General features: G+C 41.3%; 12 protein-coding genes and 1 long non-coding RNA gene across 34 annotated transcripts; 5 read left to right on the top strand and 8 right to left on the bottom strand.

Moving 5' to 3' along the window:
- The first annotated feature begins 6,902 nt into the window (after positions 1 to 6,902).
- LOC311527240 (small integral membrane protein 10-like protein 3) lies at positions 6,903 to 29,932 on the top strand. Of its 4 annotated transcripts, XM_084640988.1 has the most exons (8): positions 6,903 to 6,998; positions 10,891 to 11,823; positions 14,992 to 15,092; positions 23,267 to 23,426; positions 24,921 to 24,983; positions 25,062 to 25,101; positions 26,201 to 26,296; positions 27,996 to 29,932. In XM_084640988.1, the coding sequence occupies exons 2-8, from the start codon at positions 10,984 to 10,986 to the stop codon at positions 28,073 to 28,075; spliced, it is 1,380 nt and encodes a 459-aa protein (XP_084497114.1). In that variant the 5' UTR covers positions 6,903 to 6,998; positions 10,891 to 10,983; the 3' UTR covers positions 28,076 to 29,932. The 4 variants fall into 4 exon arrangements, with proteins under 4 accessions (XP_084497114.1, XP_084497115.1, XP_084497116.1 ...); XM_084640989.1 differs by lacking the exons at positions 6,903 to 6,998; positions 10,891 to 11,823; positions 14,992 to 15,092; positions 23,267 to 23,426 and adding an exon at positions 7,009 to 7,329 and having other exon boundaries at positions 24,921 to 25,101; XM_084640990.1 differs by lacking the exons at positions 6,903 to 6,998; positions 10,891 to 11,823; positions 14,992 to 15,092; ... (2 more) ...; positions 26,201 to 26,296; positions 27,996 to 29,932 and adding an exon at positions 7,009 to 7,329 and having other exon boundaries at positions 23,267 to 23,402.
- Positions 23,249 to 38,052, bottom strand: LOC311527244. Its single transcript, XR_014713291.1, has 4 exons — positions 37,970 to 38,052; positions 24,511 to 24,618; positions 24,027 to 24,192; positions 23,249 to 23,336 (listed from the first exon to the last, which is right to left on the bottom strand). It is a non-coding gene; the product is annotated as an uncharacterized lncRNA (long non-coding RNA).
- Positions 37,226 to 124,285, top strand: CYTH3 (cytohesin 3). Of its 3 annotated transcripts, none has more exons than XR_014713289.1 (14): positions 37,226 to 37,441; positions 82,160 to 82,242; positions 83,515 to 83,579; positions 84,041 to 84,107; positions 92,603 to 92,721; positions 101,927 to 102,007; positions 105,889 to 106,001; positions 107,251 to 107,399; positions 108,192 to 108,303; positions 116,558 to 116,634; positions 117,705 to 117,776; positions 117,910 to 118,064; positions 118,539 to 118,677; positions 123,993 to 124,285. XR_014713289.1 is itself a non-coding variant. In XM_084640993.1 (13 exons), the coding sequence occupies exons 1-13, from the start codon at positions 37,417 to 37,419 to the stop codon at positions 118,609 to 118,611; spliced, it is 1,191 nt and encodes a 396-aa protein (XP_084497119.1). In that variant the 5' UTR covers positions 37,226 to 37,416; the 3' UTR covers positions 118,612 to 119,402. The 3 variants fall into 3 exon arrangements, 1 of the variants encoding a protein (XP_084497119.1); XR_014713290.1 differs by lacking the exon at positions 123,993 to 124,285 and adding an exon at positions 119,962 to 123,562; XM_084640993.1 differs by lacking the exon at positions 123,993 to 124,285 and having other exon boundaries at positions 118,539 to 119,402.
- A 77-nt stretch (positions 124,286 to 124,362) lies between these two features.
- Positions 124,363 to 165,326, bottom strand: USP42 (ubiquitin specific peptidase 42). 2 transcript variants are annotated; one of them, XM_084640980.1, is made up of 19 exons: positions 165,198 to 165,326; positions 158,749 to 158,995; positions 156,469 to 156,669; positions 154,863 to 154,973; positions 154,556 to 154,658; positions 154,334 to 154,401; positions 153,910 to 153,980; positions 152,907 to 152,989; positions 149,733 to 149,844; positions 149,130 to 149,270; positions 143,857 to 143,957; positions 143,139 to 143,292; positions 141,672 to 142,418; positions 140,615 to 140,706; positions 138,296 to 139,816; positions 135,754 to 136,088; positions 129,962 to 130,053; positions 128,373 to 128,416; positions 124,363 to 126,035 (listed from the first exon to the last, which is right to left on the bottom strand). In XM_084640980.1, exons 2-18 carry the CDS (start codon positions 158,984 to 158,986, stop codon positions 128,402 to 128,404), a joined length of 4,185 nt encoding a protein of 1,394 aa, XP_084497106.1. In that variant the 5' UTR covers positions 158,987 to 158,995; positions 165,198 to 165,326; the 3' UTR covers positions 124,363 to 126,035; positions 128,373 to 128,401. The 2 variants fall into 2 exon arrangements, with proteins under 2 accessions (XP_084497106.1, XP_084497105.1); XM_084640979.1 differs by lacking the exon at positions 128,373 to 128,416.
- Positions 164,581 to 217,732, top strand: EIF2AK1 (eukaryotic translation initiation factor 2 alpha kinase 1). Of its 5 annotated transcripts, XM_084640985.1 has the most exons (18): positions 164,581 to 164,685; positions 172,121 to 172,195; positions 176,845 to 177,066; positions 179,370 to 179,514; positions 187,372 to 187,527; positions 191,389 to 191,522; positions 191,966 to 191,997; positions 193,871 to 193,970; positions 195,408 to 195,488; positions 195,900 to 195,999; positions 198,406 to 198,463; positions 199,250 to 199,619; positions 202,434 to 202,545; positions 204,836 to 204,942; positions 213,922 to 214,042; positions 214,180 to 214,259; positions 214,835 to 215,068; positions 216,392 to 217,732. In XM_084640985.1, exons 6-18 carry the CDS (start codon positions 191,412 to 191,414, stop codon positions 216,521 to 216,523), a joined length of 1,638 nt encoding a protein of 545 aa, XP_084497111.1. In that variant the 5' UTR covers positions 164,581 to 164,685; positions 172,121 to 172,195; positions 176,845 to 177,066; positions 179,370 to 179,514; positions 187,372 to 187,527; positions 191,389 to 191,411; the 3' UTR covers positions 216,524 to 217,732. The 5 variants fall into 5 exon arrangements, with proteins under 5 accessions (XP_084497111.1, XP_084497113.1, XP_084497112.1 ...); XM_084640986.1 differs by lacking the exon at positions 172,121 to 172,195 and having other exon boundaries at positions 164,595 to 164,685; XM_084640987.1 differs by lacking the exons at positions 172,121 to 172,195; positions 176,845 to 177,066 and having other exon boundaries at positions 164,584 to 164,685.
- Positions 206,826 to 213,896, bottom strand: ANKRD61 (ankyrin repeat domain 61). The gene is made up of 3 exons (XM_084640992.1): positions 212,416 to 213,896; positions 208,871 to 208,965; positions 206,826 to 207,925 (listed from the first exon to the last, which is right to left on the bottom strand). Exons 1-3 carry the CDS (start codon positions 212,644 to 212,646, stop codon positions 206,983 to 206,985), a joined length of 1,269 nt encoding a protein of 422 aa, XP_084497118.1. The 5' UTR covers positions 212,647 to 213,896; the 3' UTR covers positions 206,826 to 206,982.
- A 768-nt stretch (positions 217,733 to 218,500) lies between the features above and the next one.
- Positions 218,501 to 224,410, bottom strand: AIMP2 (aminoacyl tRNA synthetase complex interacting multifunctional protein 2). 3 transcript variants are annotated; one of them, XM_084640995.1, is made up of 4 exons: positions 224,257 to 224,410; positions 222,633 to 222,839; positions 221,817 to 222,048; positions 218,501 to 219,039 (listed from the first exon to the last, which is right to left on the bottom strand). In XM_084640995.1, the coding sequence occupies exons 1-4, from the start codon at positions 224,269 to 224,271 to the stop codon at positions 218,654 to 218,656; spliced, it is 840 nt and encodes a 279-aa protein (XP_084497121.1). In that variant the 5' UTR covers positions 224,272 to 224,410; the 3' UTR covers positions 218,501 to 218,653. The 3 variants fall into 3 exon arrangements, with proteins under 3 accessions (XP_084497121.1, XP_084497120.1, XP_084497122.1); XM_084640994.1 differs by having other exon boundaries at positions 224,143 to 224,380; XM_084640996.1 differs by lacking the exon at positions 224,257 to 224,410 and adding an exon at positions 223,527 to 223,723.
- A 208-nt stretch (positions 224,411 to 224,618) lies between these two features.
- On the top strand, positions 224,619 to 242,814 carry PMS2 (PMS1 homolog 2, mismatch repair system component; the record flags this gene model as incomplete). Of its 3 annotated transcripts, XM_084640867.1 has the most annotated exons (15): positions 224,619 to 224,773; positions 226,109 to 226,248; positions 227,296 to 227,382; positions 228,272 to 228,374; positions 230,296 to 230,479; positions 231,249 to 231,416; positions 233,211 to 233,308; positions 234,126 to 234,225; positions 235,050 to 235,134; positions 235,639 to 235,791; positions 236,528 to 237,446; positions 238,065 to 238,232; positions 240,131 to 240,231; positions 241,242 to 241,411; positions 241,781 to 242,814. In XM_084640867.1, the coding sequence occupies 15 exons, from the start codon at positions 224,619 to 224,621 to the stop codon at positions 241,919 to 241,921; spliced, it is 2,772 nt and encodes a 923-aa protein (XP_084496993.1). In that variant the 3' UTR covers positions 241,922 to 242,814. The 3 variants fall into 3 exon arrangements, with proteins under 3 accessions (XP_084496993.1, XP_084496994.1, XP_084496995.1); XM_084640868.1 differs by lacking the exon at positions 235,639 to 235,791 and having other exon boundaries at positions 224,641 to 224,773; XM_084640869.1 differs by lacking the exon at positions 238,065 to 238,232 and having other exon boundaries at positions 224,641 to 224,773.
- An 826-nt stretch (positions 242,815 to 243,640) lies between these two features.
- Positions 243,641 to 284,848, top strand: RSPH10B (radial spoke head 10 homolog B). Of its 7 annotated transcripts, none has more exons than XM_084642368.1 (23): positions 243,641 to 244,075; positions 245,027 to 245,390; positions 246,241 to 246,316; positions 246,918 to 246,986; positions 247,447 to 247,620; positions 250,900 to 250,985; positions 252,430 to 252,550; positions 254,135 to 254,311; positions 255,093 to 255,234; positions 256,674 to 256,795; positions 257,666 to 257,855; positions 258,757 to 258,868; positions 259,835 to 259,914; positions 260,020 to 260,168; positions 261,172 to 261,279; positions 264,600 to 264,776; positions 266,483 to 266,515; positions 268,649 to 268,721; positions 269,190 to 269,252; positions 271,387 to 271,524; positions 274,170 to 274,226; positions 279,522 to 279,711; positions 284,283 to 284,848. In XM_084642368.1, the coding sequence occupies exons 2-23, from the start codon at positions 245,134 to 245,136 to the stop codon at positions 284,482 to 284,484; spliced, it is 2,796 nt and encodes a 931-aa protein (XP_084498494.1). In that variant the 5' UTR covers positions 243,641 to 244,075; positions 245,027 to 245,133; the 3' UTR covers positions 284,485 to 284,848. The 7 variants fall into 7 exon arrangements, with proteins under 7 accessions (XP_084498494.1, XP_084498492.1, XP_084498495.1 ...); XM_084642366.1 differs by having other exon boundaries at positions 266,483 to 266,617; XM_084642369.1 differs by lacking the exon at positions 247,447 to 247,620 and having other exon boundaries at positions 266,483 to 266,617.
- Positions 284,849 to 285,491: 643 nt separating this feature from the next.
- CCZ1 (CCZ1 homolog, vacuolar protein trafficking and biogenesis associated) lies at positions 285,492 to 321,678 on the bottom strand. The gene is made up of 15 exons (XM_084642268.1): positions 321,455 to 321,678; positions 318,880 to 318,977; positions 318,696 to 318,789; positions 318,526 to 318,603; positions 317,253 to 317,300; positions 316,679 to 316,762; positions 314,206 to 314,381; positions 310,012 to 310,093; positions 305,641 to 305,702; positions 304,259 to 304,370; positions 298,647 to 298,680; positions 298,078 to 298,195; positions 290,947 to 291,105; positions 288,543 to 288,670; positions 285,492 to 285,746 (listed from the first exon to the last, which is right to left on the bottom strand). The coding sequence occupies exons 1-15, from the start codon at positions 321,554 to 321,556 to the stop codon at positions 285,691 to 285,693; spliced, it is 1,431 nt and encodes a 476-aa protein (XP_084498394.1). The 5' UTR covers positions 321,557 to 321,678; the 3' UTR covers positions 285,492 to 285,690.
- Positions 321,679 to 337,137: 15,459 nt separating this feature from the next.
- On the bottom strand, positions 337,138 to 341,731 carry LOC311526915 (parvalbumin, thymic CPV3). Its single transcript, XM_084640383.1, has 4 exons — positions 341,649 to 341,731; positions 341,076 to 341,208; positions 340,505 to 340,614; positions 337,138 to 337,201 (listed from the first exon to the last, which is right to left on the bottom strand). Exons 1-4 carry the CDS (start codon positions 341,722 to 341,724, stop codon positions 337,176 to 337,178), a joined length of 345 nt encoding a protein of 114 aa, XP_084496509.1. The 5' UTR covers positions 341,725 to 341,731; the 3' UTR covers positions 337,138 to 337,175.
- An 8,677-nt stretch (positions 341,732 to 350,408) lies between these two features.
- LOC311526871 (parvalbumin beta-like) lies at positions 350,409 to 352,238 on the bottom strand (the record flags this gene model as incomplete). Its single annotated transcript, XM_084640340.1, is given in 4 exon segments — positions 350,409 to 350,466; positions 351,343 to 351,412; positions 351,415 to 351,474; positions 352,178 to 352,238. Coding segments are annotated over 4 exon segments (249 nt in total).
- An 8,998-nt stretch (positions 352,239 to 361,236) lies between these two features.
- Positions 361,237 to 366,869, bottom strand: LOC311526907 (parvalbumin beta). Of its 2 annotated transcripts, XM_084640375.1 has the most exons (5): positions 366,802 to 366,869; positions 364,831 to 364,898; positions 363,272 to 363,404; positions 362,803 to 362,912; positions 361,237 to 361,508 (listed from the first exon to the last, which is right to left on the bottom strand). In XM_084640375.1, exons 2-5 carry the CDS (start codon positions 364,889 to 364,891, stop codon positions 361,483 to 361,485), a joined length of 330 nt encoding a protein of 109 aa, XP_084496501.1. In that variant the 5' UTR covers positions 364,892 to 364,898; positions 366,802 to 366,869; the 3' UTR covers positions 361,237 to 361,482. The 2 variants fall into 2 exon arrangements, with proteins under 2 accessions (XP_084496501.1, XP_084496500.1); XM_084640374.1 differs by lacking the exons at positions 364,831 to 364,898; positions 366,802 to 366,869 and having other exon boundaries at positions 363,272 to 363,645.
- Between the last annotated feature and the right edge of the window lie 80,503 nt (positions 366,870 to 447,372).

Genomic DNA, 447,372 nt, shown 5'->3' with positions numbered 1-447,372 from the left:
TCATTTTAGTTCCCCTTTTCTAATGCCAGTATATCTGTTTTTGAGATGAGGGGACCACATCTGTACGCAGTATTCAAGATGTGGGTGCGCCATGGATTATATAAGGGCAACAAGATATTCTCTGTCTTATTCTCTAACCCTTTTTTAATGATTCCTAACATCCAGTTTGCTTTTTTGACTGTCGCTGCACACTGCGTGGACGTTTTCACGATGACTCCAAAATCTTTCTCCTGATTAGTTATAGCTAAATTAACCCCCATCATATTGTATGTATAGTTGGGGTTATTTTTTCCAATGTGCATTGCTTTACATTTATCCACATTAAATTTCATTTGCCATTTTGTTGCCCAATCACTTAGTTTTGTGAGATCTTTTTGAAGTTCTTCACAGTCTATTTTGGTCTTAACTATCTTGAGCGGTTTAGTATAATCTGCAAACTGCCACCTCACTGTTTACCCCTTTCTCCAGATCATTTATGAATAAGTTGAATAGGATTGGTCCTAGGACTGACCCTTGGGGAACACCACTAGTTACCCCTCTCCATTCTGAAAATTTACCATTTATTCCTACCCTTTGTTCCCTGTCTTTTAACCAGTTCTCAATCCATGAAAGGATCTTCCCTCTTATCCCATGACAATTTAACTCTGAGGAAGGAAGTCACAACATCAACAAACAGGCTACACGATCCATTAACCAGTCTCCCTGCACCTTGCTGCTGGTAAGAAGCCACGTATCAGCAACACCACCATCTGGCTCCTTGGCTGTGGTTCCAACTTGTATTTCATAAGAGCCCAGATGACTATGAGAGCTGAAGCATTTGTTAACTTCCTATTACTTTAAAGATCTTACTTTCTCCTTTTTCTGTTTTGGAGTTGTGTTTTTATTATCTGGAAGACATCCCAGCCTTTTATCCTTTAAGTTTAGGATGTGAAAGTGTGGCTCTGTATGTGTGTGTGTGTATGAGCACAGGAAATGTCCCCATGAGGAAAGAACCAGAAAGCAAGTTGCCCAGGTTTTAACAAGCCTAACCTCTGCTGTATACCATACTTGCTCCATATTTTGTGTAAGTTATTCTAATTTATTTTTGTTACCATAGAGCCTTGGAGCCCTAGTCAGGGACCAGGTCCCCACTGTGGTAGGCATGGTACAAACACAGAACAAAAGGACAGTTACTGCCCCAAAGATCTTACAATCTAAGTATAACACAAGAGACAACAGATGGTGTGATGGGATATAAAGTCCTTACTATTACTGAGAGGGTTATAATTAGCCCCTCTGCTAGCACCTGGAGATTGTGTAAAGTAGGTCAATTAGCAGGTTCACTTGGAAAGAAGTCAGATTTCCTTAGAAGGAGTGAGAATGATCAGGGTTAAAGAGAAGACCTAGGAGCAAGTGTTGTTTTCTTGCTGAAACTGAGCTGATAGAAGTCAGGAGAGAGGAGAATTAGAAAAAGTAATAGGAAGTGAGTTAACTTAGCTCCTGGAGTGGGTCTCAAAATTGGGATAGGATTTCAGGGATGTAGACTTGGGGTGTTGGTAGTGGGGATGCTGAGAGCCATTGAACTAAACTGTAAATCTTGTATATGATGGAAATGACTTCAAGCCAGGGGGTGTGGCAGCACTCTCAGCACCCCTAGTTCCTGCACCTATAGTTGGTATTCAGCTAAGGAGTAGTGTACTGGAGAGACTTGTGAAGGAATAAAGCTCAAGTCTGGGGAAGGTGATAGGGGTGTAAGCTTATATTTTTGGCTTAGAAGTTCTTGGAGAACTCTAAGGAGGAATCCAGTAAGCTATGTCCCTGAAGGAAGGGAAGCCTGAGATCTTGGAGAGTCTGAAAAGAATGCAGGCACACATGAACCGTGGAAGGGGCTATTGGAGAAGCCTCTAGTTGACCAAGTTAAGAAGCAGCGCAGGTAAGAAGTAGCAGGACTGAACAGACAGACTTTGCCTACTTGTTATAGGGTCCTTGGGCTAGAACCCAGAGAAAAGGGAAGGCCTAGTTTCTTCTACTGGCCACTGGAAGAGATGATGTAAAGACCCTGCAGTTTGGGGATGGAAAGACTACTGAGTTGGGACTTACCTCAAAGATTCAGCTTGAGGCTGCAAGACTACTGGTTTTTGGACTTTCTGTCCCCTCTGAAAAGAGGAAACAAATAGTGAACTGACTGGAGGACTGCTGCAGGGTTGGAGTACCTGTCTGTGGGATGCTAGTTTGAGAGAGCTACATTATGCCTAGCTTTGAGAGGATATACCAGCAATGAGTACATTTTCCTACAGATAGATAAATACAAGAAAACAATACAACAACCTTGGTCAGCAAGATAGGCTGCTAGTGTGTTGACACCACAGCCTAACTTTTGTCAATTTTTTTTTTTAGAAATCATAGAAGAGGTGATTTTATTTTGTTTTAAGGAGTGGTTTGAAGGAAAATAATGAAGTAGCTTTGAGGATGTTTATGGGGTGCTCCTTCTGAGAATGACGGGCAGCAAGGGAAAAAGCACATTTAACAAGTGAGTGATGGAGGTTTTGGCATCATTGAATCAGAAGTGGGGGTCAGCATTTTGATACTGAATGAGAGAAGATGGATAAGGTAAGGATAAACTGTGGAGGGTCTGGAAAGTGGAGACAAGCAGCTTATGTTTGATGTGAAAAGAGGGGAAATGACATGCTCAAACAGATGGACTAGGAAAACTAACTTTCCTAAGAAATATAAAGCTGTCATTGGTAAACTGTCAAACAAGAGTTGCCAGACTTCTGCTTCTCAGTGTTCTGTTAAGATCTACATCAGTGCTTCTCAAGCTATCTGATGTGGGTGACCAGCCATTTTTTTTCCCAATGTGCGTACAGACTGGCAGCCGATGGCGCGCAGACCGGCACTGGTTTGTGGACCACCACTTTGAGTAGCACTGGTCTACATTATATCTGCAGGATAGTGTGTGGTCAGCAGGGAGATAAAGAGCTAGCTAACATGCAAAAATTTAAACTAGAGGAAGCTTTGATTGGCTTTGAGGTTGTAGTTTAGACACTTACCCAATAATTTGTTTTCAGCCTCCAAATATTTAACCTGCTCCAAGTCCTGGTTTGACAGTCTGATAAAGTTATTTAGTTGGGGTTTAGAAACAAATGGACAGCCACCTCCTTAGATTCCTTTTTTGGATTTATAAGGATTAATCTGATTTGATAGATTCCAATATTGATAACCTGTTAGTTTGAACTTGACAAATGTATTGTTGGATTCATAGTTTAGTAGTGATGCTGTCTTGATCTTTTGGTTTAATAGTCTTAATAAAATGTATAAATGATGGTCATAATGCTTTCAGTAAGCAATATGGGCTATTGAGAATCTGGGCAGATATCAACCTAAAAGTTTAACTGGCTTCCCTAAATTAACCTTTAGTTTGCACACTGCAGTACAATTAAATAACTGAAAACTTAAGTATCTTGGGGCAGCAGGAAACAATGAACTTGATAGACTTGGGAGACTCGAAGTATTGCGTCAATCAATGGTTCTCAACCAGGGATCTGGGGCCGCCCTGGGGAGCCACGAGCAGGTTTCCGGGGGGCTACCAAGCAGGGCCAGCATTAGACTCCCTGCGGTCCAGGGTAGAAAGCCAAAGCCCCACTGCATGGAGTTGAAGCCCAGGGCCCTGAGCCCCACCACCCACGGCTGAAGCCGAAGCCTGAGCAATATAGCTTAATGGGGGGGGGGCCCTGCGGCACGGGGTCCCAGGCAATTGTGCTGCTTGCTACCCCAACCATGGCCCTGGCTTTTATATGCAGAAAACCAGTTATGGTGCCACAGCCTGACTGTGGAGTTTTTACAGCATTTGGGGGGAGGGGCTCAGAGGAAAAGGTTGAGAACCCCAGTGCTAAATCACATTTTTAATTAGTTGATGTCGAGGTTGTGTCTAGGACTACACAGGAGGTGGGTGGCTAAGAGAGAAGGAGTTTCCCCTCACTTTAGCCCCAGCACAAAAGCTAGGCACTATTTCAGCCTTGTCTTCTAGTACACAAGAACAGGAACTCTAGTGCCAATGGGGCACTTAAAATACATATGTGGAGAGGACAATGACATGATCTCACTCCTTGCAGGCAAAGGCTATGCATACTGGATCCTACAAAAATATGTAGCAGAAATAATGAATATACCTTCAGTCTAGGGTTGCCAGGTGTCTGTTTTTTCACCAGAATGCCTGGTTGAAAAGGGACCTTGGTGGCTCCGGTCAGCACCACTGACCAGGCTGTTAAAAGTCTAGTTGGCGGGGCCGGTAGGCTCCCTACCTGGCTCCGGGCAGGTCCCCAGAAGTGATGACATGTTCCTTGGCTCCTAGGTGGAGGTGTGGCCAGGGGGGCTGTGTGTGCTGCCCTTGCCCCGAGCACTGGCTTTGCAGCTCCCATTGGCTAGGAATCATGTTCAATGGGAGCTGTGGGGGTGACACCTGGCCTGGCTGTCTCTGTGCCTAGGAACTGAGGGACATGTCGCTGCTTCCAGGGAGCCTTCTGAGGTAAGTACCACCTGGAGTCCGCACCCCTTACCCTCTCCTGCACTGAAACTCCCTTCTGAGCTCCCTCCCGCATCCAAACTCTGTCCCAGATCCTGCACCCCAACCCTCTTCCCAGCCCTGAGCCCCATCCTGCACTCTGAACCCCTCATTTCTGGCCCTGCCCTGGAGCCTGCATCCCCAACCCAGAGCCCATACCCTTGCCCACACTCCAACCCCCTGTCTCAGCCCAGAGCTGCCTCCCACACTGCAAACCCCACTGCTCCAGCCTGGAGCCCCCTCCTACACCTCAAACTCTTCATCCCTGCTCCACTCCAGAGCTGGCACCCGAGCATGGAGCCCCCTCCTTTCTGGCCCCACCTTGGAGCCCTCACCCTCACCCCCACCCATACCCCAACCCCTAGCCCAGTGAAAATGAGCAAGGGACTGGGGGAGGGGGATGGAGTAGCAGGGGCAGGGCCGCAGAGAAGGGGCAGAGTGCGGACAGGGCCTAGGGGAAGAGGCGGGGCAAGGGTGTTCGGTTTTGTGCAATTAGAAAGTTGGTAAGTAACCCTAGCTTTCACTGCTTACAGAAGTGCCCATCCTTGGGCCTAGTCCAGTGACTGATCCAGTTGCTGGCTTAGACCAGTCCAGGTTATGTTCCATGCTGCCCCATCTAGTTCTGTGCCAATGCCAGTCACAGGTCAGACCAGAGGATTCTGCTCACCACCTGAAGAAGCTGCTTCTAATAGAATCACAGAATCATAGAATATCAGGGTTGGAAGGGACCTCAGGAGATCATCTAGTCCAACCCCCTGCTCAAAGCAGGACCAATCCCCAATTTTTGCCCCAGATCCCTAAATGGCCCCCTCAAGGATTGAACTCACAACCCTGGGTTTAGCAGGCTAATGCTCAAACCACTGAGCTATCCCACCCCCCAATACTTTACCTGTAACAACATGGAACTGCTAAAAAAGTCTAAGGGCTGCCTGCCTGCAGTCATGTAATTCAGAAAGGGTCTAGACTTTTTCCACTGGGGAAGAGAAGTGCAAAGGGAAAGGTCTGTGGGTCCCTGCCTGTCTGTGCCTGCCTGAAAGGACTTGAGGCTGACACTGAGTTTTTCTTGGGCTTAGGATCCCCTTTTTCTTTGTTTCGTAGACAGTAACTTTGCCACAACTTAGCCTAAATATTTCCCCCTCTGGCAATAAAGGCTAGTACTTTGTTTCCTGCATTGGGCTCATACTGATTGCCGTTACAGATGCATGCAGAGATGTTACCTAGGTGCTCTCCCCTACACTGAAAACATTGACTGGCCAAAACAGTGTTATAACAAAAGCGTAGATCAACCTGGGAATATATTCAGTCCTCTTGGGATTGCTATATATCTGTGCATTAAAACAACTGAGTGGCAATAAAATATTTTTACAATGCTACTGGAAGATTTTAATGTTGGTCATATAAACAATTACAATTTCAGACTAATACTGTTTTTAACGTGGGGAGCCTTAAATGCAACTTTTATTATGATTTAAATGGTCCCAAAATAAATATGTGAAAGGAGTGTACGCAGAAGACAATTAGAAAAAGATTTCAGAGGCCTGATTTTTCATCTAATACCAGCGTTTATAACAATGAAACTTAATAGAGTTGCACCTGTTTCCCAGAGGGGTTGTGAGAAACTTTTTTGCAAAGTATCTTGAAAATCCACAGATGAACGGTACTTCAACACTGTACTATTAAAACTGAAATAAAGCTTTGACTAAAGCACAACGCACAACTTTTCTCTGGGTTTGGGGATAGCTGTCTGGCTGCCTAATGGGTGCAAAGAACATGGTTTATTTAAAAAGGCTATTTGCATGGAAAATTGTTTGGTTGCTGCGCCTGCTGGAGCAGCTCTTTAGCACTTACAGGGTGCTCATGCTAGAATAAAATGAATGCAAAATATACGTCCTATGAAAACACAGAGCAGTGGGATTCAGCCTGGAGCTGGACAGGAAGAACTCGGGCAACATTTTCTTACCCCTGCAGGGCACCTCTGGGTCGTACTCTCAAGGTTTTATCCAGCAGAGTCAAGGGAAGACCCTCACATAATTCCCTCTGCTTCACGAAAAACAGCCACGATCAAGGTTGGGGCAGAGCCTGAGCTAGTCAACCCTTGGCAAAGGAAAGGTAGCTAGAGCCTGCGCGAGCCTCGCCCTGCGGGGCTGCCTGTTCTCCTCCGCAGGGGCGAGGGCCCTCTAGGCTCTCCCTGCTTCCCGTCGTCTGAGTCACCCCCTCCTCCGCTCCCGCCCGTCCTGCTGGTAAGGTCAGTACTGCCCGTGCCCGCCCTCCCAGCCTTAATACGCGTAGTCCTGAGGTGGGAGGGGCTGTGGAAGGAGCCCAGCGGCCCCGCGAGCACTGCGCCTGCGCGGGGGAGGGCAGCTCTTTGCCCAGGTTTTTTTTGTGGCCCCTAGCCTGCGTCGTTGCGCCGTGCCGTCATAACTAAAAACCGCTGTGACGTAGCAAGCGGTGGATCTACGTATGTAAATTTCATCCTTCCCCTCTCCCCCACGGCGCTCGGCATCCGGGCTCTTTGGGCTGGAGCGGCCCTGGAGCGGGTCCCCAGCGGGTCAGCACGGAGCGGGGGCGGTGCAGCCTGAGGGCCCGGTGGGGGCGGGGTGTATATGGCGGCGGCTCTGTCCGCCCTGGCTGCGAGGCTCTCGCAGTCGGCCGCCGCCAGGTCCTACGGGGTCTTCTGCAAGGGGCTGACCAGGACCCTCCTCATCTTCTTCGACTTGGCCTGGAAGCTGCGGATCAACTTCCCCTATCTCTACATCGTGGCCTCCATGATGCTCAACGTCAGGCTGCAGGTGAAGGGGGCGGGGGGGATTCGCCGTCCCCGTCCCCGTCCCCGCCGGGGGGCTTCGCGGCAGGCGGGGCGGACGTGGCTGCGCTTGGGTCGGGCCATTGCAGGCGCCACTAACTCTTCCCTCTCAGGTTGGCTCAGGTGCCCGCGGAGCTCCCCGTGCTGCCAGGGACGCAGGGCACCGTTGTCGTCTTAATCTGCCTCAAGGGAAACTTTTGCGCTCGCTCCCAAGTGGCGTGAGCTTCAGGTTGTGGCTGCGATGCGTTTTGTGCACGTCCTGACTCGGGAGGGCGTTGTGCCACGAACACGTTAAAAATTCTGCACACGATATTTTAAAACTCGGCGGGTTTTATTTGTCAAGAAATAAATGCAGGGGCTCCAGCGTGGCAGTGGGGAGCACAGGCCACTGGCTGCGTGGAGGTGGGAGATCACCTCAGCTCCCCCCACCCCCACCCCCAGGACGTGGACTCAGGGCCGGGTGCAGCATCACCACTGACACAGCATAAGGACTGGGCCAGCCCCAGAAACACCCTGGGGTCCTGCTCCTCTATGGCAGGTGTGGGGCAGGCAGGATCCAAGTGTGGGGGGGATCCAGGTGTGGGACAATCTGGATGCAGGCAGCTCAATGAAGAGGTTTAGGTGTGGGGGACATCTGGATGCGCACAGGTTCATTGGGGGGGTTCCAGGTGGAGGGGCAATGGGACTCTGCAGGGGCTTCCAGGTGAAGGTGGTTGGGGCTCAGCGGGGAGGGCTGTGGGAGTGGGGCTTGGTGGGGTGGTGGTCTGGGTGCAGCTAGTTGGGGGTCAGTGGTGGGGTCTGGATGTGGGCGCTCGGGGGTGGGGCATCAGGGTGGGGGTTTGAGTGCAGGGAGCTTAGTGGGCAGTGGTCTGGGTGCAGAGGTATGGGTCTGGGTGCAGGGGGGCTCCTGCTGCAGGGGTTGAGGTTTAGTGGGGTGGGGTTTGGGTATGGAGGGCTCGGGGAGTTCTGGATGTACCATGTGAGACTTGGTAGGGGTAACTGGGTATGGGAGGTCCAGATGCATGGGGTTTGGGTGGATGCGGGAGCAGCTTCCCTTACAGTGACCCCTCTCCCCATAGCTGAGGAGCAATGGGGGCATGAAGCAGGGGAGGATGCTGAGCTTCCTGCAGCTGGGGAAGGTTTTTGGGGGTGGGTCTGACACAGCCCCAGTCACTCCTTTCAGGGGAAGAGGAAGTCCTGTCCTCTCTTGTCTCCAGCCCAGATGGGACTAGCAGCTGATCCCGTCTCAAGGGAGGAGCCACTGGCTGGAGTGTCCCCAGCCCTGTGGTGATTTATCTCTCTGCCAGCTGCTCCAGGTGCCTGAAATGATGTACCTGCACTGCTAGGGATTGGTGTGTGACTGCTCTTGCAGCTTCCCTTTGCTTCCCTGTTTGAAAGTCATTTTTCTGCGGGGAAGCAAAGAAATCTGCGGGTGACATGAATTCTGCGCATGTGCAATGGTGCAGAATTCCCCCAAGAGTAACATCCTGTTGTGTAAATTTAAAAACAAAGACAAGTACGATTGTGGCTATGGTGTTATCGGATCCTACACAGCACAGTCACTATAATAAGCAATAAGTGACTATTATACCGCTCCTTCAGCTTGCATGTCATTTTGTTTTTCTTTGTAGGATACATGTCATATTTAGTGTTCCAGTTTGTCTGTCTGTCTAAATAATTGTATTAGCATATATAGGTTGAGACAAAATCAGCATAACTACCCAAAGGAGCAGTAAAAATTAGTTTTCTGGTAGAGATTGACTTTCAAATTCAATAAAAATTGTCCTACTAGGAAACCCAGGATAACTTGATGCTTACAGTAAAATATACATTTTTACGCTTTTGATCTGAATGCAAAACAAACTATTTGGAGCCTGCTTTTGCAAGATACAGAGCTCCCGCTATTTCATCTAGGGGGCCAATGGGAATTGGAAACTCCTCATCTGGAGGGTTGGGCCTTTACAATCTGCCTAAGGATGTGAGCCTACTCTCACAGAAGGTGGTGAATGTTTTGCTGTTGACTTCACTGGCAATAGAAGAGGGGCCCTGATGAGGCAAGCACTTGAACAGCCTTTCTGGCAGATCAAGCAGCTACTCAGTGGGAAGGAAGAAGGGGGAGTGGGAGTGACTATAGAAAAGTGGGGAGGGATAGCTCAGTGGTTTGAGCATTGGCCTGGTAAACACACGCTTGTGAGGTCAATCCTTGAGGGGGCCATTTAGGGATCTGGGGCAAAAATTGGGGATTGTTCCTGCCTTGAGCAGGGGGTTGGACTAGATGACCTCCTGAGGTCCCTTCCAACCCTGATATTCTATGAAGGTCTCTGAAGGCTTGGTTGTGGTATGTTAGAGGACAGATGTTATGACCACTTGAGGCCCGTAAAGGATGAAACTTCTAAATCTAGCAAATAGAATGATAAACTGATAGGGAGACCGAATGGACCAGAGGATTGACGCATTGGATATGGAGATTTTCTCTTCTTACACCTGTCTTTCTGTGCTACAACTCTTAAAATTTGTAAATAGTTAGTGACGTGTCTGGATATAAGCCATGTTTAGCTTCACACACAGTATTCAGTTAGTAACAATGGCAGCTATTTCATCCTTGTCTACTGCCTGTGTTGGCAGATCTTGTAATAGGATCAGCATCCTGGTTTGTTGCAATATACATTGTAACCCCTAAACATGCTTGTGCAATCAGTTTGCCTGGTGGTCTTTCCTCTGCGCTGTGTATGTTGTTCCATGTGCTGTCTGTGCCAATCTATGTGAACATTCTCCACACAATTAACCCACTGCTGGGGGCTTATGGTTGCCCAGTTTTTCCATTGAGTGCCTTGATACAAAGTTAGCAAGCACAGAAGGTAGCACACACAAACATGTCTTGGTGAAAATGAAACATTATTAAAACAGCTTTGATGGACATAGTAGTTGAGACTTTGCCTCTGACTGACTTTAATGTCCATGTTTAAAAATTAAAGGAAGAGAGACATTTAAAACTGATCTCTGATGTTAAGCCTCTGATCACTTACATACTGAAATCTTATTGGTTAAAGTAGAGAGTATTGTTATGCAATAAGTTTTCAGATTTGTCATTCGCTGAGTCACCTGTGATGCTTTCCACTACCCAACAAAGGTAAGCTCTAACTCATTGAATTTAAACTGCAAAAGAGGAGAAACCAGCATTAAATGTGCAACAGGGTAGAGGGACACTTGCTATTAGAGGCCATTATCTTAAATTTTGTGTATAGAAATAACCTTTTATAGTATTAATATCCACTTTCAGCTGTATATGATAAATCTGCTTGAACATATTCAAGGAAAAGAGATAGTATAGTTTGTAATGAGGTCCCCCTTTTAGGGTCCTCCACTACATTCTGCTATTGAGCTATTCTTTTTTTCCTTCATGATATGGAGATCCCTAAATAATACCTGGTAATACTGATATGTAGTTTGGACATGATGAAAAGGTGTATATTTTACTTTAAGAGAAGCAACTGAAGATGGAGACTGACCATGAGTTAATTTCCTGTATTCATTTTTTTTCTTTCAGGTTCATATTGAGATCCATTGACTTGTGACTTGCTGTGCTTATTGTCTGTGTTGCAGCTAGGGTTACTAATATTCTGTATTGCTGTTTAACCAAATGCAAAGTCTGAAGGACAGAAGAGCTATGATTGTCTCCCATGTGAATATGGAGGAGGAAGAAGACTTAAACCATGAACATTTATGTGAAAGTGGCCCAAATAGCCAAAATGAGATCCTTCACCTTCCAGACGTGTGTTCCTTGTTGAATAATTCTCACATTGATGTTAATAGTAGCTTACAAAAAGAATTCTTTTCTCTTAAGATCAGGAATTGCTCTTTATTTAAGGCTGTACCTTTGCCTCATATTGGCAAGAAAATGCCTCCTCATTTGAGTGAACCAACAAGGTTAAATTTAAGTGCAGCTGTCTCGTCAAAGGATTCATCTCATCTGCTCTTTTCAGCTGAGAGAGGACGACTTGATAAGGTTTTTAACCACTTTGATAGTACTTCTGTGACAGAATGGCTGGAGAAAGCATATAGTTCCATTAGTGACTTGGGTGTCTGGTGTTGCACTGGAGATAACTTTGTACATTTTGCACATTTCTGGCTGTCAGAGCTACACTACAATCAAAAAAGGCAATTGTTGGAATTAGAAATGGGTATTATTGAGGATGAATTGCAACTTGCATTTCTTGAGGAGTTGGATTCTGAACTGCAACCTTCTGATCTGCATTCCATCCTTGCTGCCACATTGAGTGAATATCCTATGGGACTACTGAGCAACCAGAAACTGTATATTTTCCTTGACTATTTAAACATCATGTCTTCAGAGCAAACAACTGGATATAAAAAAATGCTTTCAAGTGTAAAATACACAACAAATAATCCTCAAGTAACACAGTGGCTACTAGCTGTACGAGCTTTTGTGCTAGCAAATCTCTGGCATGCAGTAGTGAAGGTAAATGCAAAATAATGCTGAAATTTTGATAATGGCTGTTTTTAATATTAATAGAAAAATATATATGATTAAATTAAACGGCGCTGAGACAAAGTTAGAGTTCAGGTTTTAGTGAGAGCTATGCAATTAAAATTAAGTGGCACTCGGAGTTGCTAATAAAACACTCTTGTCTAATAAGTAATGGGAAATATTCTATGGAATACCATAACTTCTGGATTCAGGAGATTTTAATTTGGCTTATTTAGGATTCATACAGCTCTCAAATGAGTTTCTCACATTAAAGCTGTCTGAAACAGTTTTGGCTTTAATTTTATAGCACTGATCTATTTTTTTTTTTAAAGGGTCTGACCTAAATCTGTGCTTTTGGCTGGTGTTTATAGTCCCCTATTGGAAAGTTCCTACCTTTAGAATTCAGTCCATCTATCTCAGCACAGTTATTGTTTTTTAAACCTTTGACTCCAAAAGCATTGTGTATATCAATTAACTGAGAGATTCTGAAGGTGAGAACTCCACTATAGGACATCTCTCAAAACAGTGTTTTTTTTTTTTTTTTTTTTTTTTTTTAGAGAAGCGGTGTTAGTTTCATTTAAAGAATGTCTTCAGTGAAACTTGCTTGTGTGCTGTAGACAAAGGCCTATCAGTGTCTCCCTTATAAGTAACTATAGTTGCAGGGGGTTGTCTCCTTTCTTTAAAAAACAAACCTTAATTATGACTGAATCTTACTGGAAATATGAAGCCCACTCGGGGATGGGGGAGTGGGGCTGATGTGCCCAGAGCATTGAGGCAGAGGTGTGAAAAGATAAAAACTCTAATTTTTTGCACTCCCCTGTTGCAGTTCTGGTGACTTGGTCCCACTGCATCCTGAGGGCAGCTCTGTGGTAGCTGCAAACAGTCCTGTTGGGGACCAGAAATGTGGCTAGTAATGTGCAAAACATAGGGCCATGTCCCCTTTTCCCTGCTATGCTGGCAGGCTGGTAAACAAACGTTTACACTGCCTCTGTAACACTGAAATATCATCCTTACCCTGAGATGATCCTTCCTAAGCCTATTAAACTCTCTTTTGGACAAGCTTATGCCAACAATTCTTTGCAAATTAGCCACATTGCATTGAAGAATTTGGCCCTTAAGAACTGATTCCACAAACCCGTATTCATATGAGTAGTCCTATTGATTTCAATGCCCCAGGTTGTTGTTTTCAAAATTTTGAAAATAATTCAATACACCTTTAGGCTTCTAGGAGTTCAGAAAAGAAGAAAAGTTTCTCTTTTGTTGCTTTCAGAAGTGGCCTTTTATTTGCTTTAAGTCCCAAATATGGATTGACTTATGTGTTGCAGTAGAAGGAAGAGATTAAAAAATATTTTTAAATTTAGAAAAAAAAATTATTTCATGTGCACTTTAAAATTTATATATGTAGTTTTAGAGCTTAGATCACATGTGTACCAGCTACATAATCAGCAGAGATGTCAAAGTAGTCATACATTATAGATAGTAAACAGCTGTGAGGGAGCTGTTACTGTCTTGGGCAAAAATTAGACTGTAATGGAACCATTATGTGTTCTATAACTCATGTCAACTTTGTTTTTAGTAAAAGCTCACAGTTCTGCGTGGTGAGAATACATAGTCAATAGCATTAGAAATTTGACAATTCTCTAAAAAGTCAATACTGAGTTGTAGATTAAATTATCAAAAGCTACTGATCTATTATGGAAAAGGATGAAAATTGTTAATTTAGAAATTTTTCTCCCTGCTACTTTTTGGGGGCAAGTGACGTAAAGTTTTTTCTTATTTTTAAAGCTATAGTTATGGGCAAAGAATTAGGATCACTTTTCCTATACATTAAGTGTTTCAAAAGTTCGTCTCCATTTTTTGCACTTGGTTGCAGTTTTGTATCTGCATTTATTGTTGCATGGACATCTAAGAACAATGTACTCCAATTATTTATGCTTGTAAAGCCAGGCTGAACACTTTGTCCCTTGGTTTATCTTCTCCTGGTGCATGTTTCTTTCTTAATCATTCCTCTTCTTTTTGGTGACATCAGTTACTTTTAGAGATGATTTTGATGTACACAATGTCTGGGAATAAGGAGGAGCAAATGAAGGTGTAAGAAATAGATTGCCCCCCTCACCCCCACTTTTTTTTTTTTAAACCTCATAAAGACAAACATAGCAAAAACAGCCTGACTAGAATGTTTTTACATAAGCCTGTTGTAGGGTGGCTTTAACATTCCTTTTGAATGTTGCGAACAAGTTGTTGTTCTATGAAGGGACTTCTGGTATGATGATTATTGTATACTACAGACATGATCACATAGTCTTGTCATGGCGAAATATCTATTAACTTCCCTGAGTGTGTGGCTTTCAGCCATGATCATGGGATTAGGTTAAACAGTCTGCAATAACTAGACACAGAAAGGTGATTGAATTGTCATTTGTCTCCTCTATGTAATCTTTTAACAACATTTAAAGAGTGTTAATTCTGAGGGAATTAAATCCATTCTAATAATAATAATTTAAGATGCCTTGAATTTGATTTGTTGTAAACCTAAAAGGTAACTTAAACATTCCATCTGAGACTGAAATAAAAGGATGATTTAGTGTGGTAGCATTTCACATGCCATACACTGCACTTCAAGGCTGGAAAGCATAAATCGAAAGCAGTATTCTTACACTACTAGAATTATCTGGCAGAGACAGCAACACAGAAATGTCAGTGTCTTCCCCTGGGAGGGAGAATTGTAAACCAAAGGGGAGGTAGCCTTTCATAGATGGGTAATATTTATACACCTGGCTACTGTGTACAGTTATGTGTACACCATTAATAATTTTTCACAATACCTGATGTGATGGTCTCATCTCAAAAGAGGGAAAATGTCTGGACTAAAAGCATTGAATCGGTTTTCAGGGAGTTTCATGGCCTCAGTAAATCCGATGTAGGACTCAGTTTTCACAGTAAATGCTTCTCTAGGGTTGAGATTGTCCTAAGGAATCTGTTGTAGTAGGAAAGAATATATTTTAGTGGGTTGGGTAATTTCAAAAGACTAGAAGATGGCTTTTTTTTTTTTATACTTCCAATCTTTTGCTTGCTAAGTTATGGATGTCAGAAGTATTTAAAACATCGAAGTAAAATATAAGACTAGTCACTAAACAACTTAATGCTTTTAAAATTCAGTTTTATAAGGCATTGGTCAGTACCAAGCTCCTTCCTGAACTACATATCAAGAGTTCTGTTTCTGCTACTACAAAGCAAACAAACGAAGTGGTTACAGAAAGGTAAGAAAATTAAAAATCTAGTATTGAGAATTATCTAGTAACTAACTTTATAAACACATTTCTTGACTGTTGTGGAACTTAAGCAAATACTGCACTGCTCTTTTTAAAGATCACTTTAAGTATGTTTAAAACAAATATTGAATAATGCCTTGAGCCTTTTTTATGTGCCTGTGCAGAACTGTATGTGTATAGGCAAAACCACAGCCGTGTGTTTGAATGTGTAAACTGTCTTGGCCCTTTAGTGTTAAACTTCAAAAAGCAGTAGAAACTGTACTTAATATCAAGGCTAGTAGGTACTGCCATTCATGTAAATTACATGTATACCTCACAGGGAAACTTCATGGGCCCAGGCAAGGCATACCTGCAACATATTATGGGAACTGCTTGTTGTGGCTTATTTTCTGAGTTTTGAGGAACATACGTGCTTTGACTGAACTTTTTATGTTGTGTGCTGGAAAAAACATGGACTTTCTTCATAGGAGCAGGTCTTTAGCCTCTTTCTCATACTTTTACCAGTTTAGCAGAGAAAATGGTTTGGTCCTGTATACTTACTTCCCTCCTGCCCACATCACTACCCTCTCCTATTTTGGACAGGCTCCTCTGTATTTGGTTATCATAACAAATTTTGACAGTGAATGAACACTGACATCTGTCATGAGAGCTTATCGGTTTACCTATTAGTCTTATCAGATATACCACCTCAGTGGTAAGTTTATTTTGTTTGCTTTTTTTCTCTAAACCAGCTGCTTTGAAAAACATTTACCTGACAGTTCAAATTCCCACTCTTTTTTTACTGTTATGATTGTGAATTGTAATCTTATTTATGTTGTCAGATGCTTGTGGCATCAAATCTATCAAGGCCTGCAGCTAGTAACCAAAATAAGCACGTTAACTTATGCTCTGTGGATTTCTTGGTAAGATACTCTGTCATGAGTTTTTAAGAGAGGTTGAACTGTCTGAATAAACTTGGTTGCAATCTTTTTTCATAACTATTGTGTTAAATGAGGCATGTTTTATGACATTGGCTTGATCTTTTTTCTATAATACTTGAAAGATGTTGAAGCCTTTAGACAAAGTAACTTTAAAAATAAGTTCTACTTACGAATCTTCAATGTGATGAACCTCTCTTGAAATTAGACTAAAATCTATCATGTCCCATGTAAAATACACGATACACCTCCTCAAATAATGATTTATAGATCCACTTATGAAAATTCAGATAATGTTTTTCTCAGCCCATTCATATTTACAGATAAAAATTTTTCATGTTAAATACATTAAGGACATGTGGCTACTCGTTTTGACACCCAAATGTCAGAATAATAGCCTGAAAGTGATTGATTGAACATCATGCTCTAAATTTCAGTCATTGATTCTTTTTTTTTTGGTTGATTTTTGGATTGGTATGTGTTTTGAGGCTGGTCCTGCAGTGCTTGTGCAACCAAAACTCCCATTGACATCAAGGGGAATTTTGGGTGTCCACAGGATGCAGTATTAAGACTCGGGTTCAGATGGTCATTAAAGTGACACTGTTAATCTGAAACGTAATCCATTTCAAAAAGTAATCTAAGGGACTTTCAGGAATGGTCTCGGAGACTGTATAACCCTGCCCATTTTTGTTACTACTTTTTAATTTAAAAAAAAAAAAAGTCATGTTTTTCTGGTGTGTGGAAGACCTATACAGACTGGGAAACTGACTTAAAGTTAACAAACTGAAACAAATAACTTTGTTCTCTAATCTTTTGGTTATAGTCATCTTGAGTATTTACCACCTACTGTTAGGACAAGCAATTTTTGAAGTTGACAGTCTCTTTAAAATTAACTCACTCTAGATTAGCTAGTGCCTGATCTTCATCACTGAAGTCAGTGGGAGCCTTGCCATTGGCTTCAACTGACACAGAATCCATCCCCAAACAGTGGGTAACAATTTAGTTTTCAATGCTTATATTCATGGTAGTGGGAATTGTCTTGGATGTAAATGCTAAAACTCTTATAGGCTTTTGTACACAAAACAACTAAGTACTCTTTTTGGTCATTCTTTAAAACTCTTACTGCAACATAAAAATTGAGACGGTCTCCTAGGGTGTGTCAATCAAAAAGGTTACAAATGTATCTAAATGTGGCATACCAATTTCATGTAAGGAAAGATGTTTACAACAACTTTGTCTGTTTGAAACTCTACTATACTTTACTCTAACTCATGAGCGAGGATTTTCTGTTGTTAACTTAAAAACTTGTTCTGAGTGAAAGCAGGCTTTTTAATCATAGCACTAGCACTATATAAACTTATAGAAGCTGATGAATTATGATGCTGCTTACTTACACCACAGGAGGGAGTTAAACATCAAGCTTTTGAATAATTTTACTTACGTGACTGCACAGATTTTTCCAGTACAGTGTTTCAGTAGCCAAATCCATTCTCAAATATGCTGAATTTAACTTACTCCTACGGATTGTTACTGCAATTTTGTGTAAAAATGTATAAAGTTCAATATACAATAGTAACTTATTGTGATTGTTTACAGTTGAACTCTAAATGCCAATGAATGGTTTTATCAAACTGTTTAAAAAAGAAATAAAAGTGTTTTTAAAAACAAATTGCTTGTTTATTTTCTGATTTTTATAAACTGCAGTGTAATAGTTAAGTACTATGATAATCTACCTTACAAAACACAGATCATAGAGGCACTGTGGCTGGTATACAAATAACATCAAAATGCTGCAGTTCTCTCTACTTTTTAAAGTGGGGAGAAAATCTCAAGTGTCCCTTCCACAACAAGAATTGTAAGGGGGAAGGGAGACTCCTCAGTACACAAGTATGAAGATATTGTCCTGAAGAATATGTAAACCAGTTCACAAGACACTGCTTCTCTTACAATACAAGTTTAGTTTCTTTAAGAGATGGAATCCAAGCCAGAACTTACACAACAGATTTTGCTGAATTCATAATATAGCAAGTATTCTCATACTTTGTATTTCTTTTTTATATCCATTCCTTACTCATAGGTGATAAGCAGTAGTAATACACCAATAATGATTTATCCAAATCCAGGATATTTCTAAACTGACTAGCTCTAAATTTGCATAATCTTTACATAATATCCAAGTTCAACTATGGATTTAAAAAAAAGGTAGTATATATGAAATTGCATGTTAGGGCTAGAATGGTGCATCATTGCATGGATCATGTCTCTTAATCTCTCACTCCTCTTAACAAGAGCACAGATTGTACCATGGGAGTAGCTTGTCAAAGTTACAAAGGCTGAAACATAAAAGACAGCCCTTTTTATTTGGCGTGATACTTAGAGGCCAAAACTATAGTTTCCCTCGGTCCACATACATGACTTCCATTAAAAGGAGTAGGAATTCTGTATGTGGAACAAGGAGAGAATATGCGTTCTTATTTCTGGATTTAATGGGTGCAGTCACTTGGGATAAATTGTAGAAGCAGAGCTACCTCAGTGACCCTATCTGCTAAGGATAGTAGCCTCACATAATATGCTGGGGTCCTACCACTTTTTTTCTGTCCTTGGTCTCTTAAAAATGAGGAGGTGTTTGTTTTTTTGTTTTTGTTTTTTCCAAAAGACCCAGATCAATCTCTCATAATTCCCAAAGGACCAGAAGTGCTGCAAAACCCCATTAAGGGAAACTTTCCTTGAGAGGTGGAGATTGGGGGGCTACAGAAGAGGCCTTATTGGACTGTCAGGTGCTGGGTCTAGAGATAGCACCTCTCCCTTCTAAACATAAGGAGGAAATCTTCACATGAAGGATCTCCTCTGCATGCATATAAGGAAGGGATGCTCTGAGCCTTTTCCTGCCTTTAATGTGGCTCTATTTTATTCCCCGAACCACGCACCACTTAGCATCTTGACTTTAATTTTTGTTCATCTTGCTGAATGACTTCTTCAGAATCAAGGTAATTTTGACTACCTAGTCACTTTACCAGATATTCCAAAATTATATTTCCATGATTGCTGATTAAGATACTTAAACTAACAAGTTTACTCCCTCCTCTCCATCTTTTCCTCAATCTTACACAATTTCTGTTGTAAAATTTATATTAATTCAAGATCATGATTTCTACATCAAGTGGAAATGGAAAGCTACCACCACAATTACTACCCAAAGTCATCACTACAATTATTACTAAATTACACCAGGATTGACCAGACATGGAGAACGAACTACCTTCCTGGCTTTGGTGAGGAATATCATAACTGCTGCAGGTTGGAGGACACTCTGAGGCAAATATGCTGCTGCTGTTCCATATGCTATATTTATTCTGTAGAAAAATGGGACTTTGGTCTCCAGGGCAATTGGGCGGGTACCCTTCTCGAACACAAAATTCACATTTACAACTAAAATTTTTTTTTAAATGGATAGTGAGTGAGGGTAAAGGCTCTTGAAAGCAGCAGCAAAGGGAAGGAAAAAATGAATACTGGAATTTCCTAACAAAGCATATATTAAAGTCACAACTGTGCCATTTTTATATATGCAGATAGTCATCTTCATAGATCTGTAATGTTAGTGAAAATCCAGCTTTTGTCTACTGTAACTTTTAAAAGTTTGAATTGTTCTTTCCTTCATGATTCTTTGAGTTGCAAAGGTTAAGCTTTCTGTCCTTTGCTCCTTTTTGTGCCATTTAGCATCATTTCAGCTATGGCTGCAGGAACGTACACTGCTTTGGAGGCAAAGTCGTGTGCGAGTCAAACATGATGCATTACATTCACTGTTTCTCTTTGTGGAAAAAGCCATGGTTAGCAAAATGCTGCCTTTAAAGCAGCAGAAGGAGCTCATATCTGACATATGATCTAAAGTCTCCAAAAACACACTGGCTATTCCCAGGTTGTTTCCAATGCAATTATAGCAGGATTGTTCTTTAAAAATCACCTGCAAAAGAAGTTGAAGGGATTTTTTTCTTCTTCTTCACTGAGCCATAAAGAGAGCCTGAAAGCTGGTTGATTTTTTTGTTTTTTAAATCAGTTCAGATTGTCTGATGTGGAACTCTGGCCTCCTGATGTCAAAATTCTATCAGACATAGCTAAGCAACTGAGAAAAGGGAAAATTAATGTAAGTATATAAAACTTCAACGCCAAAGTCCAATAAGCACTTGTGAGAGAGACCACCTTTACTAAAATTCAATCCTCCAACTTCTTCAGTTAGGCAGTGACAGAGCTTGCCTAATCAACATTTGAGATCACTAAGAAGTCCTACAGCAAAAGTAGGGAAAGCTAGATGTGACTTTCTGGATACTTCTAAGCTGAATAAACAAGCAAAGAGGAAAAAAATCTCTTCAGTTCTTTTTGCATTATAAAGACCAAAAGGGCACAAAACCAATTTCAAAAGAATAATTTGCATGTTGCCTTTGAGGGAGGAAACTTCGAGGTCTTATCGTCAACCTGTTTAGTGCTTATAAAATGTTTTGAAATCTTCTGAGTTGTAAGAAGAGCAAAGTTTTTACAAATATTGTATCTTCTTGAAAGATTCTGTTATGTATTCCTTAATCTCTTAACTTAGACTTAAAAAATCCACAGGATGTAACTCTTCTAAAGCTGAGTTTCCTATTGAAAGGATTCACAAGAGCAAAGGGTAAAAGGAAAAAAAAAATCCTGAAAGACAAATGCTTATCTGTTGCTCACTGAGCAAAAAGCCCAAGTGACACAGGCGACCATCTGAAACTTTGCTCTCATTTACTTGCTCTGATGAGCAATTACTCTCACTTTTATTCTCTTACTCTCATCTGTTCTGAAGTCTATGAAACAGCTCGTGTGAGTAGCTGCTCACCAGAGTAAGTAAAAAATTTTTGCAGTCTGGCCTTCTTACAAATTAAATCTCTGGATCAGCAGCCCATCAGTAGGGGAGTCAACCTTATCCCGTTTGCCTTTTCTTGTCTACCTTTCAAATCCAATATGCACACTGGTGGCACGGAACGATAAATTTCTGCCTAGTGGCTTCCTCAAGGATTGGAGCAGCACTAACATTTCTTGTTTCTGATCTTTGCTCATAAGCAGGATTCCCTAGAGTGAAAGAAACAAGGTATGAAAATTGCTTGGTTTTGTGCCATTCAAAAAATGCTACCATTTCTGGTCTAGGTTATGGACTAATCGGTCTGAAGCAGTTCATTGCAAAATCTTTCTTGAAACCTCACCTCATCAGTCTGGTGATTTTTTTTTTTTATTTTAAATTATCAGATACATATATATTCAATATTTTTATAAACAGACATTTTAATAGTACTCTCTAGCATCTTCCTAAAGGCTTGCCTGCTATGCACCTTCAGCCACTTATTTTGAACCAGGTTTCTGGATGATGAACTTTCTATTAGACTGAAAATATGAGGGTATTGTGTAAGCTTAGCTTACACATCTGTCTGTCTGTCTTACATTCCTCTCTTGCTCTTCAGAGGAAAACTAATCAAGGCAGACCAATATAAGTTAAATGTTCAGCCTCCTTTCATCTTATGCCACCCTCCAGCTGCTTTTGAGTGATAGCGTTTGTACAGACTGTAGCACTTTCCAAGTCCTTCCAGTCTAGTGCTCGTGTCCTCTCTACAATTTGATGGTCAATTCAAAAGCTCTGTGACCTATATTGTTACCACTGCTGAATGTGACTTTCAGAACTCTTCTTACTTCATGTTTTCCTTTTATGCTCAGTCATTCATTTGTCGTTGGTAATTGTATCTTCAGATCACACTCTCCTTTGGCTAAATTACTTGTGGTTGTCAGCAACCTCCTAGCTTGTGCGAGTTGTCATTTCAGGATGGTTTTTATGGGCACTTTGTCAAGCTGTTTTTGACACTTGTTCAATTTTAAATTCATTCTAATGTGTCTTCTTCTAGTATCTAGAACACAGCCATGTAGTCTGAAAGAGTCTCTTTATCTCTTTTATAGCAAGTGCTTTAGGCTCCTTTTTAAAATTTGCACTGTTGAGACAATAATATCCAAAGCCTACAGTTCCATTTTGCTGTTTGAAAATGGCTACTATTACTATCATTATTATGAAAAATGTTTTTATCACTGAAAATACCTGATAAGCCTTTGTTAGCTATGTACACTTGACATTCTTCAATTGGTGGTCTGCCTGAGAAGGAGTTGCACTTCAATTCCTAGCAGGAATTCCAGGCTTGACAAATATTGACTTAAAGGACAATTTTATCTCTTTTGCTCAGCCCAACAGTCTGAAAATCTGATAGGAAAGGAACACTTCTTCCTATGAATGAGCTGCTACCTGTACTGTATTTGGAAATTAATTTTTAATTGCTATTGGCATCAACCTTGCTTAAAAAGGGATACAACTTTGGATACTGGCAAAATGGAAGCCTAAAGTAAGAAACTGTAAACCAGTTTGGATCATGCTTTAGAACTAGTTTAATTTTAATAATCTTAATGTGGAGTTTAATTTTTTCTGGACAATTACAAAGCTGTGTTTTTGTTGCTTTAATACTGGTTTAAAAATCCCTTGAATATGGTGTCCATTATGGCAGCACTAGAAGGACTCACAATTCTTCCATACTACTATATTTGCTAATTCAAATATATACATTCGCTTGTCCATAAATATATTCCTACAATGGAAGATAAAGGAGAGGTAGTGAAATTTAGTAGCTAGAGCACAGGACTGGTAGTCCAGATTACCAATTGCATTCCAGACTCTGCTAGTGCCTGACTGTGTGATACTGGGCAAGTTACTTAATATCTGTCTACCAAAGCTTTCCCTTCTGTCAGGTGGGGATAGTACCAGGTTCCTGAATGCCTTTGAAATTCACTATATAAATACAAAATATCATGATAATGGCAAAAAATAAGAGAATTCACTGTCACATTTAAGTTTAAGCACATTGTCAGAATTTAACAATTGACATACATAACAATTAAATGGCCAAAGTTATAGCATACTCCATAGACTTCCACAGTTATAGAAAACCACTAGAAATCCTCATAAGTTTATAAAATGGCCTCACTTGCTATTTTTTTGAATGACTTATTTTATAATGGACTTTGGATGACTTGTTTTTTTATGGCTTTAATGACTGTGCCTTTCTTAATTCTTAGAAAATTATATAGGACTGTAAACAACCATTGGTAATCAGCCTATTACAAACTTCCATGCATTATTTTTATCATTTTATCTTCCTTATGAAGAAATGTTACATACATTTTTTTTTTCTTCCTCAGAGCTCTACAGAGTGTCCAGCTGGGATATGCTGATGTCTTGCATTATCTTCTTATAAACCAGCAGCTTGACCTTGATGCAGTAGATGAAAAAAATCGAAATCTCATATTTTTAGCCACTATATATGACCAACCAAAGATACTGGACTATTTTCTTGACATGGTCAGTTGACTGAAAAAGTTACATTAAATACAATACATTAAAATGTATTAATTAGGAACTCTATAGGGTTTATAACAAATTAGAATGGCTAAAAGGTGTGGGTATAAAAAATTAATTCAGAGCTCCTTAATTTGATTTTTTGAGTGCAAAAGACTCGGATTCTGCCCTGCTCTTCAGTCACTCCACCAGTGATTGTTATTTTGCAATCATATTTCCTATTTTAAAAAATGTTCTCTCTCCCCTCTTGTATGGAAGAACCACATAACTAGAGGAAACTAATTATACTCAAAGGCTGTCAAATGCATAAATAAACAAGATAAAACAGAAAAATAAATGTTTGCCCTCTATTCTTTCAGTTACACTTAGCTGTTATCTGGAAAAATAATAGTTAAAAAAAATATAGAAAGAAGTGTTACTTAATTTGCCTTGTTCCCAAGTGTCAGTGAGGGGTGCAGTTAAATTAAAAAAAAAAAAGAAAATTAAACACAGGTGTTGATTATTAGCGGATGGGTGGGGGGAGGAAGGGGGAGAGAAATTTCTTTATCCCCACAGACAGACTCCAAACTCCAGAGCTGAAGAGTGGTGGTTGTGAAGTCCTACATTAAGTTATGGTAGACATCTTAATGAGCAGAAGCTGACAGGTCTTGGAAGCGCTCTATGTGGTTCTTGGACTTTTCCAGTTTGGGGATAAATTTGGCACCAGCTCTGGCTATCCAACTTTGTGGCATCATATAGAAACTGTTGTTTTCTTTGGCAGAAGCAGTTTCTGAAAGATATCAGCAAGCCCAAAATATTATTGTTAATTTTAATTTTAAAAAAATACACAGTAAGTGAATTTGCTCATGAAGTGAAAGACTGGTTGCATAGAAAATTGTTGCCTGTTTGTTTAGATTGTAAACTATTCAGGTCAGGGACTGTCTCTTACTTTATCTTTGAATAACTTCTAGCACAATGAAGTCCTGATTTGGGCCAGACCCCTAAGTGCTATTGTATACACAATTTTTCCACAGAAGAGCTATAGAAGTAGTGCAAGTTTTCCCACATTATTATGCTAATGATGCCTTCAATCTGTTTGGAAGCCCACCTTGGACGTCAAGAGGGTACTTCAGTCTTCATGTCCATTCAGTTCTGAGCCTACTTTCTGAGGCTGGATGTTTCTCAAACACCTTAGTGACAGACACTGTAAAAGAACCTAGAGAGAACAAGAGTTCCACTTAGAGCTGACTATTGAATTAGGCTTGATATGTCTACTAAGAAGAGGACTAAAAATCACTGAGTAATTCCACACAGCCACTAGATGGGTGTAATGACTTTTGATCATTACAGGTTTGGGACACACCTGAGCCTGTTACCCAGAGATAAAAGGCTTTATATTGTATTAATATAAAATATGGAGGCGTTGTTCTATGGTCTGAAATATAGATACTTTTCTCATTGTAAATCTGTTTTGGTTGTTCAGCTCAAAAATGTTTTCCTGCTTATTTTTCATTCTAGGGACTTCCCATACCTGATGTAAACCAAGCAGCAGAAAATGGAAACACACCACTCCATGCTGCAGTGAGTACTGGAAAAATGCACCTTGTATCTTTGCTGCTGCATTATCCTGGAATTAATGTGAATTTCCCAAATTCCCAGTGTGATGGAGCTACTGCACTACATCTTGCTATTGTCTATGGTAAACTTTCTCACACATCATATTTTCTATGGTTGCTGTCAGAAGTTTAGACTTCTAAGAGGACTCTATTTTTAAACCCCAATATATGTGGCTTTATAATGTAAAAAAGGCAAAGAATGTTATTGGATTTTTTTAACCTTTTCAGTTGACCTTTCAGTACTTGTAGTTAAGGAATCAAATGATTGTCTAAGTGCTTAAGAGCTCTTTGTCTATTTACAAATATATGTATCTCAGCTCTGCTAAATCTGAGTGAAATACAACCATGTTTTGAAAAGGGATGGGGGAGCAGTTCGTACAAAATATGGCATAATATTCCATGGGAATATTAGTGGCTAGGAAAAAAGCCATATCAGGAAACTGTTCTCTGCAAATCTTGGCTTGCAAAAGTTTGCAGGATAGACCAAGACATTGTGAATATAAGGATACACAAAGTAATGCCTAAAGAATATTGTATGGAAGGATTAGTCTGTGAGGAAGAAAAAAAGTTATGTATCAGGCAGGTTTCAAAAGGTTTTTCCTGTGTGAGGAGGAGACTGCGTTTGATTATCTCTTTAGTGAAGAATTGTTACTGCAGATTTTTATAACTGGACTTACTACATTTTTGTTTTTATGATGTACAAATTCAGAAAATACTTGTCATTCCCTTTTTCATCACCGCACGTTTTAAAGGTCTTTCCATTTTGATTGTGCTGCTAGCATATGGTGTTACACCTGTTAATCTTTATTATATGTTTTTAACAAAAGCAGGCTGACCAATTCTGTTAAAATGTTCTAAGCTTTTATTATATAAAGGAAAAAAACTTCCCCAGAATCTCCTAAAATTCTGTTTTTTGTTTTGTTTGTTTGTTTTTTTTCATTTATACTCCAGTAAATGGAGATACGGTATTCTGTGCAAATTTATTATTAAAACAATATTCTTGGAAATCACGTATGTTGCCTTAGATTGTTTTGGGAATTAAAATAGTGTTTTTAAATTTAAACAGATATTTAAAATAGGTGAACTAATTTTGTTTTTCCACAAAATATAAGAAATATAGATGTAATATTAACAGAAGTTTTTGGACTCCAAAATCCTCTTCACCATCTTTGTTTCATCTAGGGCACTTGGGAATTTGCTATTTATTGCTGAATGCTGAAGCTGATGTGAAAAGCCTCCTGGGAGATCTAACGCCTGTACAACTTGCTGAGAATTTTGGTAATGAAACTATAACCAAGTTCATAAAGATGCATGTTAAAAAACTGAAACTTGAAAATAAAATGTTTGCCTGACTATGTAAAGCATAATAGCATTTTCCAATGTATCTATTTAATATTGTACATTACACCTATTTTAAACTTCTGACATTACAGTGCTGCTTTTATCTGAGGCTTGGCAGCTTGCCAACATTAATTTTTAGTGATAAATTCTGCTATACAGACCTGAAAGTTTTTATATCTTAGGCCACTTCATTCCGTTATTTTATTGTCTTTCTGGTTTTGTCTGTTCTCAACTAAATATATATAAACATATAAATGAAAGGATACATATAATCTCCTGCATATTAAAACCAACACTGGTTAGTTTTTAGGTATAAAAATACAGATAATATTGATTTCAGTTGTACTAACAGTGAACCAGATTTTTACACTGTTATAAATTAAGATGTTAATCAATTTGACTCCTAAGTATTTTCTGGATTATTTATGTGTGACATTTTTTAAGACAAGATTTTCAAAAGTGACTAATGATTTTTGGTGTCCCCAAGTATTTGAGTGCCCAACTGAGACCCCTTAAAGGAGCTACATAATCAAAGCATTAACCCTCTGAAAATGAGGCCCCTTTAAGGGGGCTTCAAATTTGGGCATCCCAAAACTAAGGTACAAGAATAACTAGTTAGTTTTTGGGAGCAAGATTTTCAAAAGTAACTAGTAATTTTTTAGTTGATTGTCAAATATTTGTCTATTCTGATTTGACACTGATTCTTTTTTTGTGTGATTATTTTAATTTAAGTACACAAACATATTTCAGATGCAAGTTTTTTGCAGCAATTTTTTCCCCCTTTACTAAGAATCTTGCTTTAGGTTGTGAATATATTTTCAAATTATTCCAAATAATAAACGAGCGTCAAAGCAAACATCTCATATAAAACTATATATTTTAACTGGATGGCAAGGGCAAAAGGAAATAAAACCAAGATTAAGAAATTCTGACAAATTAAAAGTTACTATAGAACACTATACAATTTTGATTACTAGAACACGTGGATTTCATTACGGAATAATTCATATTTAGTGTCGAGGCTTTAAAAGGTTTTACAGCTACTTACCAGAGTAAAATATTGTTAACATACTTGAAATGAATTGAGGTTTACACTTTTTAAATTTTTTTATTAAAATATTAATTAAAACAAATTACAGTTAAATAATGTTACAAAATTTATATGATCTTAAAGTAATAGCTGACATTATTTTATAGCCACCTTTTAGGACATTAATAATGGTAGTGATTTTTCCTTTATTTAGCACTTTTTATGACTAAGTGCTTCATAAAGGATGTTTGTACTTAAAAGGCTTCACCCTTGAGATGTATCCACCTGTGGGCGACAGCCAGTCTATGCCCTGAACACTGAATAGAAGTGGAGGTGAGGAGAAATTCTGGCCAAAGATACCAAGGCAAAGCCTTATTCTTTCAGAAAGTGCTATGTGATCTTTAATATCTCCACAGAGCGCAGAAATTCCATTTAAGCATTCTCCTTCAAGGTCTACGTGCCAGATTTACTTTAACCCTTGGTTTATGGCTAGAGGCGCTAGCTTTCATCCTGGCCACCAGGACTTTTATGCTCTCTGCCCAATATTTTTTTAAATCCTCACCATCTGCTCACTATTGGAGGTTGCTTTCTTACCCTGTTGTTCAGCAGGCAGACGTCCACCTGTTGGAGGCCTTTTCTCTCCCTTTCCTCACCAGTCACTGAGCAAGGGGGCTATGTTTGACTGAAGGGCGGAACCAAGAGGAGTGAACTCAGCGAAGGGATCAGCCAGAGAAAGGATGAGGAGTCTCAGCTCACCCAAGAGAAGCTAAGCAGAGGTGGTAACAGCAGCAATCTGTAGTAGGAGGGCCAATCCGAAGCTGCCTTCTGCTATTCCATATAAAATCAAGACATCAGGAAGAAGTAGCAAAGCCTAGAGTGTGGAAAGCATGGTGGAAGAGAGTGAGCAAGTTGAGGGGACAGTGGCCAGAGGGAAAAAGACAGAGCCTCTGCTGAACCAGTGGCACAGGATCAGCTTCACCAGGATCAGCTCCACCACTTAGACAAGGACTAAGAGTGAGAAAAGCCTGGAAGAAAGAAAAAAAAGCCCTTTTCGTGTTTCCCTGTGTGAGGCTTTGCAGCCTCAGAAGAGTAACAGATTGGGGAGGAAAAAGATAGATGGGAGGAAGAATACTTAGGGCAGGGTGACATGAGGTGGAGACAGACTTGTAGTACTCATGAGAAAGAAAAGCTGTTGCTGAAATTTTTACAGGTTCTAGCAGTCAGCCATGAATTCCTTCCCCCAAGAAACAATCACTAAGTATGCAGTGTTTGTTAGTCCCAGGATATTAGAGAGACAAGGTGGGTGAGGTAATATCTTTAATTGGAAAAACCTCTGTTGGTGAGAGAGACAAGTGCTTGAGCTTACACAGCGGTCTTCCTCAGATCACCTTGTCTCTCTAATCATTGAGGATGTAATTAACAAAGTTTGCTACATGATGATCTGTATGAAACCATGATTGTGTTGCTTTCCTAGGCATATGGTTTTCTCACTGTTACATTATAATAGAATAGAGACAGCACTTTCTCTCATGTTTAAATTGAAATAATCTATTTCTTGTATATCATATGCTTGAGATCATAGAACTCCCATTCTAACTCCCATTCTTAGTTACAATGTCACCATAAAGTGAAAACAGGCATTCGCATGGGACTTTTGTAGCCAGCATTGCAAGGTATTTATGTGCCAGATATGCTAAACATTCATATGCCCATTCATGCTTCGGCCACCATTCCAGAGGACATGCTTCCATGCCGATGACGCTCATTAAAAAAATGTGTTAATTACATTTGTGACTGAACTCCTTGGGAGAGAATTGTATGTCTCCTGCTCTATTTTACATGCATTCTGCCATATATTTCCTGTTATAGTAGTCTCAGATGATGACTTAGCACATGTTCATTTTAAGAACACTTTCGCTGCAGATTTGACAAAACGCAAAGAAGGTACCAATGTGAGATTTCTAAAGATAGCTACAGCACTCACCCAAGGTTTAAGAATCTGAACTGCCTTCTAAAATCTGAGAGGGATGAGGTGTGGAGTTTGCTTTCAGAAGTCTTTAAATAGCAACATTCCGATGCGGAAACTACAGAACCCTAACCACCAAAAAAGAAAATCAACCTTCTGCTGGCGGCATCTGATTCAAATGATGAAAATGAACATGCATCGGGCCGTATTGCTTTGGATTGTTATCAAGCAGAACCCGTCATCAGCATGGTCACATGTCTCCTGGAATGGTGGTTGAAGCATGAAGGGACATATGAATCTTTAGCACATCTGGAATGTAAATATCTTGCAATGCTATCTACAATAGTGCAATGTGAACACCTGTTCTCACTTGCAGGTGACATTGTATACAAGAAGTGGGCAGCATTATCTTCTGCAAATATAAACAAACTTGTTTGAGCAATTAGCTGAACAGAAAATAGGACTGAGTGGACTTGTAGGCGCTAAAGTTTTACATTGTTTTAGTTTTGAATGCAGTTTTTTTAATATAATTCTACATTTGTAAGTTAAACTTTCATGATAAAGAAATAGCATTTTTCAATTCACCTAATACAAGTACTGTAGTGCAATTTCTTTTGTTTTTTACAGTGCAAATATTTATAATAAATAAATATAAAATGAGCACTGTGCACTCTGTGGTAATTGAAATCAATATATTTCAAAATGTAGAAAACATCCAAAAATATTTACATAAATTGTGTTCTATTTAATTTTTTTAATTGTGCACATTTTTTAATTGCTTGACAGCCCTAATTTTTATGTTCTCAAAGGTCAAGAGATATGTTTTACTATTTTAAATGAAACCGCTTCTTATCCATACATTACATGACAAGCAAACACAGCACTTAAAAGATGTTTGATTTCTTAACCCTGAGCTATTGTGTTTCTCAGATTTTCCATACAGTTCGTTTGTCTCTATACTGACAAATGAAAGATGCAAGAACACCTGAAATTACCAAGACAACCAGAAAACATGATTTTCTGTAAATATGTTTTTACAATTTAGATTAAATATGATGCATATTTACAGCATAAGAATGCCTGTAAATAAGCCAGTATTAAAACCTATCTGCCAGACAGAGGAAGTGACCCAATTTGCTGTAGGGTTGATAGTTCAAGTACTGATGAAGAAATAAGAAAATGACAGATAATGATGGGCTAAGACTTTCCTGTTTGGAATCTAGCATGCAATACTACTTATATATAGCTCCTTATTTATATAGACCTGAGGCAGAAGGGTCCTTTAAAACAACTTGTGAGTTGAAATAAAACTATTTTTCTTATTTTTAACAATAACAAGAGTAACATATGAGACCTTGAAGTGTTTGCATGACTGTTATTAAATCATGTGAGTAACTGAAATACAAAAATAATTTAAAATCAAATAATTCCAGTTTATGAATACATGGAACATATATATTCAGTGGAATGTATTGGTCCCCTTCAAGTTAATGATAACTCACATTGGGTTCAATGGAGTTAGTACTTAGGACCTGATCCTGCAAATGAGTGATGACATGTTATGTGAGTAGAGATGCAATGGGTTTACTTGTGTAAGAGAGGACTACCACTTTGAATAAGGTTTTGCTCCCACAGTGATTAAAGATAAGAAATAGTAGTCCAAGTCCCTTCTTCTGATGCTGAAGTCTGTCTGTCTGGTATAATGAGAAGTATTCTGTTCATTTCTGTCTAGAAAAATACAATTCTGAAAATATTCTCACTGTGTTTAGTATAAAGATCATATAATTTCCCATTACTGTCCATTTCAGTGCACATTCCCATAGCTAACACTTGACTCAAATTGTACAGTTTACAAAAATCTAACAGCATAAAATGGGAATTTAGAAGCAGCTGAAAGAGGAAATTTATCAAAGTAAGATTAATCTTGCTTGATTTTGTTATGCTTGTGGAAAGAATTATCAAGATGCTAGACAGAACTTATTAAACAGCAAGAAAGGAAGCAACACTTGATTTTTTTTAAAAAGTTCTTTTCACTCAATCTCTATTACTGTTTTCTTGATGTTCTGGGTTGTCCTCTCTTATTTTCTCTGGTAGGTAGGTAATCCTTTTAATGTTCCACAATAAAGAAGGGATGAAGGGTAAACTTCCAAAATAGCAGAGGGGTTTTTGTGGGGTTAAAATGCAACCTAAACAGAGGGCTAACTGAAGGCTTAAGCCATAAGCCCCATTTTGACAGTGGGACTTAAGTGGTGCATATGTCCTGTGACTGTCCTGACCCTCTGAACAGGGGTAAACATCAAACCAAATGAGCTCCTGGCCCATTACGCTGGAAAATCTGAGGTAAATTACTGCTTAATGGAAATTCTTAACCAAAGGAGAGGGAAGAATGAAACAAAACAAAAATGCCTAAAAATTACAATAAATGAGAAACTGGATTGCCTCAAAACTCAGCAAATACCATCACTGTCACAATTTAATGGGACAATCTCTGCTAATCTCAAAGTTCTTAGAGGATGTCCTATTCTCTCCCAAAGATAAAGAACACAATAGAAGATCTATTAGAAAATTATTTATGTGGAATGACAGGTTCTGAAGAGGATCAAATATGAAACTTCTGAATCTAAAATTGACAAAACATAGCTGTGTGATAGAAACTGAAACATAAATTGATGGGAGAAGGATCAGAAAGAAGAGAAGTTTTAAAAGGCAGCCTCTAGAAAGGTGTTGATTGAAAACTGCATCACTATGTAAAGGAAAATAGAGTGCCTTGAAAATTACGGACCCAAACCCGCCATGGCAGCTCTTGGAAGTTATGGAGCTCCAGGTTGAAGAAGTTGAGGGATCTGCTCTTCTGTCTGTAGAAGATGCAGATTATTAAACAATTGATGATGACGATAAATTAACAAGAATAAAATACTTTGAACTTAATCCTTTACTTTTTAAAGCTGTGTACATAATTAACTAATTCTCACTCCTGAACTAGGCAGCACCACAGCAAGGCAGTATTATTAACCCCATTTTACAGATAAGGAAACTGAAGGACAGAGGTAAAGGGTTTGATCTTAAAAACTACTGCCATAATTGTTAGTGTATAAAGATTAAAGGGTCCAATGCTGTGAGCGCTCAGCATGCAGAACTTTAATTGAAGTGAAAGGGAGTTCTGTGCATAGGGTATCTGCAGAACTAGGCCCTTAGATAAACATATTTACAGTAAGATAGATATATATGAAAAGTTTAAAAATTTCTAGAAACAGCTGCCATTGTTTCAATACCATACTCAGTGAAACAACAGCCTGAAAGTGGAGATTATAATTTGTAATGGTCCTTCTTACCAGGAGCCCTTATTGATGGTGCAATGTATGATAGGTCTAAAAGGAACAGCTTTCCCATGAGAAAGTATTGGAAGGCGGACAGTTTCCAAGTTGCTGTTGGGTAAGTTCTATATTGCTGTGGTTAATTTAACAGTTGGTGTAAATTAATAACATTACAATAAAATCTGATTTTTAAAAAATGATTTAATTTACCATACAACTCTGAAACTGTCTGATTTTTCAGCACCATCTATAGAAGTTTTTATAAAATAGCCTATTAATATGGTATCGGAACACTTCCTAATCGGAATACCAATTCTTTCAATTGTACTTCATATAATAAAATTGTTATTTTTGTTATTAATGTGAGACCATTTGGGGTTTTTTTGGGCACAATCCTGCTCCCTTTGAAGTTGATGGGAGTTTTGCCATTGAATTAACGGGAGGAGGACTGTACTGTGGCTTACTCTTCTTTGTAATTAGAGGCAGTGATTAGAATATCTTTTATTGTGCACTGGAGTTTCCCTTGCAGCAAAAAAAGTATACAGTATTAACTTTAAGGTCAACTGAAACAGCATGAAGGGAGAAAATAGTTTGCTAGACACAAGCAGTAAGGAAAGAAATGTTATCTAAAGGAGTACTACATTAGAGGTAAAAATAAAAGCCTAAAATCAGTGTACTTGAATACAAGTTGAACAATCTTGGCATTAGACTTCAAGGGCAAGTTCCTCATTGTGTCTTTCTGTACATTGTGGGAACACCCTTCACCCCATGTTTTTCCTTATAAAAATATTGTGTGGTATCCAATGCAAAGTTTGTCATGTTGGGTATCTTCGGAAGGCTCATGATGCTCATGAGCATTGTTGTTATAGTAATGTTATGTTATAGGTTGTAATTTCATGTATATAGTGATGAGCCTGAAAATGTGTCCTCATGGCTAAACAAGCCCAGACAAAAACTCTCCAAGAGCAGAGGAGCAGTTCACACCTCATCAGGGCATGTAGGGGACAAACCCAGCCCAGTCTCACAGGAACAAAGGAGACTGGCCTAGGCAACAACAAAGGATCTGTTGGACTCCCAAGTGAGTCACCCCCCTGCAGACTGCGATGAGGTCCCAAACTGCTCACCACTCTCGGGGGGGAGAGGGGGGAAGGGTGGGCAAAGCCAAGAGGGAAGAAAGGACATAATAAAAGGGAGAGATGTTTGCCATGCTCTTCCTCTCTCTTCCACCTCCATCTACAGATATCACCACCAAGCGATTGAAGCGCTGATCAAAGGGGAGAGCCTGGCTGGAGGACAACCAGCCAGCCTGTGGTGAGAAGCATCTCAGTTTGTAAGGGTACTGGAAATGTTAAGATCAGCTTAGAATGCATTTTGCTTTTGTTTCATTTGACGAAATCTGACTTGTTGTGCTTTGACTTATAATCACTTAAAATCTATCTTTGTAGTTAATAAATCTGTTTGTTGTACCTGAAGCAGTGCATTTGGTTTGAAGTGTGTTAGAGACTCCTTTGGGATAACAAGCCTGGTACATATCAATTTCTTTGTTAAATTGACAAACGCATATAAGCTTGCAGCATCCACTGGGCCTAACTGGACACTGCAAGGTGGAGGTTCCTAGGGTTGTGTCTGGGACCGGAGATATTGGCTAGTGTCATTAGGTTGCACAATCCAAGGAGCAGCTTACATGCCACATACATACATAGGCACTGACTTCTGCTGGCACCGGTGGGTACTCGACCCCTTCTGCCCCTGGCCCTGCCCCACCCCTGCCCCCATTCCAACCCCTTCCCGAAAGTCCCCACCCCTACTCCGCCCCCTCCCTGCTCCTATTCCAACCCCTTCCCCAAATTCCCGCCTCATCTCCACCTCCTCCCCTGAGTACACTACATTCCTGCTCCTCCCCACTCCCTCCTGGAGCTTATGCGGCAAAACAGCAGTTTTGCGATGGCAAGTGCTGGGAGGTAGGCAGAGAAGCGGGGACGTGGCATGCTCAGGGGAGGGGGAGGAGGTGGAGGTGAGGTGGGGCCAGGAGGGGAGCTTGGCTGCCAGTGGGTGCAGAGCACCCACTAACTTTTCCCTGTGGGTGCTCCAGCCCCAGAGTACCCACAGTCGTTGCCTAGGGGTAAGGCTGGCTCCCAGAGTCAAGGATTGGAGTGACCTAGCAGATCACCGGTCCAGATAACACCAGGGGAACGTAACACTCATCTGGTGTAAATGGTCATAGCTTGCCCACCTTGTAAAATGTCCAAAGCTCCAGTCACTTTTTCTTCATTCAAACTTTTTTGCTCTCTAGTTTTAAAGATCTTCTTAAAATTCCACTATGTAATGCAAACCCTTTAAAGATGTCTCCTTCCAATTAAATGCTATAATGTTGTACTGTGTAATCATCCCACTATTTTTATGTGCCAAGTTTTAAAAAATGTAATGTGTAATTTAAATAGAATAGGAGGACTATTTTAATGGATTAGTAAGACTTTTATGATTTCTAAGTGAGTAAAACTGTTCCTGTGAAGGGAAGTTGTCTGAACCAAACCTCCGCTCCAAGCAAAATTGACTGTAATGACCACCTATGAATAAGGGTATTATGAGGTGAGTACTACTGACACAGTTTAATAGGCTGGAAGCTGGCCAATACCAGCGTACAATGGGAAACTAAAGAGCCTTTCCTCTTGGCTGACTACTTTCCCTACAGTTTCTTCCTTGTATAAAAAAATTTACATACATGATTTTTTTAAAAAAAAGAGGAATATACTCTGTCCTCTACTGCCAGAACTGTTCTATTCACATTTGTGGGGGTGGAGGCTGCAGTCCTACCACCTGTAGCATCTATGAAAGGCCCAAGATTCTGGAGACCGTGCTAAGGGCCTGAAAAATCCCACAAAAGCTTGAGGCTCTGGTCAAAAGCCTGTAGGCAGGTTATCTGGTGGTCCTGTGACCCAGGTAAATGTAGAAAGGTGAGCCTCTGGCACATATCAAAATGTGTGATTCACTCTCATAGAGCAGTGGTTCTCAAACTGTAGGTTAGGACCCCAAAGTGGGTCATGACCCCACTTTAATGTGGTTGCCAAGGCCAGCATTAGACTTGCTGGGACACAGAGCTGAAGCCGAAGCCTGAACTCCACCCCCACCTGAGGTGGTAGGGCTCAGGCTGCAGCCCTCTCTCCCCCACCTGAGGCAGTGGGACTCGGTCTCTGCCTACCTCCAGGGGTCATATAGTAACTTTTTTGTCAGAAGGGGGTCACGGTACAATGAAGTCTGAGAACCCCTGCCATAGAGGGTCTTCCTCTCTATCAAAACAGAGGCCCCCTGCCACTCATAAGGGATTCTGCTGTAGACACCAAAACCCATATGGCCCCTCCTTCAATGTTGAAACTGTGGACCTCCCTGACTTGTACAGGGCATCCTGCAAATGTTAAAATGGGGTGATCCTCATGCAGTCCTGCTGCCCAGATTGGATGTCATGCATTCAACTGGGCTGCAGGAATGGCATCCACCTGTTCTTCACAGCTACCATAATGCTTGCTGGGGAAGCAGCCTACTTTCACCACTTCCCCCTGCTGGATCTGAACAAGGAGAGAGCCACCACCTGCAAAAACATGCCAGTATTTGCCCTAGGCTCCCCACCAGACTCTTCTATCCACCTAGCTCCACCTCCAACAAATCCTGGCTTCTCTCAGCTGCCATTTTCACAAGCTATCCACATCCACCCCCAACTCTTTCCCCCACCTTCTTTAAGCTACCCAGCTGCACGCTTTCACAAACCTAGCTACTCCCAGCTTTTCAAACACCCCCAACAGCTGCCAGTCACCTCAACCTGCTCCCCCCCCCCCCAGCCCTCCCAACAAACCTAGCCAACCTCCACCTTCCCTCCCCCAGTTATCACCTAGCTATCCCCAGCCACACGTACAACAGTCCCCTTAGACTAGGCTCCAGTTTACCTCACCTCTACAAACCCAACTGCTGTTAAGGTTGCCAATTTTGGTTGGACATATTCCTGGAGACTCCAGGACAATAGTGGAGGGTTGGCAACTCTAGCTGTTGTTAGCTGCCCCCCCCCCCGCCCCGAAACCCCTCAATTGCCTCAAGTCATCCCCTCAGACGGTCCCTACCTACTCCCCAGATGCTCTTCAGCACCCACCAAATTTTGTGCAGCCGGGTAGCTTCCTCCTCCCCCCATCCACTGCTGGGGGGCAAGTTGTGTTGATCTTAAACTGACGTTTAGGCTACAAATCTACATCCTCCAATTCTATGCAAAACATTTAACGACATAATTTGCATACAAGTTCTCACACGGAGCTGTACAACATGTGGCAGCTGTGGGAGGAGCAGGACCTTTACCCCTTCCACGGGTGTGTGTGTGTGAGAGAGACACCGAGAGGAGAAACCACCGGGCAAGAGCCCTGTTGTCACTAGACGGGACCCCTTGCCAGCGGGGTGCCCCCTTCCCGGCCCCCCGTGCCCCAGAGAGGGGTGGGCGGCCGCTGTGCCACTCCAGCGGGAAGGTTGGGGATGAGGCAGCTTAGGGCTGGGCCCGGCCCGCCTCGCCTCCCGCCCCCCCACTCTTCGTGGGTCACATGAGAGGGGGCGGGCGGCTTGGGGAGAGGCAGCAGCTGCTGCTGCCAGGGCTGCGCTCGGGGCGGCTGCTGTGGGTGAGCGTCTGAGGGGGGCGACGGGACAGGGGCTGGGGACACCCCCGGGCCCCGCTCAGCCTCTACTGCTCCCGAGAGTCCTGCTCACGGCGCCCGACATGGACGAAGAAGGCGGCGGCGGCGGTGAGTGGTGGAGTTGGTGTGGCAAGCCGCCGGGGCTGGGGGGAGGCGGTAGAGGGGGGCTGGGCCGCCGGGGTGGGTGGTGGCTGGGACACGGTCTCCTGAACCTGGTCTCTTTTGCGTGAGGCTTTGAGCTGGGGGACATGCCCCGCCCCCGGTCCCCGGCTTTCCCCGGTTGGGCGCTGTGTGTTTGCTAGTGGGGAGCCGGCAGCGGCTGTCTCCCTCCCTGTCTGGAGCGTCCTGCTCTCGGGGAGACTCTGATCCTGTCTCCCAGGCGCGAACACCCCACCTCCGCTGCGCCCTCCTTGCCATCGCCTCCCACCCGTGCTGCACCTTCTCGTAGCGCCCGCCACACCCCTGGCGCGTTTCCTTCTTGCCTGCTCCCCACCCCATCTCTTTGCTCCCCTGCAACCACCTACCACTCCTGCTGAGCGCCCTGGGATACCCCATGACTCCCACCCTGCGCCCCCATATCCACATCCCCGACTGTGCCTCCCCCACATTTAATCACATTTAATGCAGAGCACTTACCCGGTACTTTCACTCTGTCCCCTCGACCCTGCCGTATTGTACTTCTCACCCTTCGCCCACTTGTGTTCCCCACCATACATCCACTTTGCCCTTCCTTCCCTCCCCCACATAACAATCCCATTCATACACATGTCTCTCAGCCCCCGCACTATCCTCCACAGACCTTCTTTTTGCATATTTATTAATGTCTCTTGGGGGGAAACCAAGGGAAGTGACTATAATAACAAGTAGTGAATAGTTTTCAGGCTTCTACATCCTGAATAAAGAGGCATGTTGTTGGAGGAGAAGTGGGCCTTATCCTTCTGGCAGGGATGTGCAAGTACGGCCAGTCTTTGCTGATCCTAGTGTAGGGAGGGACTCCTATTAGGATTGACTTGCTCAAGTTCCATGTGCTAATGACAACAATAGAGGGCTCTGTGCACCCTAATTTATGAATCTCCCCTACCGCCAAAAAGGTCAAACATTTCTGAGGGAGGAAAAATGAATGCACACTTGCTTAGGGTTTGTGTGAGAGTGCTGGAAAAGAGAAGTAGATTTAAACACCCTGAAGTAGAACTCACTGTGTGAATCTACATTTGGCCAGCTCTCAGGTTGACTTGCCCCCATGTTGTTATATTGACAGCCAGTTGTTTGTTCTTGTGTCTCAATGCAGTGAAATCATTGCACACTGTATGCAGCTGCTGCTCCTATCAAAAATTATGTGTGTGTTTTGCAGTAAATAATGTACAGTGAAAAGGCTAATTATATTCTGCAACAGCCCTGCATTTGTGTGTAATTTTAATGTAGGTGCAATGATAATCACTGAGTGGTTCATCCAGTTTACACATGGTAAACAATTTCCATAGGCAGTTATGTAAATGTTTCCAAATATACATCTTAGAAAATTAGGACATGCCTCTTTCACCATCTTTTAGTACAATTGTGACCTTTTAGGGGTTAGTTTGTACAACTACAGTACATGAGCTAATAGACCCCAAACAGATTTGCACCAGAGCTTTCTCTGTTTAATCTAAAATGCATTGTCTGTGTTAAGATTCTTGTCTGACCAACCAGTTCTCAATGCCATCAGTAATAAGGATGCTGACTAACTGTTGTCCATATCAGAGGTAGTTTTTCAGGATGAGGTTGTTAATCAAGATGTCTTCCAAATAAAATATTCATCCATACACAATTACTGTTTATATTTGTTTAATTATAAATATGTCAAGTAATGAGTGGTTTGATTAGTAGTTGTAACGTGATTGCTCGTCTTAAAGTAGTAAGAGAAGAACTCTGAAATGAAGTGGGTGTGGTATTTGTTTTGACAAGTGGAAAAAATGCCGTGATGAACCAGTAACATCACAGAAAAACATCCTACAGACAGTCTGTCTGAAAACATCAATATTTCTCAGCAATTATTTCCCTCAGCTGTTTTGTCAATAATAGATATGACTTTTCTTTAAAAAGAAGAAAAGGGGAAAAAAAGTGGTTTTACTACTACTAATACTAATGGGAAAACACTGTAGTAAACAGCAGAAAAATAGTAAATTAAAGATTTAACGTTTTAAAACAACTTGGTATTACATCAAGGGTATATCAACAGTATATCACTGAATGTTCACATATATGAAGGATACATTAATATGCTTGTTTATTGACATTGAATACATCTAATGTAGATATTTTTCACTTGTATGAGCTTGAATCAGCCAAAAATTCTCACTTTCACACTGCAGAATATGTGAAAAATTGGCTTCTTCAGCCTTAAGGTCCAGTTCTGCAAGGTACAGAGACCCTACTTTGAGGTTCTGAGCACCTTCAGTTCCCATTGAGGTCCATTGGATTTGAAGTACTTGGCACCTTGCAAAGATTGGGCCCTCAAAATGGATCTACTTATTACTGAATAAGTCACTTCTATTATTCTTCTCGGATTATTTGTCACATCTCATTTAATAAAAAATGTACTATTCAAGGTGGTCAAATTATTGTATAGTTTACAAGTGCCCTTATTCACCGTTATAATATTACGGATCCAAATAACTGAAACTGCCCCGTCTCTACATTAAGTGTATTTGAACTGTTACATTAGCCTTTTGTGATTCATAAGAAAAGGCCTAATCCTGCTTTCCTTTCTTGTTCAAAACTTCCATTGGTAGAGTAGGATTAGTTTAACATTATTTTAAACTAACTAGATTTTGGAATGACAAGTGGTAAGAAAATTGACCATATCATGACGAGAGATTATATATACAGAGTGAAGTGTCAACTTGAAATCTAGTCAATTTTAAAATGAGTTAGCAGCAGTTTTAGCTACACCTGCCCTGAGTCTCCGTGCTGATTTCTGAGCTTTTAAAATTCCATTTTTACTGTGCTAAAAATAGTTTTCTCGTGCCTGTTGCTGAAAGATCCACGTAAAGAGGTGTTAAATTCATAAAAATAAATGAACTTGACAGTGTGAATCAGTGGCTAGGGCACTGGACTGGGATTAAGGAGTCCTGAGTTCGGTTATCAGCTCTGTCATTACCGTGCTGTGTGAGCTTGAGTTCACCTTCTTGTGCCTCCATTTCCTCATCTGTAAAATGGGAAAAATTATATGCACCTCTTTTAGTAAAATACTTTGAGATATGTGGATGAAAACAGCTAGGCATAATCATTAAAAAACAAAACTAAAATTTGATAGAGAAGCTGTCAAATGTAGGACATGCTCCCTACTAGTTTAAACTCTCTCTTTTCCCCCTTCCCCTCACCACTTCCCGGTAGTCTAAATGTGGGCATAAAAGCCCACGTCATACCATCTGTTGTCACACAAAACTTCCATTGATTTCAAGGGGGCTCTGTGCATGGAATAGGAGTAAGATATGATCCAAATTAATTAGTGTTTATTTCAGCCGTCTGTTGTGTCCTAATCACAAGGATCTTTGTACTTAATTTAGGAGATGATGTTGATTCCACTTCCTTCCCCAGCTTGAAATGATGTCTCTTATGACTTTAGTAGACTGAAGTGCCTCTTATATTAATTGCTGCAGTTAGCATGGTACTAGTATTGCATTTGGGTATCTGAGGTCCTTGCATTTGGTAGCAGGTGTTATGGTTGTGTAGTGATAAATAGTGAAAGTTTGTTTTGAGATAATTTCCAGATCTTGAAATTCTTAGTCAAATCAGATCATTCTGCCTAAAAAATTTATGGCAGAATATGGCTCCAGGTATTTTGTATTATGTTCGTTTTCTTGAATTTGAGTCCAGTGCCACTTAAGCAGTTGTTGCATATTCTCTCCCATTCAGGTCATCAGGAGTTCTGCTTACGAAAGAACTGCAAGATCAGTCGCTTACTCATTTTTAAATTAGTAGCTTTCTTTGGTCATTGGTTTTTAAACAAAATAAAAGTTAACTTTATATAAAGGTGCTGAATTCACGGAGGTACAAATCCCTCCACCCTCCCCAAACAGCTACAGCACAAGTAGTGCAATGTAAATTTCTCCATACTGTTCCCTAAACTGTTTACTTCAGTCATGAACTCTGAGGCATTTCTTTGGGTGAAAGAGTAATTCAGTCTTTAGGTTCTTTCAATCCTTGACCTCTCTGTTGGAACTGCTAATGAGAACGCCAAGCGTGGTGGTGTTGGTTTCTGTGGTGTAGGCACCTGCACAGGAGGAACTAGACTGAAACCACCAGCACGTTTCACACAGGCCACAGAAGAACAGCTTACTGACGAAGCAAATGTAGTAAGTCTGCTTTCACTCTGTCTAAGTGGAAAAGCAGAGTTATCCATTTGTAGGTTTAAGGATGATAAATTTAATAGTAAAGGCAAAAGTGCCCTGAAAAAGACAGGTAAAAGAATTAAAACTGGTTTTTCAAAAAAAGTAATTTAAATTATGGTAGGAGTTAAAAATAAATATTCTTAGGCTCAAGTCAACCTTTCTGTGTCCCATATTTTCCATTTCTCTGTAAAAGCCTGTAGAAGGGAGAATATGCACTGAAAAATCCCCTGGAAATTCACTACATCATATATTATACACAAATATTTCTTTTCTGTGTTTGGAACCATAACTATATCCTGTATTCATATAATATGATGTGCTTAAATTCCAGCAGTAACCAAAAAGTGTGTTAACCAGTATCTATTACATATGTCTAATTTCAGAGCACCAGGTCTGGATAACTTGCACCTGTCGTTGGTCAAGAAGCCATCTAAGGATTGATGTTAATTAAAAAACAACACAAAAAAACAAAAACCTGGGGAAATTCCAAATAGAGAGAGCCTGGGTTCTGCCAATAATTAAAAAGGGTAAATGGGATGACCTTGGTTTAGTCTGGTTAGCTGGACGTCGATCGCAGGCAAAGTAATGGAGCAGCTGATATGAAACTGAATCAGTAAAGTACTAATGGACAGAAATATAATTAATATCAGTCAGCATGGTTTCATGGTAAATAGGCCTTGTTCTTTGATGTAATTACAAGTTTGGTTGCAAAAGATAACTGGTAATGTCAGATACCTTATAGAATTGTAATATATTACATGAGATTTGGATTAAAAAATAGTTCTGTGGGAAATCATCTTGACACATTAAATGGATTAAAAACTAGCTAACTGACAGATTAAAAAATATAATAATTAATGGGGAAATCTTAAGGATTTGTTCTTGGCCCAGTACTATTGAATGTTTCCTTTCAATCACTAGAAGAAAACATGAAATAATTGCTGATAAAGTTTGCAGAGACTGCAAAACTTCATGAGGTGGTAAATAATGAATAGTCCCTTACACAGAATTCTCTAGCTGTCATGATGCAATGAACAATATTTATTAATATAGACAAGTGCAAGGTTATACATAGAGAACAGGGGATTATATACTGCAAAGCAGTGACAGGGGATAATGGTAGATAACCAACTGAATGTGGGCTCCCATTGCAATACTATTGCTAATGTGGCTAATGTGATCCTTGGATGTACAAACTGAAGAACATCATATTGGAATAGGAAGATATTGCCTCTGCATGTGGCATTGGTAAGATCACTACTTGAATACTGTGTCCAGGCCAGGTGTCAACACTTTTTAAAAGGATGTTGACATTTTTGTAAAGGGTTCAGAAAAGACCAGTAAGAATGATTTGATGTCTGGCAAGCAGATCTTACAATGAGAGACTTAAGGAGTACGATTATTTACTTTGTCAAAGAGAAAGTTAAGAGACAATTTGAACATGGTTTGTAGGTACCTATACAGGGAGAAGATAATACTAAAAAGGTCTTTGATTTCTCAGACAAATATATAACAAGATCCAGTGGCTAGAAGAATTCAAACTAGAAGGGGAAATTTTTAAGAGGTTAGGGCAATTAACCACTGGAACAACTTACCAAGGAGTGTGGTAGATTCTCCATCACTTAGTCATGGTCTACACTGGGGGGCTGGGGACTGATCTAAGTTAAGCAACTTCAGCTATGTGAATAATGTTGCTGAAGTTGACGTACTTAAATCGACTTACTGTGGTGTCTTCACCGTGGGGAGTCGACTGCTGCCACTCCCTTGTCGACTCTGCCTGCCCCTCTCGCGGTGTTGGAGTACAGAAGTCGATGGGAGAGTGCTCGGGGGTTGATTTATCGCGTCTAGACTAGATGCGATAAATCGATCCCCGCTAGAGCAATTGCTCCCCGCCGATCTGGCGGGTAGTGAAGACTTACCCCTAGTCAGTGGAGCTATGACTACACTAAGTGAGGATCTACCCTTTTTAAAGCAAGATTGAATTTCTTTGTAGAATATATGCTCCAGTTCAACCACAAGATGAATTAGTAAACTCTCCTTTCTTGTGCCTCTGCTTCAATCTCTGCATGGAATCTTGCCGTTTTTTACCTTGGACAATATTGACAAAATGTGACTTTCCCCTTTCCTTAGCTTGCCTTCCCTTCCTGCCCCTACAACTCTTTCTTTCTTCCCTCTCACATGCAGAAGTTTGCTATCCTCTAAACCAGTGTTTTTCAAAGTTTGGGTCACGACCCAGTACTGCATTGCGGCATATAAGGCACTGGTTCGCTCTGGTCAGCACCGCCGACCGGGTCGTTAAAAGCCTACCTGCTCTGACACCGCACTGCGCCCTGGAAGTGGCCAGCAGCGGGTCCGGCTTCTAGGCAGGGGGCTCATGGGACTCTGCGTGCTGCCCCGGCCCCGAGCACCGGCTCCACACTCGGCCAATGGGAGCTGGGGAGGGCGGTGCCAGCGGGCAAGAGCTACACAGAGCCGCTTGTGAACCTCCGCCTAGGAGCTGGACCTGCTGCTGGCTGCTTCAGGTGCAGCGCGGTCCATGGTGCCAGGACAGGTGGGAAGCCTGCCTCTGCACATCGGCTGCGCCACTGACTGGGAGCTGCTGGAGGTAAGTCTGTGCCCCAACCCTGCACCCCAGTTTTCTGCCCCAGCCCTGAACCCCCCCAAACCGGGAACCCCTTCCTGCACCCCAAACCCCTCATACCCAGCCCAGAGCCCTGACCCCCTCCCGCAGCCCAGCCCTCTGCACCAGCCCGGAGCCACCTCCCACACCCTGAAACCCTCATTCCTGGCCATACCCCACAGCCCTCACCTCCGCACCCAAACCCTCTGCCTCAGCTCTGAGCCTCTCCCACACCCCAACCCCCCATCCCGAGCTCCACTGGGTTGCGGGCATCAATAATTTTCTTCAACTGGGTCCCCAGAAAAAAAGTTTGAAAACCACTGCTGTAAACCTTCCACTTGCCTCAATAACCCCATCCCATCTCCTGATCTTTCTCATGTCCAGTCTCATCCCTTCCCTTTCTCTTAACCTGTCACTCTTCTCTTGCTCTTTCCCCATACAACATAAGCATTCTTTAGCCTGTCCCATCTTAAAAAATCCCATCCTTGACCTTCAAATTACCTCTTCAACTGCTGCCCCATCTCCCTTTCATTGCCAACCCTCCCCCACCTTCCTGCAATCCTTCCTCACTAGCTCCTTTCTCATTAATTGTGGACAATGCCACCGTCCTGCCTGTTGCTGAGGCCTGTATCTTGGGTGTCATCTTTGACTCAGATCTCTCTGTAGCCTGGATGCGAAGACCTATGTGTAAATCTTGCTGGTGCTTTCTGCATATCATCTCTAGGATACTTTTTCTGTCTATCTGCACAGCTAAAACTCATGTTAAGGCTCTCATCTTCTTGTCTCAGTAACTGCAACTTCTCTCTGGCCTTGACAAATGCAAACTTGCCTCAATCACATCCATTCAGAAATCATTCTCCTAACCTGTTGCGTTGACCATGTCATCAGTCTCTTTGAATCCCTCCAGCTCCCTCTTTTCTATTGCATCAAACATAAGCCCCTTGTCTTCACTTCCAGGGCACTTCATGGCCTACCTATCATCTCTCATCCTTTGTTGAGATTTCAGCTCCTGCTTCTGATTTGCTCTTTGTGCCACCTTCCATTGTCCACTTGGTTAAATTTTCATGCACACTTGGGAGGAGCTCCCCATGAACATCCTCAGCAGTAACACTTTTTATTCTCTTTTAAAATTCTCCTTAAATCTCTCCTTTTCTCTGGTGCCTACCGAAAAAACAAAAAACCCCCCAAAAAACAGCTAGGCTGTTAGCGTCTGCTGCCTGTCATGCTGACTCCTGTTGTCTAGTTTCGTTGTACTCGCCTGTCTGTCTCTTTTAGGATTGCCAACCCTCCAGGATTGTCCTGGAGTCTTTAGGAATTAAAGATTAATCTTTAATTAAAGATTATTTCATGTGAGGAAACCTTCACAAATACGTCTGACCAAAACTGGTAACCCTAATCTCTTTATCTTCTGTTTTATACTTGCTCTGAAGAGTTTATATTCTACCTTTTTGTGCAGCACCTCCTTGAATGCATTCTTTCAAGGTATAGTCATTGATTATGTGTTCACATAGTATTTCTTCTGGTACAACATGTGCATCAGGATAGATAATGAATGAGACAGTGGACTGTGGTGATTGAATGAGGCAGGGTTTCCTCAAGTTAATTAATTTCAGAAATTAGATGGTGTACAGCAAATGAAACATCCCCTGTATGATCCCTTTCTCCTTTAGTTCTAGATTCAGCAAGATATTTAAGTATACATCTTGGTGAAACATTGGCCTTAGTAAAGGGTGTGAGTGCATGTGTAGTTAATAAGCTACATGGGCACATGCTGAACCTTCAGGATAAAAATAAATATTTAAGAACTGACTCATTCCCTGAGCACTTCTGTACTGTGATGAATATATTGTATGTGATCATGTAATTAAAGGTGCCTGGGAGCAGAGAAAAGGTATGTGGACAGCCTTAACTTGTTTCAGAGTGGTAGCCGTGTTAGTCTGTATCAGCAAAAACAACGAGGAGTCCTTGTGGCACCTTAGAGACTAACACATTTATTTGGGCATAAGTTTTCATGGGCTAGATGCACTTCATCAGATGCATAGAGTGGAAAATACAAGAGCAGGTATAAATAAATGAAAAGATGTGAATTGCCTTACCAAGTGTGAGGTTAGTCTAACGAGACAATTCAATTGACAGCAGGATACCGATGGAGGAAAAATAACTTCTGAAGTGGTAATGAGAGTGGCCCATTTCAGACAGTTGACAAGAAGGTCTGAGTAACAGTAGGGGGAAAATAGTATTGGGGAAATTACGTTTAGGTTTTATAATGACCCGACCATTCCCAGTCTTTTTTCAGGCCTAATCTGATGGTGTCCAGTTTGCAAATTAATTTCAGTTCTGCAGTTTCACCTTGTCGTCTGTTTTTGAAGTTTTTTTGTTGAATTGCCACTTTTAGGTCTGTTATTGAGCGACCAGGGAGATTGAAGTGTTTGCCTAATGGTTTTTGAATGTTATGATTCTTGATGTCAGATTTATGTCCATTTATTCTTTTGCATAGAGACTGTCTGGTTTGGCCAATGTACATGGCAGAGGGGCATTGCTGGCACATGATGGCATATATCACGCTGGTAACTTGGGCATTCCTGGGTTTGAGTGCTTCACTTTGTAGTCTGTTCATACGGAATAGTTATTTGACTTGTGTGCATCCTCATTAAAAATCACACAATATCAAAGTAACTTTGTTTTTAACATGTATGTATAGTTTTCAAGAAAATATCTGGCAAAGTTATTTTAATTTTAAAAAGAATCCAACAATTTCATGGGAAAACTTAGTACAGCAAATTTTTTGGACAGCACTATTTCCTCTTAGCAGGGATAGACACACAAAATCCACTAGAAAACCATTTGTTTTGTGGTCCTTTGAGATTTGTCTGAAAAAGGAAGTGGTTTGACCTATTTGGTTGCTATGAAGTAAAAACATTCTTGTTTTTGGTGAACATCTGTGTAATGTTTATTGCATTACATTTTGGAGATCTTTTAAACCCATAATTTGATGATGATATAAGGTTTAATTAAAAGAAAATTAAGTGCTACATAGTTATTTTCCCAGTTGCATTAAGAACTGGTATCTACTTGTAGGTAGGTTTTTTTTTTTTTAAACAATTTTAAGCAGACAACTTTTCTCATTAAAATTGGCATTTAAAAAGATGATCCTTTAGTACATAGACAGTAATATTTCATCATTTTTCAGAAAAAAGCATCTGTTAGATTCCCTACTCTGTGATGCCAGATTATGTTGATCAGTTTCTTGTTTGGTCATTCAGTTTCTCTTTATATAAAAAGCTCAATAGGAACTCACTGAATGAGAATTTGGTATGTGGAAAAATTGCAGGACTGGGTCTGTAATCTCCTCTAGGATGGAAAGGGAGTCCTGGAGAAGACTCCCAGCTTAGTCTTTCTTGACCAGACAAGAGCGTCGGAGCCTTCCCAAAAGTGGGGGGGAGGGGCCCCACCCCCGCCCCTCCTCCTCTTCCCCTCCCAAGACTCTGCTCCCAGCCCTGCCCCAGCCCGAAGCCTTCTCCTGCACCCCAAACCCCTCATCCCCAGCCCCACCCTAGAGCCCACACCCCGAGACAGAGCCCTCACCCCTCTCCTGCACCCTAACCCCTGTCCTAGTCTGGTGAAAGTGAGTTAGGGTGGGTAAGAACAAGCAATGGAGGAAGGGGGGATGGAATGAGCGGGGATGGGGCTTCAGGTAGGGGATGGGGCAGGGGTGTTCGGTTTTGTGCGATTAGAAAGTTGGCAGCACTATCCCCCATAGGTATTTGTCTAAGCTATTAAAAGTCTTCAATGACAAGGATTCCCCAACTGCCTTGGGAACTTATTCCAGTACTTAACTACCCTTATAGTTAGAAAGTTTTTACTGATGTCTAACCTAAATCTCCCTTGCTGCAGATTAAGCCGATTACTTCTCGTCCTTCCTACAGTGGACATGGAGAACTGCTGATCGTTGCCCTCTTTTAGTAGTCCTTAACATATTTGAAGACTGCTATAAGGTCCCCCATCACTGTTCTTTTCTCAAGACTAAACATGCCTGGTTTCTTTAACCTTTCCTCGTAGGTCATATCTTTTAAACCTTTTATTGTTTTTGTTGCTCTCCTCTGGACTCCAGTTTGTCCACCTCTTTCCTAAAGTGTGGGACCCAAATCTGGACAAAATACTCCTGCTGTGGCCTTGCCAGCGCTGAGTAGAGTGGAACAATTACTTCCTATGTCTAAGGGTACGTCTTCACTACCCAATCGGCGGGTAGTGATCACTCTATCGGGGATCGATAAATCAATCCCCAAATTGATGCCTGTACTCCACCTCGGCAGGAGGAGTAAGCAGAATCGACAGGGGTGCCGCTGTGGTCGACTCGCTGCCATAAGGACGGCCAGATAAGTCGAACTAAGACGTAGCTGAAATTGCGTATCTTAGTTTGAACCCCCAGTGTAGCCCAGGGCTTAGACACAACACTCATGTTAATACACCCCAGAATGATATGAGCCTTTTTTTGCAGCTGCATCATGCTGTTGGTTCATCTTCAGTTTTGATCCGCTATAACCCTCAATCCTTTTCTGCAATGCTATCACCTAACCCGTTATTCCCTATTTTGTAGTTGCACATTTGATTTTCATATATATTTTGTACTTGTCTTTATTGAATTTCGTCTTGTTGATTTCAGACCAATTCTTTAATTATTAAGATTCTTTTGAGTTCTAATTTGGTCCTCCAAAGTGTTGGCAACCCCTCCCAGCTTGGTGTTATGTGCAGATTTTATAAGTATACTCTCCACTCCATTATCTAAATCAGGGGTTCTCAAACTTCATTGCACCCCCTTCTGACAATAAAAATTTCTACATAACCCCAGGAGGGCCTGCCCCAGTCTCACCACCCCAGGTGGAGGGGCCAAAGCCACAGCCTCGCCTCCCTTTGGTTGGGAGCCTGTAACCTGAGTGCCTCCACCCATGGTAGAAGCTGAAGCCCTCAGACTTTGGCTTCAGCACGGGCAGTAGGGCTCGAGCTTCGGCTTCAGCCCTGGGCCCCAGCAAGTCTAAACCAGCCCTGGTGACCCCCATTAAAACAGGGCCGTGACTAAGGTAACCAGATGTCTAGTTTTTAAAGGGACAGTCCCGTATTTAAGCCCTCCAGTAGGTGTCCCAACTTTTTCTTAAAAACGGGCAATTTGTCCTGTATTTTCTGTCTTCCCCCCGCCCACCCCAATCAGTACTGGCGGGTCCTGCTGCTGACCGGATTCCTGCTCTCCAGCTGCCCGTGATCAGTGGCGGGGTCCAGGCCGACGATGTGGGTGGGTGTGCAAGGCTGGTGGCGGGGCAAAGCTGCAGCGCAAAGGGCCAGCCACTCTCCCTGCTGGTCCATCAGCGTAGCCCCCACTGGGTGCTGGCTCTTGGCCAGCAGGGCCCGTCCCATTTCCAGCTGACCCTGGCTGTGCGCTGCAAGCTGTGGTGGCTGGAGAGTGTGGGCAGGTGCCAGGCGGCAGCTGGTTACGTGTCACCTCTGCTGTCCACCCTTCAGCCGTTTACGTGCTTCCCCTCTCGCTGTCCTCTCCCCGCTTTGCCCCTTCATCTCCCCCACTCCCTCTGCGCTTTCATATTCCCCTCTCCCCTTGGCAGGGTGTGTTCTGGTCCCACCACTGTGCAGAGAACCAGCTCCTCGTTGGAGTGCTCAGCTCACCAACAGTCTGGTCAGCAGACTTCTTCCTTCCACCACTGCCTGACTGGGCCAGCAACACAGAAAAGCCCAAGACCCTCCGGCTCCGGGTGCCAGCCAGGAGGAGTCAAATTCTGCATGTGCCAAAGCCCTGCACAGTGCCGGCACAGGGAAGCCTCTCTGCCCCTCAGCTAAGCTCTGGAGTGGCAGGCGGCGGGGGGGGGGGGGGGCGGGGGGGAAGCGATTTCCAGCTTGTTCACGCCCCGACCCTGCAGGCTCCATAGGAGCTCCCTGGGCTGGGACTTAGCATCCTCTTCACCCACCCCTGCAGTCAGATTCCCTGGGCCCTGGTGCACAGTGCATCCTTAGCGCTTAACCCGTTCCTGCCCATGCTATAGTCGGGGGACAGGTGGTGGCTGGGTTATGTCGGTGGCCAGCAGCAGCTTGGAGGTGTCACGTGCCTCTTTACACTGTGCAGGCAGAAAGGGACAGGCTGGTTCCAGTCACAGGGAGTTGGGGGTGGTGGGAAGAGATGAGTTCTTCAAAGACACGGGCCAGGTCATCCCTTCCTCCCCCAGCACCCTGCGCCTGGAAGCAGCTCCCATCCCTTCCCTGCTGCATAGTGCTGAAAGGCTGCTGCTGGCCACATTCTGGTATGACCTGGGTCAGAAATCTGGGGAGGGAGGCATGTGACCCTGCATGTCCCCGCCTCATGTGTTGCCGGAAGACGCAGCGCCAGGTACCAGGAGAGGTGGGTCCATCCCAGGGGCTCAGCCAGGCATGGAGGGCAGAGAGCACCAGGCAGGGAGGGTCGGGTCAGTCAGTCACCCCCGCCCATGTGAGAGAGGTATGGAAGTGTGTGTGTGTGATTGACCTCTCCCCGTGTGAACCTTAAAGCCTTAAAGATGGGAAGATAAATAAAAAGAATCCAACTATGCAGTATTCCTTTTTAACGGGCTCAGTCAGCTTGATTTTAATATGAACATTTGTACTGCATAGTTCTGATTGATTGCTGTTGAAGTCGTCTGAGTATGAGTAATTTTACCAGGTGTCCCATATTCAGCATAGGGAAATATGGTCACCCTAGTCGTGACCTACTTTGGGGTCCTGAGCGACTCTTTGAGAACTGCTGCTCTAAATCATTAATGAAAATATTGAATAGTACTGGACTCAAGACTGACCCCCGTGGGACCTGTTAGAAAATGGAGCCTACAAATTTACCCAAATTGTGAGCTCAGCTGTAAAATGTATGTAGAGGTTAATAAAATGTTACAATATTCCGTAATAACAAGTGTTGATGGGGAGGGGGGAATATAACTGAATTAGTCTAAATAAAAAAGCCAAGTTAGTCTGATTCAAAACCTGTTAAAATTATGCTGGTTAAAAAGAAGAGAGAGAGAGCCAGAAGTCAATAAGCCAAAATTAGTATGTCAGATATTAAGCTTAATTACTAGACAAAATAAGAAGGGGAATGGGCTATTTCAACTATCACTCCCTTTTTGGGTCCTTAAAAGAAACAAAAAAAAAAAAGTGGGGGAAGTAAGAAAAAACAGAAGCTTCTGGAGCAAGCTTCACTACCATAACTGTCACCCCAGCTGTTTCCTGGGACCCTGGGCCTTCATCATCCTGATCCTGAGAGATGTCCTGGCCAGAGACTGTTGGGGGGGACCCAGGTGGTTTTACTACCCCTACCAAGTCCAGCTAAATCCCAAACACCACCTGGGATGACCGTTATCACCATCTTCAATATCCTCTGAGAATCTGTCAAACTAAACGATCTAGAGCTAGATAGAAAAGAAACGAGGGATATTGTTGAAATGAAGGCCTTAATACTTAACATTTCAAATGCGTTAGCTGTTTTTCATTTTCTGTATCTTTGATAAAAAGTTAAAAAGATTTTTAAGCAGGCTGAGTGAGGTCTCTGTATACCAAGTCGCAGACATAGTTTAACACCGTTTAGTGTTGGACAGTGATTGAATTATGTTAACACCTTAACCCATTTATTTCATCTACGTTAAAACAACAGACCCCACTACATATGCCTCTCGGTTTCACAGTGAACCACTGATAACTAGTCTTTGAGTATGGCCGTTCAACCAGTTATGCACTCACCTTATAGTAATTTCTGTAATGTGCTTGTGAGAATGTCATATGGGACTGTCAAAAGCTTTAGTAAAATCAAGTATAGGGCTTCCTCCTCATCTACTAGCCCAGTGACCCTATCAAAGAAGGAAGTTCATTGAGCATGATTTGTTCTTGACAAATCCATGTTGCCCATTACTTATTATCCTCTAGGTGCTTACAAATTGATTGTTTAATAACTTGTTCCAATATCTTTTTTGGTATCAACGTTAGGCTGACAGGTCTGGAATTCCCTGGGTCCTTTCATTCCCTTTTTAAAAGATAGGTACTATGATTGCCTTTCTCCAGTCTTCTGGGACCTCACCCAGCCTCCATGAGTTCTCAGAGATAATTGCTGGTGGTCCTGAGACTTATTGAGCTAATCCCTTCAGTACTGTAGGCTGAATTTCATCAGGCTCTGCTGTCTTGAGTACATACATCTAACTTATCCAATAATCTTCAACCTGTTCTTTCCCTATTGTGGTTTGTATTCTTTTCCCTCTTGTTGTTAAGCATCTGGTCACAATTTTTTTTTTTTAAAAAAAGGGAAGACTGAAACAAAATAGCCCTCTTGACCATTTCTGTTATTAGTTCTCCTTCCCTGTCAAGTAGTAGGCCTACACTTCCTTCCTCTCTCTCTTGCTCCTAAAATATTTATAGATGCTCATCTTATTAACTTTTATGGCCCTTGCTTGATGATGAAATATTTAAAGTAAAAATTGGATATAAGATTCAGCTGTGAAGTTTGAATCTGGTTCAAAATCTAACCTTTTCCCCAAAGTTGGATTGTTTATAATGTTATTAGTACTCATGGGCCTTGAATAGAAAAAGACAAATTAGTCCTTGTTGATATTTTTAGAGTAAAACCTTCAAGTTTCCATCAGAAACATTGGGCATGTGTAAATAAGGAGGCTAATATTTCCTGAATGTTTTGTATGGGAGCAGCTCTGACTTGATTCATTATGTGACCACGTAATTAACAGCCAACATAATTTACAGCATGAAAAGTGCATATTTCCTACTTGTTCAGGTTACAGTGTACCTTGCCCGGTACCTTTCTTTCTTATGATGATCTTCATTTCCACTTCTTTCCTCCCCTCCCTGGCAGAAAAACTGGAATAGCCCCTTTTGTTTTTGTAAACACTTAATATTACACCTTTATAAAGGACTTCACATCATTAGCAAGAAGTCCAGCATAATGTGCCCAACTGTGACCCACACAACTCCTGTAAATGGTAATTCTACACATGGAATAATAACATCCCTAAGTGGTACTTTTAAGATTTAATTTACAGTTGCACCACATATCTGGAAATTGCAAAATAAGGAATTGTATTGTCTCTTGTTCGTAATGAAGGTTTGAATACTATTCTTTCTTGCTCATCTGAGACACCAGTCTGGATAAATGAACTTCCTGCCTAATCATCATAATAGACCAAAGAGAAATGTTCCCACCGGAATGTGTGCCGTTTCCAAGAAGTATACGATTATGCGGCTATTTGCACATGTAATTCTTCCATTTGTAAAGTTGCAGCACATTCCCCTTTTAATGATTCATAAATGACCAGTCAGAGACTTGGGTGAGAAGGCAGCTGAGAAAATTGAAGATAAAGCAAGAGGCTTTTGGAAGAGGCCCTGTGGAGCAGAGATGCTATTCCAGCAGAGGAGTCCTACAGGATGGGTGCCTCCAGCTGTGAACCTCCTAATGTGTTCAGGAAAGGGCCTTCGTTTTGCGTGTTTTAAGAGTTCTGGTAGAGAGGATTCAGAGCAGTTTGGCCCATTTCTTGCATATGTTAAGTGCTGTGCAACTTAGATGTGCCTGTCCTGAAAAGCTGCTTGCAAACTATGCAGGATGATAACCCATTGTAAGGGATCTGAGAACTTGATTACTTGGAAAAAAAATGAAAATTTTATTTTTGTTCAATTGGGGTCCCACTCTTTTTGGGACCCAGCCAAATTAGAGAGTTTGCCTTTGGAGAGTGTACCTCCTTCAGAAGCTATTAAGCCAACCTAAACCTAAATTTAGGCTGTCTGCATATTTTAAACACAAGTGTACATACCAGAGGGAAAAATCTGTAACCCAATTAGTCCAGAGTGGGCCTGTCTGTCACATTTATGATTGGAAAGCCCAGAAGCTGAAATAGGTAGATCTGCAATATGGAAGTAAAGCCCTGGAATCACTTTTTTTTATATGAAAAGTCTTATAATTTAACTAATCGACTCTTATTAAATTGACTTTAAAATTGGTTGTAATCTATTATACTGCTCTCTTCAGTTATTGTTAGACACTTAAAAATGCCATGTTGTGTGGTTGTAGCATTAAAAAAAGTATAATTCACCCCCTGTCCAGGGGTAAGGAGGACATTTTGCTGTAATTTCCTCCCATTCTTCTGTCCTCCACAACTGGAAGCCCTAGATCAGAACTTGTATAGAAACTGACTCTTAAGTGAAATAAAGGAGAGGATTTTCATCTATAATTATAGATCACTTTCTTTCTCATAAATACAGCAGTCTTTCTCCTCTTTTTTCGCTTCTTATTTCTAGCGAATGGTGGTAAATAAGAAGTGCTGTTAGGGCATGCTATTAGTTTGCTCATTCACAACACTCATCAGTTCTGTGAACCAGTTACTCTGCTGGCCTGAAGAGTCCCCCAAGTTGGTTCTCAAACCTGCCTCCTGTTTACTCAACAAGGTCAGCCTTTCTAGGCACTTTTGTGACATTTCAGCTTGTAGATACATTAGTAAGGACAGATAAAAGGAACATAAGGAACTGATTATTTTTCTGGCTGTATGAAGTGGATTTTTGTGCCTTAACCATAATATTTTTTGAATACTTGAGATGAAACTTTTTTTTCAAGCAATTTTAAAATCAAAATACTTCTAACTCTAGTGTCACTTTGTGCAGTGTAAACTGGAGGCGCTATAAGCTTTAGTGTTGGTTTTATACCAGTATATGACATAAGCGCAAATGAATGTTCTAAAAAATTAGCTGAGCATTTTTTTTAAAATGCACACATAGGAAGAATAGTCCAAAGGCCCAGTCCTGCAGTCCTTGCTTTCGATTTCACTGGTATCCTAAGTGTACCTTTATGTAACTACATTTATATAGTTTTTAGAGTTTTAAAACTTATTTTCTCTTTGCATCATCTACTTTTGTTGGAGAGCTGACAAATTTAAACTCACTTTTATTATTAAATGGGAAGCCTGGGTGAAATTGGTAATCAAAATGAAATATATATAATTCTCAAAAGTCTGTGGAGCCTGTGGGTGGATGGACTTGGCACAAACATTCATACTGGTATGTTAGTTTTAAAAGTCCATATGGAGCTGATTATTTTTCTGGCTTTCTGTAGTAAAAGTTTTTTTTTTTTAATACTTTTCTCTCTTTATTTATTTATTTTTTATTTGGCAAAAGCTTTTTTTAAATGTTTGAATTGAAAAGGAAAATTGAGTTTAGAAGGAACTAAAGAAATGTTTGTTGGGTTATGATATGATACAAATTTACAGAAAAGAATTCCTCCACTGTGCCTGTTTGGCTCTCTTTTATTTTGTAAATGCAGCTCAAGATCCCTTGTAGCTGGGACTAATATAGGCTCCAGCTGTAACTTTTGCTGCTGCTGCTGCTCATATGTCCGGTGATGGTCAAATCTAAGTCATTGTGTGGAAATTCAGTAAAGGAAAAGGGTAGGGTGGGAAAAAAGTGACTCCACAAAAATATTCAACTAAAAGCCACAGGAACTAGGAGTCTCCATTTCAGGACTGTGCCATAAACCCCATCCTGAAATATTTAAATCCCTTCAAATTTTGTTTGAGACTTTAAATAGTTTAAATGTGGCATTTCATTTTATTGTTTAAACAAAAACATAGCCAGTTAACACAAATAGAAAAGTACATAGCTATTAGAAGACAGATGGGAGGTATAATACAATAATTTATAGGAGCAGTGTTTTAGTACATGTGAAATTCTACACTTTCTAAAGTACTACTGCTGAGAGGTCCTACAAAATGACTATTCAAGGTGGGATTTATCTAGGGAACAGTCAGGAGACAAAGTTTTATTTTTGTATTGTATTTGTTTCAACAGTGTTTCTGTTTTGTACAGAGTAAGTGGGTAAGGGAGAAACTGGATAATTTTTTTTTTATAAAGGATTCAAATTAGCATGCAGTAAGCATTATCTTCTCAACTCTGTAGAGGCCAGATATATTGATAGAGCAAGATGCAGTTCCATACTGTAGCTATATTGAAAATGAATAGAATTATTTTAATGATCATCGTTAAAACATGATATCATGCATTTTTGTCTTTCAAAACTGTTTTTAAAAGGTCAGATTCTTCAAGGTTTCCTTATAATTGAAGACAGACATCCTGTTTCTTTGGGTACTTGAGACCAGTACTGTGCATGTTAGAAATACACAGTTTTTTAGGAATCCGCCTCTTTTATTTCTTTCTCAGACATACTTTTGCAGATAGATTCCTTGAAATGACCATGCTAAATTTCAGGATGCTCTCTTCCTTTGTGATTTCAGTTGTTAATGCATTAATTAAGCAGTTTATGACAGCGCCAGTCAAACTATATGAGACCTGTAGTAACATAGGGCTTGTCTACACTGGCAATTTACAGCACTGCAACTTTCTCGCTCAGGGGTGTGAAAAAACACTCCCCTGAGTACAGAAAGTTTCAGTGCTGCAAAGCGCCAGTGTAAACAGTGCACCAGCGCTGGTAGCCATGCCCCTCTTGGAGGTGGGTTTTTTAGAGCGCTGGGAGACCTCTCTCCCAGAGCTCTGCCATGACTACACAAGCCACGCTGAAGTGCTGCTGTTGTTGCCAGCGTAGACTAGCCCATACTATCTGAGGCCAAATTTACCAGAAGAACTAGCTATTAGTATGTAATCAGAAGTGTTTTGTGTTTCTAAGCTAAACTAAAGGGAGGTTTTTAAACAATACTGTTGACTTTTCAAAGGATGGTGTTGAAAAGTATTATGTTCACATGTGCCTTGGCTCTTATTTTGGGGGGAAACAATCTAAAAGAATCTGTGGACAGTCTGTTGGCTAAAGCCAGAAGACAGTCTGCCATCCTGTCCTATAGAACCAGAATTTGGGGGGGGAGTATAGAATTATTTCCCCTTCCTACATCAGTAGAGTGCTACAGGGACAGTGATCTGTGACTTCAAGGAGGGAGTTGAAGGGTGAAGAAAGCAGCACAGTTTGCAAAATACCTTTAACAGTTGACCAGTGAAATTATAGTAATATCAGTTTTGTTAGTACAACAGTATTGAAAGTAACGGGTTGAAATAAAGGGATATCAAAATACTTAAGAATGATAACTTGTTGGATCTGTCCTATTATCCTGAGTTGCTGCTTAGGCTAGCTGAGAGCTCTTGAATTCAATCACCATTTAGAACTATAGGAACAAGGGAGTTCTGTTTTTCTAGTAAGACCCCTATAGCATTTTTCTTTAGGCTGAACTTTTGTGCAGGGTGACTATATCTTCCTGGAGACTTAAATTAATTTTACGGAGTTGCTGTCAGTATGAGGTTTGTAAATGTGCCTCCAAATCTGGCTCTTTTAATAGTCATTTTCCCTTAGAACTGACACTTCTTTTGTTTTTAGACTTAAATTTTATGGCACAAATGATGACACTTGTTTCACTATACTTGCATTGAATAGTGCATATTCCATTATATGGTTGCAGCTTTAAACATTTATCTAGGAGACATTTGTTCCTTGTGTGTCCATTTTTTTAACTGATATAAATTGTGTTGTGTAAAATGTTATGAGGCAAACTGGTTTACTTTCTCTTTTTGACATTGTGGCAGTAAAGTAAGCAATGTTGCATCATTCCTCTTCTAAAACAAGGAAGGGATGATATTCAAGAAACGCTCAAGTCTCTTCTTCCAATATTTAAGGACCATATGCTTCTCTTGAGCTGCTCAGAAGCCTAAAAACAATTTTCAAGTTAACTGTTTCCTTGAAACAGTCAACAGTCCTGATGCCGTATGCAAGTACCTATTGTCATAATTAAAGTATTAATTGTACATTTATCCATGTTGAAGATCATTAAGATGTAGCAACGACAATAAGAAATTTAGTTTTAAAATCTACTGTGTATAAATATTTAATCCATGTAGTTAAAATTTTTAATAAAAATCTAAAATTGCTCTCCAGGAAAAGTCTACAAATTGAATAAGTGTAAACTTACTTAATATGGAGGAAACTTCTTGAGAATGTGTAGTAGTTTCACTGAGGTGAGAGATGCACGGCTATCAAAATGCAGTTAAAGCATTATAAGCTCTGGGAAAATACTCTGAACTTGATATGGTACATCAGATTTTTCACCAATATAGATAAAATTAGAATAGTTGCATACAAAAACAGATTGCGAACATACCCAATACATGTTTTTATTTTAGAGATTAAAAACTTCTGCTCTAATAAATAATTTTCCACAAATGAATTTTCTGGTGCTCTAAATGAGAAGCATTTAGTACTTGGTTAAAACCCACAGATTTTATCTAGGAAGTGAATGCACCTATTTGTTGGGATAAAATCCTGGCCCTGTTGAAGTCATCCTGGCTGGAAAAGTCCCTTTGATTTCCATTAAGGCCAGAATGTAACTTTAGAAGGGTAATTGTGGGATAATTCTAGCAGAATGTTTGTTTCCTCACCCCCTTTAAAATATTTGAGGGAAAGGGTTAATTTTAAACAAATACTTATATTAACATAACATTTTCATGTATGAGTTATGAGTCAAATGATTCAGCAAAAATTAATTGATTTATGTTTTAGCAAATATGCAGTTATAACACCACAGAATATACATGTAGGATGAATGTATTCTGTTAGCCAACCCCGTTCTTTCCTCACAACTGGCAGTTCGTCAGCTTCTGCTGCTATATCTAGCTGCCTCTTGAGACTTTCTGGAATAGAGTAAACACAACGGTGACCTGCATTAATGAGCAATGAAGCGATAGTGTTCTGTGGTGTATGTAAGTTGTCACTTTCAATTGTCATTAATTCCTGTGGAAACAATGTCCTCTGTTTTTATGTGAGCTAGCTCAATGTGGCATGCAAAATTACGTGCTTTGTCACAGCATCTAGTAAGAATGTTTACATCAAAATTACATAATTGGAAAATGTCTCCCCATTATTAAAAAAGTATTTGGAATTTAAAATTGAAAACTTAAAATTAGAGTAACTTTCTTTTTACTAAGATATTTACTGTTTACATTTCTTTTAGTTAGGACACTACAAATAGACTAGGGTTTTTGTTTTTTTTAAATTTATGGTCTGTTTGCAATCAGTGAGAGTCTCTTGTGCTAGCACAATGGGACAGTAGTGGAAATACAAACCCTACAGATGGTTTCTCCTTGCACTAGAACTTTAAAAAAAGATGAAAATAGGAAAATTTCTTGAGTTTTGTAAAATAAGCATTTATAAATCTAAAGATGGGGCCAAATAAAACCTGACAGTGTCTTGGTAAATTGCATCTTTCTTTACTAGTAAACATAGCAATTGGCCTAGAACAACTAAATCTAGTATACTGGTACAAATTTATCTAGAATATCCTTTTTTGTTTGTGTTTCTTTTTTTTTTTTTTTTGTTTTAGTCTGTCTCCAGAAATAAACATAATTTCACGGAAAACTAATTTGTGCAAATTTGGGTTGCAGGAGTATTGTTCTAAACACCAACAGCTTAAACTGGACATTTGGCTCATTGGTAAGTGTTCAAATCCTTTGACAAAATTAAGGACCTAGTCCTTTAAATCAGTGAGAGTTCCAAGAATGGAGGACTGACAGGTTGGACTCTGTAAGTGAAAAATCTCATAGAACTATTTTCTATAGGATTTTGAAACAGGCCTTAGCCAGCACTTTGTGGTTTTTTTTGTTTTGTTTTTTTGTTTGTTAGCGTTTTTCGTTGCATTTCCCACTGGTCTAGTTACAGTGGTGATAACAATAGTGGGGGAGTGCTATTGTAGACTAACCCTGGCATTTTAATAACTGTTCTCTAATGTTCGCTACCAGGTTTAGACAACATGGCAGTTAAAATTCCAGCACATGATCAGCACCATTGTTGTTAATGGTGAAGCTGCTCTAGGGCTAGTGAAATAGTGGAAAGTATTAAGAAAAATTCCACAAGATGAACTCTAATACTGTCTGCCGTTATGGAAACTTCATCACTAACCTGAATTGGCAGTAAATATTCCCGTTTGCTGCATTAATTGTTGTAGCAAAGCTGTTTACAAATAAATGGTTGGTAAAGAAATAGTGTTTTACAGAGATTAAAATCTGATCCATATCTGTGTTGCCTTAAGGCATTCATTGTTCATTTGTAACATTTAAAGATGTTGCAAATGGGTAAATATGAATCTTTGTATAATGCTGGCAAATTAACAACTTTGTCTTCCTGATTATGCTGCGAGAAAGCTCATACCAGGTACAGAATTAGTTCTAAACATGCAGATAAACTATTTGGAACATTGCTTAGCAGAAGATAAATATAACCACATTATCAGTGAAGCTGATACTTATAGTATAAATTATTTATTGTCACTTCCTCTCCTTTAGAAAAAGCAAAATGGTATCAATATTTCAGGAGTGTTCAGGTTTAATAGATTTGGAACATTTGGTCTCTTTCTGACGGCTTCCAGATCAGTAACAGTGTTTGCTATTTGGGCATGAATGGATAAAGTAGAAACCTTAGTAGGAATGTTTATAAATGGACTTGGAAGGATTACAGTTTTATCAGTAAATGTCAATTTCACAATACACACTAACCAGTGAAAAAATATTTCCATGGGTGACTGAAATTTACATATAGGTAAAATAAGAGAAATGCTATTTGAGAATTTTTTTAGCTTTTGATTTAAGGGTATTTACTTTGTATATTTTGATATGTGATGTTGACAGTTCATGTTTTTATGGCTATAAAGCTTTAACTTTTTGAATTGCAATGTCAACTGTCATTAATTATCTGACCCCTATATTTACCTGCAACTGTGAAAATTTCAATTGATAACTCCAAAAAGCTTAAAAATAAACATTGATATTATCTGTCAAAAGCGTAAGAAACTACAAATCAAATCTGCCCAATGCGTCTATAAATAGAGTTTGCAGAAGCTGGTGGTTATTAGAGAGAATTTGCTAGGTGAGGGTTCGAGGTTGGTTATCTGCATAACGAAAGATTTTAAATATCTGTTCCTCAGGTCCCTCTGTTGCAGGAGGGAGTATGTTACATATCCTAACTCAGAGTTATTGAGATGAGTTAGAGCTCTTTAGATGAAAGGTGCAATAGAAATGCACATTCTTGCTTGTTCAGCGCCTAACCATCTGTTTGAGAGAGAGTGATTGAGACCGGGGTCCTAGCGGGGAGCCAGCTGTGGTCACTCAATTAGGGTGAACTGCAAAGAATGGGGCAGACAATCCCCATAAAGCTGGTGGATATTCCAATACTTAGGTTCACCAAACCAGCATAAAACAGCTTCTTTGTTACCTTACTGGTTACTCGGAAGTCCCAGCCTCAGGCCTCCATCCAGGTACGCACGTCAAATATGATGAAAATTTCTGAAAATCTTATTTCATCATATAAAAGAAAAGGTTCTACCAATCCCAAAGGATCGGACACATTACCTCTCAGATTATTGAATATTCCAGATTTTACCCAGATACACGCTACAGCCAATTCTTATTAACTAGACTAAAATTTATTTAAAAAATGAGAGAGAGTGTGGTTAAAAGATCAGTATACATACTGACATGAGTTCAATTCACTGAGGTTCAGATTCATAGCAGAGATGGTGAGCTTCGGAGTTGCAAAGAGTTCCTTTAGAATCCGTTCACAGGTCATAGTCTGATGTCCAAATCTCATATTCAGGGTGTACCAGCATAACTGGGACCTCAGTCTTACGACTCAAGCTTCCCCTGATGAAGTCTAAGCAGATCTGAGATGACAGAATCAGGACCCAAGGTTTTTTTATACAATTTCATGTCATCTTTGACAAGTTGGGATTTCCTTGGGGAACAAGGTAATTAGGATGATTTTGAAGGAGGTACTTAGCTATATGAATTAACATAGGGCTATTTGCTTGTTCCTCCACCATTCACAGTACATTTCAAAGAGAGATGAATACTGAGATATCTCATGTTTACAATTCATTTAAATGCTAGGATCTTCTTTTGACCTCTGAATTATCAGAATACAGCATAGCCAGGAACTGTTGATTACATTGTCAACCGTACTCATACATATGTAAATACACAAAAACACAAACGTTATCTCTCCACATGTCTTTTGAGGGTTATTTATTTAGCAGGATGTTTAACCCTTTCTAGCCATGTGTCACAGTGATATATATAGAGATATTGTTTAATCTTATATCGCACTTTACATCCCAAAAGATACAAAATACTTAGACAGATTTCAGAGTAACAGCCGTGTTAGTCTGTATTCGCAAAAAGAAAAGGAGTACTTGTGGCACCTTAGAGACTAACCAATTTATTTGAGCATGAGCTTTCGTGAGCTACAGCTCACTTCATCGGATGCATACCGTGGAAACTGCAGCAAACTTTATATACACACAGAGAATATGAAACAATACCTCCTCCCACCCCACTGTCCTGCTGGTAATAGCTTATCTAAAGTGATCATCAGGTTGGGCCATTTCCAGCACAAATCCAGGTTTTCTCACCCTCCACCCCCCACACACAAATTCACTCTCCTGCTGGTGATAGCCCATCCAAAGTGACAACTCTTTACACAATGTGCATGATAATCAAGTTGGGCCATTTCCTGCGCAAATCCAGGTTCTCTCACCCCCTCACCCCCCTCCCAAAAACCACACACACAAACTCACTATCCTGCTGGTAATAGCTCATCCAAAGTGACCATTCTCCCTACAATGTGCATGATAATCAAGGTGGGCCATTTCCAGCATAAATCCAGGTTTTCTCACACACACCCCACCCCCATACACACACAAACTCACTTTCCTGCTGGTAATAGCTCATCCAAACTGACCACTCTCCAAGTTTAAATCCAAGTTAAACCAGAACATCGGGGGGCGGGGGGTAGGAAAAAAACAAGGGGAAATAGGCTACCTTGCATAATGACTTAGCCACTCCCAGTCTCTATTTAAGCCTAAATTAATAGTATCCAATTTGCAAATGAATTCCAATTCAGCAGTTTCTCGCTGGAGTCTGGATTTGAAGTTTTTTTGTTTTAAGATAGCGACCTTCATGTCTGTGATTGCGTGACCAGAGAGATTGAAGTGTTCTCCGACTGGTTTATGAATGTTATAATTCTTGACATCTGATTTGTGTCCATTTATTCTTTTACGTAGAGACAGTCCAGTTTGACCAATGTAAATGGCAGAGGGGCATTGCTGGCACATGATGGCATATATCACATTGGTGGATATTCAGGGGACACCATCACAGGGCCTAATAACATCAGCCACACTATCAGAGGCTCGTTCACCTGCACATCCACCAATGTGATATATGCCAACATGTGCCAGCAATGCCCCTCTGCCATTTACATTGGTCAAACTGGACAGTCTCTACGTAAAAGAATAAATGGACACAAATCAGATGTCAAGAATTATAACATTCATAAACCAGTCGGAGAACACTTCAATCTCTCTGGTCACGCAATCACAGACATGAAGGTCGCTATCTTAAAACAAAAAAACTTCAAATCCAGACTCCAGCGAGAAACTGCTGAATTGGAATTCATTTGCAAATTGGATACTATTAATTTAGGCTTAAATAGAGACTGGGAGTGGCTAAGTCATTATGCAAGGTAGCCTATTTCCCCTTGTTTTTTCCTACCCCCCCCCCCGATGTTCTGGTTTAACTTGGATTTAAACTTGGAGAGTGGTCAGTTTGGATGAGCTATTACCAGCAGGAAAGTGAGTTTGTGTGTGTATGGGGGTGGGGTGTGTGTGAGAAAACCTGGATTTATGCTGGAAATGGCCCACCTTGATTATCATGCACATTGTAGGGAGAATGGTCACTTTGGATGAGCTATTACCAGCAGGATAGTGAGTTTGTGTGTGTGGTTTTTGGGAGGGGGGTGAGGGGGTGAGAGAACCTGGATTTGTGCAGGAAATGGCCCAACTTGATTATCATGCACATTGTGTAAAGAGTTGTCACTTTGGATGGGCTATCACCAGCAGGAGAGTGAATTTGTGTGTGGAGGGTGAGAAAACCTGGATTTGTGCTGGAAATGGCCCAACCTGATGATCACTTTAGATAAGCTATTACCAGCAGGACAGTGGGGTGGGAGGAGGTATTGTTTCATATTCTCTGTGTGTATATAAAGTTTGCTGCAGTTTCCACGGTATGCATCCGATGAAGTGAGCTGTAGCTCACGAAAGCTCATGCTCAAATAAATTGGTTAGTCTCTAAGGTGCCACAAGTACTCCTTTTCTTTTTGAAAATACTTAAACTTTTCAAACTTTATTTTCATTCAGAAATAATTTAATCAGTCTCTGGCCTGGAATAAAGTGCTATTTTAAATGAGCACTACAACAATGTAGAGCACCTTAGAAAAGGAAGTGAAGAGATTGCCACGACAGATAGTAGAAGTAGTGAAGGAAAGCTTACTTTGGACAGAATCTGGTTATTCAAATTAGAAAATAATCAGGACACCAAAGAAGTCAACACTTTTCTTGTGAAAAATCCTTCTTTATTTATCATAAAGATACTTCAGAATAAAACCCTAAATTAGTTGTTTTCTTGTTTGATAAGTGTGTCTTTCTTTAAACATATGAACCTGATCCAGCAGAAATTATCACCTTTGGTCACAAATGAACCATGGAAGGCCAGGGATGCTGTCCTTGGAATATAATATGATCTATCCAGGGGAACTATCCACTTCCATCATCCCACGACAATGAAAGTCTTCCAAGTTGGGATTAGGGAATTGCCAGATTGGCTGGGGGATGGAAAGATGATGACACATTTTACACACAGTATGGAATCTTTTACTTAGGGATCTCAAAACGCTTTACAAACAATTAATTAAGCCTCATGACTCCTCTGAGAGGTATGTAAATTAACTTCTGGCCCCTTTCAACTACCAGTGCTTGGCCCTTCCCTTCATCACCTTGTGGGGAAATCCAGCCTTTAGGCATTACTTTAGTTTTATGACAGAAGGAACCCACTCTGTACACCCACCTATCACATGAGGAAATAGGCCAGTTCCGTGTCCAGTCTCTCCTCAAGCTAAAACTAACCTGGAGGAGGAAAATAAATCCTATTCCCCTCAATTGGTGATCTGCTGGATGAGTGATCCCACCATGGCTGGCCTTCTATGTGCCCCCTTTATTCCCCTACAACCCAATTGCCATCTTTTGGTGCTTGGTTGGGTGGTGGTGGTGGAAGTAAACTTCAGTATTTAGAGTCTATTGTTTCTTTGCGGCTGAGTTCTGGAACTAAGCAGATAGCCAGAAAGCATATGCTTGTACTAGTACCTCTGAAATTCTGCCCCACGGACAGATGTCAATGGGAGCAAAACTTACCCCCATGTTTTGATGAGATCCAAATCCTGCTCTTAGGAAAGGGGCAACTATAAGTAACTGCATAATATTTCATTACATGGCCACCAGTGAGGGGGGACCCTTGAAAGTAACCTCCATAGCTGTGTTGCCAGAAAAACTCATGTAGCTTCTGTGTAGGCTACTTTTCAGCTAGATAGGGCTCTATGGTGCAGGATCAGAGCCTACATATGCAGTCATGGTATACAGAACAAGAAGAAGCCTATTAAGCAATGAAGGCCAAATCCTGGTCCTATTGAAGTTAATAGGGCATTTTGCTATGGACTTTGGATCTAAGACTTGGCTTTGAAAAACCAGTCAGTAGCAAAGCTGAAATCCAATTAATGATGCATGTGTTCAGGACTAGAACTTGCCCACTGGTTTTGACAGTCAGAAGACAATATGAAGAAATACAAACAGATGTTTTAAAATGATGAATCTGTGCTGACCCTTACAGGGTGGCAGAAAAACCAAGTGGCTTATGGGGAAATCTGTGTCCTCTAAAGCCACATCAGATGGTAGATTATAAAGTTCCATGGGATAGGTCCAGGCTTTCCTAAGGGCAAGGTACACAACAGAAATGGGTGGAGATGTGTGTGGGAAGGGAAATTAATGAGAGAGGCAGGGAGTTAGTGACAGATTTTGGGGTGAAAAATATGGGAGGAGAACTTGAAGGAAACCTTTGTAGTTGAAGCTTTGTCTTGCAGCAGCAGCGTAGGAGGGAGCTTGCGACAAAATAAAAAAATCCTTTAACTCTGTGGCATAATGTTTTAAAAACAAATATGTGAAACTGAGCAATAGTTCACTTGCAAACCAAAGCCACTTTTGTTTTGTCTTTGCTTAAACTTGTTATACCTTTAATGCCTTTTTTTTTTTTTTTAAATCATTTGGGTACAAGCTGTTTTTTGTTTTTTTTATTTCCATTCATGGCTTGTCTTCACTTTTATGCTGCTAAAGGTTGAACCTTTGGTCAGAAATTTTTTTTGGTATTCTGTTTCTCCCTAAATGCTTTGGCTTTGGGTTCATGCAGTTTTGAGCAAACAGAAGCTAGAGAGTCCACCAGCCTTACTTACCTTGTCTGTGGGAGAGTGAAAAAAACAAGATACGGGCAGTGTTACTGTAAATGTACAGTAGAGGAAAACTGCAGAAGAGGAATATCCATTGACAACAGTGATGGGAGTGATCGTGTTTCCTCCTTTGCAAAAATGAGATGTTCATGTTTCCATTTAATTTATCATGTAAGTTTGAACAGCAAAATAATTCTGGAAGTACACAGAAAAAGAAATAGTGTCAGGAGGACACCCTCAAAAGATGGAGTCCTGTGGGGTCAAATTATGTCAATAGCAGTCCGCAGTTGTTCAATTATTCTTCAGTAGCTACACGATTCTACACTTCTGCTTTGTGAGAAGTTCTGTAAACTTCTCTCTGTCTTACAAAATGCAAATATGTGTAGCTGAGGTCAGTAGTGCTGTGTAGCAGTCAGGACTTTGTTTTTTGTTCTGTTCTAATAGATCTTTACTAGAATTTTTAATCTATTATGGGATGGCAGGCTTCTTATTTTGTGGTAGTAATATCTATCATTGGCTTTATGAGCATACACTCTTTTCCTTTTCATATTTGAAATGTCTTATCTAAAACAATTTCCCCCCCATACACATTTGCTTGTATCTCAGTTTTTGAATACCTCCTTTGAAGCACCTCTTGTACAATCCCAAATGTGCGATATGTTGGAGTTGGAGGGAAGAGGGGGGAGAGACCGAAGATACGTTGCCTATCCTTCAACATCCTCTTCTGAAAGTAGAAACAGGTTCCATGTTGAACAGGATCTGTACAGTTATTTTCATTTTTATTTTTCTTCTGATTATTTCCATTTTCTGATGATTCCTACTGGGATCTTTGCATGACAGATATCATAGGAACACACTTGGTATTGGGTTTTGGGGGCTGCAAGGTGCTTTGTAATTTGCTTCCAGTCAAAGAGATATGTCAGCAATTGTATTACTTTGTACTAATATTCCTTAGAGTTGGGCAGTTTGATATTTTGGTGTTAGCAAAGGATACAGCTTCCAGTGAACTGTGCAGAAATATTTGTCACAACTGATGACATTCATGTCATTTATCTTGAATGTATTCTATCCAGAGAAATTGCTCCAGTCATTTCTGTTTAAATGTACAGTTTGAGGAGAGCTGTATCGTGCCTAAAATGCACTCGTAGTCTGAGTGATCATCTTTTGAATGATCTTTTTTATAAATTTAAACAGGGTAAGGCATTCAACATTCTCAGGCAATGAGGGACAGAAGATGATAATCTTTGTCTGATTAAAATACTGATATGTTTTGCAGTATTATATGTGAGAGAGTGCAGTTATTTGTGGAGATGGGTGTGAAGGATTAAAATCTAGTTTTGAATGTTATGTCTAGAACCCATCTCCAGTTGAAAGTTGTACAATTAGGTATTCAGGTAACAGAATTCACATTAAGTGGAAAACTGTAAATGTTCTCAAAACAAGGTACACTTTCCTAGTTTACGAATCTGGATTTAAACTAGAAAATTTTTACCATGATAAAAGAATAAATCTTTGACAGACTTGCAAAAATATGTTCAAAACTTATCTAACTGAAATTCTGTCTTCCTGCAAGCTTTTAAAACTAAGCAGTTTTTATTTGTTTTTAGCTACTGCCAGCATTGTCTATGTGCTTGGCCTCAGGTAAAAGTGAATTGCAGAGTCATAGAAATTAGAGATGGAAAAAGGCCTAGTAAGGTTGTCTAATCCAAACCCTGCCAATGTGGGTTTTTTTGTACAGTAATACACTTTCTAAAGCTTTAGCAGCCAAAGTCTTAAATGACCGAAGTGTAGGATGTTCACCATTTCTCTTTGAAGACTGTCCCACAGGTTACAAGATCTCACTGTTGCATATCTACTTTGTTTTTGTCTGCTATCATCCATGGTCTCTTGGCATTACTACTAGAACATTCTTTCACTTTGGGCTGCTAAAATGTGATTGAAGTGATAAGGTAAATCATGTCCTTGACCTTGATGTGGAGTTCATTAAAGAAAATTCAGAATTGTCCTATCGTTGTACTCTTGAACAAATAAATGTTGTGGTAACATCATTCATTGTTATATAATGTACTATGAACAAAAAAGGCTTTAAAATGTCTGACTTTCAATGCAAAATTCGGTAACCTTATTATTCTCCCCTTCCCTTCCACATATGCATCCCCCTCCCCTGAATTGAGTTCTCCTGAAAGTCTGTGATTTGTGCAAGCTTCTGCCATATAGCTTACGTTGTGCGGAGAGAAAAAAAAAAAAAAAAAGAAGGGCGGGGGCCAGTATTGGATTCAGTTTGACAATGTTTTGCTGGTCTGATGCCATCTAAATGGAAGGCTTAAGGACTGATTTATTTTTGGAATGAGAATTTCTCTGACACTTGCATTGATACTGTAATCTCCCTGAGCCAGTCGTAATGCCAGTAGTAGGTTTTTCCATTTCTCTTTAAAGTGGAAAACCAAAATAAATGGCGCAGTAACCAGTTTCCATATTTAAATGAATGAAAGTCAAAGGGGAAAAAAAACTGAGGTAACGTGAATGCACCCATTGTATTTAATATAGCAGAAGTATGTATTACCTTGCCATGCAAATATTATATGCAAAAAGTTATGCTTATTTATATTAACCTGAAGTTACTGTTTTCTCCTCTCCAACAACAGTATGTTGCGGTAATCATAGAAGTATGTCTGTGCTGTAGGCACCACTGTATGTCTATGCAGTAGGCGCAGTGGAGTGGTGATTCAGAAATGGGCTGAAGTTTTATAGACTTATCCTCATATAATCCAGATAGACATGGTGGATTTTATTTAAATCAAATTGATTTAAATCATGATTTAAATCACTAGTCAGGAAGACTCAATTTAATCATGGATTTCTACATAAAAGTGCATTCTTGTTGTTTGTTATAACATATTCTTCACAACTTAGAGATGGATGAGATAGATGAGACCCAAACTGGGTCTCTTTTATGGCCTGCTTCCATTATAGGTTTTCCCTTTTTATTTAAAAACATTTTTACTGTTAACAAGCATGTTATCTCTGGGGACACAAATCCACAGTCTGAGAACTGCAAAACTAAGCAGCTCTGATGGTATCTTCTAGACTTAGCACTGAGTCCCATTAGGTAGATAGAAAGATTAACCTAAATAATCTATACAGAAGCCCGTGGAAGTGCATAAAATTGGGTCCCTAATCCATGAACTATTGGAACTCATTTACAAAACTTTTCTTAAACATTACACGAATATATTGTCTCATACTATAGAATTAGAATTTATAATCCCTTTTCCATTATGAGATATCTGAGTTTTAATTAAGATGCATCACAGGGGAGGGATAGCTCAGTGGTTTGAGCATTGGCCTGCTAAACCCAGGATTGTGAATTCAGTCCTTAAGGGGGCCATTTAGAGATCTGGGGCAAAAATTGGGAATTGGTCCTGCTTTGAGCAAGGGGTTGGACTAGATGACCTCCTGAGGTCCCTTTCAACCCTGATATTCTATGATTCTGTCTTTAGCTCGTTTTTTTCCCCAAAAAGCATTTTATCAAAAAAATCCAATTTAAATTAAAAAAAAAATCCATTTTTTTTAAATTGATTTTTATCCACCCTGCCAGTAGATGAAATCATGCTTTAATTTCTGCAGTACTTTTTGGATCTGCTCAGATGTTTTAAAATCTAAATTTGACCATTGTTTTTTCTGGCCATCTCTCACCTGCTTCTCTTTTCAGTGTAAAAAGTCTGCTGCTCTCGGTGAACGTGCTCATGGATGACCCTTTTTTTTGAATTCACAATGGCATTAATTCTGGTATTAATTTACTGCTAGAAAATTGGGTATGATTAAACAGCTTCTTTATTATATTCATTGATATTAGCCATTTTGAAAAGCAAAGTCAGTCTTGCAGTGTTTTGTGTTTTTGAAATATAAGAGTAGCAAGACTTAAAAAGAAAAAGGAAAAAAAAAGTTCCAGAAAGGAAATCAGCATATCTGTGGTAATCAAGTTGAACTAAAGACTACAAAGGTGATTAGTATTTTTCAAAATAACATGATGGCCTCAGCAATGAATTGTCTTCCTTTTCTTGCCTGAAGATGGACCCTTTGCTTCATTTTCACAAATTTTTTTTTCTAATGGAAATGTGATTAAACAAAAAGATAAATTGCTGAAATATAAAACACAAAACAAGGAAAAATGCAACTTAATCATAGTCATCAATACTGTCTGCTTGTGGTAATTGCTAGAGGCATGGTCAGGAATAGAAAATAAATGTTTTTTTCAGTATTTAATATTTTTTGAATTAATAGTGTACTTAGAAGTGGCAAAAAGAAAGGATAGATGTTTTCTTGGCTGTCTCTAAGAAATTCAAGAACTGAACCAGTGATGGCCAGGTAACATTAAAAATCCACAGCTATCTCATGTCTTAATAAGAACTTATCAAGGATAAAATACTTTGGGCCTCACCCAAACCATCTCTGTGCAGACAAGGTGTACATCCATTGAATGCCAAAAAAATGGTGTTAAAATGTGGGCTGCAAGGAGTAAGGAACTTCTCATTAGTTTTGTGACTGATTTATTTTTTCTCCTGTGCCAGATAAGCAGGAAGAGGCGTGTTTATGGGCTTGTCTACACTACCCACTGGATTGGCGGGCAGCAATCAATCCGGTGGGGGTTGATTTATTGCATCTAGTATAGACGCGATAAATCGACCACTGAGCGCTCTCCCGTCAATTCCGGTACGCCACCAGAACGAGAAGCGCAAGCGGAATCAATGGGAGAGCGTTAGCTCTCGACTTACTGCAGTGAAGACACCACAGTAAATAGATCTAAGTATGTTGACTTCAGTTACGCTATTCAGGTAGCTGAAGTTGCGTATCTTAGATCCACCCCGCGCGGTAGTGTAAACAAGCCCTGTGGGTAGTTTACTACTTTTTGTTTAAGTGTTTTTGTGTCCCTGGGCTCAAAAGCTTCATTTTGGGGCTGCCCCACCATTTATCTAAAGTCTCTGATTTTAAAATGCCCACTGATATTGTAACTGCTAGGTTCTTACTACCTCATCTGCCATTTCTGTGCAGTGCAAAATACCAGTCCTCTTTCTTCGGTAGTAACATTGTCTCATGCCTAGTAAATTCTCAAGAAAGATCACAGCTGCGGTTTTTCTTTTAAAATACATCCTGCCTTCAAGTTATACTAAACCTATAGTACATCTCTTACTGTGTTGATTCTTGGCTTAAAAAAACCTCCTCAAAACCCATAGTATTACCAAAACAAAAACAACAAAAAAAAAAGAGAGAGAAGCCATTATTATTATAATAAGCTAAAACCGTCTTAAAAATTGGTTTGAACTGTGTGGGCATTGTGGGACGCTGCTCTACATTAGCGTCTCAGTTTCATTTTGTGAACTTGTGTGGGTTGTGGGTTCTTTTCTGAGTGGAGAAAGCTGCAGTGAGGTTTTTTGGGTTGTTGGTTTTTTTTCTTCTCCAAAGGAACCTTACTAGACCCTGACCTTCCAACCTCTTCTGAGCTACCAACTCTCTCCCTGCTGCTTGACTAGTAATGTTAATTTGATCACTATCTGACCATATGAAAAACTTAACCAACCCTAATAAAATGACCTAAAAAAGGTAAAGAAATAACCAGTTAATTGGTTTACAAGAGTTTATTTCCTTCCTAAAGTGCAGTTACCCTACACATTCCTTTTATGATAAAGGACATACAAGAGTAACCTAGATTATTTTACCCTGTTTTTAATATACTAAATCTGATGAGTCCTCCTTACAGAGTAAATCACTTTCCCAAATGAATACATCTAAAAAGTTTACTAGGTCATGGTAGAGGGGAACAATGTTTCCTCTGACTTCCTGAATATAGACTTGAATGTGCCAATAGAAGCAATATCAACTTGTGAAGTTTTTTTCATATTACTGGAAGAAATCCAGATAGGCCAAATAATGGTTGATTGTGACGCTTATAACAAGAATTAAAATATCTTCTTCCCCCAGAATGAAATAGGTGATCAACAACTTCTTGTAATGGAGCATTGTCTAGTAGTTACAGAATATGTATGGGTGGTTGTGAGTTTGAGGTTCTGTTCTATGTTCTGCAGTGCTCTTTGTACTTTCGCAAAGTATAATAGACACGTTCCTGAATTCCTTTTTCCCATTGACTGAATGTTAATTTGGCATGTGAAAGGCATACAGCATTGTTTCCTGTGTATATAGGAATATCTTCATCCACAATTGCAATGTGGCCACTGTTAGGATAAGGGTGGAAGACAGCAGCTGTTAAACAGCACACAGTATTGCAACACAACAGTCAAGGACAAAAACTGAAGACTACTATGAAATCAAGCTAAATTTACAGGAGGAATTTTGGGAAATCATGTTCTGTCTGTATAATAGAATCTGTCCAGGATGGTATCCTCCTACAAAAATTTCTGTTGAGTCTTTAATGACCACAAGTATGGTCACAGCTTTTGCTTATACATATTGTCTAAAAGCTTCAAAATACTCTCTTGATTTAATAGAAAAGAAGGGGGATTGAGAGAGGTGGGAGTGGGAGAGACCACCCTGAGAATATCTGTTCAGTGGAATGGACTGGAAGGGTCAGGTTTTTGTTCCAAGAGCTGTATACATGTTAATTTTCCACAGGGCATACAGTTAACAGGCCAATAGATACTGTACAGATCTAGTGTTTGGACAAGGAAGGGCTTATTGATCTTACATATTGTAAATATCAATTATACCTATACTAAAATATCAGCTGCTATAGCTAGCTCAGAATCTGTTCGATCCCTTTTTTTAGTAGGGATGCGAATACAACTTCTAATATAGTACTGCAGCAGTTTGGGTTTACTTTTCTCTTATGAGGGAGATGGGTTTTAGGATGAGTATTAAGGAAAACCTTTACCCTTCAGAAACAATGATGCCAGTTAACTACATGATTCCTATAATTTATTTTGCCTCATAAATTGGATTGGGCAATAATTTCATGTTCTATCTGTGACTGGTTCATATGTTGTTGTAGGATCTCTGTTTTGCTGGCTGGGAGCTGCTTTACTCTCCCTTTCACAGACTTAACTCTGGAATCAGTTAAATGGGGAGTGGGGCTCAATTGTCCTAGATAGGGAGAAAGAAAGACCAAATGTAAGGGACATAGTTTAATTAGTCTGCAGCTTCATTACTTAACTCATCTGGGAACTAACCAGCAAAAGTTAATGCTGTACAGGTCATGATTTCTTCCTCCATTGTTTCCACATGGTGGAGGGCTGCTATCATCCCCACCCTTCTGCACAGCTGGTCCCAGCCCACTGCTGAGACCCCACCTTATCTCCCCTGTGACAAAGGTTAAGGGGCAAGGGAAAGGGGGTTGTCGCCTCATTATACCATACGTTAGGAACCCTAGCTTCTTTAGGAGCTGCCTTCCCACAAACTCCACTTCTAATTCTGGTTTATCAGAAAACTGGACCCTAAGTGGAACAAGTACCAGCACTGGCCACCTGCTAAGTTGTGACGTCTTTAACTTTACCTCCTGACCTATCCCACAGGGTCCCTGAGCTGTTATGGTGAAGGCAACCCCCGCCCCCCCAAACAAAACAAAACTAACAAACAAAAAAAAACCATCCTGCCCTGGCCTGGAAAAAGGCTAATGTAGTGCCAATCTTTAAAAAAGGGAAGAAGGAGGATCCTGGGAATCTTAGGCCAGTCAGCCTCACCTCAGTCCCTGGAAAAATCATGGAGCAGGTCCTCAAGGAATCTATCCTGAAGCTCTTACACGAGAGGAAAGTGATCAGGAACAGTCAGCATGGATTCACCAAGGGAAGGTCATGCCTGACTAATCTAATCACCGTCTATGATGAGATTACTGGTTCTGTGGATGAAGGGAAAGCAGTGGATGTATTGTTTCTTGACTTTAGCAAAGCTTTCGACACGGTCTCCCACAGTATTCTTGTTGGCAAGTTAAAGAAGTATGGGCTGAATGAATGCACTATAAGGTGGGTAGAAAGTTGGCTAGATTGTCGGGCTCAACGGGTAGTGATCAATGGCTCCATGTCTAGTTGGCAGCCGGTATCAATGGAGTGCCCCAAGGGTCGGTCCTGGGGCCAGTTTTGTTCAATATCTTCATAAATGATCTGGAGGATGGTGTGGATTGCACTCTCAGCAAATTTGCGGATGATACGAAACTAGGAGGAGTGGTAGATACGGTGGCAGGTAGGGACAGGATACAAAGGGACCTAGACAAATTGGAGGATTGGGTCAAAAGAAATCTGATGAGGTTCAACAAGGATAAGTGCAGAGTCCTGCACTTAGGACGGAAGAATCCAATGCACCGCTACAGACTAGGGACCGAATGGCTAGGCAGCAGTTCTGCGGAAAAGGACCTAGGGGTGACAGTGGATGAGAAGCTGGATATGAGTCAACAGTGTGCCCTTGTTGCCAAGAAGGCCAATGGCATTTTGGGATGTATAAGTAGGGGCATAGCCAGCAGATCGAGGGACGTGATCGTTCCCCTCTATTCGACATTGGTGAGGCCTCATCTGGAGTACTGTGTCCAGTTTTGGGCCCCACACTACAAGAAGCAAGGGGAATAAATTGGAGAGAGTCCGGCGAAGGGCAACAAAAATGATTAGGAGTCTGGAACACATGACTTGTGAGGAGAGGCTGAGGGAACTGGGATTGTTTAGTCTGCAGAAGAGAAGAATGAGGGGGGATTTGATAGCTGCTTTCAGCTACCTGAGAGGTGGTTCCAAAGAGGATGGTTCTAGACTATTCTCAGTGGTAGAAGATGACAGAACAAGGAGTAATGGTCTCAAGTTGCAGTGGGGGAGGTTTAGGTTGGATATTAGGAAAAACTTTTTCACTAGGAGGGTGGTGAAACACTGGAATGCGTTACCTAGGGAGGTGGTAGAATCTCGTTCCTTAGAAGTTTTTAAGGTCAGGCTTGACAAAGCTCTGGCTGGGATGATTTAATTGGGGATTGGTCCTGCTTTGAGCAGGGGGTTGGACTAGATGACCTCCTGAGGTCCCTTCCAACCCTGATATTCTATGATTGTATGATTCTATGGCCATTCTGTCAATAAGGGGAAAATTCCTTTCCAGTCTCCAAAAAAGCAACTAGTACAATTGCCCACAAAATCCAGTCCTATGCTAATCCTAGGGGTAGGTGGGTGGAAGCTACTAATTGGGCATAAGAGGGGGCTCAGGCCAAAGGGGCGGGGATAATATACCCTCCCCATGGTGCACATGGGATAGTGACTTACCTGACCCCCACCGACCAGCTCACCAGCTGAGGTAATGCTTCCCCTCCCAGTTCCCAAAGGAGGGGGGATCCTTAAAGAAGGCTCTATACCCCCCCTTTTTTTTTCTACCAGTCCAGATAAAGCCTTCCTGCCTTGAGGTTGCATTCTCACATCTCAGCCAGTGAGTGAAGACTGAAAGACAGGCCAACAAGTAGGATTTGCTAAACTAAAGAATCCACCGCAGACTATTTGCATGTCCTCATCAATGTACCAGAAGTGATTTAATCTTTGCTGCTGAAGAGTATGGTGAGATCAAAGATCTGGGCATGGAAAAGAAAGATTAAATTTCTTTTTCTATACTGGGATGTGTTCCTAGTCATCTCTCGCCCATGGGGCTTTCTTGCTCCTATTAGTAGTGTGTGTCACATTCTTCTGTAGTCACAGCTGTATTGAATATATTGCATTTTCAAGGGTACTGAAATACAGATTGTTGTTCTCAAATTATTTCTGAAGTGGTTTTCTTGCAGTTCTTTCCTTTACGTGCAAATAGGGGTATGTAGGATTTTTTTGAAGCTTTTTTTCTTCAAAATGGATCAGTTGAACAGCTACTATTTAAGTAACTTCAGCAGTTTTTCAGGTGCTTACCAAATAAGTATGAAGACAAGATCCCACCACCTTTCCAAGAAGTTACGCTTTAGATAGACCAAGTACAAAGGATGGTTGAAGGCAATCATTGGCAAACGAAATATAAAATGTTATGGCTTGCACATGACTTACGGATTCTATTTATTTTGATGCTATTACATTTGAAGTAGTCACCGTTCAAAAAATATTGTTGGTTTGGTTTTCACACCTTTTAGGAGGGCTTGTGGAGAGAAATGTATATTTGATGTGAGTCTCTAAAGACTAGCAACTTCTGGTTATGTTTTCTCTCATATGTGGTAATGATGGTATCACTCTTAAACTTTTAATTTGGTATTTGTAATACAAGTTGCAGTGTAAAACACCACTGTCTCCAGTGGAGTTACTGTAGTGAACTACAGAGGTGTGGATTGATTCCATGATTGCTCTTTTAAAAAAAAAAATCTGTATTAAAACTGTACTGTCATTTGAAGTAACTTATAAAGTGTCCTGTTTGGTGTTTTTTTTTCTGCCTATGATGTTGAAGGTTTACTTATGGAAAATTCACTTCAGGTGTTTAAAATCAGTTAAACTGATTTGAGGGAAGATGGGCCAAGGGGCATGATCTGATTTAAAAAAATTTCACTATGCTATTTTTTAAAAGAGCAATATATATTTTACTGTAACCTATAGGGTCTCAGCTCCTCTATATTTTCCTGTATATCTGCCTCCTTCTCTTTAGTAACTGGCTAAGCATATAACTTGGACTGTGAACATCCCTTTTAATCTTCAATAAAAATTTAGTTAATATATTGACTTCACATTTACTAGTCTGCAAGATTGAGTCTTCATGATAACAAATTATTCCATTTGAGCTAACGATATCTTTCACATGACTAGGTCACATTAACAATGGAAAATTGCCCGTGTGTAAAGATTTGAAGATAACATCAAAATGTGATACAGTTGCAGTCAACTCATTATACTGAATTTTTTTCATCAACAAGTCCAGAAAGGTTTTTGTTCCTCTTTATTATTTAAATGGACACCCTCACTCCTCCCACCCTGTATACGTTGTGTTCAGAAGTGTTGAACCTCAGACATTTTGGAAATGACTCATAGATGATATCTAGAAAATGAGCAGTAATGAGTAATACAGAAGAAAGATGTAATTTTGTATTCTGAGATACGCCTATGTATAGTTCCATATCTGTATCTAAGTTTAAAAAGAAAAAACACTTGTTAAACAGAATTTCGACTACAGAATGTTCCTAAAATGCTGCTTGTTTGAGTCAGTCTTGTCTGAGTGCATCTTCATTTTACACTGTTTGCAGTGTTGTTGTAGCTGTGTTGGTCCCAGGATAATAGAGAGACAAGATGGATGAAGAAGAGCTCTGTGTAAGCTTGAAAGTTTGTCAGTTTCATTTATAGAAGTTGGTTCAATAAATGATATTACTTCACCCACCTTGTGTCTCTTCATTTACAGGTCAAGAAAATCTGTGGATTATTTAGACATGCTGAAATGATTTGACAGTAGAATGTTTACTGGGAGTCATTGAGGTCTATTGACTGTAACATTGATTTGGAGCCTACTTATCGGCTCATTTTAGTCAGCTTGCTGTGAAGGCACAAGAAGTCTGTATGCCAAAAACATCAATGACATTTTCAAACCTTTTAAGCACAACAGCAATTTTATTTATTTTTAAATGGGAATTTACTAAAGGTGCTGATTCCACTTGCAGCTGATACCACAGTGGCCCCTGCTCCCTTTCCAGAATAAATGACTTTCTGCCTTGCACAGCCTGTGGTGCTGATATAATGGTGGCAGGCATCTTCAAAAAAATTAAACTAGATTGCCTGCTATTTTGTTCTGAGAAGACTCTAACATCACTATGGTGACTTTTGATCTAGCTAGCACTGTTGCAGATATTTTTTGTGTGTGTGACATTAATTATTTTGAATTGAATGATATCAGAGGGAAATATTTCGGTGTTTCTCACATTGAAAAATGACATGATTTATCTATGATAAGTCTTTTAATGAATTTAATCTAATTTTACGTATTTATATTGGCCTCCCATTTCAGTAGTATCTGAGTGCCTCACAGTCTCTAGTGAGTTTATCACAACCCTTCCCTGAGGTACAGAAATACTATTATTCCCATTTTACAGATGAGGAACTGAGACACAGAGGGACTCTGGGCTTGTCTAGATAGAGAATGACATTTGGAAATGACTCATAGATGATATCTAGAAAATGAGTAGTAATGAGTGGCAAGCTGGGGTGTAAATCTAACATGTGCTAGCCTGCCATGCACTGTCTGTGTGAAGCCTGCTACCATGCACTAAAAGTTCTGTAGTGCTCATTGATCTACTCTGATGGGATACTCCTAGTGTGCTGTAGCAGGATCCACACAGACTGTTAGTGTGTGTCATACTAATGTGCCGTAGATTTATACCCCAGCTTGCCACACACGCTCCGTCTAGACAAGTTCTAACTGAGTTGCCCAAAGTCCTACAGGAAGTCTGTGGTGGAGTAAGAACCATTTTAGAGCAAACTTGAAACCTTTACATTTGTGCCTGCAGTGCCCACACAGTGGAGTTACAGTGCAGCACTTTTCTGTGCACTGCTATTCGTACCCCCCTTAATCTGAAATGCAGGGCAGTGTAGACATGCCTTAAAGCAGCGGTTCTCAACCAGTGGCACACTGCTGTGGCCCAGCTCAACTGTGTGCTATAGGCCGGCCCGCACGGCAGGGTCCAAGTTCCCAGCTGCCGGGCACGGTGGGGTCTGGGCTTCTGGCCTGCCCCACATGGCGAGGGTCTGGGATCGAGGCTGCTGGACGGCCCTGCAGGATCCAAGCTCCGGTGCAGCCGCCCGGCCCTGCGAGCTCTGGGGCAATCACCAGGTATCCAGGGTGGGAAGCCGACCAGCCCCATGCGGCAGGGAGTCTGGGGTCCAGGGTCGGAGCTGCTGGCCCAATTGTGGCAGTGGGCCACAATGCTAAATAAGTTGAGAACCACTGCCTTAAGTTACCCTGTTTAGAATCTTCTTTCCCTGCTGATTTTTCTCCTTTTCCATCCGGCAAATGGATAATTTGTGATTTCCCAGTGCAGCAGAAAACAATATGAATCCATTTGGTTTACTTTTCTTCTTGTGCGACAATATCATTAATCATACAAGCATGGATGAATCTGTGTCTGGGAACAGTGGGTCTCTGTATTGCTGCTATAGAGCTATAAGAAGAAATGAAATAGAACAAAACACTATATTTGAAGGTTCTACAAAAATAAAGGAGTAATTTTTTCCCCTGCACTGGACAGCCTGAACCTACAGTACTTAATTCAGGTATAACTCCTGTCAATTCAGAATAGAAGTTTAATTAGTTTTCAGTGGAGATTTGACTCTTTAACTTTCTCAATCGGATATTAAACAACATGAAACTACAAAGAGAAACTGTAACAAGACTAATGCACCATTCTGCTGTGTAAAGAACTCATAAAAGCAGCTAATGCAATGATTTTGTAATTTACTGTGAAATAAAAAGCAGCAGCTATGTAGGATATCTAAATATTTCATGCCCTTTGAATTAAAATTATAGACATTAGATTTCATTAATTTAAAATCTAATTAATGCTTTGAATTGTTACTGGAACTGTGACTTCCTAACTATACGTTTTGGCAAACTATGTAAAAATGAGGAACCATGTGACACAGCAAAAACACTTTTAAGGAGACTTGAGTGAACTTCCCAGCTAAAAAAACTATTTGTCCTTTCTGATAGTTGAGATTATATAACATTCATTTCATTTTTATTCATCTAAATCAGTTAAATAACTAAATCTGAAGAGTGTGTGTGTGTTAGACTGCTTATTAAACAAACTCAAGATTTTTGGCTGTTCTAAATCTGAAGGCTTGTATGTAAAAGACAATACATCTCTTTGTAAAGCTTGATGTAAAATGAATGATCGTGTGTTTCAGATGCGTCAATATCTGTTCTGAGAAGAAATTTTAAGAGGGGATGGGTTTCCAGTGAGAAATATATGGAGGAAAAAAACAGGCAATAAATTGTGGTCTGTTTTTCTTTTAACAGAATACTTGACCATTTCCTAAATTGAAAGTAATATATTGTACTTGGAATAGTTAAATGAGATCACTTGTTAGTACTGTCATAGGCTATGTTGCCATTTTAATTTTGTAGTCTATTGAGAATATATATTAAAAAAGATGGTCAACTTTTACAACTGGTGCTTGACCATTGACTATCAGAAGAAGATACACTTCAAATTTCAAATATATTTAAAAATAAACCCAAATCTTTGTTTCTGGTCTGTCTCTATGGCCTGCTAAATGCATGTGCATTAGAAAAGGAGAAGGCTTTTGCCATTTAAAATTACTACGTTTGTCACACATCTCACTTGGTGCAGAACCCTTGCTAATTATTGTAATAGTTGCATTTTACTGAGCTTGTGAGGCAAGCTGCTCTGTCATCTTAATAAAAACAAAAACATTTCCATGAGAACAGCTAGCTTTCAAACTGTTAACCACAGTACATGATAATCAGAAAGAAATGTGAATACTGTTGCTTACTGTGCACTGACAATGTCTTCAGTGTAGTACAAACAAATGAGATTCAGCCCCTGCCCTAGGATGCTTACTAATGGGCAAGGAAATATCTAATTGCCCAGAAAACAGCCGAGGTATTATTGGAGCAATACCTCAGGTGTCTTGCCTGCCAGACAAGGGCAACAGGGGAGACTAGTGGTGGGCTGAGGTTCAGCTGCAGATATGTACAGCACTGTGTTTGCATCTTCAGTAGCAATTACTTTTATCAGCAGGGTAGCACTCTTATTTCAGTATAGCTAAGTAAACAGTTGAGAGAAGTTATTTTAAATATGGCAAACTATTTATTTTTTAAATGTTATTGTAAAACACTGAATATATGAGATGCTGTGTTAATGTTTTCCATCTGTGTCCTTATCTGTAATGAATAAAAATGTTATCTGCTGATAAAAGTAATTGATAGTAAAGTTGCCATCAGTACTGTATGTACAGTACCTGCACCTGCCATACAAAGCAACCAAATAAAATGTAATCCTGAATAGTGTCCTGTACCCTGGGGCTGATTTCAGACCACATCTCCATAAGGAGCTTATATATAAATATTGTAATTATTTCCTGAAAGATGTGATGAATGTATGTACTTTACAAGTCATAGTACATTTTGTAAACCTACATAGGGTAATTTCAAGCATGTCCTTTTTAAAAATATGAACAACTTTGGCCCATTACTGGTATAATTCCAATTATTTCTTTTATGATTTTGGCCACTTAAGTGTAGACCCAAGTCATAAGACCGATTTTATGATAAGGAGTCCCCAACAGCTGTATTGCTTTCTTTGAATGCTAGAATCTTTTGGGGGTGATGTTAATTCAGTTAATTGCCTTAGTTATGATTTATAAAGTGGAAGTTCAGTAACCATGGGTATATGCCAATTTTTTCCTCATATTTTTAGCTAAAGCAGTTTCTTGTAAAAATTGCTTTTCTTAGCCAAATTAATAGATACTGCTGATCTTTAATTTGTCTGCAATTGATAATAGTATATACATTTGCTTTATTTTCAGTACCGGATGATCTCTCCATAGAAGAGAGAGAAGAACTTTTAAACATTCGTCGCAGGAAAAAAGAACTAATTGATGATATTGAGGTAATTTATTTTTCTGTCAGGTAAAGATGCAAAGAAGGCTGCCTCAGTACATTTAATGTTATAGCAATATGTTATGGTGTATTTATAACTATACATTGTTTGGTAAAATTTTCAAAAGCACTTAAGTGACTTGAAAGTTAATTAAGTTTAGATTCTTAAGTTATTTAAGCGCTTTTGAAAATTTTACATAGTGATTTAAGAACCTAAATCTCGCTGACTTTTAGTGAGACTTAGGGCTTGTCTACATGAATGATTCCCCAGCAAATTGGGGTGTGAATCTACTCTGCACTACCCTGCTGCAGACTAACTGTGCTGATGCGCATTAACAGTTTGTTGCTGCTCTTTGATATAACTAGTCCTATTTCAAAGAGGAATAGATTAAAACACATTAAGGAATTATTAAAGTGTGTTGGAGGGTACAAGCAGACAGTTAGTCCGTGGCAGGCTAGTGCGGGCTAGATTCAGACCCCAGCTTCCTGTAAACTAATTATGTAGGCAAGCCCTTAAACTCCTAAGTCATTCACGTGCTTTTGAAAATTTTACCCTGAATCTGTATAATACATTGTGTGTATTTACATACACTTCATTTGTGTAGTTAATACTTCATATACAGATTCAGAGTCAGAAAAGAATCTCAGCATAAGTTGCTTTTGGGAGGAGGTTTTTGGATCTAATGGTCTGAGTAGAGCCCAGTTTCTAGTGACAAGATACAAATGTCTATCTGTGAATTAATGCTGGTGTAAACTTCAAACCATATATCCCAAATGGGCAACAGCTTTTATAGATTCCTGTTTGGATAGCGCAAAAAATGCCACTGCTGTTTATTGCAGAAAACTCTCACTGCCATTCTGCATTATGATTCATTTTTGCAAAGGTCGGTAATAAAAGGGAAGAGTAGGGACCACATCTAGAAAAGTCTGATATCTTTAGCTCACCGTCTTCGCACATGATCTGTGGCCTTCTCTTCCTTCCTTTCCTTGCTAATCTAGTCAGATTACTATTAGCATGTCCCAAGTAAGATTTTTCAGTAGAGCCTCTCTTTTCCACATTGAGTTTTCAAGCTAGAATAGAGGGCTCTGCCCTCTTTTAGTACTAATTCATGCCAGATTCTAACAAGCCCTGGTTGTGCAATTCTCACTCAGCTCTACTGACTCGTAAATAAAATGAAATCTACATTGATCACATTAATTTTGTTTATGGCAGAGTGAATATCTTTAAAAAAATGCTTTAATACTGGTTGGTTAACTTACTTTCCTTTCCTTCTTTTGACAGAGGTTAAAATTTGAAATAGCAGAGGTTATGACAGAAATTGATAATTTGACTAGTGTAGAAGAAAGGTAAGTAACTCTGACAAGCATTCCACTCAGTAATAAGATACTGGCAAAGGTGTTTCAGGAACAGGAAACAAAAATTGCTTTTGTTACCAAAAACTGGATATTTATAAATCTTTGCTTGGGCTTGTTTTGAGATCTGCAGAATCCATTTAGAGATCATACAGCTTCTATTTTGCTCAGAAAGGACTTAGTGATCTGATAGAATTTTCCATAGCTAATACCGGTGATTCTGTGAAGCTGTGATAACTAGTGGGTCCTCTTTGTAACATGATTTTAAATAATAGACTATTTTTGGTTGTCACTTTTTGGAAGTAAATGCCTTATGATACTATGATATTTTTTTTACCATAAAATAAAATATCAAAAATAAAGTTGAAAATATAAATAAAGTGAGAGAATTTAAAATTATTGTGTTCGGCCAGAGTAGCTGATTTTTTTTTTTTTTTTGTCTTCCAAATGAATAGCAAAACTACACAGAGAAATAAGCAAATAGCTATGGGAAGGAAGAAATTCAACATGGACCCTAAGAAGGTAGAGCAATTTGTATTTGTCAGGATTTAAGTTATTGTTAATGATATTCTTTTTGGCAAATGCAGACCAAACTGGTGGTAATCAATTAAAGTTAAACTAAATGGTGCATTTTAAAACTCCCCAAACATTCATCAGGACACTGTTATGGCCTTGCAAAATCATCATGAAAATGGGCCCACAATCTAATCGTGTCCACCATTTACTACAATGATAATAAAAAGAATAATAGTAAATTATATATCCATTTGAACAAACATCTTTCTTGTAGTCAGAATTTTAAATACAGGAGGTAAATCTGTCAGTGTACTCATTGTGGCATGCTTGCATCGAGACCTGATAACACATGATGGAGATATTCTGTGTTGATGTGCCAAATTCAGTCCCAAAAATATTTTACAGTTTGGTCAGAAGTTTGGAGCCCTTGGTTATATAGTGATCTACCTATATAACATTATTTACCTGTGGGAAATGGGTTTACATCAGCACTCAGAAGCTGTGGTCCGTGGAACAGTGGTGGTCTGCAAGAGCTGGGTGGTCATATGGTGCTGGCTTATCTTTGCAAGTGCTATGTTGAATTCAAGGGAGCTAAAAATACATTAAATACTTTCCTAATGTTGCTCTTCATAGAAGTAATTTGCTATAGTTGCAACGGGAATATTGTTTTTTTCACAAATAGGAGTGATGGCGGACTGCATGATCAGGAATGTGAAATGAGTGGGATAGTTGTGTTAGCACAAATGGAAGGGGAAGTGACTTCTCCAAATGATCTTTTTATTGGATGGGGTCCACTCTATTCAAAGCGTCTGCGAACTCCTAGTTTAAATTACTGCTATGCAATTTTCAAATCTGGCTAATCTGTGTTACCCATCCTAACTGAACCTTTTGTGGGTAAGAGTTTATTATATTTGACACTGTTTGCTGATTTGTTCCATGGATACACTGAACTGGATTTGAAAACTGTTTCATTTGATGCAGTTATATGGTGTTATTGTATATATGTTTTCAAAACCAGTTTAGCTTTGATCTCATGTGAACAGGGCTCTATATCTGTAAAGTTTGTAAAACACTTGGGTTTTATGTGTGAAAAACACCATAGTATGTGAATATGAAGTATGAAATCATAGCTGGGGCTTGATACCCATTGTCTTTGGTGGATCTGGAAAGACAGTTTTTGGGAGGTATAAAACTTTGATTAACTCTAAAATATAAACTGAAATTCAAAGCTGATTTAATTGAAGTCATTAATAGTTGACTAAGAAAAATATGTGTTTTAATATTTGTAGTGAATGTATAAATACATTTTTGTAATTATGTTTTATGTGGAGAAGGTAAACTAATACAGCTGTCTCCTGTCTTAAATTAGTCAACAGAGGCTAAAGCAGTAGAGAGACAGACAAAGTCTAGAGTGGGAGTCAGAGGTATTTAAGTGGTCTCTTTGACTGACTTCTTCCAGACACTGTTGTTGACCCAGACAAATTTCCTTTTCCTGTCTGTTTGCCTCTTAATTCTTTATCACCTCTTTTCTGCTACAAAGGACAATGAAATTGAGTCCTGGTTTTCAGGGTATTTAAGATGACTGTTTCTGTGGATGGTAATTTCTTTTCTTTGGAGGATTTGGATTTGCAGAAAAGAGGTATTATTAGATCTAAGAAACCTGATAAACTTCATGAAGACAAGGGTAGGGTTGATGAGATGTCCTTCTATGTCAGTTAAAATAGATACATTAAGACCTGTTTTGAAGATTATAACTAACCTCCTCCCCAGCCATTGTCAGTATGTGTTCAAAATTGTCTGATGATGAATCAGCTGTACTTGTTACTTACTTGTAACGAAAAAACAAGACAGCACACAACTGCATTCAGCCTTCTGTAAGGTACTATACATACATTGAAATAATGTTATTTATAACAGACTACTTTATCAGATCTAGAAGGCCTACATGCTGAATTGATGGCCTTTCTGCATAATTTTTCTGCTAAAAGGAAATTTTCACCTATTCTAGCTTCTGTAAGCAAGTGAACTTTTTAATCTAGCATACATAAGTGTCCTTAACTTTGCAGGTAGTTTTGCCAGTGCATTTTTAAATAATGCAATCATTAAAAACCAAGAAAATAATATGTTAAACTGATATTCACAGTAATCTCAGCGCTTATACTATACCACCTTTCCAATACCCGGCCATCCTTACGTTCTCCTGTGCTGCACAAGAAAATGCCATTCCATTCCATCCACAATGCAGACTCCACATTCTCCACCTCACTCCACATTCTACAGGCCATTATCCTCTGATCCCACTGAGGATTACTGTCAAGGTTCCTCCCCCACTCTGAACTCTAGGGTACAGATGTGGCGACCTGCATGAAAACCTCCTAAGCTTACTTCTACCAGCTTAGGTTAAAACTTCCCCAAGGTACACATTAATTTTATCCTTTGTCTTGGAATATCCACTGCCACCACCAAACTCTAACTGGGTTTATTGGGAAACGTAGTTTGGACACGTCTTTCCCCCCAAAATCCTCCCAACCCTTGCACCCCACTTCCTGGGAAAGGTTTGGTAAAAATCCTCAGCAATTTGCATAGATGACCACAGACCCAATCCCTTGGATCTGAGAACAATGAAAAAGCATTCAGTTTTCTTACAAGAAGACTTCTAATAGAAATAGAAGTAAATAGAAGTAAAGGAATCATCTCTGTAAAATCAGGATGGTAGATACCTTACAGGGTAATTAGATTCAAAACATAGAGAATCCCTCTAGGCAAAACCTTAAGTTACAAAAAAGACACACAGACAGAAATAGTCATTCTATTCAGCACAGTTCTTTTCTCAGCCATTTAAAGAAATCATAATCTAACACATACCTAGCTAGATTACTTACTAACAGTTCTAAGACTCCATTCCTGTTCTATCCCCGGCAAAAGCAGCATATAGACAGACACACAGACCCTTTGTTTCTCTCCCTCCTCCCAGCTTTTGAAAGTATCTTGTCTCCTCATTGGTCATTTTGGTCAGGTGCCCGCGAGGTTACCTTTAGCTTCTTAACCCTTTACAGGTGAGAGGATTTTTCCTCTCGCCAGGAGGGATTTTAAAGGGGTTTACCCTTCCCTTTATATTTATGATAATTACCAAAAGAAACTACACCATCTGCTCAAGAAACTCCCTGAAAAAGCACAGGAACAGATCTGTACAGACACATGGCTAGAACTCCGACCAGGGGTATTCTATTTGCTACCCAAGATCCATAAATCTGGAAATCCTGGATGCCCCCATCATCATGTTGGCACCCTAACAGCCGGATTGTCTGGCTATGTGGACTCTCTCCTCAGGCCCTACGCTACCAGCACTCCCAGCTATCTTCGAGATACCACTGGCTTCCTGAGGAAACTGCAGTCCATCGGTGATCTTCCAGAAAACACCATCCTGGCCACTATGGATGTAGAAGCCTTCTACACCAACATTCCACACAAAGATGGACTACAAGCTATCAGGAACAGTATCCCCGATAATGTCATGGCAAACCGGTGGCTGAACTTTATGACTTTGTCCTCACCCACAACTATTTCACATTTGGGGACAATGTATACCTTCAAGTCAGCGGCACTGCTGTGGGTACCCGCATGGCCCCACAGTATGCCAACATTTTTATGGCTGACTTAGAACAACGCTTCCTCAGCTCTCGTCCCCTAACGCCCCTACTCTACTTGCGCTACATTGATGACATCTTCATCATCTGGACCCATGGAAAAGAAGCCCTTGAGGAATTCCACCATGATTTCAACAATTTCCATCGCACCATCAACCTCAGGCTGGACCAATCCACACAAGCGGTCCATTTCCTGGACACTACTGTGTTAATAAGTTGATGGTCACATAAACGCCACCCTATACCGGAAACCTACTGACCGCTAGATTTACCTACATGCCTCCAGCTTTCATCCAGGACACACCACCCAATCCATTGTCTACAGCCAACCTCTAAGATACAACCGCATTTGCTCAAATCCCTCAGACAGAGACAAACACCTACAAGATCTCTATCACGCATTCATAAAACTAAAATACCCACCTGCTGAAGTGAAAAAACAGATTGACAGAGCCAGAAGAGTACCCAGAAGTCACCTACTAGAGGACAGGCCCAACAAAGAAAATAACAGAACGCCACTAGCAGTCCCCTTCAGCCCCCAACCAAAACCTCTCCAGTGCATCATCAAAGATCTACAACCTATCCTGAAAGACGATCCCTCACTCTGACAGATCTTGGGAGACAGACCACTCCTCGCTTACAGACAGCCCCCCAACCTGAAGAAAATACTCACCAGCAACCACACAACAAAAACACTAACCCAGGAACCTATCCTTGCAACAAAGCCCAATGCCAACTCTGTCCACATATTTATTCAAGTGACACCATCATAGGACCTAATCACATTAGCCACGCCATCAGAGGCTCGTTCACCTGCACATCTACCAAAGTGATATATGCCATCATGTGTCAGCAATGCCCCTCTGTCATGTACATTGGCCAAACTGGACAGTCTCTACGCAAAAGAATAAATGGACACAAATCTGACATCAGGAATCATAACATTCAAAAACTGGTATGAGAACACTTCATCCTCTCTGGTCACTCAGTAAAAGATTTAAGGGTGGCAGTTTTGCAACAGAAAAGCTTCAAGAACAGACTCCAACGAGAAACTGCTGAACTAGAATTAATTCGCAAACTAGATACCATTAACTTGGGCTTGAATAAAGACTGGGAGTGGCTGGGTCATTACACAAATGGAATCTATTTCCCCATGTTAAGTATCCTCACACCTTCTTGTCAACTGTCTGAAATGGGCCATCTTGATTATCTCTACAAAAGTGTTTTTTCTCCTGCTGATAATAGCTTATCTTAATTAATTAGCCTCTTAGAGATGGTATAGCAACTTCCACCTTTTCATGTTCTCTGTATGTGTATATATATATATCTTCTAACTATATGTTCCATTCTATGCATCTGATGAAGTGGGCTGTAGCCCACAAAAGCTTATGCTCAAATAAATTTGGTTTCAGTCTCTAAGGTGCCACAAGTACTCCTGTTCATTTTGCAGATACAGACTAAGACGGCTGCTACTCTGAAATGCAGACATCAAATTCCTCACAATCCCACCTGAATGCAAAACCTTAATTCCAACCTCCTATGGTAATATATGTCTCCCATGGGAATACATATTCTGTAGTCTATAATGGGAACATAGCAAGTGCCGGAGCAGATTAAACTGGTGGTTCATCTAGTCCACTATTGTATTTCCAACAATGGCTAGTACTAGATGCTTTAGAGAGAGGTATAAGAAGCCCTGTAGTAGACAGTAAAGGATTAAGCTACTCATAGAGAAAGCTACTTCCTAACTCCTGCAGGTAGAGGTTGTCTTATAAACCAGGGTTTAGCTAAACTTGTTTTTGAAAAACCTTACTAATGGAATTCTGGATGTCCTTACTGACCATAGAGGTGTCCAGTCGTCTGTTGAATTTTGCTGTTCTCTGTGATATTGTGTGGCAATAAGTTTAACAAGCTAGTTACATTTGTATCCTTCCAATTCAACTGAACTTCTTGATCTACCTTCTCTGTTCTGTTCTTTAATTTTATACCTTTATCATGTCCTTTTTAAAGAAAACATTTCACAATCTTTTTCAACTTCTCTTCACACAAAAGCTTTCTCATGGCCTCTAATAATTTCCATAGTTTTTCATAGAATTGTCTTTCTGCTATATTCTGTATACATAAGGCGACCAGAATTGAACCCAGTCATAGATGCATAAAGGAGAATGAGACGCTAAAGATGCCGAAGAAAGGGAATTTGTAGCTTCATTACTGACATAGCTGTTGCTTCTGACACTTGTGTGAAAGGATGTCCTATGCCGTCATATCGAAGGAAGCTCATTCTTTGAAATCAGCATAATCCTACTAGGTTTAACAAATTAGAGTGTGACGCATGGAAAGATGGGGGACCAGAGGTACATAGAGTAAAGTACGTAGGTGAGAACCGGGCACAAGGACTAGAGAAATAGGAAAATAATGTTTGAGAACAGAAATAGGGAATCTGGGCAGTTCTTTCTCTTCCTTTTGTAGTACTGAATTAGTGACAAATATGGGGAAAAACTCTATTTCATGTGTTTCTGTTCAAACTTGGAAAATGATCCTATGCTGGAAGGGTGTGTGTGTGTGTGTGAGAGAGAAACAGTGGGGTTTGTGGGGACTTTGGTTCTTTAGCTATAAGAGATTAAAAAACTTTTTTTTCCCCAAAAAGGGCTCATTTTAAAATCTTTCCTTTGACAAACTAAGTCTTAACCAAAGAAGAATAGAAAATTCAATCATCCTCTGAAGAGTTATGGTGTCACTTAAATAGTGTAGTTTTGTCTTTCAAATGTATGGTAGTGATTTTAATCATGATTTAAGTGGAAAAAAATCAACACAGTTTTAACAGCTCCACAGTTATGACACCTCTGGAGTGCATTCTTTAGAACTCCTGCAGGATTTTCTGTGCTTGACAGATTTATATCTTTCAGTGGTGGTTTGTATTTTTTAAAGCTGAAAATGTATGTATTCTGATTAACCTTATTAGTTCCTTAATTTGGAATAATCTCTTAATTGTCATAGTTCAGACATGTACTAATTTATTCTTGGAAGCAAAAAGTTTATTTTATTTGCCTACCCTTACTCCTCTTTGGAGCATCTTTTTGTCTAGCTAAGTAGTCAACACATCCAACTATCAAGCAAAGTTCAGGGGGATCATTATGTCTGAGGAAGGCACAGCTACTGCTACAAGAAGATAAAACTGAAATATTTTCTTTGCAATGAAATCATGTGTCTTTCTCTGTGATTTGAAAAGAGAGTCATTAATATCAATTTTTATCCTGACACTGAAAGTAGTTTTTCCAATGGCGAAACTTCAAGAGAGAGAACAGTCTTCCTGGATTTAAAAAAAAGCTTCAAGACTGAATGGCAAAAGGTTTACCCTCCTAAAGTAGATTGCAGTCAGCAAACTAATCCTCCTTACCAGGTAGGGTAGGGTACTGTTGCAAAAACAAACTAAATCAACCAACCATAAGAATATGTTTATGTTTCCACAATGGCTTGGAAGGTAAAATTAGAAGTAGTACAGTGTTGTTGTTTTTTTTCCTACCTCCCCCTCCCCACCTTTTTAAGGATGATGCATGTCCTCCAAGTCTGGATGAGATCAACAATAAATAATATCCATTTACAGAAATGGAAAAGTTTTTTGCTTTTATTTCTAAAAATAAATGGAATCTCAGGACGTGTTTCAAGTGGCAAAGATTTTAATAATTTAGTGAACTCTTCCACATACGGATAGAATTCAGGACCTCAAAGTTGCATGGAGCTGCCATTGCTACTTTCACCCGACGTTTGTTATCAATTTTGTGAAAGCAATGAAAAAATTAAGACCTTTGTTAGAGAAATATTGTCTTTTAGAAATATCTGTCTGGGACATGAGTATTCTTTTAAGAGCTAATACAGCACCTCTTTTATTCCTTAAGACTTCTATAATGTTAATACAGTTTTTGAAAATGTCCTTTCCTCTTTCTTTGCAGAAAGCCTTCTGGATTTCCCTAGAAACTGTATATTAAGGCGTCTGTATCTCATGAGACTATTTAGGAAGTACAAAGGCTAAAAAGGCCTCTGAGGATGGACAAGCCAAAACCTTCCTGTCTCTTGGCTCTCTGTAGGGTTACTCTCTCTTGTTTCCTCAGATCATCTCTGAATGAGTTTGATTGAAAGCTCATTGAATAAAATGGAAAGACTCTCATTGACTTCATTGGGCTTTGGATCAAGCACCATGATGGGATCCTTTCTTTGAATAGTTTAGTTCAAGCAGTGACAGAAATTAATTACCATCCTAATGCCAAGATTTTTCAAAAATTCTCAGAATGGGATTAATTATCTCAAATCATAATTTCTACTGCAAGTAATGACTTGATGCATTCAGTCATGGTATTGCAAATTATAACAGATGGTTTATCTTGTAGTATGATGGTAAGTAAATTGTGTTGTCCCTGTGTCTCTTTATGTGATCTCACAGATTATGCTCTCTGCCTGATATTAATGCAGTAACACGGACTGACTTGAATTTTGTTAAATGCTAACTCCCCTTTCAGTTTGCTTTCCAAGGCCAATATGGAATAGTTATTCAATTAAATATCTTTCTATATTTGAGGAATTTAAATTGCCCCCTGCTGTTTCCAACCTTAGGAATTCCTTTTTCTGATCTGTAAATTAATTCTAGAAATTGCCTACCTGACTGAACAGATGTCTAGTTTCGTTACCTGAAAGATAAATGATTTCTCTAATTTAGTCTATAGATTTTTTTTTTATTGTGGAAAATGGTATGGTTATGTATATATCTCTGTGTATTCATCCCAAAATATCCTGGACAGTATTCAAATAAATGTTTGTGAAAGGAAAGAATTCTTCTTACTCTTAAATTTCTTTTCCTAGGGGATCCAGTTTCTTATAGAAAATGACCTGCTGCAGAACACTCCAGAAGACATTGCACAGTTCCTCTATAAAGGGGAAGGACTAAATAAAACTGTAATTGGAGATTACCTTGGTGAGAGGTAAACTGAAACAAATTGATCTCTTCTTTCGTTATATAGTATGTTTAAATGTGTGGAGAGTAGGGTTGTTGATTATTCGGAATTAACGCACACGAACTTAAAAAATTAATCACGATTAATCGCACTGTTAAACAATAGAATACCAATTGAAATTTATTAAATATTTTGGGGTGTTTTTCTACATTTTCAGATATATTCATTTCTGTTGCAACACTGAATACAAAGTGTACAGTGCTCACTTTATATTATTTTTTATTATAAATATTTTCACTGTAAAAATGATGAAAGAAATAATGTTTTTCAATTCACCTCATACAGGTACTGTAGTGGAATCTCTTTATCGTGAAAGTGTAACTTACAAATGTAGATTTTTGTTTTGTTTTTGAATGCAGTTACATTAAAAAGGTAAAACTTTAAAGCCTACCGGTCCACTCAGTCCTGCTTCTTGTTCAGCTAATTGCTAAGATAAACAAGTTTGTTTACATTTACGGGAGATATTGCTGCCTGCTTCTTATTTACAACATCACCTGAAAGTGAGAACAGGCGTTCACATAGCACTGTTGTAGCCTGCATTGCAAGGTATTTACATGCCAACTATGTTAAACATTCGTATGTCCCTTCATGCTTTGACCACCATTCCAAAGGACATAAATCTATGCTGATAACCGGTTCTGCTCAATAACTATCCAAAGCACAGTAGACCGATGCATATTCATTTTAATCATCTGAGTCAGAAGGTTAATATTCTTTTTTGGTGATTTGGGTTCTGTAGTTTTCACATCAGAGTGTTGCTCTTTTAAGACTTCTGAAAACATGCTCCACCCCTCATCCCGCTCAGATTTTGGATGGCCCTTCAGATTCTTAAACCTTGGGTCGAGTGCTGTAGCTTTTTTTAGAAATCTCACATTGGTACCTTCTTTGCATTTTGTCAAACCTTTTGTGAAAGTGTTGTTAAAACAAATGTGCTGGGTCATCATCCGAGATTGCTATAACATGAAATATATATGGCAGATTGCAGGTAAAACCGAGCAGGAGACATGCTATTATCCCCCAAGGAGATCAGTCACAAATGTAATTAATGAATTATTTTTTTAACGAGCATCATCAGCATGGAAGATTGTCCTCTAGAATAGTGGCCAAAGCATGAAGCGGCATACAAATGTTTAGCCTAGTTGGCACGTAAATTCCTTGCAACACAGGCTACAAAAGTGTCATACAAATGCCTGTTCTCGCTTTCAGGTGACATTGTAAATAAGAAGCAGGCAGCAGTATCTCCTGTAAATGTAAGCAAACTTGTTAGTCTTAGTGAGTGGCTGAACAAGAAGTAGGACTGCATGGACTTGTAGGCTTTAAAGTTTTACATTATTTTATGTTTGAATGCGTTTTTTTTTTAACATAATTCTACATTTGTAAGTTTAACTTTCATGCTAAAGAGATTGCACTACAGTACTTGTATTAGGTGAGTTGAAAAATACTATTCTTTTGTTCTCTGCGATTCAAATATTTGTAATAAAAAATAAATATAAAGTGAGCCCTGTATTTTGTATTCTGTGTTGTAATTGCAATCAATATATTTTAAAATGAAGAAAACATCCAAAAATATTTAAATGATATTCTATTATTGTTTAACAGGGCAATTAATCATGCCATTAATCATGATTATTTTTTTAATCACTTGACTGCTCTAGTGGAGAGGAGTTACACTTTTTATCAGTGTGTGTCTCACGTTCACTGGCTGCATGAGCTACATTCTACCCTGAGGAATATAAACGTTATTTTGGAAAGTAAAAGCACTGTGCTATAAGAAGCTTTTTTAAAAATGGATGAATTATGAAAATATCACACATTGCTTAACTGATCACAATTCATTACTCTGAAAAATAAACTACAGTTTTTCTAGATTTAGTTATTGTGCAAGATTTAATGTCATAAACTTCTGAAAGGTTTCAGAATCATATTTCAGCAATCTTGTAGTAGTTCTTAATGGTCTGCCCAGCAAAGAATGCTTCATGAAGTTAATAACTAGACAATGAGAAAATTGCTCATCATTCAAAAGGTTGGTGCCTAGCCTAATGATAGTCAGCTGTTTTTATTTAGTGTTGTCTTCTTCCTTGCACATACACATCCTGTTAACGTTAATGGGTATTAAGTAGGCACCTAAAGGGGAGAATGCATCTTAGCTTTTATCATGTACAGCACAATAAATATGCAGATTACTCCAGTTGTAACGCAGTGCAGAAATTATTTGTTTAAAAAAAATATTCAGCTGCAAAATTGTATCACTGGTAAAACCTGTAAACTAATCTCTTTCGTCATTGAAAAGACTACAGACATAACTCTTGCCTATATTTTTTTTATCAAAATCAGGTGCCAGTTATTTAGAGATTTAATAGCCTAGTCACTTGGGCCGTACTCTTGTAAACTGATCTTCTCTACCATAACTCCCTTAAACCGACATGGAATTTATTTACAGGATTGAGGTCTTAGCTTGCAGTTAGCTATAGGCCCTTAGAGTTTAAGTAGGTATAATGAAAGTTTATACTATAACATGGTGCACAGTATGTAGGAATTTCAACTTTTTGCATAAACATGAGAACTTGACCTCTGAGAAACATTCCAAACATCATTTTGAATATTTCAACTACAAGTAATGAAAATGAAGATTTTAGAGATAGCTATACCTCCACTGTGCATTATTAACTTAATCTCCATTATTATAATAGAGTTTGTGTAAAGTAGTCCATATTTTTTCTCTTTTAAGAGAAATGTATGACACTCTGGCATCTGATCTTGAAATAATCTTTTTTCCTCTCAGGGCCTGATCCTCAAACCCTTAGTCATGCAACTAGTCCTTGTTCACATCAATAGTGCCACTGAAGTCACTGTGATTATTTGCATGAATTATTTGCAGGATCATAGCAAACAAGCTCAATTTACAATTCAAAAGATTTTTTCCCACCTCTTCCCATCCCAAACCTGCCAACATTGCAGTCTTCATCTAGGATCTGAAAAAATCAAGCTGCGGTGTTTGTCTCTCCCTAGCTAATGCCTAAAATTTCATTGGTTTCAGTTTTTTGAGTATACTGTGTCTACACAACTCAGTTTCCATCTTCTTGAATTCTGAACAGTTAACTGCAGACTAATATTGTTACCAACATTAAATGTCAAATTACAACTCAGAAATTTGTGTCAATCTATAGAGTGGCAATTAAAACATTAGAAGAACTGAAAATATGACTGCAATGATATGTAGCTAATATTTGGCCAGAAAACCATGGAAAATATCCAGGGTGAAGTCAGAAATGTGGATATTAAAAAAAAGCTAATTTTTATGCAACATTTCTGCTTGCAGTGTACATCTAACTTTACTAAAGTAATCAAGTTTTTACTTCTCTTAGCTATGTTGTCAGTTCAGCTGTGCGAAAGTGAAGTGAATTCTATTCTATTCTGTCCCTTGAACTATGCTAAAACTGTTGTCAGTTATTATTACTGGTGAGGTAGGAGGTAAACAACACCACAGCTTGATTTTTCCTTCTCCCTCCACCCCCAAAGTCCTAGATTATAGACTGCACTACTGTCAGGTTTGGCGTTGAAATTAAATTGCATGTGGACCCAGGTTGTTCTTGTTATATTAAATTTCTGTTTGCATTTCAAAAATTGCATACCATATTGCCTACTTAAACTTTGGTTTTGTTTAGAAGTTTAAGGGACATACAAAGGGAAATGAAAATCAATACCTATTACGTTTTTAGAATGACCTTGGAACATAAGCATTCAGTGTAGTGATGTCTCAGAATAGACTAAGGATACTATACGCGTTAAGTGGTATTTTATTATTCCTTTTTAGGTCTGTATTTAGGGAGCAGGCCTTATTGATAGCTGTTGATTTAACAGTTTGATAGTGATGGTTCTGTCCTGGAGGAGAAGGGGATCGGGGGGAACACGACTCTTTCCCCCTCTAGCGTGGTATTGCTAAAGAAAGCAGAGTCATTTGTTGTTGTTGTTCTTCGAGTGCTTGCTCCTGTCCATTCCACGGTAGGTGTGGGTGCACCGCTTGCAGTGTTGCCAGAGATTTTTCCCTCAGTGATATCCGTTGGAACGGCGCTGGTGCCCTCAGGAGCCCTGTGCTTATGCGCAGGCATAAGGGGCGCTACTGGCCCCGCACTCACTCAGTTCCTTCTTACTGCCCATGACGGTTGCTAGAACGACCCTTCTTGCTTTGGCGAGGCTTCTTCTTAGTGGTTTTTGAAATTTTTCTATGTTCATAATTATCATAGTGTAGTGTCTCTATTTTAAGTAGTTTTAGTATGTGCGTATATATAGTTAGTTAGTCCCTATCATGAGGGACTTCTTTACCCCAGTGGCCAGGCATGCCCCAGTCCCCAGGCTTCAAGCCTTGCACCTCCTGTGGCAAGCCTATACTCCAGGTGCTTAAAGTGCCTGAGCAAAACTCATGGGAAGGACAAGAGCCAGGTTTGTTGGGACTTCAGACCCCGCACCAAAAAAGACAGGCACATCAGACTGAAGGCTATCCACATGGAAGCCGCTCTCAGACCTATCTCAGAGCTCAGCTGTTCCGATTCGGTGCTGAGTCCCTCGACGTTGGTGCGAAGTACTCCCCTGGCAATGAGCTCTTCCAGGTGCTGTTCTTCATCTCCAGTGCCAAGGAAGAAGCATAAGAAGCAGTGAACCGAGAGAGGGTACTCACTGGTGCACAAGAGAGAGAAGCAAGGAGAAGGCAGTTGAGTGAGACCCAGGCCTGGCCACTCTTCTGCCCCTGGATCCATGTTGGCGTCGTCAACTCCCTGGGCACCATTGAGGGGAAAGCTCCACCTGATCCTAGGGTCCCAATCTCCAGGACACCACCAGACCCTGGAACCCTGTCACCGTATGGAGGCGGAAGTGGGTACTGCTCCACTGTGGTCACCGAGAGAAGAATCCTCTTTGGAGTCCGAAGGGCAACCTTATGTACTGCCAAAAGCCCACCATCAATATCCTGCCTGTGCTCCATGAAGCTTCAGTACCAGTCCTCCAGCAGGCATCTGGTCAGTGAGTTACTGGCCGAAGCAGTGGCCTTAATGGACCCCTGGGGGTTCTTCCCCTTCTCCTAACCCCCCTCTCTCCCCCCCCCCGGTACCGGATCTTTCCTACCACTGCTCCAACTCAGTGGTCTCTGAAGGATGGGCTACCGCTCCTTCCTGCTCGACTCCCATACTGACAGGTTTCAGAGTAACAGCCGTGTTAGTCTGTATTCGCAAAAAGAAAAGGAGTACTTGTGGCACCTTAGAGACTAACCAATTTATTTGAGCATGAGCTTTCGTGAGCTACAGCTCACTTCATCGGATGCAGTGAGCTGTAGTTCACGAAAGCTCATGCTCAAATAAATTGGTTAGTCTCTAAGGTGCCACAAGGACTCCCATACTGACCCTGTTGCCTCCGGTGGACATAGTCCAGGCAGACGAAGAGGAAGGAGCCCTTCCACCAGTGCAAGCCCCCTCCTCCTCTTGCCCAGACCAGGCTGGCATGGGTCCCAATAGCCTGCTTCCACAGGATGATTTCAGGGCCCACCAGTACATTCTAAATCAGGTTGCTATGAACGTTGGCCTGGAAATTGAGGAGCTCAAAGAGACATTGCACAGCCTTATTGATATCCTGGCTGCAGCAGCTCCATCCAAGGTGGCCCTGCCCACCAATGAGGCAGAGATGGGACCAGTCAAGGCCCGGTGGTAAACTCCTTCTTTTCTGTCTCCCCACTTCAAAAAGGGCACAGAAGAAGTACTAAGTGCCAGCAAGTGGGTTCGAATACCTTCGAATACCAGGGTCCCTGGTGATGTCTGCAGTGAGTGAAAGGGACAGGCAGGGCCAGTCAAGTACTACCTCAAAACAGAAAGATGCCAGGAGACTGGACTTTTTCAGAAGAAAGGTTTATTCCACTGGTATCCTCGAGTTGCATATCTCCAACCAGCAAGCGTTGCTGGGGAGATAGGATTTTATCTATGGGACTCCCTGAATAAATGCAAAGATTCCCTGCCCCAAGAGTCCCTCCCTGCACTGGTGGAAAGACTCAAGGTCAACAATGATAGGGGTGCCCTTTGTTACCCCACAACCTTCAGTATCCTTAGTCTCAAATGCAGACCTAGGGTGGGGAGCCCACCTCAACAACCTCCGGGGTTTTGGTCCCAGGAAGAACTCTCCCTGCATATAAACATCAGGGAGCTCAGGGTGGTTTGTTTAGCATGCCAACTGTTCCTTCCCCAGATCTCAGGCACAGTGGTACAAGTCCTGGCAGACAATACAGTGGCCATGTTCTATAGCAGTAAGCAAGGAGGGGCTCCATCCTCAGCCCTGTGTCAGGAGGCTGTCCACCTATGGGACTTCAGTACAAGACACTCCATCTCGAGGCATCACATCTCCTGGGAGGCCAGAATGTATTGGTGGATCACTTTAGCTGATCCTTCTCCTCTCACCACGAGTGGTCCCTTCACCCAGATTCATCTCCCAAAAGTAGGGGGCCTCCCCAGGTGGACCTCCTCTCCACCAGGCAGAACTGAAAATGTAAGCAGTCTTGCTTGCTGCGCGGGCACAGCTTAGGCTCCCTCTCCGACACCTCCCTGCTCTTGTGAGCAGGTCACCTACTGTACGCCTTTTTCCTGATTTCCTTGGTTCATAAGGTTCTTCTAAAAATCAAACTGGACAAGGCAAGAGTTACCCAGAAAGCGCAAGCATGGCTGTGCCAGCATTGGTTCGGCATGCACTTGGACCTCTTGTGGCAGCTCCACTCTGTCTCCCACTCCTTCCGCATCTGATTTCACAAGACCACAGCTGGTTACTTCATCTGAACCTCGCCTCCCTGCACCTAACTGCTGGATGGCTGAACCCTGAAGAACAGCCCTGCTTGGAACAGGTTTGGCAGGTCTTGCTAGGTTGTAGAAAGCCTTCTGCCAAGGTTACCTACTTGGCCAACTGGAAATGTTTTGCTTTTTGGGCTTCCGAATGTGATCTCTCTCCATCTCGATCTTCCCTTCAGTCTGTCTTGGACTATTTACTCCACTTAAAAGAGCAGGGCCCGGCCCTCTCGTCTGTTAAGGTACATGAATTAACGGTTTGGTTTCTAAAGGGGTTGGAAAGGCTGTATCCTCAAGTTTGCAAACCAACCCTCCCCATGGCACTTAAACCTGGTCCTGTCAAAGCTCATTAGAGAGAGGGATAGCTCAGTGGTTTGAGCCTGCTAAACCTAGGGTTGTGAGTTCAATCCTTGAGGGGGCCATTTAGGGATCTGGGGCAAAAATTGGGGACTGGTCCTGCTTTGAGCAGGGGATTGGACTAGATGATCTCCTGAGGTCCCTTCCAACCCTGATATTCTATGGGGCCTCCCCCATCTAGCCATTAGTAGCCCTATTACTTTTCTCCTGGAAGGTTCCCTTCCTGGTGCTGATCACCTCTCTGAGATCAAAGCCTTTATTTCAGAGCCGTCTTACATGGTGTTCTTCAAGGACAAGCTCCAACTGTGCCCCATCCAGCCTTCCTGCCAAAGATGGCCTCACAATTCCATAACAACCAGATCATATTCCTGTCTTCTTCTCGAAACCTCACAAGAACTCTGAGGAATCACTGCTTCATTTGTTGGACATTAGGCAGGCCCTTGCCTTTTTTATTGACTGAACTAAACTCTTCCGCAACTTCATGCAACTCTTTGTAGTAACTGCAGAAAGGATAAGAGGGCTATCTGTGTCAATCCAAAGGATCTCATCCTAGATAACAGCCTGTATTCAGGCTTGCTGCAAGCAGGTGAATGTCCCGCCTCCGGCCATCGTAACCATTCATTCCACAAGAGCCCAAGTTTCGTCAGCAGCATTCCTCGTGCAGGTCTCAATCCAGGACATCTGCAGAGCCACGACCTGGTCTTCAGTGCATACCTTTGCGTTCTACTACGCCATCATCCAGCAGGCCCAAGACAACGCCAGTTTCAGAAGAGCAGTGTAAAAATCAGCATGTCCATAAACTCCAAGCCCACCTCCTGGGGTACTGATTGTGAGTCACCTAGCATGGAATGGACATGAGTAAGCACTCGAAGAAGAAAAAACTGTTACTAACCTTCTGTAACTGAGATGTGTTGCTCCTGTTTATTCCATGACCCACCCTCCTACCCCTCTGTCAGAGTTAATGACAAGTAGGAACTGTGACGGTGCAGGGCCAGTGGAGCACCTTATATCGGCGCATAAGGATGTGGCTCCAGAGGGTCTTGGAGCCGGCCCAATGGATACCACAAAGGGGAAAATCTCTGGCAATGGTGCATGCGGCACGCCCACACCTAGCATAGAATGGACATGAGCAACGCATCTCTAAGAACGAGAGTGATGGAAGGTGAGTAACCATAGGAGCCGAATCCGTGGGTGCTCGGTGCTTAGCACCCACTGGCAGCCAGCTCCCCCCCTCCCTCCCAGTGCCTCCCACTCGCCGCAATCACCTGTTCTACAGTATGCAGGAGGCACTGTGGGGGCAGGAGGGAGAAGGAGTAGGGACTGGGCGTGCTTGGGAGAGGGGGCAGAACTGGGTGGGAAGAGGTGGGGTGGGGCTTGGGGGAAGGGGTGGAGTGGAGGCCTGGCCTGGGGCGGAACAGGGATGGGGCATGGGGCTGAGCAGGGGTTGAGCACTCCCAGGGAAAGGAGGAAGCCTGTGTTGCTTGTGTTAGTAACCGTTTTTTCTCTGGGAATATTGCTGTAAGAAGTTACAAAATAGCATTTCGGCAAAGGATTTTAGCTGAACGTGTAAAAGCTACCGTGAAACTCTCTAGTCTTTCCATTCATTTATCCAGACTGCTTGAGGTTCCCATTTCAAGACGGGTGCAACAATAACTGTTGAGCAAAGAGAATGAGTTATTTTGAAGATCATTTAGATAGAGTTAAAATCAATGTAGAGTGACAGGCTCTTGCCAGCTCCTGTTTTCAATGGCAGCAGTAGCACTTTCTAGTCCTACTAGGTTAAATTTCATCTTAGCAAAATTGGGAGAAGAATCTTGCACTTAAAATATCCCAAACCTAAATATGTGTTAGAAAGATTAATGATGGCTTCATTTGATTGATAGTATCTATTTGCCTGATCAGTTTCTTACTTCCTTTCTATCTTTTGCATTAATAGGAAGCAGTTCTTTAAGTTTATGGTTCAATGTAGTAATTCTCTATTGTCATTTTGTTTTTTTTCTTAGAGATGAATTTAATATTAAAGTTCTTCAGGCTTTTGTTGAACTCCATGAGTTTGCTGATCTCAATCTTGTACAAGCCTTAAGGTGAGTGCATTATAATTGCCTTTATCAAACTTCATATTTAATTAAGTCTAAGTATATAGATGATGATGATTCACTCAAGCAGCTGATATTTTACTTGAATGTATGATTTACTCTGTATCTTGTTAGTAAACAAATCTTAATGTTTCACTCTTTTGTTTGCATATACATTGCCTTTGAACTCTTAATACGTGAAATTAATGATTTCACACAAATGCAAAGGGCCCAAGACTAGTCTCAGATGAACATAAGAATGGCCATGCTGGGTCAGACCAAAGGTCCATCTAGCCCAGTATCCTGTCTTCTGACAATGGCCAATGCCAGGTGCTCCAGAGGGAATGAACAGAACAGGTAATCATCAAGTGATCCATCCTGTGTTTGCCATTCCCAGCTTCTGGCAAACAAAGGTTAGGGACACCATCCCTGCCCATGCTGGCTAACAGCCATTGATGGACCTATCCTCCATGAAATGATGCTTGATGTGCCTGCCAAATAGCTCAAAAGTGCAAATTTTCTGTGATAAGCAAAAAAGTCCCTGACTGTGAATTGGCGGTTAGATTCCATTGTAAAGAAGATATTATCAAAGCAAAGTATTTCTTCTGCTATTCCCCATCGATTCCTTCCCATCATCTCAGAATTAAATTCTTAACGTGTTTATTCTTGTTAAATAAATAGTAGACTTCTAATTTTTCGCAGGTTGGCAGCAGATAGGTTAAAATATGTAGTGCTTGAATCTGGTTGTTAACCTGATGTAAATCCAAATTAATTCCAATGAATTGCTGGGGTTTAGAGAGTGCTGTCAATTTTGTAGCCAGAAGGGGCTCCCACCCCAAAACAGACAGGTTAAAATGTTGATGTGGTCTTTCCTACACATGCTATATTCTCATGTGGTGTGTCATAAGAGCAGCTTTATGCTGACTAAGGCTTGTAGTGGTGATAACTTGAGCTGCCTGAGGAATCAGGATGTTTCCTCTGGCTCCATGGTTCTGTCTGGAATACATGATACTTCCATCTCCTTCTGCCTCTTAATAGCAAACCTCAATCCACTCCTCTGCAGGCTGCTGCTATTAATTATTTTATTCTAGTATCTCCCAAAATCCTCAATCAGGATTGGACCCCATTGTGTTGGGAGCCGCACAAACATAGTTTAAAAAAAACAACACACCTACTGAATTTATAATCTAAAGACAAGATGGAAACAGCTGGGTGTAGCGCACACGATAAAACGTGGCAGAGGGGAAGGTACTGTAGAGAGGAACACCTGGTTAATAAATGGCCTACCAATGTGAATGTGGGCATGGCTTTTTTAAAAGATGCAAATGAATAAGAGATTTTAACTGTCTCCAGAAGTGCACCATTTGCAGTTATTTCATACTGCTTTCCACTGCCATATCCAGCTGTTCGGGCAGAGCAGTTTGGGGCTTGTGGGAAGGAGACAGACTTTGTACTTAGGACCGGTCAAATAGTTTTTCAGGGGACCCACCTTTGCTTGATCTAATTTCCAGTGGAGAGACAGCAATGTAAATCCCGAGTATTTGAGAGCAGAAGTTGCCCAATGAGAATGAAAATTCAGTTTACGTGCCATATAGGGCATGCAAAATATTTGTTTTATGATATAGGACAGTGGGGAGTATAGTGACTTATCTATATATACAGTAGTATTTTTGCTTGAGTTTTCACAAATCTTGAATTTTATAAGTGAAACTGAAAGACTGTGGAAGATACTAAAATTGACCAACATTGATTTATTGCAGCAAAATTTCAGTTACGTTGTACCAAATCCATAAGTTGTCAAACCGAACACAAACAAACCAACAATAACAAAACAATTATAGTACAACAATTAGGAAACTGCTTGATTTCATGTATCCTTTACCTAAAATGTTCTCTCTTATTTTATATTAACCTGTCTGGCAAGCTTTTGCTTGGTTTTGGCACCTAAAATATGCTGTAGGTGAATTTAGTACTAGAGCTATGTGAGGGATTTAAAGATTTTGAAATTTAGCCTCATTCCAAATTGCAATGAAAACCAAAAATTTCAAAATTCTCCAAAGGAAAATTCCTTTTAAAGAATTTTTTCAGACTGTTCAAAATGTTTCATTTAGACAAATGGAAATGTTTGTTTCTGATTTTGACTCTTTGACATTGTCAGGACTTTTTCCTGTTTTCGTTTTTTTAAACAAAATTTGTGCAAAATTGGTTTGATTTCTTGAAGCATTTTGACAAAACTGCATATTTCAACAAAATATGGCTCCATCCAAATTTCTCAGACCAGTTCTATTTAGAACATATGGCAAGTGTTGGATTGCTGGTTGTGAGGCGAAATTTTTCATTTCGTGCACTGAAGAGGTGCAGCATAGGTAGTGTCAGTTCACTCTCCATGCCCAGTCAACTGTGCATTCTCTCTGAGGCTGCCAGCAAGGGGCCCATTTGTGCTGAGACACACATGTCCACCAGCAATGAGCTTTAGACCATTAAAATTAACTTCATTTATGCTACCAAACAGTAATCTGATGCAACTTCTTTCAGTCACTGCTAATCTGGCGTGGTTTAGAACTGGCAGCTTGGATATTAAAGGTTCTGTGACCCATTACAAATGTCCTAAGATACTCTGTTTTGCTTGCAAATAATCTTGGTCTTCACTTTCATGAATTGGGAAGCTTAATGTTAAAATGTCAACAAGGCACCCCTACTGAAAGCAGATTCAGTCTCTCTACAGAAGTGTTGTAAAAATATCAGCCACTGGAAGTTTTTTTTAGACTGCACTTTTTTGTACCTAATCGTCAGTTTCTTTTTTTGATGTTGTTATCTTAGGGATGTGGATATTTACTTCCTATTTTATGAACACAAAATCATTTCAACTGGCCAACTTCAAAGAAGTAGAGCCACAAACAAGAGGCTGTGCTGTCTGCCCTAACTTTGCCTTACAGTTGTAGCTTTGATGGCTGGACTTAAGAACACGACTAACAATTCCTAAACTGCTATGCCAACAGGAAGTGTGAAAATTTTTTTATGTGGTACAGCACTTGAGAACATCACTTTCCTGTCTTAACTCTGTCTTAACGCCAATATTGCTGTTCTGTTCATAATTTTATTATTTTGGATCTTATTTTAATCACCATTTGTAATCTATAGTACTTTTAATTTTAGATCAGTTCTTGCAGTCATTTTGCTTAACGTTTTATTGCAGCTTTTGTATCCCTGTCAACTCGATTTATTTTTTTAAAGAGCAATCCAAGAAGAAGGCAAAACCTACTCTTTTTTATTTCATACTTGTAATAGGAACACTTATTTCCTGTATCTGAATTTAAATCCCATCGCAGTGATATTGAGGGGTCACGTTTCCTTTTTTAAGATCTGGCCATGATAGCATAATCTGTCCCTTTATCCATCTTGCATTGACTCATCATGTCTGGTTGATTCAAATGGAGATATTGGGTTTTAGTCCACCTTTTTTGTTCTGGGCTATTATGTATAATACAGCCCTCTTTTTTTCCTTTCAACAAAGTCCTGAGAAGAATATACTCTTTTTAGCAGTGAAGAAACACTGTGGTACAGCTTGTTAGAGAGCATGGACTCCTACATATTTCCCGCTTCTGCCAACATGGAAAAGGAGAGAATTGCAAAATTTGTACCAGACTATGTGGTCTTGCCTGAATACGTTGTCTTGCCTGTGAACGTGCAGTGCTGTTGGCTGAGTGCTGAGTTAAATATTTTCTAATTCCTTATTAGTTGATTTTTGAGATTTGTTTTAAAATAACTTCTCATTTTATTTACAAATGACTAATTTCTGCTTAAAAGCTGATTATTGCCAGTATATGTCTAATGTATAAATATTGGAATGGATCTTATTTTACTGAAGGGTTTATGCTTCCCTTTTCTAGGCAATTCCTATGGAGTTTCAGACTTCCAGGAGAGGCTCAGAAAATTGATCGTATGATGGAAGCTTTTGCTTCACGCTATTGCCTTTGTAACCCTGGAGTCTTTCAGTCTACAGGTTAGTCATGATACATTTTCTATCAGAATCACCGTTATTATATCATTTGTCAGATCACATGTTAAACTTTCTTGAATTCAAAGAGAAGGCGGCTGTGATAAATGAAGTGGGTGTGGGGGGGAGAGAGCGGTAGCTCCCTTTGATGGACACCCAGCCAGCCAGTTAGCTGTAAAATCCCTCTTGGTAGCTGTTCTGTACTTTCTTTACCTGGGGGACTTTTTAACCCTTTACAAGTAAAGCAAGTAGAGAACAGCTACCAAGAGGACTGGCTGGGTGTCCATCAAAGGGAGTTACTCCTCCACACACACTTCATTTATCACAGCGGCAAACTTGGAAGTCCAGGCTAAGACAGTATGTGAAATGAAAAACAAGAATGTTCTGAGGTGTGGGCAAAACAAAGGGCCTAATCCTGCACTACTTCTTATTTTTAAGGAAAAGGTGCAAGATTGGATCAAAAACATCTTTCTTCCTAGCTGTGTTAAAACAATGGTTTAAATAAACTATTAATAAAGTGCAACATATCATACAAATGCCTCCAAAGGTCTGTAGTAAAATGGGACAAACTAGAAGGTAGAAGATGCTACAGCAGAACGCTGCTGTATCAAAATAAGCAATATTTCTGAGATTTCTTGATTTTTTGGGGTGGGGACCAATTTCTGCAAATGCCAGAATGTTATGCCTCATCATCTGTGTGTGAAGCAAAAATGCAAAAGCAAAACACGTTAAAAATAAAACTCAAGGGACTAACGTTAGGAGAACCACTTGGCAAAAAAGAGGGGAAAATAACCTAACATTTAAACCTGGACTCTTTAAAACAGATTTACAAACACAGCGCAGTGTTGAAGGAACAAGGGGGGTAACTTGGAGCAAAAACGTTGAAGATAAAATGTGCACAAATAACCTACGTGGTTTGTGTCACAAAAAGCAAATACAAACTGTCAGCTGATAGATGGCATATTTGAAAGTTAACAGGTCCTGTGTTCTGAGGGAGCATTCAAAAGTTTTTCCTCTGATCTGGATCCTTAGGTCATTTTCTATTTTTAGACCGCCCAAAAATGTCCATGGTTAACACCAAAGAACTCAAGACTTACTCTTGTATTTGTATGTAGGGTTTTGTTGTTTTTTGGTGGGGAGGAGGAGACGTGCATAATTCCCTTTCTTTGCTATTCAGAACTGCCTGGGGTTTCTTTTACAGGCTACTGTATACTACAGTACACAGAGCAAAAACTCCTTTTCAATGTTATTTCAGATACATGCTATGTGCTATCATTTGCAATCATTATGTTAAATACTAGTCTACACAACCATAATGTAAGAGATAAACCAACAGTGGAGCGGTTTATATCTATGAATCGTGGCATTAATGAAGGTGGGGACCTTCCAGAAGAACTGCTACGGGTAAGTTGCATTAAGATGACCAGGTGGCACCTCATGGTTTTTGAAGTGGGGCTTAGAAGCAAGTGCAAGGATTCTCAGACTAATCTGTCAATTAGTGTCTCAAGATCATTTTGTGTGATGCATCTTTGACAACCAAGTACCATTAGCTTGCAATATACCTCAGCCCCTTGAGGGATTGAGAGGAAGAAACACCTTGCTTCACTCAACAAGCAACCTCTTTGGCTTTTAGAGCAATGTTGATTGGATATATCGCTACAGCCAGTCTGTCTTGACTGGAATCTGCTCTGTTCAACATCAGGTTGAGTGTGGGAAGAATAAAGGGGGGAAAATAGTAGAGATCACTGAGGCTCCAAAGACAGCCATCATGACCTACAGTGGAAGAAAAGTAATGATACAAAGATGTCAGACATTTGATTGTGATTTTCAAGTCAGTGATGTCTAATATTTTTCAAAAACAATTTTTTTTAGTGAAGCTTGTATTGAGCAAAACTGTTGAAAATATGAAAGCTCTGGAAAAAATGAGTGCCAAACTTCTTAAGAAAAGCTATTTCTTTACTGAGAAATACACAGGAAATCTTCAAAAGGGGACGCTTATTTACAAAGACACTATATCTCCTTTTAACTTTATTTATAGACTGTGGTGAATGCTGCTTAGAGGAGGAATGGTTCCAGTTTCTGTGGGAGATGTTCCTAGTTCATTTTTATATAAGTAGTCTGAGAAGAGAGAACAGAATCTCTTGGTTATCGGTTATGTACGTGTTGCTGAATTTTTTTTTGTTTGTTTTCTTCCAGAATTTGTATGAAAGTATTAAAAATGAGCCATTTAAAATTCCAGAAGATGACGGGAATGATCTAACACATACATTTTTTAATCCAGACAGAGAAGGTTGGCTACTGAAATTAGGTTAGTAGAAGAGGAATTTCTCTGATACTTTGCTTTGTGTGTGAGTGATGTGTATGCCGCTTTCCTTGCTAACTGCTTTGTTGTAAATCTAATAGGATTAAATTAGCAATAATTCCTGCTTAAAAATATATGATCTAAAAATCAGTAACTCCTTTACACTGTTTTGTGTAATTGCTAATTCTGACCGGTATAAAAAGGAGACATAATCTTGTCACTTGAATTTTGAAGTGGAGTTTGATTTCTGGTACTTGAGAACTGAAACCTCAGCAGCAGAAAGGAAGCTCCATTTACTATTTACAAATCCCAGTGACTGAAAAATAACAAATCTATGTGAAACCATTCCAGAAAACTGTACAATCACTTCAGCTCAGTTTTCTGCACAAAAAGCAATGCATTTATTTTCAAATAGTTGTTTTTGTATGTCTCCATTTTTCCATATTATTTGTGAGTTTCTGTTGGTTTGGTTTTGGCTGTGATTTTTAATGAGTGGTTTAAATGTGCCTTCTTGTTTTCCTTATGGCCTATGACCTATCACCTTTCTGTTCTGTGACTGGCTGTCTCTGCTTATTCTGCATTAGGAGGTACGTACCTGATGGCTTTCCAGCTCCCTCCCCGCCCTTGTTCAGTTGCTCATTCTTTTTTTATTTTTCTTCTTCTATGTTTGTTTGTTAAATCAAATTTATTGTAGCACTGCGCTTCTCATGTAATGTCACTAACTTTAGCCCCAGTGGGACTCTACTTGTACATAACGTATGCTTGTACATTATGGTGTTAGTAATTTACTATCTCCCCCCATGAGATTCTTCTACAAAATAAGAATATATACTTTGTAAAGCAACACAATGATAGTTAGTGTTTCAGATTGCTTCACAACATCCTTCAGGCTCATTGAGGTATACAAATGAGAGGAGTACTTTTCGCAGCAGAGAAGTGCAGTTATCTTATTCTTGTAACACACGTTCTAAAATGTGTTTTGTTACTTGTATGAAAATTTTCTGTCAGAATGTTGAAAGGCTTATTTTAAACAAAATAGCCTGTAGCAGAAATGTGCATGTGCTAAAAGGACTGGTTATTCCAAAGTAACTTTCTTGTGTGGGTTTTTTTTTATGTTCAGTTTATTTTAATTACATATAAAAACACCTCAGAGTTCAGGATTCTGAAGCCTCTGGCAGTTGGTAGCATGCTAGCTCTGCAACTGTAAGCTGCTCTGATTTGTTTGCAGACACTTCTGAAGTTGATGTGGCTTGCTTATCCATTGGAGTGTAATAAGGCAGCCAGCTGCAAAGGGTAGTTATTTTTCTGATTAGAACAGACTCTAAAACTTGGTTTTAGGTTTTTTTTTTAAAATGTTGTTCCTTTTGTTTTAAAATACTGATTTAAAGACCAAAATCTACTCAATTTCAGAGCCAGATTCTGGCTGCTCTTGTATAAGAGGAACCTTGCTCCAGCTCAGAGGCAGCCAGGAATCCTGATGATCCCTGAGTGCAAGGTCAGCAGGAATTAAAGAGCAGCCAGCAGGACTTGACAGAGGGGAGGCACACTGAAGGCAGAGCAAGGGCTCACCTGTGTCCATGCCAGCTAGATGTTGGGGCTGAGGCTGAGGCTGGGGCTGGCAGGAAATACGAGGGTTGAGACACTCGCAGGGGCTCTTCAAGAGCACTGGACTTGTGAATCTGTGACAGCTGGTTTTGGCATCCTTGAAAAAGATGTAACAATGATAGCTACTGCATGTGCTTCCCCAGCCTCTCTGTCCCCTGTAGGCAGAATGCCTCCAACCACAACAGCTGGTATGGTCTCATATCACGCTGGTTTATATTAATTTTTAAATCTTAGGAACTGATGTGAAAATGGCTGTGGATTGTAGATAGATGTATTAATATTGATAGGAACTATAATGTAGCGATATCCATAGTCCATAAATTCACTCAGTTGTTCAACTCTTTACTTCTGCTTCTGTGCTAGTAACAACCAAATGAACGGAAGAGTGTATGGGCACAAGTGCTTTGGCAGTATCAGTTTATTAAGAATACATTCTAATAAGCTCAGCAGTAGGGGCCACCTCAAAAATATTGTAGCCTTGGGGGGAGAGCTATTGGAGACATTGCCAGTTTGCTACTTCAGGACCCCATAGTTTCAGGTGTTAAACACCTTCAATGTCCATTGGCATCAGTTGGGGGTGCTTGGCACCTCTTGCAATGGAGCCCTGAGAACACAATGCCGGGAGCAAGGGCTGCAGAGGGCCACTTACAGTGGAGGCCCCCATAAATTTGCCCTCCGTACCTGACCCCTCTCTTTCCCTCTCAAGTGCCTCCCCCACCAGCAGCCTGGCCCTCCTTCCCATGAGCCCTTATACGCACTCCCTCCAATTTTGAGTAAGTGGAGTTGCAAGCTGGTGTGTGGGGTTACAGCACCTGTCAGGTTTGGCCTGGCCAAAAAGTGGTTGGGCCATGGCCTATGTGCTCCCCCCGGCCCACCACCCCCTGCTATGTGGCCTATGGCCAGAAGACTTGCTGTTTGGTTGTCTCCATTACTTCATCTGCAGATGTTACGAACACTGCAAAATCCTCAAATACCCTCTTTGTGTTCCTAAGTAAAAAAGCAGAGCGTCTTCCTGTTGATGTTTGAAGACATAAATGGCTTAAGAGGCACAGTATTCATAGTTGAGACAATTTGAAAGATGACTTGAAGAGCTGATAAATTTATCCATTCAACAGTATGTGGCAGTGCTCACCTCAACTGAAAGGATTTCTTAAGACAAGACTTCAAGAACGAGAAATATTTTAGTACAAAAACCATTCAGATAAGTCTCTTACTACTCAAATTATTTTCAATATTAATATTATCTACAGTTTTTTAAAATCTAAAACTTTTGATGTTTTTTAAATATATACAAAAATCTACTTGCAAATACTACTATGCGATAACTTTACCTTCACCAGTAGTGACTTTAATTTATAGTAACTCCCTTTTTAAATACTCCAAGGAGTAAAACTGTTATAACTGAATTGTATAATATAGAAGATATTTAGTTAATCAGACTCCTCTACATGAAAAAGTGTTATATATGCCAACCTTTGAGAAATAGCTCATAACGGAAATAAATCTCTTAAAGGTGAAACTTAAATGTCAAAATAAATACGGGTGTTTTTCTTGAAATTAAAATAAAAATCTGGAATCAGCAACTATATTTATTTTACTTTTAAAAATATCACCTTGCAAGAAAAGCAATTGGATGTGAGCATGTCAGTAATGCCATGAATATTTCTTATCCACTGTCAATCAGTGGGAAAGGACAAATTGAAGGATAGTGGTAAAGCATCAGCTGCAAAAGAAATAGTCAATGAAAAAAGAATGAGAGCTTTAAGAAATTAGAGATGCAAACGAACTTAAGAAAAATGCAGTAAATCAATAAAATCGCCATTTATTTCTGGGTGCTCTACCTGTGGCTCCAGTGACACATGAACCAAGTAAAACCAAGCTTTCATCTTTATGTGCCCACTAAACAATTCTACCGAAGTCCCAGTGATAAGAGCATGCATTAAACTGAAAGGTGCTGCTGTTGAAATGCCCACAGCACAAGGGTTAATTGGATAGGGAGGTGAAACATGTCAGTAATTTTCCTGTGAATTAGACTGTAAATATGTAAAGCCAACTGTTTCTTGAGGGACTTGTGTTTCATCAATAGACACAGACTGGTGCAGACAAATATTTTTGCTAAGTTAGTAAGCTGTAGAGCCATGAATGCAGTGAACAGAAATAAACCTGGTGATTTTTTTTTTTCTTTTATCCCTTCAATTTTCTTGTTGCCGGGAAGCTTGAGCAATATATTAGTATGATGTCGGGGGCTATTCCAACTCTCAGTGTTAAGTCACATTCTCTCTTAGCACATTGTATTATTCCTAAATTAGTGAAGCTCTGCCTAAAGAAGGATTTGAATACTCAAACATTCATTATCAAAATACTAAGGAGTCTTGATTCGTATAATGAGTAGGAAAAAATGAAGACTATCAATTGTGCTGTTATCTGCTTTACTCTTGAAGATAGAAAATATGTTTTCTGAAAAAATAAGAGATCAGAACAGGAAGAAGCCACTGGTATATCAAGCTAGTGCTTTCTGTTTTGCCTTTTTATAGTGTCTGCTTCCTTGTTTTCTTTCACTTGGAACTACTGCTCACTTCACTGCTCTCTCCAAGAGCATGACTTTTCTTACGTTAGTATTTTTTGTAAAGTTCATCTGCCCAAAAACTCCAAGGTCTCCAGAGGCTAGTCTGGCTCTGAAACCATCCTAATAATGTCATTAAAGTCCCTGGCCTGCAAAACACTTTGTTTTTCTGAGGGCTTGCCTGTGGAAAGCTGTTCAGAGGTGACTTTGTGTAAATAAAATCCTGCCAAATCTAAGTGCCAGAACTGGATTTCAAGAAGTAATGTTTTGATTTAGAACATCGGTGTGGATTCAACCAATGCATTTGTATGGAAGTACTCAACTTGCTCTCTTAATTCAAAAGATTGTATGCCGTCTAACGTGGTACAGTGAACATCTAGGTGGCAAGTAAAGTGGCTGAAGACTGGTGAATGCTAATCAAATATCCTTTGTAACAGCTTGAGACATTAGTATTTTGGGGACTGTTCTCAAGATTTGCATAAAGATTAATTATGGGCCAAATAAAGGAATTGTTGGTGCAAGGAGAACCCCTTCCCTCTCCAATTAAGAATTTAAAGCTGGACATGAGCATTGATGGAGGGAATGCCTGGGACATAATTCTTTTGTGCCAGCATGTGTGTGTGTTTTCTAAGAACAGCTTCTGTTGGCAAATAGCTGACCCAAAATGTCTCGTACTAAAAAAAGCTACAATTAATGTGGCTTGAATCATTTCCTTTTTCTGGTTAGAGGGAGAAAAATAGATACTTGGAAACAAATATATATCCTGCTGACAGAAGAGGGAAGTGACTTAAGCTGGACACGTGACCATGAGCAGCAGAAGCAGCTGCTCCTATACTAGAATATCAGGCAACTCGCTGTGCATGTGAAAGGATTCTCAAAGAGCCCAGACTTCCTAGCCCACTCTGTACATGGTACTTGCCCCCAGCACAGCATTCTAAAGAGGGTGCTACTTCTCTTCCCCTCTCTTGAAAGAGGGACTGGTGGCTAGGAAACTGGCTTGTGGGGCTCCTTTCAGTTGAATCATTCCCTTTATAGCTGATGTGATTTTAGTCTTGTACAGTATTACTGGACAAATTTCTTGTGTGTGTGGAAACACATATTCATTGTGTACTCTTCCAGGCACTAAATTAGCTTCTGAACCTTTGCATTTAACTGCACTGACATTAATTAATCCAAAATCATTCTTAAGTCTTTTTTTATGACAATTTTAGCCACTCTCTAGTTCTCTAAATCACCTTGACTGAGCTGGATGTGCTGACATTACTGGGGTTTAAAAAAAAAATGTTTTTTTTACACCTGAAATACATAATTGTCTTATTCTGATGCTTAGGCAATTTTAAGACCCTTTAATATTTTTAATGAACTGTGATGGGTAAATTATTACTTACTTTTCCATCTTTTTTTCCCCTAAAAATTTTCTTTTTGTTTTCTGGTTTCTAGTTCCCTTTGAGATGAGAGAATTTTCTATAATCTGATTATATACGTGAAAAGAGCGGGTCTGTTGCATTTTTTTCCTCTTCTCTATATTCACTTGATGTAGAATTTCCGGATGATTCCCTTGGATTATCCATCTACTGGATCCTTTAAGCCTTTCTGCTCTGTGCTGCTTATTATTGGTGCTGTTCCTTTCATTTTACTTTATTAGCTTGGTCTTTGTGACACAAATCTAATCTTTGTGTAGATTATATCTTGATCTGTTCTTTAAATACTTATGGTTTCATACTTTGTTTCCAGTCTCTCTTTTGACAATTTAATATCCTTTAAAATGTATCTTTTTAAACTGACAGCAAGAGTGGGATATAAAAGAAAGTTAATTCAAAGTGCTATATCATCATTTTGGCAGCCTAAGGCATCTGAAACCAAGAAGAAAAAGATCTGCTATGTGATAGTTACTACTACCCAATAATCTTAAATGTGACATTATGAGCAATAAGTCATATTGAGCATCTTATTTTCTAGTCCTGTGATATTACGGTGGGTACTCTTGACTCACCTGATAAACTGGTGAGTGCAGAATGCCCGCTGTCCTTTATCAGCTGTCAAATGGCATATAATCTACCCCCAAACTACTGTTACTTTAATTCTGGACACTACTAGTGTTGTTGAAGTCTGCCCTGTCTGGTTTTGGAGTCTCTGTGCAGGCCTTCTTACAATGTGTATAGTTTCCTATCTGTCTTTTATTCTAATCTGACCTTGTATAAGAGTTCATAATTCTCCTTTTGTTATCTTCAGTCTAAGATGTCTTTGCAGTGGTTACCAGTTTCCCTGCTTATTTGTTTTTCTGAGACTTAATATTTTCCTATCCATTTTGCTCTACAACTTCCTGCCCCACTGAATCTCTTCATATAATAGATCTGGGCAAGCTGTAAAGTTTTTGATGGTAGTCAAACTCAAACAAAGCCAAGGACTTGGCCAACTTACAAGGCAGAACATGAGCTAAAATAATTGGAATTTACACTATATAATATGAAAAATATGTAATGTGACAATGACAACAAGGTAGAACTGCCCTAATAGTTATTTTAGCTGCTTCTCATTCATGGATCCAGAACTGAGTCAGGCTAAGGTTTATTTTGGCTTTTCCACTTCTAGCTTAAACCCTTTCAATTGACTTTGATGGAAGCTGGAACAGACCTATGATGCATTAAAATATTGTCATCAAGATGCAGAAATTAAGATCTTTCCTGTCTCTGATGTCCCTCACCACTTGACACCTGCTCTTCTTCCCTCATGCTTTGCATTTGTAGCTCACTCTACCACCATTGATTCTGTCTTGGCTTCTGCATCTTGCATTTGCCTGTCTCTTAGTTCTTGACCTCTTCCACTTTCAAATTGTTTCCTTAAAATAGGTGTATGTGTGTGGTGGAAGTGTACAATTTGCTGAGTAAATGCGAATGTTACATAGTGTTAGCAGTGGATTACCTACTGCGGGTCCTATAACCAGCCAAAAGGAGGATATGATGTATAATAGTACCCAATCTGCAAGACAAGAACCCAGCAGGCGAATAGATAAAGTTCCAGGATATTCAGGCCATTTCTACAATTGTTCTCTAGCCTCAGATGTTTTTAATGGTTTAAACAAAAATTTAACCTTCTTGAGTAAGGAAGAGCTACTGATAAAAATTATGTTTATGTGCTGGATTTAGTTACATGATTGATGTTAAAATGATAAATCCTTGGTTGAGGGTGTCTTTGGCGGTAAAAGATTTTTGTGCTCAGGGTATTGAATAACAAGGTCAACGATATTGAGAGGGTGGGGTAATAAGATTAAATCACTGATGAACGGATGATGCACATGTGGTGATATAACTTTGAAATCATTTAAGTATGCTGTAACTCAACCTGGATATTAATAACTTGTCAATGCCTGATCTGCAGTTCTTTTCTGGAAACTGATTTTAAAAAATAGTGGAATTGTAAAGAATTACAGAAATTTTTACTTGCGGGCTGAGCAAACATTTTTAACTGTCAGCCACAGGGCACTCAACCGGGGATCTGAAAGTCAGTCTGGGTTCTTAAATGACTTGTGCATCATCATGAGTAAAAGCTATGGCAGGTCAAATTCTGCCCTTAGTTTCACCTTTGGAACCCCATTGTTGCACGGATCTGAGAATCTGGTCCTGCAGTTGGAACCTAGAAAACAATTCAATAGATGATCCAGCTCCCTCTCCCCAAGTGTTGTTGATGCTGTACTGGTAATGGATAAATATTATTAATACTATACTTGTCGCTATAGTAAGCAGATATGACTGAACACAGACAGGGAGCAGATCTGTTCAGTAAGTACTGTTTTCACGTGGACTCATTTAAGAATAGAATAACACTAAGTTCAGAAGCTGGTAAGGTGGTGTGTCAGCATCACCATAGTTAATGTTTCTTCCGGATTTTGTCCTTTAGTATTGGTATATTTACCAGGAAACTTATATTCCTTTTAACCTTAACTCATCTGTGTCTTATCCATTTGCAACTAAGCATTTAAGCCATATTTTAAAAACCATTACACATTAAGTAACGACTAAATTACTGTCTTATCCGTAGCCTAGAATCTTGACGATAAAACAGTTTTAAGTTAGTGGTGTCTTCTATTTATAGGGGGAAGAGTAAAAACATGGAAGCGGAGATGGTTTATTCTGACCGATAATTGCCTGTATTATTTTGAATACACAACAGTAAGTATATATTGCTGTGAACCTGTCTGGAATCCAAAAGTTACTCCTGGGGGAATTCTGTGCTACTGCTCATGCACATAATTAACGAGCCACGCATACTTTTAATTTTTTGTGCAAAAAAAGCTGCTGCCATAATGTTGCTGCAGTTCTGCCTTTTGCCCACCGGAGGGCGCTGTGGTGATAGACCAAAGCCTGTAGCGCCTTCTTTGCAGTGCCTGTCAGGCCAGGCAACATGGACTATGGGGATACAGACAGCTTGGGGTGCTGCGGATTGGGGTCAGACTAGGGGATGAATAGGTGTTAGAGGCACAGGGCTACAGTGGGGAGGGAGGTGCAGGGCCACATGGTAATGGGGGAGGGGTGCAGAGCTACATACGGAAAGGGGAATGGCTGGGTGGGGGCACAGACACACGCGGAGATGGGGTGGGGGGACAGAGTCAAATGGGAACAGGGGGAAGGTGCTGGGCCGGATGGGGCAGTGGGTGTCTGAGTGGGGGTGGAGGGACATGTGGGGGTGCAGGAACACATGGGGATGGGCAGATGTGCCTGACTGAATGGGAGAGGCTAGGGGTCAGCCAGGGTCTACATGGGGGAAAGCTCCCTAACAATCCCTCCCTGCCCCCCAGATAAACCTGTTTCATGCCTTTCCCACCTATACTCAACAACCCTTCAAGTTCACACCCAGACTCCTTCCCAGCAATTTATTTCCCTCTCCCTCATTCCTCCATTCCCGAACTGCCCCAGGCCTTTGCACTGCTTCTGAGGGGTGCAGGAAATACAGTTCTGTATTGTAGTTTAAATGAATTATTACTCAGAGTTCTGTATTAATATGCCTAGTAAGGAATCTATTTGTCAAAAAACATTTCCTGAATCTTTTTTGTTGTCTGTATTGTTAGACATACTTGCTGATGGGTGTTTTGAAACAAATGGCCAAAAATAATTGAAACAGGTGTGATTATATTGTTATTTTGACAAATAAAATATGCAGAATTTTTAATTTTTTGGCGCAGAATTCCCTGAGGAGTAAAAAGTATAACTAAATAGTAATGTGTACTCTTCCTGTCTTTTAGGACAAAGAACCTAGAGGAATTATTCCTTTAGAAAATCTTAGTATAAGAGAAGTTGAAGATCCAAGAAAACCAGTAAGAATTTTTTCCTTTTAATGAGCCTAGTAAATGGGTTATTTTAAGTAACAGCCAGGGTACCCAGGTTTATTGTACATGCAGATCTTCAGTTCTTCCTTGTATCAAGCTTTGGTTATTTCTTTATCTTTAGAACTGCTTTGAGCTCTATAACCCCAGCCATAAAGGTCAAGTAATTAAAGCCTGTAAAACTGAAGCTGATGGTAGAGTGGTAGAAGGCAACCATGTTGTGTACAGGATATCTGCCCCCACCCCCGAAGAGAAGGAAGAGTGGATCAAATCTATTAAGTGAGTTCAAAGTCTTAAATGTCTTTCAAAAGTGCTGAAGTGTAAATTGTATATAAATTCCTTTCCAAATAAAGAATCCGGGAATGTGTGCTGTGCTAAGGAACATGCCTTAAAGAACTATTTAAGCAGTAGCCATAGGCAAGGGCCTTTCCTGAGGATTCATGACTAGCTGGAAGGGGTTGCTGGGGCAAGATGCGTCAAGCCAAAGGAAGCACTTTGAGACATTATTGTTCTGGCTACTGTGAACTGAAAATCAAGAAAATATGAGAGAACTTAAGTTGGCTAAAGAGAAAAGAATGTAGCAGTATGTTCCTCTGGTAACTACCTGAAAATCTTGTTGCTGATTTTTGTAAGGATGCGTTTGCCTACCAACATATTACAGTTCTGGGTCTCTAGACAAGGAAAGGTAAACAAATGTGTTTGGGTAATGCATGTTTTATAAACTAAATTGATATCTCCTCTTCCTTCCACTAGAGCAAGTATCAGCAGGGATCCCTTTTATGATATGCTGGCAACAAGAAAGAGAAGAATTGCTAATAAAAAATAGCACTTAACATGGGCCACTTATGGACCTGCACTAGTTAATATATAAATGGATCAGTCAAGTGATAAGGTAAAGTAAAAATGAAGCAAGCTGAATGAAAACCATTATTAGAAATATATACATTTTCTTACATTATATCCCTTTGTAAGATTATCCAAGATTATTATTATTTTGCATACAGTACTGGAGCAAAATTCTCAAGGGACAATTGCAAGGAATGATTGTAATGGAATTTCATTTACACTAACTGAAAACATAGAAGACTTATGTGCATTTTTATTTGTTGCAATTTCACCCTTCTGGGGAGAAAATATTTCAGGATAATATGATATTCTTCTGCCTGTTCCTTGAGCATATTGCTTATGACAGGAGATGTTGATGTAAGTACTTTGACAAACTAACACCTCACTGTAATACAGCACTCAGAACTGGTGTACAGGGCTACTCAGCACTTTTTTTTCTTTATACAAAAAAACCTTGATACTAGTTTTGAAAACATATCCTTAGCAATGCAGCGGCATTCTAACCTTCCTTTGTAGAAAATGAATGGTTAATGTGATGAGCTTTTAGAATTTCTCCCTAAATGGTGAATAATAGTAGCTTTAAAATATACCTTTTAATATTAGACTGTTATCTATACAGTTAACTCCTTGGCCCAAGCAGTAGGATGTGCACTGAAAATATTGCAGCTACAAAGGCAAGGGTTCATGGGCTGAAGATGTGACTTTGAGGACAGATAGTTTTTCTTAAGCAAGCTAAACTTGTTGCTAAAGGATTTGCATTATTACTGAGAATCTCTGATTTGTGTATGGGTAAAATGCTCCACGGTTAAACTGTGTTTTCTTTAAAGAAGGGGCAGTGTTAAGTTCTTATTTGTGAATGTAGCCCCGTGAAAGTCAATAGGATTACTTGTGTGAGTAAAGAGAGCAGAATTTGGTTCTTTACTTGGTTAACAAAAACCTGGAATAAAGCAAACTGAATGTCTCTGTTTTATTTTTAAACATGGCTTCTCACAGTTGTGCTTCAGTGGCTTAAAACTGGGGAGAAGAGAGAATAGAAAACCCTAATTATCGAAATGTTTGATGTCATGCCATCTACTTTACTAAAATACTTACCAAGATATTTGAAAGTAAATGGTTATCGGAGATAACTGGTTGAATGTCTCTTGTAGGATTCTATTAGATATTGCTTCATAACATCCATTTTCTAAGTCACACAAACTTATCGTCTAGCCTGCTTTATTGAAACATTTTATTTTTTAAATTATACAAAAATATTTGATTGGGGTAAAATCCTTAATTATATGACAGAAAATATTTTTTTGACCCTGCTCCTGTGTTCATGCTCTTGTAGCTTTCCATATATTATTTCAACGTGCGCCATGGCATCTGTGCCTTTAGTGCTTTAGAGCTTCCATATTTGGACAAACAAAACACAACTGTTGACTTAAACCTACAAAAGCAACTTTGACTACAGTGTAGGGAATTATTCTGCACTGGGAGAAACATGGACAAGATTACCTACAAGTCTTCAATTAAAGCCAACGCTTCCATCTTACTAACTTGCCTTGTGCTGTGTGGAACCTAAGAGCAGCATATGAATACTGTGGGCACTGTCTGCCTTCAGATGGGCTGATAGAAAAGAATGGAGGAGAAGCCCCCACAAAAAAAAAAAAAATCAAAAAAGGAAGTTCTGTTATCTCTTTAAAGGAGTATTAAGATTAATGCTCAGTTATGACAGCTTTGAAACCATGCAGGAGGGATGGCATCTCTCATCCATGGAGCCAGGACTTCAAGGTCAGTTGTGGACTCTGTGCATAATTGGAACTTTAAAAATTAGAGTATTCAACTGCACAACTCTCATATCACAGCCTGTTTCTCCTTTCGCTCCCCTTCATTTTAAAAAAGTCTAACTTAAGATAGGGCTGTCAAGCGATTAAAAAAATTAATCGCACTCTTAAACAGTAATAGAATACCATTTATTTAAATAGTTTTGGATGTTTTCTACATTTTCAAATATATTGATACAACACCCTACAAAGTGTATAGTGCTCACTTTGTATTTTGATTACAAGTATTTGCACTGTAAAAAAAAAAATAGTATTTTTCAATTCACCTAATACAAGTACCAAAGTGCCATCTCTTTAGCATGAAAGTTGAACTTACAAATATAGAATTATGTGCAGAAAATAACTCCGTTCAAAAATAGAACAATGTAAAACTTTAGAGCCTGCAAGTCCACTCAGTCTTACTTCTTGTTCAGCCAATCACTCAGACAAACAAGTTTGTTTACATTTGCAGGAGATAATACTGCCCACTTCTTGTTTACAATGTCACCTAAAAGTGAGAACAGGTGTTCTCATGGCCGTTGTAGCCAGTGTTGCAAGATATTTACGTGCCAGATGCACTAAAGAGTCAAATGTCCCTTCATGCTTTAACCATCATTCCAGTGAACATATGTCCATGCTGATGATGGGTTCTGATCGATAACAGTCCAAAGCAGTGTAGACAGTCGCATGTTTACGTTCATCTTCTGAGTCAGATGTCACCAGCAGAAGGTTGATTTTCTGTTTTGGTGGTTCAGGTTCTGTAGTTTCCTCATCGGAGTGTTTCTCTTTTAAGACTTTTGAAAGCATGCGCCACACCTCATCCCTCTCAGATTTTGGACGGCACTTCAGATTCTTAAATCTTGGGTCGAGTGCTGTAGCTATCTTTTGAAATCTCACATTGATATCTTCTTTCCCTTTTGTCAGATTTGCAGTGAAAGTGTTCTTAAAATGAACAACATGTGCTGGGTACTCATCCGAAACTGCTATAACATGAAATATATGGCAGAATGCAGGTAAAACAAAGCAGGGGACATAACATTCTCTCCCAAGGAGTTCAGTCACACGCATTATTCTTTTAAGAAGCGTCATCAGCATGGAAGCATGTCCTCTGGAACGGAGGCCAAAGCATGAAGGGACATACGAATGTTTAGCATATCTGACACATTTGTAGCGGGTCTTGCAAATGCCTGTTCTCACTTTCTGTTGACATTGTAAATAAGAAGAGGGCAGCATTATCTCTCGTAAATGTGAACAAACTTGTTTGTCTTAGCGACTGGCTGAACAAGGACGACGATTGCGTGGACTTGTAGGCTCTGAAGTTTTACATTGTTTTAGCATGCAGTTACGTAACAGTCTTCATTTGTTAGTTGCACTTTTACGACACAGTGTGCACTACTGTGCTTGTATGAGGTGAATTGAAAAATACTACTTTCTTTCACAGTGCAAATATTTGTAATCAAGAATAATATACTTTGATTTCAATTACAACACAGAATACAATCTATATAAAAATGTAGAAAGACATCTGAAGTATTTAATACATTTCAATTGGTATTCTATTGTTTAACAGTGTGATTCATCGCAATTAACTCAAAAAAATTTAATCGTGAGTGAGTCAACTGCAATTAATTGACAGCCCTAAAAAGTATGTTTTGTTAAGGACTGGGTGTTAGGGAGGGCTTGGCTGGAAACATTTTGGATTTGTCACCATTCCTATTACAAATCCAAACCATGGTGGTTAAGGTGTAAAACTGTAAACAAATCATTTTAATCATTAAAATAGTCTAGAAGGTTACAAAAGCATCGATAGGCTATGAAGACTTTCTGTACCAGTCCTTACATCCCTGAAAAACACAATCCTTTGAAAACAGTCTTCTTATTGTCAAGGATATTTGTCTATAAGCATGAAGGAAATGCCTTAAGAGATGTGATCTGCTGTATTTAGTCTGAAACTTTTCATACCCTGTAATTTTAACACTTGGAATGGTGTGTAACTATGGTATGTTATAGCAAGAAATATATATACTATTCTTTAGCATTTAAAAAGAGAGTCATTTTAAGAAGTCAATTTTTTTATTCTGAATGAAAGATTAAATATGGTGCTCAATATAATTAATTTACCACCAAACGTGCCAGTAGCATTTTTGTGTAAGAATATTTTATTTCAATTGTTCTCTGTAGCATTATTCACAGGGATTGAAATTGAGCCAACATTTCCACTGGCCTTAAGGCTAGTAAAGAATTAATTTGCAAGGAAAAATAATTTATGAAAACTTTGGCTAGATTAATTACTGTCCATGAGGGGATGAAAAGCCCTCTCTTGTTAGGATGAGTAGCCCTCTCTTGTTAGGATGAGTTTAAGGCAAGCCACCATCATGGCCTAAAGCACCACTTGTTTTTGCTGGTCTGGCCTCAGAAAAAGCAATCTAATTCCAGTTGACTTCCCTATTCCTGTTCTGTATTGAAAAATCTCCCTATTTTTCAGTTCTTAAAGAGGTTCTCATATAGCAGGGTTGTTTTTTTTATACTACCCATTAAGCAACATGGGGACAGGAGGCAGAGATCCTGGCAACAGACTGCTGCTTCTGCTACTTTTCTGGCCCCTGCCAGCATCCATAACTTTCATGGCCCTAGGTCACTACTAATTTCAACTTCAGTTAGTGTCATCTAGGGAAGAAAGTGTATAATACTGAAGATCAGCTGGACTGATTTAAAGGCTACATAACCTGACAAAAAGCTCTTTTTAGTCAGTCACTTAACATTTTGAAGCATATGGTACAAAACCACCTTTTTAAACTCAGCATTTATAATGCTTCATAGCAATGCATATTTTTAAATTTTAATACATATCTATCTAGATATGCTTGCTGGATAAGTTAGGTCTCTTGTAGATGAGAAGCTATAAATTGTGGTTTACCAGTTTATTTCTATATTTTCTTGGAAAGCATTTCTATTCACTATAAAGTTATTGTAAATACTGTACAGCTATGTATTGATTTGTTACGCATTGTACACAATTTGCATGAAAATTATGTATCAAGTAAGTCTGAGGTAATAATATGGCTGTGTAAATCCATTGCAAATATTAATGGGCTCCTTTACCAGTAAGATGATTAAACTGTGGTGAGATTTCATTTTGAAAAATAAAATAAAGTATGAAACTACGCAGCCATCTAGCTCCTTTCATTTACTAAGGATAAAAATACAGAATAAGGGATCCACCTGCTCAAGATTTTGATACAGATTAAGATTTATCTTACTCCAAAAGCAGTTACTATGCAAGTGGCTATCAAATCCAGAATTCCCCCTGTCCCAGCTCTGGTCATAATCACTCTTTAAATTACTTAACTTTTGCTCATTCTGCCTTGCAAACCAGACATTTTCTTTAATATCTGACCTAGGCATTATTCCGTAAATCACTTAAGCGTGTAAGTGCTAACCTGAAGACACTTTCCTCATTTGGGGCTTTAAATAGGGCAAAGTAATAACTGATGTTTGCTCAGTTCTCTTGATAGACAGGCTGCAAAGATGAATGACCTCTTTTTTTTTTAATCAGATAAGAGACATTGAAAAGGAAAATGCAGATGTATCCAAAGCCAGAGAATTGATATTTCAAAGCAGCTGAAATTTTAGGCATGGCAAGGCATGACCTGGATTGCAGCCTCCTTGATCTTATATGCAGACTGAGAGGTGTCAGCCCTAAACTGAAAAGGTTGAGTACATGTTAAAGATGTAATAGACATCTCTTTTGCCTATGTGTTTATATTAAACTCAAATTCCTGCCAAGCAAAGTAACTACTCTGAATAAAAATCACTTTCATCATCAGGTGCCTGTTTAAACCTACTAATTCTCTACTCATCCAGAATCTTTCAGGAAAAATAGGTTTATTTTCTACATGAAAAGAATAAAACAACTCAATTTGAGCATTCCTTTGCAAGCTACCTTTGGCAGGCTATTTTACAAAGCTGGTCAAAGGCAAATGCATAGTTTCCTATGAAACCTGACCACAAACTTACTCTGTATTTAATTTTTCTCCCAAAAATGCAAAACTTTATCCTAGGCTAATGGTATTTAGCTGCAGCTCTTAAGGACCAGTTTTAGTGATGTTGAAAGATAGAAAAGCCTGGAGTTTTAGCTGTTTTCTGACTAAACAAGAAACTGAATTCAGAGCAAACAGTAAGGTAAAACAGACAAACTGGAGAGATGAGCAGTAGCAGTCATTCCTAATAAGGGGAGAGTCTGTACTAAGACAAAGTTCTTTACCGCAAAAGAGCGTAGGTACAAAATATGGGGCTTGGGGAACAATAGTAAGCAGCTACAGGTTTACTTTCTCACAACTGACCTATTACTTTTCATGTTACTTTTGTTGCCACAGGGAAGGTGTGGAGAGTCAGAAGTGTATTTATGACAAGCTCTGTCTTAAGGCCTTCCACAGGGGACAGCAGGAGCACATTAGGCAGTCATAACTTGGTGGAAAATAGAATGGTACTAAGAACAGGTGGAAGAATTGTCATTCCCCTCTAACATTAATCAATGCAATAATTTAAAAGACAATATAATTGAGCATTGACCACACCCCCTTTGTCATCTGACATTAAGGCAGAGCTACAGTTAAGCTTTTCAGCCCTTCAGTGCACTCTTCTAATGGGTAGAAGTTGAATAAATAACAAGAAGTAAACAGTGTAAAAAGCTCTTTTGACTTTCCTGTATTTATATACTATATAAATTTTACATGCTATATATTTACAGTGGGGCAAGTGCTTTATCTTTAAAAAAAACAAGATCAAACTTTAGACATCTCTGAACAACACAGCTTGTATAAACCAGACAGATTATACAGATGAACTGTATTTAATACAGCTTCCCCACTCCATCTCCTGATGCAGGACCAGTGAATAAGAAGTATCACAGTTTGATAGCATTTCATAATAAAAATAAAATCACAGTATGAATTTGTCTGTAACTTTAAAGGGACAAAACAGACAACACAAGTGACACTATATAAAAAAGTAACAAAAACATATGGGAGGGTATACAAATAGTCTGAGATACATTCAGAACTGTGTATGATGAGTGGTATGTTTCACAAAGTTCCAAACCAGAACTTTTCTGTACGTTTTTCCTTCAAAGCTTGAATACAGCTAAAGTGTGAAGTAAATTAGTTTCTAGTGTCAGATATCAGAGATATTCTAGTTATCTGAAAGCTTGTGAAATTTTAAATAAGTATTTAAATTAAATATACAGACTGTCAGTTGTGGTTTTCTAGTCGCTTGCACCAGAAGTTTAACGTGGAGTAATATTACATGAATAACACATAATCAACCTGAGTCTGTAATTAAGCAGCATTTGAGATGTTCTATTCCAGGGCATTATTTTCAGTGTGATATTTACAATGTTCAGCAGTTGTAGAAAGTTTCCATCCTTTTGGATTATGGGTACATTTTTAAAAAAAGTCTCAAGGTAAAAACTAAAAAAAGTTCTTCCATGGTAAAATCCTGTACAGTATTCTGAAGCACCACTTATGGATTGAAGAGTTAATTGTTCTGTTATAAATAGAGTTTAAACTGTAGGGATGGCTTCCATCAACACACTTTGAATCTGAAAGATAAGAGGAGAAAGTGTCATTTCCTGATATGAAATTTCAACACAAAAGCAGATTCCAAGGCCATTTAATCTGACCTCCTATATAACACAGGCCACAGAACTTCCCTGAAATAATTCCTAGAACAGGAGTGGGCAAACTTTTTGGTCCAAGGGCCACATCAGAGTTGCAAAATGGTATGGAGGGCGAGGTAGGGAAGGCTGTGCCTCCCCGAACAACCTGGCCCTGCCCCATATCCGCCCACTCCCACTTCGTGCCCCGACTGCCCCCCTCAGAACCCCCAACCCCCTCTCCAACCCCCGCTCCGCTCCCTGACACCTGACTGCCCTGCCCCCTGACAGCAGAAGGATTTCAAAACTGAAATGCAACCAATTCTGTCCTCAACTTACAAGGTTGCTGAGTTTAATCCTAGGTAAGCAAACTTAGTTAGAATTTGGCCAGGACATTCTTAACATTAAATGCCCTGGTTTCATTAATGATCTCATGGTCAAGCGGTCCCCAAAAAATGACACCTCCAGCAACTTGCTAGGGCCCTGATTTAAGAATGACAGGGGAAAATGCCACTCAAAGTCAAAAGTTCTGTTTTATGCAGCACCTGGAATTTTTTTAAGCCTCCAGTCCAATCACTAGCCAGCTTCAGCCATTTAGTTAATTAAATCTGACAAGATCCCAACCCAAGATAATGTCTCATTAATTTGTCTGTCACAGTTGTCTTGTACTCATATATATTTGTCCCATCAGCTAGTTAGCCCTATAACTTGGTTTGATTTTCATACCCTCTCCAAGCGTTGTTCCATTCTTTTGGGATAACTCATTCAGAAACTGCTTAATGCTTTGTATTCTCATCTTTTCTACAGTCTAAATAAAGCCAGCTGACTTCCTTAAGTATATGAAAAGGTTAAGATTCCTTAGACTTAGGAGGTTACTCTGCCTAGCACTGTCACCACAACAGTATCATCGTGCCTGTTATGTAATTTTTTAACATTTTGTTAACACATTTCTGCCCTACAATAAACCACAATAAATCGCAACACACACAAAAACAATGTGTTTGGTGATTTATTTAACACACTTTCTTTCTTCCTTACCATAGATTTTACTTGTCTGTACTGAACCAATTTTGCCACCTGCTGGCCAACTCACATTCATTACAGACAAAATCCTTTACATTCTGATTATTTTTCTTCTGTGCTCTGCCTTCTGTTTTCCTTATCTAAAACAGGAATATATGGGCTTTTGAACAGTGAGGACTGCACCTACACTTTTCCCATTAAAAAGTCCACATTTCTCAAACTGTGCTATTTGGGATACGGAAATGATATAGTTAAAATGTTACCTATCTGTGGTAACTACCAGTGTATATAGAGACTTGGATTTTTCAATCAAATCAATATAAAGAGCTGTATTGATACTGCTTCGCTTCCTGGGCAGAGGGACAGAAATGGCTTGCTGGAATGTAGATAGTAGCAACAGAAATCTGCAGTTGATCAGATTTCTAAATTTTAGGAATCTAAAGGCAGCCCCTAGATACCGAGATCTACAAATACCTTGTTTTAATATCCTCACTCAAAATATTTCTAGAAGTTATGAACCCAGTTATAGCCCTTTCCATCATTAGTAGTTTCTCCCTCTACAGTTACCCTCCATCTCTTGTCCTGAAGGGACTTTTCAGTGCAGAAAGCTCCTCTTAAGCTACGTCTACACTACAGACCTTAGGAGACCTTACAGCGGCACCCCTCTATGTAGCCCCTCTACGCTGGGGGGAGAGCTCTCCCGCCGGCATAATTAAACCATCTCCAATAAACAGCGGTAGCTATGTCAGCGGGAGAGCGTCTCCCACTAACACAGAACTGTCCACACCAGCGTTTTTGTTGAAACTTACATTGGTTAGAAGTGTGTTTCCTTTCGTACCCCTGACCGACAAACATTTTGCCGACAAAGGTGCTAGTGTAGACAAAGCCTTAGTGCAATTGCAGTTTACATTAGCCAGAGAAACAGCTGCTTTTTTTTAAAATAAATGAAAAGTCATTCCAATAGCAAGACTAGCAGATCACCACAATTTAAGTCAATCTTAAAGGAATTTCTCCCTGTGTTAATAATCCAGCAGTCACACACAATGCAGCTCACAACTTTTGAGATGCTGAAGTTCCCTTGTTATCTATGCTGGAATGACACTGCCATTAGACCATTGACCATTAGAGTGGGCAGTAAGATGCTGATTTTTCACCTCAAAATTATATGCATCTTCAGGCCACTATTTGTCAGCAACAGAGCTCCCCTCACCCAATTGCCAAGGACATAAAAAATACTGAAGTTTGACAAATACAACTTGCCTGTGGCTAGTGAGTTTTTTCTGCAAGGATTACTTTTCACTCACCTACAAGAGAGGAAAACAGGTTGGCAAGATCTCAGTTGTTCTAAAACCAGTGTAATTCAGTTGCTGCTGTGCTAGCGATGAGAAAAAACCAACTCCTGGGTAAGTCCTACACTCAATGGGTGTAGACAGTGTAGTTGTAGCTTGTTGGTTCCCAGATATTAGGGAGACAAGGTAGGTGAGGTAATATTTTATGGTATCGACTTCTGTCTGAGGGAGACTAGCTGTCGAACCATTCAGAGTCTTTTCTTCAGGTCTGGGAAAGATACTCAGAGCAGGTCTTCCCCAGCAACGTCAAAGCGCTGCCGGGGGCTTGTGTAGCCGCGGCACAGCACCGGGAGAGCGCTCGCCCGGTGCTATTAACCCCCCCCACTTCCACCAGGGGAAGAGCTGCCAGCGCCTGTGCACGGTCTATGCTGGCACTTCACAGCACTGAAGCTTGCAGCGCTCAGGGGGTGTTTTTCACGCCCCGAGCGAGAAGGTTGCAGCGCTGTGAAGTGCCAGTGTAGACAAGCCCTCCGGGTCACAGCTAAATGCAGGGTGGAACAGGTGGTTTAGCATGCGTAGTTAGGGCTTATTCCAAGGGACCATTCAAGATAGAGTGGTCTGTTAACACCTCTGCAGTCATAGGACAAAACTAGGGTGTCAGTGGGTTACAAATTGTTGTAATAAGCCAGGGGTGGCCTAACCCTCCCAGCTGCATACAATTCATTTTCAGAAGTACAAGAGCCAGGCGTGCCTGCTGAGGCTAGGAGCTAAGGGCGACTGCCCTGTGGGGAGGTTTGGGGCCTTCCGCAGGGCAGAAGCCCTGAGCCCCAGCAGGCGCCTCCTATGGGACAGAAGCCCCTAGCTCCCACGAAGTGTGGTAGACAGAGATGGGGGGGCTTAGGGGGGTGCACGAGCAACACTAACTGTAAAAGAGTCGCATATGGCTCATGAGCCACGGTTGGGCCATCCTTATTAAACCATAAATCCATCGTCTCTATTCAGTCCCTGATTTTTAGTGTCTAGCAATTGGTGCTTAGTTTTTGGAAATCACTCTTAATCTATACCAATCTACAGCAATACAAGTAAAAATAAATATTAGACTTGGAAATTAATCTCTCTCTACACATTTGGTATTTGGATACCTGGAACTATATCTATCTAACAATGGTACTAAATAGTTAGTTTATGAACATTTTCATAAGAAAAAGTTATTTTAAAACAAAAAAAATTGTGTCAAGAACTTAATTTTCAGCCACTGATAGCTGTATGGGGTTCATCTAGTCTACAGCTGATGCCGAAGGGTTAAAAAAGACTAATTCAAAAACATATGGTATATTGATTTTAGGTGAGAGCAGTAGGAGAAAGTCCAAAATGAATTACATTTAGAATCCAAATTAGGATTGTATTTTTTGTTCTATACGGGAGATATCAAATTGATCGCTTATGTTAATAAAAATAGGGAAAAGGTTGGACTATGCACTACGGTAAAAAGCCTGCGGCAGCCAATTTGTCTATATTACTAGACCTAAAATGAAATAGAATCACAGGAATTTAACATACTTTCCATCTGGTTTCATCTGTGTATGCAAAGTTGCCATCCAAAGATTTAATGACTGTGTGTCCATGGTCCTTATGACAAGGTAGCTCTATAGCTGAAATAGAAAGTATTTCAATATTAACAAAATCCACTTATCACAAACTAGCATTACTTTGATTAACAAGTCAGCACTCTTAGTATAAACAAATTGTTACTGGGGCAGCCTTTCTAATTAAGTGACTTGTTTTGGCAGCCTTTGTTAATAAGATGTTTTATTGGAATGCTACTAATCTGTATCTGGAAGTCACATAGCATCATCTCCCATCTTGATTACTGAAATTTTCTTCCCTTACTTCACTCCTTCCCAATCTGTCCAAGATGCAGTTTCCAGATTATCTTCCTGATTGATCAGAGTGAATTTACTGCCCTCTCTGAATTCCTTCACTGGTTCTCCAATTAACCACCACATCAAGTTTAAACTACTCATTTGTACCTTTCAAAGCCCTTCACAAAGTCCTTACCTACATTTCAGACCTCATTCCCTAACTCAAACCCTCCACCAACTAACTATACCAGTTTCAGTACCTTGTTAATCTCCTCCATCTATGTGCATTTGACCATGCCACCCCTCTGCATGAAATACTTCCCCCAATCCTAATTTGTCAAACTACCATTCTGTCTTCATGTAATCCCAAGAAAGTATAGTCCAGTGGATAGAAAGTTGGACTGGAAGTCTGATTTGGATTCAAGTCCCAGCTCTGCAAGGACCTTGGGCAAATCATTTAACCTCTATGCTTCAGTTTCCCTATCTGCAGTATGGTCATGATACTGATCCAGATTTATGAAGTAATTTAAAATCTTCAGATAAAAAGAATTATAAGATCAAAGCATTATTAAAAAACTACTACTTCAAGGACCTTAATTGAGTTTATACAGTAATTAATAAAACTACTAATACAGTGAAACCCTGCTATAACGCGATAACTGAGATAAAAAAACTCGATCGTGATAAATCCGGGGTCGCTTTATAGCGAGGTTACGAAAATTTACCATTTCAAGCCGGTCAGTTTAAGTCTTGTAAAAAAAAAAAAACCACAACGGTTATCCCAGCGTGTTTTAAACACAAAAGTAGTCAATTAATTACATATACATGAAAGAAACATGAAATCGACTATACTAATAATTGCGCAGAGTGCAAAGTCAATCTGGTTGCATGACTCCATAATTTTAAATTTCATCACTTCTTAAAAAAAAAAGCTATCTAGTGTGGTCTGTTTATTTGCCGCAGACTGTTGGCTTCTAGCAAAGTCAAGAATGCTTCTGAGTTGGAGGATTTTGACGCTGTCCACGACTTGAGTTTCCAGCCACCTCAAACTGGCTTCTAGGTGCTTTACTTCCTCGGACATTTTTGGTGGGGAAGTTGAGGTGCCGTCATCAGTGCCACTGGTTTCCGGCTCTGATGGTGCAGCTTCATTCTTCCCGTTGACATCTGCGACAATTTCGTCATCTGAGATGTGTTCATATATGTGGCAGATGTCATCTGCTGAAAACCAATTGAGGATATCATGACTGTCCTCATATTCTCTGAGTACTTCTTCAGCTAAACGTATGTTGTCTTCAGTGAATCTTGTAAATTCAGGCTCGTCATCGTTACCATCATTGTGTGTAGATGACGGAAAAGCTGGACCAAGATCCTTTATCCAGCATTGTTCAACGCAATGTGTAGAGATAGCATCCCAGGCTTTCCTGCCAAGGTGACAGACTTCTTTCAAGTTGAGTGACGCCAGTGATGTGTCGGAGGAGTTGTTATCCGCTACCATCTGCTTGATCATTTTGCGACAATAGTTTTGCTTAAATACCGATATGATGCCTTGGTCCAGTGGCTGGATTTCTGATGTAGTGTTCTTCGGGAGATAAGAGACTTTAATCTTGCCATCACGACTGACAAGATTTTCTGCTGGGGGTGGGCAGGGAAATTATCTAGCAGAAGGAGAACTTTTTGCTCCTGCTTGAGTTTTCACAAATGAGCCCCAACGGCTGGCACGAAAGTTTTATGGAACCAATCTTCAAATATGGAGCTATTCATCCATGCATTCTTGCTGTTGGTGTATTCAAAGGGAAGGGCCTTCATATTAACATGATAACATCTGGGAGACTTCGCTTTTCCAATCATCGGAGATCTGACTTTGTGGCTGCCAAACTTGTTGACGCAAAACAAGAGAGTGACTTGGTCCTTCCTCTGCAAGCCTTCTCATTTGTGACTATCAGTCCTGGTTGCGAGGGTGCGAACGGGTAACATTTTAAAGAATAAACCAGTCTCATCGCAGTTGTAAACTTGATTGGCTGTATAGCAACCTTCCTCCAGCAACTTTTTAAGCTCAATTGGGTAGGAATCAGCAGCCTCTATCAGCTGAGCGGATTTCCCCAAACACAAGAACTGGGCTTATAGTGTGCCTTTTTTTGAATCTGTCCAGCCAGCCGTTACTCGCCTTACATTTGGATTCATTTCCATTGATAAAGCGATCAGATTTCTCTGCTTGACCTTTCAGAATAGGGCCAGAAATGGGAACTCTTTCTGAGCGAGCATGGACAAACCATTGGTACAAGGCTGAATCTAGGCTTTCATCATTAGCAAACTTGACCTTTTTATGCTGTAAACCAGTTTCCTCTTCAAGAATGCAGGGTAGGCTACAGAGCTTTTCTTTTTTCCACCCTCGCAGAGTGGACTCGCTAATTCCTAGATCTCTAGCAAGCTAAGTTTGTTGTTTGCCCTTCTTTAGTTGATCCAGGGTACACAATTTCTCTTGGACAGAAAATGACTTGCGTTTGCGAACTGGCGTATCCATAACAGTAAAATATTTTTAAAAATATAGGAAATTAATAACAAGTTCATAGGCAAACACCATACAGTCCGAGAACTAAGTGCAATGGGCCTGCAATGGCCACGAGTCACTTTATTCTATAAGACAATCTAAGTTAAGGCCTCAAATTGCTATAATCTATTAAAACAACACAAAATATATGGTGCATCTATTCAGTGGGTCTCAAACTTTTTTACTGGTGACCCCTTTCACATCACAAGCCTCAGTGTACAACCCCCCTAATAAATTAAAACACACTGTTAAATATATTTAACACCATTATAAATGCTGGAGGCAAGCGAGGTTTGGGGAGGTTGCGACCCCTCCATGTAATGACCTTGCGACCTCCTGTTTGAGAACCCCTGATCTAAAGGGCGCTGCTTTTTTAATTATATACAGAATCAGGAGGAAAATATTTAACTGTTGGGGCCAACTCAAGCTTTGTAACAATATGTACTGCATTAAGTAGCTACTATTTTCAGTCTTTACAATGGAGTGATTTACATTTTCCCAAATATCAGTACTTTCAGTTTCTGTTGTGCAGAAAAGCTTTTACCTTAATTACTTTCAGTTTAGCTAGCAAATGCAGAGAATATTTTCTTCTGGACTAGTTCATTCAAAGTTGAGAAACTGAATGGGAACCGACAAGCAGAAAAGCTTGTTTTTCTCTTCCGCTCTATAAATAAAAACCAGCTGGGAAAGGAGGAGATCTACTCATTGTAAAAACCTGGACAATAGGCCAGATTTTCAAAGGTATTTAGGCCTAAAGATACAGATAGGGGCTTAATGGGATTTCAAAAGTATCTAAACAGATTGGGCATACAACTCCCATTGATTTCATTGGCTGTTAATTTCAATGGGCATTATGTTCCTACCTAGTCCTTAGGCACTTCTGAAAATCCCACTGGGCCTCTATCTGCATCTTTAGGTGCCTAAATACCTTTGAAAATCTGGCCCACAGTGATAACTTAAACTTCCTGTGTTTAATAAAATCAGTTCTAAATGATTTTACATTTTCACACAGTTTGGTAAACTTTATACATCCAGAACATTTACAGTAGTTTTATTTAACTAAAAACATTTTAATGTTTTTTACGTTAAAATTCCATCCAAATGCACTTTGATACAAAGAATATAGAAATTAGCTTTTCATTTTCTAACAAAAATACAATAATTAAGAAACTGATAGATATATAGGTTAAGCTATATAATTTCTTAAAGATGTATAGATGCAGTTTATCCTCCTGTTTAGCAAAAGTATAAAATTTAGTGTAAAAAGTGATATTTGATTGCAAATTAGCATGTTTAAATGGTTATACTAATCAATGAGACTGAACCTTTCTCTAGGAAAGTAACTTAGAAGTGCAAATACCTAGGTCTTATACAGCATTTATCAGTAGATCTCAAAGCACTTGACAAAGGATGTAACCATCATTCTCCCCATTTTACAGATATGAGGTACCCAAGGTCACCTAGCAGACCAGTGACTGAGCTGGGAATAGAACCCAGGTCCCATAAATCCAAGTCCAGTCCCAAATGTAAAACAAAATTAAAATCTGTAATTTATGTCAAGATTTCCTGCTTGCTGATTTAAATAAAGATTAGAATTGGTGATTTGTTATTTTGATTTAAATCATCCACCCTTATTTCATCTCCTTTAGTCACAAGATTCACTAATTACAACAACATAGTGCTATCCACTCTCTTATGCAAGGGATTATCCCCTTAGACCAATGTTTCCAACATGTCCAGGGGAGTTATTACAGAGCAATGTAAGGCTTTCCTCCCACTTCCCTGCTCAGAAAAGAAGGGTTGAATTACAATCCAATTTCCCACATAATAATGTAGGTAAACACATCCATTGGTAGTTTTTATATGATTAGTGCCCTACCAAATTCACGGCCATGAAAAACGCATCACGGACCTTGAAATCTGGTCTCCCCCCGTTAAATCTGGTCTTTTGTGTGCTTTTACTCTCTAGTATACAGATTTTACGGGGAGACCAGCATTTCTCAAATTGGGGGTCCTGACCCTAAAGGCAGTTGAAGGGGGGTTACAAGGTCATTTTGGGGTCAAGGTCATACTTCTGCACTGACTTCAGAGCTGGGTGGCAGGAGTGCGGCTACTTCTGGCAGCTGCTCTGCCTTCAGAGCTGGGCTCCCGGCCAGCAGCCGCCGCTCTCCAGCTGCCCCGCTCTGAAGGTGGCAGCAGCAGCGCAGAAGTAAGGGTAGCAGTACCACACCCCCCCTCCAATAACCTTGCAAACCCCCCACCCTCCCCAACTCTTTTTTGGGTCATGACGCCTACAATTACAACACTGTGAAATTTCAGGATTTAAATAGATGAAATCATGAAATTTATGATTTTTAAAATCCCATGACTGTGAAATTGACCAAAATAGACCACGAATTTGGTAGGGCCCTATTTATAAGGAATGATTTTGTGCAGAAACTTTGTTAGTCAAGGATTACTGGATTCCAAAATTTTTTGGACTTCCCCTCCTCCCCTCACCAAAAACAATTTATATATGACACAAATTAGTATAAAAATATTTACTGTGCTCAGGAAAATAACCAAAAGGCACAAATATTTAAATTAAGCATACTTGACACAGGCAGAATGGACAATAGCAACAATGCTATTTTTCCCCTCCCTACCTGCTGTAAGCTCATACTACAACTCATCAATATGATCTACCCAAGGATTTCTTGTAACAAACATGCTGATGACAGCAACTACGTAATCAATAACCCAGGGTAAGTAAAAATCACTAATTTTATCTACTTTATTTCACAGATATACAAAACTGAAGAAATTATCCAACATAATGGTGTTGCTTGGTGTCTGGAAGATGTGACATACTGTATATGTATTACAAAGCACTTAAAATGGCTTTAAATATTTTTCTCTATTTGAAAAAATAGAAATCCCATTAATTTCTAATGGTCTCTTACCTTTGCTATACTCTTTAGATATGTGATAGCTATTTTCCTGGCCTCCTCCTATGTATTTTGTTTTATGACAGGAATCAGCATCCCCTCCCTCATGAGGCCGTTTACTCCCATGTTTACTATATTCTTCAGATGGAGGGTCATCTGTACAATGAAATTCTTTTTTCTCCCATGTCTTATTAGCCTCAGAGCCAGCAGCCTTCTGGATATTAGGATCTAAATATTCAATAAACCCCTCAGATTTCTTTGTATGTTTCTTCTTTTTCTTCTTCTTTTTCTTATGTTTGTGGATGTCAGAATCAGAGCAGGCCCCAGAGAAGTCTGAATCCTGGTGATGTCTGAAAAAACGTAGAAGTGAATATGAAAACAAATGTGATGCTTATACTATTGTTACAAACATATTACACTTTACTTATACATATGCAATCTGGCTGGCCAAAGCTCAAAATAAAGAGCACATCTTATTTTAACAGCTGTGCTACTGTTCCTCTACTCCAGCATCTGTCCTGCTCTGCTGAAAACAGTGGAATACTCAATACATCAGGTAATGCACTTTGCATAACAGATCAGCTGCGGAGGGGATAACTGGATTGCAGTGCCTGCTCCCTGTATTGTTCCACAGAGTCAGGCAGCAGGGGTAGCAGTGTTAGAGCTAGAGCCCAATTTGCAGCAAGGGAATGGGAGGAATCAAAAGTGTAGATTGATTAACTGGGCTGGCTGGAGAAAAGTGCAGGAGCCAAGCCCCAGGGTTTGGAGAGGAACCACCTGGTGATCAAAGCAAAAACTACCCTCAAATCTAATCACTGTTGAACGTTATCATCCACCAATTTTAAGTCAACAAATAGATTCCAACAATGAACCATAGTAATGTGTGGGGTGGGTGGGAGATGGGAATGAAAAGAATGTCAAGACAACAGAATAAATTAACATTGCTGTGGATTGCAGTGACTGTTGCCATAGAATTTGGTCCCATTGTGCGATATATATATATCTACACACACACACACACACACACATAAAACCATGGCCCTGTGTGCTCTAACACTCAAAATACACTAGTTGCTGGCAACCAAGGTATCCATAGGACACTTTCACACAATATGAAATAAGGAACAGAGTGCAACTCATCAAAGTAGTAGAACATTTTCTTCACTCCCAGCCATAATCATGGAGTTCAGCCCATCAGGTGATTCAACTGGTCCATCTTTGAGTTTTATAATATTTAAAATCAAATGATAAATAATTAGCAATTAAGAATAAATATGGAAGTGGACCTAAAACACGAGGCTGTCAGTAGAAGGGTCAGAACATGATGTAATTCATCTGCTCTGACAGGAAGCATTATCATATAGTTCTGAGCAGCGGGGTGCCCTAGTGGCTCCACAGTTTAGTTAAGTTGCAAACACAAGAAAACCAGTCCTGTACTCCCTTAAATTAGCAATAAGCTTCACACAGATCACTTAGGAAGAAAAACTAATTTTCTACCTTGTTTTCATAACACATACTTCTGTACTATAGGAATTCTAAGCAATTTTAAATCCCACCTTTTTGAAGTTTCACTTGTGATTCTGACTTTTTGGGGGCCTCTGAACAAACTCTCAGGCTTCTTATTTCACAAAGCCTAAGTAAAGTTACGACTTGCTATAAGTTTGCTTTTCTGCAATAAAAACCAACAGAGGATATTACTGGTTTCAGTGGGAGACAGAACGGGTTTCAGGCCTGCAGATGAGTGTAGTTGGGGCGCCATAGGATAAAGGTGGCTTCCTGCGCTGACTGGGATTGCTGCCCTGTGCAAGGAAGAATCCCAGTGCAACCATGAGCTCTCTCATGGAGGGGGAAGAGATTCTTCTTGGACAGGGTTTGCTAAGACTAGTGGAGTCCAGGTGGAGGACCTCTGGATCAACACAAGGGTTCAGAAGAAGGAAGAGGGAAAGCATTAGTATTTCCCTGCCTTCTCTACCTTACTGTCATGCTGTACTTCACTGCACCTGCACTCCCCTCTAACAAAAATACAGGTGGTTTTGTTGGATAGGGAAGGCAGAGAAACACTAGTGTCTCTCCAAATCTCCTTTTCCTATACACATAAACTGGTCCTTTGCACTGCACACCCATCTAGACTTGTGACAGGACACATATAGCTTCCATTCAGTTAAAAGAAGAGTTACATGACTCCACCTCTCTATTTCGTGCAAACAAATTTAGCCCATCTCTGCTTTGGGGGGAAAAGTTATGTCATGGCCTGCCTACCCAAGTTTGACCATAGCCTGTTTTGAAAAGTATGCAATGAACTTAGTCAGGGTCTGTTTGCAGATGATTATAACATGATTTGTTTCATCTTGTTCCAAAGCTCTCACACAACTCAACAACATGGTTTGATCCCATCTATGCAACACACATCAAACTAACATGATTTCCCCTGACAGATTTTACAGTGCAATGGGCTCAGAAGCAATGGAAAAAAGGGGAAGAACAGGGAAACAGCCAGAGATAAATTAGAAAGAGGAGTTTGTTTAGAACATTGTAAATAAAAGTTTCTCTTGCTTACCTGTCATCTTTCTCTCTGTGTTTATCTTTGGACTTCTTTTTTTTCTTTGACTTCTTGTGTTTTTTCACTTTTTGCTCTTCCGTTGGCTCACTCTGCAAACTCCTTCTCTGTTTCTTTTCCATATCACTGTCACTACCTTCTAGACTAGCACATTTTCTCTTTCTGTCTTTTAGATATTCATATTTGTGGCAAGACGTCTCAAAACTTGAACTGTTTTCTTCAGAGATGGATGCACATTTTTCATGGGAATATTTTTCAGAGTGCTGAGAGAGAGCTGAGCAATTATACAAGTCTATTTTGGAGCTGCCAAAATGATGTTTCTCTCTCTCTTTAGCTACTGGTTCATGATTCCATCTGCTTGTGTAATAATAATCCCTATATGACCTACTGTTGTAAACCTGACTTGATTTGTCATAGTCTCTGTCCCCATGAAAGAATTTTCTGTCTCTACCATCTCTTGCTGCATAAGAAGGATAATCGTTGTAATATCTGCACTTGTCCCATCTCCTTGGCATATCTTGGTAATATCTTTCCCTACTCCAAGATCTTTCCCTTTTAGAATGGTAATATCTACTCCTCTCCTGATCAGTTTTCCCTCTACTTCGGGATCTATAATGGGTATATTTTCCTAAACTTCTGCCATTATCAGGACTGTTTCTTTCACTATGCATAAGTTTGTACTTATTTCCATTGCAGTGCTCCTGCTTATAGCGATCTTGCTTCGTACTCTCCTTGCTGTAGGATTGCCTTTTTTTGGAGTAATCATCATCTGGTTTGCTTTTGGTTTGCTTCTCCTGCTCTTCACTTTCAGAGCGCTCTCTTTTAGTACGGTAATGCCCTTTGTCAATTTTTTTGGGGGTGCAATTTTTTTCCTTAATTGGAGAATGAGACTTAAGTTTTTGCCTATCCTTATTTTCTTCACATATTTCATTACCATCCAGTCCATCGTTTTCTTTAGAATGACTCTCTAAAACTTTATCCAACCTTGTAGCAGAAGAGTCATTAGTAGGTGGTACATCTGTGTAATTATTAGCACTCTCCTTTGTTTCTTGGCATTTATCTATAATGTTTAGAGCTGCAAGTTTTTTAGAACTACATTCATTGTCAGACTTTATGAAGGGGCTTTGCCCCAATTTCTCTGCAGTCTCAGCAGACCCTCTGATGTGCAGAGGGCTCTCCTTCAACGTCATTTTTACCTCTTGTGTTCCTCTTATCTTATCTGCATAATCCTTAGGATCACACTGTTCAGAGAATTCATCATCAATTCCCAGGGATATTTTCATAGTGTTACACTGACCACTGATATCAGAATGTGCATGATCAGTTTTTGATATAATACTTTCGGCAATTTCTTCTTTGGTAGAAATGGTCTCAGGATCTGATGTAGTAAAGGGATTCTGGACATTGCAGCTAAGGTTAGCGGGAACTTTACTAGACTTCTCATAGGAAACAGTATTGCTGCCACTGACTAAAGTTTCTACAGGACCATCATTTTCAGAAGTTTTTTCAAGTCCAGTTGCACTGCACAAAATAGAAATGTATTTGTGACTTTCATCAGAAATAAGAAATAATCTACATGACGATTGTTAAGAGTAAAAATCCTTTTCATCAGTAAATATCTGACTCCTGGAAAACTCTGAAAGACATTCTGTTTAGAAACACATCTACTTATAATATATTCCCTCCTCATGGGGAATCTCTTTTGCTTGCTTTTCTATGTGCAACACTTCAGGAGCACCTACCCTGTCAGTTCTCCTACTTCCCCCTCCATCTATCTGCTGCAATGACTCATGACCATACTCGCTATGGTTGCCCTTCCCCACAATAAAAACGTCGTAATAGTGAGTTTCCCTCTCCCTCCCTCCCGAGGCAAGGGAAGGCAGGTGGCAGGAATTTACACTCACCTGGTCAGTGTCCTAGCAGAGCAGCTGGGATTACTCCTAATGAGCTGCCCATATTTTAGAAGTGTGGTAGACCGAAAAATACTTATACCCACACTAATAAATAGATATCGTGTTCATGCATGCATCCCTAGGAGTGAAAAAAAGGGGAAGAGGAATATAGAAAATATAGACAATACAACAGAATGGTTTCTACATAGAATGTTTTTCCAAAGTTTTCCATGAGGCATCAACAGGTTTTTAATATTAGAAGAATAGGCACAATGCCAAACGTAAGTTCTGTTCTCACTACCATTAGTTTTGGTATGGTATGGTATTCCTTCAGTGATCTAAATCTTTCCATTTAAGTATTATAAATAGTTAGTATACCCATAATAAAATTTGTATGGAATCTTTATTTGGACAAAATGTATTTTACCTTATTTCCTCTGACAAGCTTTTCAACTGGTTATATCGGAAAGACTCTAAAATTCTATCTTCAGGAACTGGTGGCAAAGCTGTAGGTATTATCTACAATTAAAAGGTATGAGTTAAAACAGACAGAATGATAGCAATCATACAAACTTACGTAGCATCTCAGCCTAAAAAGCCCTAGAGCACTTTCCAATCATAATCGGACATACGAACTATACACATGGATCACTGTAGGCATTGCACCCTAACATTCAATATTGCAAGCATTAACAGCACACAACAATACTACATCACCAATTTAGAAAAAGAAAAAGTAAGTACAATACTACACACTTTAAACTGTAGGAGAATTAAGACAGGCAGAATACAACTGTCAGATGAAATCTGGACAACATACCAGAAACAGCACTCCTCTTATAAAGAGTGACATAGGCTCATTGATGGTCAGCACCACAGGTTTTGTCTCATCTGACAGACTGCACACCTATCACCACAATGCCCCCCAACATGCACTGGGACAACACCACTGTGCACCTTACTACCTCAAAGTTTTACATCAACATCAGCCTTCATAAAAAAGCAGTGTGGTTTTGTAGACCCAGATCCTAAGCCTGACTTGCTATACAGACTCAAGTAAATCACTTAACCTCTCCATGTTTCAGTTTCCCCATTTTACCAGATGGAATTATAGCCAGGTATTTATCACACCTACCTCTCTGGTACCTGAGCACAACATAATGCTTACTGTACCCACCTCAGAAGAATAGTTCGTGTTTGCAAAACATTACATAAATGCTAAATATTTTTAAGACACCACTGAGAGATGCATCCTCTCTCCATCTTACAGATATAGAAATGAGATTAGCAAGTATTGATTCAGCTCAACCCTGCTTAGCATGCAAGATCTAAGGGACTGCAGCACAAAGTGCTATGACAGCAGCCTGTGTTGTATATTTTCCTCTGAACTTTGCCTTAATGAGGAACATTTTAATATTGAACACATTACAGTCATATTTATAATTTGCCATGAAGAGACATTCTAGAACAAATATAAAACTCACTTTTCCATGCAATCCATTCACTTTAGAAAATGGAATTTCTGTAGATTTAACAGGCTTGACTTGGCAAGTAGCTTCTTCAAATTTCAATCCATTTTCTTCAGGATCACTATCTATACTAATAGCACCATTAACTGTAACATTTTTTGGCAGTTCATGCTGGGATACAGCCTCTTCAGCATCTTGACAGGAAGAACAAGAGTTCTGTAATGTACTAACTACATTTCCAATCAAAATTCCATTAAAAGATTTTGAGTGGCCATTCTCCTTAACTAATCCCTTCGACTCCTCATCAGATTCTTCTGAAGATTCTGCACCGTAAGGGACCAACGTACTAGAGTTTAGTTTAGACTTGCCATTCATTAATGGCTTAGAACAAGAGTCACTAGGAGCTGTTTGTTTAGATACTTTAGTAGCAACTGACATTGTAGGTGCATTTGAGGTAGACTTTACTGCAGAGGAATTCGTAATCGTGGACGAAGGAACAGGTTTGCTGAGATTCTCCAAAGAATTATGAAGGTTGGGCTGAGACAGAGTTTGGCGAGTAGGCAATTTGTTATTGTGAATACTGATAGTGATTTTCTGTTTTTTCGAAGGGTCAGGAATAATGGGTCTGTTAATTGTCCAATTTTGAATGGAAGTTGAAGGTGGAGCTGAAGCTGGTCTGTTTAGGGTAACATTGCTAGCACTTGCCACAGAACTGCTTGGAGTTTCTTTTAGTGATCCAGTTCCATTTAAATGACTGGAACTCTGTAATTACAAAGAAATCACTATGAAAATGTGTGCATGTGGATAAACAGCATTTAATATCCCAAGACATAATGGGCTTACTTGATATTTCTACAAACTGCCCCAGTGACTAAGCAGAAAACACCCCTATGCGAGTTATATATAAAAATCTTGCCGGTAGTTTAGTATTCACATTTTGTTCAGATTTTCAGTGTTCACATTTTGTTTTGTTTTTAAAAAGCTAACACCAACTGCAATCCTTTGCTGATTGCAAGATACAAAACAAAAACCCCAAACAAAAAACCCTATTATTTGCAAACCTTAGAACATTTGCACAATACTAATAACTGAGAACAAGCCAGTCTGGTTTCACCAGCTCAACTGAAGTGCAAAAGATGAAACAGCATAAATAAAATAAAATAAAATTGGACTTTTAAAATTATTTCAGTTTTAATAAATTCAAACATTATTTAAAGTAAATATTTTGACAGTGTGCTTTTTTGAGTACTTTTGGCACCTAGTTTGAAGTTCAAAGCAATGGGGAAGTAATATTTGCACAGTTCAGCGTTTGTCTTTAATAAAGTGTTTCTAGCTGCTTAGGCTGCAGAAGGAGCACTGCACACAGAGCAGTATTGTGGGGAAAGGAAATCTGAGATCCTGAACATTTATAAAAAATAAACAAAGGCCGGTTACGAAACTCCTGCTATCAAGTTGATGCCATTATCTACATATGAAGATTACCTTAATCATGTGAGGAGGAAGCTGTGGGCCAATAAAACCTGATGCCCCCTGCCTGCTATTAACCACCCGCTGACTGATAACTGGACGGGGAGAAGACTGTCCTGGTGTATGAATGGAATGGGGGTGTTCTCCTCCATTTTTCATATCATGGGACCTGAAGAAACAACAGATAATAAGTATTTCATTCATTCGTATTTGTTCTTTTGCTTAGCTCTGGCTTTAGACATATCCCACAGTTAAACACTTCACAGAACTGGAAGTTGGGTTTTTTGGGTTCTTTTTTAAACAAACTTTAACCAAGGCTACAAATCGTAAGTTAGATAACAGACCTCCTATTATATTTTCCCAACCCCAAGCAGCAACTCAACTTCACAACACCCATCACCTCAATCTCCCACCCTTGAAGTCAACCAATTACACAGTATTGGATCCAGAAGACGCAAAATGCTCCACCTACACAGGCAGAACTTCACTCTGTAGGTGACTCTTTCAGTGGTGGGTGTCAGAAGACAGACATTTAACTTACATGAGCTAAAAGACAGGCAGGGAAGGAAAACTTCTACAGCTTTAAACTATAAGTGGAGTTTTAGGGTAGACAGAGATGAATTAACCAAATTGGATTTTTTCCCCAGGAGAGGAAAAACACAAATGGGAAAAAAAAATTATGAAGGACAAGAAAGTAACTGAATCTTGAACGCATTTTGGTACGTGATATTACCTGATATAAAAGAGCACATAAGCTTGCTGATTAAGCACAGATCTGATGTCACTGTTGGACACAATAGAATCATTCATCTGGTACCACTGCCCATTACTGGCCTGCAAATAAGTCAATGACATATTTTAAATCAGTTACAACATCTGCTAGAAAAACAACACAGAAAACTAATCAACTGCAGAAGAATAAAGAGCACTCCAAAATATAGCCGTTTTCATTAATGTACAACTGATTTTTTTTTTAAATTAAATCCCTTATCTACAGAGATTTGTTACCACTAACATTTGTTAGTGAATGCTCCCCTTCACCAGTGCAGACTTTACTCTAGGAAGGGAACTGTTCTCAGAAACAGTTTTACTGTTTAGAGAGGACCTGTTATGCTAAAACACTGTCCCATCAAGGATCCACACAACAAATCACATATACTACAAGAATAAAGGGGCATTAAATAAAACTGGCAACAAATTTATAAACTAATAAAAGTATAACATAATCTGTGGAATTCATGTTCACAAGATATGGAGGCCAAGAGCTTAGGACAATTTGAAAAAGAAATCAAGATTTCTATGTACGTGAATACCTACAGATACAACAGACGGAATAAACATTTTTATAAGGGATAAAACCCTTCTGCTTCATAGCATAAGCCAACCTCACTGACGGGTTAGGAAGAGACTGGCGTTATGGGCAAGTTGTTTCACAGCTGTCCACTATATGTTCACAAATCCTATCACATGAACTATCACACCATTTTATGGGTAATTAGCCAAAAGAACACTGCAACCTTATTAGTTCTGACAAGGGGCAGAATTAAGATTGCACTATACAAGTGGGATCTTTGTTTAGTGTGTGTCTATAGAAGAGTCTTTTTACAGCCAGCCATGGAGAGCTGAAGCAAGAAATTATATTTTAGATTCAAGTTCAATTGTTCCTCATGAAAAAGGAAAGCAGAACTATAAAAGTCAGTCATGTCTTCGAGGGAAAAGGAACACATGATAAAACAAAACTAAAAGGATAAATATTCTGTGAAACTAGATATAATTTTTTGCTTAGCAAATACTCAAACTCTGCAAGAACATTTATTTAAAAAATCACTGTAATAGGAAGATTTTCAGAGAGAGTCTAACCAGGAGTATAACCATGTATGAAGCAAACAGAAGGGGCTAATTTACATCAGCATTTTACAGTGTTATAGGAAGGCAAGAGAGTTCTCTTCTACTTTAAACTGCTTTTGTTAATCTTATGCAAAACTACAGACACAGCAGTGGTACGATAAAGTAATTGAACCAGCGGAAGGAAGGACAAGAAACTCTCATTTAGAGCCAGGATCCTGAGCCAAAGGTTCAAAAGGAAACAGAGTGAAAGACACTGTTGGACCAGGATAACTGGTCCAGGACTAGTGTGTAGAAGAGTTTTTTAGTCCAGAAAGTCTACTCATCTACTAAAGCATTTCTCTGTGCCACAATCTGAGATACTGGATGTTATAACATGAATGATTCTTAACTTATTAAAAACAATGAGGAGTCCTTGTGGCACCTCAGAGACTAACAAGTTTATTTGGGCATAAGCTTTCATGGCTACATCCCACTTCATCAGATGCATGCAGAGTCTGACCACTTCTTAAACTTTACAGCTCCTTTTGAATATATAACTGCTTAGTGCAGCAGCAGTTTAGGACCTCATCAGGAGAGGAAGTCACAGTGGTGACATGAACACATACAAGTTTGCAAAAACAATGAAAAAGTTTTAAAATGTTAAGTGACACATGCTTTAAAATCAGATTGCTCCAAGTATCATCTTGCCTTTTTTATAATACTAGTCCAGAATTTGCTATACTAAAGCCCAGACCTCTAGCCATTTTAATTTTCATTCTCTGAATTGAGACCAGACCAGTACAAGAAGGATAATGTAAGCTCTGAGTTGTTTTAGTTTTTTCAGAGGTCTGGGATGAGCAGGCTTGCATAAGGACACTGGGGATCCCAGAGAATAAAAGAAAGTTTATCAGAAAATAACTTGTGCTATAGCAGTGGTTTTCAAACTTTTATATTGGTGACCCCGTTCACACAGCAAGCCTTTGAGTGTGACCCCCTTTGTAAATTAAAAACACTTTTTTTATATTTAGCACTGTTATAAATACTGGAGGTGAAGTGGGGTTTGGGGTGGAGGCTGCCAGCTCACAACCCCCCTCCCCACATAATAACCTTGTGACCCCCCATTTGAGAACCACCATGCTACAGCATGGCTTTGAGGTGGATCCATAAAGCAAGAGAAAAAAAAATTCATTCAACTTCCATCCATACAACTCTCATATACAAGAAACAAGGGGAAAATTAATTAAAATTGGCAGATTCATAGCGGCCAGAAGAATTTTTTTTTTAAAAAGTACAACAATCTGTACAACTCATCAATTTCCTGGTTCAGAGCTAGCATCCAGATTCCTCTGACAGATGTTGGTAGTGTGTGTTCAAGCAGGTCTCATTTACACTCATATGATGGAATGTGCTATAGGATAAAACACAGCCTTGAACTCTAACTTAATACGACAGAAATAATTTCTTGCCCTATGTCTGTGGCTAAAGCATCCAGAAAGGGTCTACAGACCTTCCCTGTTGGCAGCTAATGCGACCATGATCACGTGGTCAAAGACCCTCAAGATACTGCCCAAAGTCAACATAGACAACTACTCACTATTGATATAGTGAGAAATAAAGATTCAAGTCTCATAGTCCAGAGATCTGTTCTCAGGTGCAAAGGAGGTCACATTTGAAGTAGTCAAGCCTACATTATCATGAAATATTTGGTTTGGCAGAAATGTTGGATTCTCGGGCTGGTTCTTGAAGCAATAGCAGGAAACTATCCAAAGAAAGGGACAAAAAGGCCATTTTCTATTTTAGGGAGGAAACTCAATGGCACCTAGACGAGTTGAATTTACAGAGGAGAATCATCTTCCACAATTCAGAAACCTCCTTAATAGTCCTACCGAGAATGGAGTCAAATAGTTTATCAACATGAAAGTGCAGGTTAGTGAGAATAAGATTTAGAGACATCAATTATCCCGTTACATATCTATAAGTGCCTTATATAGTGATATTAAGGACAGACACCCTCACAAATTTTTTTCAGTCAAAAAAAAAAAAACCCATCACAGTCAAACCACAAAGCAAAGACAGCAGAAATGAAAATACACTGAGAAAGTTAGTTGCGCCAGCTGCCTGATGGAACTTGTTAAACAATTTATTCTTTGAGGGCCTCCATGATTCCCATTTGAGGGACAGTGTCCTTATGCCTTAAGCACGCAGAATCCTCTTTAAAGCAGTGTCTTATGGGGCTGCAGGACTGCTTCCTTGTAACGGCACCCATTCAGCACAAAAGACTATTCAACGAAGCATAGCCCCCAACTACCTCAGTGCTTTCTCTGCTGCCTCACAGCACAAGGGATATATGCTGTGTCATCTGCCTTAACAAATCTTAGGCTGTACCCAGTACAGTTTTTGTAAAGTTTCTTAGTTTGATAATTTTAGGAAATTTTTCCTCAGAGAGCAGTCATATTTTCAGCCCCAATGGCTCAGTCTGGTGCCAAGGTGATGCCCATCTCAGAGCCCTGCAGAGAGTTTAAGAGGTGCACTACATACACCTCTATATTTCCCCAAATCAAGCACATCTGTTGCCCAACTTATTTGGGTGAAGCCCACTCTTCTGCTCCATGCTTAATTTATAAGGCCATTAACACTATATGCACACTGAGACAGGTACCTGAGAATTCAGGCTTACCTCCCTGGGGAAGCCATAAGTTTCATACAGAGACCTCAAGGACCATGCGTCCACACACTGCCTAGATTGGCCAGCCTCAGCAATAAAGCCAATTAATGAGCTAAGCTGCTGGCTTCAGCTTTGATATCTACCTGAGTCAGGGCATTAGCCTGGTATCCTCTAAGTCCATAACTCCATCCATTCAGAGTTGAAAAGCCTCAGCTTCTGTGGTGCTGCCTAGTTAGTTTTGCAAGGAAAATTGCTCAGATGGAAGGCTATTATAAACGAGAACTACTAAAGAAGAGTCCATCTTTAGAGCATCAAACATAGCTGTATGCAAGGATGTACTGGGATAAAACTTTTCCTGAAAAGGCAAAGCCCTTATTGCCAATCAACGTTCTCCCAATTGTTCTGTACCTTAATAAGGATCAAGTCATGTATAGAAAAGGAAAAATAAGCCGTCTCTCATCCACGGTCTATCCCCACCCAGTGGTTTGATAGAGGTAGATGGAGCAGTGTTCAGTTTACCCTGCTTTCTCTCTCTTTCATCCTGTTACAATTTCTACTTAGCTTTGTCTGGTTTTAATGAAGGGCACTAAGATGGTCCCTGCTGGATGCTTCTGAAGCCCCATGGTGAAAGGATCACCAGTAATTATTTACTATTTGTGAAGCACACAGACTATGCTCTGTAAGACACAAAGGAAGTTACCATCCCTGTCCCAATGAGTTTACTATCTTATCAAAGGATAGACACAAGCACAGGCAGAGGATCTTGCTAACTTAGAAAATCCTCTTTAAACAAACAGGAAAATCCATCAAGAGAGTGTCCACAGAATTTTGCTGACAAGCATTTGTGGGCATCTGAAAAACTTCCAATAGGAAAATCCCAGGAGTGGGAACTTTGTTGTAAACTTGCTACTATAACTGATAATCCACACTTGCACAATACAGAAGAAGCCTTTCTAATGAAATGAAGGAGAAATTTCATTTCCAGCCAGGATTGAGGAGGACGGTTTCTAACAGAACAGGCCTTCTGCAACAAAGAATGTTTCTAGACAGACAGAACTTCCTGGGATGATCCAACTGATAGGGAGAAGTGTCCTGGTAGCACTAAAGACTACACAGAAAACCACAAAGGGGTCAGTAGGACATTCCAGTAGCAACAGGATGATCCAAAATAGCTTTGAAAAGAACACACAGTGGGGAAGACTCACGGGTTTTGGTTAAAGGCAATATCTAGGTTGGGCGAAGAGTCCCCTGAGAGAATTCCCATCCAAAAAGGGATAAAGGACTTTAGGAGGGTGACAAAAAACATATGCAAGATTCTGCATCCTTATATGGATGGGAACCTACCAAGACAGATCATCCAAACAGCCTGCCTTCAAGAACATCTCCCTTCCTCAGAGTAAAGGCTGTACTGGTGAAGAGAGGAATGAAAAATTAATGACCCCAATGCTTATTCTTGAAAGGCTGTGAGTTTTTTTGAAATCTGTTTATTTAAAGAAAAAGATGTTTATCTTTACCTTTATATAGCAGTAGTAGTGTCCTGCATGACAGCTGAAACCAGTATGCACCAGGACTGCATATAGAACATAAATGATTGGTTCTCCATTTGGTTGAGACATATATGGTCGAATATCCAGATACTCAGGATATTTCACTTCCTAAATAGAGATAGAAGAGAAGGTTCAAATTTTGCTGAAATATCTTATGAACTATTATAGAAATTTTGAGAAAGATTTCAGATGCTGAGATAGAAACATTTCTAAAATATACACACACAAATAAAACAAAAGTGAGGATTCAGTTTCATTTGGAAAATGACAGGTTGAAAAACGTCCAGCACTGAATAGCATACTGAATTGCAGAATGGTCTGCTAAAGGGGCAGTTCTCAAAGGACAGAGGAGGATGTTTACTTTGATTTCATGTTTATTGTTAAAATGGAACTCTGCTATTACCAGAAGAGAGGAGGAGAAGATTAAGTTATTGGGTTTATTTTTCTACTTAACAGCTGGCATCTACAATCTAGAGTGCCATGTGTATGCATTAATTGGCTTTGTATGGTCACTTGGTATTGGAAAATGTAAATGTTAAAAAGATGCAGTTGTAACACCATTTTATGTACCTTGGTAATTTTTCCACCACTAAAATTTGCAAACCGTTTCAGAGACAGTGTAAGAACATTAGAAGACCGATGTATTGTAAACCTCTTTGAAGCAGGAACCATCTTCTTACACCTTAAAAGCAAACAAAGACAACTGGTTAACTTTATGTGGATTTTTAAGCATTTCTACCATGTTTTCCATGGCTCAGACACTTGTCTACATTATTTGAGTAAGTATTTCTTTACATGCAATGTTTTTGCTTTTCAGAAGTTCATACACAACATTTCAGCATAGCTAGTACAAGAGACAGCAGAATACATTAGGGCAGTTCTCCAGGACAAATAGAATACAGGATCTAGAAACTTATCTTTTGACTTTCAAACTAATACTTGAACACATCTGTAGATCTCTGTGATGCCAACAAAAAATAAAGCTGGCCAGTAACTCTCACAATGCAGCAAGCAGCAGCCTTCTCACTGCAGCATTCACAGTCTTTGGAAATAGTTTAGGAAAATGTAAGAAGGTGCAGCACTTTTAATATTACAAAAAGTGAAATCAGACTTCAGGCTACCTCCTTTCAGCTTTCTGCCACAGTGCAGAATACTAGAAGTGTAACTGAAAGAAGGGAACATCAGCTTCAATCTGGGGCTGGGAAGAGCACATATGAACTTCCAAAATGGATCTAATCTATCTTCAGTAAAAACAGGCAAACAATTATCCTACACTATGAGGACTTTTGACAATCAGGATTGTGACCACTACCTTCCTGTACTGAGGCTACCTGGAGAGGAAGGAGAGTGAAGCATCTGATGTCCTTTGAAAAATGACTCCCAAACAGCCTGAATGTAAATATGATGGATCATTACTAATCAATGACCGGATCTGCAGGATTAACCAGTGGGATCCAGCTGCTACCACAAAGGAAGGGAGAATAATAATAATATGACTTGGCCACAACGAGTGGGTAATTAGAGAAAAGGCTATCTTTCTAGATTTATGCCCTAAAATACTGGACTGGAGAGGGGAATTCCTACCCAGGAAGAGCATTTACTGACCAGAATGTCAAGAAAGTTTTGTATATAATTCTGTGAAACTTAGGTTAGACAAAACACACTCACTCTAGTTGGTGGGCTTTAAAATTAGTATAAACCTAGCCAGCATAAACTAAGAAGATATCCGAGTTTCCTCAGAGGAGTTAAGTAGAAAAAAAAAAGTTCCCAGAAATGGAAAAAGCCCTGTAGGTCAGCAGGGTGCTTTTTTTTTTTTTTTTTAAACCCCATTGAGAAGAGGGAAGCTTGTGGTCTCAAGTTTGACCAGACTACAGACCCCTGCAGATTATACATATGGAGGACCACACGACGGAGAAATGGGACACTCATTAAGCCCATGGTTGTTAGATATGCTTCCCATCTATGATCTTTACACCATCAGAATTCAGAATACATTTTGTGTTTGTAGACTGGAGATCCTAGCAAACAAGGGAAAACTTGGATTTGAACCTTTTTATTTCATCTACTCTATACCTTATTTTAGCATAACAAAAGAGATACCCAGCATTTTCTTCCAAATGCACTTAATTAGTAAGGATACAATTTTGTCACAGAGGTCAAGGATTCTGTAACTTTAACGGATCTCCGACTTCAGCCCCACCAGAGCAGCAAAGCCGGGCCAGCTGCCAGGGAGGCGGGGGTGGGGAGGAGGAGGAAGAGGACCAGAGCCCCAACTCTTAGTCATCCTCCCCCTTCCCCAGGTATTTTTAGTAAAAGTCAGAGATAGGTTGTGGGCTTCTATGAATTTTAGTTTATTATCTGTGACCTGTCTGTGTCTTTTACTAAAAACACCTGCGACAAAATCTTAACCTTACTAATTAGCCATTAATATTCTACCTCTAGTGGCAGAACATGGGTTTCATTACATTAATAATTTAGAGACAAGACAAGAACATTAGAAGACAAAGTTTAGTAAATCTCTTTGCTTAGCTACACTGAGTTAAAATTTATGAACAGTAAAAGCTGTTTTATCCAGCATTTCATCAGTCAGAAACTCTATAAACCGGCATTTCTGATCTTTATTGAAATGCCGGTTTATAATCCGGTTGGCGCGGGGCTGACAGGGGGTGTGGAGCACGGGCTCTGGGAGGGAGTTGGAGTGCGGGAGGGGGCTTGGGGAGCGGTGACCTGCCCGGGATCTGGCTGCTCCTAGGCAGAGGCGCGGCAGGCAGCTCTGCTTACTGCTCCCCCGCCCCCCAGTGCCAGCTACACAGCTCCCATTGGCTGGGAACCACGGCCAATGGGAGCTGCGAAGGCGGCACTTGCAGGTGGAGGCGCCTGCCCCGCCTCCACTTAGGAGCGGTCGGGACAGGTCGCTGCTTGCAGGGAGCCGCCCGAGGTGAGTGCCCCCCGGCTCCAACACCCCTCTCCCCCTCCTGCACCCCAATCCGCTGCCAAGCCCCCTCCTGCATCCAAACTCCCCCCAAAGCCTATGCTCCACATCCCCTCTCGTGCCCCAATCCCCAGTGCCGCACCCTCTCCCACACAAAACTTCCTCCCTCTTAGTTAACTGGCATTTTTCAGTTACCAGCACCCCTCATTTCCCCCAACATGCTGGATAAAACAACTTCTACTGTATATTGTCTTTGTACCTTTCTACTGTATATTGTTCTTATCCAAATGTTTTAAACACGCAATCTATTTTAAAGATGCAAAAAGGAAGTTTGATCAATTTATTTATCTTTCTATGTTATCTAGGACCTGCTGTGTGTTCAGCGATAGCAGATTAGGTTTACGATAGTTTATTTAACATAGCAGTAATTTATAGTCTACTTTTTTCACTTTTAAAATGGTGTGATTCAGTAACATGAACAAAGTACTGTGCATAGACAATAATAGTATATAAACACCTCTGAGAGCCAAAATGAGTGCATCTCTTTGCAAATATCTCCCCACACCAAACCCTCCCAGAAGAACAATTAGGGAATTGGCCTTCCCAAAAACAAAAAAAAACCCAAAAAAAGATTTTCCAAGTTTTAGATGTTTTGTATTATACTCGCTTGGGTACAACAAATGATATTTTACCTTACACTGTGTTTCTAAATTAAGCAAAACATCAATAACTGTTTTTAAATGACATGCAATAATAAATCAATAAATAGAACCAAGCATCTAGTATTAAGAAGTCATTAATATTCATCTTACTTGCTACATTTATAGGCATTTTCACCATCCAGTTGTTCAGGCTTCACAAACTGTTCCAGAGCTTTGTTTACACTCTGAGCGGTCTAAAACGGTAAGGTAACAGTGCAATGCATTAGAACATAAGAACATAACATATGAACTGCCATACTAGGTCAGACCAACGGTCCATCTAGCCCAGTATCCTGTTTTCCGACAGTGGCCAATATCGGTGCTTCAGAGAGAATGAACAGAACAGGCAACTATCAAGTGAGCCATTCCCTGCTGTCTACTTCCAGCTTCTGGCAGTCAGAGGCTGGAGACACCAGAGCATGGGGTTACATCCATGATTGTCTTGGCTAAATAGCCACTGATGGACTTATTCTCCATGAGTTATAGGAAACATCATAAGAACACACCACTTGCTCACTTTAGCTTACAGTAGCATGAACTAACATGATTTTAAGGGAGATCCACTGCAGACTACTGAATTTGTGAACAAGAGGGTGAGGGAGGAGACACGGACTGCAGAATATATTACATCACAAAATGTACTCTGTTCACTTTGACAAATATAGATGAGGTTTAATTATTTATAATATTTCATAGTACAGTAGTAATAGGTCTGTGGTACATACTGTAAAAGTAGTACACTACTAATTGATCTGTAGTACATATATTGTAAAAGTAATAATGTTTTAATAATATGGACCCTCAGTATAACATTCTGCAATTAAATCTTTGTTGAACTGGGAAGTATGAGATAGCATTGCCATGCCTGTCGATTCAAGACTTCAGAATGATGTTCTATTTTAATACTTGTCCAGATTAAGTAAACCTTACACAGACCATTTATATTGATAAGAGGTACCATAGAAGGACAAGGTATAGTATAAGTCACATCCATCATGGAACTATATGAGTAGAATCAACTTAAATTCTACATTTTAAATTTTCAAAAGCTATACAGTTAATTAAGGGGTTTTCTTTTTAAAATCTATTCAGCCAGAGTAACAAAATAATGTACCTTTATCTCCAATGTAATATCAAGGTACGGATCGAAGGTATCTGAGACTCCTTTGCAGTTCATACACTTTACTGAAATCAAAATACAAATACTTAACACAGTAAGCATAGTTAGTCTATTACCTAAAGTATTAGCACACATTACCTTAATTAGCATTTAAGTCAGGGTAGTCAACAGGCAGACCTTGGGCCAAATCCGGACCGCTAGACGATTTTGAACAGACCCTGAAATCTTTGTATTTACTTATTATCATAATTTTTTTTTATTATTATTATTTTCTGTGGAGTCTGGACCTTGACTATACCTTGACCAAGAAATTAACAAAACAAAAAATAACTGACTAACCCTGGTTTCAGTCGTATAATACAGTCATAAGGCCAAAACCATTCCTAAAAAAAAAATTTTTTTTTTAAAAAAAAAGTACCTCTTGATCTTAAGTACCCTCCAAATATTTGATAGATGAGTGTGGTAGCCTGGGTATGTCTGTCCAATCTGAAAATAAATTATGCAATATCAGAAGATTAAAGTCAATTTATTTTTTTCTATGGATTTTTCCTCTTTTGAAAGCCCAGAACATGTACCGTTCTATTTATAGGGAAACAGGAATAGGAATGACAGCATATTCAAATATTTTGTTGGCACTTACTTGTTGCTTCCATTCAAACATGCTTTCTGCATAGCATCAACAGTGTAGCGTAGAAATTCATGTGCATCTTCCTGATTTCCAAACCGGAAATGTTTTGCTATCCCTAACAAATAAATATAAATGTTACACCATATGTCTCACATGTGAAAATGGATGAAAATAATGTTTTTTTTAAACTTTCCTTCATAAAGTTATATAAAACTCTAAGTTCTATAAACTACAATTAAAATCAGACAAATAAACAAGCCAATAAAATATCTAAACACAAAGATGGCATTTTACAAATAGATTATTTGACATGACTTACGTCTAAGATCATTGATGACAGCCATAGGTTTGATGACATTGCCAGAGTTAGAGAGTGCCTGGGTAATGTGAGCTTGCATTGTACACATCATGCAGAATCCTTGTTCATGGCCTAAGGAGCGAAGCAACATTGCATCTCAAATTAATAAAATATTTATCTACGGAAGATCTCAAAAAATCTGGAGGGTATAGGAACAATCTCCACAAAAATTATTCTTTTTCAAAACAGCTGACAATTAAGAACAGGTGGAAAAACCTATAATGATAGGTTAAAAAATGGAAATTAAAAAGAGTTCAATTCACAGAAATAGGTAAAGTTAGGAATGAGTTAAGCACAAAAGGAAATAATTTAGGATAGAGTAAAAAACTGAAATGCAAAACCAAAAAAAAAAATCAATCTTACGTTGCATCTCTTGCCCTCTCCCGCTTTTGTCTGCATATAGCTTATTTAGAGTATAAGATCTTCATAGCAGGGACCCGTCATCTTATATGTATATCAAGTGTGTTACGTTTTTGGGTGCTATACAAACCACAACAAATATGTACGACTAAAATGAAACAAGTTGCTCAGTGGTATACAGAAGTTATGTTAACCAATGTGGTCCTTGTTTATTACTGAATATAGATTCTGGACCAGATTCAAATATCAGAGTCTAGTGATAGCAGAAACTGTAATTCTTGAAAAATAAGATCTAATACAAATAGAGAAAAATATTATTTAATTATGCAAAAGATGAGGAGTTATAGCAGGTGCCTGGACACTTTAGCTGCACTGTGACTGATGAAGGTGAAGCCAACTGACTTCGACTACATAAAAAGTGCAAATATCTGGAGAAATTGTAGTTTCTAAAGTATACTGTATTTTTATGAAATTTTGTTACATGTGTGTATCTAAGCCCTGACCTACCTTAGTTGTCTTGACTATGCAGGTACCTAGAACATTCAGCTGCCATTCTAAGCCCTCCTTTCTTATGCTCATTTTCTATCTACATACTTACTAGCAGACCCATGACCATAGCAGCCTATGCCATTTTATTACATAAAGCAGTCTACAAATAAATGGGAATATGCTTAAATCTATATTAAGATTTACTTAGTGGTGAGGAACCCTAGTTTGTGTCTTGAGCTTGGTCCTTTTTTCCCAGGCTCACAGGAACTGGGAACATTACACACTACTGAACTCTGGCGTAAAGAAGCATTTGAATGACCGAGAAAGTACCGTGATGGACACCAGAGGGAGCTACATCCAGCCCACTTTGAAGTCTGGAGAACCGCACGGTACAGGGCTCATGTGAACTCCATCGGGGTCTGCCGGGGTTTCTTCAAAGTTATTTTGGCCCCAAAAAATTATTTAAGGAGCAAATTTAGTATTAATTCATATAAATGTAACTAAGAAACCCAAGCTAGAGCTACATGATAGCATTTCTTAGCATATAGGAAGACAGAATATAACAGGAGGCTACTAGACCAACATACAATTACAAATAATGCAGGTATTGGAATAAAAAAAAATCAGGAGTTTCCTTTCCAGAATTACTGCTGTCCTTTCACTTTTAGAGCTAAGACAAAACTTTTTTTAAAAAAATATACTTTTTAAAAGTACTCACATGTTTTAGAGTGTTCATGAGAAAGCATGTAGTTGGCAAGAGGGGGTGTATAAGTCAAACACTGAAGAGCAGAGTTGAGGAAACATGTATTGCCAAGATTTTGGAGTCCAGCTCCAACTCTATGCGTTTGCTGCCATTTCAGACAAATCTTCTCTGCTGGAAAAAGAACCTTCTGTGGCGGAGCAATGCCATCACCAATAGCTGCCAAAAAATACCAACACATTTTAAACATATTAAAATTGTTTAATTTTAAAATCATGCTAAAGTAACATTACCTTATGCATGAGCATCTAGAAGAACTTTAACCAAACTAATTATAATAATCTACATTCTAGTAGTCACTTGGTGAGTAACGTATTAAAGACTGCCTCAGTACCACAAAGCAAGTTCTCAAGTCAACTCAAGCTCAGTAAAAAGATATGGTTTTGTATGCCAATTGGAAAAAATTAAGACAGTAGAATGCACTAATGTGGGACAATACAACAAAGACTAATTATTGTCCTGATTTCAGTAACCTAACTAAGCAAGTCCTTTTTTATCTAGCTTCCTCAATCTGACTCATAATTCAAATTAATCTTTTTTCCTTATTGTAAATTACAAGGAAAACTTATAATTATTAAACCATAAAAAGTGTAAGTATGACAGGATACCAAAGTAAGCAAGTAACAAGCACAATAAGTAGCCCTTAATGATAGAATCATAGAAGTGTGGGACTGGAAGGGACCTTGAAAGGTCATTAAGTCCAGTGTTTCTCAAAGTTCAGGTTGCCTCGCGGCATGTAAGGCACTGGGTTGTCTTGCTCAGCACCCAGGGACCCTAGCGGGTCTGGTTAGCACTGCCAACCGGGACGTTAAAAGTCCCGTCAGCGGTGCTGCCCAGCTAAGGCAGGCTAGTACCTACCTGTTCCAACACCGCGCTGCGCCTTGGAAGTGGCCAGCAGCTGGTCCAGCTTCTAGACAAGGGGGACACAGCGCTCCACGTGCTGCCCCTACCCTGAGCACCAGCTCTGCTCTCCCACTGGCTAGTTCCTGGCCAATGAGAGCTGGGGGGCAGTGCCTGCAGGCGAGAATTCCGCAGAGCTGCTTGCATGCCTCTTCCGGGGCACAGCGTGTCCGCGGTGCCAGGACAGACGGAAAGTCTCCCTCTGCACTCCAGCTGCACCGCTGACTGGGAGGCACAGGAGGTAACCCTGAGCCCCAACCCCGCACCCCTATCCCCTGCCCTGAGCCCCCCCTAAACCCAAAGCCCCTTCCTGCACCCCAAACCCTTCATGCCCAGCCCTACCCCAGAGCCTGCACCCCCAGCCCAGACCCCTGACCCTCTCCTGCACTCCAAACCCCTGCCCCAGCTCAGAGCCCCCTCCCAAACCCCTCATCCCCAGCTCTGTTGGGTCACGGGCATTAACAATTGTCTTCAACTGGGTCGTCAGAAAAAAGGTTTGAAAACCACTGATCTAGTCCAGTTCCCTGCACTCAAGGCAGGACTATGTAATAACTAGACCAGGGGTTGTCAAACTGTGGGTTGGGACCCCAAACTGGGTCACGACCATGTTTTAATGGGGTCACCAAAGCTGGCTTAAGACTTGCTGGGGCCCACGGCCGAAGCTGAAGCCCAAGCCTGACAGCCCGGGGCGGAAGCCAAGCCTGAGGGCATCAACACTGGGTGGCAGGGCTCAGATTACAGGCCCCCTCCAATGACAGAGATTCCACAACCACTCTAGGCAATTTGTTCCGGTGCTTAACTACCCTGACAGGAAGTTTTTCCTAATGTCCAATCTATACCTCCTTTGCTGCAATTTGAGCCCATTGTTTCTTGTCCTATCCTCAGAGGTTAACAAGAATAATTTTTCACTCTCCTCCTGTGATGTGGATATTGACACCAAGTATTTTAGGAGGAATGTTATGTTTCAGAGAATTCTAAATAATACAGGCCACAAAAAGCAACACTGATAAAACAGATCCTTCTCTACAGAAATAAGCACTTGAGTAAATAAGCATACTATAAGTAATGGAGAACCACCACCTCCGCCCCGAAAAGTTTGTTATATTGCTCGTAAACATATTCAAATTAAGTTCACAACATTGGCCACTTGAGCTGTCTCACATGGTTCACAAGATTAGAGTCTGCTGCTGCAGTCCTTAATCATAATAGTCCCATTTTATATCAATAGGATTACCCCAATGAGTAAGAACTGCAAGATGAGGATGGCAGACACTACTAAATGGCAACTGGTTTTATTTTTTCATAATTTGCATGGGGAGGGGTACAGGACATACTTACATTGATCTTTCTGAGCTGAAGGCTTGGATTTATCAGGTACAGATGAACTAGAATAAACCGCAGCACCAGGTACTGGTCCCAAAGTGATCTTGTGCTTTGGAACTTCCAAAGATGATACAGCACCCCAACTTGCAGAGGCTGAGTCCATGTCTCCAGTAGAGGGTACCACGGAGCTACAAGGCTGTTTCTGACAAGCTGCAGGGTTTGAAGACTCAGATACTTTGTCAACTATGGTCATTGTTCATCTCTGAAACACAGAGTTGAAAGTTCTGTTTGATATGAGAACTAATATTATATGAAAAACCACTCAACAAGGAAAAGAATGGTAACCGTTACACTTTCCCCTTAATTAAACCAATTATCTTTGCCAAGGACACACAAATAATTTAGAGTGGTAGCTGTGTTAGTCTGTATCAGCAGAAAGAATGAGGAGTACTTGTGGCACCTTAGAGACTGAGAAATTTATTTGAGCATAAGCTTTTGTGGGCTAAAGCGCACTTTATCAGATGCGTGCAGTGGAAAATATAGTAGGAAGATTATATTACACACACACACACAGAACATGAAAAAATGGGGGTTGTCTCTGTCTGAGGGGTTGAACACCTACAAGATCTACAAACACCTACAAGATCTCTATCAAGCGTTCTTACAACTACAATACCCACCTGCTGAAGTAAAGAAACAGACTGACAGAGCCAGAAGAGTACCCAGAAGTCACCTACTACAGAACAGGCCCAACGAAGAAAATAACAGAACGCCACTCGCTGTCACCTTCAGCCCCCAACTAAAACCTCTCCAGCGCATCAAAGATTTACAACCTATCCTGAAAAATGATCCTTCACTCTCACAGATCTTGGGAGACAGACCAGTCCTCGATTACAGACAGCCCCCCAACCTGAAGCAAATATTCTCCAGCAACCACACAACAAAAACGCTATCCCAGGAACCTATCCTTGCAACAAAGCCCGTTGCCAACTCTTTCCACATATCTATTCAAGGGACACCATCATAGGACCTAATCATATTAGTCACGTCATCAGAGGCTCGTTCACCTGCACCTCTACCAATGTGATATATGCCATCATGTGCCAGCAATGCCCCTCTGCCATGTACATTGGCCAAACTGGACAGTCTCTACGCAAAAGAATATATGGACACAAATCAGACATCAAGAATTAGAACATTCAAAAACCAGTCGGAGAACACTTCAACCTCCCTGGACACTCAATTACAGACCTAAAAGTCACAGTTATTCAACAAAAAAAACTTCAAAACCAGACTCCAACGAGAAACAGCAGAACTGGAATTAATCTGCAAACTGGACACCATTAATTTAGGTTTGAATAAAGACTGGGAGTGGATGAGTCATTAGACTAACTAAAAATTATTTCCCCGTGCTAATTTCCCCCCTACTGTTACTCACACCTTCTTGTCAACTGTTTGAAATGGGCCATCCTGATTATCACTACAAAAGATTTTTTCTCCTGCTGATAATAGCCCACCTTAATCGATTGGTCTCGTTAAGAGTTGGTATGGCAACCCCCAATTTTTCATGTTCTCTGTATACATCTTCCTACTGTATTTTCCACTGCATGCATCTGATGAAGTGGGCTTTAGCCCACGAAAGCTTATGCTCAAATAAACTGCTTAGTCTCTCAGGTGCCACAAGTACTCCTCGTTCTTTCTACAAATAATTTAGAGGACTAAGTCTTTCATGTGAATGTTTCAAAAATGCACTAAGACACACTAAACAAAGTTTTTCAGCTGAATTACACCACTACCACTTTTGACTTTCATGAGATTTTTTTCCAGTAACCAGCATTGTTTAATAGCAAACCCTTGTGAAAATACCTCTTAGGAAAACTTTGCATTCAGCTTTGATTGCAACAGTATTTTCTGCACAAAAGTGTAAATTGGTCAGCCATTTTTGCATTTGATGACATTAAAAGTTTGTAAACCGACTGAAGAGGAAATCTATATATCTAGTGGTATCTTGTGCCATTTTATATTTAGCATAACGAACTTGCATACAAACAAACGGTACTTAAAAACTACACTAAGTTTTATTTAGTGGTGAAGCGTCCAAGTATTTTTATCTTGAGCTTTTATTCAAGATGGCAAAATCTGGAAGCACTACAGAAGTAATATGCTCAAGCCCAGATACTGAGAAAAGAAACGCCTTTATTTGCCTGTCTGCTGCAGAACTGCTGACGGGCTGCAGAAGAAGCTATGTCTTACCCACCTAACATTTATGAGAACCACATATCACAGGGACTTTGAGAATGGGACATACCCAGAGGAACACCCTCTGGGGGTGGGGTGGGGGAAGAAAGAGATTTATATACCTATTTTTTCCAGGATTTTTTTTGACCTTCATAGAAATATTTGTTTGGACATACTTTTGGAAACAAATACCATTTTAACATACAATTTAGTATACCACAGTTACACCTATTATTGTAAACTGAAAGATTAGACCAAAGGATAGTTCTTTTTCCAGTTTGTTTACTTTGCGCATTTGACACTAGTTTGTGCTAATTTTTCTGTAGAACAGAAGAAACCTATTTAAAAATTAAGGAAATGTGATTAAAACCACAAATTTGTCAGGGAAACTTGCATGCAGGGGTAGTAACTAAAAAAGTAATATTTTAAAAATTTTGCAATGTTGTCCCTTTAAATATGTGCTATTGAGCATGTGCAGTAAATATGTTACCACTTTCTATCAAAACAAGTTTTGTAGCAAGACTGTACATTATCTTTTTCAACACAAACGATCTGATCCTGCAGCTTTTACTCACACAAGCAGCCATATTAGCTTAACATAAGTAAGGATGGCAGCATTTGTATTTGTTCTTGTAACGTGAATGAGATGGCATGTCTTAAACAGCTTTAAGATATATGATGGAAGTGTTTTTTCATAAAAAATTAAGGAGGTTAAATAAAACAAACTATGTTAACAGAGAGTGTCCAGGTTCTCACACAAAACCACAAATTCTGAGTAAAACTCCTAATTAAATTACAGGGCTCATTCTACATGAAGATTACCAAGTATGCTTGGTAATATACCAGAATTATAGTGAGAAACTATTTTAAATAGGGTCAATTTTTAATTATATGAGGGGGTTGGGCTCTGAATGCTAGTGGATTCACCCAACATTTAGACATTTCCATCCACCATTACTAAGAAGAAAATGCATAAAATTGAAATTAAAGAATTCTAAGTAGACTTTATGGACTCATTTTATTGAGAAGTGGAGCCATCCTGATACTAAAAGATGACTTAGATTGAGGTCCCTGGCTCCCTGTGTCTCAGATAAGATTCTCTCGATCACCAAGTTGCAGATGCAAGCCCTGATACACAATGTGCAAGTGCCATACCCTTAAAAGCCAGTTTTTCATGTTCTCAACCAAAACAAAAGATGCTTCAATAATATTCATCAATACACTGGGGTGGGGGGGGAGAAGAGGACAAGCGTGAAAGGAAATGAAAAAGAAAAGAATACCACCAATACAAACTGAGTATTTTAAACAAAATAAGAACACTATAGTCAAGACTTCTTATTTTTAAGCTTTTTTGAGAATTAGTGATTGACAAATGCTTTGAAATTTCCAGGTGAAAAGTACTACAGATTTGCTAGGCACTATTACTACTACTAATAAATTAAATCCATCACTTGTTCCGAATGTCTAACATCTACTGTCCAAATTAAAACGGTTATCTCAGGATAACTTCTTAAGTCAATAAACTGAACAGCACAGGACTACTGATATTTATATTATCTCCTGCACACATTCTTCCACACACACATCTACAAATTTTTCTCTCTCTGAAACCACTTGCTATTGTAAATGTATTTCCTTATACAAGAAATGTCTTATAATATCTGCCCCAGCACAGTATTAAGAAAGTAACAACAGATATAATTACTTTCCACTAGAAGCAGCATGGAGTTTTGCATCACTGTTGTTAAGATCATGTCAGCAGTTCCATTAGAAACCACTATCAGTTTAACAAAAAGAAAAGGAGTACTTGTGGCACCTTAGAGACTAACCAATTTATTTGAGCATGAGCTTTCGTGAGATACAGACTAACACGGCTGTTACTCTGAAACCTATCAGTTTAACCTGACTGTAAACATTGGTCTGGCTGCATACTTGACACAAATCACAGCACCCAGGAACGCTTATATACAGTATATACATATATAAAATATATAAAACCAATATTTACAAAACTCGATTTGGCCCTGTTTAAAATAATGCAACATAAAAAGTGTTTTAACTTCAGATATTTAAATTATATCTATATATCTTACTAAGCAAGAACATTTTTCTAATTTAGAGTGCACTCTTAAAAAATTAAAACATAAAATGGTAATGACGGAAAATTGGTATGTATCACACCTTTTCATGATTTTTAATATACATATATTAACATTGTGGAACCACATATTACTGACATACAAAAAAGAGCTTTACATTATAGCCATCTAACAACTGGGGAAAGAAAGTTGCATTCTAGTCTCAGCCTGATTTTAAAAGTCAGGTTTTTTTTAAAACAGTAAATAAATAAATGTAAGGAAGAAGCAACAAACCATCAAAGCTAAGAAATACAAAATTAAGGCTATTATTCCATCCCTAACTGGAAGCCAATTATGGGTCACAACCTTAGAGTTACTTCAAAGAAACATTTTTCTGTCTTGTAAAGCATGCAGATACTTTACTTGAAAGCATTATGGTCTCACAGCATCACCTATATGAAGGCTGTGCAAGTTACACAATGGGAAAGTCTGAAAAAAGGTACAAATTGAAGTCTTTCTCCACCTCCATTCCAAAGCTACAACTTGCTTCCAAACAGATCCAAAATGACTATCTCGGTATCTCCATTCTGACTTCAGTTCTCAGCTGAACACATTTTTTCCCTTACAATTTCACTCCCTCCACGAATGACCTTATGCTTTCATTACTGGCCTGAATATTTTCATTTATTCACACCATAGACTTTTAACATCAGGGTTTTGGGTCATTTTACATCCATGGTCCTACTATGTAAAAAGAATTTGGGGAGGATAGAATGTGCATGATAGATGCAGCCCAAAGTACTTTCCCAATTACACACAGTACATAAAGCACTAGTGAAATGAAGCCACCTCTAGAGGTAGAGGGTGCCAACCAGCTGGCACACTAGACATTGCATTGAAATATTTCGGAAAGAAAACATAGCTACAATTCTCTCTCCTTTCCCCCCAAAATATATAATCCCAGTATCAGTAATATATTCCTAATATCAAAAACAACAGATACAGCTTCCCTGGGAAGGCCTATACTCTGCAGCAGCTGGGGAGATGGACTGGGTGGTTTAGTGGGCCTTTTCCAACTCTATTGCCCATCATGATTCTATTGTGCTGGTGCCATGAAATCACCCACACCAAACCCTGAACACTGCAGTCCCAATGTCATCTGTGTCTGAGAGTCAAATGGGGGACAAATTTCCCCCCCATTCTCCAAATTCAGTAGCAGCCACCTGGCCTACTTTCGGGGGGGGGGGGGGAGGGGAAGGAGAGGAGAGGGGCAAAGGGGTGGCACAAGCTCTGGGCCTAGTAACAGCAGATGGACCAATTACCGAGCGCCGGCCTCAGTTTGTTCCTCTCCCCCACACGTTAGGGCCTGAAGCCCAGACAGTGAGCGAGGGAAGGAGGAGAAGCGTCTGTAAAGGAATCACCCATTTGAGAGACAGTGTCCATGGCAACCAAGCGGGGCGGTAACAGTACAAGGGAAGCGCCCCCCCCTTCACACACCGAGGGGAAGAATGGGATGGGGAGGGGGTCACGAGAGAACCCGCCCATCGCTAAGATGGGGGACCGGGGGTAACGCCAGAAGCGGGGGGAGATGGTACCATGAGACCCCCCCCTCCACATCCGCGAAGGGGAGCAGCAGGTAACAAGGCCGGACGGGAGGCGGGAGCCCCACGCTAGACTTGGCGGAGGAGGGGGCGGTAACCCGAATCTCCCAGCCCCCTGTGGCAGGGACGACGACCCCCGCCCTCGGGCGCATCCCCCATTACGAGGGGAGCGGGGACGGGCAATTGGGCGCGGGAGCGCGGCGAGCAGCGGGACACCCGGCTCCCGACGGGGAAAGGGGAGTAGCCACCCGCCGGGGCAGGTCTCCCCGGGCCTGGCGGCGGCGAAGGAGCTGGATCCCGCCGCGCTCCTAGGGGCGGCGCCCTGCCCTGCCCAGGGGTCCCTCCCCCCTTTAGTGCCCGCAAGGAGGGGGAAGGGGCCGGGTCCCGCTGCTCCGGGGGTGGGATGGGCCGGGCCCCCGCCTGCCAGCCAGCCCGCCCGCCGCGGCCCCTCCCCCGGCCCATTGATTTGCAGGGAGGGGGCAGCATGCGGCACTGCCGGGCTCCGCAAGGCCGCGGCGCGGCCCGTCTCCCTCCCCGGCCCCGTTACCTAGCTCGGCCCCGCTCGGCTCGGTGCTGCCGGGTCCCCTTCTCCGCAGCGCCCGCCTCAACCCGGCCGCTCCGCTCCGCCTCCTGCTCCAGCCCGTCGGGGAACAATGACGTCCCTCCGCCGGCCTCCTGCATCCGGGGCCCGGCGCCGGCCGAGGGGGGGCGAACTCCTCCGGGTCACAGAGGGACCAGCACCGCCCCTGCGCCTCCCGCGAGAACCGCCAGGGGGCGCTGCAGCGATCTGGCCCAGGTGCTGTCCTCAAAGCTGCAGGGAGCGCAAAGGGCTGGCGCTTCAGGGACCCGCAAACGCCAGTTAAGGGAGCGTTACCAAAGTATAAAGGCAACATGGGACCGTCGCCAAGCTGTGTGGTCAGCATGGAGCCGTAAATGCCTGTTAACAGGCCATGATTAAACTACGGGAACTGTATGAACTGCAGGGAACCCAAACACGTGCTAAGGAAAGAGGCTATTGCCAACCCCAACCAGACAAAAGTGAATCCAATACCCCTTGAAAATAATGATGAGCTTTAAAATTATGAGATTTTAAAAGAAATCACAACTTTTAAAATATGTGTTCAGTTTTTTAAGCCTTTGAAGTTTGAGGGGAGCCATCTATCCCCAATTTGCACTGTATCATTTCAAGTTTATAATTCAGCCTTAAATACACATACATAAATGCAGGGCTCACTGCTGGCTACTCGGATGAGGATTCCACTTTGCTTTTCCTAAACTCTGAGCTGGGAAGCTACCATTCTATCCTTCTCCTGTATCTCTGTCCTACTTTCCTCCCCGTTAACCTCACATTTTGCCTCCATTCAGGGCTCAGACTAGGTGTACCAGCATCTCTTTCATGCTGCTATCTTGTACTCCAAAATCTAAGCTTTTATTTTCTTTGAAAAGGAAGTCTCAAGTGCTTACCATTACTCAAGTTGCTGCCATACACTCAGTTCACATTTCTGAAGCTAACTGAACCTGAAACAATAGCTCTGAGATGTGTGAACTGCACCATTCATTTCAAAGGGTTCTAACACAGATGCTCAAGTAAAATTGTTTGCATGTCAACACTGTCAAAATATGTTTAAATGTCAACTATTTCACTGCTCATAAAAGCATGTAAGAAAAGAGAGGGAGGATGATATTAGGAATATCTACAATCCATAATTAATTACTTTTTTAACACACAAATGAGTGAGCTCTGGAAAGTACCATCTTCCTTTCCCCAAAAAGTAGCCAACCCCAATAAACTAGTTAGTTTATTTAACTCTGTAGTGTAGGCCAAGCCTTAGCAGAGCCCAGCAAGGTATCTGATGCTTAAGGCTGTGAGTCTTTCACGGAAGTCACGGATTCCATGACATTCTGGGACCTCCATGACTTCTGCAGCGGCTGCTGCGGCTGACCCCAGGGCCGCCAGAGAAGCTGGGGCAGCCCCGTGGCCAGTTGCACCGGCTGCTGCTCAGGCAGCCCCAGGCAGCTGGTCCCGGGCACTGCCCTGGAATAGCAGTCCAGGAGCAGCAGCGGCGCCCCGGGCTGCACCCCCGTCCCCAGCAGCAGTGGTGGAGCCCTGGGCCACCCGCTCAGAGAAGCAGTGGTAGCGGGGCCCTGAGACACCACCACCTGCCCAGGCTACCCCCACACAGAGCAGCAGCGGTGGCAGGGGGACCTCAGGCCGTCCTCCCCACAGTGGCATGGGGCCTTGGGCGGCCTCCCCACCACAGCAGCAGCAGGGCCCAGAGAGCCCCCACCACAGGATCAGCAGCGTCCCCTGAAGCACCCCCCCATCCCCTCCCAGCACCTAAGATTTACTTAGGGGTATTTTTAATAAAAGTCATGGACAGGTTACCAGTCCGTGACTTTTTGGTTATTGCCCGTGACCTGTCCATGACTTTTATTAAAAATACCCATAACTAAATCGTAGCCTTACTGATGCTCCATAAGAGCAGGTCAAGCTCAGAAAGCCCAGTGGAGCCCAGAAGCTTCAGAAGCCAGCCTAAGCAGAGCTTATTGGTGTATTTGGTTGCTACTCAGACTGTGTCTACACTATAGAGACTATGTTGGCATAACCATGTCAGCATAGCCCATTAATGTAGATGCAGTGAACACCAACAGAAGGCGTTTTTTTGTAGAAACATTGCCTCCATAAATGGCATTAGGTACATCAGCAGAAGGCCCTTCTATCAGCATAGCTGTGTCTATGCTGGGGGTTTTGTTGGGTTAGCTATGTCAGCTAGGGGTATGTATTTTTTCACACCCCTGACAAATGTACCTATGCCGATATAACTAAGGATAAAGCCTTAGTTCTTTAGGTTGAGCCCAAGGAACACAGAGACCATGCATCTTGATAGTTTGAATATATATTTATAATCTACTGTGAATGCGGGCAGAGAGCACCAATAGCTTTTTTTTTCAAGATTTGACTGTTTCATGCTCCCACACAATCTCCTATTCCTCACCTGCCCTTTGTGTTCAGTTGCCTCTATATTTTTCCATCCTTTTCATCAGTTTCCTACAATTTACATTCTTCCTTTCTGACCCACCTTATTCTCCTGCATCCCCTCAGTTTCTCTCTTGCCTGCACATTCCCCAGCATCCCTCTTCTGTATTCTTGCTAGTCCACTTGTTCCCTTGGCACCCCTACAGACTCCTTTCTACCCTCTTCATGCAGACTCTCTCCTACTCCCCACATTCTCCTATGCCCCTTGAGTCTCCTCCTCCTCACATTCCCTTGCCCCTTCACAGTTTCCTGTAAAGTTTCCTAACCTTAGAGCACCATGGGACAAGCCATCTTTATTGGTGGCATCCTGGCTTCTGTCCCACTGAAAACAATGAGAGATGTCAGCTACTGAAGAAAATGGGGCTCTGAGTTTAGCATACTTACAGATGCACCGAACAAAATGGGGCATAGTTCTCATTCTCTCTCTCACACATATACACACAGACACATGAAGCAGATAATGGGGTTCTGAGGGGTTCACAAAGAGTGGAGAATGGGGCTCAAACTGGGGTGGATCCTGCTGGGTGCAAAGCTACAATTTTTTTGTTTGTTTGAGAATATAGTATTCTCAGCTTTCATTTTTCAGTCTCTAGTCTTTGTGTAACCAATGCAATGACATATATATGAATTTGCAAAGAGAGCCTGAAAGAATAGCTCAGAGGCAGTGAGGCGAACTGTCCTGTTCCTCTTTATGGGTCCATCTACTCTGTGGATGGGATCTGTAATTCGCAGCTTGGTTAGACATACACATGCTAGCTCTACTTGAACTAGAATGCTAAAAATAGCAGTGTGGCTGCAGTGGCTTGGGGTACTGCTATTTTTAGCTCACTAGCTCAAGAAACAGAGCTAGCATGTGTACGTCTACCTGACCTGAAATTACACCGCCCAGCTACAGTGTAGACATGCCTATAGGGTATTAATTCAGATGAATTACAATGATTAAATATCAGTGTTAACTGTTTGTTAACTAGAACATGTAAGAAAAGAGAGAGATCATTATGAAGATCTGAACAGCCTTTTGTGAGTCTGACTTGTAAAGCCAAAAGGCCAGAAGAGAAGATCAGAGCCAGGGTTGCCAGGTGTCCAGTTTTCGACTAAAACACCCCCACAGCAGCCCAAAGACCCCTCCCACACTCTGAACTCCTCGGCCCCAGCCTGGAGCCCTCTCCTATATCTCAAACCTGTCATCCCTGGCCCCATCCCAGAGCCCACACCCCCAGCCTGAGCCCTCATCCCTCCCGCACCCCTGCCCCAGCCTGGGGCCTCCTCCCGCACTTTGAACCCCTCAGACTCAGCCCAGAGCCCTCTCCTGCATCCCAAATCCCTCATCCCCAGCTGCACCCCAGAGCCTGCACCCCCAGCTGGAGCCCTCACCTCCTCCCACACTCCAACCCCCTGCACTAGCCCAGTGAAAATGAGCGAGTGAGTGAGGGTGGGAGAGAGAGAGAGCGACAGAGGGAGGGGGGATGGAGTGAGTGGGAGCTGGGGCCTCAGAGAAGGGGCGGGGTAGGGAGCGAGGCAAGGGCATTCAGTTTTCTGCATTTAGAAAGTTGGTAACCTTAGTCAGAGCCCAGGAGGGAGCTGAGGCCCATCAAGGGCAAACCAGTCCTAAAGAGTCCAACCTGGCATCCTAATTCCTAACAACTTCACAACAAACCCAGTCCTCCCACTAGTGCAGCAGGGGCCTAGTGGGTGTGAGTCCAGGTGGCTTTCTCCTTGGTTCTAGTGGCTGCTGTTATTCTCTCTGTTGGAAGTTATTTGCAGTCTCAGGCAGACATCACTGCATCACGGGTCACATTTTAAAAAAAAAATGTTCACTATCATAAGGGCTAGAAACTTACAGGTATAAATACGTTTTTTAAATTAAAATTCGGACTCTGATGTCATTGCATGATTCAGGAGCCATGGCCCTACACCATATGCCTGTTATCTTTATGTCTCAATTCAGCCCTGCCCCAGGGTGCATCCAAATCCCCATGAGAGAGAGTTGATCCAAGGAGCCCAGCACACATGATCATATTTTGAACATGTGCACTATCCATTGTAAGTAGCATCTCAAGTTAGTGGAGCTTGGTTTGTGTGCAGAGCACCACTACTCCTCCCCCAAATTCAGGCCCTGAATAGAATTCAAATACACACTAGGAGAATTGGGTGTTGGGGATTAGAGTTCACACACATACACAATCACTGAGGAGAATCTGGGGAGCAGAGTTCATTTACACGGACTGATTCTCCACTGCCCTACATCTTGTGTAGCCAGTTACACCTATGCAAAGTAAGTAAAAAAATATTATCATACCACATAGTCCTGCTTTTTCCCATGCCTCACCATACCCCACTCCTCAAAATGACTACCCGCAACAGCCTCACTCCCCACCACAACTAACTACTGTATTCAGCTTCAAAACCCTGATTCATACCAAATCACCCAAATGCAAAATTTTAACTTTGACCATACTTTTCATGTTAAAAAAAAAACCAAACACTTTACCATTTGCCAGTGTCCATGTGTTTATAGAGATTATAGACCAGATCCTCTGGTCTGGCTGCACCCAGCGTAGCCTATAGTCAGACTCCACTGAGCGGGAGTTGAGCCCAAGAAGCCCAAAGAGCATGCATGATCATATTTTGAACATGTGCACAATCTACCATGAGTGGTGTCTTCATGTGGGCAGAGCTTATTCTGTTGGCAGAGCTTGGAAAAATTCCATCACCATTTTTTTTTCCCAATCTGATCCCTGACTTTCATAAAGATTCTGACTTCACTTATACCAAGTGAAAACTCAGAGTAATTCTATCATCCTGAGTGGAAATTTTGTGGAATTACAAGACAGCAGATTTTGGGTTCCAGGCTGCTAAAAACCGTAGGTGAAATCCAGGCTCCACTGAAGTCAATAACAAAATTCTCATTTACTTCAAGACCAGGATTTTACCCCCTTATCTTATGTTTGCATTTTGTCTGAATAGTCTTTGTCCACAGGTGTGTTGCTATCACTTGTAACCTGGATCTGCTCCCCTTCTGGGTAGTCAAAACTGACAGGGAATACCTTGGCTCACTACTGATAGAAACAGTGAATGCCTTCTTCCTTATACTCACTACTAAAACATTCAGTAAACCAAACTGCTCTTTAAAAAACAACACTTGATTGCCAACAATGTAGCAAATTTACCATCTTCTGTTTAACCTCTCCTTCCTGGGCGATGTCATTGAGAAGATGATAGTGAACAAACTCCAGCAACACTGGCTTCTGCTGGCATCCTATATTGCCCAGCCTGGCTTCCTGTGAGGCTATGGCACAGAACAGCACTGGATGACCTTGTGGCAATTAACAAAGGGGAAATAACAATGCAGATACTTCCAGATCTGTCAGCAGCCTTTGATACTGTTGATCATGAACTTCTGTTGACTCTTCGGTGTGCTAATGCAGGAATCAATATTATTGTGCTCAACTGGCTTCTTTCTTTCCTCTCCAAAGAGTTATGATGGACATTTGTCCCTTTCCCCCAAGAGCTTTGACATGTGGAATTGCAGAGGGTTCAATCTTGTCAGTGATCAACATTTTTGTACATCCTAGGGGATATCATGAGATGCCACAGGCTGTTTTGGCAATAATATACTGATGAGGCACAGCACTGTTTCCTTTATATTCAGGCTGGTCTACACTAGCAGGTTAGGTTGACCCAGCTATGTTGCTCAAGAGTGTGAAAAATTCACACCCCTGAGAAATGCAGTTAAGCTGACCTAAGTCCCAATGTTGATGGTGCTAGTCTATGGAAGAATTTTTCCGTTGACCTAGTTACTGCCTCTTGGAGAGGTGGATTTGGTTGGTTGGCAGTCACTGCTGAGTGACATAGCATACATCTTTGTTCTTTTGAGAGCCAAGTACATGGCCTTCACAGTACTTTCATCCTCTCAATTTTGTGGAAACTGGAATTCAATCAGGACTCACTGAATGGCAGTTAGAAAAGGTTTTTACTTGGCAAGCTGCAACAGGAATCTGTGAACAGCAGTTTGTTGTATGTCCGTACAGCTATGGTAATTTCACAATGGTACAGCTTTACAAAGTAACATGATCCATTTTAAAGGCCTGCTAGTGGTTGATTTGGTCATTTCAATCTGTTACAGCAAAGCATTCATTTTAGAAGTCTGACAGTAATATTATCCTTGATTAAAACTCTGTGGAATATTGCAACATATCAACAATAATTATTACTAAAAAATAGCAGTATTCTCTGAAGATAATTTAAATGGAGGAGCATTCTTCAAAGATATTTGTTCACATTGTGGACGTAGAGCCAGTTTAAGTATCTCTCTATTGTCCAGGTACACAGTCTCCAGTTGTATACAAAACAACAGGCTTTTAATGTACAAGCATTTATTTAACAAAACTAACTTCCAGCAATGACATCTGTCTGTTGCTATCTTTTTACAGCAATATAACAATAGACGACATGAAGGAAGAAGCTGAAAGGCTTTTCATTTGAAGAGAATTCCCGAATTCAGTGAAGTGAGTGGAGGGATGGTACAGAAAAGAATATGTTCTTAGTGAGGATTTTCTTTTTAGCTGTAAATGTTATTTTAGAGTTTTGAAGGGGACTTTATACAATATTTCAGCAGGCAGCTTCCAAAATCTGAGGTAATGCACCAGTTCATTGAGACATACACATCTGATGGCTAGTATGGATAAATGGGATCCTGCTGATGCCACTCTGCAGATGGTCCCAAAACCTATGACCTCTACATGGAAACCTTAGAGTTCAAACAGCTAATGGCTGTTTTGATCTGCGGAATGGCAGCTCTTGGATGACAGAAGAATTCAGATTTTTAAACTGCAGCATTTGCAAAGACTTACAATATTACAGAGCAGGCACATTGAAGGATGAAGGTTTCTGACAGGGCACAGTAAGCTCCCTGTCAGAAAAAAAAACATCTGTTGAGTGTGAACATTAAAGTGAACCAGAGTACCCATTTTGAACCTGTATAATGTTCCATGAAAAGACACAAGCCATTAGTTGTAATGTTCAATTACAGGGTCCTGCAAAAGTGTTCTAATTAGTCACTTTCTCAATTTGCTATCTGCTGACTTTTCAAGTTGAATAGTCCCCAGAGAAAGTGGTGGTCCCATTAGCTGCTTGTGTAGCTTGATACAGATGGCTGATGAGGACTACATAAGGTTCCTGCTCCTCTCTGATTTCTAAAAACACAAATCACTAGCCACTTTTTTTTAATTAAAGAAAACATCCTAAGAAATAAATAGTTACACTATCAGGCAGTTTAGGTTAAATTTAAGTTTTATAAAAGTTTTGGGGAAAGTATTATTTATTAATATTTATTATTTGCTTGCTGATTTTAATAGACATAAACCAGTTATTGTGTTAAACATGCCCCATCAGTATTTCCAACCCAAACATTAGAGTATTGTGCTACCATGTCAGAAAGAAAGAAACTAACTACAAATACTGTTCAAACTAAGAGAAATTTAAAAAATAAACTATATAAATTAGGGAAAAATAAATTAGATTTAAAAACATACTTTCTGTTTTAATCATTCCAAGTGTTGTTATTAACACAGGTAGTTTTGCTATAGGAATATATGATTTTGTTTCCATTCTTTTAAAAGACAACTACAGCAAATATGTGAAGACCAAGATTTATTTTCTAGAATTAATTTTGCGTGTGTGTGAAGGGGGTGGGGAATAAGTCGGGTAGTATGGAGGTGTATTATACATAGAATCATAGGACTGGAAGAGACCTCAAGAGGTCATCTAGTCCAGTCCCCTGCACTCATGGCAGGACTAAGTATTATCTAGACCATCCCTGACAGGTATTTGTCTAACCTGCTCTTAAAAATCTCCAGTGATGGAGATTCCACAACCTCCCTAGGCAATTTATTCCAGTGCTTAACCACCCTGACAGTTAGGAATTTTTTCCTAATGTACAACCTAAACCTCCCTTGCTGCAAATTAAGCCCATTGCTTCTTGTCCTATTCTCAAAGGTTAAGAAAAATAATTTTTCTCTCTCCTCCTTTTACAACCTTTTACGTACTTGCAAACTGTTATTATGTACTAAACAAACCCAATTTTTTCAATCTTCCCTCATAGGTCATGTTTTTTAGACCTTTAATCATTTTTGTCGCTCATCTCTGGATTCTCTCCAATTTGCCCACATCCTTCCTGAAATGTGGTGCCCAGAACTGGATACAATACTCCAGTTGAGGCCTAATCAGTGCAGAGTAGAGCGGAAGAATTACTTCTTGTGTCTTGCTTACAACACACCTGCACCTACAGAATGATGTTCACTTTTTTTGCAACAGCGTTTTGTATGTTTGTAATTGATTGTTCCTTCCTAAGTGGAGTACTTTGCATTTGTCCGTATTAAATTTCATCCTATTTTCTTTAGACAATTTCTCCAGTTTGTCCAGATCATTTTGAATTTTAATCCTATCTTCCAAAGCACTTGCAACCCTTCCCAGATTGATATTATCCGCAAACTTTATAAGTGTACTCTCTATGCCATTATCTAAGTCATTGATGAAGATATTGAACAGAACCAGATCCCTGCAGGACCCAACTTGTTATGCCCTTCCAGCATGACTGTGAACCACTGATAACTACTCTCTGGGAACGGTTTTCCAAACCAGTTTTCCACCCACCTTATAGTAGCTCCATCTAGGTTGCATTTCCCTGGTTTGTTTATGAGAAGGTCATGCAAGACAGTATCAAAAACTTTACTAAAGTCAAGATATACTACATCTACTGTTTCCCCATCCACAAGTCTTGTTACCGTGTCAAAGAAAGCTATCAGGTTGGTTTGACATGATTTGTTTTTGACAAATCCATGCTGACTGTCACTTACCACCTTATTATCTTCTATATCTTTACAAATTGATTGTTTAATTATTTGCTCCATTATCTTTCCAGGTACAGAAGTTAAGCTGACTGGTCTGTAATTCCCCAGGTTGTCCGTATTTCCCTTTTTATACACTGGCGTTCTATTTGCCCTTTTCCAGTCTTCTGGAATCTCTCCAGTCTCCCATGACTTTTCAAAGATAATTGCTAATGGCTCAGTAAACTCCTTAAGTATTCTAGGATGCATTTAATCAGGCCGTGGTGACTTAAAGACATCAAATTCGTCTAAGTAATTTTTTTAACTTGTTCTTTCCCTATTTTAGCCTCTTCTGATCCTACCCCATTTTGACTGGTATTCACTATGTTAGACATCCAATCACCACCAACCTGCTTGGTGAAAACTGAAACAAAGAAGCCATTAAACACCTCTGCCATTTCCACATTTTCTGTAATTCCCCCCCCCCACTCATTGAAGGTAACAGGCCTACCCTGTCCTTGGTCTTCCTCTTGCTTCTAATGTATTTGTAGAATGTTTTCTTGTTACCCTTTATGTCTCTAGCTAGTTTGGGCTCGTTTTGTGCCTTCACCTTTCTAATTTTGTCCCTACATACTTGTGGTAGTTATTTATATACATCCTTTGTAATTTGACCTAGTTTCCACTTTTTGTAGGACTCTTGAAGATCTCCTGGTTAAGCCAGGGTGGTCTCTTCCCATACTTCCTATCTTTCCAAACAGTGGGATAGTTTGCTTTTGTGCCCTTAATAATGTCTCTTTGAAAAACTGCCAACTGTCTTCAATTGTTTTTTCCCTTAGACTTGCTTCCCATGGGATCTTACCTACCAACTCTCTGAGTTTACTAAAGTCTGCCTTCTTGAGATCCATTGCCTTTATTTTGCTGTTCTCCCTCTTACCATTCCTTAGAATCATGAACTCTATCATTTCATGATCACTTTCACCCAAGCTGCCTTCCACTTTCAAATTCGCAGCCAGTTCCTCCCTAATTGTCAAAATCGAATCTAGAACAGTCTCTCCCCTAGTAGCTTTTTCCCCCTCCTGAAACAAAAAATTGTCTCCAATACATTCCAAGAACTTGTTGGATAATCTGTGCCCTGCTATGTTATTTTCCCAACAGATGTCCGAGTAGTTGAAGTCCCCCATCACCACCAAGTCCTGTGCTTTGGATGATTTTGTTAGTTGTTTAAAAAAAGCCTCATCAAGCTCTTCTTCCTGGTTAGGTGGTCTGTAGTATACCCCTTACCATGACACCATCCTTGTTTTTGCCCTCTGGATGGGCACAACTTAAATATGTTTATATAAATTAAATATATATAAATAAGGGGTGAAAACTGTGTCTTTTAACCTTTTCCCAACTCTTGCCAACCTCTCCACTAAATTGTGCGTTTGTCAAGAATCAGTGCTGACTGATTCTGATGTTCTGTTTTGTCTTTCTTTACTATAGCTCTAATGACCTTTGTCTTCTCTTGAAGGTGACCTATAATGGAAAAAATGCTTATGCCTACTTTGTTTTTTTATACTGAACAGAGATCTGAAAGGGATTTTTTTTGTTCACCCTCAAAAAAAAAAATTTTTTTTTTGCTTAGATTTTTACTTTTGAAATTTCAGGAATGTAAATTCTGGTCTTCCCTGGTTTTGCTAAAAAATGCGGTGCATGTCTCAGAGAGGAAGATTAACACTCTCAGCCTTGAATTGAAGGGGCAGATGTTTTAAAACTTTACCACAAGAACTTTTCTCCCAATTGTCTATTAGATGTTTGAATAAAACAGGTGTTAACAAACAAAAACCAAAAGAATTTTAAACAGTATGGATACAAATAACTTTCCTTATCAGTTAATCAAGTTTCACTTGGATGGTGTCCATAATGTTGTAAATCTAATAGTTTTTCAGTCATGTACAAGGTTTCCAGGAAAAATAGGGTAGACATAATTTACATTTTTAATATGAAAAACAAACAGAAAACCACCTTCCTAACAAACAATAGAAAAATCTTTTGTGCCTTCTTTGTAGATTACAAATTTTTAAAAAAGTGAAAGTCCCACCCCAGCCCACCCCTTTTTTTTTTTGAAGGTCACCTTTAGAACCACCTTCTTCTGCATATAGCACCTGATTTTACAAGATGTAAATATGTGCTCTACGTCAGAATCAATGCTGTGGTTTTGTCTTTATTTTATTGGTAAATGTTTTCCTTCTGAATACTACTTAGCATTTAGATAATATGTGTCAAAATGCTTTACAAAAGCCCCAATACAATATAAAGTCAAGTTCAAGGTCCTGGTCCTTATCTTCCAGGCTCTCAATAGCCCGGACCCAGCATATCTAAAAGATCACCTAAACTTTTGTGATGAAGACTGTGGTCCACACCTCTGCTCCCCTGGCACAATGGAACTTTCTACCATGAGGATAAAGCTCATCTGTGTAGGGGGCAGCTGCTGTGGTGCCAGAACCAAGGGCAGCCAGCTCATCATCGGCCATAGCCATCAGCAGCCGATAACGGAGGACAAGAAGGGCAAGGTGAGAAGGCACAGAATATAGGCAGATGGACAGCATGGGGCACAGGAGGCTGCTGCGGGTCATATGGACTGGGATTCAGAAGGGCAAATTGGGGGGACAGATTGGGGTGGGGGCTGAATTGGAGTTTTGGTGCAGGGCCACATGGGAGCAGGGGTGGCTGAGTGTGGGTGCAAGGACAATGGGGGAGTGGGGTGCATGGGATCACGGGTGGCTGAATGGGGGTGTGGAGACACATGAGGATGGGGAGGGGTGTGGGGGGGTATGTGATGACTGAGTGGGGGTGCAGGGATACATGGAAATAAGGGAATGCATGGGGATGGGGAGGAGGGTGCAGGGACACATGGGGACAGGGGAGGAAGGGTTGCTGAGTGGGGGTGCAGGGACACATGGGAATGGGGAGAGGGTGTTGGGACAGATCGGGACGGGGCAGATGTGCTTGACTGATTGGGAGAGGCTAAGGGTCTGCATTGGGGAAGCTCCCCAACTCCCTAACAATTCCTACCCCCTGAAAAAAAAACTGTTCCATAGTTCTCGCACCCATACCCAACAACCCTCCAGGTTCACTCGTAGGCTCTTTCCCAGCAATTATTTCCCTCTCCCTCAGCTCCTCTGTTACCCTGACTTCCCGAAGCCTTTGCACTGCTTCTGAGGGGTATGGAAAATAAACCTGTATTGTAGTTTAAATGAATTATTACTCAAAGTTCTGTATTAATATGGCTAGTAAGGAATCTATTTGTCAACAAATATTTCCTGAATATTTGTTATCTGTATTGTTACAGACATACTTGTTGACAGGTATTATGAAATAAATTACCAAAATAATTGAAACTGGTTTGATTATATTGTGTTATTTTGACAAATAAAATATACAGAATATTGCAGAATTTTAAAATATTGTACACAGAATTTTTATTTTTGTTTTGGCATAGAGTTTTTAATTTTTTGGTACAGAATTCTCCCAAGAGTAACAAGTGGAGCAGTATGGGGAGCTGAGAGCCCGGGCTTGGCACAGAGCTGACAGAGCGGGCTCTCAGTCCTGGGCAGTCAGGCTCTCAGCTCAGAGCTCCATGTAGTGCTGACAGGCAATATAAGTAATGCAGTGTCTACACAGACACTACATTGTCCTAACTATATCAGCCTAAGTGCTACACCTCTCGTGGAGGTGGAGTTATTCGGTCGGTGTAGTGGGGGACTTACATCGGCGGGAGCAATGCTGTAGTGTAGATTCTTGCTGAGTTAGGTCAACGTAAGCTGCCTTACATTGACCTAATTCTGTAGTGTAGACCTGGCCTGAGTAGGTTTGATTTATTATGGGCAACAGAGAGCAGTACTAACAGAGAGAGAGACACAGGAGCTAGTACATTACATATGCTTGTAATTTGTGCATAGTTGAAAATTATCTGTGCTTCATACTGTAATGCTGTTTACTTGAATCACAATCTTGTTTAGTCAGCACATAAATCAAGGTTTTGTGTCTTCCTTTTAATACTTCTTTTTTTTGTACAGGTGTGGTAAATTCATTAGGAACTGTTGGTGCTCGCTACCTCTCATTATTATCAGGCCATAATGTTTAATACCTTGGCATATGTTAATATTGCTGGGGATGCTGAATTAAATTAATTGAAGCATGGTTTTGGATAATTAAGGAAACATTCACTGTAATTAATAGTTACTGGAGGCACTGACCCTTTTTTGGGATCAGAGAGAAATTTTTATAATTGACAGGTTTCCGTGTTAGTCTGTACCCGCAAAAAGAAAAGGAGGACTTGTGGGACCTTAGAGACTAACAAATTTATTTGAGCATAAGCTTTTGTGAGCTACAGCTCACTTCATCAGATGCATGTAGTGGAAAATACAGTGGGGAGATTTTATATACACAGAGAACATGAAACAATGGGTGTTACCATACACACTGTAACAGATTATACTGCATTTGTTTACAATAAGATTATATATGATCATTTTGGTTAGAATTTGTAAGGGATTAAGCTGTTAGCAATTTAAAATAATTGTGTGCTCAAAACTGGGAAAAGTTCAGTCTGGGAATATGGTTAGACTTGATTCAGACATCACCATGTGTTTGGTAAAAAGGATTCCGTGCCACTTTTTGTGGAGTGACAGATACTAATAATCCTCACAATTTTTTGATGCATTGAACTCTGAAAATATCATAATAGTTATATGTATTATTAATTTCGGCTACTGCCCATTATGTGCTAGGTGCTTTCCAAATAAAAAGGAACACCTCATGCACCAAAGATCTCATAATTTAAAAACTGACCTGTCAATATCTATATTCTCAGGTGTGAGTGGAACTAGTCTGTATCTCAGTACCCCAGATCCAATGAATGCAGCCTGCACTGGAATTATTCTGATGCCCAAGCCCCTTGAAGGTCGCAGTATGGGATGGGATATCCCAATCCCCAGCATTACAGGATGTAATATAGGGTGAGTATAATCTGCATGTCAATCTCTCCACCCCAAGGAGTGCCGGGGGGCGGAGGGGCGGGGGAATTAGCCAGCTCCCTGCCTCCCAGATGTGTAGGAATCAAATTAGCCAGAGCCTCTATCCACCAGAGGCCTGTGGGGATGTGTTCGGGCCCTGGCCCCTAGGGGTGTGTGTTTGTGTGGGGGAAATGGCTGGAACAATTTGTATAGCGGGGGTGCTGAGCACTCCTACTTCCAGCACCTCGGGGCAGAGCGGGAACTGGTCAGCGCCCCCGATCCCTACGGGTGCGGGGAGGTGGCCGTCCGGCAACCCCGCTCCACACGAGGTCGACCGAGGCAGACTCCTGGCCGGTCACGGCGGGACCCGGTAGAGGGCGCAGCTGGGCGAGCTCGGCCTGGAAGGAGCCGGTACATTCCAGCCCCCTGCGCCCCGGGTCGCGCTGCCAGGCTGCGGCGGGAAATTGCGTCCCAGAGGTCCCGGCCATGTGGAGAGGTGGCGGGGGCGCTGCGGGGGAACGGCGGCCCAGGCTCTGGCCTAGGGCCATGGGGCCCAACCTGCCGCCGCCCGCTATCGAGTTTCCCGAGGAAGGGCCGGAGCCGCAGTACGACGGTGAGTGAGGGGAGCCGCCGTCCCCGACTCCGGCAGGAACCCGGGGGGGGGGCAGGGAAGTGCCCCCAGCTGCCGAGGGGGGAAGGGCACCGCAACGGCCCCCTCGCCCCAGAGGGATATTCCCTGCGGGGGCAGGGAACGGGGGCTTAATGCCCCCCCCCAAGCTCCTGGGGCACACTGGGAGAGCAGTGCAACTCCCCACCCCCTCCGCACAGTGGAGGCGCCCCTTCCCCTGAGGCGAGTGGGGTACCCGCCCCCTCTGCCCCCCGTGGGCCCCACTGGGGGATGATACAACCCCCCCCTCCGTGTCCCCTGTCATTGTCTGGTGGGGGCGGGGGGTGATGATGAAATTGGCCCCTCGTTCTTGCAAGGCGTCAGGTGCCTGGTGGTAGGGAGGGTGATGCAAGAGCAGCGCAGCTGTCAATCATTAATTCCTACTTCCCACTTTTACTAAGTGTCTGCCCACTTTGTCCTCCTGAAGTATTTCTGAGGGGTTCCTGGAGACTGTGTGTTTTCTGTAGGATCTCCGGGGCCCCTCGCTGTGTCTCCCCTCTGAGTAGGGATGACTCTGGGAATCTGGATGTTTGATGTAAACTTTTAATGTGGAAGATCCTTATTTCTCATTCCCCCTTAGGGTTATTTGGGTCTCTGGTTTTTCCTCCATTTTCCTTTCCTTCCCACTCTCCTCTTGGCTTGTGTAGGGTGCTTTTTGTTTGTTTGATTCTCCTGAGTAGTATTTAAATCTTCTATCAAAATCATTATCCTGATCTTTTTGAAGGATAAGATTATTGTGAATTCTACAAAGCAATGGAGACTGTGTTACTGAGCTACATTGTGAATGTTTCATTTATTAATTAAGCAGATTTCCCCCCCCCAAAAAAAAACAGTATTTAATGGGAGGGGGGAAAAGCTTTGTAATATTTGTACATAAGAGTGGCCATACTGGGTCACATTAATGGTCCATCTAGATCTTGCCACGTATCATGTCTTCCAGCAGTGGCCAGTGCCAGATACTTCGGAGGGAATGAACAGAACAGGGCAATTATCACGTGATCCAGTCTCTATTATCCAGTATGAGCCTTAGGGACACCCAGAGCATGGGGTTGCGTCCCTGACCTGAGGTTAGTTAATAGCCATTGAGGAACCTATCCTCCATTAACTTATCTAATTCTTTTTTTGGACCCAGTTATACTTTTGGCCTTCAAAACCGCCCCTGGCAATGAATTCCACAGGCGACTGCATTCTGTGAAGAAATATTTCCTTTTGTTTGTTTTAAACCTGATGCCTGTTAATTTCATTGGGTGACGCCTGGCTTTTATCTTATGTGAAGAAATAAATAATATTTCCGTATTCACTTTCTCCACACCATTAATGATTTTTCAGACCTTTATCGTATTCCCCACTTAGTTGTCTCTTTTCCAAGATGAATAGTCCCAGTCTTTTTAATCTCTTCTTCTATGGAAGCTGTTCCATATCCCTAGTCATGTTTGTTGCCCTTCTCTGTACCTTCTCTGTGTCCAATATATCTTTTTTGAGATGGAGTGACCAGAACTGTGCGCAGTATTCAAGGTGTGGGCATACCATGGATTTATATAGTGGCATTATGATATTTACTGTCTTATTATCTATCCTTTTCCTAATCATAAAATCTCAGGGTTGGAAGGGACCTCAGGAGGTCATCCAGTCCAACCCCCTGCTCAAAGCAGGGCAAATCCCCAATTTTTGCCCCAGATCCTAAATGGCCTCCTCAAGGATTGAACTCACAACCTTGGGTTTAGCAGGCCAATGCTCAAACCACTGAGTTATCCCTACCGCCACAATTCCTAACGGTGGATTTGATTTAAATTAAATTGATTTAAACCACTAGTCAGGAAGACTTGATTTAATCATGGATTTTTACATAAAAGTGCATTCTTGTTGGTTGTTATAACCTTAATACATATTTTTCACAACTCATAGATAGATGAAGGCTTCATTTTTAGAAGGTACACACTATACATATTTAAAGTGATTTATTTTGAAAACTTTTCAGATTAGTTTTACAGCTATATCAGAAAATGAATGACTGTTTGGTTATTTCATTTACCAAAGGAAATTGAAGCAGATCTTTATGAAGTCATTGGGAGGTGAACTATCTCTAATTCAGCAGGTTAATCATTAATATTTGGAGAATTTTCTTACCATGCTGTATTAGGAGGAGAACATCACCAGACAGACATTTAAATTGTTTTATTTAACTAAAATGACAATGTTATGTATTCTGGATTTTTTTCTTCAACAGCAAACATATAATATTTTAACAAAACAAACATATGAATTTTTGAATTTAGTTAAACATTCAAGTTTTTTAAAATCTGGTTTGTTTTTGTTAAAATTGTTTTTAACTAAAATAGTTAAAATATTTTTTTTTAAAAAAAGAAAAAAATTAAATCGGCTATGTCAGCCAGGTCAACATGAGAAACTTAAAATATTGGCTTCTGCAGCTTACTCAGTCATCTTTGCCTTCATTTTCCTGTTTTTTTCATAATCTGGAAAAGAAAAACAAGCTTTCCTGCTTTTTCAGGTCCCAAACAATTTCTCAGTTTGGAATGAATTAGTCCAAAGGAAGAAAATATTCTTTCTACACCGTCAGAAGCTACTGCTGTTAAAAGTGAGATTATCACTTCAACAGTCTCTGAATCCAAGTGCTTAAGTGACTTCCACCAGTTCACTGGTGTGACTTTCTTTAAAACATCATCAGCAAACATATATTTCTTGAATGGTTCACCCTTAGCTCTGAAGTTTATTATAGTTGACATTATGGAGGGATCATTGCTGGATGTCCATGTCATAGCCAACTCCTCTTCTTCAGCCGTTACAGTTTGACCCTGGTACCGAGCATTGAGAATATTTGCAAGAAAATTAGCTGGAGATAGTGCTTGTCCCAGTCGTTTTTTTAATGCTTGTAATTTAACTCTGTCATTGCATATTTCTCTTTTTAAGATCTCACTCAGTTCCTTCCAAATTTCAACAACGTCAGCAATAAAACAGCTGTTTTCCTGCATTTTGTTCAAGGCTACAGAAATAGACTTCAGGATACTCAGTATGTGTTCAACATTTCTCTTAAGCCCAATATTGAGAACTTTATCTGTGACATTGACATCTATTTTTTCACAATTTTGTTCACAAACCGTCATCAGATTAGGCAAGTTCTTGATATAGTGCTCAAAACAGTCCACTACTGAGTTCCATTGTGCATCCTGGGGGAGCGTTAGTTTGGTTCCTTCCACTTTTTTCAAAGCAGCTGCTGCATAGCAGTTGTTATGGAAGTATTTTGCAATTTCAACAACATTAGCTTTTATTTCTGGAACACTGAAATCTTTGGCTAGGAGGTGCATCAGATGAGCACTGCAACCATATGTCGTTAGCTTGGGATCTCTTCTAAATAATTTCTTCTAATTTTGAATACGTTTGCAGCATTGTCTGTGACCAAGCTACGTACTAGATATTTGAATTTTTTTTCAGTTTGTTATAGCTTTTACTGCTACTTCCTGTAAGTATTCTGCTGTGCATTTCCTCATATATCAGTTGTTTCTGTAAGGAAGACATTCCTTTCTTCTTTTGTCACACAAGCACATACAATAGGATCATTGTGGACATTGTTCCACCCATCAAGACTCAGGTTAACAATTTCACCCTCTAGATGTTTTGCACACTGCTCGATTTCTCTTTCATACACTTTATCCAGCAATTTGCCTGCGACATCTGCTCTGTTGGGTGGACTTTATCCTGGTCTTAGTGACTAAACCGTGGTAATGAAGTGTGGGTTTTCAATCATACGGAAAGGAGAGTTTGTTGCATAAACAAACCAAGCAATTATTTCATCAATTACCTCTTCCTGTAATCTGCTGGTTCTTATCACAAACTTATCTATGGTGATTTCTGGATGATGGAGATGTTTTTTTTTCTTTTTGCTACAGGTGATATACTGTGGCTATGTGACATACATGATGTGATTGAAATGCTATCTTTGGCAGGTAACTCTGAAACTATAGAAAATGATGGTGATCTTGAAGATGGATAGTCTTCAGAATCCTGTATGTTGAGGATGGATTCTCCTAAACAAAATAAGTCAATACAGTTATTTAATTATTATCACCATACTTCATTTAGTATTACTCATTGCATTCATTGACACACAGTACTACTTTAAAGGTGAACTTGTAAAAGGAAGATCTGCCTATTTCAACTATTTATTTTTTATCACAACTGCATCTAAAATGATAATACCATAGAGTAACTACTATATTTTTTGCCCAAACATGAGAATTCAAGAATAGTCCAGAAGGAAGACAGCTGGTCCTTAAGAAAGAAGTATGAAATAAAAAAGTTTACCAACCTGAAGATCCTGCATGTTCAGACATGTTCCTTTCATAATCTTCAGCGCAGCTTCCTCCTGAGAAGGAACACTTCTCATGATGTTGTTTCATTCAGGCCTTGCATTTCTTTGTTGCACTGTTTGTATTTTGCACGCATGCCTGTCTTATCCACAGGTAGAGGAACTTCATTAAAATATTCCCAAACTGGGTCTCTTTTATGGCCTGCTGCCATTATAGGTTTTCCCTTCTAGTGAGAGAATGGTATGGTAGATCTCAAATCAATGAAGGCTACACTCAGAAAGACCTCAAGACTTCTGGAATATGCTGCTCAAACAGTTTCACTTTTGTTTCTACTGCCTGTCCCTCCCTTCTCACATTTATCTCCAGGCTTCTTCTTGTCCAGATCTTTTCTGCCCACAACAATCTTCTATTCATTTAACTTTTTGAAACTTTGCACTTTCAGAGAGAGGTAAGGGATTGACTCTGTGTACACAAATTTGCAGAGGGACAATAGGGTTGAGGTCTGTTATTTCTCACCTCTATATATTTATTTATTACCATTTTTGCTGTTAACAAGCATGTTATCTCTGGAGACACAAATCTACAGTTTGGAACTGCAAAACTAAGCAGCTCTGATGGTATCTTCTAGACTTAGCATTGAGTCCCATTGGGTAAATAGGAAGATTAATCTAAATAATGTATACAGAAGCCCCTGGAACCCCATAAGATTGGGTTACTAATCCATGAACTATTGTAACTCATTTACAAAACTTTTCTTAAACATTACATGAATATATATTATCTCATACTATAGAATTAGAATTTATAATCCCTATTCCATGATGAGAGATCTTTGAGCTATAATGTATCTTAATTAAAACTATCTTTAGCTAGGTTTTTTCCCTCAAAAAGCATTTTATCCAAAAAAATCCGATTTAAATAAAAAAAAATCAGTTTAAAAAAAAATAAAATTGATTTTTATCCACCCTGGTTCCTAACATTCTGCTTGCTAGCTTTTTTTGACTGCTCCTGCACATCGAGAAGATGTTTTCAGAGAACTACCCACATGACTCTATGATCTCATTCTTGAGTGGTAACAGCTGATTTAAACCCCATCAATTTGTATGTAGAGTTGGGATGTTTTCCAATGTGCATTACTTTGCATTTATCAATATTGAATTTCATCTGCCATTTTGTTGTCCAGTCACCCAGTTTAGTTAACATCCCTTTGTAACTCTTTGCAATCTGCTTTGGACCTAACAACTATCTTGAGTAATTTTATATCATCTGCAAACTTTGCCACCCACTGCTTACTCCTTTTTCCAGGTTTTAGAGTAGCAGCTGTGTTAGTCTGTATCTGCAAAAAGAAAAGGAGTACTTGTGGCACCTTAGAGACTAACAAATTTATTCGAGCATAAGCTTTCGTGAGCTATGCATCTGATGAAGGGAGCTGTAGCTCACGAAAGCTTATGCTCAAATAAATTTGTTAGTTTGTAAGGTGCCACAAGTACTCCTTTCCTTTTTCCAGATCATTTATTAATATGTTGAACAGCACTGGTCTCTGTACAGATCCCTAGGGGACACTATTTACCTTTCTTCATTTCCAAAAGTAGTAAATTTTTATCTTAAGAAGGAGGATTTTGTTGTTAATATTTGTAATGAAATTGTTGCATCATGTCTCACTTGAAAACAGGGCTCTTGGCCTAAAAGGCTGTTCTTGAAAACTCAATTTTATATTGTATACTAAACAAATATTAGGAAAGGAAGCTTTGTAATTAAATTAGTATCTCCACTCAGATTGGGAAAGCCTTATGATGATTGTGTTGTCACATATGCTACAGTAAAGTAGATATAGGTTATATTTATTTAAAAAATACATTTGTAACCATGGGGCAGACAACTCTGTGTGTTTAGACTTGCAGTGTGGGTGGGTCCTAAACTGACTTTACTGTGCTGTTATAAATTCCATTTTAAAGGGACTGAGTGTTCCTTTTAATTTAAGAGTAATGAGTAATCTCTGAAGGTTTTTAAAAAATATTTTTTTCCTCAGAGAACATTTGTTTCCTAAATATTATGGTGAAAGGCACATTTAAAATGCCTAGATAGATATATTTTTTTTCCTTTGTCTTTTAATAGCTGCCAGCAGTTCACAGAACTACTGCTCCAATGATAAGGAATGGTCGATGCCGGGGCAGGCAAACTTTTTGGCCTGAGGGCCGCACCTGGTTTCAGAAATTTATATGGAGAGCTGGTTAGGGGAGGCTGTGCCTCTCCAATAGCCAGGTGTGGTGTGGCCCGGCCCCCACCCCCTATCCGCCCCGCTTCACGCTCCCTGATGGCACCCCCCTGGGACTCCTGCCCCATCCAACTCCCCCATTCCCTGAGGCCCCCCTGCCCCTGACTGCCCCCCGCCGCTCCATCCAACCCCCCTCCTTCCTGACTGCCCCCCCAGCATCACTGCCCCCATTCAACCCCCCCATTAACCGCCCTCTGACTGCTCCGACCCTTATCCACACCCCTTCCCCCTGACTACCCCCTGAACTCCCTTGCCCTCTATCCAACCCCCTCTGCTCCCTGCCCCCTTCCCGCGCTGCCTGGAGCACTGTTGGCTGGCGGTGCTACAGCCGTGCCACCCAGCTGGAGCCAGCCACGCCACTGCACAGCTCAGTGCACCGGGTCAGGCCGGGCTCTGCAGTGTACTGTGCACAGTGCATTCTGAGACATTGTCCTATACAGAAAGCTGTAATGAAGAACTGGCCAAACTGGTTACACAGTTACAGTTAGGGGTCAGTCTACACAACAAAAAAGTTTGCTGCTGGTAACCATTTTTTATCGTGTTTCACAAAGTCTGTATATGATGACCCTTAAATTGTTTTGTTTTATTTTCAGAATCTGATGTACCAGAAGAACTTCGAGTTGTGAATCGTTCAGAAAAATGTTATTTCACTTCTACAATTGCAAACCAGCTACTGCTTGTTTCTCTGCTAGAACATCTTTGCCATGTGTATGCACAAAATCCTGTTCAATCAAGATCTTTGTTCCAAAGTTAGTGAGAGTATCTACAATTTTTACTTTACCTTAAATTGATTTATTGTCATGTGTGCCTGAACGTAAAATGCTACGTTTGTTTTCTGAGTTATGAGATCCGTTTGTCAGTTTACATTGGACTATTGGAAAATTGTGGATCTGATACTGGGCGTAGCTGAGTGCCATTTGGACGGTTGGGAGCACCCTCAATTTGACTAGGAGTTGAGGGCATTCTCTACCTTCCAGAAATATGTAGGATCAAGTTGCAGAGAATTATTACTACTCTACTAACAATTTTGTTTCACCAGCCTCGTATTACAGTGCAAGAGAGGTAACAGGTGATATCACTAAGATGACTCTGAACTCATTCCACAGGCTTTATTAAAATCTGGTATTTGAACTATAAAAAACAGGGAAAACACAACTATAGGAAAGGAATATAATGTAATAGAAATATTCATAAATGTATACAAATTGTATAATTCTCTATGCAAAAGCAACAAATGTACCTGTATTATGCTAATCAAAACAGGATTCAAATCAAAGGAATCTTAAAAAAAAAAAAAAAAAAAAAGTCAGTAAGAATATACCCTTCATTTCTATTCTCCAATTTCTATCATCTAGTTTAAGTTCACACTACTCCAAAGTGAATATTCAGATAACTTTTCTACTTTGTCAGCTCTACTTATTGTTGGAAGGTGCTGAACTAAAAAAATGAATTAGATTTCCCATGAACAGTGTTTTTGTGTGTGTCTATATGCACCCCCCTATATGTGATGATTAAATTGTAGAGCCAAGTGATGCACATTGTGGATCCATGTGGTATGCAATCATGAACCTTTTACCATCTCACCTGTCCTCTTCCCATTAATCCAGTTCATTTGGGTCAACTTCTAATATTCCATATCTCCGAGCAGCTTTCAAACAACTGTCATTTAAAAACAAAAACAACTGACAAAGAAGTATTTCTCCTTCCTCTCAAATGTGGAAATTTCTGAGCAAAATGTGCCTCAATCCCAGGATGGCCAATATTCAGATCTGCACTAGTGCCAGATTTAAAGCTTGATATCTGATGACTGTGCGTAGCTTGAAGTGCTGTTGGAAAAGTGGGGTCTCAGCACTTACTCCTAGTTCAGGATCCAAAACACCAGACCTAAAATGACTGACACTTTTATAGATATAGGAAAGCAATTTTAGTAGTTCACTGTAGAATTGACTTGATAATTAAGATGCCTGGCTTTACAAGGGGAGTGATACAAAAATATTCCTGATTATAAAGTGTGAAAACTCTATCCCTAGACAAAATCTTAGTTTTGAGAATACATTACAGTAACCTAAGCATAAAAAAGCTTTTCAGTAACATTTATTTAACTACAAACAACACACGAAGCATTAGAAACATAGGAAACAGGTTATGGTTAAACTCAAATTTGGAGCTGAAATTCCATTTCTTTTGGTGTTTTCCTATTGGAATTTTCATGGTAGTAAAGGTAAGCACATACATAAGTGTTTGCAGGATCACAGCACTAGTATGTAGCAATTCAAGTATTTTATTACTTGATATGGCTTGATGTATCATTGATATTTTTGGTATAGAATTTTATGTTTCTATGCATTTCCTAAGCATATTCTTAAAATAGTAAGAAAATAACAAAAAGACGAATATTTTCCTTTTTAAAATTTCTGACTACATCTAATTATACCCTTCTGTTCTTTGTGTTTTAGCCTTTTAACACAACTGTTTTTAAAAGTGCTCCCCTTATTTTGGTGCAAGACATTTTGATTGAAAACTTCCTTTTTTTGTGCATGTAGCTTTTGTTTTGAATATTTTCTTTGATTAAACATAATACTAGCGCAATTAAGAAATGTCATTTTTTAAAATGTTTTTCATATACAAGACTATAGAAATAAACTGTTGAAATAAGAGTATATATATATTTTTGTATTTACATGTGTGTGTTTGGACAAAGCAGTACACTGTGATTGTTGATAATTTGTAGACTATTGGTTTTTTTCCTCTTAGATTAAAATCTTCAAATCTACACAGTACACTTCCTCTACTATCTATTTCAAGACTAATGTACCTAAACCTACACCACTATCTTTATTCTCTATATCAAGACAAATAAAAGCAAGTGTTCTACCACTACTTCTAATATCTATTTCAGGATCTGTTTATCAGTACTATACCAATGTCTCTACTGTCTATCCCAGGGTAAATAACCACAAGTTCTCTACCTCTCCTTCTCTTTGTCAAGACAAATACACACAACCAGTACTCTGTCACTGTGTCTACTGTGACCCAATCAAGTGTTCTTTGTGTATTGATAATCCAGCACTTGACCCCTAAGAACTCTTGACAGGTGGAAAGTTCCCATTAATTTCATCCAATAGAGGTGAAGTTTACAAATGAACTGGAGAGGAAGGGAAATGATTGGTTGTTACCTCATCAGAGTGCACCATTTAGTGACCCAGAGTCCTGGCTATCACTATAATATTAGGTTCAACAATTGTTCAACTTCCATTAATTACAATGTAATTTCTGTAAATATAGCTTATGTACATATTTTCAAAGAAATATATCTATATGGATAGTTTGCTGGGTTTGGAAACAGGCTGTTTTTGAGCTACAGTGATGCAAAGAAAGAGGCTCAATGTATTTCCAAAATAAGTCCCTTTTAGCTCATTAGGATTCCTAAACAGTTATAACTCCTTGGAATTCCTAAACAATTCTAAGTGTGTGTGTGTGCGCATATATATATTTATATTTTTGTTTGTAACTGTCACCAAAATTCCATCTCTACTCTTCCAGTATGTAGTAATTTTATCAGGCCCAGTTTTTTATTCCTCATAATGGACTGCATAATGAACAACTTTGAGAGAGAAATTGACCTTAGCTTAACTGTGGAGCTATGACCAATACATTCTTTGTGTATTTACATGTACATGCATATACATGTGCGTACATAGTGGGGGAATTAGCAAAAACGTTGATACTGCCACTCTGCACTAATAGCATAGCGCTGATAGCCCATGGTAATATGAGTCCTCATAATTGTGAACAGACTGGAATGCTATTAGCATTGAACTCTGAAAATACAACAAGAGTGCTTTATTTGTGGCAGCCAAGTGGGTGGGGTGGTGGTCAGGTAGTTTATTCAGTTAGGAAAGGAAGGAGATGGACACAAGAGACTTTCACCCTGAAGGTAGGAGGTAAAGTAATGTGGATTAATTTGGTGGGTGGGAGGGGATTTCTACAGGGTAGCTGTAGCTGGGGTGTAATTAGTTTTGGTTTGGTTCCTCACCAGGAGTGAGGAAAAAGGTGTTAGGGTACATGTAATGGAATGCATTTTTTTTTCAGATTCAGAATCTCTTTCGATTATTGTTTAAAACGAATTCCTTATGCGACCGTTATACCACGTGCACTCCAAGCTCCATGTTGACTGAATTATAAATTATCTTCAGTTTCAATAATAAAGCATTTACTTCTGAATAAAAAATACAGGTCAAGATGGTTATGTAAATATCCACATGTGGTGTTAGTGTTGGCATTTGTTCCCTCCCCTGTGCTAAAATACAAGTAATTGTTGCTCGGAACTTCACTCATATTTATTTATATTGGGTGGGATAGAGACTTAAAATGCAATTGGGTACCTTGTTACTGTTCTTGTTCATTGATTCAGTTGATTACTATAAATTGGACCAGGCTAAGAAGTAATGAGGATTAATGTATAGTCTGGGTATACTCATGAAAACTTATGCTCAGATAAATTTGTTAGTCTCTAAGGTGCCACAAGTACTCCTTTTCTTTTTATTTAAAGTTGCAATTGTTTAGTTGGGTTTCCTGTTAAATAGCCTCTATCCTGTTTCTTTTTACAGTAATCTGTCGGACATTCACTAGAATGGGCTTGCTCTCCTCTTTTGCCTTCTGTGATGAATTTAGTACTTTACGATTGCAACATAATAGAGCAATTACTCAATTAATGAAAGCAGCCAATCAACAAATACTTGAGGTATACTTTAAGTTTCTTTAATAACCTTTACATTACTTAACCTACATGTTAGGATTTCTGAAGCAACTTTCTTTATGGAACTGTTTTTATATTTGGATTGTGTATTTTCAGAAGCCATATAAAATGGTGCTTTGGTTACACTTTGGTAGTTTGGGTGGGTGTGAGGGGAAATATCTAGATCTATAGATACAAATAGTAACAAAGTCTACAGTATTCTTGCTTTATCAGATCAAAGCTTTATTTTTGTTCAGATCGAAATTTAGACATATTGATTTAAATTTGTTACATGTTTTCTTATTTAGAACATTTAGGAGAATAATTGGAATTGCTGTGCTGCTGATTTACCTTCTCGTAATGAAGTTCATATTTAAACATTAACTGCATATCAGGTTTCTGTCTGTAAATAGCTTTTTAAAAATTTTTTATATTTTGTTGTTTTATAGGAGCTTGACAGTGGAGATTCTCACACAGTCAGGTATGTGTCCAAAGTGCTGTGACAAGTATTAAGATTAACTTTCTGTCTGAAGTTTTGCACTATAAAAATAATAGAATTCAGCTTTGCATGAAAATATTGCATTTGCGATCTTGGGTGTTTATAAATTTGATAAAGTGTATTCAAAAACATAAGCTTACTCTTTAAAAGGGTAAAGATGGAGAGAGATTTCATATTGCATTTTCTTCGTGTAGGGCATTGGGGTTTACTTGGGCTGCTGTATTAAAGTTAATTTTTTTTAAATAGCTGTGACATGATAGCCCATTGCCAGGAGCAAAAGCGCCCCTTTTGTGTTTGGCCTTTGATGATGCTTGATTCTCCGTATGGGATTCACAGATAAATTTCTGGGTCTGTAAAGGAAATAGAGGCACCAGCTGGAGGTTATACACTCCATGCTGGATCTTCTGACTCTTCTCCTGGCATACCGGAGAAATAGTCCCATTCATTTTTTCCATTAAATAAAATAAGAGTTGTTATAAATGTTTCCTGCTAACTTTAGAATTTCAATGGATTTTGGGTGCAGGCTGAAATTCTGACATGGGCGTGATTATTATTATCTTGCATCTTAGGGAATGCTTTTTCAGGAATCTGGAATGTATTATGACAGTAGTGGCTAGAGTATTGTTTTCAGTGGAGACAAAGACATTCTGTATTTATTTTGAAACGGTTTTTGGATCAGATGAGGGTTCTCCCCTTACTATCATTCTTTGAAGCGGGGTAAGATAAATTTCACAAAAGTTGTTGAAGCTTTTCTTTTTAAAGTCAAAACGTCCTACTTGGCAGCTGAAAAAAGGGGACTGAATTATTAAAGAGAAAATAGCAAGCTTTGCTCCTCCAGCTGTTGCAGAGTTTGCAAGTTGTGGCTGAGAGAGATTCTGTGAAATCATTCTAGGAAAACAGTTATTGCTGATAATGGCCTTTTGATATAAACAGTATAAACCATTTCTAATTCTCACTCTGCTAATCTGTAAAAAATAATTCTCATGTAACGTGCCCACTGCTCACCCCGAACTTAAACCACCATTATTCAGTAAAGGCTTTGCTACTTTGCCTAAAATACACAGTAAAATATTTTCTAGTTTACTATACAATGATGATAAATATTTTAAACTAAAGTTGTCAAAATAGGACCAAAGTTCACCTTGTGGTGCAGAATCCTTTGAAATTTTCTACCAAATTTTTCAGAATAGCAAGTAACTAATCTGCAAATGGGTTTCCTAGTCATTAATGCTAATGAAATATATTTTTTTCTGTATTGCTTACAGCACTTATGTGTTAACTCAGTATAATGTAATCTCTTCAGCAGGTTATCTTGCACCACTATTTCAATAAGACTGTGTCTGTACTTGCACTTTTTGTCTGTAAAATTTATGTCGCTCCTGGGTGTGAAAAAACACCTCCACCCCTGACTGACATAAGTTATATCTACAGAACAGTGTGGATAGCACTGTGTTGGCAGGAGACTCTCTTCCCACCGACATAGCTACCGCTGCTCATTGTGGGTGGTTTAATCATGCCAGTGGGAGAGCTCTCTTCCGTCAGCATAGAGCGGCTACCTGGGACATCTTACAGTGGCGCAGCTGCATCGATACAGCTGTGCCACTGTAAGGTCTCTAGTGTAGACATAGCCGAAATCTCCCCCTTGAACTTCACAAAGTATTGCTGTTTGGAACATTAACCTTCTTGTTCACACACACTGTTAGCTTTCAGTTTGCACTATAGGGATAGTGTCATAGTACTTAGCTATTTTTCACAATGTAAATGAAGTTTCTGTGTCATCTCTATCTGTGACTTATTTAATTTTAGCTTGTGATTTAGTTTCACCAGTCATAAAATACACTTTTTTTTTAATTAGTGAAAAAGAAGTTTTCTTTGAAGCACAAACTTCACGCTACTTAAATGAATTTGATGAGATTGCAAGACTAGGAAAAGGGGGATATGGTACAGTGTACAAGGTATTTTTATCCTCTATTTTAACAGCTTTGTTAATAACTGTTAGAGATGGAAATAGTTCACCTGGTTGTTTTTGTTCTTAATAATAGGCAATAAAACAAATGTGAACTGAAACTGTGTAAGAGGTTTTAGTTCTTCCTTTCAGAAGGGTGCTTTCTGAAGACTCCAATGCATTTTTGTCTAAAACAGAATATATTGTATGTTTCACTTTCATGTACAGTCTTATTCTTATATCTTGAATATGAGAGAACCCTTACTTCTCATATGAAGTACTTGAATTTATCTATATAAAATAAGGGAAGCTTATTTTGTTTTAACTGTGGTTGATTAAAAAAGAAAATTATTTAAATTTTGAACGTGGGTTGTACCAACCACTGGTGCATAGTAACTGTTATTTTTACTAACTATTTATATTGTAGTAGTGCCCAGAGGTGCCATTGTAGTGAGTGTTATATAAATGCCTAGAAAGACAGTTCTTCCCTCCCAGAGAGCTTACAGTCTTAGGGCTTGATTTGCAGTAATGCTGAGCACCCATAGTTCATGCTGGCTTCTCTTGGAGCCGCAGGTGCTGAGTTCTTCTGAAAATTAGGTGTCAAGTAACTAACCTTGTTTCCTCTGTCAGCCATATTATTATGTTGGGTGGATATTTTATAAATCTAAAATAAAATATATTTTAGAAAATGAAGGTATTTAGTTTCAGACTCATAAGTCATGTAACTGTCTAAACTATCTGTTCAACCTTGTATGTAGCTGTGACACTCTGAATACCTTTCCCAGACTTGAGGATGAGCTCTTTGTAGCTCTAAAGCTTGTCTCTCTCACCAACAGAAGTTGGGCCAATAAATGATATTGCCTCACCCACCTTGTCTTTCTGAGTCATGTACTACTTGCCAAAGTTGTTTTAAAAATATTTAGTTGCATTGTAAAAATAAGCAATTATTATAATTATCATTATAATTATTATAATTACAAATATAATTATTATAATTATAATTCATTATTATTATAACTCATTTCCTATCTAATGTTACCTCTCTAATGTTACAGCCCAAAGTCAGTAGTTAAAAATACAAAACGTTTGTCAATATATCATTGGTGAGGCCATGCAGATCAAGAAGGAACGTTGTGGGCTGGGATCTGTAGTCTCAGTGAGCAGCACCCCATATTGATTGGAAGGATGGCTGCAGTGGTGTCTATTTCATTTTATGTAAGTTTTGACTTTTGTGCTGCTGTATATTAGGCAAAACTTGGACACCTCTGCATGAGACATTTAGGGCCAAATCCAGAAGACCTCCTCTAATGTCATTGAAAGGTTATCTGAATAAAGAGTGTAAGATTTTGATTCTTAGGAAACAAACTGTTGTTCAAATGAGTTTTTGATGATCTAAATTTGTGAAATTTGCTTTTTCTGACTTTTCCCTTTTAAAAATTGTTTTCAGGTCAGAAACAAATTAGATGGTCAGTTCTATGCAATTAAAAGAAATCTTATTAAGAAAGCAACCAAAAGAGATTGCATGAAGGTATGAATTTATTTTTCCATGTTCAGATTCTCTGTTTAAGTCACTGCTTACTGTAACTGGTTCCTAATATAATTAGCAGTGGCATTAGTGATGGTTATGGCAAAGTACTAAGTGGGCATATCTCCTACTTTATGAATTTTGTATCTCATCATATCTTTCTAAACAGGTTTTATATTATTTTAGTGTATGTTTATTTAGCCCCAATCTGAATCTAATATAAAACATTAGTCTGCAAGATCTGAATTTTATTATCCTTAATGCTGCAAAATAATAATCTGTCCTCAAATTCTTAAATTCCAGTAAGAGGCAAAATAACTGTATCTAGAAACCTTTGGTTTTTTTCCCCTTTGAGTTCATCTTACAGTCAAATTAAAGGATGATCATAAAGTTGCTTTTTTCTCTTTTTTTCAGGTATTACGAGAAGTTAAAGTGTTGGCTGGCCTGCAACATCCTAATATTGTAGGCTATCACACTGCTTGGATAGAACATGTTCAACCAGCATGTCCAAAAGGGGAGTATTGTTTGTTATCATTGTAACTTCATACTTCCCATAAGCATGTCTGTTCTATTAATTTGCAGAACACTCAACTCTCAGAATTGATGAAGAAACCAGAGATTTTTCCAAACAGTTTTTCTAGGAAGCATGACAATGGCCATCAGGTGCTCTTACCTACTGCATTGTCCTGATCAAGAGATTATCGGGGGTATAATGGTTAATTTAGAAATGCAGGACATCTAAATCTACCTATTAAAATATTTGAGTAGGATTTTGGGCGCTGCATAGGCTCCAGTTGAATCCAGTTTCCAAAAAAAAAAAAAAAAGCTCAGGCAAAGCATAGCAGTGTGGCTAGTTGTAGAAGGGACCCTGGGGGAAGGACTCACTTGAGACCTTTGGAGGAAAAGCACTGTGTATTAAGGAGGTTGAGAAAGAAGTTCATTTGCTAACAGATTCTGAAATCACAGATCTGTGGTGGAATCTGGCCATCGCTTTCCAGCATTCTCTTTGTAACTGCCTCAGAAAACTTGAGAAAAATTGATGCAGTCTAGAAGTATTTTAATGGCAAATGTAAACTGCCTTTTACTTTGTTTTCCATATTAGGGTTTTAAAAATATTTGGTAAGATAAATTGAGGCTTCTCTGTAGCTTCTGAGCTTTCTGTTGGCAGAATCTGATTTTGAGACATCAACATCTGTCATTGACAGGAAGACACGGTTTCTCGGTTTCTTTCCCCACACTTTTTCTCTACTATGCATCTCCTCTTGTTTTCCTTTTTCTTTGGTTTTCCCTATCTTTTCACTTCTCACCACATTACTTCTAGAATGCCTAAGTCATAGCCCTACAACCCTCTCATCATTCTGGCAAGGAGGTCTTGATGATCCTGTTTCCTTCGCATAGCACAGAGGTGGGCAAACTATGGCCCATGGGCCACATCCGTCCCGTGGGACTGCCGTGCCTGGCCCTTGAGCTCCCGGCCAGGGAGGCTAGCCCCCGGTCCCTCCCCTGCTGCCCCCCTCCACCGCAGCCTCAGCTCGCCGTGCTGCCAGTGCGCTGGGCGGTGGGGCTGTGAGCTCCTGCCGGGCAGTGCCGCGGCATGGCTGGCTCCAGCCGGGTGGCGCAGCTCTCAGACATGGCGCTCTGAGCGGCATCATAGGGGGTGGGGAGGGGCGGGGGTTGGATAAGGGTTAGGAGATCCCGGGGGGCAGTCAGGGAGCAGGGGGTGGTTGCATGGGGTGGAGGTTTGGGGGGCGGCGGTCAGGGGACGGGGAACGGGGGTATTGGATAGGTGTGGGAGTCCTGGGGGGCCTGTCAGGGGGCGGGGGTGTGGATAGGGGTTGGGGCAGTCAGGGAACGGGGGCTTGGATAGGGGGTGGGGTCTCGGGGGCCAGTTAGGAGTGGGGAGTCCCGGGGAGGGGGGCAATCAGGGGACAAAGAGCAGGGGGTTTGGATGGGTCAGGGGTTCTGAGGGGGCAGTTAAGGGGTGAGAAGTGGGAGGGGGCAGATAGGGGGCGAGAGCCAGGCTGTTTGGGGAGGCACAGCCTTCCCTACCCAGCCCTCCATACAGTTTTGGAACCCCGATGTGGCCCTCAGGCCAAAAAGTTTGCCCACCCCTGGCATACCAGCACTCCTGTGTATGTGTGTGTGTTACAGGCATGGAGAGAAGAATGCCAGTAGAAAAGAATACTCTGGAAGGTGGTGCCACAGGAATGCACACAGGCAACTTACTCATTGAGATGGAGAATACCAATTGTTATTTCTATTTAAAATACTTGTGAGGTACACCTTACAACAGTGATGCGGACCATATAAGTATCTAGATTGATTAATAGATTATATGGTCTCCATCAGCTTAGAAAAATAGATGTTCCACATTTGTCTCAGAAACCTCTATGTATGGTAAGCTACCGAGTTACTGTTTTTCATAAACATGGTGTTTGATTAAAGTTACTTCCAAAATAAAATAAAGGGTTAGCTGGTGTACAAATTTCAGTTGCTTCCCATCTCTTTCACTAATTAAAATCCCCCTATTTCAGCATTAGCTGACATACTAATAATGCTTTCCTAAATATGAAAACTAAATTTAACATATAAACGAGAATTCAATACATCCCTTACAGTGAGAGTTCCTTTTCCCTATAACACTTGGTTTTTCTTTCTTTTTTTTTTTTTTTTAAAAAAAGAGAAGTGTAAAATATTGCACTTTTGAGGCCTGTTGGTTGGTTGAGAAATGCCCTCTATCATTATGTTTCCAGGGGTAAAAATATAGCAAGGCTGAATGAGGTTATGTATAGGTAAAACCCCTGCTCTTCATCGTAAGTTTTAGTAGTTTAATCAGTAGCTATACCTGTAATGTTAATATGCAATGAAATGTGTGTTTGTCTTGTTTTGTAAAATGTGACTTTTTCTGTTCATCTAATAGATAAGACAGTCCTGAAGTTGCAGTCACTCAAAAAGTCTTCTGACCAAGAAAGTGGCGAGTAAGTATTGCAGTGTTAAATGATAATATTAATCTGGGTTTAACATAGGGTCTTTCTCCATGTAACACTAAATGTTGTAGAGTTAAACTTGTATTACAGCAATATTACTTCCTTGTATCAAGTAGTGAACTATTAGGCATCAGTTATTCTTGTATTTGTTCCCCCTTTCATCAGATGTCTGAGGGTGAGAAAAGGTCTAACATTCCTCCTTGGGAGTTAACAGGGTCTATCACAATAGTATCTAACATTATTACTAGACATACAGACTTCACAAATTGTGTACTATTCACCAACAAGATTCAGTTCAGATTTAGCATCATTAGGGAGGTAGAGGGTTTCTATTCAACAGAAAAATGTGCGTATTTGCCATCTCCTCAAAGATGAGGTGGCTGGGAAGGGGGGAAATGTAAAAGCAACACTTACCAGCTGGAAGGGACACAGATGCAACAGACATCTGTCAAATGATCACGTGGGGCTGTAGCTGCTTGTCTCTGCCAAACTGAAAAGGTCAGCTATCAGAAATAAACACTCAGAAGAGTCTTATAAAGGGTGACCCTACAATGGCAATTGGGCAGTGGTAAGGTTTTTGTAGGGAAGGGGTAGAACTCCTGCTTCTAAGGGTAAAACAAATATTGGATATTATCCCAGTTTTACCAAGGTTTGAAATAGCCATATCTCTTTCTATAACATTTCCAAAATAAAAGCTGAAGTGCAATTCTGATGTCCGCCTCTTGTGGTGTTTAGTAGGTAACATACAATATATACTTATTGATTCCTTCTCTTCAGAGACCAGTGTCATATTCAAAATATGGAAAGCAGCAGTTCCATTATCTTTGCTGACTATACCTCAGAAGAAATTAAATCCTCTGGATATAACTTTCTTGAGAATCAAGATAATAAATCAGTGCAGCATATGGATATAACGAAAGATTTTACCAGTGGAGATGGTGAAGAAAGAATAAAAACGAATAAATGTGAACCACTCACTGACTCACAAGAAAGTTGCACAAATAGTACTGCCAGTGGACCAGTTCATTTTAAAAATCATCTATCACATGGACTTCATTCTAATCTGAATAAAGATATCATTTCAAGTGATTCTTGCACTGAAGACGAATGCTCCCAGAAACATATGTCAGTGCACAGGCAGTGTGAGGTAAATAAACCCCTCTTTAACTACAGTTAACTGATCTCTGACGTAATGATGTGTGCAGAGTAGTCTTAAGTAAGTGTGCCCTTGAATTATAACAGTGAATTCTATAAATGGTATGACTGGGATTGGAGCCAAAGTTGAGTAATTTTATCTCAATTGTTGCTTTTTTGAGTGGATAACATAATTACAGGGATGCTCACCACAAGAGTTGCCAAAATTTAGCATTAAAGAAAAGTCTATAATATTTGTCACTTTGGCTCTCTTCAGTTAAAATCATACATATAATTTTAAAAATCAGAAACGCTATTCTTGCAAAAAACAAAACAGAAAACCCACCAAAACCCAAATAAGCCAAAAAACCTCTGACATTCTGCACTAGTGACCAATCCAAACATTGCTGATGAATGCACCTAAATGTGGAGTGTGTGCAAGTTTTCAGTTATCTTCCAGTCAGGCAATGTCACTTATGGAGAAAAAGAGGGAAGCAGAAGCACATGGAAAAGTGGGAACCTCTTGGTGAAGTGTAAATACTGAGGAGAAAGAGACAACTGAGCGTCTGGGGTGGAGCTGCGTAGCCATGTCAGGAAGGTCTCAAGGCCCTGCTGCTGTCAGAGTTCCCACATAATGAAATCGTCATTTTGGCATGGGAGTGTTGTTTCCAAAGATCTGCAGCTTTTATGGAAGTGTCCTCTGGAATTCCTGGAAGGGAGATGCAAGGAAAGAGAAGATAAGGGGCAGTACTTGTGGGTGAGTCAGAATTTACTGGCTAGTGATGATAGGCTGGGTCAGGAGCCAAGAGTTCTAGGAAAGAGGGTGTTATGTGTGTAGAAATTAGCTGGTTAAGATTTAGTGGGGCTGGGTTTAGATTGTGCTGCAAATGGTGAAGAGGGAGCATAAATAGCGGAATTGAGGAGAGGGCAAGGAGAGATTAGGGCTTGTGTTAGTGGGAAGTAATCTTCAGGGGACAGGAAGCATCGAAAGCGAGAGAGTTGGGTGAGGCATGAAGTTGATGTGTATTAAATGACTTGATTAAAGGTGCTGGGAGATACATGGGTGAAATTTGGACTTTCAGGAAGTGGGGTGGAGAGTAGGAAGTTGGAGAGAAGGAATCCAACATGGGCCATGTTTTTGGAGGATTATCAGGGAAGCAGTTGCAGGACAGGAAGCAAAGGTTTTATATATGTAAAATAAACCAAATAGAAGATACTATTAATTAACACGTTAATTGTATATTTAATAGGTTTCAGGGTAACAGCCGTGTTAGTCTGTATTCGCAAAAAGAAAAGGAGTACTTGTGGCACCTTAGAGACTAACCAATTTATTTGAGCATAAGCTTTCGTGAGCTACAGCTTAGTCTCTAAGGTGCCACAAGTACTCCTTTTCTTTTTTGAATATTTCATATTCATACTTCTGAGGACTTAGCATGTGCTCAGTTGTACAAAATGCTGCTCTTTTTCGTTCCACCCTTCAAAAGTGCACATGGGCTTCCCAAGCAGATCCTGCTAGATGAACATATGCCATGTGGGCTGCAAGTGAATCCACAAACATCAGGAAATACAAATTCTATCCCCATTTTCTCAAAAAAACCCACCACTATTAAAAAATGTTGTGAAAGTGGAGAGAGTATTTGAAAGTAGATTTCTGTTTTGAGTTGTTGTTAATAACAAAACTTCATTTAAAAAAAAAATCAAAATCCTATTTAAAGCTGATCATTTTACCTTTAAACCAGTGATATGTCTTGCTTCTCAAAATATCTGTTGTGAAAGTTTTTAAAGATGTTTGCTACAATCATCTAATTATCAAATGAACTAACACACTTTGAGAAACTGAATATGTAATTACATAGTCAATGTGCTAATAAATAATACAAGCTCTTCTCCTGTTTCTGCTCCTATTGAAATCATTGGCAGAGCCCCCATTGATTTCAGTGGTGCAGGATCAAACTGCTAAAAGACGGAGAAACTATGTAATAATACGATACAAAGCTGTATGGAACCAACTACAGTGTCTTTCTTTATCAGTTGGGATATGGACTACAGCTGGGTATCTATCAAATATGACATTAATATCTTAAAGGGACATTGTTGGGTAGTTGAGGTCCAATTTTAGGGTTTTCCTGTGAGGATATGAAATTGATAAATATGTTTATAAATTGAAAACAGTAATTGAAAATAGCATTTCAACTCAACAGTGATCGCACCCAACCACTGCAGGGTTGTACTAGTGCATCATCAGAAGATGAAACTGACTATAAGGGAAAAAAATAAATTGATTAGTCCGGTCTGAATGCATTTTGCTCTAAAGGCAGTGAGATCCAGTGTTATCTTGATTCTGGTATTACATTTATCAAAACAAATATATCTTCCAATATTGATATTCTTATAAATTATTTTCTTTGGTCAGAATGCTTCCCTACATAGTCCATCTGAAAAAGGAAAAAAAACCCCTAAAATCTTTCCATAGACTTACCCAGATACGCCTGAATATCTTAGGAATATCTGTCATGTTGTGTTAGCTTTTATTATTTTATCATCATCATTCTGGGACCAACATGGCTATAACTACACTGTATACGGCTTGTATTATGCTTTTTAAACGGTTATTACTTAGTACCATTTGAGGAATAAGGAAAGCAAAATAATGGTACATTCTCTTCTCTCACCTAAAACACAATACATTTAATAGCACTTTATCTGCCATCCACTCCGTACTCAATCTTAGTTTAAAACTGCAGATCATTTGTCTTGAAACAAAATTGTATAAGTGATCATCCCTTATATTACAGTGAAAAAATATGTACCAATATTTTCCTGTTAGATGGAGTATTGTCTGATGCTTCATATACAGATGCAACTGTGTGATATCTCCTTGTGGGACTGGATTGTTGACAGAAACAAAAGATGTGGTGTGCGAACAGAGGAATCTTCCAGTAAGATTTATAGTTTGTTTTTACAATATAAATACTTACAGGGCAAAAAAAAAAATGTATTTTGATTTTCTATTTGGAAGTCAATATGTTAGATTTCATACTTTATTGAATAACATGGACTTTGGTTATTAGGTCCTTTTCCCCCTTTCATTCAATCAGAATAACAGTAATTTAATAAAATGTGTGTAGTCTGTACCGGTGAGGTGTTTGTAGAAGAGACTTAAAGTTCACCCAGAAGTGAAGGGTGAAACTATGCATGAGAAATAGGACTAATCTGGAGAAGTAGAGCTGCTGTTGAGCAGGCCTGTCCCTTTTCAATGAGCAGTTTAGATTATGTAGATTTTGTTCCTTTTCCAGAACAATGTCAAAGTTGATCAGAATGAGCTATGTTCCAAAAACAGGTGTAATAATTCTTAATTGTGGTTGCTTTGTCTGTTAAACATTAGTTTTCAATGACAAGGAGATAGCTTAATAGTTGATTTCTCTAATGCAGTGGGGTTACAACGCAATTGAAAGCTTTAAAATTTGTTCTTGGAAAAATGAAAAACCTCCTACAGCATTATTTTAATTGACCATAGTGGATTTAACATCTGGTCCCAATCAGAGGAGTTCTTAGATGGTGATGTCAGCAGGCTTCATTGACTGTTGATATCTAGAGGGACAGGTCTTTTAAGGACAGAGCATTAAAGATATGCTCTACCCCTTTCATAGTTAGTGTGAAAAGAAATCTACTTAACACAGGTTGTTCTATAGAACTGTAAATCTTGAAATGAAAAATGTGTCTTTAACTTGATGTCTTATCAGATCTCTTTTGAGAACAAATTTTTTGTTATATTCTTTGCATGGAGTGAGATTTCCTACCTGCTTGGTTTTTATTTGTTTCCCCCTCCACCCTTCCCTCCCTACAACTAGTCTTTTTGGTCTCTTAAATTAAGCAAGATTGGGCCTGTTTGAGAATTGGATAGAAGAACTCCAGTATAATTTATTCTTAGTTTGAAAAAACATTGACAAAGACTCACACAAGAGGATGTTAATGAAACCAAGTAGTTATAGGGTGAAAGGTAAACTACAACCATTGGTTAGAAACTAAGAAACAAGAGTAGGAATAAATGATCACTTTTGAGTGTAGCAAAAGGTTAATATTGGGGAGCCTCAGAGTTCTGTACTAGGAGCAGTGTTTAATATATTTATAATCTAGAAAAAGAGTTGAACAAAATGAGGTGGCAAAATTTGTAGGTGACTGTTTAGGTTAGTCAAGGCTAGAGAAATCTGAAAACCTAAAAATGATACAAGAATAGGCAGTATGATAATAGGTGGGTTAGGCTCTATAAAGAATAGAGTATAAAATAATACAGAAAATATGCCATTATATTAAATTGGCATGCCCTTAGCTGGAATATTGTGTTCAGTTCTGGTCACTTGATCTCAAAGAGATATAGCAGAAATAAAAAGGGCTCAGTGAAGGACAGTGAAAATGACTGAAGGCACAGAAAGACCTCTGAATGAAGAGCGACTGAAAAAACAGATTATGTAGTTCAGAGATGAGACAAGTACGAAGGAACATGATAGGGATATACAGAATGATGAATGGTAGAAAGATGTCAGCCATTTTCAGCACCATCTTGTTGGAGCAGAGATCAGTGAGACAGGCACATCAGTGTTGAGAATTTCAAAGCCGTAACAGGGATTTAGCCATACCTCCTCCATGAATAATAGCGGATGTGAGGTTAAATCTCTTGCATTACTTTGAAACTCTTAACTCATGATTCTAGGAGAGAGAATAACCTCTTACCTGAAAGTTTTTCACTTTTATTCTTTCATACAACATTTTTGGATCCTGTTTAGGAACCAGAGGACCAGGAACTTTTATGATTTTAACTCCACAGGACATTTCAATCAAATCTAAAAGCAACCAATTTAACACCGATAAAAGTAAATACTTTTTTTTACAGAAGTCATAACTTTTGACAGTTTCCATAAGCTAATTATCATTGATGCTTAGTCAGATTCAGAAGAGAATTAGACATGTGAATAATGAGCACATTCACAATTAGATGAGAGAGAGAGAGGATATAAGCGGTCTTTCTTTAGAGCTCATACACCAGCCACTATCTTAAAGAAGAAATTTCCTATTTACACCATGGGAAATCACTTTTAACCTATGCTAATTTTATTTAGACTGTCTTCATGTTTGCAGATAAACTGACACACCATTTTACCATAGATTTATAAGGCATTTTAGTTTTAGCAAAATCAGCTGAAATAATTAAAAATTTTAAATTGTTTTAAGGTCCTTACCACCTTGTGGATGTCAGCTGGACATTAAAATTTTTTCAAGAGTTACTTGAAGGAGTATACTATATACACAGCAAGGGAGTCATGCATCGAGACATTAAAGTAAGTTGAAAAATTATCATTCGAGGATGCAGTGTGGCCTAGTGGATGGAGCACTGGACTTGTATTCAAAAGACCTGGGTTCTATTATCAGCTTTGCCACTAGCATGTTGGGTGACCTTGGGCAACTTATTTCAGCTCTCTTTGCCTCAGTTTCCCCATGTGTAAAATGGAATAATGATACTGACTTCCTTTGAAAAATACCTTATAACTAGGTATTATTATTAAAGACAGGAAAGACCATTTGTGTTATGTAGGTGCTGATAGTGGCTCCATAGCTAAGGCTGAGCTGAGTTTTGCACTTAAAAAGAAGATTCAATCACTTCATGTATGAAGAATATACTGCACCATCCCCAAAATTACAGCACTTTATGTCAGAATGAAGATGCTGAAAATTTACAAGTAAACCTATAATTAATTAGAGTTAAAATTAATTAAAATAGGTTCCTTTAAGAAATTTAGCACCGTTTGTCAGAATATTATATGTCCCAAATGATCTCAGGTTAGGCATTTTCTATCTATAAGGCTACGTTTTAGTCATGGGTATTTTTTAGTAAAAGTCATGGACAGGTCATGGGCAGTAAACAAACATTCACGGTCTGTGACCTGTCCATGACTTGTACTATATACCCCTAAATCTGGGGCATGGTGTGTGGGAGGTGTTGGCGGGGCTCGCAGGCTCCCTACCTGTCTCCACACCTCCCCGGAAGCAGCGACATCCCCCTCCCTCAGCTTCTAGGTAGAAGTGCAGCCATGCAACTCTGTGTGCCGCCTCTGTCCCCAGCACCAGCTCTTCAGCACCCATTGGTCAGGAGCCATGGCCAATGGGAGCTTTGGGGTCAGTGCCTGCAGATGGAGGCAGCGCGCAGAGTGCCAAGGCTGTGCCTCTGCCTAGGAGCTGAGGAATGTCATTGCTTCTGCGGAGCCCCCTGAAGTAAGCGCTGCCCCCAGCCCTCACCCCCTCCCGTGCTCCAGCACCCAGCCCTGAGCCCCCTCCTACACCCAAACTCCTGCTGCTGCTGGGGGCGGTGGCCCGAGACTGCCCCAGCAATGGCCGGTGTGGCTGGCCACGGGGCCACCTGAGCAGTTCAGGCAGCCCCTGGGCCAGCTGCACTGGCTTCTGCAGAAGTCCTGGAAAGTCACAGAGTCTGTGACCTCTGTGACAAACTCACAGCTTTATTTATCCAGCAGACGGATGAATCTTGAATAGACCTGATCCAATGGGTATCTTTTGAAACTACATTTTAGTATTAATGGTCATTTTTTTTTCTGTTTATTTTCCTTCAGACTCTGTTAAGGAAGAAAATTATTGTCTTCAGAGAAACTCACCAAAAATTGCTCTCTTTCCAAATGGTTATCTGCTATTGTTCTCAATGGCACTGAAGCCACATGCTGCCTTTAATCAAGATGGCCCCTGGTTCTATTCACCGTCTTCTCACAGTACACCTCCAGACCGCGTAAGGGTTCACCATTTTCCGTGAGGGCAGCTTGACTTTGTTCCCATTAAGAACAATGAGAGCCAAATTTTTAAAAAATCTAACAAATTAGAACTTTTGTCCTTACATCCTCCTGAGTAACCTTGATTGATGACAATAGATATAGTTATAAGATTATTGTTGACTAATTGGCTTTAATTATGAGAATTTGTAGAATATCTTGCTTGGTTTTTTCCTACTTAAACTGAAAACATAAGAAATAGACTGAATGTGTAATTTCCCCATCCCATTCTCTTGGAAGTTCATTGGCTGTCTTTCTAGATATTGTACTTAAAATCGTGATTACACATGAAAAGTATTAGGTGTTTAAAAAAACCCCTTGATTATTAAAATTACATTTGAGAGAAGTTAAGAGCTGATTCAAAACACACATACAGTATTAATATGCATCCCTGATTCATGTTTAATTTTTCATTACACAGTTTCAGGATCAGCAGTTTCTCAATTCACTTTCTCATGTAGGTGTGTGTCACTCCATATGTCACACACATTAATCAAATCTTCCAGAATCATTTATCTTTGTGACTGTTTAAGTCATGAGATTTATTTACCAAAGTTGTGAGTAGTCCTGGTAGTTGTATACAGTATTCCACACAGTTACGGGAAGTTGTTTTTTCAAGCATTGTTTGTTTTTTTCCCCATATATTCTTCTGACAGTGATTTTGCAGATGTCCTGCAGAGACAACATGTTTTGTGATAATCTTATGAGAAAGTCTCTTTGTATTTGAAATTCTCGGAGCAGAAGTCCAGTGGGTAGATCTCCTTGATAATTGGTTAGCTTCAATGGGTATGAGAGGTTTAACAACTTATTTAACAGTGATATACATCTTAGATTTGACCTGTGTTGAAGAAACAGAAAAAGGGGAGATTGCCCTTGTCTTGTTAAAATGTTAACATCTGCATGGTAATCTACGAGGAGATCAACTATTTCTTTTCTTCCTCCCAAGCAAGCATCATGAATAGCTGCTCGTCCTTCACAATCTTGAGTATTTACTTTCGCTCCATTAATTAACAGTAAACGGATGCAATCTATATCAGCAGCTAAAACTGTGCCTGCTTTAGATGATGCAGTGCATACTGCAAGCTGAAGAGCAGTTTTTCCATAAGTTGGAAGAGTACAATTAATGTTTGCTCCACAGGTGATTAAAGTTTCTGTTACCTCCTTGTTCAAATGCTCTGCAGCAGTGTGAAGCACTGTCTTGCCAAACTCATCTCTGTCATCTATGTTGGCACCATTCTCAATTAGAATAGATATAGCTCGAGAGGCTCCAGAGTGTAAGGCTAAATGCAAGGAGCTGTGTTTGTAGTTACTATCCATTTCAGGGTCTGTTTGAACTCCCTTCTCACACAAGATACGAAGACATTCTTCTGCATTACTCTGTGTAATTGCCAGGTTTCTCTGAAGTCTGGTCAAGATGTCTGTCCCAGTTATATAAATATTTGGCCAGTGTAGTAGTAGCAGGTGAAGTGCTGTGTAACCTCTGTTATCTCTAAAATATAAAAATGTAATAAGTTAATTCTCTTAAGTTCAGTAAACATCAAGTAGCTTACGTAAAGGTATCAAAGTAAAACATTTTAAACAGCGAAAACAGTTTAGACTAGCATTGCTAAACTGGTAGGACATGACCTGGCAGTGGGTTCCATGCCATCAGTTGAGAGAATAGCAAAATCTCTGGGTCACTAAAACCTAGTAGCTGGGGTTGGTGACAGGCAGAACAGCTCCCTACTTACCCCGGCAGCCAGTCACAGAGTTGCTCCTCCGCTTCTCTCTTCCCTGCCTTAATTATGCTCAACTCTGGAGCTTGGGAAGGGAGAAGACTTCACAGCACCTAGGATCTTTGCTACCCCAGAGTTGAGCAAAGCGTGGGCATAAAGAGGAGTATGTTGGGAGGCAGGCAGAAACTCCTACTATACTCACGACCTAAATTCCACAATCCTTTGTGGTCAAAAGATTATGGGATGGGATGATTCTTTGGCTGTTTTGTGAGTGGCACATCAAAAAAGGTTGGGAACCACTGTTTTACATTATTTATTATTTGGGACTAACCCATTTTTGTCCAGTCCTTTGTCTTTCCTGCTTTGTTTTCAGTTTGAGATATATCTGTTCTTCCTTCATTTATTTGTAGCCACAGTAGCTGGCAGTATAGTGAGCATATTCACATTTTCTACCCTAATTTGTGTACTGTGTCCATGTTATCCTGTGTCCCTTCAGTTATGTATTTCTGCATATGTTAAATGATCTAAAAATAAAAAAACTCCACATTCAAAATTATGACCTCCAGAGATCTTGCCACATAGTGTGGAAAATCCTGCACATCAACACCTGTAAAAAAAAAATATAAGATCTTAATCACTAAGGGAGCCCTAAAATTATATTCCACTTTAATATGCAATTGTGCATATTCTTGACGTGAGAGTGACTACAAATGCCCTACCTTATTTTTGGGTCAGCACCAGATTCCAGCAAACAACGCAAGCTCTTTTCTCTTCTGTGTTTGGCAGCTAAGTGAATTGGAAGAATAGACTGATCCTGTTTGGAACCAAAAATATGTATTTGTTAATATATTTCTGAGTTTTGTAATCTACAGTCTGACTTTGCTTGAAGGTGAATTAGTTTATCTAGTACAGTTTGTGACAAGCATGTGTTCGCTGGATAAGGTTAGGTGTAACCAGTCTTCCTTAGTCCCTTGATAAATGAGAGCAGAGGGAGGCATTTGCCTGAATAATGTTGGCATACTTGCTGTCTACATCTCAGATTGCAGAATTTGGTCCACTAAAGCATCAAACCAATAGCAGAATATGTTCTGCAGAATTTAGTTGCAAATAATACTTAAGAACCTTGTATTTTTTTTAAAAAAAAAAGAACTCTGATTTATCTGCCTATTGAACATTTAAATTTTAATATTAATTTACTTGAAAGAGCGTGGTCAAGTGTGTCCATAATTATAGTAGTTAAGGATTGAATATTAGAAATTTGATTATTTTTCTAGAGTTGGGCTTTTAAGATTTCTAATCATTCATTGTTTGAAAAAGATAAAATCAAGAAATTTGGGTCACCTAGTGTGTGTGTGTGTGTGTTAGATATAAAGCTGTGCATGTGCATCTGTCTGAGTCTAGTGAGCAGATGGGGTAAACGTACCATCCTGAAACTGTCAAAGACAGACTGCCTTCCTGGGATTTCAGTCAAGGTTGTTCCGTGAGCTGTATGTGTGTTTGTGCTACCTACAGATTTAGGAGTATGTTGACTTACATCTTACGCTTCTGCTTTTCTTATTATAAAGCAATAACGGTAACAATATTGTAATTAAAGAAGACTAGGAAGAAATATCCCCTGTCTGTCCATTTCTTCCCAAATAAGGATTTTAACTATTCACCTTTCTTGTTCTTAATAGTAGTTGTCTTCACCCCAATTCTTTCTGACAGTCTTGTAGTTTTCTTGGTAGTGTACACTATATCTTACAGATGCAGACTGAAATAACAGCATTTGTGTGTTCTTAGGAAGGCAGAGAAACCATCATCCAACAATGTTCCCTGTGTTTGCTTCTGACTTCTTGCTTTGTTTCAAGCTCCCCAATATGCTTGGGACAATCTTCCAGTCAATACTGGCCAAAACATCCTTGGCAACACTTAGAAAGCCACTTAGATTGATACATACCATTTGAAATGCCCCCATCATGTTTTGTATTAATTCTATCTACTGTATTCACTTATATCCTCAGATACTGAGTTTTCTGTGGGCAGAATTTTTTACTTATTTGGCATGATGGTAAATTGCTACATAAATAATACCCTATTTTTAATATGAATGGGAAAGTTCATACATTTCTTATGGGTAGTACAGTAAATGAGTTCCAGGCTGACTATAGTAGTGCATTTGTGCTGTGTTCCTGTACATATCTGGTATGTTCTGACATCCCTTCCTAATGAAGACATTCCATGGAAAATGGCTGCCTTCTGTTTAATTGGAATTTATTGTAAAAATGCATAAAACACTGTCTTGGGGTGTTCCCCTGAGGCCTTAACCACTCCAGGTCTCCATCACCACCACTGAATTTTATTGTATTTCATATTGACAGTGAGTCACCAGCTCCATTTGCTTCTAGGAAAGGATGCCGTAGCAGCAGCTAGTCCTGCCTACTTCTGCCTTCCTTAAGGCTCCCAACTCTTCCTCCTGTACTTCCTTCTTGTGTGCTTTTACAGGCCTAACTGCTGGGATTACTTCTACCTTGTTAGTCCCTTGGGAGTACCCCTACGTGGTTAATTAGCCACTGTCAAGTGCCTGTCTTTCAATTAGAGCTCAATTAATATAAATGACAGAGATAACTCCTGAGTCAGCACATCCTGTTACAAACACACTGGCTAACTGGGAATCCTTTGTACTAACAGTTCATAATTAGAGGAGAAATAACACAGTTAAGCAATCTCTTTTTCATGATGCCCATATCTTTTTGGGGAGTTGATGCCTTACTCCACAGGGATACACACTACTATCTCATGATAGTATGTACAGGCTTAAATGATTGTTCAGGATAGAGCTGTGGCTAGGTAAACGATGAAAAGGAAGGGGACAGTATTAGTAAGGCTAGAAAAACTGGAGCTCTACTGATGGTTATCATTAATTCTATACTGTATTACACCCATATTTTTAACCCATTCATCTTACTCTTGGAAGCTTAATAGAGGTTTTTTTCACTGTTCAACATATGTATGGTTATCACATATGTGGCTTCTGACAACCTAGTCCAGTCTCTCCCATCTTCATCTGGCTTTTCATGTGGGAACTTTGTACCACAGCTTCCTTGCTGTTGGGAGTGATTTCTCTTAATTTATGCTTTGGGCTGGTCATGGGCATCAGGCAAACTGGGAGGTTTGCTAGTGAAATAAACCACTTGGCAGTGTGGGTGCAGCCAGAAAGTTGAGAGAAAGGCGGAGCTTCCTGACCCTTCCTCCTCGTAGCTGAGATTGAGAGTTTTTTGTGTAGATGTTCTTGTCGATTGTCTGGGTTTAAATTAAAACTCATACTTTACAATAATTTAATCAGTAGGATTGCAGAATACAAATTAATTAAAGAAAAAGGAAAGGAAAGGAGAGTATTTATTGGCTGATTTTCTTCTATCACAGTCTTAGTACTCAATTGGCTTCTTATACTGCAGTAGCAGGGAGGAAAAAAGAGGGCCAGAATACAGCCTATATCTGAGAGCTTGAGCAAACAGGTACTGTGTGTAAGATTTCTGCTGGTCGGTGACTTCTGCAATACTTATGACAGAATTATTAATGATGAAGTGAGTGGCAGCTTTAACTCTGAATTTCACTGCTGTTAGTTTAGATGAACACTATCAAGTAGCCCTTGAGTTTGACAGGCACCAAAACTTAGCATATCTTAGAAATACCATTTTTAATACATTTCTTGATTCTGAAAAATATGACACAAACCAGTTACAGTGATAAAATTCCCATTTGTAAGTGGGGTCTCTACCAGCAAACCTAAGATGTTTTGTTTTTATGATCAGTCATTTTTTTAGAAGGTATAGCATTGAATTTCACAGATGTCTTGTAGCTAGTCTGTTAATTACTTGACCATACAATTGAGTCAAATCGCTGGGTCATAGTAAACTACTTTCTGAGATTGTGGAGCTTGTGGGATTTATTCTGCCTCATATATTTATGAATGGGGTTTTTTTATGGATGGAAAGTGAATGTCAGATGGCTTTGTTTCGGTCAGGAATTTTTAAAAAGAGGAGCCTAATTTCAGGCACTCATAAATCCATATTTTTAGACCCAAAATAAATAGTCTTGGTTATCAAGAGCTGAACACCCAGTAGGATCTAACCAGTCAAATATAGAGTTAGAAGCCCCCATTTTTTAATATTAACCTTGTGATGTTTTTAATTAATTAGTTGAGGAATTTATTTTGTGAATTTTAAATAGCATCTTAACTCTGTGGATTTAAAAATAATGATAATGTAGGTCAAATGGTTACCTGGATTGACAGTGTTCTTCTGCACTTAGAGTTATCCCAAACAATCAGTGGTTCATTGACAGGTTGGTGTGCTAGTAAAGCTTTAATGTTGGTGCTGTCATCTTTCATTATTGCTTCATATAGTTTTGCTTGGAGTGGCTTAAATCCCTTCCGCCTACAGGAAGAAAGGGAGTAAGTGAAAGGATCAGAGTCAGTTGTGGGTGTGCTGGCTCCCTTGGTTATGTTACCCATGGTAAGATAAATTTAGGTTGTAGTGAGAATACATGGCCCAAAGAAAAGGCAGAATTTTGGACTCTGCCATGGGAACTGTATCACTCTTTGTGATGTTGCAAGATGTCTGGTTCTAGAACAGATTTGAAGTCTGGTTTTAAAGTTACAACTACCAGCAGAATACTAATTGATATTTGTCTGCTTCATATGTTTGTCGGACATAATTATTGTGATGTATTTTTAAGTATATAACATTCCCTCAGTGCTTGTGTAACATTTTAGAGTTGCTATAAAATAATCAAGATAATAAGTGTGGACAATGCATTAAATCATTCACGGCTCCACCCCCTCACCCCAACCAGGGCAGGATTATTTTGTATAGTTCATTTATCAAGCAATAGGGTTTTTACTTCCCTTTTGGGGAATTGTATTGCATCCTAATACATTTCACTGTGGAGATTATTTTCTGGTATGCAGCCTAAATTTTCTATTTAATTTCATACCATACTCTTCTAACACACTAAATAATTCTCCTTTCTTGGTTTAGTTTGCAGGTATTTTAATTTTTTTTTAGCATTTTCTATCTTAATGGTCATATAGCCAAATTTAAATTTAACATATTAAGATATTTTAATCTTTCTTCATATATCAATACTTTCTGCCTCCTAATCCCTTGTGCTCTTTGCTAGACTCTTTGCAATTTATCAGTGTATTTCTGATAATGAGTTACCCAGAATTGAATGTCCTATTGGAGATGTGGTCACTAGAGCCATTTGGAGAAGAGGAACTGTTATGTTATGCTTCAGTATAGAGAGTCCACATTTTTTTTTGTTTGCTGCCCTATCATACATTAAATGGTCTAAATTTGCTGTGCACTATCATGCTAGATCTGTTTGTCAGATTTCCCCCTCCTGTTAAAGATCAGTTTAATATTATTTCCCCTCAAGTCTGTAAGCTTGTATTTTTTCCAATGTTAATTCTTGTTTTGTTATTCTTTGCCCATGTTTCTTTTCTCTCTAGAGCCTCTGGTGTTGTATGTCTGCCTCCACTGGTGTTTGCATCATCATCTGATATAACACCACCTGTGAATTTCATTTTTGCTCTCTTTTACTAGGTCGTTAATGCAGATGTTAAATAATTAGTAATTAACTATTATAGGTGTTGTTCGGTTTTATCATCCTGAAGACTAGAAGGAATATTACAATTTGTGGAACTTAAATAGAGAAACGTTACTTCAGAATACTAAAAAAACCATTTTTTTTTAAAGTAAGAGATTGATACAGTCTATTTTTGTAGCCCAGAAATGTTTTTCTACATGGATCAGACCACCATGTGAAAATAGGAGATTTCGGACTGGCTTGCAGAGATATTATACAGGAAAACCCAAACCACTGGTTAACAACAGAGAAGATAAATGGTAATTAAAAAAACACATTAGGTTTTCAATTAAAAAATTAGCTATGCATTATTGAAAGGATTGTTTAAATCATTATCAATTTTTATAAATGAAACTGGAGACACTGAAGCAATTTAAATTCAGTTTCTTTTTTGTAGGACTAAAACATACTTCAGGAGTCGGTACTTGTCTGTATGCTTCACCTGAACAGTTGCAAGGATCTCACTATGATTTCAAGGTAGTGACAATTGTTTTTTCCTATAGAGTTTTAAAAATACTTTAGTGTGAAGTACTATCTGCCAAGCGTTTGTTATTTTGATGTACTTTCTTTAGGTTAACAGCGTGATTGTCTTTGCTCCTTAAATACATCTTTTTCAAGAAATCATATGGCTTTGAGTCTTTTCAGAGCTTAATTTTAAGAGTAACATTTCTCTAAAAAGAAAAGATTTAAAAATGAATGACTTAAATGTAATGAAACAAATGTATACTTGTTTTTAAAAGAAATGCTTGTTAGGGAGTAGAAACAAAACTCTAGGCCTCCTGCTGGGCAGTTACACTGTTACTCTGAAAACTGTAGCTAGTAAAGTTTCCTCATTACTGGCTGACACCAAGGTTTCAGTTCTGCCTTTTTGTTGTGCACCTCCTGTGATGAGGTTGTTAATGTGTATGCTAAGACTGTCTTTAGCAAAGTGCCAGTCTGTTAACCTTTAGGATGCTGTGTTCAACACCTGATATTGTTTCCTAGAAACTGTGTACGCTGAAAATTTTATTTTGAATATAAATGTAACTGTAGACCTTTTTCCCCTTTTCCAGTCAGACATGTACAGTGTGGGTGTAATTCTTCTAGAACTTTTTCAGCCATTTGGAACAGAAATGGAAAGAACCAAAATTCTGACAAGTTTAAGAAATGGCCATGTTCCTAGTTCTTTTAGCAGCAAATGGCCAGTACAAACCAAGTATGTTAAGTTGCTAACCAGTGAGATGTCATCACAGAGACCAACTGCTGCTCAGCTTCTTGAAAGTGAACTGTTTCATAATACAGAAAATGTAAGTTATTTTAGTGCAGGATAAAGAAAACATACAGCTGAAAAAATGCATTTATGCAAGAGGAACATAAAAAATTGCATTGTGCTGACAGAGCTTTGTTCTCCCTCTGCCTGTTTGCATGCCCTTGTTGCTATTTTTACAACTTAAGGATGGTTTGAATGATGGAACAAATGTAGTGCTTTTCTGATTACTGTGCTTAAGACCACTGCATGAGAATGGAGTGTTACACCAGTGTTTCTAATCTTGTTGGTTTCGAAATATAAAGTTTTACTAATTAACATGCAACAATGAAAATAAGTTAACATATACAAGGTTTTGTTAGTTTTATCTGTTTTGCCGAAGGCATAATTTTTCAGGATTTTCACTCTTGTGCTTCTACCACAAAGCCTATCAGGAGATCCCTTACCACTTTAAGAAAAGGAGTACTTGTGGCACCTTAGAGACTAACCAATTTATTTGAGCATAAGCTTTCGTGAGCTACAGCTTACTTTATCGGATGCAAAGCTTATGCTCAAATAAATTGGTTAGTTTCTAAGGTGCCACAAGTACTCCTTTTCTTTTTGCGAATACAGACTAACAGGGCTGTTACTCTGAAACTTACGACTTTCGAATTTTGATCTTTTGAGTCACTGCTATGCTGGTTCAAGGGCTGTGCTCTAACCTCAGAACGTTTCAGTCATCTCCCTTTAAAACAGTGGTCCCCAAACTGTGGGATGTTTTCCCCCACTCTCCCCCAGGGGCATGCAAAGGTTGGGGAGGGCATGTGGCAAGGCTCAAGTTAGCCCCCATAGGAGTGGGGAGGGAGCGCCACTCACACCTGCTCTAGCTCCTCCCCCATGCCCAGTTCAGCCCCCAGCTCTGCCAACTGTCAGGGGTGCTGGAACAATTTGGATAGTGAGTGTGCTGAGAGCTATTAAACCAAACTGTAAATCTTGTATATAATGGAAACCACTTTTAGCTGGGGGTGCAGCAGCACCAGCTCCAGCACCTATGCCAGCTGTGCAGTAATGGGAGGGGGAATGTGGACAGATTCCATTACAGGGAGCAGGTGGCACGTGACAGGAAAAGTTCAGACACGACTGCAAGACATAAGCCACTTGGTATTGTAGCAGAAGGAAAAATCCATCCCCTAGTGCTGTAGCTAACAAATGTCTGCTACTGCCATCCCTATCATCAGTGAAACTTGTATTTCTTCTGTCTGTGGAGTAAGTTAAATTTTCAAGGGGGAAAACATTTAGTTGGCTTGGTGTATTAGCTAGTGGCAAGCAAATTTAAGAGGGATTCTTCCAATATGACTTTTCTTAAACTGTCTTTTGCTTTCAGGTTATTTGTAGTCTACAGCAGAAGGTGATGCAGCAAGAGGAAGAAATTGAAAAGCTTAAGGAGAAAATAAAATTGCTTTCAAGAGAAAAAGAGAGAGAAGATAGGCACAAGAGGCTTGGTTCTCCAGTTTAAGTAGAGTATCAGACTGTATATACATGAGTAGCTCAGTAAAACCTATACAATTATGTAAAATTTTTTATATAAATGTCAAAACAGCTGTCCTGTGTCTGTACTTTAATGGTATTTGTCTTTCAGGCATAATTTAGTTATGCCCTGTCAGATGTGGTTTCTCTGTCATTTCACCTGTTACTGTAAGGTCACTTCTGGAGGTGTAGTACAGATTGACAGAGCCAGAAGAGTACTCAGAAGTCACCTATTACAGGACAGGCCCAACAAAGAAAATAACAGAACGCCACTAGTCATCACCTTCAGCCCCCAACTAAAACCTCTCCAATGCATCATCAAGGATCTACAACCTATCCTGAAGGACGACCCATCACTCTCACAGATCTTGGGAGGCAGGCCAGTCCTTGCTTACAGACAGCCCCCCAACCTGAAGCAAATAGTCACCAGCAACCATACAACAGAACCACTAACCCAGGAACCTCTCCTTGCAACAAAGCCCGTTGCCAACTGTGTCCACATATCTATTCAGGGGACACCATCATAGGGCCTAATAACATCAGCCACACTATCAGAGGCTCGTTCACCTGCACATCTACTGATGTGATATATGCCATCATGTGCCAGCAATGCCCCTCTGCCATGTACATTGGTCAAACTGGACAGTCTCTACGTAAAAGAATAAATGGACACAAATCAGACGTCAAGAATTATAACATTCAAAAACCAGTTGGAGAACACTTCAATCTCTTTGGTCACTCCATTACAGACCTAAAAGTTGCAATTCTTCAACAAAAAAAACACTTCAAAACCAGACTCCAACGAGAGACTGCTGAATTGGAATGAATTTAATTTGCAAACTGGATACAATTAACTTAGGCTTGAATAAAGACTGGGAGTGGATGGGTCATTACACAAAGTAAAACTATTTCCCCATGTTTATTACCCCCCTCCCCCACTGTTCCTCAGATGTTCTTGTCAACTGCTGGAAATGGCCCACCTTGATTATCACTACAAAAGGTCTGTTCCCCCCTGCTCTCCTGCTGGTAATAGCTCACCTTAAGTGATCACTCTTGTTATAGTGTATGGTAACACCCATTGTTTCATGTTCTCTATGTATATAAATCTCCCCACTGTATTTTCCACTGAATGCATCCGATGAAGTGAGCTGTAGCTCACGAAAGCTTATGCTCAAATAAATTGGTTAGTGTTTAAGGAGCCACTAGTACTCCTTTTCTTTTTGCGAATATAGATTAACACGGCTGCTACTCTGAAATTTATAAATTACATGTCATGCTTCTTTATAAGATGTAAATGTTAAGTACATTTGTCTATGTAGTTGGTAGAGGGAATTCTGAACACAAAACACTCCAAAATTAACTTGCTAGAATGCATCACTGGGTTGTGGGGCTGCCTGGGCACTGCAACCTGGTGTAAGGGGTCACAGCCTTGCTCAGGCTTGGCCTAACCGTGCCTCCATCATGATGTGGGGAGCTAACTGGGCCAAAGTTTGAGTGATACTGTGACCCTCTGTGCCAGGTCAATTGCCACTGACATGGATTTGGCCACACTGCCACAAAGCTGAGCTATGCCCAAGTTTTAGTTAGGAGTATATAGTAAAAGTCATGGAGAGGTCACAAATGTAGCCTTAGTTATTGGTATTCTCCCTTAAGTAGTAGCTCCCCACTGTACCCTTTCCCCCTAGTGGGTTACTATCCATTCTAGCCCCCTGCCCCCCCATAGGCACTGTGTGACTGGAGCTGTTTTTTAGTGGCCTCTGATCACACACCTCTCCCCAGTTGCCAGTGCAGGGGAGTGCCTAATGTTTACATCTTAGCATTTTAGCTCTAAGCCTCCTAGATCTCTGTGCAGGATAGCTTGGGGTCAAAACATGCCCTCAACACTTACAACCACTAGTCTAACATACAGCTCTGGCACCACAGGCTATTGTGTTTATTTTAATCTCATACAAATAAGATTACAAGCAAAAGGCAACTGTGATGTCTTTATTGGTATAAGATTTTACAATTGATCAAAGACTTCAAAAAACAATCTCACTAAAATACATTTTAGACGAGACTTTCACAGCAGGCATGAGGTGGAATAAAACTACAGAATACCTCTTTGAAGAGTGCAAACTCATTTTAATAGTTTAAGGGCACTGTTGAAAGGTACCAAATTCTCACAAGACTTCATCCATTTCTGTACATTGGCTGGGACAGCATTAGAGCTACTTGTCTGCTGAAGTGCACACCATGCCACGATGTCTGCTACAGTGAGTTCATTTCCCCCCAGCCAGGATGTCTTGCCAAGGGTGGTGTTCATGGAGCGTAAGACTGCTGCTTTTTCTTTATTGCTACCTTCCTTCAGCTGGAAGATGGCTGTATCCACCCAACTGTCTATCAGAGTTGAAGTGACTACATTATGCTTCTGGCCAAATAAGGAGAACAAAAATCTAGCAATATTTCCTTCTCCTTCAATGGGACACATGGTTTGAATGCTGAACTTCATCTGGGGCTTGGGAACTGAAATTAAGACAAAAATAAGAACACTTGGCATCACAAATGTTTACATTACATATAGGGAGAAGGTTCATTAGTAGTAGAGGCAGGGTTGCTAGTGCTGCTTATTAAAGTTTTCCCTAGAAGACCCTTTTTTCAGTTATTTATAACTGGCCCTGTTGGGTTGAAGTTTTCCATTCTAGGTGTCTGTCTCAGTCTCAAGGTTTTTTTGTTTTTTTTAAAAAACACATTTGAGCTGTTTCCAAGAATGAGTCTAGGAAAAAATACCTTTTGCTTCTGTTAAGTTCAGCCTACCTTTTCAGGAAGAAGTTCTAGCACCACCTCCTTCCTCCACTGCCCAATACTATGGAGCAGGGCCCTGAAGTTTGGGAAAGAAGAGGGCTTTTGCTGTGATAATACATCCAAATTTGGCCAAGCTCTAAGCCTTTAAAAAAATCAGTTTCCACATGCTCAGTAGGGACTTAGATTTTAACAGCTAAATTCCTTGAAGATTCTGTTCTCAGTGGGCATGCTGCCATTTGAGGCTGAGCAGAACTTTCCCTGTAGTGAATTCTGGACTGTGCTAGGTCCAGGAAACTGCTTAAGAGCAGGTACCTAACTCTCTAATGCTTTCCGTGATTCATTGGGCCTAGGCAATGTGGAGGTGACAGTTGGTTGATTCCAACAAAGAGTGCCAAGGGCTAGGAGAGGAGTCTTTTTGCCCACTAGACTCCACTCCACAGAGCCTGGAATGAAACCCAGCATGCTTGAGTGTCAACAAATATCTGTGCAGCTTTCAGACAAAGTGTACCCCACTCTCAGGCTGGTACACAGAGGATACCTACTACTTCTATCAGTTACTCCATAAACTCCAGGGGCAGAGGTCTGTGAGGGTTCCCGCTCTACTGATGAATAATGCATGGATTCAAGATGATGCTATCCAACAGAATTTGTTTTCAGGGGTTATTTGTGTATACCTTTCTTGCTTTTTGAATATTGCAACCTTAATTCAGCCAACTTGTGTATATATATTATGGTAGTCTTTAATTATATATGTATAATTTAATTATATGATCACACTTTTCCCCACAGGATCCCTGCTTCATTCAGTACTCTGAGCAGCTCTTCAATATTGCTTTCTTATTGCTCAATGCATGGCCCCATGCCTGCCTTACTGCATGCTATTCAAGAACTGCTTTTAAAAAAAGAATGATTCATTTCCTTTTGAGCTTTCCCATGGTGCTTACCACTATAATATTGGAGTGCCTTCCCAAATCAATTTATTTTAACAACCCTGTGGCACCTTAGAGACTAACAAATTTATTAGAGCATAAGCTTTCGTGGGCTACAGCTCACTTCGTTGGATGCATAGAATGGAACATATAGTAAGAAGATAGATATATGCACACACATACAGAGAAGGTGGAAGTTGCTATACAAACTATAAGAGGCAAATTACAAAATCACTTTAAACAAAAAAAATTCTGCTCACCTGCTCTATTAAAGGATCTTTCATGCATGCTCAAGAGCAGCACTCAACTCAAGCCTACTCCTTCCTCACTTTTCTGTGTACACACCTGCCTCTGCTATTTCATCTTTGTTGCTGCTGTTACTGGTATATAGGGTTGCCAGCTGTCTAATCGCAAAAACCCAAATACCCTTGCCCCACCCCTGCCTTGAGGCCATGCTCCTGTCCCATCCCTTCTCTGAGCCCCCGCCCCCATTCACTCCATCCTCCCCTCCCTCCATCACTCTCTCTCCCCCACTCTCACTCACTTTCACCAGGCTAGGGAAGGGGGCTAAGGTGTGGGAGGGAGCCTGGGCTTTAGGAGGGAGTTTGGATGCAGGAGGAGGTGTGGGGTCAGGCTCTGGGAGGGAGTTTGGTAGGTCTGCTGAAACAGTTTGCATAGTGGGGGTGTTGAGAGTCATTGAACCAAACTAAACCCTGTATATAATGTATATAATGCAGCAGCACCCCCAACACTACTAGTTCCAGCACCTATGGAGTTTGGGTGAGGGAGGGGGTGTGGGGTCAGGCTCTGGGAGGAAGTTTGGGTGCAGGCTCTAGGCTGGGGCAGGGGATTGGGGTGCAGGAAGAGGTCAGGGGGTCAGAGCTTACCTCGGGCGGCTCCCAAAAGTGACCAGCACATCCTTCTAGCAGTGGGTCTCCGCAAGCAGCGTCCCTACAGCTCCCATTGGCTACAGTTCCTGGCCAGTGGGAGCTGCAGAGTCAGCACTTGGGGCGGGGGTAGCACGCAGAGACCCCCTGCCCTCCCCCAAACCCAGGGGTACAGGAATGGTGCCAGCTGCTTCCTGGAGCAGTGCATAGCCACGGCAGGTAGGGAGCCTGCCTTATCCCTGCTGCCGTGCCAGACTGTTAGTGCCCAAAATCTTCCGGTTTGGCTGAAGTAGCCTCCGGAGATCAAGTGTGATACCAGGAGACTCCTGACGAAACCAGGAGGGTTGGCATCCCTACATTTCTTTCCTAGCTGAGGAAGAGCATGCTCGTGGAAGCTCCTTCCAGAGCAGCAGATGAGGGATACACCTGAACAACACACATTTGAGCATACACAAACTGCTGTCAAAAGGAAACACAGAAAAAAGGCTCTGATACTTCTCTTTTAGTAACCCTAGGAATTACTTGTAGCAATAGTAGGTACAAAATTCACATGGAAGTGTGATTTTTCAAATTGAATGACCTTTTAAATGCTGTGTTCATCTGAAGCAAGTGCTTGAAATTAGAACTATTTAACCATTTGCAAGCCAACACTCCCCTTCTGTAAATTAGATGCTGTTCTTACCATTCTTCCAAATGAGAGTGAAGCCCAACTGGTACTCGTGACGTGATTGTTTCCTAGTCTGCTCACCAAAGCATTTCAAGAGGTTTTCTGGCACACATTTCACTGATGAGTGTGTATGAACAGCTGATAAAATCTTATAACGCTCACACAGCAGACTGTGCAGTACTAACAGTGACAATGGAGGTTGAGAAGGGTTTGCATTGATCACAATATCTCTCAGAGCATCATAATCCTGCACCAAAAGTAAATAATATTTAGCAGATATTAATGTGTAACTCCTCATTGCACTGCAGAGACATTCAATAAGTACATTTTGGTGTGGAACAAGAAATTTATCAGGCCATGTAGTTGTATATCGTAAACCTTATAGCATTCCATTTATTTTTTAACATTTACAATATCTGCTTAAGTAACTTCCTTACCAAAGAGTAATATTTCTAAAATAAAAAACACAGTGCTCATTATGAGTCAAAACCTGGTTCTAGCTGAAGTCCAAGGTAAAGAGTCCATTAACTTCAGCAGAACTAAGATTTAGTGCCATGGCCATAATTTCAAGATCAACTAGTCCAGCTTACAGTTCTGTGATCCGGAGGTTTCAAATAACCCAAACTGAACAGATTTTATTTTAAAGAGCAGTAGTAGGTCTTTGTACATATCAGTTTTGAGTATCTCAAATTTTACTTAGCCTGCAGTTTTTTACCCTTCTTATTCAAACCTGGATGCAAAGCAAATTAACTACTGATCAGAGACCTCTTCATGAAAGGTAATTCATTCACTGGACACAAGTATATTGATAATATACCAATCTGGACTTGCCTTCCCAAGCATTGAATCTAGGTCTGCTGTGTTTGCAGTCAAAGGAGCACATTCATCAGCTTGGATTATATTCGTTACATCAAAGTCGGCATCTGGTGTCTGTATCATTTTTGAGAGCCCATCGACAGCAGTTTTAAGTTCATACAAGCGTTTTAAGATCTCTTCTTGGCGGGATTCAAGTGCTAGAAGTGATGGGTCAACCTCTTCCTAGAGGGAAAGAATTAGATTAAATTAATTTTCACTCAAATCCAATACATCAATACAATTAATGTGTATCATTGAACGAACTGTGCACAAGTCTCATACGAATTTATGTTGACACTAGTCACATCAAACCTTTCATTTCAACACACTATGGAGAAGTTTTAAAAATATCCTAAAGATGTCAGGGAAACAGAAAGGTCAGGCAACTGGAAAGGAAGAGCTGGAACTTTTGGCACCCAGGTAGGCAAGCTGGTTTGAGACTGTGCGTAAAGAACATAAAATTGATGTCTGCTAAAATAATCAGCAAATAGTTGACAATGTTGACATTTATACTGCCATATTTAGGTTTTGAGTAGATAATCCATTAAGATGCATAGGGAATTAACATCTCTCAAAAATATTGTTGCAGACTGGTACCAAACTCAGGACATTTATGCTCAAATAAATTGGTTAGTCTCTAAGGTGCCACAAGTACTCCTTTTCTTTTTTCAGGATAACAATGCTATCACCTTACATTTGATTCACATTCTATGGTTACCTTCACAGCCATAAAGGCAAGACACAACATCTTAATTTCAAAAAATAAAACAGACTCTGAAACACCCTTCCACGAAGAGAGATGGAGTCCAGGCCAAGGAACCCCGAAGGCTTTGCCTATGACTCTCTGTGGCCCCAAGAAAGACGTTTTACCTTCTTGTCTCAGTTTCCCCACTAGTAAAACAGAGACTAGTAAGATCCGCAGAGGGCTTTGAGAGTACAGGTCCCACAACATTCAGCGTTCACACAGTCAGACCCCGTGCGACTACGGGCAGGCAAACTTCACTGCTGACAAAGGAGGCGCGGCGTTATCAAGACGCTGCAGAGCACGCAGCCGGGCAGGCCGGGACAGAGCTCCACCAGACGAAGGTTTCCCGGAAGTGGCCACACAAAGCAACGGTTGGCTTCCCCCAGTGCAGAAACTGAGGAGACCCCCCCACCCCCGGGCTTGAGGGTTCCGCGGGCTGCCTGGATTCTCGCCCCCACCCCCACAACGGAGACGGGTCCCTCCCTGCGGGGAAGACTCCACAGGGCCCGGCTCCAGGGGCCGTTTAGACCCTTCCCGGGAGGAAGCGGGCCGGCCTCACCGGGGACAGGGGCAGGACGAGGGACCGCTCCCTCTCGGCGCAGGGACAGGCAGTCGCCATGGCTGCCACCCGCCCCAGCCTAGAAGAAGCCCACCCCCCGCCGCTCCCCGCAAGGAGGCCTCCATTCCGCTCGCGTGCGGCGGCCGCGCTCCTCAGGAGCCCTCCTCCCGCTCGGCTCCTACCTGGTGCAGTGGCGCAGCGGCCGCCGGGCCGCGGTGCAGGTTCTGCATCGGGTACATACAGGTGGGGAGCTGCTCGGCCCGCACCGCCCCGGGCGCCCCGTGAAAGGGCCTCACCTTGTACATGGGCATCGCGACAGCCCCGCACCTGGCCCGCCTGACTGAGTCAATCACTCTACGCCGCCACCGCAGCAGGCACCGGCCCAGAAGCTGCCCGCCCACCTCAACCTGGCCTCCATTGGGCCACGAACAAGTCCCTCACACCAAAGCACAAGCTATTGGTCCAACTAGAACCCCCTCCCCTCCCCGCTCCTTTACCCTCATCCCACTGGTCAGAATGAGTGACTGATGCAACCGGGTGGATCTCAATAGGGCGAAGAGCAGAGATCCCTCTGCCGATTGGGCAGACCGGTCAGCCAATCAGTAGGCGGGAAAATGGAGCTTGCTTCCGATTGGAGAATATGATTTCCTAGTGGCCAATGATCGCGCGGGGGTGGAGCCTACAGGAGTTGTGCTGCTGTGGGTTCTGTCCCAGGCGGCTTAACGTTGGCGCGCTGCTGGCCTGTGTCCCAGGAGTCCTGCCTGGCCGCCTGCGTGCCGGGAGCAGAGACTCTATGGAGGCCCCGGCACCCTGGTGAGGCCCGTTCCCCGCGGTGGGGGGAGGTGCTCGTGACTAGGAGGCGTCTGAGGGCTCCTCTCCCTGCACCCGGAGGTGGCTTCATCTTCCCCTCGGGGGTGGCGCGCGCGCGCGGGGCCCTCCTCCGGCGGCGCGCGGCCGTGCCGTGCTCCCACTATGCCCTTCTGGCACCCTAAAGCTGCATCAGCCAGTCAGCCTAACACACTAAGGGGGGAGATGAGAGAGGGCTATAAAATCATGACTGGTGTGGAGACAGTAAATAAGAAAATGTTATTTACTCCTTCTCAGAACAGGGGAACTAGAGGGTACCCAATGAAATTAATAGTCAGCAGGTTTAAAACAAACAAAAGGAAGTATTTCTTCACCTCAGGCACAGTCAACCTGTGGAACTCCTTGCCAGAGGATGTTGTGAAGGACAAGACTATAGCAGAGTTCAAAAAAGAAAGGTCCATCAATAGCTATTAGCTAGGATGGGCATGGATGGTGTCTAGTCTCTATTTGCCAGAAGCTGGGCATGAGTGACAGGGGATGGATCCCTTGATGATTACCTGTTCTGTTCATTCCCTCTGGAGCACCTGGCATTGGCCGCTGTCGGAAGATGGGAAACTGGGCTAGATAGACCTTTGTTCTGACCCAGTGTGGCCGTTCTTATGTAGATGCTTGGTATGTCTACAGAATTACTTTTTTTGTCAATGTAGTTAATCCATCTCCATTAGTGGCAGTAGATAGATCAGTATAAGATTTTTTCCATTGACACAGGTGTTTCTACTTTGGGGTTAGGTTGACCTAACTATGGTGATCATGTGGTGAAATTTTTCACAGCCCTGAGTCAATCTAATTATTTAGCGCTGGTCTACCGTAGAAACTTATATCAGTATAGCTACATCTCTCAGGGTGTGAAAAATCCACACCCCTAAGAGACCTAGCTATACTGACCTAACCCCCCAGCATAGACAGTGCTAGGTTGACAGAAGAATTCTTCTGTTGATCTAACTACCAACTCTCAGGGAGGCAGATTACCTCTATGGATGGGAGAAGCCTTCCTGTTGGTGTAGGTAGTGTTGCTGAAGCTGTGCTGCTGTAAATGTTTTAAATATAGACATACCCTTAGTCTGTGGTAGGCTAGTGCAGCGTCCGTTCACAGCCTAGCTTGCCGCAAACTAAATGTTTGTGCAGACAAGCCCTAACACTCATGAGACTGCACTGTAGCTGGAAGCCTCTACTTGGTTCTTCACTGTGTGTTTTTAGTTGCCATAATTGCGGTGAGGGAAGTAGTACTGAATGATAGCAACCTTTTTCACATCTAATTCTTAATCGCTTTTTTTCTTTTAGTGCACAGCCTGCTAAAGCCATCAAGCCTATAGATCATAAATCAGTTCACCAGATCTGTTCAGGACAGGTTGTACTGAATCTAGGCACTGCGGTGAAGGAATTGGTGGAAAACAGTGTAGATGCTGGAGCTACTAATATTGGTAAACTTGTTATTTTAATTTCATGTGAGACTAACACTTGGTACTCATATACTGCTTTGTAACTTCTGAGTGCTCTGCTCTGCACCTGCAAACAGTTCAGGACAAATGCTTTGCATTTGACCAGGTATGTTTATAGCCATTTTACAGATGGGAAAACTAAGGCATAGAGCATTTGGGGTCCCAGTTCTACAGTTGGATGTGTAGAGGCTGTAGTACTTTATTTCCATGGCTGGGTCCAAAGTAGAGTTGCCCAATGTTATATAAAATTAATGGTATTACTATTGTGTAAAGTTAAGCATAGGCATAAAAGTTTGCGGGATTAGACCTGTTTTGGAAGCTTGCTGCAGCATGTCCTACACTGCTAGAAAACCAAATGTAATCAGAATCTGACATGGAATCCAGCCTAGTTACCACCATTTGATGGCTGTTCAGTGGACTATCAGAAATTAGTTTGGTTTAAGTCTAGTTCCCAATGGACAAGTTTCCGCATCACAAAAATTACAGCCGTAATTAACGTTAACTGATACTCTCATCAGAGATACAAGGTGAGGTAATATCTTTTATGGACTAACTTCTGCTGGTGAAAAAGACAAGCTACACAGAGCTCTTCTTCAAGTCTCTGCAAGGAGGCCAGGGATCTGGATGGAGATGGAGACTCAACTATTAGTGTATCATGTGTGAAGTGCTTCCTCCATGTTAGAGTTCAGACATGTTAACAAAGCAGCATGAGGAAGCTTGTGTTGCTGCTTATTCTTAACCTCTTCCAAGAAACAGAGGATTTTAGGGTCCAGGCTGGCAACTTTTATGAGCAGAAGACTCTAATACGTGCATGAAAATTTAAAAAAATTGAGCTAATCTAGCAGAAAGTACAGGGTTGATTTGGAATTAAATAACTTAACTCTTGAAAGCTGTGAATCTTGTTTAATTTGATTCAGAAAACAAATGGCTGTTGAAGAGTTTACAATGCATTATTGACTTTGTGATGCTATACATTCTAAATATTGCCCATGAACACTGAATGAAAACAATCTTTTTTACAATTTTTAGACCTAAAGCTTAAAGATTATGGAACAGATCTTATAGAAGTTTCAGATAATGGTTGTGGAGTAGAGGAAGAAAACTTTGAGGGCTTAAGTAAGTTAAATTCTTCACAATTTATGTTTGTTCTAAATGTTTGAGAATATTTATATTATGTATAAACTGTGATTTATCTGTCAAACTGATAACTGCAGTGAGAAAACCACTTCTTTCTTATAAAATTCAAGTTTAATCTCTTTAAGATGTTACTTAACCTTTCTAGAATGACACATGTTCCTGCAAGAGTTGTGGTAAAACTAGTTTTATTATCCATCCTGGTGTCATTATGATTATGGTACATACACATGTGAAGACCAGAACCTAATTATGCCTTAGAGTGGGGTGAACAGTGTGTGTGCGTGTAGGGGGGGAATTGTTGCATATGTTTATTCAGAGTCTCAAGGAAATTTTGATTCAGCTGTGTTCATTACTCTTTCATGTTCACTTTCTTTAAAAGTTCAAGCAGTCACATTTTACAAGTATAACTGTTAATGAAAAATGAATTTGAAGCTTGAATATTTGCTGAAAGCGAGCTTGAAATTGTATATTTGAAGTAAAATTTTCAATTTGTAGATTTTAAGTCATCCAAACAGGAAGCAGAAACAATACTATGTGACTTATGTAACTAACCAACACTTCAAAAATGGCAAATATTCTCAACAAACCGTTTGCAAAGGATCTGCAGACTAAAATTTATTTACTGAAGGCATAAATAATTTGGAATTACATTGGAGAATTTTGCAGATTATTTGCAAGTAGAAAACGGGGGCAAAAATAGTGAATAGTTGGTTAATTATCTACTTGACTCTACTATAGTTACATAAAAGATAGTATAAGCATCAAAGTTTTCTGTTTCTTTGGGAAGATACAAAATATACCTTCATACATCAATGTCATTTTGGAAAGATATGATACAATTACACATATTTTAAATACATTTTTCTAGCTCTGAAATATTATACTTCCAAGATACAAGATTTCTCTGATCTAATGCATGTTGGAACATTTGGATTTCGAGGTGAAGCTCTGAGTTCACTGTGTGCGTTAAGGTAATAATATTGTCCTTCATTAGTTATTAATGAAACAAGACTTTGGAAACTTGTAATTGGGTTATTTCTCAACTAAACAAGAACCCAATTATTTGTTTTTCTCCTTTATTATCTTATTTTTTAATTGGGTAAATTTGTTGGAATTAAGATCTCTTTGCAATACAAAAATAACAGTTTAATTAATGTATTAATTAAATTATTAATTTATTAAATTGTTAAATTATTACTTACAATATTTAATTTATTAATGATCCAGACCCAGCAAATCTGGACAGGATTAAATTGTATTATAACTTGGTTAAAAACAAGTTTACCTTGATATGGTAATCTGCCTAGTTTAAAGAATATTTTTGTAACGCGGTTACAATGCACGTGGATGAGACCAAACTCTGCTGGGTCTCATGTTATTCAGTTGAGCTGCAACCAAATTAACAATTGTTAAAATGTATTGTTTTGTTTTGTATAGATATTCTATGGAATATATGTTCAGGGACAATCCATTTAAGCGGTGATTTTTCTTCTTACCACAAATAACTATAACTTTAAATGGAAAATCCAATAAGTAGTACAATGTTAGAACAGCAGTAGCTATGGTTAGGTGGAAGGTTGTCAATTTTTAAAGCATCCCTATATAGTAAAGTACTGAAGGCGTATAGAAGTGCATTCCTGAATCCGGGCCTACATTAAGGAAAAAAAAAGACCATTCATACTCTAATTGCAAAAAACCCCAAGATGTCCTTTGGCTCTTTTAATGTGCAGTATCCTTCATTGTAAATACAGTGATTTATCATGTAAACATAACAAATTAGTGGAGGCTTCTGCAATTATTGAAGACTGAGTATCTTGACTCCTGCAGTTATAACAGTTAGATATTTATTGTGATCTCCCAGCATCCAGAGACACTTTAATTGTGAATAACCTCCTATTAACTTAGAAGCGGTCAACTTTCACAATTTACAGGAATCTATTGAAATATGTAGGACTCAGCAAAGCATTCTGTATAAACCTACATGGCTGAATAAATTGATCCAAATATCAGTGATTGATGAAATAATGTTTTGAAATTGACATAGATTTATCCCAAACTGCAAAGACTGCCTGAATCCATTCAGCATCCACAATCCTTTTTAGCTGTAAGTTCTGTATAAAGGAAACAAATTGTTCAGATAACACATAACTGATGCCCTGATTCTCCAAAGAGATACGCACTTCCTTAACATGAAGCATCTGATTAGTCTTATTAAACTCACAATTTTAAAGTTAAGCACATACATAAGGCTTTGCAAGGGCTATGTTTTGCAATGCATTTTGATCCTCAGGTGCTGTGCAAAGGCAAAGTATTATTCTTCAAACATTTGCTTTTTTGTAGTTTGTAACTCTTTAAAACTTTGTTTTATGATTTCTCTTGAATTAGCTGCGTGTTGGAAATAAGTGCAGTGTTCCCATACAGTCTTGTGCATCACAAATATTACAGTGTTTTGTGATTGCATTAGAAAAGTAGTATCCAAGTACCATGAAATCAAAATCAAAAGCCCAACATCATGGTCTATCTACAAGATGTATGTAAGGGATAAGAACTTAGATTTTTGCATTGTAACTAGGAAAATTAGGAAGGTCTGCACAGTGTTGTTTGTGTTTTTATGAATACTCTTGGTTAAAAATCTTAAAGGGGAAGTGAAATTTGCTTCTTAGAGAATTTATTTGTGGTACGAAGTTTCAATCCAGAACAAATATTTATCTATTAGAAAATGTTACAAAAGGGAGTTAATAATGTAAACTCTGATTTAACCTTAATTAAAGTTGTGTGAATGGTGCTGGCATAATGTGAATAGAAATACCTGAAGTTTTCGGTACTGTAGACGGGATAAAGAAAAGCTACTGTTTAATTAATAATCCTATTGCCTCTTTTTCCCTCTTCCAGTGATGTTACCATTTTTACTTGTCACAAATCTGCAAAGGTTGGAACTCGTCTGGTATTTGATCACAATGGAAAAATTACTCAGAAAACTCCTTACCCACGACAACAGGGAACAACTGTTAGCGTGCAGCAATTGTTTTATACCCTGCCAGTGCGGCACAAGGAATTTCAACGAAATATTAAAAAGGTGTAGTGAACTGGAAATTCTGCTTTTAAAAAATGTGATAACCTGCAAATCTAAACCTTGTAAAAATAAATACATATAATTTAAATACATATAATTCAAATCATTCTTTCCTTTATATCTTGGTATACCTTAGTGCTAGAGAGAGTTGATTAGCTCAGACATTTTATTCTAGAACTTTATCTCTTTCAACATAAGTAATAAGATGTGGTCTAAGCTTCTTCTCTTTTCAATCTAACTTCTCATTAGTGGTACTAACATTTACTTTAAGTGTTGGTTTGATGCATCTAAATCTTGCATACTTTTTCATCTATCGACTCTATATTTACATTATAATATTATACAGATCTGTGTGAAATAATAAAACGGACTCTCCCTTTTGCCTTCCTTACGTATTTTACACAGATTTTATGTAGAACTACATTAACATTTAACTACATTAAAACTTTCAAATTTGAGAAAGCAAGCAAGATAGGAATGAGCATTGCATAATTAAAATTTGAAAATGTAGTGTTTTAAATTACCTACTTAATATATATCTTGTAAATTATGGTTTAATCTTCCTCTTATTTTTTGCATGTAAAAATCAAACTGTTTGCAGGGTTTCTGGAAGTTGTAGCTGAATCTCAGAATAAAGCTATACAACCTGGTTTGGAAGTGAGGAAAAAAATGTGATGTACGCAAAGATAGACATTTTAAAATGTCTAAATAGGATAGCCTATTAATGTGTTTTCTGTTTCATAAAAATATTCAATTTTTGTTTCTTTAATAGGAATATGCAAAAATGGTCCAAATATTACAAGCATACTGTATCATTTCAACGGGAGTTCGAATTAACTGCACCAATCAGGTTGGCCAAGGGAAAAAACACTCAGTGGTGTGTACCACTGGAAGTTGTAGTCTAAAGGAAAACATTGGAGCAATATTTGGGCAAAAACAGGTAATACTGTAGGAAAGGGAGAAAAAGCAGCTGCAAGAATATGTTAAAATCTAATTAAATACAGTATGAGTAAAGATGCTGTATAAACCATTATGCAGGAAGCTGTCTTAAGGTATAGGAGGAAGAGTGTAATAATCATTGTGCTCTAGCACACCCTATAGTTTGAATAAGAGAGTGCAGTTTCCACAGACTGCTTTTTTTGTTTGTTGTCACAGTTTTTTACCTTCTTTGCAGAAAGAGAGATACAGAATGGTGGGATGAGCGTAAATCTTAATAACTCTGTTGAGACTGGTAAAATTAGTATTCTAATAAGTGCTTGAGAGAGATTAAGCCTGGTTATCTGTTAATTTTTGTGATATATGGACCACAGGTATCCTCTCCAATCCTCAAAAGCATAATTATAAAAATGTTAGCATGGTGTGCTGTGGAAGACTCGCTTTGCAGGGTAGAAAGATGTCTGAGTTTTGCAGCCTTTCGCTATGATATTTAGAAGCTTATTCTTTAAAGTTGTGGGCTATCTTCCAAACTGGAATAGCAGTCAGCAGATGTAGACATTTGCAGCTTGATGCTTAATAAATGTTTGCTATAAATAAATCTGTTATAACTATCTCGTGGAAAGAAGTAGAAAAAGGAAGACAAAAGCAGTAAATGCACTCTTGCCCCCAGCCCTATGTCATAGCTATCAAGCATTTTTACTCCATTGGCTGGTGGGGTTGCTAATGAGTGATATTGTACTAAGTATCTCCTCCCATTCTGGGGCCCATTTGTGCTATTCCATGCAATGCTCCTAACTCCTGTTCCTCCTGAGAGTGAGTGTCCAGACCAAAATGTAATTGGATGTCCTCCATGGGTCAGCCAACTAAAATGTTAAGTTACATGAATCTATTTATATACTACTGCACCTTTAAGACCAAAGTGCTGAATCAAAAACAGAAAAAAGTATGTGTGTCCTAACTGAGAAACTGCATTAAGATTTGTTTCAGAGTAACAGCCATGTTAGTCTGTGTTCACAAAAAGAAAAGGAGTACTTGTGGCACCTTAGAGACTAACCAATTTATTTGAGCATAAGCTTTCGTGAGCTACAGCTCACTTCATCGGATGCAAAGCTTATGCTCAAATAAATTGGTTAGTCTCTAAGGTGCACCAAGTACTCCTTTTCTTTTTACATTAAGATTTTTTTAGTGAAGAAAATTATATCTGTGTTTCAGGTACCTTGTGTTTCAAATGGGATGTCTTATCAATTGTATTATCATTCATTCAGAACATACAAATTTATCTGATGACGTTGTCTTCTGATATGGCATGAATCTTGATTGGCTCATTTATGGCTGGGAAGTCTGAAGCTGAATAAATAATACTATTTTTTCCGTCTTGAATAGGCTTAGTGAGTGAGTGTTGGCATGAAAGGGGGAGCAGAACACTTAACATTGGAGTTGTGTGTCAAATACAGGTTAAGAAGAAGAGTTTGTTAGGGATTTATACTTTTGCATGTGCTCTTTAACAGTGTAACTATAACCTGTTGTGTGCTTGAGGGTACTTCCTTTGCTCAGTCTGGCCAGTCATCTTTTAAAAAATATAATTACCATGTGCCAAGTTGGTTGTGATCCTGACAATAAAACAAGGAACTGAAAAGAAGGCCATAGTTATAATTGTTTAATCAATTATCATCTTTCTGACTGAAGTTAAACTTTAACAAAGGCAAAAATGAATGAAAAACCCACTGACTTTAAATCACTAAAATGATCTTTGATGTTCTTGCACCAAGGAATAGCTATGAATTTAAATTTCTTTCAGTTGCAAAGCCTCATTCCCTTTGTTCAACTACCTCCTAGTGAAGCTGTTTGTGAAGAATATGGCCTCAACTCCACTGATACGCCACAGAATCTTTATTCGTAAGTGGGAAGCCACTGCTGTCAGAAATGCATTTTAAGATGGTAATTGATTTAAAGGAAATCCAAGGTTTCAGGTGGTTTGCAGTGACTAGAAAACTTAGAAAAGCACAGTTGATACCTATCACATTACAACTGTGGAAATAAATAATTTAGCTTGTTTTACGTAGTTTGTTTCCATGTTACAACTCAGGATTAAGATGAAACCAGTTAAGTGTATGTGGAGAAGGAGGGATGGGGCTGATATTTCTTGGTTTACCCTAATTTTCTGCTGAATTAGTGACCACATGTAGTGTTCTGAATAATTATATATTATGGGTCAAATTGTGCCTTCATTTATGCCTGTACATCATCACTGAAGTCAGTACAATTGCCTGGGTGTAAGACAAGGTAGAATATGGTCCAACTTGAGTAAAGAAGTTCTTTTAAATTAAAAAGTGCAGTTTTTTAGAATTTATAATGGTTAATATACAAGAGATTTGTGAACAGCCATATAAATGCTTGGGTTTACCGTGTCCTCAAAATCAGTGTCACAGTTGACTCTCCTTAAGGCAGAAAAAGCATGAATGCAGCTTTTTCTGAAGTCAGTGAATGCTACTCTTTCAGTTGGCTGGAGAGCTTGCTAGTGGTAAACTATTAGCCTTTGCTAAGCTGGGGTGAGGAGCAAAGCCACATGTAGGTATTTACTGAAAACATGTAATAGTTTTGGCTTTTAGTCTGGTCAGAAATGTTCCTCTATAGAACTAGCATTGACTCTTAAAAGTTTCTAGTCTTCCTTTCTTCTATTGAGCCCTACCCTTACAATATTAATGTTAAACAGTATTACAGGCTTCGTTTCCCATTGTGATCATGGTGTTGGAAGGAGTACAACAGAGAGACAATTTTTCTTTGTCAATCAGCGACCATGTGACCAATCAAAGGTACAGTTCTTAATAATATTGCTTATAGTTAGGCTTGGAAGGATTAGATTTTTATCAGTAGAAGCTGGTAACATGGATTTCATCATACACAAACCAATACAAAAAACTCCGTAAAAAATAATCAGAATTTACAGACAGGCAAAATAAGAAAAATGTTGCTTGAGAACTTAGTGTCATTTAAAGATATTTACTTCATATATTTTGACAGTTTTGTGTTTTAATGGTTATAAAGCTTTAAGTTTTTAAATCTCAGCCTCCACTCTCCCGTAATTGTCTGATCCCCCCCATAACTTTCTGCAAATGTGAAAATTTAAGTAGCGCAAAATCTAAATAAATGCTTAAAACCCCTAATTTTGTATAACTGTGAAAATTTTAATCGATAAAAATTAAAAAATACTTTAAAATAAACATCAATAATATTGTGTCAAAATTTATTTTAAAAAAGCAATTTCTGCCAACCCTGCTTACAGTTGCTTGATTTCCTTGTTTCTCTTTTCCAGTTTAGACCTAGTAATTGTTGTTACTACTACTTTCTTTTGTATTGATCTAGTAAAGGAAAGATATAAATGTCTGGTGGTTGGTCAAAAGAGTCCCCGGAAATGACCAGATTAGAAACTTGTACATATAGGTCTTATCCTACAAATACTTACTCACTTTAGCTTCTTTGTCCACAGTGGGACTATTTGTGTGAGTAAAGGTCTAATAATGTGAATAAGAATTTGCGAGATCATGCTTGAAGTCTGTTTATTACTGCATTAGATAACATGTATCAGTAAAGAATAGAAGTAAGTAATGGTATCACTTGTTCTCTGTGTTCTGTGCAGATTTCCAAAGTTGTGAATGAAGTTTACCACATGTATAATAAGCACCAATATCCATTTATCGTTCTTAACATTTGTGTAGATTCTGGTGAGTTCTTCTAATCAATCTCCATTAACCTTTGTAAAATGCTAGAAATAATAAATATGTAACATATGCAATTGCATAGCTTTAGAATCATTGGGGTTTTAAGTAGCTTTTGGACTAACTAGATGAGTACTTATTATTGTGTTGTGAAGATGTTTCTGATCTATCGGAACATGTTCTATTATTGTTTGCACACTAACCAGAAGTAGCTTTCTATGCCAGTCTAGACCAGGGTGAAAAAGGCAGTCTGCTGGGTAGAATTAAATATTGTGGAACTTAAAATGTCTTGCTATGCAGAAGCAGTATTTTTCACCACCATTGCTGGATCTACAGGTAGTTTTGCAGTGTTGTATTTGCAGCCATATTATCCATATTACCAGTGGCTTTTGGTTTACTCTGTGAAATAAAGAGGGCAAAAATAAGGGAACTTCAGTCCAAGGATGGAAAGAACAAAAATATAGTATAATTTAATCTGAAATATAATTAATAGCTTTTCTTTATTTTTAGAGTGTGTTGACATCAATGTAACTCCTGACAAGAGGCAAATTTTACTGCAACAGGAGAAGGTTTTGTTAGCAATTTTAAAGACCTCTCTTGTGGGAATGTTTGGTAGCAATGTCAACAAACTTAACATCAGTCAAAAACTGCTGGATATTACAGGTACATTAATGTTAACGCTGGAAGTCACTGTGGGTGTGGCAGATGTTGGAGAGCTCAGAACGATGAAAAAGATGTATTTTTAAAATTAACTTTCTGATAACAAATATGCCTACTAATGAAACTGACAAGCTTATTACCAGATTTCTAGTCCACAGTTTGTAGTCAGACTCCAACAATGCAGAGTATGTTGTCAAGATTGATCTGCCATTAGTTTCAAACAAACAACCCCACCACTATCACCATATACATACACATCACACAAAAGCTTTTCAGGCTTCCTTTATACATAATAAAAAAGCAGCTTTGGGTGCAAGCCTAATTTCTTTTTTATATTTTCCTTTGGTTGCCTTTAAGTAAATTTGGTGCTGGCCTATTTGCATCTTGGGAGATGAAGTCCCTTAATTATCCACTGATCAGGTGTAGCACAAGCATTTGTGGTGCCAGATTCCTCACTGCCCTCCATTGGATATGAGATTTATTTAAAAAAAAAAAAAAAAAGAATGATACTGAACAGCCATCAAATGGTAACAGCTTTCAGCACTGCTAACCAGGGCTACGTTCAATCTGGTGACCCAGAGATTAAGGGTTTGTCGATAGTGGCTTGTTACCAGTCTCTCCTTTCCACATCCCTTCCCCCAAATGAGTCATTCAGTCCCCCAAATGTTTGATGTTTGTTTTGTTTTTTTAAATTGCATTTAATGAAAATCTACAATTTACTCCATTCATATTTTATTAGGTAACTTCAAAAAGATAGTAGCGGAAGAAACAGAAAAGCCTCAGACAGGAATGCTGCTTGATTCTGCAGCCCAGAATCCAAAGAGAGAAGAGAAAAGAGCAATGACTATTGTCAAATTAAGAGAGTCATTCTCTCTCCATCAAATGACAGAGAGCAGCTTTCAGAGCCCTAACAATGTCGGAAATCAACACAACTCCCCGGGGAAGAGAAAACTTACGTCATTTCTTAACACTTCAAGTCCTGTAAAGAGTGCAAAGTCCACCTCCAGCAAGGAATCTGAACATTGGAGGCAGATGGACTCAAATACATACTCAGTTACAAGCAGAGATTTGAGGAAGTTAGAAAATGACACAGATTCTGGATGTGGTAGCACATCTGCAGAGTCAAATGTTGGCTTTAGTACTCCAGAAGTTGGTAGCTGCCTCAGCAATGAAAGTGCAGGCAGTTCACCTGAAGAAGAGTTCATTATTTCAAAAGAGGAGCTTCAAAGTGTATGTCTTGAAACTGTCAAACTTAGTGAGGAATCATTGGAATATGATGCCAAATTTTCAGAGGTTGAACATGAATTGACCCAAGTCGGTGAACAGAATGAACTGAGTGAGTTACCTCAGCAAGCCAATAGTTTTCCCCCAAATGTGAAGCGTTTTAAAAGCGAGCAAGCTAATTTAAAGGCAGCCAGCTGTCCAGAACTGAGGAGTGCTGAGAACCATGCATCAGTGCCACACGTTGATGTACCAATTGAAATTAAAAAGAAAACTGTGCCACTTGAGTTCTCTATGAGCTCTTTAGCAGAAAGAGTAAAAAGGCTAATACAGCAGCAACGGAAAAAGGCAGAAACACAGAATTATAGAAGATTTAGAGCAAAGATTAGCCCTGGAGACAATAAAACAGCAGAGGATGAATTAAGAAAAGAAATCAGGTATTTTGCACCTTCTTGTTAAGGTATGTTAACCAAATGATAAACAAAGTTGATGAAAAATATAGGTTAACAGTATTTACAAGAGAGCTTTGATCTGCTTGTTAATTTTGGAGATGTAGGTTTATATATGAATGACAAACCTACATTACTGTGTCAGCACCTTTTTGGCAATTTGTTTCATCAGGTAACTCAAGCTTTTGCAAACATGTAGGTCCATGTAGAATATGGTAATGTGCATAATAAACAGCTAGTGCCTCACATTTTATAAACTCCTCTTTAGTAATAATCTGGAGTATGTTAAGTGGTGTATCCAAAAAAACACCAAACTTACAATTATTGAGGTATTTCTCTGGTGGTATTCTGCTGAGTGGAGCCCATTATTCATGTTGCCTCTTCTAAAATACTGTAAAGTTTGGGGGTGGAGAAGCTTTGGAGATGGACTGAGTCAGATGGGGACTGGACAGTGAGGGTCTGAGACACGGATATTCTTGACAGTAAATATTTTGGTTGTCAGTGGTGTAGAGAGGCCTATCCCTTCCTATTGAAAAGGAGGCAGGTAGCTCTAAAATCTTTACATGTGAGTTATAGTTTATAATCTGTTTGTTTTTCTATATACAGTAAAGAGATGTTTGCAAAAATGGAAATCATAGGTCAGTTCAATTTAGGGTTTATAGTAGCCAAGCTGAACTCTGATCTCTTCATAATTGACCAACATGCTACTGATGAAAAATACAACTTTGAGATGTTACAACAGCACAACATTCTCCAAGGTCAGAAGCTGATAGTGTAAGTGTCTTTAGTGTGTTACTATTAACATTGGTTTGAAACAGCTGGAACCTAGTATAGTAAATGGATGTAATGAAACTCCACTTCCAGTGAAGTAGATTGTAATGCTCTGGAACTTTCAAGTACAGTTTTAGTCACGTTGAACTTCTGTATGATGGGTTGGACCCCCCCCCCCCACCCTTCGGGGATGCCATCTGATGTCCTGGGGTTTCATGAGCTGCACCTGTTCCACCAGCCTGGATTCCCTCTCCCTGTTTTGCTGAATTAGGCTCTCCGGCCTCTTGCAGCACACATACGCAGGTAGGGTCACACCCAGCTGCAGACACAGACTGAAGTCAGCTCTGTGTGAGAGGATTCACCCAGCACTCACGTCCTCACCCCTTTTGGGGAATAAACCCAAAATAATACTGTCTTGCACTGTATAAAAAGAATGCAAGCTCATAAAAATTCACCTTCTCCCTCAATATGAAGAGAGATATGGACACCTTCTTGCCCCCACCCCCAGTTAGACATTGCACAAACTGGGTTTAATAATAAACAAAACAAATTTATTAACTATAAAAGGCAGATTTTAAGTGATTATAAGGGATAGCAAACAGAACAAAGCAGATTACTGAGCAAATAAAACAAAACACGCATACTAAGCTTAAGATCTCAGAGACCGGTTTCAAGAAGTCATTTCTCACCGTAAGTGTTGTTTTAGGTAAGTTGCAGAGTTCCAGTAGCTTAGAGTTCTAGTTATTTCTTCTTACAGACTGGACTCCTGTCTCAGTCTGGACTCACCCCTGCCTTTCCCTTCAGGTTAGTTCCTTTGTCCCTTCAGATTCTTTCAGCAGTCCTTCTTGGGTAGGCAATAGAGGAGAGTCCAAATTAACCTCCTCCCCAGCCTTAAAAGGGATTTTCCTAAGGGGGGAAACCTTTGTTTGATCCCCATCCCCCTACAGATGAAAAGTACCAGCAGTGTCCAAGGTGGTATTTTGTATCAGGTGTTCTTATCACCTGACCTGGTAGTGTCTCAGGAAGGAGAGAGATTAGTATCTTCACAGTCTTATTGTTTCTTCCTAATGGCCCATCAAGGCTGTGACGGCCGGTTGTCTGGTGGGTATCAAAATGTTGTAAATAACTTGAGAAAAGCCTTGAAGCTTAAGGGACAAGTTTAGCTGAAGATTAGTGCATAATCTTAAGTAAATACGTCAAGAAAGAAACATTTGGTATGAATATTTTATAGAAAAGTCTCGCTGGAATCTGACAGAAGAGAAGTGTGCATGAGGAAAGGAGAGTTTTAGGCTTCAGTACATTAAAGCACTTAAGCACATACTTAAAATATAAGCATGTGTGTAAGTACTTTGCTGAACTGGAATTATAGGACCAGATTCAAAGTCCTCAGAGTCAGAGTCTGTCCACTGAACTCATTTGCCTTTGATCAGGCCTTTAGAGAGGATAAGGCAAGCCAAATGCTGGTACTGTGTTTCTGCAGTTCTCAAAAATTTTAAATTCTCCTGAAGTAGGCTCTATAGCAGTTGTCATGGCTTGACAGTTGCAGAACCAAATTTCTGCTGCATTTCAGACTTGGTCACTCTGTATTACAATTTTGGAATTTTATAAGCTTAATGCAATGTTTCACAGGAATTTTAATAATCATACTTATGTAGCACCTTACATATTCAAAATGTGTTATCAATATTAATTCCTACAACACCCTTTAAGATAGGCCAGGCTCACTCTTAGAAGTGCTGAACATAAACCTGGGTAAAACCCAGAGAAACTATGGGGACATGGTTAAGGACATAGTGCCTAAGTATCAGAGCCAGGATTTAATTGTTTTTAATTCTGTTGTCATATTACACAACTTTGTAATTTGGTTTAAAATATATATTTATTTTTTTCCTCTCTCGTAGGCCACAAAATCTTAATTTAACTGCTGTAAATGAAACCATATTGATTGAAAACTTGGAGATATTTAGAAAAAATGGGTTTGATTTTGTCATTGATGAAGATGGTAAGTTTGGATCCAGAATCACTGGAACTAGAAAAGTTTACAGTTTTCTTCTTCTTGCTCAGTAAACAAGATTAAGTTGATAGAACTTGTCAGTAGTATTGCAAAATAAGGTCTTAAATATTGACTTGCTATATTCAATGCATACTGCTTTTCTTCTATGATTCTTGAAAATATTTAATGGAAAATTATAGAATGCATATTTGTTTAAGAAATTGGATTGATAAAGAATTATATAGACTCCTCCAGTAATTCTTCTTAGCATGTGGTAGTGACCTAACAGACCCCATTGCCACTCTAAGAGATATTGAGTTTATTCTTCTTGCATTGCATCAGTAAAACCCTTGTTTTATATGTAACAGGATTACATATAGGCAAACAAATGATCTGATAGAGAAGGGAACAAACGGTTGGGATTACTGGGTTCTCTTTTTGGCCCTAGTACTAATTTGCTTTGTGGTTTTGGGCAAATCACTTAATAGCTAAGTGCTTAATTTTTTATCTGTAAAAATGGGGATAATACTTGTTTATCTCAGAGTCTCAGAACAAAAAGCACTATGTAGTGTAAAGTATTGTGTGCCATAGAGGAAAATGTCTGTTATCCCTTGTGGCATTTTTCAAGAACATACAGGCCATGCCATTCACCATTATACATTTTTAAATTTCAGAAATCTTCAAGGGTTGTTATTTTGTTTTTGCCAAAAATAGCCATGGTAATTAGATTTTGTTTGTAAAAGTTTGATGATTATTTTTAGTTACACAACTTCAAAAAAAACTTTAGACAGTCAGCTCTTTCAAGGTGTCCAGTTTTTAAAATGTTAGAATTTTTGTAAAATTAGAAAATCTCTCAAAAGACTGTTTGCTAATTAAATTTTAGTACTCACATAGGGATCATTATGGATTGACTTATGGAAGGAGCATGTTTAATTTTTTACTTATTTGTCAAACAATAAACAAAATGAAATGTTCACTTGCATTGCTAAACTATCTTGCTTTTAAAAAAAATCTTTCAGCTCCTGTAACTGAAAGGGTTAAGTTGATTTCCTTGCCAACAAGCAAAAATTGGACTTTTGGTCCACAGGACATAGAGGAGTTGATCTTCATGTTAAGTGATTGCCCAGGAGTCATGTGTAGGCCTTCTAGGGTCAGACAGATGTTTGCGTCTCGAGCTTGTAGAAAATCTGTAAGTGTTGCATTTGATGTATATTTACTAGTATACACTGTATATTTAATTGGACTGTATGTTGCTAGTGGATTTTGACACTTAACACCCTTGGTCCTGATCCTGCTCTTTTGTTCCAGTGTAAATCAAGAGTAACTTCACTGAAGTCTCTAATTAGACCAGTTCTAGTACAGCTAAGGGCAGAATTAGGCCCTTTGTATATGGTCTTAAATGAGATTTTGATTGTCCTGTAGGTCTCTTGATTTTAATGTCTTGCACAGTATCTTATCTGCTGCTGTAATTGGAGAAGTACACCTTTTGTGAGCAATTTGCCATAAGGGAGAAAGAGAAAATATCATTGTTAAACTTTGTTTGCATTTTTGTTCACAGGTGATGATTGGAACTGCACTTACTATAAATGAGATGAAGAAACTGATCACCCACATGGGTGAGATTGAGCATCCTTGGAACTGTCCCCATGGAAGGCCAACTATGAGGCACATAGCCAATTTAGATATGATTTCTCAATAATAGCAGCCCCTTGTGTGTATTTTATTCGTGTTTTTTACTCTTAATTCATTGGCAATGTTATTAATCCACTTCTTTTTGAATTACAGATTTTATCATAAAACTTTTTTATTTTGTCAAAGAAGTGACAGTTTTAGCCATCATTTTGCATATTTAAATGTTACCTGAACAACACAGGCATCCTGTAATCTTTCTTTATTACTCCTATATAAAGACATACCAGAATTTACTTGTAAATACATTCCTTTTGTCATGGCTGGCCCTGCATATTACTTTTTTTTTTTTTTTTGATAGCTGAGATTTAAAAAATAAACTCTTTTATATGGAAGTTCAAAACTTTAGGTGAACACTCTTTATAGAGACTGTATTATGGTATGAAAAGAAAAATTATATATCTTAGGCTATAGTGCCTCTTGTGTAACCGTTTCAGATAAATCACATTTGATGTACAGGTGAAAGTATTAAATCATATTTTCTCTTTTCACTATTAATTGCAATTCAGTGTTAAGGTTTTTCTGATGTTTAGTAGTGAGAAACATTAAACACTGGTATTAAGGAGAGGATGGTATGAATTGTGGACCTCTGACATCTGCCTCTGCCTCTTAAGCAGCATCTTACTGAGCCTTACTCCATAAACATTCTTTCAAGAAAATATTCCTTTTCTGAGAATGAAAGCAAGCAACCATCTATCTGACCCCCCACCACCAATGGAAAGGAATAAGTAAGGACATTCTAAAATTAGGAGCTTCTTTCACTATAGAAACAAAGCAGTTGTTATATTGGTTACTTTGGAGCCAGGAGGCCAAATCCTGGGCTTATTGAAAGTCAATGGCAAAACTCTGACCCTCCGGTGAAGTGAGCTGTAGCTCATGAAAGTTTATGCTCAAATAAATTTGTTAGTCTCTAAGGTGCCACAAGTCCTCCTGTTCTTTTTGCAGATACAGACTAAAACGGCTGCTACTCTGAAACCAAGAAAATAGTGTTTTTGTTTACAGCGGTGTGCTAGTACACAGATATCTGTTATATTTATAGAGGAGGATGTTTGCAACCTTGCTTTTGTCCTTGCCAATGGATAGCATGTGGGAATGCAAGGTAGAAGAAGTGCATTCTCTTTGTGGCTATATTATTGAATTGTGTGAAGCGGAGCAGAATCTACTTAAATCTACCTCTGTTCCTTAGTTTCCCAGCATGTGATGTGGGCATGATGCAGTACCACGAATAAGTACTATGAGCTTATCAGGGTAAGCAGTGAACAGTTTAAAGGGGGGAGAATATAATCCATCCAACCTTCTTCCAAAAGGCAGGTTGGGGGCTAGAGCCAGGTTCCTTTACTGTAGAACTTCAGGCCTCCTGCCCTGTATTGCAGAAATAATCTAAAACCATCAGGGTAGTGTAAGCAAATCAAAAGGAAATGTGGGCCCACTAGAAGAAAAATACCTCCCCTGGCGCCTGCCTGGCACCAGCTGTGCTGCAGTCTCTGGGGTAGAAAAAAACGTGCCTCCGCAGCTGCCCTGGGGCTTGCAGACAGAGGCGGAGGGGCAGTTCCGCAGCGGCAGGCTGGGGCGAGGCCATGCCAGCAGCAGGCCGGGGCCGCTGTCGTAGGCCCGCCCGCTGGAGGGGGTTGTCCCGGTACTTGAAGGAGGGGGAAGTGGGCGGCGGTCCCTTTAAGATGACGAGCGAGTGGCGTTCTGCCCTGCGGGCGGTTACTATGGTTACAGCGCCGGACGTAGGACGCTGTGGCAGGAGCCGGAGGGACGGGCGCCGAAACCCCCTCCGCTTTGCCCAGAGGCGGCCCCGGGCGGTGGCCGGAACGCCGGGGACTGAGCAGGGGGGCCCTGGCTTCCCGCTGGGTGGTGGGCGGCCGAGCCAGCGTGGAGGGGAGGCCGGAGCGTCGTGCTGCCCGGCCAGCCGTGCTGGGGGCTGCTGCATGCTGAGCGCGCCCGCCAGAGAGGCGCGGGCGCAGCTGTTCCTAGGCGTCCCGTCATAATTTTCCTTCCCGCTTTGTTGTGGGTGCGGGAGGACGGAGAATCCAGTGGCGATACAGTCGCCTCAGGTGTCGTGGCTGAATTGCCATCTCCTTCCAGAGAAGTTTTCTAGCTTGGAGAAATTAGTCTCCGGAATCTCCACACCCCGCTAGCTGTAACAGAACCGCAGGAGGTTTGTAACTGTGTTCCGTCCACCACCATCGTTTTAACTAATATAATTTTACACTTGCTTTAACCAAATACCCATGGGGGTTTAATGAGTGGGTTTTTAATCCCCCCCTACCGAATCATTCCTACCTAATAGAGTGTGTAATATTACCGCCTTACAGAATCAGGGATACTAAGCCATGAAGATTTAACCACAAAACAATGGAGTCATGATTCTAGACAACCACATTGTTCCGTGGTTTTCACATAATCTTTTGGGGTCACAAATATGTGGTGGCATTACCTTATTTCCATAAACTGTCATGTTGTCTGTTATAGATATCAGGTTAATCTGTAACCCATTATTTTCCCAAAGAGTATTGGAATCTAGTGCGTTCCTGCCACCCTCATTTCCCTAGAACAGTGGCTCTCACCCTTTCCACATACTGTATCCCTTTCAAAACTCTGATTTGTCTTGTATATCCCAAGTTACACTTCACTTTAAAACTACCTGGTTACACAATCAGATATAAAAATACAAAAGTGTCACAGCACGCTGTTATTAAAAAAATGCTGACTTATTTTTACCATATAATTATAAAATAAATTAATTGGAATATAAATATTTACTTACATTTCAGTGTATAGTATATAGAGCAGTATAAACAAGTAATTGTATGAAATTTTAGTTTGTGCTGACTTCGCTAGTGCTTCTTATGTGGCCTGTTTGAAAGCTAGGCAAATATCTAGGTGAGTTGATGTACCCATGGAAGACCTATATGTATCCCAGGGCACCCCTGGTTGAGAACCGCTGCCCTAGAAGCTCATAAAATATCTAACACTTTTACTTGGAATACTTTTAGGAAATTGTTGCCATTACCATACAGCAATAAAACTTTAAAAATATTATTTGGGGGGCAATGAGGGAGGAGAAATCAGATTTTTATCATGTTTGCTTTTTATGTTTTCTTTTCAGTTAAATGAGTTCAGATTTTGAAAACTAAACCTCTGATGTAAAAAATAGGCAAAAGAAGCTAAAGCCTTTTGTTCAGAAAAACATAGCTTTGAGGCAATTCAGTGGCAATGGCTAAAGATAAGAAGAAAGATGGCAAAAAAACAGAAAAGTTGGCACCTGCCCCTCCTCCCGCACCTGAGACTTCATTTGAAGGTATTTCTTCAGTTCAGCCATCATATGTCCAGACATCATTGAATCAAGCGGAGGAAGCACAAGCAAGCCCTTTAGAATCCAAAGAAGAATCAAAAGAGGTGGAAGAACCTCTGATCCAAGAAGCAGCTCAGTATTATGAGGAGCCTATTCTCACTCAACTTATTGTAGAAAAGTATGTTTAAAAACATGTCAGTTTAGTTAAAAACACATCCACTAGCTGAGGATTTACGATTTAAGTACCTGTGGTGTGCTTGGTATTATACAAAACATACTCATGGACACGGCTCCTGCCTTGTGGAGTTTACAGTCTAAAAGGCAGATAGACATCAGACACAAATGCACTTGCAAGACAAAGGGTAGTGGTAACTTAGGATGTATGTGTATGCACAAAGTCGCCTGCTCCATTTAAGACCTACTGTGTGGTAGAACACCAGCAGACTGGCTGTGCAAGGGGTGTTGGCATAAATTACTGAAAAGGGAGTGCCCATGGGGATTGGTCCACATGATTATAGTTCAAGTGGCCTTAATACCCCATAATAGCAGTGCTCATCATGGATGGAGAGCTGTATTGCAGCTCTGTGCCCTGGCTGTAGAATCTTGCTTCCCCATCTCATTCACACTTCACTTGCATAAAGCCTGATTCCTCTTGCTTTATTTGGGTAAAATGAATTTCACTGTAAGTGTACATGCAGTTTTCTATATAAAGTGAATACACTAGTGTAATTACATAATATTTGGTGCTGCTTAACATTTAGGGTGCGGTGCATAATGTGCATGGGGGTGCCCACTTCCTGCCAGTACTTTGGTCATGAAAGGGGAGCAAGCCTGATGTTCCACCCAGTAGCAAGATACAGTATATGCTTTCACCCCACCTATTCCAGAATGGGAGCTAACAGGTGCTAACAATGTAATTTGGCTTTTGTCGGAAAATACTGGTAATAGTTATCATTTTTTAACTTCTGTTGTTTCTGGCTTACTTGTAGTGATTTGATTATTTCATCGTTAGTTTGTTTTCTTTGTAGCTATGAAGGAGAAAAAGTCCATGGATTATATGATGGAGAAGGTATAGCGCATTTTCAGGGAGGAAATACATACAGAGTGAGTAGATCAGCATTCTGTTTATGGGTACATCTGTGGCAAGGCACTAAGGGTACGACTTTGCAGCCTGTGGTAGCAAGGCTCCAAGCCTGGGTCAACAGACTTGGGCTTGCGGGGTTTGTGCTACAGCACTAAAAGTAGCTGCATAGACGTTGCAGCTCAGGCCCTGAAGCCTTGGGAGGGGGAGTTTCATGGGCTGCAGAGCCTGAGTTCCAGCCTGAGCTACAAGGTCTACACAGCTATTTTTAGTGTGGAAGCACAAGCCCTGTGAGCTTGAGTCTGTTGACCCAGGATTGGAGGCTTGCTGCTGCTTGCTGTGTAAATGTATCCAAAATGTAATGGGACAAATTCTTCCCCTGGAAGAGGACATACTGCTACTCCCTTTGACTTCATTGGGAACCGCACAGCTAAAATTTATGTGTATTGAATAGTGGATTCCGTAGTTTCTAAGGGCTGCAGACATTCAAAACTTAGTTCTTTTAATGCTGATAGTTAGAGGGGTTTTAATTAAAACATGTTACTTCTCCTCAAACTACTTAATAGCTATAGACGTAAGTTGTGATACCGGAATAAAAACAATAGTATGTGTATTATTTTGAAGGGCATGTTTTCCGAAGGACTCATGCATGGACACGGGACTTATGCATGGGCTGATGGAGTGAAGTATGAGGTAAAGTGCAAAGTAAATAATTTTAAAGTATCATGCAGCTAATTACATCTATACATGCAATTTATAGGAAAGCATGTAGGTTAGATGATTGCAGGTGGCAACAGAGGCTGTGTATTAAATTTAAAGAACACCCAAAATGTAACTAGAGTTAGTTTGTGTTTTTCTTGTTTGTGCACTGTGAACAGGTGCCTTTCCCAGCTTGCTCTACAAACACAGGGCATGCACTGTAAAGTCCAAACTTGCCTCCTTCCTGTGGTTTGGCTTTTTTTTAAAAAAAATCAACAATAAGATAACATACGGTGCAACTCAGAACTTCTCCTTGGGCCTGGCTGCTCTGAGGGCCCCTCCTTTAGGACAGCTCAGCCCACACCCTAGATACCCTAGATACTCTCTCCTGCAAACGTAACGAGTACTGCTGTCTCACTTGAGTGAGTAATCAATTTATAATTTAATCTCTTAGGGGAACTTTGTAAAGAATGTTCAGATGTATAATGGCCATTACAAATGGCCTGATGGCAGCATGTATGAAGGAGAGGTGAAGAATGGAGTCAGGCATGGCTTTGGCATGTACAAGTGTGGCACCCATCCAGTTTCATACATTGGCCAATGGTGTGAAGGCAAAAGACATGGAAAGGTAAATAAGAAAAGCACTGATGAAAGTATCATCTGGACCAGTGGCATCTAAGATGAAAGTCAATACAGAGGGCTAGCACAGGGCTTCTGCATCACTTATGTGGGGAACTTAAGTGGAACTCAATTGGTACATAAGCCTTGAATTATCCTAATGAAATATCTCTGATGGAGCATATGTTAATTAAAATTAGTGGTCCTGGTGGTGCAAGGCCTTCTTTTGTATTAAAAGGGATAATTTGTGGCAACACCCCAACTTTCTGCTTTAATATTAACTAGTAAATATATATGTTACCTGCCCTTTTAGGAATCTCTAATTAGATGGTCACCAAGCTGATCAAGAGGTGAAGAACCAGAGGCTGTTTCCTAAATAGTGGCAATAATGGCACAAAATACTTTGCTGAAAGAGCAGTTAGCTAAATCCTGCTCCTTAAATGTGCTGAAGATAATAGCTTAAGTATGCTAATAATAATTATGACAATAGCTAAGTCTTTAGTCTAAGTACTGTGGGATTAGCATGCAGGCCTAAATTTTCAAAAAAGCTAGTGATTTTGTGTGTCCAACTTCAGATACCTTAAATTGGCCTTATTGTAAGAGGTGAAAATCAGCACTTTCTGAAAATCAGGCCTTTTTAAGATGTTTCAAGTTGGGCACCAATAAGTTGAGGTACCCAAAATCACTAGTCACTTCTGAAAATTTAGGCCCTTGCGCGTCATCTCTAAGGGGCACTTGAATAGCAGAGACTGCTCTAGCTGTTTATGAACAGGCCAATCTGGACGCTCACTTCTGTATGGCTGTGGAGTTTTTGGTCTATCATAATCATACTTCTTGAGGGTGTTACAACAATGTATTAGTGGATGTTTGTACAGAGTTTGAAATATGTAAAGCTCTATAAGGACTACATTTTATTATTTATTTATTATCCAACCTTCCAGAATGTTGTCCCTGTTTCTGCTCAGTCATGAGCAATGAGAATCTTTGAGTATCAGATGTGCCTCAGAATCCTTTATGACATTTGTCATGTTGCCTCATTTGAAGCACGTCTGTAACTGGTACAAAGGATTCTGGGGTACATTTGAGATCTGTTATTAAAAGTACCTATTGCAGATAACTGAGCAGACCAGAAACACCATAATGGAGGAAGAAATGACACTGATAGAACTGTCCAGAGAAAGAAAACAGAACAATTAAGGCAGCATCCCAGTTGTGTCCTTTGCCTTCTGAAGGATGCCATTGCAGAGCTGGCTCTAGAAGTTAATGTGGAACTCTGGATGAGTCAGAGTATAGCTGCTCTCTCTGTCTGCTTACTGTAGTTAATAGATTCTGAGGTCAGAAGGGACCACAGTGATCATTTAGTCTGACCTCCTGCATAACACGGGCCATACGACTTCATTCAAAACTCAAAACGCTTTAGTGGCACTGATGAATGATCTCCTCCTGTCAGTGGACAGAGGACAGATGTCCATTCTCATCCTCCTGGGCCTGTCTGCAATAGTCAACAGACAATGAGGTACTGCTGTCTCACGTGAGAGAGGTTGCAGGGGCCAAGGATAATGTGCTGATATGGTTTGAGTTCTCCCTGGAGGACTCAAACCGTGTAGTGATGGGGAAACTGCACCTCCAGCCACTAGTCCTCTTGGTTGTGGAGTCCCAGAAGGATATTTTCTCTCTCTACAGTCCTTTTCAACATCTACATGCAATCACTAGGTGAAGTGGTCAGATATCAGGAACTCAGGTGCCAGCAATATCTAGATGACACACAGCTCTACCTATTCTTCACCACATACAACTACACCACTACCACCAAGATGGCCTTCAACTCATGAAGAACAGCCAGCTGAAGCTGAACCCAAGCAAGACAAGTGATGCTGGTGGGTAGAGGAAAGCATTTGGAAGAGCCCGTAGCCATGGTGTAATCTCTTTTGGTTGAAGATACACACCCACAAATAGTCAATTTGGTCTGTAGTCTAGGAATACTCTTGGGTTACTTGCTGATGCTGCACTCTCACATAGTAGCATCTACAAGTAATGCTTTCTGTTATCTCCAGTTGGCTAGGAGACTGGCAGATGATGATCTGACCTCTGTTATTCATGCCTTACTCGCTTCTCGGCTGGACTACAGCAGTGTGACAAACCTGGGCATGAAGTTTTCAGCACATAGGAACTCCAACTAGTGCAGAACCGTACAGAGTGTCTCCTCCACAACATAGGTCACTGCAAGCACATCAGACCTGTCCTTCACTTTCTATGCTGGCTTCCTACAGAATTTTGAATTAAGTTCAAGGTCTTGGTCCTTATCTTGAAGGCGCTCCATGGCCTGGGCCCAAGATATTTAAACAATGCCTAAAGCTCTGGGATGCAGACCATAGTCTCTTCGAGCACAGTGGAACTCTTTGAGTAAGAGTAGAGCTTGTCTGTGTGGGAGACAGAACTTTCTTGGTAGCTGTGGAATGAACTCCCCAGGAACTAAGGATCATCGTTTTGCTCCAAGCAAAACCTTTGACCTTGCCTTCTCTAACATAAATCATAGTAACACATGTTTAAAAAAAAAAAAACCCTACCAAAACAAAACGCTTCACTGCAAATGCTTTTCCAGGTGGGGAGAGGAGGCGAGAACAAACACATAACCAATGTCATTCATATCACTTGATGTGTTACTGAAAGCTGCTCTATGGTGATAAGGGCAGTATAAGAACCTACAGTATATAGAATAGAATAGATTGGTGAAAGCATTTCCAAAGGGTTTGAGGACACTTGCCATTGTTTGGCTAAATGTAATTTTTAACATTTTTGAACATCTGAATGCTTGGTCTCTCTTAGCATGTAGCTAATGTTGGTGAAAATAACAGGATTTAATTTTTTTATATTTTAGACTCTCAGTTGCTTTTAACATAAATTGAGTCTTTTTTTCTTAGCGACTATGGAGAGAATGTTGGAATACAAGTGGTAATTGGTATATTTGGCATATACAGGGGTGAAGACAACTTTTTATGGCAGGGGAGGGGTTAGAATTAAAAAATAATAAAATTATAGCTCTTGAATATCACTTTGGGTAGTTTTGTACCATAACTAAATGTGTCCACTTTTAATAAAGAGAGGGAAAACAAGCTTCTTATTTCAAACTCTGCTTTTTCTTTCTTAATCCAATCCCTAAATTTTGGGGTGAGCTGAAGCCCACCCGAGTTCCCACTTGTCTACGTCCATGGTATATAATGTTATGTGAAAGCATTCATGTGAATATTTAGGTATTGATTAATTAAACCGCTCATAATCTTTGTTTCAGGGTACCATTTATTATAATCAGGAAGGTACTTCCTGGTATGAAGGTGACTGGGTAAACAACATCAGAGCTGGCTGGGGGATAAGATGGTAGGTATAACATGTTTGTTCAGCACATCTTTAGAATTAATTTATTTTTATTTGGCACACAGTCTAATCCTTTGTTCCATGTACTGGGCTGATTCTCTACTGCCTTGCAGTTTGTGTAGTCATTCAGAGATATACAAAAAGGTGAAAATGCTACCAACTCAGAATGGTAGAATTTTATATTTCTCTTGCCCTTCTTTGCACAGGAGTAAATGATTATATAAAGTGCAAGAACAGTGAAGAACCAGGCCTAGTATATAGCTTTAATTTTTACTTGGGTAAACCTTTTTCTTCTTTGTTCCTACAAAGAAAACAATTAAAGATAAAACAATCAAAGACTGGCAGCAGTAAACTGAAACATCTTTTTAAAAGAATTCTTTTTGATTGCCTGGTAACACCCACTGCCCTTCCTCCCAACGCCCCCTCATCACAAACAAATAAATTCTTTTGTGGGATTGTGCATGAGAGAGTGTTTTGGTTGATTGTTTATGGCATGCTCTCCTCAGACAAATTTTAGAATGACTTGAGATTTTCGGTAATATCTTCTGAGGTTTGACAGATTGTGAAATCTTCATGCACTGACGTCAGACTTCACACAAATGCTGATGTGGATAAATTGATAATTGGGGGAGTTAATCAGCAATGTTTACATTTTTTACATCTGTACTCTGTTAGCTGATCCAGAGCACAGACTTCTAAACCTACTGGACACCTTCTCCAGTTATAGACAGCGAGTTAGCTTTCGCAAGACATGCCAACAAAGCAAGATGTCAGTCCCTATTTTTGTGTGTGTTGGAGTCTGACTTCAAAAGATACACACTGAGTCCAGTTTTCAAAGTCTGCTAAGCCAGCTTCCCTGAAGTTTTTCTTGTCCCCTGAGACCTTTAAATTATTGGCGTCCTAATGTATTATCATTGATATTTATTATTAAGTGTAGTCAACTGGGAATGTTTTCCTTTAGGTAGTATATGTTGCAATCATAAACAAAGGAAAAATCAGAATGTAGTAGTGTCAACACTGAAAATCTATCCCAGTATTACTGGTTTCAGAGTAGCAGCCGTGTTAGTCTGTATTCGCAAAAAGAACAGGAGGACTTGTGGCACCTTAGAGACTAACAAATTTATTCGAGCATAAGCTTTCATGAGCTACAGCTCACTTCATCGGATGCATTCAGCGGAAAAATGCATCTGCATGCATCCGATGAAGTGAGCTGTAGCTCACGAAAGCTTATGCTCGAATAAATTTGTTAGTCTCTAAGGTGCCACAAGTCCTCCTGTTCTTTTTCCCAGTATTACTCTTTTTTCCCCAGCAACAACATGTAACTCTCGTTATCAGATGGTGGATTTAGGCACCTCACTGCCATTGTACCTTTGAAAATCTTGTCCATTATTGTTTGTGTATATGATAGCTGAGTAGTTAACTTCCTGATTCATTTGGTTTCTTGTAGTTATAAATCTGGAAATATCTATGAAGGTCAATGGGAAGAAAATGTGCGCCAGGGGGAAGGCAGGATGCGGTGGCTGACGACGAACCAGGAGTATACTGGGCAGTGGGTAAATGGCATACAGGTACTACACCACTTTAATTCAATACCTGACTCTCACACTGGTACGATTTAGCTGCATTGATTCATACAGAAGTAAAGAAGCTCAGTATGATTCTGCTAATTGTAGATACAGGAGTGTTTTACTCATAAATTGCTTTTCATGTTATTAGTTATAACTAGCAAAAGTCCAATATTAAACCAAGCTGCTGACTTGTTTTTATGAAAAGGTAACTTAATTTTACACACCAACCAAAAGAAAATATAAACCCTTCCCATAATAAAAATCAAATCTTTTTGGCTGCAGGATATTTAGAAAGAGGCTTTAAAGTGAAAGCTTAGGGTTGGTGTAAGAGGAGGGCCTTACCCAATCCAGCACTGGACTCTGCCACTACCTCAGTTCCCCCTTCTTGGGCTTCCCTAAAACTGCACCCAGCCATTCAGAAGTCAGATAACACCTCTTCCTGGGGTCTGGTTTATTAAAACAACATCATAAAATATCAACTTAAATCAAAACAAATCATTTCCCTGACTGTACATTTCCTTAGGCTGGACTCAACTGTTCTTTCTCAAAACCCAGCTTCTGCTGCCTGATGTTTCCTCAAATCTCTTCCTTGGGAGACTTCTGCTCCTGCCTCTCCTGCTGGTGTGGAGTGCCCCCTTCAAAGTCCTTTCCCCAGACCCTGGATCCCTTTCAGGAGTCTTCATACTCTCTGCAGGTCTCCCTCCCTTCCTGAACTGAGCTGAACTGAAACTCCCTTTTATCAGTCTTAAAGCCTATTATGATGGGGAGGCAGCTGGCAAGGTGGGTCTGAGCCTAACTCTCTTACAGGGCCAGTCTACCCAGTGATATCCCCCCCCCCCCGTTAATTATATAGAAACAGGTTTTATATTTCATATAAACTTCAGTGAAAATAAAATTGTTTACATATATAGGTCATTTGTATAGCTGATTTTATTTATGCTAATGTAGACCTCAACTAATTCTTAAAATACTGAATTTACATACTAAGCTATAAGACTGTTAAAAGTGAAAATATCACCTAGTCTAAGCAGTGACCTGAAGATCTAACTCTCCAGTGTCCCCTCCTGTGAAAGAACCCATGGAAGTAGGCTGGGGTTGGTGTAAAACTCCATTAGATTCCCCTCACCGAGTGTTCCCCCATCATTCTGTTGGGGTGAGCATGGGGGTGAGCTGCTTCCTTTTCACCCGCACATAAAATGAGCAGGGAGTTTGGCCTCCAGAGCAGCGCAGGTCTCCTAAGAACTGGTTCTGGGACCCTGCCCTGGCTGCTTGGCAGGGCACACAGACTAGGGAATGGTGTCTCTAAACTGTGGCCCATTTTCTATAGGAGACCAGGATGTGTTGAATTAGTTCATCCTGAGTGCTGCTACCATGCCTCCTGGTGGACTTTGTGCCCTGAGTTGCCTGGTAGGAGCTAAGGTAACCTGGGGCTAAATCAAGCCCATTTAGTTGAATTAGCAACAGTCACCCTAAAACAAAACAAAACAAAAAAAAGTCTAGGTAGTTCCATTCCTTTGTATGAATTTAGATCTGCACCAATAGTAGCTCTTTGGAAAGTTCTTGTAATGGCTTGTCTTTTTTCAGCATGGCTATGGTACTCACACCTGGTTTCTGAAGAGAATACCTGGGTCTCAGTATCCTTTGAGGAATGAATATGTAGGAGATTTTGTAAATGGGGATCGTCATGGACGTGGAAGGTTCTTCTATGCCAGTGGAGCAATGTATGATGGAGAATGGGTTTGCAATAAAAAACATGGCCTTGTGAGTATCAACAAGTGATGGAAGAAAAAGATAAAAATGCAATTAGGTCTCAGTCTGCTCTGTATAGCAAATGTCTAGGTTTCTGTAAGGAAAACCATGTTTTCTGTAAGGAAAACCATGTTTTCCTTAGTGTATTGGAATGCACACATTGATGTCCATGCCCAATGAAGTTGATAGGAGCCCTTCCACTGACCTCGCTGGACACTGGATAAGTTCCAAGTGGAGGAGCATGGCTTGTATATGGTGAAATGTATTTTAACATAAAGCTTTTCAGTGTAATAGGTGTCTCTGACATTATCAGCCTTTTGGCTGATAAATGACCATTGCCTTCTGTTGGCCTTCTGGCTAAGGTCACTTTTAATGTCTGATGCACCTTCTCACAGGGGACTCCAAACTGCCTGTGCACAGGGGTGGACTCCAGCTAATAGGAGGAAAGGGAAAAAATCTGGGGACAGACTGTTAAAGTACGTTGAAAAGCTGCAAACAATTTTAAGCATAGTGAAAAGATCCTTATTCCTCAGACGTTTCAGAGTAAAACATTTAGCACTTATATAGCACAGCAGCAGATTTTCATTGGTTGATCTCAAAGTACTTTACACATGCAGATAAGTATCATCCTTCGCTTTGCACTATCTCATATATTGCAGTTTAAACCTGATTTAGATCAGAAGGAAATCCAAGTGCTTGCAAACATATTTCTTTTCTAATGATCTTTTACTAAATGTGCAGATTTATATCAAAATGAAACAAAAGAGCCTCTCTTTTCCCACCCTCCCCCCAGGGGAGATTCGTCTTCAAGAATGGGCGTATTTTTGAAGGAGAGTTTATAAATGATCAAATAGCAGAGTACCCAGCTTTTCAAGTGGATGCAATGAATATGCAGGATCTGAGTGGCATTCGTACACAAAGTCCCTTTGGCACTGGTGAGCAATTTGAAGTGATGGTGAAGAAAGTAGATAATTTCTAGTCGGATAGTTCACATTTTATAAAAGTTACACATTTATTGTGTGAGACTGTTCTGTATTCACGGAAGAGTCATACACATTTCTCTGTGAAGGCTCATTGATAGATACATGAGAAATTTTAATTACTAACACAAGGTTTCACAGGAAATTGCAGTTTTAAATCGTAATGTGTTCATAAAAGAATTAAAATTTAACATCATAAATGACAATTGATTTCCTGTTGGTTTAGTTTCTCTAAGTTCCTTTGTACCAGCCCAGACAGCGGTGACAGGAAAAAGCAAAGTTCTTATGTTATCGTTCCTCCTATAACAGTGCTACTTGGCTGGCTGCTCAGTTAAGAAATAGAAAAGTAAGGGCTTGTCTGTTCTTTATGGTCACTGCAGCAGCACAGCTATGGCTCTGTAGCTATGCCGCTGTAGCTCTGTCACGTACATGCTTCCTACAAGGCTGGTAGGGGTTTTTCTGTTGCTGTAGGGAATCCGTCTCCTCGACTGTCAGTAGCTAGGTTTGTAAAAGCATTCTTCCATTGACTTAGCCGTGTCTACACCAGAGCTTAGCATAGCTGTAGCACTTAGAGGTGTGAATTTTTCATGTACACCAGAATTTTAAGTGTAGACCAGGCCTAAGGCTCCCACTATGTTCTGGACCTTGCAATGCCTAGATAGAGAATGATGCAACACACATGCATAAGACTGGGGGGGGGGGAAATCCTGAGGTGTGGCCAAACTGCATAGGGCAAAGGTCAGTATGTGTGTGCAAAGGTGATTTAAAGATCATCTTTGCACTGTCCTGATTTGGCAGCCGCTGTGTATGTATGGATCCCCTTCAGATAAATTTGTATTTTTTGAGTCTATGCCTATATTCTCTCAGTGATATGGGAGTGTAAACAGTGTTTTGTTTTTCATAGCGTTTTGCAGTTCCCTTTTAAAAGTTTTCTAAAATACGATTTCCTAACAAAGATTTTTTTAACAAGGTCAACTTCTTCCACCCAGCTTACACATGATGTTGTTTAATTATGTATTCCTCTTTACTTCCATGCTTCTTTTTTTGCTCCATATCATGGCATTGGGAAGATTCTTTAAAATGAGTGAGTTCTCATCCAAGCCACATCCTTAATGCGTCTAGATGCATTTGGAAACACTGCAACATGGAAATTTAACAAGACATGATGTTAACATGTTCTGTTGCACTTATGGAAGGTGGATGTGGGTCTTCAATATGTATTATGTTAAGATAATGCTAAACAGTTAAATTTTACCAACTGGGGGTACTATTCTTCTTTTCTTTAAGTCAATGGAACTGGGAACAAGATAATTGAGGATATTATTTTATCTTTGTATATATTTTATTTTTATTTTATTAGCCAAAGATAAATTGTTACTTTTGTTACTTGGTAGAAACCATCAGAATAGTTGATGGCCCAGGAAATACCTCTGTATTGGGATCAAACATTGAACTAGACATATCTTCATTGCTGAACTCGTTTCCAGAGAAAGACAGACAGGAAGAAATGAAACAGGTAAAAGCCTGCACACTGCTGATATTTTTCAGTTTTATTGCTGATATGTTTCACATTATTTACTTTATTTTATTTGTGTGTTCTATACAAGTCTTTTTATTAAGCTATGATCTGAAAGTCTGCAGGCAATAAAAAACAAAACAGAAGCAAATGAACAGAGCAATGCCAAAGAGGTGGTGTTCTGTCTTGTTGAATGTCCCATAAAAGACAATTAAACAGGTCACATTAAATTTACTGAAAAGGCATTCAATATTTCCCTTACAGGACATGGGAGAGGTTAGGTTGGGGCCTTTGTGGTAACAGTCCATAATGGTACCAAAGGAGCATAAAACTCCACACGGTCAGCCATGTTATATCAGATTGACAAATTTGAATATTAAATTTTTGGCTAGGGACTGTCTTTTATTCTGTGTTTGTACAGTGGGACCCTGGTCCATAATTGGGGCTTCTGAAATGCATACAAATAACACAAAGTCCTGTAGCTATCCACAAAACTGGTGCAGTTCAGGCAACAGCAGGGCAGGTTTCCCCACAATTCCCTGACAAAGTCTCTTGTCCCTGACCTGTGGCGGCGAGAGGATAGTTCAGGCTCCATGCCTACCTAGTTTGTAGTCTTTATGGTGCAATTGCCAGAAAGGTTGCCAGATAGTGAGATAACAGTGGTAGGTTTTGGGATGTGGATACTTTTCCACTGGGAAATGGACTAAGAGGATCAAACTCCTTTCTCCATAGGACAGCAAAGGGCAATCCTATGTTAACAACTTCTGGCAGTACTGTCCCTGGCTGGATTTAATAAATACATCAGCTGAGCTGAAGTTATTACTTGTCATGAGATTAAAACTAATGCATGCCATTTACTGTTTTGTGTAGGTAGAATATGCCGTATTGAGACATATTACAGAACTGAGAAGAATCTACAGTTTTTACAGCAGTTTGGGCTGTGATCAATCTCTTGACAACACCTTCCTGATGACTAAACTCCAGTTCTGGAGATTTCTAAAGGATTGCAGGTTTCATCATTACAATATAACCCTTGCTGATATGGACAGGATACTGAATGGTTTGTATGCCTGTAGATTGACTATCAGAAGCATATAATGGTTAGAGTTAGGGACTAGGAGTCTGAGAATTGGGTTCTGTACACAACACTGTGACTGACTTGTTCGGTGCCCCTGGGCAATTTACCTGTTATCTGTGAAATAGGCATAAGAAGATTCACTCGTGCTTTGGGATCCTCAGGCAAAAATAAGCACAAAATAATAACACTCATCAAAACTGTTTTAAAGCGTTATCTTAAAAATCATACTTCTGTCTGAATTATATTCCCTGTTATTGTTACAAGTAACACTTAAGGTGACTATAACTGAAAGAGATTAAAGAGGAAAGAAATCTTATTTTTTCTTTTTTTGTTCAGTTTGTTTACTTCATGTGTTCAACACCAATTTGTGTATCGTATGTGTCACTGTTCTCCTGCATAGCCAGTTAATCAGTCAGCTTCACCTGTTGCTGTTGTGGGTCTTTGTGACAAGTTGCAGAGGCACAACCTGATCCTTGCTACACAAGGGGTTAGCTCTAGCTTTGCTTTCCCTGCCCTATGCTCATGTGCCTATGGGAAGAGCTCTAAGAAGGGTTCCTGAAAAGGCAGAAATCAATGTGGCTTTGCCCATCCAAGTCCAATTTCAGGACCAGGTCCTGAGTGATTTGCCCAAGACTACAGGGGCATTTTGAATTCTCCCCTCCCTCATGACTCTGGTAGGTGATGCCCTGTTGGCTTGCTGACTTGGAAGTAGTGCTACCTCTAGTCTGTTTCTTCTGTGAATGTTGGATCAATGTGGGAGATCATAGGAAGATGAGAGAGGCATACTGGCACACGTGGTGATAAGCTTTTTGTTATTTGTAGATCAAACTGATTCAGTTAGTACTGATAATAGAGATTCTTTTCTTCTATCTTGTTGTTTTAGAAGATAAAACATCACCTGAGGAGGTGCATTCTCCATATGAGACTTTGCTGCTAAGAACATTTTTGACTTACATTATTCATCTAGCGGTCCATATCTATGACAAAGACCACAAGTAAGTGCTTTTACTTAGTTTTAGTGAGAGTTGCCCGAGTTTCAGTGTTTGACTATTATATAATTGCTAGATGGTAGCCAGTCTCAGAATAAGCATGATCAGTCTTATTCTTCCTCTGCCCCCTCTCCTTTTTCTGTCCTTTCTCTCTCTCCTTCCTCTGCTAATGCCCTGTCCACAGCTCCTTGGGGTGAGTGCTTGGATTCAGATCTCAGGAGAAAGTTCTCCCCTCCTTCTTCTGACTTTTTTTTTTTTTTTTTTACTAGTATTGAATTATTATTTTTTTTTTACTAGTATTGAATTATTTAGGGATGGTACATGGCATGCATACATCAGTTTCAATTGAATAGTGGAGTCTGGCCTTGTGATTTGGCTTCAGTCTGTGGCACTGCCATGCAACCCTCCCCTCAAAAAATAAAATAAAAAAAAATTCCCAGCTTACCTTAAAATTCTTACTCCTAAGGGTGGTGGAGCACAGGCTTCATACAGATACAGTATAAGTTCCAGAATACCATTGGCATATGAGTGCCTTTGGCTGGTCAGTAATACTTCATAATGGGTAATCATATAAAATTTAATTTGTATTGCTTTATGTAAAATATAGTAGATAATCTGTTCAGAGGAAGGGAGGAAAAAGAAAATACTGATTTTCAGATGGACTTGTGCTCCTAAGATACTTAGGCATTTTTGAAAATCCCATCGGATATGCGTGTAAATTGTATAAAAGACATCCATTGCTTTGGGCTTCAGGAAAATAAATAAATCTTCTGGAGCTTCACAATGTGACAGCATTGCAAATAGTCCCTAAGGACAGAACATAGTTCACTGAAGAATTTGTCAATGAAAAATCCACAGTATAACTTTTACTGGATAAATATCCAGTGTTGCACCTGGGAATCAAACAATGTTCAAACAATACCTACTGTGCAAAAAAGGAAGTTGTAATATAAAACTTTCTTTTAACTGTAGAGATAAAGGTCCATATCTGTTTAAGTGTTTCTCAGAAATGATGATGAAGAACATTATTCCCAATGCCTGTCATATACAAGGTAAGTAATGCAACATCTTTCTGTGCTAAGCAGAATCAATTGCTGTTAGTAGTAATTAAACAAGTTTTATTTGAACTTCTGTATTTTTCCACTTCACTTCTACAGGCATTTTATTCTGTGAACAACAACAAACTGTCTGTGCAATTAATTACATAGATAAATGCTGGGAGATATACAGGACTTATTGTAGACCAAGCACCATACCTCCTTATGAACCCACAATGAAAATGAGACACTTCCTCTGGATGTTGAAAGTAACAATCTTATATACTTTTATTTGTGTGTCTAGGTACTAATTTATTTGTCTAGTTCAAAATGACATTTTTAAACTCTTGTCACTAATGGCCTGCCATTGAAAACACTAAAGAACTTGAGTAACTGTATTCACATAAGTTATCCTATTGGCCTCAAAGATATGGTTCACAAGAATAAAGTTGCTCACATGCTTAACTGTATAGAGGATCCAATTCCAAATTCTTTGATTCCTCTATGCCTTGAACTTATTTTGAGTATTTAATGTTTTTAATCAATTTAAATATTTTCACTGACGCTTTTTTAAATGTAGATACTAATTGTTACTGATTAAAAATTAATGTCTGCAGAAGTCCAAGGCTGACCGATTCAGAAATAAAATAACATTCAATAAACAATATTTTTAAATGATGTATTTATGTAATTTGAAGTATGGTAAAGCATCATGGACACAGGATTATTTCCCAGAGCCCTGGAATTTAGGGACTGATCCAAATCACATTGAAGTCTCCCACTGATAGCCATAGGTTTTGGATCAGGCCCTTAATGATTAAAAATCAAGCCTGCTTACACCTCTGGAAATCAGCTGCATGCTTGCAAGACTCCTCTGCATTCCTATGGGGAACACTTACTGATTCACCCCTTCTTTTATGCAGAGTGGAATTAAAAAAAAAACAAAACTGGCAGACAGAGAAATGGGTAGCTGTTGGGTGTATCAAAGTCAGCAGGTGCCAAGGGATAGTTAATTGATGAACTTTCCTGAACTTGGGGTTTAACATACTGTATAAGTGAGTACTAGCTCTATTGAAGTCAATGGCAAAACTCCTACTGACTTCAGTGAGGCCCCAATTTTATCCTGTATAGCATGAATTACTTTGTGAGAGACCAATCCTACTTCCATTGAAATCAAGGGGAATTTTGACATTGACTTCAAAGGGAGCCAGATCAGGTCCATATTTGTAAATGTCTCAAATACTAGTAATTTTTGACCTTTTTGACATACAGGATTTAAATATGCTAAGCAAACAATTAACTGCTACAAAAATTGTGGAAATACTGGTGAAGGACAATCCTTTTGTACGCGACGGAGATGACAGCAACTTACAGCATGAGGTATGTAAGGAAAAAAGTACAAACAGTTCATGATGCAAATCGTCAGCAGGTAATTAATTGCTACAGGATCAATTACAATTATTTTTAGAAGCTGTCAGCAAGTAGAATTGTACCATCATACCTTCCAGAATAGAAGAAAAATAGTGTTGTTTATATTCAAGAAATGGAGCTGATCATTAAGCATCCCATCTTGATATTCCTTTGTTCATCATATATCATCTGGGTTATTTTATCTCACATATTTCTCATTGTTCCATGGTTTGCTCATTATCATGCCCTTCCAATTACTGAACAGTTAGCTGCAAGTGTGTTCTCTACGCCCTATGACTGCACACTGGATGTCTGGGATGTTTTCTGAGAGTACAACCGTGCATAGAATGAAATTCAGCTCAGTCTGGTGCAGGACTATTTGCACCACTTATTTTCCACGGGGGAATTGCACAGGAGTGCACAGATGGAATGGCTGCACTGGGAGGTCTCTGGACTTCTTGCTACTTAGGAGCCTTTAGACTGGATCATCACCTGCGTGGTGAGATCCTTAGTCGTGCAGATCTGCTGGCCCAGGAACCCTGAACATGGGGTGTGAAGCAGCAGTGCCTGCACTTCCAGCCTACAAGGCTGGAGTAGTGGCTGTGGAGGCTGTCAGCCAGCCTGCAGGTAAAGACTTCCATCCCCTCAATCCCTGTAGAAATCTTTGCACTCAAGCGTTGTGCAGGGTTGGTGAATTTCTCCTCTAAGGTATAAGTTTTCACCCAACAGCAGTCTGCTGTAATCTACATTATTGAATTTGTTATAAATACGTGTTTGTGGTGGTTTGGATGGCCATAGTTTGTTTTATTATTAAATAATCCATTACATGCCCATTACTGTAGACTCTAGGCACAATGAATACAACAAAACACCGTCCATTCCAGACAAAAATATAACCATTCCCCTGTCCACCAGATAGAAAAATATCCCTGAGCCTTAATGCCATGTGTAGCAAAAACTTAGCCAGGAGGATGATGCAATACTGTATTATCATTCAGTTGTATGCAATGTGAAATACTGTATATTACTTGCTAATGTCATAATGGAATATAGTAATGTAATAGGACTTTGGTTATGATTAGTTTTCCACGGAGAAGAAGGGTCATGATCATTATTGATTGATAGGCCCTGATTCAGTAAGCTCTTTAAGCATGGTGCACACGAACAATCCAATTTAAGTCCAGCTTAACGGTGAAATCCTTGCTGATCTTAAATACAAAAAAGAAGCTTACAAGAAGTGGAAGATTGGACAAATGACTAGGGATGAGTATAAAAATATTGCTCGGGCATGCAGGAGTGAAATCAGGAAGGCCAAATCACACTTGGAGTTGCGCTAGCAAGAGATGTTAAGAGTAACAAGAAGGGTTTCTTCAGGTATGTTAGCAACGAGAAGAAAGTCAAGGAAATATCCAGTGTGGGCCCCTTACTGAATGAGGGAGGCAACCTAGTGACAGAGGATGTGGAAAAAGCTAATGTACTCAATGCTTTTTTTGCCTCTGTCTTCACGAACAAGGTCAGCTCCCAGACTGCTGCACTGGGCAGCACAGCATGGGGAGGAGGTGACCAGCCTTCTGTGGAGAAAGAAGTGGTTCGGGACTATTTCGAAAAGCTGGACGTGCACAAGTCCATGGGGCCGGATGCGTTGCATCCAAGAGTGCTAAAGGAGTTGGTGAATGTGATTGCAGAGCCATTGGCCATTATCTTTGAAAACTCATGGCAATCCGGGGAAGTCCTGGACGACTGGAAAAAGGCTAATGTAGTGCCCATCTTTAAAAAAGGGAAGAAGGAGGATCCTGGGAACTACAGGCCAGTCAGCCTCACCTCAGTCCCTGGAAAAATCATGGAGCAGGTCCTCAAGGAATCAATTCTGAAGCACTGAGAGGAAAGGAAAGTGATCAGGAACAGTCAGCATGGATTCACCTAGGGCAAGTCATGCCTGACGAATCTAATTGCCTTCTATGATGAGATAACTGGTTCTGTGGATGAAGAGAAAGCAGTGGACGTGTTGTTCCTTGACTTTAGCAAAGCTTTTGACACAGTCTCCCACAGTATTCTTGCCAGCAAGTTAAAGAAGTATGGGCTGGATGAATGCACTACAAGGTGGATAGAAAGCTGGCTAGATTGTCGGGCTCAACGGATAGTGATCAATGGCTCCATGTCTAGTTGGCAGCCGGTATCAAGTGGAGTGCCCCAAGGGTCAGTCCTGGGGCCGGTTTTGTTCAATATCTTCATAAATGATCTGGAGGATGGTGTGCATTGCACCCTCAGCAAGTTTGCAGATGACACTAAACTGAGAGGAGAGGTAGATACGCTGGAGGGTAGGGATAGGATACAGAGGGCCCTAGACAAATTGGAGGATTGGGCCAAAAGAAATCTGATGAGGTTCAACAAGGACAAGTGCAGAGTCCTGCACTTAGGACAGAAGAATCCAGTGCACTGCTACAGACTAGGGACTGAATGGGTAGGCAGCAGTTCTGCAGAAAAGGACTTAGGGGTTACAGTGGACGAGAAGCTGGATATGGTCAACAGTGTGCCCTTGTTGCCAAAAAGGCCAATGGCATTTTGGGATGTATAAGTAGGGGCATTGCCAGCAGATCGAAGGATGTGATCGTTCCCCTCTATTTGACACTGGTGAGGCCTCATCTGGAGTACTGAGTCCAGTTTTGGGCCCCACACTACAAGAAGGATGTGGAAAAATTGGAAAGAGTCCAGCGTAGGGCAACAAAAATGATTAGGGGACTGGAACACATGACTTATGAGGAGAGGCTGAGGGAACTGGGGATGTTTAGTCTACAGAAGAGAAGAATGAGGGGGGATTTGATAGCTGCTTTCAACTACCTGAAAGAGGGTTCCAAAGAGGATGGCTCTAGACTGTTCTCAGTGGTAGCAGATGACAGAACAAGGAGTAATGGTCTCAAGTTGCAGAGGGGGAGATTTAGGTTGGATATTAGGAAAAACTTTTTTCACTAGGAGGGTGGTGAAACACTGGAATGCATTACCTAGGGAGGTGGTGGAATCTCCTTCCTTAGACGTTTTTAAGGTCAGGCTTGACAAAGCCCTGGTTGGGATGATTTAATTGGGGATCGGTCCTGCTTTGAGCAGGGGGTTGGACTAGATGATCTCCTGAGGTCCCTTCCAACCCTGATATTCTATGATTCTAAGTCAACGGGACTGCTAATATGCTTAAAATTAAGCATCTACTCAAATGCTTTGCTGGATCAGATGCTTAGTCCTCAAAGAGGAGATTCTACAGAAATGAAGTAATTATTATTATTATTATTTTACTCTAGTTGGTTTTTCTTGAATTCTTTGAAGCTCTCCTTGACTGCGCCCTGTTATATGTTACCAATGATATGATTAAGCAGCAATTAGATCTTGTAAATCAAGAAAGAAATGATCATAGAACTGAAGATTATACAGAAGGGGCACGGCATATTCTGCAGCACCCAGAATACTCCTCATTTCAGGTACTAATGATGTAGAACTTCGTATGCTATGTTATAATTTAATATTTATATTACAGTACCCATCTAGAGGTCTCATTAAGGGACCAAATAGTTCTGGGTTCCATGCAAACATGTATGAATTAGATCCCTCTGTTCCATGCAAACATATAGTCCCTGCCCCAAGGAGGTTATAGTTCAAGAAAATAAGTGACCCACAAAGGCTGGGAGGAAAGGGATCCAAGCAAATGTATACAATTTTTATATACACTTACTTTACATATGCAGAATTTATCAGGAAAAAAGTGTATGTGCAGCCCATCTGCCCCTTAAGCCACTATTAATTGGCTGATTTCCTATATTTTGGCAGAGGAAAGTGGCCTTTCAGATCAGTTCAGAGAGGGTGTAATTGGCAGCATGGAAAAAGGCTCAGATATTTGTGTGGGCAGCTGACAAATGGGTGGACATTGTTGGAGAGTGAAGTTTACATGACAAGAGACAAGTGCTTATCTTCCGTAAAGTGCAGCTCTGTTCTAAAAAGTGACCCTGTAAAAATGGCATTAGTCTCACTGTTACACAGACAGCTAGATAGTTTTTTTTAAAAAACAGTTAAAGATTCTACAGATCAAATGATGCTTTCAGTGACACCTGTGCAAAAACATTGACAGCAGTGGAGATGGCCTGGGGTAGCAGTGCATAATTTGGTTTATAGAATTTGGTAGAGGGCATAATTTGGTCTGTAGAATCTTTTATTACTAGCAATGATGCACAATGCAGAAGGAACTCAGCTTGATTCTCAGAGCCTAGGCTGTCAGAAAAACAAACAAACCCTCTTTACTTGCAAGGTGAGCAATTTCTACCTGGAAATTAGTGGGAGACCATGAATATGGAATCCACAATAACATTTTTAGAGAGTGTTGTGAAAAAGGACTTCACCAGAATAGGGTTCCACCATAGGTGCTGGAACTAGGAGTGCTGGGGGGGCTGCTGCACCCCCTGGCTTGAAGTGGATTCCATTATATACAGGGTTTACAGTTTGGTTCAGTGGCTCTCAGCACCATAGGCGCCACTCCAGCCCCGAAGCACTCATGGGGAAAAACTGGTGGGTGCTCTGCACCCACCAGCAACTCCCCGCCCCAGCACACCTCTGCCTCTGCCTCCCCTGAGTGTGCCTTCCCCACTTCTCCCCCTAGCTCCCAGCAGTTCCCGCCACGAAACAGCTGTTTCGTGGCTGCAAATGCTGGGAGGGAGGGTAGAGGAGGGGGGAACGTGGCATGCTTGGGGAAGAGGTGTGGCCGGAGCGGGGATTTGGGGAAAGGGTCCAATAGGCGCAGGGAGGGGGCAGAGTTGGGGCGGGAACTTTGGGGCAGGGGTGGTGTCGGGGCAGGGCCAAGGGTCTGGGGGGCATCGAGCACCCACCGGCACTGGGAAAAGTTGTCGCCTATGCTCAGCATCCCCACTATACAAATTGTTCCAGCACCCCTGGGTTCTACTGTATGTAATACCCAAACACAATAGCTATGTTAGACACACAGAATGTTTATTGCTTCCATTAGCCATTTGATGCTTTGTTGTCATAGCTGTGTCTAGCTTCAGAAGGTATAAACCATTTGCCCATGTAATTTCATGCTTGAGTTTGATTGCTAACATGATAAAATTACAATACCATTTTCAAAACTGTACTGGATTATGCTGAAAACACCATCTCTTTTGTGTTTGTTTTGTATTAGTCCATTCATAGCAGAAGTATGACCAGTGCTGAGGTAAGCTATGAACCCTCTGAGACAAATCACTGCTACATTTCTACAAGGTCTTCAAGCAAGCTAGCACAGTCACCTGATAATAATAGAATAAAAAAACCTGAGGTCGGTAAAACAGGTGCTCTGAAAAGGAAAGTGAAAGGACCATCATTTTTTGCTTTTTCAGGCAGGGGGCAGACAGGCTTGTCTCTTTTTTTTTTAAAAGTTGTATGTAGTTTGAGATCTAAAACATATTTGAAGAAAATCTGGCCCCACTGAAGTCAAAGTGAGTTTGCCCTTTACTTTAATGGGGTCAGGATTTCATCTGTTGTTAATAGAATATACGTGTGTGCCTGCATGCATGTGTAGATCTAAAATAGATACATTTATATTTGTTAAACAAAGTATTTGCTTCCATTACTACCTCCAAAGACCTGTGTTTAGAATACTGTCTCCTCTAGAGCAGCTGATGACATAATTAATAACTAAAGCAGGAAGGAAGCATTGAAGAGTTAAATTATAGATAAACCTTCGTGGGGCACAGAAGTTATAGCTGGGACTAGTGTGGCACTGGGGAGCCAACCTTTAGATTTAGTTGCATGCAGGGAGCTGGGAACTGATCAAAGAGACTTGGAGGCATCAAGTAAGATCACCCTAATTTTAATTTGGCGGTCTTTCTGATAGCACATATTACATTTTCAATATTTAATTTCTGAAAATGGGACCTTGTCACCACATCTGTTTCCTGTGTATATTTTGGGTCTCAGCTGCTTATTTAATGATTAAAAAATAAGCTTTTACTATTCTTTCCTCCTGTTAACACTACAGAGTTAATAAAGGTGCACATGCAGGAGTATGTTCATTCTCTCAAAGAAGGAATTCCAAAACTACATTCCAAAATGGCAGGGTCAAATTCTGGCCCCAGAAAACCTCTGCAACTCTGTTGTTATTGCACAAAGCTATGTCTCCAATGCGGTTGCACTGCTGTAACTGGGCAGAATTTGGCTTGCAGAATTTTTATTACTTTTCATGTAAAGATGTATGAGTATGAGTTTTAGTAATAATAATAACCCCTCCCCCTATATTATGAGGTGGAAAAATTTCCACTTGACTCTCGGATCCTACGATATGTTTGTAGCTCCGGCATTTAGTAAGCAGTCTAAACTTCATAGAGAGTCACTGAGGGACAATAGGCATGAAACTCCTCATTGCCATTTTACAGTTGCTTGTCAGAGGGGAGGACAATAATGTAAGGCTGCAAGACAAAAGCTGCATAATATGAAATTTGGAAGGAGGAAGATCATATTTTCTCACTCACTTTATTTCTTTTCACATCCTCCACTAATCTCTCTCTTTCCTTAGCTGCACTTGTAAAGAGTTTCTGGAGACAGCAGTTTCTCCTACTGAGTAATATAATCAGTAGCAGAGATTCATTACTTTACTTCAACAAGACAGGACGACTAATGGTATCAATCAGTTACCTCAGAAGGACATGTGTAAGGACAGGACCTCTACTTTCAATAGGGCTCCAAGAAACATGGCAGCCATCTTTTGTGAGCCTGTGGTTCAAGAAGATTCAGCTAAAAAGCCTATTAAAAAGCTACTGTAGATGGCTGCTTTGGTAGGGTAGCATGGTCTAGTGCACTGAGGGTAGAGCTGGAAATCAGGTACTTCTGTGGTCTCTTCGTAACTCTACCACTGTTTTACTGTGTGGCCTTGGACAAGTCACTTAGGCCCTGATTTGGCAACTGGCTCGGCACAGACACATCCCTGCAATTTAAGCGGGACTCCTATGGGCACTGGGGTGTGCCCACATGGAGCCAGTTGCAGGATTGGGGCCTTAATCCCTCTGTTTCCCCCTCTGTAAAACAGGTATAATCCTATTTCCTTGTAAGATATTACAGGGATATTGTTAGGTTTGATTAGCTAATATTTGTACAAGAATTTGAAAATGTAAAGCACTACATGTGTAGTTCCAAGTATTATTAAATATTGACTACAGCAGGCAGGATTGCAGAATTGGCTGTACTGGGGGCATCTTGTGTCTTAACGTAGTAGCTGCCGCTATTCCAAAATGCTTTGTGGCTGGAAACGTGCAAGAAAAATGTAGAAATTCATGGATTATATTTGTGATTTCTGTTTTCATTCCAACACAAGCTTAAATCCAAGGACTCTGCAGTAGAATACAGAACTTCCAGACAGACTTTTAAATCCACTGAAAAAGAGAGAGGTGAGTACTTCAGAATAGCTGTTCGCATCTATTGCTGATCGTGGGGGAAAGAGAATATGGCGCTCACAAGAACAGTCCCCCACCCCCGAGTTAATTAAAAATGTATCTTAGACTTCGTACAGTGGGGTATATTTTATTATGGAGTGAAAGGCTGCATTCAGTTTTACATTTAAGGTGGGGTTTAAATCCTTTAATCTAACATTTAATTTCATACATTTGTACTGTTTCAATCAGGAGGACAAGCTTGAATTTCCAAGGTCCTTTTCACACTACATTGAGTTGTGATTTCAGAATCCTATCCCTGCTTATTGAACTTTTCCCTGTGAGTCTAATGTTTCTTTCAGATCCCTAGAGTGAGTCTGAACAACTCCAGGTTGCTCGTTCCCCACACTAGCTAATCCTGCACCAACTCAGTGTGCCTTTGTCTAGACAAAATGACCACACTTACTGTTTTCATTTTCACCTTAGAAGCCATTGTAGAACATGCTTCCGCCATAGGCTTCTGGGCACCAAAGGAAGGAGCTGGAACAGGTGAGAGAAAGGCTCGCTATGGGCAGCAAGGGGGGGCAGGTGGTGGTGGAGGACTGTGGAAGTTTTCCTCAGGTCTGCTGCTGGTCAGTGGTTTGTCTGGAGAGAAGTTTGTCTGGAGATCTAGGGAGAGAGACCACCTAAGGGAAAGGGGCGTGGAACCAGGTACAGCTGGGTGCCAGGGCAAATCCACAGAGTATGCAGGGAAGAGGAGGGGGCAAGTGGAGGTGGGGCTGAGGAACATCTATGTGTCGCAGGGAAACACTAACATTTCCGTGCCTTTTTCACCTGAGGGACTTGGAGTGGAACCTCATGGAGTCCTGATGTTTTGAGCTGGGCACGGTGGGTGGCAGTGGGCACTCCTCCTGCAGAACTAGCAGGGCCCTGGCTCCTTATGCACAAGCCAGTCCATGAACTAGGTAGTGCTTGTGGGCTGCAGCTTGAGCTGTCTGAGGAGCCTGAGAATTCTTAGGTTCTGGAGATTAAAATGCCCCTCCACTGCTTGCTATGGTTCACAGCACAGGGTATTTCCACCCCTGCCCGCATCACGCTCCAGCAACCCATTAGAGATCATCTCTGGTGCCTGGAGGTGCTGCTCTGCCCCCTTAGCCCCGCCAGCACTCTTAAATTCCCCCCCCATTTTTCTTACCCAGCATACTTTTACCATTTATTTTCTACCAAAACACTAAAAATCCAGGAAATAGGCAGTTAATGGCACCGTTAACGTCTAGACCAGCCTAGACATACCTTAACCAGCCAGCTGAACTGATATGCTTCCCTACCCTCTCGCTTGCAGCAAATAGCCACCTGTACGGGCACACGTCCTCTGAATCATACTTGCATGCACACCCTTAACTCAAGACTTCAGAATTTTTAATGTATTGATCAAATATATTAAACTGGTTGGGGTCAGAGTTAAGATTTTCAGTGTGACTGAGGGCTGGATGTGTGCATCATGGGTGGTTGTCTGAAGGGCAAGGGAACATATTACAGAAGTGACTAGTCCAAGTGCATGTGTTTGAGTCTGTTTGATGATGGGGTGGTAAGCTCTATGAACAAAGGGCTGGTCTGAATGGTAACATTGGCTTACCTGGTGGTTTCCTTGACTTTTAGGGATTGTGTTGCTAGGAAATTCACTAGAGCAACGTTAACTTTGCATTAATTTGTCTGTGTAGAAATCTTTACAACACTTTTGTTTCCATCAAAAAACACACAGATCCCTAATACAAACAGGACATGCTTTACTCTACAGTTTACATCACCTACTGACCTCCTGGAATGAGTAGTAGTAAAGCCTTTTGCAAGAGCACATCTGGATACTCTGCAAGAGTTTGTTCAAATACTATAGCTAAATGTCCTCCAAGTGTTTCCTGAGTTTGAGACTGCCTTCTGTACCACTCTGTTGTCAGTTCAGCTCTTGGGCATCACACAGCTGAAGCTTGTGCTCATAAATTGTATTGTAAGGTTCATGATTAACGATTAAATAGCACATTGTAAAATAATATACTTTTCAAGCGAAATTTTTTTTTCCCTTTCTCTGTCCCAGCCACTTCGAGATTAGAACAGAAGTGTAAAACCAGCACAGTTGTTTTCTGAGAGAAATTAGCTTTTCCCCAGTACAAAATTCTATGCAAACCGTAGCATTAGTTGGACTGATAGGTGGCAGTTTATATTTACCTAATACCGAGACATAAAAGGTTCTTAAAGTATTTAAATGACTACTTAGTATATGTGATGTTTCTTGAGGCATCCAAGGCTGAGAGTCCTCTTGTTACTACCTGCTTCCAATGTGACGGAATCTTGTCTGTACTAGCTGGGTGATAGCTCCCTAAGACAACCAGCCTGTCAGCCACTCAAGTCGTTTCCTGTGGACTACACCAGCCTAGCAGGTTGACAACAGATGCATCCCAGTCTCTGAGTCCCTTCATTGTGTCCCACTTCGGTATCCAACCCCTAATCAATCCCTGGATACCCACAGAAATCCCAGATCCTCTGTTCCCAAAGGAGCAGTGTTCCACAGTTTACCATTAAAGACCTTGCATTGACAGACCTTGCGTTGTGTATCCCAGTGTCCTCTGCCAGTTGGCAGCAGGGGTTCTTGGGTCACAGTATGTAATTTTATTTTCTTCCCTTGCAGTTCCAAATGTCACATTCTCCTCAAACAGAATGTATCAGCTGTCTGCTGATGACAAAGATGAAATGTTAATTCAGGCTTTGCCAGATTTGGATGCAGAACAAGGCCAAGTGCTCAGCAACCACATGAAAGAATTTGCAGGTAAAGTAGTTTTGAAGATCTGGTACCAATGGAAAAAAAATTTAATTGAATAGCTCCTAATCCTTTAGGTTGTTGTCACAAGAGGGCAGTAAAAGAACACCTAACACAATAGAGAGAGTTTCACTGTTAAAAAAAAAAATGAAGTAAGATGTTTAAGGTTCTCTTTCCATGTTTTAAAGTTTCCACAATTAAAAAATCCTAGTTTTTATTTTAAAGAAGAGTACTCCAAACTTACCTAAAATGTTGCCATTCTCACTGAAGGTACATATTGTTATTTACACGTAAAGGACTGTTCTATCATCATTGGCTAGAGGAAGAAAATCCATATAAGAAACCTGAGGGCATTTGTGGTGGTTCTCAGGGTACCCAGGACTGAGAGTCACCCCCTGCCTCTAGCAAAACGGTGTCTTTCTTGGGGTAGCTGGCTGTCAGCTCCCTGACACCACCAGCCCTTCAAGCACTCTCCTCTGGGCTAACTTCACCTTACAGCTTAACAATAAGTGCACCCTAATCCTTGAGTCCCTTTGAATTGTTACTCTTGTATTATCCAGCCCCTGACACTGGCTACCCACCGAAATTACAGATCCTCTGCACCCAAAGGTGAAGTGTTTCACCCCAGTTCACCAGTTTTGCCTTAAGCCACTCCTCCTGTAAACTACATAGCACTTGTGACCATGTATAATAAAACAGAAGGCGGCTTATTTGAGAGAGCATAAATATTTAACTAGAAACAAGAGGGAGTGGTGAAAACAAGTGTTTACAAAAGAATCATAAAGCGCGAGCCTGGGTCTACACGTATCAATAGTTACTTTTCCTAGCTAATGTAACCCTTCTGCCCGTCAGAGTTGGCAGCAACAAGGGCCGGGTTCAATATCTAGGGGTTCCATTCCAATAACACAATGCAAACCGGCTCGAGCCCCCACCCAGTGACCTGGGACAAATATATACCACCCCCGCTGGGCGCCTCCAAGAGGCAATACTTCCCCTCTCGCAAGCACATAGTCTGAGTGTAGCAAAAGTCTTTTAATAACAGAGAGAAACAATGTGGCATTATGTTGGGGAAACACCACCAACCGGATTCATAACACAACCCATGAGCAAAAACAACCCCACCCCAGGCAAATTGGGGCATGCCCTTTTCCCTTTGGTTCTTGAGTCCAGCAACCCCAAAAGTCCAATGCCCCAAAAGTCTCTGTCCCTGGTCAGGGCAGCCCCAGAGTTCGAAAGCTTATCGGCGGAGCTTTACCTCCCAACCTGGGTGGAAATGGGACGGGGGTAAGAGGCACCTTACGTGATCTGAAGCTGACCGCTCCATAGCGGCGCTCCGCTCCGCCAGCCGCCCCACAAAACTCCTTCGCGCAGCTGCACTCCGCTCCACCAGCCGCCCCACGAACTCCTTCGCTCAGCTGCGCTCCGCTCCGCCAGCCGCCCCACGAACTCCTTCACTCAGCTCCACGGCCCACAAGCAGCTCCTGCCATCCACACACTGCGCCGTGTCGAACTGCTTCACCAGCCGTCCCGCAAACTGCTCCACAATATATCTTCAGGCTCCCCCACTACTTAACACAACACTCAGTGATTTCAGCTCTTAGGTGAATTCAGCTTGTAGTAGGGGAGCCCCAGTGCTGGTGCACTGTCAGCCCAAAGTGAGCTCAGCAGCCTATAACTAGACTTCTAATGAAATCAAAATTAGCTCTGATATTCCACAGTGGAGAGAGGAGGAAGTGCAATCAGCATGTAAGGCCCTCACCAAGGGGCCCATGCCACCAAGTATTAAAACTTGTCCCCAGCCTCTCTCCATTCACACAGTTTTGGAACCCATGACCCTTGCCTAGCGAGTGCTACTTAGATGATGGTGAATCCCTCCATCGTAACAAAAGGCCACGTACAGTTCCAAGCACAGTTCCCATAATCAGGGTAATAACAATTTATTCTTCCTGCCCCAATAACAGAGACACTGGGGATCCCACAGCAGCCAAAGTGACCATTTGGGCAGCTATGGTCTCATTCTAGGCGTGGTGGGTGTGCCTATGCAAATGAGATCGGCCCCTGAAGTTCTTTTCCACAACTTGCCACACCTCACCACCAGATGTCAGGGTGGAGCTCATCCTGACACTGCTTACATCCTCCCCCCAGCCGAGACTTTGTCGTCCCGACAAATCACACTCCCTTTATACCAACTCATTGGTTTCCTCCAAAGGGCCTCAGGAAGCCCACTTTAGCTTCCACAAGCCTGTGTGCTAAATGTATTGGCTCCTCACTAGTCACCCCAGGTGCATCATAAGTTAACCGTTTCACTGGTCTTATCACCCTGTCTCGTCTATTGAGAATCTCTGTTGCCGAAGTAAGGGGAACATCCTCTTGAGTGACGGATGGAGAGGCTTCCCTGGAGGGTCCCTCGGCTACTGGCGTAGGCCCCTGCACTCCTAGTTCTAACGCTGGAGGGTCCAAGGTGCCCAGGACATCCTCTACCTGTCTGTCCCCATTGTCCAATAACCTGTGTGTGTCATCACAGGGGGGTCTCATCAGCAGCACCGGGGTATCAGAAAGGGGCCTAAATAGTTCCGCCATTGGGTTTAGGGCGGAAGAGGGAAAACTCTCGTTTGGTTCAGCTGATTGAGACTGAAATCTTGTCTCCATCCCAGGATACACCAGGGTTGTGTCTTCCTCCTCAGACTCACTCTCAGATGTGCAGAATAGGGGTAAGTTAGCTGCAGGGGGCCCACTGTCTGTGTTGGATGGCGGCTTTGGTCTAGCACCTCTGTTCTGCCCGGCGGCCCTGCCGTGGCCCATCTCACAAGGGGTGCTTACCAATTCCCCCACAGGGAGCAAAAGGTTTCTATGCACCGTCCTTATTTGCCCTGGACCGTCTTCAGGTTTGATCTTGTAGACCGGCAGATCTCCCAGCTTTTCCATCACCAGGTAAGGTATTGCCTTCCATCTGTCAGCTATCTTGTGTTTGCCAGCAATACCCAAATTTCGCAGCAGGACTCTGTCCCCCGGCTGGAGCTCCTGCGAACGCACTCTAGCATCATATCGATGTTTGTTGCGGTCTGCGTTCTTCCGAGCCGCAGCGGTAGCTAAGCGATAAGCATCCCGCAGCTTTTCTCTTAGTCGGGATACATATTGCTGATGAGTTTCATAGCTATCTCCATCCTCTGATACACCAAAGCACAAGTCTATGGGTAATCTTGGTTCTCGCCCAAACATCAAGAGATATGGGGTGACTCCCGTAGCATCGTTCTTTGTGGCATTGTAGGCATGCACCAGAAATGCGACATGCTGGCTCCAGGTTGCCTTCTGCTCTGGTCGCAAAGTTCCCAACATATCTAATAGGGTTCGATTGAACCTCTCTGGCTGAGGATCACCTTGGGGGTGATAAGGCGTTGTCCTAGACTTTTTAATTCCTGCTATCTTCAGCACCTCCTTCAGAAGGTGACTCTCAAAATCCCGCCCCTGATCAGAGTGTATCCGAGCCGGGAATCCATAGACTGAGAAATATTTGTCCCACAATACTCGAGCAACGGTGGTGGCCCTCTGATCACGTGTGGGATATGCTTGTGCATACCGTGTAAAATGGTCAGTCACTACTAGAATGTTTCCAACATTCCTCTTGTCTACCTCTACAGACAAGAAATCAATGCATACCAACTCCAAAGGTTTGTTGCTGGTGATGTTCTTGAGATATGCAGCCCTCGTGGGCAGAGTTTTCCTTTGAACACATCGAGCGCAAGTCTCACATTTCCTGCGAACATCTTCAGCCATTCGGGGCCAATAGAACCTACTACGAATAAGGTCCAGGGTCCTCTCCATCCCTAAATGCCCAAAGTCATCATGCAGGGCCCTCATGGCCAGGGCTCTGTACTTTTTTGGCAGTACTAGTTGTGCTCGTTGTTTTTGTAAAGGGTCAGTGGTCATTCGGTGTAGCACTCCCTGAATCAGTTTTAGTTTGGTCCATTCTCTCAATAGTAGTTTACCCTCCGGGTTAGGTGGGACAACCGCAGTTGGGCTTCGCCCCTCCCTTTTGGCAAGTAGTGTATCACGAATGTCAATATCTTGCCGCTGGGCTTCTTGCCAGTCAGCCGCATTGAGCATGGGCAAAGGAGATTGGTCTAATGCAATATAGTTCACCGAAGCAGAAGGCATGCATTCAGGGGGCAGGCCCAAAGCTTCTGCAACACATCCCTGAAAGTCTTCACGGGCCTCTGGCTCTCGGCGACTCACACTGCAAATAGCTCTCACTCCATCTGTGGGTATCACAGCAACTTCTGGAGCCTGCGGACGCCTGGACAATGCATCTGCATCTACATTGCTTCTCCCTGATCGGTACTGAATGCTGAACTCATAGCTAGCCAAGGCGGCCACCCATCTCTGCCCTGTAGCATCCAGCTTAGCACTTGTTAACACATAAGTCAGTGGATTGTTGTCTGTCCACACCTGGAACTGAGCACCATACAAGTAGTCTCGAAATTTCTCAGTGATGGCCCATTTCAAGGCCAAAAACTCCAGCTTGTGGGTGGGATAGCGAGTTTCACTATCAGACAATCCTCGGCTGGCAAAGGCTACAGGTTTACATTTGCCTTCCACTTCCTGGTACAGGACTGCTCCCAGACCCTCCAAACTGCTCCAAAATATATCTTCAGGCTCCCCCACTACTTAACACAACACTCAGTGATTTCAGCTCTTAGGTGAATTCAGCTTGTAGTAGGGGAGCCCCAGTGCTGGTGCACTGTCAGCCCAAAGTGAGCTCAGCAGCCTATAACTAGACTTCTAATGAAATCAAAATTAGCTCTGATATTCCACAGTGGAGAGAGGAGGAAGTGCAATCAGCATGTAAGGCCCTCACCAAGGGGCCCATGCCACCAAGTATTAAAACTTGTCCCCAGCCTCTCTCCATTCACACAGTTTTGGAACCCATGACCCTTGCCTAGCGAGTGCTACTTAGATGATGGTGAATCCCTCCATCGTAACAAAAGGCCACGTACAGTTCCAAGCACAGTTCCCATAATCAGGGTAATAACAATTTATTCTTCCTGCCCCAATAACAGAGACACTGGGGATCCCACAGCAGCCAAAGTGACCATTTGGGCAGCTATGGTCTCATTCTAGGCGTGGTGGGTGTGCCTATGCAAATGAGATCAGCCCCTGAAGTTCTTTTCCACAACTTGCCACACCTCACCACCAGATGTCAGGGTGGAGCTCATCCTGACACTGCTTACACTAATAAAGTAGATTTTCCCCCAAAAGTTCAGTCTTCTGCAGAGCTGGCTGGTTTCACAAGAACCAGGACCCAAACGTTTATGAAAGCAGCCTTGCTCCCCAGGGGTTTCTTCAGCGTTGGATCCAGAGTGCTTCTCCCTCTCTGTGTTGTACTGAAAACAGCCTTTTGTTTCTGTTCAAGGTCTGGGCCAAGCTCTGTCTGTTGTAATGTTCCTTTACCACCTCCAACGGGTTTTGATTGTTTGGTGGTGCTGCTAATGATTTTCCATTGATAGCTGTAGGAGGGCGCAAGGGTAGTGAATTGAGCCTTTCATTACCTCGCCAGCTGATTAAGGAAGAGTGACAACTCCATCTTGCTTGAATGCCCCATCACTGAGGGCAAGTCTACACTTAAAGCACTGCATCAGCTCAGCTGTGCCACTGTAGTGCTTAAGGAAAGACACGCCTACACTGACAGGAGAGCCTCTCCCGTTGGTGTAGTTAATCCACATTAGTGAGAGGTGGTAGCTATACTGACGGGAGAAGTGCTCCCGTTGACATAGCGCTGTCTACATTGGGGGTTAGGTCAGTATAACTATGTTGCTCAGGGATGTGGATTTTTCATATCCCTGAATGACATAGTTATACTATAGTTTAGACCTGGCCTCAGGCACATTACCCCTTTGTTATTTCATTTCTACACCCAAGTCCATAAAGCATACTTTCAGTATAAATATACTATTCCTTAAATGACAGATTTCAGAGTAACAGCCGTGTTAGTCTGTATTCGCAAAAAGAAAAGGAGTACTTGTGGCACCTTAGAGACTAACCAATTTATTAGAGCATAAGCTTTCGTGAGCTACAGCTCACTTCATCAGATGCATATCGTGGAAACTGCAGCAGACTTTATATATACACAGAGAATATGAACCAATACCTCCTCCCACCCCACTGTCCTGCTGGTAATAGCTTATCTAAAGTGATCATCAGGTGGGCCATTTCCAGCACAAATCCAGGTTTTCTCACCCTCCACCCCCCCACACAAATTCACTCTCCTGCTGGTGATAGCCCATCCAAAGTGACAACTCTTTACACAATGTGCATGACAATCAAGTTGGGCTATTTCCTGCACAAATCCAGGTTTTCTCACATCCCCCCCACCCCCATACACACACAAACTCACTCTCCTGCTGGTAATAGCTCATCCAAACTGACCACTCTTCAAGTTTAACTTGGATTTACGAGCTTTACAAGTTCGATTTACAAGTTACGAGCTTTCTGTAGATATCTCATATATATAGATATCTGTAGATATCTCATATATATATCTATATATATATATAGTATATATATATATATCGTATATATTTACGAGCTTTACAAGTTCGATTTACAAGTTACGAGCTTTCTGTAGATATCTCACATGATATCGTATGTAGATGAAAACTCTGCAGGATCTGTGTTGGGTGCAATGAGTTTGTCAGATCTGAAGTGAGAGCTGTTTACAAAGAATGGCGGACTTTTTGCCAGGGGGGTCTCTGTATTACAGTATTTACATAATCTGTCAGACAGAAAAGAATAATTTATATGTGGGGTTACAGTTAGTGCACCACATGGCACTTCTCATGAGCCTCTCTTGATCCTTGCATCTCTCACTTGCCTACATTGACTTCCTCTTGCCTGCTTAGGGAGTCCTATCTCTGTTCTTCCTAACTATAAAAGTCTTATACGGATGGGCGGGGGGGTGGGGCATAAACCCAAAAGTACAAGCAGACAAGGTGGTTCAGCAACCATCTCTGTTGTATTCTTTTTATAACAGCTGTAGCATGTTATTGCATATGAGCAAGTCAAGTTGGACTTGAGATTGGATACCAGAATCCCAAATTAGCATGGTGCATTTTGTGTTGTGTCATAAGAACTCAGCATCCGTGTTAATTTTACTTTTGGTGTTTTTGAATTCTCCGTATGTTTTTATTTATATACCTTTTTTTAAGGGAAGGACACTGCTGTTAGAGGGGCAAGTGCCAGCAGGAGAAAAACTGACCTTACCAAGCCACCAGGATTTTCACCATATCCTGGACCATACTATCTCCTTCTCACAAAAGAATGTGCAGAAAGGGATGGTACTTGCCTGAAAAGAGCAGTTGCTCTTCTGTGCCACATTGTGTCTTCTGGGACCCAATGCCTGCAGAAGTGAAAAGGGGATTTGCCTCTTAAAGGAACAGAGGCTGGGATCTATAGGATCAGCTGAAGACAGAGTTATGTCCATTGTTTTGCAGCACTTCTGACCTACCACACTTTCTTACCTGGCATCCTAACACAATCATTTTCCTACTCACCTCTCGTGCGTATAACAGCTGTAGATATGGAATTGCTGTAGCAGTAATTTAATACTAAACTAAACACATTTATGCTGGAGTTCAAGTGGAAACAATAGGGTCTGACTCTATTCATGGCCTTTCAGTACAGAGGTCAGCAAATGGCAACTATGCAGCAAAGGGAATGATGCTACCATATAGCTGCCACAGTCTACCCCATGTGTTTTTGAACATTTCCTCCAACATGGTTCCCTTCCACACCATGCAGAGGAACAAAGCATATGCCTCTTATGAGCCTGGAGACCTAGATAGTAGCCTAGCAGCTATACAGAACACACTTCTATTGTGGTAGCCATATCAGAATTCTGGAACATCCTGGATGGGGAGGAGCTGGGATGTATTGATTAAAATTTAGAGTGAGCCAAATATATTCTTAAGTAGGTTTAAACTACAATTAAAATGTAATTGGTTCTGTTACAGATAAATTAGAAAAAGCAAAAAATGAACAGAAGGAAAAACTCAACCTGTGGCTGAATCAGATGTACATCTTTTTTGTGAACAAGTTCTTTGCTGCCTACAAGCATGCTCAAGTGGTGAAGGAAAATGTAGAAGAAAATAGGAAACGGAATGCTGAATTAGCCATACAGTTGAAAATCAAAGAGGAAGCGAAGTGAGTCTTAATTTAAAAGCTTCATTTTACACCTAGAGACATCTAGAGTAAGGCCCTACACGAATACCATGTTCTTGAAGATTTAGGAAATTGTCACTCTGCTCTTTGATAAATCAAAGCCACTAGCTACTTTCAAAATACTCTATTGGATGACTGATTTATATAGTGCAACCAGTAGATTACAGTAATCAATTTCTTTTCATTTGTCATAGAATGTTACCAAGGTTTCCTCAGAAAGAAATTGAGATGAAAAAGAAAATGCTTACGTACAACACATAACTACCCCTGGCACTTAGGGGCAAGGCCCTGCATAAGAACTCTGTGATTACTTTCTTCTTTTCTGAAGCATATTTGGCAGCTATTTCTGCCTATCAGGAGCTAGTCTCAATTATCCGAGCTCATTGCAATCCGAATATATCACAGCAGCCCCTTGTCAGCAGGGGTTCACATGGGGTTCAACATTTTTCAAACCCCTCTTTAGAACACTCAGCTACTTTTGACATCAGTCAGTTCCTCAGGGCTTAGGTTTCTTACATGGATGATTATTTTCCCAATGGCAGTGACTTCAGCTCACAGAAGGAATGAGTTTCAGGACCTAGCAACTGATCCACATTGTATCATATCTTCCAAGGATAAGGGGGCATTGCAGATCCAGCTGACTTTCCTTCCATGGCCATGTGAACATTTCACTTTAATGAACCTTTTGTCCTGCCAGTGTTTGTCCCACATAGATCATGATGAGGCCCCCTGTTCTGTGCTGAAAGGTCACTGGTGTTCTAATTAGAGCAGACTAGGTGCTTGTCTACACACACAAAAGTTGTATCACTTTACACAGGTACAGTTAAGATGATATAACCCCTATGTGTGGGCATATCTATACTTGTATATTCTACCTCTACTGGTATCAAGGACCTGTACACAAATATAACTGTCTACACTAGGGACTACACTAGACTGGTAAAAAGATCAGACCCCTAGCCAAAATAGTTATGCTCACTCAAACTTTGCGTATAACCAGTCTAAACAAACTTTACCAAAGTCAGAGAACTTGGGAGGTAAGGTCCCATGAGAAGAAAACTTAAGACAAAAAGTAGTTCAGGAGAGCTGGCAGTTTCTCAAGGAGACAATATTAAACATACACTATCCTGAGGGGAAGGAAATATAATAAGAGGTCAATATGGCTCCCTCAGGAGCTCTTTAATGACCTGAAAATCAAAAAGGAATCCTACAAAAAGTGAAAACATGGACAGATTGCTAAGGAGTACAAAAGAATAGCACAAGCACATAAGAACAAAATCAGAAAAGCTAAGGCACAAAATGAGTTACCTCTAGCAAGGGACGTAAAAGGCAATAAGAGGTTCTTTAAATATATTAGAAGCAAAAGAGTGACAAAGGAAAGTGTAGGTCCTCTACTTAGTGGGGAAAGAGAGCTAATAACTGATGACATCAAGAAAGCTGAGGTGTTTAAAACCTGTTTTGCTTCAGTCTTCACTGAAAAGGTTAATGCTGACCAGACACACAACGCAATTAATATTAACAACAAGGAGGATGGAATGCAAGCCAAAATAGGGCAAGACCAGTTTAAAGAATAATTAGATAAGTTAGATGTATTCAAGTCAGCAAGGCCTGATGAAATTCATCCTTGTACTTAAGGAACTAGCTGAAGCAATATCAGAATCATTAGCAATTATCTTTGAGAACACTTGGCGGATCAGTGAAGTTCCAGGAGACTGGAGAAAGGCAAACATTGTACTATCTTTAAAGAGGGGAACAATTTGTTCCAGTATTTTTCCAGTTATCAATCAATTTTGTAGCATCTGGAGGAAAACAGGGTTATAAGGAACAGCCAGCATGGATTTGTCAAGTATAAATCATGCCAAACCAACCAAATGTCATTCTTTGATGGGGTTACTGGCCTATGGTAGTAATAGCTATGGTATCTCTTGATTTTAGTAAGGTTTTTGAGTCTTACATGACAGTCTCATAAGCAAAGTAGGGTGGTGTGGGCTAGATTAAATTACTATAAATTGGTACACAGCTGATTGAAAGGGTAGTTATCAATGGTTTGCTGTCAAACTGGGAGGGTGCATCTAGGAGGGTCTCACAGGGGGTCAGTCCTGGGTCCAGCACTAGTCAATATTTTCATTAATGACTTGGATAACGGAGTGGAGAGTATGCTCATAAAATCTGCAGATGACACCAAATTGGGAGTGGTTGCAAGCACTTTGGACAATCAGTCTGAATTCAACAAGCTGAAATTCAATAGAGACAAGTGAAAAGTACTGTACTTTACTCAGCAAGGAAAAATCAAATGGACAACTACAAAATGAGGAATAATTGGATAGGTAATAGTACTGCTGAAAAGGATCACAAATTGAATAGCAGTCAATGTGATACAGCTGCAAAAAACACTGTGTATTCACCAACGTGTCAAATACAAGACGAGGTAATTGTCCCACTCTGCTTGGCACTGGTGAGGCCTCAGCTGGAGTCCTGTGTCCAGTTCTGGGCACCACACTTTAGCAAAGATGTGGACAAATTGGAAAGTGTGCAGAGAACAACAAAAATGATAAAAGCTTTAGAAAACCTGACCTATGAGGCAAGGTTAAAAAAAAACTGGGTATGTTTAGTCTTGAAGAAAAAGAAGACTAAGGGGACCTGATAAATCTTCCAGTCTATTCAGGGCTTTTATAAAGAGGGCTATGATCAGTTCTCTGTCTCTGCTGAAGGTAGGACACAAATTAATGTCCAGCAAGGGAACATTTAGGTTAGATATTAGGAAAGCTTTCTAACTGTAAGAGTTATTAAGCTCTGGAATAGGCTTTCAAGGGAGGTTATAGAATCCCCATCATTGGAGGTTTTTAAGAACAAGTTGGACAAATAATGGTCAGGGATGGTCTAGGTTTATTTTGTCCTGTCTCAGCACAGGGGGCTGGACTAGGTAACTTCTCAAGCTCCCTTCCAGCCATACATTTTGATGATTCTATAAAGCACCGAGAAAGCCCACACAACTTTTTTCTTTTTACAGCTGTTAAGTGGGAAATGACTATGGATAAAATTTTCATAAGTGCCTAAAGCTCCTAAGTCACTAAGTCCCATTAATTTTCAATTTGATACCAAAGTCTCTTTTGAAAATGGAATTTAGGGACTTACAAAAATTTTACCCAATGTTTTCAGTGCTTTGCATTGCTATGACGTAACTGCTCTGAAACGGAGTGAGCCTTGGCATGACCTAGAGTCTATGTCCACCATACCTGCCTAATGGGTGTGCCTATCACAGACATAGGCAAAGCAACTACACATTCCTTTCTTCATATGTTTGCAAAGCATTACTGGTTGAATTAAGGCTCCAAAAGGGATTCTCTTTTGAAATTCTGTGTGCTCTAGCCCTTGTTTCCAAGGTAGGAGAGACCAAACTCTCTAACCTTCATAAGAAATTTTTTTAATTTCAGGACATCCTTCATTTTCAGTTGGTCAAGTATTTTTGCATGGCATTTGCTTCTGTGGTGTGGGCTTATTCTACAGCTTTATAGTCTGTGCCTGATGAGAAGTAATAGTCCTCTCCCAAAAAGCCCTCCTGGTCCACTGGCTCTTGGAACATCTCTCAAGGAGTGAGACTCCTGTACAGGTGGTCTCCTTAGAGAAGGGGAAATTACTTACCTGTAATTCTGCTTCCCTGAAAATATCTTGCAGGATTGTCACTCATCTGCCGACTTCCTCTCAGAACCTGGTGGTTACTTATTGACATTTTTTCCCTTGTACCTTTTTCATTTTCTTTACTGAAGCACTTAAAAAAAAAAAAAGTATGCCCAGGCTAACCTCTGAGATAACTAATGTGATTTTTATGGGGATTTAGTTAAACCAGCATAACCAGGTAGACACTTTAGTTTAAAACTGCTTATATTGGTTCAGCTTGCAACTGTACATTTACAGGTGCAAGTTAAACCCACAGAAGACTGTCTACACAGTTACACTAGTTTAATCAAACAATTTAATTAAACAAATGCAACTTTGAGTGGAAATAAGCCCTTATACTGGTCTGGCATTAGTTTTCTTTTATGGGAGCTTTGCCTTCTGCATAATCAAAAGAATTGACTGGACCATTCAGAGAGTAGTATTTATGTTCTACATTGGGTGGCACAGGATGACTATTAGGGAAGCCTACCTCACATGTTCCACAGCTACCACTACCTTCAAGGGTCAAACAGCAACTGGAGAGCTAGGGTTGCAGTCTTGTGCTAACAAGATGGTATGTTCAGAGAACCAGGATCACAGGGAAATAATTTTTTCCTTTTAAGAATGTGCTTGAGTAGAAAAATTTGGATTATGCAATGATACATGAAGCTTAACAATAGTTGATTGTGAAGTAGCAACTACACAGAACACACATTTTAGGAAAGGATTAAAAGGATCACATTTTTCATTAGGTAATTCATTCTGCATGTAATTGCAGTGGCTATATGGCTATAGTTACTTAAGCAAAACAAAATAATTTTAGCCTAGGATAAGTTTGCATGAATTTGCTGCAGTGGTAAACAAGTATAAACTTTTGTTTGTTTGTGTGATCTTAGGCTTATCTCCATAAGGGAAGCAGAAGAGGCCAAAAAACAAGAAGCCGCTGCTGCAGAAAAAGCAGAGACGGATAATGGAGTGGTTAAAGAGCCAGAGGATTCAGCTCTACAGATTCCACTTCCTGCAAAGGAAGAAGTAGTGATTCTGCCCCAGCCAGTCATTAGCAAGGTTTCTGCAGGTGTGAAGAAAAAGAAAAAGTAACTTAGGCTGACTGTTGTAATAGTAAAGTCTGTGCTTGTTAACATTTTTAAGTATTAGATTTCCTTTCTAGGTCTGTAAAATCTAAACATTAAAATATAGGTTCCAGGAAATGAAGGCCAATACAATTATTTGTATTTGTTTACACTGGAGGGAAATTTAACTCTCCATAGTCTTCCCCCAAATCCAAACTTCCCCCAACACCTCCATTTACTGATATCCTGAGCCCCCTAGAAATTGGGGAGTGTGATTATATAATTGATTGTTACATAAAACTTGTGTAAACCTTTTGAACATACAAAGCCATTCCATAAATGTACTATATGCCATATTAGGAGACATTTTTCCATTAAAAGTTAAAAGATCATTAGCGTTTCAGGTTTGTTTGTTGGCTAACTCTTGTAACCATGTGACTGCATAGTCTGAATGGAATTTAAAACTATACAACCTGCATGAGGTTTTTGCTTATCACACCTATTTTATGTACACTGGCATGTAAGGAACCCAGATATTTCACTCGTGTAAAGTAAACCTTTGGGCTTAATCCTGCATCATGTGATTTCAGTGGGACAACTACTAAGATCAGGCCCTTATCCTTTTCACTTCTTTTATTGTTAAAGCAGCAGCCTCTGTCAACTTATACAGGAGAGGAACAGGTTAGTTTACTTGTGTAGTATGGAAGAACTGGTGCAGTGTAGCTTCTACATGCTTGTGATTCCGAGACCACCATTTTAGGTAACTCAATATCCTTTACTGTGGGTGCCACTTCAGACTCAGATGATAGAGTTAACATCAAGTACCTTCCCCTCTCTTTTACATGCTAATGTGTAGAAAAACAATTTAAATCCCCACACTCAAATCTACTCTATTATGCAAGTGAGCATAGAAGGGGAACAAAAGGGCCCTTAAAATTGTAACAACTATTAATTTTATTGTCCAGTAAAATATTAACATAACAATATTAGAGAAATGGAATGGTACAGTTGAATTATCAGACTGGTTTTAATTAGTTTGCCCATAAATATTTTAAAATCTAAAAATCTTATGATCAGAGTTTACAGCTTCAGTATAAATTTGATTCTTACAAAGCAAGTATTGCTTTACTATTGTCATTATTCCAGTCAATAATATGACTAATAACCCTTCATGTTAAACAAAAATGTGTCTGACATTTGTAGATTTTTTTTCACTAAATCAGCCCTTTGCAGATCAATCCAGGAAGAAGATATTATTGAACTGTGTTGCACAAAGCTTCTTTACTTCTTCTGTTTAAAAAAAAAAAAAAAGGAGAGAGGGATTTCAGAAACTGCACACAGTATCACAACATATTATCTAAACACCCTGATTTTGAAAGAAGACTTAACACTAACTGTATCCAGGGGAAAAAATTACATTTGTTAGGGTTTTCTGCTTTTAAAACATGTTCTCACTCTTTAAAAAAAAAAAAAAAGTGTCCTGGTGCATATCAACTCCTTATTTCTATTTTCAGTAAGAGAAGGGTGGGTCAATTTTGTTCAGCAGGCCAGTCTGAAAATTCACATATCAGTCTTTTCATGCCAAATATGGAGTTAGCTTCTATCCTGTTTTCACAGAAAAAAAGAACTTTTCTTGTTAAACAAGTCTTCCTTAATTATTAGAACAGGGATTCTCAAACTGTGGGTCGTGACCCTACAGTGGGTCATGACCCTGTTTTAATGGGGTTGCCAGGGCTGGCATTAGAGTGCTGGGGCCCACGGCTGAAGCCAAAGCCCAAGGACTTCCGCCCTGGGTGGTGAGGCTCAGTTTACAGGCTGCCCGGCCCGGGGCGGGGCTCAGGCTTTGGTCCCCCCTTCTGGGACCATGTAGTAATTTTTGTTGTCAGAAAGGGGTCGCAGTGCAATGAAGTTTGAGAACCACTGGATTAGAAGAAATATTGATTAATCAATATTATTTCAGTAAGGAAATTGATTTAAGTCTTTTGTTTTGTGCTCCCCTACTTCCTTCTCACAGAGAAGATTAATTTCCAGTACAATATTTTTAGCGATTGCTTTGTAATTTAGGTGCAGCACTATAATTACGGTATAAACCAGGGATCAGCAACTTTTGGCATGAGGCCTGCCAGGGTAAGTCCTCTGGCGGGCCAGGCCGGTTTGTTTACCTGCCGCATCTGCAGGTTCGATCAATCACAGCTTCCACTGGCTGCGGTTCGCTGCTCCAGGCCAATGGGGGCTGCAGGAAGCAGCAGCCAGCACATCCCTCGGCCCGCGCCGCTTCCCGCAGCCCCCAAAGTCAGACCAAAGGTCCATCTAGCCCAGTATCCTGTCTGCCGACAGTGCCCTGTGCCAGGTGCCGCAGAGGGAATGAACAGAACAGGTGAACATCAAGTGATCCATCCCCTGTTGCTCATTCCCAGCTCCTGGCAAACAGAGGCTAGGGACACCATTGCTGCCCGTCTTGACTAATAGCCATTGATGGACCTATTCTCCATGAATATATCTAGTTCTTTTTTGAACCCTGTTATGGTCTTGTCCTTCACAACATCCTCTGGCAAGGAGTTCCACAGGTTGACTGTGTTGTGAAGAAATACTTTATTTGTTTTAAACCTGCTGCCTATTAATTTCATTTGTTGAACCCTAGTTTTGTGTTATGAGAAGTAGTAAACAACACTTCCTTATCTACTTCCTCTACACCAGTCATGATTTTATAGACCTCCATCATATCTCCCCTTAGATGTCTCTTTTCCAAGCTGAAAAGTCCCAGTCTTATTAGTCTCTCCTAATACGGAAGCCATTCCATACTAATAATTTTTGTTGCCCTTTTCTGAACTTTTTCCAATTCCAATATATCTTTTTTGGGATGGGGCGACCACATGTGCACACAGTATTCAAGATGTGGACGTACCATGGATTTATATAAAGGCAACATGATATTTTCTGTCCTATTAACTATCCCTTTTCTTAATTATTCCCAGTATTCTCTTCGCTTTTTTGACTGCTGTTGCACGTTGAGTGGATGTTTTCAGAGAACTATCCACAATGACTCCAAGATCTCTGAGTGGCAACAGCTAATTTAGACCCCATCATTTGATATATATAGTTGGGATTATGCTTTCCAATATGCATTACTTTGCATTTATCAACATTAAATTTCATCTGTCATTTTGTTGCCCAGTCACCCAGTTTTGAGAGATCCTTTTGTAGCTCTTTGCAGTCTGCCGGGGTCCTAACTATCTTTAGTAATTTGATATCATCTGCAAATTTTGCCACCTCACTATTTACCCCTTTTCCCAGATCATTTATACACTTTGTGCATTTGACAGCACTTTAGGTATAGCAAGTTTGTCTCCCTCATTTCTGTGCATCTTCCGCACAGAAGCAAGGAGAGAGGAAAAAACAATTATAAATAGAGAAGTAGGGCTGTAAAAGCATAATAATTAGCAGGAAGGTCAGGCAGGGGCAGATGTAGAAACAAACTATTTTTATCTCATAAAAAAACCTGTCTAGTTTTCAAGTTGATATTGCCCCATAATGTTCTCATTTTTTATCCAAATCAATTGGGCTAAAGGTAATATTGATGCATGTTTCTTCATGTACTTGGTATATCTTAAATTACAGTGTAAAACTGAAGCAGAAAAGCACTTTGAGAGAAAAACAGAATTTTAATACTAATAATCTTAATGACGAATTCCCTTTGTGAACATATTTTACCTTGACTTATAAAAGACAAATTCAGAAAAGTAGGCATTTTAGCCTCCTGGAAATATAATAAAGCACTTCATTTATTAAATATTCCAAAATTAAATTTCAACAGAGCACTCCCATTAATGGCAAGGAATAAGATAATGGGCATTGAGTCATCGTTAAGAACATCAACTTAAAGTCTGCTGAATATTTATGATGATTTCGTTGCCATGCAAAACATGGAAGAGAGACTTAAAGCCTTAGGCAAGCTGATCTGGTCTAGCATAGAAAAAATCCCTCATTAAGTGTATCTTATATAAAATAGAAAACTACAAATCCACTGATAAGCATTTTAGTAACACCAACAGTATTTAAAAATAGCAAAAATAAAAAAATCCTTACCATTAACTTCAATCAGGTTTGCATTTTTTTGATTCAAAATAACATACAGTTCCCGTTGATCAGACTTTTTCCCAACCACCCAGTAGTCACTCATTGCCTTCACAATGATTTCCTCATCCTCATCAACTCTGAAAGAAATTGGATAAAACAAACCTTAGGAAAATTTGTAGCGACATCAAAAATAATGGACTCGATAGGCAAAATAAATAACTTACATTACAAGCAACAATACTGAAGTAAAGAACAAGAAAACCAGCAAATAGAGCAGCTTTAGAAATTGTTTAACTGTCCTAAGGGTTATGAATAAACTATAGGTTTCAGAGTAACAGCCGTGTTAGTCTGTATTCGCAAAAAGAAAAGGAGTACTTGTGGCACCTTAGAGACTATCATCCGATGAAGTGAGCTGTAGCTCACGAAAGCTCATGCTCAAATAAATTGGTTAGTCTCTAAGGTGCCACAAGTACTCCTTTTCCTTTTGCGAATAAACTATATGTGAACTGAATAGCTGATCTTGCAGGTTGCTGTGACATTGCATAATTGACAGAAAATCAAAAATGAGCAGGTGTGCTCAACTCAGGAGATATAAATACTGCAAGCCAGTGCCAGCATAGCCTGCACAATCTCCATTTGGGAGGATTTAATCACGAGGAAGTAAGCCAACCACTTATTTAGTCTACTAGTCAACCAAACATCAGTCCTTTGAAGGAAGCTGCTTGGTGTCCACAGTTGCCAACTTTCACGTGGTAGCACCCTGATTTTCACAATAAGGCCAAAACAAGCCGATCCCTAAGAACCCCAACACTCTATGTGACTAGATCCCCCTGGCGTGCAGTCTGGGACTATGGTGGGCCCGCTGTGCATCCCTGGCTCTTTCCTCCCTAGCCCCTACTTGCCCCCCATACCTCTGCTTGCCAGGAGCTGATCAAAAAAACGAAGGAATAAGCTACAAGCTCACAAGCCAATTAAGCCAAAAACAAACTCAATTTCTGCGATTTCACGGGTTTGGCGTGTCTGTTGGTGTCTCTACAGCCAAAAGGAAAACAGTGCTTGTTGTATACAATACACAGCATTATATCAGCTTCATATGGATAATGGGAACAGGGAAGAGACAAAAAAACAAATAAGCATTCAAGAATTTTCTATCGCTAAACCAGGATTAAAGCAGGTTGGATGCTGGTTACAGTCTTAATCAACATAGTTTTCTACAGTAATTGTAGACTTAGAAAGGCCAGTTATAATACACCACCTCTCTTCCTCTTCATTATTTTCAAATCCATCTCACATAGGTGACCAGATAGCAAGTGTGAAAAATCGGAGTGGGGAGTAATAGTTGCCTACATAAGATAAAGCGCCTAATATAGAATCACAGAATATCAGGGTTGGAAGGGACCTCAGGAGGTCATCTAGTTCAACCCCCTGCTCAAAGAAGGACCAATCCCCAATTTTTGCCCCAGATCCCTAAAGGGCCCCCTCAAGGATTGAACTCTCAACCCTGGGTTTAGAAGGCCAATGCTCAAACCTCTCCCCATATCGGGGTATCTGGTCATCCTAATTGCACAGTTTATTCATGTGGAGACATTCTTATCTTCCAGCCATCTTTTCTGCTGTATGTGAACATCCCAACTCTGAAAATCATAAGAACATATTCTCTAAAAAACTCTCCTCTTTTCTGCTGCCCACCTGCTAGCTAGTGTTTCCCTATTTTGTCTCTTCTTCACACTCCTCTTTCATGTAAATTTTGCTCCTGTTTGTTCCCTCCTACCTGTGGCCTGCTTTCTTCAAGAGCATTGATGGGAATATAGCATGAAATACAATAGCTCCAAGCAACACATGGAACAGCAGAACACCAAACGCAGACAAGCGTTGATTCCACCATCACAGGAGAAACTAATAAATTTTTTTCAAATAAGTACTTGGATTTAGTGTTTTATTATAAGCACTATTTTAAAGAGTTTCGTATGTTAATTAGTAGGCAAATGTGGGATAATATACCCTCAAAATTAGGTTTCATCCTGATCTCTAATAGTCAGAGACTGACTTAAACCCTGAAGCATAAGGTTTAAATCCCTTCCAAAATTGGTTATTAATTATAACTGTGGATGTTCTTGATATCCACAGAAGTATCCAATCCCTTTTTGAAATCTAGCCCAACATCTCAGGGACATGAAAATTCACGAAAGAAACAGACCCGAAGGGTGGGACAGGACAGACATTTCAATGTATCAAACTGGCTACAGTGATACAGATATAAGAAAAATCTGCTCTATATCACTTATTCCCCAATTTTATATATTCAGTAATTGTATGTATATATACATAAATGAAAAACCAGGATAATTCAGTAGTTGAACACTGCTAAAAGCTGAGGCCTATTTGACAGAAGGAAAAATGTAAATAAGATTACCTAGTAAAATCACTGTTGATATCACCTAGAATCTTCATGAGGTCAGGGTGAATGGACGTGAGGGATACACTGGGTGTTTTCCTCATGTGAATTGTACTTTTCTCTGCCAAGTTCATATGATTGAAATAGATAAACTTAAACTGAGGTTCCTTCTCAGACCTAGGAAAACAAGTTACAGAAAATGGTGACTACGTGGTCTTTGTGAAATGTGTGTACGTAAGTCACAGTTCACTAATCCATGCACAACATGAAATCCATGATCAGGTACCTTATCACCATACTGAGACATTGTGCATACATTACCATTAGGCTTGGCAGAATTTGATTTTCTTTTTTTTCTAATTTTGACCATTTATATCATTTATTTTTAAGATTTTTTTTTAACTGTTGCTGGAAATTGAGGGGGGCATGTGCGAAGGGTTGGAGTTAGGGCAGCTTGGCAGGGGGCTCCCTGCACAACTGAGAGGCCCATGACACCAGGATGCAAGGTGAGGGGGAGGCTGCGGCCCTGGCTCAGGGGAGCAGAGACCTCAGGCCAGGGCTGTGATGAGGATGACAAAACCCTGGCCACAGGGTGCTGCTGAACAGTTCCGAACCAGGGATGGAGCCATTCAGCAGCAGGGTGACCTCCCCCATGGCCAGGGTCTGTTGTTTCTTCCTTACCACAGTCCTGACTGGGGGTCTCTGCTCTGCCCCACCAGAACTGAACCCTTCCCCACACCTTGTGCCTCCAGGGATCGGGTGTCACCAGTTCTGGCAGCTCAGGGAGCTCCCTGCAGCCCTATTGTCACATGACAGCAGGGCTGCAGAGGGCCCCCTGAGCTGCCACAGTGCTGGTGACAGGGAAAAAGGGGGCAAGGCTACAATTCTGCCAACTTTTAGTGATCAATATTTTTTTTTAGTTGATTTACCAACTTCTATCAATTGAAATTGAATCCTGCCATGCCTAACTACTTTTCAACCCAGTGGCAGGGTTGACAGACTGTTTTTGAATAGCCATTGAAATGAAAAAACATTTAGACCTCCAAAACACTGACACCATAAGAGAGACCTACATAAATTCCTAGTACAGGAAAGAGAATAAAATTGCGTCTGCCTAATGGCATTTTCTGCTCTTACCAGGACTCACCCACTGGTGCGGGACATCAGAACATCTCCCTTTCTCTTTCACTAGCTCTTTGAGTTCTCCCACTGGGCCCATGATCTCACACCATTGGTGGGTTTGAACCCCAGCTGGTTGCTGGATTGGTTGGCTACTCTGGGGAGACAGCATATAGGGAGTGGGGATCCTTGCTGCCTCCCTAAAGAGGAGTCAACTGTTGACTTGGTTGGGTGCTGTGTCACTAATTTGTTTCATAAGGGATTTCCCTAGAACTGTACCAGTGTTTCATTGACTCTCATATTTAATATCAGGAAAAGCTTCCCCTCCTTCCCAGAATGGCCAAGCCAACGAGAGTTTTTCACCCTCCTTGGTGGATTGGGGCATGAGATGATCTCCCTTTCCCAGTTTGGTAAGTCAAGACTTAAATTTAAGTCACTGATATTGGTTTTGGTGATGGCTTCAACAATTATAATCAGGGAAGGTTTGCTGCAGCAGTTGGCACTTCAGGTTACATATTCAATTGTTTGGAACTGTCTCATCTAGGCTAGGCGTCATATGGCAGTTTACTCACTATCACCTTAGCAGACCAGCAAATGGCTCAAACATCTGGATATCTTGATCCCTATTATGTCACGCAACTGCATTAGTGTAAAAAGAAACCATATAAGGTTATCAGGGCACTGCTGCATTAAAATGTTAAGGGAGAGTTAATAAGATGATCTTCCTTTGCTTTAATCCCTCAATGACACAAAAAAACAAGTATTTAGTGATTTAATAGGTTGGCACCATTGCAAGCATATTTTATTTGACTCACTGCAATTCTGCCAGTTTAGTACAGTCACCACACACCAAAGTAAGTGTGTATGTATCTTTGGTATGATTGAGTCATCCTTAGAACAGCAATACTGTAGGAAACCAACAAATACTCCATTAGAGTAGATTAGAGTGGTGCTATTATATAAAACAGCACTTTTCTTTTAACATAAAACACAAAAGGAACTAGAGAAAAGCAAACCCACTATGTAAAATCCAGCAATGATTTATTCTGGGCTTTTAAGAGTTAGACAAAAGGAATAAAGATTTCAATAGTCCCAGACCTCTATAGCCTTGAACTGTTAGTTTCTTGCAAGATGGCACAGTACTCTTGGTAAAGTATAAGACTTGTAGCTGTATTTGCTATCTAAATTTTTTGAGCAAGTGTGCATGTTGTTATAGATGAGGCTTATAGAGCTGCATATTAAGGTTGCCTGACACTTCCCATTATAACATTCTGTTTTAAGTTGCTTATAACTTTGCCAAACTTTAACCATTTGGACTGAAATTTTACGTCAGGTGTCTGCCTCAATCTGAATTGCACTGGAAAATTTTGGTTCAGCTGTTTCCAAGAAAGAGGGTATGGAAAAAATGTTTTGCCCACATTAAAATACTTCTGGAAACCTTTTCTTTGAGAAATTATTGAAATTTGGCAGGGAATGGTCTTTGTGTTAGTGATGTGCTTTTTACCATCCGCATGAAGATCTGTCCAAATTTGACAAAGTTATAAGCCTTTGAAAAACTGTGGTTTGCATATGCTCAAAAGAGGCTTAGATTTTTAGCAGCTAAATTCCCTGAAGAGTCAGTTGCACACTGGGCACGCTCCAGTCCAGGGCTGAAGGAGTGAAGCTGGACTTTTCACACCATTGCAGCTCTGGGCCATGCTGGGTCTGGGCACATGAACAGAGAGGAAGGAGACTGTCCCTTCTGTGCTCTCAGTGACCACCCCTGCTGGCCTCAGGGAGCACGGAGGAGGAGGCTGTGACTCGAATGCAGGGTAGACAAGAGCTGGGCCTGCCGTGGGATGGAGGGAAGATGGCTGGGGGGGGGTTGAACAGGAAAGATTGGGATTGGCTGGACAAGACCACAGGAAGCTGGGAGGGGGAGACAAACTGGCTGGGCAAGGTGACTAGGACCTGGAGCCAGGGAGGGGAAAGAGACTGAGAGTCAGTAGGTGAAGGGAAGGAGGTGAGGGGGGGAAGGGAGACATATCTAATGTGGAGCCAGGGTGTGGGGGAAGAAATGAGATTGGCAGAGCAAAGAAATTGGGACAAGGGGCTGGGGCGGAGAATGGGACACAGATTGGATAAGGAGTCTAGGGAGAGAGATTGAGACTTGCAGCCAAGTGTGGATGTGGGAGGTGGCAGCAGCAGCAAGAGGTCAGTGAATGGGAGAGAGAGAGATTGGATGAAGAGCGAGAGCAGGGGAACTGTTATTGGTTTCATAAGGAAATTCAGGACAAGGAGCTAGGGATGGTGGGGGGGAGGATTGGGAATGACTGGGCAAGGAGACAGACTGGGAGTGGGAGGAAACTGGAATGGGAGGCTGGAAGGGTAAGACTAAGACTGGATGGGCAAGGAGACTAGGACTGGGATGAGAAGCCTGAGGAGTGGAGACTGGGACTGGCTAAATGAGAAAAATGGGACTGGGATAAGGAGCCACAGGCAGGGAGAAGACAGGACCGGGACAAGATGGAGGGGATAGAGTGAAGAGTTCAAGCCTGAGGAGTGGGGAGGGACGAACAGGCAGAAGGGAGTGCAAACCCACTAGACACACTCCATCCAGAGCTTGGAATGGAACCTAAGAGTTCTCAGTCTCACCATTCCTCTGCTGGCAGTAAGTACATGAAACACAGTGGCAAAGCTTACCACCTCCCTCTAATGTTGCTTCACATATAAGATGACAACCTACTACTGCAATCTGTTACTCTGTTAGCTCACATGGCCTGTGTGGTGGATCTAAACGTTCCAATCCTGCTGATCATCCAGGTAGTTTTCAATAGGATGCCACATGATGGAATTCCTTTTTCCATTTTGCTTTTTAAAGACCTAGGAAATGCTAAAAGAACATTAAAGGCTGCAAAGTCAAGCACTAAACAGTTAGGAAAAGGGGTAGAGGGCCTGTGGAAAAAACAGTATGTGATCACGTAATTAAAGACAGTAGCATAATGCATACGTACAAGGGGCAGAATTAAGGTTGCAGAGGCAACCTTAATTCTGGCATCTCCTAACTTTTGAGTGCTTGACTTGCCACTCAAATAATGTTATTTTAACATCGATTTTTTGTGTCTACATGACATACAATATACAGGGAAAGGTTATGTAATGCACTGGCTAATGTGCATGTTGCTCTTTTCTACTCCATACAATGTCAGATATCTGCAGCTGCCACCCTTAAGAGACTGACCTACGTAGGGTAATGCCTAATACTACTCAGAGATAATATTCTTCTTGAGGTCCAGTGGCAGCAGTCCTTCTAATATCAGTGTGGTCCACATCATAATATCTGAGCATCTGATACATACAAGGAACTTTCCTCATAACTCCTCTAGGAAGTAGGTAAGTATAATTATCTCATTTTATAGATAAAGAAATGAGGCACAAAATAAATAAATAAATAAGTGATTTGTCTAAGGTGTCAAGACAGCCTGTGGCAGACCTGGGAATTGAACTGAGGTCTCCTGAGTCCCAGCCTGGTGCCTTATTCACAAGGCTATGCCTCCTCTCTGTAGAGAGGAACGACCCAGGTTCTGATCTTGATACTGCATACTACATTGTCTGCATGTGCATATCCATGGATTTGTAATAAATTAAATAGCCAATATATTTTATCTAAACTGAAAGTCCTCACCTTGTCTACTCAAAAATATAAATGTCATGGCCCTTATTTACCTAAATGAAAAATATCATCCCGGTGTATTTTTTTACACTATACACCATCAGTTTGAGAAAAACAAAGTCTCAGAAAGTCAAGAGGAAGGTCACCACAAAACTTGCTACATTGTCTATAGTCTGCTATGGCTGACTACCTGCTGCCCAGTTGGGCTTACAGGAAGGCACCTGCTGGGCGAAAGGAAGGGAAGGGTTTACAAAGGGAGAGAGACAGCAGCAGCTGTTCTCCTGTCTACCTCCCTGGGCTGAGAGAAGTCCACAGGTAGCAGCCTTTCCCCTGCGGCTCTCTCCTCCATTATAAGGCTCAGGTGCCTACCCTTCAGGCCAGCTGGGCAGCAGCTAATCAGCCTCAGGTGCATTGGAACCTGCTCCCACTTAAAGGGACCAGTCACACTGGCAGTGTGATGAAGGTAGGTAATCAGAAAGGCTCCTTTCCGGTTTTGGGGTTAGCCTTTGGGAAGATGTTCAAGAACAAGCCATCCTCACACAATGTTTGAGTGGCAAACTAAGTTTTCATTGAAGTCAGCCAAAAATGTTCACAAAGTGGAGGAACAAGACAATAAATGTACAGCATGTGGCCCATGCAAGAAAATCCTCTCACTCTTTGTCTATAAGTTTCTACAAGTGACCCTGGCGTTATGCAGCGCATTGAGGGAGCAGAGGATTATCGTCTACATTGATCTCTATTTGTATGATCCATTTAGAATTCTAGTCTTGCAAGAAAACAAGCCGCCACATAGTACATCTTGTCTAGCAGTTCCATTTTTTTTTTTTTTTTTTGCAGGCGGAGTAGAGGAAAATGAATTGAATAAGTATAGGCAGCACAATGGGCCCTTAAAGCTTCCTTAGCCGGGCAGCTGGGGATTCCCCTGGAAGCACAGAGATGGCATCAGCTGCTCTATGACACACTCTATCCCCTGCAGCTACAGGGATGGCCAGAACGTTGCTGCACTCCGGCTGATGTAATGGTACCATGGTTACTGTAATTTACAGCAGGCGTCAAATGTTACCCAGCAGCCCAAAGGATCAGAGGAATACAGAAGTGGTTTAAAATGCCTCTACCCTGCTCCCAGTTGGGCCCTACACTGAACACAGCTTGGCTGGATAGAAGGATAGGAGTCGGAGGCAATACTCTCTTAGCAAGCCCATGAGTTGGGTGCCTGAAGAAATAAGATTGTCAAGGCATTATCACCTTTACCTTTTAAACAAAACCTCCTCTTGTCTGCCCAAATAATGATGGGGCCCCACAGCTGAAGCAGCCTTTGGGCAAGTATATTTTCTAGTAAAAGGTGCCAATAAACTACTTATTTTGTACATCTAAGACCTTAAAAGATTAGGTAGCACCTAAGCCTCAGCAATTTTATTTTTTTCAAACTTATGAGGAAATCAAAGTTAAAATGCCCCTGCCCCCCACTTTCCTGCATTCCATGGGTCCTATTGCAAAGAATCAGAGACAGAAACTCCTTCAGAGTAATTGGATTTTCTCGGAAGTTACAGAATCTACTTTTATTTAGACTCCTTGTTAAAAATGATCTGAAGAATTTCCAATAGGTACAACCAGATTCCTGGTTCTGATCCAGTGTGGATAGGACCTTAGAATTAAATACTAGATACTTCCACCAAGGGAAATGGAGAGATGCATACTCAATTTAAAATTTGCAAGACATGGGAAGGGGGAAAAATAAGTCCTCGTTCTCCTGCTCCCACTCGAGAGGATACATCAATGTCTGTTATGCTGCTAATGTTGCACACCCCAACAAAACCCTCACTGCAGACTAAAAATGGACTATTGGGATCAGGTAATTAATTTGCACATGAAAAATTACCACAAAACCTCACAGGAATTGCCTGACCACTGAGTCTGAATGCCCCTCTGCCCTAGCTATTTGGGGTAGGCAGTATATTCTACAGTTGTTGGACTTTTCCTTTTAATTATTTGCAGGTTTCCTTTAAAACAGTTAAAACTTTGATAATTAGTTGGGTAGGAAAAGAGTAGCAATTATAAGATTGTAAGAATAAACATGTGCAAAAGGCCTTGCCAAAAGCAAAATGAACCTTAACCACACAAGCACCTAAATAAAATTGTTACTTTTATAAAAACTAGTGCAGTTCCCCCAGGGCACTTAAATATGTGACAATGGATGCTCTATGAATGTCTAAGATACATATGGACAGATATAACTTCTTATAAAATATACATGTTAATTCAAAGAGAACGCTCTTAAAATATATACTCATATTGTTACCCTTATTGAAGCAGTCATTAAAACAGACTTTGAGCTACCTGGTGACGGTTTGCAATAGGAACATAAAGATAGTACAAACCCTGATATCCTTTTGTTGATGTTGTATTGTTCACATATGTCTGATGCTAATACTGTGAGTTGAGGCCCAACAATGCTGTCCAGTTTACGGCAAAAATCCAGTGTAGGTTGCATTGAGGCTATGAAGCAGTTTTAAAAAGATAATGAGTTTTTTCCTAACAGTACATGAGGTCTATACTATTTTGTGCCAAAAAGGCAAACATGTTCTTTTGTAGCTAACTTTAAACATTTATAAGAATCTTGGATCATATTCTGCTGTCAGTTACACCCAAGAGATCTCATCAACATCCAGGGGGCTTCCATGGAGTAACTGAGGGCAAAATAGCATCCCTTTTATACCATCAAGCAAAACACAGTATAAATAATCTAATTGACTAAGAAGTTGGTGAAAGCATCCACACAGAGCAAACTAACATACAAGACTATAACAAATGAATATTTTGCAACAGCAAAATCAGGCTAGATTTATGTTTGATAATGTTTTGGTAAGGAGATAGTACAGAAAAAGTTGTCAAAAGAAAAGAATTTAATCTCCATGGTTTATTTCAAATCATACAAATATATACCTACCATCAATCATAAAACAGACAGCTGCACTCATGGCCTGAAACAAACCAAAACAAAAACAATTACAAAATAAATTTTCTTCCCTCAACTTCACCAATACATTCACTGTAGAAGTCATTTATTGTATACCAGTTAAATTTTGAAAATGCCTTAATTCACAGTAAAGCTAGCATGTTAACAGTAAAACCTTTGCTCCCATGAGCCTATATATGATACCCAATTTTCCATATTACATCAGTCCTACACAAGGTTTTTAAATCAGCTATTCATGGGGGCTTTGAGAAGTACTGTGCTACTCTGCAGGAATTTAAATGTAACCTGGCTAGGGCATTGCCTACACACAAAATTTGCACTTAGCCCTGGTCTACACTAGGACTTTAGGTCGAATTTAGCAGCATTAAATCAATGTAAACCTGCACCTATCCACACGATGAAGCCCTTTATTTCGACTTAAAGGGCTCTTAAAATCAATTTCCTTACTCCACCCCGACAAGTGGATTAGTGCTTAAATCGGCCTTGCCGGCTCGAATTTGGGGTACTGTGGACACAATTCGACGGTATTGGCCTCCGGGAGCTATCCCAGAGTGCTCCATTGTGACCGCTCTGGACAGCATCTCAACTCAGATGCACTGGCCAGGTAGACAGGAAAAGAACCGCGAACTTTTGAATCTCATTTCCTGTTTGGCCAGCGTGGCAAGCTGCAGGTGACCATGCAGAGCTCATCAGCAGAGGTGACCATGATGGAGTCCCAGAATCTCAAAAGAGCTCCAGCATGGACCGAACGGGAGGTACGGGATCTGATCGCTGTATGGGGAGAGGAATCTGTGCTATCAGAACTCTGTTCCAGTTTTCGAAATGCCAAAACCTTTGTGAAAATCTCCCAGGGCACGAAGGACAGAGGCCATAACAGGGACCCGAAGCAGTGCCGCGTGAAACTGAAGGAGCTGAGGCAAGCCTACCAGAAAACCAGAGAGACGAACGGCCGTTCCGGGTCAGAGCCCCAAACATGCCGTTTCTATGATGAGCTGCATGCCATTTTAGGGGGTTCAGCCACCACTACCCCAGCCGTGTTGTTTGACTCCTTCAATGGAGATGGAGGCAATACGGAAGCAGGTTTTGGGGACGAAGAAGATGATGATGATGATGAGGTTGTAGATAGCTTACAGCAAGCAAGCGGAGAAACCGGTTTTCCCGACAGCCAGGAACTGTTTCTCACCCTGGACCTGGAGCCAGTACCCCCTAAAGCCACCCAAAGCTGCCTCCTGGACCCAGCAGGCGGAGTAAGGGACCTCCAGTATTTTATCTTTTAAAATACTATACATGGTTTAAAAGCAAGCATGTGAAAGGATTACTTTGCCCTGGCATTCGCGGCTCTCCTTGATGTACTCCCAAAGCCTTTGCAAAAGGTTTCTGGGGAGGGCAGCCTTATTGCGTCCTTCATGGTAGGACACTTTACCACTCCAGGCCAGTAACATGTACTCGGGAATCATTGTACAACAAAGCATTGCAGTGTATGTTTGCTGGCGTTCAAACAACATCCGTTCTTTATCTCTCTGTGTTATCCTCAGGAGAGTGAGATATAATTCATGGTCACCTGGTTGAAATAGAGTGCTTTTCTTCAGGGGACACTCAGAGGAGCCCATTCCTGCTGGGCTGTTTGCCTGTGGCTAAACAGAAATGTTCCCCGCTGTTAGCCAAAGGGAGGGGGGAGGGTTGAGGGGGTAGCCACGCGGTGGGGGGAGGCAAAATGCGACCTTGTAATGAAAGCACATGTGCTATGTATGTAATGTTAACAGCAAGGTTTACCCTGAAAGAGTGTAGCCACTGTTTTATAAAATGTGTCTTTTTAAATACTGCTGTCCCTTTTTTTTTTCTCCACCAGCTGCATGTGTTTCAATGATCACAGGATCTTCTCCTTCCCAGAGGCTAGTGAAGCTTAGAAAGAAAAAAAAAACGCACTTGAGATGAAATGTTCTCCGAGCTCATGCTGTCCTCCCACACTGACAGAGCACAGACGAATGTGTGGAGGCAAATAATGTCAGAGTGCAGGAAAGCACAAAATGACCGGGAGGAGAGGTGGAGGGCTGAAGAGAGTAAGTGGCGGGCTGAAGACAGGACTGAAGCTCAAATGTGGCGGCAGTGTGTCGAGAGGAGGCAGGATTCAATGCTGAGGCTGCTGGAGGACCAAATCAGTATGCTCCAGTGTATGGCTGAGCTGCAGCAAAGGCAGCTGGAGCACAGACTGCCACTACAGCCCCTGTGTAACCAACCACCCTCCTCCCCAAGTTCCATAGCCTCCACACCCAGACACCCAAGAATGTGGTGGGGGGGCCACCGGCCAACCAGCCACTCCGCCACAGAGGATTGCCCAAAAAAAAGAAGGCTGTCACTCAATAAATTTTAAAGTTGTAAACTTTTAAAGTGCTGTGTGGCATTTTCCTTCCCTCCTCCACCACCCCTCCTGGACTACCTTGGTAGTCATCCCCCTATTTGTGTGATGAATGAATAAAGAATGCATGAATGTGAAGCAACAATGACTTTATTGCCTCTGCAAGCGGTGATCGAAGGGAGGAGGGGAGGGTGGTTAGCTTACAGGGAAGTAGAGTGAACCAAGGGGCGAGGGGTTTCATCAAGGAGAAACAAACAGAACTTTCACACCGTAGCCTGGCCAGTCATGAAACTGGTTTTCAAAGCTTCTCTGATGCGTACCGCGCCCTCCTGTGCTCTTCTAACCGCCCTGGTGTCTGGCTGTGCGTAACCAGCAGCCAGGCGATTTGCCTCAACCTCCCACCCCGCCATAAATGTCTCCCCCTTACTCTCACAGATATTGTGGAGCACACAGCAAGCAGTAATAACAGTGGGAATATTGGTTTCGCTGAGGTCTAACCAAGTCAGTAAACTGCGCCAGCGTGCCTTTAAACGTCCAAATGCACATTCTACCACCATTCTGCACTTGCTCAGCCTGTAGTTGAACAGCTCCTGACTACTGTCCAGGCTGCCTGTGTACGGCTTCATGAGCCATGGCATTAAGGGGTAGGCTGGGTCCCCAAGGATACATATAGGCATGTCAACATCCCCAACAGTTATTTTCTGGTCTGGGAATAAAGTCCCTTCCTGCAGCTTTTGAAACAGACCAGAGTTCCTGAAGATGCGAGCGTCATGTACCTTTCCTGGCCATCCCACATTGATGTTGGTGAAACGTCCCTTGTGATCCACCAGAGCTTGCAGCACTATTGAAAAGTACCCCTTGCGGTTTATGTACTCGGCGGCTTGGTGCTCCGGTGCCAAGATAAGGATATGGGTTCCGTCTATGGCCCCACCACAGTTAGGGAATCCCATTGCAGCAAAGCCATCCACTATGACCTGCACATTTCCCAGGGTCACTACCCTTGATATCAGCAGATCTTTGATTGTGTGGGCTACTTGCATCACAGCAGCCCCAACAGTAGATTTGCCCACTCCAAATTGATTCCCAACTGACCGGTAGCTGTCTGGCGTTGCAAGCTTCCACAGGGCTATTGCCACTCGCTTCTCAATTGTGAGGGCTGCTCTCATCTTGGTATTCATGCGCCTCAGGGCAGGGGTAAGCAAGTCACAAAATTCCATGAAAGTGCCCTTACGCATGCGAAAGTTTCGCAGCCACTGGGAATCGTCCCAGACCTGCAACACTATGCGGTCCCACCAGTCTGTGCTTGTTTCCCGAGCCCAGAATCGGCGTTCCACAGCAGAACCTGCCCCATTAGCACCATGATGCATGCATTGGCAGGGTCCATGCTTTCAGAGAAATCTGTGTCCATGTCCTGATCACTCACGTGACCGCGCTGACGTTGCCTCCTCGCCTGGTATCGCTTTGCCAGGTTCTGGTGCTGCATATACTGCTGGATAATGCGTGTGGTGTTTAATGTGCTCCTAATTACCTAAGTGAGCTGAGCGGCCTCCATGCTTGCCTTGGTATGGCGTCCGCACAGAAAAAAGGTGCGGAACGATTGTCTGCCGTTGCTCTGACGGAGGGAGGGGCGACTGACGACACAGCTTACAGGGTTGGCTTCAGGGAGCTAAAATCAACAAAGGGGGTGGCTTTACATGAAGGAGTATTTCAGGCAGGACTTCACGGAGGGTTCCAATAAGAAATGGTGAACCTAAGTTATTGTTCTTATTGGAACAAGGAGGTTAGCCTGGCCTCTGATTGATACATGGCTAGATTTACCTCGCTGCACCTTCTCTGTGAGTGACTGCAGTGTGACCTAGAGGAATGAGTCCCCTAGACAGAGGAGGGGGGGAAGCAAATGAGTACAAAACCAATCTGGTCTATTTCTTGTTTTGATCCACTCCATCTATCTTTTACAACTTTGGCTGGCAGCAGACGGTGCAGAAGGACTGCATGCCATCCACATCTCATGGCTGCTCGGCAGAAGATAGTACAGTACAACTGCTAGCCATCCTCATCTCTTGCCTGCCCGGCAGAAGATGTTACAGTACGACTGCTAGTAATCCATATCGCCTGCCTGCTCACCATAAGACGGTTCAATAGGACTGACTGCAGGACTAAAGAGAATGACCTGGTCAAGTCACTCCAAATTTAGTCCCTGCGCCCATGTCTGCCCAGGCGCTCCCAGCCGACGTGGCCAGGAGCACCTCGGACACGACGAGGACGGCTACCAGTCGTATTGCACCATCTGCTGCCAGAAGGCAATGGGTTGCTGCTACTGTGTAGCAATGCCGTACCGCGTCTGCCAGCACCCAAGAGACATACGGTGACGGTTACCTGAGCGGGCTCCATGCTTGCCGTGGTATGGCGTCTGCACAGGTAACTCAGGAAAAAAGGAGCGAAACGATTGTCTGCCCTTGTTTTCACGGAGGGAGAGAGGGAAGGGGGGCCTGACGATATGTACCCAGAACCACCCGCGACAATGTTTTAGTCCCATCAGGCATTGGGATCTCAACCCAGAATTCCAATGGGCAGCGGAGCTGCGGGAACTGTGGGATAGCTATCCACAGTGCAACGCTCCGGATGTTGACTCTAGCCTCGGTACTGTGGAAGCACTCTGCCGAGTTAATGCACTTAGAGCATTTTCTGTGGGGACACACACACTTGAATATATAAAACCGATTTCTAAAAAAACGACTTCTATAAATTCGACCTTATTCCGTAGTGTAGACATACTAAATCTTTAAAGTAAAATCAGTTTTAAAATCCATTTAGTTAAACCAGTTCTAACCCACATGTAAACCTTTTTATAACACAAATATAACCTTTTTAGCTTAGGGTTGGCACTAGCCAGAAACCAGGGTAAGGAGCTCTGAGAAAATATTACACCTGGCTAGCATATTTTGCTTTCTGAGTTCACTGCTGGTAAAGCAACATGGAAGGAATACAGACAGACTTTTGCCAAGTTTGCATCATTTGGATTAAACCAAAGCCTCCAAAAGACACCCAGAGAATTCAGAAAAAAGAATATTTGAAGTTTTAAGTTTGAACCTTCAGACAGCTCCCTCTCTCACTGTTCTAAGCTGGTCGTGCCATATGCACCTTCCTGCATGGATTCAGAAATAAAACAGCAGTGTTTTCCTCCTGGCTGGATTCACAATACACTGGAATAGAGAGAGTTTGGTACCTTATAAACAATTAAATGAAGTTCTTCATAAGTGCCATCTGTGTTTACAAATATTTTGGGGAATCTGCATTTTGCTTCTGGATCATTAAGATTTAAAGGTCCAGTAAGAAACCTAAAAACCAGAATTAAACAGGACAGATATAATTCATTTTTATATTCAATAAAAACAATTTATGAGCACATGAACAATTTTTTAAAACAACTTTTTAAATACATGCATACATTTGAACACAAAGAATTTCTGTCTACCCAGTTACTTATATAACTCCCTGTCACCGTAGGATCTGAACATGTGTCCATGTCAAATTAGTAATTTCAAATTAACTGAAAGACTTAGGTCCCAACTTCAAAGAGACTACTCATGTTTAAAATTAAGCATGTGAGTAAGAATTTGAATGATCAGGGCCTTAGTCTAGAGTAAACTTTGTGAGAATGCACAGAAAGAGGGTTCTTTTAGATCAAGATAAACAGAATGTTGTGGTTCAAGACTGAGTTGCAAGTGATCAGTGGCCTTTCAACAGCCTTTTCTTGATCAAGGGTGACTACTGTTCAGGGAAGCAACAGTATTTACCAACAGGCCCTCAAAAAAAACCTCAAAAGACTTAGTATGTTAGCATCAAAATAATTTGGAGCTAGGGAAATAAAGATAAAAAATACGTAGATGATCAGGGAAACCCAATAAATTCTCCAGGAGCTTTTAAAAGGAATACCCTATCAGTGATGACTACAGAATGTACTCTCTGGTACATCTCACTCTTCTGCTCCCTAACAATATATACAAATGTGAAAAACATCAGAATTTTGCAAGACTGAAGTGAGCTAGAACCCACCCTGATTTTACGCTCACGCTGAAGAAGTGGAAAACACTAAACCGGGGTTTTTATTAAAGAAAGCAACATTTTGTGCTCTGGAAACAGGGGGCCAAGAAGGACCCAACCCTTTATTCAGAATAAGGTCACACACTGGCCAAATGCAAAAAGTCTCTCACTGATGCACTTAATATATAGGCCATTGTGATACGCAAGTCACTGGACAGACCATTGTTTTGCTCCTGTATGACAAATCTTATTGCTTGGGGAAAAGGAATTGGAGAAATACTAAAATTCTTTCTGTACAACATGCTAAGAACAGCAAGAAGGAAATAGGTATGCAGTAGATCTAAAGCAGGTTCTTCACATCATAGGCCAAAAATCTACATGGATTTATCCTCTGTGCAACCCCACTGAAGCCTATGGGATTATCTGGGTGTAGAAATTAGTCCCAGGAATTCATTTACACTCCTACCTAAACAAACCATTCAGTTTTTATTCTGTGCACCAAGAGCCTAGCTTTCCTTCTGAAGGGAAGAAACAGTATAGCGTATGACAGATGATAAGAACTACCTTCCATAGTGTTGTAGGTTTCCTGGCATTTCTGCACGTATTGGGGAATCTCTTCCTGCTAACTGAAAACAAACAGGAAACAAACAGTTTGGGACATTTCTTTCCATTTCTCTTTGTTCTGCAGTAGCTAAAGAAACTGTCCACAATTGACAGACTGCAGACTATACCTCTCTTGCTAGGAAATACACCATTAATGCATAATGGATGGAATAAGAATAAATGACAACAATATTTAGAAAATTGGGCATTTTGGTTTTACATTTATTAATCTGAAAAAAGTTCCATGAGTTAAGTTTTAACTTTGATATATAGCTCTTTTAATGTAATTTTATGGCTCCTGTCATCATGGTATCTGAGCAAACTCTAATGAACTTATCCTCACACCACCATTGTCAGGTTGATAAGCATTTTCATTGTGCAGGTGGGAAACTGAGGCAGAAGAAGATTAAGTGAGTTGTTCATGGTCACACAAGAAGTCTGTGGAACAGCCAGAAACTGAACCCACACTTCCTAGGTCCTAGTCTAGTGCCATAACTACAAGACCATCCTTGCTTCCTCATTAATATCCTAACATTTCTTATATTAACCGCAGCACAGGCTACATCTCACACTGGTAAAGCTGTGCACGGTTGAACTGCATTTTATCTAGGTAATACATTGGTCACTAGCCAACCATCCTAACTAAAGCTCTTAAAGGAAACCCTCAAATGATATCAAAACTTCAATTTTAATACAGATGTGGTTTTAATATAGCTGTAGTTCAACATCCACATAATGTTTATTCATCTCTAATTTTCAGTTGTTGAATATTCTACATTATTTTCCTATTTGTTGTTTATAGTCAAGTCTACATATTTGCAACATTTTTGTTGCCTGCAGGGGAGTTGGCTCCCTTTTGGGGTACCTGTTGTAACCTGCTGCATAATTTGAATCCTTACTGCTTTCTAACATTCAGGTTTTCTACTGCTAAGGGAATACTGTTCCTTTTCCACTTGTGAACACCAACAGTGACATCCAAGGCCCAGTTAAGCAGCCTTTCTGAAACTCCCTTGGGAAAGTACTGGGGTATCCCAGCTCCCGCTTTCTTAATATGATGCCAGTAGTGCAGACTCACAAGGAACCTAAATAAAGCAGAATCCGTAGTTTTCTGAAACATTCACTTCTGTAATTTCTAAAACCTTACAAGAGCTCCTTTAATTCAGTTATGGGAGGAAAGATGGTCTTGTGGGGAAGGTACAAGAACTGGAGTCTGGAGACCTGTGTGCTAGCATGGCCCTGCCACAGGCTTTGGGCAAGGTTCTACTAAAGTCAATTAATATTTGTGCAGTGTATTGAGCCTAGGTGGCTATATATTTTTCATGTTATACAAAATGTAAAGTATTATTTAAATTATAGTCTCTTCACTATACCCTGTCGATGTACCCATATAAGTACATATTACTTTTTTGTATATAACCATTACGCCTATTAAAATCTCAGAGGTGGCTGAAAACAATAGCATCAGATTAATCTGTAGCAGCATTAACTCTAAGTGCATGTTATTTGCTAATAACTCCACATGAAAATTATGCTCAATAACATGCTGTTCTCACATATAATTGCAGTATGCAAAAAAAGATCAGTAGAAAAGCAAATTATTTAAGTCCCATTAGCCATTGTTAATAAGGATTTACTTTATTTGTTTATATTAGAGTGAATTTAGTCCTCATAAAAAGGAGAGAGATAATTATGGAGCATGCAGGTCGGTGTTGTGCAATCCTTGCACAGCAGTACCTTGCACAGCTCATGGGCCATCAGCAGGTCGCACATAAGTGTGGTGGTTTTACCATGTGTATGAACAGATGTTCAAGACCATCGAATTCATTTGACAAAACTGGCCACCTTTCCCTGCCCCTTCTCGGGGAGAGAAATGAACAACTCATTCACAGTTAGCTGAAGTCCAAGCAAAATAAGAAATCTTTGCAGATTTGTTTTGTGCATCCCACTGAAACTTAAATATCACGCAAAGTATGAAGACTACACATAGTATATTTAAAGTTACTGCATGAAAATCTGTTTAAGATAAACGACATACTGTACTAACTGATCATTTATAAATGATTTGGGACTGTTCCTCCTTTCACTGGATGCAGTGGGAGTATAACTTGGCCCATAAAGAAAACACATTTTAAGCGCAAAGAGGCAGAGTTAAGGCTGACCTTTCAAATGTATTGGAAAATTTTAATATAATTTTTCATCCTCTAATTAATCAAAATCAAGTGAATGGATTTCACTAAAATGTTAAAACAAATCATCTTAATGGCAAAGATGGAAAACTCTATCCCCAAAGATGAATGTTTTGGAAAATTACAAGTGTGTGGAAACAAGGGGATTACAGAATGGAGATGGTTTTGCAAAACTGGAGACACAGCAATTACTAGCAGCAACTCGTACTGTAACAGTACAAAAGGAGTATTTTCTGCTCTCTATATATAGAAAATTCAAATCTGATTAGTTTAATGGTTTTTTAATTCAGGTGGTAGTTGTAAAAACATGACGACCCAGCAGAATGATTTACAAATGAAAATCAAGAAGATTGATTTCCACTTGGCAGACAATGTGAGCTGCTGTTCAGAAACTGTTCTGCTGTAAGGAATCTACAGACTTGCATTGTCTGTTTGGATATTTTCTCAATGCATATAACACCTAGGCACATATACAATTTTATAAACACAGATAATTTTTGTTGCATAGAAATATTGAACGTCAGCAAACCTGGACAAAGGGGAGAAGCAAGTCCAAGATCAAGGACACTTCACTGAAAACACCAGTACCTTCTTATCAAAAGCAGGGGACTGTTAGAACAAATGCATCTGTTAATCGTAACTGAGATGACATCCTATAAGAAGAAAGGCAGTTCTTCTGCCTTTCTTCTTTCTTTTAAGAGGGAGCCAGGTCTCAAACTAATAGTTAGAGTTTCATAGTAGCCAATTGGAAACTATTGTATACTACAGAGCATGAGCAATTCCCTGTAGGATACTACCTATTAAGCAGGGAGCCAAACTCTGCGTTAGCTGAAGTTTCTAAACGGTCTTCAGACACAGCCATGCTGGAGGTGACAAAGGCTTGGATCACTGGCAGCTGTCATGTGCTGCTCTCTATTTTGCTCGTTAACAATGCCTCTGTTCAGACCTATTCTAAAAAAGTAAAAGCTGATTTGTTTACTGTATTTTTGCTATTAACCAATTATCACGACTAGATTTAGAACTGAACTTGATTTAATTTAGTGCCTTTTATACTCCATCTATACTAAAGCACTTTACTAGAAAGCAATTAAATACTTGGGAGTGCATCAATGGGATAGGCAAATATACCATATATTTATATACACACACACACACTCCATCACAGCTCACACTCTTGGCATGAACTTTACTGAGAAAGGGAATGTGAGCAAGGATCACAATCTCATCGCAGCACTTTGAATTTCCATAGCACCATCCATTTTAAGAGCTAGAACACTATGCAAATATTAATGGATTAAGCTTTCCAACAACTATACAGTAAATATCACCTTCTTTATCTGATGGACAGGAACACCAAGACACAGAGGTGGTATGAGTTACTCAATGTCACACAGGAAGCGAACTCAGATTTTCTGAGCCCAAGCTCTGCACTTTAACTTTTTTTTTTTTTTTTTTTTTTAAAAAAAGGGAGGTTTGTGAGCTCTTTAACATTCACCTGGCCAGTCACCAAAAATGGCAAAATTAAGGCCTCATATAAAAGAAGTTTATATGGATACAGTACTGCATTATATTAGTTCACTGTATGGTTAGCATTTGATATGATCCCAAGCTTTGGTATAGGATTAGAATCCACGATGTTCTGGCTTGGAAGTTAGAGTGTTACCAACTGAACTGTACTGACAGTTCTATGACAATATTTATTCAGATTTAAATAGACATACCTAAAGAACTACCTATCCTGGACTCGAAGTACACTTACCATCTGCTAAATATATATTACAAAACCATTAGAGAACCTGAGCAGCAGCAGACCTCCACTGGCTACATGCAACCACTAGGCAGAGTCATAACAAAACAAATCAATATATCACTACATCTTCAAATTACAAAAAAAAGCACTCCCAAAAAATACCTGCTCAAAAAGTAAGACTTTGTAGTGTGCCCTAAAGGCCAATCAATTTGGGCTTTTTTTGGACTGGAATGTATGCATAAAGAATTAATTCCTAAGTTGGAGAACCCACTTTCAGAAACTTCCCCTCTTCTATATCAAAGGAGCTCCAGCTCAAGTACTTATTGCTATAGTGTATACGGTACAAGAAATCTGTGCAAAGTATATGTGCTGTTAAAAAAAAACACACATCCATACCTCTGGCTCTATGTGCCTTGGAAAGAGCGATGTTGTGAGATATTTGTATAAAATTCTCATGTCATCTTGTTCTAATCCACTCCTGGAATGAGAGAGGGGGAAAAAAAAAAGTTAGAATGTAGATCGCAAAGCAGGAAAAACAATTTCTCTAATGGCCTTCCTTCATGGCCAACACCTTTCTAACCAAGAGCTGGACAGGCCACAATTTAGAGCTTCCTGGGAGAATTAACTCAGTTCTCTTACATGACAATACACCAATTTCTTTTGTACAGACAGTCCCAGTATATGTTTAATTTTTAATAGAATGCTCATTCCCCTACAATACTAATAACATATCCAAGTTAACAAAGAGATAAAATCATGAGCTATAAAAAGGCTTTTCCTAATTTATGAATCCATATTTGATTTCACAAGCAAATTATGTGCATTAAATACTGGTATCTAGACAAATATAGGAAGACTATGATTTTTTAAAATAATAGTTTATAAATTATTTCTCACCTAAACATTGTGCACATTCTCTCCTCACTTCTTAAGAGCCTTTGAATAGGAAAACCTTGCCTAGCTACTCTTAAGTGATATAGTATGCTAAAAGCAGGTATACCATGTCAATAAACACCCTAAAATCAAAAACAGCTGAAGAGGAGTTGTCCATTTTAAATTACATTGATGTAGCAAACTCCATAAACTTCTTTGTTTCCGTTAAAAATGCAATCCGTTGTAATATTTTCTGCAAATGAAATCAGGATGGATCAAAAATAGTTCTGATTAGCTGAAAATGTACTGCTGTTCAATATTACTTTTTGGTTGTATATAACTTGCTTGTAAAATCAAATATGGATTCGTAAATTGTCTTTAGTTTTAAAAAGTATTTTTAAAAGCTGCTAATTGTGTTAACGATGTGAATAATTACTAAGAACCCTAATGATTAATAAGATTCAATACAAAATAATTCAGACATTATGGTAATTCTGGTAGTATCTTGTTCAGACTAGGTCCTTTTCCCCATTATATGTTTCACTTTTGATATGGAACTTATCAGTTTCAAATCTTCAGCAATTATTAACTTAGTATATTGGTTCACACTATTAGAAAGAAACCATCCATTAGAAATTGATAGTCAGCTCTGTTTTTTGTAACAAACACACACATCACATTAAGAGCATGTGGCCAAATTTTGCTCTGATTTACAACTCCACAGAAGTCAGAAGGGATCTACAAATTGTGAGTCAGCTCAGAATATGGCCCCACGCAGTTTAACATAATGAGTGTATTTATGTCGAATACTAATGTCAGATTATCACATTTATGAGGTTTATGAATTACTTCTCAAAACTTTCCTTCCCTTCATTTAAAACCGGTGTGCTAAAAGTCCAGTTGCTGCACCATCTGGCTCTGCGCAGCTCCCGAAAGCGGCTGGCATGTCCCTCTGGCTCCTAGGCGCAGGGATGGCCAAGGAAACTCCACGTGCTGTCCCTGCCTGCAGTGCAGGCGCCTCCCTGAGCACCAGCTCTGCAGCTCCCATTGGCCAGGAACTGCGGGCAATGGGAGCTGCAGGGACGGCACCTGCGGATGGTGGCAGTGTACAAAGCCCCCTGGTCCTGGCCGCTCCTGCGCCTAGGAGCCAGAGGAATATGCCAGCTGCTTCTGGAAACCGCTTAAGGGAAGTGCCATCCAGAGCCTGCACCCCACACCATCTCCTGCACCCCAACCCCCTGCCCTGAGCCCCCTCCCACACTTTGAACACCTCGGCTCCAGCCTGGAGCCCCCTCTGGTACCCCAAACCCCAGAGCCTGCAACCCCAGCCGGAGCCCTCACCCCCCCACACACACACTCCAACCCCTGCTCCAGCCCAAGCCCCCTCCCACACCCTGAACTCTTCATTTCTGCCCCACCCCAGAGCCCGCACCCTCAGCCCAGAGAAGGTACCCCCTTCTACACCCCAACCCCCTGCCCCACTCTGAAGCCCTCGGCCCCACCTCCCATCCTGGAGCCCCTTCTGCATCCCTCATCCTCTACCCCAGCCCAGCCCCAGAGCCTGCATCCTCCAGCCCCTCCAGCACGCCAACCCCTTGCCCCAGCCTGGTGAAAATGAGTGAGTGAGAGCGAGGGAGAGCAAGCAACTGAGGGAAAGGAATGGAGTGAGCAGGGACGGGGCCCCAGAGAAAGGGCAAGGCAGGGGCGTTCAGTTTTCTGCAATCAGAAAGTTGGCAACCCTACATGTTGTGTGCTTAAGGTTTCTGCATTAGTGAACTATGCAACATCTGTTTCAACTGCAGTCAACATCCTCACTGCAGACGCTGACTGTAAGGTAACAGACCAAAAATTCTCTGGTGTTGACTACCATCACCTCCCATTGATTCAGCCACTCAGCTGGACCAGGCCCCAGGATTTAAGCCCATCATTACTGATTGAAATCATTATGGCTTAGATGAAATGACTATAAGGTACTGTTAAAAGGGATGACACATTATTTATACATTGTATGTGGATGCAAATTTTAACTGGTCATTCCAATCTATGAGAAAGATCCTCCTTTTTCAGGAAAGATTGCGTGGGCCTTAAATATTTAAGAAAAAAAGGGAAACCATTTAAAATATTAATTCCATGTCTCTTCACTTATCAACTGTAATCTCCAGCATCCGTAAAGCAACTCAGCTTCTCTTTCCTGTTGACACTCAAATTGTGCACTGTGACATTCTTGACAAGTGAATAAATGCAAATATTTAACCATCACTGATTATTTTTTTAAGACTTCTGTAACTTTCTTGGAGAAAAAAAAGAAAAAAGAAAGTATGCCTACAAAGTTACACAGTGAGCTTGAACTGTGTTAAAACTGCATCTCTGTCTCAATAATTCTGTAGAAAACATTGCTTGACAAGAAAAACTTGTTTGTCCTCTCCAAATATGTTCACACTGTTTGAGTAATTGCCACAGTTTTTATTCTCCAGATCACATTGTAAGTGAAAGACCTTTCCATGGGTGGCCAGCTCTTCCAATTTCAATGTGTATGTTTCTCAAAATGGAAACTATCCACAACTACTAGGAAAGGTTCTATACTCAACTGTTCTATATTCATAGATTCTAAGACCAGAAGGGATCATTGTGATCATTTAACACAATAGCACAGGCCACATAACTTCCCCAGAATTATTCCTAGAGCTGTTCTTTTAGAAAAACATCCAATCTTGATTTAAAAATTGACAGTGATAGAGAATCCACCATGAACCTTTGTAAACTGTTCCACCAATTAATTACTCTCACCATTAAAAATGTATGTCTTATTTCCAATCTGAATTTGTTTAGCTTCAATTTCCAGAGACTGGATTGTGTTATACCTTTGTCGGCTAGATGAAGAGCCCATTATTAAATATTTGCTCCATATTTAGATACTAATAAACTAATCAAGTCACCTGTTACCTTCTCTTTGCTAAGCTAAATAGGCTGAGCTCCTTGAGTCTATCACTATAAGGCATGTTTTTTAATTCTTTAATCATTCTCATGGTTCTTCTCTGAATCCTCTCCATCAGTATCCTTCTTGAATTGTGTACCTCAGAACTGGACACAGTATTCCAGCAGCAGACACACTAGTGTCAAATATAGAGGTAAAATAACCTCTCTACACCTACTCAAGATTCCCCTGTTTATGCATCCCAGCTTCCATTAGCTCTTTAGGTTACAACATCACACTGGAAGCTCGTATTCAGCTGATTACCTTGCACAACCCTCAAATCTTTTTCAGAGTCACTGCTTCCTGGGATAGAGTTCTTCATCGTGTAAGTATGATGTGCATTCTTTGTTCCCAGATGTATACATTTACTTTTAGCTATATTAAAATGCATATTGTTTGCTTGCACCCAGTTTAGCAAGCAATCTAGATTGCTCTCAGTCAGTGACCTGTCCTCTTCATTATTTATCACTCCCACGTACGTGGAGAATCTAGTTTCATTTATCACTAGCAATCATAGTTCTATCTTTTCCCACAACATGAAAGGTCTGCCCTACAGAAGCTCCTTGGAGGCAGAGACAGTCTTTTTGGTGTGTATCTGTACAGAATCTAGCACAATGGAGTCCTGAGCCATGATGAGGTGTCCTCGGCACTCTATGAAAATACTACTAATAATAAATACAGCAATGTCATTTATTTTAAGATGCATATTATGTCCCTCCTCCACCCATTAGTCTGATACCTACCAGATGAGCTGATCATTGTAGAGAAAGGCAGTATATTTGACTATGTTTAGGCTTTCCTCCATCCTATTAATAAATGATTGGATTTTCAAATAAGTCATTTTATCCAATGGAAAGAAGCTGATTCCACAAAAAACATCCAGCAGGTCACATGACTGTAAATGCAGTGTTTGCAAGTACTGAAGGAACAAATATAAAGGAAAGGAGGGTAGTTAATGGTTTTCTGAATATTTAAAAGGTATAATAAAGCCTTTAAAATTAACATTTCAACTTAACCTTTTCTGTGTTAATTTTTGGGCACTTTTGCTCTATACCAAAACCTTAAGTGATAGCCTATATATCATACTGCAAGTTGACAATTATTTACGATGTTAGTTCACAAATCCATTTTGGGGGCATGGACAAAATAGAGCCTAGCTAAATCTCATTTATACACATTCAGCGTGATCAATGATAACTAGAATCATTAGCGAGGAGCAAAGATGTGCATAATGTCTTGCAGACAAATAAAAAGACAGGCTCCCTGCCCCAAAAAGCCAACAATCTAAGGCCCCAATCCTGTAAGTTGTTGTATGTAGTTCTCCCCTGTACCAATGTGTGGCTCCCAATTACTTCAATGGGGTTCTGTGCAGGTGCAGCGGACCACCTGCTTGGAACAACTTGTGCAAACTGAAATCTAAGTGCCTGGCCTTGAAAAGCATCAAGCAACATTTTTCCTCTTTTTGCTTAAAAATAATCCTAAAGGAATGGAAACCCTAATTTGCTGTCCACTGCAACTCCTCTACTGTATAAACATAAGAGAAACCTGCTGGAGTAAGACATATAGAAGGCTCAGAACAAAATTTATTTACTGTATGTGTTTTTGAAAATGTGGAAAAATATTGGAAGAGCTTGGTGTTGAGTGAATCTCCACTTCTTTCTTCTAGTTGTGTTGTGTGCAGGTCATACATTAGAATAATGGATTATGATATAAACCATGCAGAAATACTGGCATGCCAAGACTTGACAAGAAGTGGTTGGTTACTTTTTAAGCACTATATGCATCTTTGTTTCAGCATTTCTATTATCCATATTATTAAAAAGACAAAGTAGGGAGAAATGGTGCTGATCTAAGATCACATGAAGAAGCCAAATTAAGATTGTTCAGGGTACTTCAGAAAAGCCAGAGAACAGTGATACAAAGGTAACATGGAACCAGAGAGCATCCAACAGTACGACCAACTGCACTACAAAACAATCCACCAACATATTCCACATTAGCAGGTGAATGGATCTGATGACCATTATGTTTCTGTGATGAACTATCCCACAATGCACTTAAGCATGTTATACATTGAAGTTGATTTATTTGAAGTTCTGTGGTATAAAAACAAATATGTAAATGCATACAAAATGTCATACTTACAGAAGTGCTTTGGATATGGCACATTACATTTATCACAAGAGAAAACACACAGACTGTTCTAGTCGGCACAAAAAATTGGGTACACAGCTGAAAGTTACACACCAGTGCTCCATTTACTCACAAGGAACAAAAGATTCTATGATCCTAGAAGTTATTTCACTACCCTACCATTTCTTCTAGTTATTGATATTCAGAAGTATTATTTGGGGAAACCCTGCAGCATACACATGATGTTCTACATCACATCTAATGCTGTATTATATGAAATCCAAAAAACTACACTATAAACATTAAAGTTGAAAAATCAAATACACAAAGGTAGGGGATGCAAGAGTTATAGTTGTACATAGCCCCCCCTCTCTTCCATCCATGTGTTAAGATAGCCCTGCCCAGCATCAGGTAAGAAGTCTGTGGCAGAGCCAAACTGAAAACTGCTCTCCTTAGTCCTGGTCCAGTGCCTTAAATTGAAGGGAATATTCTGTCTCTTCTCTCCCACATTTTTTGAAAGTAATCTGAAAACAAAAATCCCATCAGTGAAATTCCATCACTGCATGTATTATCAGCAAGGTTGGAGCTAGAGGACTAACTGGTAACAGTAGTATGGTGTTCTTTTCCACATCGGGATTTGAGAGACACTTTGCCATTGTCCGACAAAACTAAGTGGATGTGATTTGCCAAAGGCTTTGTAATTATGTCATGCAAATAACTCTATTAAAGAAAAAGTTTAATCATACTTGATTATAATTAAGGTTTTAACGGTTTTCTAAACATGGATATTAAGATGATTTTATCTGTAACAGATGATCATCCTATTCTAGCCCTTCAAGCTATCACTCTGTTTATTCAAATCCCTTCTAAAGAGTCTTCCATGATGCGAGACAATAATAATATTAAACAAAACATTTTTCAAACATTCTTAGTCATTCACTCTAGTCTTCCCATTGCTGAGAGAGAGACACACACACACACACAGAGAGTAGAAGCTCTTCCGTGCAGGCACTTGTGCATTTTGTTTCCTCTTTGGTATCAAACACATTGTCTGTTCTCTAATAATAAACAGTAAGAACTTACCCGATGGAAGAATTTCTCTAATCTCTCTTTTAGAACCCTTACACCTCCATCTTCTATGGCTTTAAGGAATGTACCATTAAAAAGCTAATAGGTTAAAAAAAAAAAAAAGCAATCTTAGTTGGGCAATTGTGTAAATACAGTACAACAGTTACTCATAACTTGATTAAAATCAGAAAAATAAGAACTAAACTGCTACCCACATAATTCCTGTTTCCTCAATTCCATACAAACTCACTAACCTAGACGACGTGTAGCCTCAGCAGATTTGGGATAACCTCCTGTCAATCAAGATCTGTAACTATGTGAAGGAATTAATTTAAGTTTTCACAGAAATTGGGAATGGTTTTACTACTCCTATTACAGTGAACTCAAGAACAGCACTGAGGACCGCAAAAGCACTCTGTCATATCCTCCCCACTGCCACTACTACAACTCAGAAAGAAATGGACAGCATGGATCAGACTGGCACCCCATAAGGAGTGAGTAATTTGTTTATGCTCAGATAGTAGGGTGCAGAGGGTGGTCTATCTCCCTCTCTCAAAGGATAATCTTGTTATAAATCTATTACCCTTACCTTGTACATGCTATAGCACTGCCGTAGGACTGAACTGTAAACCTTGTCCTGTGAAACAGCCAATAATAGGTCATCATTACAAGAATAGGCACAGTTCCAAATATTATGACTGACCTACAAATGCCATGCACATTCTATATTCTGGCTTACACATGGTAGTTAAAAGAAAGACTAGAACATCTCTTACACAAATCAAAAACAAAAGCTCCTAGCAGTTACTGGCTATGGCTGAAAAAACTAACTAAAGACAGTACTCCTATTAAGTATTTTCTCAGTATACACATGAATTATTTTCTACTTCTCTTTCCTTGTAAAATGTAAACCTAACAGTATTACTATTATTAAACCATAATATGTACTGAAAAAGTAATATGACTAAAGTAACAACCTATAATTGTGATAAGTGCTGGGCACTAGCTGGTCATTAGTGAAGAGTAGTTAGCTCAAAATCAGCTTTCCCCTCACCCTGCATAGGAGTTCAGGGCAGGTGAGGAGTTAAGAGTAGGGGAGGACTCCACATCTACTCATCACTGGGCTGACATGTTGACCCAGACTAGGTTTTTAATTTGTTTTCTGGCAAGAGGAGTAAGACTGGTTTGTTTTATTGGAATGATTTCTTTAAGAACACAATGAGGAATAAAAACATGATGCACAAACTTTAAAGAACACAGGAAGCCTGAATAAACATTTTTTTAAAATTATGCCATCTGGCTAATTACTCTGCCTGCTTACAGTTAAAGTGAAATGATGATATTACAGTGCTGAAATGAAGCCTCCTGGCAGACATGATATGTTTGATTTTCCAACAAAGATGATCAATAAATAATCTTAGGATCGTAACAGAAGCGGCTATAGTTAAATGTAATAAGGAAGATTTCTTCATAAACTCTTCAAATTAAATCAATGTTGGATCATTAATTGTATTGGCCTGTTCCTTGAAATTTCAATAGATCTCTCAATTTGTTATTTTTAATGACATTTCATTACATAATTTCACTGCTGTTCTTATTGTGTGGTTCTAAATTCCTTTTTGGATATTTTTTCCTATATCTTTGTCTCTTTCTTCCCTTTTAGAGTTTGTTGCAAAATGCTCTGTTCTACTTTATTTCCAGTTTGCAGTCATATTCTTAAATCAGTTTTACAACAGCCAAATGTTATAGATATAAGCTGACCTAAAAGACACTGCTAGCTATATTTTTTTTAAAATTTACAACTAAAATATTTAATTAGAAAAGTAAAGGGAAATTAGAAAGAAAGAATAACTAAACATTACCAGTAACTCTTCTTCTCGATACTCTATGACTGGTTTTCCATCTTTGTGGTATTTTTCTATTACGGGATTCCGTACTACCTAGAAAGTGGAACAAACTGGCATCAGACAATGCAGAATGTATTTAGCAATTTTTAACATTTTAGGAAGGTATATATCATGCATATAAATACCATGACCATCCAGAAATTTTCTTCAGGTTCATTGAAGAACTGTCTATTCTTCTGAGTATGCAAAGATTTTGCAGGTTTTGATGGACTAAAGGTTCTGGAAAAATAATATATTTGGAACAAAATTTTAGGAAACATACAATTTGTTATACTGTAATAAACTATGCAAACAGTAATACTTTACTACCTTGTGAACTGTACTATAGCTTCACATAATCCAACATTTCTAATTTTTTCATTCTTTTCTACTTCATTTGGGTGATAAAAAAGAATCTTCTTTTCCTCCTACAATTTGAAATAAGAATAAAGATGACTAAATTTTAAATAGAATAGCAGAGATCCAAAATAAAGTAATTTTTCAAAATAAACTGTAGCTTCCTTAAGTTTACTTAACAGAGTTTAAAAATTCTCTTATTACCAAACAGGCTTATATAATAATAAATAAAAGTCATACACTGCACATTAACAAGGCCTGCCATCAAAAAAGATCTCAACGTTCTTTACAAATGCAGTATATTATACAAGTTACGCACAAGAATCACTTGGAATTTAGCTGAAGTGAAATGCAACTGTACAGTTGTACACAGGAACACCACATATTTAAGGCAGGAAGTCAAAAATAAGTTTGCTTCTCAATATGTATATTTAATTCACACTCACAATGAGAAGAAAATAGACCCCTTCAAACATTAAAGTTTGCCTTGTTTCTCAGAAGAAAGCTTTTTATTTTTCTCATTAGCTAGCAAAGAATTCAGGTGCACTACAAAAGTTAAGCACACTTATTTTAAATTGTTAGCCTCAGGATTCAGCAGAATTTATAAACAGAAAGCTAATACTGTGATGTTAGCCATGCAATTTGCTGTTATCTACAATTTTCGATTTTAGACATTTCAAATAAATTCTAGTAAACAAGTACATTCTAGATACATTATTTTAGAGGTGGACACTATTAAATTTAATAAAGTTAAATGCTCCACTTTTTTTGTTGTAAATATTTGGAAAAGTACATTATAACAAATCATTGCATTGACAAAAATAACCCACTACTACTAATATAGCAACTTATACCCCACAGCACTTTATAACCAATGCACAAAATATACTAAGATATTACTTCATTTACTGTTGAAGTGGAGACATGTGGCAGTTGTTTAACAGTGCACCACAATAGTTCATCAGATATAGTGATTGGGGCCATACAAGTACCTACATAGATGAAATCAGTATCCTAAATCTAACAAATGAAACTACAGGAAGATAGGTAGATAGACTACAACGTATCAGATGGCTGTTTTAAAGATAGTATGTCATCTGTATTGATCTGTGATAGCTTGGTAGATCAGTCTTCCATTACTATTGCCAGTTAACTTACTAGCTTCATCTAGCTGCTCAAATGCTCAGTATGTATATTTACATCTTGATATCAATTTGACTCACTCAGAAGTAGTACATAAACACTGTTGTTAACAGATACCTTTTGTGAAAGCAGAAAGGATTCATCATGTGCATACCTACTCTCAGGGATGTTAGTTAATGGGTTAATGTTTACAAAGCACTTTGTAAATAAAAGTGCTGTATAAACATTTAGCATTATTGTATGCACCTGGAACATCTAAGCAGATGAAAGACTTCTGAAGGATCTTTTAAAAACCCTAAAATTCTAAACCCTGATCCTGCAAGCTCAGGTGCTCAGAACAACTTCTGTGCCATGGATCCCAACTCACTTATCTGCATATGCATTTATGTGCCTGCATTTATTTTATGTTGGGAAATGTTGAGAGTTTTTTAACCTTGTTGCTGCAGGAATTTAATGGGTCAAGCAGCCTTGTTTCTAAATGCTAAAGTTTTAGCTATAGGGACCCCTCATCTTAAAATCATACTTTTCCCTGAATATTTTAATGTATTGTTAGAGTAAATACCTAAGATAACAGTAGCTGCATTTTCTCTATTTTTCAGTTTACTTTATGCTTTGAAAGGATACTTTGTGTCTAGTCAGGTTCAAGGCTGCACCTGCTTAGTCAGTTTCAGTTTCCCCTGTCTTTTGCGTGGGACTTTTACAGGGCAACAAACCAGAGGAAAAATCATTTTAAAAACAGAAGTATGTCATTGTAAAACCACAAATATTGGTAAGGTGATTCAAGGTCAGTTGTAATACTGGAAACTTTTAGCTCATACTTTTAACCTGAAAGCGTCCCTTTACAGCTTGTGAGGCACTTAAGAACAGCCCTTCTCCATGGGTGCTCCATAAGTAAGGATATTAATATTACAGGACATTTTGTTGTCCAGTGTCAAGGGATAAACAGAACGGCTGGGGCGGAAACCTGACAGCTGTATTGCACTAGCCTGTCTGCCAGTGCAAGTGTGAGAGTCAGAATATCTTTTGGTGGTGCAGCAGCGTCGCAAGGCAACATCACTGGTGTTTCACCGGGGTCCTAGAACTGCGGAAAGTGGGGCTGGGAATCACCACGTGAATGTTAGAAAGGTGAGGGAACAATGGGTGAGGGGAACCCCCCCCCCGCCGCCCCTCAGACAGACACACAGATGTGGCCCACTCCTCTCCCCTCAGACAGCCCCTCCCTACCCCATCCAGACACACAGACGTTCCCCTCCCCCCCCCGCCAAGGCAGACAACGACCTCCAGTGAAGACACCCCCACACGCTCCCTTGCAGCGATAGACCCCCCCCTTCCGATAGGCATCACCCCTCCCACGCCAGCCAGACCTGCGCGGACGCACACACCGAGCCCAGGCTGCCCCACGTACCTCTCCCTCCCTGGGCCCCAGCTTGGGGTTGTAGATGAAGAAGCTAAGCAGGGCCGGAGCGAGCTGCTTCTCCTGCCCGGCTCCCCCCGCCGCCGCCGCCATACTGGGCCCGAAGCGAGAGAGTCTGGGGCTGGCAGCCGCCACACACCATCGGGGAGCAGCCGGGGGCCCTCAGCCGGCACCAACCCCAGCCCCACACGGCACTTCCGCCTTCCCCCCTGCCCCGGAAGGGAACGGCGCCGACCCGGACCCGCTCTGTCGGCGCCCGCGGGCGGCACGGCCGGGAGCCGCCAGCGCGACCCCCTCACAGCTCCGCCGACCCCACCGCCGCCGAGCGGAGGGCACTTGCCGGAGGCCTCCCCGTTCCCGCTCCCTCCGCAACAGCCGGCGTCCCCTCGCCCCCGCCCCGGGGCTCCTCAGTGGGGACCCCGCCCAGCCCCCGCGGAAACCGAGCATCTTCCCGGGCCCCTGCGAGGGCGGGATCCCCAGCGAGCTGAAAGCGGCTCCGCGGGCAGGCTCCGTTTCCAAGGGCAGCTCAGCAGAAGCCGGCGGGTCCCAGCGGCTCCTGTTGTCTCTTTCCTGGGCTGTGAGGCCCTGACGAAGGAAACGGAGAAAGCCCGAGCTGAGCTACCTCCCTTCTGGGCCGCCCGGGAAGAGGCATATCGCTGTTGTGAAACACCGGCGGGGGGCTCGGGCACGACAGGGCGGGGGGCTGGCTAAGTACCGAGCTGGCGGGGGATGCTCCCCGGGCGGTCTCGTTTGCCTCATGCAGTGATGCTGGTCTTGAAAAGTGGCATTGCCGGGAAGAGCGATTCCCTCCCTCTCTCTGTGTGTGTGTGTGGCTTTGGTAAGGGTTGTTCAGGTGGGGGACTGGCCTGAGCAGCGCAGCTGGAGAGTGGCGTTTCGTGCTGTCGTGGGATGGTGAGGATCTCTGGGTGAGCATTTCTTCGTGGCGCTTTCAGGGATAGCAGGGATTTTGACATGTGCTTTGCGTGGACTAAGGAAGCTTAAAAACATCCAGAGCCGCACGGTCGGGTGGCTCTAGAGTCAACCCTGGTCAAGCTTTGATAAAGATAGAGGGTGAAGTCTTGGTCCCAGTGAAGTCAATGGGAGTTTTGCCGTTATTTAGCAGGACCAGGATTTCATGAACTTGAACATTTGAAAAAGGTCTTTGTGGTTTTATTCCTTCTCCTCCTCTTTTAATTATTTATTATTTGTATTGTGGGAGTGGCCAAAGGCCCCTATTAAAACCACTGAGCTCCACTCTAGATGTACAGGTAGACACTGTCCCTGTCCCAAACAGCTTCCAGTCAGGAGCTTACAATATTGTCCTCACACATGAATGTGATTAGTAAGTTCCCAAAGTGCTGAGCCAACTCCTGTCCTCAAGTACACTTCTGGAACCCTCTTGTTTCCACACTGGCCTATCTCTGGGGGGAATACCAGGTAGGAGAAGGGAAGTGATACTACCTCTGTATACAATATTGATGACATCAGAAGTGGAATACTGTGTCCTGTTCTGATAGTCATACTTTTTAAAGAATGTTGGAAATTGGAGCGTGCTCAGCCAAGAACCACAGGAATGACTGAGGTCTAGAAAACATGCCTTACAATGTCAGACTAAGGATTTCAATCTGTATATTTTATAGAGAAGATTAAGAGATGATTTGACCACTGTGTGTTAGTATAAGAAGATATCTGAAGCTAGGTTTTTTTTTTAATCTAGCAGAACTAGATCTAGTGGCTGGAAGTTGAAGCTAGACAAACTGAAACTGCAAATAAAGGGACTATTTTGACAGTGAAGATAATTAACTACTCAAACAATTTAGAGAGATGTGGTGGATTCTCCATTATTTAAAGTCTTTAAATTAAGACTGGATGCTATTCTAAGAGATGCTCTCATTCAACTACAGATTATTAGACTTGATGCAGAAATTTCTTTGATAGACTCTGCAGTTGCAGGCGGTTAGAATAGATAATCATATGGTTCTTTCTGTTCTTAATTGTGTAATTAAGAGCAGAATTTTTCCGGTTTCTTTATTACGTGTGATGATGCCTGAGATGGCAAAATCCCAGCTTTAGTTAATCAAGCTGTGTTCAGGAGTCAGGCATTTAAAAAAAACAAAACAACACTTTGTTGCTTGTAGACAGATCTGGAGTAAACAAAAATAAGCATGGTACCCCACAATGCCATTTTTACAGAGTACTGGACTGTAAGTTTGCAAGCAAGTTGTGCAGGATTAAATTTGGAAGATCATATTTTCTGTGTCTGTTTCCCCTCAAGTTCTCAGTTAGTTACTTTCATCATTGTGTAGTGTGCTGTCTTAATCTATTCTACAATTTTGTCCAGATTGTCTAACTTGTCAGAGTGAGTCTGGAAAGTATTAGTCATGCTCAACTGCAGGTGATGATAGAACACTATCCCCGATAATGTCACGGCTAACCTGGTGGCTGAACTTTGTGACTTTGTCCTTACCCATAACTACTTCACATTTGGGGACAATGTATACCTTCAGATCAGCGGCACTGCTATGGGTACCCGCATGGCCCCACAGTATGCCAACATTTTTATGGCTGATTTAGAACAACGCTTCCTCAGCTCTCGTCCCCTAAAGCCCCTACTCTACTTGCGCTATATTGATGACATCTTCATCATCTGGACCCATGGAAAAGAAGCCCTTGAGGAATTCCACCATGATTTCAACAATTTCCATCCCACCACCAACCTCAGCCTGGTCCAGTCCACACAAGAGATCCACTTCCTGGACACTACAGTGCTAATAAACAATGGTCACATAAACACCACCCTATACCGGAAACCTACTGACCGCTATTCCTACCTGCATGCCTCCAGCTTTCACCCTGACCACACCACACGATCCATCGTCTACAGCCAAGCTCTGCGATACAACCGCATTTGCTCCAACCCCTCAGACAGAGACAAACACCTACAAGATCTCTGTCAAGCTTTCTTACAACTACAATACCCACCTGCAGAAGTAAAGAAACAGATTGATAGAGCCAGAAGAGTTCCCAGAAGTTACCTACTACAGGACAGGCCTAACAAAGAAAATAACAGAATGCCACTAGCCGTTACCTTCAGCCCCCAACTAAAACCCCTCCAACGCATTATTAAGGATCTATAACCTATCCTAAAGGATGACCCAACACTCTCACAAATCTTGGGAGACAGGCCAGTCCTTGCCTACAGACAGCCCCGCAACCTGAAGCAAATACTCACCAACAACCACATACCACACAACAGAACCACTAACCCAGGAACTTATCCTTGCAACAAAGCCCGTTGCCAATTGTGCCCACATATCTATTCAGGGGACACCATCACAGGGCCTAATAACATCAGCCACACTATCAGAGGCTCGTTCACCTGCACATCCACCAATGTGATATATGCCATCATGTGCCAGCAATGCCCCTCTGCCATGTACATTGGTCAAACTGGACAGTCTCTACGTAAAAGAATAAATGGACACAAATCAGATGTCAAGAATTATAACATTCATAAACCAGTCGGAGAACACTTCAATCTCTCTGGTCACGCAATCACAGACGTGAAGGTCGCTATCTTAAAACAAAAAAACTTCAAATCCAGACTCCAGCGAGAAACTGCTGAATTGGAATTCATTTGCAAATTGGATACTATTAATTTAGGCTTAAATAGAGACTTGGAGTGGCTAAGTCATTATGCAGGGTAGCCTGTTTCCTCTTGTTTTTTCCTACCCGCCCCCCCCCAGATGTTCTGGTTTAACTTGGATTTAAACTTGAAGAGTGGTCAGTTTGGATGAGCTATTACCAGCAGGAGAGTGAGTTTGTGTGTGTATGGGGGTGGGGGGGATGTGAGAAAACCTGGATTTGTGCAGGAAATAGCCCAACTTGATTGTCATGCACATTGTGTAAAGAGTTGTCACTTTGGATGGGCTATCACCAGCAGGAGAGTGAATTTGTGTGGGGGGGTGGAGGGTGAGAAAACCTGGATTTGTGCTGGAAATGGCCCACCTGATGATCACTTTAGATAAGCTATTACCAGCAGGACAGTGGGGTGGGAGGAGGTATTGGTTCATAATCTCTCTGTATATATAAAGTCTGCTGCAGTTTCCACGATATGCATCTGATGAAGTGAGCTGTAGCTCACGAAAGCTTATGCTCTAATAAATTGGTTAGTCTCTAAGGTGCCACAAGTACTCCTTTTCTTTTTTGCGAATACAGACTAACACGGCTGTTACTCTGAAACCTGCAGGTGATGGTTTCCCTAAAATTCCAGGAGCTGTTTCACCATTTCATTAGTCCAGTGTGGAGTTACGCAGGCATAAAGCTGCAGTAATGTAGTGCTAAATCAAGTCCTCGGTCTTTACCCTAAGTAAGGGGCATGGATCAGCATTCACTTTGCGCTCCCCGTTAGTGCCCGGGCTGGGGAAGCTAATGATCTAACCAGCGGACCAAATTCGGTGATGAATCTTGGTCATGTGCCACCTGAAGTATGTTGCATATACGCTAAGAAGAAGACCCTAAGTAAGTGTTGTAAATTTGGTATTGATACACATTACTTTTTATATATGAGAAAGGAATGTAATATCTATTAGAAGTGCAAATCTTAATGCAAACTTAACTATGTTGTCACTACTGACACCTCCACAATAAAATATTTCACCAGAGGTACTAAAGAGTTGTGACCATATTTTCCCTACAGTCGAGGCTGCAATTAGGAGAGGAGAAGTAGTAATGCTCTGGTACACCCAAATCTTAGCAAGGACCCAAGACTTCCAGTGAGCCTCAGCAGATTTTTAAACTGCTGTTTGTGGTGTTACAGAAGCAGAAGCAAGGGGAGACTGACTTCTTCCAATGCCAGGTCCTCCATGCAGATCTCTCTCAGCTCATCTTGAGCATGTTTCAGTACTGGCAGGAGAGGAAGCTGGGCATGAGGGCTACAGAAACACTCAGGGATTGAGTGGCACTGAGTAGAGTTGCCAGAGTAAAGATAGAATAAGGATCTGAGAGTTTGGCCAAACATATGAAAAAAATATCCAGTACCAAATGTAAGTAATCAAAAAGGCTGATCATTCCAGTTCCTTATTCTTCCACTTATAAAAAAAATTAACATTAAAAACTTCATTCCAAAATGTTGCAGCTGCCAATTCATTTGAGGGATCTGACACAGCCTAGAAATAGTCAGAATCAAATATTTCCAAAAAAACATCCCAAAGGAGCATAGTAGGTGGTGGTGGAGATTGGAACAGCAAGTCAGATGGGATGAACGTTTCCCTTTATTGCTTGTTTAAAAACAAAAATGGAAATTCCAATGCTGATATGTTTGGTAACTCACATTGAAGTATGATCAAATGCATTTTCCACCAGTGCAATTATTAAAAGTTTAGTAGATTGTGGATAGGTACTGTGTTTTTGTTCTGCATTTGTACAGCATCTAGCACAATGGGGATCAGGTTCATGACTGGGGCTCCTAAGCACTATAGCAATACAAATATTGAATAATAATACTGGAAGGAACTATGTTGTAGAAGCATATAGGATAGGAATGTGGGTATGTATGGTTATGTGTGATTTCTAAGATAGGTAGCATGTGAGTGGTATGGATACTAACGTTTTCTTAACTAGTGATTTTCTAAATGTCTAGTGATTGTATTGACAGGAAATGCACTTCCACAATCTTAACTCTAACTCAAGAAAGTTTTTTGTGAGGGATTTATCAAAATATATGTTGTCTGTGATAATGGTTAAAACATAATGTAAATTACTACAGTCCTAGTGTACACATTAACAAGGCAGATGGAAACTATTATTGTGGTTCCAGTTTCATCCTATCTTCTTAATTGTATGCACAGTAATACCACTCCTTGGCATTTACAGTGTGTTATTAGATAGCTGTGAGTTTGAAATCTGATTCCTAGTCCTTCATTACATAAAATTAAACTATTGTACAAGTGCATTTGCAGTTAAATGTGACAGTGGATTACCCCAGCATCCATGGGGAAACAATTAAAAACTTTATCTGTGTTTTACCATACATAAAAAAACACAACCTTTAGTCTGATATAGGAAATAGGAATATTTTTTATCATGTCATACTTTTAGAGTTGTTGACTGTTTCTTGCTACTATTTTGAGCATCTCTGTCAGCTGCATAATAGCAGACTTAACAAAAAGAATACTATAAATCACTCTGGGTATTGGAGATGACAGCTGTAAATAAATACAGCTGACAGGTCAAATAGTTATTTAATTGACAGTCTGTGGGCTAAAAGTATAACCAAAAGTGGGTGAGTCAACAGTTTGGTATTGCTATAGCAAGTGATTACAAAATAAGGCCCTGATCCTGGAATGAGCTCAAAGCAGGTGGAAATCTGAGCCCACACAGAGCTTCTTATAACAGTGCAGCTTAAGGCATTTTAGCTCTGAATGAGAAGATAATACATTATAGAGGGAATAGTTGGGCTCTATCTCCTTTTTCTGAAATGTCATGTATGTAACATGCCTCCCCAACATTTTGCATAAGTGTGATTTTAATTTTACTAAGATGGAAGTGGTAAGCTGTAAAAATAAAGTAAAAAGAAAAATATTGATAATGAAAAGAAATATTCAGAAACCTTCCTGTTTCCCTTGTAAAGCCCAATATGGGGCTGATCTGTCATTCCAACCCCTTCTGTTGATTTCTGTAACATTTGTTCTGAGGAAATTAGGAGATAAAAGATAATGAGCAACAGAAATCTTCAGGTGTAGAAATATGTGGGCTTTTAAAGTGTTAGTCTTCCAACAAATTTTGCTTCATTCTCCAAAATCCTCCCTTTATATTTTTTTAAATGTAGTTTTTGGCTTATACTACAAAAATATCTGTCACTGTGCAAATCAACGAATTGCTGCTTTGTTAATGTGGGGGGGAAAAGCTTGAATTTGTATTAAATCTATCATGGCTGACTGAGCTTGAATTAGGGGTTGTTGGATTTTAAAACAGCCATTTGACTATATCACATAAGGAAGGGTCTTTTTTAGGTATTGCTCATAATAATGCTCATATTATATAATCTCTTTATAAGTCTGAAGTCGATAGAGGGTAAAACCATTATATGTTTCTCTTTAAGCTTATCAGTGAGTTAACGCCAGAGCTTTGTCATGATTCTATAAATGCTTAGTATTGAGGAAGAAGACCCAAATGTAAAAATCCAGTCTCAGGCAGTGAAATTTAGTTATTAAACAGTGTAATGTGTTTGTGGTATACAAAATTGTTCCTTATAACATCTCCAATAAATGTTTATCATTCTAATTTGATGACTCACTGTTTAATAAACTATATAACTGCTATTCCTGTTCACTAATTATCTCTTCAAAATGTTAAAATCCCTTCTTGGTATCCATCCAGTGCACTGGGTCCCTATGTAGTAGATTAAGAATTACAATATAAATTTCAATATATTCACCTCAGCTCACACCCTCCTCAGCAGCCTTAACGATGAGCTTTGCGGTGTGTTCAGAAGGTTAACAAATTACTTACTGACGTAAATCCATGTATCCTGTTTTCTGTGTCTAAGGAATCCAAATCTATATTTATTTTAATTTTTGTTTCATGTTTATCTGTCACTAGTTGCTTTTAAGACAGATTTACAATTTATTGGTAATAATTATACATGAAATCTAAAACAAATCTACATGAAGTTTTAATCTAGTACACATGCAAGACACAGGAGGTGGGCAAACTTTTTGGCCTGAGGGCCACATCTGGGTATGGAAATTGTATGGCGGGCCATGAATGCTCCCAAAATTGGAGGTTGGGGTGCAGGAGGGTTCTGGCTGGGGGTGTGGGCTCTGGGATGGGGCCAGAAATGAGGAGTTCAGGGTGTGGGAGGGGGCTCCGGGCTGGGGCAGGTGGTTGGGATGCGGGAGGGAAGGGTTCTGGATGGGGATGAGGGGTTGGGTGTGTAGGAGGTTGCTCCGGGCTGGGACCGAGGGGTTCAGAGAGCGGGAGGGGGATCAGGACGGGAGCAGGGGGTTGGGGCATGGGAGGGGATTGGGGTGCAGGCTCTGGGCGGTGCTTTCCTCAAGCAGCTCCCAGAAGCAGCAGCATGTCCCCACTCTGGCTCCTACATGGAGGCACGGCCAGGCGATTCTGCGCACTGCCCTGTCCGCAGGCATTGTCCCTGCAGCTCCCATTTGCCGCGGTTCCTGGCCAATGGGAGCTTCAGGGGCGGCACTTGGGGCAGGGGCCGTGTGTGGAGTCCCCTGGCTGACCCTACGCATAGAAGCCAGAGGCGGGATATGCCACTGCTTCTGGGAGCTGCTTGGAGTGGGGCAAGCCCCCGACCCTGTTCCCCGGCTGGAGTGCCGGAGTGGGGCAAGTCCCGGACCCCGTTCTCTGGTGGGAGATCGAGGGCCGGATTAAAACGTCTGGAGGGCTGGTTACGGCCCCCGGTCTGTAGTTTGTCCACCCCTGTAATATCATGTATGACTGCAGCACCAAATTCTAACCGCATACACCTGCATGTATCTTCTGTGGAGTGGACTTCAGTGAGAGTTGGACATGCAGATCTGAAACCCAAATTGGTCCATTCTAAATGACAACTGATCAGTAATACTAACCATCTGATATATTCAGGAGAAGTGAAAATAGTCAACCAGTATATGTCTGAAGACAACTGAAATTCGTGTTTGCATGATAAGAAAATCCAGTAAGCTTATAAATTGTTGCTTATAAATCAATATTTAGATTCTCTCGGATATGGTTGGAGGAAGTCGGATTGTCTACTAATATTAAGCCGAAGGGCTGCTTCTCTCTCCTTTGGTATATTGCATTCATTTTCCCCCATTTAAGTAGAATGCCAACAATATCCAATGAGAGAATGCACAATATGGTCCTGACTGGGGGTGTAGCATGTGCTTAAATACGTTGCTGAATCAAGAGTCTATATAAAGAAAAGAAGTAGTCTTGTAATACAAACAGGTAAACAAAATTCAGACACCTTATGGACATTAATTTATCCTCACAATGCTTCTGTGAGGTAAGGAAGTAGTATTGTTTCTCTTTTACAGTTGGGAGACAGAGGCTCAGAATGATTTTAAGTGACTTGTCTAAGAGTCACACATTGGGTCTGTGGTACTACTGGGCACTGAACCCCTGTTTTAGACACAAGATCATCCTTCCCTATGAAGTTACAGGAATAAATAGCATGATTTGGAGAGGATGTAAAGCTGTGATAGAGAGATCCGACTTTAAAAGTTTCCTCCATTTCAAAAAATTCTACCAGTTTCTCTTTACTTAAAATGCAGGCTCCCACTGGAACCAGTAATGTTTCTCAAAATGGAAGACACAGTGGTTGCACTAAACAGTACTATAGAGATTTTTCAAAGAAATGTTATACAAAGGTTTCTTTGAATGCTTATGCCTTGAACACTGGAATTTGGAGATAGTCTCGGAGTATGTTGAGATATTGTATCGTATCCTCTCTCATTTGATGTCTTAATGTCCTGTGAGCCATATCCAATTAGAACTACTAAGAAGCATATGATCAAATTAAAGAGTATGTTTTCATTTGGTAATCTCGAGCAAGATTATACACTCAGACATTCCACAGTCCTGGTACGTTGGTCAAGGGGAGGGCACACTTCAGTGCTTGCTCTCAATAGCAATAATCAAGGAGTGGTTGCAGAACTTGCAGTGCTTCATGAATTTTTCTACTCCTTGGCCTCTCAATTGGGCACAAGTACATTTGGAAATTTGACTGCATCGATGAGCTTTTGGTGTGGACCATATTAATAGCTTCTTCTTACCTGGAGGCACAGACAGTTCTGATTCCCACCTGAAGAAGGGAGCAGTCTGACCAGGACCCTGGGTAGTTTGTGTGTCTTACATGCATGTACAGCTAAGGATCTAGTCTAGAGAAGGGGTTCCCAAAGTGTGGTACAGGTGTTTGGTGGAAGTGGTACACCCAAAACTCTTGAAAAATAGACAAAAACAAAACCCTGCCTGTTTCAAATGAACAGTTGTCACCAGTGATGAGCTGCCAAAAACTGAAGAACCGGTTCCTTCACTTGCTCCAGGTCTTTGACGGCACTTTGGCGGCAGGTCCTTTAGTTGCTCCGGGTCTTCGGTGGCACTGAAGGACCCGTCGCCGAAATGCCGCCAAAGACCCGGAGCAAGTGAAAGACCTGCCGCCGAAGACCCAGAGCGCTGCCAGGTGAGTAAAAATTAAAAAGGGATTCTCAGGGGAGCCTCCCCAGCCGAGAGCTCAGGCGGATCGGACAGGACGGAGTTTGCCCACCCCTTTAACAACCGGTTCTAAACTGGCTTCAAAATTTAACAGCCAGTTCGCGTGAACCGTTGCGAACTGGCTCCAGCTCACCACTGGTTGTCACGCAGGTTGCAGAGCACCAGAAAATGGCCAAGATGCAAAATATTCTTTAATGGCTGCTTTCAGACATAATGAATAAGTCTCATCAACCATTCCATAGAAGTCGAGTTTAGCGATGTATTGTGCACTGTGGCAGGGCAAATGGGTGCTGTATTCTCATCTGGCACTCAGCTGGCTGGCTTTCGACTAGGTAGGGAGCCCTGACGTCAGAGGGCCCCCCACACAGGAAGCTGTTGCCAAGTGGGAGCTCCATCTGAGCTCTTTGGTCTGCAGAGGCTGCAGTCTGTTCCTTATAGGGCTGGGAGTCGGGGGATGTATGGGAAATTCCCTCTTGTCTCTCCAGGGAAGTTGAAGGGTGGGGGCAGTTGGTCGGGTCTGGTAGGTAAAAGGAATGTTGACAACCTCAAGAGATAAAAAATCATGAGGTGAACACTACAAAATCATTTGGTTGGTTAAAAAAAATGATTTATAAATAAAGATTAGATTGTGTTTTTTCCAGTCTGTCTTTTGATATTTGAATTCCATCTTCCCCTCCCCAGGCTATGTGGCAGTTAGTGTTGCCCACTCTCCCAAGTGTGTTGGGTAAACTGGTTTTGGCCCCTGCTGCAGGAGCTATCACCCACATATCTGCCTGCTCCCTGCCCAGCAATTAATCCTGTCCCTCAGTCCCCCCATCAGTTTACCCCTCCCCACCCTGCCATCCCCTCTGTCCCTCAATTCAGCCCCCACCATCAGTTCACCACCCATCAATTCAAGCCTCCATCAGCTCCCCTCTTCAGTTCAGCCCCCATCAGCCTCATCTCTCTTCCTTCTGGTTTCCCCCGCCCCTCAGGCCTTTGTTGTGGGGCTACAGCAGGGTCCCCTCTCCCACATCCCAAGCTGGTAAGCAGCTCCAGCTGCTCTTCTCTCCTACTCAGCCCCTTCCCAGATGAGGTGCTGGATGGGGGAGGAGCTGAGTCGCTGTCTTGTCCCGGTTTCTCAGAGTCGGGAAGGAGGGAACTGAGCTGGGCTTTTTGCTCTCTCCTGTGGGAAAGGCAGAGAGGAGAGACTTTGATGGCTTCTACAAGGGCTGGAATTCGCCAGGGGGCTGATGCCTGTTGCGTCGTCACCAGAGGGGCTCCAGTACCCTCTGAAATCCTGTCAGTCACAAAAAATCACTCGGGTTGGCAGCACCATAAAAGTCTGGCTACAGCCGCAGGGTAGCTGGCTGGATGCCAGTTGAGCTGCCTCCCAGCAGCTTTTCCAGCCCTCCCATGTGCAGCTTGCCCAGCAGTGCAGGCCTCCATGGGCCAAGCTTGGGATAGGGCTGAGCTGGAGCAGCTGAGGAGACAGAGGCCTGGAGCTGAAGCTGCCTGATGCCCAGGTAAAGCTTCACTTGCAGCCAAGACTTCCCCACTTGCACCCCTCCTTTCTGAGCTCCTCTTTCTCCTTCATGTACTCACCCCAGACCCCCGCCGTTTGACCCAGGCACCTACTTCTCCTTAAGGGCGCTATTTTTTTATTTTCTTCAAGGGCTACTCAAAATGTTTTGTATTTTTCTTGATTTCAGTTTTGTACAAAGGGAAGCAAAGGGCACTTTTGCTCATCTGCCACAATAACCCAGAGAATGAATTAGCAGGAATGTTGAAGTTAAATGAGACACGTTTAAAGAGACAAGCCACTGAATGTAGTTCAGTGGCATATCAAAATATAACAAGATGTCATTTGTAACATGTAGTTGTGCCTTGTGATCTGAATAATACCCAAGACGTAAATAATAATAGTGGGTGAACCATTGTGTTTTCTTTTAATGTACTGTCTAAAAACCTGAGGTGTTTTAAAAGGATGTTATTGAACATTTTAGTGTTCCTTAGGCAATTATTTTACTGTAATATCTGGAAATACTTAGGCTAAGCCTATTAAGGCCTAAATAAATGTGCACAAAAAGGAGAAATTTTCAGGTTGTACTACTTGAACCAATAAAGTTTGGAAACAGCTGGTCTAGAATATGGTCAGCTATGTGTGTGAGGATCTGGAAATTGCATGTAAAAAACCTAAATTGGGGGACTCACGTAGGAGATTTTGTGACACAGAGTTAAAGATATTATCTGTGTGGATGCTGACATCCCCAAAGACCACAAGCCTGGTAAACTTTGTCATCATTCAGACACTGTCTTGATCAGCTCTTCTGTGAAGACTTTGGTGTCTGAATGACTGTAGATTGACGAGCTTGGTCTTGTCCCTGGGCTCAAATATTATATGGACACACTCAAAGCATTTTGTTCTGAGGGATCCTCTCCTGCATTTGAGTTTGGAGGGGAATAATGGATTTGCTACTGTGCCCTCAGGTTCTTCTGGTCTGGGTCTGTAATGCATATCCTACAGGTTGAGATGAACCAGAGCTGGGTCCTGCAATGGCAGCAGGGTGTGTTCTTTATTTTACATCTATTGCTTGGGCCAGGATAATACGATTATTCAACATCAGGGCACTTTACTTTATTGCCAGTAAAATGGAGAATGGGTTTGTTTTTGTTACTTACATGTGAACTAGTCCAGTGTTGTTCTGTCATTAGACTGATTCCACTGCCAAGACACATTTCTTTTTCTTGTGATTGTCATATGGCATTCATCATATGCTATCAAAAACTCCATGGACCAGATCCTCAGCTGGTGTAAATAGGAGTAGCTCAGTTGAAGTCAATGAAGCTGTGGTGGCCAGGTAAGGATCTGGTCCCACATTTCTTAATATTGTAATGCTAGTGCTTTAGTTAAATAAATGTCCATTTCTTGATGAATGTGTTAGTACAGTGTATTAACAATAAAAGGGAAAACATGGCAACCTTATCCTCCCTCCACATGTGTACACAGTGTCCAGCTGCTCAAACAATTAAATGAAGTTGCAATAATAATTCTGCTGTTCAACCAACCATATAAGTAGCACTTTGAATTTGTGTGTCTGTTTAAAAAGGATAAGATGACTTTGGTTGTATGATACTGTGCTCCCAAAGGAAGAAGAGATTAGGTGGGAGAAAAAGGAACACTGGAAAAGTGCATTATATTTGAATTTGAATTAGTACTGCTGGTTTAGGACATTGTGAATGAGATGACTCCAGAAAAAAACCTTCATGTAGTACAAGGAAAAGCTTAATTTGTGTAGAAGTTTGTGTTTCAGTGTGAAATGCATTTGAAACCATTGGGATTTTTTCCAGTATATTACTTTAGATTGGCAACATACTGCTTGGAGGGAAAGATAATATGTGTGTGGCCCAAAACAACATCCCAATAATAGTAAGTAAAAGTGCTTGTAAATTGGATTAATTTGATACAGTTTCTGTGACTTTGCTGCTGTAAGATGTACAAAGCTCCCTCTCCTAGGTGCTTTCAAAGATTCTGTATTTCCTTCCTCTGCAACAACTGACTACCTCACAAATGCTCTAGCCAGCATTTTCCCTCAATGTATTTGGTATTGGTAATGTCATCAACCATTGCAGACATTGACGGGAAAAGCATGGACTCCTGAACTCGGGTCTTTGCAGTAAATTGGGGAACAGATTTGCAAATACAGTAGTTGGTTCTAAAATATAAACAAATATGTAATTTTAAGCTTGATTCTTTCATCAGCCCCACTCATACATCCCCTTTGAAGTTGCTGAGGTCAGCCTCCAGTGAGGCTTCAAAGATATGACTGTGGATAGAATTTGGTTCCTAATCTATTACTAATTTTGAACGTTAAGCATTTTGAGTAGACAAGACAAAGGTTTACAGTTCAAGTCTGAAGAAAAAGGTGCCACACTGAACTGGATGAGTTGTGAAAGTCAATGAGTCCATCAGATATACTCCATCTAATGCAGTGATTCTCAAACTTTTTTTACTGGAGACCCCTTTCACACAGCAAGCCTCTGAGTGTGACCCCCTTTATAAATTAATTTAAAAAAAATATATATAAATGCTGAAGGTGAAGCGGGGTTTGGGGTGGAGGCTGACAGCTCGTGACCCCCCGCCCTGTAATAACCTCGACCCCCAGTTTGAGAACCCTGATCTAATGCATCTGTCCTGTTTTCCTAAAGAATGGATGATTTTTGTTCATAAAAGTATTTCTCCAGCAGTGCATAAAATAACAGGCTTGGGGAAGGGCATTTTTCTGACACTGCAGGCACAGACTGAAAGTCTCTTGTGATTGGTATACAGGAGCCCTGAGCCATGTCAGCAGTAATTCCCCATAGATTCCTCCACACATTCAGCCGTCCTCTGTGGAGAAAACTAAAGGCCAGCCACCAGCGGGGAGGTACTGGAGCACTACAGCCTTAGAGTAAAAGGGCCTAGGGAGTACAGTCTGGGCTTCTATAAGCTTGTCAACACTTACAGCGCTGCCTGTCCTGACAGGAGAGCTTCTCCTGTTGGCACAGGTACTCCATCTCCTCAAGAGGTGGTATCTATGTCCACAGGAGAAGACCTCCTGTTGATATAACACTGGACTTTCCACAGCCTTAGGCGACATAGTTATGCCAACATAAGTTTGTAGTGTACAACAGGGCTGTATCTGAGGGATTTTCTCACAAATCCATGGTTAAGAGGGCCATTTGCCTTCTCTGTGATTTTGAAGACTCCATGATATGACAATTTCTCTGCAGCTTCAAGTATGTGTATGCTTTCTTCTGACTTTGTCCCTTCCTCAGGAGAACATGGTCCGGAGCCTAAATTACTAAAACAAACTCAAGCAGAAAACTGTTAATCTCCTATTTGGATAGTTTATTGTCCTTATCAAGGGTCTGCATGGTATTGTGACAGCCCCATCCTGAAGCTCTTTCTTAGGCAAAAGTCCAAGAATGTTTTTTAATTGGAAGTCAGTCTGAGATTTCTTTCCCCCATGTCCTCCTGAATAAAAGCTCCAGGACTAAGTTTTTGACAGTCAACAGTTTGGTTGAAAATGTTGGGCTTGACCCAACAAGAGAATTTCCATTGACTTCAACAGAAGGGCTGCCCATGGAGGGCTGGTGGGGGAGTGGGAATTAGTATCTTTCAGAGATTAACATTTTTAATTTAAGAGTTCACACATGTTCCAGTGTGGTGGTGAGAAAGATCAAACACAGGCAGCAGCATGTGATGAGAAATTTATTTTTATTGGATAATTTTAAGGGCAGTGTCTGCTGAAATGTGTTCCTAGAACATGGTAAGATGGTCCACATTACCAAAAATCATTATTAACTGGTGCTTTGGTACCTCATTAGAGCAGCAAACAAATAACAAACACTGTGAAGATTTAATAAATAAACAAGGGGACTCTCTGATTTACAGAGTGTTAGAGTATCATTTCTTGGAGATTCGTTTCCCCCTCCCCTTTCTTTTTCTTTCTCTGTTGCCTTCAGTCCTTCAGGAGAGCACCATTTCCTGGAATTCTACCAAAGAATAATGGAGAAGTAACAGTAGCATTAATAAAAACAATACATTGAAAAAAACTGAACACTACAGCCTTTTCAAGAGCTTTGCAACTGAAAAGAGCATAAAACAAGTAAAAGGAGCCTAGATGGGAAGTAAAAAAATAGAATAAATATATAAGTTTTTGAACAAGCCTCCTGATCATTATAAAGTAGGTTTCTCCTCCATCTCAGACTAACTGACAAGCATCGTCCTGAGTCATGTAATTTTGGGACCATAGTCACCAGTACAGGGGTTTATTACCTAAATTGTTTCTCTCAGATTAATGCGTCCAAGAAAACAGTTATGAAAATTTTCTCTCTTGAGGTTCACTATTTTATGGACCTTTTGGACTATTTGGGGGGTTCACCAGACTAATTTCACAAGCCCATTTTCCTGTAGTTTAAACCCACACCTTTTCCCCAAGGTTGCTTTCGTTTTTAAAAGAAATACACGTTTTCCTATCTCAAGGAAAATCTGTGTTACGTATTAAAGCCACCATGAGCTAGGCTGGCACAACTGAATGTCCTCTTTGTGGTATTTATATTATATTAATATTGTTCCCAATTCCCTCTGTCCCACTTTTTCATAATCTCTTCTAAATGAAGTAGGAACCCAATAATAAGTTAGTTTGAGTTAACGTCTGAAGCCATGATGTTTGAGTGGGTTTTAAATGAAGCAAAATAAGTTCAACCATCCCCTGTTTTTTTAATTGACTTTTTTTAGTTCATTTAGAGCATGATATTTCAGTCCTTGGGCAAAAATCCTACTAGAATTTTGCCTGGGTTTGATATACAGTATTGGGCCTTCATAGAAACATGGCAGCTTTTAGAACCTTGCAGCCCCTTAGATTCTGTGGGGATCCCTCAGTCCCATCCACATAGGAGTAGATAAATTATTCATGAAATCCCTTGATCTTACCCATGCATATTTTCTGTGGTACTAGCTTTCATTCCCTCTAGGGCAGGAGGTGGGCAAACTTTTTGGCCCGAGGGCCACATCAGGGAATAGAAATTGTATGGCGGGCCATGAATGCTCACAAAATTGGGGTTGGGGTGTTTGAGGGGGCAAGAGCTTTGTTGGGGGGTACGGGCTCTGGGGTGGGGCTGGGGATGAGGAGTTTGGGGTGTAGGAGGGTGCTCTGGGCTGGGATCGAGGGGTTTGGAGGGTGGGAGGGGGATCATGGCTGGGGCAGGGGTGTGGGAAGGGGTGCAGGTTCTGGCTGGGGATGCAGGCCCTGGGGTAGGGCTGGGGATGAGAGGTTTGGGGTGCAGGAGAGTGCTCTGGGCTGGGATTGAGGGGTTTGGAGAGCGGGAGGGTGATCAGGGCTGGGGCAGGGGGTTGGGGTGTGGAGAGAGGCTCAGGAGTGCTGGCTCCCAGCGACGCTTACCTCAAGCAGCTCCCGGAAGTGGTGGCATGCCCCACTCTGGCTCCTACATGGAGGCACGGCCAGGTGGCTCTGTACGCTGACCCATCCTCAGGCACTGCCCCTGCAGCTCCCATTGGAGTGCCAGAAGGGGCCATTGGAGCACGTAGGAGCTGGAGAGGGGCCATGCCGCGGCTTCCGGGAGCCACGTGGTGCGGCCCCCAACCTTGCGCCACAGCTGGAGCACTGGAGCAGGTCCGAGCCATGTGATGCGGCCCCCAACCTTGCATCCCAGCTGGAGTGCCAGAGCAGGGCCTAACTGCGTGGTGCGGCCCGTGACCCAGCGCCCCGGCTGAAGCGCCAGAGTGGGGCAAGCCAGATCCCACTCCCCAGCAGGAGCTTGTGGGCTGGCTTAAAACAGCTTGTGGGCCGTATCCAGCCCGTGGGCCGTAGTTTGCTCACCCCTGCTCCACGGGAAGGAACAGGAGAGTTGTGGCTCTCCCATCATGCAGCAGGCTGGGGAACCTGCACACAAGGATATTCCTTTCATGTTGCTCTCTAGGGCCCCTTCTCCTTGGCAGCCTGTCTTCTTCTTCAGCCAAGCTGTCATTAGATACCTGTCCATCTTTGTGCACCACCTGCCCCAAAAGGGGAACAGAAGACACGGAACTTGGACATGTGGAAGTTACTGCTGCATTGGGCATTAAGTCACACTGGAATCTCCAGGTATTGGGGAAAGATGCTACTGTGTAGGGCAGCGATTCTCAAACTGTGGGTTGGGACACCAAAGTGAGTCACGACTCCATTTAGTGGGGTTGCCAGGGCTGGCATTAGACTTGCTGGGGATGAAGCCAAAGCCTGAGCTGAACCATCTGGGGTCAAAGCCTGAGCCTCACCGCCCAGGGCTGAAGCCAAAGCCAGGTGGTGGGGCTCAGGTTTCAGGCCCCCCACCTGGGGCTGGAGCCCTTGGGCTTGGGCTTTGGTCCTCCAGCCTGGGGTGGTGGGGCTTGGGCTTTGGCAGGACTTGGGTGGGCTCAGGTTTCAGTCCCCTCTCCTGGGGCCGTGTAGTAATTTTTGTTGTCAGAAGGGGGTCGCGGTACAATGAAATTTGAGAACGTCTGGCCTAGGGTGATCATTCCCCCAGGTCAGACCCCATCCTCACCCAGACACTCTACCTGAAATCCACAGCATCCAAACCCCACACATAGAGGACCTTTTGTGGGATCTGGGGAAGGGAGATGATGCTACTTGATTGTCTCTGCCCCCAATTACACTCACCCTGCATTGCTTCTGTGCAAAACAGACAATGGTTTGGATACTTCTCTCAGTTAAACTTTTGCAAATCTGGAATAATTTTGCTGACATTGATGGAGTTATTGCTGGTGTATGCTAGTGTAAATGAGCCCACTTGTATGTGATACTGTGGTGATCCTGCCATTGTCTGAGTCTTCCTCTCGGGTTTTACATTAATGTCAGTGTAGTCTCTAAGGTGCCACAAGGACTCCTTGTTGTTTTTGCTGATACAGACTAACACGGCTACCACTCTGAAACCTGTCCACTAATGTTGTCATTCCTGATTCACACCAGTTTAAGTGGGAAGAGAATCATCCCACTGTTCTGAACATAGAATTCCCATTGAAGTAAACAGGAGTTTTGAGTGAGCAGTAATTATTAGGTTCCATAGGATGTATGATCTGATCTTTTCAGCCTGCTTCTGCAGAAGAGATTTCAAAGATGGGTCTCCAACATCATGCCCTCATTCTCCCCTTTATATTATAACACAGGTTATAAATCACACGTGACTCCACAGAAGTCAGTGGAGTGACCCTGATATAAAACCAGTGTAAGTGAGAGAAGAATGAGGCACCATAATCACACATTCTCCTGCACATTATTCAATATGTAAATAACTTCATACCTTCAACCCCAATTTTGCCATCCCCATCATGATCTGCAGCTGCCAAAAAAGTCTTGGTTTCTGAAGTAGTTAATACTCTGGCTCCGCACTCAAACCGCTGGAGGAAATACCTAGAGGAAAATATCCTTTGGGTGTGATTATCATGGAAGACGATTCTTTTTATGCCAAGTGCATTATCAAGCCAATCAGTTTCTATAAACAGATTATCTACACCTTGTTGCCAAGTCATCCAAAAAGAGCTTGTATTGTTTTGGAATTTGAAGCTTCATTTAATACATTCCTGCTTGATAAGTGCAGTCTGGGCATGTTTGATTGTACACTTTGCCAAAGCGCAGCCCTGGGGAATGACATTTTTCTGTACCTTCTCTCTCCATTTTGCTAGTTTTTAGACCTTATTGTTTTCTCTCTAAAGATTCCCATAGGACATCATTCAAAATCAGTACAAGGATTTACCATACTTATATTCAGTATGAACCGCCTTCAACTTCAGCAGAGGATGGTTTAGGACACAAAGTAATGCTCACCTCTGTGAAAGTCTCTTACTAGTCAAAGAAACAAAGAAAACTCTTACTTGAGTTCATCTTCCTCAATAAAGCCGCTTTGATCATTGTCTAAGAGCCGGAAGATATCCTTGATCTGACTGCTGCTCTTTTTGGACATTCCGCTGAGCTGAAAGAATTTTTTGTGGCTGAAGGAATCAGGGGCTGGAGATAAACAATAAAAGCCAGGATAACCCAGGTCACTTCCATTAGCACTCCTTGTATTAGCTTCAGATCCTGAACAGTCTGATCATGTTACTTTGATATTTTAATTTTATTGTTTTAGATGTAAACAGTAGTTAAAAGGGGGGGGGGCTGCCAATACAAGAAGCTCTAGGTGCCCTGACAATTTACTTAATCTTACAACATAATAAATGAGCATCAGGAAACGTTAAAAAAATCATGTGTGGATAACATATAAACTCAGCCCACCACCTGAGCAGTAACAAATTAACTCAGCCAGCCACTAAGACAACAACAAAAAAAATCTCTTTTTCATCGTGAACTCTCTGGAAACATGTCTTCAATATTCCTTGAAGACTGAATTAAATTTGTTACATACTTTACTGAATAACAGGTTTATGTTTACCTATATATTTTCTTACCTTGGCAGTCCCTCAGGGCAGCAGCAATAGCAGAAGGGCTGAGGAGGTCAGTGATGCTCATCTTAAACCTGGTCATCAAAAAAAAAAAATGTATTGTAGACGAGTACAAGTGAATTGCAAACACATACACAAGTAAATACGTCCCCCCAGTAAGCTTGTTTGTTTAGAGTTTTATAACAGACCATTTTTAAATTAAATATTGTAACAGGAGTATTTTAAGGGAAGAGACGCTAATTAGTAAACATTGAAGCTACTGTTACTTAACATTTTTTATACCCCTATTTTAATCAGTTTGCTTGCATGAACATCATTTTAAGTTGGCGACACATTTTTATCTGTTACCGACTCAATATTGAGGCAGGTCAGACAGATTGAAACTCTCCATGTAATAGTCAAAGTAACCTAACCACTAGTTTGTTGGAATGTGTGGTATTTAGCAATACACAATAATAGGGCGGCAGAAGAAAAAGGAATCAAAAGAAATTTTTTTCCTCCACCAGCAAGCCTAAAAAATAAAACAAAAACCAGTACTTATCTACATAAGCTCCATCTTTATATAACCTCCAGAGATAAAACTGGACATCTTACACCATGAGCTGCCACTTGCTACTGGCTCACTCTTGCAGAGATCTGCTCTTTAATCTCTAGCTGGCTGCTCACCTTTTTGTTTTTCCCAAGTAGGTGAAGAAAAAATAGCTGAAGAGATATGAGACAAAACAGTAGTGTTGTCTGGCTTGCCAGCCTGTCTTATATAGGATTCAAAAGGTGACAATAACCACTACTTAGGTTACCTTGTCATGGATCAAATGCTCGATTTGAGACCGAGCTCCAATTTCCTGCCTAACTAAATAACCTTTTTTTCTATTTATATTGTAAGAGAATACAAACAAAAGCAGCAAATTTTTAATAAATCCACATATGTGCTTAATTAAATTTTCAACTCTGCTATCAAGACATAGTCTATAAACTCCAGGGACTTGGGGTTTCCAAATAGCATCCCGATTTTAAGGTCACCCGCTGGAAGGTGACTCCAACTGTCAGATCCTTAAAAAAGAAAAGCCAGTTTGGTTTCCCTAAGTGTGTTGACTCTGGGGAGGCTCAGAGGAAGTGAGAGATGAAAGATCTGAAGTGATGTGTCAGTCTGACAAAGAGAACTTTTCACTAGTATAGGGGAAAGGAAGACGTCCTTTGGGATGATCTTTCTACAGCAAGCTGGATTTTCACATGTCCGAGCCATTTCCGAATTACAGTACTATCCTTGGAAAGGGACAGCGGGGAGACCAAAACCATCCCTGACAGCAAAAGCCAGCTAAACTAGGGTAAAAGTAAACCGGTTAGTTTTGTTAGGCCATCCTGTCTTGCAAGGAAGAAATGGATATCTAAATAATCCATATGTAAATCATTTTAAATACATGGAATAGATAACAGATGTATTTTACAAATGACAGATTGGATCTTAGTGTGCCTATAGACCTATACAAAAAACAACACAAGGAATTTCCTTAAAGTGAAATTAGAATTGCAGGCACATAGCAGTGGTTTGAGTCCATTATTAACTTTCAAGAACATTAGAGTTGAAAAGAAATCTCTCAAATGTTAGAAAACCTGGAACTGCAGAGTTCAGGTTACACTTCTCAAGCAAGATTCTGCTCATGTGGTTAAGGATTATTCATGTGAGCAAGGGTTACAGGATGAAGACCACAGTAAAAGCACTTGAAGTGTTAGTTTGTACTTACAGATTTGTCAGGTTTTAGTACAATAATTAATTTATGCATATATTATCCTCTTTAAGTGCATGCATTACTCTTGTTAGTATTGGTAGGAATTGCTTAACATGCTGAGCAGAGAATATATTTCACAGGAGACAGAAGTCATACATTAGAAAGGAAATGACTATTAAAGTATTATTACTTTTTTATATTGGTAACACTTTATATTTCTTGATTCCAAATTCAGGTACACAAAAATTATGGTGCAATTACTCTGGCCTGATACTCCTCTGACTAATACTATGTAGATCACTAGTAAATCCACTGACATTCATGAAGTTACACCAGTATGAGATGAGAATCAAACCTAGACTTATATAATTAATTATAATTTTTGTGTACCTGAATTTGGAATCAAGAAATATAAAGTGTTACCAATATAAAAAAGTAATAATACTTTAATAGTCATTTCCTTTCTTTATTGCCATACATTTTGTAAGAAGTCTTAAAATCACTAATAATTAGACACTTGCTTTAAATGCCTCTTTAATTTTGCACAATTAGTAACAAAATAAGATCTATCAGCTTGAATAGGGGCAGTTGATATGAAATGACCTAAGTCCCATTTCCACCAGTTGAGGATCTGGCCCAAAGTATCTACTCAAATATTGTTGTATAGGGACTAATTGTATTGTTTGCATAAACAGGGTCAATTCTATACACCATGGCTAGAATATGAACAATTGCACTGTAGGCTAAATCCTGAAACCTTTAGTCAATCCATATTCAGTGAAAATTCCCCTTGAGGTCAGTGAGAATATTACCTCAATAAGGACTAAGTAAAACTGAATATAGACTTCAGGATTCATCTCCATAAAAAGGGTCTCATATGAACTATACCAAATACTGAACGCAGTCAGCAGGCTCTTTTCCTGTCTCTGGTCAACCGGAAAGCTATTCGTAGTAATCATGGCTCACACTTTGAAACATGGGCCAGATCCTCAGCTGGTGCAAATCAATGTATATGAAATTATTTTAATGGAGTTATGCTGATTTTCACCATTTGAAGATCTTGTCCCATGGCGTTTTATGGTCTGTCGATCCATCCTTTTAGCTCAGTATTTCATACTCATGTTAGTCTTCCATTTTAAAATTTGTTATAGTCCATCTGTCAAAGGAAGCTGGGACTGATGTACTATGTATTTTCTGCAGGTTTTTCTCATAAATTGTCCCTTTCCCTTTCAGGTGGGTTTTGCATCCTCTTCTGTATCTTCCATTTTAGGTCCTCTTATGTCTTTTCAAGATCATGTGAAGTTTCACATTATAACTTCCTTGCTGAGCTTCCTTCTTTTCATGTACTAGTGGGTTGCTTCTGAAATATTGTTTGGATCTATTTCAGCATCCAAGCATTTTCTTGCTAGAACTTACACTGTATTTTTTAATCTGCTAAGGTGTTGCCATTGACTTCAGTGGGGCCATGATTTGACCTTGGGACTTTATTGTGGGCTTCCTTTGTTTCCACTTGGATTCCTTATATGCTGCTTGCTGAACTCTTTTATTCTTAAGCATTTGATTTGCCTGTGGATACTAATTTTCAAGGAAAAGGAAATATAAATTGTATTGAAGACAACATCATGACCAAGGCTATTATGGAAGACCTGACAAGATCTGGAAGACTTCTGGTGTTCTGCTAGCTACCAAATCAAACATTCTCCCCTCCCCACCTTTACATTGAATTATGTCATGTATGTAGTGTAAAAAATCAACCAAATCTATTTTAATGTTGCAGTTAGCAAAAACACTACACTAGTGGATTAAATTTCTTAGGGAGACCACCACACAGACATTTGCTTGTATAACATCCATGTTCAACTCCACATCTAAGGACCAAAAATTCAAAGGACTGTGCCTGACTGTCTCATAAACTCTGTCACTTAGAGAACACAACATTTAAAAATCATTCACCCCAAGCAAAATATTCATAAGCAGTAAAGTAATTGAAATGAGTTGTACAGCACAGTAAAAGATAGAAAATAAAAGTAGGGCAATGGCTAACACAGAGTGACTGCAACAGTTAAAGATGGGGTTCTGTAATGTTTGAAATTCAACACCGAGACCAAATGTGATGCTAATCCTGTCTGAAAGATGGGTTACAAAAGCCTAAAAGAGCTGAATTTCAGAATGAAGTTGATGTCACTGTATAGTGATACAGGTGAAAATCTAGAGTTACTGGTATTTATTTATTTATTAATGACACTCTTCATTTGCTTTCCCTCCACTACAGTTAGAATGAAATCATCATGGAGGAGTGTATCATATAAAGAGGTATTTTAAATAAATAAATTACTCTACAATACCCAAATATGTTGTTGTTTTCAGATTATCTGATCTCTCTTTCTCTTAACCCAACTGCTTACATTTTAGTAGTGTAAGGTGTTTATAAAAATGAACTAAACCAAAAGGACAAAGGGAGATATTTTATAAAAATAATGTGAAGTCAGCGTACAAGTATAGAGTGGACATATGACACTTTAAATAATGAAACCATCTCTGAGCAATCGGCGATTTACATTAGCTAAGGAGCTGGCCCTAGAGCAGTGAATTCTGTTTTCAGAAGTGCTTGGCCAGTTTTCTTATTAAGTCCAGAAAACAATTAAAGAAATGTTAGTTGTTTCCTTTTGCTTAATAGGTATATTTCAAACCCCCCATTGGCTTGTCTTTCTGGAGAGTTACCCGGTACATAACTTTCCCTCCACATTTGTTTTACTGTCTGCACCGATTTAAACACAGTGCTTTTGGGAAGAAACTGCTTTTTTGGCTTCAAAATTTCAGAATTAAATTGAAAAGTGCAATTCAGACAAATACAAAGCAATTCATATTGTGAAGTTCTAACCATGAAATGAATCTGCTTGCAGTATAGTCTAAATAAAAGTATTAAAGCATATGTAGATAAAAGATTTACAGAGCTATTTCCTAATCTAATTCCACTAACTTCTTCCATAAGCATAGGGGAAATTGCATTACACTAAAACACTGACACTCTTCAGGCTGTTCCTTTACTCTTTGTCTTCTGTTTGTTATAAGCTACATAGAATTAATTAGCAAGTGACAGCCAACTAGGACATTAACACCAGCAGATACAAGAGAAGCTTCAACAGCAGTCTCAGGTGAGACTAGAGAAGTGTTAATCTGAGACTGACTACAATAGTGTAAATGGATGCTCTAACAGCCGTTCTAAAATCCATACAACTCCATCTTCAAACTCCACTCATGTCAGAGGTGGTGCTGTGGTATCATTATCATCATCCTCAATAAGAGGCTCTCCCTTTTGTCACGAGGCGTTAGAAGCTCAACAGTCCTTAGGGCCTGGTCCTCATTTACACTAAAGCCTTATACACAACTCTGGCAATGTAACTAATAGTGGATGTAACTGTAACTTATAGTGTGAAGGGTCCATAGAGTAAATGAGAATCATGCCCTACAGTGAACCAAGTAATAATATGTCACTTCTAGTGCTCTCCCAGGGCATCCGTTTCCATTATAAGGAAATAAATACTTAGTCCCATTGAGGTAGTTTCCAAAAGCCTTTACATCAGGTGGGATTTGGTACTTGGTATGGACCCTCAAGGAAATAGAACAGAGACGTTTGGGGAATAAACTATTTTATGTTAGATTTTTTTTCTGCTATGACCACTATGACAATGCACTGAAAAATCAAACATGAAATCTTACTCCTACAGGTATCAATAGCAAAACTTCTTTTGACTACGATGTGGTCAGGATATCAGCCAAAGTTTTGGGTGGGAGTTCAGGGTGTCTGACAAATGGAGGATATATTCTGAAGAGTTGAAATGTCTAAAGAATGAAGTTTATTTCTCCCCTACTGTCCTGTGGTAAGAATGAGGGTTATGTACTTTTCCATTCCTAGTAAAGAAGAATTTGTTGAATAAAATATAATAGCAGAATAAATACTTTCATGAACTTCAGCAGAATTATTTCCAAATATTTTAGTCCAGAGTGCTTTTTCATTTAAAAAGCGGAAGCAATTCAAGATGCCGTCTCTGCTAACATTTGATATGCTGTATGATTATCATTAAACAAATTGTCTAGTGTCATCATGACCAAGTATGCTATATTATAACCCTGACACTACACATGATGGTTTAAGATATTTCTGGTTGCTGTCAGCTGCACAATCAGGTAGTGTGCTCTTTGCATTCCTGCATTATTCACATTTTCCTGTATTTCAACAGTAACTTTGCCCTAAAGGTTAGAAGATGTTTAAGAGCCTGGACGCTGCTTTTTAGTATATGTAACAGATATGGAGAGAGCTACGGTATATTGTTTCTAGTTACTTCTGCAGGGGACCCATTTCTCTTCTCCAAATAGTTCCATCTCACAATGACCAACAATATAAAGAACAGTGGTAAATAAAAGAAATGCCACTGCAGTAGTTCCACCTATTTCCTTATTAACTAACCAATCCTGCTCCCACTGAAATAACTGGCAAAAAATCCTGTTGTCTGCAATGAGACCAGGCTCAGATCCTAAATGATGTATAATGTAAAAAAATACCCTATATTTATATAGTGACCAATGTCATAAGTAATCACCCAGAGAGCTGACAAAAATCACTTGGCTAACAGATGTGGTCTCGTAATAACAGTGGAGCAAAATAGTGCTCAGTTATGGCTCCAATTCAGCAAAGTACTTAAGCACTTGCTTAACTTTAAGCATGTGCTGAAGTGCCAGTGAAATTAAAGTTAAGCACATGCTGAATAGGGATACATTTACACGTTTTAAGTGCTTTTCTGAATCAGGGTCTATGGCCCCAATACCACAAGTTGTTCTGCCCGCATAGACCCCAGCACCCATGCAGAGCCCCTTAACTTTAATGGGGCTCTTTGCGTATGTAGGAGCCTGCTCATGCAGAATTCCTTTCAGGTGTGGGGCCTATGGGGCTTATTTGAGATGCAGCAATTGGCAGCTCTCAGAACAAAGAGAGACAGCAAGATCATCTTTGTAAAAAACAAATCAAACATTTTCTCCACTAACTGCTCAGCAATACGGTTAAAAGAAGAAAAGGAGTACTTGTGGCACCTTAGAGACTAACCAATTTATTTGAGCATAAGCTTTCGTGAGCTACAGCTCACGTCATCGGATGCATAAAAGATGAAGTGAGCTGTAGCTCACGAAAGCTTATGTTCAAATAAATTGGTTAGTCTCTAAAGTGCCACAAGTACTCCTTTTCTTTGTGCGAATACAGACTAACACGGCTGCTACTCTGAAACCTGGTTAAAAGAAGGAAAGGTCTGAAAACTGCTCTATAGCTCTTCTTTGCTCTTCTTAACTTTCTGGAATGATCACTAAAGCTGATATTGGACCTGTCATCATACAATTTTCACAGTTCTTAATGGAATGGTAAGTGGTGAAACTGGCTCAGATTTTTATATTGCTAGCAGGATAATCTGTGTGGAAATAAATGTAAATAGTTAAGCAATGGAACAGGCTGCCTAGAAGTGATAGCACAGGACTGGAAGTCAGAAGTTCTGGTTCTACTCCGAGTTCTGTTACTGTCTCACTGTGTGGTCCTTTTACAAGTTACTTCATGTGTCTGTGCCTTAGTTACCCTGGCTGTAGAATGGGGATGGTAATACAGGAGCATTGTGAGGTGTTCGAATATTGGTAAAGCTCTGTGAGATCTTCAGAGAATAACTGCTGGGTACTGGAAGCATAAATTATAATAATGACTGAGTTATAGGGCATATCCTGGAGATTAATGATTGCATAGAAAGAGCTGTTGGCCCCATGATTTGCCTGTAGCCTTTGATCCTTAGGAGATACCAACACTTCAGTTATATTACTCTCCTGAGGTGCAAAGGAATAATGCACATAAGTTTGTGTGACAAAAGATGCTGTTTCAATGTACAGGAAAATTCTAAAATATTAGAGTCTGATCCAGTGTCCATTGAAGTCAATGGAAGGAATCCCATTGACTTTTATGGGCATTGGATCACCCATTTAATACCTTATACATTAGCCAGTCAGATTGCTTGATTCATTAATGATGATGATCTTCTAACATTCTATTATTTCTAATCATTTCCCTCTTTCTGCAGAATGTATGATGATAATCTCTTGTCCTGCTCCAATGCCCTCTTTAGCAGCAACATATTTTTGATATTAAAGCCCTGATTTCGCAAACACTTCTGCACATGTCTAACTTTGTTGCCAAGGCAAGGTGGGTGAGGTAAAATATTTTATTGGATCAACTTCTGCTGGTGAAAGAGACAAGTTTTTGAGCTACACAAAAGGTCTGGGTCTGGGAAAGGTACTCAGAGTGTCACAGCTCAATACAAGGTGGAACTGATTGTTTAGCATAAGTAGACAACTTTGTTACCATGATGGGACTCCTCACAGTGGTAAAGTAAAGCACGTGCATAAGTGTTTGCAGGATCAAATGACTTTTTGAAGTGAAAAGATGTATATAGGAGTAACCATCATGCTGAAATGTAATGATCCATATGGTCAGTGGGTACAGTAAAAGAAAAAAGTGATTCCAAATAAATACTAAACACAAAGTCAGCAAAAGATTGATTATGTTTGAATTAGCTATCCATCAGGGTTTATGTATGATCCCCATCACCCTAGCATCTGAGTGCCTGTCATAAGGAAAAACAACTACAATGGTATCTCTCTTTCTTTCCAGTCCCTACCATTCCCCCTGCCTGGTTCCCAGTCCCAGTCTTCTTGCCCAGCCAGTTTGTCTGCCCCAATCTGGCTCCCCGTGTCAGTCTCCCCTCCACCTCAACTCTCAGTCCCAGTTTCCTTCTCCTTCCTGCTAGCCTCCAGGTTCAGCCCCCTCGCCCCAAGACACTTTGTCCAAGTCTTCTCTACCTCCAGGTTCACCTCTCTGCATTTGAATGCAGCGGCTGCATGGGCTCAGCAAAAGGAGTTTTGAAAGCACAGGAAGGAAAGTCTCTCTGCTTTCAGTTCTGGTGCTTGGACCTAGCATGGTCCACAGCAGACCAGAGTTCAACTGCAAGGAAAGTCAGTCATCAGCATCAGTCAAAGTTCTGATACTTGTGGAGAAATTCTGCAGGAAGAGCCTGTCAAAGATGAGAGGACAAATCAGTGAGATATATGCCCAAAGCAGAACGGACTTAATATGTGTTATTGTTGTAGACCTCTATTCCTGTGCTCAGTATTATACAAAACAGAGAGGAAAACACCATGCGTAAAAACCTGTTCCTATTGAAGTCAATAGCAAAATTCCTGTTGAATTCAGTTGGAACAGAATTTTACATATTTGCCTGAGAAGTTTACCATGCAATGATAAAAAAAAGAAGTGAAACTTAATTACAAATGTGTTTTAGGGGAGGAAGAGGCTATTTGCATCCAAGTATGAAAAGTCCTTAGCTGAAATCCTGGCTCCATTGAATTCAATGGCAAAATTCCCATTGACTTCAGGGGGTCAGGATATCATCCCTGGAAATTTAGACTGATGATATGACCAGTAACAATTTAGCCATCCTAACTTTTATTTCAAAATGAGATTCATATGATTAGCTTCTTTAAGATTAGGGATTTAAGAAGTCAGTAGCATTAGAATTTAGAGCACAAAAGCCAAACTCCAGCAGAACTGCTGTTTTTCATTCTTTTAAAAGCCTGTTAGTTATCCTCATACAAAATAAATATTTTCAGAACTATGTAACTGACTTGTCCTTGTGCTCCACCCTTTTTGGACTTCCTATTGTTCTCTTCTTGCAGTGGACACTAGACAATAAAATAAACCAGGAACCCAAGTGTTTTTTCTTAAATATTTTTCTTGTGGTTTTCAGCCCAAACACAAATAGAAAAAAGTGAGTAATTGCAGCCTAGGTTTCAAAAATACAGATCAGAATAAGTCTATTTCTAATACCATGCTGCAGTGCATTTTGTGATTGTGAAGGCCAAACTTGTTTGTAGTGTTTTGTTCCACTTACTTCAGCTCATCTTCCTCAATGAAGCCACTCCTATCAAGGGCAAGGATTCCAAAGATTTTGGCCAGCTGTTCTTGGACTTGGAGTTCAGACCCACTTTGATGACAAAGGTTTTGTAACCGAAGGAATCTGCATCTGAGGGAGGTCAGCAAGAAGTGATGGAGAAGAGAAGTTAGAGATTAGGAACCTGAAAAGACACCCTAATTTTTTCCATTTGTTATATTCACCAAACTGCAAAGAGGCTGTTTTGCTCCTCAGCACAATGAAGCTCCTCAATAACTCATTGACTTTTTTAGTCTATTTCAGATGAGCTGAACATTTCAATCATTGATCTCTCTTAAGCTTAGGGAGAAAAGCGAATGACTCTGGACTCATTCCTGCAGAGATTTACATGTTCAAGTAGTGAAGTCACTCATATAAGTAATTTTCACTGAACTGAGTGGGTGAAATCCTGACCCAACAGATGTCAATGGGAGTTTTATCACTAACTTCACTGAGCCCAGGATTTCCTCCCTTGTGACTATTTTTCTGATTAAAGTGACTCACATGCATAAGTGTTGGGGGAATTAGGCCCTAGGCCGAGCACAGGTTAAAACTCACATGTATTCTACCTCCTTGCCTTATTGGGGGGAGAATACAAGTAGAAATGTAGTTTGTAAAACAAATGTGGAGAGAGAACCTTGTCATGGACACTAGAGATGATAAAGCATGTTAGGGTATTTCAGGCTATCCGGTTGCCTTTTCTGTTTCTACTGGAACTGAGTGATTGGATGGCAGGGAAATGGGAATTTGAAAGGCAAAGAGAAAAGGCAGGAGGCTTTTAAAAGGCAGGCATTACTGTGCCAGCTCTGTAGGCCAGCAGCGATTTCAACATCATTCAGGAGACCAGCGAGGGCCATGTCAAAGTTACAGGGAAGAGGAAAACAAAATAAAGTGGTGCTAATACAAACAAACTGTGATGATGGGCAAGTACTATTTTCAAGTACAGGCTGTTGGAGAGCTTAGTGTGAGATAAGACTGCAGCTCCAGCAATGGCCTGCGGAGCCACTGAATGTTGATCTTGGCGTATTGGTCTCTGCCACTACCAGATGGGGACATGTCCTTAGATCTGCAGGAGGCAGCAGCAACACAGGCCACAGTCTTGCCTAGGGGAGGTGTTCCCCTGAAGCACTGAATGTGGTTCTTTCCTTTAGCAAGTCCTTTCATTTGGCCACGTGTTTTTCATCATAGGTTGTAGTGGATTCTCTCCAGTTGATCCTTCAGGTTGATGATGCCAGCACAAAGCCAAGCACCCTGTAAAAACTACAGCTTTTGAGGTTCAGTTTGAGAAACACAGTTATATCCAAGTAGGTTTTTTTGACTGGGTCAGTGTGAGGCCTGGGGAAAAAACCCCACCACCACCAACAAAAACTCAAACCCAAAAACAACAGGCAAAAAACTCAATGCACCCTGCTGATGGATTTTTCCCAAGCTGAGAGGAGAAGGAGGCAGAAAAATAATAGTGCTCTTGGCTTGATTTTTTGCTTGGCAGAGACCTTGACATACAGGCTTTAGTTTAGACCTGTAAGACCTTTCACAGAAGTAGTAGAACCATGTCAGGACTCAGATGTCAGAGGGGATGAGATACTATAGCTGCTAGCTAATCAGATTGATATTTATATCATAGAGGATTGTACATGGTGTTTTAGACAATATTATAAGGTTTAGAGCCATACAAGGTAAACCCACTCTGGTCACTTGTACCTAATTTTAGCAAAGTAAGTGATTTTTTTGAACTATGGATGAAAAAGGTTTCAACAACGTGATATTGCTTAGGCTACAGTTACTGATAGATATGTCTGCACCGCTAGACTTTGAAGTCTTAAGGCCTGATCCTGCTAACTTTATGTATGTAATGGTTCTCCTGTTAGCAGTCCTATTGACTTAAGTGAGACTGCTCACGCGAGTAAAGTTTGTGTGTAAAGTATATATAGCATCTTTCCTTCTAAAGAATCCCAAAATGCTTTTTAACAAGCTAGATACAGAGTTCCGTTAATCTGTTACTGAAACATGTCATTTTGATTGTAAGTTCTTCAGGGGGAAGAGACTTTGCCTTTTCATTTCTGTAAAGGCCAGTGCAAATTCATTGCATCATATACACTTTAAATAATAATAACAATAATAAATGCAGCCACTTCTGGAGGTGGTGTGTGTCAGTTGTTTAATGTCGCACAGGAATATACAGCAGTTTAAGAAAGGGAATGAAAATAATTTGATGTTTGGGAAGAGTCGGTAAAATAAAGACTGACACTTATCTGTTATCCCATGAAGTTGCCCCCTCAACCTCTTTCTAAAATAGCATGAGTCAAAGACGGAGACAGAAACTTCACCTTACATTTATCAGCTTGTGTTAGTTACCTCTGCAGTGCTGTTGACATTTTAAAAAGGAGCTAATTGTATAATTCTAAAACCATGTTATGTGGCAAATTAAGTGTAGGGGCAAGGTTGTGGAAGATTGGCGAGGAGCTAAGTGGTGGACTGAGTACAGGACTGGATGTAAGCGGAGGATGCAGGCAGTTTCAATGAACTTTGTCCGACAGACCCTGCCAAAAGATATTGTAGCATAGCTCAGCATATTTTTGCCTGTAAACAAATTAGTTTATGTAATAAGCATAAATCATACATATAATGTAACCAGCTGTGACCTCAATTAACCCCGAGATAAGTGCGGAGAATATAGTGCCTCAGAGGACTCCCCCCACGGCGGAGTCCTGCCTGGTCAGCTGTCCCGAACGGCTAGAGTCCCTTGCAGCCCCTCGCTCGTCCTAGGGGCTCCTCGCGCAGTTTGGAGCGTAAGTCCTTCCTTCAATAAAGTGTAGTTTACTATTCTTAGGCCTGAGTGTCCTCCTTTCTCTGGTATCTCCCCCCCGCCCTTGCGGGCACACTAAGCATCCTGGAAACAAAGATTTGGGGGCTCTGTAGTATCAGTTTAATACTGAATGTGTCCTTTCTCAGGCATCTTGTCCTGAACTGGCAGGAGGGATGAATTTGAAGAATAATCAGTCTTCCCTGTCTCTAACTTCCATAATCCTAGTCTTGTCCTAGCAGCTCCTGTTAACTGTAATTGGAATTACACATGTGCTCAGGGAAGAGCTGGGGTAATGGCAGGAGTTGGTTATCATTCAAGAAGGAACTTACTGTACCACTCCTGCCTGGAATTCACACTACACAAGAACTGTGAGTGCCCCTAGATCTGGCATCTGAGTTCTAGTCCAGCAATTCTCAACCAGGGGTCCAGGGCCCCCTGGGGCACTGTGAGCAGGTTTCGGGGGGTCCACCAAGCAGGATTGGCATTAGACTTGCTGGAGCTCAGGGTGGAAAGTTGAAGCTCCACCATGTGAGGCAAAAGCCTGGGGCCCCAAGTCTCGCCAACAGGGGCTGAAGCCGAAGCTGGAGCAACTTAGCTTTGGGGGCCCCCCTGTGGTATGGGGCCCCGGGCAATTGCCCTGCTTCCTACCCCCTAAAGCCTACCCTGGCTTTTAATCTACTGGATATGCAGAAGAACAGTTGTTGTGGCACGGATGGGCCATGAAATTTTTATAGCGTATTGAAGGGACCTCAGGAAGAAAAAGGTTGAGAACTGTCAACACTTGAACCTTTGTTGTTATTTAGGGATTGTTATTGAAACAAAAAGTCAAATGTGATGTAAGTCTGCAAAGTTTTGTTGACTCCCACTGGCTTTGTTTCTTTTTTAAAAAAGAAGCATTTACCAATAAAGCTTGTAAAGTCATGTTTTGATGAGACAAGGTTAGTGACTAACTCCAGTTGCCCTGTAGGTGGCACCAGAGGCAGTCAAGTCCAGCTGTCCCACAAACTCTCTGGAGAACATTTAGCCTAAATAAGAGATGGAAGAACTTGGGAACTGCATTTCTAAAATATGCCAAAAGTGTCTAGAAAAAATAAGATGAGAGTAAACAAAATAAAACCAATTTGTATGATTTGGGCAGTACATACAGGGTTTAATTTGTGCCAGGGTTTGCCAGGGCTGGGCCCTGGCACCTCTAGGCTTGGCAGTTCATAGCCTCAGCACCTCTGGGTTTGCCATGTCAGTTATGAAAGTAAAAAAAATTGCTTGAGCCCCGCCACCTCTTTCATTACAAATTAAGCCCTAAGTACATAGGGGATGCATAATTTTCAAATTGTAACAATTCAGCATTGAGAATACAAAGTGGACTAGAGGATTTAGATTGAAAAGAAAAAAGTCCCCTTAAGTTTACAAAATGACCAGCCAGACTCCTTTCTTCAAGATACTGAAGATGCTCTAGGAGGTGTACAGGTCCGTCCAAGGGAGATCACTGGAAGCAGGAGGTTGATTTGTTTTAGAAGCCCATTAGTTAGTTAACCAGCAGTTCTAGTGCCTCCTGGGAGGTCTTCAGAGGGCTTCTATCTGATTAAACAGTGTTCTCCCTTCAGAAGGCAGACATTCCTACTTCCTGAATCTGGTCTGGGTTCCCCCATGGATGCTGCCAGGGTTGTCACAACCAGCCTGAAAGGCCATGTGAACAGCAATACCTTCAGACTGCTAATAGGAGTAACTGTCTAAGGGCATCTACTAGGCTCCCAAGTGGTAATGTAACTGTCATGGTATGTGGATTATCTCCACTGGGCCTTGATACAGTCCCTCTGTACCTACAGCAGCTCCTCCTTTTCCTGCTACCCATGGTGTGGTACACCGGGAGAAGAAAATCCTGAGCTGTGGAGCAGCCATTTCCCATTGACTATCTCAGTCAGTGTACTCAGTGGAAGTGATGTACAAATAGGCTACCAGTCACCCTAAATTGTTGTTATGCAATCTCTGTGTGCTTGCAAGTAAAATAATTTGGAATTAGAAATACAGAGGGTTTTATAAAATTTGAAACATTAAATTAGTCCCAATTCTATAGGTTCTGCTTATTAAAATGTTTAACATATGTAAACAAGCATGAAAACAGTTCTGTAAGGTCTGTCTCCATTCAAAGAATTAATATTCAAACAAGATGTATCTATTTCAGTAGCTCATTTCAGGAAATAAATCCAACCTTCTGATCCTTCTGTCCCCTCTGTTTGTATGTCGAGATCCAGGCTTCTGTGGTGCTGCTACATCAAAACTTTTTTACATGGGCAGGCTGCTGATGCAAAGAAGAAACTACCACTCTGGGTGTGAATGTGGATTGAATTTTCTCAGATACTCTTTCTATTTCTCTTCTCTTCTTCTCCTCAGCTCAACACTTTAGCATTATTTCCCCTCTCTTCTTATTAGAGATGAGTCCCATGCAAAACGCCACCAAATGTTATGGGTATTGGAGATCCAAACCTGGATCTGACTTTTCAAACGCCCCCTGGCTGAGATTTTCCGAGGAGCCTGAGGGAGTTGGACATCCAACTCCTACTGAATTTCAAGGGGGCTTGGACCCCTAACTCCCTTACACTTCTTTGAAAAGCCTGGCCCCCAAATTGTGGATTGAGAGGAAGGATAGTTCAGTGGACATTAGCTGGAGACCAGGGTTCAAATCCCTTCTCCATCACAGACTTCCTGTATGAGCTTGGGCAAGTCACGTAATCTCTCTGCGCTGCAGTTCCCCATCTGTAAACTAGGGATAATAGCACTTCCCTACTTCCCAGAGGTGTTGTGAGGGATTACAGATTAAGGTGCTCAGATAGTATGGTAACAGGGGCCATATAAGTACGTAGGGGTATGTCTATACTCGAACCGGAGGTGTAATTTCCAGCTCAAGGAGACATACCTGTGATAGCTCTGATTGATTCAGTGCAGTAAAAATGGAATGTAGCCCCAGTTGCATGAGCAGTGGGAGGGGCTAGCTGCCTCGAATATGATGCTGTCCAAGACGCTAGGGACGTACTCAGGGTAGCTAGCCCTCTCACCGCTGGAGCTCCGCTTTATTTTTAGAGTGCTAGCTCAGTCAGAGCTAGTGTAAGTATGTCTCCTCAAACTGGAATTCACATCTCCAGATTGAAGTATAGATGTGCCTTAAGACAGCTAGATCCTGTACTTTGCGGTGTCTGAAATCCAGATCTGTCATCTGTATCTTGCAGCCCACTTTTGCTTCTTATTTGGTAAAATATAAAGACCATGGTTTTACATCCTTTATCCTGGGGCCCACAGAAAGGTGTCTTAGGCAGTGGTATGGCCTGATTCCAAAGGCTGAGAACAGGCTATCAGTGTGTTATGGAGTGTGTGGATTGATCCTTTCCGGTTTTGTGACAGATAAACAATTAAAAATACACTGAGAAAAGGCACTGCTAAAAATGTATCTAAGTAGAGGATGGTGCTATGTATTTAATGCATATTCTTTTCAATAACGTTTACTTCTCTGTTCCTCACAAATGAATAAACATAGGACCTGAACCCTCAGTATTTACTCAGGCAAAATTCCCATTGAGTTGGAGACACCAGGTCCTTCTTCTTTTCTCCCCAATTGTCCTTTCGGCAGCAGTCTACAGTCCAATGAGCCCTGACTGAGGAAGGCTTGCAGGACTGGGGTACTGTTTTATATTTCAGAAGGAATAAATTTTATAAGGGAAATATTGGGTATGTTATTTAAGAAGATAAACATTTTTTTGGATGCTGGTGAGTGGGACAGCTGGTCTAGCAGATAAAACAGGTCTTTTCTCAGGCACAGTTCTTTTAAGTCCCTGGACCAGATTAATCTCTACACTGGTGCAGTAATTGGTGCTGAGACAGAGAGGAGGTGGCTTCCACTTCACCTCTGCAGGAGTTGTGGGGCTGGTGCAGTGCCCCAGAACAGGTTAGGGCAGCCCTAACTTGTGCTTTCGATGGAATAGCTACTATCAACCACCTCAATGGAGAAGAAAAGCAAGAACACAGATCTGCTCTGGTTACTCTACCTTAATGTACAATTCTACCCCAACACTGAACTACCCTGGAACTGCATAAGGATAGAATCACATAGAAAGAGTTCTTCTTGTGCTACAGCCCAACTGTCTAACAACTGTGGGGAGCTCTGTCTCCTCTGGATTTCCTCTCCCTCTGCTCATAGTTTTCTGGATTCCCTCTGAGGGCTTAGCCCTACTTAGTTTCCCTACCTCATGCACCTCTGTGAGTTGTGAGCAGGAGTTTAATCTTCACTGGTTGTCAGGCACAGCCTCTGCAACCTGTTACAATTTGAGAAAATCTCATTGTAAGGACTTCTGTGGAAGTCATACTTCCAGCATTGAAAAGGGCTCAGGAAGCAGTTCAGAGGGGAAGGTCCTCTGCTTAGATGCCCTGCCATCAATGTGATTTCCCCAGAGATCTTGGGTCACCGCAATTTGGAGAGCGCTGCCTCCTGCGCCCATTAAGGAAATTAGAGTCTGTCACGGGCTGAACTGAAACTCACTGAAAGAGGCCGTTTAAGACTATTTTACTTTATCTTTTATTCATTTCCGTTGTGATATGGAAGAAGATATGATCCCTCCCTTCAGATCTTGCAGTTAAAAAGCTTTTTAATGTAGCAATAAGCTATTAGTACATACATTGAGTGTACTGCAAGGCATGAAACCTAAGGCTCAGTTATATTTGCCTCTAATTTCTATTCATTTGGTTGCTGCTGGTACTTACCCAGGTCTCTCTAGTGCCCAAATTGATAGGTACTTGGGAATATGAAATCTGAGTGCAGCATTGTCAGTTGTCAATGCATCTGCCAATCAGTAATTGTCTATCCATGTATTTCAGTGAAATGATTCTTTTCTATCAATAGGTAGATAGGTAACAGACATCATGACCTGCATTATTAACATAACTCTGAGAATACCGATCCCAGTGCCAGTCAGTAGAGAATAAAGCACTAATTTTGCGTAGATCCTGCATGCACAGTGTCTATGGCTTCTTGGTGTTTTGTTTTGATTTCTCACTGATAAAGTGGTGGCATGGCCACTTAACATTTTTTAAATGTTTAAAATCTGCCACATTGTCAGAAATGACAGTATAACTGCAGCAGATTTTCTCTTGAAAACAATTACATTGGCAGGAATTTTGACATGGAGTAGAAGCATATAAACGAGTGGCCTGATTCACAGAGGTGCTGCACACCCTATTGCCACTGAATTCAGTGAGAGCTGTTGTTGCTCGGGACCCCTGAAATTGAGGTTAGCTCAAGGCTTAAACCTGCATTTCTTGCGTACCCACTGGGAGATCTGGCAGGCAAGGAATGCATTAGCAGGCCCTTGATCTGTGTATGCTGGTGATATATGTCTATTATGCTTATGAAAAACGGACATTAACTTGTACTGATTAACAGTAATGCCAGTTTTGTGTCTATGGACTACTACAGATATGGATATGCACTTTATCTTTGTCTTCCATAGATAGGTGAATGAATAAAGGTAGAAGGAGTCTATGTAGTCTCTTCAATATTTGCAATATTGCCATCTAACATTAACAATTAACACTAGCAATTAACACTAGCAATAATTTAAACCAAGATTTAACATCAAAGCAACTGGGGATAGAATTAGGATTTATATTCAGGATAACTTTGTGTTATGCTCGACTGCCAATTCATCAGCAAGACAGATTGCAAGGATTCCTCTTCTGCAGTCAGTCTTAACATCTGCCAAAAAGCTCAGTTACATGCCTGGGTGTAAGTGAGCTATGCTATGCATTACATGATTTGCTTGCAATTTATGGAGATGCCTGCACCAAAAATTACATAAAAGTTCCAACATGCTCTGTTTCTGCAGTTTTTCAAAACAGCTGCCAAAAATAGGTGATAGTTATCATCCGATTTCAGCAAGGAATATTAAAACCGCAGTGTACTTTTGGTCTAGAACCAAGTCATGGGAAAATAAGTAACTAAATGTTGGTGGGGAAATTTTTAATCCACCCCTCTGAAAATATAAAAATGCTCCTCTTCCTGTATTTAACTATAACACTTTATCAATGGACTAAGTAAATAATTGAGACTTAGCAACATCCCAGTACATGTGCTGTAAGACATTTATCAAAGGAATGAGTAGCTTCAGTCATTTTCAGACATAAGCTAAACTGCTAATATTAAGGATATACAATTAAAGATACTAATATTAATGTACATCAGTCAGTGTTCATTATGATAAATGAAGGAATTGGGTAATAACCACTCTATATTTGTGTATCACTGGTGATATTTTTACCATTTGGCATTGGATAACAGACTTGAGGAATGATGCTGAGCACTTTTTCATCTGTAGCAAGCACAGCATTTTTACAAGGCAGGAAATGGTTAACGTAGCTGTTTTACAGCTGGGTGACAGGCACAGAGAGATTAAGTGACATGCTCATGGTTACACAGCAAAGCCTTGATCCTGTGGCCCACCCACATGTAGCTCGTTGCAGGATCATGGCCTTTGATACTGGCAGAGCTGGGATTAATACCTAGCTTTCCTGCTCCCCAATCCTGCTAGAATGCGGCTGCTGCACAGTAGATGTTAATAAAAAGATAAAGGAAAATAATTCCACTTGAGAGAGTTACATTTTAGGCCATTAGCACTTTTTGACAATATAGGCTATAGCCTACCACTTGCTTTTTAAATTAACCAGGAATTTATTCCCTGCTACGAGCCATGTGTCAACTCCTCTTACATTTTTTCTCTAAAAGTCTCACAGCTGGGACTGAAAATAGATTATTTTTAGATACCTTGTTAGCATCCCTTTCCCTCAAGGATCATAGAATTAAGCAGAAACAAAACTCAACCAAATCAGAGCAATTAAGCGCTAAAAGATGTCATATTGTTTAAGATCATCAAAAGTGTGTCTGTGGTGGGTGGACTGGAAAATGGGGCTGGGGAACTGGGAAAGGAAGATATGAGAAGAGAAAATAAAAGACAAGAAGTTTTTTTGCAGAATTTTTTAATAATTGTTTTCCTTCTTCCAGCCACAACTTCAACATTGTGAGTGGTCGAAAAATCACAAAGTGCCTGCTTTTACACTGAAAACAATGCCACATGACCAAAATACATGTACATTGCAAGATCTCTTCACAGTCCCATATGTGGAGTTAACATACAGGCATTTTACTAATGCCATGAGACAATATAAAAATGTACAAATATGTGCTGAATGTGAGGTGCTTGTTGGAGGAGGGAATTGGAAGAGACTGTCCATTGTTGCTTTTGGTCTAATGCTCTTTATGCCTTCACCAGAGCCTGGAATTCTGTTAGAGAAAGAAAATGAGAAAAGCAGGGAATAAAACAAGATGAAAGTGGTTATTAAAGCCTTTGGAAAGAAAACTGTCCAAAAATCCTAAACAAGGGCCCACCATGTTGTCGAAATAAACTACTTGAAGCTACTGCTAAATTGAAACGCAGAGGGTGTAGAAAATCTTCACTCCTTAAAACAGATTGTATGCTGAGATGAGGAATGTCTATAAATTCATATTTCTTAGGAAATCCTGAGTTAAAACTGAATTTTATTTAATCCACTGCACCAGGGTTTCCAGCTGGAGTGTGAGCAATAGCCAAAATGAAAGAGGGTGGATTAGGACAGGATTGTCACTTTCAGTATGAATTTTCTTGCTTTTGTAGCTTCCAAATGAGGCTAACATTCCAAGGGAATGTTAGCAGTGACATAGTTTTAGAGTCCGAAATGTTATCGTTAAGGCGCTGCCTGAGATCTGTGTAAGATGATGTCCTATTTGGGGTTTATAAGTAGAAGCTACAAGAGCTGCTGCTGAAGCACATTCCTGCTTCTCCTCCCGAACTCCGGCTAAGATTAGCACGTGTGTCTGTTCGGGTTGTTGCCACCTGTCTTAGTCTGGCCCAATTTTCAGCAACTTTATCTCCAGTACATGATCCATGATGCCCTATTTGCTTCTTTGCGAGTTCAAAAAGAAATTGCCCAGCCAGCCCATATCTTTCCTCTTGGGTTTTTAAGAGTAATTTGGTCTAGTTTCTCATAGAAGTGCTGCCCAGTGAAACTTACACTGATCAGATTATTGTCTAGCACAAATATCGTCAGACAAACTCTGAATGAGTGCTGGGTGTTTAAATGCATTACAGCATTTGTAGCATCCTTAAAAAAAATGACAATCAATCTTTTTACTGTATTACTGAGTATAGGTCGAGTGTTCACCTGTGGTCTGATGTGCAGAGCACCCACAACTGTAATTAAAGTCCATAGGAGCTGCTGGTCCCCAGCACCTCTGAAAAATCAGGCCCCTAGAGTCGATGAGCCTGATCTTGCCTCCACTGAAAGCAATGGCAAAGCTATCATTTACTTCAGGGGGTGCAGGATCAGGCTCCATCTAGGGCCTAATTCTGCTGCCACGGATAGTGACAATAGGAGTAAATTGATTGAAGCCAATGAAGCTACGCGTTTGTAAAACCTGTTTCAGGTGGAAATTGGGCCCTATTACTCCACTAATTATTAGTGCTGTAAATTTACTTTCAGCCTGAAAATACATATTTGAAGAAACCAAAACTTACTGAAGATCACATTGAAAAACTTACCATCCACTCCAATTTTGCCATCACCATCAGTGTCACCTGCAGCCATGAAAGTCTTGGTCTCAGTAACAGTTAGAGCTCTGGCACTTGAGGAGAAATTCTGCAGGAACAGCCTGAAATAAAACAGAGACATTACTAAGTGTTATGTGTATTAGGGAAGTGCTTAGAGCCCACAGTCAGCATGTGGCCCCATCTTTCTGGGTGCCGTACACAGAGTTCTGTGACACACTGTTCTCTGAGATGGCTTTGGTAGTTCTTTCTCACCTAATTTAACAGCCTAAACCCCACAAATGAATAAGGTCTAATCAACATATGTGGAAATTCCTAAATTTATTTCACAAGCCAATGTTAAGACCATGTTCAGAGACAGCCGAGATGCTCGAGTTTATTTAAAAGCAGCAGAGAACAGGATGCAGAGAACATCCAGAAGCCTACCTTTTCTAACAAGTAACAGTAGCTATGCTATACTTACTTAAGCTCTTCTTCCTCAATGAAGCCGCTCTTGTCCTGGTCAAGGATTGCAAAAATTGTCTTTACCTGGTCAGTAGACTTGCCTTTTAGACCAACTTTGGAGAAGAAAGACTTGTAGTTGAAAGAGTCAGCATCTGGAAGAAACAAAAACCTGTTGTTTAAAACCTTTTCTCTTGAGGCTATTACTGTTGTATGTATTTCTAAAGCACCCATCCCCATAATATCTGTGTGCCAGGCTCAGTGCTCCAATTCAGCTCCTGTTGCTTTTGTTCCCCAGTGCAGCACACTAGACACAGAGGTGAAAGTAAGCCGGTCTGGTCTGGTACGGTGTACCGGCAAGAGCCAGTATGCCGTGCCGGACTGGACCAGCTGCTCCGGCAGTGGGACTTGGGCAGCGCTTTAAAGGGCCTGGAGCTCCCCGCAGTGGCAGGACCCCTGGGCCCTTTAAAGCACCGCCGGAGCCCGGCTGCCGGAGCCAGGCTCAGGAGGGGATTTAAAGGGCCCAGTGCTCCTGCCACTGCGGGGAGCCCCAGGCCCTTTAAAGCGCCGCCAGAGCTCTGGCAGTGGGGCTCGGGTGAGGGCTCCCCGCAGTGGCTGGAGCACCGGGCCCTTTAAATCTCCACCTGAGCCCGGCTGCCGGAGCCCCGGGGCTCTGGCAGCCGGGCTCTAGCAGGGATTTAAAATGCCCAGAGCTCTGCGGCGGCTGGATCCCTGGGCCCTTTAATTCACCCCTGAGCTTCAGGTCTCCCAGCTGCCTCTGCAGTTGGGTGATTTAAAGGCCCCATGGCTCCCAGCCAGAGCCCCGGGGCCTTTAAATTGCCTCTTCCGGTTGAGGCCACACCTCTTCCTGTTGAGGCCACGCCCCCAATCAGGACTCTGGCGTACCAGTAAATCCTTTAAGTTACTTTCACCCCTGACTAGACATGATCTAAAAGGAGCTTCCCCTTCTAACGACTGTAGGCCTATGGTTGGATATCCTGTGGCGAGATTCGTGTTTCCTGTTAGAATGGACATTCTGCAAAGCCCCTGAAACTTATTTCAATCTACCGCACAGGCAATTACAGTAAACATATAGAGTATGTGTCTCTGACATAAAGCCTTCAGGCCAAACCCTGAAGCCTTTACTCCAGCTTTACTCAGTCCTTACACAGGCAAAGGCTTCAAGAGAAAATAAATTTCGTCCAGGGTCTTCAACTGTCTCATGGAATATACATAAATGTGGGCCTAATCCTGCAAGGCAGGACCTCAATGAATGAATACTTAAGGACAAATCCTCAAATGGTTTAAAATTGGCATAGTGCAATAGAAATCAGTGGAGCTACACCAAATTTATACCAGCTGAGGATTTGGCCCTTTAACTCCAGTTTGCTGTTGCACATTTAAGGGAATGGTACCCATAAAATAACCTGTTGTAGGTCTTTTTGACTTCAGGCGGCTACCTTATAATGCAGCTACAAAGAGATCTTACAGGGAAGGGATCTACAGAGAAAATGATAGCCATGTCATATTAAGATGTAAAAATAATGTATGTCTCCTCATTGCAGAGGGACCATTCCTTACCCTGGCAGCTGGTAAGAGCAGCTTGAATATCTTTAGCAGAAAGGATGTCAGTCATAGCCATTGCTGAACTGCAAAATAAATGTGAGCTATTTAGTCATTAAAATAGCTTCTCCATCTCTTTCACGCAAAGGCTCTGTTTGAAGTTGCTGGTGTGACAATGTCTGATAAAGGATGCATTATTCATCTAATTGTAAATGGAGCATACAGTAACAGATGTCTGCAGCAGGTGCTTCCACTTGAAGCTGAGGAATGAGTGAGGAATTCCACATGACAGGGTGTAGGGCCGGAGTGAGATATGATGTCTGAGGAGCATGGGAAGAGAGCAAGTCAAAGCTGTCTAGCACCCCAAAAGTGTGTGACTTCTGCGAGGATTTCCCTGGAAGTGGATTATTACTCATTTAAAACGTATTATATATACAGTCAAAATGTATCTACAGAGTACATAAAACAGAGGGCCATTTTTATCCTTGGTAAAGTTCTTGGAGCTATTTTGCCTAGAATATTTTAAAATCAGATCATGATTATCAGTAAATGGGTTGATATTTTTAAAAACTGAAAACAAATTATAAAATGAAGATTTATTCTAATTTAATTTTAAAGGAATCTAAATGCACAGGAACAAATTCAACCTGTGCCTAGCTCTACTGACGTAAATTGAATTACACCAGAGATGAATTTGGCTTCTTGCATTTATGTTCCTATAGAAGACTAACTCCCATCATAGCTGTCTAGACAACTGTTCTTCTTAAAGAAGTTGGGCTGCTTTATCTAGGCACAGAAGTAGAATGAATTGGATTTTTACCCAAATGCCTTCATTTTGGTAAATTGATGTGCTGAGAGTAAACCTTTGAAGTCTGAAGGAGGGAAGCCAGTTTATTCTAAAACATCAGCTTTTAACAAAGATCCACTTCTCCGCACTGAACCAAAGATGACTCCGGAGGCTCTGTCTGACAAAGCTGTGTGTTGATTACCAAAAAGTTGCTGAGGCCCTAAATCCCAGTCTATTCTGTTTGTGGGAATGTAATTTAATATTAATACAGTTGCATTGCTTAAGTATTCTCCATTGAAGATTTCAAATTATATCACAATTATTAATGAGTTAAGATTCACAACATTTCTGTGAGGTAGGTACATATTGCTTATGGATGGGCAACTGATGCACAAAGGAGTGACTTTCTGAGGGTCACAGAGATGTCTGTGGCAGAGCCAGGAACAGAATCCAGATCTCCCAAGTCCCATCCCAGTGCTTTCCCCAAAAAACTATCTTTCCCATATAAAATACTTATGGAAAAATTAAAGATGTTTCCCCTTTTGTTTTCCTTTCTGGGCACATGGATGTGGGGGAAGATGGGGTGGCTAACCAGTTATGACCTATGTGCCCTCTTAATCAGATCTACATAAGTTGGAAACTTGCTCAGGCAATCAGTTGGCTATGTCAATCCAAACTGATTTCTGAGAGAGGAAATAAACAGTTAATCATGTAGCTCTGGCTTGTCCTTGCTTGCAGGTACTTCAGAGGGTGCAAAGAAACAATCGGGCAAATTCCCCACTGGTCTCAACGGGTGCATCTCCAATTAAGTTTCTCCACTGGTGTTTCTTCCGCATATGCTAGCAGTGAATTTATCTCAGTGACTTCTTGTGAATACTTGCTACCATTGCTCTCAGCACTCATTAATAGGGAGTTATGCCAATCACCCACTTCTCACTGCTGATGGTAGAAAAAATGAAGGGGAAAAGTTAAAGGCGGGGGGGAGGGGAAGTTGGAGCATGCCATCATTTCTGAGAGGAGCACCATACTGCCATTTCCCTCCCACTAGTCTGATCACTGATTTCATTCTACTCTAGATTGTAAAGGTATGTCAGACTGCAAGGATTATAAGATTTTGTTTTGCTTTTAATTGCCTAGGTTCTTTCAGTTTATGAACCGTTTTCTTATTCTTTTTCCAAAAGCAGAGGTTCTAATGGTCTTACCTTTGTGGTCTTCTTGACTGGACAAGGAGGCAATCTAGTTGGAAGGAAAGCACTTGCTGTGTGTCTCCAGCAGAGCTGAGCTTGCTTATATATACTTTAAGTTGTATACCATATACAGATTTTAGATTTCAGCGTCATGAAGGGGGAATGGTGTCGAATGAACTTGCCTAACTAATCATCTTACACTATTTTTATCTCAAGAGAATACATATGATATTTGCAAATGAAATAAGATAAGTGGCAAGATATGTAGAAAGGACTGCGTTGTATTAAATTTCTTCTGATTTAAGCAGAAAATATCAACTTCTTCATATGATCTAGGCCACAAACGAACAATCTAATACATTTGATCCCAGTACTCAGATGAACTGAAGCTGGACCAAATCTTGATGAGATGCATTAGATAGATGCATTAGATAAACATTTTAATGTGATAACTTGTTATATTATTGTAGACAAGGCTTGGGGTAAAGGAAAAAAAGGAAGTTAAAGTTTACTCATGTAAGGAATATTGCCATACTGAAATTTTGGGTAGCATACAGTTTAAGGAGAATAATAGTCATTCTCACAAGGATTTTGGGACTGTTGTCACTTTAAAAACAGTGACTGTAATGCTGCCATAGGTAAAATAATATTATGCCAGTCCATCTGAACAGCAAAAAGCATCTATTTTTGTAATGGTTGAGGAATTTGGTTTGTTCCTAATCAGAACCTGAGAATTCTTTAAAGTTAAGAAGCAGCACCCATGTTTAGCTGTGTTATGTCTGACTGATAGGAATGGCCTGATCTATTTAGCTGTCTCTGAGATGAAAGCCCCTGAGCTTCAGCTTGAGGGATCTTTGCATTTATAATAAAAAAGAGGGGAAATTTTCTGAAGCATCACTGCAGAGGACACTCTGAAAGGGATGTCTTTACAATTTTTAAGCTGTTTTCAGATCTCTTTTAGGTATCTAATCCTCTTAATTTTTTTCCCCATTGCTGTTTTCCAGAGTTGCTCTGTGCTATGGTACACTTTTCAAAAATTTAAATAACTGAGAAACAATTGAATTGTCTGAATTTTCTTTTATGAGATGTAATGTACAAATATGGCAGTGCCTAGGTTTAGCTGATTTATTTCAGAAACTGTTAATTTCTGCTAGAAAAATTACCCTCCATTTTTTTTTCAAATCAGAAAATGGCCCACATTGTGCCAGCAACTGATATGAAATCAGGGGGGAGTCCTGCATAAAAATGGATGGCATAATATTGGCTAATGAAACTAAGTTAAGGAGAAAGGCAAAATCTGCTAAAACTCTGGGATGGCATGAGTATAAATGAGAATTTGAACCACGGGTGTCTATGTCAGCGGATGCTTTCAATTTTTGAAGCAATAGCATCTCATCTTGCTCAGAGCTAATTCCACATATGTTAACCCCTCACCCCCATTCTTCTATTTAAAAATAGCATTGATTCTATTATTTGTTTTAGTGACTGGGTCCCATAACCATTAGTCTGCGCTTAAGTGTGTGAACCACTTGAGGACAGAAATGTGTTTTTGTTTTCCAATGGGTTGTAGCCAGATGATTCCTTTTGTTTGCTGTAATTTTAAGGACAGATCCTGAATCAAATGATTTACAGCCCCAGACAGTTGAACTGTGGTCAGACTCTGGCAAATTTTGGAGCCTGGTTTTCACTGAAGTTGGAGGCAGCAGAGATCCAAAACATGTGCAGTGGCTGGCAGGATGAAATGCACAGAGATCATGTAACACTATTTACAGCCAGCCTCCAACAGACATTTTAGCAGCAAGTGCTACTTTAGAGACTGCAAAACACATCTGTCTGTCTGGCTGATTTTTATTTTTTTTCATCAAAGCCTGTTAATAGCCTTCCATCAGCCACCCAATTTAGCAGGGGGAGGGAGATCTGTGTAGCATTAGGAAACAGCAGGAAGTAAGGAAAGGATGATCCCCTTCAGACAGACAGATTCCTTCTGAGGGACAGTTTAGAACAAGGGACCTGCACCATTTCAATCCTCTTACATCTGGTTGCCTGCTATAGGATTTCTTGTTTAATGCATGAAGAAGCAATGGTATAAATACTGTTCTCTTTCCATTTTAGGCCTCCAGTCTTGATTATGATTTTAACCCTGCTAGTGCCAAAATTATCTTCTCCCCCCAGGTTAAAAGGCCACGTTTTAGACTAGAGGACATTAAGTTGCTCTCCTTTGGAAATCAGGATCTGTGGGGCCATCAAAATCCTCCTCTCTGCCCCCCTCCCCATTTCCTCCCCATCTGTGTAGTGTGCTGTGCCAGTTGCATAATATATTCCTGTTGTCCCCCTTCGCCCTAGAGGTGGCTGCATTTCACTGGTGCAGTGATTCTTGTATGTTGTAGTTAGGCAAATACTGCAAACATTTTCTTGTGACTATACACTATAATTTTCAATTTATTTGCCTAGGCCTCCCTTGTATTTCTTTTGTGTTTCATTTCCATGCATGTTCATGAAAAGTGAATTTCAGATTTTTTCTAAAGCTGCATTTTATAGTTGCACACACGAAACGTGACAGATCCCGGTTGTCAGTGGGCAGGATCAAACCTGGGACCTCTGGAACAAAATGTATGAATCTCAACTACATGAGCTAAAAGCTACATGCTCTTAGCTAAGGCTGTAGCAGACTCATTAATCTCTAAGTGGTGTAGGTGCCACTAGAGGGGGACAGAGCACCCACCCAGCAGGCAGGTGTTACACATACAGCTTTTAACACTGGATTGAAAATGTCTGTGCACTCATCAAATCAGGGAATAGAAATCATACCAAGTGACTTACTTCACCAATCATATATAACCAATACTATTTGAATAGTGAAAACAAAGTATTCATTCAGCTTGTATAATATTTTGGGATCCTACAAGACAAAAGTGGTCCCAGTGGCCTAATGGATAATGCATTGGCCTTCTAAGCCAGAGGCTGTGGGTTCAATTCCATCCCATTTGTGGTGAAGTGCTTCTTTGTTTAATAGACAGCAGGTTTAAAACAAACAAAAGGAAGTATTTCTTCACACAACACATGGTCAACTTGTGGAACTCTTTGCCAGAGGATGTTGTGAAGGCCAAGACTATAATCGGGTTCAAAAAAGAACTATATACATTCATGGAGGCTAGGTCAATCAATGGCTATTGGGCAGGGATGGTGTTCGTAGCCTCTGTTTGCCAGAAGCTGTGAATGTTCATTCCCTCTCGGGTACCTGGCATTGGCCACTGGCAGAAGACAAAATATTGGGCTAGGTGGACCTTTGGTCTGGCCTTTCTTACATAAATCACATAAATTTATTATTATGCCAGTGGACCACCTGTTTGTTGAACAGATATTCTAGGTTTGAGAGCACTCAGTTGTTCTGTTTTCTATTGTATAACATTGTACGGAGAAGTTTTTACTTTCTGTGAAGGTGATTGTAGAGTCACAACTTTCAGTAATTGCCAGGGATTCTAGCAGACAGACTGTAACTGTATCGTACATGGGAACATTTGTATTAAAGTATTTTCCCTCAAGAAGGTAGTGAAAGAGAAGCATGTAAATAGCTGCTTTGCTGGCAGGAAGCAATGCATGAAAATCAAATAAGATCTGGCTTATTTTGTGCAGACTTTAATTAACTATAACAATTGTTAGATATCAATTTATCACCATACAGTAAGTTGTTACTGTCTGAAGCCACATACTTACAATTTATGTGATTGATTTTAAGAGGTGCTGAGTACTCAGACCTCCCATTGACTTCAACCAAACTAACCATATATATACTAATTACAAACCTTTCTACCTAGAGTCAGACCTTACTCTCCTTATTTATGTGAGTCAATGGGATTACACCTTATTCATACGAGACAATGGGATTATTTGCATAATACAAGCAATATTTGTATTTAGCCCCTCATCTGTGATTTGCTAAAGATGAGTGCCAACCCTAGATCCAAAACTTTAGGGAAACTTGGATCCAGATCTGAATTTCACATCTGGGCTCTATCATGCTAATGGCCTCAGATCTGATCACACCTGCACGTTTAAGGTTTTCATGTCTGAATCCACTCTATAGATCATTCCCATTTCTAATGCTTACTAAACGAGTGTGCATGTGAAGGAAGTAAGAAAAAGGCTTTTTCAGATAAAGACTTCCTAGATGAATGATATATTAATCCATTTCATCCATTGGATTCATTCAAGAATCCATTTAATAGAACATTTGAACTTCAGGGTGATTGTTTCTGTGGTTTGAAAACCCTACACAGACCACATCAGAAAAATACAGCAACCTGCCTGCCATAATACTAAAGTCAAAAGCTACTTCATTACCTAGTGGAATGCCACCTGCAAGGATCCTAACAAGATGGCCAATGTAAATGTAGGCGAGGGATAACCTTATAATTAGTTGTGTGGGAAAATAACTTCAGCTACACCAAAGCAATCTTCAACACATGAAGAAAATATTTTATATCTAAGTCATAAGCAAAAGTTAATGATTAAAAGAAAAGAGCTACTTGATGTTTGTCTGGCCAGTTTTTTCCTCCTAAGTGTAAAAACAATAGGATAATCAAAGGAGGCCATTATTCATGCATAGGCAACCTACAGAGCTGGTTGTAGCTTTGCATTGGGGGGGAGGGATAGCTCAGTGGTTTGAGCTTTGGCCTGCTAAACCCAGGGTTGTGAGTTCAATCCTTGAGGGGGCCATTTAGGGATCTGGGGCAAAAATTGGGGATTGGTCCTGCTTTGAGCAGGGGGTTGGACTAGATGACCTCCTGAGGTCCCTTCCAACCCTGATATTCTGTGATTGTGCCCACACCTTAGAGCAAAGTTTTCTTTAATAGCCTAGAGAGACTCAACATAAGTCACTACAAGTGCACTGAACCTGCAACTTTTACGTATGTAGTAATCAGCTGAAGATATTGGGACTATTTGCATGAGTGTTGCAGAAATCAGCATAATATTGACCACAGCAGGAAGGAAGCTCTTTGGGTCAGGGACCTTTTTTGATTCTGTGTTTGTATAGCACCTAGCATGCTGGTGGCCTGGGCCATGACCAGGGCTCCCAGGAACTACAGTAATAAATAATAATGTAATTGTATGTCAGATTTGGAAAGTTACCAGAAAATTACAAAAATGGATGTGGCATAGTTGTCAGCAAACCCTTCCAGACATAGAGGGCCTGATTCTCAGTTACACAAGGCTGCTTACACTACTCTGGCATGTAAAGAGGCTTTAACGTGGGAATAAATTACATTTACACTCACTTTAATGCCCCTTTATGCTACCAGAGCAATGTAAAGGGGCCTCAGGGCAACTGACAATCTGATCCAATAGGCCTACGGCCAGATTTTGTCCCACATCAACATAATTACTTTAAATAACAATTTCTGGGATCAGTGAAACTGCATTGGAAAATTGTTGTCATTGAAAAGGCCTGCAAATGACTGCCTCAGCAAAAAATTGTTAGTCACAGGAGACTGTCAGACATACTAATATTTGAGATGAATCCAGGTTTATTTTTTGGGCTGTATCAAAATGTAAATCTGGGAAACTCCATCGAAGCCAGTGCGGCTAGAACTGTATGAAATCAGAATCAGGCCCATTATTTCAACAATGCCCTCATCTGAGGCTGATATTATTGCTGAAATGCAATGCATTCGTTTTTCCTATAACTGAGTTACCTGTCAAGCCTATACATTTCTAGCTTACTGAAAGCATGTTTGCTATAATAAAAATGTTTCCTGCCATAAAAATTAACCTTACAGATGCTGTCTCCGGTGCACAAAAACTACCAAAGCACTAACAATAATCAGAAAGAGGAACATAGAAAAATAAGATGAATTAAAATGGAAGCTGATACTACGGATGTAATGATATTGGATATGGAAGCATTAAGTCTTTAGAAACAAGAATTCATCCAGCATTTTAATGCTAAGCCTGGTTTAATCAAATAGTGCATCAATAATAATGATTCAGTTGTTCAAATATTTAAAGGATCAGTGGGATGAAAAAACAGAAAAGGGCATTGTCCTTTCTATACAGTACTGTATTTGTACTGTAGTTCATGAGCATTACCACTTGTATTGGTGTCCAGATCTCCTGCTGATTTCAGGCTTTATTATAGACTGCAGAACAATGTAAACAGAAAATGTGAGTCCCTATTATTTAGAGATGCTGAGTTCCCAGTTGTGGACAAGCTAGGTGACTTTCACAGTGGCTTCTTGTAGCAAATTGCTCTAGTCAGTGGGAATAAAGTAAAATGGCTTACTCTTCTTGAAGGGAACATATTTCTTTTCACATATGTTGCTCTGTTGATTGATTAAATGCATTTATCAGGTGATAAATTAATTCACATAAAGATTCATTTACACAAATTGTGATTGCCATAGATGCAGTTGGATAGTAGCACTGACAGCATTTTGCTAACATTTCCAAGATCTAAAAGAGACGTTTTCTTAAGCTAGGACTTTTGGGGGGGAAAGGTTAACTGAAGCTCTACCATGTGAAGCCTCCCTCATTATTAAGAATTCAACCATGGCTATAAATGACTAGGTATTATAAAGGAAATTTCTATGAAATGTCCAGAAATTGACAATGAGGTTTTGATACCCTTTCTGCAGACACTGGCAAGTAAAATTGGAGTGATGCTTGAGTGGCTCTATTATTTTCTAAGATAACCCAGAGAGCAGCAGGAGGCCATTGCTGTTTTGCCGTGAGAGGTCTCTTCTGTGGGTTGCCATAAGTTCTGTTCTTTCACCCCTTCTATTCACTGATTAAGTGAGGCTGCTTGGGCAGATAGTGAGGCAAGTTAGGTAAAAGAGCCATTAGGCTACAGACAAGCATCAGCTCTACTTCTCCTTTTCATCGAATCTGGACATTGAAGTCTTTCTGGTCTCCAGTTGTCTACTGAAGGCTTTAACTAGATGAAGATTGGCTGGCTAAATCTCAGTCCTGCCAAGACAAAGGCATTGCTGGATGACTGGGAGGAAATGTCCAGAGGAAAGTGTTACCTCAGTTTCACTAGAAACCCAACCCAGAGTTACACTTACATTGGTTTTATTAAATGCCGCTATTGGATCAAACAGAAAAGGAATGGAGCTTATTCATGCATGCACACGTTCATTGCATTCATATCCTCATGCACCCACACACTCACGCAGGTGGAGAGTTACTGGAGACAGCAGAGGAAGCTGAGAAGCCAAAGCATAGTAGATCTGGTGTGTCCACCTGTGGTAATGGATCCGGGCCAGCGAGCAGGTCAAGAAGAATAGAGCTTGTGAGCATGCTTTCTTTCTTTTATTGGAACTGGGCAGCTCTGAGTTTTCCTTCTGTGCCCATCACCAAGAAGCATTCCCAGACCTCATTCTTTTCACGCATACCAGGTTCTTTTTTTCTTTAAGGCACCCCGTGATTGCCTTCTCAGGGCAGATTACATCACACACCTGGCTCCTGGCTCTTTTCTCCTTGCAGTTTCTCTCGGCCCAGTCTCACACACACTCCCTTGTTCACGCTCTCTTATCCTTCACATACACACCCTTTTTCATACTCCCTTATTGTGTGATGGAATGTTGCAAAGCTCAGAGGTTATACAGGTAGTAACTGAAAAGGTTACAAAGCTTACAAAAGTTACAAAATTTAAAAGGCTATGCTAATAATGACTAAAAGTAACAGAGTTTACAAAAGGTTACAAAACTAAATGATCATACTAGCAATGACTGAAAAGTTACAAATTTTACAATCGCATTCTACTGGATTGAGCGGAGGCTTTACACAACAGAAAGTATAATGTTGATATAATGGGAATTGGTTCACCTTTTGTTAACAAGGTCCTAGAGGTTTTCCTGTATACTAATCTGCTTTTAAAGGGCCAAGAAGTAGATGAAGCCAAAAGCACTTCCTATAATCTGTGCTTGGCAAGGAAGTTCTGACGTTATCACACAGGCACAGATTTTACCACAGTAATGGGTACCTTTGTCACCATCTGAATGGATTACTGCAATATGTTCTTTATGGGGGCATGTCTGAAGGCCACTTGGAAGCCTGGGCTGATACTGAATGCTCTGCCCACTCATTTTGCCATGTTTCTTGAAGAAAGGATGTGACTTCTGTGCTCCATAGTCTCATCAATCCCTTTCTCAATGAAATTTAAGATGTTGGATTTAGTCTGAGAAGCCCTGCTGGTTTTGGGTCCTGACTCTCCTAGAAAACATCTACTTTGTGTGTTCTTTCCTGAGAGAACAGCCAAGGTGCTTAAGGCAGGCAGTGTTGCCAACTCATCAGTGATTTTGACTCCTGCAAAAGCCAGTCTCATTTAGGTGATTTCCAGTCTTGCCCCAGGGGAACCCCCACTAATTGCCTCTATTCCCTATTTGCCCACCTCCTGGGGAACAGCATCAATCAGGGCTGCTGCAGGGGCCAGGCAGACCTCTCTCCTTGCCCTTCAGGAGCCAGAGACATTTTTGGGTAGAGACAGGGGAGAGGGAGCAGCTGACAACATTTTCACAGGAGTGGAGGGGAAGGAAGGAATAGAAAGAGCCCAGCAGCTCAGTTCCCTTCTTTCCTCTTCCTTACTGTGGGAAAAAAATGGGTTGGCTCCTCCCTGCTCTTCATCCTTCCCCAGATCAACACCAATAGCACCAACTGGATATAGTTCAGCACAACTCCTGATGAGAAGACAACTCAGAACTACTCTTCCAATTTTGGAACAGAACCTATCTCCAGAGTGGTCAGGCATGAAAAAAAGTAGCCCGACCAGATAAAGAGGCAAAAAGACCTTACAAATACTCTTATAAAAGACATCACTCAGCTAGAGAACTGCAGGGTCTAGAACCTGGTGACTGTGCTTGTGTCAAATTGGATAAAGAAATAGGATGAAGAACTCCAGCTGTTGTAAAGAAAAAGAATGGACCACCCAGGATATATGTGATCAAGACCAAAATAGTTCAGCAGAAACTGTTGACATCTACATTTGTTCCTCAAAAAGAACAATCAACAGTGCAAATTCTGCAGATGGCAGATGCAGAACAAGAAGAAGACAACTCCAAGATTCCAAATGGACCAGAAATGGTCATTGCAATTAATGGACAGCCAGATGACCAAGTTGTTACGTGTTCAGATCTTGTAATTAGAAAACCAGTATGTTTCGGAGACACTTTGCAGACTGAGCTGTACTGAACTTTAAAGATAGTGTGATAGTGTAAATTTTGTAAATGGTAGGAAGGTAAAACTTAAAGGGGGAGAGGTAATGGAATGCTAAAATGTATGATACTGTTCAGCCACTAGAGGGCACCATGTGCAACATACTTTAACAAGTTTCAGAGTAACAGCCGTGTTAGTCTGTATTTGCAAAAAGAAAAGGGTACTTGTGGCATCTTAGAGACTAACCAATTTATTTGAGCATAAGCTTTCGTGAGCTACAGCTCACTTCATCGGATGCATACTGTGGAAAGTATAGAAGATCTTTTTATACACACAAAGCATGAAAAAATGGGTGTTTACCACTACAAAAGGTTTTCTCTCCCCCCACCCCACTCTCCTGCTGGTAATAGCTTATCTAAAGTGATCACTCTCCTTACAATGTGTATGATAATCAAGGTGGGCCATTTCCAGCACAAATCCAGGGTTTAACAAGAACGTCTGGGGGGGGGGGGTAGGAAAAAACAAGGGGAAATAGGTTACCTTGCATAATGACTTAGCCACTCCCAGTCTCTATTCAAGCCTAAGTTAATTGTATCCAATTTGCAAATGAATTCCAATTCAACTGTCTCTCACTGGAGTCTGGTTTTGAAGTTTTTTGGTGACCAGAGAGATTGAAGTGTTCTCCGACTGGTTTTGTGCCAGCAATGCCCCTCTGCCATGTACATTGGTCAAACTGGACAGTCTCTATGTCAAGGAATAAATGGACACAAATCAGATGTCAAGAATTATAACATTCATAAACCAGTCGGAGAACACTTCAATCTCTCTGGTCACGCGATTACAGACATGACAGTTGCGATATTATAACAAAAAAACTTCAAAACCAGACTCCAGCGAGAGACTGTTGAATTGGAATTCATTTGCAAATTGGATACAATTAACTTAGGCTTGAATAGAGACTGGGACTGGCTAAGTCATTATGCAAGGTAACCTATTTCCCCTTGTTTTTTCCTACCCCCCCTCCTCAGACGTTCTTGTTAAACCCTGGATTTGTGCTGGAAATGAGAGTGATCACTTTAGATAAGCTATTACCAACAGGAGAGTGGGTCTGTGTGTGTGTGGGGGGGGGGGGAGGAGAAAACCTGGATTTGTGCTGGAAATGGCCCAACTTGATTATCATACACATTGTAAGGAGAGTGATCACTTTAGATAAGCTATTACCAGCAGGAGAGTGGGGTGGGGGGAGAGAAAACCTTTTGTAGTGGTAAACACCCATTTTTTCATGCTTTGTGTGTATAAAAAGATCTTCTATACTTTCCACAGTATGCATCCAATGAAGTGAGCTGTAGCTCACGAAAGCTTATGCTCAAATAAATTGGTTAGTCTCTAAGGTGCCACAAATACTTTAACAAGCTCACAACAGCCATTTCTGGTGATACATTAAATGTCTTAAGATAAACACATCTCTGATGTATTCTCAGGGAAGGACACTCTGTAGCCATTCCATATCTGGTACAAAAGCCTGACCTGCTAGTAGCAGCCCTGCAACCTACCATGTACAAGGTGTACATCACACCCTGCCCATTCCTGCAACACCATGCCTGAGAAGAGTGAGGGGGAGTGAAGAATGCCTGAAACTGTGCCCTCCCAGGCCTGGGAATAGGGAAAGGGAGACCATAATGCTGCAGACCCCCAGGCCTGGGAGTGGGTAAGAACCCCTGGAACTGCAGGAGGAGCAGCAGTATGCAGAAGGGCAAGACACAGATGTGGGACGGGGGGGGGGCAAAATTGATGTGGGAGTAGAGGGGGTATGTAATTAGTTGCTGGGATGGGCAGTGTCACAAAGTGACACTGGTCCTTTAAGAAGGAAGAGGCCAGTGCACTTGTGACTCATTACCAGCCTCCCAATTTGGCTTATAAGTGGGAACCTGGGCTTAAGGGAGCAGGGGGAGAGACTGGGCAAGTTGTAGACCTGGAGAGCAGCCTGAGAGTCAGTCAGGAAAGGGGACAGGTGAGAGCTGCCTGTGGAGAAAAGAAGAGTCCCAGCACAGGAGAGCTGGTACAGAGAACCATTGGGAAGAGCAAACATTGATGGTGAGGAGTGATCAGACCTGGGGAAGCCGTGCTGAGTTAAAGGAGAGGTCATGCTGAGGCCCCAAGGAAGAAGGAGAAGGACCAGCCTGGTTAGGGGAAGTTAAGCCTAAAACAAGAGAGTTGATACAGGAGGGTGGCTCTCAGGAACAGGGGAAGGACTCATAGGCAAGGAGGCCTAGGTCAGTGGAATATGCAGAGAAACCCCCTTGTAGCAGGCCTATAGGCACCACTTTGTGATTTGCCAGGGGGGTGCTCTATCCCCTGCTCTGCCCCAGCCCCCACCCCTGCCTGCCCTGCCTCGCCTCTTCCCACCCTGCTCCACCCTCTGCCCCAACTGGGCCCTGCCCTTGCTCAGCCCCCTCCCTCCAGAACTTCCTGCACACCACTGAACAGCTGATCGCTGTGGGTGGGAGGTGCTGGGAGGGAGGGCGAGGTGCTAATGGGTAGGGCCCACCAGCAGGTGGGAGGCACTGGGGGAGGGGAGGAGCTGATCAGTGGGGTTGCTGGTGGGTGTTGAACACACACTCTTATTTTAGTCAGTGCCTATGAGCAGGCCTGAGTGGAGGGCTGCAGTGAGTCAAACCAATGACAAGGGTTTGGTCCTGGAGGGACATTCCCTGGGCAAGGATACCACTCACAGGCAGGGAGACCTGGCTGAGTGGAACATTGCAGGGAGCTATGTCACAGGACTTGGAGCCCTGCCTTGGGGCTACTAGAGAAGGATCATGGGAGATAAATGAATCTTGGAGCTCTCGGGCAGATGGCCTGAGGAGTGGAGCCCTGGAATAATGGCAGAAAAAGTCTGGAAACAGACTGGAGATGGACTTTTGAGAGGGGATGCTGCAAATGATATCCCAGGATGGGGCCTGGAAAACTGATGTGAAGCTGTTATACTTTGGGGAGAGTGGTTTTATCATACGGATTGTGTGGAATATTGAACATGTACAGGAATAAATTATGCCTAGAGAAGGGCTTTTCAATTGGACATTTTGAGAAACTATGTTCTTTTTTGTGGCTGCAAGAAGGGGGGAAACTGAAGCAAGGGCACCTGTTGTTTTGTGGCCTGTCAAAAAACGGTGCTCTGAGGAGGTTCTGTCTTATGACAGGCAGATGTGGGGTTGGTTGGGCACATAATTAAGTAGAATTGTGGGGTTTGAGGAGAAGCTGGAAGCTCGCCACCATCAGGCAGCCAGCAAGAACTCCAGCTGCGGGTTTCAGAATCAACCTACTCTGTAAATTTGCAAGAGCTGGTAACAGTAGCTGCCACATACATGGTGGAAGAGTTCAAAAAACAATATAATCTTATGATTTTTGGACATTTGGAATTGGTAATACTGAGTAGCAGCTCCTATATGTGAACATCATGAAGCTGAGAAGCACTAAGCATGCTTTATGAACTCTTTTATATAAAAATGCCCATGGGATTCATAGAATCTTGACTGAGTTTCACAGGATGTAATTCAGGGTAGGATTTATCCTGACATTTTTACTCAAATGTTAATTATTTCTGTACAATATGAGGTTACAGAAATTAGATCATCATATTAAGCCTGTACTAACCATTTCCTCAGATCTAATATTTCAAAATGCTGTGGAAAAGGTAATTTCAGAATCTCAGCTATTTCCTGAAAGATCTAATACTTAGAGCTTTCATTAATAGTCATGTTGAAAAATGCTTGCTTGTCAGTGCAAAAAATTCTCTAAGGTTGAGGATCACATACCTTTAGAATGGACGGAGTAGTTGACAGTTTAGACAGCAGTTTCAATTATGCAATGAATCTGATTATGAACAATAGAATACTTTGGCATAGGAAATTGTGTATTATTAGAAGTTAAACCTACCAGGATGAGCATCTCGAGTCATGTTTGGGAGAAATGTCAGAGAAGGTCTAAAGTTCATGAATACTTGGGCATCCAAGCAGTCAGATATTTTGGTATTAAGCAAACAACTGGATACCACAAAGTAGATAAAGAAGCATATGTCAAAAAAATATTGTTCTGTCTGCCAGGAAAGTGAGCCTACTGAGATGAAGTTAGTAAGCCCTCAACAATCAAGGGACTGAGTGCGGTAGAAATGTCATTGGGATATTGATGGCCACAGTAAAAAAGGATACCAGGACCCTCCCCCCCCCCTTTTTTTTTTTGGTAAACTTCTTCCAAAATCTCAAGCAGTTGTTTATAAATCTGGAAATTGACCATGTGACATATAAATGATCTGTCGTTGTTATCATTCTGTGATGCTCCAAACTGTTCTGGGCACTTTGCAGTAGAAATAAAAGGACATGGGTCCTGCCCTGAAGATCTTAAATTCTAAGTACAGCCATGATGCATCATTATGGGTGTCAAAAGAGAAAGGGGGAAAAGAAAGGTATCAGCAAGAAGATCATCAAGATACTCAGTTAAGGCACGTTCATACCATGCAGGAATAACTGTTGTTTGAGGGAATCCAAATTCAAGATGGAGATATTCAAATCCACTCTGGCTGCAGTCAACAAAGCAGGTTTTCTGTCATCAACAGGATGAGCAGGATGCCTATGGAAGCCTTGACTACACACAAAAGCTGCACTGATTTAACTAAATCGGTTTAGTTAAAATGCTGTAACCTGTTGTGTGGACACTATTAAACTGATGCATTCGCCTTGTCTGAACACTCTTAAATTGGTTTAAGAATGCCTTATAGCAATTTATTTAAACTAATTATTTAAACTGATGCAAATTTTGCATGCAGACAAGGTGCTGGACATACCCATTCACATCTCACGGAAGATTTCTTCAGTTTACCTTTGGACTGCACCATTCCCAATACAGATCATTCTTGATGCCTCTACCAGATCAAGACATGTATTAAAAATTGGATGCAATCTGGAATTCTCACCAACAGAATGATCCATAAGTATAATTCTGCAGAGGGCAGAATCTGGTAGCTCTTCTTTTGCCTCTTATTAACCTAATTGATACTCCTTTTATAGACAAAACTCCCACTGAGTTCTCTGAGAATTCTGTGGGGTAATGAGTGCTGGAAAGGGCTTCATGTGTGCACAGAAATCCTTTAATATGTCTTCTAGGTGACCTGCAAAAAAAAGAAAAAAAAAACAATTGGGTGAGTGCCCTCTTTTGCAGATTTATGTTGCATAAAGAAGGCCTGAAAGATGGTGACAATTTTTTTCTGCTCATTTTTACCTTGTAAATATCAGAGATGTTGTCTTTCCTAGTTTTGCTGGAGGTTTCAAATATAGACTGAATTTTCTGCCTTTATTTGAAGGGGCAGGGGTGTTAAGTCTTTAGCAAAGACTTCCTTTCTTCCAAATGTTTCTCAGTTAAGGTCCAGCATTTAATTAAGTGGCATTAACAAAAGTAACCGAAAAGCATAGCGGGTGAAATCCTGGGCCCACTGATAACTATGATATAACTCGCACTGACTGGACTTGGGGGAGGGTTTCACCCACAGTTTTTAACTGTTGGAATAAGAATAACTTCCCTTTTCAATTAAGGTTGACAAGCAGGTTTCACTTGCATGGTATCCTTATGTTATAGGGTATCAGTTCTCCACAGTGCTTAATTTGTAATGAAAGAGGTGCCAGGGCTCAAGCAATTTTTTTTACATTCATAACTGATGCAACAAGCCCAGAAGTGTTGGGGCTACGAACTGCCAAGCCTAGAAGTGCCGGTGTAAGCCTTGTCACAAATTAAGCACTGGTTCTCCAGTCTCCATAGAGTCTTCCAGGAAAAACAGGATAGACCAGGGATCAGCAACCTTTGGCACATGGCCCACCAGGGGAAAGCCTCTGGCAGGCTGGGATGGTTTGTTTACCTGTAGCTCCCACTAGCCATGGTTTGCCGTCCTAGGCCAATGGGGGCTGTGGGAAGGGTGGCCAGCATATCCCTTGTCCCGCGCCACTTCCTGCAGCCCCCATTGGCCTTGGACGGTGAACCGCACCAATGGGAGCTGCAATCAGCCAAACCTGCAGACGCTACAGGTAAATAAACCGTCCCAGCCTGCCAGCTGCTTTCCCTGGTGGGCCACATACCAAAGGTTGCTGATCCCTGGGATAGATGAACCTTTAACAACAAATCTTTCAAGCCCACTTCATACCTAATAAAGTAGCTCACACCCGTACACAGAGACACACACACAGACATGCACGCACACAAATTCAAACCCCAAGGCACATACCCAATTTCTAACCCCTTTAAACACTCTTGCACCAATCCTCCCATTGCTTTGCACCAACCCACTGGTGCAGAGCACCCTTAAACCAGATGGATATGGCCCCTCAAGGATCTCCTGTGCATAGAGGATTCCTCAGGTGACATAGAGCTGCAGATGCTGGCAAAGACGGTGTGGCCCGGGCTCCCCAGGATTTCCTGGGGATCTCCAGCTGCCATAGTGTACCCTCGTGGCCATTGCCAGATGGTGCAGGTTGGTGCTGGCTCAGGATCAGGGAAGCACAAAGGGCATCTTTATGCCTGCTAATTCAGCTTTGCCGAGTGCTCCCTAGTGAATTACCAGGCTGAGGTTCTGGCTCTCTATTTTTTTTCCTCTTCCTTACAGAGATAACATCTCATTAAATAACATTGAGGAAAGTTTGACCTTTTTTTTGTGTTTGTTATGTAAAATAATGAGAGTGCACAAATAGTGAGAGCGCACTGTTTTGTTTCTCCTTCAGTGACCTTATCTTGTGGACCACTAAGGGAGAGCGGTGTATTGTAGGTCAACTGAAACTACTGTTTTTTTAAGACCCCACTAATGGAGATTAGGAATAAAACTAAATACCCTAACCTACTGTGGTACTTGACCAATCCATTAGCCAGCTGAGCGCTCCCACTTAATGTTTGTAATGACATGGGTTTGATGAAAGAAATTCAGAAGTGAGCTAATATATTTGCTGAGCCTGTAATTATCTGTGTCACGAAACCAAACAGCACTGCACCTGCGCTGCAGAGAAGATGTGGAAGGTTTAGAACGTGTACGCATATTGCAGCTGAGAAATGATTGCCAACGTTCGCTATTAAAGCTACAAAAGGGATTTGCGTGTATGTATCTTACGGATTTATTTTCTCTGAGAGGCTATTTCAGGGAGGGGAGTGAGCATGGGTTACGTAAGGACTGCTGACTCCATTTAGAATTAAATGGATTTGAGTCAATGGATGCTTTTCTGACGTGATTCCCCCTCGTCCCTCTCCTCTCCCCTTCCTGCCCCCCCAAATCAGTAGGTTTCATTATTCCATCTCAATTTAGGACCATTTTAAGTTGTCTGATGAATTTGACAATTCAGCTGGTCCTCTTCTGTTTCAGCTACTAAGGAAATTCCAGTGGGGATCTGCTGGATCAAATGTCTTACATCTCAGTTGACCCAAATCCCCCATGCTGGCTTTAGCACCATTAGGGAACTTTGCAGACTTGGTGGCTAACAGGCTTGTTTACCTGCTCACAGCGCAGACTTTCATTAAAAAAAGATAACGGGTATTAGAAACCTCAGAGGATTTCAAAGGGACGGAGACGTTAACATTTTTATTTCTCATTATTGTCCAGTGTGGTTTTTTTAATAGCATTGAAATGAACAGAAATTACAAGGAGATTAATGGGCCCCTTTCTGTTTCTGGGACACTTTCAGAGTTAACTCACAAAAAAAAGGACCACGTTGATGAGAGGAAATCACTGTGGATCTCAGAAATGACTATCGGCTTTTTAGGCTGTGGATTACATGCCTCATTTACACTGTACTTGTTCTGAGCAGAGTTGAATGACACAGTGGTAAAAACTCCAACGCCAGCTTGTGCTGCTGTTAGCATGGAGGGGGAGCTGCCTTGGTGCTATTGCTATGGTGGGAAAACCTGACAAAAAACTAAATGTTGCCACAGCAATGGAGGCTTTCAGAAAGCACAGACTTTTAGGCAAGCTAAGTAAACCAGTTCATGTTCGAACGCCTTCATAGATCCCTGACAGGGGTGTAATGTTACAAACATCTCAGCGTAGTTAAGGCTGACACATGCTTTCAAGCATAGTGAGAGTTTAGGGCTATATTTAACAAAAACTCTGAGTTCTGCGCCTTGGTGATGTGCCTGTGTGTCTAAGAACCTGAGACTGACAAATTCTCTGTAGCTTCGCTTTCTCATGAGTTGCTCTGAGCAGGACTGCTGTTTCATCAGGTTGTACTTGTTTGAGGCAAGGGATGTGGCCTCAAGGTGAACCTGTTGAAGGTATTTTATTTAATCACAGACAATTTTTAAGCCTCCAGGTAGCAGGAGAGAGTGCCTTCATTCTCTCATCTTAGTCCAGACAATGAATGCAGCAGCATTTCCTTTCTCCTCAGAGGAATGAGCATGTGTAGGACAGGGCTTACTCTGCAGGTACAGTGCCACAAATTATGGAAGGGGGGTATGGGGTCATTACAACTTTTTGTCTCTCCTCCAAGGATGACATCAAAATTTGATCCATATATGGCACTTGGCCTGTAATGAAGTAGCACTAAAATGACCAACTGAGCAAGTGCCAAGAGAAAAAAGATGTTGACACCAGAGGAAAGGCATGGTAAAAGGCAAAATGGCAACCTTTCCACTGTCAGGTTTCAGAGTAGCAGCCATGTTAGTCTGTATTTGCAAAAAGAAAAGGAGTACTAGTACGAGCTTCTGATAGTGTGGCTGATGTGATTAGGCCCTATGATGGTGTCCCCTGAATAGATATGTGGACACAGTTGGCAACGGGCTTTGTTGCAAGGATAGGTTCTTGGGTTACTGGTTCTGTTGTGTGGTGTGTGGTTGCTGGTGAGTATTTGCTTCAGGTTGAGGGGCTGTCTGTCGGCAAGGACTGGCCTGTCTCCCAAGATTTGAGAGAGTGATTGGTCGTCCTTCAGGATAGGTTGTAGATCCTTGATGATGCACTGGAAAGGTTTTAGTTGGGGGCTGAAGGTGATGGCTAGTGGCGTTCTGTTATTATCTTTGTTGGGCCTGTCCTGTAGTAGGTGATTTCTGGGTACTCTTCTGGCTCTGTCAATTTGTTTCTTCACTTCAGAGGTGGGTATTGTAGTTGTAAGAACGCTTGATAGAGATCTTGTAGGTGTTTGTCTCTGTCTGAGGGGTTGGAGCAAATGTGGTTACTTGTGGCACTGTACCTGCAGAGTAAGCCCTGTCCTACACATGCTCATTCCTCTGAGGAGAAAGGAAATGCTGCTGCATTCATTGTCTGGACTAAGATGAGAGAATGAAGGCACTCTCTCCTGCTACCTGGAGGCTTACAAATTGGTTAGTCTCTAAGGTGCCACTAGTACTCCTTTTCTTTTTGCGAATATAGACTAACACGGCTGCTACTCTGTAATCTGTCATTATGCAAGGCACTGCGTTTAGCCGTATGGAGTGGAAATCTATCAACTTCATGAAAAAACTCGTACAGATACAGACAGACATCATCTTCCTTTCCAAATGCAAACAGATGGACATCGTACCAAAAGGACTGAAGGTAAAAAATCCATTACAATCTACCTACCACACAGACTATGCTGACAGCTTGTGCCACATGCTCTCAAAGAAACTGCGGAACCACGTGATCAACATCCTCTGCAGCAAACAGGGAAAGATTAAGAATGAGCTCTCAAAACTGGATACTCTCATAAAAAACCAACCTTCCACACAAACTTCCTCGTGGCTGGACTTCACAAAAACTAGACAAGCCATTTACAACACACACTTTGCTTCTCTACAAAAGAAAAAGGATACTAAACTATCTAAACTACTACATGCAATCTATCCAACTATACTCTTAGCTCAGCAGAAGAATCTGTCCTATCTCGGGGCCTCTCCTTCTGCCCCTCCACCCCCATGAACATGATACAGTTCTGTGGTGACCTAGAATCCTATTTGCGACGTCTCCAATTCTAGGAATATTTCCAACACATCTCTGAACAACATACTAATCCACAGAGACCTTCCTAGCAACACTACAAAAAGAAGGATTCTAGGTGGACTCCTCCTGAAGGTCGAAACAACAGACTGGACTTCTACATAGAGTGCTTCCGCTGACGTGCATGGGCTGAAATTGTGGAAAAGCTGCATCACTTGCCCCATAACCTCAGCCATGCAGAACACAATGCCATCCACAGCCTCAGAAACAACTCTGACATCATAATAAAAAAGGCTGACAAAGGAGGTGCTGTCATCATCATGAATAGGTCGGAATATGAGCAAGAGGCTGCTAGGCAGCTCTCCAACACCACTTTCTACAAGCCATTACTGTCTGATCCCACTGAGAGTCACCAAAAGAAACTACAGCATTTGCTCAAGAAACTCCCTGAAAAAGCACAAGAACAAATCCGCACAGACACACCCCTGGAACCCCGACCTGGGGCATTCTATCTGCTATCCAAGATCCATAAACCTGGAAATCCTGGATGCCCCATCATCTCAGGCATTGGCACCCTGGCAGCAGGATTCTCTGGCTATGTAGACTCCCTCCTCAGGCCCTACGCTACCGGCACTCCCAGCTATCTTCGAGACACCACTGACTTCCTGAGGAAACTACAATCCATCGGTGATCTTCCTGAAAACACCATCCTGGCCACTATGGATGTAGAAGCCCTTTACACCAACATTCCACACAAAGATGGACTACAAGCCATCAGGAACAGTATCCCCGATAATGTCACGGCAAACCTGGTGGCTGAACTTTGTGACTTTGTCCTCACCCATAACTATTTCACATTTGGGGACAACGTATACCTTCAAATCAGTACGCGCATGGCCCCACAGTATGCCAACATTTTTATGGCTGACTTAGAACAACGCTTCCTCAGCTCTCGTCCCCTAATGCCCCTACTCTACTTGTGCTACATTGATGACATCTTCATCATCTGGACCCATGGAAAAGAAGCCCTTGAGGAATTCCACCATGATTTCAACAATTTCCATCCCAACATCAACCTCAGCCTGGACCAGTCCACACAAGAGATCCACTTCCTGGACACTATGGTGCTAATAAGCGATGGTCACATAAACACCACCCTATACCGGAAACCTACTGACTGCTATTTCTACCTACATGCTTCCAGCTTTCACCCAGACCACACCACATGATCCATGGTCTACAGCCAAGCTCTATGATACAAACGCATTTGCTCCAACCCCTCAGACAGAGACAAACACCTACAAGATCTCTATCAAGCGTTCTTACAACTACAATACCCACCTGCTGAAGTGAAGAAACAAATTGTCAGAGCCAGAAGAGTACCCAGAAGTCTCCTACTATAGGACAGGCCCAACAAAGATAATGCCACTAGCCATCACCATCAGCCCCCAACTAAAACCTTTCCAGTGCATCATCAAGGATCTACAACCTATCCTGAAGGACGACCCATCACTCTCACAAATCTTGGGAGACAGGCCAGTCCTTGCCGACAGACAGCCCCCCAACCTGAAGCAAATACTCACCAGCAACCACACACCACACAACAGAACCAGTAACCCAGGAATCTATCCTTGCAACAAAGCCCGTTGCCAACTGTGTCCACATATCTATTCAGGGGACACCATCATAGGGCCTAATCACATCAGCTACACTATCAGAAGCTCTTTTACCTGCACATCTACCAATGTGATATATGCCATCATGTGCCAGCAATGCCCCTCTTCCATGTACGTTGGCCAAACTGGACAGTCTCTACGTAAAAGAATAAATGGACAGAAATCAGACGTCAAGAATTATAACATTCAAAAACCAGTTGGAGAACACTTCAATCTCTCTGATCACTCAATTTCAGACCTAAAGGTCGCAGAACAAAAAGACTTCAAAAACAGACTCCAACGAGAGACTGCTGAATTGGAATTAATTTGCAAACTGGATACAATTAACTTAGGCTTGAATAGAGACTGGGAGTGGATGTGTCATTACACAAAGTAAAACTATTTCCCCATGTTTATTTCCCCCACCCCCCACTGCTCCTCGGACATTCCTGTTAACTGCTGGAAATGGCCCACCTTGATTATCACTACAAAAGGTTCCCCCGCTCCTCACCCCCCGGCTCTCCTGCTGGTAATAGCTCATCTTAAGTGATCACTTACAGTGTGTATGATAACACCCATTTTTTCATGTTCTGTGTGTATATAAATCTCCTCACTGTATTTTCCACTGAATGCATCCGATGAAGCGAGCTGTAGCTCACGAAAGCTTATGCTCAAATAAATTGGTTAGTCTCTAAGGAGCCACTAGTACTCCTTTTCTTTTCCCACTGTCAGTTACCCTTAAAGGGAAACACACATTTCTGTCTGAGCTCTGCTACCAGGCAGCGCCAGGTCAGCACAAAAGTGTTATAACCATAGAAACAGACCACACCCATTTCTATGGTCTAACAGCGAGTGATGTATCAGCAGCATTTTTAACCCCATCTACGCAAGATGCAACAAAGGGTGTTTGTTATGCAGATCTGACAGATACCAAGAACCTATTTTTGTCTTTATCTCATGATAAGTAGCATTACACAACAGGGTGCAGATTTTCAGAAGAACTCAGTGTATTGAGTGCTGAGCTCTTCTAAAAATCTGTGCGTAGGTGTCACAATGAGTGTGGCTTCATGCTGAGCACTTTGGAAAACTCAGCCTGAATTATAGGTTCGGAGCACTTGAAAAATCTGCTCACTCCCCTATCATAGGACTATGTATTCTCTGCATTTTGCCCACTTACAAGCATATTCAACTGATGTCTTAGACTCCACCACGTTGACTCCTTTGTGGCTGGGCTTGTCCAATGGGCTTGCATTCACATTGAGCACCTGCGGGCTGTACACTTATGTGACAATGGTTAGACACCCCCACCTAGTTTTCATAGATGTGCAGGCACCAAGTGGACCACACCCTATATTTTTTATTTTTCAGTCTTCTTTTGCTGGTTTCCTACTGGTTGCCTTACTCTACAGAGAGTAGTCCTATTTACTTTCATGGGACTCATGGAGTATGGTATTGTTCAATGCAAATAACAGTCTGGCTCTACATAAGTTAGTTAACCTCTCTGCTCTGGCACCTCATTTGTAAAATCGGGATAACTACTTACAGAGATATGATTGAAAGGATTTGTTAGTTAATATTAAATGAAAGTGCGATGTAATTGCTAAGTATAGGCCAAATTCTTCTGTTTTAACTCAACTGTAATTCCCAATGAAGGCAGAATTTGGCTCTATATTAATACTGGGATGAGCAAGGTGCCATCCTAACAGAAGACCATGAGTATAGCCAGCCCAGTACCCATCTTTGACTTTAGTTCAAGCTGGAGTTGCCTAGTTCTCCTGAAAATCAGGCCCAACATGTCTCAAGTTGCGCACCCAATCAGTAGCCGCTTTTGAAAATGGTGAAATGTGGGGCTTTTGTGTCAGGCTGCAGGCACAGAAAGGCAGCTCTGCAGGTGCACAGTCAGAAAGCTTTCTTGACATTCACAACTGACTAGTAACTTAGGGTGAAACCTTGGCCCCATTGAAGTCAGTAGAAGTTTTGCCATTTACTGCAACAGGGACAGAACTTGTTTTTTGTAAATGGAAGTTTACCTTCTGCAGGCAAGTTCTGCACTAGAGTGAATTCTGTCAGTTCTGCAGCCATAGAATTGCAGAAAACATGATGTCTGCATTAGTAACGGTAAGGTCTGTAGAACCAATCTCTTAATTTCCATTTTTTAACCAGAAATAGCTCAAATTCTTTTAGTGTTTTGGGTTTTTTAGAGATTTAATTTGTCATAGCACTGAAGCATAGTATGTATATGTGAGGCAAAAACATGTCTTATCAAGAATGAATTTAGAATCCTCATACAGCTAATCTGTTCCTTGTTAGAATATTTTTACTTTCTAGTCTTGTAAAGCTTTTTAATTGCTCTGCATTGAGAATGTGGCCTTCTAATTAGATATTAAAATGTAAATCCCCCCAGCTGAACTACATGCAAAATATTATCCTCTAAAGTCAGTGACACTTAGAAAGGATTTTCTCCTTGTACACTGAAAGGCAGATAGGCTCAGTGGGTATCTGATAGCCATGTCAAATCTTTCATTATGGCTTTTGGTTTTTTAGATTGGGGGGGCGGGGCAAGAATGGTTAGAGCATGGGGCTGAGTGTCAGAATTCCTGGATTCTGTTTTTGCCTCATCCATTTACACTGAGACCAAGGGCAGTTCTTCACAGTACCCACTTTGTGCATCACTGCAATCATCTGAAAACGGCCATAGTAATACTTAGCTACCTCACAGGGATGTGACAAGGTTTAATTAATGTTTATAAAGTACTCTGAGATCCCCAAACTTAAGCTGCTATAGAAGTGCAATGTATAATAATCAGTAATTTTGTCATTGACATTAATTACTCCATCTCACCAGATGTGGCTTCTCTGTGTAAATGGAGCTTACCTCTGGGCAGCCCCATAGCCCATCTGAGACTCCCTTGTACACCTTTTTCATCCCTCTTTATTCCCTCACCTCCAGGTTCATGTGGCATAGTGACCATCACTTCTGTATTGGCCAAAGAATAGATGAGACTGCAGAGTGAAATGGTGTTGGAATGTCTGGAGTGTTTCCAGGCCTGAGCCAGGGAAATTCCATTGCTTCTTGCAGAGAGCCCTGGCTGCAGCAAGATTTAATCTTCCCAGCAGAGAAAACATTTAGGGTTTATAGCAGGGGTGGCCAAACTTACTGGCCCTCCGAACTACCCGGGAGCTGGGGCTTGGGGCTTCAGCCCCATTCCTGCTGAAGCCCCGAGCCGCAGCAGGTGCGCTCTGCATGGCTGAAGCCCCAAGAGAGCATCACCCCACTGCAAAGCAGGGGTCCTGAGCTCCCCACAAAGTCTGCTAGGCAGAGAAGGGTGTGTGTGTGGGGGCGGGCCTGCAAGCCACACTTTAATGGTAAAAAAGCCGCAAGCCACAGTTTGGCCACCCCTGATTTATAGGCACAAACATATGACATTTATAGATGCCTGCTCTACAGAGAGTTTTCCTATTTCCATTGAAGTCAATAGCATAACTCCCATTGACTTCAGTGCAGTCGGATCTGGACCATAGTCCTTGATAGATATGTTTCCTATTAATAATATGGTCTAATTAGTGCTGCTTGAGGAGCTGGATCCAAGAGTAACATAAGGTGCCGATCATTAGCATCAATTCTTCCCTGTTCCTCTACTAATTTAATTTACGTGAACACAAGAATGGCCATACTGAGTCAGACCAATGGTCCATCTAGCTCAGTATCCTGTATTCCAACAGTGGCCACTGCCAGATGCTTCAGAGGGAATGAACAGGGCAATTTATCAAGTTATTCATCCCCTGTCATCCTGTCTGTGCTTCTAGTTAAAGGTTAAATGGTATCTGTATTATTTTTAGGCTCTAAAAACTACCCACAATACCTACTACCTGTCTTATTATTGTTATTAGTGAAAGTGTGTATTGTGATTGTGCCAAAAGGCCCCATCAGCCTTTGGGCCCCATTATGCTAGGCTCTGTACAGACAGTTACAGAGACAGTCCTTGCCCACAGAGAGCTTGCAATGTATCTTTATCCAGCAAAGTTAACAAGCATTCAGATTATTTATACTAATGAGAAAGGCAAGTGCTAAACACAGAATAGATTCTGAGTTCTAACCTTGGCTCTGACCCTGACTCTTTCTGTGGCCCTGGGCAATTATTATAATTTATTTGTATTGTGATAGCTGCATGAGGTCCCTGTCAGGAAGTCAGTGCTGCCATTTTGCTAGGTGCTGAAAACACACACAATAAAATGATAGTCTATGGCCAAAGGAGCTTACAACCTAAAGACCAGATTGTGTTATACTCATGCAGGTTGGACAGAACCTTACTCTACAGAGAGTAGTCCTATTTACTTTCATGGGACTCATGGAGTATGGTATTGTTCAATGCAAATTACAGTCTGGCCCTACATAAGTTAGTTAACCTCTCTGCTCTGGCACCTCATTTGTAAAATTGGGATAACTACTTACAGAGATATGATTGAAAGGATTTGTTAGTTAATATTAAATGAAAGTGCGATGTAATTGCTAAGTATAGGCCAAATTCTTCTGTTTTAACTCAACTGTAATTCCCAATGAAGGCAGAATTTGGCCCTATATTAATACTGGGATGAATCCTGAAGGAAGTCCTTATTCTTTATGTAGGCAGAGATCCCACTGGAAGCTAATTGGACTTTTGCCTGATGTGATGGGGTGTTCACTTCACACAAGGTCTAGAAGGTTAAGATGGCTAAGTGGGCCAGTTAGCTGCCCAGGCTGCACCTGGAGAAAGAGACAGGGAGTAGGAATTAAGTAGAACAGGCTCAGCTGGGTAGGAACAGGCCCTAAATAAGCCAGGAAGCTGGTGACAGAAGGGGCTGGAGGGAAGGAGTCTTCAATTTCACTGGGAGGAAGGCTTGTGGCTTGGCAAGCCCAGAGAAGTGGGAGAGCCAGAAAGGTAGGCAAGACTCAGGGGAAAAGCAATGAGGTATGGGGTAGGTCAAACCTTGGCTGCTGATGAAAGGGCCCCTGACCTGGGATCCGGAGTAGAGAGCAGGCCCAGGTCCCCCTACCAGTCATTGACCAAGTGGCACTGATGAGCAGGAAGACGCCCTGAGCCCCTTTGTCAAGAAGGACTTTGATACCCTGGAATGAGGGAGCATGTATGATGACCTGGGTGGATGGCTGAGTCATGAAAGGAGGCTGCAGTGCCTTGAGTGAGAGGGGGTCCACAGGGTGAGAGGACAATGGGAGAGGCACCACCAGGGGAGAGTGCAATGCCTGGCTGGAGCTAATCCCCAGGGTAGCCAGCAGGAGGCACCACCAGCAGTGAGTGAACTCTGTGACACCTAAGTAAGGACTGATTAATGACCTTAGGCCCAGTGTGTATATATCATGGATTTTCCCAGTTATCAGCACGATACATGCTGCATTTTGAACTGCAGCACTCCCTCCTGAGTCAGTAATTGAGTCCGTAAGGATAACAATAACAAAGAGTTTAGGTTTAATTCAGAAAAATAAACATTGTTAGTCTTCATCAGTAACTTAGTGTCCTCAGGTTCATCTTGGGTTGAAGAGTGAAAAGAATATTGTTATGGATGGTGAAGAATTGCATAAATATATTTGTGCACTTTCTAATTTTGTCTTATGGTGTTGGGTTGCATTGGGTTAAGTTGCATAATGGTAAGTAAAGTAACTGGATACAATCCAGCACCAAGCAATGCATGAAAGAGGCACTTTCACCCCCAGTGGGTGGAAATCTGTATCAGCAGGAAACAGATATTCCAGTACTACTTGTGAGTAGTTGGAGATCTGCATGCACTTTGATACCCACATTCTTTTAAAATGAATCATTCTTTAATGCAGACATAAGATACTGAGCTTACTGAAGCTAACAAGTCACATGCTGACATTGAGCTAGATTAACCCAGGATCTTTACTGACTTCTGTCTATGTACTGTGACAAAGCTCTGTCCTTGACTCCATGGGTCCCATGTTTCCTGGCAGATTTTGCTGGCCTCAGAGGCTCACTGTGACCCTCCACATAACCCTTCTCTCTCTAGAGACAAGAGTCACAATCTACTGAGCCATTTTCATCATAAGCCAGCAAGGGAGTTGAGAAGCTATCCTCCCTTGCACAGTCTCTGTTGTCTCCCAGTCTCAGCAATTAATCGGGGGAGGGCAAAGGGAGGCGCCCAGGCCTGCCCTCTACTCCAGGCTCCAGCCCAGGGACCCTAATAGTATCAGCTCTGGTAGCAGACCTTTTAGAAACATGACACAAACAATTCCCTGGGCTACTTCCCCACAGCAGCCCCCACTTCCTCAAGCTCCACTTCACTCTTACCTCAGGGCCTCCTTCCTTATGCCTGATATGGTGGGTACTGCTCAGTTTCTCCAACAGCACAACTTCCTCCCACAGCTCCTGACTAACTGGGAGGCTTTTAACTAGGTTCAGCCAGTCCCTGATTGGCTTCAGGTGTCCCAATCAACTTAGCATTCTCCCTGCCTTCTAGAAAGTTCTTAATTGGCCCCAGGTGTCTTAACTGACCTGGAGCAGCTGCCATTTAATTTATTTTGGTACCAGGGATTTGTTTAGCCTGGAGCTAATATATCTATCTCCCACTACTTTTCTATAGCCATCTGGCCTTGCCCCGTCACAGTACTTATATGGCTCTCATCACTGTAGTATAAGTGCTGGCTGAGCAGGAGCTGTGGTTAAAGTAGGGGTGAAACAACATACTATTCTGGCCAGCACGTTTGTGTCAGAAACAGGATTAGAACTCAGGTCTCTTAACACCTTCTCCCAAACTCCATTTACTAGACTATGGTGCCTGCAAAGCTGCCTTGCTTTTGTTTTACCATTTGAATCCTCAGAAGAACACATGACCAAAACTCAGCAGCCAGTTCAGTCGCTTTTTTTCCAGAGGCTGGGACCTGGGGGCCTGAATTTTAGTCTGTGATCCTACAGAGTTCTGTTCACCATATATGCCCACTAGAAATTCATGTTCACAGCAGTTATGCTGGCAATCAGGAAAGTGAAAGAGTTGGAACAAATCACACCCCAAGAGAAGATATTCAAGAACAAATTATGGCAGTTCTTATGCAGGCAAAATGTCCAATAAAACCAAAAGTAATTTTGCCATGGACTTCAATAGGAGCAGGGCTTTGGCCCATATCAAATTTATCTTCCCACTACATAACCTTACAACAACATGATCTTCAAAGGATTTCTAAATTATTTTAAGTTTAAAAGCATCATCCCTTATATTCCTCTCGCACCTTGCACCCTGAAGGACTCTGAAGAACTCTAAAAATAAACTGAAATACCAAGGATCACTAAAGTGAAGTTGGATCCTTTCCTGTGGAAAGAAATTAGCCCCTTCAGTTTCTAAGAAATTATGTTTTTTAAATAATTTTTTTTAAAACATCATGCATTGGATAGAAAATGATTGTCTATCTTGCTTTACTGGACACTTGCCCACCAATTGCTCTGATGGAGGAAAAACACAGCAGTAATTGAGAGAGAGCTAAGATTCCAGAATGGATTTCCTGTTTGTTTTGGACATGTGATCCTTGATGTAGCAGTGATATTGCAATATGCAGAAGTGCAATAATGTATGTAGGACACCACAATCAGTTTATTCCAGGAGATGAGGTGTGGGCCTGTCGACCTCACTGACTAACCTATTGCAAAAGTTAGCTAAAATCATGCACTGAAAACATCAAAATTCTGTAAACTTTTTTAATGTCTGTGCTCTAACCTAAAAAAAATGCAGCTGATTCATTTAACCTTCTCAAGTGAAGATTCTGATACCTAACTTTGGCTCAGAATAACTTTTTTATGGCTGAGTTACAAAACCTATCAAAAATGGACTTTGTAGGGGAAAAGCTAACAGATCTTTAACTGTTGTGGTACTTACTGGTTGCTACTCAGATATGCAGTGGGTAGCTTTGTCCTACAACATGAGACTCTCTTCCAAACCCTTGGGTTTACTTACTTGCTTGCATTAACTTCATTTACAGATGGGGAATGGAACAGACTAAGGGTTTGTCTATGCTACGAAATTAGGTCGAATTTATAAAACTTGATTTTTAGAAAGCGATTTTATACCGTTAACTGTGTGTGTCCCCGCTAAGCGCATTAAGTCGAGGGACTGTGTCCACAGTACCGAGGCTAGTGTTGACTTGTGGAGCGGTGCACTGTTGGTAGCTATCCCACAGTTCCTGCAGTCTCTGCCGCCCATTGGAATTCTGGGTTAAGCTCCCAGTGCCTGATGGGCAAAAACATTGTCGTGGGTGGTTTTGGGTACATGTTGTCAGTCACCCCTCCCTCCGTGAAAGCAACGGCAGACAATCGTTTCTCGCCTTTTTTCCATGTGGGCGCCATACTGCTTTCAGCAGACAGTGCAGTAGGACTGCTAACCGTCGTCATCGAACCACCACTTCCGCTGCCACTCTGCTCTCCTGCTCTTGTCTCGATAATGAATTTCTCCATGTTGTCTCTCATGGGCTCCCGCTTCTGCTGCCACTCTGCTCTCTTGCTCTTGTCTCGATAATGAATTTCTCCATGTTGTCTCTCATAGGCTCCCGCTTCTGCTGCCATTCTGCTCTCCTGGTGGTCTCGCAGGGCCGCTTCCACTGCAAATCTGCTTGGCTGATCTTGTCTTGCCATCATATGGCAAGCGAGCAGCCCGCTCAGCTGTTGTGTCCTGGCTGCAGATGGTGCAGTAGGTCTGCAAACCATCATCATTGAACGACCGCTTTCGCTGCCACTCTGCTCTCCTGCAGACACCATAACATGGCAAGCGTGGAGCCCACTCAGATCACCGTGGCAGTTATGAGCATTGTAAACACCTCACGCATTATCCTGCAGTATATACAGAACCAGAACCTGCAAAAGCAGGCAAGGAGGCGACTGCAGCGCAGTGACGAGAGTGATGAGGACATGGACACAGACTACTCTCAAAGCATGGTCCCTGGCAATGAGGCCATCCTGGTGGCAATGGAGCAGGCTCATGCCTTGGAACGCTGATTCTGGGCCCGTGAAACAAGCACAGACTGGTGGGACTGCATAGTGTTGCAGGTCTGGGATGATTCCCAGTGGCTGCAAAACTTTTGCATGCATAAGGGCACTTTCATGGAACTTTGACTTGCTTTCCCCTGTCGTGAAGTGCAAGAATACCAAGATGAGTGCAGCCCCCACAGTTCACAAGTGAGTGGTGATAGCCCTCTGGAAGCTTGCAATGCCAGACAGCTAGCGGTCGGTTGGGAATCAATTTGGAGTGGGCAAATCTACTGTGGGGGCTGCTGTGATCCAAGCAGCCAACACAATCACTGAGCTGCTGCTATCAAGGGTAGTGACTCTGGGAAATGTGCAGGTCATAGTGGATGGCTTTACTGCCATGAGATTCCCTAACTATGGGGGGCAATAGACAGAACGCATATCCCTATCTTGGGACCGGACCACCAAGGCAGCTAGTACATAAACTGCAAGGGGTACTTTTCAATGATGCTGCAAGCACTGGTGGATCACAAGGGATGTTTCACCAACATCAATGTGGGATGGCTGGGAAAGGTACATGATGCTCACATCTTCAGGAACTCTGGTCTGTATGAACAGCTGCAGCAAGGGACTTACTTTCCAGACCAGAAAATAACTGTTGGGGATGTTGAAATGCCTATAGTTATCCTTGGGGACCCAGCCTACCCCTTAATGCCATGGCTCATGAAGCCGTACACAGGCAGCCTGGACAGTAGTCAGGAGCTGTTCAACTACAGGCTGAGCAAGTACAGAATGGTGGTAGAATGTGCATTTGGACGTTTAAAAGCACGCTGGCGCAGTTTTCTCACTCAGTTAGACCTCACCAAAACCAATATTCCCATTGTTATTGCTGCTTGCTCTGTGCTCCACAATATCTGTGAGAGTAAGGGGGAGATGTTTATGGCAGGGTGGGAAGTTGAGGCAAATCGCCTGACTTATTATGCGCAGCAAGACACCAGGGCTATTAGAAGAGCACAGCAGGGCATGCTGCGCATCAGAGAAGCTTTGAAAACCAGTTTCGTGGCTGACCAGGCTACAGTGTGACCGTTCTATTTCTTTCTCCTTGATGAAAACCCGCCCTGTTGGTTCACTCTACTTCCCTGTAAGCCAACTGCCCTCCCCTCCCCCCTTCAATCACTGCTTGCAGAGACAATAAAGTCATTGTTTCAAAATCACAAATTCTTTATTAATTTATCACACAAATAGGGGGATAACTGCCATGGTAGCCCAGGAGGGGTTGGGGAGGAGGCAAGCACCGGGTGGGGTGGTGGATGAGGGGAGGAGGGAAGGACAAGGCCACACTGCACTTCAAAACTTATTGAATGCCAGCCTTCTGTTGCTTGGGCAGTCCTTTGAAGTGGAGTGGTTGGGTGCCTGGAGCCCACCCCCATTTTGAGGCATCTGGGTGTAGAGGCTATGGAACTTGAGGAGGAAGGTAGTTGATTACACAGGGGCTGCAGTGGCAATCTGTACCTTTCCTGCACCTCAACCATATGCCGGAGCATATCAGTTTGATCCTCCAGTAGCCTCAGCATTGCATCCTGCCTCCTTTCATCATGCTGCTGCCACCTCTCCTGTTGCTCCAGCCATCTGTCCTCACTTTCATTTTTTGCTTTCCTGGACTCTGCCATTGTCTGCCTCCACGCATTCTGCTGGGCTCTTTCAGTTTGGGTGGACTGCATGAGCTCAGAGAACATTTCATCACGAGTGCAGTTTTTTTCGCCTTCTTATCTGCGCTAGCCTCTGGGACAGATGCTGGTCACAGCGTTGAAACATTTGCAGCTGCGGGAGGAAAAAAGGAGATTAAAATTGAAAAAGACAGATTGGCCATTTAAAAGGAGGGGCTGATGTTTTTGGGTTAACGTGCAGCACAAACCCAACTAACCCCCCCCCTCAATTCTCTGGGATGATCGCTTCACCCCTCCTCCCACCGCGTGGCTAACAGCAAGGATGATTTCTTTTCAGCCACAGGCAAACAGTCCAGCAGGAAAGGCCACCTCTGAATGTCCCCTGAATAAAATTCCCCTATTTCAACCAGGTGACCGTGAATGATATCACTCTCCTGAGGATAACACAGAGAGATAAAGAACGGATGTTGCTTCAATGCCAGCAAACACCGGGACCACACATTGCCATGCTTTCTTATGCAATGATTCCAGACTACGTGCTACTGGCCTGCCGTGGTAAAGTGTCCTACCATGGAGGACACTTTAAGGCTGCCCTCCCCAGAAACCTCTTGTAAAGGCTTTGGGAGTACCTCCAGGACAGCTTCATTGAGATGTCTCTGGAGGATTTCCACCCCATCCCCAGACACGCTAACAGACTTTTCCAGTAGCTGTACTGGCTGTGAATGCATCCCAAGTCATCAGGGCAAATTAATCATTAAACATGCTTGCTTTTAAACCATGTATTATATTTACAAAGGTACACTCACCAGAGCTGCCTTCTCCGCCTTCAAGGTCCAGGAGCCCGGTTTGGGAGGGTATTGGATCCAGGGTTATGAAAACATCCTGGCTGTTGGAGAGAATGGTTTCTCCATTTGCCTGGTGTGCACCATCTTCATCATCCCCAAAATCCTCATGCCTGTTGCATGAAACTCACCCCTTGCAGCAGTCCACATACACGGGTGGGGCAGAAGTAGGAGCACCCCCTAGAACTGCATGCAGCTCATCATAGAAGCGGCATGTCTGGGGCTCTGACCTCGAGAGAGTGTTTGCCTCTTGGGTTTTTTGGTAGGCTTGCCTAAGCTCCTTAAGCTTCACGTGGCACTGCTGCGGGTACCTGTGATTGCTTCTGTCCTTGGAGATTTTTTCAAATATTTTGGCATTTCGTCTTTTGGAATGGAGTTCTGATAGCACAGATTTGTCTCCCCATACAGCGATCAGATCCAGTACCTCCTGTTCAGTCCATGCTGGAGCTCTTTTGCGATTCTGGGACTGCATGGTCCCTCTGCTGATTAGCTTGCCACACAAATAGGAAATGAAATTCAAAAGTTTGACGGGCTTTTCCTGTCTACCTGCCCAGTGCATCCAAGTTCAGAGTGCTGTCCAGAACGATCACAGTGGAGCACTGTGGGATAGCTCCCGGAGGCCAATACCATCAAATTGTGTCCACCCTAACCCAAATTCGACCTGGTGATGTTGATTTCAGCACTAATCCCCTCATCGGGGAGGAGTACAGAAATTGATCTTAAGAGCCCATTAAGTCGACAAAAATGGCTTCATTGTGTGGACGGGTGCAGGGTTAAATCGATCTAAAGCTGCTAAATTCAACCTAAACTCGTAGTGTAGACCACGGCTAACTGGCAATTCCTTGTAGGATAGATTTAGAAATGCATCTGTATGGCATTTAATGATTTAGGGCCTGATCCTGAGTAACTCAACTTCCATTCCCCATAGTGGGAGATTAGGGCATTCAGCACCTTACTTAAATTGCACTTCTTCATGGGTGAGTGTAATGGGGCCAGACTCACCCCTGCAGCACCTCCTGCTGGTCTCTCAGGGAATTAGCTCTTCCAGCCTCCAGAGCACCCTCTGCAGGCCAGTGTCCCGCTTGCCCCTGCCCATGTCCCTTCCAGACCCTGGTGCCCCTTTTTTCCCCAGGGTGCTGCCCCCTGGCAGTACCCCCACCATCTCTGGGTCTCCCCCTCTAAGGGGAACCCCTACCCACTATCCCCACCACACCTCAGTCTTTGGCTACTGCCAGTCACTGTTGAGCCCCCGCACACTGAGGCGGTCTGCAGTGTATAAGCCAATCATCACAGGCAAGGGAGGGTTTGACCTGCTGCCTCTGCCTCCCATGGGCTGCCCCCTGCAACCCCAGTACCTATCTTAGGCTGTCTGCCGGGCCTTCAGCCTGGGGCTTTTCCAGTCTGGAGCCTCCCAGCTCCTCTGGCCTTCCCCAGCCCTGCTTCACCTTAGGTACCCAGGTATGCTCCCCAGCAGCCAGGCCCTTCTCCCTCTAAAGGCAGAGAGAGAGTCTATCTGCTCCTGGCCCACTGCCCTCTTATAAGAGCCAGCTGAGCCCTGATTGGGGTGTGGCCACAGATGAGCGTGCTTCCCCCAATCAACCTGGGAACTGCCTGCTCCCAGCCACAGCCCTCTTCTGGGCTATTTTAAGTCCTTTAAGGCCGGAGCGGGTGACCACCCTGCTACATGTCTGCTGGCTCCCTCTACAGCTTTGAGGAGCAGTTGGCGCTGTCCGGGGTTCTCTGCTCAATGTCCCCATCCGGTCTCCTAATTTTGAACCTCTGACCCTCACTCCAATTCCTGTTTTTCATTAGTTGTCCCCCGTAATCAGTTGGTCCCTGGGTCCAGTGGTCCCTTCTGCTAGGCTGGAGGAGGGGCCTTCAGCAGTGGGTGGGCTTGCACCCGCCCACTTCTCGGGTTTTTCCAATACAACCCCGCTACATGTCTGCTGGCTCCCTCGACAGCTTTGAGGAGCAGTGGGCGCTGTCCGGGGTTCTCTGCTCAATGTCCCCATCCGGTCTCCTCATTTTGAACCTCTGACCCTCACTCCGATCCCTGTTTTTCATTAGTTGTCCCCCGTAACCAGTTGGTCCCTGGGCACAGTGGTCCCTCCCGCTAGGCTGGAGGAGGGGCCTTCAGCAGTGGGTGGGCTTGCACCCGCCCACTTCCCGGGTTTTTCCAATAAGACCCCGCTACAGTGGGGTGTGCTACATGTGCTTGGAGATTGTCTGGAATGAAGATCTCTTAATATCGTTAAAGGGAATGATGCAGATCAGGCAATCTCTGCTAGAACAGTAGAGGAACTCATCTAGGTGATAAACTAGGCTGGCAAGGATGGCTGTGAACTAAAGAGGAATCTGTAAATCCCATTCCCCTGACCAAACACAAGTAGCCAGCCTTGTCACAGAGCTGTTCCACAGAAGCTACAAGGCAAAGAATCCTCCCCCATCTATAGAATTTCAGCAGAGCCACTCCAGAGCCCCTTGAGCACCTCGGAAGTTGCTGTAACACCAGCTGCTCCTGCCGGCGCACTCCACAGGGAGCAATGGCAGTGGATTTGCACAGTGGAGCAAACTTGCTTCACTCTCAAACCCTTCCCACTGTCTGGGTACATGCAGCACACGGACCATGGAAGTGGGCTCTGCAAGGGTGTGCTGACCTCACCATTTGGATTCCTTAAATCCTGCCATACCTGGTAGTGGAATCTCACAGGTTAGACTGTGTCTAGGGCCCTCTGTGGTCATAGAGAAGGCAGGATGTGCCCCTAACAGCAAATGCCATAAAACTAGACTGTAATAGAAGAGAGTGAATTGAGTTGCTAAAGGCATGCCTGTGAAAGATTAAAAAAAATGTAACTAATCAAATTCTGACAAGGCATTAAGGAGGAAAGAAGGGAAAGCATTTCTGAGCTGTCTGAACTAAGGCTAGATGCATGCAAAATAAGGAGAGGTTCTTATGTATAAACACAATCTGATCTTTTAGCTGGCATTACATAAAGATAAGGCACATGACTAAAATGCTACTATATAACAACCATTGACTTCAATGGGAGCGGGACCAGGCTCCAAATGTGCTGTTGATCAGAGTGCTAGCATGAATGCAGGAGGACAGAACTAAATAATAAGATTTGAGACACATGCTGCAAGATAAAATGCAATCTAAGTTGATGCAGAGGGCCTAATCCTGTTAATCTAATACTCATCCAGGTAGTTCTATTGACTTCTATGGGAAGTGACTTGATTATGTAAGTAAAGCAAATTATAACTTGGCCAGCTCTATAGACAAGAGACACCGCACAGAGGGCATGGTTACAACATATTTAAAATCCCATTGAAGTTGATGAGAGCCTTTCTATTGATTTCAATAGGCTTTGTATCAGTTCCCACGTCCTTTGAAGATAACCATACAAATTTACCCTCTCAACAGACAGCTGGACAAAGAGCAATGGTCACAAATTGAGAAAATAAATGTTCAGGGAGAGATCAGTGGTGTTTAATTGGCTGGCTTTCCCTATGGAGGTTGAAATGAAATATCTGTTCATGAAGGGGATGCCAATACTTGACATTACAATAAAAGCAGAAAGAAAAGGAGTACTTGTGGCATCTTCGAGACTAACCAATTTATTTGAGCATAAGCTTTCGTGAGCTACAGCTCACTTCATCGGATGCATACTGTGGAAAGTTTAGAAGATCTTATTATATACACACAAAGCATGAAAAAATACCTCCTCCCACCCCACTCTCCTGCTGGTAATAGCTTATCTAAAGTGATCTATTACCAGCAGGAGAGTGGGGTGGGAGGAGGTATTTTTTCATGCTTTGTGTGTATATAATAAGATCTTCTAAACTTTCCACAGTATGCATCCGATGAAGTGAGCTGTAGCTCACGAAAGCTTATGCTCAAATAAATTGGTTAGTCTCGAAGGTGCCACAAGTACTCCTTTTCTTTTTGCGAATACAGACTAATACGGCTGTTACTCTGAAACCTGTCAATAAAAGCAGACTGTCCCTCCCTGAATTGCCCAGTATAGTGTGGCTCTGCTTCTCCCCCAGTGCATTGCTTCTGAGCCACAACTGAGCCTTTTCAAACAGTCTCAATCCATTTACTCCTGAGAGAGACCTCATGTTCACATTTTAGACAATAGTGAATTAGATCCTTTAGCTAGACTAATGCAGTGCACAGATGCATGTTTTCAAGGAGTAATATTCCTCCTACCTTAGGGCTAGATCCACCTCCCAGTGCAGTGGTAGTAAAATCAGACTTAAACAATAGCTAACTACATTTGCTCACCGAAAGCCAGTGAGGCAGACAGAGTGATGAGGCACAATCACTGCTGACATTCAAAAAAGTTAGATAAGTAGAGCCCTGCAAATCTGCGGATATCTGCTTTCTATCCACGGACCATGTTTGCGGAACACGGATCAGATGCAGACACAAGTTTTGTATCTGCATGGGGATCTATAGATGAGGGGTTAGTGGAAACAATGTAGGAAGGGATCCTGGTAAATGCAAGGTATCAGACTCCATGACCCAACACTGTCCCCTGGCCCTGCTCTCTGTGATTCCTGGGAAACTGTATCATGGAAGGAGTGAATGGGAGAAACTATATAAACTGAAGAGAAACTAGTGAAAAATATGAAGAAAAAAGTATGGGAAGTATGAAATGATTCAGAATATAGATATAAAACGAGAGTGAAAAAAATAAACAAGACCCTGCACATCAGACTGCACTTTTGGGATAGCCCTGTCTTCACAGCCATCATCTCAGCTCTTTCGCCAGTGAGAACAGTCAAAGGGTGGCAGGTCTGTAAATATTAAGGAATCTTGAGCCACAAGCTCTTGTAGACTTGACACCTGTGTGTAATCGTGTCTCCTTGCTGATATTTTTCTGTGCCTCAGCTTCAGTTACAGTGTTTTGCTTAGTAAGACTTGTTAAGATGCAAGCCCTCTAAACTTAGGTGATTTGTCAACTTTGATTTAGAAAATACTTGCCTAAGGACTAAGATGTAATTTTGTGAAACATTCACCCAGCTTGGCTTCCAGCCACCAAACCATCTGTATCCCTGCGCAACCTCTCGCCATTTGTGTGTACAGGCTCTCTGTGTTAGAGATGCTTCAAAGAAGGCTAGTGAGTGCCACCTTGTGGCTTCTTTGGATGCAGACACAGTCTCTGTGGTTGCTTGGGGGTGGTGGGTGTTCTCTGCAGCAGCCCAAGGAAAAAGGTGGATTCCGTTTGTGTGTGAAAACATAATACCCTAACAAGGTGCTGCTGGGGCTCAACCCATGAGTCACTGTGTGCAACTGGCAAGAAGAGAGCTCCAGAACTTTATCTGCCTATAGTAACTTTCCCCTTTATCTAGGGTGACCAGATGTCCCAATATGCGGGGCTTTGTCTGATATAGGAGCCTATTACCCCCTCAATCCCCGTTGCAATATTTCACACTTCCTATCTGCATCAGACTTGCTATCAAATAATTTGGGAAAACTTATGTCTGCTACTGTGCTAAGCTGTTTTATGGGAGCAAAGGAGAAGGGCAGACTCATCCGCATGTGCTGATTGGCCACCCAGTCCTGCTTTGCAGTGGGAAAATCAGCATGAGAGGAAAATGTCAGCAGCAAACTCAGTGAAGTCAGTCTGGCAAAGTCCCTGTTCTCCTATCCCCACCGATCTCTCTGTTGTATCTACCTGTTGTCTCCTCTGTCATACTTAAATTATAAGCTCCTTGGGACAGAAGCTGTCTTTCTGTTCTCTGTTCGTACAGCACCTACCACAATGGGGGCCAGGTTCATGATTGGGGCTCGTCGGGTATGCCTACACTGCAATAAAATACCCGCAGCAGGCCCGGGTCAGCAGACTTGGGCTCACAGGGCTCAAGTTGTGGGGCTGTAAGATTGCTCTCAGACCACAGGGTCGGAGACCCCAGGCTCCAGCCCGAGTCCTAATGTCTACACTGCACTTTTATAGCCCTGCAGCATGAACCCAGCGAGCTCAGGTCAGCCGAGGGTATTTTATTGCAATGTAGACATACACTGCTACCAAATTATAATAACAATAGAGGGAGAGGTTTGGGTCCTGCAGAGGAGGCCTTTCAGCTTTCTAGTGGCAAAAAAGCAAAATTATGTACTTTTAGTCTGATCAACTTCTATTGGAGAACAAGGAAAGCAATGATGAAAGAATAAATGACAGAGAGAACACAGTCTGTTATTCTCTAATCCCATCTCAGCCTCACAGCACCACCCCTAGAAGACAAGCAGAGGCTCTCCACAGGTCAGTGTGCAGTACAAAGATAATAGAATTGCAGATTCACTCTTATGTACAAACAAGGGCCCAACAGTCTTAGGGCCAACAGTCAATGGGCAAACCCCCTGGATTCCACAGTCTCTCAGCAAAGAACTGTTCCTCTCCACTGTGACTCCTGGACTCCCTTCCCCCTGCCAGCACAACTTCTGCAGGAGCCTTTCTCCTACTGACTTCTTGGCCTGTTCCTGTATGGAACATGCACTGGAGATATTTAACATTACCACAGTGGCAATTAAGTTTCTGCTTTCTCACCTGGCTCTGCTGCCCAATTATCTAACAGAGCTTCTTCCCAGGGACTGGATTTCCCCACTCAGAATATGAGTAATTCCCATTGTTGTCAGCAGACCTATTCATCCCCTCTTGCTGAAATCCCTCAGAGAGCCCCAGTGGGCGGGGTTTGCCCCACTCAGAAAAGACCCCAAAGTTGCTCCGGTACAGAAGATCCTCATGGATCTACTTATATCCTGCCAAACTGCAGGATCCAGTGGAGGAGATGGCACTGCAGACATGACTGAGTCCATTCTGTATAACAGAGTGACTATGGTGAACATATTTTAAGGAGCACAATGAATTATCAAGATGAGCTGGATCTGCAAAGTCTTCATAGACAAAGTTATTGACTATGCTTCTTATATGGAAAGGTTAAAGAGAAAATGAAATTTACCACTGTTCCAAAATCTGGTAAACTTTATTGTTCTGGGGATTATTGTTAATCAATTAGTTGGTTGTTATTTTATTTATTATATACTCATTAGTGCTTGTGGTGTGTTAGATGCTTTCCAGGCATACAAGAAGAGATGTTCCCGGCCCAAGGCACTTACAGTGGGCTGGGAACTTTTTTCAGTTTGACTTGAAGAGAAAAAATAAGGAAAAGATAGGATTTTGCCAACTGACTAAAGTCAAGTGGCTGGGTATTGGAAACATATTATGTAAATATTAATGGCAGGTTTCTTTCTTTGTAAACTAGGTGGGGAAGGAGGTAGGAGTGGAAAAGAACATTAATTTCGTGCATCCATCCATGCTGCAGCAGTTCAGAGAGCCACCTCTGGCAGGCACAAAAGCTGTGTCCATGAATTTCTGTAGTGTGGATGGTAGCTGATTTTTCTTAAGATCCCCATCACGTACCATACTGTGATAAGGGAAATAAGGACAATCCAGGGAATTACAGACCAGTCAGCTTAACTTCTGTACCTAGAAAGATAATGGAGCAAATAATTAAGCAATCAATTTGCAAACATCTAGAAGATAATAAGGTGATAAATAACAGTCAGCATGGATTTGTCAAAAACAAATAGCGTGAAACCAACCTGATAGCTTTCTTTGACAGGGTAACAAGCCTTGTGGATGCAGGGGGAAGCTAGACATGGTATAACTTGATTTTAGTAAAGCTTTTGATACTGTTCCTCATGACCTTCTCATAAATAAACTAGGGAAATGTAACCTAGATGGAGTTACTATAAGATGGGTGCAAAACTGGTTGGAAAACCACCCCTAGAGAGTAGTTATCAGTGGTACACAGTCATGCTGGAAGGGGACAACAAGTGGGTTCCCGCAGGGATCAGTTCTGGATCCGGTTCTGTTCAATTTCTTCATCTGTGATTTAGATAATGGCATAGAGAGTACACTTATAAAGTTTGCAGATAGTACCAAGCTGGGAGGGGTTACAAGTGCTTTGGAGGATAGGATTAAAATATAAAATGGTGGGCAAACTGGAGAAATGGTGTCAAGGTTCCTCCCCCACTCTGAACTCTAGGGTACAGATGTGGGGACCTGCATGAAAAACCTCCTAAGCTTATCTTTACCAGCTTAGGTCAAAACTTCCCCAAGGTACAAAATATTACACCTTGGACAGGCCGCTACCACCACCAAACTAATACTGGTTACTGGGGAAGAGCTGTTTGGACGCGTCCTTCCCCCCAAAATACTTCCCAAAACCTTGCACCCCACTTCCTGGACAAGGTTTGGTAAAAAGCCTCACCAATTTGTCTAGGTGACTACAGACCCAGACCCTTGGATCTTAAGAACAATGAACAATCCTCCCAACACTTGCACCCCCCCCTTTCCTGGGAAATGTTGGATAAAAAGCCTCACCAATTTGCATAGGTGACCACAAACCCAAACCCTTGGATCTGAGAACAATGAAAAAGCATTCAGTGTTTTACAAGAAGACTTTTAATAAAAAATAGAAGTAAATAGAAATAAAGAAATCCCCCCTGTAAAATCAGGATGGTATATATCTTACAGGGTAATTAGATTCAAAAACATAGAGAACCCCTCTAGGCAAAACCTTAAGTTACAAAAAAGATACACAGACAGAAATAGTTATTCTATTCAGCACAATTCTTTTCTCAGCCATTTAAAGAAATCATAATCTAACACATACCTAGCTAGATTACTTACTAAAAGTTCTAAGACTCCATTCCTGTTCTGTCCCCGGCCAAGACGACTACAGACAGACACACAAACCCTTTGTTTCTCTCCCTCCTCCCAGCTTTTGAAAGTATCTTGTCTCCTCATTGGTCATTTTGGTCAGGTGCCAGCGAGGTTACCTTTAGCTTCTTAACCCTTTACAGGTGAGAGGAGCTTCCCCTGGCCAGGAGGGATTTCAAAGGGGTTTACCCTTCCCTTTATATTTATGACACGCCCCCCAAATCTCAGCTAGGGTGAAACACTGGCTGGGATTTCTTCCTGGAGCTCTAGGAAAACAGAGTTAATAAGACACATGCATCTCTAAATATACTACCAAGTACATAAAGACTAACAATATTTTCCACATCTCAAGGACAATTTTAACCAGTTGATTCTGGGAAACTTTCACGGGAGAGTGCATCAGCCACTTTGTTAGAAGCTCCTGAGATGTGTTGGATGTCAAAATCAAAATCTTGGAGAGCTAAACTCCACCGAAGAAGTTTTCTGTTAGTTTCTTTGACGGTGTGAAGCCACTTTAGTGCAGCATGGTCGGTTTGCAGGTGGAAACGCCGTCCCCAAACATATGGGCGTAGCTTTTCCAGAGCGTAGACAATGGCATAACATTCTTTTTCAGTGACTGACCAGTTGCTTTCCCTCTCAGACAGTTTTTTGCTGAGAAACACTACAGGGTGGAATTCTTGATCAGGTCCTTTCTGCATTAAAACTGCTCCCACACCACGCTCGGATGCATCTGTGGTTACTAGGAACGGTTTGTCAAAGTCTGGGGCCCTTAGTACAGGGTCAGACATGAGTGTCGCTTTAAGCTTGTTAAAGGCCTTCTGACACTTTCCGGTCCACTGAACAGCATTTGGCTGTTTCTTTTTGGTTAGGTCTGTCAGTGGGGCAGCGATTTGGCTGTAGTGCGGTACAAATCGTCTGTAATAACCGGCCAAGCCTAAGAAGGATTGAACCTGTTTCTTTGACTTTGGGACAGGCCACTTTTGGATAGCATCCACTTTGGCCTGTAGGGGGCTGATAGTTCCTTGACCCACCTGGTGTCCAAGGTAAGTCACTCTGTTTAGGCCTATTTGACACTTCTTAGCCTTAACAGTTAGTCCTGCCTCCCTTATGCGCTCAAGGACTTTTTGTAGATGTTCCAGGTGGTCTGCCCAGGAATCCGAAAATATGGCCACATCGTCAAGGTAGGCGACTGCATATTCTCCTAATCCCGCTAGGAGACCATCTACAAGTCTTTGGAAAGTGGCGGGTGCATTTCGCAGCCCGAAAGGGAGTACATTAAATTCATACAGCCCGAGATGTGTGATGAAGGCTGACCTTTCCTTGGCAGATTCATCTAGCGGTACCTGCCAGTACCCCTTGGTTAAGTCCAAGGTAGAGATGAACTGGGCCCTTCCCAGTTTCTCTAATAGTTCATCTGTGCGTGGCATGGGATAGTTGTCTGGGCGAGTTACAGCATTTAGCTTACGGTAGTCCACGCAAAAACGTATTTCCCCATCTGGTTTGGGAACTAGAACCACTGGAGATGCCCATGCACTTTCAGAGGGGCGGATTACACCCATCTGTAACATATCCTGGATCTCCCGTTCTATAGCAGTTTTAGCTTGAGGAGACACCCGGTAAGGTTGGACCCTAATTGGGTGAGCATTACCTGTGTCAATGGAGTGGTATGCCCGTTCAGTCAGTCCTGGGGTGGCTGAGAACGTTGGCGCGTAGCTAGTGCACAGCTCCTGGATCTGCTGTCGCTGCATACGCCCAAGGGTCATGGAGAGGTTCACCTCTTCCACACCACCAGCACATTTCCCTTCGTAGTAGACACCTTCAGGCCACTCAGCGTCGTCTCCTCCCTGGGCTGTAAACTGACAAACCTTTAATTCTCTGGAATAAAAGGGCTTTAGAGAATTAATATGATACACCTTAGGCTTTCGGTTGGAGGTGGGGAATGCTATGAGATAATTAACAGCTCCCAGGCGCTCCTGGACCACGAATGGCCCTTCCCACGATGCTTCCATTTTATGGGCCTGGAGCGCCTTTAAGACCATGACCTGGTCTCCTACTTTGAAGGAACGCTCTCTGGCATGTTTATCATACCAGGCTTTTTGCTCTTTTTGAGCATCCTGTATGTTTTCTCTAGCAAGGGCTAAAGAGGTTCGGAGGGTGTTTTGTAGGTTGGTTACAAAGTCCAGAATGTTAGTTCCTGGAGAAGGTGTAAATCCCTCCCATTGCTGCTTCACCAACTGCAATGGCCCCTTAACCTCACGGCCATATACAAGTTCAAATGGGGAAAACCCTAAACTGGGATGTGGTACAGCTCTGTAGGCAAAGAGCAACTGCTGCAATACTAGGTCCCAATCATTGGAGTGCTTATTTACGAATTTACGTATCATGGCCCCCAAAGTTCCATTAAACTTCTCCACCATGCCATTTGTTTGATGATGGTAAGGAGTGGCAACCAAGTGATTTACCCCATGAGCTTCCCAAAGGTTTTTCATAGTTCCTGCCAGGAAATTAGTCCCTGCATCTGTGAGGATGTCGGAGGGCCAACCTACCCTGGCAAAAATGTCTGCTAGGGCCTGGCACACACTTTTAGCCCTGGTGTTGCTTAGAGCTACTGCTTCCGGCCATCGGGTGGCAAAATCCATGAAAGTCAGTATGTACTGCTTTCCTCTGGGTGTCTTTTTCGGAAAAGGACCCAGAATATCCACAGCTACTCGCTGAAATGGAACTTCAATGATGGGGAGTGGCTGGAGAGGAGCTTTGACCTGGTCTTGGGGTTTTCCCACTCTTTGGCACACCTCACAAGACTGGACATAGGTAGAAACATCCTTGCCCATTCCCTCCCAGTGGAATGACCCCCCCAAACGGTCTTTGGTCCTGTTCACCCCAGCATGGCCACTAGGGTGATCATGGGCTAAGCTCAAGAGCTTGGCCCGGTATTTAGTTGGAACTACCAACTGTCTCTGAGGATGCCAGTCTTCCTGGTGTCCCCCAGAAAGAGTTTCCTTGTATAAAAGTCCTCTTTCTACAACAAACCTGGATCGATTAGAAGAGCTGAGAGGCGGTGGGTTGCTCCGTGCCGCCGTCCAAGCTCTCTGGAGGCTTTCATCTGCTTCCTGTTCGGTCTGGAACTGTTCCCTTGATGCTGGAGACATCAGTTCCTCATGGGATTGTGGACCTAGGCTTGGTCCCTCTGGAAGCGATATAGGGGATGGAGCTGTTTCTGTTGACTGTGAACCGCTCTCCGCTGGTGCACTATGTTGGGATTCAGGCTCCGGCTGAGCCTCTTGTGTAGGGTTATCGGCTGCTGCCAGTTCAGGTTCGGTGGGGCCCTCTGGTGTTGAGGTTGCAAGTACTGGATTCAGTGCTGACACGGGGTCTGGTGTTGGTTGTTCGGCTGGTTCCGGTTCTGGGACTGGTTCCGTCTGGGTCTCTGGGACTGGATCCACTACTGCTGTTGCAGACATTGGCCTGGGGTCCAGGTCCATCACCTCTGACTGGGTCCTGATAGAAGTTTCCGGAACAGAGCTAGGCCTCACGGCTTGTTTAGCCTGGTTGCGGGTGACCATTCCCACCCTCTTGGCCTGCTTCACATGATTGGCCAAGTCTTCCCCCAACAGCATGGGGATGGGATAATCATCATAGACTGCAAAAGTCCACATTCCTGACCAGCCCTTGTACTGGACAGGCAACTTGGCTGTAGGCAAATTGAAAGAGTTGGACTTGAAGGGTTGAATAGTCACTTGGATCTCTGGGTTGATTAAATTGGGGTCCACTAAGGAAGCATGGATAGCTGACACTTGAGCTCCGGTGTCCCTCCACGCGGTGACCTTCTTCCCACCCACACTCACAGTTTCCCTCCGCTCCAAGGGTATCTGGGAGGTATCTGGGCCTGTGGACCTCTGGTGTGATTCCGGTGCAATGAACTGTAATCTGTTGGGGTTCTTGGGGCAGTTGGCCTTTACATGCCCCAGCTCGTTACACTTAAAACATCGTCCAGCTGACGGGTCACTGGGGCGAGGAGGGTTGCTGGAGAATGGGGTGGTGGGACGATAAGGGGTCTGGAGGGTTCTTTGGGAGGTAGGTGGGGCTTTGGGCGGCCCCCGGTAATAGGGTGTGGTCTGGGGTGGTCCCTTCTGGTCTCCGCTCCAACTGCGACCAGTTTTCTTCTTCTCTGCCACCTCCACCCATCTGGCTCCAATCTCTCCTGCCTCAATTACAGTTTTGGGTTTCCCATCTAGGATGTATCTTTCTATTTCCTCAGGAACACCCTCTAAGAATTGTTCCATTTGCATTAGGAAGGGCAAATTTACTGGAGATTCAACACTTGCTCCTGATATCCAGGCATCCCAATGTTTTACAATGTGGTAGGCATGTCGGGTAAATGACATGTCTGGTTTCCACCTTAGGGCTCTGAACCTCCGACGAGACTGCTCGGGTGTTATCCCCATTCTGACTCTCGCCTTGGATTTAAACAGTTCATACTTGTTCATGTGTTCTTTAGGCATTTCAGCTGCCACCTCAGCTAAGGGTCCACTGAGCTGCGGCCTCAGCTCTACCATGTATTGGTCAGTAGAGATGTTGTACCCAAGGCAGGCCCTTTCGAAGTTTTCTAAGAAGGCCTCAGTATCATCACCTGCCTTGTAGGTGGGGAACTTTCTGGGATGGGAAGTGGTACCTGGAGAAGGATTGCTAGGGTTTGTTGGTATATTCTGCTGGGCCTTTATCCTCTCCATCTCCTCCACATGCTTCCTCTCTTTTTCCTTCTCCTCCTCCTTCAGCCGCATGAGTTCTATCTGTCTTTCATGTTCCCTTTGTTTTTCCTCAGCCTGAAATTTGGCTAATTCCAGCTGTAGTCGAGCTGAGGATTTGGCCATTCTAACCTCTCTGTTTTTAACTAACTTTACACCCGAGGTTTGGAAATAAACAAACAAAACTTGGCTGTAAAATTTTGCTGTGCTGGAATAGAATACCTATTCTCTGATAGTGATTGTCAGCCTACAGAAAAAGACAATTCCCTTGTCTCTGCTCTGGGCCCAAATTAAAGCAAAAAACCTCCAACTACTTGGAAACCTGCTTACCCAGCCCAAAGAAGAAAAAAATTTATTTTCAAACCTGTGCTCCTTGTAAAACAAAAAAAAAATCAAAATCCTAAAAAAAACCCTGCCACTTTTGTCTCCAGGCAAATGGGTAGAGCACACACCCCCTATTTACTTTTAGGAAGAAAAGAAAAAAAAAAACCTCTGGGTTGGAAGACTGTGAATTTCCCTGCAGGAGTTAAGTACCCTGCCTCCAGGCAAAGAAAATCTGCAATTCACAAGATAATCCCCTTTTGTCTCTGCTTGGCCACAAAGCAGAGAGAAACCAAGCTGCTTTCAGTTTCAAAGCTGCCTTCTGGACTTCCTAAAAATTCCTTTTTAAAATCTGTATTTCTAGTTCAAAAAATCTCAACTGGATCTCAAAATGATTTCAGGTTAATCCCACCGCTGCCACCATGTCAAGGTTCCTCCCCCACTCTGAACTCTAGGGTACAGATGTGGGGACCTGCATGAAAAACCTCCTAAGCTTATCTTTACCAGCTTAGGTCAAAACTTCCCCAAGGTACAAAATATTACACCTTGGACAGGCCGCTACCACCACCAAACTAATACTGGTTACTGGGGAAGAGCTGTTTGGACGCGTCCTTCCCCCCAAAATACTTCCCAAAACCTTGCACCCCACTTCCTGGACAAGGTTTGGTAAAAAGCCTCACCAATTTGTCTAGGTGACTACAGACCCAGACCCTTGGATCTTAAGAACAATGAACAATCCTCCCAACACTTGCACCCCCCCCTTTCCTGGGAAATGTTGGATAAAAAGCCTCACCAATTTGCATAGGTGACCACAAACCCAAACCCTTGGATCTGAGAACAATGAAAAAGCATTCAGTGTTTTACAAGAAGACTTTTAATAAAAAATAGAAGTAAATAGAAATAAAGAAATCCCCCCTGTAAAATCAGGATGGTATATATCTTACAGGGTAATTAGATTCAAAAACATAGAGAACCCCTCTAGGCAAAACCTTAAGTTACAAAAAAGATACACAGACAGAAATAGTTATTCTATTCAGCACAATTCTTTTCTCAGCCATTTAAAGAAATCATAATCTAACACATACCTAGCTAGATTACTTACTAAAAGTTCTAAGACTCCATTCCTGTTCTGTCCCCGGCCAAGACGACTACAGACAGACACACAAACCCTTTGTTTCTCTCCCTCCTCCCAGCTTTTGAAAGTATCTTGTCTCCTCATTGGTCATTTTGGTCAGGTGCCAGCGAGGTTACCTTTAGCTTCTTAACCCTTTACAGGTGAGAGGAGCTTCCCCTGGCCAGGAGGGATTTCAAAGGGGTTTACCCTTCCCTTTATATTTATGACAAATGGTCTGAAGTAAATAGGATGAAATCCAATATGGACAAATGCAAAGTACTCCACTTAGGAAGGAACAATCAGTTGCACAGATACAAAATGGGAAATAACTGTCTAGGAAGGAGTACTGGGGAAAGGGATCTGGGGTCATAGTGGACCACAAGCTAAATATGGGTCAACCGTGTAATGCTATCGCAAAAAAAGTGAACATCATTCTGGGATGTATTAGCAGGAGTGTTGTAAGCAAGACATGAGAAGTAATTCTTCCACTCTACTCCACTCTGATTAGGCTTCAACTGGAGTATTGTGTCCAGTTCTTGGCATCACATTTCAGGAAGGATGTGGACAAATTGGAGAGAATCCAGAGAAGAGTGACAAAAATGATTAAAGGTCTAGAAAATATGACCTATGACGGAAGATTGAGAAAATTGGGTTTGTTTAGTTTGCAAAAGAGAAGACTGGGGGTTGGGGGGGGGACATGATAACAGTTTGCAAGTACGTAAAAGGTTGTTAAGGAGGAGGGAGAAAAATTGTTTTTCTTAACCTCTGAGGATAGGACAAAAAGCAATGGGAGGTTAAGGTTGGACATTAGGAAAAATTTCCTAACTGTCAGGGTGGTTAAGCACTGGAATAAATTGCCTAGGGAGGTTGTGGAATCTAGATCATTGGAGATTTTTTAAGAGCAGGTTAGACAAACACCTGTCAGAAATAGTCTAGGTAATTAGTCCTGCCATGAGTGTAGGGGACTGAACTAAATGACCTCTCGAAGTCCCTTCCATTTCTATGATTCTGTGATTCTAAGGGTATGTCTACACTATGAAATTAGGTCGATATAAAAGAAGTCGATTTTTAGAAATCAATTTTATACAGTCGATTGCATATGTCCACAGTAAGTGCATTAAGTCGGCGGAGTGCGTCCTCACTACTGTGGCTAGCATCGACTTATGGAGCGGTGCACTGTGGGTAGCTATCCCACAGTTCCTGCAGTCTCCACCACCCATTGGAATTCTGGGTTAAGCTCCCAGTGCCTGATGGGGCAAAAACATTGTTGCGGGTGGTTTTGTGTACATGTTGTCAGTTGCCCCTCCCTCTGTGAAAGCAATGGCAGACAATCGTTTTGCACCTTTTTTCCATGCGGACGCCATACTGCTTTCAGCAGACAGTGCAGTAGGACTGCTAACCGTTGTCATCCACTGCTTCTGCTGCAACTCTGCTCTGCTGCTATTGTCTCAATAGCAAATTTCTCCATGTTGTCTGTTGTGGGCTCCCAGGTACGTGTGTTCTTCCTTGGGAAATATGCGCGGTGCTAACTGTTGTCCTCCACCACTTCCGCTGCAACTCTGCTCTCCTACTCTCATGAATCCACCTTGCAGGTCCTCTTGTCTTTCTCTTTAAATATCTATTCTCGTGACATCCGTCTTAAGCTACCGCTTCCGCTGCAACTCTGCTCTTCTGCAGATGCCATACCAGGGCAAACATGGAGCCCGCTCAGATCACCATGGCAGTTATGAGCATTGTAAACACCTTGTGCATTATCCTGCAGTATGTGCAGAACCAGAACCTGCAAAAGCAGGCGAGGAGGCGATGGCAGCGCGGTGATGAGAGTGATGAAGACATGGACACAGACTTCTCCCAAAGTACGTGCCTCGGCAGTTTGGCCATCCTGGTGGCAGTGGGGCAGGCTCATGCCTTGGAACGCCGATTCTGGGCCCGGAAAACAATCACAGACTGGTGGGACCACATAGTGTTGCGGGTCTGGGATGATTCCCAGTAGCTGCAAAACTTTTGCATGCATAAGGGCACTTTCATGGAACTTTGTGACTTGCTTTCTCCTGCCCTGAAGTGCAAAAATACCAAGATGAGTGCAGCCCTCACAGTTCACAAGCGAGTGGTGATAGCCCTCTGGAAGCTTACAAAGCAAGACAGCTACCGGTCGGTCGGGAATCAATTTGGAGTGGGCAAGTCTACTGTGGGGGCTGCTGTGATCCAAGTAGCCAACACAATCACTGAGCTGCTGCTATCAAGGGTAGTGACTCTGGGAAATGTGCAGGTCATAGTGGATGGCTTAGCTGCAATGGGATTCCCTAACTGTGGTGTGGCGACAGACGGAACGCATATCCCTATCTTAGAACCGGACCACCTTGGGAGCCAGTACGTAAACCACAAGGGGTACTTTTCAATGGTGCTGCAAGCACTGGTGGATCACAAGGGACATTTCACCAGCATCAATGTGGTATGGCCGGGAAAGGTACATGACACTTGCATCTTCAGGAACTCTGGTCTGTTTGAACAGCTGCAGCAAGAGACTTACTTTCCAGACCAGAAAATAACCGTTGAGGATGTTGAAATGCTTATAGTTATCCTTGGGGACCCAGCCTACCCCTTAATGCCGTGGCTCATGAAGCCATAAACAGGCAGCCTGGAAAGTAGTCAGGAGCTGTTCAACTACAGGCTGAGCAAGTGCAGAATGGTGGTAGAATGTGCACTTGGACATTTAAAAGCACGCTGGCGCAGTTTTCTGACTCGGTTAGACCTCAGCAAATCCAGTATTCCCATTGTTATTGCTGCTTGCTCTGTGCTCCACAATATCTGTGAGAGTAAAGGGGAGACATTTATGGTGGGGTGGGAGGTTGAGGCAAATTGCCTGACTGCTGATTATGTGCAGCAAGACACCAGGGCGATTAGAAGAGCACAGCAGGGCATGCTGCGCATCAGAGAAGCTTTGAAAACCAGTTTCGTGGCTGACCAGGCTACAGTGTGACAGTTCTATTTCTTTCCCCTTGATGAAAACCCGCCCCCTTCGTTCACTCTACTTCTCTGTAAGCCAACCACCCTCCCCTCTCCCCTTCGATCACCGCTTGCAGAGGCAATAAAGTCATTGTTGTTTCAAACTCATGAATTCTTTATTAATTCATCACACAAATAGGGGGATAACTGTCAAAGTAGCCCAGGAGGGGTGGGAGAGGAGGCAAGCACCGGGTGGGGTGGTGGATGAGGGGAGGAGGGAAGGACAAGGCCACACTGCATTTCAAAACTTATTGAATGCCAGCCTTCTGTTGCTTGGGCAGTCCTCTGGGGTGGAGTGGTTGGGTGCCCAGAGGCCCACCCCCCAGCGTTCTTGGGTGTCTGGGTATGGAGGCTATGGAACTTGGGGAAGAGGGTGGGTGGTTACATAGGGGCTGCAGTGGCAGTCTGTGCTCCGGCTGCCTTTCCTGAAGCTCCACCAGAAGCCGGACCATATCAGTTTGATCCCCCAGTAGCCTCAACATTGCATCCTGCTTCCTTTCATCACGCTGCCGCCACCTCTTCTCTTGCTCCCGCAACCTCTCATCTTGCTCGTCCCTCCTGTCCTCGCATTCATTTTCTGCTTTCCTGGACTCTGCCATTGTTTGCCTCCACACATTCTGCTGAGCTTTTTCAGTGCAGGAGGACTGCATGAGCTCAGAGAATATTTCATCGTGAGTGCATTTTTTCGCCTTCTTATCTGCGCTAGTCTCTGGGACGGAGATGATAGCGGGAGCGTTGAAACATTTGCAGCTGCAGGAGGGAAAAAAAGGGAGAGTAGTATTTAAAAAGACATTTTAGAGAACAATGGGTCGACTCTTTCACAGTGAACCAAGCTGTTAAGATTACATAGCACATGTGCTTTCGGTACAAGGCCGCATTTTGCCTGCTATATTGAGGACCTGCCAGTTTGGTGTGAAAGATCACACACGCAGGGCCGGGCAACAGAATTCGGCTTGCAGACAGCCATGGTAAGCCACAGTCTTTCGGCTTCTTCAACCTTCATAACATGTGGGAATGGTTTCAAACAGCAGCACCCTCCTTTCCCATACCAAGGACCCATTGGTTTGGCCATTTAAAAGGAGGAGCTGTGGTTTTCGGGTTAACGTGCAGCACAAACCCAATGAAGCCCCCCCCTCCAATTCTCTGGGATGATTGCTTCACTCCTCCTCCCACCGTGTGACTAGTCTCAGGGAAGATCCCTGCCAGCTAAACGCAAACAGCTCAGCATGAACAGGCCCTCCCCCGACCGCATGGCTAGAAGCGGGGATGATTTCTTTTCAGCCACAGGCAAACAGCCCAGCAGGAACGGCCACCTCTGAATGTCCCCTTAATAATATCCCTGGAGGATTTCCGCTCCATCCCCAGACATGTTAACAGACTTTTCCAGTAGCTGGCCATGAATGCATCCCAAGTCTTCAGGGCAAATTAATCATTAAACGCACTTGCTTTTAAACCATGTATTATATTTACAAAGGTACACTCACCAGAGCTGCCTTCTCTGGCTTCATGGTCTGGGAGCCCACCTTGGGAGGGTTGGGAGGGTATTGGCTCCAGGGTGATAAACAGTTCCTGGCTGTCGGGGAGAACGGTTTCTCCGCTTTCCTGTTGTGCGCTGTCCTCCTCCTCCTCCATCTTCCTCGTCCCCCAAATCCTCATCCCTGTTGCTTGAGACTCACCCCTTGCAGGTGTCCACAGACAGGGGTGGGGTAATGGTAGGGGCACCCCCTAGAATTGCATGCAGCTCATCATAGAAGCAGCATGTCTGGGGCTGAGACCCGGAGCGGCCATTTACCTCTTTGGTTTTTTGGTAGGCTTGCCTGAGCTCCTTAATTTTCATGCGGCACTGCTGCGGGTCCCTGTTGTAGCCTCTGTCCATCAAAACCTTGGAGATTTTTTCAAATATATTGGCATTTAGTCTTTTAGAATAAGAAAATGAGTACTAGTGGCACCTTAGAGACTAACCAATTTATTTGAGCATAATTCATCCGATGAAGTGAGCTGTAGCTCACGAAAGCTTATGTTCAAATAAATTGGTTAGTCTCTAAGGTGCCACTAGTACTCCCTTTCTTTTTGCGAATACAGACTAACACGGTTGCTACTCTGAAACCAGTCTTTTGGAATGGAGTTCTGATAGCACAGATTTGTCTCCCCATACAGCGATCAGATCCAGTACCTCCCGTTCAGTCCATGCTGAAGCTCTTTTGTGATTCTGGGACTGCATGGTCACCTCTGCTGATGAACTTGCCACACCAGTCAAAAAGGAAATGAAATTCAAAAGTTCCCGGTGCTTTTCCTGTGTACCTGGCTAGTGCATCTGAGTTGAATGTGCTGTCCAGAATGATCACAATGGAGCACTGTGGGATAGCTCCCGGAGGCCAATCTGTCAAATTGTGTCCACACTGCCCCAAATTCGACCAAGCAATGTCAATTTCAGTGCTAATCCCCTCATCAGGGAGGAGTACAGAAATTGATTTTAAGAGCCCTTTAAGTCAACAAAAATGGCTTCGTCGTGTGGACGGATGCAGGGTTAAATCAATCTAACGCTGCTAAATTCAACCTAAACTCGTAGTGTAGACCAGGGCTAAGACAGTGGAGGGTCAATAAAACAGAGATCATAGATTGTGGACCAAGGACACTTGAAAGGAAAATAATCAACTGAGATCCCCAAATATATAATAATGGGTGTGGTTCCAACCTGACTTCCACAGGGTTCACTGGTGTAACCCCATTGACTACAGTATAGTTACTCCTGATTTACTCCAAGGTAAATGAGATCAGAATCATACCCAATGATCTTAGAAATAGCAAGAAATCAAGGAATGGTTTTATTGAGAGTTTGGTTGTAAGACTGTGTAGGATAAAGTAACAAAGCAAGAGTAGTGCAATGAATGGAAGATGAGAGTCCTAGCCTGGAATAGTTTAAGGGCAGTATGTCAGGCTCTGCTTTCAGTTTACATAGCCACCCCACTGGAGCCAAAGCAGCAGCACACAGGAACTGAGAATTTGGCCCAGGGGAGTTACACCTGGGATTGAACTCCTGAGTTCTAATCTTGGTCATGGCACTGACTCTGTATAGGATTGGGCATATCCAGGGTGGCTTTCAAAGGGGATGTCTGGGACATGCAGGAGAGAAGTCGTATTGTCTTTGGCCACTCAGGTAACTGAATATTTTTCAGAGGTGAGGATGTACTGTACTCAACACTTGATAATTCAGATGCCTCTCTAGGCACCTAGGCTGCCTTAGTGCTCATGTTCCCCCACTGCACTCAGGCAGCAGGATTTTCAGAAGGAAGCTGTTACAGGGTACCTAACTACTGTTTTTCTCAGTTGTTGGCAAATGCTGGAGATTTGCTTTAGTATCCTGGGCTCCCAGCAGGAAACCAGGCTGGTTCTATTGTTTTGGGAGAGACCCACATAGAATTAGGAATAATTTAGGACATCACAGAAGGTCAAGGAGCTTGTCCTTCATTTTTAATCTACCTGCTCAGGGTATCTGCAGGAGGAGTGTGCAGAAAAGAGATGGACTCCACATAAAGAGTTAGTGCAGGATATTTTCACTCACCGGCAATCAGTTTCTTGTAGGAATGTAAGTCCAAATCAGGAAATAACCTTTGCCAGCATCACAACAAACTGCCCAGGGGTCTCTGTCACCCCTCAACATGGTGAATTCCACTCTGTGAGCTACGAGACTTGACTGTGAAATGGCCATGAGCTGAGGACACTCAATTTTTTTGGTACACAGGATCAGTACCCAGGATCACCACCTGGGGAGAGCTCTCCTCGGATTACCAGAAATCAACTGTGCCCCATGCTCAACCAGCCGCCTGCCAGCCTTGGACTTGGGTTCTTCCGAAGAATAGGCGCCAAGATCATGGAGGAATTCACTCAGAGTGCCAGTTTCAGTGGGGACAGGGGAAGGGGGCTCCTGGCCGGGGCAGGGGGTTGGGGTGCAGGAGCAGGTGAGGGCTCTGGCTGCGGTTGCAGGCTCTGAGGTGGGGCTGGGGATGAGGGGTTTGAGGTGCAGGAGGGGGCTTCAGGCTGGGGGGTGGGTCAGAGGGGTTCAGGGTGTGGGAGGGGGATCTGGGCTGGGGAAGGGGGTTGGTATGCAGGAGGGGGTGAGGGCTGTGTCTGGGGGTGTGGGCTCTGGGGATGAAGGGTTCAGGGTGTGGGAGGGGGCTGTGGGTTGAGGCAGAGGGTTGGGGTGCAGGGGGGTGAGGGTTTCATCTGGGGGTGCAGGCTCTGGGGTGGGGTCAAGGATGAGGAGTTTGGGGTGCAGGAGGAGGCTCTGGGTTTGGGGGTCTCAGGGTTGGGGCATGGGCTTGCCTCCAGCGGCTTCCGATCAACAGCGCAGCAGGGCAGGGCGGGAGGGCTAAGACAGGATTCCTGCCTGTCCTGACTCCGCACTGCACCCCAGAAGCGGCCAGCAGGTCTGGATCCTAGGTGGAGGCATGGCAGATGGCTCTGCGCACTGCTCTCGCTCGCAGGCACCACCCCTGCAGATCCACCTGTGGGAGTGCTGAGCTGGTGCTTGGGGCGGGGGCAGCACCTGGAGCCCAGTGGCCCCCCGGCCTAGGGGCTGGCCCTGCTGGCCACTTCCGGGTCACAGCACGGTGCCAGGACAGGTAGGGACTAGCCTGCCTTAGCTCTGCAGCACCGCTGATCGGACTTTTAAGAGCCCGGTCAGCGGTGCTGACCGGAGCCACTAGGGTCCCCTTTTGACCAGGTGTTCTGGTCGAAAACTGGACACCTGGTCACCCGTCCCAGTACCAGAAATTTGCTTCTCAACAATTAGTACTGGGCAAATGTCAGATGGAAAATAATTTGCTTGGAAATTACCTAGTTGATTGTTCTACTTTCCCTGGGCAGGCAGGGCCAAACACACCCAGCTGCCCCTGGCAGAGAGCAGCTCTGAAACTGATTTCACAATATGCTTTTCTATGCTAGCGAAGGGGACTATATAGTGTGGCTGGAGCCCAGAGAAAAAGTTCTGCAGTGACAGGAAGGAGTTATGTTTGTCTCTTCCTGATTCAGGGTGAGACTTCTGCCGTGCTGCTCCGGTAACACTCTCTCTCCTTTGTCTTTTACCACTGGCTGCAATGCATTGTGCCCGGTTTCTCAGGGATGTAAAATTACATTAGACAGAAGGGCGAGAGCAGGGAAACGTTCAGTGAATCAGCCCTAGCTTTCAAAGGCAGGGTAATTTGTATCTGATTAATCTTCAGACCCATCCGATCACATCAAAAATAGCTCAACACCTCTCTGAAGATAACATTCCCAGCAACACGTGCCTCAGCCATTTCACGTTGTTTACAACTTAGCAGCTCACTTGCAGTCGCTTCATCCCCCAAGTGTTGTATTTCTTCATATAGCAAGGGCTTAGACTTGTGGTGTGAAAGCGACTACATTATTAGGTGTGACTGAGATGATGATGCTCCTAATGTTTGGCTGATGCACATCATTGACCGTGTTCTACTGCCTCTGTGCTCACATTCTTCATTTTAGTGTGTTGTTTACAAGAGTGATTAGCCCTGATCTATAATTTTACAGCTATAAGGAGCTTTAAGTTAAGCAGTGAATAAAACCTCACAACACCCTGGTGAGGCCTGTAAACATTGCTTTTCCCACTTCTAAGGGTTGCTGGGCCATTAAAAGTCGGGTCAGAGGTGCAGCCGGGCTAAGGCAGGCTCCCTGCCTGCTGGAGCTCTGCGCAGCTTCCAGAAGCAGCGGCATGTCCCCACTCCATCTCCTAGGTGTAGGGGCAGCCAGGGGGCTCTGCCCAGTGCCGCCATCCCAAGTGCCAGCTCTGGAGCTCCTATTGACCAGGAACTGCGGCCAATGGGAGCTGCAGGGGTGGCGCCTGAGGACAGGGCAGTGCACAGCAGAGACATCTGGCTGCGCCTCCGCATAGGAGCCAGAGGGGAGATATGCTGCTGCTTCCAGGAGCCACCTGAGGTAAGCACCGGCTGGAGCCTGCACCCCTGGCCCTCTCCCGCACTCCAACCCCCTGCCCCAGCCTTGATCCTCCTCCCACCTCGACCCCAGCCCAGAGCACCCTCCTGCACCCCTAACCCCTCATCCCCAGCCCCACCCCAGAATCTGCTCCCCCAGCCAGAGCCCTCACCCTGTCTCATATCCCAATCCACTGCCTCAGCCTGGAGCCCCCTCCCACACCCTGAACTCCTCATTTCTGGCCCAACCCCAGAATGCACACCCCCAGTCGGAGCTGTAGGCCTCTCCCTCACCCCAGCCCCCTGAGCCAGCCTGGTGAAAATGTGCAAGTGAGTGAGGGTGCAGAGAGCGAGCGATGGGGGATGGAGTGAACGGGGGCAGGGCCTTGAAGAAGGGGCGGGGCAAGGGTGTTTGGTTTTGTGCGAGTAGAAAGTTGTCAACCCTACCACCTCTCAAAGGGAGGAGCTGGGGCAGTGAGGATAGTACTTTTTAAGTCTGAAATGGCTTTTTGTGCACTCTGTCTGGGTTTCATTGTGTGGATGCCTGCCCAGGAATTTCAGAGCAGGTGTTTAGTCAAAGTCACATCCCCCGAGCACTCACAGGACTGAATGCTGCAAGAAGGTGGTCTGGGGCATGGTTTAGAGGCACAGCACAAATACGACAGTGTCCTTAGATTCACAAGAATGATCTGCGAAGAGGACTTTGACTTTTAGATGTCTGAATTGGACTGGTGGATCATTAGTACACGTCCTCCAAAAAGACTGATAGGATATTGTTGGTGTGCCCATGTGCTAGGTGCTGTACAAAGACAGAACAAAGAGACAGCCCTTGTCCCAAAGAGTTTAAAATCTAAAGTGCTGTCCAGCCAGAATAGTGTCGTTTTACATTCTCTTTGCTGTTGCTTTGCATTCATGTACTTGACTACATTAGGTGCAGGGAAGCAGTGAATTGGGGCCATTGTGTTAAAGAACATAAATCAAGAAAACCTGCCAAAGGGGTAGGCTTTGAAAAAATACTTGAAAGTTGGGCTTGCTGAGCCAGTTTGTTCAAACACTAGCTCTTTGGAGGTGTGGATAAAAAAATACTGATTTAAATCACAGATTAAAATTACCCTGAAAAAACTTCTAAATACCCACATCTTGGATATTCGTGCACCTCATCTATTTAATGGGTGAACATTACAATATGGATTTTCTTATTCAAACATTTCCCATTCAGCATTATTTTCTGCTTTCACTGGATATTTATATCACTTTTTCAGGTCAATCATGATCAAGTTCTGTTATGCTCTGATTATTATTGATAGACAAGACCTGAGTTGTGTAAACTGGGGGCCTGGGTTTAGTTTCTAGTGGGAAAAACGTCTCCACCTCAAAACCCCCAGCACAATTGGCACTAACTAGCACTTGCTGGAAGCCTTAAGAGAAAGGCCAAGGACTGAACAGTGAATGATCTACCCTTTCCAGCTCTCACTCCAGGTCTGGTTTGAGGCTCATTGGTACGTGTGAGGAAATGGTGTGGCGAATCCTATAATTTTGATGCCTGTGTTGCAGAGACAGGATTTTAGTCTCTAGCTGTCAATCCAGGTCTTTTCACCAGCGCTACATTCATTCAATATCTATAACAAGGAACTTTGCAATGGGATCCTGCCTTGTTATTTTAACCCTTTCAGATTTCAGCCAATTTTTATATTTGGGCAATAGTAGCAGACCAAAGCCACTGTCCTGGAACTGGATCCTCATGGGTAGACCTTTGTGGACACATGGATCCCTGCAGAGATCTGACTGCAGGATCAATGTCCAAAAACTCCCAAGTTTAACCTACCACAAGGCTGGAAAGTCCTGATCCAGTAATCCATATCTTTGTTCTATAATCTGAAGCCAAATAGTATAATCTTCCAAATTAATTTTTGGGTTCAGGTACTCATGGTTTATGGTTAGGAAAGATCCCACTGTCCTTGCCTGTCATTGTTGGATCTGTTAGAAGTCAGAAAAACAGATTATTTGAGTGATCATGTGCTTGTTTTTCCAAAAACAAATCTTGTGTGGTGTTCCTGGTGCCAATGAAAATACAGAAACATTTCTTTTAGAGAGGAGCCTATCCTATGCTGCAAAGTTCAGTTCTCTTTCCTTCACAGTTTGGATGTATTTTAGAACTGTGGTCCAGCTGTAATGGGTTTTAACATAAATAAAGTTACAACTTTCTGTGATTTACCTCTTTAGGTTTCAAATTGCCGAAGAGGTGTTAGTATGTGTTTGCGCAAAAAGGAGAATGCTAGTGTCTTGTTGAAAATATGGAATAACTTGTCCAACGAGAACCATTGTTTTTATTTTAAAGGTATGCTCCACATACTGTAAACAAACAAACAAAAAGTAATTGCTACATATTGTTAAATGCTTTAGTTTGACTCATCTCAGTTTTATAAACAGCATTGGCTGGGGAACTAATTCCATCAGAGTCAGTGGAGAGAAAATTGAGGGAAAACTCTATTCACAACAAATCAGGATTTAACTGGAAAGTTATCATTACTGTATCAGAGGCTGTTTGAAGGTCATGTTGCTTGGAATAACTGGAAGGCTTGTAACTGACAACAATCATCTTTCTGACAGAAGCTCACTCTTTGAAATTTAATGTGAAGTTTTCCGTAGGCCCTCATTTCTTTTCCAAACAGCTTTGTATTTCCCCTTTACTATGCTTCCTCTTTCTCTCTCCCAATTAGCTTCATATTTCCATCATTTTTTTAAAAAAGCAAACAACTGAGGATGAAGGAATCTAAAGGGATGCAAGTTGTACTTATTCCCACTCTCTTCACGTGTATATCACCCAACCTTGGCCCTCTTGAATTATTTAGACTTACTTTCTTAAGACTATCTTGTGCCTTTAGGCACAACCCTGACAAAGGGTAGATGAACAAGCTGGGCCACCCAAGGGGTAGTCCTGAGAGACGTGGGGACTTGGACACATCTGTGAGGCACAGTTCTCTCCCTATGTCCTCACTGCACAAGGGAGAGGAAGGGTGCAGTAATTTGCTCCTGGCCTAACCCTTTTTTCTCCCCACCTATCCACTCCACATTCTCCTGTGCACAGCTGGACTCCAGATCTGAGTGGCCCATGCAGGGGCTAAGGTGGAGTGCTACTTCCCTTTACATCTCTGCAGAGGCACAGCCTAACTCTCTGTAAACACTTCATACCTTCCTCATAGGATCTGACCCTCAAGATGCTCACTATTCTTTCTCCCCTACATTCTGGCTTATCTTGCACTTCCATGTAATGGGAGGAGGATGGGGGAAGGAATGCGGGAAGCTGTGATGAAAAGGAGTAAATGTTCAGAACCATGTTCTTTGGGGACATGCTCCAGTTCTCAGAGGTGGACAAAACCATGAGTCAGAAGGGAGTGGAGTAGTAAACAGAACAGAAAAAGGACATGGTTACAGGAAATATGGGTTTGTCATGCCCATTGGCCAGAGCTTTGCATGCTGAGCATTCAAAATGGCAGACCTCCTAGATGCTCATCACTTTTTCCAGCCACAAGCAGGAGTGTGTAGTTTCTCTGGGCCCTCTGTGCAACCTCCACCCAAGCTAGCCTGTGGAAATTGGAAACATAGAACCAGGCTTTGGCTGAAGCAGCTCAGGGCTCTGTGGCAGCCTTTGGCAGGAGCCAGTAGGGTACAGACAGTACCTCCTGCCATAGGTGCCGACTTTTACTTTTCCCCAGGGGTGCTCCACTCCCGCTCTGCCCCTTCCCCTAAGGCCCCGCCTTTGCTCTGCCTCTTTCTGCCCCTGCTCCGCACCCTCCGCCAAGGCCCCACTCTCGCTTCGCCTCTTCCCGCCCCCAAACCACCTATCAGCTGTTTGACGGCATCCCCAATAAGCTGTTTGGTGGCACCCCAGATTAGCTGATACGGGGGCGCCACCAAACAGCTGTGGCTGGTGGGTACTGAGTACCCACTATTTTTTTCCGTGGGTGCTTCAGCCACGGAGTACCCAGGGAGTCGATGCCCATGCCTCCTGCCCTTGGCATTCATCTGTGATGTTCTGGAAGGCTCCCTATGTTAGCATGGCCTCTGCCTCAGAATCTTCATCTGCTGTGGTGAGGGATCAAGTAACTGAATGGGGGCTGGGACCCTTATTGTGGCTGTTTTCTCCTCAGAGGATCTGCCCATCCAAGGAATCTGGATTGGAGTGCAGAATAGATCAGAATGCAGGCTCTTTATTGCTAGATCTGTGTTTACAAGCTGGAGCAAAGCACTTTCAACAGAGAACATATGTATAAACCCATCCCCTGTTATGGGACCAGCTACTGGTTGAGCACTGTTGACAGGGAGGGCAGCTCTAGCAATCATTCTCACAGTTACACCTGCAACATCTATGTCCAAATGCCAGGCAGAGGGAACTCAAAATCAGTTCCACTGCTGGCCTTGCTTGTGCACAGAGGTCAATGGAGGAGATTGGTGAAGGCCGCAAGGCTAACAGCTACATGGGAATTTAACATGAGGTGAAGTGTTAATTTCCTCGGCATAAATAACATTTTCTATTAACGTACGTTCAATGATTCAGCATTTCCGAGACACATCACTAAAATAAAGTGTGTGGAGGTTTGTGAGGGATGGAGACTATATTTGGATCTAAAATAAAAGGCACCCATCAGTGTGTGGAATGGCTGAGACGTACGATTCTACTAAGCAGAGGGGACAGGTGTTAGCCCTGCTTCTAAAATATCAGCTGAGCAGTAAACTGGGCAGCAGAAGCCAGCCATGTTTAATCCATATATTGGTGGCCATTGGGAAATGGGAATGTTAAAGGCCATTCTCTCTCTGTGCCAGAACCGAGTACCTGGATTTCTAATTGAGAGCAATGGCTGAAAAGACTGATCTGGCACAACTGAGCACCTGGGTTGCCTTCAAATGAGAATGTCTTTCTTTACAAGCTGCTTCCTATAACATCACACTATAGATTGCACTTGTGATATAGCTTTATAAATTGTCAGGATAACCACAGTCCTCTTACACAAGGTCAATGTAGAAGTTGTCATTTTGTTGGGCAGCTTTCGAGCCACCTGCTGAAGGCATGTATACATAGCACAAGCAAAGATCATATCTTATTTTGATATGACTTCATCACAGGGGTTTATTAGACTGAAAACAGCTTTTAATTACTAATGACACTCTTAATCCACATCTGCTTTATTTAGCCTAAAGGGAAGTTTCAAGAGGAAGTGCTTTTACCCTTTCTGATACAACTTCTTGGCATATATAGGTCATCTTTCTCCAGTTACACAGAATCCTTAAATGCAAAAAAAGTTTGGATGTATAAAATCATTTGGCTCTGTTGATGTGCACTTGGCAGGAAATGAATATTACTGTTAACAGTGTGTTCATCCAGTATAATCTCTTGTGATAATTTGTAGTCAGTTTAGAATGATTGTCATGTGGAATATATCAGAATAATTTCAAATAATAAATCTCTTTGATATTGTAACACTTATCCTAGTAATAGGAGCGTTCAATAGTAATACATTCGGAAGGGTTCACATTGATCCAAAAGCCATAGTAGGTCTGTGGCACAAGTGTCTATCTATATGTGTCTATCTTGCAAACCTAAACTACAGACTCTTTCCCCAGTGCTGGATCATCTATTAACATACTTCACTTAGATTAAAAGAAACAAAATATAGAGAGCTAGACCCTCGGGTGGTGTAAACTGGCATAGCTCTATTAAAGTCAATGGCTCTATCCTAATTTACATCTTCTTAGGATCAGGTCCATATAATTTGTTATTGGTTCTTACAGAAAAACAAACAAAAACCCCATACCACAGGAGGAATAAATTATGCTTTACACTGTTATTTTATTGTGTGACATGAGCAAAACAATAAAATAAATGTGTAGGTCTAAACATTGTGCAATAAAGAGGAATTTAGTAAATAGTCTTGGATTAAACAAATTGTTTTTAAATATTCTTTATCAAAGACAAATAGTGAGATAGTTTTGGCATCCCCAATGCACTTCCTTACTACTACTTTTACCAGAAACCAAGGAGCGAGCATGTATGAATGAATTAAGTTACATTCTTAAGCAGAGTGTGAAGAGAGTTTTTCCCAAAAATATTCTGAATTTTTAATAGTGTAATATCACTGATAGTCCTTCCGATCTGGTATGAGATCACTGTAGGGCAGGGAAGTGAATGCCTGGTAAGGTTGCCCATGTTAATTGGATGTATTCCTGGCAGTTTCATCACGATATAATCTTTCATTCAAAACTAATCTTTAATTCCTGGAGACTCCACGACAATCCTGGGGAGTTGGCAACCCTATCAGGGTATGTTTGAAGATGATACTCCATCTGTCTTATAAGTAAAAAGGCTTATTTTTAAATTCTGACAGCACCTCTTCCTCCCAATATATACTAAAATCAGGGGCAGGGAAGGAAGCATGTAATAAAATCAGCCAGGTAAGGCAGGCAGTTTCAAAGGACAGGAGTATAGTTAGGTTTGAAAGGTTTGATATTTTTTTTAAAATGGATTTCAGAAGATAACATCAGGGACTTGAGCCATAAGATTCAATGTTGGATCCAATTTCTGAATACCCCAAGAAGTGTGGTGTTTTGGTCAGGGATTTTAGACAGGTATTTCTTTCCCAGGTGTGTGTGATTAAAAACACAACTTGTCAACTAGTAGTTGTTACTAATTCCATATTTATTGTCTGTAGAAATTAAGATTCTTAAGACTCAAATAATATCAGAATAGTTGATAATCATAACATTTTATACTGTTCATACTAATGTTTAGATTCTATGGTGATTGGTATCCTATACATTCCTTTGATACATTTATCAACTGACAGTTCTAATTGACTGCAAAAGAAGGAAGCAATTCTCTATAAGTGCATCAGGTAGTTTTAGTGATAGACAATTTTTTGTGTGTTCTTGAATAGAGGGAAATTGACAGTTATCAATATTTACTGGTTTCAGAGTAGCAGCCGTGTTAGTCTGTATTCGCAAAAAGAAAAGGAGTACTTGTAGCACCTTAGAGACTAACAAATTTATTTGAACATAAGCTTTGCATCCGATGAAGGGAGCTGTAGCTCACGAAAGCTTATGCTCAAATAAATTTGTTAGTCTCTAAGGTGCCACAGGTACTCCTTTTCTTTTTGCAATATTTATTGAATAAAATCAGATCTTTCTAATCAGACTTCACCAAGGGGAGCAAGGATAAGAATCTTGAAAAATACCTTCCATTTCTTGTGCTTGAGGAGCAGCTGCTCAAGCAACATGGGCTCATTGCCCAGATTGTCACAGAATGCACTGATGCAGACATGGGACAAATGAGTAACTTAAATCACATGAGCAGTCCCACTCACACGCCTGTTTGCATGACTGTGCAGCATAGGTCCTGGAACTAGGAGTCTTTGGGGTGCTACCGCTCCCCTGGCTTGAAGTGGTTTCCCTCATATACAGGGTTTACAGTTTGGTTCAATGGCTCTCAGCACCCCCACTATACAAATAGTTCCAGCACCCCTGCTGTGCAGCGTGCTCAGAGCTGTACAGTGCAATATTGTAGAAGGGGCACCGTCACTTTCTGTGCACCCGCTTGCCGGTGAGTGAGGCTCTGTTGTGAACTACCTTAGTTTCATAGGTGCTGGTGCTGCTGCACCACCTGGCTTGAAGAGGTTTCCATTATACACAGGGTTTACAGTTCGGTTCAATGGCTCTCAGCACCGCCACTATACAAATTGTTCCAGCACCCCTGCTTAGTTTCCTCTCCTGAATGAAGTATCAATGAGGTCACTTAAGCAGCCTGCTCAAGGAGATGCAAAACACTCTATTTTACAGCTGTGTATCTCCCTTTAAAAAAGCTTTCTGAAAGGAGCACTCACACAAGGGTTTAAAGCAGTGGTAGGCAACCTGCGGCCCATCAAGGTAATCTGATTGTGGGCCCTGAGACATTTTGCAGATGTTGACTGTCTGCAGGTATGGCCCTCTACAGCTCCCAGGGGCTGCGGTTCGCTGTTCCCTGGAGGACTGGCTCTAGGATTTTTGCCACCCCAAGCAAAACAAAATTTTGGCCGCCCCCGCTTTTTTTTGGTGCCCCCCCGCCCCCAGCTCCGCCTCTACTCTGCCCTTTCCCAACTCCTTCCCCAAATCCCCAGCCCCGCCTCCTCCCCCAGGTGTGCCGCATTCCCCCCCCCCCCGCAACTCCCTGCCCTAGCTCATCTCCGCTCTGCCTGTTCCCCTGAACGCACTGCCGCTCCGCTTCTCCCCCCTCCCTCTCAGGCGAGGGAGAGGCAGCACGTTCAGGGGAACAGGCAGAGCAGAGGTGAGCGAGGATAGGGGGGAGTGCAGGAAGTAATGTGGGGGGATAGAGGAATTGTTCCCCGCCCCAGCTCACCTCCACCGCCTCTCTCGAGCACGCTGCCGCTCCGCTTCCTCTCCCTCCCTCCCTCCTTCCCAGGCTTGCTGCGCGAAACAGCTGTTTCACACCTGGCAAGCTTGGGAGGGGAGGAGGGAGAAGCAGAGCAGATGCAGCGTGCCCAGGGGAGCAGGCAGAGCAGAGGTGAGCTGGGGGCGGCAGGGGCACATTTCTAGGGGCGGTATGGCCGGCGCCGAAATGCCGCCCCTAGAAATGTGCCGCCCCAAGCACCTGCTTGTTTTGCTGGTGCCTAGAGCCAGCCCTGGTTCCTGGCCAATGGGAGCCGTGGGGGGTCGTGTATGCAGACTGTCAACATCAGCAGAATGTTTTGCGGCCTGCAGGTTGCCCACCACTGGTTTAAATGCTCTTACCTTTAACTCATAAAGCCCACCTAACAGTCCCCAAACAAGACTTGAGCTTCCAGCTGCTGCTTCTTTTGCTGTAAGGCCTCAGGCTTCTCAGCTGCCTGGAGAGCTCTGTCGTCTCTCCCTTGTTTGCTTAGTGTCTTTCCCAGTCCTCCCTGCCTGGAAAGCTTTATAGTCTTTCTCCTGTTTGTTCAGAGTCTCTCTGGGTGCATCTGTGCAGTGAGCAGTAGCAAGTCTCATAGCCTGGGTTAACAAAGTCAGGCTCGCACTATGGCACTGAAAATAGCTGTGTAAACATTGCTGCTTGGGTTGGAGCTCGGCTCTCTGCTCCAGGCTGAACCACATATACACAGCTATTTTTAGCACCATACCACAAGCCTGAGTCTGCAGACCCAGGCTCTGAGACTCACCACTGCTCGCTGTGTAGAACCACCCTGCCACATCTCCCTACCTGGAGAGTTTTTTGCAATCTTTCTCCTGCTTGTCCAGGGTCTCACCCAGGCTTCCCCACCTGGAAAACTTTTGCCTAGTTCAGCTCACTAAGGCTGTGTCTACACTGGAGACCTGACAGCGGCACAGCTGTACCGGTGCAGTTGCGCTGCTGTAAGATCTCTCACGTAGCCACTCTGTGCTGACAGGAGAGAGCTCTCCCAACGATATAATTAAATCACCTCCTCTGAGCGACGGTAGCTATGGTGGCAGGAGAAGCTCTCCTACCCACATAGCGCTGTGCACATTCCCACTTATGCCAGTGAAACTTATATCACTCAGGGATGCGTTTTTTTAAATCCCTGAGTGACGTAAATTGTAGTATAGACATGGCTTAAAAGCTTCCTTTCTTCTCTAGAGCTGTTCTTTTCTCCTCAGGAGCTTTTTTTTTTATTTTTTTTTTTTCCCCAGCTAAGCTCTCCTAAGCCTTTTATTAGGCCCAGGTGCTCCTTTTTTAATTACCTGTCTTCCAGCTACTTAAGCAGTTCACTGTTTCCTGGTGGACCTGGTTTGGTTTATTCCCTTCAAGTAGGCTGGGCATCTGACTCCTTTAAAGGGCCAGCCCTGTGACGGGTATATGTGGGCATGCAAATACCATTGCAGTTCTGTTGTGGCAGGAAAAAAAAATTGCAGTGTGGTTGTGCTGAACTGTGTTAGGTCTAAATGTCAGGCGTGTGTGTGTCAGCACCCATTTGGACAAACATAATTATGTCTTCAGTGCTCATGATCTCTCTTTCTCATCATCATGGTATCAGAGCACATTAATTCATAAGAGTCTTCAAACATTTTGATTGCTCTGTGAACTGTTTCTGCCCCATTCAGAGAGTTAATTATTATTACTAAGAAGGACATGAAGAGGATATACATGAACAGAGGCCTTTTGATCCTGGATGATCTTTAGACTCTGAAGGCTGCTGTGGTGATGAAAGGGAACCATCGTTTGTTTGGGATTTTTTTTAAGTAACTAGTTAAAATTAATAAATAAACCTTTAAAATAAGACATTTTCTACCATTGTCAAGCTGTCTTTTAAAGGAGTCAGCAACTTGTCTCTAGAGAGTTGTTCATTGAGTAGGGCATTAGACTTTGCTCCTTGTTTTTCACATCTATACTAACAAATCCCTGTGGCTTTTTTTATTCTGTTTTAATTTTCTGCTGTCATTTGAGATATTACAGTGCCCTATTGATACCTTGCATAGATACATCTGTGTTATGCATTGATATTTAAATAATTCAGAGATGAATCCAAACAAAAATCCTGAATCCAAATGCTTCACATCTTTAAGGTTTTAAAAATCTGGGTCCAGATTGAATCTTGTGTCTTAACCCCATGCTATTAAAAAAACAAGCCTCCAGCCCCAAAAGGTATACACTCCCTGTTATACACTCCTTGGACATATCATCTTGTAGTCTGCTGTCCTCTTCATTCTGAGGTCAACTTCCTTCCACTTCCATGTAACCCCAGAGTTGGCAAATTTCCTTCTGGTCCTGCATAGTTTGCTGGCAATGCAGGAACTTGAATGCTATGGACAGCAACATTCAGGGGTGGGGGAGAAGGATAAACAAGATCCAAAGTCACCAGTAATTCAAGGCTTCACCCATCTCCCACAACACTTTTCCTCCCAAGTGCATTCCTTCCAATCTTGAATTCTTGATCTTTCCCCCAAGTGTGGCAGCTAAGCTCAGAGAGTTTGTGGGCAGCAAAATCATCTGTGTTGCTGCAACTCAGCCTGCTGCTCTCAACTTCTGACTCACTGTTCCCTCTGGGTCTCCTCTGAATTTGAGACCATTTTCCATGTGACAGCACAGTATATTCAGTGGGTCTAAGCCTGAATCCTTTATTCATACTAAACTCTCATTGAAATTTGGGGGGGTAGAAGGAGAGTCTTACGGTTAAGGCACTGGACTGGAACTCAGGTGATTTGGGCTCAATTTCTGGCTCAGTCTTGGGCAAGTCCCTTAGTGTTTTTGTGCTTCAGATTCCTCACCTGTAAAATGAAGATAATAATACTGTTACAAACCTTAATGTTTATAAAGTAAGTTGAGATCAGTGGATTGAAGGTGATATATAGAAATGGAAAATAGTCAGTCAGTGGGAGTTTCGATTGAGAAAGTACTGCTGGATAGGGCCCAGGTACAGCAATGTTTTTGTAAGAGACTTCTCATACTGTTGCTCTCTTTCAGACAGCCCAGACATTCGGATTATGATCTGTGTGTTTATTATAGACTTATATCTATAGCATTAGTTTGTTAGAATATCTGCAAATCATATTATACCCTCTTTTCAAAGTTTGCCTTCCTCTGTTGATTGGATTTGTGAGCTCTGTGGTCAAGAGACCCAAGTCCCAGGCACGGCTGCACTCACATGGACCTCCTTGCAGGATCACAGCTTGAGAGACTGTCTTTGCTGGAAGCTCACTTGGATACTTGCTTACACCAACATGAGATTAATGTATATAAAACTGGTTCCACGAACATTTAACATTACAATTCACCCATGTCAATTTGCAGCTAGATCTTTCTTTTTCCTGGAATGGTTAATTCTGCAATCTTTGGAGGATTCTGCTGAATCTAGGGTTGCCGCCCATCCAGTTTTCACCTGGACAGTCTGGTTTTCGGCTTCTGTGTCTAGGTGCCATTTGACAAGCCCTGATGTCCAGTTTTGTTTATTTCGGGGGGAGAAGAGGTGGAGCAGGGGTTGGGCCTTGGGGGGAAGAGGCAGAGAATGGGGCAGGGCCTTGAGGGAAGAAGTGGAGTAAGGCGGGGTCTTGGAGGGAAGAAGCAGAGCAGGGGGTGGGGCTTCGGGGGTCCAGTTACCAGCCCTTAGGAAGGTGGAAACACTACCTGAGTTTGTGTGCTCAAATAAAAATTCATAGGGCCTGATGCGGTCATGGTTATTCAGTTGAGCAGACCCAGTGGTCCAGTTCCTGAAAGGTACTGAGCACATGCTACAAACAGTACCTTCAGTGGGAGTATTGCTTGGGTAAGTACCAGAGGTGAAAGTAAGCCGGTCTGGTCCGGTCTGGCCTACTGGCAAGAGCCAGTATGCCGTGCCGGACCGGACCGGCTTCCCCAGTGGTGATTTAAAGGGCCCAGTACTCCTGCCACTGCGGGGAGCCCTGGGCCCTTTAAATCACCTCCGGAGCTCTGGCAGTGGTGCTTGGGCGGTGCTTTAAAGGGCCCCGGGCTCCCTGCAGTGGCAGGAGTACCGGACCCTTTAAAGCACCCCTGAGTCCTCCCATCCGCCTCTGCAGCAGGGTGATTTAAAGGCCCCAGGTCTCCCAGCCAGAGCCCAAGGGCCTTTAAATTGCCTGTTCTGGTTGAGGCCACGCCTCTTCCTGTTGAGGCCACGCCCCCACTCAGGACTCCGGCGTACTGGTAAATCCTTTAAGTTACTTTCACCCCTGGTAAGTACTGAATAAAAAATTCATTGTCTGATCTATTGACTTTACTGGTTCTATTAGTGTGAGTTAGGTCTCAGGATCTGGCCTACAACATGGTAACAATTTCTTTGCATTCTTTTTAAAGCATTAGTTGGTCTACATTAGGGCTGTCAAGGGATTAAAAAAATTAATCGTGATTAATCGCATGATTAATTGTGCTGTTAATAATAGAAAACCATTTATTTAAATATTTTTGGATGTTTTCTACATTTTCAAATATATTGATTTCAGTTACAACACAGAATACGCGTACAGTGCTCACTTTATATTTATTTTTGATTAAAAATATTTGCACTGTAAAAAACAAAAGAATAGTATTTTTCAATTCACCTACTACAAGTACTGTAGTGCAATCTGTTTATCATGAAACTTGAACTTACAAATGTAGAATTATGTACAAAAAAAAGGCATTAAAAATAAAACAATGTAAAACTTTAGAGCCTACAAGTCCACTCAGTCCTACTTCAGCCAATCACTCAGACAAATAAGTTTGATTGCAATTTGCAGGAGATAATGCTGCCTGCTTCTTATTTACAATGTCACCTGAAAGTGAGAGCAGGCGTTCGCATGGCACGGGTGTAGCCGGCATTGCAAGATATTTATATGCCAGATGTGCTAAAGATTCATATGTCCCTTCATGCTTCAAACACCCTGATGACGGATTCTGCTTGATAACGATCCAAAGCAGAGCAGACCGGCGCATGTTCATTTTCATCATCTGAGTCAGATGCCACCAGCAGAAGGTTAATTTTCCTTTTTGATGGTTCGGGTTCTGTAGTTTCCGCATCTGAGTGTTGGCCTTTTAAGACTTCTGAAAGCATGCTCCACACCTTGTCCCTCTCAGATTTTTGGATGGCACTTCAAATTCTTAAACCTTGGGTCGAGAGCAGTAGCTATTTTTAGAAATCTCACATTGGTACCTTTTTTGCGTTTTGTCAAATCTGCTGTGAAAGTGTTCTTAAAATGAACATGTGCTGGGTGATCATCTGAGACTGCAGTTACATGAAATATATGGCAGAATGCAGGTAAAACAGAACAGGAGACATGTAATTCTTTCCCTAGGAGTTCAGTCACAAATTTAATTAACACATTATTTTTTTAATGAGCATCATCAGCATGGAAACATGTCCTCTAGAACAGTGGTTGAAGCATGAAGGGGCATACGAATGTTTAACACATCTGGCACATAAATACCTTGCAATGCTGGCTACAAAAGTGCTATGCGGACGCCTTTTCTCACTTTCAGGTGACATTGTAAATAAGAAGCAGGCAGCAGTATCTCCTGTAAATGAAAACAACCTTGTTTGTCTTAGTGATGGGCTGAACAAAAAGTAGGACTGAGTGGACTTGTAGGCTCTAAAGTTTTACATTGTTTTGTTTTTGAGTGCAGTTGTGTAACAAAACAAATCTACATTTGTAAGTTACACTTTCATGATAAACAGATTGCACTACAGTACTTGTAGGAGGTGAATTGAAAAATACCATTTATTTTGTTTATCATCTTTACAGTGCAAATATTTGTAATAAAAATAATATAAAGTAAGCACTGTACACTTTGTATTCTGTGTTGTAATAGGAATCAATATATTTGAAAATGTAGAAAAACATCCAAAATATTTAATAAATTTCAATTGGTATTCTATTGTTTCATAGTGCGATTAATTGCGATTCATTTTTTTTTTAGTTAATTGTGTGAGTTAAGTGTGATTAATCGACAGCCCTAGTCTATATACATATCTATTTAAACAAACATTGTAGTAGATGCTCATTTGATTAACTAGTTTCTTACTATATGTAGTGCTCCTGCCATACTGTGTCTGGACTAGAATGTTCTAACTTTGCACAGAGTTCAAGTATAATATTTCCTAAAAACAAATGGAAGGGGGAAGCAAAAACCTTATAATACAGTACAGACATGAAAGTTATGCAACAGGGAGCAAAGACCAAGCCTCTGCGATTGTGTTGACTGAACACCTCCTGCAAGGTCATGAGAGCCCTTGGTTAAATCAGTGGGAGTTGATGATACTCAGTACCTTGTCATATTGAGGCGATAGGGATATAATATTTTATCTGGGCCAATAGAGATGTATTATATTAATTTTCACAGGCATTTCTGAAACAGATACAAATCCAAATCAGAAACTGCATTAGTCAAGAAGATAATAAATACTTAAAGAAATATGCCAATGGCTTCAGGACTATTATTTAGCTTATTTTAAAATTACTGGGCACTTCTAGATTCTGCAGACTCAATTTTCAACCAGCATCCAAAAATGTGTGTGCACAATTTTCAGGAGCACCTGTTTGTGTAACCCTTTTGCCTAATAGAGAGATATCTCTTTAAGAGACCCATGCGGGGAAGTAGGAGTTAACTGTGTCTGGGTCATTGGTTTTTTTTTTTTTTTTTTTTAAACTTTGAATATGTTTAATATGGAAAACCACAGAAGATGGTTTTGTTACAGCTGCACATTTTTCACGGAACATAGATGCAATGACACGTTGGCACCTGGATCACCGCAGCACAGCCAGGAAGCTGTTCACTTGTACTGTACATTCACAATAACGGGCAGCAAGCAGCGCTTGGAATCCAAAAAGAAACTGCACTGTTCTTCCAGCTGAACGATGGAGACAGATGGTTGCTAGGCAGATTAAGCACTCCACATCCAGAAGCTTCTGGAATTGGGTGTGGTAGTTTTGGGTATGCTCCAATAAGTTCCCTGTTGTTAGGGTCAGACTTCATGAGGGCAAGCAGTCAGGGCAGCTGCTTTGCAGAAGGCCATGTGTTCTGTGTGAGTTGGGAGAAGCTAAGCCCAGGAGCAGAAAGCAGGCTATTATCCCTCACTCTGAAGCATTTTGCAGCAAACCCTCTAACGGAAGCCTGGGCAATGCTAATTACAGCAAGGGGAAATTGGGAGAGAAAAATAACTTCTATTTTAATTGTATGCTTTGAATGTTGTTTTGATTTTAGCCAAACTGTTCCAGTTAAATTGTCTCAACTAGTCTGATTCACCAACTTTTCTTTAAATGTAGTAATGGGGAAAGAGTCATTTATATTTTGGTATTCTCAATTTTATATTTTCTTGTAACAGGGTTTTCTTTAAATCTATACACGTAACTGAGGAAGCACTGGGAGGGAGGCAGAGGAACGGGGACATGGAGGGGAGGGGGATAGGGGAGCTTGGCTGCCGGTGGAGTCGGCGCCTATGGCGGGCCACAGGAAATAACTCCGCCATGTGTTTGAGACCCCTGGTTTTGAAGCTACTCTTCCATAGCCAATTTTTTGGGGATCCATTAAACCACATTTTGTATTCTCATGCTGGCTCTGCAAAGCGGTTAACTATGAAACCCTATCCCCAGAGCTGTAAAAACACCATCAAGCTACTCTGAAGCCAAATAAATGCAAGTTGTTGTTAAACAAAGTCAGCCATGTTAACTTCAGCTGCATTTAAAATCAATGGGGAAACAATTAGTTTGTTACACTGGAAAAGACAAAAATAAGTGGAAAAATATGTTGTTCGCAAACAATAGAGACAAAAAACCCTGCACTGGACAGTCTATTTTTATGGGGGGAAATCCCCATCATCATTCAAGATAATGCAAAATAAATGAAAAGTCTAAAAGTTAAAATAGTGATCTAGGAATAAGGAGATCCAGGGGCCACTTCCAGTTATGCCACTGATTCTCTGTGTTCTGCAGTTACTAATCTTTCTGAGCCTGATTCTCAGTTACTCTATGGACTCTTTATGCCACTCTGGCAACATAAAAGGGCCTTCAAGTGGGGAAAAAACAACATCCTGAGTATGTGTCCTACCTAGCTGGGGCAGAGCTGACACTTCTTCCAGCCCAGCTGCTCCAATTTATACAGGGTCTAAAAAGCCCTTGCCTAGCCTCTCCATCCTGCCTCATGTATAGAAATGGAGCAACTGAGAATCAGGCTCTCTGTCTGTTTCCTCAGCTGTAAAGTAGGAATGATAATACTTATGTACATATCAGTGGGGTCATGAGGCTTAATTAGCAAATGTTTGTAAAGCACTCTGAGGTCCTCAGATGGAGGGTATTGCAGAAGTGGAAAATATTTACTCAAGTAAAACAAAATATATTAATCAAATCAATAATAAATAGTGCTTTGCACTTCTATAGCAAGGTGTAATGCAAATATCTCAGATTGCTTCAGAGATATTAATTAATTTAGTCTCACAATAGCCCCATGGTGCAAGGAAGTATTATGCCCAATTTACAGATGGAGAAACAGAGGCACAGAGAGCTTAAGTGACTTGCTTACAATCACATCGTTCATCTCAAGGAGAGCTGGTAAAATAACCCAGCACTCATGACTCCCAGTTCTCTGCTCTAGCTGCTAGACAACACTCCTTCCAAATGAATAAAATTATCAGAAGCATTTAAGAAAATCTGCCAGAAATAAAACACTACACATCCCTCAGTTGATCCAATTATCTCTCTCTAAAAAAAGTTTTTTAACACCTCCCACACATAACAGCAATTTGGCAACGTTAACAGTGCATAATCAAGAAACAGGAGGCTGTGCTATTGGGTAATGTATATCCCATTCTGTGTATGAGATTTTTTACTTCATTTTAATAAATATAAATGTTTGGAAATGTTTAATTTTTAAGTGTCTACTGGACTATTTGTCATAATACTACTCATTGTATTAGCCTAATATAGTTGCTACAAATGTCTCACTGCAGAAACATCTGTAGGTAGATTGTACAATTCCTGGTGATGAGGGTAGATTTTTGCATCTTTGTCGCTCTGATAGTTATTTTTCTGAAGGTGAAGAGCAACATGGGCAAGTAGTTAAAGCATGGGACTGGGAGTTAGATTTTCTGTATTCTACTCCAGGCTTTACTGACTTACTGTGTACTTTATTATCACTCACAGTACCTTATTGTATCACAATTAGAAAATGGCATTGGGAAACTTTGCACTCTGACTAGTACCTCTGATGATATCCGAGCATAACACCCAGAATATTGTTGTAACTTGGCGTCTTATTGGTTTAAAGGCCTGATGTTCAGTTATGATAAGTGGATTGTGAAATAAATGTATCTGCTGTATCTAAGAAACACTAACTGCTTGTTGTCTCACTGCTGAAATGAGAACACCCTTATATTGTAAACTTATGAAATGGCTACAGATGTATCTATAATCCTATTGTATGTAGACACCTTGATACTACGGTGATTGGCACATTAGACAGGCCTACACAGATATGTAGTAGATGGGGTCTTTTATCACATCTGCAATGATAGTGCTGTAGTCTGGATTAGAATCATAGAATCATAGAATATCAGGGTTGGAAGGCACCTCAGGAGGTCATCTAGTCCAACCCCCTGCTCAAAGCAGGGGGTTGGAAGGCACCTCAGGAGGTCATCTAGTCCAACCCCCTGCTCAAAGCAGGACTAATCCCCAACTAAATCATCCCAGCCAGGGCTTTGTCAAGTCTGACCTTAAAAACTTCTAAGGAAGGAGATTCCACCACTCCCTAGGTAACACATTCCAGTGTTTCACCACCCTCCTAGTGAAAAAGTTTTTCCTAATATCCAACCTAAACCTCCCCCACTGCAACTTGAGACCATTACTCCTTGTTCTGTCATCTGCTACCACCGAGAACAGTCTAGAGCCATCCTCTTTGGAACCCCCTTTCAGGTAGTTGAAAGCAGCTATCCAATCCCCCCTCATTCTTCTCTTCCGCAGACTAAACAATCCCAGTTCCCTCAGCCTCTCCTCATAACTCATGTGTTCCAGTCCCCTAATCATTTTTGTTGCCCTCCGCTGGACTCTTTCCAATTTTTCCACATCCTTCTTGTAGTGTGGGGCCCAAAACTGGACACAGTACTCCAGATGAGACCTCACCAATGTCGAAGAGAGGGGAACGATCATGTCCCCCGATCTGCTGGGCAATGCCCCTACATATACATCCCAAAATGCCATTGGCCTTCTTGGCAACAAGGGCACACTGTTGACTCATATCCAGCTTCTCGTCCACTGTAACCCCTAGGTCCTTTTCTGCAGAACTGCTGCCTAGCCATTCGGTCCCTAGAATGTAGCAGTGCATGGGATTCTTCCGTCCTAAGTGCAGGACTCTGCACTTGTCCTTGTGGAACCTCATCAGATTTCTTTTGGCCCAATCCTCTAATTTGTCTAGGGCCCTCTGTATCCTATCCTATAATGATATCCTATTCTATAATGATAGAAAATGTGGACCCAATGTGAGATAGAGGGAGCCAGAAGGGGCCCAATACAAATATCCTTGTGACACAAGAACCCCTCAATGCTGCTATGTACATTCTGGTAACCAAAGAATGTTATGTGAAGTCATAAATGAAAGGCAGGGTCACTCTGGTCAGTAATATCATTGTCAAATGTATGTACAGATACTGTAAGAAGTTACATATCTATACTGAAAACATTTTAAAGTCTGTGTGAAGGCAGGGTTGACAAACCGGTTTTCAGTCAGACAAAAGATGTTTATTCAAGTGTCTGTTTGGCAGCATGTAAATTAAGCATTGTAAGATAACACAATAGATGGACATTCACATTCAAAGTCAACAGGGAAGAGCACACAGCTAAAACAAGCAATGGTTGGGTTATATTGTCTCTGAGTACATATAATTAACTTTGGAGATATAAGGAGAAGGCAAAAAGGATATCCCCTTATCCTGCACCTAGGAAGTAAACTGGCAGTGTGTTTATATTAATCAAAATGGGATCACAATCAGCTTTGGCTGAAGATGCTGCAGAAGGCTTTGGGTGAGATAAACTTATTTAGACAGGAGGTTAACCTGTTAAGTTTAGTCTCTAGAAAGCATGTTATGATTTTGTTTTTTTATACGTAATCTTTTGTTTACATTATCCTTACACACTATTTCTTGAATCTTTGGTAATAAACTTATCCTTGTTTTCACTATAAATATATCTAAGTGCTGTGATATTAAACAAAGTGCTGATCCTGAGTTGAATCATACAAGCTGGTATGTACACTGTTCCCTTGGGGACAGGAGACCTGCTTTTTCTGTGAGTGTTCAGTGCATCTGAGGTTGGACACTACAGGGGAACACTTATAAGGCACTTGGGGAGTAAGAGAAAAATCAGGGCCAGATATTTTAGGGTGAAAGGAACTGCTTATCCACCTAGTTCCTCTCCTTCCTAAGGTTAAGAATGACTAGTTTTCAAAAGTTATGTCTGTGCTGTACATAGCCTTGTAACTACTATAATTTTGTTTTCTGTGTACAGCACTGTGATAAGTCCCACTTATTGAGTGTGTTACCCACTGTAAACTTTCTCCACAGAGACTACAATGGTAAACTAATAATGAAAAAATCAGGTGTTCTGGCGCATCACACCTCAACCCTCTGAAACATGCCTTCTACATTACGGTCCTTTGGTCATTCTCCTGTTCCTCCCTCAAGTCATGTCTCTGGGCAGAGTTCCTTATGTCCACTGGCTCCCTGATGCCTTTTGAGGAGCAGTGGGCACTCTCTGCTCAGGGTCCCCCTCTGGATCCCTGATTTTTATTTGTTGCTCCCTGAAATTATATGATGCCTGGGTCTGGTGGCTCCTCCCTTTAAGATGAAGGAGGGAGGGGCTCCTGCCTATCCCCAGTGCTTCAGTAGGTGCACTATGATGGGGTGTCTACCGCACACAAGGCCTGACTAGGCAAAAAAAGGCCAATTAACTCTGTGATAGGCTGAACCTGGAGAAGAGTCAGGGCTGATAAGTCCTAATGGCTGATGAAACCCAGGTGGGGGAGGAGCTGGGCTAGGCATAAAGAGAGGAAGTTGGTGGTAAGGGGGAGGAATGGGTCTCTTTAGAGAGGATAGGTGTTGGTAAGAGAAAAGGAGGAGTCCTAGGGGAACAAACCCTGGGATCCTGCCTGGGAATATAGACTTTGGCAAGAACACGAGAGAGTGTGAAGTAGCCATGCGGAGCAGAGGAGGCTCCAGTGGTAACCTGGGGTAGGGTGGACAGATATTTGGTGTTTGACCATAAAGTCTGGTCAAAAAGGGGACCTGACAGTGTCCAGTTAGATCTACTGACTGGACACCGAAAGTCAGTTACTGTGGGTGGGGGAGGCACTTGGTCATCATCTGCACCATTCCCTACTCAGATGGGGCTGTCTCTTACTTGCATCGGGCGGCTGCAGCTCCTAGCCCTAGCTCTGCAAGTGAGTCCCTCCTGACCTGGGGAGAGGTGGGGTAGGAGGAGTGTCTTTGGGGAAGAGGTGGGGCAGGTGTGAGGCTTTGAGGGGGAAGAAATGGATGTGACACTGTACCTCCAAGCAGCACCCTGGAACCTCCATATTCACCACTGTCATATAATTATGATATGGTTTGTACAAAATATGCCTTGTGAGTAGGATGACCAGATAGCAAATGTGAAAAATCATGACTGGGGTGGGGGGTAATAGGTTCCTATATAAGAAAAAGCCCCGAATATCAGGACTGTCCCTATAAAATCGGGTCGTCTGATCACCTACGTACTCGTGAGGTATCATTTTCAAAGTCTTGAACTGTTGAACATATGTGCTATCATTGTTTGTGAAGTTATGAAGTTTTACTATGTGTGTGTGTTATTGAAATATGTTGTGAGTTTGGGAACACCCACAACCAGCCTTTAAGGCACAACAATGGAGTAGCCAGAGGTGCTGATGGCCCATTAAAGGGAAGCCACACTCCCAACAACTATCCCAGGAACTGTATACAATGGAGACTTCTCAGAGAGAGTATATATACAATGGAGGCTGCTTGATCCACATCATAGCAAAATATCTTTCCAGCAAGCTGGAAGAAACTATAAAAGAAGGGGAGTGACATCATGACTTGGCCTCACTCCCCCCACAACTCAACACCTGGAAATAGGTCTGCGGGACAAAGATTTTGAACTGGGGAGGTGGTCCTGTGATGGAGGAGAGTTCCAGCCTGTATGTGACCTGTTTGTACTATTGATCAGGGTTAGACACCGCTTGACCCAAATCCTGTTTAGTTTATAAAACTAAGACTATGAATCTGTTTTATTTCTTAGGTAATCAACTTTGATCTCTATGCTCACTACTTATGATCACTTAAAAATCTATCTTTCTGTAGTTAATAAATCTGTTTTGTATAAACAGTCTGTTTTGGTTGAAGTGCTTGGGAAATCTCAGCTCTGTGTACAAAGGCTAGTGTATGTCCTTTCCACGTTGAGGGAGGGGTGGATTGGGTAATGAACTTACACTGGTCAGGCTTCTGACCAAATCAAGATGGTATATTCCGAGGGTGCAAGGCTGAGGAGCTAGGGGAATTGGCTGGAACCTCTCTATTGTTGGTTCATGAGTGGCTGGGAGAAGCATTCATGTAACTCAGTTGGGTGTGTTCCTGCCTGTGGATATCTGTGTACGTGCAGTACCTGCCAGAGGTTTGTAGCTTGTCACAGCATCACAGTGTGAGAGGGATACCCCAGGTTGGTGGGACAGAGGTCTCAGCAGTCCCACAGTTCAGGTCACACCCCAGGAAAAGGTGGAGTGGGGGAGGTTCCATATCTCCTGCTGGAGTGTCCGGTTTTTAAATATTACAAAGTTGGCAACCCTAACCTGAGGGGGCAGGAAAGGGTGCAGAAGACAGAGGAAAGAATGTAGGAAAGAGCCCAGGGAAACAGTGACAGGGTCTGAAATTGGGTAGACTGTGGTTGCTGGGGCACAGGATTCCTGGGCTGGGATCTGGAGTAGATGGTGGGCCTGGATTCCCCTACTAGCCACTGGGAAAGTGGTACAGTCTGGGCAGTGAATTGGAAGACTGGCTGAGACAGTTAGGGACTGTGATACCCTGGAAGGGGAATACTATAGTGACCTGGCGGGAAGGCCAAGCCACGAAGAGGGAGCACACTGTCATAAGGAGGGATTAACCGGACCTCAGAGAGAGAGACCACAGGGTGAGCAACTGAAGGAGGGGGCATCAGACTGGTCAAAAGCTAAGCTCCAATGAGTCACATGGAGGTGTCCCTGAAGTGAGTAATGCACGCTGTCACATCCACCTTAATATTTATAGTCTGTGTGAAGGAGCAGCTGCAATTTTCTGAGGCAGAGTTAATGTAGTATATTACAAATGAGACACATGGTCTAGTCTCTCTCATGGAAAGCTTACTTTTTGTTTTGTTTTCCCTCCGTCTAAAATAAGTTATTCAGATTGAAGCTATATGGTTCTTATTTGTACATGGAAAAAAGGTAATATTATTCCACAAACACATTCATTTTAGGGCTAACTTGTGCCCTCCAATTTCTGAGATGTGCACTGATAGTCAAATAAAGGAAGCTCTGGAATGGTCTAATGCTGGTTTTTAAGAACTCACAACAGACAGTATGGAGCTTTAACAATACAGTAAATGTATTCTAAAATCAAAATTAAGATTTTTTTTTCTGCGTAGTACTGTGCAAGCAAAATATTTCTGAGAAAAAGGAAAAACTAATTAGAACACCTTAAGAATATGGGTCAGTTGGTAATAAAATTGATGCCATCAAGCCAGTGATAGGATATTTAAAGGAGACACAGAGTAGCTGGAGTTGAAGTGGATCCTCTTTTGTGGGGCAAAATGACCTTAGAAAAAAATTGCTTTAAGACATCGGAAGGATTTGGGTTTGTGTGTTGTCCCGGACATAATGTCATAATTTCCATTTAGTTCATATAACTTCGAAGTCTTACCTGTGCAGTTAATGAATATATCTTTAGACAATTTGTGTTCTGAAAGCCATTATCTAATCTTGATGTAATTAGCCTTTTCTGCTGAATTATTGGGAAACTGGAAATCTAATTTGCATATGTCTCAAATTTTCCTCATTATATATTAGCACCTCATTGATTAGGATTAAAACACCCATTTATTCCATTTAATACTGCCACCTTGCTTTTACTTATTGTAATTTTTAAAATTCAGAAGAATTCTGAACCTAAAACATAAGAACCTGTACCTTATTTCTACATCATCTGGTGTTTCTCATTTTCATGTAGAGTGTCCTTTATCGAGATCATGTTCTGCATTGGAAATCTACATGGAGACGATATTAAGGTGTGTGTGCCCATTTGTGACTGTCCTTGTTGTCACGCTGCTTTCCCTGTGAACTAGTCCTTCCAAGGGTACAAATAATCCAAGTTTAGGGGGCACTGATAGGGTGGAGGTATATGTGTATTATTGTCCCATTCTCGAGCTGAGAGGCTGGTCAAAGTTTGGGGCTCTGGGGGTGTTCCAGTTGGGAATAGAAATAGGCATTTCTTTGCAGTTTTGTTTAGCTACGAAGAAGGTACACACAGTGCACGGGGCATTTGACCCGGGGAAGCCAGAAGGGTTTAAACTACGTCCAGGTCTAGGCCAGGCCCAGGTGGCATCTCAGGCGCATGCTGACCTGAGTGGGGACGCAGACACAGGCAAGGTGTGACGAGAGGGACCACACCACTGCTCGTGACAGGAGGAGAACCGTGGCTCCAGCCTTGGCGTCTCAGGGGATGGACCCATGACAACAGGGGTTCCTAGCCACCAGCTGGGACCTGTTGGTGGCACGTGCTAGGGAGCTGCGGCCAGAGGAGACAGTGGGGCCCGGCATCCCCCGCTACAGTGAGGGGTCAGGTCCTGGGGTTCCCCAGCGGGTACTGCTCTCCCCCTCCCTGCAGGGGGCGCTGCTCTCACTTCCCCTTCCTCCTTCCAGGGGGCGCTACTATCCCGCCTCCTCCCACCTATCTTCTTTTCGCACCCGCTTCCTTTTACTCCCACCTCCCGAGTCTGCGGTGCGGTCGTCTCGAGTTAGCTCCGCCCCTTTGTAACTC

This window comes from Lepidochelys olivacea, assembly GCF_965140295.1.
Source record: "Lepidochelys olivacea isolate rLepOli2 genome assembly, chromosome: 10".
Lineage (NCBI taxonomy): Eukaryota > Metazoa > Chordata > Testudines > Cheloniidae > Lepidochelys > Lepidochelys olivacea.
The sequence above is the reverse complement of the archived record's forward strand: the minus strand, read 5'-3'. Positions and strand labels throughout refer to the sequence as shown.

Coding starts and splice junctions, on each gene's coding strand:
- LOC311526907 (XM_084640374.1), bottom strand. CDS start 363,489: ATGGGGATGGGTGCTTTAGAAATACATACAACAGTAATAGCCTCAAGA. Junction 362,913..363,271: donor ATTGAGGAAGAAGAGCTTAA/GTAAGTATAGCA, acceptor GTTTTATTTCAG/GCTGTTCCTGCAGAATTTCT. Junction 361,509..362,802: donor TGGCAAAATTGGAGTGGATG/GTAAGTTTTTCA, acceptor TTTCTCTAACAG/AATTCCAGGCTCTGGTGAAG.
- USP42 (XM_084640979.1), bottom strand. CDS start 158,986: ATGACCATAGTTGACAAAGTATCTGAGTCTTCAAACCCTGCAGCTTGT. Junction 149,845..152,906: donor AATGCCTATAAATGTAGCAA/GTAAGATGAATA, acceptor TTTGCTTTTAAG/GTGTAAGAAGATGGTTCCTG. Junction 140,707..141,671: donor TGAATGGATTGCATGGAAAA/GTGAGTTTTATA, acceptor TTTTAATTGTAG/ATAATACCTACAGCTTTGCC.
- CYTH3 (XM_084640993.1), top strand. CDS start 37,417: ATGGACGAAGAAGGCGGCGGCGGCG. Junction 102,008..105,888: donor AATCTTGTACAAGCCTTAAG/GTGAGTGCATTA, acceptor TCCCTTTTCTAG/GCAATTCCTATGGAGTTTCA. Junction 107,400..108,191: donor TTCCAGAAGAACTGCTACGG/GTAAGTTGCATT, acceptor GTTTTCTTCCAG/AATTTGTATGAAAGTATTAA.
- EIF2AK1 (XM_084640983.1), top strand. CDS start 179,998: ATGTGGAGAGGTGGCGGGGGCGCTGCGGGGGAACGGCGGCCCAGGCTC. Junction 187,528..191,388: donor ATCAAGATCTTTGTTCCAAA/GTTAGTGAGAGT, acceptor TTCTTTTTACAG/TAATCTGTCGGACATTCACT. Junction 195,489..195,899: donor CCAAAAGAGATTGCATGAAG/GTATGAATTTAT, acceptor TCTTTTTTTCAG/GTATTACGAGAAGTTAAAGT.
- AIMP2 (XM_084640994.1), bottom strand. CDS start 224,271: ATGCCCATGTACAAGGTGAGGCCCTTTCACGGGGCGCCCGGGGCGGTG. Junction 222,049..222,632: donor TAGATTCAATGCTTGGGAAG/GCAAGTCCAGAT, acceptor CTTTTGGTGCAG/GATTATGATGCTCTGAGAGA. Junction 219,040..221,816: donor CACTCTCATTTGGAAGAATG/GTAAGAACAGCA, acceptor TCTTAATTTCAG/TTCCCAAGCCCCAGATGAAG.
- CCZ1 (XM_084642268.1), bottom strand. CDS start 321,556: ATGGCGGCGGCGGCGGGGGGAGCCGGGCAGGAGAAGCAGCTCGCTCCG. Junction 298,196..298,646: donor TGTCTGTTTTATGATTGATG/GTAGGTATATAT, acceptor ACTGCTTCATAG/CCTCAATGCAACCTACACTG. Junction 285,747..288,542: donor AAACCTGATTGAAGTTAATG/GTAAGGATTTTT, acceptor TTTTTTAAACAG/AAGAAGTAAAGAAGCTTTGT.
- LOC311527240 (XM_084640988.1), top strand. CDS start 10,984: ATGCAAAGTCTGAAGGACAGAAGAGCTATGATTGTCTCCCATGTGAAT. Junction 23,427..24,920: donor TGGACTATTTTCTTGACATG/GTCAGTTGACTG, acceptor TTTTCATTCTAG/GGACTTCCCATACCTGATGT. Junction 26,297..27,995: donor ACAACTTGCTGAGAATTTTG/GTAATGAAACTA, acceptor CCTGTTGTTCAG/CAGGCAGACGTCCACCTGTT.
- LOC311526915 (XM_084640383.1), bottom strand. CDS start 341,724: ATGACCAGGTTTAAGATGAGCATCACTGACCTCCTCAGCCCTTCTGCT. Junction 340,615..341,075: donor ATTGAGGAAGATGAACTCAA/GTAAGAGTTTTC, acceptor ATTTTCCTCTAG/GTATTTCCTCCAGCGGTTTG. Junction 337,202..340,504: donor TGGCAAAATTGGGGTTGAAG/GTATGAAGTTAT, acceptor ATTCTTTGGTAG/AATTCCAGGAAATGGTGCTC.
- ANKRD61 (XM_084640992.1), bottom strand. CDS start 212,646: ATGGGTAACATAACCAAGGGAGCCAGCACACCCACAACTGACTCTGAT. Junction 208,966..212,415: donor GAAGAACACTGTCAATCCAG/GTAACCATTTGA, acceptor GGTTCCAAACAG/GATCAGTCTATTCTTCCAAT. Junction 207,926..208,870: donor GGTGCTGACCCAAAAATAAG/GTAGGGCATTTG, acceptor TTTATATTTTAG/AGATAACAGAGGTTACACAG.
- RSPH10B (XM_084642366.1), top strand. CDS start 245,134: ATGGCTAAAGATAAGAAGAAAGATGGCAAAAAAACAGAAAAGTTGGCA. Junction 254,312..255,092: donor GCAATAAAAAACATGGCCTT/GTGAGTATCAAC, acceptor CCCTCCCCCCAG/GGGAGATTCGTCTTCAAGAA. Junction 258,869..259,834: donor ATCTATGACAAAGACCACAA/GTAAGTGCTTTT, acceptor TTTTAACTGTAG/AGATAAAGGTCCATATCTGT.